The following is a 415,000-nucleotide window of genomic DNA, read 5'->3' on the forward strand; positions in this document are numbered from 1 at the left end:
ATGAGTCAATATTGATACTTTGTTTTGATAATGAGTCAATATTGATACTTTGTTTTGATAATATGAGTCAATATTGATACTTTGTTTTGATAATATGAGTCAATATTGATACTTTGTTTTGATAATGAGTCAATATTGATACTTTGTTTTGATAATATGAGTCAATATTGATACTTTGTTTTGATAATATGAGTCAATATTGATACTTTGTTTTGATAATGAGTCAATATTGATACTTTGTTTTGATAATATGAGTCAATATTGATACTTTGTTTTGATAATGAGTCAATATTGATACTTTGTTTTGATAATATGAGTCAATATTGATACTTTGTTTTGATAATGAGTCAATATTGATACTTTGTTTTGATAATATGAGTCAATATTGATACTTTGTTTTGATAATGAGTCAATATTGATACTTTGTTTTGATAATGAGTCAATATTGATACTTTGTTTTGATAATGAGTCAAATTCTTGTGAGAAATTAATGTGATGAATCCTGTAGGTTCGTTGTCTCATATAAAGCCACCAGTTATGATGACAAGATCAACATTACCAGATTAATAACTAACTTATTTACATAATGAATGACATAGGTCACGTCTTGTGAACACACAAACCTCACCTAATCAACACAAACCTCACCTGCTCAACACAAACCTCACCTGGGCAACGCACGGTAGAGGCGCCATCTGGAGCCATCGCCATTACGTTGTTTACACATACGGCAACGCCTCACGGTCATAGAAAATGGGATGAGAGGTCCAACTTTAATAATGCCAGTCTAAAGAGAATCGAACGTGAACGATCACAACTAATAATAACAACTCCTGGGCTCACCTCTCACTCTGGCTATTTACGTGGGTTCATCTCTCACTCTGGCTATTTACGTGGGTTCACCTCTCACTCTGGCTATTTACGTGGGCTCACCTCTCACTCTGGCTATTTACGTGGGTTCATCTCTCACTCTGGCTATTTACGTGGGTTCACCTCTCACTCTGGCTATTTACGTGGGCTCACCTCTCACTCTGGCTATTTACGTGGGCTCACCTCTCACTCTGGCTATTTACGTGGGTTCACCTCTCACTCTGGCTATTTACGTGGGTTCACCTCTCACTGGCTATTTACGTGGGCTCACCTCTCACTCTGGCTATTTACGTGGGCTCATCTCTCACTCTGGCTATTTACGTGGGTTCAACTCTCACTCTGGCTATTTACGTGGGTTCAACTCTCACTCTGGCTATTTATGTAAGTCCACCTCTCACTCGGGCTATTTACGTGGGTCCAACTCTCACTCTGGCTATTTATGTAAGTCCACCTCTCACTCGGGCTATTTACGTGGGTTCACCTCTCACACTGGCTATTTACGTGGGTTCACCTCTAACTCTGGCTATTTACGTGGGTCCACCTCTCACTCTGGCTATTTACGTGGGTTCACCTCTCACTCTGGCTATTTACGTGGGTCCACCTCTCACTCTGGCTATTTACGTTGGATCACCTCTCACTCTGGCTATTTACGTGGGGTCCACCTCTCACTCTGGCTATTTACGTGGGGTCCACCTCTCACTCTGGCTATTTACGTGGGTCCACCTCTCACTCTGGCTATTTACGTGGGTTCACCTCTCACTCTGGCTATTTACGTGGGTTCACCTCTCACTCTGGCTATTTACGTGGGTCCACCTCTCACTCTGGCTATTTACGTGGGTTCACCTCTCACTCTGGCTATCTACATAGCTATGATGCTCTGTTCATCTGCACGTGTTGGGCTGGTCTGCCAATCTTGTAGATAACACATGATAACATTCATCATGTTTCTCTTATCTTGATATCAGCGCAACGCCACCATCCGCTGACACATACTGCGCACCACACTTGCCGCCTGACACATATGCGCACCACACCTGCCGCCTGACACATACTGCGCACCACACCTGCCGCCTGACACATACTGCGCACCACACCTGCCGCCTGACACATACTGCGCACCACACCTGCCGCTTGACACATACTGCGCACCACACCTGCCGCTTGACACATACTGCGCACCACACCTGTCGACTGACACATACTGCGCACCACACCTGCCGCTTGACACATACTGCGCACCACACCTGCCGCCTGACACATACTGCGCACCACACCTGCCGCTTGACACATACTGCGCACCACACCTGCCGCTTGACACATACTGCGCACCACACCTGTCGACTGACACATACTGCGCACCACACCTGCCGCTTGACACATACTGCGCACCACACCTGCCGCTTGACACATACTGCGCACCACACCTGCCGCTTGACACATACTGCGCACCACACCTGTCGACTGACACATACTGCGCACCACACCTGTCGACTGACACATACTGCGCACCACACCTGTCGACTGACACATACTGCGCACCACACCTGTCGACTGACACATACTGCGCACCACACCTGTCGACTGACACATACTGCGCACCACACCTGTCGACTGACACATACTGCGCACCACACCTGTCGACTGACACATACTGCGCACCACACCTGTCGACTGACACATACTGCGCACCACACCTGTCGACTGACACATACTGCGCACCACACCTGCCGTTTGACATGTTACACACCACCTGCACCATCATGTCACCCCCCCCCCCCGCACCACGTGTGTGTGTGTGTGTGTGTGTGTGTGTGTGTGTGTGTGTGTGTGTGTGTGTGTGTGTGTGTGTGTGATGGGCAGTGATGGGCAGTGATGGGATACATCGTGCCAGTAGAACTCATGTTAAAGTTATAATCCGGTAATAACAACACATGATCATGTTATCTTGCCCATCAGGTATGAGGGTTGATTGGTCTGGCTCAGGTAGTGTGGCAATACACTCACTAGTGTTCCATACCAACACACACTCTCTCTCTCTCTCTCTCTCTCTCTCTCTCTCTCTCTCTCTCTCTCTCTCTCTCTCTCTCTCTCTCTAACTTTTCTTCAGTAACTTTGCAATCTTTCCCTCTAATCTATATTGCTATTCTTTATCCTAACTTTTCTGTATGGTTGCAGATATATCCCCTGGTCTTGTGATGCAATATTGCTCACCCTTGTTACAATCTTGCTCCTCCTCCTCATCATGTATCGTAGTTATCATTAACACATTATCTACCTGATACTCCTCAAACTATAACTTTTTCCACTTCCCATATTACTTATCTGACCTTAGGTGTATGTGAAGATCATTAACGACTACATTGATCACAACTATGATCGTCTCGTTCACTTAACGACAGATGAACTACTGGTTAACAACCACGTAACATCACCAAACGGTTACTGTTACTGTGAGAAAACTTCAGGAAGGAGAGAGACACTGGTAACCAGTTACCCAGCTAGGTGTCAACATACATATCTAGTTACCAGTTATGTACTAGACATAAACGAGTATTGGCGGGTTGGTTACTTGTCCTATGAATTACCGAAGTCATTCATGTCAGCATCGTTAACCTGTAACTACCATCACAATAATCTCTGATCACATTATTCATGTGATCAATACAAGAGAATGTAATTCTTACAAAGTAATTATCTGATTATATGAAGCGGACGATTCCATCCTCCAGCCCAGGATGTCTGCTCTACAACCATGCTACGAGCACATGACATAGGTCACCTGTGTACTTATATATACACATGTATACTGAGGTAGTGATCTTGTGGTCTACATACATGTGGTAATGTTATGAGTAACCACATACTGCTGCTCTGACCCACACGTCTGCCACACACCACCACCTGGCTCCACCAGCACACCACCTGGCTCCACCAGCACACCACCTGGCTCCACCAGCACACCACCTGGCTCCACCAGCACACCACCTGTTCACTCCTGCAAACTGGCAACGGACTTGGTTGGTTCCAAAGTAGAGTCCTGCTCTCACATGTGGAGAGGTATTGACTCTACCTACTCATCTACCAGGTAGAGACGAGTCTACTACGGCGGAACTCTACCCTCACAATCTGACCTGCTGACGCAACACCGTAGCGTTGCTTCCACGTTTCCCATCTTCCATATTTAGTTCATTTCCGCCGCACCCGAGGACAGGCTGCCTGTGTACCCCCCAACATGAGCTACTACGTCATACGGTTGCTGTGTAGCGCCAGGGAGGATGGGTCGTTACGACCTCTCTTTCCTTCCCTACACCGCTAAAGTTTGCAAGTGTGTGTCTCCTCGTGTTATACCTAACCTAACCTAACCTAACCTAACCTGTGGACCTGTGTCCGTGACCGGAGCCTCGCTGTGGACCTGTGTCCGTGACCGGAGCCTCGCTGTGGGCCTGTGTCCGTGACCAGAGCCTCGCTGTGGGCCTGTGTCCGTGACCGGAGCCTCGCTGTGGACCTGTGTCCGTGACCGGAGCCTCACTGTGGGCCTGTGTCCTGGACCGGAGCCTCGCTGTGGACCTGTGTCCGTGACCGGAGCCTCGCTGTGGGCCTGTATCCGTGACCGGAGCCTCGCTGTGGGCCTGTATCCGTGACCGGACGGAGCCCACAACACCACGAGCCTGGGTGTTGTGTGTGTGTGTGTGTGTGGCTCCTGATATACGCACGTCAGGCCACCACACCCGAGGCTCGTACCCTCCTCCTCACAGGTCGTAAGGTCGTGCTCAAGGCTCACCCTCGTGCTCACAGGTCGTACCCTCGTGCTCAAGGGTCGTACCCTCGTGCTCACAGGTCGTACGGTCGTGCTCAAGGGTCGTACCCTCGTGCTCACAGGTCGTAAGGTCGTGCTCAAGGGTCGTACCCTCGTCCTCACAGGTCGTAAGGTCGTGCTCAAGGGTCGTACCCTCGTCATCACAGGTCGTAAGGTCGTGCTCAAGGCTCGTACCCTCCTCCTCACAGGTCGTAAGGTCGTGCTCAAGGGTCGTACCCTCGTGCTCACAGGTCGTAAGGTCGTGCTCAAGGCTCGTACCCTCGTACTCACAGGTCGTAAGGTCGTGCTCAAGGGTCGTACCCTCGTGCTGACAGGTCGTATGGTCGTACCGTCGTGCTCAGGCATGGCTCGCTGGGGGTTAAGGGTAAGGAGGTGATCGTCCCCCAGAGAGAAGCGGCGTAATCTGAAGGAGCCCCAGAGAAACCCCAGCGGATCCCACAGTCAGGGGGACCGAACCTGGGTACAAAGTAAAGTTGTAGGGATGATTACCGCGCGCGCCACTCACGAACCCACTCACGAACCCACTTACTAACCCACTCACTAACCCACTCACTAACCCACTCACGAACCCACTTACTAACCCACTCACGAACCCACTCACAAACCCATTCACGAACCCACTCACGAACCCACTCACAAACCCACTCACAAACCCAGTCGTTCACTTCCTGGCCCAGTCACCCACTCCTCCAGCCAGTCACCCACTCCCACATTGTCGCCTGGATACTGAGAAGATCACACCTTACCCAGCAGCTGGAGGGAGGGCAACGCTGGCTGGGGTCTGGTGGTCACGTGAGCCAGAGGGACACACGGGGAGCAGCGAGGGAACACGGGTCACAGATCAGCGATGATGACACGCACGTGCACATCACGTGGACGTCTGCAACATCTGTGTCACATGAAGTGGGAAACGGAGTTGTGTGGGCAGGAAGGAGGCCAGTGTGGTTGTGTGGGCAGGAGGGAGGCCAGTGTGGTTGTGGGCAGGAGGGAGGCCAGTGTGGTTGTGTGGGCAGGAGGGAGGCCAGTGTGGTTGTGTGGGCAGGAAGGAGGCCAGTGTGGTTGTGTGGGCAGGAAGGAGGCCAGTGTGGTTGTGTGGGCAGGAGGGAGGCCAGTGTGGTTGTGTGGGCAGGAGGGAGGCCAGTGTGGTTGTGTGGGCAGGAGGGAGGCCAGTGTGGTTGTGTGGGCAGGAAGGAGGCCAGTGTGGTTGTGTGGGCAGGAGGGAGGCCAGTGTGGTTGTGGGCAGGAGGGAGGCCAGTGTGGTTGTGGGCAGGAGGGAGGCCAGTGTGGTTGTGGGCAGGAGGGAGGCCAGTGTGGTTGTGGGCAGGAAGGAGGCCAGTGTGGTTGTGTGGGCAGGAGGGAGGCCAGTGTGGTTGTGGGCAGGAGGGAGGCCAGTGTGGTTGTGGGCAGGAGGGAGGCCAGTGTGGTTGTGTGGGCAGGAGGGAGGCCAGTGAGGCAGGAGGGAGGCCAGTGAGGCAGGGGGAGGGTAACACAGTGCGGGGTCAGGGTGCGCGCGCACATCTGCCTCTGGACAACACGGCGAAAAGCGACGCATCTTAGCGCCAGCCAGGTACCAGGTCGACGGAAGAACATGACCAGGAACCAGGAACGACCCTCGTGCACAGGGTACAAGCAGAGAAGCCTTAACCCTGGCACACCTTCATGATGGATCAGTGGTCAGGTTGTGAGCAGGGTGAGGGAGGCCCATGTGTGGGCAACTGGAGGACAAGTTCACAAGTGGTTACATAGTGGCACACATGACAGCCACCACACCAGGGGGCACCACCAGCAGCAGGATCAGGAGGTTGGGAATGGCACTTCAAACGTTGGGATCAGGTCACCCCTCACTCTTCTCTCTTCCTTCGTGGCCAAACGTAAGGACTGCATCTATCCAAATGTTTTAATTGTAAGAAAGAGCCCGGCCCACACCCACACCTGACGCTGGTGTGGGCCGGGCTGGGGGTACTGTCCACTGCTCTGACTCCTACACTGACCCCTGCAGTGTACAGTATTATGCTGCTGGTCACACTGAGCTCTTCCTCCACCGTCACCCACACACTCACCTACGTCGTTTTCCTCACCTGCAGTGCCCTCAACAATGTCTCAGACCAACGTCGTACCTGGCCCAGGTCACCTGGTATCTCTCTCTCTCTCTCTCTCTCTCTCTCTCTCTCTGACTATGCCATCATACATAGACATATCATCAGTGTTATGACACATCTTCATGTTTACATGCATATACATGGCGCTCGACCAAGCACACACAACACACCTCTCCTGCTACAATGTTAAGTGCTTACAACACATGAAGTTGTTGTTGCGTGCAGCAGCACGGGCCAGTGTGGGGCAAACTGCGTCACATCTTGGTCGTTGCTGGAAATCCGGGTAGCAGTATGGAAATACCTCGGTTCTTACTGTCTTCCAATCTTTCCTGCTCTTCATCAATACCTCATTAACTCTTTTCCTTTGGCCGAGGTGTGGCGGCTTCGCTAATTATAGGTATGGGTTCACACCCGACCAACGCCTCGGAAACCAGAAAAGACGGGTGACCGCTGATTAAGGCGGCCTGATTGGAAGCCAAGTCGTGTGGTTATGGTGTTGATTGTGGTGTGGTATGCGGGAGTGGAGGCGTGGGGAGACCCATATAAAGTAGGTTCGAGCTAAGGGAAGGCACAGGCAGGCTCCAGTCACCGCCACTGTCTCCACCTCCTCCTCCGTCGTCACCCACACCAGCAGCGTCATCATGTTGTTGATACGACTGTCCCTAGCCTGGGCGTGTACCTTCCTGATGGCAGCCTCTGCCGCCGAGGACAACCTCCCTCACTCCCTGGGTAAAGACGGAGAGGAGCGACCCCAGCAGTGGTCGCCCTCGGCTCAGTGGGCCTGGCTGGCTAACGTCCTCTCCGTCTCCCACGACCCACTGGACGACCCATCAAGCAAGACCAAGCTGGAGGTGCTCAAGTCGAGCGATAGCGAGGCGCTGCCCGTGTCCCTGGTGCTGCCCCTGGAAGGCTGGAGCGACGGCGACAAGATGAAGAAGGAGTCATGGCGTAGCAAGCGGCGGTGCAGGTCTGGCAGCAAGGGTATGTGTAACCGCAGCGTTGTCAACCCCATCTCCTTCAGTGAGGTGTTGGAGAACTGGGAGTCTGATTACCTGACCATCCCGGCGTCTCTGGTCAAGTTCTCGCAGGAGCAGGCTGGGGACACGGTGTGCAAGGACCTCTCCGTCCAGCTGTTCACCGTGGACCTGAAGGAACACCAGATACAACCACTGTGGCTGCAGGAGACGATCAAGATCGGCATATGTCCCTCGAAGCTGCAGATCCGTAACTTGGGTAAACACATCTGGCCCTCCCGCCTGGTGGAGACCAAGTGCCTGTGCCAGGAGCGGCCCTGCTCCAACCTAGGTGGTGACTACAAGTGCCAGACGGTGCGTCGCCCCATCACCATCTGGGCGCAACACCAGAGCGAGTACGTCCCCTCCCAGGAGATGGTGTCCGTCGGGTGTGTGTGTGTCCAGCGCATCAGTTATCAGGGCAAGTTTGCCACGACGGGCCTCTCCTCCTAGTGGTCTTCACCAGCATCACCAGTCCCCTCCACCATGACGGGCCTCTCCTCCTAGTGGTGGTGAGCGTCCTCACCAGTCCCCTCCACCATGACCAACCCAAACACCTGCTTATCTATCGTCCAGGACACGTTGCCTGCCTCCCACCCTACACTCCACATCACCTCCCTGACACACTATTATGTCAGCCAGTCCCACACCGGAAACCAACATGGTGGCTGTGCCACGCCTGCTGCCGGCACCTGCACCATGGTCTCCGTGTAAAAAGTGTCGTACAGCCAACCATCTAACATGGATGTAATGAAACAAAACACGTCAGATTGTATATATAACAGGTAATGTACCTTCCTGCTTACTGGGGTCGTACCCTCCTTCTGTCTGGGGTCGTACCTTCCTGCTCTCTAAGTTAACACTGGTGAAGTGGACGACTTGAAGTGTATGTACGACTGTTAACCCCAGCTATAGCAGAGCGACAAGTCGTCCCACAAACTAACTGATCATACTGATCAATGTATAACCTGGACGTAATAAAACTATGAAGATTATGTCATGTTTGATTGTACGAGTCTTATATATGGCAGACATAGGTGATAATGCTTCCACACCTGCATACTTATATATGGTTCTTCAGGTGTATATTTCTTACACACACACACACACACACACACACATCAATATGAATAATTTCATGTATCTGGAAAGAGGCTTGAGCACTGTGTATGAGTGGGGGGGGGGGGGGGGTGATGAACATCTTCCCTGACCTGTGGCCAGAATCCCACATCATGAGACTAGGTCAGGTGACCAGCTGTCTGCTGGCTAGTATCATACATGTATATGGGTAATTCCATAGTTAGCCAGCTGGCCACATCCTACATATTGTGTTTCTCAAGTTTGGTCATCATGACCGTCTACAGCAACACAGACACAAGGTCAACAGGAGGACAACAAGGATAGTGCTAGGATGAAGATGTCCTCCGTATTGCATTAAAGAGATTAAACTTGTCCACATCGAAAAGAGAAGAGTAAAGGGTGACTTGATCATAACCTATGAGCTTTGAACAGACCGAGAGGGAGGTAGTGAACAGTTCTTCGAAAGCTGTCGGGAGATGATAACCAGAGAACATAACATGATGTTAAACAACAACCAGAGAACATAACATGATGTTAAACAACAACCAGAGAACATAACATGATATTAAGCAAGAAACATGTTGGAAAAGATGTACATAAATATTTTCATGGTATGTGTGGATAAATGAGATGAAATGAGTTATAATATAATGAATGTGGACAACATACACATGTTTAAGATATTGTATAATAGTGAAATGTTTAATAGATAGGGCCCCACCAGAGTACAACCCCCTACCCCGTACATTACAAGAGATGGGGCCCCACCAATGTACAACCCCCTACCCTGTACACTACATTATCTACCGTTATACAGCATCAGTTTATCTCATTCATCCACCACATCAATTCTAAAATATTTCTTAATTTTTTCAAACAAGTTTCGTGCTTAACTTCATGTAATATTCACTGGTTGTTCTAATCTTACAACATCTCTCGAAGAAATGTTCATCATGTCATTAGGCTGGTTCAAAAACTTAAGTCACCCCTCACTCTTCTCTCTTCCATGGTGGACAAATTCAAGGTTTCTGGCCTTTCCCTGGAACTGGGGATTCTTGATGGTGGCACCAACTATGTTGTCCTCCTCTGACCTTCTCTCTCATCATTGTTTCCTCCAGCGAGATGACACAACTTGGAAGTGTCATCATGTGTCATCAGGTTTCTGTAGGTCAGGAAGAACTTGATGAACATTTCTTTATCCATTTATGTAATATTAACCAGCAGACAGAGCGTCTCTCACAAGTGTTCTCCTAATGTGGGACTCTGGGTAGGGACGCTCTCGACTCCCAAGTCCCTGCCACACACACACAAGGTCATGTCCTGCCACACACACACACACAAGGTCATGTCCTGCCACACACACACACACACACACAAGGTCATGTCCTGCCACACACACACACACACACACACACACACAAGGTCATGTCCTGCCACACAATCATCACATCCGGGGCCGCTTGACCCACTTTCACTGTGACTCATCATCTTTACATTGACTTGTCTTCACTTAAACCAACTTTAAAGTTGGTCAAGTTTCTCCTGTATGTTGAGGTAGTCCACCTCGCTCATAACTCCTGCATCATCTGCAAACATATCCACCATGCCATCTGACACACACACACACACACACACACACACACACGAGCATAACATACTTTCTTCCTCATTTTCATCCATAATTTCCTTCCGTCAACAAACATGGATGAGCCGCCGTCTACGGCTCGGCCAGCAGCATCTCGTCTCGACCAACTTCCTCAATCAACCAAACTTGGACAGGATCTTTCAGACGGGCAGACAAAACGTGGTCAAGATGAATTCGTCTCACACACAGTTTCTGTCCATGTAAGATCCTTCCTAACTTTCCTGTCTCTTTTGATGGCTCTGTCATTCCAGCCGTCAACCAACTTTGTATCACTACCTAACCTAACCCACCTGGGAGGACCCACACTACGCCAGTGTGTCCCTCAGAACCCACCTGGGAGGACCCACACTACGCCAGTGTCTCCCTCAGAACCCACCTGGGAGGACCCACACTACGCCAGTGTCTCCCTCAGAACCCACCTGGGAGGACCCACACTACGCCAGTGTCTCCCTCAGAACCCACCTGGGAGGACCCACACTACGCCAGTGTCTCCCTTAGAACCCACCTGGGAGGACCCACACTACGCCAGTGTCTCCCTCAGAACCCACCTGGGAGGACCCACACTACGCCAGTGTCTCCCTCAGAACCCACCTGGGAGGACCCACACTACGCCAGTGTCTCCCTCAGAACCCACCTGGGAGGACCCACACTACGCCAGTGTCTCCCTCAGAACCCACCTGGGAGGACCCACACTACGCCAGTGTCTCCCTCAGAACCCACCTGGGAGGACCCACACTACGCCAGTGTCTCCCTCAGAACCCGGGTCTCCTCTGTCACTGCTGGAGGCGACTTTCCTGAGGTTGTCTGTTTATACAAAGAAGTGATCCATCATTGTGACAAGTTCTGCTTCTACGTTCTTCATAGAGCGAGTCCAGGTTAATGCACCACCTCACTGTATCATCTCCCCCCACCTCTCCTTACAACTTGACCCCCTTGTCCGACGCCACAATCTTGGTTCATTCTCACTTTTCCACAGGCAATAGTTTGGTTTTTGCTCCCGAGAACTGGCTGCTTGTGTGCCCCCCACTACTACGTAGATCACACATTGTTCAGCAAGCTGCTGCGTCGCTTGATTACAGCGTGGAAGATGGCAACTCAAGGGTGGGCCGTTTTGATACCTGCTTCCTTCCCTCCACATCGAAGCTTTAGAACTCTCTCTCTCTCTCTCTTATGTCATCCCTGCCAACTGTGTCCTGCCTGCCTGGTTTGTGAGACAAGTCCTCCACCTCCTCCACAGTTGTACAGATATTTTCCTTCTGTTGTCCGTCTTATCATTACGTTATGTAGACGACGACCCAGTGTGGTGCATGATGTGTGCTCGTGCGCATGACACAAGGAGGGAGAGGAATGAACATAGGGAGGCGACCCACTCAGACGTGTACACACTGCTGCCAGCCAGACATTCTCTCTTGCTTTAGAAAAGGACGCAAGACACACATCACCACACACACACACACACACACACACACACACATGTGGCTCTGTTGTGGCGGTCGTGCAACACCTGCTTGTGTCACACCTGTGTTTCTCTCTGATTATTTCTCTGTCTACTCCATGCGGAGGTTCGAACCCTGGCCCTACGCCACATCCCACGAGCACGACCGTGCACGTCCTGCTGCACGACGGTACGACTCTCCGTCACATTAATGGTATACGTCGTACCGTCGTGTTCAGGGGTCGTACCGTCGTGCATAAGGAAACGACCAATGTGCTCAAGGGTCGTACCCGCTTACTGCTGGGGTTGTCACAAATATTACAATGGATCGTGTAGAAAAGGAGAAGACGTGTGTCCCACAACATATAGTTACGTATACGTCACAATGTACGACATAACGCGTCACAATGTACGACATGAGGCGTCACAATGTACGACATAACGCGTCACAATGTACGATAATTAAACATCAAGTCATTCACGTACGACGCCCCGGGCAGTTAGTGAGCGACACTTGATAAAGAACAACGTTTCATCTGACGCCAACTGTAAACTGCCTGACCTAAGGTCGGTAATTAGGACTTTATGTGTAGTAATTGCCACTAGGGTAGTTAACAACGTTAACACGACAATAATAATAACTTGTAAAAATAGAATAAAATATGTACAACATCTTTGGCAGGTAATCCTACACCAATACACACATTTATCGCCCATACGGGCCCCTGGAACTCTGGCTAGTGACCAGATAATGGTAAACACGGCCGCCTGACGGCGTGTTGAGCCGCCATGCCTACACCCCCGCGCTCCGTCCAACATGGACTCTCCCTCGCACTTCTCCCTCACTAACTCCTCTCTCTTCCCCCGGCATGGGCCGAGGAGGACCACAGCCGTAGCAATATGGAGGCTGGTAACGTCCCACGGTAAGATATCCCACCCTGGGATGTATATCCCACCCTGGGATGTACAGGAGAGGGAAATGATTGCGTAAGACAAAGTCAAGCAGCGCCCAGCCTATCCCAGTCCTTTGTGTCCGGCTCGTAACTCGTCCGCGCCTCCTTCCCGCCGCCCTATATCACGCCCTACGACTCCCTCTGCGTCAGGAGGAGTCCACTAGCTGCCCCGTGCGCCACCATAAGGAAGGGGTGAAGGCCCCGGGGTCATTATACACCAGGGTTGGTCAAAGTGTTAGCGGGTCGAGGGCAGGTGGAAGCCTCGACCGTCACGTATTGATCAACGAGCTGCAGCTGTTTAAATTAAGCGTTGCCACAACCCCGTCGAAATGCAACCTCTTCACAATCATCAAATAAATCATTTCGTTGCAAATTCTTCAACATATATTGTTTATCATGTCAAAAAAATACAATGCATAATATTCCCGTTCTCTACTGGTTGTAATGCGTTTGAAATCATTCCAATATAAGGTCGTAAATATCAGGTCAAGGATCATGTAGTGTTGGCAACACCATATGTCTCCCGCCTGGCAGAGCTTCTCGGCGGCGGCGGTCGCCCATCATCATGACGTTGGCTCAACTGTTTATCACGGGGAAAATAATGACAAGTCGAACGTGATCTACGTATCTTTCATTATTCATCTATGAATAAAACTTAAAGTAGTTATAAAATACAGGTACTTTAAAGTGAACTATAGATATATTTATTTATGTATCTATTTATTTATTTATTTTGCTTTGTCGCTGTCTCCCGCGTTAGCGAAGTAGCGCAAAGAAACGGACGAAAGAATGGCCCAACCCACCCACATACACATGTATATACATACACGTCCACACAAGTACATGTACATATCTATACATCTCAACATATACATATATATACACACACAGACATATACATATATACACATGTACATAATTCATACTGTCTGCCTTTATTCATTCCCATCGCCAACTCGCCACCCAGGAAATAACAACCCCCTCCCCCCTCATGTGTGCGAGGTAGCGCTAGGAAAAGACAAAATAGGCCACATTCATTCACACTCAGTCTCTAGCTGTCATGTGTAATGCACCGAAACCACAGCTCCCTTTCCACATCCAGGCTCCACAGAACTTTCCATGGTTTACCCCAGACGCTTCACATGTCCCTGGTTCAATCCATTGACAGCACGTCGACCCCGGTATACCACATCGTTCAAATTCACTCTATTCCTTGCACGCCTTTCACCCTCCTGCATGTTCAGGCCCCAATCACTCAAAATCTTTTTCACTCCATCTTTCCACCTCCAATTTGGTCTCCCACTTCTCCTCGTTCCCTCCAGCTCTGACACATATATCCTTTTGATCAATCTTTCCTCACTCATTCTCTCCATGTGACCAAACCATTTCAAAACACCCTCTTCTGCTCTCTCAACCACACTCTTTTTATTACCACACATCTCTCTTACCCTTTCATTACTCACTCGATCAAACCACCTACGCCACATATTGTCCTCAAACATCTCATTTCCAGCACATCCACCCTCCTCCGCACAACTCTATCCATAGCCCACGCCTCGCAGCCATACAACATTGTTGGAACCACTATGCCTTCAAACATACCCATTTTTGCTTTCCGCGATAATGTTCTCGACTTCCACACATTCTTCAACGCTACCAGAACTTTCGCCCCCATCTTGTGACTCACTTCCGCTTCCATGGTTCCATCCGCTGCCAAATCCACTCCCAGATATCTAAAACACTTCACTTCTCCAGTTTTTCTCCATTCAAACTTACCTCCCAATTGACTTGTCCCTCAACCCTACTGTACCTAATAACCTTGCTCTTATTCACATTTACTCTCAGCTTTCTTCTTTCAAACACTTTACCAAACACAGTCACCAGCTTCTGCAGTTTCTCACATGAATCAGCCACCAGCGCTGTATCATCAGCGAACAACTGACTCGCTTCCCAAGCTCTCTCATCTACAACAGACTGCATACTTGCCCCTCTCTCCAAAACTCTTGCATTCACCTCCCTAACAAACCCATCCATAAACAAACCATGGAGACATCACGCACCCCTGCCGCAAACGTACATTCACTGAGAACCAATCACTTTCCTCTCTTCCTACACGTACACATGCCTTACATCCTCGATAAAAACTTTTCACCGCTTCCAGCAACTTGCCTCCCACACCATATACTCTTAATACCTTCCACAGAGCATCTCTATCAACTCTATCATATGCCTTCTCCAGATCCATAAATGCTACATACAAATCCATTTGCTTTTCTAAGTATATCTCATATACACTCTTCAAAGCAAACACCTGATCCACACATCCTCTACCACTTCTGAAACCACGCTGCTCTTCCCCAGTCTGACGCTCTGTACATGCCTTCACCCTCTCAATCAATACCCTTCCATATTATTTCCCAGGAATACTCACCAAACCTGTACCTCTGTAATTTGAACAGTCACTTTCATCCCCTTTGCCTTTGTACAATGGCACTATGCGAGCATTCCGCCAATCCTCAGGCACTTCACCATGAGCTATACATACATTAAATATCCTCACCAACCAGTCAACAACACAGTCACTCCCTTTTTTGATAAATCCCTCTGCAGTATCATCCAAACCCGCCGCCTTGCCGGCTTTCATCTTCCGCAAAGCTTTTACTACCTCTCCTCTGTTTACCAAATCAGTCTCCCTAACCCTCTGACTTCAAACACCACCTCGACCAAAACACCCTGTATCTGCCACTCCATCATCAAACATATTCAACATACCTTCAAAATACTCACTCCATCTCCTTCTCACATCACCACTACTTGTTATCACCTCCCTATTAGCTTCACCGATGTTCCCATTTGTTCTGTTGTCTTACGCACTTTATTTACCTCCTTCCAGAACATCTTACTATTCTCCCTAAAATTTAATGATACTCTCTCATCCCAACTCTTATTTTCCCTCTTTTTCACCTCTTGTACCTTTCTCTTAACCTCCTGCCTCTTTCTTTTATACATCTCCCAATCATTCGCACTATTTCCCTGCAGAAATCGTCCAATTGCCTCTCTCTTCACTTTCAATAACAGTCTTACTTCTTCAGTCCACCACTCACTATCATTTCTAATCAACCCACCTCCCATGCTTCTCATGCCACAAACATCTTTTGCGCAAACCATCATTGCTTCCCTAAATACATCCCATTCCTCCTCCGCTCCCCTACGTCTTTTATTCTCACCTTTTTCCATTCTGCACTCAGTCTCTCCTGGTACTTCCTCACACAAGTCTCCTTCCTAAGCTCACTTACTCTCACCACTCTCTTCACCCCAATATTCTCTCTTCTTTTCTGAAAACTTCTACAAATCTTCACCTTCGCCTCCATAGACATCCCTCCAGTTGCACTTCTCAGCACATTAACATCGAACAGTCTCTCACGCGCCTATCAATTAACACGTAATCCAATAACGCTCTCTGGCCATCTCTCCTACCTACCTACCTACATATACTTATGTATGTCTCTCTTTTTTAACCAGGTATTCCCAATCACCTGGTTATAGTGATGAGCACACAAATCTACAAGCTCTTCACCGTTTCCATTTACAACACTGAACACCCCATGTGCACCAATTATTCCCTCAACTGCCACATTACTCACCTTTGCATTCAAATCACTCATCACTATAACCCGGTCTTGTGCATCAAAGCCACTAACACACTCACTCAGCTGCTCCTAAAACACTTGCCTCTCATGATCTTTCTTCTCATGCCCATGTGCATATGCACCAATAATCACCTCTCTCCATCCATATATATATATATATATATATATATATATATATATATATATATATATATATCTTTTTCTTTCTTTTAAACTATTCGCCATTTCCCGCGTTAGCGAGGTAGCGTTAAGAACAGAGGACTGGGCCTTTTTTGGAATATCCTCACCTGGCCCCCTCTGTTCCTTCTTTTGGAAAAAAAAAAAAAAAAAAAAAACGAGAGGGGAGGATTTCCAGCCCCCCGCTCCCTCCCCTTTTAGTCGCCTTCTACGACACGCAGGGAATACGTGGGAAGTATTCTTAATCCCCTATCCCCAGGGATAATATATATATATATATATATATATATATATATATATATATAAATTCTATAGTGTGATTAGCCGTTCATGGATGTAATCCAAGAACGTATCCTATCCCTGGGGATAGGGGAGAAAGAATACTTCCCACGTATTCCCTGCGTGTCGTAGAAGGCGACTAAAAGGGGAGGGAGCGGGGGGCTGGAAATCCTCCCCTCTTGTTTTTTTTTTTTTTTAATTTTCCAAAAGAAGGAACAGAGAAGGGGGCCAGGTGAGGATATTCCCTCAGAGGCCCAGTCCTCTCTTCTTAGCGCTACCTTGCTAACGCGAGAAATGGCGACTAGTTTGAAAAAAAAAAAAAAAAAATATATATATATATATATATATATATATATATATATATATATATATATATATATATATATATATATGCCGTATCCTGAGCCAGGTACCCATTTTATCGGTCAACCTTTAGGGATGGATGAACAGCTGGATTGACTGTGGTTCGACTGCCATAACCAGGATTCGAATCTATGCCATGCTGGATCTTGGGCGGTGGGCCCGAGAATGAGTGACGCTCACGACCGCTACACCAGATGTATGTGTGTGTGTGTGTATGTGTGTGTATGTGAGTGTATGTGTATCTATGTGTGTGTGTGTGTGTATGTGTGTGTGTGTGTGTGTGTAAGTGTGTGTGTGTGTGTGTAAGTGTGTGGGTGTGTGTATGTGTGTGCGTGTGTATGTGTGTGTGTATGTGCATGTGTATATGTAAGTGTATGTGTGTGTGTGTGTGAGTGTTCACATGATGATAACCGGTCAGGAAGACGTGAGGTGGTGCAGACCCCCCCCCCCCCCCCCCCGGCCCACTGTGGGGAGGGAGTAGAGCGAGGTCACGCTGTTTGTGTGAAGGTCAAGATGTGTATGTTTGACGGGTCATGCGTCCCGTACTGGTGCGACCTACGTACACACACAGACACACACACACACACACACACACACACACACACACACACACACACACACACACACACACACATAGTCCTCATCTCTCACACCATATATTCGTAACACTTCCACATGGCATTTCTATGAACGCTAACATATGTTTCCTCCAGATACATAAATGACGACATATGAATCATATGAATCCTCCTCTTTCTCTCAGTATTAATGACACAATTTCCAACATTAAATTCTGTTCCTCTGCATTTATACACTGGCAGTTTTCAACCATTCTGGCAGTATACACTGGCAGTATTCAACCATTCTGGCAGTATACACTGGCAGTATGCAACCATTCTGGCAGTATACACTGGCAGTATACAACCATTCTTCCAGTCCTCAGGCACCTCACTTCCTTTATGAGAAAGTCTACAGCATTAACGTGTGCGACTTCAGCCACTTGACCACATCTCATCTTACGCAAGGCTTTCACTTCCTCTTCTCTTTTCACCAATCACTTGTCCTAACTCCCTCAGCTGGCGTAACCTCACGTCCTGAACACACGACATTTGTTACCGTGTCATGTAACATTGTAGAGTCGGTGAGGGTGCTCACTGTATCTTCCTCATATCTGTTTTTCGTACCACCTCCCCAGCTGCTGCCTTCATTAATGTTCTTATTTGTTCTGTAGTTCTTCTCATTGTTCATCTTGGAACATATTTGTTATTCTTCCTGAAGTTCATCAATAGTCTCCCACTCTACCGTTCGTTCATCTGTTATGTTCAGCCCCTACACCTTCCTATTACCCTCCTGCCGTTTTCTTTTGTACATTTCCCAATCACACACGCTCCTTCCCTGCAGGTAACGCCCATATCCCATTTTTTTCTCTTTCGCCAACAATTTATCTTCCTCAAGCCACCATTCACTACCGTCTCTCATGTCCACCTCTCCACCTTCCGCATGCCACATACATATCACATTTTTTATCATCATTACTCGTATCATACTCCACATCACTCAAACTCTTCTCCCGGTGTCACCTCATTCAACACTCTCCCAACCTCACTCATTTTCACCATCCTCTTCCCACCCCAGTAATTTCCTTTTATTCTCTCTCTCTCTCTCTCTCTCTCTCTCTCTCTCTCTCTCTCTCTCTCTCTCTCTGTCTACCTGACCCCTGGTGGTCCAGGCAAGAGTGACATACAGACCGTGTGTCACACACGACAAGTAAGAGAGACGGAAGCAGGAGGCTAGAGAGCCATTCCTCCTGTATTACCACTTTTCACAATGATGGAACCCAGTCAAGTGAGGCGATTTTCCCTCAAGGCTTAATCGTGTGTTGCTGCCGACGTCTTGCAAACGTGGGAAACGGCGAACACCAACACTGGGCCACTTGGGCGCAGCTGGCAACATGATCTCGCTCATCACCCACTGTCTCCCCCCTTCCCCCCCTCCCCTCCCCTTCCCTCCCCTCCCCCCAAACCTACGCAACAAGCAGTAAACAACCTACCTCGTAATTCGGTGGTAAGAACACCATGGCACAGTCCATGTACGCCCATCTGACGCCACACACACACACACACACACACACACACACACACACACACACACACGGGTCACATTACCTCGTCAACGTCCTCGAAAATCGGCCATCACTGTAGCGTTACCGATGTATGACATGGCAGGACACTTTCTGCCCCCGAGGAAGACACGCAACACTTACTGCTCAAATACCTGGCCATTACCCCACGTGCACACCCGTACATGACGTCATGGTGCCGCACGGTGGACGTGGCCGACTTCCCAGGCGTTGTTGTTCTATCATGAATGTAGAAGACATGGCTAGGGTAGGATGTATGAGATATATGAATTACACATGATAGCCAGAGCATGAATGTGAACGAATATGGCCTTTCTTCGTTTGTTCGTGGCGCTACCTTGCTAGCGTTGGAAACGGCGATCAAGTATGATTACAGTATCAAACATAAGTGTGTAGAGGTTCTTGGCCATCACTTGATAATGACTCATTGACATGTGAACCACAGAGAAACTTGTGGATGTAATTGTGAGAAGAGACGAGTGAAGTGTGTGGTCACTTCCTGCTGGTGGTGGTAAGGTCACACTTGGTGGAGGTGAGAGAGAGAGAGAGAGAGAGAGAGAGAGAGAGAGAGAGAGAGAGAGAGAGAGAGAGAGAGAGAGAGAGCAATACGAACTTACTAAGAGCAACACGTCCCTTCAAAAGGCGCAGGCGGGATGAGGCGCGGGGGAGTGGAGGTGAGGCGCGGGAAGAGGTGGGGCGAGGTGCAGGGAGAGGTGGGGTGATGTGCGGGGAGATGTGGGGTGAGTCGCGGGGTAAGGTGGGGTGAGGCGCGGGGTAAGGTGGGGTGAGGCGCGGGGTAAGGTGGGGTGAGGCGCGGGATAAGGTGGGGCGAGACGCGGGGTAAGGTGGGGTGAGGCGCGGGGTAAGGCGGGGTGAGGCGCGGGGTAAGGTGGGTTGGGTATATTGTAAAGGAAGGCGAGAGTTGAGTAACAAGTGGGGTGGAGGGAGGTGGGTCAAACACAGGGTAGGGTGGGCAGGTGAGGGCAGAGGTCGGGGTGGGGCAGCCCACACTGGGCCGCTGGGGTGATAACAGAAGGCCAGGGTTAACATCTTGGTCTGGGGAGAGAGGCGTGTGGGCAAGAGGCGATGGGGAGGATAAATGTGCTTGTGGGGAGGTAAGTGTATGTGGGGAGATATGAGAGGTGAACTGAGAGGGAGACTAAGTAGGTCTGGGGAGATATGGTAAGGAGATGGTCAGATAACACCAGACCTGATGGTCTATGACCAGGTTATCTGCTGGAGGACAGTACATGGGAAGGTCAGATAACACAAGACCTGATGGTCTATGACCAGGTTATCTGCTGGAGGACAGTACATGGGAAGGTCAGATAACACCAGACCTGATGGTCTATGACCAGGTTATCTGCTGGAGGACAGTACATGGGAAGGTCAGATAACACCAGACCTGATGGTCTATGACCAGGTTATCTGCTGGAGGTCAGTAATAGTATAGCAGAAGGCCCCCCCCCCCCCACCACTATAGGTGGAGACAGGATAGTAAAGCAGGAGAGAGAGAGAGAGAGAGATGTGATGGGGAGGTGTGAGGTGAGGTTGGGGATGGGAGGAGGTGCGTGGTACACAGGTTGGAGGTGTGGGAGTGGTACAGGAGGAGGTGTGTAGCGGTGGTGCCCCCCCCCCCCCCCCCCCAACTACACAAGACACACGTGACCGCCAGCCAGCCAGCCAGCCAGCCAGCCAGCCACACATGCACACGGACGCCATCAAAAAAGGACAGACAGATGTACGCGTGATCGATCCACGTCTTTCTTGCCAGGATATAAACCTGAAATTTATGTATGAAGTCGTCCTGGCGGGAACATCTTAAAGCTGACCCACCCGCCGGTCCTCCTCCCCGCCCAGCCCACCCCAGGTGAGGGCCGGCCGCGGATTGGCCGCCGCCTCCAGCGGACGGTGGCGTGATAGGCCGGAAAGGCGGGGCGAGGGAGGGGCTTCCGCACCCACTAGACACGGTGGCTCAGGGACTTGCCCCTCCCCCTTACATTTCGTGACTCCGCCTCTCGTCTACACGCCCCGCCCACACGATTCACTACAGAGTTCCCACATTTAGCTGTACACACGCCTCCTTCTGTAGTCCTGGCTCTGTACACCCGCCCCCCCCGGCCGTGACGCCTTCTTTCACCTCTTCAATCAATCCTTCAATTTGCCACAGAAAACGGTCACCAATTTCCCACTATGGCTGAAGGAAATTCCCTCACTAGAACACCGGGTCCGGGCGTATGACGCATTCTACCTTCCTGCTGGGGAAAGCGTAGGCTTACCCATACATACGCCTCATGGTAGAAAATGTATCTTCCTGAGTAAAGCAAAACATGATTCACAAACGTTTCTCGTGGTGAGTCAAACTGATAGCAAACGTTTTAGTAAGTTGTAAAGTTTATCTGCCATCACCCACCTCTGGACCCCAACCAGCCATGACTCACGTCTCACCTACCATGATTCACGTCTCACCTACCATGATTCACGTCTCACCTACCATGACTCATGTCTCACCTACCATGATTCACGTCTCACCTACCATGATTCACGTCTCACCTACCATGATTCACGTCTCCCCTACCATGATTCACGTCTCACCTACCATGATTCACGTCTCACCTACCATGACTCATGTCTCACCTACCATGATTCACGTCTCACCTACCATGACTCATGTCTCACCTACCATGATTCACGTCTCCCCTACCATGATTCACGTCTCACCTACCATGACTCATGTCTCACCTACCATGATTCACGTCTCACCTACCATGATTCACGTCTCCCCTACCATGATTCACGTCTCACCTACCATGACTCATGTCTCACCTACCATGATTCACGTCTCACCTACCATGATTCACGTCTCCCCTACCATGATTCACGTCTCACCTACCATGATTCACGTCTCACCTACCATGACTCATGTCTCACCTACCATGATTCACGTCTCACCTAACATGATTCACGTTCCACTTACCATGATTCATGCCCCCCACCTACCATAATCCATGCCCCACCTACCATGATTCATGCCCCACCTACAGTGATTCATGCCCAACCTACCATAATTCATGCCCCACATACCATGATTCATGCCCAACTACCATAATTCATGCCCCACTCACCATGATTTATGCCCACCTACCATAATTCATGCCCCACCTACCATGATTCATGCCCCACCTACAGTGATTCATGCCCACCTACCATAATTCATGCCCCACCTACCATGATTCATGCCCCACCTACCATGATTCATGCCCCACCTACCATGATTCATGCCCAACCTACCATAATTCAGGCCCTACCTACCACAATTCATGCCCCACCTACCACAATTCATGCCCCACTTACCATGATTCATGCCCCAACTACCATGATTCATGCCCGACCTACCATGATTCATGCCCCACCTACCGTGGTTCATGCCCCACTTACCATGATTCACGCCCAACCTACCATGATTCATGCCCCACCTACCGTGATTCATGCCCCACTTACCATGATTCACGCCCAACCTACCATGATTCATGCCCCACCTACCGTGGTTCATGCCCCACTTACCATGATTCACGCCCAACCTACCATGATTCATGCCCCACCTACCGTGATTCATGCCCCACTTACCATGATTCACGCCCAACCTACCGTGATTCATGCCCCACTTACCATGATTCACGCCCAACCTACCGTGATTCATGCCCCACTTACCATGATTCATGCCCCACCTAGCGTGATTCATGCCCCACCTACCGTGGTTCATGCCCCTTACCATGATTCACGCCCACCTACCATGGCTCATGCCCCTTACCATGATTCACGCCCACCTACCATGATTCATGCCCCACCTACCGTGATTCATGCCCCACCTACCATGATTCATGTCCCACCTACCGTGATTCATGCCCCACATACCATAATTCATGCCCCACCTACCGTGATTCATGCCCCACATACCATAATTCATGCCCCACCTACCGTGATTCATGCCCCACCTACCATGATTCATGTCCCACCTACCGTGATTCATGCCCAACTTACCATAATTCATGCCCCACTTACCATGATTCATTCCCCACCTACCATGATTCATGCCCCACCTACCATGATTCATGCCCCACCTAACGTGTGATTCACGCCCTTACCTACAACGACTCGTTCCACCCACCAACTCCCAAGCATCCCCCCCCCCCGCCCCCATCTCGACGCATGCCCCGCCCACCGCAGCTCAGGCTCCACCCTCAATGACTCGTCAGCATGACTCATCTCCCAGCCACCATGACATACCCCACCCACCACCACTAAAGCCCCACCCACCCTGATTCATGCCCACCCTACCATTCCATATGCTCGAGGCAACATCTTAAATGACCGACCATTTGATGATGTACCAGGGGTGACCCACCCACTACACTGTACCAGGGGTGACCCACCCGCTACACTGTACCAGGGGTGACCCACCCGCTACACTGTACCAGGGGTGACCCACCCGCTACACTGTACCAGGGGTGACCCACCCGCTACACTGTACCAGGGGTGACCCACCCGCTACACTGTACCAGGGGTGACCCACCCGCTACACTGTACCAGGGGTGACCCACCCGCTACACTGTACCAGGGGTGACCCACCCGCTACACTGTACCAGGGGTGACCCACCCGCTACACTGTACCAGGGGTGACCCACCCGCTACACTGTACCAGGGGTGACCCACCCGCTACACTGTACCAGGGGTGACCCACCCGCTACACTGTACCAGGGGTGACCCACCCGCTACACTGTACCAGGGGTGACCCACCCGCTACACTGTACCAGGGGTGACCCACCCGCTACACTGTACCAGGGGGGGGGGGTAACCCACCAATGTTGAGTAGTTGCTATGTTGTGTGGCTAGGCTAGCCCGGTGGGAGGAGGGGTACAGGGTTAACACAGCTAAGTATCAGCTTTAAGTGTAGCATATCACAGCAGTACACAGCATACACACTGACATGATATTGTGTAACACCAAGCATAAACATGGCAAACATGGACACGTGTTGATGTCAAACATGGACACGTGTTGATGTCAAACATGGACACGTGTTGATGTCAAACATGGACACGTGTTGATGTCAAACATGGACACGTGCTGATGTCAAACATGGACACGTGTTGATGTCAAACATAGATACATGTTGGTCAAAATATATTTTTTGTCGTATTTCTAATCGAAATTTATCTAAATGTCTCAAAAGCTCTGAACGTCAAAGGTTCATTCTAATTTTCGATCAAAATTTCAAAATTATCGTCGATACTTGAACATATAAACAAGATAAGTACACGTGTACAGTACAGAGTGTACTACACCCAACACTTGGGTGTGCCTGTGTGTCGTCTGGTCTTAGTATTACATTGAACAGCTGGAGGTGAATGTGGTATACCGGGGTCGACGTGCTGTCAGTGGATTGAACCAGGGCATGCGAAGCGTCTGGGGTAAACCATGGGAAGTCTGTGGGGCCTGGATGTGGAAAGGGAGCTGTGGTTTCGGTGCATTACACGTGACAGCCAGACTGAGTGTGAACGAATGTGGCCTTTGTTCTCTTTTCCTAGCGCTACCTCGCGCACATGAGGGGGGAGGGGGATGTTATTCCATGTGTGGTGGCGTGGCGATGGGGAAGGATGAAGGCAATAAAGTATGAATATGTACATGTGTAAGTATGTATATGTCTGTGTATGTATGTAGAAGTGCATATGTGTAGGAGTGACGTCATATCGTACGTTCCTGACCACCATCATGTACGCATGACGCACGCACCATTGACGCATCCCTCTCTACCCACCCGAGCTAGACTGACGCACAGGTCGCACGGTTCACACACTGTGACGCTCCCCTGAGCACGGGGGAAATGGCGCTCCTTCCATCTCAGGTTCTGGCGGGCCAACATGTCAACCATTACAGTTATGAATCGAGTTTACTTACGTGATGACGGTCGCCCGCAGCTCGTGCACAACACCGTCCGCCACACATCGTCCTCACGGGTCACTCGTACCTGTAAATACACCACCATTATCGCCCTTGTCTCCAGAGCACTAGTAGTACAAGTTGTACTTCCAAAACACAGACCACAGAGCGTTCCCGCAACACACCAACATTACAAGCCGTACCCGCAACACATCAAGTCAGGCTGCGTCACCAACACACCAGTATCACAAGCCGTACCTGCAACACACCAGTATCACAAGCTGTACCTGCAACACACCAAAAAACAGATACGACCAGAAGCATGTTGGCAATCGTGGTTCCCCCACCTTACGTCGGGCGGGCGGGCGTCGTACCGTCGTGATCAAGGGTCGTACCGTCGTGCACAAAGGTCGTGTTGAAGGGTCGTAAATAAAGCAATACATGTTTTCACCAACGACACTTTGCGAGATCTTGTGATGATGACATACTACAGTAACATTAGTAAACAATTGATCAACAAATACAACTTATATTAAACTTAACCAAACTAAATCATGGTTACAATCACAACATCAACATTGGGTCTATGTAACAACCACCTGTGTGTTTATTCTCGTCTCAATACGTCGTAAACAGATGTTTTCGGTCATTAGATGTATGTTGACCTTGATAGCATTATTGACCTCTTACAATAAACAATAATAAACGAGACAATATAGAAAGTGAAGGTACGTACGTAGGTCCGGGTTGTGAACACGTGCTTGGTGAAGTGTTACTTGGGGTTGTTACAACCTGAAGGTGGTTGATCACAACTACATCACTGTTTGATAACATGGTCATAAATAATGAATGAATTGATCACAACAGAAGTGTGTGCGTCACACGTCGTAACGTGTCACAAACTGGTCACGTCACACATTGTCTGTCTTAACCATCCAGGTCAGAACTACCCATTAACCATCGAGGTCAGAACTACCCATTAACGATCGGTTGTCCAAATGTAATTAACATACACAACTTTGCCTCAGTTTAGCAGGTGTGGGTGTAGTACACAACCTGAGTCTGTGTAACACAAGGTTACAACTACTGTTATGTAACAACATAACACTTTCATTACAACTAGCGTTATGTAACAACATAACACCATTACAAGTGGCCGTTTTTTATATATAACATTTATACTTTATATAAACTACTTCACTCCAGATGTAACATACACACACTGCTCACACCTCCATCATACATCAACAACAAATATTAACCATTCAAATTATCAATAATATTATCAATAATATCAATAACATCATCAATAACATCATCAATAACATCATCAATAACATCAATAATATCAATAATATCATCAATAACATCATCAATAATATCATCAATAATATCATCAATAACATCATCAATCATCAATAACATCATCAATAACATCAATAATATTATCAATAATATTATAAATAATATCATCAATAACATCAATAATATCATCAATAACATCAATAATATCAATAACATCATCAATAACATCATCAATAACATCATCAATAACATCATCAATAACATCATCAATAATATCAATAACATCAATAACATCATCAATAACATCAATAATATTATCAATAACATCATCAATAACATCATCAATGATATCATCAATAACATCAATAATATTATCAATAATATCATCAATAACATCATCAATAACATCATCAATAACATCATCAATAATATCAATAACATCATCAATAACATCATCAATAATATCATCAATAACATCAATAATATTATCAATAATATTATCAATAATATTATCAATAATATCATCAATAACATCAATAATATCATCAATAACATCATCAATAATATCAATAACATCATCAATAATATCATCAATAATATCAATGACATCATCAATAACATCATCAATAATATCATCAATAACATCATCAATAATATCATCAATAACATCATCAATAATATCAATAACATCATCAATAATATCAATAACATCATCAATAACATCATCAATAATATCATCAATAACATCAATAATATCAATAATATTATCAATAATATTATCAATAATATCATCAATAACATCAATAATATCATCAATAACATCATCAATAATATCAATAACATCATCAATAATATCATCAATAACATCATCAATAACATCATCAATAACATCATCAATAACATCAATAATATCAATAACATCATCAATAATATCAATAACATCATCAATAATATCAATAACATCATCAATAATAATAATCAATTACATCATCAATAATATCATCAATAATATCAATAATATCATCAATAACATCATCAATAATATCATCAATAACATCATCAATAATATCAATAACATCAATAATATCAATAACATCATCAATAATATAATCAATTACATCATCAATAATATCATCAATAATATCATCAATAATATCAACAATAATATCAATAATATCATCAAATTAATAATATCAAAATAATTCAATCAATCATTATAATCATCATTAATTCATATATATAAATATTCATAACATATTCAAAAATCAATTACATCTTCATATAAATCATAATAAACACTTCATAATTATAATCATTATATTACAATATAATACATCATTAATCACAAATATTTTTACAAATTAAAATCATATAAATTTTATAATTCACATCATATAATAAACATTCATTCCATTTATTAAAAATATACATAAATAATTCATACACATCCAATTAAAAACATATTACATTCTTCCCCAAATTTTAAATATTCATTAATATCATTAATAACAATCAATAATCTTTAAATCATTTAAACATAATATAACATCTTTAATCAACAAATAAACAATAAAATATTAATAACATCTCATTACATTCACATATAAATAATAAAATCTTTCATAATAAACAATTCATCTTAATCAATATTAAAACATTCATCCATATTATAAATCATTAATCAATATAAATCATTTAAAATCATTATAATATAACCCTTATAATAAAATCATTACATATCATACAATATAATTAAACATATTTATTCACATTAAAATCATCACATTAACATATCCAAATATAATACATCATATCATAAAAACATATCCATAATACACAAACATCAAAATATATTAATCATTTATTTATATAAATTTCATATCATATTATCATCAATATTACATCATATAATCAATAATTCTCATTAAATAATTACATCACATATACATAAATCTCATTAAATACATTACATTTTAAATATATCAAAACAAACCATAATAATTTCAAATTTTTTATTAAACATTAATTACATATAAAAAATTTATCAAAAAATAACATATATCATTCATTGCCCAGAGTCTTGAGTTTTTATTGCATATATATATATATATATATATATATATATATATATATATTATATATATATATATATATATTATATATATATATATATATATTATATATATCCTTTTTGGACATGTTGTACTTTAGTCAATTCCTGGTTGGAAAATATATTGATATTCAGTTATGAACTACGTATTTTCTTTTTAATTCCCATAAAACAATGTATATTTATAGTCTTACCTTTGCCAGAGTTCATAAGTTACAAGGACAATCGCTATTATGAAATATGGATAAAGTTAAGTTTTGTCGTACATAGATATTTTGTTGAATATGATATTAATGATACAATCTTACAGTAGACTGACTACCTTCACTCTCACTTGTGTTACTACAATTCTCACCTGTGAAATTTCTGTTTACTTGTTTCATATTTACTCGTTGGATGGAATCATGCAGACAAAACACATTTACGTAAAACATGAAATTGTTTACCAAGAAATAACAAAATTGGCAAAAGCAAAATGTTTTTAATGAAAAAAATTGAATATGGTCATACCTCTTTCATTATATATATATATATATATATATATACGAATAGAATGCATATGAACACGCACCTTCGTAGAACATACAAACCTCCAACAGCCAGAATCGAACCCGGGACTCCTGTGCAAGAGGCAGGCATGCTAACCGCTAGGCTAAGGGACTGTATAATAGGAATCAACTATTCGAAATACTAAGTACTCGAATACCCTTCGTCTCACAATGGTGAGCAACGGGGTCTATCGGTTGTTTCCGAACAGAACACATAGCCAGCTGATAGCGTTTTACCGAACCTAACTGTACAAAGCGCAGGTATATGGATAGTTGTTTCCTATTATACAGTGCCTTAGCCTAACGGTTAGCATGCCTGCCTCTTGCACAGGGGTCCCAGGTTCGATCCTGGCTGTTGGAGGTTTGTATGATATATATATATATATATATATATATATATATATGGTGCTTGCAGCTGCCTCAGGGTGTCATGTATAAAGTTTTGCGGAAGTACTGAAGGAATGTTTAACTGCCCAGTAAGTGATCCTGGAAGTACTGAAGGAATGTTTAACTGCCCAGTAAGTGATCGTGGAAGACATGTTTGCCTCGGAATACATTCATAAATGCTTCAATATGGAGTTGTACCTTCATGACTAAATTCCAAGCAGTGGAAAAATAACCAAATGAACACTATGGTTTTACCCAAGTTTTACCATTACTTTGCGTCATCTTTATATTTTCCTTTGACCATGAAGTGCCGTCGCATTCCTCTAAATCAATTCATTTGTAAAACGAAAATGGCGATTTCGACAGGTTAATTACCCAAGGAAAGTGAGCGATCGGTTAGGTTAGGTTAGGTTAGGTTAGGTTACGTTACGTTACGTTACGTTACGTTACGTTAGGCTACGTTAGATTCTTCATTATTATGATTAACTTTATCCAATTTGGTTCATCTTTCACGTTGGAAGAAATTTATTGAAATCATTTTCTCCTGAATATAAAGACGATGAATACAGACCATATTCCATATCTATAGTGAAGACATAACCTCAACACTAAAATGAATAACAAACTGCATTACACTAGGCTGTAACCATGACTAATATTGACATTAATGGTATTGAAAGGGAATAAATCTATACAGAGAAAAAAATATAGCATTTTCCCTTATAGTTGTAGACATGGTCTACATGTATTGGTTAGATAAATGTGATGAATGTTCACTACTACACAAAGCAAGCCTTCACTGTATTGTTGATCCACATTTGTATTTCCCTGAATAATAATGATGATGATCATTATGATGACGACAGGTTGTGCGTGTCTTTATAAAGGACAGATTAACATGTTGGATGGGTTGTGCATCTTGACCTGTGGTAACGATCGTTACACACCACCAAACAACCATCGTCACAGTCTGACGAGGACAGAAGGGTGAAGTTGGCCTAGCGTTACAACTTCACTCTCTTCTGTACCGACTCTCAATTTAGCCTAACGACCCAAGTGGCGGTGATGAGGTGGTTCACACTCACTAAGGCATCATTCTACCTGGACAATTCTTGTTGTTGTTGTTGTTGTTGTTGTTTAGAGCAGTTTATTAAAGCATCTTCCTTTTTCCTATTTATGCATGTTGCACATTGCAGTTACTAAACTGTGGGTCTGTCATTGTTCAAACCACAATGATAATATGCTCAGATTAGGTTAGGTGGGGGGGGGGACACATGGCCATGTTTACAACAGTGACGTCACGGCCACTATGGGCTGCCTAGCCAATCACTCGTTGTAACGGGTAGTTAATGGTTCATATATTGAATGTGTCTCTATTCTTATATGTACATATGTTCAAACTTGTAAGATAGGTTATAAGATGTAGTTATGGAGAATATGGAATATATTATTACTTCCCAGTGACACATGGAATATATTACTTCACATACATGATGACACTGTACCATCATGACGAAGACCACACTGGACCCAACCATTGTTGACCTCACACAATGTATGTATGATCATTTGCATGATGTGTGGGACAATGTATGTATGATCATATGCATGATGTGTGGGACAATGTATGTATGATCATATGCATGATGTGTGGGACAATGTATGTATGATCATCTACATGATGTGTGGGACAATGTATGTATGATCATCTACATGATGTGTGGGACAATGTATGTATGATCATATGCATGATGTGTGGGACAATGTATGTATGATCATCTACATGATGTGTGGGACAATGTATGTATGATCATCTACATGATGTGTGGGACAATGTATGTATGATCATCTGCATGATGTGTGGGACAATGTATGTATGATCATTTACATGATGTGTGGGACAATGTATGTATGATCATTTACATGATGTGTGGACTGCCAGCCTCAGTGTATGATGGCCACATGCAGGTAACCTCACTACCATTTTCTAGGACTACTTGAAAGACAAGACAAAGTAACAGTTTGGGTTAGTTTTCGTGTTTTCAATACGTCAATAATTATCTTCATTTTCCTTGGTTGGGTTTTATCTGCCTGGATCATCGTGGGCAAAATTCTATATTTTTTGGGATTGTTTGGGTTGTTAGTTGGCCTAACAACCTAACGTAAGAGCCATTGAGGGCGTGAGCGTACAGCAGTTACAAGTGAGCCTAACATGACCCCACACCTCATGGAACCTCGCCCTTGTTACCTTACGCTTTTCAAAAATGGATTTATTTGTTTCAATCCAGGTTCAAGACGAGCTGATAACCCGCCATCTTACATAACCATCATCATCATCATTACAACCCATAACAACAATCTTTCTCTTCAACTTAACATAATCATTTGACTTATAAAATTACAAATAAACTCTTGCAGTAAAGACAAGTTTATTCTTGTATCTCGTTACTCTGTCTATTATTATTATTATTATTATTATCATACATATTATTATAATTATCATGATCATAATTATCATTATTATCATACATATCAATATGGAAAGAGCGACAATTTCACGTATAAAATGGGTTGGCTTAAATGTAGTATGTTTACAGTGGTTGGTATTGAGGGTTGGCGTGTTCACAGTGGTTCATAACACATATGTGGTCACACCAAGGGATGATATATTCGTAAGTGGCATGACGTATAGGGTTAATGTGTTCACAGTGATACATGACACATATGAAGGGGAGTTATGTTCACAGTGGCTGATGACACCCCATATGGCGTCATGTTCACAGTGGTTGACCTATATATTGAGTGTATGTTCATAGTGGTTGTGACATACGATGTATGTTTATAGACTGGTATGTATATATAGAACATTTGATATAGAACATTACTAATCAAACGGGCGTGTCATGGTTTTACAGTGGAGGATGCAGTGGTGATGGATGGGTGGGTAGTGGAAGAGAGCCAGCCCAAGCCACATCCTTCCTTCCTGCACAGGCAATGTTCAAACTAGTGCGTTACTCATTCGTAATAATCGTTTCACCTGGAGGAGCAAGACTGACACAATATCCTGCTGCTGGTCTTGTATGGCGCGGCAGAAGGAGGAAGCCCCTCCTCAGGGGTCGGTCATCGTCCTGTAATACTTGGCAAGGAAACCAATATGAGAGAGGCGCGCGGCAGTACTGTGGCCCAAGCACATTCACGTATTACTACGCGTCACCCTCACTCAACCAAACCCGGCCATTTAATAACTACTTATTGTCAACACCCTCCCCTCCACCTCACCCCATTAAAAAAAAAAAGATTTATCGCATCCGTTTATACCGTGAGGGATCAACCAAGGTAAATTATAGCCAAACAATGTACATGTGTTGACTACGTTGTGGCATGCAGGAACTATGGCGCGATAACCACTACGTATTGATCGCTCCTTTGAGCAAGAAGTTACCAAAACCCACCTTCCTGGGAGCTGCCACGTCATACAGCACGTTTGGAGACATCATACATATCCATATGTATAGTACGGTATCTAATATGGCGGTGTAATTGAAGATGATCTGTTATATCCCATTCCACGTGAGAGAGAACGTGGGGCCCAGGTGGGTGACTGGGGTAAAAGATGGCGCGCACATCTTGGCTGACGATTGACATAAACAGTCATCATCAAGTATATCACATTGTTTCACTTAAACTTTCTACATGATTAAAACTTACGAACTTACGACTATCATGGAAGTGACCTTCCCTACAAACGTACGCAGCGTTAACCACACCTTTGTACGTTGAGGGAAAGGATTGGCTCATATTTCGTAAGGCAAGATGTGGATTACCTGCATGTTGGTCGCCATATTGGTCATCATCATCATTCATGATAACCACCCGCGATCTTGTCCTTACCAGCAAGGTCCTCACTGTCTGGTAAACAGTTACATGGCTAATCCAGTCATTATCTGGTGGCGTTACACTGAACCTCTGCACTGAGGGATGAAGGTATAGAAAACGATGACCCAGGACACCATCACTCAGGACAACCACCATCACTCAGGACAACCACCATCACCCAGGCCACCATCACTCAGGACAACCACCATCACTCAGGACAACCACCATCACCCAGGCCACCATCACTCAGGACAACCACCATCACCCAGGCCACCATCACTCAGGACAACCACCATCACCCAGGCCACCATCACTCAGGACAACCACCATCACTCAGGCCACCATCACTCAGGACAACCATCACCTACACCAGCATCACTCAGGACAACCACCATCACCCAGGTCACCATCACTCAGGACAACCACCATCACCCAGGCCACCATCACTCAGGACAACCATCACCCAGGCCACCATCACTCAGGACAACCATCACCCAGGTCACCATCACTCAGGACAACCACCATCACTCAGGCCACCATCACTCAGGACAACCACCATCACCCAGACCACCATCACTCAGGACAACCACCATCACCCAGGCCACCATCACTCAGGACAACCACCATCACCCAGGCCAGCATCACTCAGGACAACCATCACCTACACCAGCATCACTCAGGACAACCACCATCACCTACACCAGCATCACTCAGGACAACCATCACCCAGGCCAGCATCACCCAGGCCACCACCACTCAGGACAACCACCATCACCCAGGCCACCATCACTCAGGACAACCACCATCACCCAGGCCACTATCACTCAGTACAACCATCACCCAGGCCAGCATCACTCAGGACAACCACCATCACTCAGGACAACCACCATCACCCAGGCCACCATCACTCAGGACAACCACCATCACCCAGGCCACCATCACTCAGGACAACCACCATCACCCAGGCCACCATCACTCAGGACAACCACCATCACCCAGGCCACTATCACTCAGGACAACCATCACCCAGGCCACCATCACTCAGGACAACCACCATCACCCAGGCCAACATCACTCAGGACAACCACCATCACCCAGACCACTATCACTCAGGACAACCATCACCCAGGCCACCATCACTCAGGACAACCACCATCACCCAGACCAGCATCACTCAGGACAACCCATCACCCAGCCACTATCACTCAGGACAACCACCATCACCCAGGCCACCATCACTCAGGACAACCATCACCCAGGCCACCATCACTCAGGACAACCACCATCACCCAGACCACCATCACTCAGGACAACCACCATCACCCAGGCCACCATCACTCAGGACAACCACCATCACCCAGACCACTATCACTCAGGACAACCATCACCCAGGCCACCATCACTCAGGACAACCACCATCACCCAGGCCACCATCACTCAGGACAACCACCATCACCCAGACCACTATCACTCAGGACAACCATCACCCAGGCCACCATCACTCAGGACAACCACCATCACCCAGGCCACCATCACTCAGGACAACCACCATCACCCAGACCACTATCACTCAGGACAACCATCACCCAGGCCACCATCACTCAGGACAACCACCATCACCCAGACCAGCATCACTCAGGACAACCACCATCACCCAGACCACTATCACTCAGGACAACCATCACCCAGGCCACCATCACTCAGGACAACCACCATCACCCAGGCCACCATCACTCAGGACAACCACCATCACCCAGACCACCATCACTCAGGACAACCACCATCACCCAGGCCACCATCACTCAGGACAACCATCACCCAGGCCACCATCACTCAGGACAACCACCATCACCCAGACCACTATCACTCAGGACAACCATCACTCAGGCCAGCATCACTCAGGACAACCATCACCCAGGCCACCATCACTCAGGACAACCACCATCACCCAAACCAGCATCACTCAGGACAACCATCACCCAGGTCAGCATCACTCAGGACAACCATCACCCAGACCACTATCACTCAGGACAACCATCACCCAGGCCAGCATCACTCAGGACAACCATCATCCAGGCCACCATCACTCAGGACAACCACCATCACCCAAACCAGCATCACTCAGGACAACCATCACTCAGGACAACCACCATCACCCAAACCAGCATCACTCAGGACAACCATCACCCAGGCCACCATCACTCAGGACAACCATCACCCAGGCCAGCATCACTCAGGACAACCACCATCACCCAAACCAGCATCACTCAGGAAAACCATCACCCAGACCAGCATCACTCAGGACAACCATCACCCAGACCACTATCACTCAGGACAACCATCACCCAGGCCACCATCACTCAGGACAAACACCATCACCCAGGCCAACTTCACTCAGGACAACCATCACTATTACTCAGGACAACCATCACCCAGACCACTATCACTCAGGACAACCATCACCCAGACCAGCATCACTCAGGACAACCATCACCCAGACCACTATCACTCAGGACACCATCACCCAGACCACTATCACTCAGGACAACCATCACCCACGCCAGCATCTCTCATGACAATCATCACCCAGGCCAGCATCACTCAGGACAACCATCACCCACACCAGCATCACTCAGGACAACCATCACAGACCCTACCAGACCATCCCCAGCCAGCATCACTCAGGACCATCACTCCACGCCAGGCATCATCAGGCAACCAGGCCACCATCACTCAGGACAACCATCACCCAGGCCAGCATCACTCAGGACAACCATCACCCAGGCCACCATCACTCTGGAAAACCATCATCCAGGCCAGCATCACTCAGGACAACCATCACCCAGGCCAGCATCACTCAGGACAACCATCACCCAGACCAGCATCACTCATGACAACCATCGCCCAGATCAGCATCACTCAGGACAACCATCACCCAGGCCAGCATCACTCAGGACAACCATCGCCCAGACCAGCATCACTCAGGACAACCATCACCCAGGCCAGCATCACTCAGGACAACCATCACCCACACCAGCATCACTCGGGACAACCATCACCCACACCAGCATCACTCAGGACAACCATAACTCAGGCCAGCATCACTCAGGACAACCATAACTCAGGCCAGCATCACTCAGGACAACCATTACTCAGGCCAGTATAACTCAGGACAACTATAACTCACTCCAGCATCACTCACGACAGAAAGGTGATGAAAAAAATGTTCATTGCTCACATAGGAAGCAAAATTGAATAGTGCTGCAAAGTCACCAACTTAAACAAGCTGAAACAAATAATCTTGGTAGAATTTTGGAACACTTCGCAGGTAAAACTGAGATGGAACAAATGAACAACCATAAATGACAGGAGTTGCTATCACAAACTCTTGAAAGAAGAGACAGGTATATGATAATTCATACACGACAGAAAAAGGGACAAAAATCAAATGTATTGGAGTTAAAAAGCGAACACATGGGGAAAACGAGTAAATCAACAAATATTCTTGGGAATATACTTAAAAGAATCAATACAAAAGTGCATAATGCCTGGCATGAAAGATAGAGAGACTGTTTGACATTTCATCTAATGAATAATGAAATACCTCAGAAGATCATCAAAACCTTCAATAAAAATTGAGACATGGTTAAAGTGCCAAATCAACAAGAACTGATTATTGCTACAGAAATGTAGCAGCTGTTGAAAACAACATAATGCCTCAAGCAATATTTACTGTAAGCATGACATGCTAGACCTTCAACAGGCAAAATTTTTTCATATGTACCTAACTTGATAGGTTATCAATTTCTATTGCTCATTTTGACTTGTCATAACACAGAATCATATAACTTTTCATAAAAGACAAAGTAAAAACACTTCTGCCTTACAATACGGAAAATACAGGAATATTAATAGCCAATATATTTTTCTGAGTTTATTAAAAAATTAAGTCTCTGCGCACTGTACATACTGCACTAGCATTAGTGAACTATGATACAAAAATGGCAATGTGTAAGTGAAGTCCAGCAGCTTGGCGAATGTCCTACATATAGTATGTAGTGTTGAGCAGGGGTACTAACGGCATGACTGGGGCAACGTAAACAAAGAAACAAACTGTTGTGATGTGGACCACGGTAATTATAATGAAAGGAGAACGTTAACAAAGGTCAATGAAAATTTGGCCTGGATTGCAAACCACAGCAGAAGAGCAGTTCATGTTCATACGAATGATAAACCTGATATAACTAGTTGACATGCTTCATAATGTTACCCAATATTATCTACTGAACAAGTATAGAGGATACTGAATTATGCATAAATACATTAATAATTTCATATACGTAATTTCTAATGCAACTGGGAGAAATCTTTCATGCCCTTTTATAAATTCTAACTGGTACTATTACATGTTACAGTCTGACATTTATATAAGCACTGAATATGCCATCACCAATTTTCTCGAGGAAAAGAGACGGCTAATGAATCATCTCCAAACATGCATAATACCATTTCTAATATTTTCACTAACTTCACATAAAGTTATTATCCCATAAGAGAAAGTACATGTAAAATTTGAACCAATCACAAGTTCAGGGAACCTGTGGTTCTGGCAAGCATGTGAACATTGCCCTGCCCCATGCCAAAACCTGCTGCAGTCATTCACCGATTTTCTATCACCAATCAATATCAGCCATTCATCAGTAACATCTGAACTTCACAAATTAATTGAGGAATCCAGTCAACTGGTGTTGATTCTTGACCACATTTTCAATGAACACTAATGCATTAAGTGTAATATCAATACTACTCCACAGGACATGATTATCCATCTTGGAGGATGAATGAAATAAAACCTGGAAATACAAAATTAAGAATAAGGGATGCATTAAAGACTCTTGGCTCAAAATTTAACATTGATTGTCTTATGTAAGTTTCCTTGAAAATCACAATACTCAAAGAAGTATAATCAATGTATCAAGAGCAGATATCAGTGACCCAGCTCTTTGCTAAATGATGCTACTTACAAACACTCCTTTCAGGCTAAACCTAATTTGTGCTACTGGCATTCACCAGATGAGGATGTTTCTCTTAGTATAAAATGCGGCAGAGGTGGATGTTTGCACTGCATGTGGATCACGTCTACATACACACAACAGTAAACAAGGTGATAATGGACAGACTATCATGAAAGATCACATCAATAAATATATGAAGGAATTTACTGGTAGGCTATAATGGCAAATTAAAACCCTAATGTCAGCTTCAAGCTGACATACTATTGTACAAACATTAACATGGAATCTCAGGCATATGCTGCTAGTTGCCAGTTCCATCTTTCAATCTGTGACAATCATTAGGGTAATTAACAAAAATTTCTGTCATATTTAAACTATACAAGAGGTTAACCCAGTCAGAAAATAACAAAATATACACAGTATTCAAAAGATCATAACAAATCAAATATATCAATCTTTGTTCATAAAAATCTTGCTACAACTGAAGGCCAGTAACTTAGGCTTCAACATTAAACTTAATGCAGGAAAAGCTTTATTATCTGACATATGCTGAACCTAAGCAGTGCTGGACATGTGAATACAACAGTTTTGAAAAATATTTCCCCTTAATATTTTGCTGAATACAATTCAGACACCATAATAATGTTCTAAAGTACTGTATTTCTGTAATTACACATTGTAATAACAAATAACAGACTGGTACAACATTAAAGGAGAAAAACATTAAAACTAACTTTATAAATCATTCAGTAATTAACTTGAAACTGGTGCATCTTTCGAAAATTCCTATTTTACCCATTTTACCCATTTATACAGTATGGTGTCCAGCTATCCCCATTCAAATTTTTCTGAAATCTTTTTTTAACAGCATCTTTTTCTGATCCTGAAAAACAAATCAATAAGCATCAAGGAATGGCCAATGTATGCTGGATGTTGGGAGATATTATAAATTCCTGATACAATGTCTTTCTGGTAGTTGAATGCCAGATAACAAAGCTTTTGGTTTACTTTCTTACTTGATACATATGTCCTCTGTGATGTAATCTTTGGAAGATAGTAACATTCAGTGGTTCACAACTCAATTAAATTAGAAGCCTCCAAAAAGACAAGTTAGGGAATACATTTATGAGTGGTGCCATTATACTTCAAATATCCAATTTCTAAATACCACACCACAAATTCACTTTCTCTGAGGAATTCCAAAATGAGGATACAGGGATGTGATAACACTATACACTGTTTACTCAGTATATGGACTAAATTTAAGGAAGCACTTTATTTTCAAAAGTCACAAAAGAATTTCAACTAAATATCAATAGGCAATAAAAAGACTTACTGGTTAATGATTCTGACACAGTAACCACCATCCTACCATTGCAGTGAACTCTGGAATACATAATGGCATTTGCAATGATAATGGCACATTCCAAAAATATAACTGCATAATTCCATAGAACATTCTGTATGAAGTGTTTACGATATTCCACCCCTGAGTGAAACAAATACCAAGTGAATATTTTAAGTCATTCACATAATGTAAGTTTTACGGAAACATCCAGGACCCTAAAATGTCTTCACCTACTGGACTGTATGCAAAATTAGGCAAGTGATTTGCTGCACTGTCAGTGAGCACAAGGTCTTGAAAATTTGAAAGCATAATTTTGTGTAAAGTTGTCATGAGACACGTGACCTAAAATGCTTAAATACATAATTTTGTAACCTGGAAGTCATTTTGTATTTCATTATCAACAGCTTAATATTCATTCCCTGCAACTATACCTTTGCCCAATGAACCATGGACACATTCTGTATTATCTATATAACTCATACCCTGATCACATTGGGACATCAACTCTGAATTGGATACTCAAGTTAAAAATTCTAATGGTAAGCCTATATGCACCTTATGACATCTCTTTTAAACATGATATCCTTTCTTTGAAAAAATGAACATTCATAAAAGAAATCTAAGAATAGCCTGTTTAATAAAAAGTGCAACTAATCAATAATGTAATATGTAAGAGCTGACATTTAAAGCCAAAGATATAATCAACAAAATCAATAACAGATAATGGTATAATCAGCAACATGGAAATAAACAAATGATGAAATGAGAGACAATATGAACATTTTTGGTGTGAACAAAAGTTTGAAAAATAAGACACAGAACACTTCAACTTGTAACAAGACAATATTGTATTAATAATCATGAAAATACAGCACAAGTACACTTAAGTTCAGGAAACTAAAATCAAGTCTATCTTCAAAACTAAATTTTTTGATACAGCAGTAGTAAGTTTCAAGTTATTCAAATATACCACAAAAAAGCATGTTCCACTATAAAGACCAAAAGACATAGACAAGAAGGGTAACTCATAAATATCTAGATAGCATAGTTTTGGACAGGTGTACTTCTGATGGGGTGGTATGTAAAACTGGTTTGGGAGGATGGACGCTTAATACTTATCAAGTCATTAAGGCAGTGGGTTCTAACCTTTTTCTGCTTTTGAACCCTTCTCAAAATACCGCAACACTCGCAACCCCCTCCTCCATATCAGCCTGTTCAATTTCACAGTCATTCGACAATCCCTTTTGTGAGAAGTGAAAACATGAAACATAAAAATGAATAATAAAGATTTTAATACTTCTATGATACACCATAGAGTGTCGTTAGGTATATCCATTTAAAGTTTATTAAACCAAGCTTATATTCTTACTCACAGATACCCATCGTTTTATCAACTCTCCAACCTATCTAATGGGAAGGTGGGGCTTACATCTGAGAGGTGAGGCTAATTACTATGCATGGCTGGGTGTTTGTGAGAGCCGGTCTCATGTCATCCTCCGCATACAGTCTATTTCTGCTCTTAGTTTTGATTTGTATGTGTTGAAATCCAGACTCACAAAGATAAGTGGAGGAGAACGGCAGAACACAAAAGGTCAACATGCTGATCTCGGAATATGACTGATGCAAAGCACACCAGAACTGAGCTATTAATCTTTCCTGGAAGAGGTCATGTGCTAAAGAGTCATGCTGCATATCCAAGTATTCATTTAATGAGATCCATAAAATTCTACACATGATGTACCATCTCGTCCTTCACCCTAGACTAAGGCTTAAGGTGCCCTAGACTCTCAATTTCTCCCAAAACTGTGTTGTGTATAGGAAAAAATATCCACATTCTCTCAAGGCTTCATGACCCCCCTTGTAATCCTTCATGATTCCCAGGTTAGGAACCCCTGCATTAAGGTGTGTATCTATTCAACAATACCTTGTTTTATGGGGCAAGTGGCAATCTGTAAGTATAGGTTGCGGAAGTGTAAAGCAGGGGTAAGTCTTGTTCTTCAAGTTGGGGCATGGTGGTTGGTTAAAGGTTGGTCAGGTAAAGTGGAGTTGCAAAGAAATGAATGCTAGGCATACTGAAGTAAGATTGTTCTGGAAGTGTCTTTGCATCAGTATGCACTTGTTGAATGCATGTGTTTGATAGGCAGCCAGTGATTGTTCTTTGTGCCCCGTTTCGTGTGGTCTGCAGGTTTGTTATATAAGCTTTTGATATTCAAACATATACATAGTTTTTGTTTCACACATATCCGCCGTTTCCTGCATTAGCAAGGTAGCATCAAGAACAAACGACTGAGTCTCAGAGGAAAAACTTGTCACATGGCCCCCTTCTCTAGTCCCTCTTTTGAAAAGTAAAACATGAGGGGAGGATTCCCCCCCCCTTCCCCAACTCCTTTTAGTTGCCTTCTATGACATGCAGGGAATATGTGGGCAATATTCTTTCTCCCCTGTCTCTAGGAATAATATACATAGGTATGTAAACAAATAAAGGTGCTATCATATTCTGCTACAAGTCGTTAATCTGTCAGCAAATAGTCACCCTCTGAGAGGCTGTATCATCACTGGAAGGAAAGTAGTAGTCTTGTTTACGACCATCTTGCTCTAAAAGAATTCTTTGCAACTGGACTAGATTCCTACCACCCAAACCATCCCATAACCAATGACCAACCCTCAAGTAGAAATAAAAAGCTAGATCCTGCTTTTCACTCAGGCAACCAATGCTTACACATTTCACCCTCCACAACAAACATAATACTGACACAACATACACACAATGTCATGAATTAATGAGCATTACACAACTGCCACCCCATCACTCTTAAAATCCACTCAAACAGACATACAACCACCTACACTCCCCAAGCATGCTATGTTTTCTCATCTCCGCTACGGACTAAATCCATCTTTCCAACAATACAAATGCAAATTCAACATATCACAAGATCCCACATACCCAAGATGCAACTTACCACTGAAGAAACTGAACACTTCTCCATTGTCCTGTCACATCACCACACTTAGTGACCAGTGGGCCTGCCCAGTAGACATGGCTGGTTTTCTAAATGTTGCAGGAGCCCCACAGAAAGGGATCCAGGACCAGAAACGTACAGTAAGGTAAGGTGCTTAGTAAATGCTTTGGGAGTGGTGCTTAAAATCATGTGAAATCCAAATAAACACTATACTGGTTTTGATTCAAAAAGCGTAATTTTTCATATATCATAAGAATACAGGAGAACATTACAAAGGAAGAGGTGAGAACTCTGAAATGAACTGTGAAGTTAGAATAAAGACATTTATCCTTAATGCACATAAAAAAAATTGAAACAAAATTCAGAGAAACAATATAGATTTTGTAATCATCTTATCTAAAACCTGACACTCAATATATGTACGAAAAATTACACAATTCACTGTTAAAGCTGAAACATGTAATGAACTTATGGAACAAAATTCAATTGTGTTATCTTCAGCTGAATATCTTTAATTTTCTTTTGTTGCACATTATCCTGCAACAACAAGATACATAACAGCTGGGCATGCATAAATTATAACAACTACAACTCAGTATTAGCAGTAAAAACTAAAACTGATAAACAAAAATCAGAGTATGAAAAATGAATATTTGAGTTTAGATAACCAGTGGTTCTGGCATTATTCATAAACCATTCTTATCAATCTAAAATCTGAAAATCTCATTTACTAACAGATTATAATTTGTCTGGTCCTGGATAATCATTAAACCTGGACTGCATAATGAACTACTAGAAATTACTAAAAATCTTACAAACATTTTAGTGAAAAGTCATAAAACACTTTACATGTAATATCTAACCATTACATTCTTTAGGAAAAATGCCAAAATGGAGCAGCTCTTGCATAATCTACAGACAACCTATAAAACAATGGATGTGAAACTATGTGACAGAAACTAAAACAACTCAGGAATATCAGATTCAACAGATATATCCCTCCAAAAAAATAAACATCCTAATACAAAATCTGCATCCTAAAAAATGCAAAAATTACTCAATTGCATGACAGAGCTTTGTGACATGAGCAGCTATAGAGAAGAACCATGGCATTACAGAGAGAAATGACAATCCATCTGCAACCCAGGAAAAATGTGCCTAGCATATGAATCCCCCCAAATAACTGATCGTGTCACATTTTGTACCATGGAACCTGTAGCTTGCATATCTACAGTTGTAGGTCAGCCCAAAATTCAGGGGTTAACCCAACACTCAGACAGTACTTGAGCCACAAATCTGTGCAAATTTAGATATTCATGTTGATGTCAATCATGCAGAGGATTCTGAATTAAAGTACACATGAATTTCTCAAGTAGTGACTGAAGTAATTACTTCTACCCTAATGGAGATATTAACATTAAATCCTATATACACATCAAACAAACTGAATTACAATACAAAGCTACACATATAAATCAGGGAATTATCATCTGGGAAAATACTGCAAGCACTTTCTTACTTGCAATAACACTCATCCAGTTTTGGGATATTCAATGACATCTTTATTCCATGTGAAGATGTGGTATTCATGATGGTGCATGCTTACTGTGGTCAAAAGAAAGAGCAACACCAATTTGATATACAATAATGCAAAACCCCAATTATACATAATAAAATGCTAAAACTGATACATTAATTTTTCTGAAAAGACGATTAATGTACAAGCCTATTACATCACTAAGAATCCAAATCACAAAAAATTCAATGATGCGAGGTAAATGTAAGCTATCCTGCAATCTCCTTACTTACATTTTCTTTTATGACTCCAAAAATCCTTTGACCAAATTAAACATTAGTAATATCTGACAACTACTGATGGACATGAACAAAGTTTATGGATTTATTTTGGAGAAAATTTTGCTCCTCAAAATATGTTTCATTTTCAAAACTTTACATAATGTAAGATTTAAAACAATATCTACCTGACAGAATGATGAAAAATATTCAATCATAAGGAAAACTTCTAAGATACTAACTATCAGTCTATTAACATTTATGGAAAAAACTCTAGGGCAGTTAAATTTTCCTTAACTAGGAAAAATACAGTAGGACATAAAAGTTTTACATGAAATAATCTAAAACAATTTAACACATTTTTGATCATAAACTAAGACTCCTGAGTTTTAGTAAATATTGGTCATACAAAATCAAATAGCATTATTCATAAGATAAAAAGTTTCTTCACAGTAAGTGCTCCCGACCAATAGTGTCTAGCCATACCCATGTACTTCATGAAATTAAAGAACAGCTCCTCTACTACTGTTACCTCCTCTCCCCCTTATCTATCACGATTATTGCAAAAGCTAGGAGAATCTTTATGCTTACTACAATTACCAATATATTTTGTTTCTGTCACTTTACAATGAGTTGTGTGGTTTTCTTACAGATCAACTGTTAGCTTAATGTGGATTTTATTTGAATATCTAGCTCTGAGCATATCACAGTTATCAACACCCCAACAATCAAAAGTTTTGTTTTTCTGTTTTTGTAGTGCAAGCAGAAGTTAATTGCATGACTTGAGCGATGGACAAACCAGCATGCAAAACGATCATAAATGTTCTGAATGTTGCTGTCATGCATCTCACACCATACTTTGTAAATGTTCTGAACGTTGTTGTCATGCATCTCACACCATACTTTGTAAATGTTCTGAACGTTGTTGTCATGCATCTCACACCATACTTTGTAAATGTTCTGAATGTTGCTGTCATGCATCTCACACCATACTTTGTAGATATACTCACATACAATGAGTTTGTGGCAAACTTTGTATGTGCCACCAAGCTTTACATGCAGACAACTGCTTACTGAGAGAACAGTATGAACAAGCACCTACTTTAAAACAAGTCCTCACAATCAAGCACCTTGACAAGGATGTAACTAAAGAGCCAGAACAAGCTTAGTGAACAAGTAAAGCTGTATTTCCCATTGCATACTTAGTTTCATTTATATCCCTGATAATGTTAAATTACATAGTAGAGCTGTTTGAAAAAAATCACTTCACCACTTATAACATTAATGTACCCATGCTTATTTTGAAAGCAGTATATTTGTGATGAGCCACTTGTAAGCAACTTCTTATGATGTTGCATGGCAATACAAAATACATAACTAGTTAAGGGGATCAAAACAATGGAACTACAGCCAAGTATAACAAGAAACAACACAATCAAAATTCTACATTCAAGGTTCTTACCTAAGCAGAAATGTGCTGCTTCATGTTAATTTGTCTTCACACCCATCACTTTGCCACTTAAACTTCACCAGCTCTAACAAGCCCACATTCCCACACAATGGTAATCCATTACAGTGGTAGAGGAGAACTTATGTGTTGTAAAAAAATATTATCTCATGCATAAAAACTTTAACAATATGGCAAAGCCAAAATTCTGATATTATTAGATAGGAGTGCTTGACAGGAACATGGTTAATCAAAGCACTAGTAATAGTCTTTATCAGGACAAAGAGGCATCATAAAAGAAGACCAATAGTCAATCAATAATGTAGTGTAACTGGAGAGAAACTCTACTGGCTATAGAATTTTTTAGGTTTCAGAAGCTGCAACAGGATTATGTGTTTACTACTGAGAAAGTTGGGTACAATATTTTCAGGGTCTTTCTGCCACGAGATATTGGGATGGATGGAATACACTTTCAATAAAAAATGATTTGTTCACTACCCACTATTCCAATGAAAAGAACCTTATCTAAGTGTGGAGTTTCAAGAAGTGGGAAGGACTGAGGAGTGAAGTCATGGATAAATTATCATTCATAAACCTAATCCTGCTTCCCAGGTTTTGCTATTTTAACAAAATATCAACATCTTTACAAGACAAAATAATTTACATCAAAAATTTACCATAATTATTTACATGTTCTTGAGATCCTCTGTATACAACAGTTTATACGTAAGACATGACTCATAATTCTTGATGTCTTTGGGCATGTTTTGATGGAACTTATTTTAAAGAAGGAAACATCCAGTTTTGTATCTATTGGTTAAATAAGGAAACTTCCAATTTTGAATTGTTTGATTAAACAGAAACACAAATATGTACTGTTCAGACTACCTAAAACAACATTACCAGTTAATGAGGACAAAAAGAAATAAAAATGAAGTAAACTGCACAGATATTTACACATTGTAACCATAAGACTAGGAATTTCAAGCCATGTCATATATACTCAAAAGTATGGCCAAATAGGGTGTGGATGGCACCAGTCATCACAACAGGAGTCACGCAACTTGCATTATTCCCATTCAACAATATCTACATTCATGTTTCACAGTATCAAATCTGGTACGACTTGCAAATATTTTTGAACTGATGTATAAATATCATATATACCACATAAATTATAATGCTCCATGAAAAAAAGTAAAGAAAGTACCGTTAAACACTATGATTTATGTACACTTTACATGGAGAGAATGAATACTCTCTATTTACACACAAATACACGTACACACACATCACATTTCACCTTTAGGCTCAAGGCTGTCAAAATCTATGTAATAAAAAAATACACAAATAATTCTCCCTTATTGTCAGCAACCTACAAATCATATGAGACAAAGAATCAGCTTTAATGAGTGATAGATTTCTTCCTGTATGGAGCCAATGCTTAAGTTAGAGGAACAGCACCTCACTGTCCTGGCTACATTTCACCAACAAAAATTATAAATACGTCAAAATCTAGTTACGGAGTGTCCACCAGTTACTACTATAAAACAGAATCTAGGGTTTAGCCAAGTCAGTCTAAAAGCAAAGGGAAGCTAAGGTCCTCTAACTCACATTCCACTGCAGAAAAGAAATAAATATCTCAACCACAAAAATATCTTCCCTATATTGAACTGAGTAAGAAAGAAACTATGTCTCATACACAGTCATGTGCATGGTGCTACTTAAAATTCACAAGCAGCTATAGTACTATACAAATCATTACTTGAAACTCCATTCATGAACTGGAATGTAAGAGTTACTGAAATTTAATGCCTCAAAGTCTGTTAGATGATGAACACTATATTCATAAGTTACAGCTAAGTCTGCCGTTAAAATTCATACTTTTCAGGAATGAAATGGATGAAGGCAGCATGTATGAATATGTATTTATTATACTTTGTCACTGTATCCTGCGTTAGCGAGGTAGCCCAAGGAAACACACAAAAGAATGGCCCAACCTACCCACATACACATGTATATACATACACGTCCACACACGCACATATACATACCTATACATCTTAACGTATAAATACATATATACACACACAGACATATAAATATATACACTTGTACATAATTCATACTGTGAATTATGTTTTTTTTTTTTTTTTTTTTTTTTTTTTCCAAAAGAAGGAACAGAGGAGAGGTCCAGGTGAGGATATTCCCTCAAAGGCCCAGTCCTCTGTTCTTAACGCTACCTCGCTATTGCGGGAAATAGCGAATAGTATGAAAAAAAAAAAAAAAAACATAATTCATACTGTCTGCCCTTATTCATTCCCGTCGCCACCCCGTCACACATGAAATGACAACCCCCTCACCCCGCATGTGTGCGAGGTAGCACTAAGAAAATACAACAAAGGCCACATTCGTTCACACTCAGTCTCTAGCTGTCACGTATAATGTACCAAAACCACAGCTCCCTTTCCACATCCAGGCCCCACAAAACTTTCCATGGTTTACCCTAGATGCTTCAAATGCACTGGTTCAATCCATTGACAGCATGTTGACCCCGGTATACCACATCATCCCAATTCACTCTATTCCTTGCACATCTTTCACCATCCTGCATGTTCAGGCCCAGATTACTCAAAATCTTTTTCACTTCATATTTCCACCTCCAATTTGGTCTCCCACTTCTCCTTGTTCCCTCCACCTCTGACACATATATTCTCTTTGTCAATCTTTCCTCACTTATTCTCTCCATGTGACCAAACCATAATAAATACACCCTCTTCTGCTCTCTCAACCACACTCTTTTTATCATCACACTTCTCTCTTACCTTTTCATTACTTACTCGATCAAACCACCTCACACCACATATTGTCCTCAAACATCCCATTTCCAGCACATCCACCCTTCTCTATCTATAGCCCACTCCTCGCAACCATATAACATTGTTGGAACCACTATTCCTTCGAACATACCCATTTTTGCTTTCCAAGATAACATTCTCGACTTCCACACATTTTTCAAAGCTCCCAGAACTTTCACCCCCTCCCCCTGCCCATGACTCACTTCCGCTTCCATGGTTCCATCAGCTGTCAAATCCACTCCCAGATATCTAAAACACTTCACTTCCTCCAGTTTTTCTCCACTCAAACTTAACTCCCAATTGACTTGTCCCTCAACGCTACTGTACCAAATAACCTTGCTCTTATTCACATTTACTCTTAGCTTTCTTCTTTCACACACTTTACCAAACTCAGTCACCACCTTCTGCAGTTTCTCACCCGAATCAGCCACCAGCACTGTATCATCAGTGAACAACAACCTCCCTAACAACCCCATCCATAAACAAATTAAACAACCATGGAGACATCATGCAACCCTGCCGCAAACCTACATTCACTGAGAACCAATCACTTCCCCCTCTTCCTACACGTACACATGCCTTACATCCTCAATAAAAACTTTTCACTACTTCTAACAACTTGCCTCCCACACCATATATTCTTAATACCTTCCACAGAGCATCTCTATCAACTCTATCATATGCCTTCTCCAGATCTATAAATGCTACATACAAATCCATTTGCTTTTCTAAGTATTTCTCATACATTCTTCAAAGCAGACACCTGATCCACACATCCTCTACCAATTCTGAAACCACACTGCTCTTCCCCAATCAGATGCTCTGTACATGCTTTCACCCTCTCAATCAATACCCTCCCGTATAATTTCCCAGGAATATTCAACAAACTTATACCTCTGTAACCTAAGCACTCACATTTATCCCCTTTGCCTTTGTACACTGGCACTATGCAAGCATTCCGCCAACCTCAGGCACCTCACCATGAGTCATACATACATTAAATAACCTTACCAACCAGTCAACAATACAGTCACCCCCTTTTTTAATAAATTCCACTGCAATACCATCCAAACCCGCTGCCTTGCCAGCTTTCATCTTCCGCAAAGCTTTCACTACCTCTTCTCTGTTTACCAAATCATTCTCCCTAACCCTCTTACTTTGCACACCACCTCAACCAAAACACCCTATATCTGCCACTCTATCATCAAACACACTCAACAAACCTTCAAAATACTCACTCCATCTCCTCGCATCACCACTACTTGTTATCACCTCCCCATTAGCCCCCTTCACTGATGTTCCCATTTGTTACCTTGTCTTATGCACTTTATTTACCTTGTTCCAAAACATCTTTTTATTCTCCCTAAAATTCAACGATACTCTCTCACCCCAACTCTCATTTGCCCTCTTTCTCACCCCTTGCACCTTTGTCTTGACCTCCTGCCTCTTTCTTTTATACATATCGCAGTCATTTGCATTATTTCCCTGCAAAAATCGTCCAAAAGCCTTTCTCTTCTCTTTCACTAATGTGAATATGTACATGTGTATATATGTATATGCCTGTGTATGTATATGCATGTGTACGTTGAAATGTATTGGTATGTATATGTGCGGGTGTTTGCATTTGTGTATATACATGTGTATGTGGGTGGGTTGGGTCATTCTTTCGTCTGTTTCCTTGAGCTCTACCTCACTGGTGTGAGACAGCGACAAAGTATAACAATAACAATAATGAATGTATATGTATCCCTGGGGATAGGGGAGAAAGAATACTTCCCATGTATTCCCTGCGTATCATAGAAGGGGATTAAAAGGGGAGGGAATGGGGGGCTGAAAATCCTTCCCTTCCATTTTAAATTTTCCAAAAGAAGGAACAGAGAAGGGGGCCAAGGGAGGATATTTCCTCTACAGCTCAGTCCTCTGTTCTCAACGCTACCTCACTGATGCGGGAAATGGCAAATATGTATGATGATAATAATATATATATTATTCTATTAATTTATTTTGCTTTGTCGCTGTCTCCCGCGTTTGCGAGGTAGTGCAAGGAAACAAACGAAAGAATGGCCCAACCCACCCACATACACATATACATACACGTCCACACACACATATATAAATACCTATACATCTCAATGTATATATACATACACACAAAGACATATACATATATGCACATGTATATAATTCATACTGTCTGCCTTTATTCATTCCCATCGCCACCCTGCCACACATGAAATAACAACCCCCTCCCCCCTCATGTGAGTGAGGTAGCACTAGAAAAGACAACACAGGCCACATTTGTTCACGCTCAGTCTCTAGCTGTCATGTAATAATGCACCAAAACCACAGCTCCCTTTCCACATCCAGGCCCCACAGAATTTTCCATGGTTTACCCCAGACGCTTCACATGCCCTGGTTCAATCCACGGACAGCACATCGACCCCGGTATACCACATCGTTCCAATTCACTCTATTCCTTGCACACCTTTCACCCTCCTGCATGTTCAGGCCCCAATCACTCAAAATATTTTTCACTCCATCTTTCCATCTCCAATTTGGTCTCTCACTTCTCCTCATTCCGTCCACCTCTGACACATATATCCTCTTGGTCAATCTTTCCTCACTCATTCTCTACATGTGACCAAACCATTTCAAAACACCCTCTTCTGCTCTCTCAACCGCACTCTTTTTATTACCACACATCTCTCTTTCCTTGTTATTGCTTACTCAATCAAACCACCTCACACCACATATTGTCCTCAAACATCTCATTTCCAGCACATCCACCCTCCACCACACAACTCTATCCATAGCCCACGCCTCGCAACCATATAACATTGTTGGAACCACTATTCCTTCAAACACCCATTTTTGCTTTCCAAGATAATGTCCTTGACTTCCACACATTCTTCAAGGCTCCCAGAACTTTCACCCCCCCCGCCACCCTATGATTCACTTCTGCTTCCATGGTTCCATCCACTGCCAAATCCACTCCCAGATATCTAAAACACTTCACTTCCTCCAGTCTCTCTCCATTTAAACTCACCTCCCAATTGACTTGTCCCTCAACCCTACTGCACCTAATAACCTTGCTCTTATTCACATTTACTCTCAACCTTCTTCTTTCACACACTTTACCAAACACAGTCACCAGCTTCTGCAGTTTTTCACATGAATCAGCCACCAGCGCGGTATCATCAGCGAACAACAACTGACTCACTTCCCAAGCTCTCTCATCCACAACAGACTGCATACTTGCCCTTCTCTCCAAAACTCTTGCATTCACCTCTCTAACAACCCCATCCATAAACAAATTAAACAACCGTGGAGACATCACACACCCCTGCCGCAAACCTACATTCATTGAGATCCAATCACTTTCCTCTCTTCCTACATGTACACATGCCTTACATCCTCGATAAAAACTTTTCACTGCTTCTAACAACTTGCCTCCCACACCATACATTCTTAATACTTTCCACAGAGCATCTCTATCAACTCTTATCATACGCCTTCTCCAGATCCATAAATGCTACATACAAATCCATTTGCTTTTCTAAGTATTTCTCATATACATTCTTCAAAACAAACACCTGATCCACACATCCTCTATCACTTCTGAAACCACACTGCTCTTCCCCAATCTGATGCTCTTTACATGCCTTCACCCTCTCAATCATATAATTTACCAGGAATACTCAACAAACTTATACCTCTGTAATTTGAGCACTCACTCTTATCCCCTTTGCCTTTGTACAATGGCACTATGCAAGCATTCCGCCAATCCTCAGGCACCTCACCATGAGTCATACATACATTAAATAACCTTACCAACCAGTCAACAATATAGTCACACCCATTTTTAATAAATCCACTGCAATACCATCCAAACCCGCTGCCTTGCTGGCTTTTATCTTCCGCAAAGCTTTTACTACCTCTTCTCTGTTTACCAAATCATTTTCCCCAACAATCTCATTTTGAACACTACCTCAACCAAAACACCCTATATCTGCCACTCTAACATCAAACACATTCAACAAACCTTCAAAATACTCACTCAATCTCCTTCTCCATCACCACTACTTGTTATCACCTCCCCATTAGCCCCCTTCACTGAAGTTCCCATTTGTTCCCTTGTCTTATGCACTTTATTTACCTCCTTCCAAAACATCTTTTTATGCTCCCTAAAATCTAACGATACACTCTCACCCCAACTCTCATTTGCCCTCTTTTTCACCTCTTGCACCTTTCTCTTGACCTCCTGCTTCTTTGTTTCATACATCTCCCACTAATTTGCATTATTTCCCTGCAAAAATCGTCCAAATGCCTCTCTCTTCTCTTTCACTAATAATCTTACTTTTTCATCCCACCACTCACTACCCTTTCTAATCTGCCCACCTCCCACGCTTCTCATGCCACAAGCATCTTTTTATTCTCCCTAAAATTTAATGATACTCTCTCACCCCAACTGATATTTGCCCTCTTTTTCACCTCTTGCACCTTTCTCGACCTCCTGCTTCTTTCTTTTATACATCTCCCACTAATTTGCATTATTTCCCTGCAAAAATTGTCCAAATGCCTCTCTCTTCTCTTTCACTAATAATCTAACTTCTTCATCCCACCACTCACTACCCTTTCTAATCTGCTCACCTCCCATGCTTCTCATGCCACAAGCATCTTTTGCGCAAGCCATCACTGCTTCCCTAAATACATCCCATTCCTCCCCCACTCCCCTTACCTCCTTTGTTCTCACCTTTTTCCATTCTGTACTCAGTCTCTCCTGGTACTTCCTCACACAAGTCTCCTTCCCAAGCTCACTTACTCTTAACACTTTCTTCACCCCAACAATCTCTCTTCTTTTCTAAAAACCTCTACAAATCTTCACCTTTGCCTCCACAAGATAGTGATCAGACATCCCTCCAGTCGTAACATCCAAAAGTCTCTCTTTCGCGTGCCTATCAATTAACATGTAATCCAATAACGCTCTCTGGCCGTCTCTCCTACTTGCATACGTATACTTGTGTATATCTCACTTTTTAAACCAGGTATTCCCAATCCCCAGTCCTCTTTCAGCACATAAATCTACAAGCTCTTCACCATTTCCATTTACAACATTGAACACCCCATGTACACCTATCATTCCCTCAACTGCCACATTACTCCCCTTTGCATTCAAATCACCCATCGCTATAACCCAGTCTCGTGCATCAAAACTACTAACACACTCACTCAGCTGCACCCAAAACACTTGCCTCTCATGATCTTTCTTCTCATGCCCAGGTGCATATGCACCAATAATCACCCATCTCTCTCCATCCACTTTCAGTTTTACCCATATCAATCTAGAGTTCACTTTCTTACACTCTATCACATACTCTCACAACTCCTGTTTCAGGAGTAGTGCTACTCCTTCCCTTGCTCTTGTCCTCTCACTAATCCCTGACTTTACTCCCAAGACATTCCCAAACCACTCTTCCCTTTATCCTTGAGCTTCGTTTCAACTCAGAGCCAAAACATCCAGGTTCCTTTCCTCAAACATACTACCTATCTCTCCTTTTTTCTCATCTTGGTTACATCCACACACATTTAGAAACCCCTATCTGAGCCTTCGAGGAGGATGAGCACTCCCCGTGTGACTCCTTCTTCTGTTTCCCCTTTTAGAAAGTTAAAATATAAGGAGGGGAGGGTTTCTAGCCCTCCACTCCCGTCCCCTTTAGTCGCCTACTACAACACGTGAGGAATGCATGGGAAGTTTTTTTTTCTCCCCCTTTTTTTATATATATATATATAAAAATATATATAAAAATATAAATATATATATAATATATATATTTTATAAAATATAATATAAAATAAAAATATATATATATTTTTTATTTTTTTCGCTGTCCCTTTGTTTGCGATTTTATTTTGGGGAAAAGGAAACAGACGAAAGAAATGGCCCAACCCACCCCCATACACATGTATATACTTTACGTCCACACATGAAAATATACATCCCTACACAGCTTTCCAGGGTTTTAAACCCCAGACACTTCACATGCCCTAAATTCAATCCACTGAAAAGCACGTAAACCCGGGTATACCACATCGATCCAATTCACTCTATTTTAATATTATTTCATTATTTTTTTATATTATTTCTTTAAATTTTTTTGTATTTAAAGTATTTAATATAAATTATTTTCAATTAATTTTAGATATTCTTTTTAATGATTATGATTTAACTATTTTTATTATATAATTATTAATTTATTTATTTAGATTTTTCATTTTAAGTTAATTAAATAAACTGTCCCAATTTATGAGAAACCAATTAAAAAAATACAATGAAAAATTATACAAATACAATACAAAAAAAACTACCAACCCAACAAGAACTAAAAATCAAAAAACACAACCAGAAATCACAATCAGAAACAAAAATCTTCACATAGCACAAACAACAAAACATGTAAAAACATCACACACAAACCAACAACCAAAAAATAACAACCCTACAATACCATAACAAGTATAAAACCACCAAAATTACCAACCAAGTCCATCTCAAAGGCGCGAACCCAATACAAAATACCAAGAATAACAACTAAGAACAATCAGAAACCGATAAATCCCAAAATCTAAACCAAAAAACACATCCCACACCCAAACCCAAACAATCTATCCCCCCAAAACAGCCCCATCCAACCAATCCCCACCCCTATCTCTAACCCACCACAATCACCAACAATCACCATACAATTATCCCATCTGCACCGCCACATCTCCCCCCACTCCACCCCCCCATTAAACCCCAAAACACACAACCAAAACAAACAATACCTAATTCCCACACACAAAGACCAACAAAACTGAGATCCAACAAAATAAATCAAAAACCAAAAAAATCAAAACCACAAAACAAAATACATAAAAACAAACACAGAAAAACACACTAAACCCAAACAACCAACAAAAACAAAAATACAACAAACCCAAAACATACACACATAAAAACAATCAAAAAACATACACACACAACCCCTACACCCACCCCACCCACCCCCCCCCCCCCCCCCCCCCCCCCACCCCCCCCCCCCCCCACCCCCCCCCCCCCCCCCCCCCCCCCCCCCCCCCCCCCCCCCCCCCCCCCCCCCCCCCCCCCCCCCCCCCCCCCCCCCCCCCAACCCCCATTAAAATACCCCCAAAACCCCCCCCACACCACAAATTTTCCTCAAAACCACCCCCAAAACCACCCTCCCAAAACCAACACAAACCCCCTAATCCAATAAATATAAAAAAACCCCCCACAAAAAAACACCCCCCAAAAACCCCCCCACACCCCACAACCCAAAAAAACCCAACACCCCACCCCCCCCCACAACAAAAACCCCCCCAACCAAAAACAAACCCCCAACCCCCAAAAAACCCACACCAAAAACCAACCCACACACCAAAACCCCCAAAACCCCCCCCCCACCCAACCCCCCCCACCCCCCAACCCCAAACCCCCCCAAACAAAAAACACCCCCCCCACAAACCCACAAACACACACCCCCCAAAAACAAAACAAACCCAAAAACCCCACCCCCCCCCCCAAAAAAAAAAAAAAAAAAAAAAACAAAAACCCCCCCCCCACCCCCCCACCCCAACACCAAACAAACACCCCAAAAAAAACACACACACACACACACATACGGGGGGGGGATCCCAGCCAAACAGATTTTTAAAATTAACCCTTTTTAGAAAAGAACATCCAGGCAAGACACAAGGTTCTTTCAACTTAAGGCAAATTTCCTTACTTCTAAAGAAAAAAATGATACAAAATCCATAGTCTATGAAAATCGGTGTTAATAATTGACATTTCTGGAGTGCTTAATAACCCAGAAATTTGTGAAAACCAGAAGGTAATTGATGTGAAAAAAATCCTGTTATAAAATACCTTTACTCCACAAAAATCTACTCTAGAAAGTGACCTGCCTGAAAGCACAAGATGCTGCCAATATCTGAAATCTTTTGAAGTTATTTACACATCTGAATTAATAGCAAATGATCTTATTATCTTTTAATATACTTATAATTACCTTGGGGCCAATTTCTATGAAAGAATCCTGGTGTTACCCAGGATCTCTTTCTAAAAGCTCCTGCAGCCTAAGGTTGTGCTTCTCCCAGATGCATGGAAATGTCGATTCTTTTGGAGTGAGAAGTTCTTTAATGAGGCTGTACTTCCAAATCCAAATACAAAGTTAGTAGCAAGCACACTATCATTCACAGGCAACAGTGACAAAGGCTGAATTACATAGCCATTAACTGAGGATCATAAATATTGGTATACCAACACTTCTACAGAAATAAGTCAGAGTGATGAGAGTGAACATTTCAGATCAGACAAGAGGATCTGTGATAAATTTTAGACTTAATCCTTGAAAGGTAACTGGAATGCAAGTCTGCTAAAAAAAACTGGCCATCCCTACCTTTCCCTGCCTATGAGGTACATGTGCCCACAAGTATAAACAGAATGCCAAGAACTACCGACAACTTTATGTCTGGATTCATAAACCTTAGTGGAATGTGAGAAGAAGAAATAATAAATGTAAGAAGGATGTGGTAGACAGTTTTGGGAATGGTACTTACAGCATATTGTGCATGAGTGCAAGAAAAACTTGGAGGAAGGGAACATTTCACTGGAATGGGGTGATGAGCATGAGACCACCCTTGCTGGAGGGTGCAGATAGTTAAGGGAAAGCATGACAACAAAAGCTGTGTTGCTTGAAAAGGTGTTCAATTGCAATTGTCTGCTATTAAGTTGTAAGTTATGGAATTCCAGGGTGAATGAAAATAAAAAGGATTTGAATAGCTAAATCTGCACAGTGCAATAAAAGAGTAGAGCAACTTCGTTATGTATTCTGGGATAAGTGAAAGTAGGTCCAAAAACGAATTTCAAATCTATTTTGTCCTAGTCAATAGAAAATGTTATCAGAATATATGTATTAAATTTTGGCATTTTTTGAGTATCTGTTGCAAAATGAAGGTCCTTATAGAATATTATGATCCTGGATTCATTCAAACTCATCTTTTATATATGATTTTAAGTAATTCACATTGCTATTATGCTCATAATAATTTTTCCTAATTCATAAGCAAGTATCTATCTAACCAAGCATACTTACAACATTTTTTCACAATGAAGGACTAGTGTGTAGTACTCATCACTTGAACTACTTGTTTAACAAGTTTACTCTGTTCCCATGCATACTCCACAATCTATCAATCTTGGTCTTCATCCCAGACCATTTCTAGCCAACTGCCTAATTTTCAAGACACCCTCCTTAAGAATTTCAATATAATTTGGCACAACAGTATATGGTATCTTCACTTTCCAGCTAGGGTATCATTTATTTATCCTTGGTAACTTTAGGATAAATACCAAGTTTCTTGTGTACTTAACTAGCTGTCATGTAATAATGCACCAAAACCACAGCTCCCTTTCCACATCCAGGCCCCACACAACTTTCCATGGTTTACCCCAGACGCTTCACATGCCCTGGTTCAATCCATTGACAGCATGTCGACCCCGGTATACCACATCGTTCCAATTCACTCTATTCCTTGCACGCCTTTCACCCTCCTGCATGTTCAGGTCCCGATCACTCAAAATCTTTCTCACTCCATCTTTCCACCTTCAATTTGGTCTCCAACTTCTCCTCGTTCCCTCCACCTCCGACACATATATCCTCTTGGACAATCTTTCCTCACTCATTCTCTCCATGTGCCCAAACCATTTCAAAACACCCTCTTCTGCTCTCTCAACCACGCTCTTTTTATTTCCACACATCTCTCTTACCCTTACGTTACTTACTCGATCAAACCACCTCACACCACACACTGTCCTCAAACATCTCATTTCCAGCACATCCATCCTCCTGCGCACAACTCTATCCATAGCCCACGCCTCGCAACCATACAACATTGTTGGAACCACTATTCCTTCAAACATACCCATTTTTGCTTTCCGAGATAATGTTCTTGACTTCCACACATTCTTCAAGGCTCCCAGAATTTTCGCCCCTCCCCCACCCTATGATCCACTTCCGCTTCCATGGTTCCATCCGCTGCCAGATCCACTCCCAGATATCTAAAACACTTTACTTCCTCCAGTTTTTCTCCATTCAAACTTACCTCCCAATTCACTTTACCCTCAACCCTACTGTACCTAATAACCTTGCTCTTATTCACATTTACTCTTAATTTTCTTCTTTCACACACTTTACCAAACTCAGTCACCAGCTTCTGCAGTTTCTCACATGAATCAGCCACCAGCGCTGTATCATCAGCGAACAACAACTGACTCACTTCCCAAGCTCTCTCATCCCCAACAGACTTCAGTTTTCTAAATTATTTACATTTTTCATATGTATATATATGTATATGTGTGTGTGTGTGTGTATATGTGCATATGTATGTGTATGTATATATATATATATATATATATATATATATATATATATATATATATATATATATTATCCCTGGGGATAGGGGTGAAAGAATACTTCCCACGCATTCCTCGCGTGTCGTAGAAGGCGACTAGAGGGGACGGGAGCGGGGGGCCAGAAATCCTCCCCTCGTATTTTTTTTAACTTTCCAAAATGGGGGATATATATATATATATATATATATATAAATATATATATATATATATTTATTTATTTTATTATACTTTGTTGCTGTCTCCCGCGTTTGCGAGGTAGCGCAAGGAAACAGACGAAAGAAATGGCCCAACCCCCCCCCCATACACATGTATATACATACGTCCACACACGCAAATATACATACCTACACAGCTTTCCATGGTTTACCCCAGACACTTCCCATGCCTTGCTTCAATCCACTGACAGCACGTCAACCCCGGTATACCACATCGCTCCAATTCACTCTATTCCTTGCCCTCCTTTCACCCTCCTGCATGTTCAGGCCCCGATCACACAAAATCTTTTTCACTCCATCTTTCCACCTCCAATTTGGTCTCCCTCTTCTCCTTGTTCCCTCCACCTCCGACACATATATCCTCTTGGTCAATCTTTCCTCACTCATCCTCTCCATGTGCCCAAACCACTTCAAAACACCCTCTTCTGCTCTCTCAACCACGCTCTTTTTATTTCCACACATCTCTCTTACCCTTACGTTACTCACTCGATCAAACCACCTCACACCACACATTGTCCTCAAACATCTCATTTCCAGCACATCCATCCTCCTGCGCACAACTCTATCCATATATATATATATATATATGATGAGGTGCCTGAGGATTGGCGTAATGCATGCATAGTGAAATCATAAAAAGGCAAAGGGGATAAAGGTGAGTGCTCAAATTACAGAGGTATAAGTTTATTGAGAATTCCAGGGAAATTAGATGGGAGGGTATTGATTGAGAGGGTAAAAGCATGTACGGAGCATCAGATTGGGGAAAAGCAGTGTAGCTTCAGAAGTGGTAGAGGATGTGTGGATCAGGTGCTTGCTTTGAAGAAAGTATGTGAGAAATGCTTAGAATAGCAAATGGATTTGTATGTAGCATTTATGGATCTGGAGAAGGCATATGATAGAGTTGATTGAGATGCTCTGTGGAAGGTATTAAGAATAAAGGGTGTGGGAGGAAAGTTGCTAGAAGCAGTGAAAAGTTACCATCCAGGACGTAAGGCATGTGAACGAGTATGAAGAGAAGAATGTGATTGGTTCTCAGTGAATGTTGGTTTGTGGCAGGGGTATGTGATGTCTCATTGGTTGTTTAATCTGTTTCTGGATGGGGTTGTTAGGGAGGAGAATGCAAGACTTTTGGAGAGAGGGGCAAGTATGCAGTCTGTTTTGGATGAGAGGGCTTGGGAAGTGAGCCAGTGTTGTTCGCTGATGATACAGCGCTGGTGGCTGATTCAGGTGAGAAACTGCAGAAGCTGGTGACTGAGTTTGGTAAAGTGTATGAAAGAAGAAAACTGAGAGGAAATGCAAATAAGAGCAAGGTTATTAGGTACAGTAGCATTGAGGGACAAGTCAATTGGGAGATAAGTTTGAATGGAGAAAAACTGGAGGAACTGAAGTGTTTTAGATATCTGGGAGTGGATTTGACAGCGGATGGAACTATGGAAGCGGAAGTGAGTCACAGGGTGGGGGAGGGAGTGGAAATTCTGGGAGTGTTAAAAAATGTGTGGAAGGTGAGAACATTATCTCGGAAAGCAAAAATGGGTATGTTTGAAGGAATAGTGGTTCCAACAATGTTGTATGGTTGCGAGACATGGGCTATAGATAGAGTTGTGCGGAAGAGGGTGGATGTGTTGGAAATGGGATGTTTGAGGACAATATGTGGTGTGAGGTGGTTTGATCAAGTAAGTAATGAAAGGGTAAGAGAGATGAGCAGTAATAAAAATAGTGTGGTTGAGAGAGCAGAAGAGGGTGTTTTGAAATGGTTTGGTCACATGGTGAGAATGAGTGAAGAAAGATTGACAAAGAGGATATATGTGTAAGAGGTGGAGCGAACAAGGAGAAGTGGGAGACCAAACTGGAGGTGGAAAGATGGAGTGAAAAAGATTTTGAGCAATCGGGGCCTGAACATGCAGGAGGGTGAAAGGCGTGCAAGGAATAGAGTGAATTGGAACGATGTGGTATATCGAAATCGACATGCTGTCAATGGATTGAACCAGAGCATGTGAAGCATCTGAAGTAAACCATGGAAAGTTTTGTGGGGCCTGGATGTGGAAAGGGAGCTGTGGTTTCGGTGCATTATACATGACACCTAGAGACTGAGTGGGAACGAATGTGGCCTTTGTTGTTTTTCTAGTACTACCTTGCGCACGTGCGGGGGGAGGGGGGTCATAATTTCATGTGTGGCGGGATGGTGACGGGAATGAATAAAGGTGGGAAGTATGAATTATGTACATGTGTATATATGTATATGTCTGTGTATGTATATATATGTATACGTTGAAAGGTATAGATATGCATACGTGCATGTGTGGACGTGTATGTATATACATGTGTATGTGGGTAGGTTGGGCCATTCTTTGGTCTGTTTCCTTGCACTCTCTTGCTAACGCAGGAGACAGCGACAAAGTATAATAAATGAATATAAATAATAAACATATATGGATGGCATCATAAGAGGTAAAGGGCTAAACTAGGGAAAGTGAATGCAGAGATGGAATGTGGTGGAGAGATATGGTGGATAATGACAAGCCTGTTAATGGATGTGCTGTTTGCCAAGAGTGAAGTAGAAATGCAGAAGGTTGTGTGTTTCATGATGTTTGTAAGCATAGGTGTTTGAAGGTAAATGCAAGTAAAAGTAAAGTAATTATGTCTCAAAGAAAACAGAGTGGAAGTATAGATTTTGGAAAATCATATAGGGTGAAAGAAGGGCATTAAACTGTGTTTTGGATCTGGGGAGAAAAACTGGAAGAGGTGAGAAATTTAAGTATCTATGAGCTGTCTTGGCAAGTTTGGTGATATGGAAGGAGAGATAAGGGAGAGAGCAGTACAGGGTACAGGAATCATTAAGTCCCTTAACAGAATAATGAAGGTTATAGGGGATTAAGGGACAGCACAGTCCACCCAGCCCTGGAATGAATCACAGAGGTCAAGAATCCAGGCTGTGGAAATGGGGTATTTGAGATGAGCATAGGTTTGACTAAATGGAATGAAGAAAGAAAGAAGGGGTGTATGACAGACATGCTAAGGCAGGGAAAGCAAAGAGAATGAACTGTGGAGTGGTTGAGTGGGTGAAACATAATGCTCTGGGCACATGGAAAGAATCAATACTGGAAATTTATATGGAGAGTGCATGACAGAAAAATTAAAGGGATTGGTGTGAGAGGTACACCATTGGTGACATGGAGTAAAAGAGTGGAAGAATACTGGAGGGCTAGATATGGTGGAAGAATGTGTGGAATGGTGTATGCGAGAGAGGCATGTAGAAGCAGGTACAAGTTGACCCTTTTTTGCCATGGCCACCCACTTGATGGGAGTTCCTGAAGGGACCGGGCATTAGAGATGTAGACAGATATATAGAAGAATCAGCTGCCAAAGAATTTTCAAGTTTGAGGATGGTAATTAATATGGGCAACTTTGGAAAATGAGAATCTTAAAGTAAAACTTGGAATAAGAGAAGAGTTGGAGGTATGGTAAGAGTTCAGTGAAATGGGAAGAATTAAAGAAGCTGAAGTACACAAAGCTTCATTGAGAAATTCTTTTTACCAATCCTTTTGTACTGACAGAAAACTTTAATCTTTTATGGTAATGATGTGTGAAGAATGAAAGACATAAAGAAGTATAACCTACACAGCACATTATGAATCAGAACTTAAAGTTGAAAATGAAGACATAAGAAAGATGTGATATATGAAATCATTTGAAACAAACATGAATAATACACCACTAAGATGCCATGAACATACAAAAAGAACAGCAGCTAAGAAGCTGGTAAGATCATAAACAATAACGTTGTATGTGTTGTGTGAGGTAGATTGCAAAAAAGATGTAACAATACAATGAGCAAACTAAAGATGACTAAAAATGCTTCACATGAGGATGCCATAGGAATAATTACTGACTATTATGGGATAAGTTTAGTGTTTCAGAGGATCTATGACTGAGAGCACTAGTTTCAACTGATGGCTCAAAGAAGGGAAAAAATCAAGAAAAGCTGGAATAGCGAATATATATTTGTTTATCAACACAATGAAAGTGCATAAAATAAAAAATTTCTATGCACTTGACCAAACCAGTGTTATACCAGTGAAATTCTTGGCACAAAAAAAGATGGAAGTCACTCTGTTCCACTATAATTATAGAGAAGCAGAAATATAACTAATACATTTGACATTATCAAAGGCAGAATGCTACTAAATCAATTACCATTAACTCAAAAGACCAAACTTCTAATTCCAAAAGAAACATTTCAGTAGTCCAGGCATAAAAAATATGTTAGGACCTGTTACAGTACATACTCGAGAGTACTTTATGAGATTGTGCTAAATGAGCTGTGTGAAAAGTATAAACAAGTGTTATGAGTGAGATGGAGAGGTAATACATTTGTGAACAGCATCCTAAAGACAAAAATCTGGGCAAAAGAAGTGAACTTGACAGCCACTGAAGTGTTGGTTCACTGTGTAGCCATTACTAACCTTGCCAAGGAGAGGGACTGTAACAAAATATTCCTCACATTCAAAAAAAAATGTGATAGGAATGAAACATCCATAACACAGAACTATCCTAAAAGGAATGATAAAACTTTTGTAATTGGCAAGAGTCTTGTACCTTCTAAACATAAAAATAGGAATGAAAATAAACAAACTGTGGCAGAACACATTTTTCTTTATAATTTGAAAATACCTCAAGAAAGTATGAAATCTATTCAACCTGGGATATAATCATGTATCTGATAGATCATGAAATGCCGAGTTCCTATGCACCTTTTACATAATCTTTTGCGTAAACTGAAAAATGTTATTCAACAGTCAAATGACTTAGGATTGAACACATTCTGAGGAAATTAGTAAATGTTTCTGGTAATAAGGTTAACATTTAGGGGCCCCTGAATATGCTGAATCTACAAGAAAACTTACTGATCTGTCTTCCACCAGGCAGCTATTGCTTTCACAAAATGATTAGCCCTCCAAAACACTTACTTGGACAAATATATGAAAAAACGACAAGGTAATTTCATGATATGATGTCTGATACACAATTATTTTTTCCAACTTTTGCACAGGACAGTACAAAGACATCTAACTCTGGCAATAAGGATTAGCTAGGACAACCAAACTATGTGAGAAAACATGAAGTAATGACCCTTCAAAAACTGAACCCAAGAGAAGTAGAGCTAAATGAGTAGATTGGTCCTAGTATTTTAATATAACTAAAAATTCTAAGGATCTTACACAAAATGAAGTAAAATTGAAACTCTCAACCCCTAATGAAAAGCAATAAATGTAAGATGAAGCCCCTCTGGATGTTGGAGAAGCTTTGGGGCAGACTTCATGATGGACTGATCCTCCTCTTAGTATCAGCCAAGCCTGTTTGCATTACTTATGTGACAATATTGGTAAATCATTCTTTGGGCAAGACTTTTGGAATTCAACCAAAAGCTAACAGGAGAAAATTCAAATCTGCCCAGGTGAAGCAATGCTTCTAAGACACTGAGATCCTTCACCAAAACCCAGTTTGTTTATCTGTGGCTTTTTCCCTTGTGCCTTGAAGCAACACAAAACCACCCAAGACAAATATCCCATTCCTGACATGTCTTCCAGAAATTTTTCTTGATTAAATGGTAATATCCCTCATGATTTTCAAGTCAAAAATAGATCCTACAGTAGGGCATTCTTTGAAGAAAAAAAAATTTGGAGAGCACTTGTCTCATAACTGTGGTTACTTTCAACAGAACAGGTCAACATTAAATTGAACTCGAAGAGACAAAAGCTCCCTCAAAAGGTAAGGGAGAAAATTAATAGCTAATGAACTCTCATTGAATGGTAATGTGAATATATGCATCCTTTTGAACAATATTTCAACTAAGGTTTCCCAGAACCCAAGGGTTCTGCAAGCATCCTTTACATGTTCCATGGGGGAAAAGAGTTGTGGAAGCTCAGTAATACAAAATTTATAAATGGATGTCTTTCAACTTGAGTTTGAATAATGGCTGCCACAATACTACAAATCAAGCTATAAAATTTTACTTATTAAAGGAGATAGAATGGAGAAGACTGAGGTTCAAGAAAAAATCACATACTGCTTAAAAAAAAAAAAAAAAAAAAAAAAAAAGCTGACAAACATTGCTTCAGATATAAAGCAACATACTGCACTTATTGGGGTATCACCTTGGCAAATTTAGTTTAACTCTCAACAGTTCAGGTCTAAAAACCTTCATGGTTGATAAGACTATAATCAAATACAAATTACCTTCCTTTCTCTGAAACCAAGAAACCTCCTTTATTCAAATCTTTCTCTGCAGATAGTCTTGAATCAGAGGACACATAATGCTCCTCCTTTTCTGACTCAACTTGACCACAAGAGATGGATGATATAACAAAATTGGCAAAAAAATTCTGCATTTCAATCTGATGCTTCATGAAACAAAATCACTTTTTCCTCTTATATCTGATCTTGTGACTCTTTTCAGTCTCTGAAAATTCATACCTGTCTTTTCTGTGTCTGACTTTAATGTAGGAATGAAAAACACTTGATTTAAATTCAACAGTATATCAGAGAGTTCAACACCTCTGTTAAAAGCACATTACTTCTTTGAAAGCAATGGCCAGAACCTACAGTATGACTGCACCTAAGGAACATGTAAACAAAAGTACTGTAACAGACCACAGCACTTCAACAGAACAAGAAAAACTAGCAAGATTACTTTAACAATATCAAGTCTTCAATCTACCAAAGCATTAAATTCAGTACAACTAAAGCTAAAATTGCCCATTAGCTGATATATTTCAAACAGGACTGAATAAACCATTGCTTTCCACAAGCAAAGTCAAACTTACTTAAATTCATAATATCAACAGACATCTCCAAAAAGGGTACTATATTTAGTCTTATCTTATGAGCAACTTTTTCCCAATCAGGTACACATACTCAAAATCAATCCCTACATAAGTGATACTGACCAGCTTAACTATTTCTGTTCTTTACAAGAATAACAAAAGCTATTTTGGAATCTTCTCCTAACCTATTTACCAAACACTGGTGTGCCCTTTTCAGCATGATGAGACACTACCCCTGGATGTTAGTTGAACTGTGCAGTAAGAATTTTTGGATGAAACTTTCTAATCATTCAACTGGAACATATATAATAATTCCAATGCATCCTCACAGAACAATATATGGCATCAGAGAGAGCTGCTTTACTTTTATCCAATGTTTTGCTATATTCATTTCTTAATCTCACTAAATAACCATGCATTTATGGTTTACGTATTTTCTCATATCTTCAGCCTCTGGTTGTAGTTTATTCAGTAAACCATCAATATTGATCACTGATTTTGTAATAGTTACTATTATTGTCAATACCATTATTATCATTAGTAGTAGTATCATCATTAATAAAACAACCTTAATAAGAGTACACAACCATGCAAGAGCATAAAGGTGTAGTGAAGTAATGATCTGTAGCAATGTTAACTTCTGTAATATCTCACAGTTTTCCTTTCTAACCCTTCAAATTCACACTTTTTGTGTTGTTTAACAAAGATTTTCATATAACAATGTAAAAAATTATTTTCACTATAATATGTGTAGAAATTTTGTACAAGTTTCAGTACAATGCACTGAAAGTAAGATATGAATGACAAGTAAGTTGTAACTGCACGTTTTATCATTATTCTATCTGCATTGAAATAATGATTACTAATTATTATAATCTTATACAATAAATCTTTCCTTGCTAAAACCAATGTGATTCATTGATATCATTTCAAAACAGTATGATAAAAGTTTGTAAAATCACCAGTTGCACCAATCACAAGCAGTGCTGTAAATGTCAGGTGAGCAGACAACACTGCCTCCATTTCTACTATAAAACCTTCTCCTACCTTATCTTGGTCAACTTTCAATTCTGAAGGAATCAGTCTCCAGAAAATCACTATCCACACAATCCACAAACAATATCTTCTACCAATCCTCTGAATCTAGCTAAAAGACCATTTTAATACCTTCCTAAAAACTCTTAAGAAAATGTGCTTTCACTGGCAATGCTGAAAGATGACTGACCATGGGGGGAAATTACGGCTCACTGCCACGTAAGCCATCACCCAAGCTTAGTGTGCAGCCTTAAAATTCAGGCATAAAAGTGGATGCATAAATGTCCATCCAGCAGCTCCCATAAATATTTGTCTGGAAACATCAGGGACTTAACAGGTGAAGGAAAATCAGCTAACTTAACTGAACCCCTGATTGGTAACAAAATCATCTGGGAATATTCTATAGTGTCTTCCTAAACCCAGACACTAAATGCTTAAACCTCCTGAACTGGGACATTTTGAAAAGCTGGTAGTGTCTGGGTTACAAGGTGGAAAAAAGCCATCCTTGGCTGTGGACTTTTTGTAAGAAAGGCATTGCTACTGGTGTGCAAGCAGACCCAAAGCCTGGAACATGACACAGAATCAGATCAAGTAGCCTGAGTATGGGAGGGTACAACTTTTTCTCCCTATTCTTGAAATACATCCCAATTCCTAGATCCTTCAACACCAAATATTCTGGATTTGGGAGGATATACTGTATACCAATAAACCACACAAATGAGTAAAATATAGTACAGTGCATACACCCTTAACAAATAACACTCAAAAATCTGAAAAACCTGATGGATTACAAGTCAACAAAATAAAACCTGTGAGAAAGAGTTGCATATTCTTATGACACTGAGCAATTACCTGTCTAGGTTGGTGATACATAAGTTACCTTAAAAGGTAGAAACATGGTTCTAAAAATAAAAGCAACATTACTAATGTTTTATAAAATATACCTCTACCTAAAGAAGTTGAAAAAAAACTAGATTGTACTAATAAAAAAAATCACGAGGAGTGAGTAGGAATCTCTACTGAAACACCTGCTTACAGCCTACCATACAATGAAGTTATGTTATCACCAACATAATGGTTATTCACTGCGGTCAGATGGTAAAGATTGATTTGAAAACAATTCTCTCTAAGAGATATAAGGTCCCTCTTCCTTGTGTCTCTCTGAGAAATCAGCAAAAAACAGATTTCTTTGATACTCTTAAAAGTTGAGGTGAGAAAAATGAAACCTAAAATGAGTAAAATAAAAAGCCACGGGAACAGTTACCCATACAGATAAGGGGCTACAAATTCTTTATTAGAGGATAAAAGGCCGTGATATCACTTATCCACAGTGATATGGACCTACAAATTCCTTATTAGAAGATAAAAAACCAAGCTAACAACTAACCATAGAGAAAAAGAGCTAGAAATGCCTTATTAGGCCCATTGAAACAAAACCATTCCAGAGCACATGCAAGTTGGTAACACTCATTTACAGAACCTAAGAGTACAGCTTAACTAAATAAAAAAATAATATGCTATGTAATGAAAATAGGAATCATAAGTTGTAACATATCCATTATAATACTGTGCCAACACTAATTCAAGCTAATCAACTCTAGCAATAAGTTCAAATGTCAAAGATAAAGATGAAGAAGCAGCACACATATTATGTGTTTTGCTCAACATACTGCAAACTGTATCACAACCAGAAAAAGTCTTACACCTCTGATTCACAACACAAAGTCTTTACATTTCTACTGTAACAAATAAATAATCTAATTTTCCTATATGAATTCTTATTAAGCCCTTCAGACAGTTACATTGGTGTAAGCATGAACCATCTTGAGAAATGGTGTCAGCTGCCTGAATCTGCCTGCATGAGTTCTGAAACTAATTGACAGTTAGGGGAAACAAGGAAGAAATAGAAGTCCATGACACCAGTTGACTAACTAAGCATTTAGGTCTGTTGCACTGTGACTGGTGGACACCTCACTGAAATGTAAGAGTATGTTTGGTGACTGGTGTCAAACAAGCTAACCACGATGGCAAGGCATGTCTCTCTAACCAAAATATTCCAATACAGGATAAACTCTGAATCTATAAATGCTACCGATCTACGATGAAATTAATCTTTGGATGAATCCACCATCATTTATAAATTAGTGTTTGTTCTTATCCAAATACAGCTTAATACACAATCATGAGACTTGTCACGTGATTGGCATATCGAAGATCATCTTTAAATGCTGTTTAAATACACTAACAAAAGTGAACTTATGATTTCTTTACATGTTTAAAGCATTAAAAGCATCCATGGAACAACCTGATCCTTTACATTTCCAAATCTTATGAGAAATAATAACAAGAAACTAATTTCTAAAGAGAGTCTATAACATGAAAGCAATATACTGTATAAAGCTCTGGGTTGTTGTTTACATCCTGTATCACTACTCTAATACTCCACTTCATGAGGTTCTCCAAGCACAGTTCTTTCTTTATATGAACCATATTTGCGTTAAATTACACGTGCATATCAATCATATAATAATTTCCAAAGGAAAGAACAGAGGAAGGAGCTAAATATGGACTTTTTCCTATAAGGCTCAGTCATTTGCTTAGGATGCTGCTTCATTCACACAAAGAAACAGAGAACAAGTATGGAAAAAAAGATTAATCGTACATTATAAGTTTTGATTGAATATTCCAAGATTGGAAGATAAATAAACTGTGAAAATGTGCATTTCAGAAGTTAGATGTTCTTAGCCTATGAAAAAATCTATTCTACAAAATATCTTGCTTTACATTTCACAACAATCTTCCCTTATCAAAAGTCTTGTTATATACTTCACTTGCAATAATTTTCCTGTATCAATTCTTGTTATAAACTTTACTTGCAATAATTCTACTGTATTAAAAGTCTATCTATAAATTTCAATGTGCCTCTTGATCCACAACTTACATGAAACATGTGCAAATTAAATATGCATAACTTGTTGAGAGAGAAAAAATCCTACTTTGACATTGATACCACTTTAGTGGGGGAGAGAACACATTCCTAATTGATGTCAATGCCAGCACAGAATTAACTTTCATTTCAAATTTCTTACTCTGCCCTGCATTCATAATGAACAGCAACCATTACTATATCCTCTTAACTTCTGTTCATTCTTTAACTAAAATAATCTATATCCACAAGTACTTATATCAAAATATATCAAACACCATACAAAAATACTGTAATATCAGTTCACATTAACTCCCTGTCCATATCATAGGATCTAATTACTCTAGGATACTGATACTCTGTATAGGTAAGACTTGGTAATATTTTCTAGATGTGTTGCTAATAAGTTTTCTATACAACATGACCTCTCACCTGCTAAGCGAGTTGCTATTAAGTTTCTATACAACATGACCTCTCTTCTGCTAAGAGACGTGGTGGCACAACTCTTCAATATCGTGCTAAACTGAAAGTTAAAACTACTGTAAACCTAAACCTCAATGGTGCCAATACATCAAATGCCAACTCTTCAGTGTAAATAAATCATATTTTCTGCATCTAAAAATAAAATTTTTACAGGTGCATAAAACAGGATTTTAAATACACTATTCAAAACAGGAATCAAAAAATATATAAAATCTAAAGGAACAGTCATACCTTTCCACATGAAAAATCACAACCAGTTACCATCATTAAAGCAAAAATCTATCCTTTCTTGATTTATCGAATATGGCTGAACTTTAAATTAGAACGAATAACACCAATGTAATTTTCCTAAATAGAACGAATAACACCAATGTAATTTTCCTATCAAAATGGGTTCTAATAATAAAACATGTTTAGAACTTAATCAGTACCTATTACATACTCTGTATCCTCAAAAATGTACATCTAATGATTAATGCAAAAAAATTTGAACATAATTATGTACATGTAAACCATGGAAAGGTTTGTGGGGCCTGGATGTGGATAGGGAGCTATGGTTTCAGTGCATTACACATGACATATATATTGAGGTAGTGCAACCTCAAGGGGGGGGGGTTGCTATTTCATGTGTGCAGGGTGACAACAGGAACGGATGAAGGCAGCAAGTGTGAATATGTACATGTGTATATATGCATATGTCTGTGTATGCATATGTATGTATATGCTGAAATATATATGTATGTATATGTTCATGTGTAGAAATTTATGTATATGCATGTGTAAGTGGGCGGGTTGGGCCATTCCTTGTCTGTTTCCTTGCGCTACTTCGCTAATGCAGGAGACGGTAATAAAGCATAATTATAATAAAATACATATCTCTAGGGATAGGGGAGAAAGAACACTTCCCGTGCATTCCCTGCGTGTTGTAGAAGGCGACTAAAGGGGACAGGAGAAGGGGACTAGAAACCCGCCCCTCCTTGTATTTCAGCTTTCTAAAAGGGGAAACAGAAGAAGGAGTCATGCAGGGAGTGCTCATCCTCCTCGAAGGCTCAGATTGGGGTGTCTAAATGTGTGTGGATGTAACCAAGTTGAGAAAAAAGGAGAGAGAGGTAGTATGTTTGAGGAAAGGAACCTGGATGTTTTGGCTCTGAGTGAAACGAAGCTTAAGGGTAAAGGGGAAGAGTGGTTTGGGAATGTCTTGGGAGTAAAGTCAGGGGTTGGTGAGAGGACAAGAGCTAAGGAAGGAGTAGCACTACTCCTGAAGCAGGAGTTGTGGGAGTATGTGATAGAGTGTAAGAAAGTAGACAGATATGGGTAGAACTGAACGTGGATGGAGAGAGATGGGTGATTATTGGTGCCCATACACCTGGTCATGAGAAGAAAGATCATGAGAGGCAAGTGTTTTGGGAGCAGCTAAGTGAGTGTGTTTGCAGCATTGATGCACGAGACAAGGTTACAGAGATGGATGATTTAAATGCAAAGGTGAGTAATGTGGCACTCGAGGGCATAATGGTGTACATGGGGTGTTCAGTGTTGTACATGGAAATGGTGAAGAGCTTGTAGATTTGTGTGCTGAAAAAGGACTGGTGATTGGGAATACCTGGTTTAAAAAGGGAGATATACATAAGTATACGTATGTAAGTAGAAGAGATGGCCAGAGCACATTATTGGATTACGTGTTAATTGACAGGCACATGAAAGAGACTTTTGGATGTTAATGTACTGAGAGGGGCAACTGGAGGATGTCTGATCATTATCTTGTGGAGGCAAAGGTGAAGGTTTGTAAAGGTTTTCAGAAAAGAAGAGAGAATGTTAGGGTGAAGAGAGAGGTGAGAGTAAGTGAGTGTAGAAAGGAGACTTGTGTGAGGAAGTACCAGGAGAGATTGAGTGCAGAATGGAAAAAGGTGAGAGCAAATGACGTAAGGGGAGTGGGGGAGGAATGGCATGTATTTAGGGAAAAGATGCACAAAAGATGCTTGTGGCATAAGAAAGGTGGGAGGTGGGATGAAGTAAGATTGTTCATGAAAGAGAAGAATAAGGCGTTTGGAGGATTTTTTTGCAGGGAAGTAGTATGAATGACTGGGAGATGTATAAAAGAAAGAGGCAGGAGGTCAAGAGAAAGGTGCAAAGAGGTGAAAAAAATGGCAAATGAGAGTTGAGGTGAGAGGGTATCATTAAATTTCAGGGAGAATACTAAGAGGTTTTGGAAGGAGGTAAAAAAAGAGCGTAAGACAAGAGAACAAATGGGAGCATCGGTTAAGGGAGATAATGGTGAAGTAATAACAAGTAGTAGTGAAATGAGAAGGAGATGGTGTGAGTATTTTGAAGGTTTGTTGATTGTGTTTAATGATACAGTGGCAGATATTGAGTGTTTTGGTTGAGGTGGTGTGCGAAGTGAGAGGGTCAAAGAGAATGGTTTGGTGAACAGAGAAGAGGTGTTGAAAGCATTGCAGATGATGTAAGCCGGCAAGGCAGAGGGTTTGGATGGTACTGCTGTGGAGTTTATTAAAAAAGCGGGTGACTGTGTTGTTGACTGGATGGTAAGGATATAAAGGTATGTATGGTCCATGGTGAAGGGCCTGAGGATTGGCAGAATGCATGCATAGTGCCACTGTACAAAGGCAAAGGGGATAAAGGTGAGTGCTCACATTACAGAGGTATAAGTTTGTTGAGTATTCCTGGGAAAATATATGGGAGGGTACTGATTGAGAGGGTGAAGGCATGTACAGAGCATCAGATTGGGGAAGAACAGTGTGGTTTCCGAAGTGGTAGAAGATGTGTGGATCAGGTGTTTTCTTTGAGAATATATGTGAGAAATACTTAGAAAAACAAATGGATTTGTATGTAGCATTTATGGATCTGGAGAAGGCACATGATAAGAGTTGATAGAAATGCTCTGTGGAAGGTATTAAGAATATAAGAAGTGGGAAGCAAATTGCTAGAAGCAGTGAAAAGTTTTTATCAAGGATGTAAGGCATGTGTACCAGTAGGAAGAGAGGAAAGTGATTTATTCTCAGTGAATGCCGGTTTGCGGCAGGGATGCATGATGTCTCCATGGTTGTTTAATTTGTTTATGGATGGGGTTGTTAGGGAGGTGAATGCAAGAGTTTTGGAGAGAGGGGCAAGTATACAGTCTGTTGTGGATGAGAGGGCTTGGGAAATGTCAGTTGTTGTTCGCTGATGATACGGCACTTTTGGATGATTCGGGTGAGAAACTGCAGAAGCTGGTGACTGAGTTTGGTAAAGTGTGTGAAAGAAGAAAGCTGAGAGTAAATGTGAATAAGAGCAAGATTATTAGGTACAGCAGGGTTGAGGGACAAGTCAACTGGGAGGTAAGTATGAATGGAGAAAAACTGAAGGAAGTGAAGTGTTTCAGATATCTATGAGTGGATTTGGCAGCGGATGGAACCATGAAAGCGGAAGTGAATCATAGGGTGGGGGAGAGGGCGAAAGTTCTGGGAGCATTGAAAAATGTGTGGAAGGTGAAAACATTGTCTCTGAAAGCAAAAATGGGTATGTTTGAAGGAATAGTTGTTCCAACAATGTTATATGGTGGCAAGGCGTGGGCTATAGATAGAGTTGTGCGGAGGAGGGTGGATGTGTTGGAAATGAGATGTTTGAGGACAATATGTGGTGTGAGGTGGTTTGATTAAGTAATGAAAGGGTAAGAGAGATGTGTGGTAATAAAAGGTGTGGTTGAAAGAGCAAAGAGGGGGTTTTTAAATGGTTTGGTCACATGGAGAGAATGAGTGAGGAAAGATTGACAAAGAGGATATATGTGTCTGAGGTGGAGGGGATGAGGAGAAGTGGGAGACCGAACTGGAGGTGGAGGGATGGAGTGAAAAAGATTTTGAGCAATCGGGGCCTGAACATGCAGGAGGGTGAAAGGCATGCAAGGAATAGAGTGAATTGGAACAATGTGGTAGACCAGGGTCGACATGTTGTCAACGGATTGAACCAGGGCATGTGAAGTGTCTTGGGTAAACCATGGAAAGTATTGTGGGGCCTAGACGTTGAAAGGGAGCTGTTGTTTCAGTGCATTACACACGACAGCTAGAGGCTGAGTGTGAACGAATGTGGCCTGTGTTATCTTTTCCTAGCGCTACCTCGTGCACACACGGGGGGAGGGGGGGTGCCATTTCATGTGTGGTGGGGTGGCGACGGGAATGCATGAGGGCAGCAAGCATGATTATGTGCATGTGTATATATGTATATATCAGTATGTATACACTGAAATGTTTAGCTATGTATATGTGTGTATGTGGGTGTGTATGTATATACAAGTGTAAGTGGATGGGTTGGGCCATTCTTTCGTCTGTTTCCTTGATACACACAGTGGCATATATAATGTATAAAAACCTTACATTACTGGCATATACAATGTATAAAATACCTTACCTTACTGCTGTATGCATATGCACCAGCTGACTGAGGTACTTATGGTTGTATTCCAGTAATAATTAAAGTAATTATAACACTACATACCATATGAAGTAGCATTATTCAAAAGAAAAATAAGATCTATACATAGTAAGTATGCTTCAGAAGAAAATCAATACACTACAGTCAGAAACTTTGAGAAGAGTATGATTTTTGTGGACAAGTTAATAAAAAATCAAGTCATTTTCACAAACTCATCAGGAATGAATTTCCAGTTAAAGACAATTTACCTCAGGGGTTATGAATGGATGACCATGCAAGGTATGAAAGACATATAAGCACACACAAATGAAAGGTGAAGGTGATGGTCAGGAAGGGAAATCTTGGAGAAGGAGTAGGGCTGTGACTAGTAGGTTATCATGGGAAGCAACAGCTAGCCACTCATGTACATTTCTTCTATAATGGGAGTTACTTCAGAAATCACAGCAAAAATACCATAAAAAGCCAAAATAAACCATGAAGAGACTGAAAACTAAAAATAGAATGAACATCAGTAAGTAGAAAAGCTTATAACTAATGTAAGTAACTGCTAGAGTAAATGTTCATGGTTGAATCTAATGTTTGTCTATTCTTAATGCTACCTCACTGTGCTGGAAAATGGCATCAAGTATGAAAAGAGGTGACTGGATATCAATGATGAGAGAAAAATAATTGATACGGATATGAATAAAGAGAAAAGAAAAGAAGAATTGAAAGAAACAATGGAAAAGATTAGATAGGGAAAAGAGAAGACAATAAAAGGGGAAGAGTACATGAAGAGACTCCACAGAGCAAAGACATATGAAAAGAGAGAATGAAGGAGTGAGTGAGTGAGTAAGGTTCTCTAAGGCTATCCAGAAATAAAAAACTCACACCCAATAGTCTCCTCTGATACACACAAAGATAAATGTTCCTACCAACTACTTCTACTTATGTTCCTCCCTAATGTTCCTACCAAATGTTCCTACCTACTACTCTTAATGTTCCTATCTACTACTTCTACCTAATGTTCCTATCTACTGCTTCTACCTAATGTTCCTTCCTACTACTTCTTCCTAATGTTCCTACCTAATGCCCTACCTACTGCTTATACCTAATGTTCCTATTTAATACTCTTGTCTAATGCTCCTTCCTACTACTTCTCCCTAATGTTCTTACTTACTGCTTCTACCAAATGTTCCTACCTACTACTTGTATCTAACGTTCCTGCATAATGTTCTTATTTACTACTTCTATCTATTGTTCCTACCTGATGTTCCTCCCAATTACTTCTACCTAAAGATACCACCTAATGTACCTGCCCATTCTTCCTATGCAGTGATGGACTATTGATGAGTCCTATGTCGTAACAAGAAAATTCTTTAATAAATGGTAAGTTACCCTAGCTTTACAGTATGTACACAAGAACTGTAGATCATTTATAAACATCAGATTCCATGTGATGGCTCTCTAAAGCAATGACATTATCAATATAAATTCCTTAAATTCTGTGATCATTTGATTTTCAATGGATATCATCATATTACAAACACACACACTCAAACACAGATGAAGAAAGACCCATCCACTCATATACATGCATATATACATACATGTACATATACAGATCAACATATACACATATACATACACATACATATACATATATATACATATGTGCATATTCATATTTGCTTGTCTTCATCCATTTCCAGCACCACCCTGCCCCACAGGAAACAGCATCTCCAGCCCCTGCATCAGCGAAATAGTGCCAGGAAAATAAACAAAAAAGGCCACATTCATTCAAACTCAGTCTCTAGCTGTCATGTGTGATGCACTATCCAGGCCCCACAAACCTTTCCATGTTTACCTCAGATGTCTCACATGCCCTGGTTCAGTTTATTGACAACATGTCAACCCCAGTATACCATATCGTTCCAATTCACTACATCCCATGCACACTTTTTACCCTCCTGCACATTCAGGCCCCAATCGCTCAAAATCTTTTTGACTCCAACCTTCCATCTTCAGCTTGGTTTCCCAGTTCTCTTTGTTCCCTCCACTTCTGACACATATCCTTTGTCAATCTTCCCTCATTCATTCTCTCCATATGTCCAAACCATTTCAGCACACACTCTTCAGCTCTCTTAACCACACATCTCTCTTACCCTTTCTTTACTTGCTTGATCAAACTTATGTTCGGCTTCACTTAGTTTTCCATGACTTTAACAAAACTGATAGCCTAGTCATAGTGTGAATATAAAGCACAGAACTGGAATAGACAAGCCATCTCCAACTAAAAGCTAAATAGAAACTGAGGTACAGTACCTATAGTTACACCATGTTAAGACACAATGCCACACTATAGTTGCAAATAGGAAATTTTTTTGATTTCCTTTTCATAAATTGCAGCTACCTAAATTACCCCTATTAGTTTACAAATCACACATAAAACTCTTAAATTTGCAAGCTGCTGAGCATGTACACTCAGATCTGGTGAGCATTCAAGTACTTGGTAAGACTTTCATCTTTATCTACCTATATCTCTGATGCCAGTTCCAACTGGAACTCAGTCAGAGGTGGCCATGGCAAAAGAGTCTCTGTAACTAGTGAACCCCAGTGCCACGTCCTAGCCTTTATGACTCATCATCAACAAGCCACTGGAAGAAGGCAACTCTAGCCAAGTGTTTCCAGTGGCTCCTACTAAAGTTCCTACAACCACTACTACCTCATGTTCTTACCTATTGCTGCTACCAACTACAAACTAATGCTCCTGCCTATATTTCCTACCTACTACTCCTATAATTTTGACAAAAGTTGAGTCTAGTGCATAGTGCTCACCACAGAAACATCTAGTTATGAAGAATAAGGTGTGCAAGTTAAGTGTTGTCAAGTGTTATGTATGACAGGGACAGATTGTATGCTTGTGGACAGAATACCAGAAATCCATGCGTGCATGAGGTAGAAAGGCAAGACAGCTCTTTCAGTCAGAGAAGTGCAACTTGACAACCACTGAAGAGCTGGCTCACAACACACCCATCACTACCCTCCTGATACCCGAGTAGTATTTTTCGTATATTTTTCTAAATATGAAAATGTTCATTAATTCATGCGTTAAGTTAGATCCTACTTTAGAAAACTGTGTGGAAAAATTAGCAGAAAATACTTTATACCACATCAAACATCGATCAGAAGCTGAATGTTCTGAATTGAAGGCAACTGCAATGTTCTGTTGCTAAGTAGCTTTTCATTCAACTTCAGCTATTTTCTATTATTTTTTGTCTGAAAACAGCATCTGTGTGATTACTGATAATTTTTTCCTAAAAGCAAAACTATAAAAGTCAGTAAAATACCAGCAGAAACACACACAGAGTTGTCAAGGTCAGGTGGACCTTGGAAAACCGTCTCCACTTATGTTGGAAAAACCTCCTGCCTCACCTTGGTCAACTTTCAATGTTGGAAGAGTCAGTATCCATAAAATAAATCTCCGTACTATCTGAAGACATCATCAGCTACATTATTAAATCATTCACGATCATCTGTCTGGTCCTCTAAATGCAAAACTTTTCAATTTCCTTCCTAGAAAACTCAGGAAAATATGCTCTCATTGGCATGGCAGGAGGGGGACTAAATGTGGAGAGAAATTTTTGTGAACTGCCACCATATCCACAACCCAAGCTCAATGCAGAGCACTGAAAATGAGGTGCAAAATATCCGTCTAGAGGAATCACTTAGCTTGAATAAATAGCTGCCTGGATATATTAAAGGATTAATTCATATATTAGATAAGAATCAACTGAAGAGAATTCTGCTGAGATAACACAATGAAAGTGTAATTCATCATATCATTCACCAATTACAAGCTGAATTTTCAGAACCATAGGCAAATGCAAGCATTCATGTGAAACATGACAATTCTAGCACTACTAACCATTTTCTCTGTTTGTCTGAATATGTTAATAACCATTAATCTTTCCAGACTGTATATACATATATACATTCAGGATTTATCTGTGATTCCTTTGTGCTAGAGGGAAATTTTAAGGCATCTTTGGTGTTACTGAGGTCTCTTGTCCCTAACCTTATATTTACACTGAAAACCATTGAAATAAAATTTGTGGAACTGCAAGTTGCATGATTTCTCAGTCCCTGCAGTGTAAACTTAGGCAACATCTGTGCATTGCAGCTATAACCTGGCTGTTATCTGTTAAATGGGTGTCTTCATGTATAGAAAAGTTAATGTGAACTGTTCATCATGTATTCATCTCTTTGACAAAAAATATTCATTAAATTCAAAAAGCAATACTGAATATATAACCATGGGTTGGCAAATCTTTTTTTCAGCTTTAGGCGCTGATATGTTGTAAATCTGTGAGCCCAATGATAGGGGAACAGTTCCTATACACAAGCCACCACTGTACCTACCAACTGGTCCTACATAATGTTGCTACATATTGTTCCAACACAATTTTCCCAAAAAAATTTCGATGTAATGATCCTGCATACTGTTCCCTTCAAAAGTTCCCATGTAATAATCATAACAAATGTTCCCAAGTAATGTTCACATACAATGATCCTCACTACTGTTTATGTGTAATGTTCCTACAATATGGCCCTCCCATATGTTCCTTTCTAATATTTCTACGTAATGTTTGCACCTAATATTCCTACTAAATGTTCCTACCTGATCCTATGAAATGTTTTTATATACTGTTCCTATGTAATGTTCCTACACAATGATCCCACTTAAAGTTCATAAGAAACGTTCCTATATAATGAGAAAATAGTGATAACAAACACACTAATGCCCTAACATGATAATGATGATGATGAAATGAGAAATCAACCTATCAAACTGATTCTTAACAACATGGCCACTTAAATGCTGAGCCTAGAAAAATGTGAAGATAATCAATAAAAAGGCAGTTGATACATGAGCAATATCAAAATCCAGAATGCCTTGGATCACAACAATCCCAGGTCTTTCATTTATCCTGATATCTTCATGCATTTGAGATATCAATTAACTGAATCAAATGTTGTCCATTGAGTAAGTTTGCCCTAGACTACATTAACACACCAATACTATAAGACAGATGTTTCTTTTGTGTTACTTTTTATATACTAGTTATGTGCAAAACATAACAATACCTCTAAATTGAGTACACATTATAATACCAGTGCAAATAATAAAAAACTGCACAAAATCAAATGTTTAACCTTCACAAAATTTTCAAATTTCTTAAGCTTCTGGATTTTTGATGCCTGTATTTGTGATGTGTCTGTACTTGGGGTGGTAATATAAATTAGATGTCATTTCATTAATTTTCCACTCCACTTTTTAGCTACCCTCTCACTCTTGAGTTTCAAGAAAGAGCAAAAACGATAAATTTTTCTCTAACTCTGACACTTTGTATGATAAATAAAGAGTGAAGTATTCTAAACCGGATTATCACAACAAACTAAAAAGCGGTATTTCTCTAGTTTTCATATTTCTCCATTTACCCTGTTCTTCCTACATGTCATCATTTTTCATTTGTGGTAACAGCAAGTACTACTGACCCAACCTAAATGAAGTGGAATATAGGAGCAGAAAAAGTATATCAACTTAAAATATTTTCATAATTCTTCAGACCTTTAGAAATCAATATAAACAATGATATTACCAAAAGACAACTTTTAAAAATAGGACTTTAAAAGTAAAAGCCATATCAAAAACTATTTTACCAAATTATGTCTTTACAAGTCCTTATTACCATCCGAAAAACACATTACTGTTGCTTGACCAGCAGAATGACGAGAGACAGAAAAGCAGACAACCTTGCCCTGGACTGTCAAGTTTCACCAGACTAGCTGCTGTGGTAATGAACTAGTGAAGCATCTTGTGAATCTTGAGGATTTTCCCTAATCGCTGCTTAGCTGTTGCCATCCCTTTCCTAGGTTTGTTTGACACTGAAAACAACATCAAATTAATCATTTTTGCCTGGTTAAGATCTAGAATATCTTTTATAAGTTCAAAGAGGCTTTGATTTTGAATCAAAACAGAAAAGTGAACTGCAGTAGATTTATGACTGAATCTAAATTACAAATAAAATTGCATACATAATACTTTTTAGGAGAACACTATCCGCTAATATAATCATTTCCCTAATCATCTAATCAATGCCCATATGCTGCCACAATAACAATTCATTTACGACCTACAATGGGGTCAATAATTGTGTTTTCTCACATTTAATTATGTTTTGAGCTACATCTATATCTAGTACACTTTGTTTGGTATCTCGACTTCTAAACACAATCCTTAAATGTTCTATACATAGAAAAGCAAATGGATTTGTATGTAGCATTTATGGATCTGGAGAAGGCATATGATAGAGTTGATAGAGATGCTCTGCGGAAGGTATCAAGAATATATGGTGAGGGAGGTAAGTTGTTAGAAGCAGTGAAAAGTTTTTATCGAGGATGTAAGGCATGTGTACGTGTAGGAAGAGAGGAAAGTGATTGGTTCTCAGTAAATGTGGGTTTGCGGCAGGGGTGTGTGATGTCTCCATGGTTGTTTAATTTGTTTATGGATGGGGTTGTTAGGGAGGTGAATGCAGGAGTTTTGGAAAGAGGGGCAAGTATGCAGTCTGTTGTGGATGAGAGAGCTTGGGAAGTGAGTCAGTTGTTGTTTGCTGATGATACAGCACTAGTGGCTGATTCATGTGAGAAACTGAGGTGGTTTGGTCACATGGAGAGAATGAGTGAGGAAAGATTGACCAAGAGGATATATGTGTCAGAGGTGGAGGGAACTAGGAGAAGTGGGAGACCGAATTGGAGGTGGAAATATGGAGTGAAAAAGATTTTGAGCAATCTGGGCCTGAACATGCAGGATGGTGAAAGGTGTGCAAGGAATAGAGTGAATTGGAACGATGTGGTATACCGGGGTCGACGTGCTGTCAATAGATTGAACCAGGGCATGTGAAGCGTCTGGGGTAAACCATGGAAAGTTCTGTGGGGCCTGGATGAGGAAAGGGAGATGTGGTTTCAGTGCATTATTACATGGCAGCTAGAGACTGAGCATGAACGAATGGGGCCTTTGTTGTCTTTTCCTAGCGCTACCTCGCACACATGAGGGGGGAGGGGGTTGTTATTTTATGTGTGGCGAGGTGGCGATGGGAATGAATAAAGGCAGACAGTATGAATTATGTACATGTGTATATATGTATATGTCTGTGTGTGTATATATATATGTATATGTTGAGATGTATAGGTATGTATATTTGTGTGTGTGGATGTGTATGTATATACATGTGTATGTGGGTGGGTTGGGCCATTCTTTCGTCTGTTTCCTTGCACTACCTCGCTAATGCAGGAGACAGCGAAAAAGCTTTTTTTTTTTTTTTTTTTTTTTTTTTTGTCACTGTCTCCCGCGTTTGTGAGGTAGCGCAAGGAAACAGACGAAAGAAATGGCCCAACCCACCCCCATACACATGTATATAAATACGTCCACACATGCAAATATACATACCTACACAGCTTTCCATGGTTTACCCCAGACGCTTCACATGCCCTGATTCAATCCACTGACAGCATGTCAACCCCGGTATACCACATCATTCCAATTCACTCTATTCCTTGCACACCTTTCACCATCCTGCATGTTCAGGCCCAGACTGCTCAAAATCTTTTTCACTCCATATTTCCACCTCCAATTCGGTCTCCCACTTCTCCTAGTTCCCTCCACCTCTGACACATATATCCTCCTGGTCAATCTTTCCTCACTCATTCTCCCCATATGACCAAACCATTTCAAAACACCCTCTTCTGCTCTCTTATGCACTTTATTTACCTCCTTCCGAAACATCTTTTTATTCTCCCTAAAATTCAATGATACTCTCTCTCACCCTAACTCTCATTTGCCCTCTTTTTCACCTCTTGCACCTTTCTCTTACCTCCTGCCTCTTTTTTTATACATCTCCCACTCATTTGCATTATTTCCCTGCAAAAATCGTCCAAATGCCTCTCTCTTCTCTTTCACTAATAATCTTACTTTTTCATCCCACCACTCACTACCCTTTCTAATCTGCCCACCTCCCATGCTTCTCATGCCACAAGCATCTTTTTATTCTCCCTAAAATTTAATTATACTCTCTCACCCCAACTCTCATTTGCCCTCTTTTTCACCTCTTGCACCTTTCTCGACCTCCTGCCTCTTTCTTTTATACATCTCCCACACATTTGCATTTTTCCCTGCAAAAATTGTTCAAATGCCTCTCTCTTCTCTTTCACTAATAATCTTACTTGTTCATCCCACCACTCACTACCCTTTCTAATCAACCCACCTCCCACGCTTCTCATGCCACAAGCATCTTTTGCGCAAGCCATCACTGCTTCCCTAAATACATCCCATTCCTCCCCCTCTCCCCTTACCTCCTTTGTTCTCACCTTTTTCCATTCTGTACTCAGTCTCTCCTGGTAATTCCTCACACAAGTCTCCTTCCCAAGCTCACTTACTCTCACCACTCTCTTCACCCCAACATTCTCTCTTCTTTTCTGAAAACCCATACAAATCTTCACCTTCGCCTCTACAAGATAATGATCAGACATCCCTCCAGTTGCACCTCTCAGCACATTAACATCCAAAAGTCTCTCTTTCGCATGCCTATCAATTAACACATAATCCAATAATGCTCTCTGGCCATCTCTCCTACTTACATATGTATACTTATGTATATCTCTTTTTAAACCAGGTATTCCCAATCACCAGTCCTTTTTCAGCACATAAATCTACAAGCTCTTCACCATTTCCATTTACAACACTGAACACCCCATGTATACCATTCATTCCCTCAACTGCCACATTACTAACCTTTGCATTCAAATCAACATCTATATCATTAATCATACTTTGTCCCTGTCTCCCCCATTAGTGAGGTAGCGAAAGGAAACAGACAAAAGAAATGGCCCAACCCATCCACATACACATGTATATACATACACGTCCACACACGCACATGTACGTACCTATACATCTCAAGTATACATAAATATACACACACAGACATATACATATATACACATGTACATAATTCATACTGTCTGCCCTTATTCATTCCTGTTGCCATTCCGCCACACATGAAATGACAATCCCCTCCCCCCCACATGTGCACGAGGAAGCGCTAGGAAAAAACACAAAGGCCACATTCACTCACACTCAGACTCTAGCTGTCATGTATAATTCACCGAAACCACAGCTCCCTTTCCACATCCAGGCCCCACAGAACTTTCCATGGTTTACCCCTGATGTTTCACATGCCCTGGTTTAATCCATTGATAGCACATCAAACCCAGTATACCACATTGTTCCAATTCACTCTATTCCTTGCACGCCTTACACCCTCCTGCATGTTCAGGCCCTGATCACTCAAAATCTTTTTCACTCCATCTTTCCACCTCCAATTTGGTCTCCCACTTCTCCTCGTTCCCTCCACCTCTGACACATATATCCTCTTGGTCAATCTTTCCTCACTCATTCTCCCCATATGACCAAACCATTTCAAAACACCCTCTTCTGCTCTCTCAACGACACTCTTTTTACCACCTCACATCTCTCTTACCCTTTCATTACTTACTCGATCAAACCACCTTACACCACAAATTGTTCTCAAACTTCTCATTTCCAGTGCACCCACCCTCCTCTGCACAACTCTATCTATAGCCCACGCCTTGCAACCATATAACATTGTTGGAACCACTATTCCTTCAAACACAACCATTTTTGCTTTCCAAGATAACGTTCTTGACTTCCACACATTCTTCAACGCTCCCAGAACTTTTACCCCCTCCCCCACCCTATGATTCACTTCCACTTCCTTGGTTCCATCCGCTGCCAAATCCACTCCAAGATATCTAAAACACTTCACTTCCTCCAGTTTTTCTCCATTCAAACTTACCTCCCAACTGACATGTACTTACTTTTACTAATTCCCTTGAGTCCTGCTACACCTGAGGAGGTACTTGGTTGAGAATCTATACTCCGCTGCTTTTTCCGATAGTACGCTCTTTTGGCAGCCTGTTTGGGATTACAAAATGAAGTAAGAGAAAAACAACAGAGTACATAATTCATAGATATTTTGCTTAAAACTTGCTTCAAATTGTACCTAGCAGAGTTTTCAGAGTGTGATTTTGCTGCAGATTAGGGTTATCATGGTTTTTTTCATTCTGATATGCCTTGGACTGATCAGTCCCATCTTACTAAATCTAAACTACTTGATCTTTTCTCACCTAAGAGGATGCTACCCTAAATATTGGGTGACAGCATAAGCAGATGTTACAACTTGTAATTTGCTAAAGTATGAAAATGCACGGTTACATGTCATTAAAATATAATATTACTATGAAATAAACTACCTAGTTCAATTTTACACGGGGAAAAATCAGCATTCGGAGAGGATATGTTACAGAACATGCTAAATCGTCCCATCCAGTCAAATCAGCTTGGTAATAAACTAGTTAACAATCTGCTCATTGTTTTTGGCATTCAAAAGCACTTGAATGTATAATAACTTAAATGGAGATTAGTAGCATATATAATTTTTTTTTTTTTTTTGCTTTGTCGCTGTCTCCCGTGCTTGCGAGGTAGCGCAAGGAAACAGACGAAAGAAATGGCCCAACCCACCCCCATACACATGTATATACATACACATCCACACACGCAAATATACATACCTACACAGCTTTCCATGGTTTACCCCAGACGCTTCACATGCCCTGATTCAATCCACTGACAGCACGTCGACCCCGGTATACCACATCTATCCAATTCACTCTATTCCTTGCCCTCCTTTCACCCTCCTGCATGCTCAGGCCCCGATCACTCAAAATCTTTTTCACTCCATCTTTCCACCTCCAATTTGGTCTCCCACTTCTCCTCGTTCCTTCCACCTCCGACACATATATCCTCTTGGTCAATCTATCCTCACTCATTCTCTCCATGTGCCCAAACCATTTCAAAACACCCTCTTCTGATCTCTCAACCACGCTCTTTTTATTTCCACACATCTCTCTTACCCTTACGTTACTTACTCGATCAAACCACCTCACACCACACATTGTCCTCAAACATCTCATTTCCAGCACATCCACCCTCCTGCGCACAACTCTATCCATAGCCCACGCCTCGCAACCATACAACATTGTTGGAACCACTATTCCTTCAAACATACCCATTTTTGCTTTCCGAGATAATGTTCTTGACTTCCACACATTCTTCAAGGCTCCCAGGATTTTCGCCCCCTCCCCCACCCTATGATCCACTTCCGCTTCCATGGTTCCATCCGCTGCCACATCCACTCCCAGATATCTAAAACACTTTACTTCCTCCAGTTTTTCTCCATTCAAACTTACCTCCCAATTGACTTGACCCTCAACCCTACTGTACCTAATAACCTTGCTCTTATTCACATTTACTCTGAACTTTCTTCTTTCACACACTTTACCAAACTCAGTCACCAGCTTCTGCAGTTTCTCACACGAATCAGCCACCAGCACTGTATCATCAGCGAACAACAACTGACTCACTTCCCAAGCTCTCTCATCCTCAACAGACTTCATACTTGCCCCTCTTTCCAAAACTCTTGCATTCACCTCCCTAACAACCCCATCCATAAACAAATCAAACAACCATGGAGACATCACACACCCCTGCCGCAAACCTACATTCACTGAGAACCAATCACTTTCCTCTCTTCCTACACGTACACATGCCTTACATCCTCGACAAAAACTTTTCACTGCTTCTAACAACTTGCCTCCCATACCATATATTCTTAATACATTCCACAGAGCATCTCTATCAACTCTATCATATGCCTTCTCCAGATCCATAAATGCTACATACAAATCCAATTGCTTTTCTAAGTATTTCTCACATACATTCTTCAAAGCAAACACCTGATCCACACATCCTCTATCACTTCTGAAACCACACTGCTCTTCCCCAATCTGATGCTCTGTACATGCCTTCACCCTCTCAATCAATACCCTCCCATATAATTTACTTACCAGGAATACTCAACAAACTTATACCTCTGTAATTTGAGCACTCACTCTTATCCCCTTTGCCTTTGTACAATGGCACTATGCAAGCATTCCGCCAATCCTCAGGCACCTCACCATGAGTCACACATACATTAAATAACCTTACCAACCAGTCAATAATACAGTCACCCCCTCTTTTAATAAATTCCACTGCAATACCATCCAAACCTGCTGCCTTGCCGGCTTTCATCTTCTGCAAAGCTTTTACTGCCTCTTCTCTGTTTACCAAATCATTTTCCCTAACCCTCTCACTTTGCACACCACCTCGACCAAAACACCCTATATCTGCCACTCTATCATCAAACACATTCAACAAACTTTCAAAATACTCACTCCATCTCCTTCTCACATCACCACTACTTGTTATCACCTCCCCATTTGCGCCCTTCACTGAAGTTCCCATTTGCTCCCTTGTCTTACGCACTTTATTTACCTCCTTCCAGAACATTTTTTTATTCTCCCTAAAATTTAATGATACTCTCTCACCCCAACTCTCATTTGCCCTCTTTTTCACCTCTTGCACCTTTCTCTTGACCTCCTGTCTCTTTCTTTTATACATCTCCCACTCAATTGCATTTTTTCCATGCAAAAATCGTCCAAATGTAGGTAGGCATATTAGCTCTCTAATCACCCAAAAGAAATAATATACCACCTCTCCTACCAGAGATTACTCAATTTACTAGTAAGGATGTTAAAACACAATTAGACTTTCTCTAAATCTGGACTGCTGAACATGAAACAACACAGTTGGATGAGAAACATACTGGACTTGACAAGATAGCATAGAACATTCTATTTAGAGCCTAAGAAAAGGCAATCATTAATTGGTATAGAAAAAAGTCCATATTCATAAAAGTATTCCCTCTAAGGCTTAGTCCTCTGTTCTTAATGCTACCTCGCTAATGTGGGAAATGGCGAATATGTATAAGAAAAAAGAAATATACACATAAACACCCATACATGGGTATGTTTGAAGGAATAGTGGTTCCAACAAAGTTATACGGTTGTGAGGCATGTGCTATAGATAGGGTTGTGCAGAGGAGGGTGGATGTGTTGGAAATGAAATGTTTGAGGACAATATGTGGTGTGAGGTATTTTGATCAAGTAAATAATGAAAGGGTAAGAGAGATGTGTGGTAATAAAAAGAGTGTAGTTGAGAGAGCAGAAGAGGGTGTGGTGAAATGATTTGGTCACATGGAGAGAATGGGTGAGGATAGATTGACAAAGAGGATATATGTGTCAGAGGTGGAGAGAACGAGGAGAAGTGGGAGCCGAAACTGGAGGTGGAAGGATGGAGTGAAAAAGATTGTGAGCGATCAGGGCCTGAACATGCAGGAGGGTGAAAGGCGTGCAAGGAAGAGAGTGAACTGGAACAATGTGGTAAACTGGGGTCAATGTGCTGTCAATGGATTGAACCAGGGCATGTGAAGCATCTGGGGTAAACCATGGAAAGCTCTGTGGGGCCTGGATGTGGAAAGGGAGCTGTGGTTTCTGTGCATTACACATGACAGCTAGAGACTGAGTGTGAACAGATGAGGCTTTTTCTTTCTCTTTTTCTGGCACTACCTCGCTGGAGGGGAGGGGAGATATGCTACTTCATGTGTGGCGAGGTAGCGATAGGAATGAATGACGCAAGTATGAATATGTACATGTGTATATATGTTAGTTGTGTTATTATTGTATATCCCACCACTCACTACCCTTTCTAATCTGCCCACCTCCCATGCTTCTCATGCCACAAGCATCTTTTTATTCTCCCTAAAATTTAATTATACTCTCTCACCCCAACTCTCATTTGCCCTCTTTTTCACCTCTTGCACCTTTCTCGACCTCCTGCCTCTTTCTTTTATACATCTCCCACACATTTGCATTTTTCCCTGCAAAAATTGTTCAAATGCCTCTCTCTTCTCTTTCACTAATAATCTTACTTGTTCATCCCACCACTCACTACCCTTTCTAATCAACCCACCTCCCACGCTTCTCATGCCACAAGCATCTTTTGCGCAAGCCATCACTGCTTCCCTAAATACATCCCATTCCTCCCCCTCTCCCCTTACCTCCTTTGTTCTCACCTTTTTCCATTCTGTACTCAGTCTCTCCTGGTAATTCCTCACACAAGTCTCCTTCCCAAGCTCACTTACTCTCACCACTCTCTTCACCCCAACATTCTCTCTTCTTTTCTGAAAACCCATACAAATCTTCACCTTCGCCTCTACAAGATAATGATCAGACATCCCTCCAGTTGCACCTCTCAGCACATTAACATCCAAAAGTCTCTCTTTCGCATGCCTATCAATTAACACATAATCCAATAATGCTCTCTGGCCATCTCTCCTACTTACATATGTATACTTATGTATATCTCTTTTTAAACCAGGTATTCCCAATCACCAGTCCTTTTTCAGCACATAAATCTACAAGCTCTTCACCATTTCCATTTACAACACTGAACACCCCATGTATACCATTCATTCCCTCAACTGCCACATTACTAACCTTTGCATTCAAATCAACATCTATATCATTAATCATACTTTGTCCCTGTCTCCCCCATTAGTGAGGTAGCGAAAGGAAACAGACAAAAGAAATGGCCCAACCCATCCACATACACATGTATATACATACACGTCCACACACGCACATGTACGTACCTATACATCTCAAGTATACATAAATATACACACACAGACATATACATATATACACATGTACATAATTCATACTGTCTGCCCTTATTCATTCCTGTTGCCATTCCGCCACACATGAAATGACAATCCCCTCCCCCCCACATGTGCACGAGGAAGCGCTAGGAAAAAACACAAAGGCCACATTCACTCACACTCAGACTCTAGCTGTCATGTATAATTCACCGAAACCACAGCTCCCTTTCCACATCCAGGCCCCACAGAACTTTCCATGGTTTACCCCTGATGTTTCACATGCCCTGGTTTAATCCATTGATAGCACATCAAACCCAGTATACCACATTGTTCCAATTCACTCTATTCCTTGCACGCCTTACACCCTCCTGCATGTTCAGGCCCTGATCACTCAAAATCTTTTTCACTCCATCTTTCAACCTCCAATTTGGTCTCCCACTTCTCCTCGTTCCCTCCACCTCTGACACATATATCCTCTTGGTCAATCTTTCCTCACTCATTCTCCCCATATGACCAAACCATTTCAAAACACCCTCTTCTGCTCTCTCAACGACACTCTTTTTACCACCTCACATCTCTCTTACCCTTTCATTACTTACTCGATCAAACCACCTTACACCACAAATTGTTCTCAAACTTCTCATTTCCAGTGCACCCACCCTCCTCTGCACAACTCTATCTATAGCCCACGCCTTGCAACCATATAACATTGTTGGAACCACTATTCCTTCAAACACAACCATTTTTGCTTTCCAAGATAACGTTCTTGACTTCCACACATTCTTCAACGCTCCCAGAACTTTTACCCCCTCCCCCACCCTATGATTCACTTCCACTTCCTTGGTTCCATCCGCTGCCAAATCCACTCCAAGATATCTAAAACACTTCACTTCCTCCAGTTTTTCTCCATTCAAACTTACCTCCCAACTGACATGTACTTACTTTTACTAATTCCCTTGAGTCCTGCTACACCTGAGGAGGTACTTGGTTGAGAATCTATACTCCGCTGCTTTTTCCGATAGTACGCTCTTTTGGCAGCCTGTTTGGGATTACAAAATGAAGTAAGAGAAAAACAACAGAGTACATAATTCATAGATATTTTGCTTAAAACTTGCTTCAAATTGTACCTAGCAGAGTTTTCAGAGTGTGATTTTGCTGCAGATTAGGGTTATCATGGTTTTTTTCATTCTGATATGCCTTGGACTGATCAGTCCCATCTTACTAAATCTAAACTACTTGATCTTTTCTCACCTAAGAGGATGCTACCCTAAATATTGGGTGACAGCATAAGCAGATGTTACAACTTGTAATTTGCTAAAGTATGAAAATGCACGGTTACATGTCATTAAAATATAATATTACTATGAAATAAACTACCTAGTTCAATTTTACACGGGGAAAAATCAGCATTCGGAGAGGATATGTTACAGAACATGCTAAATCGTCCCATCCAGTCAAATCAGCTTGGTAATAAACTAGTTAACAATCTGCTCATTGTTTTTGGCATTCAAAAGCACTTGAATGTATAATAACTTAAATGGAGATTAGTAGCATATATAATTTTTTTTTTTTTTTGCTTTGTCGCTGTCTCCCGTGCTTGCGAGGTAGCGCAAGGAAACAGACGAAAGAAATGGCCCAACCCACCCCCATACACATGTATATACATACACATCCACACACGCAAATATACATACCTACACAGCTTTCCATGGTTTACCCCAGACGCTTCACATGCCCTGATTCAATCCACTGACAGCACGTCGACCCCGGTATACCACATCTATCCAATTCACTCTATTCCTTGCCCTCCTTTCACCCTCCTGCATGCTCAGGCCCCGATCACTCAAAATCTTTTTCACTCCATCTTTCCACCTCCAATTTGGTCTCCCACTTCTCCTCGTTCCTTCCACCTCCGACACATATATCCTCTTGGTCAATCTATCCTCACTCATTCTCTCCATGTGCCCAAACCATTTCAAAACACCCTCTTCTGATCTCTCAACCACGCTCTTTTTATTTCCACACATCTCTCTTACCCTTACGTTACTTACTCGATCAAACCACCTCACACCACACATTGTCCTCAAACATCTCATTTCCAGCACATCCACCCTCCTGCGCACAACTCTATCCATAGCCCACGCCTCGCAACCATACAACATTGTTGGAACCACTATTCCTTCAAACATACCCATTTTTGCTTTCCGAGATAATGTTCTTGACTTCCACACATTCTTCAAGGCTCCCAGGATTTTCGCCCCCTCCCCCACCCTATGATCCACTTCCGCTTCCATGGTTCCATCCGCTGCCACATCCACTCCCAGATATCTAAAACACTTTACTTCCTCCAGTTTTTCTCCATTCAAACTTACCTCCCAATTGACTTGACCCTCAACCCTACTGTACCTAATAACCTTGCTCTTATTCACATTTACTCTGAACTTTATTCTTTCACACACTCTACCAAACTCAGTCACCAGCTTCTGCAGTTTCTCACACGAATCAGCCACCAGCACTGTATCATCAGCGAACAACAACTGACTCACTTCCCAAGCTCTCTCATCCTCAACAGACTTCATACTTGCCCCTCTTTCCAAAACTCTTGCATTCACCTCCCTAACAACCCCATCCATAAACAAATCAAACAACCATGGAGACATCACACACCCCTGCCGCAAACCTACATTCACTGAGAACCAATCACTTTCCTCTCTTCCTACACGTACACATGCCTTACATCCTCGACAAAAACTTTTCACTGCTTCTAACAACTTGCCTCCCATACCATATATTCTTAATACATTCCACAGAGCATCTCTATCAACTCTATCATATGCCTTCTCCAGATCCATAAATGCTACATACAAATCCAATTGCTTTTCTAAGTATTTCTCACATACATTCTTCAAAGCAAACACCTGATCCACACATCCTCTATCACTTCTGAAACCACACTGCTCTTCCCCAATCTGATGCTCTGTACATGCCTTCACCCTCTCAATCAATACCCTCCCATATAATTTACTTACCAGGAATACTCAACAAACTTATACCTCTGTAATTTGAGCACTCACTCTTATCCCCTTTGCCTTTGTACAATGGCACTATGCAAGCATTCCGCCAATCCTCAGGCACCTCACCATGAGTCACACATACATTAAATAACCTTACCAACCAGTCAATAATACAGTCACCCCCTCTTTTAATAAATTCCACTGCAATACCATCCAAACCTGCTGCCTTGCCGGCTTTCATCTTCTGCAAAGCTTTTACTGCCTCTTCTCTGTTTACCAAATCATTTTCCCTAACCCTCTCACTTTGCACACCACCTCGACCAAAACACCCTATATCTGCCACTCTATCATCAAACACATTCAACAAACTTTCAAAATACTCACTCCATCTCCTTCTCACATCACCACTACTTGTTATCACCTCCCCATTTGCGCCCTTCACTGAAGTTCCCATTTGCTCCCTTGTCTTACGCACTTTATTTACCTCCTTCCAGAACATTTTTTTATTCTCCCTAAAATTTAATGATACTCTCTCACCCCAACTCTCATTTGCCCTCTTTTTCACCTCTTGCACCTTTCTCTTGACCTCCTGTCTCTTTCTTTTATACATCTCCCACTCAATTGCATTTTTTCCATGCAAAAATCGTCCAAATGTAGGTAGGCATATTAGCTCTCTAATCACCCAAAAGAAATAATATACCACCTCTCCTACCAGAGATTACTCAATTTACTAGTAAGGATGTTAAAACACAATTAGACTTTCTCTAAATCTGGACTGCTGAACATGAAACAACACAGTTGGATGAGAAACATACTGGACTTGACAAGATAGCATAGAACATTCTATTTAGAGCCTAAGAAAAGGCAATCATTAATTGGTATAGAAAAAAGTCCATATTCATAAAAGTATTCCCTCTAAGGCTTAGTCCTCTGTTCTTAATGCTACCTCGCTAATGTGGGAAATGGCGAATATGTATAAGAAAAAAGAAATATACACATAAACACCCATACATGGGTATGTTTGAAGGAATAGTGGTTCCAACAAAGTTATACGGTTGTGAGGCATGTGCTATAGATAGGGTTGTGCAGAGGAGGGTGGATGTGTTGGAAATGAAATGTTTGAGGACAATATGTGGTGTGAGGTATTTTGATCAAGTAAATAATGAAAGGGTAAGAGAGATGTGTGGTAATAAAAAGAGTGTAGTTGAGAGAGCAGAAGAGGGTGTGGTGAAATGATTTGGTCACATGGAGAGAATGGGTGAGGATAGATTGACAAAGAGGATATATGTGTCAGAGGTGGAGAGAACGAGGAGAAGTGGGAGCCGAAACTGGAGGTGGAAGGATGGAGTGAAAAAGATTGTGAGCGATCAGGGCCTGAACATGCAGGAGGGTGAAAGGCGTGCAAGGAAGAGAGTGAACTGGAACAATGTGGTAAACTGGGGTCAATGTGCTGTCAATGGATTGAACCAGGGCATGTGAAGCATCTGGGGTAAACCATGGAAAGCTCTGTGGGGCCTGGATGTGGAAAGGGAGCTGTGGTTTCTGTGCATTACACATGACAGCTAGAGACTGAGTGTGAACAGATGAGGCTTTTTCTTTCTCTTTTTCTGGCACTACCTCGCTGGAGGGGAGGGGAGATATGCTACTTCATGTGTGGCGAGGTAGCGATAGGAATGAATGACGGCAAGTATGAATATGTACATGTGTATATATGTCTGAGTATGTATATGTATGTATACATTGAAAGACTGGTTAAACCATGAAGGACAGATGCTGGATGTGGTAGATACTCTTTTGGGACACTTGGGCTTTCTATATCTTGGACCAGCTACCCTGATGGATTACCAATAGTCCTTTGAGTGCTGCCAAATGCCAAAATTTTTATGTATAACATACATTCTCAAGTTGCAGTCAGCTGCAAATGCCTTACACTATTACACACTCTCAAACCTTAAAATAACAAACAACAATAGAGCCCTTAAAGTTGCTTCCCTAAAATATGATCTAAATTCATAAATTCAAATACATTCTTACAGTATTTTGGGCACTGCAACTTACAGGTAAGTTTTGTCTTCTGGCTGCTGCTTGCTCTAGTCCCTTCTCTACTGCTTGTCTCCGTACCCCTTGTCTCATGGGTCGTTCCGGCCGGGGCCCTTGAACTCGTACACGAGCTTTGGGGTTCCAAGCTTCATCTTCCTTCTTTTTACCACGTGGTTTAAAGACAGGAAAATCTTCATCATCAGATATATCAAGAGTTGGGTACACTGTGGAAAAACCAATGTTCAATGAAGTCATTTTTAACATATTATGACAAAGATAATTCAATAATTTTGCCCAAAAAAGCCAAGTATCACAAACACCCTGCTTTATACATGTAAAATAGGAAGGCAGGCAGCTTGCTTTCAACTGCACTACTAAATATACTTTCAACCATGCTAGTACAATTCTGTCGATTCATCATCAATGACTCTATCCCCAGTTCCATTTGGTTGCATACATACATACAGCATAAAATCACTCTAACATCCTCGATTTATACCTATGGAATTAAAATGAAACATGGACTTTTCCATTTATAAAAGTGCTCCTTAAACTTTCACTCCATGATAATATCAACATGGACTTCAACAGTTACAAAAGTCCTTAATTCTTCACTCTACACTATGTGGATTCAAGTGAAACCAACATCTCCATTCACACCACTGCTGCACAAAAAGTGCTATCCAATCCCAAATCATTCCTCTGGCATCCTTGTCTGAAATATCCCTGGTTCTAACTGATTCCCTGCCAGCCATCTATTCCTTGCATCTTTAACTTTTTTTCAAGTTTAGGCTCCAGTCATGGGCAATAGTCCACATCAAGGAAGGGCCCTAATTGAAATACAGAGAGAATTATCAAATGGAAAAAGAAAAGACAAGGGGAAAATATTTACAAATTTTTGAGAAAGTAAAAAACATGTCTTCTGAGATGTGTCAGGTCATAGTTATTGGGAAAGACATGAGAAGGTAGAGCTCCAAAGCTTTGACATGTTGGGAAAGAAGCAGTTGTTGAAACGGGCCACCCTTGAGTTGCTGATGGCTACACAATAATCATGTGACACAGCAGCTTGCCGAGTATTGCATAGTCTAATCTATAGTCCTTTTAACCAACTATTCATCTCCAACATATTCTACATGAACCAATCATCCTAAATTACTTTCATGCTTGTCCATTCTTCACAAAATACATCCTTATCACATCTTCAGTATCTATTTGTTCTTCTAATTCCAATGATAAAATGTAAGTCATCCATCTACAATGCTCCTTTTCTTTACCAATCCAGACCTATAAAAATTTGGGTTTCATATCCGTACATCATAGTAGCAACAAGCAGTACTTAACACAAACTTCTTAAGCACTCTAAATATATATCTTTTCCATTCACTCAAGACTTCACTGCATCTTCATTATTCCTTTCTTGCCCATGATTCTCCTCTAAACTCCCAGTTACCTAAATTCATCCAAAGCTAAGCTCTTCAACATTTGAAGTGTTATTACATTATGACACTTCATTTTTACAAAAGTCAAAGCATTACTTTCATTCATATTTGCCCTCAGCAACCTCCAACATGCCTCACCTAAGAAGCCAATCATTCCATATAACTCCTCTAATTCATCTAACAGCAGAGTATTACCCCCATCTCACTCATGTAACACCCATCCATTAAAACATTAAACAACTAGAAAAAAATAATCAAACATCTAATTTCATTTCAAGCCACTAACTCATCCCAAAAATACGTTCATACATGCAAAGCCATATAGGGTTAGACTTTCTTCCCTTCCTATGAATACCTAGGAGGTTTTGCCTGGGGAAGGGTTGTTTGCCAGAGCATATCTCTCACCTTGTATCTCCAAGAGGGATTTCCTATACACTTGGTGATATGAAATTTGTAAAGACATAAATTAATTTTTTCCCACAGATTTTTTCCCAACTGTATACGAATAAGAATCTGGTGTCAGTACACCCTTCCCAAATACACAAACCTTGTTTTTCATTTAAGAGGGGTCCATCCATTCTTTAAATAACGATCAAAAACTATCCCCTCATACATTCCTTCAACAGTGATAAGAGAAGCTGCTCCTCTGTAGTTCTTGCAGTTCCTATTATACTCATATAGCTTTATGCCATAGAAAAACCACTGCCTTCAAATAGTCACAAGTGTCATGACCACTTTTCAAGCTTCCATATACTCTCTCTACATCCACTGAACAACAGTTTTGCCTTCACACATCATCTACTCATCAGTATAATTGAAAACACAAAATGGCATATATAACATCAATGCAAAGGATGGATCTATACTTTTGGTAATGCCAAAACAGCAAAGACCAATCTAATATCAAATATATCTAAAGTTTATGAAAGTATCAAAAAAATTAGAGGTTTTCAAACAAGAAGAGAGAATGTTTGGGAGAAGAGAGTGGTGAGAGTAAGTGAGCTTGGAAAGGAGACTTGTGTGAGGAAATAACAGGAGAGACTGAGTGTAGAATGGCAAAAGGTGAGAGCAAATGATGTGAGGAAAATGGGTGAGGAATGGGATGTATTCATGGAAGTAATGACAGCTTCTGCAAAAGATGCATGTGGCATGAGAAAGGTGGGAGGTGGGCAAATTAGAAAGGGTAGTGAGTGGTGGGATGAAGAAATAAGGTTGTTAGTGAAAGAGAAAAGAGATGAGTTTGGATGATACTTGTAGGGAAGTAGGGCAAATGACTAGATGTATAAATGACTGGAAGACATATAAAAGAAAGCGGCAGGAGGTCAAGAGAAAGGTGCAAGGGTTGAAAAAGAGGGCAAATGAGAGTTTGGGGTGAGAGAGGATCATTAAATTTTAGGAAGAATAAAAAGATAGTCTTGGAAGGAGGTAAATAACGTGCATTAAGACAAGAGAACAAATGGGAACATCAGTGAATGGGGCAAGTGGGGATGTAATTACAGGTACTGATGAAGAGAGAGGAAGAGGGAGTGAGTAATTAGAAGGTTTGCTGAATGTGTTTGATGATAGAGTGGCAGATATAGGTTGTTTTGGTTGGGGTGGTGTGCGAAGTGAGAGGGTCTGGGAGAAAGGTTTAGTAAAAAGAGAAGAGGTAGTGAAAGCTTTGTGTAAGATGAAATCCAGCAAGGCAGTGGCTTTGGAAGGTAATGCAGTGGAATTTATTAAAAAAAAAGGGGTAACTGTGTTGTTGATTGGTTGGTAAGGATATTCAATATTTGTACCGACTATGGTCAAGTGCCTGAGGATTGGCGGAATGCATGCACAGTGCCACTGTACAAAGGGGATAAAGGTGAGCGTTCAAACTATTTAATTTATTATACTTAATCAACGTCTCCCGCATAGTGAGAAAGCGCAAGGAAACAGACAAAAGAATGGCCCAACCCACCCACATACACATGTATATACATAAACGGCCATACACGCACATATACATACCTATACATTTCAACGTATACATACATATACATACACAGACATATACATATATACATGTGTACATATTCATACTTGCTGCATTCATCCATCCCCATTGCCACCCCACCACAAATGAAATAGCATCCCCCCATTCAAACATGGTAGCACTAGGAAAAGACAAAAAAAGGCCACATTCATTCACACTCAGTCTCTAGCGGTCATGTGTAATGCACCAAAACCTCAGCTCCCTTTCCACATCCAGGTCCCACAAAACTTTCCACGGTTTACCCTAAATGCTTCACATGCCCTGGTTCAATCCATCGACAGCACGTCGACCCTGGTATACCACATCATTCCAATTCACTTTATTCCTTGCACACCTTTCACCCTCCTGCATGTTCAGGCCCAGATAACTCAAAATCTTTTACACTCCATCCTTCCACCTCCAACTGGTCTCCCATTTCTCCTCGCTCCCTCTATCTCTGACACATATATCCTCTTTGTCAATCTTTCCTCACTCATTCTCTCCATGTGGCCAAAAAATTTTAATACACCCTCTTCTGCTCTCTCAACCACGCTCTTTTTATTACCACACATCTCTCTTACCCTCTCATTACTTACTCGATCAAACCACCTCACACCACATATTGTCCTCAAACATCTCATTTCCAACACATCCACCCTCCTCTGCACAACCCTATCTCTAGCCCATGCCTCGCAACCATATAACATTGTTGGAACCACTATTCCTTCAAACATACCCATTTTTGCTCTCCAAGATAACATTCTCGCCTTTCATGCAATCTTCAATGCTCCCAGTACCTTCACCTGCTTCCCCACCCTCTGACTCACTTCCGCTTCCATGGTTCCATCCGCTGCTAAATCCACTACCCAGATATCCTCCAATTTTTCACCATTCACACTTTCTTATTATTGTACTTTGTTACTGTCTCCTGTGTTAGTGAGGTAGTGCAAGGAAACAGATGAAAGAATGGCCCAACCCACCCACATACACATGTATATACATACACGTCCACACACACACACATATACATACCTATACATTTCAACGTATACATATATATACATACACAAATTTATACATATAAACACATGTATAAAACTCATACTTGCTGCCTTTATTCATTCCCGTCACCACTCCACCAAACATGAAATGACAGCCCCCTCCCCCCCACATGTGCGTGAGGTAGCGCTAGGAAAAGACAACAAAGGCCACATTTGTTCACAATCAGTCTTTAGCTGTCATGTACAGTATAATGCACTGAAACCACAGCTCCTTTCCATATCCAGGCCCCACAAAACTTTCCATGGGTTACCCCAGATGCTTCACATGCGACGCTTCACATGCCCTGGTTCAATCCATTGACAGCACGTCGACACCCGGTATACCACAGCATTCCAATTCACTCTATTCCTTGCACGCCTTTCACCCTCCAGCATGTTCAGGCCCCAATCGCTCAAAATATCTTTCACTCCATCCTTCCAACTCTAATTTGGTCTCCCTCTTCTCCTCGTTCCCTCCACCTCTGACACATATATCCTCTGTCAATCTTTCCTTACTCATTCTCTCCATGTGACCAAACCATTTCAACACACCCTCTTCTGCTCTCTCAACCACAATCTTTTTATCACCACATATCTCTATTACCCTTTCATTACTTACTCGATCAAATCACCTTACACCACATGCTGTCCTCAATCATCTCATTTCCAACACATCCACCCTCTTTCACACAACCCTATCTATAGCCCATGCCTTGCATCTATACAACATTGTTGGAACCACTATTCCTTCAAACATACCCATTTTTGCTTTCCGAGATAATGTTCTCGTCTTCCACACATTTTTCAACGCTCCCAGAATTTTCAGCCCCTCCCCCACCCTGTAACTCACTTTCGCTTCCATGGTTCCATCCGCTGCCAAATCCACTCCCAGATATCTAAAACACTTAATTCCTAGTTTTTCTCCATTCAAACGTACCTCCCAATTGACTTGTCCCTCAACCCTGCTGTACCTAATAACCTTGCTCTTACTCACATTTACTCTCAGCTTTCTTTCACACACTTTACCAAACTCAGTCACCAGCTTCTGCAGTTTCTCACATGAATCAGCCACCAGCACTGTATCATCAGTGAACAACAACTGATTCACTTCCCAAGCCCTCTCACCCACAACAGACTGCATACTTGCCCCTCTCTCCAAAACTCTTGCATTCATCTCCCTAACAACCCCATCCATAAACAAATTAAACAATCATAGAGACATCATGCATCCCTGCCACAAACCGACGTTCAGTGAGAACCAATCACTTTCCTCTCTTCCTACTCGTATATATGCCTTACATCCTTGATAAGAACTTTTCACTGCTTCTACCAACTTGCCTCTCACACCATATATTCTTAATACCTTCCACAGACCATCTCTATCAACTCTATCATACGCCTTCTCCAGATCCATAAATGCTACATACAAATCCATCTGTTTTTCTTAGTATTTCTCACATACATTCTTCAAAGCAAACACCTGATCCACATATCCTCTGCCACTTCTGAAACCACACAGCCCTTCCCCAGTCTGATGCTCTGTACATGCCTTCACCCTCTCAATCAATACCCTCCCATATAATTTCCCAAGAATACTCAACAAACTTATACCTCTGTAATTTGAGCACTCACCTTTATCCCCTTTGCCTTTGTACAATGGCACTATGCATGCATTCTGCCAATCCTCAGGCACTTCACCATGAACCATACATACATTGAATATCCTCACCACCCAGGCAACAACATAGTCACCCCCTTTTTTTTAATAAATTCCACTGCAATAACATCTAATCCCATTGCCTTGCCAACTTTCATCTTCCGCAATGCTTTCACTACCTCTTCTCTGTTCACCAAACCATTCTCCCTGACCCTCTTACTTCACACACCACCTTGACCAAAACACCCTATATCAGCCACTCTATTATCAAACAAATTCAACAAACCTTCAAAATTCTCACTCCATCTCCTTCTCACTTCACCACTACTTGTTACTACCTCCCCATTAGCCCCCTTCACCGATGTTCCCATTTGTTCTCTTGTCTTACGCACTTTATTTACCTCCTTCCAAAACATCTTTTTATTCTCCCTAAAATTTAATGGCACTCACTCGCCCCAACTCTCATCTGCCCTCTTTTTCACTTCTTGCACATTTCTCTTGACCTCCTGCCTCTTTCTTTTATACATCTCCCATTCATTCGCACTACTTCCCTGCAAAAATCATCCAAACGTCTGTCTCTTCTCTTTCACTAACAATCTTACTTCCTCATCCCACCACTCACTACCCTTTCTAATCTGCCCACCTTCCACCTTTCTCATGCCACAGGCAACTTTTGCGAACATCACTGCTTCCCTAAATAATCCCATTCCTCCCTCAATCCCCTTACGTCATTTGCTTTCACCTTTTTCCATTCTGCACTCAATCTCTCCTGGTACTTCCTCCCACAAGTGGATGGGCCATTCTTCCTCTGTTTTCTGGCACTACCTTGCTGACACAGGAAACAGTGATTATGTACAATAAAAGAATATAGAACAATAAAATTGATATTTACACAAGCTGAAAAATGTTTTTCATTGTATATTTTATGTATCAAGTTTAATGCCTCTATTTCAAGGTCACCTACTTAGTTTTGGTGATTGTCAAGGAGGCAGCGCACAAAAAGTTCTCCTGACAGTCAGCTATCCTTCAGCCATACCAATGACAGCACATTCACATAAGCTTTTTAGGTATGAAACTGGGCAGCTCGTAATGAGCTGTAAATGTTCAGACACAATATGCTTGAATTACTTGAGGATTATGATGATGTCTTCAGACCATATGTTGAATGACTTTATAGATAATGATTCATCCTACACTGAAAACTGACCATGATGAGGCAGGAGAAGGTATTTATAGTAATAGTGGAGGGAGTTTTGCCAGCATCCACTAAGCCATGATAACACTGTGTCCGACCCGTTCAGCTAATAATTCTATAAGCATATAATTTTGCTTTTTGAAAAATGAATAACACCGATTACAAATACTTATAGTTTTGTCTAAGCTGCACTTTTAAATTGGCACTAAACAGGCATTTCACCAATCCTCAGGCACAACATCTTAAGCCCTATGAACACTAAAAATCCCAATCTATCAATCAGTAATATTGCCATCCGCTTTCTTGAAATTTTCAAATGCAATCCCATCCACTCCAGCCACTTTCCCCACATTGCAATGCATTCAACATCTCTCCTCATTTCATCAAACCCCTTGCTATGACTCTCTCACTTTGCATATTCTAAAACATAGAGTTATTCAACTACGTGAGAATATGTATGTTAAGGGAACCTATTCAAAAATAAAGCAAAAAGTGGAGTTGATCATGACTCAGTGGAGAGACCCTTGTTCACATGCAAATTCTGTAAGCAGCTCATAACCAATGAAATTTGCAATTAACAAAAACATATACGTAAACTAGGAGCAAACCTGCCGAGAATACTAAAATCCATCATAGCCAATAAAGTTTTGAAAAGAGTGGGCTTAGAATTCTCTCTTAGAAAGTAAATTCTGATCTGATAGATTAAAGAAAAGCACACATTCTTTTTCAAAAAAAATATGGCTCCTTTCAAAAGAACTGAAGCATCTTCCATTAAGAAAAGAGGATGATTGTCTAAGTCATAAGATTCTTCCTTCCAGATAAAAAGAAACAAGTCTGGGAACAGGTAACCAGCCCTGCAGCCTCGTGTATGTTCAACTTCACAAAAGGCAGGTCCTCCTAACCATGTAACAGGACCCATGAACCAATCCCATAAAAAAGCGACATGGAGACTCATCTTGCCTTTAATAGGAGCCGTTCTCTTTTTAGAATCAACTAGACCTGAATCTTCCACATCAACAACAGAGGAACCAGCCTACTGACCATCTCCATATGTTCAAGTCAAATCCTTAACAATCTTACCTGTTCAAGACCTTTACATGTTACTCTAAAGCAAGGTGATCCATCCATTATCCACCAAGCATTTCACTTATTAATCACCTCTAATTCTTCAAGAGTCAATGAAACAAAGCCAACACTACAATACTTGCTCAAGAACTGGTTTGGTTGATATCATATACCAAGGACATAAGTCTAGTTCCTGCACTATAACTATTAGTAAAACATTAGGATAAAGTACATAAAAGTAATAAGATGAAGAAAAAAAGCAAATGGGAAAACAATTCACATGAACAGTGTAAATTCTGAGACTGATAGGCAAATACCAAATGAAGATGCAAAGTGAATGCTAACAATGAGAGAAAACAAATCCCCTTAACCCTTCACTTCTCAAACATCAATGTTTCCACAGACAAATAAGTTCAACAGATCAACTAAAAAAGAAATAATATTTCATTAAGATCTTACCATAATCTTCATCCTGATGGACTTTGCTCATGTTTTCATCATCATCATACCGTCTTCTGGGTTTGGGCTGGCGTGAATTAGCAGAACTCAGTTTTCTTGATGGTGTCCGTCCACCAGGAACAACCCGACTCATACTTAACATTCCAGCAATGGCTTCTCTCGTAGATGGTGATGCACGGCCACTCTCACTACTATGTGAAGCAGGAGAAAAACATTGACTTAATAGTATAAAAACCTGATTCCTGCACCATTCATCTGAAATGACGCCCATCCAGGTTGGAAAACAATCTATATTTTTCCCCTAGAGAAAACCTCTATATCATATGTCGATGAAGAATATTCCCAAAAAAGTATCACTGTATACTTTCCTCTACACTCGTGTGGAAAGATACTGAGTTGACAGGATGGGCTCTGGCTGGCAGCATGGATGGTGCTTATTTATGTTAGCATACAATAATTATGGGTTGCACATTTTATGGTTCCAGCTGAGATTTTACACATCTCAAACATAACACTTACATATTCCTTTACATATTATACATAATCTTATTTCTATTTTCCTATCATACTTAGTCGCTGTCTCCTTCGTTAGTGAGGTAGCGCAGGGAAACAGACAAAAAAATGGCTCAACCCACCCACATACACATGTATATACACAAATGCCCACACATGTACATATACATACCGATACATTTCAACGCATACATACATATACATACACAGACATATACATATATACACATGTACACACTCATACTTGCTGCCTTCATCCATTCCCGTCGCCACCCTGCCACATGTGAAACAGCACCCCCCTCCCCCCTCACGTGCATGAGGCAGTGCTAAGAGAAGACAACAGAGACCACATTCGTTCACATTCAGTCTCTAGCTGTAATGTGTAATGCATCGAAACCACAGCTCCCTTTCCACATCCAGGCCCCACAAAACTTTCCATGGTTTACCCCAAACGCTTCACATGCAGGGCCTGGTTCAATCCATTGACAGCACATCGACCCCAGTATACCACATCGTTCCAATTCACTCCATTTCTTGTGGGCCTTTCACCCTCCTGTATCTCAGGCCCTGATCACTTAAAATCTTTTTCACTCCATCCTTCCACCTCCAATTTGGTCTCCCACTTCTTGTTCCCTCCACCTCTGGCACATACATCCTCTTGGTCAATCTTTCCTCACTCGTTCTCTCCACATGACCAAACCATTTCAATAAACCCTCTTCTGCTCTCTCAACCACACTCTTTTTATTACCACACATCTCTCCTACCCTTGCAATACTTACTCGATCAAACAACCTCACACCACATATTGTCCTCAAATGTTTCATTTCTAACACATCCACCCTCCTCTGCATAACCCTATCTATAGCCCACGCCTCGAAACCATATAGCATTGTTGGAACCACTATTCCTTCAAACATATCCATTTTTGCTCCCCAATATAACATTCTTGCCTTCCAAACGTTCTGCAATGCTCCCAGAACCTTTCGACCCCTCACCCACCCTGTGACTCACTTCCGCTTCCATGGTTCCATCCACTGCTAAATCCAGTCACAGACATCTGAAACACTTCACTTCCTCCAGTTTTTCTCCATTCAAACTTACCTCCCAATTAACTTATACCTCAACCCTACTGAACCTAATAACCTTGCTCTCAGATTTCTTCTTTCACACACTTTACCAAACTCAGTCAAAAACTTCTGCAGAAGCTCACACGAATCAGCCACCAGCACTGTATCATCAGCGAACAACTTCCTTCCTTCCCAAGCCCTCTAATCCACAACAGACTGCATACTTGCCCCACTCTCCAAAACTCTCGCATTCACCTCCCTAACAACCCCATCCATAAACAAATTAAACAACCATGCAGACATCATGCACCCCGGCCGTAAACCGACATTCACTGGGAACCAATCACTTTCCTCTCTTCCTACTCACACACATGCCTTATATTACATCCTTGATAAAAACATTTACTCTCAGATTTCTTCTTTCACACACTTTACCAAATTCAGTCAAAAACTTCTGCAGAAACTCACAAGAATCAGCCACCAGCACTGTATTATCAGTGAACAACAACTGACTCACTTCCCAAGTCCTCTCATCCACAACAGACTGCATACTTGCCCCTCTCTCCAAAACTCTTGCATTCACCTCCCTAACAACCCCATCCATAAACAAATTAAACAACCATGCACCCCTGCCGCAAACTGACATTCACTGGGAACTAATCACATTCCTCTCTTCCTACTCACACACATGCCTTATATGACATCCTTGATAAAAACTTCACTGCTTCTAGCAACTTACCTCCCACACCATATACTCTTAATACCTTCCACAAAGCATCTCTATCAACTCTATCATATGCCTTCTTCAGATCCATAAATGCTACTTACAAATCCATCTGTTTTTCTCAGTATTTCTCACATACATTCTTCAAACGAAACACCTAATCCACACATCCTCTAACCACTTCTGAAACCACAATGTTCTTCCCCAATCTAATGATCTGTACATACCTTCACCCTCTCAATCAATACCCTCCCATATAATTTCCCAGGAATACTCAACAAACTTATACCTCTGTAATTTGAACATTCACCTTTATCCCCTTTGCCTTTGTACAATGGCACTATGCATGCATTCCACGAATCCTCAGGCACTTCACCATGAACCATACATACACTGAATATCCTTACCAACCAGTCAACAACACAGTTATCCCCTTTTTTAATAAATTCCAATGCAATACCATCCAATCCCACCACCTTGCCAACTTTCATCTTCCGCAATGCTTTCACTACCTCCTCTCTGTTCACCAAACCATTCTCCCAGGCCTTCTCACTTCGCACACCACCATGACCAAAACTCCTTATAACTGCCACTCTATCATCAAACACATTCAATGAACTTTCAAAATACTCACTGCATCCCCTCACTTCATCACTACTTGTTATTACCTCCCCATTAGCACCCTTCACCTATGTTCCCATTTGTTCTCTTGTCTTAGGCACTTTATTTACCTTCTTTTCATTCTCCCTAAAATCTAATGATTGTCTCTAACTCCAACTCTCATTTGCCCTCTTTTTCACCTCTTGTACCTTGACCTCCTGCCTCTTTCTTTTATACATAATCTTACATATCATTATCACTATTCACATATTTACATATTCATACTTGCAGAACATTACTTACATAAATGAAAAATAATCTAATCTCCATCATGTGAGCAAAGGAGGCTATTCTTATTACTGTCTTTAACACTCTACCAAGAACAAAAGTAAGACATGAATGGTGGTTTGAAATGCATTTTCCATCTCAATTTTTGAAAATTGGTCTTACATAAGCAAGCTTCCAGTATTCTGGAAATCAACTGCAATTAATTTTTTTGGCATATTTTGATAATCAGAAAAGCTATTTCCTTGGTATCTTCTTACAATAATCTTGGGTAGATATTGTCTAGACTTGTTTGGATTTAGTATAACTAAGTATTAAAGTGAAAGCTTTGCGGAAGATGAAAGTCAGCATGGCGGTGGGTTTGGATGGTACTGCAGTGGAATTTATCAATAAAAGGGGGTGACAGTGTTGTTGACTGGTTGGTGAGGATATTCAATGTATGTATGGTTCATGGTCAAGTGCATAAGGATTGGCAGAATGCATGCATAGTGCCAATGTACAAAGGCAAAGGGGATAAAGGTAAGTTGTTCAAATTACAGAGGTACAAGTTTGTCAAGTATTCCTGGGAAATCATAAGGGAGAGTATTGATTGAGAGCGTGAAGGCATATACACGGCATCAGATTGGGGAAGAGCAGTGTGGTTTCATAAACGGTAGAGGATGTGTGGATCAGGTGTTTGCTTTGAAGAATGTATGTGAGAAATATTTAAAAAACAGATGGTTTTTTATGTAGCATTTATGGATCTGGAGAAGGCATATGATAGAGTTAATAGAGATGCTCTGTGGAAGGTATTAAGAGTATATGGTGCGGGAGGTAAGTTGCTAGAAGCAGTGAAAAGTTTTTATCGAGGATGCAAGGCATGTGTATGAGTATAAAGAGAGGAAAGTGATTGGTTCCCAGTGAATGTCAGTTTGCGTCAGGGGTGTGTGACATCTCCATGGTCTTTTGATTTGTTTATAGATGGAGTTGTTAGGAAGGTGAATGCAAGAGTTTCGGAGAGAGGGGCAAGTATGCAGTCTGTTTTGGATGAGAGGGCTTGGGAAGTGAGTCAGTTGTTCTTTGATGATACAGTGCTGGTGGCTGCTTTGGGTGAGAAACTGCAGAAGCTGGTGACTGAGTCTGGTAAAGTGTGTGAAAGAAGAAAGCTGAAAATAACTGTAAATAAGAGCAAGATCATTAGGTTCAGAAGGAATGAGGGACAAGTCAACAGGGAGGTAAGTTTGAATGGAGAAAAACTGGGGGAAGTGAAGTGTTTTAGATATCTGGGAACGGATCTTGCAGCAGACAGAACCATGGAAGCGGAAGTGAGTCACAGGGTGGGAGAGGGGTCGAAGGTTCTGGGAGCGTTGAAGAATTTGTGGAAGGCAAGAACGAACATTATCTCAGAAAGCAAAAGTGGGTATGTTTGATGGAATATACATTGTGGTTCAAACAATGTTATATGGTTGCGAGGTGTGGGCTATAGATAGGGTTGTGCGAAGGAGGGTGGATGTGTTGGAAATAAGATGTTTCAGGACAACATGTGGTTTGAGGTGGCTTGATCAAGTAATTAATGAAAGGGTGAGAGAGATGTGTGGTAATAAAAAGAGTGTGGTTGAGAGAGCAGAAGAGGGTGTATTGAAATGTTTTGGTCACATGGAGAGAATGAGTGAGGAAAGATTGACAAAGAGGATATATGTGTCAGAGGTGGAGGGAACGAGGAGAAGTGGGAGACCAAATTGGAGGTGGAAGGATAGAGTGAAAAAGATTTTGGGTGATTGGGGCCTGAACATGCAGGAGGGGGAAAGGCGTGCAAGGAATAGAGTGAATTGGAATGATGTGGTATACCGGGGTCGATGTGCTGTCAATGGATTGAACCAGGGCATGTGAAGCATCTGGGGGTAAACCATGGAAAGTTCTGTGGGGCCTGGATGTGGAGAGGGAGCTGTGGTTTTGGTGCATTACACATGACAACTAGAGACTGAGTGTGAACGAATGAGGCCTTTGATATCTTTCCCTAGTGCTACCTTGCACGCATGCAGGGGAAGGGGGGTGCCACTTCATGTGTGGCGGGGTGGCGGCGGGAATGGATGAAGGCATCATGTATGAATATGGACATGAGTATATATGTATATGTCTGTGTATATATATGTATGTATACGATGAAATGTATAGGTATACATATGTGCATGCGTGGGCGTTTATGTATATACATGTGTATGTGGGAGGACTGGGCCATTCTTTCGTCTGTTTCCTTGAGCTACCTCGCTACATGGAAAACAGCAACAAAGTATAATAAATAAAATTAAATAAGTATTAAAATACTTCATGGAATTCAACATGCCTCATGTTCAACTGCTCTTTTTCAGTTTCCAAAAATACATTCTTTGATTGTGGTATATCATACAACTTTTCAGAAGGAAACACTGAATCAAAACACTTACCTAAAAGAGAAGCAATTCCTTAATCATTGCTTGTTAAGGTGTCATTTTCATTGATAATGGGTCAAAAGCACCCTCAATTTTACCTCTACTACATTAGCCCGTTTTTAGCCCTTTTCATGCTTTGGACAAAATCTACTCCTGTACAGCAGGGTGGTATGAATGTCAATCTATACACACAACTTCCTGCCAAAAGTTGAATCCTGCATTCATAATAAGTTTTGTTGGCTAGCCAGAGATAGCAACTCAAATAAAAGATGACTTACTGGAGCTGCCTGGAGGCCTCAGTGCCTTTTAATGAATAGTATAGAGTATCAAGACTCCAGATGTACATATATGGGTAGCCTCTTCCAGCTCTCATTTAAATGGAGATGCACTTAATTATTAACACATTTAAAAGTGAGATTTCAAGACATGCTGGCAGGGCCAATTTCTCCATCTGGACACTTCTTTTTCCTTTTAATACATCCCTTGCCAAAAGTCTGGATGTGGATGACTTAAGATGAACAGTAAGGCAAGTGATAACCATTTAAGTATATTTTCAATACCTCAAACTTCATCAGGTTATCAGTCATCAGAAGGAAGAAAAACAAAAGTGTCCAGGCAGTGAAGTTGGCCTTGCCAGTAAATATTGAAATCTCAATTTTACACACATTTTCTTGTTTCCAAGCAAGAACATGGGCATTTTCTTTTTGATACATGATTAGTTACTAGCATAGAAAAATAACACCCAAAAGAGAAATTGCAAAAGTTGCATCCCTCCACTCTAAATACCATGGAGCACGAGAGGTAACAAATCATGTCATCTAATTTCTACAACTGTACCATGCACAAAAAAATATATCCCCCACCATAAAGGAGCAACAGGATTTAGTTCCACATTTTTTTTTTTTTTTTTTTTTATACCTCGTCGCTGTCTCCCGCGGTTGCGAGGTAGCGCAAGGAAACAGACGAAAGAAATGGCCCAACCCCCCCCATACACATGTACATACACACGTCCACACACGCAAATATACATACCTACACAGCTTTCCATGGTTTACCCCGGACGCTTCACATGCCTTGATTCAATCCACTGACAGCACGTCAACCCCTGTATACCACATCGCTCCAATTCACTCTATTCCTTGCCCTCCTTTCACCCTCCTGCATGTTCAGGCCCCGATCACACAAAATCCTTTTCACTCCATCTTTCCACCTCCAATTTGGTCTCCCTCTTCTCCTCGTTCCCTCCACCTCCGACACATATATCCTCTTGGTCAATCTTCCCTCACTCATTCTCTCCATGTGCCCAAACCATTTCAAAACACCCTCTTCTGCTCTCTCAACCACGCTCTTTTTATTTCCACACATCTCTCTTACCCTTACGTTACTTACTCGATCAAACCACCTCACACCACACATTGTCCTCAAACATCTCATTTCCAGCACATCCATCCTCCTGCGCACAACTCTATCCATAGCCCACGCCTCGCAACCATACAACATTGTTGGAACCACTATTCCTTCAAACATACCCATTTTTGCTTTCCAAGATAATGTTCTCGACTTCCACACATTTTTCAAGGGTCCCAAAATTTTCGCCCCCTCCCCCACCCTATGATCCACTTCCGCTTCCATGGTTCCATCCGCTGACAGATCCACTCCCAGATATCTAAAACACTTCACTTCCTCCAGTTTTTCTCCATTTAAACTCACCTCCCAATTGACTTATACCTCAACCCTACTGAACCTAATAACCTTGCTCTCAGATTTCTTCTTTCACACACTTTACCAAACTCAGTCAAAAACTTCTGCAGAAGCTCACACGAATCAGCCACCAGCACTGTATCATCAGCGAACAACTTCCTTCCTTCCCAAGCCCTCTAATCCACAACAGACTGCATACTTGCCCCACTCTCCAAAACTCTCGCATTCACCTCCCTAACAACCCCATCCATAAACAAATTAAACAACCATGCAGACATCATGCACCCCGGCCGTAAACCGACATTCACTGGGAACCAATCACTTTCCTCTCTTCCTACTCACACACATGCCTTATATTACATCCTTGATAAAAACATTTACTCTCAGATTTCTTCTTTCACACACTTTACCAAATTCAGTCAAAAACTTCTGCAGAAACTCACAAGAATCAGCCACCAGCACTGTATTATCAGCGAACAACAACTGACTCACTTCCCAAGTCCTCTCATCCACAACAGACTGCATACTTGCCCCTCTCTCCAAAACTCTTGCATTCACCTCCCTAACAACCCCATCCATAAACAAATTAAACAACCATGCACCCCTGCCGCAAACTGACATTCACTGGGAACTAATCACATTCCTCTCTTCCTACTCACACACATGCCTTATATGACATCCTTGATAAAAACTTCACTGCTTCTAGCAACTTACCTCCCACACCATATACTCTTAATACCTTCCACAAAGCATCTCTATCAACTCTATCATATGCCTTCTTCAGATCCATAAATGCTACTTACAAATCCATCTGTTTTTCTCAGTATTTCTCACATACATTCTTCAAACGAAACACCTAATCCACACATCCTCTAACCACTTCTGAAACCACAATGTTCTTCCCCAATCTAATGATCTGTACATACCTTCACCCTCTCAATCAATACCCTCCTATATAATTTCCCAGGAATACTCAACAAACTTATACCTCTGTAATTTGAACATTCACCTTTATCCCCTTTGCCTTTGTACAATGGCACTATGCATGCATTCCACGAATCCTCAGGCACTTCACCATGAACCATACATACACTGAATATCCTTACCAACCAGTCAACAACACAGTTATCCCCTTTTTTAATAAATTCCAATGCAATACCATCCAATCCCACCACCTTGCCAACTTTCATCTTCCGCAATGCTTTCACTACCTCCTCTCTGTTCACCAAACCATTCTCCCAGGCCTTCTCACTTCGCACACCACCATGACCAAAACTCCTTATAACTGCCACTCTATCATCAAACACATTCAATGAACTTTCCAAAATACTCACTGCATCCCCTCACTTCATCACTACTTGTTATTACCTCCCCATTAGCACCCTTCACCTATGTTCCCATTTGTTCTCTTGTCTTAGGCACTTTATTTACCTTCTTTTCATTCTCCCTAAAATCTAATGATTGTCTCTAACTCCAACTCTCATTTGCCCTCTTTTTCACCTCTTGTACTTGACCTCCTGCCTCTTTCTTTTATACATAATCTTACATATCATTATCACTATTCACATATTTACATATTCATACTTGCAGAACATTACTTACATAAATGAAAAATAATCTAATCTCCATCATGTGAGCAAAGGAGGCTATTCTTATTACTGTCTTTAACACTCTACCAAGAACAAAAGTAAGACATGAATGGTGGTTTGAAATGCATTTTCCATCTCAATTTTTGAAAATTGGTCTTACATAAGCAAGCTTCCAGTATTCTGGAAATCAACTGCAATTAATTTTTTTGGCATATTTTGATAATCAGAAAAGCTATTTCCTTGGTATCTTCTTACAATAATCTTGGGTAGATATTGTCTAGACTTGTTTGGATTTAGTATAACTAAGTATTAAAGTGAAAGCTTTGCGGAAGATGAAAGTCAGCATGGCGGTGGGTTTGGATGGTACTGCAGTGGAATTTATCAATAAAAGGGGGTGACAGTGTTGTTGACTGGTTGGTGAGGATATTCAATGTATGTATGGTTCATGGTCAAGTGCATAAGGATTGGCAGAATGCATGCATAGTGCCAATGTACAAAGGCAAAGGGGATAAAGGTAAGTTGTTCAAATTACAGAGGTACAAGTTTGTCAAGTATTCCTGGGAAATCATAAGGGAGAGTATTGATTGAGAGCGTGAAGGCATATACACGGCATCAGATTGGGGAAGAGCAGTGTGGTTTCATAAACGGTAGAGGATGTGTGGATCAGGTGTTTGCTTTGAAGAATGTATGTGAGAAATATTTAAAAAACAGATGGTTTTTTATGTAGCATTTATGGATCTGGAGAAGGCATATGATAGAGTTAATAGAGATGCTCTGTGGAAGGTATTAAGAGTATATGGTGCGGGAGGTAAGTTGCTAGAAGCAGTGAAAAGTTTTTATCGAGGATGCAAGGCATGTGTATGAGTATAAAGAGAGGAAAGTGATTGGTTCCCAGTGAATGTCAGTTTGCGTCAGGGGTGTGTGACATCTCCATGGTCTTTTGATTTGTTTATAGATGGAGTTGTTAGGAAGGTGAATGCAAGAGTTTCGGAGAGAGGGGCAAGTATGCAGTCTGTTTTGGATGAGAGGGCTTGGGAAGTGAGTCAGTTGTTCTTTGATGATACAGTGCTGGTGGCTGCTTTGGGTGAGAAACTGCAGAAGCTGGTGACTGAGTCTGGTAAAGTGTGTGAAAGAAGAAAGCTGAAAATAACTGTAAATAAGAGCAAGATCATTAGGTTCAGAAGGAATGAGGGACAAGTCAACAGGGAGGTAAGTTTGAATGGAGAAAAACTGGGGGAAGTGAAGTGTTTTAGATATCTGGGAACGGATCTTGCAGCAGACAGAACCATGGAAGCGGAAGTGAGTCACAGGGTGGGAGAGGGGTCGAAGGTTCTGGGAGCGTTGAAGAATTTGTGGAAGGCAAGAACGAACATTATCTCAGAAAGCAAAAGTGGGTATGTTTGATGGAATATACATTGTGGTTCAAACAATGTTATATGGTTGCGAGGTGTGGGCTATAGATAGGGTTGTGCGAAGGAGGGTGGATGTGTTGGAAATAAGATGTTTCAGGACAACATGTGGTTTGAGGTGGCTTGATCAAGTAATTAATGAAAGGGTGAGAGAGATGTGTGGTAATAAAAAGAGTGTGGTTGAGAGAGCAGAAGAGGGTGTATTGAAATGTTTTGGTCACATGGAGAGAATGAGTGAGGAAAGATTGACAAAGAGGATATATGTGTCAGAGGTGGAGGGAACGAGGAGAAGTGGGAGACCAAATTGGAGGTGGAAGGATAGAGTGAAAAAGATTTTGGGTGATTGGGGCCTGAACATGCAGGAGGGGGAAAGGCGTGCAAGGAATAGAGTGAATTGGAATGATGTGGTATACCGGGGTCGATGTGCTGTCAATGGATTGAACCAGGGCATGTGAAGCATCTGGGGGTAAACCATGGAAAGTTCTGTGGGGCCTGGATGTGGAGAGGGAGCTGTGGTTTTGGTGCATTACACATGACAACTAGAGACTGAGTGTGAACGAATGAGGCCTTTGATATCTTTCCCTAGTGCTACCTTGCACGCATGCAGGGGAAGGGGGGTGCCACTTCATGTGTGGCGGGGTGGCGGCGGGAATGGATGAAGGCATCATGTATGAATATGGACATGAGTATATATGTATATGTCTGTGTATATATATGTATGTATACGATGAAATGTATAGGTATACATATGTGCATGCGTGGGCGTTTATGTATATACATGTGTATGTGGGAGGACTGGGCCATTCTTTCGTCTGTTTCCTTGAGCTACCTCGCTACATGGAAAACAGCAACAAAGTATAATAAATAAAATTAAATAAGTATTAAAATACTTCATGGAATTCAACATGCCTCATGTTCAACTGCTCTTTTTCAGTTTCCAAAAATACATTCTTTGATTGTGGTATATCATACAACTTTTCAGAAGGAAACACTGAATCAAAACACTTACCTAAAAGAGAAGCAATTCCTTAATCATTGCTTGTTAAGGTGTCATTTTCATTGATAATGGGTCAAAAGCACCCTCAATTTTACCTCTACTACATTAGCCCGTTTTTAGCCCTTTTCATGCTTTGGACAAAATCTACTCCTGTACAGCAGGGTGGTATGAATGTCAATCTATACACACAACTTCCTGCCAAAAGTTGAATCCTGCATTCATAATAAGTTTTGTTGGCTAGCCAGAGATAGCAACTCAAATAAAAGATGACTTACTGGAGCTGCCTGGAGGCCTCAGTGCCTTTTAATGAATAGTATAGAGTATCAAGACTCCAGATGTACATATATGGGTAGCCTCTTCCAGCTCTCATTTAAATGGAGATGCACTTAATTATTAACACATTTAAAAGTGAGATTTCAAGACATGCTGGCAGGGCCAATTTCTCCATCTGGACACTTCTTTTTCCTTTTAATACATCCCTTGCCAAAAGTCTGGATGTGGATGACTTAAGATGAACAGTAAGGCAAGTGATAACCATTTAAGTATATTTTCAATACCTCAAACTTCATCAGGTTATCAGTCATCAGAAGGAAGAAAAACAAAAGTGTCCAGGCAGTGAAGTTGGCCTTGCCAGTAAATATTGAAATCTCAATTTTACACACATTTTCTTGTTTCCAAGCAAGAACATGGGCATTTTCTTTTTGATACATGATTAGTTACTAGCATAGAAAAATAACACCCAAAAGAGAAATTGCAAAAGTTGCATCCCTCCACTCTAAATACCATGGAGCACGAGAGGTAACAAATCATGTCATCTAATTTCTACAACTGTACCATGCACAAAAAAATATATCCCCCACCATAAAGGAGCAACAGGATTTAGTTCCACATTTTTTTTTTTTTTTTTTTTTATACCTCGTCGCTGTCTCCCGCGGTTGCGAGGTAGCGCAAGGAAACAGACGAAAGAAATGGCCCAACCCCCCCATACACATGTACATACACACGTCCACACACGCAAATATACATACCTACACAGCTTTCCATGGTTTACCCCGGACGCTTCACATGCCTTGATTCAATCCACTGACAGCACGTCAACCCCTGTATACCACATCGCTCCAATTCACTCTATTCCTTGCCCTCCTTTCACCCTCCTGCATGTTCAGGCCCCGATCACACAAAATCCTTTTCACTCCATCTTTCCACCTCCAATTTGGTCTCCCTCTTCTCCTCGTTCCCTCCACCTCCGACACATATATCCTCTTGGTCAATCTTCCCTCACTCATTCTCTCCATGTGCCCAAACCATTTCAAAACACCCTCTTCTGCTCTCTCAACCACGCTCTTTTTATTTCCACACATCTCTCTTACCCTTACGTTACTTACTCGATCAAACCACCTCACACCACACATTGTCCTCAAACATCTCATTTCCAGCACATCCATCCTCCTGCGCACAACTCTATCCATAGCCCACGCCTCGCAACCATACAACATTGTTGGAACCACTATTCCTTCAAACATACCCATTTTTGCTTTCCGAGATAATGTTCTCGACTTCCACACATTTTTCAAGGGTCCCAAAATTTTCGCCCCCTCCCCCACCCTATGATCCACTTCCGCTTCCATGGTTCCATCCGCTGACAGATCCACTCCCAGATATCTAAAACACTTCACTTCCTCCAGTTTTTCTCCATTTAAACTCACCTCCCAATTGACTTGACCCTCAACCCTACTGTACCTAATACCACATATAAAACTTAAAATCCTTATTCTAAACAGTAATCGAGGGATTATTTCAGCAGACACTGAATATAGGTATAAAAATTTTAATATACATATTGTGTCAAACAGAAACTGACACAATGATAAAGTAAGTGATGATGGTTAACAGGAAAACCTCCTGCATTGATAACCTGATTAGCTGTGTGATGGTTCTTTGTCTCCTCTAAGGTATTTCTGATATTATCATGATTCCTTGCCACCAAAATTTACCTAAGATATTGTATCACGTCCATGCATATGCACAGAGGAGAAAAGCAATTTACCTAGGATTTGGGATATCATAACCTCCTCAACTATGAAATTCTCCCACAGGGTTTGATAGAAATTTCATTAGTGAAAGACAAAAGGAAATACAGAAAAACATACTCATGTAACAATATCACACAATACCTTTTCCCATTTTTCAAAAGCAGAATTAACAATAGCACATAGGATGTCTCTGGAAAGAAAAGGTGTAATGAACTTACTCTAGATCATCCATGCGAGCAGGAGAGTCCTCATTGAAGTCTGGAGCATATGCAGATGCTCTTAAAAGTTCATCTATACCATTGTGAGCTGGATTGTGTGATGGGGCCACCTCCACCTCCTCTGCCACATCTACTGTTTCACCACATACTACATCTGCTCCTGTCACTATGGAAATAAAGACAGAAACAAGTGTGAGCAAATGCAGCCTCTCTTCGTCTGTTCCTAGTGCTACCTATCAAACACTGGAAATGGTGATTAAATGTGGAAAAAAAATTTCTTTGACATCTTGTCAAATTTCATTTATTGACAAAAACAAATTACTTGAGTTAGAATTCCCATCAAATTTTCCTTAAAACACAGATTCTTTAAATCTTACCAGCATGATTACAAATCAGCATAAGAACATGATAACTATAATGTATTTCAAATTCTCAATGTCAATGGACTGAAGCAGGGCATGTGAAATGTCTGGGGTAAACCATGGAAAGGTCTGTGGGGCCTGGATATGGAGTATACCACATCGTTCCAATTCATTCTATTCCTTGCACGCCTTTCACCCTCCTGCATGTTCAGGCCCCGATCACTCAAAATCTTTTTCACTCCATCTTTCCACCTCCAATTTGGTCTCCCACTTTTTGTTCCCTTCACCTCTGACACATATATCCTCTTGGTCAATCTTTCCTCACTCATTCTCTCGATGCAACCAAACCATTTCAAAACACCCTCTTCTGCTCTCTCAACCACATTCTTTTTATTACCACACATCTTTCTTACCCTTTCATTACTTAATCGATCAAACCACCTCACATTACATATTGTCCTCAAACATCTCATTTCCAGCACATCCACCCTCCGCTGCACAACTCTATCTATAGCCCACACCTCGCAACCACATAACATTGTTGGAAACCACTATTCCTTCAAACATACCTATTTTTGCTTTCCGAGATAATGTTCTTGACTTCCACACATTTTTCAATGCCCCCAGAACTTTCGAACCCTCCCACCCTATGACTCACTTCCGCTTCCATGATTCCATCCGCTGCCAAATCCACTCCCAGATATCTAAAACACTTCACTTCCTCCAGTTTTTCTCCATTCAAAGATACCTCCCAACTGACTTATCCCTCAACCTTACTGTACCTATTAAATAACCTTGCTCTTATTCACATTTACTCTCAGCTTTCTTCTTTCACACACTTTACCAAACTCAGACACCAGTTTTTGCAGTTTCTCACATGAATCAGCCACCAGTGCTGTATCATCAGCGAACAACAACTGACTCACTTCCCAAGCTCTCTCATCCACAACAGACTGCATACTTGCCCCTCTTTCCAAAACTCTTGCATACATTTCCCTATCAACCCCATCCATGAACAAATTAAACAACCATAGAGACATCACGCACCCCTGCCGCAAACCGACATTCACTGAGAACCAATCACTTTCCTCTCTCCCTACTTGTACACATGCCTTACATCCTCAATAAGAACTTTTCACTGCTTCAAACAACTTGCCTCCCACACCATATATATCTAATACCCTCCACAGAGCATCTCTATCAACTCTATCATATGCCTTCTTCAAATCCATAAATGCTACATACAAATCCATTTGCTTTTCTAAGTATTTCTCACATACATTCTTCAAAGCAAACACCTGATCCAAACATCCTCTACCACTTCTGAAACCACACCGCTCTTCCCCAATCTAATGCTCTGTACATGCCTTCACCCTCTCAATCAATACCCTCCCATATAGTTTACCAGGAATACTCAACAAACTTATACCTCTGTAATTTGAGCACTCACCTTTATCCCCTTTGCCTTCGTACAATGGCACTATGCATGCATTCCGCCAATCCTCAGGCACCTCACCATGAGTCATACATACATTAAATAACTTTACCAACCATTCAACAACACAGTCACCCCCTTTTTTAATAAATTCCACTGCAATATCATCCAAACCCGCTGCCTTGCCGGCTTTCATCTTCTGCAAAGCTTTTACTACCTCTTCTCTGTTTACCAAATCATTCTCCCTAACCCTCTCACTTTGCACACCGCCTTGACCAAAACACCCTATATCTGCCACTCTATCATCAAACACATTCAACAAACCTTCAAAATACTCACTTCATCTCCTTCTTACATCACCACTACTTGTTATCACCTCCCTATTAGCCCCCTTCACTGATGTTCCCATTTGTTCCTTTGTCTTATGCACTTTATTTACCTCCTTCCAAAACATCTTTTTATTCTCCCTAAAATCTAATGCTATTCTCTCACCCCAACTCTCACTTGCCCTCTTTTTCACCTCCTGCCTCTTTCTTTTATACATCTCCCACTCACTTGCATTATTTCCCTGCAAAAATCGTCCAAAAGGCCTCTCTCTTCTCTTTCACTAATAATCTTACTTCTTCATCCCACCACTCACTTCCCTTTCTAATCTACCCACCTCCCACACTTCTCATGCCACAAGCATCTTTTGCGCAAGCCATCATGTATGTGCATGTATGGGCATTTCTGTATATATAAGTGTAGTATGGGCATTTCTGTATTCATAAGTGTATGAGTGGATGGGCCATTCTTCATCTGTTTCCTGGCAATAACTCACTGACGCAGGAAACAGTGATTAAGGATAACAAATAAATAAATAAAAAACTCACAACTAAGCTTGATTTTCAAAGGTTCTTGGGGCTGGATACGAACACCTTTACGTCTTGGAGTTTCATCAATCATAAGGCCAGAGGGTTCACGCTCATCACTGTCACCATCTTCATGAAAGTCATATACGGATTCATTATGCTGTTTAATTTCAATATTCTCATTCCTGTGAAAAGAAATATCTATATTAGGCAATAACTCCAGTCATGAGAGTTTACCAGCTTGCCACAAATATCATACTGTACATGCACATATCATTTAAGCATACTTTCATTTGTGTGTGAATCTACTGGCAATTTGGTCTTGAACATCTTTCTCACTTTTTCACTCTTAAATCTTAACGAACTCTAATCACTGTAAATATCATAAATGGTGCTCACTGCTACTGTTGTGACTAGTGACCAACATGTGGTCTGGAAAGGCTTTTCTAGCTTCTCTATCTATCTATCTATCTATCTATCTATCTATATCTCTGACTCCGATCCCCTTTAAGAACTCCATCAAGGGGATAGCCATGACAATAGAATCTCTATAACAAGTGAACTCCAGTGCTGCTTCTTGGCCTTTAATGTCTCACCCTAAGGCCACTGGCAAAGGGCAAGCATCACACAGTTTACAGAGGCTCCTACATGATGTTCCTAATGACTACTACTACCTAAATGCTCCAGCCAAATATTCCTACCAACTACTATTTCCTAATGTTTCTACCTGATGCTCCTACCTAAATGTCCCTATCTACTACTTCCATCTATTGCTCCAACCATTTTACCAAAAGGCATGGCTAGCACATAGCACTCACTGCAGGAAAATCTAGAGCTATGAAGAATGAGCTGTGTGTAAAGTGTTCCCAAGTCTTACATGTTAAAAGGAGACTGTATGTTTGAGGACACAATGCCAGTAATCCATGTGTAGGTGAAGCAGAAAGAAAAGACAGCTGCCTGGGTCAGAAGACTGCAATTTGACAACCACTGAAGTGCTGGCTCACCATGCATCTGTAACTAACCCTTCTGATACCTAGGCAGGTAGAACTGGTAATATACCTCCCTAGTCACTAGCTGCCTATCAACTACAACCTACACCCCTAACTCTATTTCTTGCAATAATTACCATCCAACTTCTGCCTCCAAATCTTCATTACAGAATATAATCTTGACACTCCATCTTCCATCATCATTTTTTTTTTGTTTAAGGCTCCAGTCAAAGATAAAAATCCACATCAAGGCTGGGCCTTAATTAAAATATAGAGAAAATTATGGAAGGGAAAAAGAAAGGCAAAGGAAAGTATTAAAAAACTTAAGAATTCAGGAGAAAAGTGAAAGGCTTGTCCTTTAAAATGAAAATGTGCCTTGTTATGGTTACTGGGAAAGACACGAAATAGTAAAGTTCTAAAGCTTCGACGTGTTGGGAAAGAAGCAGTTATCAAAACGGCCCACCCTTGAGTTGCCAATGGCCAAGCATAATCATGTGATGCAGCAGCTTGCTGAGTATTGAGTGGTCTAGCTAGTCATGGGGGCACACACGGGAGCAGAAACCAAAGAAATACCTACACAAGGAAAAATAAACCAACGTTGTGGCGTAAAGCAAGAGGGTCAAGTTTGGAAGTTAGCCTGGGACAGTTTATAAGTTGGATTGCCTTTGACTCAACTGTCAAGTAAGGATAAAGAGCTAGAACCACCCCAGAAGTGAGAGCAGTACTCCTTATAAGGACAAATCAATCCTTTGTATAAACATGGCAACTGTTCAGAAGAAAGAAGCTTCGACATCTAAACAGGATACCCAGTTTCTTAGGGGCAGGCTTAATTATTCCCATAATATGGGGTTTCTTAGAAGGAGTGGATGTTAAAGTAACACCAAGTATGTTCACTGACTCAAGTGGTGGAATTACAGAACATCAAAGGAGAGACGAGTTGCCAGGAGTTTTCAATAGCAAGATGGGTAGAGAGTGGGTCTTGGAGGAATTAAACTTAACCAGATTTCATTTACCCTGCTGAGATATGTTGTTCAAGTCTGCATTTACTGAGGAAATTGTGTCAAGACAAGATGCAGATTGAATGAGAGAAGAAGCAGAATTGGTGGATGTGGATGAATGCAGTGTTGAGTCATCAGTGTATGAGTGCATTGCATTACTTGTGGAGGAGAGGAAATCATTGAGAAAAAGGAGAAAAAGTGTAAGGGACAGTACAGAACCTTGAGGGACACCAATGTTGAGGGAGAAAAGGGGGAGGATAATCCATCAACAACCACAGAAATAGATCGGCTAGAGAGGGAGCTAGATATGAACAAGCAAACTGAAGGAGGGAAGCCAAAAGAGGGGAACTTAGAGATGAGACCCCGATGCTATACTTTGTCAAAAGCTTTGGATATGTCAAGGGCAACTACACATGACTACCCCAAATCTTTCAGGAATGATGACAAGACATTAGTAAGATAGGAAAGAATATTACCAGTGGATCTCGCCTTACAGAAGACACTGGTGATTTGAGAGAAGACTATGATTTTCAAGGTGTCTAAGATACGGGAGGTGGGGAGGGATGCAAAAACTTTGGAAATGGTAGATCTTAAAGCAATAGGATGATAGTTAGAGGAGTGACAATGGTCACCCATCCTAGGGATGGGATGTATCAATGCACTCTTCCAAGAATAAAAAGCTTTGATTTTTAAACAGAAATGGAAAAACAAGCAAAAGCAGGTGCAAGTTCAGAGGCACAATCTTTCAGTACACATGGATGGAACATCAGGACCATATGCCTTGCTTGTGTCCAGAGAGAAAAGCAATTTTCAGACAGTCCAAAAGGAGAACACAGGAAGAGGCATAGGATTAGCAAGAGGAGCATCAGGGGGTAAATGTACATCACTGTCATTCAAGGTGGAATTAGAAGAGAAATGGGAACCAAACACAGTTGCTTTGTCTACAGCAGAGACGGCTATAGTGCTGTCAGAACAAAATAGTCAAGGAAAGGTAAAGCAATAAAAGTTGTTTTGTTATGAGATGCCCTTAACTAAAGACCAGAAAGACCTATCAGTGGATGCCAAGGAGAGATTATCACACTTCCTTTGAATAAAGGAACACTTTGCCTCACACAACATGCTTGCAGTAATTATGGGCAGTGATAAAGCTGAATGAGAGCCAAAGGAAGAAGAGTTTTTCCAAGCCTGATATGTCTGATCCCTTGCCTGAATGACCTCAGAACAGGAATGATTGAACCACAGATTTAATGAAGAGTGTGTCTTGGAGGAAGAAAGGATAAATGCTTCCATTCCCATAACAATAACCTCTGCTATGCATTTGGCAGAGACAAAAGCATCACCACATAAAAGATAGTAATTTACCCAAGGAAAGTCAAAAAGAAGTTACATAAGTCATTCTAGTCAGCTTTGTTGAGGTGTGAGCATTTTCAAATTTTTTCCTAATTCTATACAATCATTTCCTAACATCTACTATTCATCATTATTTATTATACTTTGTCGCTGTCTCCCTCATCAGCGAGGTAGAGCAAGAAAACAGATGAAAGGATGGCCCAACCCACCCACATACACATGTATATACATACACGTCCACATACGCACACACACACAACTATACATTTCAATGTATACATATATAAACATACACAGACATATACATATAAACACATGTACATACTTCATACTTGCTGCCTTTATTCATTTCCGTCACCACCCCACCACGCATGAAATGACAACCCCCTCCCCCTGCATATGCATGACAACCCCCTCCCCCTGCATGTGCACGAAGTAGCGCTAGGAAAAGACAACAAAGGCCACATTCGTTCACAATCAGTCTCTAGCTGTCATGTATAATGCACTGAAACCACAGCTCCCTTTCCACATCCAGGCCCCACAAAACTTTCCATGGTTTACCCCAGACGCTTCACATGCCCTGGTTCAATCCATTGACAGCACATCGACTCCAATATACCACATCGTTCCAATTCACTCTATTACTTGCACGCCTTTCACCCTCCTGCATGTTCAGGCCCCGATAGCTCAAAATATTTTTCACTCCATCTTTCCACCTCCAATTTGGTCTCCCACTTCTCCTCATTTCCTCCACCTCTGACACATATATCCTCTTGGTCAATCTTTCCTCACTCATTCTCTTGATGCAACCAAACCATTTCAAAACACCCTCTTCTGCTCTCTCAACCACACTTTTTATTACCACACATCTCTCTTACCCTTTCATTACTTACTCAATCAAACCACCTCACACCACATACTGTACTCAAACATCTCATTTCCAACACATCCACCTTCCTCCGTACAATTCTATCTATAGCCCACGCCTCGCAACCATATAACATTGTTGGAACCACTATTCCTTCAAACATACCCATTTTTGCTTTCTGAGATAATGTTCTCGCCTTCCACATATTTTTCATCGCTTTCAAAACTTTCGCCCCTTCCCCCACCCTGTGACTCACTTCCGCTTCCATGGTTCCATCCGCTGCCAAATCCACTCCCAGATATCTAAAACACTTCACTTCCTCCAGTTTTTCTCCATTCAAACTTACCTCCCAATTGCTTGTCCCTCAACCCTACTGTTCCTAATAACCATGCTCTTATTCACATTTACTCTCAACTTTCTTCTTTCACACACTTTACCAAACTCAGTCACCAACTTCTGCAGTTTCTCACACGAATCAGCCACCAGCGCTGTATCATCAGTGAACAACAACTGACTCACTTCCCAAGCTCTCTCATCCACAGCAACTGCATACTTGTCCCTCTCCAAAACTCTTGCATTCACCTCCCTAACAACCCCATCCATAAACAAATTAAACAACCATGGAGACATCACGCACCCCTGCTGCAAACCAACATTCACTGAGAACCAATCACTTTCATCTCTTCCTACACGTACACATGCCTTACATCCTCGATATAAACTTTTCACTGCTTCTAACAATTTGCCTCCCACACCATACATTCTTAACACCTTCCAAAGAGCACCTCTATCAACTCCATCATATGCCTTCTCCAGATCCATAAATGCTACATACAAATCCATTGGCTTTTCTAAGTATTTCTCACATACATTCTTCAAAGCAAACACCTGATCCACACATCCTCTACCACTTCTGAAACCACACTGAATTATGACCTGTAAAAGTACACTCTTGTTGCCCTGTATCTTTTCCCAGTATATATATTGTATTCTAACCTTGTGAACACACACACACACACACACACACACACACACACACACACACAAACAAACACCCAGGCTTACACTACATAAGATCTAAACCAGGGTCCATTATAATAGTGTCACAACACCAACTGTGTGAAAGAAGAAAGTTAAGAGTAAATGTGAATAAGAGCAAGGTTATTAGGTACAGTAGGGTTGAGGGTCAAGTCAATTGGGAGGTGAGTTTGAATGGAGAAAAACTGGAGGAAGTGAAGTGTTTTAGATATCTGGGAGTGGATCTGGCAGCGGATGGAACCATGGAAGCGGAAGTGGATCATAGGGTGGGGGAGGGGGCGAAAATTCTGGGAGCCTTGAAGAATGTGTGGAGGTCGAGAAGATTATCTCGGAAAGCAAAAATGGGTATGTTTGAAGGAATAGTGGTTCCAACAATGTTGTATGGTTGCGAGGCTTGGGCTATGGATAGAGTTGTGCGCAGGAGGATGGATGTGCTGGAAATGAGATGTTTGAGGACAATGTGTGGTGTGAGGTGGTTTGATCGAGTAAGTAACGTAAGGGTAAGAGAGATGTGTGGAAATAAAAAGAGCGTGGTTGAGAGAGCAGAAGAGGGTGTTTTGAAATGGTTTAGGCACATGGAGAGAATGAGTGAGGAAAGATTGACCAAGAGGATATATGTGTCGGAGGTGGAGGGAACGAGGAGAAGAGGGAGACCAAATTGGAGGTGGAAAGATGGAGTGAAAAAGATTTTGTGTGATCGGGGCCTGAACATGCAGGAGGGTGAAAGGAGGGCAAGGAATAGAGTGAATTGGAGCGATGTGGCATACCGGGGTTGACGTGATGTCAGTAGATTGAATCGGGGCATGTGAAGCGTCTGGGGTAAGCCATGGAAAGCTGTGTAGGTATGTATATTTTGCGTGTGTGGACGTATGTATATACATGTGTATGGGGGTGGGTTGGGCCATTTCTTTCGTCTGTTTCCTTGCGCTACCTCGCAAACGCGGGAGACAGCGACAAAGCAAAAAAAAAAAAAAAAAAAAAAAAACACCAACTGTGCACTTGTTATGAGCATTAGCTGCCACAGATGGCCAAAACAGTGACCACAATTAGAAAATGCGGTAACATTTTAGACATAGTTTTATCATTTCTTTGTAATCTTAATATATTATACATATGGGATAGAATTTGAATAAAAATGTACAAAATGGTGGATTTAAAGCTATAGATGTAAATGGCAAAAAAAGTAATGGTATATTACACAATATGCTTGTAAGGTGACCTACTCTGATGAGAAGCTGAAACACTCATCAGTATCAGATAATCAATTACAAAATTACAAAACAAACCCCAGGACCCCTTTTATGGACTTCCTCCAGCTCTGAGGTCGCACTCCAATCAAGAGTAATGAAATGATAAACTCCTCTGGAGTGAGAAGTTTCTTGATGAGAATGCTCACCTATTTGTCCACTGATGATGACAAAGCCTCACCAAGGGACATCTCTCAGTCACAGTGTAACTACACACAGGTTAAGCAAGCACCTGCATATGAAGTTACATGACCATATATCAAAGAAGAGGGGTAAAAATCAAATGATTTAAAACTTAACCAATGTATGGTCATGCATAAGTGCACAAACATGAATGTGGATGCCAGAGGTACTAGTTCTTCCCATATTTCACAGAGACAAACTAAAAATGAGAAATTTAAAAGTAGAAAAGCTGAGGAATAAAAGAGTGAGAGTCAGCTTCCACAAGAAGTTAAATGAAAAGCTGAAAGTATCCAAAACATTTCAGAGAATGACTGAGGATGATATGGAGGTAGTTCAAGAGAGTATTATTAGAGGATGCCATGGAAGTAGGGGGCACTACAAGAATAGGCTGTAGAAAGAGAGCTGAAGCATGGTCAAATGAATGAAGTCTTTACAGAGGTTGTGGAATAGACAAATAGCTGAAAGATGAAGCTTAATCCACCATAAAACACTGCTGAATGGAGGGCAAAGAAAGATGAATATAAACGACTCAAGAGAAAAGTTAAAAGGATACAAGAGATGAATAAAAGGAAAGCAATGCATCTCTGAAAAATATATGAGAATTTAAAGAATAATACACCATTCTAGAAGAAGGTTCATAAAAGTGGAAGAGAGATATGCATAAAAAGCTAAAAAGCATCAGTGATGTGTGGGAGAATGCCAGCATGTCGTAGAAGGCGACAAAAAGGGGAGGGAGCAGGGGGCTGGAAATCCTTCCCTCTCGTTTTTTTCTAATTTTCCAAAAGGGGAGTCGAGAGGGGGGCCAAGTGAGGACATTCCCTGAAAGGTTCAGTCCTCTGTTCTTAGTGCTACCTTGCTAATGCAGGAAATGGCAAATAGTATGAAAAAAAAAAAAGAGGAAGAAAGTCATTTCAAAAAGCTAATTGGATGTGAGGGGAGAAAACAGTGTATCCTGGTATAGAAGGGTCATATACATGGAGAAATGAGAATATATGTATGGAAGAGATGAAGCCAAGATAAACAAGGAAGACAAACATTAAAACATATGGCTGGATTCATAAACAAGATGGTGAAGACTGCAGAGGAAGGTTTTGATAAATGGATCTAGAAACTGTGCATGGATACATGTTGTAGAGTTCATGTACCTGAAGAATGGACAAAGGCAGTAGGCATTATGCTGCAAATAAGAAAAGGGAGTAAACTTCACTGTAGGCATTACAGATGTATCTCATTTATACCATGGGTTGTGTTCCATGAAAAAGTTAGTACAAGTGAATTCAGTAAACATAAATGAATACAAGAAGGTAGCAATAGGCAGGCAGCCAACGACAAGGAGGTATGTTACCAGTACTGCCTGTCAGGGTATCTGGAGGGTTAGTGACTGCTGCGTAGTGGGCCAACACCTCAGTGGTCGTCAAGTGGCATTCCTCTGCCCCAGGTAGCTGTCTTTTCTTTCTACATCACCCACATGTGGACTACTAGCATTCTGTTTACAAACATACAATCTCTCCTCTTCACACATAACACTTGATAATACTGAATTCATACAGCTCATTCTTCATAACTCTAAACATTCGTGTGGTGAGCGCTATGCATTAGCCCTGCCTTTTGGCAAATTGGTAGGGAGCAGTTCACAGAAGTAAAAGGTTGGAACACTTAGGCAGGAACATTAGGTAGAAGTAGGAAGCAAGAGCATTAGGTAAATGTAGTTGGATGAAACATTAGTGGGAGCTACTGCAAAACACTGTGCTAGAATTGCCCTCTGCCACTGGCTTATCAGAGGTGAGGCACTAAAGACTAAGCAGCATCTCTGGAGTTTTCTAGTTATGGAGACTCTATTACCATGCCTAACCCCTTGACGGAGTACCATTTGGAACAGGTGTCAGAGATATAGATAGATAGAAAGATTTCCATACTTAAAGAGAAGGTTCCACTCCCAGTCAATATTACCCTTTTGGCAAATATAATGTACTGTATCCCTGGGGATAGGGGAGAAAGAATACTTCCCACGTATTCCCTGCGTGTAGTAGAAGGTGACTAAAAGGGAAGGGAGCGGGGGGCTGGAAATCCTCCCCTCTCATTTTTTTTTAATTTTCCAAAAGAAGGAACAGAGAAGGGGGCCACATGAGGATATTCTCTCAAAGGCCCAGTCCTCTGTTCTAAATGCTACCTCGCTAATGCGGGAAATGGCGAATAGTATTAAAAATAAAAAAAAAAATAAAAAAAAAATTCATTTTCATGAGCACACAAATAACAATGTATCAAATAAAACACCAAATATGAGTATTGATGATAGAGTGGCAGATATATGGTGTTTTGGTCAAGGTGGTGTGCAGAGTGAGAGGGTTAGGGAAAGTGATCTGGTAAACAGAGAAGAGGTAGTAAAAGCTTTGCGGATGATGAAAGCCGGCAAGGCAGCAGGTTTGGATGGCATTGCAGTGGAATTTATTAAAAAAGGGGGTGACTGTATTGCTGACTGGTTGGTAAGGTTATTTAACGTATGTATGATTCATGGTTAGGTGCATGAGGATTGGAAGAATGCTTGCATGGTGTCATTGTACAAAGGCAAAGGGGACAAAGGTTAGTGCTCAAATTACGGAGGTATAAGTTTGTTGAGTATTCATGGGAAATCATAAGGGAGGGTAATGATTGAGAGGGTGAAGGCATGTACACAGCATCAAATTGGGGAAGAGCAGTGTGGTTTCAGAAGTGGTAGAGGATGTGTGGATCAGGTGTTTGCTTTGAAGAATGTATGTGAGAAATACTTAGAAAAGCAAATGGATCTGTATGTAGCATTTATGGGTCTGGAGAAGGCATATGATAGAGTTGATAGAGATGCTCTGTGGAAGGTATTAAGGATATATGGTTTGGGAGGCAAGTTGTTAGAAGCAGTGAAAAGCTTTTATCGAGGATGTAAGGCATGTGTACTTGTAGGAAGAGAGGAAAGTGATTGGTACTCAGTGAATGTAGGTTTGTGACAGGGGTGTGTGATGTCTCCATGGTTGTTTAATTTGTTTATGGATGGGGTTGTTAGGGAGGTGAATGCAAGAGTTTTGGAAAGAGGGGCAAGTATGCAGTCTGTTGAGGATGAGAGAGCTTGGGAAGTGAGTCAGATGTTGTTCGCTGATGATACAGCACTGGTGGCTGATTCGTGTGAGAAACTGCAGAAGCTGGTGACTGAGTTTGGTAAAGTGTGTGAAAGAAGAAAGTTGAGAGTAAATGTGAATAAGAGCAAGGTTATTAGGTACAGTAGGGTTGAGGGTCAAGTCAATTGGGAGGTAAGTTTGAATGGAGAAAAACTGGAGGAAGTGAAGTGTTTTAGATATCTGGGGGTGGATTTGGCAGTGGATGGAACCATGGAAGTGGAAGTGAATCATAGGGTGGGGGAGAGGGCGAAAATTCTGGCAGCCTTGAAGCATGTGTGGAAGTCGAGAACATTATCTCAAAAAGCAAAAATGGGTATGTTTGAAGGAATAGTGGTTCCAACAATGTTATCTGGTTGTGAGGCGTGGGCTATGGATAGAGTTGTGCGCAGGAGGGTGGATGTGCTGGAAATGAGATGGTTGAGGACAATACGTGGTGTGAGGTGGTTTGATTTCGTAAGTAACAATAGGGTAAGAGAGATGTGTGGTAATAAAAAGAGTGTGGTTGAGAGAGCAGAAGACAGTGTTTTGAAATGGTTTGGTCACATGGAGAGAATGAGTGAGGAAAGATTGACCAAGAGGATATATGTGTCAGAGGTGGAGGGAATGAGGAGAAGTGGGAGACCAAATTGGAGGTGGAAAGATGTTGTGAAAAAGATTTTGAGTGATCGGGGCCTGAACATGCAGGAGGGTGAAAAGTGTGCAAGGAATAGAGTGAACTGGAACGTTGTGGTATACTCGGGTTGACGTGCTGTCAATGGATTGAACCAGGGCATGTGAAGCATCTGGGGTAAACCATGGAAAGTTCTGTGGGGCCTGGATGTGGAAAGGGAGCTGTGATTTCGGTGCATTATTACATGACAGCTAGAGACTGAGTGTGAACGAATGTGGCCTTTGTTGTCTTTTCCTAGCGCTACCTCGCATACATGAGGGGGGAGGGGGTTGTTATTTCATGTGTGGCGAGGTGGCGATGGGCATGAATAAAGGCAGACAGTATGAATTATGTACATGTGTATATATGTATATGTCTGTGTGTGTATATATATATGTATACGTTGAGATGTATAGGTATATATACTTGCATGTGTGGACGTGTATGTATATACATGTGTATGTGGGTGGGTTGGGCCAGTTTTTCGTCTGTTTCCTTGTGCTACCTCGCTAACGCGGGAGACAGAGACAAAGCAAAATAAATAAATAAATAGAAATGAGTATTCTCAACTCACCAATAAACTATTTTTTGTAAGGAGAGGTTACCCATCCATGTGGTGATTATCAACAGTTCAAGAGTTACATAAAAGCCTAATGACAAGAAAAGTGCTGAAAAAAATACATAAATAACAAATATTTCGATATGATTTTGCAAGTTTTAGACATGATTCTTGTTCATACAGCAGCAAGTGATGCTCCACTGTGCAACCTCTATCTGCCCATGTAACATACAAATCTAGCATAATTATATTGATGCTTTGATTTTTGGTAATTTCTTTTTTTATTATGACATGTTCAGAGTCCAACATGAGGTAAAGGTAAGGATTTATGATGCCACAGTTGCATCCACTGTGAGGAAAAGGTGAGAATTTTTAATAATGTTACAATGATATCCAGTAAAGAGCAAAGATGAGGATTCATTATGGCACCACAGTGGAATCTAATGTGCACGAAAGTGTTAATCAATATGAAGTGTTAAACTAATAATGTTTAATGTTCAATGCTAGTATGAATTATGTACATGTGTATATATGTACATCCTGGGGATAGGGGAGAAAGAATACTTCCCACATATTCCGTGCGGGTCGTAAAAGGCAACTAAAAGGGAAGGGAGCGGAGGGCTGGAAATCCTTCCCTCTCGTTTTTTTTTAATTTTTCCAAAAGAAGGAATGGAGAAGGAGGCAAGGTGAGGATATTCCCTCAAAGGCCCAGTCCTCTGTTCTTAATGCTACCTTGCTAACGTGGGAAATGGCAAATAGTATGAAAGAAAAGAAAGTATATATGTATGTCTGTGTATGTATATATATGTATATGCTGAAATGTATAGGTATGTATATGTGTGTGTGTGGACGTGTATGTATATATATGTGTATGTGGGTTGGTTGGGCCATTCTTTTGTCTGTTTCTTTGCGCTACCTCACTAACGTGGGAGACAGCGACAAAGTATAATAAATACAATGTGGACAGAAGTCTAAGAGCCATAAGTTCTAAGATACGGTCAGGTGCATTACACAAGACAGCTAGAGACTGTGAACAAATGTGGCCTTTTTTGACTGTTTTCCTGGCACTACCTCGCTGAAATGGGGGCAGCAATGCTGTTTCCTGAGGGGTGGGGTGGATGAAGGCAAGCAAGTATGAATATGTACATATGCATAAATGTATATGTCTGAGTGTGTGCACGGATATGTATGTATATGTGCGTATAAGGGCATTTATGTATATATGTGTATATGAGTGGATGGGCCATTCTTCGTCTGCTTCCTGGTGCTATCTTGCTGACATGGGAAACAGAAATTTTTATAAATATAAATATAAATATAAATATAAATAAAATAAATATAAATAAATAAGTTTGATCTATCGAATGCAGCAATGAAATAACCCTTTATACCTTTTATGGATGGGGTTGTTAGGGAGGTGAATGCAAGAGTTTTGGAAAGAGGGGCAAGTATGAAGTCTGTTGGGGATGAGAGAGCTTGGGAAGTGAGTCAGTTGTTGTTCGCTGATGATACAGCGCTGGTGGCTGATTCATGTGAGAAACTGCAGAAGCTGGTGACTGAGTTTGGTAAAGTGTGTGAAAGAAGAAAGTTAAGAGTAAATGTGAATAAGAGCAAGGTTATTAGGTACAGTAGGGTTGAGGGTCAATTCAATTGGGAGGTGAGTTTGAATGGAGAAAAACTGGAGGAAGTGAAGTGTTTTAGATATCTGGGAGTGGATCTGGCAGCGGATGGAACCATGGAAGCGGAAGTGGATCATAGGGTGGGGGAGGGGGCGAAAATTCTGGGAGCCTTGAAGAATGTGTGGAAGTCGAGAACATTATCTCAGAAAGCAAAAATGGGTATGTTTGAAGGAATAGTGGTTCCAACAATGTTGTATGGTTGCGAGGCGTGGACTATGGATAGAGTTGTGCGCAGGAGGATGGATGTGCTGGAAATGAGATGTTTGAGGACAATGTGTGGTGTGAGGTGGTTTGATCGAGTAAGTAACGTAAGGGTAAGAGAGATGTGTGGAAATAAAAAGAGCGTGGTTGAGAGAGCAGAAGAGGGTGTTTTGAAGTGGTTTGGTCACATGGAGAGAATGAGTGAGGAAAGATTGACCAAGAGGATATATGTGTCGGAGGTGGAGGGAACGAGGAGAAGAGGGAGACCAAATTGGAGGTGGAAAGATGGAGTGAAAAAGATTTTGTGTGATCGGGGCCTGAACATGCAGGAGGGTGAAAGGAGGGCAAAGAATAGAGTGAATTGGAGCGATGTGGTATACCTGGGTTGACGTGCTGTCAGTGGATTGAATCAAGGCATATGTATGGGGGTGGGTTGGGCCATTTCTTTCGTCTGTTTCCTTGCGCTACCTCGCAAACGCGGGAGACAGCAAAAAAAAAAAAAAAAAAAAAAACTTTTATACTGATAATCAGATTCCAATTCTCATACATACAGTGGTAAACTGAACCACCAGTGAACACAACAAAAAAGCTTTACAAAATCAATTTAGTGGAAATCACTTAGCAATCACTAGCTTAAAAACCATACAGAAACAATAGCTACAAACTCGAGTTTTATTCTGATTGTGTTTGAAGTTGGTGCTGATGGAACATCTGAGTCTGTGCTGCCTGTACGTCCAAATTTCATACGTACTCCTCCAGGATCTACCAACTTATATGGTGTTACTCCAGGACTATCTGACCAATCATATTCAGTTCTGAAAAATGTAACACTTATATAGGAACTCTTAAGAAAGTATCTACACCAACCTGAAAATACTTCAGCTTGCAAACAACTAAGAACATATGTAATATACATTTCTAAATCATTTCTGTCTTGACAATATAGTTAATAGCAGCAGGTTTTCATGAAAAGTAGGTTTAAGGACAGCAATGGTGCACAAATGAGTAAATAGTTTGCAGATGAAATGAAATTTGAAGCTGTATATCTCTTGTCATGAATCACAAATTGTTAAAAACTTTCATCAACAATGAGTTAAGAGTCAAACTCTTTTGCAGCAAAAAGTTGGTGTTGAAGTAAGGAGAAAAGGAAAGAGCAAGAGACACAAAGGAAATGAGAATAAAGGTTAATGACAGATGAAAGATTGTGATAGAAATGTTGGAAATAAAGTTGACAGTACATTTTTTTTTAATCTTCTGTGACTGCCTAGAGTTGGTGCTTGCAATCAGTGAATTGTAAACTGTAAGTGGGTTGATGAAACCAGTCTAATGGCAGTTGCTGACTGAACAAGGTTTGGCCATAATAACAAGTGAGTTGCTGCAATCACACAAAGATGTTTCACTAAGGGTAAGCGAAGGCTGGTGCTTCCTCAACAAAATCATGAGAGCTGGGTGGGACTAGACCTCTATATTCCAAGGCAATATATATGATAGTTAAAGAGCAATGTTTTGGAGAGAATAGTATTTTCCATTTTCAAAACTTACATTTCTCCATGTTTTGAATCACTGACTTACACTGAATAGTTACCACCTTGCATATCTTCTGGGGGCCCTTCCCTTTTTTTGTATTTACTGTAAAATGTCTGGACTCAAGATTCTGTTCTTTGCTTTGTTGATATGTAAGCATATATCTCTGGATTTTGTTCCATCCTATTTCTTACTTTCATATTTTCTCTTTCACATCTGTGGGATTCCACTATTTCCTTGTTAGTATTTCTTACATTTTTTCAAGTTATCCCCACTGCCTACTACTCTTCTCATTTTTTCCTTTCTCTTCTTTTTTACATACCTGAACATTCTTTTCTGTCTTCTCTTTTCATCAAACCATTCAGCACAACTCTCATGCTCTCCTTACTTCCACATCCCAAACACCCAAAACCAGCCACCCGGTGATCTAAAGCACTCAACAGGATTTTTTCAAGCTATTCCATCTCCTCTTTATCTTTTCCTTGCATGTTATCACTTTCCTATCTGCTCCCTTCACTGACTATCCCACTTCTTCTATGTTCTCAAACTCTTCATCCCCTTCCAAAAAAAATTCTTGTCTTTGAAGTCTGCCAATACTCCCTCACCTCATTTCTTGTTTGCCCTCTGCTTCAGCCCCAGCACCTTCCACTTTTCCTCTTTGCTTTCTTTTGTACATCTCCATATGACTTGCACTCTCTCTCTACAGGTAGTGCCCATACAATTTTTTCCTTTCTCTTGCAAATGAAGCAAATGAATAAGAAGGATTGAAACTTTTTTAGGATTTGAAAAATGAATGCTTTCATGATACTGTTTCCAACTCATTAAAGAGTTTTTAACAAATAATAGCAAATATTACAGAGCAGGTTTCTTTGGAGAATCAAACATATTCGTAATTGTTTCATGACTTTGAGACACTAGTCATTAACAACATGCACACCATCTTAGTCCCACACTAGTGCTAATGTACATTGCACCTTCAGTGCCCAGTAGACAGACTACACAGTTTCTCTAAGCTTGGCAGCTGTCATCATATCTGGCTCAGGCTAGAGTACATATATAGAGATCGACTAAATATAATAGATAAAAGAGCAATTGCTTTGCGGGAGATGAAAGCCGGCAAGGCAGTGAGTTTGGATGGTATTGCAGTGGAATTTATTAAAAAAAGGGGGTGACTGTATTGTTGACTGGTTGGTAAGGTTATTTAATGTATGTATGATTCATGGTGAGGTGCCTGAAGATTGGCGGAATGCTTGCATAGTGCTATTGTACAAAGGCAAAGGGGATAAAAGTGAGTGCTCAAATTACAGAGGTATAAGTTTGTTGAGTATTCATGGGAAATTATATGGGAGGGTATTGATTGTGAGGGTGAAGTCTTGTACAGAGCATTTGATTGGGGAAGAGCAGTGTGGTTTCAGAAGTGGTAGAGGATGTGTGGATCAGGTGTTTGCTTTGAAGAATGTATGTAAGAAATACTTAGAAAAGCAAATGGATTTGTATGTAGCATTTACGGATCTGGAGAAGGCATATGATAGAGTTGATAGAATGCACTGTGCAAGGTATCAAGAATATATGGTGTGGGAGGCAAGTTGTTAGAAGCAGTAAAAAGTTCTTATCGAGGATGTAAGGCATGTGTACGTGTAGGAAGAGAGGAAAGTGACTGGTTCTCAGTGAATGTAGGTTTGCGGCAGGGGTCTGTGATGTCTCCATGGTTGTTTAATTTGTTTATGGATGGGGTTGTTAGGGAGGTGAATGCAAGAGTTTTGGAAAGAGGGGCAAGTATGCAGTCTGTTGAGGATAAGAGAGCTTGGGAAGTGAGTCAGTTGTTGTTCACTGATGATACAGCGCTGGTGGCTGATTCGTGTGAGAAACTGCAGAAGCTGGTGACTGAGTTTGGTAAAGTGTGTGAAAGAAGAAAGCTGAGAGTAAATAAAAATAAGAGCAAGGTTATTAGGTACAGTAGGGTTGAGGGTCAAGTCAATTGGGAGGTAAGTTTGAATGGAGAAAAACTGGAGGAAGTGAAGTGTTTTAGATATCTGGGAGTGGATTTGGCAGCAGATGGAACCATGGAAGCAGAAGTGAATCATAGGGTGGGGGAGGGGGCAAAAGTTGTGGGAGCGTTGAAGAATATGCGGAAGTCAATAACAGTATCTTGGAAAGCAAAAAGGGGTATGTTTGAAGAAAATGGTGATTCCAACAATGTTTTATGGTTGCGAGGCGTTGGCTATGGATAGAGTTGTGCGGAGGAGGGTGGATGTGCTGGAAATTAATGGGATGCCCTTGATTAGGAACTCAGCTGCCTGTACCATCCCAGCTTTAGAAAAAATCATGCTGACAAAAGGTATACAGCTCCAGTATTTCATTCCCCTGCAAACTGTTTACTCATTTATGCACCACTACTGTTGTTAACTCTTTCTTATTCATTAACATGAAATCATGCTGTAACTTTCAAATAACTTCCTGTTACTCCATAGTTTTCATAAAAACTACTCAGCATAGTACCTTCTTCTAACATTACATAAATCAAAACTATATGTAAAAGATGTTTCATGTTGTCCATTACAGTTCCTTACAAACAATCTCTCATACACTACAGGCACTGTTTAAAAAAGGGCAGTAACAGATGAGCTCCCTACTCATTATCATGATACAAACTCAGGATCCCTTTTACTGGGCTCCTGCAACTTTGAGGCCACATTCCACAGAGCAGAGAATCAACGACAGACTCCTTGGAAGCAAGAAGGCCATTGAAGAGACTGACTCCCTTCATTCCTCAACAATCATAAAGCCTTGCTAAAGGTGATGTTTTGCTCACAGTGTAATCATTTGGAAGTGAAATCAAGTAACATAGCCATCCCATACAAGTATATTCAAGGAAGTTTTTTTTTTTTTTTTTTTTTTTTTTGTCGCTGTCTCCCGCGTTTGCGAGGTAGCGCAAGGAAACAGACGAAAGAAATGGCCCAACCCACCCCCATACACATGTATATACATACGTCCACACACGCAAATATACATACCTACACAGCTTTCCATGGTTTACCCCAGTCGCTTCACATGCCTTGATTCAATCCACTGACAGCACGTCAACCCCGGTATACCACATCGTTCCAATTCACTCTATTCCTTGCCCTCCTTTCACCCTCCTGCATGTTCAGGCCCCGATCACACAAAATCTTTTTCACTCCATCTTTCCACCTCCAATTTGGTCTCCCTCTTCTCCTCGTTCCCTCCACCTCCGACACATATATTCTCTTGGTCAATCTTTCCTCACTCATTCTCTCCATGTGCCCGAACCATTTCAAAACACCCTCTTCTGCTCTCTCAACCACGCTCTTTTTATTTCCACACATCTCTCTTACCCTTACGTTACTTACTCGATCAAACCACCTCATACCACACATTGTCCTCAAACATCTCATTTCCAGCACATCCATCCTCCTGCGCACAACTCTATCCATAGCCCACGCCTCGCAACCATACAACATTGTTGGAACCACTATTCCTTCAAACATACCCATTTTTGCTTTCTGAGATAATGTTCTCGACTTCCACACATTCTTCAAGGCTCCCAGAATTTTCGCCCCCTCCCCCACCCTATGATCCACTTCCGCTTCCATGGTTCCATCCGCTGCCAGATCCACTCCCAGATATCTAAAACACTTCACTTCCTCCAGTTTTTCTCCATTCAAACTCACCTCCCAATTGACTTGACCCTCAACCCTACTGTACCTAATAACCTTGCTCTTATTCACATTTACTCTTAACATTCTTCTTTCACACACTTTACCAAACTCAGTCACCAGCTTCTGCAGTTTCTCACATGAATCAGCCACCAGCGCTGTATCATCAGCGAACAACAACTGACTCACTTCCCAAGCTCTCTCATCCCCAACAGACTTCATACTTGCCCCTCTTTCCAAAACTCTTGCATTCACCTCCCTACCAACCTCATCCAAAAATCTGTGATATATGCCAAATGGGATGCACAGAAAATCTCTTCTCTTACTTACTTAACATTGCTTGGATACTCATTCTTGAAGCGGGGATATTCAGGGTCATGAGGTGGAGTACCGCTCATCCCATAGTCTGAGGATGTAAAGCTTAAACCATATGGGTATGTTGCAGTCTTTGGAAGGGTCAATTTGAGTGTTCGTTGTTGATCCTCTGTTAAATTGGCAATCTCTGGACCACCAATTTCCACCTGAAATGAACAAAAAAATTAGAATACCTACAAATATACCAAAACAATACACAAGTACAATTTTCAAAAGATCAATAATCATAATGCCTTTCTATCTATTTCCTGTTTGGTGCCTCCAAACATAACCTACTCTGAAAGATAAAGATTTGAGTCTTAACACTCAAACTTTAGGGGCTTACCTGAGGAGAGTTGACCTTCATGACCTTGACCTTCCTGTCAGGCAATCTCTCCTCTAGTACATTATTGAAGCTGGTTAGATTGGTGTAGTCAATGAAGTCATCTGCTAAAACTTTCTTCTTTCTTCTTTTGGATTCACGTTCTGGCTTAGGCGGATTTAGAGCAATTACCTGCTTCTCAGCACATCGAATTTCTCTTTGGAGGTCTTTAAATAACTTTACAGGATTAATGCCAGGAGGTACTGCCTCAAGTCCACCTCTACCATTCTGGAGAAGAAGGAAATCATGCAAAGCTGACACAGTGTACTTAAAAGTAACAATAGCTAAAAAAAAAAAAAAATACTTAGATCACAATACCTACAAAGTAGTACTGGTGTTATTCATTTTAAAAGCAACAAATATATTTCCAATAACATTTACATTACCTCTCCTCCCCACTGTCTAAGAGCTGTTGCAAGTGCACGTGCACCAGCAATCATGACTGGTGGTACTCTTGTTCCTGCTGCAGCCATATCCCGCAACTCCATCACTAATCTGGATGCAGCGTACCAGCACACACATTCGTAGTGAGGAAATCTAAATTTCTCCGGAGCATTAATCTGCTTCTCAATTTCATAAACCCTAAAATCATACAATAAGCTTTATGAAGAAAAAAAAATTTAATGTGCAGCTTTTATAAACTTTATCAACAAAATATCAATTATGCAAATCCAAAGAAATCAGCTAAACTAAAACTGTGCATAGATCAGTTTAGGAGTACCATGAACTTCATACTGGTATACTGCAATAGAAAAGATGGCGTCTACTTCAATAAACATCAGATGTTATGACCTATCAATCCAGTAAAAAATAACATAGGGCTACACAAGGTAAGAGAGAGGTGTGGTAATATAAAGAGTATGGTTGAGAGAGATGAAAAGGACATATGAAGAGGGGTGATGAAAGGTTGACAAAAAGAAAATGTATCAGTAATGGGGGGAAAACGGAGGAGTAGATCAAACTGGAGATGGAAGGATGGAGTGAAAAAGATCTTCAGTATTATGTGCTTGAATATGCATGAGGGAGAAAGGCAAGAACAAAATAAGAGTAAATTGGAGTAATATGCTATCAATGGACTGAATCAGTGCATATGAAGCAGCCAGGTAAAACCAGTGAAAGGTCTGTGTGGCCTAGTTGTAAATATGGGATTGTTATTTTATTGCATCACACATAACAGCTAAAGAAAGGATATGATAGAATGAGGTCTTTTCTTCATCTGTTCTTGTACTTCCTTACTAATGCATGAAACTGTGAACAAGTCTGGAAAAAAAAGGCCACACAGACTGTTTTCTTGCCTTTTTACAATAAATAATTTCAATCTGATATTTAGATGTATCTTACATGCAATGCTCCCCTCCTAAAAATCATTCATGTATCTCATACAACCTGAATGTATCTCATGAGGAATTGACAATGATTGCTCTATACCTCATTTGAAGATTAATAGTTCTCAGTTGAAATCTGATTCCATCACTTATCCATACAACATCACAAGCAACCTACCACCATGGCCTGCAAAAAATATCACAATCTCATCATCGACAGATTATTAAAGATAGTGCACATACATCATTTGGTGGGCTGCCACATTTACATCACCTCCATTATACAACATCACTCCAATTCATTCTGAACAATATATTCCTTAAACCCTCCTGCATGCTCAGGTACCAAGTACTCACCACCTTTACCATTCCATCCTTCCATCTTCAATTCATTCTCCCCCTTCTCATTATACCCTGACACATAGCATACATCCTCCACAGCACCCACCTTTCACTCTTTCTCTCATGCTCAAATCAGTTAAGCACATCCTCTTCAGCTGTCTCTACTACACTCTTCTTATTACCACATTTCCCTCTTAACCTATCTTTTCTTAACTGATCAACCCTCCCCACACAACATAGTGTATCAAAACACTTCATTTCTAATAAGTTCCAAAATAGCACACTGAAGAAAAAATGCACCATGGGATATGCAACAGGCTGTCACTTGTTTTCCTGATGATTCATGTCCTGCATCACGGTCAGGAATTAATGGACTATTCCTATAGATTCCAGACTCATTCCACTGGGTCCTAAGTTTTCAATTTTCCAACAAAATAAGGAACAGAATAGGGGGCCTAGTGAGGATATTCCTCTAAGGCTCAGTCCTCTGTTCTTAATGCTACCTAGCTGATGCAGGAGATAGCGAGAATGTATGAAAAAAATCTGTGGTGCAATGGACTTTTATAAAAATGTCCATTAGATCCCATACTTAGTCCTGTGGGGTACAAAGGGTCAATTAGAAGCCAAATTTTGACACAACAGTCCATTAGAATGGGCTTTACTGTATTACACTGCATAAATACTGTCTATCCCTGAGGATTGGGGAGAAAGAATACTTCCCACCCATTCCCCACATGTCGTAGAAGGTGACTAAAGGGGACAAGAGTGGGGGCTACAACCCCTCCCCTCCTTGTATTTTAACTTTTTAAAGGGGGAACAGGAGTCATGCGGAGAGTGCTCATCCTCCTCAAAGGCTCATATTGGGGTGTCTAAATGTGTGTGAATGTAACCAAGATGAGAAAAAAGAAGAGATAGGTAGTATGTTTGAGGAAAGGAACCTGGATGTTTTGCCTCTGAGTGAAACAAAGCTCAAGGGTAAAGGGGAAGAGTTGTTTGGGAATGTCTTGGGAGTAAAGTCAGGGGTTGGTGAGAGGACAAGAGCAAAGGAAGGAGTAGCAATATTCCTGAAGCATGAGTTGTGGGAGTATGTGATTGAGTGTAAGAAAGTAAACTCTAGATTGATATGGATAAAACTGAAAGTGCATGGAGAGAGACAGGTGATTATTGGTGCCTATGCACCTGGTCATGAGAAGAAAGATCATGAGAGGCAAGTGTTTTGGGAGCAGCTGAGTGAATGTGTTAGCAGCTTTGATGCACGAGACCAGGTTATAGTAATGGGTGATTTGAATGCAAAGGTGAGTAATGTGGCAGTTGAGGGTATAATTGGTGTAAATGGGGTGTTCAGTGATGTAAATGAAAATGGTGAAGAGCTTGTAGATTTGTGTGCTGAAAAAGGACTGGTGATTGGGAATATCTGGTTTAAAAAGAGAGATATACAATAGTATATGTATGTAAGTAGGAGAGATGGCCAGAGAGCATTATTGGAGTAGGAGAGATGGCCAGAGAGCATTATTGGATTAAGTGCTAATTGATTGGTGTGTGAAAGAGAGACTTTTGGATGTTAATGCGCAGAGAGGGGCAACTGCAGAGATGTCTGATCATTATCTTGAGGAGGCATAGGTGAAGATATGTAGAGGTTTTCAGAAAAGAAGAAAGAATGTTGGGGTGAAGAGAGTGGTGAGAGTAAGTGAGCTTGGAAAGGAGCCTTGTGTGAGGAAGTACCAAGAGAGACTGAGTGCAGAATGGAAAAAGGTGAGAGCAAATAATGCAAGGGGAGTGGGGAAGGAATGGGATGTATTTACGGAAGCAGTGATGGCTTGCACAAAAGATGCCTGTGGCATGAGAAAGGTGGGTAGTGAGCAGATTAGAAAGGGTAGTGAGTGGTGGGATGAAGAACTAAGATTATTAATGAAAGAGAAGAGAGGTATTTGGATGACTTTTGCAGGGAAATAGTGCAAATGACTGGGAGACGTATAAAAGAAAAAGGCAAGAGGTCAAGAGAAAGGTACAAGAGGTGAAAAAGAGGGCAAATGAAAGTTGGGGTGAGAGAGTATCATCAAATTTTAGGGAGAATAATAAGGTGTTTCAGAAGGAGGTAAATAAAGTGTGTAAGACAAGAGAACAAATGGGAACATTGGTGGAGGAGGCAAATGGGGAGGTAATAACAAGTAGTGGTGAATTGAGAGGGAGATGGAGTGAGTATTTTGAAAGGTTTGTTGAATGTGTTTGATGGCAGAGTGGCAGATATAGGGTGTTTTGGTCAAGGTGGTGTGTGTGAAATGAAAGGGTCAGGGAGAATGATTTGGTAAACAGAGAAGAGGTGGTAAAAGCTTTGTGGAAGATGAAAGCTGGCAAAGCAGCAAGTTTGGATGGTATTGCACTGGAATTTATAAAAAAAAAAAAAGGGGGGGGTGACTGTGTTGTTGACTGGTTGGTGAGGATATTCAATGTATCTATGGTTCATGGTGAATTGCCTGAGGATTGGCGGAATGCATGCATAGTACCAGTGTACAAAGGCAAAGGGGATAAAGGTGAGTGTTCAAATTAGAGGGGTATAAGTTATTTTAGTATCCCTGGGAAATTATATGGGAAGGTATTGATTGAGAGGGTCAAGGCATGTACAGAACATCAGATTGGGGAAGAGCAGTGTGGTTTCAGAAGTGGTAGAAGATGTGCGGATCAGATGTTTGTTTTGAAGAATGCATGTGAGAAATACTAAGAAAAACTGATGGATTTGTATGTAGCATTTATGGATTGGAGAAGACACATGACAGAGTTGATAGAGATGCTCTGTAGGAGGTATCAAGAGTATATGATGTGGGAGGTAAGTTGCTAGAAGCAGTGAAAAGTTTTTATCAAGGTTGTAAGGCATGTGTGTAAGTAGGAAGAGAGGAAAGTGATTGGTTCCCAGTGAATGTCAGTTAGCGGCAGGGGTGCATGATGTCTCCATGGTTGTTTAATTTGTTTATTGATGGGGTTGTTTGGGAGGTAAACGCAAGAGTTTTGGAAAGAGGGGGAAGTATGCAATCTGTTCTGGGTGAAAGGGCTTGGGAAGTGAGTCAGTTGTTGTTCACTGATGATAGCGCACTGGTAGTTGATTTGGATGAGAAACAGCAGAAGTTGGTGACTAAGTTTAGTAAAGTGTGTGAAAGAACAACTCTGAGAGTAAATGTGAATAAGAGCAAGGTTATTAGGTTCAGTAGGGTTGAGGGACAAATCAATTAGGAGTTGTTTGAATGGATAAAAACTGGAGGAAGTGAAGCGTTTAAGATATCTGGAAGTGGATTTTGCTGCATGGGGAGGGGGTGAAGGTTCTGGGTGTGTTGAAGAATGTGTGGAAGGCATGAACATTATATCAGAAAGCAAAAATGGGTATGTTTGAAGGAATAGTGGTTCTAACAATGTTAAATGGTTGCGAGGCATGGGCTACAGATAAAGTTGTGCGGAGGAGGGTGGATGTGTTGGAAATGAGATGTTTGAGGACAATATGTGGTGTGAGGTGGTTTGATCAAGTAAGTAGTGAAAGGGTAAGAGAATAAAAAGAGTGTGGTTGAAAGAGCAGAAGAGGGTGTATTGAAACGGTTTGGTCACATGGAGAGAATTAGAGGAAAGATTCACAAGAGGATATATGAGTCAGAGGTGGAGGGAATGAGGAGAAGTGGGAGATCAAATTGGAGGTGGAAGGATGGAGTGGAAAAGATTTTGAGTGATCAGGGCCTGAACATACAGGAGGGAGAAAGGCATGCAAGGAATAGAGTGAATTGGAACGATATGGTATAACGGGGTCGATGTGCTGTCAATGGACTGAACCAGGGCATGTAAAGCGTCTGGGGTAAACCATGGAAAGTTTTGTGGGGCCTGGATGTGGAAAGGGAGCTGTGGTTTCAGTGCATCACACATGACAGCTAGAGACTGAGTGTGAATGAAAGTGGCATTTGTTGTCTCTTCCTAGCACTACCTCACGCTCACACGGGGGGAGGAGGGCGCCATTTCATTTGTGGCAGCGTGGCAGCGGAAATGGATGAAGGCAGCATGTATGAATATATATATATAAAAAATAAATAATATATATGTGTATATATATGTGAATAAGAGCAAGGTTATTAGGTACAGTAGGGTTGAGGGTCAAGTCAATTGGGAGGTGAGTTTGAATGGAGAAAAACTGGAGGAAGTGAAGTGTTTTAGATATCTGGGAGTGGATCTGTCAGCGGATGGAACCATGGAAGCGGAAGTGGATCATAGGGTGGGGGAGGGGGCGAAAATTTTGGGAGCCTTGAAAAATGTGTGGAAGTCGAGAACATTATCTCGGAAAGCAAAAATGGGTATGTTTGAAGGAATAGTGGTTCCAACAATGTTGTATGGTTGCGAGGCATGGGCTATGGATAGAGTTGTGCGCAGGAGGATGGATGTGCTGGAAATGAGATGTTTGAGGACAATGTGTGGTGTGAGGTGGTTTGATCGAGTAAGTAACGTAAGGGTAAGAGAGATGTGTGGAAATAAAAAGAGCGTGGTTGAGAGAGCAGAAGAGGGTGTTTTTGAAATGGTTTGGGCACATGGAGAGAATGAGTGAGGAAAGATTGACCAAGAGGATATATGTGTCGGAGGTGGAGGGAACGAGGAGAAGAGGGAGACCAAATTGGAGGTGGAAAGATGGAGTGAAAAGGATTTTGTGTGATCGGGGCCTGAACATGCAGGAGGGTGAAAGGAGAGCAAGGAATAGAGTGAATTGGAGCGATGTGGTATTCAGGGGTTGACGTGCTGTCGGTGGATTGAATCAAGGCATGTGAAGCGTCCGGGGTAAACCATGGAAAGCTGTGTAGGTATGTATATTTGCGTGTGTGGACGTGTGTATGTACATGTGTATGGGGGGGTTGGGCCATTTCTTTCGTCTGTTTCCTTGCGCTACCTCGCAACCGCGGGAGACAGCGACGAGGTATAAAAAAAAAAAAAAAAATATGTGTATATATGTATATGTCTGTGTATGTATCTGTATGTGTACATTGAAATGTATCGGTATGTATATGTGCACGTGTGGGCATTTATGTATATAAATGTGTATATGGGTGGGTTGAGCCATTCTTTCATCTGTTTCCATGCGCTACCTTGCTAACGTGGGAGACAGTGACAAAGTATAATAAATTAAATAAAATACTGCCAAACTTTGGCTTTATGCAACCAATGCAAATGACATATTATAAACACTGCTGAACTTTCATAAAATACTGAAACATATTTCACAGTATGTACTTACTGAAGCTGAAGATCAATATTGTGAGAATGAAGAAAGTTCCCACCAAACACCAGTGTATCAGTGGGTGTGAGAACTGCATGGATCCAACCAGTGGGGATGAATAGAGTTTCACCTGCCCGTACCACACATCGATAGCAAGTATCAACCTGGCCAGGTAAATAAAAGATCTAATAATATATATAACTGGTATACCATCCTTCATAATTATAATAATTAACAACCATTAATCATTTCCAAGCCTAGTCAAAACTATCCCTCATCCTTTTTATTTATATCTATTTATTTATTATACTTCGTCGCTGTCTCCTGTGTTAGCGAGGTAGCACAAGGAAACAGACGAAAGAGTAGCCCAACCCATCCACATACACATGCATATACATACACGTCCACACATTCCCAGGTATTTCTTTTGCTGTGATGATTTTGTGACTACCCTACTGAGTTACTCTGTTTAAACTGTTACTCTTAGTACCTTCTATTAGTTGTCAGGCATATATCATAATGCATCTTTCTCTATGACTCTCAAGACTGAAGAGTTCAAGCTATGTAAACAGTGCTTATGGCTGCTATGTTTGTTAATGGATGGGGTTGTTAGGGAGATGGATGCAAGAGTTTTGGGCAAGTATGCAGTCTCTTGTGGATGAGAGGCTTTGGGTTGGGAAGTGAGTCAGTTGTTGTTCGCTAATGATACAGCGCTGGTGGCTGATTTGGGTGAGAAACTGCATAAGTTGGTGACTGAGTTTGGTAAAGTATATGAAAGAAGAAAGCTGGAGTAAATGTGAATAAGAGAAAGGTTACTAGGTTCAGTAGGGTTGAGGGACAATGTGAATAAGAGAAAGGTTATTAGGTTCAGTAGGGTTGAGGGACAAGTAAATTGGGAGGTAAGTTTGAATGGAGAAAAACTGGAGGAAGTGAAGAGTTTTAGATATCTGGGAGTGAGTTTAGCAGCGGATGGAACCATAGAAGCGGAAGTGAGTCACAGGGTGGGGGAGGGGGCGAAGGTTCTGGGAGTGTTGAAGAATGTGTGGAAGGCGAGAACATATCTCGGAGAGCAAAAATGGGCATGTCTGAAGGAATAGTGGTTCCAACAATGTTATGTGGCTGCGAGGCATGGGCTATAGATAGAGTTGTGTGGAGGAGGGTGGATGTGTTGGAAATAAGATGTTTGAAGACAATATGTGGTGTGAGGTGGTTTGATCGTGTCAGTGATGAAAGGGTAAGAGAGATATTGGTATGAGGTGGTTTGATCGTGTAAGTAATGAAAGGGTAAGGAGATGTGTGGTAATAAAAAGAATTTGGTTGAGAGACCAGAAGGGGTGTATTGAAATGGTTTGGTCACATGGAGAGAATGAGTGAGGAAAGATTGACAAAGAGGATATATGTGTCAGAGGTGGAGGGAATGAGGAGAAGTGGGAGACCAAACTGGAGGTGGAAGGATGGAGTGAAAAAGTTTTTGAGCGATCGGGGCCTGAACATACAGGAGGATGAAAGGCAAGCAAGGAATAGAGTGAATTGGAACGATCTGGTATACCCGGGTCCACATGCTGTCAATAGACTGAACCAGGGCATGTGAAGCATTTGGGGTAAACCATGGAAAGCTTTGTGTGGCCTGGATGTGGGAAGGGAGCTGCAGTTTCGGTGCATTACACATGACAGCTTGAGACTAACTGTGAACGAAAGCGGCCCTTTTTTTTTTTTTCCCCTAGCACTACCTTGTGCGTGCACAGGGGGAGGGGGTGCCATTTCGTGTGTGGCAGGGTAGCAATGGGAATGGATGAAGGCAGCAAGTGTGGATGTGTACAGGTGTATATATGTATATGTCAGTGTATGTATATGTATTTATACATTGAAATGTATTGGTACGTATATATGTGTGTGTGGGTGTTCATGTATACACGTGTATGTGGGTGGGGTGGGCCACTCTTTCGTCTGTTTCCTTGCGCTAACTCGCTAACGTGGGAGACAGCGACTAAGTATAATAGAATGGAGTGTTTACTGCTACTGAATCACATTTTTCATCCCTAATTTTCTGTAACTAATTTCTTTCTAACTTAGTGTTTACATAAATTGGTACACCACACTCTTCACCTTCATGTCTGTCTGCTCAGAAGGTCTTTTAACATTAAGAGTCAAAGATCTCATAGCATTCTAGTTACATCATTCTGAATTCTCTCATCCAATAAAGTATCTGTTGGACTTATAACTAATATATCATCTTCACTTGTAAACTCATCAAGTGGCTCTTAGTTTTGATTTCTGGCATAAAGCTTATAACATTCACATCTAATATCCTTCTTATTTATTCATCTTTCTTCCCCTATTATCAGTATCTGTTCTTCATTCATTCTATTTCCTTGTCAGAAAAGTTTAGGTTTGCTGGGTTCCTTAACATTTCCTTACCACCTTTGCTCAAAAAGTTTGGTTTTATGGTACTATTGCTACTCCCATAAGGATACTTATTTAATATTTCAATTGACTCACTTTCTGTATTTCTCAATATTTTGCTTCCATCATTCTTATAGTATTTTCTGACTCCAATTGTCTACTTTCATTTTCCTCTGCTCTCCACGTTCTGTTTCACCTATTTCATATTCTGTTTGCTTCCCTCCTTGTAACCATTCTTCATCAGTGCATATGTCTGCAAATTTTTGGATGACTGAACTTACATTTACCTTTTCCTACATCCTTTTGGGTGAAAACAAACATACTAAATCATCTTGATGCATAGTAATAGTTGTTCATTTCTTCATGGGTTAGATCTGCAGCTTCTCATGAGGTACTGTTAGCATGACCATTTTACTTCTAAATCAGCTATTCTATACCTTCCCTATCAACTTTGTAGGTTAGTCCACTTCCTTCAAGTTAGATTCTGAATCCATGAGAATCCAGCAATTCTTCAAAATTCAATCGTTACAATCGTAATCAGTTTACATGGAATCCATTTAATATAAAAATGTAAATAAAGCAATGTAATATTTTTCAACAGTATGAAAAATGTAAATAAAACACCAAGATATTTTTTAACAAAGCTTCAAAATATCAAATGTCTTAATTTTCACATAAGAATGATAGTAACAGGAATACCATACATCACAGTGTTTATTTAGGAACTGCATTACTTAATTCATTCTAGTACAGATGATTAAAGTGTAGAGCAATATGTCAACTAACACTTGATAAAAGCTTATAAAAGCAAATGACAAACAATATGCTGGATAAAACTAAGTCTGCTGAACCATGACTATCACCTGACACTGAAAATAATAATATGCATTTACCTGATCTCCAAAAAACATCTCTGATTGGTTGTTCGCTTTCATCCATCTCTGATACAAAGCAAGATTGGCAGGCGTTGGCTTGATTAAATAAAATACCTTTTCTCCCTGAAAATAAAATATAAATATTCATGAAACAGCATCTGGAGTGGATGGTACTGCAACTGAATTTCTTAAGAAAGGAGGTGAGTGTTTTGATTAGTTAGGATTTACAATGTACATATATATGGATCATGTTGAAGAAGATACAGAAGGGATGGAAACTGTACTGATCCTTGGGGAAACCACTACAGAGTTTGAAGATTTTTGGGGTGAATCCTTTGTGAGTGACTCTGAACTACCACCTTTTATCAATGATGAGAAGAGAGCAGCATGAACCCTTTGAGGATGTGTCTGGGAAAAGATTTGAACGCTTCTTTGATGGCTAATATCACTCACAATGTGCGGAAGGGAATTACATTTGCCTGAAGGCATCCAGGATGTGTTGAGTAAGATTTATGAGCAGCATGGTAGTGGAGTGACAGGATCATGCTGTGTGAGACTGGACTATTTTGCTTGGTGCTGTTGTGGACCAGCTTTTCAAAGTGTGGATTATGAAAACAAAGTGGTATAGATGATAAGAGGTAAGCAAGCTTTATGTGTGGAGGGTTTTAGGAAAGGTACAAAGAAGGGACATTTCAAAATGTTTTAGGATTTTTCATGTAATTTTTGAGATTGAAAATATCTGTCAGTGTTTGACTGCAACCAGGAAGAAGTGTTTTATGTGGAAATTTATGTTGTCAGGGCCTAACAAATGAAATTCTTTAAGGTTCTACTCGATTTCCATTCTTTTTATAGTAACCAACATGGAACTGGCAAAATATGTCCAATCAAGGCCATCTTGGGTGACAGATAAAAGTAAAAGAAAAACAAGAAATCAATCAGGACTCTGCAAGTGTTTGTAGATAAGACTCTTAAAGGAAGAAAGGTTATATGAAGAGATAAAGACAAGAGAGGGAAGAGAATTCCAAAGCTTAGCTGCTTGAGGGAGGGAGGAGGCTAATTTATGAGCAGTGCTTTATGAACATGTTTAAGTGATCTTTGGGAGAATGGATGTTGTTGGACTGAGTCAAAGGCACTTTTTGTATGGGAATAACACTATTCATACTAAGCCCTGATAAAACCACAAATTCATCAAAAAGAGAAAAGTCACACCATTTAGTGCATTCAAACACTGTAATAGTTCTTCAAAACACCAGTAAATCTTCCATAAATACTGTAGAGACACCCAAAAATTATTTTTCTATTTTTCTTTTTCACGTATACCAATATGCAACAAAAATATGTTATTCTACAGCTCTTTTTCTTGCTTCATTATACCATTCTCTTGTGTATAACAAATAACTCTGTTTTAAGACTACTGAGAAAGAGTTCAACTGGAGGGGCTCTCTTCAAAGCAACTGTCTGAACCATATACAGAATACTTTAACAAGTGTTTAGAGTTTTGTTGTTGGTCTTCAATACTTGGAAGCATTCAGACAGTAGAGGCCATGTACACTAAAGGTAATTTCTGCATCCATCACTTTTTTGGAGAAAAGCAGTATGTGATAAAAATTCTTTTCCATCCTATCAAACTAATGGGTACAATGAAACTAATGGGCAGTGGAAAAACAGTTCAAGAAAATTCTTCATGCACTATCTTCTATAAAAAAAAAAAAAAGACATGATAGTGGTACGAAGGTGAAGTACACATAATAAAAAGAAAAATGAAAGACTTACCCAAAGTACATGATACCATACAGAAGTACCCCCGAAGTCTATGTGAAAATCTGTGTAAGAATTTTCTACACCTATAAGAGCATATTTTGAGACGTTAGGGCGAGATAACGGGGGACCAGGCGGAGGATCTGTTGGCCATGAACTCGTTACCCAACACAGTTTGCGGACAATACATGGTGGCTCCACCAGCTGACTCAAGCTGTAAAAATTAATGTTGACCATGAAAAAAAATCACCATTAACAAAATACTGAATGTAGTGGCTTCTATATTCTGAGACAGAGACTGTAAAGTTTTCAATATAGATAATTTTAAAGAGCTCTGCATTTCACACAAGGGATGTGTTTCTGTAAATTGCTACATTAACAATCTACTTTAAATGAAGCCAACTTTACAATACAGAATGTTAAAACAGAATACACTCCTAAGGAATACTTCTGGACATAATTTCCCATATGGTGTTCTGTGTGTTACTTAAAATACACTTAAGAGTACAATGTGACACAATAAAGCATTTCACCGACAACCAAGGAATTTCATCTAATATTCTATTGCATTAATACATCCAAATTTGTGTCAAGACTAATAATTTTCTAAATTTTTTCAAGTCACTGGCACAATTACTAGATGCTGAGCACTCCTTATTCATTTTAGCAAGCAAATAACACAGTTTTAAATAAAAAAAAAAATCTTCCATACTTAGCTCAAACTTAGCAGGTGAAAGAAAAAGTGCTGGAAGACTGACGAGTCAGTTGTTTGTTTAACTTCAGATGCATTAACTGATGAAAGATACATGAATACAACAGTGTTTCCATTCACTAGTACTTTAAAAAGCCAAGTGTTTTAATGTATGTTTACAAAGGGAAGCAGCTGTTTATTAATCTCTTAATTTTGATATAAGGAAAAGCTGTTTTAATTTATCTGAGACAGCACTGGCAAATGAATGCCCTAATCAATGCCACATGGTGGGTGAGGGGGGTCTCGGAGCAATAAAGAATAGGTGAAGCGGTGGTTATTTGGAGGGCAAAAATGGGTACATCTGAAAGTAGAGTAGTCCCAACAATGTTACATGACTGCAAGGCAAGGGCAAAAGATAAGGATGTGTGGAGGAAGGTAGAGGTGTTGGAAATGAAATGTTTGAAGACAGTATACAATGTAAAGTGGTTTGAACAAGTAAGTAATAAAAGGATAAGAGTGAAGTGTGATAATAAAAAGAGTGTGGTTGAATGAGCTGAAAAGGGGGTGCTAATAAAATTTGTACATAAGGAAAGAATGAGTGAGGAGAGGTTAACAAAGAGGATGTCAGAAATGGAGGGAACAAGGAGACCAAACTGGAGATGGAAGGATAGAATGATAAGAGATTTTCAGTGATCGAGGCTTGTATGTGCAGGAGAGTGAAAGACATGCATGGGATAGAGTGCACTGGGATGATGTGGTATACTGGGGTCAACATGCTGTCAATGGACTGAACCAGGGCATGTGAAGTGGCCAGGGTAAACTATGGCAAGATCTCTGGGCCCTTGTGGATGTAAATAAAACAAAGTGTAACATGGAAATGTATCTGCATATCAGGTATATTCCCACTTAGCACGCTTCACTTCAGGTGGATGCTTCCTACACAGATATGCTGACCTCTCTAAGTTAAGAGGTCATCATTCTAAGACCTGTCAATCATTAAGGATTGTTTTTGTGCAGTGTGTACAATTTTAGTTTCACTAAGAAAGTCTATAACTACAAAATCTAACAATAATGTTCATAGAGCATTGTAGTTAGTACAAATAATCAAAACAAACTCTGTATATCAATACAATTTCAACAGTTTTAAGTGACCCAAGTATCTATAACATATCAGTACTGTATTTCTTGACAAGAAAAATCTTAGAGGAGTAAAAAAGACATCTCATTCGTCATTGCATAAAAAATCCAAAGAGAGAGGGAGAGGTAAAGAGCATCATCCTGTTGCTACTATGCTGTGAGGTTTTGTATCTGGGATAACAGGCTGTTTCTAAAACTATGGAATGGGTAAGAAGAGGTACAAGGTCAGTAACAGTCTAGTCTCTGGTGTAGGCCAATAAGCAAACATCAAATGTGGAATTCATATTATGTACTTCTTCATTCCTTGTCTATGGGTGGAACTCCCCTCCATGTAACCACAATTAAAGATTTATACATGATATAGGACCTGAACTGGGAAACAATACATCAAAAACCAATATCTCATTAATACCCTAGCATATCATCGGTAACCTAGTTCAGGATATGATACAAAGGGACAGCAGAATTTTGTCATTTACCCCAATGCAGACTTGAGGACACATTGATTTGTAAAAGGAATGCCTAAGGCCCCAATCCCCTCACTGTAATTTAAAGAAATGTTTTCATGGCTACGAAACATGGCCATTTTGGTAGCAGGCTGGAGAGGGATAACCTTAAAATTACATGTGGGCTATCTACGACCACAAGTTCACTAGCATATCATCAGAAAACAATCCTGGGCAAAAGACTTTCCTAAGCATGAGTGGTTTATCTGACAAATCTAATCATTACTATTACCTTTTATTTTCTCTAGGGTCTCACTGAGGATAGGGAGGCTCTAATTTGGGTGCACTTCATATGACAGGAAGAGAGTGAATGTAAGGAAATAAAACCATTTCATCGAATGCTCCAGGCACTTCCTTACTAGCATGGGAAAAAGCAAAAATATGAAGGAAACTAGTCTGGGGAAAGCCTTGTGCAAAATGAGATGTGACAAGGCAGCTGGAGTGAAGAGTACTGCTGGTGAATTTCTTAAGAAGGAGACATTGTAGATCACTTTGTTAGGATTCTCAATGTATGTATGGATCATTGTGAGGTACCAGAGTATAAAGGCAATGAGGAAAAAGTAAATATTCAAATTCAAGAAGTAAAAGTATGTCCAGCTTACTTGGTAAGTTGCATGGAAGAGTATCAGACTGGGCAAGATTACTGTGGTTTCATGAACAGTGGTAGTGGAATATTGTGGTTCAGGTGTTTGTTTTGTAGAATTTGTGCGAGAAATATTTAAGAGACATGAAAGGATTTGTATGAGGCATTTATATATCTGGGGAGATCATATGACTGAGTTGAGAGATGCTTTGTAGTTGGTGTGGTAGGAAGCCATTAGGAGAGGGGAGGAGTTTACATCAAGAGAATATGGCATGTGCACAAGAAGATAATAAGATAAGCAGTTCCAGGTGAAGGAGAGTCACCACAAATGTGTGTGCTATCATTATGGCTGCTAATTTGTTTAAGGATGGGGTGGTGTTGAAAGTAAATGCAAAATGTCTTGAGACAGGAAGGTATGCAGTCTTTGGGGGTTAAGGGGCCTGGTAGGTAAGTCAGTTGTCGTTTGCTGATAACAAGGCACTGATGGCAGATTCAAGTGGGACAATGAGGAAGCTGGTATCTATGTCTGGGATTGTGTATGAAAGGAGAAAGATCAGGTGTATCAGTGCAAAGAGACAGGTTAGTTGGGGGTATCTGAAAGGAGAAAACTTGGAGGAAATGAAGCATTTTAGATACCTGGAAGTAAACATGGCAATGAAATAAGTAGGCTAGCCATAAAGTGGGTGAGGGGTCAAAGGTTCTGGGAGCATTAACAAATGTGTGGAAAGGTCACTTTCTGGGAGGGCCAAAATGAGTATGATTGAAGGCACAGTAGTCCTAATAATATTGTATGAATACAAAACATGTGCTATAAATGAGAGTGTATGGAAGAGGGTAAATGAATTGAAAATTAAATGTTTGAAGACAATATGTGTGAGGAGGGCTGACTGACGAAGTGATAATAGGATAAGAAAGGTGTAATAAGAAGCATATGGTTAACAGAGCTGACAAGGGCGTGCTGAAATGATTTGGACATATGGAGATAATGAATAAAAGAGGTTGACGATGAGGACATATACGTAAACAATGGAGGGGACAAAGAGCAGTGGGAGACCAAAATGGAGGTGGATGGATGGAGTGAATAGGATTATGAGGGCTTGGGGCCTTACCATGCAAAAGGGTAAAAGGCATGCACATGATAAGAGTGAAATGGAGTGATGTGGTGTACAGGGACCACATGCTGTCAATGGATTAAACCTGGGCAGTTGAAGCAGCTGGGGGAAACCACAGAAAGGTGTGAGGTGTCTGTGGTTTCAGTGCATTATGCATGAGAGTTAAGGAATGTATGTAACTGAGTGAGGTCTTGTCTTTGTCTGTTCCTAGCATCACTTCACTAATGAAGAAAAAGGCAAATAAGAATGAGAAAAGTATACATACTTCCATGATTGCATACAGCCCTTCTCTAAAATTATTTATATCAATCATATGTGTGCTTCTTTAAACAGTCTGATAAGAAATCTCTTTATCAAATGATTGTGGACTTTTCAAAAGCCCTTATTTTCATAATACTCTACAAAGAGCATTTTCAACATATCTCCCCTAAAGTTGTCGACATTTCACTCTATGAATATCCTTCTTCAACCTGCTCTTCTCAAATGGCGGAAGAGAAAACCAGAACATTCCCATCCTAATGAGAAAACACATGATTGCTCAAACAACTCCTTCAGCAAACTGATGTTACATTTCTTCACATCAAAGGAGCTCTTCTTATATATGACACTGAACATACAATCAACATTTGACTCAGCAGCCAACATAATTCACACCATTTCTTCTCAATCAATCAATCAATCATACATCAGCACATGAGTGGGTTATCTGTGTTACCCAATCCACAAAAGGACATACCAGCCATATCCCTAAGGCTGTGACTTCTTTTATCAGCCGCATTCACCAGGCCGTTACTTGCATGTCCACATCACCAAGATAAGTCTTGCTCAACTCTCAACCAGACTTTTTCCTGAAGGAGCTCTCATGGATGTAGAGCGAAACGTTGACAACTCCTATGGAGACCTAATATACAGGCTCCCTATTGTCACCTGTAAGAAAATAAGGGTTTTAGAAAAAACCCACAAACAGGTGATACAGAGATTTACCCCAGACTGTTTAATGAACATGTGTAAGAAAAGAACTTCCGCCTTTTGCTCAATACATATATCTATCTGTCTATCTATCTCTTTCGCCTTTTGCTCAATACATATATCTTTTTGTCTATCTATCTATCTATATCTTTGATGCCTGCTCCCCATTGGAACTCCCTTAAGGGGGTGGCCACAGCAACAGTCTCCATAACTACTGAACTCCAGAGCTGCTTCTTGGCTTTAATGCCTCACCCTCAACAGGCCACTGGCAGAGGGCAACTCTAGTGCAGTGTTTGCAGAGGCTCCAACCCAATGTTCCTCCTGATTACTTTTACTTAATGTTCCTGCCTAAAGTTCCTAACCACTGCTTCTACCTAATGGTACTACCTATTAAAACTACCATTTTGCCAAAAGGCTGGGCTAGCGTACACTACTCACCGCAAGAAAATCCAGTTATGAAGGAAGAACAGCGTGAGTTAAGTATTGTCAAGTGTTATGTGTGACAAAAAGAGACAGTATGTTTGTGGACAGAATGCCAATAGTCAATGTGTAGTTTAGGCAGAGACAAAAAACAGCTACCTGGGTCAAAAGAGTGCAACCTGACAAATACTGAAGTGCTGGTTTGCTACACAGCCATCACTAACCCTCCCAACAGTCAGGCAGGTAGTACTGGTAATATACCTTTCTGGTTGTATGCAGTGTTTCTGTTATTTCAGAGTTGTGACTTAATTCAATAAGTAACTTTGCAATCCTTATAATTCACGATGACATCAAGCAATTGTAAGAAGTTCAATGAAAGAAGGTAGTCTGTCCTCATTTTATCATAAAGAAGTATCCTTTCACAATAAAGGGATGGTATCACCTCTATCTCAGTCTGAGTCCTGCCTCCAAATACCCACCCCAGTGAACATTCCCACGCTGCCAGATGCCCACCGCCCAAATATCGTACCAAACACTTAACCCTACACCCCCTCACAAGATTTTGGTAACTAAATATGACATTTTGTTACAACAAAAACAAAAACAAACCAAAAACAAGAAAACACAAAAGAATGAAATCGAAATTCAACAAGGCATAAGGCAAATATACACACAAATCACTGCTCAGCAACAATAGACTTCCTTTACCTGTGAGCATAACAAAAATGACATAACAAATGTGTTCACTCTTCATAGAAGGCATCACAAATACAATCTCTCAAGCGCACAAGGCAGTGTCTCACACGGTGAGGGTGCCACTGCCTGAGGCTGGGTGTCGCCACAACTGGGGCAAAGCCGCTGCTGGTGGGTACTCCCCTTGACCCATGGGTGTAATGGGGATTGGCGAACCCAGGGGCATAGGTGATGTCAGTTTCGCAAAGACACATGGCCACTGCCATTCAGCTTCACTGCGTATTGTCTATGCAGCTTCACCTCCACTACCATGTCCAACCTGTCCCACACCTTCAAAGCAACTTCCTGTATGTAGACAGGGGTCCCTGCAGATAGCTGGGGCAGTGTAGCGGCGTTACCTGCCGGGCCGCCCTGCACACGAGCCTGGCTCTCTGCTATGGCCTGCTCCCTGTTTCGCAAGGCAGTTCTCCATCACCGGTTTATCTGATAATGTTGCAGGGCACCAGGACACCATCTTGCAACTATCTTCCTGTCGCCAGTTGTGTGACTTATCCCCCTCCCTGCAGATACCTCCAACACCTGTGTTGCCCCTCAACACCCATTTGGCTGCCTTTATCGCTGCTTTGGCATGTCCACTAGACAAGGGGAAGTGGACTCAGGATATGGGCCAAATTTCCCCTTTTTTTGTAGAAAGCTTCCATCTCCTCATTGTCTAGACTGGTTCCCCATGTCTGAGGCATTTCCTTGGGTGCGTCCAATCTCCTGAGGAAGGTGAACAACCTAACAATAACTTGAGATTTTCCTGTGTACGTTTGAATCCTACTCACTGCACCACGTAAGAGGTGCAATGAAAGCAGGTAGTCCATCCTCATTTACTTCAAAGAAGTATCTTTCACAGGAGAGGGGTGGCATCACCTCTATCTTAGTCTGACTCCTGCCTTCCACTGCCCGACAAACGTTCCCACACTGCCAGGTGCCCACCACCCAACTATCATACCACACACTAAACCCTACAGTGATAAAGGAGTTAAAAAAAAAAGCATGTGAACTTAAATGTGGCACAGAAATAGGTTATGTTCGATTTAACGGATTTTCGGCATGAACAGACACCCTTCGCCCTATTAGTCCGTCAATCTGTGGCAGGGGTGTGTGACGTCACCTTGGCTGCTTAATTTGTTTATGGATGAAGTGGTGAGGTAAGTAAATACGAGTCTTGGAGAAAGGGGAAGCAATCTGTAAAGCATGAGAAGGGCTGGGAAGTGAATTAGATGTTGTTTGCTAATGATACAGCACTTGCAGCAGATTCGAGTAAGACACTGAAGAAATTGGTGATTCAAGTTTGGAAGAATGTGTGAAAGAAGGATGTTATGAGTACATGAGTAAATGGAAGGTTATTAGGTTTAACAGGGTTGAGGAACAATTAGTCAGGGTGCAAGTTTGAATGGAGAAAAACGGGAGCAAGTGAAGTGTTTTAGACACCTCGAACTGTATATGGCAGAGAGTTGAACCATGGAAGCAGAAGTGAACCATAAGGTAGGTGATGGGGGCAACACTTCTGAGAGGACAAAAATGGGTAAGTTTGAAGGTATAATAGTCCCGACAATATCATATGGATGCAAGGCTTTGGTTATGATGACGATGTGCAGAGGAGGGGGGGATGCATTGGAAATGAATATTTGAGGACAATTTGTGGTGTGAGGTGGCATGATTGAGTAATTAATGAAAGGGTAAGAGGGAAGTGTCATAATAAAAAGAGAACTCAAGGTGGGTGTGCAGAAATGGTTTGGACATATGAAGAGAATGAGTGAGAAAAAGTTAACAATGAGATATACATGTCAGAAGTGGAGGGAACAAGGAGAAGGGGAAGACCAAATTGAAGACAAAAGAATGGAATGAACAAAATTTTGAGTGATCAGGGCCTGACCATGCAGGAGAGTAAAAGGTTTGCACAGGGTAGAGTAAATTGGAATGATGTGGTGTACAGGGGTCGAAGTGTCATCAATGGACTGAACCAGGGCATATGAAGCATCCAGGGTAAACCATGGAAAAGTCTGAAGGGCCTGGTTGTGGATAGGGAGCTATGATTTCAGTGCAGTACACATGACAGCTGGAGAATGGATGTGTGCAGATGTGGCCTTTCTTCATCTGTTCCTGGTCCTACTTTAGTAATGCAGGAAATGGCAATCATGTATGAAAAAAAATGTATATTTTCTTCTCATATTCATAGAAGTTTCAGCAAACACTGCACTAAAGTTGCCCTCTGCTTGTAGCCTGTTAACTGTGACACACTAAAGGCTAAGAAGTACCACTGGAGTTCACTAGTTATGGAGACTCTTTTGCCATGGCCAACCCTTCGAGGGAGTTCCAGTTGGAACAGATGTCAGAATTTAGACAGATGTAGATCATATTCACCATTTCCTGTATTAGCAATACAGGATCTAAAACTGATGACTGAGCCTTAGAGGAAAAATCCACATTTGGCCCTGTTCTCCATTCCTTCTTGTTGAAAAGTAAACTAGGAGGGGAGGATTTCCAGCCCCCAACTTAAAAATATTTAGGGAAGCAGTGATGGCATGTGCAAGAGATGCATGTGGCATTGTGGCATGAGAAAGGTGAGAGGTGGGCAGATCAGAAAGGGTAGTTAGTGGTAGGATGAAGAAATAAAGTTGTCAGTGCAAGAGAAAAGAGAGGCATTTGGATGATACTTGCACGGAAAGATTGCAAATGATTGGGAGATGTAAGAGAGAAAGCAGCAGGAGGTCAACAGGAAGGTGCAAGGGTTGAAAAAGAGGGCAAATAAGAGTTGGGGTGAGAGAGCCATTAAACTTTGGGGAGAATAAAAAGATGTTTTGGAAGGAGGTAAATAACATGCATAAAATGAGAACGTATGGGAACACTGATGAAGGGGGTAAGGGGAAAGTGACAACAGGTAGTGATGAAGGAGAAGATGGAGTATTTTGAAGGTTTGTTGAATGTGTTTGATGATAGAGTGGCAAATGTAGGGTGTTTTGGTGGGGTGGTGTGCTTAGTGAGAGTCAGGGATAGTGGATTGGTAAAGAGAAAAGGGGGTGGTGCAAGCATTGTGAAAGATGAAATCTAGCAAGGCAACAGGTTTGGATGGTAATGCAGTTGAATCTATTGAGAAAGGGGGTGAAAGTTTTGCTGATTGGTTGGTAAGGATATTCAATGTATGTATGGCTCATGAAGTGCTTGAGGATTGGCGGAATGCATGCACAGAACCACTGTGCAAAAACAAAGGGGATAAAGGTGAGTGTTCAAACTACAGATATATAAGTTGTTGAGTATTCCTGGAAAACTGTATAGGAGGGTCTTGCTTGAGAGAATGACAGCATGTAAAGACAATCATATTGGGGAGGAGCAGTGGGGTTTTCGAAGAGAGAGGCAAGTATGTAGTCTGTTGGGGACAAGAGGGCCTGGGAAGTGAGTCAATTGTTGTTCGCTGATGATACAGAACTGGTGGCTGATTCATGGGAGAAACTGCAGAGGTTGGTGACTGAGTTTGGAAAAGGGTGTGAAAGCAGAAAGTTTAGACTAAATGTGAATAAGAACAAGGTTATTAGGTTCAGCAGGGTTGAGGGACAAGTTAGTTGGGATGTAAGCTTGAATGGAAAAAAATTGGAGGAAGTGAAGTGCTTTAGATATCTGGGGATGACCTTGGCAGCAAGTGGAGCTATGGAAGTGGAAGTCATAGGGTGGATGAGGAAGCGAAGGTTTTGGGAGCTCCCTATCCACATCCAGGCCCCATAGACCTTTCCATGGTTTACCCCAGACGCTTCACATGCCTTGGTTCAGTCCATTGACAGCACGTGGACCCCGGTATACCACATCATTCCAATTCACTCTATTCCTTGCCCGCATTTCACCCTCCTGTATGTATGCTCAAAATCTTTTTCACTCCATACATATAAAACTATTCATTTATCTGCCATACTTTATCGCTGTCTCCCGCACTAGCAAGGTAACACAAGGAAATAGATGAGGAATGGCCCAACCCACCCACATACACATGTATACACATAAACGCCCACACACGCACATATCCATACATATACATTTCAACATAAACATACATAGCCATAAATGTATATACACATGTACATATTCATACTCACTGCCTTCATCCATTCCTGTTGCCACCCCTCACAATAAAATAGCATCACCCCAACCCCTTCCAGTGAGGTGGCACTGGGAATTGACAAAAAAAGGCTACACTCGTTCACACTCACTATAGCTGTCATGTGTGATGCACCGAAACCACAGCTCCCTTCCCACATCCAGGCCCCACAGACCTTTCCCTGGTTTACAGAGTGTCAACCCTGGTATACCACATCATTCCAATTCACTCTATTCCTTGCACACCTTTCACCCTCCTGTATGTTCAGGCCCTGATGGCTCAAAATCTTTTTCACTCCATCGTTCTCCTTCTTCCATCTACCTCTGGGGATAGGGGAGAAAGAATACTTCCCACGTATACCCCGCATGTCATAGAAGTGACTAAAGGGGGCAGGAGGAGGGGGCTGGAAACCTCCCCTTGCATTCTAATTTCTAAAAGGGAAAACAGGAGTCATGCAGGAAGTGCTCATCCTCCTCGAAGGCTAAGATTGGGGTGTCTAAATGTGTGTGGATGTACCAAGATGAAAAAAAAAAGGAGAGATGGGTAGTATGTTTGAAGGAAGGAACCTGGTGCTTTGGTGCGGAGTGAAATGAAGCTCAAGGGTAAAGGAGAGCAGTGGTTTGGGAATGACTTAGGAATAAAGTAAGGGGTTGGTGAGAGGACAAGAGCAAAGGAAGAAGTAGCACTCCTCCTGAAGCAGTTCTGGGAATATAAGATAGAGTGTGAGAAAGTAAATTCTTGATTGATATGGATAAAACAGAAAGTGGATAGAGAGATGGGTGATCATTGGTGCCTATGCACCTGGTCATGAGAACAAATATCATGAGAGGCAAGTGTTTTGGGAGCAGCTGAGTGAGTGTGTTAGCAACCTCAATGCACGAGACCAGATTATAGTGATGGGCGATTTGAATGCTAAGATGAGTAATGTGGCAGTTGAGGGTATAACTGGTGTACATGGGGTGTTCAGTGTTGCAAATGGAAATGGTGAAGAGCTTGTGGATGTGTGTGCTGAAAAAGGTCTGGTGATTGGGAAAACCTGGTTTAAAAAGAGATATACATAAGTATAAGTATGTAAGTAGGAGAGATGGCCAGAGAGTGTTATGTGTTAAAAGATAAGCATGTAAAAGAGAGACTTAAGATGGTAGTGTGCTGAGAGGGGCAGCTGGAGGGATGTCTGATCACTATCTTCTTGAGGCGAAGGTGAAGATTTGTAGAGGTTTTCAGAAAAGAAGAATATTGGGGAGAAGAGGGGGTGAGAGTAAGTGATCTTAGAAAGGAGACTTGTGCGTGGAAGTACCAGGAAAGTTTGAGTAAAGAATGGAAAAAGGAGAGAGCAAATGACTTAGGGGGAGTGGGGGAGGAATGGGATGTATTTAGGGAAGCAGTGATGGCTTATGCAAAAGATACACGTGGCATGAGAAAGGTGGGAGGTGGGCAGATTAGAAAGTGTAGTGAATGGTCAGAAAGTATGATTGTTAATGAAAGAGAAAAAAGAGGCGTTTGAACGATTTTTGCAGGGAAGTAGTGCAAATGACTGGGAGAGGTATAAAAGAAAGTGGCAAGGGGTCAAAAGAATGGTGCAAGAGGTGAAAAAGAGGGTACATGAGAGTTGAGGTGAGAGAGTATCATTCAATTTCCTTGCGCTACCTCGCAAACGTGGGAGACAGAAAAAAAAAAAAAAAAAAAATATTTTGGAAAGAGGTTAATAAAGAGGCAAATGAGGAGGTAATAACAAGTAGTGATGAAGTGAGAAGGATATGGAGTAGGTATTTTGAAGGTTTATTGAATGTGTTTGATGATAAGAGTGGCAGATATAGGGTGTTTTGGTCGGGGTGGAGTGCGAAGTGAGAGGGTCAGGGAGAATGGTTTGGTGAACAGAGAAGAGGTAGTGAAAGCTTTGCAGAAGATGAAAGCCATCAACACGGCAGGTTTGGATGGTATTGCAATGGAATTTATTAAAAAAGATGTATGTATGGATCATGGTGAAGTGCCTGAGGATTGGCAGAATGCATGCATAGCGCCACTGTACAAAGGCAAAGGGGATAAAGGTGAGTGTTCAAATTACAGAGGTGTAAGTTTGATGAGTATTCCTAAGAAATTATATGGGAGGGTATTGATTGAGAGGGCAAAGGCATGTACAGAGCATCAAATTGGGGAAGAGCAGTGTGGTTTCAGAAGTGGTAGAGGATGTGTGGATAAGGTGTTTGCTTTGAAGAATGTACGTGAGAAACACTTAGAAAAACAGATGGATTTGTATGTAGCATTTATGAATCTGGAGAAGGCATACGATAAGGTGGAAAGAGATGCTTTGTGGAAGGTTTAAGAGTATATGGTAAGGAAGGTAAGTAGCTAGAAGCAGTGAAAAGTTTTTACCAAAGATGTAAGGCATGTGTATGAGTAGGAAGAGAGGAAAGTGATTTGTTCCCAGTTAATGTTGGTTTGCCGCTGGGGCGTGTGATGTTTCTATGGTTGTTTAATTTGTTTATGGATGGGGTGGTTAGGGAGGAGAAGGCAAGAGTTTTGAAGAGAGGGACAAGTATGCAATCTGTTGTGGATGAGAGGGCTTGGGAAGTGAGTCAGATGTTGTTCAATGACGATACAGTGCTGGTGACTGATTCAGGTGAGAAACTGCAGAAGTTGGTGACTGAATCTGGTAAAATGTGTGAAAGAAGAAAGTTGAGAGTAAATGTGAATTAGAACAAGGTTATTAGGTTCAGTATAGTTGATGGACAAGTTATTTGGGAGCTAAGTTTGAATGGAGAAAAAATGGAGGAAGTGAAGTGTTTTAGATATCTAGGAGTGGACTTAGCAGCAGATGGAACCATGGAAGCAGAAGTGAGTCACAGGGTGGGGGAGGGGGTAATGGTTCTGGGATGATGAAGAGTGTGTGGAAAGAAAGAACATTATCTCAGAGAGCAAAAATGGGTATGTTTGAAGGAATAGTGGTTCCAACAATGTAATATGGTTACAAAGCATTTGCTATAGATAGGGTTGAGCGGAGGAGGGTGGATGTGTTGGAAATGAGATGTTTGAGACAATACTTGGTGTGAGGTGGTTTAATCAAGTAAATAATGAAACGGCAAAAGAGATGTGTGGTAATAAAAAGTGTGGTTGAGAGAGCAGAAGAGGGTGTGTTGAAATGGTTTGGACACAAGGAGAGAATAAGTGAGGAAAGATTGACAAAGAGGATATATGTGTCAGAGGTGGAGGAAAGAAGGAGAAGCAGAGACCAAACTGGAGGTGGAAGGATGGAGTGAAAAAGATTTTGAGTGATCGGAGCCTAAACATAGAGGAGGGCGAAAGGTGTGCAAGGAATAGAGTGAATTGGAACGATGTGGTATACCGGGGTCAACGTGCCATCAATGGATTGAACCAGGGCAAACATCTCATTTCCAGCACATCCACCCTCCTTTGCACAACTCTATCTATAGCCCACACCTCGCAACCATATAACATTGTTGGAACCACGATTCCTTCAAACATAGCCATTTTTGCTTCCGAGATAATGTTCTTGACTTCCACACATTCTTCAACGCTCCCAGAACTTTCGCCCCCTCCCCCACCCTATGATTCACTTCTACTTCCATGGTTCCATCTGCTGCCAAATCCACTACCAGATATCTAAAACACTTTACTTCCTCCAGTTTTTCTCCATTCAAACTTACCTCCCAATTGACTTCACCCTCAACCCAACTGTACCTAATGACATTGCTCTTATTCACATTTACTCTCAGCTTTCTTCTTTCACACGTGTATATATGTATATATCTGTGCATGTATATGTATGTATACGATGAAATGTATATGTATGTATACGTGTGTGTATGGGCGGTTATGTACATATATGTATATATGAGTGGTTGGGCTATTCTTTGTTTCCTTGCGCTACCTTGCTGATGTAGGAAACAGCAATTAAGTATAATAAATGAGAATATAAAACAAATTGCAGAGGAATTTATTAAAAAAGGGGGTGACTGTATTGATGACTGGTTGGTAAGGTTATTTAATGTATGTATGATTCATGGTGAGGTGCCTGAGGATTGGCGGAATGCTTGCATAGTGCCATTGCACAAAGGCAAAGGGGACAAAGGTGAGTGCCCAAATTACAGAGGTATAAGTTTGTTGAGTATTCCTGGGAAATTATATGGGAGGGTATTGATTGAGAGGATGAAGGCATGTACAGAGCATCAGATTGGGGAAGAGCAGTGTGGTTTCAGAAGTGGTAGAGGATGTGTGGATCAGGTGTTTGCTTTGAAGAATGTATGTGAGAAATGCTTAGAAAAGCAAATGGAGTTGTATGTATCATTTATGGATCTGGAGAAGGCATATGATAGAGTTGATAGAGATGCTCTGTGGAAGGTAATAAGATTATATGGTGTGGGAGGCAAGTTGTTAGAAGCAGTGAAAAGTTTTTATTGAGGATGTAAGGCATGTGTATGTGTAGGAAGAGAGGAAAGTGATAGGTTCTCAGTGAATGTAGGTTTGCGGCAGGGGTGTGCGATGTCTCCATGGTTGTTTAATTTGTTTATGGATGGGGTTGTTAGGGAGGTGAATGCAAGAGTTTTGGAAAGAGGGGCAAGTATGCAGTCTGTTGTGGATGAGAGAGCTTGGGAAGTGAGTCAGTTGTTGTTTGCTGATGATACAGCACTGGTGGCTGATTCGTGTGAGAAACTGCAGAAGCTGGTGACTGAGTTTGGTAAAGTGTGTGAAAGAAGAAAGTTGAGAGTAAATGTGAATAAGAGCAAGGTTATTAGGTACAGTAGGGTTGAGGGTCAAGTCAATTGGGAGGTAAGTTTGAATGGAGAAAAACTGGAGGAAGTGAAGTGTTTTAGATATCTGGGAGTGGATTTGGCAGCGGATGGAACCATGGAAGTGGAAGTGAATCATAGGGTGGGGGAGGGGGCGAAAATTCTGGGAGCATTGAAGAATGCATGGAAGTCAAGAACATTATCTCCGAAAGCAAAAATGGGCATGTGTGAAGGAATAGTGGCTCCAACAATGTTGTATGGTTGCAAGGCGTGGGCTATGGATGGAGTTGTGCGCAGGAGGGTGGATGTGCTGGAAATGAGATGTTTGAGGACAATATGTGGTGTGAGGTGGTTTGATCGAGTAAGTAATAATAGGGTAAGAGAGATGTGTGGTAATAAAAAGAGTGAGGTTGAGAGAGCAGAAGAGGGTGTTTTGAAATGGTTTAGTCACATGGAGAGAATGAGTGAGGAAAGATTGACCAAGAGGATATATGTGTCAGAGGTACAGGGAACAAGGAGAAGTGGAGGACCAAATTGGAGGTGGAAAGATTGAGTGAAAAAGATTTTGAGTGATCGGGGCCTGAACATGCAGGAGGGTGAAAGGCATGCAAGGAATAGAGTGAATTGGAACGATGTGGTATACCGGGATCGACATACTGTCAATGGATTGAACCAGGGCATGTGAAGCGTCTGGGGTAAACCATGGAAAGTTCTGTGGGGCCTGGATGTGGAAAGGGAGCTGTGGTTTCGGTGCATTATTACATGACAGCTAGAGACTGAGTGTGAACGAATGGGGTCTTTGTTGTCTTTTCCTAGTGCTACCTCGCACACATGAGGGGGAGGGGGTTGTTATTTCATGTGTGGTGAGGTGGCAATAGGAATGAATAAAGGCAGACAGTATGAATTATGTACATGTGTATATATGTATATGTCTGTGTGTGTATATATAGGTATACGTTGAGATGTATAGGTATGTATATTTGCGTGTGTGGATGTGTATGTATATACATGTGTATGTGGGTGGGTTGGGCCATTCTTTCGTCTGTTTCCTTGCGCTACCTCACTAACGCGGGAGACAGCGACAAAGCAAAATAAATAAATATAAAATAAATGTATAAGTCTATGTCTAATTTTCTTGACGTTTTCCTGGGTTTCTACTTGTACAAACCTTGTACAAGATAAAGCAAGAGCAAACTCATTGAGACAATCATACCAATACCTGCTAATGCTACTGCACAACACAAATTTAGCAAAATTCTGTATATGGGCTGAGCTAGGATATGCAAAGCAGCCTGGGGATACCATGGAAAGGTTTGTAGAGCTTGGTTGTGTATTGGGAGCAGTGGTCTTGGTGCATTATACATGACAGTAAAGAATAGATGTGAGTGAAGCCTTGTCCTCGTCTGTTCTTGGTGCTACCTCGTTAACACAGGAACAATGAACAAACGTGAATGAAAAAAAAGAAAACTTCAAAAGGACCGCAATCTATAAGACCCATGCTTGAAAAGAACAGCCATCCATGGAACTGCAAAGTATAATTATAAAATCAAGAGTAACTTACCTTGTGTTTGAAAACTCGAGGCTGATGAGGTTAAGAACTGTAGTTCTGGCAGGACTTAGAAAATATTCGATGAATTCATGTAGTTGCATCTTCACATCTGTTTGTCTCTGTACATCAATTACATCCACCTCATGTTCTGAACCTATAGAAAGAGGTCCATAATCACAATATATATGAGCCATAATTACCATGTAAAATTCACTGCATCAAATAATCAAGCACATGACACTCCTGTTTATGTTGAACTGTCAAGAGCAAGGTTATGGCAAATTAGAAATAATCTGTATATAACGAAAACCAAACTAGTCCATAATGATCTGAGCAACAGCCTGGCTAATACATCATTTTCAATGATAATGATTACCAACCACATGACAAATGGCCTCCACATTTGCAGCAAGATTTAACATTCACAGCTTTGACCATATATATGGGGCAGTCTGTATACCTGTTTCGTATTCATGTCATACAAAAATGAGATCTATCTTTCTCAAATCTTCCTTTCCTTAGTGGGTCTGAAAATCCAAAGATCCAAATTTTCTCAAATCTTCCTATATCCAGTTAGTTTAATCCTCATTTCTGCCAAATTTAAGATATTAAGGGATGAAGCTGATTTTTTTCTGGTATAAAGTTGTAATGTTATGAACTTTCTTAGATTTCATGAACACATCATGAATAGTTTTTGTGAAAAAAATTAAAAACCTGAAACTCTTACATAAAATGTCCCAAATTTTGATGGTAATATGTATTGTAATATATACTGCATCTTAATTACCTGCATACAGGCCTTTAAAACAACCCTTTCTAATCTCTCATATATATGGAAATTACCATAAAGCAAGTAGAATAGTTTTGAGAAATTTTATTTTCAAAAATTCTTTATGACCCTAGACTTTCCACATCTTACCTCAGTCATTGACTCAAGGCACATAAAGAAGCAAACATGCTAAAGTTGTTGCTCCTCCTATTAGTCCACTGACAGGTGAAAACAGAATGAAAATTGGTTCATAACTTTCCAAGTTGTTATTTTTTGAATTTCAAAAATCAAAATTTCGAGAAATTGGGATCTAAAGTTTTGGTATACATCTCTGCCCTAAAACTTTTTAGTTTTAAGTTTTACAGTAACAGTAAAGAATCAAAAGTTGATTTATGAATTTTAAATAATATGAAATGCAAAGGAGGCTCTTGATCCCCTCCTTTTTCAAGGTCTTCGAACCTTCCTACACCACCTCTCCCTTGGAGTCACACACCTGCCAGCAAGCAGAAACTGTTTTCCTAGCAACAGCAGTCTTCTGGAATTCCTTAAGGGATACATGCATCCTCCGAACACTAACAAACTTCACAAAAGTTGATAAAAACTGTGTATTAAATACTAACAGACTGAGTGGACCCCCTGACCCCTGCACACAGCGTACAGGTAGCCCTAAAAGTTCAATTTAAAAGCCGTAAATGTTTTGGTTTATAATAGTCAGCCATCATATTGTACAGAGTGCATTTTCTCTTTACCATAAATATCAATTGTAGAGCGCATTTTCTCTTTACTATAAATATCAATTGTAGAGAGTGCATTTTCTCTACCATAAACATCAAAGAAAATAATTTTTTTAGGGAAACTTGCCTGAAAAAGCCAGGGAAACGTCGCCCTTAAAAGGCCCTAAAATGAGGGTTGACTTTCCTTAATCAAATTATCCCAGGACACAAAAGCTTAATGGGATTCTTAAATTGACAAGGATTTGTCATTTCTTTAATCATGCCATAGCTTGATTGCTTAGGAAGGCCTGAAAACGAAAGGATCCAAATTTCCTTAAATTATTCCAAGGCCCTATATTTTGAAGGCCCTAAAAATGAGAAGATCCAATTTGCTCTAAATCAACATTGCTTTTATGACTTACGAATCCCTGCAAGCTCCAGGAAGCCATAACTATCTGGTTTCTTTCCATTCATGTTTTCCATTTTCCAGAGAGCAAAGCTGTACCAAGAGCAAACGAAGAACAGCCTCATTTGTTTACTTCCTCTCTTTAAGTGTCATGTATAAGACATGAAAACCAGAGCCCCTTATCTGGAGAAAAGCCCCAAATACCTTTCTGTGGTTTCCACTGACAGTTTCATATGCCTTGGTTCAGCCCAATGAAAGCAAATCACCCACTATGTACCATACCACTCCAATAGGCTCTATCCCATAAACACCTCACATCCTCATGCATGCTCAGGCCTTGACCACTCAAGACATCTTTCACTTCATCCTTCCATCTTTAATTCAGTCTCTCCCATTTCTATGTCCACTCCAATTCTAACACTTATACCCACTTATCACCTCTCTCAAGCATACTCTGTCAGTGCACTCTATTCTGCTCTCTCAAGCATACCCTTCTTACCACCACACCACTCTCTCATCCAATGATTTTTTACTAAATCAACCCTACTTAATATATAATATTCCTAAGCATTTCATCAACACATCCTCCCCACTCTTGAATTCTTTTTTAATCAAGTGCCTTTGCCTCACATCTAATAACTAGCAACTTCCCCTTGACCTCCTACTACTTCCTCTTACACATCTCCCAATCACTAACACTCATTTCCTCTAGGTTTCACCTACACACCTCATTTTTCTCTTTAAGTAAAAAAAAATTTCATACTCCTACTCACTACCCTTTCTTTAAACCTTTACATCCCACCCTACACATGCCATGCACTTCACTTGCACATTTTTTTTTTTTTTTTTTTTTGCTTTGTCGCTGTCTCCCGCATTTGCGAGGTAGCACAAGGAAACAGACGAAAGAAATGGCCCAACCCACCCCCATACACATGTATATACATACGTCCACACACGCAAATATACATACCTACACAGCTTTCCATGGTTTACCCTAGACGCTTCACATGCCCTGATTTAATCCACTGACAGCACGTCAACCCCAGTATACCACATCGATCCAATTCACTCTATTCCTTGCCCTCCTTTCACCCTCCTGCATGTTCAGGCCCCGATCACTCAAAATCTTTTTCACTCCATCTTTCCACCTCCAATTTGGTCTCCCACTTCTCCTCGTTCCCTCCACCTCCGACACATATATCCTCTTGGTCAATCTTTCCTCACTCATTCTCTCCATGTGCCCAAACCATTTCAAAACACCCTCTTCTGCTCTCTCAACCACGCTCTTTTTATTTCCACACATCTCTCTTACCCTTACGTTACTTACTCGATCAAACCACCTCACACCACACATTGTCCTCAAACATCTCATTTCCAGCACATCCATCCTCCTGCGCACAACTCTATCCATAGCCCACGCCTCGCAACCATACAACATTGTTGGAACCACTATTCCTTCAAACATACCCATTCTTGCTTTCCGAGATAATGTTCTCGACTTCCACACATTCTTCAACGCTCCCAGAATTTTCGCCCCCTCCCCCACCCTATGATCCACTTCCGCTTCAATGGTTCCATCCGCTGCCAGATCCACTCCCAGATATCTAAAACACTTTACTTCCTCCAGTTTTTCTCCATTCAAACTTACCTCCCAACTGACTTGACCCTCAACCCTACTGTACCTAATAACCTTGCTCTTATTCACATTTACTCTTAACTTTCTTCTTTCACACACTTTACCAAACTCAGTCACCAGCTTCTGCAGTTTCTCACATGAATCAGCCACCAGCGCTGTATCATCAGCAAACAACAACTGACTCACTTCCCAAGCTCTCTCATCCACAACAGACTTCATACTTGCCCCTCTTTCCAAAACTCTTGCATTCACCTCCCTAACAACCCCATCCATAAACAAATTAAACAACCATGGAGACATCACACACCCCTGCCGCAAACCTACATTCACTGAGAACCAATCACTTTCCTCTCTTCCTACACGTACACATGCCTTACATCCTCGATAAAAACTTTTCACTGCTTCTAACAACTTGCCTCCCACACCATATATTCTTAATACCTTCCACAGAGCATCTCTATCAACTCTATCATATGCCTTCTCCAGATCCATAAATGCCACATACAAATCCATTGGCTTTTCTAAGTATTTCTCACATACATTCTTCAAAGCAAACACCTGATCCACACATCCTCTACCACTTCTGAAACCACACTGCTCTTCCCCAATCTGATGCTCTGTATATGCCTTCACCCTCTCAATCAATACCCTCCCATATGATTTACCAGGAATAGTCAACAAACTTCTTTTTTTTTTTTTTTTTTTTTTTTTTTTTTTTTTTTTTTTTATACTTTGTCGCTGTCTCCCGCGTTTGCGAGGTAGCGCAAGGAAACAGACGAAAGAAATGGCCCAACCCCCCCCATACACATGTACATACACACGTCCACACACGCAAATATACATACCTACACAGCTTTCCATGGTTTACCCCAGACGCTTCACATGCCTTGATTCAATCCACTGACAGCACGTCAAACCCTGTATACCACATCGCTCCAATTCACTCTATTCCTTGCCCTCCTTTCACCCTCCTGCATGTTCAGGCCCCGATCACACAAAATCTTTTTCACTCCATCTTTCCACCTCCAATTTGGTCTCCCTCTTCTCCTCGTTCCCTCCACCTCCGACACATATATCCTCTTGGTCAATCTTTCCTCACTCATTCTCTCCATGTGCCCAAACCATTTCAAAACACCCTCTTCTGCTCTCTCAACCACGCTCTTTTTATTTCCACACATCTCTCTTACCTTACCCTTACGTTACTTACTCGATCAAACCACCTCACACCACACATTGTCCTCAAACATCTCATTTCCAGCACATCCATCCTCCTGCGCACAACTCTCCATGTGCCCAAACCATTTCAAAACACCCTCTTCTGCTCTCTCAACCACGCTCTTTTTATTTCCACACATCTCTCTTACCCTTACGTTACTTACTCGATCAAACCACCTCACACCACACATTGTCCTCAAACATCTCATTTCCAGCACATCCATCCTCCTGCGCACAACTCTATCCATAGCCCACGCCTCGCAACCATACAACATTGTTGGAACCACCATTCCCTCAAACATACCCATTTTTGCTTTCCGAGATAATGTTCTCGACTTCCACACATTTTTCAAGGCTCCCAAAATTTTCGCCCCCTCCCCCACCCTATGATCCACTTCCGCTTCCATGGTTCCATCCGCTGCCAGATCCACTCCCAGATATCTAAAACACTTCACTTCCTCCAGTTTTTCTCCATTCAAACTCACCTCCCAATTGACTTGACCCTCAACCCTACTGTACCTAATAACCTTGCTCTTATTCACATTTACTCTTAACTTTCTTCTTCCACACACTTTACCAAACTCAGTCACCAGCTTCTGCAGTTTCTCACATGAATCAGCCACCAGCGCTGTATCATCAGCGAACAACAACTGACTCACTTCCCAAGCTCTCTCATCCCCAACAGACTTCATACTTGCCCCTCTTTCCAGGACTCTTGCATTTACCTCCCTAACAACCCCATCCATAAACAAATTAAACAACCATGGAGACATCACACACCCCTGCCGCAAACCTACATTCACTGAGAACCAATCACTTTCCTCTCTTCCTACACGTACACATGCCTTACATCCTCGATAAAAACTTTTCACTGCTTCTAACAACTTGCCTCCCACACCATATATTCTTAATACCTTCCACAGAGCATCTCTATCAACTCTATCATATGCCTTCTCCAGATCCATAAATGCTACATACAAATCCATTTGCTTTTCTAAGTATTTCTCACATACATTCTTCAAAGCAAACACCTGATCCACACATCCTCTACCACTTCTGAAACCGCACTGCTCTTCCCCAATCTGATGCTCTGTACATGCCTTCACCCTCTCAATCAATACCCTCCCATATAATTTACCAGGAATACTCAACAAACTTATACCTCTGTAATTTGAGCACTCACTCTTATCCCCTTTGCCTTTGTACAATGGCACTATGCACGCATTCTGCCAATCCTCAGGCACCTCACACACTTGCACATGTAAACATTAATTCCATGAATACCATCCACTCCTCACTCAAATAATTTTGTTTATTCTTCCTCGTACCATTCATCACCAAAATTCTATTGGTATCTCCACACACAAGCCTGTTTTCCACGCTCAATCACTTTCATGATCCTCTTCACACCCTTGTCACTTCCTCTTTTCCTAAAGCAGTTATAAACTTTCAACTTTCATTACTGAATTTATATGAAAAATGGGAATAAGGGAACCAGGGCAAGTAAAGCAGCAAGGGGTAACCATGGAAAAGTCTACGGGGCCTGGTTGTACATTGGGGGTTATAGTTTCAGTGCACTGCACATAATGGTTAAAAAATGGATGAGTAAATGCGGCCTTTCTTCATTTGTTCCAGGCACCACTTCACAGATGCAGGAAACTGCAAACGAGTATAAAAAAAAATGGGGATGGGGACAAAAAATTCTTCCTATGCATTCCTTGTTTGTGGTAAAAGGTAACTAAGAGGGGCATTAGCAGGGGAAAGAAATCCCCATTCCATGTGTTTCAGATTCTGAAAGTTGGGACAGAAGAAGCAATCAAGCAAAACTTTCCTCTTAGGATCAGTCAATTGTTCTGGAAGCTTCTTCAACTCATGCAGAAAAGCTTCTGCACCCACACAGAAAACAGCAATAATAAATGAAAAAAGTTTACCAAACATTTTTGTACCCTTAAATAAGCCTGCATTACATTTTAGGACTAAAACATTTTCTGCAGGAATCCATCTCCAATTATGTATAGGAAGTCCATGAGAAAAGATTTAGCTAATCAGAATTTTACCATACAACTTTTCAAGAATGTGTTTATTCCTTATAGTGAGACATAATGGTGTAATGTTGGTTCAACTACTTCAAAGAAAGTGCTTATGCTTATAATGATGCTTATTCAAATCTACTGATGAGTTAAAATCAAAAAGTCTGCTTTCAAGCAAAGGCTAGCCTATCATACTGTATTAATTAATTATTCAAAGTGAAAAAATCTAAAGGTTCACCAATTTTAGGTCTACTGATGATTGGTTCATGCAATTTATGTTTTTCTCCACCTTCACCATCACTTAAAATCTATTATAGATGGTTACAGAAATAACATAAATGTGGCACAAAAAATCTTTCAAGGAAAAACTCTAGGGTAAATGCTCCTGTAACCAGCATACAGTAATCACTGGCACTAAGTCTGGCGGATATGGATGATAAAACTTTTCCTGTATTTCTTAAACTCACCAACATAATTTTCAACATCAAGGACATTGAAAGAGTCATGGGGCACGATGAGATCAAGCCCATTTCTATCTTCAACCAAAATGGGCTTGTTAAATCCATTTGTAACAATATATGGCAGTGTAAGCTGTTGTCCTCTGAGCCGATAGACCACATCTTCGCAGCTAAAAAGAAAAGAAAATTAATTGTATATTCATGTCATATTATATATAACTGATTGCCGTATCCTGCATTTGTGAGGTAGTACCAGGAAACAGCCAAAGGAAGACTCATCCACTCATATACATACATAGGGGAGAAAGAATACTTCCCATATACTCCCCATGTGTCATAGTAGGCAACTACAGGGGGTAAAAGCGGAGGGATGGAAACCCCCCTCCTTGTATTTAATTTTCTAAAAGGGGTAAAAGAAGGAGGAGTCATGGAAGGAGTGCTCATCCTCCTCAAAGGCTCAGAATGGAGTGTCTAACTGTGTGTGATGTAACCAAGATGAGAAAAAAGGAGAGACAGGTAGCATGTCTGAGGAAAGGAACCTGAATGTTTTGGCTCTGAGTGAAATGAAGCTCAAGGGTAAAGGGGAAGAGTGGTTTGGGAATGTCTTGGTAGTTAAGTCTTGAGTTAGTGAGAGGACAAAAGCAAAGGAAGGAGTAGCACTCCTCCTGAAGCAGGAGTTGTGGGAATATGTGATAAAGTGTACGAAACTAAATTCTACATTGATATGGGTAAAGGAGTTGTGGGAATATGTGATAAAGTGTAAGAGACTAAATTCTACATTGATATGGGTAAAACTGAAACTCAATGGAGAGAGATGGGTGATTATTGGTGCCTATGCACCTGGTCATGAGAAGAAAGGTCATGAAAGACAAGTATTTTAGAAGCACCTGAGTGAGTGTGTTAGCAGCTGTGATGCACGAGACCAGGTTATAGTGATGAATGATTTGAATGTAAAGGTGAGTTATGTGGCAGCTGAGGGTGTAATTGGTATACATGGGGTGTTCAGTGTTGTACATGGAAATGGTGAAGAGCTTGTAGATTTATGTGCTGAAAAAGGAATGGTGATTGGGAATACCTGGTTTAAAAAGAGAGATATACATAAGTATACATATGTAAGTAGGAGAGATGCCAGAGAGCGTTACTGGATAACATGTTAATTAATAGGCGCGCGAAAGAGAGACTTTTGGATGTTAATGTGCTCAGAGGTGCAACTGGAGGGATGTCTGATCATTATCTTGTGGAGGCGAAGGTGAAGATTTGTAGAGGTTTTCAGAAAAGAAGGGAGAATGTTGGGGTGAAGAGAGTGGTGAGAGTAAATGAGCTTGGGAAGGAGACTTGTGTGAGGAAGTACCAGGAGAGACTGAATACAGAATGGAAAAAGGTGAGAAAAAAGGACGTAAGGGGAGTGGGGAAGGAATGGGATGTATTTAGGGAAGTAGTGATGGCTTTCGCAAAAGATGCTTGTGGCATGAGAAGCGTGGGAGGTGGGCAGATTAGTAAGGGTAGTGAGTGGTGGGATGAAGAAGTAAGATTATTAGTGAAAGAGAAGAGAGAGGCATTTGGACGATTTTTGCAGGGAAATAATGCAAACGAGTGGGAGATGTATAAAAGAAAGAGGCAGGAGGTCAAGAGAAAGGTGCAAGAGGTGAAAAAGAGGGCAAATGAGAGTTGGGGTGAGAGGGTATCATTAAATTCTAGGGAGAATAAAAAGATGTTTTGGAAGGAGGAAAATAAAGTGCGTAAGACAAGGGAGCAAATGGGAACTTCAGTGAAGGGGGCTAATGAGGAGGTGATAACAAGTAGTGGTGATTTTGAAGGTTTGTTGAATGTGTTTGATAAGAGTGGCAGATATAGGGTGTTTTGGTCGAGGTGGTGTGCAAAGTGAGAGGGTTAGGAAAAATGATTTGGTAAACAGAGAAGAGGTAGTAAAAGCTTTGTGGAAGATGAAAGCCGGCAAGGCAGCAGGTTTGGATGGTATTGCAGTGGAATTTATTAAAAAAGGGGGTGACTGTATTGTTGACTGGTTGGTAAGGTTATTTAATGTATGTATGATTCATGGTGAGGTGCCTGAGGATTGGCGGAATGCGTGCATAGTGCCATTGTACAAAGGCAAAGAGGATAAGAGTGAGTGCTTAAATTACTGAGGTATAAGTTTGTTGAGTATTCCTGGTAAACTATATGGGAGGGTATTGATTGAGAGGGTGAAGGCATGTACAGAGCATCAAATTGGGGAAGAGCAGTGTGGTTTCAGAAGTGGTAGAGGATGTGTGGATCAGGTGTTTGCTTTGAAGAATGTATGTGAGAAATACTTAGAAAAGCAAATGGATTTGTATGTAGCATTCATGGATCTGGGGAAGGCATATGATAAGAGTTGATAGAGATGCTCTGTGGAAGGTATTAAGAATATATGGTGTGGGAGGCAAGTTGTTAGAAGCAGTGAAAAGTTTTTATCAAGGATGTAAGGCATGTGTACGTGTAGGAAGAGACGAAAGTGATTGATTCTCAGTGAATGTAGGTTTGTGGCAGGGGTGTGTGATGTCTCCATGGTTGTTTAATTTGTCTGTAGATGGGGTTGTTAGGGAGGTGAATGCAAGAGTTTTGGAAAGAGGGGCAAGTATGCAGTCTGTTGTGGATGAGAGAGCTTGGGAAGTGAGTCAGTTGTTGTTCGCTGATGATACAGCGCTGGTGGCTGATTCATGTGAGAAACTGCAAAAGCTGGTGACTGAGTTTGGTAAAGTGTGTGAAAGAAGAAAGTTGAGAGCAAATGTGAATGAGAGTAAGGTTATTAGGTACAGTAGGGTTGAGGGTCAAGTAATTTGGGAGGTAAGTTTGAATGGAGAAAAACTGGAGAAAGAGAAGTGTTTTAGATATCTGGGAGTGGATTTGGCAGCGGATGGAACCATGGAAGCGGAAGTGAATCATAGGGTGGGGGAGGGGGCGAAAATTCTGGGAGCGTTGAAGAATGTGTGGAAGTCGAGAACATTATCTCAGAAAGCAAAAATGGCTATGTTTGAAAGAATAGTGGTTCCAACAATGTTGTATGGTTGCAAGGCATGGGCTATGGACAGAGTTGTGCGCAGGAGGGTGGATGTGCTGGAAATGAGATGGTTGAGGACAATATGTGGTGTGAGGTGGTTTGCTCGAGTAAGTAATAATAGGGTAAGAGAGATGTGTGGTAATAAAAAGAGTGTGGTTGAGAAAGCAGAAGACGGTGTTTTGAAATGGTTTGGTCACATGGAGAGAATGAGTGAGGAAAGATTGACCATATATGAGTCAGAGGTGGAGGGAACGAGAAGTGGGAGACCAAACTGGAGGTGGAAAGATGTGGAGTGAAAAAGATTTTAAGTGATCGGGGCCTGAACATGCAGGAGATTGAAAGGCGTACAATGAATAGAGTGAATTGGAATGATGTGGTATACCGGGGTCGACGTGCTGTCAATGGATTGAACCAGGGCATGTGAAGCGTCTGGGGTAAACCATGGAAAGTCCTGTGGGGCCTGGATGTGGAAAGGGAGCTGTGGTTTCAGTGCATTATTACATGACAGCTAGAGACTGAGTGTGAACGAATGGGGCCTTTGTTGTCTTTTCCTAGCGCTACCTCGCACACATGAGGGGGGGAGGGTGTTGTTATTCCATGTGTGGCGAGGTGGCGATGGGAATGAATAAAGGCAGACAGTATGAATTATGTACATGGGTATATATGTATATGTCTGTGTGGGTATATATATGTATACATTGAGATGTACAGGTATTCATATTTGCATGTGTGGACGAGTATGTATATACATGGGTATGTGGCTGGGTTGGGCCATTCTTTCGTCTGTTTCCCTGCGCTACCTCGCTAATGCGGGGGACAGCAACAAAGCAAAATAAATTATAAAAATACGGCAAAAACATAATGGTGGGCAGCTCTCCAATTCATTTCCTGCTCAAAAAAAAAAAAAAAAACAGTCTAAAAAGAACAGAAATGAGCCAATAAGCATCCTTTTGGTCCAAGTTGTTCATTGAGTTATTCAACCATAAGAAATTACATACTTTATAAACCAGGGCATGTGAAGCATCTGGGGTAAACCATGGAAAGTTCTGTGGGGCCTAGATGTGGAAAGGGAGCTGTGGTTTCGGTGCATTATTACATGACAGCTAGAGACTGAGTGTGAACGAATGTGGCCTTTGTTGTCTTTTCCTAGCGCTACCTCGTGCACATGAGGGGGAGGGGGTTGTTATTTCATGTGTGGCGGGGTGGCGATGGGAATGAATAAAGGCAGACAGTATGAATTATGTACGTGTATATATGTATATGTCTGGGTGTGTATATATCTATGTATACGTTGAGATGTATAGGTATGTATATTTGCGTGTGCAGACGTGTATGTATATACATGTGTATGTGGGTGGGTTGGGCCATTCTTTCGTCTGTTTCCTTGCACTACCTCGCTTACGCGGGAGACAGCAACAAAGCAAAAGAAATAAAATAAATATAAAGCAGTAATCCTGAATTTGTCTTCTGATGTCAAGTTTTTAAGAGAGAGAGATCCAGAATCATCCTTTTCCTTTTTTAAGTCCTGAAAGAGGATGCTGATAAAACCCAGTCTTCCTGCAGGTTCTATTACACCTCTGTTCAAAATTCCTGTGTATACCATATCTTATAGCACATAAAATGTACTTGTTTCCAAAAATATGCATATTGCAACAACTACCTTGAATAATGAATGCCTGTGAAAAAATCATAAGACCAATGTGCACAATACCCTAGGCCCTAGGGCTTATCCTCCGTGTGAGAATACTATCTGGGTCACTTCTATGAACCTTGATAGAATATCTGGGATCCCTGGGAGTTAGGGGTAAACGATTCTCATCCCTTGCTAACCATCTTTTCAGTACTAGCTGCCAGCTGGCTTGGCCCAGGTTCACTAAACAACCAATCAACAACCTCCACTTTGTGATGATGTCATTGACCAACTAGCCATTGATACCAACCTGCTTCATAATTCTCAGAACAACAATATAAACCTAGCAACAAAGAGATTTTTTGAAGTTGGGTGAAAGGTAAGGTATGAAAAAACATCCCTAGAAATGTCTTATAAGAGAGTTTTTCACATTCCAAAACTTAGTTGCATTACTCATGGCAGCTAAAGAATGGACATGAGCAAATGAAGCTTTTCTTCATTTGTTTAGGTGCTACCTCTTCTAAATAGGAAATGGCACACAAGGATGAAAAAATTTATATACCTCTCCAGGGTTAGACTGTCCTACAAAACTCAAGAGTAAACCAACATGTTGGATGAGATTTAGAGAAAAATTCTTGAAAAAAGTATACTGTAAGGCAAAGAAAATATTAGCTTGTTGCATGCCAAGGGGGCTTCTACCCCCAAAAGTGGAAATCCCACAACCACACAATTGGCAGAGTGTCAATGACCTCTGTTGTCAATCTCATCAAGGACAGATTCCTGAGCCACTGTACCTACATGAATAGAAGCCACAATAATAAAAGAGCAGAGATGTGGCTTAAAGTATGTTCTACAAATTTTACAGAGTGGCCTCCACTACCTCAAGACTCAATTTAACACAACGCTAATTGAGTTGTTCTGCACACTTCCCATATTCCATTTTGGTGGAGACAAAATAATGTTTTAATTTCAACACTTACACAGAAACTCTATGGGCTGGGGAAAAGAATGTGACATGACACCAAGCTTGTTTATAATGAATTTGAATGCATGAACATACAAACTATGTAAACAATAAAGTACTTGCACTCACTCATGTGTAAGCTAAAATGTTGAACATTTTGGTGTATGTTTACAATACTAAATATCTGATTATAAATCTCTTAATGTCTATGGACATATTTTCACACATACAGTACAGCATGTTGCTCTGTGTGTTACATGAGTACATGAAAGATTATCCTCTAATGGCAAAATAAAATGCTTTACTGAGAAAAAGTCCATCCACTCTCAAATTACAACAGCACATTCAGTTTTATGTTAAGATGAACAGTTTTTCCTTGTCAAGGAAACAACTTACTAGCTTCTGGGTTCACTCATTTTGGGAAGGTCAAACACCATTTAAAATGAGAAAACCTTCAGTACTTAGCCAGAGGCTCAACAGATGAAGGAGAAGCATGTAAGAGATGACATGTCTGTCTATACATATTTCAAATCCAGATGCATGGAGAGACAAACTTTAAACGAAAACACACTGTGTGAGTGTGTGTGTATTACAGTAATTCCAACTATTCTGAAGTCATTCATGTATTAAAAATATATCTGTAATGCATCTTTCAATAAATAAAAAAAAAAGTGCCCTAGAGAAAGCTCAGATTCTCTACAAAAATAAACTCAATATGAAAAGTATTGGCCCTTCTAGGGGTAATTTAACTTCCTACCCAAAGAACAACTGTGGGGCTCCACTGCTGTAGGACTCAGCAATGGCCAAAGCACAGACCTAACAGATTACATGGACCAAGTGATTCCAACCCATCAAGCATGCTGCTCCCAAAAATAACAAGAGAAGGTTCCTGATTGGTCAGTGAGCAGACCCAAGTTGGGCCAGTAGGCTGCTTGCACCAACCATGTGGTTAGCAAGGGGTGACAGGCATTTGCCTCATCATATGGCTGGGGGAAGAGGTTTTTAGCCCCCAGGGATCCTGAAGATTCAAGGATCACACAACAATCCAACCGTGGAGGAAAGTAAGCTTATAAAAATAAAAAATAAATAAAGTGTAGTCAGGCAAAAAATAAAAAACAATTCAAACCACACATTATATTCATCACCTACACAATCACAGAACATACTTGTCCTAACAAAATTTTATAGTTTCATTCCCCATCTTCAAATGAACAGTGATCCACTACTGTAGTATATCTGCTAACTGAAAGGCGCTCAACAACTAAGCCTTGAACAAAGAAAAATAACATACCTGGGAAAATGTCTGCTTTTTAGTTCTTTAATGAAAACTTGGGTGCCTGTTTGAACTGGCTTGGAAGCAGCATCAGCCTCTGAGTAGTCGTGACGGTGCCAATTTAATCGTGCTTTTACTGAAAGGTATGGAAAACATGTTACAACAATCCATAAAAACTATAATAGCTGAATATACATACAAAGATTTTTGATCTCCCTTGTTTCACACATTCTCCAAATTTCCGAGAAAACAACTACTGTAGTTTCTCACTTGATTCTGCTAACACATGTGTGTCATCAGAAAACAGCAACTAACTCACCTCCCACATCCGCCACCTCATCAGATCTGACCCTCTCTCCAAGACCCTCACATTCACCTCCCTCACCACCCTATCCTTAAACTGGGTAAACAGCCATGGTGAATTCCCATACCCCTGCTGCTGATTCACCGATCAACCTGTCTATATCTCTGATGCCCATTCCCTCTGGGAACTCCCATCAAGGGGTGGCTATGAAAAACAAGTCTCCACTTATGCCTGTCCTCACCTGCCTCCCTCGCACACACCATTCTAAACATTCTTCCATTATTTCTCTATCTTCAGTATTCCTCCAACCTATTCTCCCATGTCACAGGTGGTCTTCCAACCACACCAACCCTTTTCACTGTACTATCATACACTCTCCTTGTAAACTTCCAGTCTCGTCATACACTCTCCTTGTAAACTTCCAGTCTTGTCATACACTCTCCTTGTAAACTTCCAGTCTTGCATTCTTTCCAAATGGCCAAACCACCTCCGAGGATTACATTTCACCAACCCTACCACTCCAAAATTCACTCCCTTTGCATCCTCTGCCATACGTCTTTTTTTTTTTTTTTTTTTTTTTTTTTTACTTGCTATTACCTTCAACTGCCTATGCTCACACACATCATAAAACACACAACCTTTTGCAACTCCTCTTCACTTTCAGCAAAAAACACAGCATCATTCATAAACAGGCTTGCCACTAGCCACCATATCTCTCTGCTACACTCCATCTCTACACCCCTTTTCCATAGTTTTGCTTTCACCTCTCTTATCACTCCATCCATATATGTGTTAAAAAGCCATGGTGACATCACACAGCCCTGCTTCACACCTACATGTGCCTCAGAACTTTCTCTCAGCTGTCTAACCACTCTTACACACACATCTGCTCCTCTAGTGAAGGCTTTCACACCATTCAAAAGCTGTCCCCCTATACCATATATCCTTAACACATCCAATAAAGCATCTACTCCACCTTGTCATACCCTTTCTCCAGATCCATAAAAACTGCATACAACTTCAAACCTTTCACTAAATACTTTTCCACAGTCATCTTTACAACAAAAATCTGATCCACACATCTCCTACCTTTCTTAAAACCCCCTTGCTCTTCACTTATTCTGTATTTAGTCACTTCCATCACTCTGTCAATGTTTTTGCATGCACTTTTCCTGGTATACTTAACAGAGTTATCCTCTATAAGTGCTAAATAAATCCTAAGCACCTTTTCCTTTTAATAAAGGAACATTAATAGCTTTCATCCAATCCTAAGGCATAACCTTGTTTCCAAGCTAAATTACATATATGATTTATCCACTCTATCACAATTTCTCCTCCATACTTCAGCATTTCAGCTGTAATCCCTTCCGCTTCCAGTGCCTTTCCTACCTTTAGCCTCATTATTGCCCTTCTTACCTCCTTTTTGCTATAGTCCCTTGCACTTGTATCCTCTTCCTTCCATCCTCCATACCCATCAATGTAACAACTACTGCCTCCCCTTCTCCCATTTTCATCAGTTCTTCAAAATACTCATTCTATCTTCTTTTCACTTCCTCCTTTTGATTCAGCAACTCCCCTTCCTTACTTCTCACATCAACATTTCCACTCTTTCATCCACCCATTTCCTTTTTCATCATCTTCCAGTATAGTTTCTTATTATCCCAAAACTTTCTATTGAATTTCCTTCCAAAATCTTCATCTACTTTTTCTTTGCTTTCCTCAATCAGCTTCTTAACATCCCGCTAACAATTTTTCTTCCCAACATTTCTAATCTCTTCTGTCCATCATGCACTGCCCTTTTTGTGCATGTATCTCACTACCTTGTATCAAACTAGTGATTCTACAACCTTTAATAGTATTTCTCTAAACATTTTAAACACCTTACTCACATATGACTGCATTCTTACAATCATTGCACTTCCATCTAAGCTTTCAGTTACCTTTCCTTCATACTCCTCCCTGCATTTTCTCTGATTCATCTTCTCTCTCACCAACTTTTTTACCTCTCCATTCTTACTGACTCCATAACTCCACTTCTTCTAGATCCTCATCCCCACAAGAACCACAAAATGGCCAGTCTCTCCAAAGAATCCTCTCATGACTCAAGCATCTAGCACGGCCTTTCTCAATCTTTCATCCACTGCCATACAGTCAATCAAAGCCTTTTGCTCTCTTTCATCATTCCTTATCCATGTATATCTGTGAATCATCTTGCGCTGAAAAAAAAAAAGGTATCTGCAAGGGATAAACCCTTCAGCACAAATATCCACAAGATAAGTTCCATTCTCATTTACTTCAGGCACTCCACATTTTCCAAATATCTCACCAATTTCATCAAATCCCACTTTCACATTCATATCAATCAATATGACCATGTTTCTCTCATTCTCAAAACCGTTTAAACAGTCATTCAAAATTCCTCCAGAAAAGCTTCATTTCACCCTCACCTCACTCTGTTCATATTCAGAGGCACATGTACATATACCCAAGCATACTTCATAATCCCATTCTTTCCTTTCACCCACATTATTTTTGATCCATTCCATCCATGCTCTGTATCACCCTCACATACTCTTGGTGATAGAATTGCACATCCTTCTTTTTCTCTTCTCCGATTATTTTCACTCATTCCCATCCATACCAAATCTCCTTCCATGCCCTCCCATAACCTGCATTCATCATTTCCATTTTCACTTCACACACCCTGCCCAAGGATATGGGTTCCCCCAATTCCTAGCACATCCATGCTAAAACTTTTAAACCTCTCCACAATCTCCCTCCTTATACTCTCACTAGTCATCCCATTCATATTCAGCATCATCACCCTCAATCGCTCGTCTCTTTCAACTCTTGACATAACTAGCAGACTCTAGTGCCGTTTCTTACCCTTTTGTGCCTCACCCTTGACAAGTCACTGGCAGACAGCAACTACAGCGCAGTGTTTTCAAAGGCAGCGAGGCTCTAAAATTGTCAAAAAAAAAAAAAAAAGTGACACCTAAGGTGTCTGTCCACCTGATATACTCATCCTCCTCTCTTGATAAAATCTCCTAACTGTTTGTTTCTGATACCTTTCCTCCTACACCATACATTAAAAAACACCTTCCACAAAGCATTTGTCAAGCTTATCACACACTTTCTCCACATCCATAAATGTCACGTACAAATCCTTTTGTTTCTCTGAGTAGTTCTCACAGATCTGTCGAAGCACACACCTGATCCACACATCCTTTACAACTCCTGAAGCCACACTGTTTCTCCCCAGTCTGATGCTCTATGCATGCAACCACTCATTCATTCATCACTCTCCTATATAACTTACATGGTAAACTCAACAAATTTGTACCTCTGTCATTATAACATTCACCTTTGCTCCCGAGCACTTTCACAGCGGAACTATAAAGGCATTCTTCCAATCCCCCAGCACTTCATCTTAAACCAAAACAATCACTGAAAATCCAATCTAAACAATTACCAAAATTGCCATCCTCTTCCTTGAGAAACACTTGACATGACTATCTTGCTGCACATAACCCCATGTCTTAAACATCCTACATCTGCTACCTAATCATTTAACACATTCAAAAGTTTCACAATACTCACTTCAACTCCTATTCACCTCCTCTTTGCTGTAATCAATTCCCAAACTCCTCCCAATTGCTTTCTTATTCTTCTTACATTATTAACTTCATAGAGAGATAATGTGAATAAAAGTAAGGTTACTAGAGACAGATTGCTAAGTGTGAGTTTGAATGGAAAAAGCCTGAAGGTGGATGTGGAAGCTGACAGAACTATGGAAGGGGGTGAGGGGGGATAAAGTCCTTGGCATAATCAAGAGTGTAAGGAAAAGGAGGTCACTGTCTGTTGTGTGGATGTGAGGCATGGGTCCTATATAAAAAAAAAAAATTGGAAGAAGGTTGATGTGTTGGAAATGAAAGGATTAGAGAGATGAGTGGTAGTAACAAGAGTATGAATGAAAAAGCTGAAATGGTCTGGACATATAAAAATGATGAGTTAGGAGTGGATAACTAAGAGGGTATTCATGTTGGAAGTGCAGGGAAGAAGAAGGAGAAAACCAAGGAAAAAGTGGAGGCATGGAGTGATAGGGTGAGAAGGGTGTGGCTGTAAGAAGAGTATGGTCAAAAGAGCTGAAGACAAGGTACTGAAATGGACAAACAGAAAAGGATGAGTAAAGAAAGGCTGGCTATGAGGTATATGTGTCAGATGTAGAGAGAACAACGAGTAAGAAGAGGGAAACCATGAGATGGAAGGATGGAGTGAAAGATGCTCTGCTCTAAGTGGGCCTGAACACTATTTGAATCCAAGATATTCAAATTTTGGAAGGTTTACGTGTGCCACCAACGTATTCTTACTTGTTCCATAACTTATTTGTTAAAATTTACCTTCATGAATTCCATCAGGTTCCCTTCTGCCCATTTGTAAATTGTGTTTACATCTTTTTACATCTCCTTTAACCAGTTTCTCATTCAATAATTCAACTTAAACTGGTGTCATCAGCAAGAGAGAGAGAGAGAGAAACTAGCCAGCCTTCATATTCAAGTAATAAAAAACTCAATATCATAGCAACTTTCCATAAATTCTTATGGACTTTCTCTTTACTATTTTGATGATTCACTTGCTGACTTTTATATTCTAAATGCCACAAGACTTTGCTATAATGCTTATAAATAATGAACTTACAAACAGATGGTCCATTATAAGCTTCACAACGCGGACAGTGAAATCTGTCAATGTCTACAGCCTGATATTCTCGTACTCCAACACACCTGTGAAAAAATTGAATTAGTTTATTTCAGTATCAAAAAAGTGAATTGTTCAATGCAAAATACTGAATGCAAGGTAAAGTGCAGAAGAAAAAAGTATAAAATATTAAGTACTGAAGGCTCAAAAACTTTTCTTTCTGAGGTGGCATCCTGCAAACAGTGAGATTTTCCTTGAGAATTATCAAGATCAGGATCATTTCAAACCTCAAAATTGAAGAGAAAGCTCTCACTGGTTCAAAATCAAGTGATCCTTGCGATCACTGAAGCTTGTTGCTCATTAAGCAGGCTCAACCTCGGCCAATCAGTAACTGCCACCTGGTCAATATCAACAGCCCAACTGCTCCTGGTAATTCAGAGCTCAAAATTCACAGGTCATGGGAACACCCCAAGGTGGTCTCGAAAGATATGTAAGTAAGGTTTTATAAAATGAGGGAAAGGTTAAGCTGAGAAAAAAACATGTCTGAGGGACAGCATCTTGGGGGAAAAATTTCAACCTTCAAAATCTATATTTCTCTCTTCTGCAGCATTTTCCTTGAGCAATTAGCCTCCTTAAATGAGAAGTGTTAGAGGAAAAACTTTCAAATTAGACTTAAAACAAAAAATAAATACTTTCACTGGTGAATAAGAGGCATACCAGAATCCATCTCTCTATTAAGGGGTAGCCACAGAGCCACAATGGGTAGATTCAACATATCAAAGTAGAATTAAAGTGACACAGGTCCCTTTACTTGACTTCCCCCAAAGAAAAGTTTCTAAGGAAAGCTAGAGTGGAGGCCCATCTATATTACATCATATGCTCTAACATAAATGCAGATTTTATCATTCTAAGAAGAGATTTCATGTCCTCTGGGCCCTTGGACATCTCAAGATTTGTCATAAAATCTTCCACAGGAAACAGTCTAGAAGGCCAAAGAATAGCCTTCAACTTTCCCCAAAAGCAAGTATGATACCCTTAGGGTTCTTGGGCATAAAAAAAAGACAAGCTGTTTAATCTTTGTGACTAACTTGGCATTAAACATTTTCTTTCCCCAGAGTGATGTTTGAGGGAGAGAAACTTCTGAGAATTAATGTCCAACTTAATACCTGATGAAGTCTTTTGGGGTCTTCTTCCCCAACTGCCCAGGCTGGGACCAGGCCATTGGCTGACATAGCAAATGGAAGCCCGAGCCCACAGGCCCACACAGCCTGGCTGGTTTGGTGCACTTTGTAGCTACTTGTTCAGGCACTCAAACTTCTCTACATTGCATCCCATGCTGTTTCTGATGACAGCAGGCAAGGTGTTGAAGACTCATGGGTCCCAGATGTTTACAGTGTTCTCTCTTTGTGGGCATATCACACTTTTCGATTTCAGAAGAAGTATTTTACAAAGCTTTCCATACCTGTCATACCAGTAGGTTATTTCCAAATGCAAGATGGGAACCATACCTTCAAGGATTCTCCAGGTATAGACGATGATATACCTCTCCTATCTGCACTCCAGGAAGTATAACCTTTAAACATGTATAACCTTTAAACATCCATGCTGTGGTAATGAGTTATTTAAGAGGAGCATGTAGTATGACAGGATGAAATGAAGTAATGAAAGGATGTATGAGAGATTTGGTGTGACGAGGAATGCAAAGGGAAAGAACTGCAGAGTGGTAGAGTGGGTGAAACATAATACTTTGAGAATGTGGAAAAATGCAAGATGGGGAGTTTACAAGGAGAGTGTATGATAGTACACTTAGAGGGGTTGATGTGAGAGAACTGTCTGTGACATAAGGAAACAGAGAGGGAGAGTACTGGAGGGAAAGAAATGTAGAATGAATGCATGGAATGATGTATGCGAAGGAGGCATGTATGGAGGGGATACAAACATACTTTTGCCGTGGCCACCTTTACGGCAGTTTCCAGAGTGAACAAGGCATCAGAGATATAGACAAATAAACAGAGGCAATTACAATCACACAGTTCTCAAATAACATAAAAAATAAGGTAAATATCAACTGCTGGGAAAGTCAGGTAAAGTTTTCTTAAGTTCTGTGGATTCCTTTTTAGTGTTTAACCTATGTCTAAAGTAATGAACCATTCTCTTCCCTGACCTTTACAGCCCTCCCCTCAACTGACATATCTATGAGTCTAGGGTAACTTGTAATGTCATGTCAACACTCAAAATGCATAGGAGTATTGGAACATTTTGGATTTTGGATTTCTGGATTAGGGATGCTCAACCTGTATAAGGATAAAAGAAGTGGCAAATAAAAAAAATAGAGATGAACATTCTGGTGAACATTCTGGATGCACTGTAACTGGCAAGACGTATAGCTACAAGGTGAATGACTTTTTTGTGAACTGAATATTGAAGATCAGAGTGAGTTTTGGAGGAAGTGTTCAGACCATGTTTCTGCACTCAGGCAGTGGAAGGGTATAAAAAGTAAATGTGTGCAACACCTACAGATTAAGGAAAGGAATATGGTGTTTACAGCTTTTCAAATCAAAGTAAAACATTCATGATAGTTTCACAGCTTTTCAAATCATAGCAAAGCATTTGTGATACCATTTGTAATAGAAAGTGGTGAAATGAGAGTAATTTAAAAAAAATCTGAGTGCTTAAAGGTTTTGTGGTGTCACCATGGCTGTTATATCATAATTTTGTGGATGGGTTTATAGCATGGCACAAGAAAAGTAAATATCTACAAATGTGGGTTTAATGTAAACATAGGTGAAATACGTCTAGAAATTCCCTGAACTACAAAAACTTCACCAGAATTCCCAAGCAGCCAACATCCATCTTAATTTTCCTGGTCATGGTTAACATACAATGTCTAAATCACTCTCGTGTGGTGCATCAGTGAACATGATATATGTATGCTAGAATGTGGTGATGTGTTCCACCATGATTGCACATATGATGTACAAAATCCACACAAAGAGGCCACAGAACAGGAGTTGCTGAATCAAGAGGAGGAAGTGAAAGGAAGATAGAAAGAGTTTTTTGAAGAACTGATGATTGTGGTAGAAGATAATCCAGTAGTTGTTACATGTATGAGTATGGAGGATGGAAGGTAAAGGATACAATGCAGTGGCCAATAGCAACAAAGGAGGTAAAAGGGGTGATAATGAGAATGAAGGTAGGAAATTCACCTAAAATGGCTGAGATTACATCTGAAATGTTGAAGTATGGAGGAGAAAGTGTGAGGGAGAGGATGCATTTGATAGTTAATTAAGCATGTATGCAGAAGGTTGTGCCTAAAAATTGGGTGTAAGCTATTTCGATTCTTTTATTCAAAGGAAAAGGTGCTCGGTATACATGTAGCAATTACAGGGGATTATGTATGTTAAGTATACCAGGAAAAGTGTATGCAACAGTGTTCACTGATAAAGTGATGGGGGTGAATGAAGGCAGAATAAATGAGGAGCAAGGGGGTTTAATGAGAGGGATGTGTGAACCTGATTTTAGCAGTGAGAATGACTGACAAAAAGTATCTAGAGCTGTTTGAAGTTTTCAAGGATTTAGAAAAAGCATATGACAGAGTTGAGTTGAATGCTTCGTGGGAAGTTTTAGATATAATGGATAAGAGGACAGTTTTTCGATTGCATGAAAGCCTTCCATAAAGGAACAAAGGCATGTGTAAGAGTGAATAGAGAGTTGAGAAAAGCTTCTGGTATACATGAAGGTGTGAGACAGGGCTGTGTGATGTCACCATGACTTTTTAACATATATGTGGATGGAGTGATAAGAGAGAGGAAAGCAAAACTAGGGAAAAGGGGTGCAGAGATGGTTTGTGGTAGGGAGGTATGGTGGCTAGCGGCAAGCATATTAGGGGATAATCCTTTGTGTTCTGAGAGTGAAGAGGAGTTGCAGAAGGTTGAAAGCATGATTACTATTAGTGTGTTATGGGGTGAGAGATTTTGAAATGTGTTGCCCCATCTTAATCTTGGATATATGTACAATGCCTTCACTCCTTTGTATGTATAAACTAAACTGTAGGTATAAACACACAAACAAAACCTAGCTTATGCCTGTGTGTTTTATGTCTGTAATTATAGGCAATTTAAGTAAATGCAAGTAACAATAAAGTAATGGGGTTAGAAAGGATACAGAGCAAAAGCAAAAATTTTGCAAAGCCCTAAAGAGTGAGAGAAGAAAGTGTAACAAACTGTTGTAGATATGGGGAAGAAAGACTGGAAGAGGTGTGAGAATTTAAGTATTTGAAAGCTTTCTTTGGTAAGTTTGATTTTATGGAAAGAAAGATAAGGGAGAGAGCAGTACAAGGTATAGTCAATGGAACCCATGATATAATAAGGAAGGGCAGAAGTGCAAGTACAGAAGAGAAGAAAGGATTGCGTGATAGCATACCCTCCCTACCCTAACCAATGCAGATGAGACTCAATATGGGATGAGTCACATAGGTTAAACATCCATGCTGTGGTAATAAGTTACTTGAGAGGAACATGTGGAATGACAGGATGAAATGAAGAAAGTAATGAGAGGGTGTATGAGAGATTTGGTATGACAAGGAATGCAAAGGGAATGAACTGCAGAGTGGCAGAGTGGATGAAACATAATGCTTTGGGCATGCAGAAAAATGCAAGATGGGGAGTTCACAAGAAGAGCGTATAATAGTACAATTAGAGGGGTCGACGAGAGGAGAACTGTCTGCGACATAGGGAAACAGCGATGAAGAGCACTGGAGGGAGAGAAATGGAGAATGAATGCATGGAATGATGTATACGAGAGAGGTATGTATGGACAGAATAGGCATAGAACTTTGCTGTGGCCACCACCTCAATGGGAGTTTCCAGGGGGAACAAGGCATTAGACATACAGACTGATAGAGAGGCGATTACAATCACACAGCTCTCAAATAACATCAAAAATAAGGTAAATATCAACTGCTGGGGAAGTCAGGTAAAGTTTTCTTAAGTTCTGTGGATTCCTTTTTAATGTTTAATCAATGTTTACAGTAATCAACCACTTTCTTCCCTGACCATTACAGCCCTCCACTAAACTGACAATCCATGTGGAATTGTCTCCAGAGATGAGTTCATGTAAAATCTACAGAATTTCATAACTCTATCCATGTCATAAGTCTCACCAATCTCTCCCTCTCTCCTCCCCCAACCTAACTCAAATCCCAAATGCAATTTGCAAGATTTCTCAGGAAATTAACTCTTCTAGTTCCTGAGCCTGCAGAATTCTGGAATAAGTTACCAATGCAGGAGTCACTCCCTTAAAGAAAAAAAATGTTCTGCACCATGCCCTAAAGTTATATTACATTCTGTAAGTTGCACATAACAACTGCATAGCAAATGCAATGATGTTCCTGAGTTAGATTCATAGTGCGCTCGACACAATGAAAGTACCTGCTTTAACTATTGTGTGCGCTCTCAGCATGATAATTCGACAAATCAAAAAAAAAATTCAATCAAATGTATCATCCAAACTTCGATTTCTGAATTTTTTTTACATCAATCCATCTGGTAATAACACGATACTAATGCACATACTGGAATTATAAGATAAATGTACATTCTGGTTACTACACTACAAGGGTGATCAATGCATCCCCCTCCTAGCTGCACATATATATAAATTTCACTATGCAATCATGTTAAAATTCTCAATAATAATGTTTCACTATTCTTTTTTTTTCTACCTGGGTGGTGCAAAAATGATGTACCATCCCCTCCCTTACCAGTCAGATGGTTACTGAGCAACTTAGTTGAAAAAATATAGCAGAGGATGTGGAGACTGCCTGAGATGCCATTAGCTGTTTCCTGACTTGCTATTCTGCTGTTACTATGCCTGAAATTTCTAAATGCCACCAACCATATACGGCACAATTGCTGTCAATTGTCAGATGCATCCTGTTCCATGTATGGAACGTAAGCAGTTAACTGGTTTAACTTAACTTTTAACTGACTTCCTCCTCTCACAATTTTCTTCACCTTAAACAAGGGAGCCTCTATAAATTCAGGGATTCCCAGTACAGAGGTTTATCAAAAAACTAAAAAAAGTCTTACTCAACAAGAACCATCACAGGAAATATCAAACTAACCTTATTTGTTGTTCAGACATTCAAACTTCATGCACCAACCAGTGGTGCACTGCCTGGGTTATCGCTGACAACTTGATAATCTGTCACAGCCTTGGGCACCCAAACACCAACACACTTAGCTATTTAACTCACACATACATTTGTTTTCATTTTATGATAAGTACACTGTTCACACTTTTGGAGACTTTGTAACACAATATGTGGTAAATAAATAATGACTGTGTAAAACCTTTCACTATTCACCAGAGGATTTTTACATATGGCAACAATTTTCAGATATATCACTTATGTTTTACTTACATGATTTTCAGGTACAATAAATATAACTATTCAGTTTTATACACAGTATTATCATACACTGCACAATGACCTCAGATATCTATATATATGCCTACCCTTACTAGTTCTATAATATTCCACTCTTTATTTCCTCTATATCTTAATCAATATCACTTTTCTATTACAATCAAAATCATATTCAACATCCACAGAATCAATATCGTTATTCATGCTTCAGAGACTCACTAATTTGTTGGGACACGTGCCTGACTGCCTGTCTGTGGCAAGCACAAACACCTAAAACTTGACCCGACACAGCAGGATTTTATTCTTAATGCTAATCATAGCTGCTGTGACAAGGAATCACTGCATATCAAAAAAGTATGCCTTCAAATTCAAGTGAGAAAGGAGAGACACAACCTATAAATATATAGTTGCAGTTCCCAGGCTGAGCACATAAAACCATGATTTCACAGGATGAGGTTAATATTTGCAACAACTTTCCTTTTTCAGGAAAAAAGTATAAAATGAATAGTGAACTGTCATAAACAAAGTACATGCTGGTAATTGCAGAGTCTATCGATCCAGAGAGAGAGGACCAAGTAAATACTGTAATAACCAATCAAGACTGACTCATGTTGGACAAACTTTTTAAAAGAAAATCAATCACTGAATTTATCAGTCTTTTCACTGATTCAGCTACTATACACCTTTGGGTTATGTTAAGGAACATTAAGGCCAGGGAGCCTAATACTTTCACTGCACTGATATGAAAAAGGTTATGAGCGCTCCAACAACTCTACCGGATTCTATACAGTCAAAAATCAACTGTCATATTTGCTCATCTGAATTAATATATCCAAACAAGTCTAACTAATGTTGTTACATATGGGAAACACAAATCTAAATTTTAAAACATGACCAATGGGGCCAATTCCAAATTCTGTTAGTTTCAATGAATGACTAATTTAACATATGTAATTGCACAAGTGGGTGAATTGCTATTGTATCAACAGTTTATTATCCTTAGATTAATTATATTAGTGGATTCATGTAAATTGTTATCAACTTCTGGATTACACTGTGGCAAACCATAACTAAGGCTGGTTGGTTTAACACTTTCCCTGCACTTCAGAATGATGAAGAGGGAGGGAGGGAGGGAGACGGGGGGAGAGGAGGGGATAGATAATCACCAACTATCCCAATGAACTTGCTTATCAAATCAAAGTTGATCTTTTCATTCATGAGATATGATATTTGATTATATTTTGATATCTGAATTAACAAAAACGAGATGTCCATAAATCCAATAACAGTGGAAAGAGAAATGTGCACAATGTTAGCATCATATTATTTACGCCACGAGTACCAAGACAAATTAACCAATGCCATTTATTTGTCATCAACAACTCATTATATATTACAGTACGAGTTCGTACAAGATGAGATGGTCTGGAAATGAAAAAATCTAAGGAAATTCATCTGTAATAAGCACTTATGTTACAACACAAGACTTTCACCAGATTACCAAAATTCTCACCAACAAATTCCTGAAAACAATTCAGCTCGTTTATTTTACCTCAAAAGTGTGTTAAGTTTCCGAACGAATTTTAGGCTAATACAACCATGACACCTCAAGCCTATTCCTCAAACATTTGAAAGCCCATATGTCTTTCTCTTATCATTTTATTGGCCAGCAGGACAAATTTATTGACATGTCAAGTGTCACGTCTCACAATACTAGTTATGAGGTCTCACTAGTGTTCTCTGATTCTACCATCACACCAGACATGGTCACTTGCCATATACCCAACTCTCTATAGTTCCCTACGCTTTCTGAACATCACCCACCAAATGCTTACCTTCCATGAAACCAGTCTTTACAAATATCACATTGTATCATAAAACGGGACAAATCCGTTGATTGTCCACATAAACAATAAATAACATCCAACGCCATTTTGCTCAAAACAACACGCATTTGAAATATATTAGTCAAAGTGATTTCAACGATCAAATTGAAAATAATAGGCTATCAATTATCAATTCTTATGGTACTCTTTTTGAAAGACAGAATAATATGTTATTGCTTATAACCCTTATTTGATGTGGTTACCGTATTCTTATGTAGCAGATGCTCTTATTTAGGGGGGGTGGGGGGTAACCACCTCTCCTGGAAGCCCGGACAACTTGGTTGAGGAACTCGTGATTCAATGTGATAGATAAATATAGTGTTAACATGAAAATAAGAGTGATGAGGTGGGAAATGATGAGAAAATTTCAAATATTTTGTTCGGAATCAATTTTGTCGTCATTGCAATACATTTGTAAATAATTAAATCTGAATCCAATTCATTGAATAAGATTTCAAATAAAAAAGACTGAAAGCAGGCCACAGTCTCTATATTCATATCTTTATGAATATGTTATATATCATTAAAAGTAATTGTTGACACCAAAGCATTGAAATATGAGTTGCTATTAATGCTAAATCAGTGTATCTCTCCAGAGACAAGTTTTTATTTTACTTTCTATAAGCAAACTTTTATCACTCCTCCTTATACATCTAAAAGTCTTTCGTTTATTTTCATGGTAAGAATTTTTGTCGTTATTCTACTTAGAATTTGTGTGGCTTGATTGTAATTTGTTACTGACAATATAGGTTCAAAGTGAACTCGGCCGCCAACTGTCTTGTCTTGCTGCAAAAGTTTAACCTTTTCACTTGGATAACCTGAACCATGAGACTGGTGATTCTATAACTGTTGACCCGAATGAAGTTCACAACTACACAGTGGCCAGGCTGGTAAGTGACACAGGATGATTCTTTTTAACGCAATATTAATTTGAAAGTGTCTTGGCGGCGCGCCATGGCCAACTGCTTTTGAGATTTTTCTCTTGCAATTTATGTGATTTCATTGTATGATATTTTAACCGGGTAATGGCAAGACAGAGGGGGTATTGTAATCTCTTGTGCTGTTATTGTCGTCTTCAAGTTGTGTGAGTATTATGATGATAATGTGTCATCATGGTAGGTCGTGGATGATGTATGGAGGGGTCAGTACAGTGTGCAGGGAACCATCACCATCATAACATCTCCCACTTGTATCATGATATTCACCGTGTAGCTCAAGTGAAAGACCAGACCTACTCAAGTTTTGAGATTACGATCTAGTGTGGAAGGTAAATGAACTGTGTCATTAAGAATAATGGATCTTGTTTGATATACCATGAGGTTATACCACAATTATCCTGCCTTCTGTAGTAGTTATTACTTACTTGTATCATGTCTGTGGATGTAGCCATCTTCTCATAGAAAGATCAACGATCATTTATCTGTACCGAACATATATAGTTCATACTTGATACATCCACATACTTATAGGTTTTTATGATGAAACGACACGGTCAACTGAGGACATATCACACACACACACATATTTTCTTTCTTTCATACTATTCGCCATTTCCCGCTTCAGCGAGGTAGCGTTAAGAACAGAGGACTGGGCCTCTGAGGAAACATCCTCATCCAGCCCCCTTCTCTGTTCCTTCCTTTGGAAAATAAAAAAAAAAGAAAAAAAAGAGAGGGGAGGATTTCTAGCCCCCTGCTCCCTTCCCTTTTAGTCGCCTTCTACGACACGCAGGGAATACGTGGGAAGTATTCTTTCTCCCCTATCCCCATATATATATATATATATATATATATATATATATATATATATATATATATATATATATATATATATATATATATATATATATTATCCCTGGGGATAGGGGAGAAAGAATACTTCCCACGTATTCCCTGCGTGTCGTAGGCGACTAAAAGGGGAGGGAGTGGGTGGCTGGAAATCCTCCCCTCTCGTTTTTTTTTAATTTTCCAAAAGAAGGAACAGAGAAGGGGGCCAGGTGAGGATTTTCCCTCTAAGGCCCAGTCCTCTGTTCTTAACGCTATCTCGCAAACGCGGGAAATGGCGAATAGTAAAAAAAAAAAAAAAAAAAAAAATATATATATATATATATATATATATATATATATATATATATATATATATATATATATAAACCTATCCTGAGCCAGGTACCCATTTTATCGACCAACCAACCCCTAGAGGTGGATGAACACTGGGTTGGTTGTGGACCGACCGCCACAAGCGGGTCGTAAACCTGGGCGCTCACTCGACCCTGGGCTGCTCTCCAATACGAAAAGGTCAGCGGGAACATTACACCATAGAAGCTTCATATGTTTTATTGCTTACGCAATGTATGATTATTGTATATGTCTTACCTTCATTACCCCTATGATTTATCGGTCTATACCAACGTCTGTGAATTATTATTATTATTATTATTATTATTATTATTATTATTATTATTATTACTGATTATATATATATATATATATATATATATATATATATATATATATATTTATATTTTTATTTATTTTGCTTTATCGCTGTCTCCCGCGTTTGCGAGGTAGCGCAAGGAAACAGACGAAAGAAATGGCCCAACCCACCCCCATACACATGTATATACATACACGTCCACACACGCAAAATATACATACCTATACATCTCAATGTACACATATATATACACACACAGACATACATATATACCCATGCACACAATTCACACTGTCTGCCTTTATTCATTCCCATCGCCACCTCGCCACACATGGAATACCATCCCCTCCCCATATATATATATTTATTTATATTTTATATTTTATATATTTTCGCCCCCTCCCCCACCCTATGATCCACTTCCGCTTCCATGGTTCCATCCGCTGCCAGATCCACTCCCAGATATCTAAAACACTTTACTTCCAGTTTTTCTCCATTCAAACTTACCTCCCAATTGACTTGACCCTCAACCCTACTGTACCTAATAACCTTGCTCTTATTCACATTTACTCTTAACTTTCTTCTTTCACACACTTTACCAAACTCAGTCACCAGCTTCTGCAGTTTCTCACATGAATCAGCCACCAGCGCTGTATCATCAGCGAACAACAACTGACTCTTCCCAGAACCCTCTCATCCACAACAGACTTGCCCCGCTTTCCAAAACTCTTGCATTTACCTCCCTAACAACCCCATCCATAAACAAATTAAACAACCATGAAGACATCACACACACCCTTGCCGCAAACCTACATTCACACACACACACACACACACACACACACACACATATACATATATATATATATATATATATATATATATATATATATATATATATATATATATATATATATATATATCATACATATTCGCCATTTCTCGCGTTAGCAAGTAGTGTTAAAAACAGAGGTCTAAGCCTTAGAGGGAATATCCTTATTTGGCTCCCTTCTCTGTTCCTTCTTTTGGAAAAGTAAGGATGAAGGGTAGGATATCCAGACCCTCGCTCCTTCCCTTTTATTGTGTGTGTGTGTGTGTGTTGGTTATCTTGGAGACAATAATGAGAATGTAGGTGGAGAAAGGATACGAGGAGTAATAGAACTTTATTGCTTTAACGTATCGTCCCCCAGCCCAGGGTCTAGTTAACAAAGCTGACATCCAGCTATGAAAAGCTATGATTGATGATAGAAAAGTCCCTTCCAAGGAAGGGGGAGAAAGGAGAAGGGGGGGAGGGAGAGCGAGAGTTGTTAGAGGAGGTGAATTTTAGAATGAGGAAAAGAACCAGGGCTGAACCCAGCTTGCATCCGGTTAATAGGATAACTAGGACAGAGATGATGAGTTGAGGGCCAGGGATTTTTTTTTCTTTCTTTTTTTTAGGATATAAGAGGAGATGGATCATATCTCTGGCAGATAGACACTGATTTAGCCAAGATGTTCCCTACACGGACTTAGCAGCAAGATCTATAGTGGTTTTTAGTTTTTAATATATGGTCACTGGATGTTGTCCAGGTTGTATATTGAGCATATTACCTGGGTGGTCTATTCCCAGGAGATTGTTGAAGTAAACGACCCAGTGAGTATGATGAATTTAAAATCGCTCTACTTGTCTTTCAAACAATTTCCTGCAATAGATGTTTAGTGGAGGCAGTCGTGCTCTCTCGTGAAGTTCTGTGTTCCTGATGAACTCGTGCCATTTGATGTTGCAGACCCAACGTAGAGCTTTGTTCTGAATGATTTGGAGTGCACGGATGTTGGATTGGGCTCCGAGTTCAAGAGCTGAAGGGGCATAAGTGATAAGTGGTCGTATTAATGCTTTGTAGAGGTACAAATTGGTTTTGAATTGCGCCTTTCTGAATCTATACAATTTCTCGATCCCTGCCCTCATGATAACCGCTCTAGACTGTATATGTTGTGCTCATTCTCAGGTGGACATCATAATTAAGGCCCAGGATAGTGTTGTGTTTGAGATGGGAATGGGTAAATGACAGTGTATACGGGAGTGTTGGTAGATATTACTTATGTTGTATCTCTGACATACGTTAAAGTAGGATATGTTGGATTTGGCAGGATTTGATTTAATCCTCCATTTTAACTCCCAAAGCGAAACGTGATCAATTTCCTGTTGGGTTCTGCTGGTTAAGTGTGTGAGGGTTCTGCCTCTGATCAGTTGAGTAACGTCATCTGCATATTGGAGAGATGGAGTCCAGGTGTATAGGATTGGGAAGAACATTTCAGTAGAGTGTGTAAAGATTTGAATAAGTCTTTCTGTATTTGTTCCGGGTTTTTCTGTTGCTAAGATAGAAAGAAGTTTAATGGTGGGTCGTGGGAGTTGGAATTGGGAACTTAGTTTGTACCTCAATCCATCGTGCCGGCACACACGGTGGCAAAGGCTTTTTCAACATCTTTTGTGATAAATGCGGTCATTTTGTATGTCCGTGTGTTATTATTAATGTAGTTTGTAATTATGTTGAGTTCATCTTGTATGATGTTGATGAAAGCCAAACTGTTTGTGTGAGAGTAGGTTGTTTGTTAGGTGTTGTCTAAGTCTGTTGTTTAAGATTCTTTCAAATGTCTTCCCAATGGACTCAAGTAGGCAGATAGGTCTGTAGTTCACTGGGTCTCGGTTGGATTTGTTGGGCTCAGGTATCATGGGGGTTGTTGCAGTTTTCAAGGCCGCGTGAAAGTAGCCAGAGGCTAGTGGCGCGTTGAAGAAGGAGGTTATGGTGTTGTCAGGGAGGTGGGTAAGTAGTTGGTGACAATGCCTGAGTTACCTGGGGCTACTTTGGGCGATTTTAGGAGGAATTTGGCCTCGCTCGATCTTATGGGGTTTTGAGAAGGTGGTCGTGTGAAAGCGATCGGTGGTGTATGATCTGTTCTGGGTAGAAGTGACTGGGTTTGTTTTGTATATGTTGTGTGACAATTTGAGTGTTTTCGTACGCCAGAGGGTAAGGAGGGTGAGGGTGAAAGATACCTTACCAGTGTTTCTGAAAAATGTCGGCGATGTCTTTTGGGTTATGGTGTAGAGTGTTGTCATTTAGCCGATTAAAGTGTTTTTGGTATTCCTTTGAGTTTCCGGATTCTGCTCCAAAGCTCTTGAGATTTGATTCGTATTCTGTTGCGGCGATGAGAGATTTCCAGTGTGTATTGTGGTCTTCTAGAAGGCTGTTGAGTGTGTGGTTTCGTAGAGATGTGAGGTCCTGCCGTACTAGACCCACACGATGTCTGTTATGCTCAAAGCGTCGACGGTAGCACGAGAGGAGTCTGGTTGTTTTGGGAGAAGGGAAGAAGGAGTATCTTGAGGTAAATGAAGATTTTGTGATAGAGACGTCAGCTGCCTATGTTATTGTTTCATTTATATGTTCTATTTCTGTGTCTATTAGAGTTATTGGGTGATTTTCATAGTTTGTGGTGTAAGTGCAGTTGGTGAGTGTCTTTGAAGTTGTCCCAGTCTGCTTTTTTGTAGTGGTAGTGTGAGGGTGATGGGACGAGGATAGGGGTTAGACGAGAGGTGAAGAAAGATAGAGATAAGGTTGGAACCTGCAGACAAGAGATTATGAAGATGATTACTGGCTCTGTTGAAGAAGACAAGATCAGGTCTGCTTTTTCTCCTGGGCCATCGAAGACGGTGTGGAAGTAAGGTCCTAGGAAGTTAAGACGTTTATAAGAGTATAAAGCGAATAAGTCATCACCATAAGAATTGTTTCTGTTGTGGTGGAAGGTTCTGTGTTGGGCGTTGAGGTCAGCTAGAAGGTAGACTAGGATATGTGTGTGATTGAATACTGTGTAGAGATCACGGAGTTAGTGATTTTTGAGTGAAGAACTGATAAAACTAGCCTGTATTCTCATCATCATTACTTCTTTCGCGTTTCTTTATTTCGTTAGCCCTCTTTCTCAGGTTACACATAAGTCCTTCAAAATATTTTAGTTTCATAAAGGCCTCAGTAATATATCAACTTTCTAAAAATTCCTCACTCGCTTAAGAGCTTTCTGTATACGTAGTAAGAATTTTTTAGAAAGTGACTTAAGATATATTACTAAGGCCTTTATGAAACTGAAATATCCTGAAAAATTCATATGTGAAGGTTGGTATGCGGCAGGGGAACTGCGATCAAGTATTGTGGGTATAGATATATCGTCATTGAGATGGCCTTGATTAGGGCCTCCATTGTCCATGCCGTCTCCTGCCAATTAAAAAGGATAATAATTACCTTCCCAATAACTTAAATAGGTTCGGGTTTCGTAAGTAGTCTCATTTAGAGCTGTATCATAAGTTTTTTTGCAGTTCAAGAAAATTACGTCCACACCAATCCGACAATGGTAGCTTGAAGTCCCTTGAAATGTAGATGCATGTTGGTGCTTACTAACATATAGACTTCCAAGTTTAGTCTACTGGTGTATGGTTAGCCTTTCTTTTTGCAGAACATTGATGTCGGCGAGACCAGATGGTGGCTGTACACACGCCTCCTTTCTCCTTTGTATCTACGTTATGTTTTTCTGTTGCCCTTCGTGGAGAATCCCTTTCCTTTCCACGGATTTATTTACTGCAAATCTTCCACAGAAACAGGCGAACTCCAGAACTACCATGTTTCCCCGTTGACTCGTTGATCTCTAGAGCTTGGGAAACAGTGAAACGTTTTTTGAGCTTTATGGTACTAGGCTACATTAATGGGAACTGGATCCCCTTCTCTGACAAATTATCAAATGAACTTACGATTTATTACATCATCTGTTATTGTCTGTATAATTAGTATTTCAAAGTCACGGCTCGGTCATTTCTTCTATGAAGCTAATCTTTGTGCCAACTCGTATCTTTACTTTTTGCGTAGTGCCGGGAGTTTATACTCTTCGGGCCCCCAACTCTCGAAAAAATATTATCTAGTTTAAATTTCATTTCCTGTCCATTACCACATCTTTCAGTTAATTCTTTTGTTGTATCACATACGGTAAAAGTATTCCTCTATATCTTCAACAAGTTTCTTCATTAATTTCATATTAAGTCCTCTGGTCGCTTTATCCCTATATCTTTAGAAGGATTGTTGACTGTCGCCATCATCAGCCAAGTTGAAAGATCTGAAGACTCATTAGGTGACCTCTCAATGTTGTGATCAGGCCACCCTTCACTCTTTTATCTTCCATAATCGGCATATTTAAGGCTTCTAGCCTTTCCCGTAGCTCAGCTCTTAATTTTGGTACCATCTCTGCTGCTTTCCTCTAAACCTTCTCTGTTAGCTCTGTATTCGTCTTATTCCGTTCATTCGCCACTTTTATATTGTAAGAGTACTTCTTCACATCTGTTTATACAAGTTTCTTGTGTAATTTCTATCCCTACATCATTTAAAGTAATGACTGCTGTCTTCAGCCATAGTTACCTATTTGTGCTGTACGGGTAGGGGGTTTTACACTGTGCGGGGGCCTCATTTCTTGAACATTTTCTATTATCAGAGAGCCTCTTCAGTTTACATGTGCTGTCTGCATTAACCTTGACCTCAGTCAATCTGTTCCATTTGTCCATCAGTGTTATAAAATATATCCTTACATCCTTATTTACAAGTTTCTTAATTGCATGTCATATCCTCTGGTTACTCTAAACTGTCTACTTCGTCGATCTTTCTTTAAAAACTTTAAGGTTATATGATGCGGTCACCCCTCCCTCTCTCTTCTCTCTTCCAATATGGGTGAATTTAAAACCTCCGGCCTTTCCCTGTAGCTTAGCTCTTATTTCTGGTATCCTCTTTGTTTCCCTGTAGCTTAGCTCTTACTTCTGGTATTCTCTTTGTTTCCCTGTAGCTTAGCTCTTATTTCTGGTATCCTCTTTGTTTCCCTGTAGTTTATCTTATTTCTGGTATCCTCTTTGTTTCCTTGTAGCTTAGCTCTTATTTTTGGTATCCTCTTTGTTTCCCTGTAGCTTAGCTCTTATTTCTGGTATCCTCTTTGTTTCCTTGTAGCTTAGCTCTTATTTTTGGTATCCTCTTTGTTTCCCTGTAGCTTAGCTCTTATTTCTGGTATCTTTGTTTTCTTGTAGCTTAGCTCTTATTTTTGGTATCCTCTTTGTTTCCCTGTAGCTTAGCTCTTATTTCTGGTATCCTCTTTGTTTCCCTTCTTTGGACCTTCTTTGTGAGTTCTTTTTGATTCTTTAAGTGTGGATCCAAACCTAGGAAGCATATACTGGTTTTGGTCTTCTGTAGGATATGAACTGTTTGCTAAATATTTCTTTACCCATATACTTGAAAGCTATTCTAATATTTGCTAGCAGACAGTTTATCTACTTCAATACTCTCCTAATATGGGACTGGCGACAGATTAGGGACATTGGCGATTCCCAAGTCCCTCTCACACACAGACTCTAATTATATCCTGCAAGATAAGGGTGAGTTTCATCAACCATCTGAACTGTGGAGTCTTTTGGTTCCCTTGTAAACAAGGTGATGCATTCTTTCTCGCTTTTCACTTCCCTCAAGATTTTTACCTCATCTGCAATCATATTCAGATAGGATTCCACACTTTCAGGTGTGGTACATATGTGAAGCATCTGTACGTTGAAGATATATGTCCGGGGAGGGACATGGTGAGCCAGTCAATATTAATACCGGGTTGGGGAAATCCAGGGAATTTTGTTAGACAAGGTTATATTTTGTTGAAATTGGTTTGAGAAGATTTTTGATGTCTTTTGAACGATTCTGGTCTTCGTTTGGTTTGTTTAGCAAATAACTACGATTTTAGATTCCACCCCCACCCAAAACCCGGGTTTTCGCTTTATTCAACGATGACGGTGGACCCCATTGGGAACGGGTGTTTTTGGGTGGGGCAAATCTCAGATAGTAGTGATTTGCGTTAAGAATTAAGAACAGAATCGTTCTAAAGATATCAAAGACCATCGAAAAAAACTTTCAAGCAAACCAAACCTAACGTAGCATAACCTCATCCAGTTCTATGGGTTCCGAAAGTGTAAGAATACCAATTAGCCGGTAATGGCTGAACTTTAACCAAGATCATTAGGTAAGATCGTTATGTAATAACCACCAGTTGAATTTTTGAAAACCAACTCCGGGTATTTCAGACAATTTTAAGACCACACACACACTTGTGCAAAGTGCTTGTGTGTTGATTTAAATCTGGGCGGGACATAGGCCAGTCTACAACCAGTTTCATCAGGGCCGTTAGGTTATACCCACTTTTTTTTTTTAAATCTTGAAAACCTCCTTCAAGTGTTGAAGACAGTTCTAAGATCACACAACCCACCACTTAATGTGTTTTTTTTACTTGAACTAGCCGTATGTTGAGGGTTTAAACCTATTGGCGGGAGGTGGGGCACCAATGGCCGGTCCGGGAGTCATTGATCAGCTGGGCGCATGTTTGTTGACAAACGAATCATATATTACGGTTCATTTTCAAAACTGTGAAGATTATGGGGTCTGAGACCCTTAAAGACGTCCCCATTTGTATGTAGTCGTGCTAAGTATAGCGGCGAGTATTAGAATTAAGTATTTGATTGGTTATTTTCTTAAATTACAATAACGTCATTGGAGGAATTCTACAGGGTGACAGTCATGTCAAGAGGCCTAAAGTCCATCTTCATTTTTCTCACATTTTTACTATGTGTTTGTGCCCGGATCAGGAACCCGTATGATGTTCTGGGCATCAAGAGTAAAGCTGATGTTCAGGACATCAAGAAAGCTTACAAAAAGCTGGCCAAAGAATGGTAAGTAATGGAGGGCTTGTTGCCGTAATTGACATTTGCTGAAGAAAAAAAAAATATTAAACATGTTTCGTCATGTTCTCCTTAATGTTTTATTTTTCTTTGGTTATCCATATATGAAATGGTATAAGATATTGAAATTTACTCATTGCTGCTTTTGGTAATAGTACATTGTACCAAACCCAGTCATAATTATGACGACAGAAGTAACCTCAAAATTAAGTGGTAATAGTATTTTTTATTGTAAAGAATATTGATTAATACGTAGTGTCTGTCATGATTTATTGGCATTGCATATTATTATATTTTCATACAAAGATAGGCAGAGCTGAGAATGGCAGGAACAAGGGGCATGGGCACCAGTGAACCCCAGACAGCTTCCATGTGCCGCAGTCAAGATAACAAACCTAACATAATATGACTAAACTGACAGCATATGTTAGTGAAGTATAAATTTACCAGTTTATGATACCACAAAATCATGGACATGGGCAGAAGCGACTCAACTTTTCATTTGAGATTGGTTTATTGTAGAAGTAAAAATGGTTATCTGTTTCAGTGTATGTTACCATTGGCAGCCACCAGTGACATGCAAAGAATAATATCAAAACTATCATTATTCTCTTGCACTGCTAACATCTTCCTTCCCATCAGCATTGCATTTCATTTCCTTGAGTCTAACGGTAGAAGAAACTTTGCCACTGATATATGAACCTTTGCAACTACCACTACGTCTCAGTTAGAAACTAAATCTGCAGGAATATGTTCATCATATATCAAATATGCTTGGAAGTTTCCATACCTGTTCTGACAATGCAATATATGAAGTATGTTTATCTAAGTCAGTCAGAAAATGGATGTGTGTGAATGAGACCCTTTGTCTGTTCGTGGCACAACCTTGTTAACGTGGTTAACTGCTGACGAGTATGAATGAAAAAGAAAGAAGTAATGAAGCCAATACTGAGAAGAGTTGCAAAAAGAAAAGAGGAAAGCAGAGACAGCATCTGAATAAGCCTCTCCGTGCTTATAGTTGTGTAGTAATGTTGCCAGATTAGATATGAATTATCTTTGTGATACTCAAAAACGATTGTATTTTCATGAAAATGTACTGTCAAAGTTTACTGCATACCAACAAGGTTAATTCACAAAGATATGTGCATATAGTTAAAACTAGAATGATTGTGGTATGATTTTTCAAGATTCGGGAAGATTTATAGTTTTGTTACATATCACTATCAGCTTTGAATACTGGTTTGTTATGTACTGCAATGCTTTTGTATTGTTTAGGGTCTATGATATCAGATAGAGAATATGATTTGGAATAATAATCTTGTATCAGGTATCAGATAAGGTAATAAAGGTTGTGTGTATATATTATTTATATATTTTTTTTATTTTGCTTTGTCGCTGTCTCCCATGTTAGCGAGGTAGCGCAAGGAAACAGACGAAAGACATGTCCACACACGCAAATATACATACCTATACATCTCAACGTATACATATATATACACACAGACATATACATATATACACATGTACATAATTCATACTGTCTGCCTTTATTCATTCCTATTGCCACCCCGTCACACATGAAATACCAACCCCCTCCCCTCTCATGTGTGCGAGGTAGCGCTAGGAAAAGACAATAAAGGCCACATTCGTTCACACTCAGTCTCTATCTGTCATGTAATAATGCACCAAAACCACAGCTCCCTTTCCACATCCAGGCCCCACAAAACTTTCCATGGTTTACCCCAGATGCTTCACATGCCCTGGTTCAATCCATTGACAGCACGTCGACCCCGGTATACCACATCGTTCCAATTCACTCTGTTCCTTGCATGCCTTTCAACCTCCTGCATGCTCAGGCCCCGATCACTCAAAATCTTTGTCACTCCATCTTTCCACCTCCAATTTGGTCTCCCACTTCTCCTCGTTCCCTCTACCTCTGACACATATATCCTCTTGGTCAATCTTTCCTCACTCATTCTCTTCATGTGCCCAGACCATTTCAAAACACCCTCTTCTGCTCTCTCAACCACACTCTTTTTATTACCACACATCTCTCTTACCCTATTATTACTTGCTCGATCAAACCACCTCACACCATATATTGTCCTCAAACATCTCATTTCCAGCACATCCACCCTCCTGCGCACAACTCTATCCATAGCCCACACCTCGCAACCATATAACATTGTTGGAACCACTATTCCTTCAAACATAGCCATTTTTGCTTTCCGAGATAATGTTCTCGACTTTCACACATTCTTCAATGCTTCCAGAACTTTCGCCCCCTCCCCCACCCTATTATTCGCTTCCTCCAGTTTTTCTTCATTCAAACTTACCTCCCAGTTGACTTGTCCCTCAACCCTACTGTACCTAATATCCGTGTTCTTATTCACATTTACTCTGAACTTTCTTCTTTCACACACTTTACCAAACTCAGTCACCAGTTCTGCAGTTTCTCTCATGAATCAGCCACCAGTGCTGTATCATCAGCGAACAACAACTGAATCACTTCCCAAGCTCTCTCATCCACAACAGACTGCACACTTGCCACTCTTTCCCAAACTCTTGCATTCACCTCCCTAACAACCCCATCCATAAACAAATTAAACAACCATGGAGGTCTTACACACCCCTGTCGCAAACCTACATTCACTGAGAACCAATCACTTTCCTCTCTTCCTACATGTACACATGCCTTACATCCTCGATAAAAACTTTTCACTGCTTCTAACTTGCCTCCCACACCATATATTCTTATTAACTTCTACAAAGCATCTCTATCAACTCTTATCATGTGCCTTCTCCAGATCCATAAATGCTACATACAAGTTCACTTCCTTTTCTAAGTATTTCTCACATACATTCTTCAAAGCAAACACCTGATCCACACATCCTCTACCACTTCTGAAACCACACTACTCTTCCCCAATCTGATGCTCTGTACATACCTTCACCCTCTCAATCAATACCCTCCCAAATAATTTCCCAGGAGTACTCAACAAACTTATACTTCTCTAATTTGAGCACTCACTTTTATCCCCTTTACCTTTGTACAATGGCACTATGCAATCATTCCACCAATCCTCAGGCACCTCACCATGAGTCATACATACATTAAATAACCTTACCAACCAACAAACAATACAGTCACTCCCTATTTTAATAAATTCCACTGCAATACCTTCCAAACCCGCTGCCTTGCCGGCTTTCATTTTCCGCAAAGCTTTTACTGCCTCTTCTCTGTTTACCAAATCATTTTCTCTAACCCTCTCACTTTGCACACCACCTCGACCAAAACACCCTATATCTGCCACTCTATCATCAAACACATTCAACAAACTTTCAAAATACTCACTCCATCTCCTTCTCACATCAGCACTACTTGTTATCACCTCCCCATTATCCCCCTTCACTGAAGTTCCCATTTGTTCCCTTGTCTTATGCACTTTGATTACCTCCCTCCAAAACATCTTTTTATTCTCCCTAAAATTTAATGATACTCTCACCCCAACTCTCATTTGCCCTCTTTTTCACCTCTTGCACCTTTCTCTTGACCTCCTGCCTCTCTTTTATACATCTCCCAGTCATTTGCATTATTTCCCTGCAAAAATTGTCCAAATGCCTCTCTCTTCTCTTTCACTAATAATCTTACTTCTTCATCCCACCACTCACTACCCTTTCTAAACTGCCCACCTCCCACACTTCTCATGCCACAAGCATCCTTTTGCGCAAGCCATCACTGCTTCCCTAAATACATCCCATTCCTCCCCCACTCCCCTTACGTCCTTTGTTCTCACCTTTTTTCCATTCTGTACTCAGTCTCTCCTGGTACTTCCTCACACAAGTCTCCTTCCAAAGCTCACTTACTCCCACCACTCTTTTCACCCCAACATTCTCACCTTTTTTTATGAAAACCTCTACAAATCTTCACGATCGCCTCCACAAGATAATGATCAGACATCCCTCCAGTTGCACCTCTCAGCACATTAACATCCAATAGTCTCTCTTTCGTGCGCCTATCAGTTAACACGTAATCCAGTAATGCTCTCTGCCCATCTCTCCTACTTGCTTATATTTATGTATATCTCTCTTTTTAAACTAGGTATTCCCAGTCACCAGTCCTTTTTCAGAACATAAATCTACAAGCTCTTCACCATTTCTGTTTACAACACTGAACACCTCATGTACACCAATTATTCCCTCAACTGCCACATTACTCACCTCTCCATTCAAATCACCCATCACTATTACCTGGTCTCGTGCATCAAAACTACTAACACACTCACTCAGCTGCTTCCAAAACACTTGCCTCTCATGATCTTTCTTCTCATGCCCAGGTGCATATGCACCAATAATCTCCCATCTTTCTCCATCCACTTTCAGTTTTACCCATATCAATCTAGAGTTTATTTTCTTACACTCCATCACATACTCCCACCACTCCTGTTTCAGGAGTAGTGCTACTCCTTCCCTTCCCTTGTCCTCTCACTAACCCTTGACTTTACTCCCAAGACATTCCCAAACCACTCTTCCCCTTTACCCTTGAGCTTCATTTCACTTAGAGCCAAAACATCCAGGTTCCTTTCCTCAAACATACCACATACCTCTCCTTTTTTCTCATCTAGGTTACATCCACACACATTTAGACACCCCAATCTGAGCCTTCGAGGAGGATGAGCACTTCCCGTGTGACTCCTTCTTCTGTTTCCCTTTTTAGAAAGTTAAATTACAAGGAGGGGAGGGTTTTATTTTATTATTTGTTGAGTATTCCCGGGAAACTATATGGGAGGGTATTGATTGAGAGGGTGAAGGCATGTACAGAGCATCAGATTGGAGAAGAGCAGTGTGGTTTCAGAAGTGGTAAAGGATGTGTGGATCAGGTGTTTGCTTTGAAGAATGTATGTGAGGAATACTTAGAAAAGCAAATGGGTTTGTATGTAGCATTTATGTATCTGGAGAAGACATATGTTAAGAATTGATAGAGATGCTCTGTGGAAGGTATTAAGAGTATTTAGTGTGGGAGGCAAGTTGTTAGAAGCAGTGAAAAGTTTTTATCGAGGATGTAAGGCATGTGTACGTGTAGGAAGAGAGGAAAGTGATTGGTTCTCAGTGAATGTTGGTTTGCGGCAGGGTTGTGTGATGTCTCCATGGTTGTTTAATTTGTAGATGGATGGGATTGTTTGAGAGGTGAATGCAAGAGTTTTGGAAAGAGGGGCAAGTATGCAGTCTGTTGTGGATTAGAGAGCGTAGGAAGTGTCATTTGTTGTTCGCTGATGATATAGTGCTGGTGGCTGATTCGTGTGAGAAACTGAAGAAGCTGGTGACTGAGTTTGGTAAAGTGTGTGAAAGAAGAAAGCTGAGAGTAAATGTGAATAAGAGCAAGGTTATTAGGTACAGTAGGGTTGAGGGACAAGTCAATTGATAGGTAAGTTTGACTGGAGGAAGTGAAGTGTTTTAGATAATCTTGGAGTGGATTTGGCGGCAGATGGAACCATGGAAGCGGAAGTGAATCATAGGGTGGGGGAGGGGGCGAAAGTTCTAGGAGTGTTGAAGAATGTGTGGAAGTCGAGAATATTATCTCACAAAGCAAAAATGGGTATGTTTGAAGGAATAGTGGTTCCAACAATGTTATATGGTTGCGAGGCGTGGGCTATCGAGTTGTGTGGAGGAGGGTGGATGTGCTGGAAATGAGATGTTTGAGGACGAGATGTGGTGTGAGGTGGTTTGATCGAGTAAGTAATAATAGGGTAAGAGAGATGTGTGGTAATAAAAAGAATGTGGTTAAGAGAGCAGAAGAGTGTGTTTTGAAATGGTTAGGTCACTTGGAGAAAATGAGTGAGGAAAGATTGACCAAGAGGATATATGTGTTAGAGGTGGAGGGAACAAGAAGTGGGAGACCAAATTGGAGGTGGAAAGATGGAGTGAAAAATATTTTGAGTGATCGGGGCCTGAACATGCAGTAGGGTGAAAGGCGTGCAAGGAATAGAGTGAATTGGAACAATGTGATATACCGGGGTTGACGTGCTGTCAGTGGATTGAACCAGGGCATGTGAAGTGTCTGGGGTAAACCATGGAAAGTTCTGTGGGGCCTGGATTTGGAAAGAGAACTGTGGTTTCAGTGCATTATACATGACTACTAGAGACTGAGTGTGAATGAATGTGGCCTTTGTTGTCTTTACCTTGCACACATGCAGGGGGAGGGGGATGGTATTTCATGTGTGGCAGGGTGGCGAAGGGAATAAAATAAAGGCAGACAGTATGAATTATGTATATGTGTATATATGTATATGTCTGTGTGTGTATATATATATGTATACGTTGAGATGTATAGGTATGTGTATTTGTGTGTGTGGACGCGTATGTATATACATGTGTATGTGGGTGGGTTGGGCCATTCTTTCGTCTGTTTCCTTGCGCTACTTCGCTAATGCGGGAGACAGTGTCAAAGCAAAATAAATAAATAAATGAATTGTATTATACTTTTATTATACTATGTTGCTGTCTTCTGCATTAGCGAGGTAGTGCAAGGAAACAGATGAAAGAATGTCCCAACCCACCCACAAACACTTGTATATACATACACGTCCACTCATGAAAACAGAAAACAGAAAAAGCAGTGAAGGCTTTGCGGAAGATGAAAGTCAGCAAGGCAGTGGGGTTTGATGGTATTGTAGTGGAATTTATTGAAAAATTGGGTGACTGTGGTGTTAACTGGTTGGTAAGGATATTCAGTGTATGTATGGTTCATGGTGAATTGCCTGAGGATTGGCAGAATGCATGCATAGTGCCATTGTACAAAGGCAAAGGGGATAAAGGTGAGTGCTCAAATTACCGAGATATTTGTTTAAGTATTCCTGGGAAATTATATAGGAGGATATTCATTGAGAGGGTAAAGGCATGTACAGAGCATCAGATTGGGGAAGAGCAGTGTGGTATCAGAAGTGGTAGAGGATGTGTGGATCAGTGTTTGCTTTGAAGATGTGTGTGAGAAATACTTAGAAAAACAGATGGATTTGTATGTAGCATTTATGGATTCTGCTCTATACCCAATCTGATGCTATGTACATGCCTTCACCCTCTCAATCAATACCCTCCCATATAATTTCCCAGGAATACTCAACAAACTTATACCTCTGTAATTTGAGCACTCACTCTTATCCCCTTTGCCTTTATACAATGGCACTACGGTTTCAGAAGTGGTAGAGGATGTGTGGATCAGGTGTTTGCTTTGAAGAATGTATGTGAGAAATACTTAGAAAAGCAAATGGATTTGTATGTAGCATTTATGGATCTGGAGAAAGCATATGATAGAGTTGATAGAGATGCTCTGTGGAAGGTACTAAGAATATATGGTGTGGGAGGCAAGTTGTTAGAAGCAGTGAAAAGTTTTTATCGAGGATGTAAGGCATGTGTACGTGTAGGAAAAGAGGAAAGTGATTGGTTCTCAGTGAATGTAGGTTTGCGGCAGGGTTGTGTGATGTCTCCATGGTTGTTTAATTTGTTTATGGATGGGGTTGTTAGGGAGGTGAATGCAAGAGTTTTGGAAAGAGGGATAAGTATGCAGTCAGTTGGGGATGAGAGAGCTTGGGAAGTGAGTCAATTGTTGTTCGCTGATGATACAGCGCTGGTGGCTGATTCGTGTGAGAAACTGCAGAAGCTGGTGACTGAGTTTGGTAAAGTGTGTGAAAGAAGAAAGTCAAGAGTAAATGTGAATAAGAGCAAGGTTATTAGGTACAGTAGGGTTGAGGGTCAAGTCAATTGGGAGGTAAGTTTGAATGGAGAAAAACTGGAGGAAGTAAAGTGTTTTAGATATCTGGGAGTGGATCTGGCAGCGGATGGACCATGGAAGCGGAAGTGAATCATAGGGTGGGGGAGGGGGCGAAAATCCTGGGAGCCTTGAAGAATGTGTGGAAGTCGAGAACATTATCTCGGAAAGCAAAAATGGGTATGTTTGAAGGAATAGTGCTTCCAACAACGTTGTATGGTTGCGAGGCGTGGGCTATGGGTAGTGCGCAGGAGGGTGGATGTGCTGGAAATGAGATGGTTGAGGACAATATGTGGTGTGAGGTGGTTTGATCGAGTAAGTAATGTAAGGGTAAGAGAGATGTGTGGAAATAAGAAGAGCGTGGTTGAGAGAGCAGAAGAGGGTGTTTTGAAATGGTTTGGGCTCGTGGAGAGAATGAGTGAGGAAAGATTGACCAAGAGGATATATGTGTCGGAGGTGGAGGGAACGAGGAGAAGTGGGAGACCAAATTGGAGGTGGAAAGATGGAGTGAAAAAGATTTTGAGTGATCGGGGCCTGAACATGCAGGAGGGTGAAAGGCATGCAAGGAATAGAGTGAATTGGATCGATGTGGTATACCGGGGTTGACGTGCTGTCAATGGATTGAATCAGGGCATGTGAGGTGTGTGGGGTAAATCATGGAAAGTTCTGTGGGGCCTGGATGTGGAAAGGGAGCTGTGGTTTCGGGTATTATTGCATGACAGCTAGAGATTGAGTGTGAACGAATGGGGCCTTTGTTGTCGTTTCCTAGCGCTACCTCGCTCACATGAGAGGGGAGGGGGATGTTATTCCATGTGTGGCGGGGTGGTGGTGGGAATGAATAAAGGCAGACAGTGTGAATTGTGTGCATGTGTATATATGTATATGTCTGTGTGTGTACATATATGCGTACATTGAGATGTATGGATATGTATATTTGCGTGTGGGGACGTGTATGTATATACATGTGTATGGGGGTGGGTTGGGTCATTTCTTTCGTCTGTTTCCTTGTGCTACCTCGCAAACGCGGGAGACAGCGATAAAGCAAAATAAATGAATATATTTATGGATTCTGGGGAAGGCATATGATAGAGTTGATAGAGATTCTTTGTGGAAGGTATTAAGAGTATATGGTGTGGGAGGTAAATTGCCAGAAGCAATGAAAAGTTTTTATCAAGGATGTAAGGCATGTGTACTAGTAGGAAGAGAGGAAAGTGATTGGTTCTCAAAGAATGTTGATTTGCAGCAGGGGTGCATGATGTCTTCATGGTTGTTTAATTTGTTTATGGATGGGGTTGTTAGGGAGGTGAATGCAAGAGTTTTGGAGAGAGGGGCAAGTATGCAGTCTGTTCTGGATGAGAGGGCTTTGGAAGTGCGTTAGTTGTTGTTCACTGATGATACAGAGCTGGTGGCTGATTCGGATGAGAAACTACAGAAGTTGGTGACTGAGTTTGGTAAAGTGTGTGAAAGAAGAAAGCTGAGAGTAAATGTGAATAAAAGTAAGTTATTTGGTTCAGTAAGGGAGGTGAATGCAAGAGTTTTGGAGAGAGGGGCAAGTATGCAGTCTGTTCTGGATGAGAGGGCTTTGGAAGTGCGTTAGTTGTAGTTCACTGATGATACAGAGCTGGTGGCTGATTCGGATGAGAAACTACAGAAGTTGGTGACTGAGTTTGGTAAAGTGTGTGAAAGAAGAAAGCTGAGAGTAAATGTGAATAAAAGCAAGTTATTTGGTTCAGTAAGGTTGAAGGACAAGTTAATTGGGAGGTAAGTTTGAATGGAGAAAAACTAGAGGATGTGAAGTGTTTTAAATATCTGGGAGTGGGTTTAGCAGTGGATGGAAGCAGAAGTGAGTCACAGGGTGGGGGAGATGGTGAAGGTTCTAGGAGCATTGAAGAATGTGTGTAAGGTGAGAACGTTATCTCGGAGAGCGAAAAGTGGGTATGTTTGAAGGAATAGTGGTTCCAACAATGTTATATGGTTGCAAGGCATAGGCTGTAGATAGGATTGTGTGGAGGAGGGTGGATGTGTTGGAAATGAAATGTTTGATGACATTATGTGGTGTGAGGTGGTTTGATCGAGTAAGTAATGAAAGGGGTAAGAGAGATGTGTGGTAATAAAAAGAGTGTGGTTGAGAGAGCAGAAGAGGGTGTATTGAAATGGTTTGGTCACATGGAGAGAATGAATGAGGAAGGATTGACAAAGAGGAAATATTCATCAGAGGTGGAGGGAATGAGGAGAAGTGGGAGACCAAATTGGCGGTGGAAGGATGGAGTGAAAAAGATTATGAGCAATCGGCGCCTGAACATACAGAAGGGTGAAAGGCGTGCAAGAAATAGAGTGAATTGGAACGATGTCTTGTACTGGGGTCGACATGCTGTCAATGGATTGAACCAGGGCATGTAAAGTGTCTGGGGTAAACCATGAAAATTTTGTGGGGCCTGGATGTGGAAAGGGAGCTGTGGTTTCGGTGTATGTATATGTATGTATATATTGAAATGTATAGGTAAGTATATATGCGTGTGTTGGCTTTTATGTATATACATGCATATGTGGGTGGGTTGGGCCATTCTTTCTTCTGTTAACTTGCGCTGCCTCGCTAATGCCTGAGACAGCAGCTAAGTGTGATAGAATAATAGATATACTAACATTTATGTAGTGTAGCTTATGAAGAATATGATAAGGTTGATGGCATAATTTGGAGCATTACTTCCTATTTTATGATGATATAGTCAGTGGTGGGACTGTGAAGCTTTTGGATTCTTTTTTAAATGCAATTGTTTCTCTTGCCCTAATGAGATAGTTTTAGGAACAGACAAACAATGGCCTCATTTGCACTCCTCCTCTCTAAAACCAGAACCTACCATCCACTACTGAGCCCCACCTTGACTGATTCACTTGCTATGGTTCAGCTGATTGTCAGGATATCATCTTCAGTATACCACATTGTTCCAGTTCATTCAATCCCTTGTGTGCCTTTCCCCCTTCTAAATGGTAAGACCTTGATATCAGGCCATTTCCACTTCCCATTTGGCCCACCCCTTCCCTTTTCATTCCTTAGTTCTTTCTCAACCAGGGTTGTCTGTAATGTGAGAATGGGGATTCTGCCATGAATATGGCCAAAGGAAAAGGACAGTAAGGGGTAGAGAGATAGTCATGAAAAACATTCTTGTTAAGTGTCCTTTAATTATTTGCTTTGCTGTCTTAAATCCCTTCAACTGTATCCATGATAAACTTGAAATTAATTTTGTTTCTTGTTACAGGCATCCAGACAAGAATCCATCACCAGGGGCAGAAGCAAAGTTTATTGAAATTAACCAGGCCTATGAGGTGAGAAGTTAAGCTTTCTCATGTATAATGTAAATTTCTGACTTATAACAGCAATGAAGTGCAGAATATATGGTGATAATGGGTAGCCCATAACCCACTTTATGGGACTCATGCAGCTTCCAGACAGCACTTGTTTCCACCAAATTTTTTCCCACTCATTATATACACAATTGTTCTTTTGTTTTGTATTATTGAGTTTATAAAAGATTGTTTTTTCCATGTTCACTCTGTTGAATTATAGTTTCTAAAAGGTAGATAGATACATATGAAGTTTAATTGGAAAGATATGATCATGCTTAGTTGTTAATAGAAGGGAGAGAGTTTAAAAGTGTGATTGTGGATTACATTATCAATCTGTCTTTTTAAAAAGCATGATTCATTCCAAATATAATAGGGATGAATTATATTCAGCCGATTTGTTTTTGAGATATACAGGAATCCTTACACAGGATTACATTAAACAAATCTGTTTTTGAGGTGTACATGAATGCTTACACAGGATTACATTCAGCAGATTTGTTTTTGAGATGTACATGATTGCTTACACAGGATTACATTCAACAAATTTGCTTTTAAGGTGTACATGAATGCTTACACAGGATTACATTCGGCAAGTTTGTTATTGAGATGTACATGAAAGCTTAAACAGGATTACATTTGGCAAATTTTTTGAGATGCACATGAATGCTTGCACAGGATTATATTCGGCAAATTTGTTTTTTAAGTGTACATGATTGCTTACATAGGATTACATTCAGCAAATTTGTTTTTAAAGTGTACATGATTGCTTACTTAGGATTATGTTCAGCAGATTTATTTTTGAAGTGTACATGATTGCTTACACAAGATTATGTTTAGCAAATTTGATTTTGAGGTGTACATGAATGCTTACATAGGATTACATTTTGCAAATATGTTTCTAAAATGTACATGAATGCTTACATGATTACATTCAGTAAATTTTTTTTTGAGGTGTAAATGAATACTTACTCAGGATTGCATTCAGCAACTATGTTTTCGAAGTGTACATGAACGCTTACACAGGATTATGTTCAGCAAATTTGATTTTGAGGTGTACATGAATACTTATACAAGATTACATTCAGCAGAATTGTTTTTGAGATGTATGTCAAAGACATTTATTTTCCCTGATTTTGGTGACACTTATGTATAGGTGGTAGGCCTAGTACCCATGAAACAAGTTGCCAGTTCACCATGTACTGCTTCGTGGTGCTTAGTTACTACTTATGCACATTTCAGTCATCCTCAAACAGTATTACCAGCGCATGTGTAGATTGAGCTTATGTCAGGACTATGAACAGACCCTATATCATCCAGTGTTTATACACATCCACAGTATCCCTGAATTCATCAAATACCTGCGAAGGGTTGATAGCTAATTATAGTATCATGTTTTCAGTTCATTTCAACCTTTCAGATTTATGATTGCTCTTAGGAATATGTCATTCCATATTAGATATTGATAGTTCAGCAGTCAGGTTTCCAAATCATGAATACTGATCTTGCTCGAATGTTTCAAAATATTATCTGAATGGAAACTTTAAAACTTCTTACTAATCAAGTATATCAGCCAACCACGTGTTGCCACTAGTTGAGTTTCATAATGTCTCGATAGGTTTAACTAATCATCAGACAAAACAGGGAAGATATTTGTCTTTGTACACGAATGCTTTCATGAGTACATTCAGCAAGTTTGTTTTAAGGTGTACATGAATACTTACACAGATTTACATTCAGTATATTTGTTTTTGAGGTGTACATGAATGCTTACGGAAACTTACATTCAGTGAGTTTGTTTTTGAGGTGTACATGAATGCTTACATAGATTTACTTTCAGCAAATTTGTTTTTGTGGTGTAAATGAATGCTTACACAGGATTATGTCTCATACTGATTGATCACTTGTTAACAAAACTGGGATGAGAATGGAACATTTGTATAGAACATATTTGACAGAAGTACAAAAGGTCATAATCAAATCAGTGTTTTAGAGAGTTGGAAGTGGAATGTCATTGATCCCAGCATTATACTTATCTTGCATGTGTGTGTATTGCATTATGCAGTCTGAATCTTTTTCCTCAAATTTAACACTTCCTTTACTTTATTTTTCAATTGGGTATTATTTGATAGCTTGAGTATTGTTCTAATTCTCTGTCAAATTGTCAATAAAAGATTACTTATTTAAAAAGGATTTGAGACCAGCATGATATGACAAGAGAATAGATGTTTTAAGATATTTTAGTATTAATGAGTATACTTAGGTGCCATTAACTATTTGTGTAATATGGTCTAGGAAATTTATACTTATAATGCTCTATCTCTTAAACTTTTTTTTTTATCTTGCAATCTTTCAAATTTATTGTATTCTCTGGATATGCAATATCTTCTCATAGCTTGTTCATTATATCCATAACTCTGTTACTGTAGTACAATTGTATCTTTTCAGATCATTTGTAGCTTCATTCTTGTTTATTGCTGTCTTTTTGTTTACCTTTCCTTATTTTGTTTTTTGGGGAAGTGATTGATTATTACTAAACCGAATCCATTCAGAAATATGCTCTATATTTTGTTTCTTGTCTCTTCTTTTTTTTATTGTTTAATCTGACTTTATCTTAACCCTTTGCAGCTTTTGATGGATCCTGAGCGGCGCCGGCTATTTGATACTACAGGTCAAACAGAAGAACAGCCCAACTTTCGCAAACAGCATGATTATTCCTCATATCGACGATTTGATCCCTTTGATGATATTTTTAGTAATTTTGGAGGTGGTTTCCACTTCAATTTCAAGCATGGAGATGGGACGAACATATACAAAAAGCAGTCCATAACCTTCAAGTATGTTCTTATCAGAAAATGTTTCACATGGGTGGTATAGTTAAAGGTAAAGATGTAGATTGCATTTAGTTAATATTTTTTACTGGAACTAAGGAGTATAAACTGTTATATTAATTTTTTTATTTAACATTTCGTGGTTCTTATAATCCGATCTTGTTCTTTTTTTTTTCCACAGATATCTGCCATACTTAGAAATAAAGCCATTGCTTGCATATTTGGTAGACACTATTTTTCTGTAAGTATAGAACTGAATAATGAATTTGCATATGAAGTTAGGAGACTTTCGGCGTTATCATGGTTACTGATGACATTATAGATAAATGTGACTGAGCCAGAGACAAGATACCTATGAGCATCTATGAGGAAGAAGTGCAGAGTGAAGGAGAGGATTATTATTATGGTGGGATGTGTCAAAATTAGTGAAAAGCATAGTTTTAGAGAGGTTTCTTTAGTCCACCCTGGTACAAATATATAGCTACTATAGTCATTTTTGTAACAATACCATGCTGATAAATCCCAGAGATGATTTGATAAGAATACAGACTGTTATGGGCTGATTGTAAAGTTAAGTCAGAAGGTAATATATTCCCAGAGGGTATCCTTTCCTGAACATAGGCATAATGACATGGAAGAGAGATTGATTGGAAACTGTTAAAGAGTCCAGACAAACAACAAAAATATTGTGTGAAACTTTTGATTTTAGCAGAAACAGTAACTGGATATGTGTGGAATTTTGAAGTGTCTGAAGGTATTGGTTCTACAACACAAAGGACAATAATTGATTAAGCCTCCATCAAGCACAGAAACTCCATCAGCCACTATAAAAAGGAACACCAAGAGGATCTTGGTTTATGTGGTTTTCATGAAGTGGCAGTTTATGTTGCTACTCCCTTACTCCCCAATGAGGAGATTCTGACACAGATACTGATAACCACCCCTACCTGAAATGGCCTGAAAATAGAAGATTGTTGCAGAAAAGCACATCATATTTTCTCCTCTATATGCAATTACAAGTTATTGAGGCAAAGAAGCTTTTATCTCTACACCTGTATGGAAATATTTAAGAGTACTTAAGGTAAGCTTTTATCTCCACACCTGTAACGAGTACTTTAAAGTAACACAACTCTCAAGCTTGTGCTGGCTATGAAATGGAAAACATTCCTTATAAAGGACTTACAGACAGGAAGATGATACATCCACCTTGTTGCTTGAACAGAACCAAAAATCAAATCAGATGAAATGTAGAAGAGGCTCAGTTGTAGAGTCTGCACCAAAAATAGGAGGAAGGATGTTACATGTAAATGCAACACTCCCCATGTTTGATAAATTGCATCAGTGGTACTAATCAAAGATAAAGTATTGGATTGGTAATAAACCACCAAACACTTCACATCTTGCTGTTTAGTAAATTTTATCAGTAGTACACCCTACCTTCCTTCCAGTAGACAACATATATGTGGAGCATATATTGGGGAAGGTAATGCAGCGTTTGGGGTTACTATATGTTATTTATTTATTTTGCTTTGTTGCTGTCTTCCGTGTTAGCGAGGTAGTGCAAGGAAACAGACGAAAGAATGGCCCGACCCACCCACATACACATGTATATACATACACGTCCACACACGCAGATATACATACCTATACATCTCAACGAATACATATATATACACACAGACATATACATATATACACATGTACATAATTCATACTGTCTGCCTTTATTCATTCCCATCGCCACCCCACCACACTTGAAATAACAATCCTCTCCTCCCTCATGTGCGCGAGGTAGCACTAGGAAAAGACAACAAAGGCCACATTCATTCACACTGTCTCTAGCTGTCATGTAATAATGCTCCAAAACCACAGCTCCCTTTCCACATCCAGGCCCCACAGAACTTTCCATGGTTTACCCCAGACGTTTCACATGCCCTGGTTCAATCCTTTGACAGCACGTCGACCCCAGTATATCACTTTGTTTCTAATTCACTCTATTCCTTGCACGCCTTTCACCCTCCTGCATGTTCAGGCCCTGATCACTCAAAATCTTTTTCACTCCATCTTTTCACCTCCAATTTGGTCTCCCACCTCTCCTTGTTCCCTCCACCTCTGACACATATATCATCTTTGTCAATCTTTCGTCACTCATTCTCTCCATGGGACCAAACCATTTCAAAACACCCTCTTCTGCTCTCTCAACCACACTCTTTTTATTACCACACATCTCTCTTACCCTATTATTACTTACTCGATCAAACCACCTCACACCACATATTGTCCTCATTTCCAGCACATCCACCCCCTCCGCACAACTCTATCCATAGCCCACGCCTCGCAGCCATACAACATTGTTGAAACCACTATTCCTTCAAACATACCCATTTTTGCTTTCCGAGATAATGTTCTCGACTTCCACACATTCTTCAAGGCTCCCAGGATTTTCGCCCCCTCCCCCACCCTGTGATTCACTTCCGCTTCCATGGTTCCATCCGCTGCCAAATCCACTCCCAGATGTCTAAAACAGCTGTGTTAATGTTTTTGTATATTACATGTTGTTACAAATCCTCTTACTGGGAAGGATCGTCAACTATGCACACAGATAACACTATCTTAAAGTCATGGGATTAAATCAAACACCAGCATTAAAACTACTTATAATCCAAGAACTAAAGAGTAAAAAATAACAGAAGCACATTAATCAGGCACAGATCATTTACGTTAACACTGAACATGAGTTCAACATTTCAGGTAAGATTTCAAACCAGGAGATCTCTTTCTTTTATGACAGTTTGACTCTAGCAACATGATTCAAGATACACTTATTCGTTGGACTCTTTTATCACAAGTCACAATACTCTATGACACTTGAAACCAAGTGACAGAGGCAGTTCAACACTGTAGAATTTATATAGCGCACTTCACTCATTGTAGGCTACGGGCTTGATGGGAAAACCACTCACCATGGTTTGGCTGTGGGCTAGAGAGGAAATCGTGGCTCAGCGGGTGTCAGAGGTTTATATTGCATTGAGGAGCGAGCCAGAAGCGGCCTGCCCCTGCCCTGCTGCCCTATTTTCAGGTGGGATTGGTAAAGGGTGACTCATAGTGCCACTCTTGATTGGCTAGAGGCCAAGATCCAGTTGTGATTGGAGGAGGTTGGCTCATAGTGCCACTCCTATTTGGCTGGAGGGTCTTAGGTCTGGCTGTGACTGGAGGAGGGGCTCATAGTGCCACTCCTGGTTGGCTGGAGGATCTTAGGTCCAACCCACATCGTGCCTAAGGCCCAACCTCCCGTTGTCCTGACAGTAATGATGATATACAGGAAGCCATATCTCCAAGCTGACTTACCATCTTGACCCCCCCAGTCGTCTGGTGCCTCGGATTAAGGGTGGAAGTGTTGTGGTTAACTGGATTGATGGCCTGGTGTGACCCTTGTTCTTGACTCCATCCATCTGGTTCCTCAGAGGTGTGGGAAAGACAGCAGGCCTAAGGGTTTGGTTGGGGAGTGAAACCTGAGCCAAGATAATGGAGGCCCTGGCCCTCTTCTCTGTTGTCCTACAATATAAGATATCACTTACACCATAAACACAAAGACACACACATATTTATACGAACATGAGGGCACACACAAACATGTTCATGACAATGTTCAATACATCATACAGTTCAGGACAGCTAGAAAGTGGATGTTTGCAAATGAGATTGTTTGTATGTTCCTTGCCCCATCTCTGAAAGATAGGATAAGTGATTAGGAAAAAAAAGTAGATGAATGATATTCTAATATTAAACTTTGTATTTTGTAGGTCCTACCAAAATTCAATCATCCCATTGAGTAAGAAACAGCCTTATTTGATCCTTTTCTATTCTGATTGGTGCATAGCCTGTGCACACATTGAACCCATATGGCGAAGACTAGATGAAGAATTGGAACCAATTAATTTTGGCATGGCCACGGTATGTTCTGTTTTTCATTTTATTTTGCTGTTGCGTAATTAGAAATATGGTAGATAGGATTCCTAAATTGTTGATTCCCAGTTTTTATGTCTAACCAGCCTAGCATTTCACTTAGAAGTACGCAAGCTGAGTTTCATGGTGATAGCATTATGAATATTTGCTACAGGTAACTAGTACACCATCCTCTTTATTTCTCATAGTCATTTCAGTTTAAAACCATTTAAGATGAAGCCAGCTTAGAAATATCAGCTTTGAAATTTACGAGAATGCCTTTTCAGGAAGCATTGTAATCTCTTGGAATCCTAATTGTTATTGGACTGAAGGTTGTTCATAATGGTTTTTCTGCTTTGTATCTAATATGCTATCTCCTGTCATTAAGGGGGATGGCTTGAAGACTTCCTTTCTTTCATTCTCAGTTTTCTTATCCTTTCTTAGATTCAGACTTGCTGCCTGTTAATACCCCTTCCAGTCTATCTACCCCATTATTGCCTTTTTACCTTACCTTGGTTCTCCTCTTTTTTTTCTTTCCCTTTAGCTCGATTTTTTCATTTTTTTCTTTTCAGTACCTTTTGTATCCAAATGTCCATTCCATCACAGAACTCTTTCTTGTTTTCAATTAGTCCTATCTTTGTTCTAAACTTTTCAGATGATAGTCTCATGCTGTCTGTTTCTCTTACAGCACAGTTGAATGTTAGAATATAAATTTTCTTAATACTTTCATATCTCATTTTTGTATGACAAACATGATAAAGCTAATCTCCTTCCCAGTCTCCTCTGTACTTCTGATCTCACATTCATACCTCATTTTTATAGCTTGGCAGACACTCAGGGATCACTTTGTTGTGGTCATCCATTTTTCTATTTATTATGTCAAGTGTCCACCAGTTTATCAGTTGCTCAGCCATTCATAGTCCCTCCGTCACTGTCTGTTGTCAGAATTCAAGCTACAGACCTCAGAAATATATTGTAGTCACAACTTTAAAACTCCATATTAGATAATCATAAAATGTTATGTTGTTATTCCTCCGTGTCTGAAGAAATCAGTGGCATGAGCCCAATGTTCCAGTTTGGAATTTGCTGTAGTAGTATTATTGATTCTGAGAGGCAAGTGTTTTGGGAGCAGCTGAGTGAGTGTGTTATCAGTTTTGATGCACGAGACTGGGTTATAGTGATGGGTGATTTCAACGCAAAGGTGAGTAATGTGGCAGCTGAGGGAATAGTTGGTGTACATGGGCTGCTCATTGTTTTAAATGGAAATGATGAAGAGCTTGTAGATTTGTGTGCTGAAAAAGGATTGGTGATTGGGAATACCTGGTTTAAAAAGAGGGATATACATAAGTATACATATGTAATTAGGAGAGATGGCCAGAGAGTGTTATTGGAATACATAAGTATACATACCTCGCAAACGCGGGAGACAAAAAAAAAAATATGTAATTAGGAGAGATGGCCAGAGAGCATTATTGGATTACGTGTTAATTGATAGGCGCGTAAAAGAGACTTTTGGATGTTGATATGCTGATAGGTGCAACTGGAGGGATGTCTGATCATTATCTTGTGGAGGCAAAGGTGAAGATTTGTAGAGGTTTTCAGAAGAGAAAATGTTGGGGTGAAGAGAGTGGTGAGAGTAAGTGAGCTTGGGAAGGAGACTTGTGTGAGGAGGTACCAGGAGAGACTGAGTGCAGAATGGAAAAAGGTGAGAGCAAAGGACGTAAGGGGATTGGGCAAGGAATGGGATGTACTTAGGGAAGCAGCGATGGCTTGCGCAAAAGATGCTTATGGTATGAGAAACGTGGGAGGTGGGCAGATTAGAAACGTTAGTGAGTGGTGGGATGAAAAAGTAAGATTATTAGTGAAAGAGAAGAGAGAGGCATTTGGATGTGGCGGTTGAGGGAATAATTGGTATACATGGGGTGTTCAGTGTTGTAAATGGAAATGGTGAAGAGCTTGTGGATTTGTGTGCTGAGAAAGGACTGGTGATTGGGAATACCTGGTTTAAAAAGCGAGATATACATGAGTACATATGTAAGTAGGAGAGATGGCTAGAGAGCATTATTGGATTACGGTTAATTGATAGGCACGCGAAAGAGAGACTTTTGGATGTTAATGTGCTGAGAGGTGCAACTGGAGGGATGTCTGATCATTATCTTGTGGAGGCAAAGGTGAAGATTTGTAGGGGTTTTCAGAAAAGAAGAGAGAATGTTGGGGTGAAGAGAGTGGTGAGAGTAAGTGAGCTTGGGAGGAGACTTGTGTGAGGAAGTACCAGGAGAGACTGAGTACAGAATGGAAAAAAGTGAGAACAAAGGAGGTAAGGGGAGTGGGGGAGGAATAGGATGTATTTAGGGAAGCAGTGATGGCTTGTGCAAAAGATGCTTGTGGCATGAGAAGCATGGGAGGTGGGTTGATTAGAAAAGGTAGTGAGTGGTGGGAAGAAGTAAGATTATTAGTGAAAGAGAAGAGAGAGGCATTTGGACGATTATTGCAGGGAAAAAATGCAAAGAGTGGGAAATGTATAAAAGAAAGAGGCAGGAGGTAAAGACAAAGGTGCACGAGGTGAAAAAGAGGGCAAATGAGAGTTGAGGTGAGACAGTATCATTAAATTTTTGGGAGAATAAAAGATGTTTTGGAAGGAGGTAAATAAAGTGCGTAAGACAAGGGAGCAAATGGGAACTTCAGTGAAGGGGGCTAATGGGGAGGTGATAACATGTAGTGGTGATGTGAGAAGGAGATGGAGTGAGTATTTTGAAGGTTTGTTGAATGTGTTTGATGATAGAGTGGCAGATATAGGGTGTTTTGGTTGAGGTTGTGTGCAAAGTGAGAGGGTTAGGGAAAATGATTTGGTAAACAGAGAAGAGGTAGTAAAAGCTTTGCGGAAGATGAAAGCCGACAAGGCAGCGGGTTTGGATGGTATTGCAGTGGAATTTATTAAAAAAGGGGGTGAGTGTATTGTTGACTGGTTGGTAAGATTATTTAATGTATGTATGTAGAAAAGCAAATGGATTTGTATGTAGCATTTATGGATCTGGAGAAGGCATATGATAGAGTTGATAGAGATGCTCTGTGGAAGGTATTAAGAATATATGGTGTGGGAGGCAAGTTGTTAGAAGCAGTGAAAAGTTTTTATCGAGGATGTAAGGCATGTGTACGTGTAGGAAGAGAGGAAAGTGATTGGTTCTCAGTGAATGTAGGTTTGCGGCAGGGGTGTGTGATGTCTCCATGGTTGTTTAATTTGTTTATGGATGGGGTTGTTAGGGAGGTGAATGCAAGAGTTTTGGAAAGAGGGGCAAGTATGAAGTCTGTTGTGGATGAGAGAGCTTGGGAAGTGAGTCAGTTGTTGTTCGCTGATGATACAGCGCTGGTGGCTGATTCATGTGAGAAACTGCAGAAGCTGGTGACTGAGTTTGGTAAAGTGTGTGAAAGAAGAAAGTTAAGAGTAAATGTGAATAAGAGCAAGGTTATTAGGTACAGTAGGGTTGAGGGTCAAGTCAATTGGGATGTAAGTTTGAATGGAGAAAAACTGGAGGAAGTAAAGTGTTTTAGATATCTGGGGGTGGATCTGGCAGCGGATGGAACCATGGAAGCGGAAGTGAATCATAGGGTGGGGGAGGGGGTGAAAATCCTGGGAGCCTTAAAGAATGTGTGGAAGTTGAGAACATTATCTTGGAAAGCAAAAATGGGTATGTTTGAAGGAATAGTGGTTCCAACAATGTTGTATGGTTGCGAGGCGTGGGCTATGGATAGAGTTGTGCGCAGGAGGGTGGATGTGCTGGAAATAAGATGTTTGAGGACAATGTGTGGTGTGAGGTGGTTTGATCGAGTAAGTAATGTAAGGGTAAGAGAGATGTGTGGAAATAAAAAGAGCGTGGTTGAGAGAGCAGAAGAGGGTGTTTTGAAATGGTTTGGGCACATGGAGAGAATGAGTGAGGAAAGATTGACCAAGAGGATATATGTGTTGGAGGTGGAGGGAACGAGGAGAAGTGGGAGACCAAATTGGAGGTGGAAAGATGGAGTGAAAAAGATTTTGTGTGATCGGGGCCTGAACATGCAGGAGGGTGAAAGGCGGGCAAGGAATAGAGTGAATTGGATCGATGTGATATACCAGGGTTGACGTGCTGTCAGTGGATTGAATCAGGGCATGTGAAGCGTCTGGGATAAACTATGGAAAGTTGTGTGGGGCCTGGATGTGGAAAGGGAGTTGTGGTTTCGGGCATTATTGCGTGACAGCTGGAGACTGAGTGTGAACGAATGGGGCCTTTGTTGTCTTATACCTCTGTAATTTGAGCACTCACTCTTATCCCCTTTGCCTTTGTACAATGGCACTGTGCAAGCATTCTGCCAATCTTCAGGCACCTCACCATGAATCATTTATTCATATTTATTTTGCTTTGTCGCTGTCTCCCGCGTTTGCGAGGTAGCGCAAGGAAACAGAAGAAAGAAATTGCCCAACCCACCCCCATACACATGTATATACATACACGTCCACACATGCAAATATACATACCCATACATCTCAATGTACATATATATATATATACACACACAGACACATACATATATACACATGCACACAATTTACACTGTCTGCCTTTATTCATTCCCATCGCCACCTCGCCACACATGGAATAACATGACCCTCCCCCCTCATGTGTGCAAGGTAGCGCTAGGAAAAGACAACAAAGGCCCCATTCGTTCACACTCAGCCTCTAGCTGTCATACATACATTAAATAACCTTACCAACCAGTCAACAATACAGTCAAGAGAAAGGTGCAAGAGGTGAAAAAGAGGGCAAATGAGAGTTGGGGTGAGAGAGTATCATTAAATTTTAGGGAGAATAAAAAGATGTTTTGGAAGGAGGTAAATAAAGTGTGAAAGACAAGAGAACAAATGGGGACATCGGAGAAGGGGGCTAATGGGGAGGTAATAACAAGTAGTGGTGATGTGAGAAGGAGATGGAGTTAATATTTTGAAGGTTCGTTGAATGTGTTTGATGATAGAGTGGCAGATATAGGGTGTTCTCGTCAAGATGGTATGCGAAGTGAGAGGGTGAGGGAGAATGGTTTGGTAAACAGAGCAGAGGTAGTGAGAGCTTTGTGGAAGATGCAAGTCGGCAAGGCGGCAGGTTTGGATGGTATTGCAGTGGAATTTATTAAAAAAGGAGGTGACTGTGTTGTTGACTGGTTGGTGAGGATATTCAGTGTATGTATGGCTCATGGTGAAGTGCCTGAGGATTGGCAGAATGCTTGGATAGTGCCATTGTACAAAGGCAAAGGGAATAAAGGTGAGTGTTTAAATTACAGAGGTGTAAGTTTGTTGAGTATTCCTGGGAAATTATATGGGAGGGCATTGATTGAGAGGGTGAGGGCATTTACAGAGCATCAGATTGGGGAAGAACAGTATGGTTTCAGAAGTGGTAGAGGATGTGTGGATCAGGTGTTTGCTTTGAGGAATGTCTGAGAAATACTTAGAAAAACAAATGGATTTGTAAGTAGCATTTATGGATCTGGAGAAGGCATATGATAAGAGTTGATAGAGATGCTCTGTGGAAGGTATTAAGAATATATAGTGTGGGTGTCAAGTTGCTAGAAGCAGTGAAAAGGAGGAGGCAGAGGGGGGTGTCATTTTAGGTGTGGCGGGGTGGCAATGGGAATGAATGAAGGTAGTAAGTATGAAGTATGTACATGTGTAGATATGTATATGTCTGTGTATGTATATATTTGTGTATGTTGAAATGTATAGGTATGTATATGTGCGTGTGTGAACGTGTATGTATATACATGTGTATGTGGGTGGGTTGGGCCATTCTTTCATCTGTTTCCTTGCACTACTTCCTAGATTTGGGAGACAGTGACAGAGTATAATGATTGATGATAATGATAATGAATAGTATTATTTATAAAAGGTTTGATCTGTAAGTCAACCTACCTCAACACATGACGAAAATATAAGCAAGAAACTTTATGCATTTGTTTCCCAGCATCTAAAGAACTGAATGGCAAACTCATGTTTGATTTGTAAACCACTTGTAGAAAGTTTCAACAAGGAAGTTAATCTGGCTCATAATAAAGAAGATTCCTCCTTTGGCCACGAATTATATTTGTTTTCCAGCATTTAAAGAACTTAATGGCCAAAGATCCATAACTGTAGTTTGAGTTTTGCATTAATAAAATGGGGTACCTTTGAACTTGAATGATTGGCTCAGAACTTGTTTCTGTACAAGATAGATTCACCTGCACATAATATCATCGTCATAACATTTCATTCTCTCTCTCTCTCTCTCTCTCTCTCTCTCTCTCTCTCTCTCTCTCTCTCTCTCTCTCTCTCTCTCTCTCTCTCTCTCTCTCTCTCCACTCCTTTCTGTCTTATTTCACTTTCTGATCCCACACTTCTCATTGCAAGTAGTGTCTTTTTTTCTTTTACATGAAGTTACTTGTACTTTTTTCAGGTGCATGCAGGTCGAGAAGTTGAGCTTGCAAAAAGAATTGGTGTGAAGACCGTGCCATACTTGGTGATGTTGCTTGATGGTCATCCGTACCACTATACAGAGGCCTCACTGAGCTTGGTCTCTTCTCTTGGTAAATTTTATGATTATTCATATAATTCAAAGTGCTTCTCGTAACTCTCCTTCCTTACTTTATATTACAAATTGTTTCTGTCAGCCCTGCCATACACTTTCTCAGGATCTTTAAAGCCACTTACAAATCTTTGTTTCTTTAGCTATTTCTGCTACAAATCTTTTAAGCATATGCCTGATCCACACATTAACTCTCCTGAAATCAATGTTCCTCTGTAATCTCATGCTGTGTCCATACCACTGCACTCCCATCCAGCTTTCCAGGTCCACTCAGCAAACACATGCTGTTCCTCTGTAGTTAGAGTATTCCCTTTTACATGTATGGGAGAATGGTGATTGAGAGAGAGGTGGCATGCACAGAGCATCACACTGCGAAGGAACAATGTGGTTTCCGGAGTGGTACAGAGTTTGTGGATCAGGTGTTGGCTTTGAAGAATGTGTATGAGGAATGCTTAGAGAAACAGGGATTTGTATGTGGCATTAATGGATCTAGAAAAAGCTTGCAGTAAGATTGTTAGAGATGCTTTGTGGAGGGTGTTACAAATATATGGTGTGGGAGGAAAACTATAAGGAGCAGTGAAGAGTTTTTACCAAGAGATTAGGAAGAGAGGAGGATAAATTGTTCAGGGTAAAGAGGGGTCTGCAGCAGGGTTGTGTGTTGTCACCATGGCTATTTGATATGCTTTGTAGATGGGATGGTGAGGGAAGTGAATTCAAGGGCTTGGGAGAGAGCAGAAAGTTTGCATTGTGTTGGATAGGCAGGGCCCTGGGGATGAGTCGGTTACTGTTTGCTGATGACACGGTTCTGGTGGCAAGTTTGAGTGAGAAACTGCAGAAGCTGGTTTCTGAGTTTGGGAGAGTTAGTGAAAGAGGAAAGTGGACATTGAATGTGAATAAGAGCAAGGTTGTTAGGTTTAGCAGCAAAGAGAGATAGGTTATATGGAGTTTGAGTTTGAATGGGGAGAACTTGTAGGAAGTGGAGTGTTTTAGATACCTAGGTGCGGACAAAGCAGCAAATGTAACCATGGGAGCTTATGAGCCATAGGGTGAGGGAGGGAGCTTGTCTCAAGCATGTTGACGAGTATGTGAAAAGAGAGGTCACTGTACGTGAGGGCAGAGTTAGGTATTTTAATGGTATAATAGTCCCATCATTTATGGATGTGAGATGTGGGCCTTAGATGACAAAATATAGGTAACTTTTTTAGAAATTAGATGGTGTGTGAGGAGCATTGAACTCCACTGGAGTTCACTAGTTATGGAGATTTTTCCTGTGGCCACCCCCTTGAGAGAGAGTTCCAGCTGGGAACAGGCATCAGAAATAAAGAGATAGAAAAGATAGACTGAGAGATAGGAGTGTTGATTGAATAAGAAACAATGGGGTGAGAGAGGGGTGTGGTAGTAAGGAGAATATGCACAAGAGACCTGTAGAGAGTGTGCTGAAAAGGGTATACATTTGTGAAGTGGAGGGAACAAGAAGACAGAAATGGAAGGATGGAGAGAACGAGGCCTTGAGTGACTGGGCCCTGGACCTGCAGGATAATTTGTGGCATGCATGGGATACAGTAAAATGGAATAATGTAGCATACAGGGGAAAAGTGATATCAGTGGGCTTAACTAGGGCATGTGAAGCAGTTGGAAAACCATGAAAAGGTCTGGTTGGATCGTGGTTGCTGATTGGAGGGCTTTGGTTGGTGTAGGATGCATGGAAGCCAGAGAGTGGATGTGAGTGAATAAGGAAGTTCATCATCATTTCCTGATACTGTCTTGCTGTTTTGGGAAATGGTGAATAAGTATGAAATAAATTTTCAAGTAGAATAGCTTCTTATCAGGCCAGAAACTGTCGCAGAGTTGATGCCTTTACATGAAACAGCAAATAGCATTGTGTTGACTTCACAATCAGCAAACTTGATTTCTGTGTTTGGATTTTTGATATTTATTTACATGGTATTTTGATTATGACTATGTAGCAGCTGATACATTACATGTTTACAGATTTCATCCGTAGCAAGTTTCCTCATAAACTGGTTCTACGAATTACAGAGGAGAATCTTGACAGCTTCCTTGGTGGGTGGATGGATAACAGGGTAGGTGCTCTTGAAATTATAATTTTTTTATACCACTTTTACATTTAATTGGCCAAAGTGCATAATTAACCTCCCTCAGATTGCTTTGCTTATTCCCATGTGTTGGCAAGGTTATGAAAATATAGTAATTATGATATAACTTTGTTTATGTATGTGCATGACCCTCCATTTTTTCCTGTCTTTAGAGTGATCAGGAATTGTGTGGTTATTGATTTCTCTCCTCTACGATGTTTCCTGCAAACATGAGAGATTTTCAGGGAAATTCCAAAGAAAATCAGGGTGGGGCCTTCCACTCTTAAGTATTTCCAATGAGGAAGCACTGGCTTTCCTCACCTTTACATCCATAGCTGCAGCAGCTCATTCTTTTTGGGCCCACCCCTTGGCCAGTCAGTTAACACCAGCAGGATGACATCATGGACCCATTTGTTTTCAGCTGTCCATAAGCTTTCGGTTTTGTGGTATTGTGTGTTTACAGGACATTGCTTCTAGACTAGCTTTTCCCATCCCATGGAGTTTCCTTTTATGTTATATTATTAACCCTTCAACCAGACCTCACCCAGATATGTATTTGCTTAGTAGAGGGCATCTTGTGTAGACTTACAATCTTTGCTTTCAAATCAGAATGAACTATCAGCTGATCTGTAATGGTGGCATGATATGCCTAAAGCCTCGTAGTGCAGCAAATAAACATGAGTTCTTCAGTTACCCTTCAGCTACTGTGGAGAGGATGTTACAGTAGACTGCCAAGCGTAGATGACATCAGGCAGTATTTGAATCTCATGGTTTAGGAATGGGTTGTTGTCCTGAAAAGCATTCATCAGCTGAAAATTCATAAACTAGAACTCTGTTTTCGATTGACTCATCACTGAATGGAAGATACATTCCTACAGGATGTAGCATATCTATCTCTGTCACCCATTTTGTCATGCATTTTTTTTTTTTTTTTTTTTTTTTTAATGTGTTGATAATTATTAGTTCTTGGGTCAGTGAAAAACCTACTGAAAAGATATTCATTATTTTTTATTATATTTTACCTAGTCATTGTCTCGTGCATTAGCAAAGTAGCACAAGGAAACAGATGAAAGAATGGCCCATCCCAACCACATACACATGTATATACATACACGTCCACACAAGTGCATGTACATACCTATACATTTTAACATATACATACACAGACATAAACACACATACACATGTACATATGCATACTTGCCGCCTTCATCCATTCCTGCCGCCACCCTGCCACTCATGAAATGGCACCCCCCTCCCCCCACGCATGTGTGAGGTAGCGCTAGGAAAAAACAACAAAGGCCATATTCATTCACACTCAGTCTCTAGCTCATGTGTATTGCACTGAAACCACAGCTCCCTTTCCACATCCAGGCCCCACAAAACTTTCCATAGTTTACCCCAGATGCTTCACATGCCCTGGTTCAGTCCATTGACAGCACATAGACCCTGGTGTACCACAACATTCCAATTCACTCTATTCCTTGCACGCCTTTCACTCTTGTGTATGTTCAGGCCTTGATTGCTCAGAGTCTTTTTCAGTCCATCCTTCCACCTCCAATTTGGTCCCCCACTTCTCCCCGTTCGCTCCACCTCTGACACATATGTCTTCTTTGTCAATCTTTCATCACTCATTCTGTCCCTGTGACCAAACCATTTCGATACACCCTCTTCTGCTCTCTCAACCACACTGTTTTTATTACCACACATCTCTCTTACCCTTTCATTACTTACTTAATCAAACCACCTCACACCACATATTGTCCTCAAACATTTCATTTCCAACACATCCACCCTCCACACAACTCTATCTATAGCCCATGCCTCGCAACCATATAATATTGTTGGAACCACTATTCCTTCAAACGCTCCCATTTTTGCTCTCCGAGGTAACATTCTCACCTTCCACACATTCTTCAACGCTTCCATAACCTTTGCCCCCTCCCCCACCCTGTGACTCACTTCTGCTTCCATTGTTCCATCTGCTGTTAAATCCATTCCCAGATATCTAAAACACTTCACTTCCTCCAGTTTTTCTCCATTCAAACTTACCTCCCAATTAACTTGTCCCTCAGCCTTACTGAACGTAATAACCTTGCTCTTATTCACATTTACTCCCAGCTTTCTTCTTCTTTCACACTCTTTACCTAACTCAATCACCAGCTTCTGCAGTTTCTCACCTGAAACAGCCAAAAGTGCTGTATCATCAGCAAACAACAACAGATTCACTCCCTAAGCCCTCTCATCCACAACAGATTGAATACTTGCCCCTCTCATCCACAACAGATTGCATACTTGCCCTTCTCTCCAAAACTCTTGCATTCACCTCCCTGACAACCCCATCCATAAACAAATTAAATAACCATGGAGACATCGTGCATCCCTGCCCCAAACCAACATTCACTGGGAACCAATCACTTTCCCCTCTTCCTACTCATACACATGCCTTACATCCTTGATAAAAACTTCACTGCTTCTAGCAACTTACCTCCCACACCATATACCACAGAGCATCTCTATCAACTCTATCATATGCCTTCTCCATATCCATTAATGCTACTTACAAATCCATTTGTTTTTCTAAGTATTTCTCACATACATTCTTCAAAGCAAACACCTGATCCACACATCCTTTACCACTTCCGAAACCACACTGATCTTCCCCAATCTGATGCTCTGTACATGCCTTTACCCTCTCAATCAATACCATCCCATTTAATTTCCCAGGAATACTTAACAAACTTATACCTCTCTAATTTCAACACTCGCCTTTATCCCCTTTGCTTTTGTACACTGGTACTATGCATGCATTCCGCCAATCCTCAGGCACTTCACCATGAACCATACATATATTGAATATCCTTACCAACCAGTCAGCAGCACCCCCTTTTTTAATAAATTCCATTGCAATACCATCCAAACCCGCCACCTTTCTGGCTTTCATCTTCCGCAAAGCTTTCACTACCTCTTCTCTGTTTACCAAATCATTCTCCCTGACCCTCTCACTTCGCATATTCTCCCTAAAGTCTAATAATACTCTCTCACCCCAACTCTCATTTGCCCTATTTTTCAATTCTTGCACCTTCCTCTTGACCTCCTGCCTCTTTCTTTTATACATCTCCCAGTCATGCGCACTACTTCCCTGCAAAAATCATCCAAATGCCTCTCTCTTCTCTTTTACTAACAATCTTACTTCTTCATCCCACCTCTTACTACCCCTCCTAATCTGCCCACCTCTTACCTTTCTCATCCCACAGGCATCTTTTGCACAAGCCGTCACTGCTTCCCTAAATACATCCCATTCCTCCCCCACTCCCCTTTCGTCATTTGCTCTCACCTTTTTCCATTCTGCACTCAATTTCTCTTGGTACTTCCTCACACAAGTCTCCTTTCCAAGCTCGCTCACTCTCACCACTCTTTTTCAACCCAACATTCTCTCTTCTGAAAACCTCTACAAATCTTCACCTTCGCCTCCAGAAGATGATGATCAGACATCCCTCCAGTTGCCCCTCTCAGCACATTAACACCCAAAAGTCTCTCTCACACATCTATCAATTAACACTTAATCCAATAACACTCTCTGGCCATCTCTCCTACTTACATACATATACTTATGTATATCTCTCTTTTTAAACCAGGTATTCCCAACCACCAGTCCTTTTTCAGCACACAAATCTATAAGCTCTTCACCATTTCCATTTACAACACTGAACACCCCATGAACACCAATTATACCCTCAACTGCCACATTTCTCACCTTTGCATTCAAATCACCCATCACTATAACCCGGTCTCACACATCAATGCTGCTAACACACACACTCAGCTGCTCCCAAAACACTTGCCTCTCATGATCTTTCTTCTCATGACCAGGTGCATAGGCACCAATAAACACCCATGTCTCTCCATCCTTTTTCAGTTTTACCCATATCAGTCTAGAATTTACTTTCTTACACTCTATCACATACTCCCATGACTGCTTCAGGAGTATTGCTACTCCTTCCTTTGCTCTTGTCCTCTCACCAACCCCTGACTTTACTCCCAAGACATTCCCAAACCACTCTTCCCTTTACCCTTGAGCTTCGTTTCACTCAGAGGCAAAACATCCAGGTTCCTTTCCTCAAACATCCTACCTATCTCTCCTTTTTTCTCATCTTGGTTACATCCACCCACACACATTTAGACTGAAGAGATATGTATTGCAAAACAAAGATACAATTTACCTTTATTGATAATAGTTTGAAAAATTTGCTATGGATGCTAGCTTTTGCACAAGTGTTTCCCCAGCATACTAGTTTCTCCATGATTTTTGTAAATATCTAGATAAATACTTGGAAAAACAGATGGATTTGTATGTAATATTTAGGCACCTGGGCATGAGAAGAAAGATCATGAGAGGCAAGTGTTTTGGGAGCAGCTGAATGAGTGTGTTAGTCGTTTTGATGCACAAGACTGGGTTATAGTGATGGGTGATTTGAATGCAAAGGTGAGTAATGTGGCAGTTGAGGGAATAATTGGTATACATGGAGTGTTCAGTGTTGTAAATGGAAATGGTGAAGAGCTTGTAGATTTATGTGCTGAAAAAGGACTGGTGATTGGGAATACCTGGTTTAAAAAGCGAGATATACATAAGTATACATATGTAAGTAGGAGAGATGGCCAGAGAGCGTTATTGAATTACGTGTTAATTGACAGGCGCGCGAAAGAGAGACTTTTGGATATTAATGTGCTGAGAGGTGCAACTGGAGGGATGTCTGATCATTATCTTGTGGAGGCTAAGGTGAAGATTTGTATGGGTTTTCAGAAAAGAAGGGTGAATGTAGGGGTGAAGAGGGTGGTGAGAGTAAGTGAGCTTGGGAAGGAGACTTGTGTGAGGGAGTACCAGGAGAGACTTGAGTACAGAATGGAAAAAGGTGAGAATAATGGAAGTAAGGGGAGTGGGGGAGGAATGGGATGTATTTAGGGAATCAGTGATGGAGTGCGCAAAAGATGCTTGTGGCATGAGAAGCATGGGAGGTGGGTTGATTAGAAAGGGTAGTGAGTGGTGGAATGAAGAAGTAAGATTATTAGTGAAAGAGAAGAGAGAGGCATTTGGACAATTTTTGCAGGGAAAAAATGCAATTGAGCGGGAGATGTGTAAAAGAAAGAGACAGGAGGTCAAGAGAAAGGTGCAAGAGGTGAAAAAGAGGGCAAATGAGAGTTGGGGTGAGAGAGTATCATTAAATTTTAGGGAGAATAAAAAGATGTTCTGGAAGGAGGTAAATAAAGTGCGTAAGACAAGGGAGCAAATGGGAACTTCAGTGAAGGGCGCTAATGGGGAGGTGATAACAAGTAGTGGTGATGTGAGGAGATGGAGTAAGTATTTTGAAGGCTTATTAAATGTGTTTGATGATAGAGTGGCAGATATAGGGTGTTTTGGTCGAGGTGGTGTGCAAAGTGAGAGGGTTAGGGAAAATGATTTGGTAAACAGAGAAGAGGTAGCAAAAGCTTTGCAGAAGATGAAAGCCAGCAAGACAGCAGGTTTGGATGGTATTGCAGTGGAATCTATTAAAAAAGGGGGTGACTGTATTGTTGACTGGTTGGTAAGGTTATTTAATGTATGTATGACTCATGGTGAGGTGCCTGAGGATTGGCAGAATGCATGCATAGTGCCATTGTACAAAGGCAAAGGGGATAAGAGTGAGTGCTCAAATTATAGAGGTATAAGTTTGTTGAGTATTCCTGGTAAATTATATGGGAGGGTATTGATTGAGAGGGCGAAGGCATGTACAGAACATCAGACTGGGGAAGAGCAGTGTGGTTTCAGAAGTGGTAGAGGATGTGTGGATCAGGTGTTTGCTTTGAAGAATGTATGTGAGAAATACTTAGAAAAGCAAATGGATTTGTATGTAGCATTTATGGACCTGGATAAGGCATATGATAGAGTTGATAGAGGTGCTCTGTGGAAGGTATTAAGAATATATGGTGTGGGAGGCAAGTTGTTAGAAGCAATGAAAAGTTTTTATCGAGGATGTAAGGCATGTGTACGTGTAGGAAGAGAGGAAAGTGATTGGTTCTCAGTGAATGTAGGTTTGCGGCAGGGGTGTGTGATGTCTCCATGGTTGTTTAATTTGTTTATGGATGGGGTTGTTAGGGAGGTAAATGCAAGAGTTTTGGAAAGAGGGGCAAGTATGAAGTCTGTTGGGGATGAGAGAGCTTGGGAAGTGAGTCAGTTGTTGTTCGCTGATGATACAGCGCTGGTGGCTGATTCATGTGAGAAACTGCAGAAGCTGGTGACTGAGTGTGGTAAAGCGTGTGAAAGAAGAAAGTTAAGAGTAAATGTGAATAAGAGCAAGGTTATTAGGTACAGTAGGGTTGTGGGTCAAGTCAATTGGGAGGTAAGTTTGAATGGAGAAAAACTGGAGGAAGTAAAGTGTTGTAGATATCTGGGAGTGGATTTAGCAGCGGATGGAACCATGAAAGTGGAAATGAGTCAGAGGGTGGGGGAGGGAGCGAAGGTTCTGGGAGCGTTGAAGAATGTGTGGAAGGCAAGGACGTTATCTCGGAGAGCAAAAATGGGTGTTTGAGGGAATAGTCGTTCCAACAATGTTATTTGGTTGCGAGGCATGGGCTATAAATAGGGTTGTATGGAGGAGGGTGGATGTGTTGGAAATTAAATGTTTGAAGACAATGTGTGGAACCACTATTCCTTCAAACATACCCATTTTTGCTTTCCGAGATAATGTTCTCGACTTCCACACATTCTTCAAGGCCCCCAGAATTTTCGCCCCCTCCCCCACCCTATGATCCACTTCCGCTTCCATGGTTCCATCCGCTGCCAGATCCACTCCCAGATATCTAAAACACTTCACTTCCTCCAGTTTTTCTCCATTCAAACTCACCTCCCAATTGACTTGACCCTCAACCCTACTGTACCTAATAACCTTGCTCTTATTCACATTTACTCTTAACTTTCTTCTTCCACACACTTTACCAAACTCAGTCACCAGCTTCTGCAGTTTCTCACATGAATCAGCCACCAGCGCTGTATCATCAGCAAACAACAACTGACTCACTTCCCAAGCTCTCTCATCCCCAACAGACTTCATACTTGCCCCTCTTTCCAAAACTCTTGCATTTACCTCCCTAACAACCCCATCCATAAACAAATTAAACAACCATGGAGACATCACACACCCCTGCCGCAAACCTACATTCACTGAGAACCAATCACTTTCCTCTCTTCCTACACGTACACATGCCTTACATCCTCGATAAAAACTTTTCACTGCTTCTAACAACTTTCCTCCCACACCATATATTCTTAATACCTTCCACAGAGCATCTCTATCAACTCTATCATATGCCTTCTCCAGATCCATAAATGCTACATACAAATCCATTACAATATACTATATCATTTACCAAGTATGAAATGGAGGTTTACCCATTGAATGTTCCCAGTCCATGTTTACCCACTGAATGTTCTCAATCCGTTCAGTCTCTCCTTCAGCCTTCTTTTACTTAGAGTCACAACGTTTAGGTTTCTCTTATCAACTGTATTACCTAACTCTTGTCTTTTGATCCATGTTACCAACAAGGATATTCAGACATCATCCAGACCTTGGAGGACACAGCCTTGCTTGGCTCTTTCTTTTGTTCATTTTTAAAAAGTGATAATACAAGATTGGTTTTCAGCCCTCTGATTCAAGCCCCTGTTTGTTGACTCATATGACATGCTGGAGATATTTGGGTAGGATTCCTACTTCCCTTTTACTGTTGATAGCATTTGGATACATGGCCTTATTTTGTTCTACTCAGTTTCAGTGTTTTTCATGTGAGGACTCATATAGTTTGTTCTGTAATTTGTACGGCAGGAATGTGTAGTCATGGTAGTATCTTATGTATTAAGATGTTATTCATTAACAGGTTCGTGTCTTGATTTTTGGACGCTTGGACATCATTCGATTGCGATACTTAACAGTTGGCTGGGAGTTTCGAGAAAGAGCTGTCATTGGGTAAGTGATATTTTTTAGTATCTTCATTTATTATTGTACTTTTTCATGAAACTTTATGTTAATGCCAGAAGCAGTAAGTTTATTTAGCCTTCTTTATAGTAAATTGCAATATTGATCTTTTTTTCATATATACATGTTTGCCATCTTCTGCACTAGCAAGGTAGGGCCAGGAACAGAAGAAAAAGCCTTCCTCATATGCTCATGTCCTTGTTTATTTGTCATGGATAATGCACTGAAAGTTGAGTATGATTGAGAAAACTGAACAAGGGGTCCTAAAATGGTTTTGACCTGTCAAAAGTGGTTGGAAAAGAGAGGAGAGGGAGACCAAGAAGGAAATGGAAGGATGGAATGAAAGAGGTTTTAACAGGGTATGAACATGCAGAGGGTGAGAGGCATGCATGGGATAGAGCGATTTATCGTGATGTGATATACAAAGGGTGAATTGCTGTCAGTGGACTGAACTAATGCATATGAAGTGATTAGGGGAAACCATAGAGAGACCTGTAGGGTTTGATTGTGGAAGGTGGCTTTGGTTTCAATGCATAATACATGACGGGTAGATTGTGAATGTAGACATATGAGGCTGGTTTTCACATGTTCCTGACATTGCCTTGCAAGATGAAGTTGGTGGACTGATATGAAACAAAGTAAATTTATATTCAGCGGTGTAGAGTGAAATATTTTTTATTATATTTTCTGAATTTCAAGGTATGTTCAGATGGACCGAGCTGACACAGATAACATTCGAACACGATACAGCGTATCCAACAAAGTGGACACCCTGCTTGTCTTTCATGAAGACATGCATACACCAGTGGCTTCAGTAGCAATGACGGACTTGCCATACCCTACCATGAAAGATATTATTGAAGGCAATAAATTCCTTGTCTTGCCTCGACTCTCCTCACAGGTATTATATGTGGATCTCAAGAGTAATGTACTAACTAGACAGAGATTATATGAAATTATGCTAAAATAGTTGTGAAGGGTATCAGTATTGTGAGATTTTTGTGTTGTGTTCAGTGAAGTTGGGTATATTGATTTAGTTTGTCTCTTCATATATATTTACATCTCACATCAAAGCTATTTAGCCACTGGAAATGAACAAACTACATTCTTTTAGGCTTATTTGTTTTCAGTTTGATTTTTATCAAATATGCTGTATCCTGCTGTTTAGCAGGATGGCACATGAACAAACTCCCTTATACATCTCTCTCCTCTTTTTCTTGTTTAGGAAAGTAACTTGGATTCTGTTAGGTCCTATTGTTTAGTTATTTTTAAGATGATCAGTTGATGCTATTATATTCCCTTTAGTAATTTCTGTGTCATCAAAATGTTTAAACATTTTGCCATCTAAATTTTCTCTGGTCCTCATCCTCTACACCATCTTATATTGATCAGTCAACATTTGGCATATTTACAGTGGGGTATTTTTGTATTTTTCCTCTGATTTAAATGGTCTTGTCTCAAATTTTATATCCTTTGCCTTGTTCATATACAGTAGCTTATATACACACTCTTAGCAGAGGTGTTATAAAAGAGAAAAGCCTTGTTTTAAAAGGAGATAACTGTTTCACCAGTGGTAAAATGCTCACCATTATCTATCCACACACTGTTAAAGACAACAGCTTGCTGTAAGGCAGGATAAAAGAATTAATTCACCACTGGATGATTTATAAGGTGCAAAACGCACAGCAGCAATGAAGTAATTTCCACTACAGCACTTTACATTTTATTCTCATTTATCATAAGGGTTCTTTTTCTAAAAACCTTAAGTATATTTTCTCATAGAAACCAATTTATTAATGAGGGACACAGTCATGGGTGGTAATTACTTGGGTGCCGGGATGGTTTCTTGGCCATAAGCACCAAAGTGCTGTATTGTAGTATGGTATATATTGAGCGCAGTAACCGATGTTTCACTGATGGGTAGCAAATATTCAATTTTTTTTATTAATAATCATAATTACAGTAGTTGGTAGGCAGCCAACAACCTGGGAGGTATATTACCAGTATTACCCACCTGGATATCAGGAAGGTTATTGACAGCTGCTGGGTGAGCCAGGACTTCAGTGGTTGCCAAGTTGCACACCTCTGACGCAGGTAGCTATCTTTCTCGATGCCTCACCCTCATGTGGACTACTGGCATTCTGCCCATAAACGGACAATCTTTCCTTGTTGTACGTAACACTTGACAAAACTTAACTCACACAGCTCATTCTTTGTGACTCCAGATTTTCCTTCAGTGAGTACCATTTGCTAGCCCTGTCTTTTAGCAAAATGGTAGGAGCAATAAGTAGAAGTAGTAGGTAGGAGCATTAGGTGGAAGTAGTAAGTAAGAGCTTAGGTAGAAATAGTCATTTGGAACATTAGGTAGGAACCTCCGTAAATACTGCACTGGAGTTGCCCTCTGTCAGTGGCCTGTTGAGGGTGAGTCACTAAAGGCTAAGAAGTGGCACGAGTCCACTAGTTATGGAGGCTCTATTGCTGTGGCCACCCCCTTGAGGGAGCTCCAGTTGGAACGTGCTTCAGAGATAAAGATGCATAGATAGAATACAGTAATTTGTAAATGCAACATTGCCCAAATAATCCATATTTCTTGATTTATTTTGACTAGAATGTAAGGGTGCCTGACACAGGCACCATATGATCATATAAGAAAAATTAGTGGATTCATCAATAAAAGAAAGGTAAGAAAAAAAGCAGTTCCACTGTTTCATATAGATTCTTGATTTTTTTTTTTTTTTTTTTTTTTTTCCCCGCTGTCTCCCGCGTTTGCAAGGTAGCGCAAGGAAACAGACAAAAGAAATGGCCCAACCCACCCCCATACACATGTATATACATACATGTCCACACACGCAAATGTACACACCCACACATCCCAACATACACATATATATACACACACAGACACATACATGTATACACATGCACACAATTCACACTGTCTGCCTTTATTAATTCCCATCGCCACCTCGCCACACATGGAATAACATCCCCCTCCCCCCTCATGTGTGCGAGGTAGCGCTAGGAAAAGATAACAAAGGCCCCATTCATTCACACTCAGTCTCTAGCTGTCATGCAATAATGCCCAAAACCACAGCTCCCTTTACACATCCAGGCCCCACAGGCTTTCCATGGTTTACCCCAGACGCTTCACATGCCCTGATTCAATCCATTGACAGCACGTCGACCCCGGTATACCACATCGATCCAATTCACTCTATTCCTTGCCTGCCTTTCATCCTCCTGCATGTTCAGGCCCCGATCACTCAAAATCTTTTTCACTCCATCTTTCCACCTCCAGTTTGGTCTCCCACTTTTCCTCATTCCCTCCACCTCTGACACATATATCCTCTTGGTCAATCTTTCCTCACTCATTCTCTCCATGTGCCCAAACCATTTCAAAACACCCTCTTCTGCTCTCTCAACCACGCTCTTTTTATTTCCACACATCTCTCTTACCGATACATTACTTACTCGATCAAACCACCTCACACCACATATTGTCCTCAAACATCTCATTTCCAGCACATCCACCCTCCTGCACACAACTCTATCCTTAGCCCACACCTCTCAACCATACAACATTGTTGGAACCACTATTCCTTCAAACATACCCAGTTTTGCTTTCCGAGATAATGTTCTCGACTTCCACACATTCTTCAAGGCTCCCAGGATTTCCACCCCCTCCCCCACCCTATGATTCACTTCCGCTTCCATGGTTCCATCCGCTGCCAGATCCACTCCCAGATATCTAAAACACTTTACTTCCTCCAGTTTCTCTCCATTCAAACTTACCTCCCAATTGACTTGACCCTCAACCCTACTGTACCTAATAACCTTGCTCTTATTCACATTTACTCTTAACTTTCTTCTTTCACACACTTTATCAAACTCAGTCACCAGCTTCTGCAGTTTCTCACATGAATCAGCCACCAGCGCTGTATCATCAGCGAACAACAATTGACTCACTTCCCAAGCTCTCTCATCCCCAACAGACTGCATACTTGCTCCTCTTTCCAAAACTCTTGCATTCACCTCCCTAACAACCCCATCCATAAACAGATTAAACAACCATGGAGACATCACACACCCCTGCCACAAACCTACATTCACTTAGAACCAATCACTTTCCTCTCTTCCTACACGTACACATGCCTTACATCCTCGATAAAAACTTTTCACTGCTTCTAACAACTTGCCTCCCACACCATATATTCTTAGTACCTTCCACAGAGCATCTCTATCAACTCTATCATATGCCTTCTCCAGATCCATAAATGCTACATACAAATCCATTTGCTTTTCTAAGTATTTCTCACATACATTCTTCAAAGCAAACACCTGATCCACACATCCTCTACCACTTCTGAAACCACACTGCTCTTCCCCAGTCTGATTCTCTGTACATGCCTTCACCCTCTCAATCAATACCCTCCCATATGATTTCCCAGGAATACTCAACAAACTTATACCTCTGTAATTTGAGCACTCACTCTTATCCCCTTTGCCTTTGTACAGTGGCACTATGCAAGCATTCCGCCAATCCTCAGGCACCTCACCATGAGTCATACATACATTAAATAACCTTACCAACCAGTCAACAATACAGTCACCCCCTTTTTTAATAAATTCCACTGCAATACCATCCAAACCTGCTGTCTTGCCGGCTTTCATCTTCCGCAAAGCTTTTACTACCTCTTCTCTGTTTACCAAATCATTTTCCCTAACCCTCTCACTTTGCACACCACCTTGACCAAAACACCCTATATCTGCCACTCTATCATCAAACACATTCAACAAACCTTCAAAATACTCACTCCATCTCCTTCTCACATCACCACTACTTGTTATCACCTCCCCATTAGCGCCCTTCACTGAAGTTCCCATTTGCTCCCTTGTCTTACGCACTTTATTTACCTCCTTCCAGAACATCTTTTTATTCTCCCTAAAATTTAATGATACTCTCTCACCTCAACTCTCATTTGCCTTCTTTTTCACCTCATGCACCTTTCTCTTGACCTCCTGCCTCTTTCTTTTATACATCTCCCACTCATTTGCATTTTTTCCCTGCAAAAATCGTCCAAATGCCTCTCTCTTCTCTTTCACTAATAATCTTACTTCTTCATCCCACCACTCACTACCCTTTCTAATCAACCCACCTCCCACGCTTCTCATGCCACAAGCATCTTTTGCGCAAGCCATCATTGCTTCCCTAAATACATCCCATTCCTCCCCCAAAAACAAATTGAGGACCTCACACATGCTTTAAACAGTCATATACAGTAATAGCTTTCACCAGAAAGATGTGAGCATCTCACACAAGTGCCAAATTATTATATAAGAAAAATCAATGACTATAATGCAAAAAAAAATAGAAAAAATGGAATTATAATTACTAATACCACAGAAATTTCGGTCATAGATAGTGGGCTTAATCCAGAAATTCCGTCCTAGAGTGACCAAAAGTTAAGAAAGGTTTACAGTCTTTTCAGTGAAATGATAGATTGATAGTCAAAAGTAAGTTATATTATTATTGCAGGCATGCCAAGGAAATTTGCGGAGGGGGTAGTTGGTGGGATGTCTGATAAATTCTTGGTGGGGGCAGTTGTAAAAGTTTGTAAAAGCTTTTGGGAAAAGATATACCATGGATGGGAAGAGTCTGTTGAAAGTTAGAGAGCTTGGAAAAGGAATTCATGTGAGGAAATGCTAAGAGGGATTAGGGGAAGATTGGCAAAAGATAAGATTAGATATTACTAAGGGTTTGTGTGAGGAATGGAAATTATTTAGGGAAGCATTGCTTTCAAGCTTTAGATAATAACATTAGGTAAAAGTAGTTGGCAGTAGCATTAGGTAGAACTAGTCAGTTGGAATTTCAGGTAGGAGCCTCTGCAAACAATGCGCTAGACTTGCCTTATGTCAGTGGCCTGTTAAGGCTGAGGCACTAAAGACTAAGAAGCAGCACTGGACTTCACTGGTTATGGAGACTCTGTTGCCATGGCCACCCCCTTAAGGGAGTTTTAGTTGGGAACAGGCATCAGAGATATAGATAGATATCTGTGCTTGCATGTGTGAGAGAAGTATTGGGCCGGAGGAGGGTGAGAGAGAATAGCAAGTGGTGTGCTGAGGAAGTTAAGATGCTTGTGAAAGAGAAAAGAGAGGTGTATGGGCATTATTTGCTGGACAGGAGTTCATGTGATATGGGAGATATGCAAAAGAAAGTGGTGAAGGGTCAAGAGGACAGTGCAGAGGCTGAAAAAGAGGGTTAAGGAGAGTTGGTGTGAGAGTATTAGCAAATTTCAGGAATAAGGAAATGTTTTTAAAGGAGTTCATTAGTGTGAGAAAAGCAAGAGAACAAATGGGAATATCATTGAAAAGGGCAAATGGGGAAGAAGTAACAGGTAGTGATGAGCTGAGATGAGATGGAGCATTTTGATGGATTGTTGAATGTGTTTGCATATAGGGTGGCAGATGTGGGATGTGTTGGACATAGAGGAATGTGAAGTGAGAAAATAATGGTCAGTGATTTGGTGAGAAGTAAAGAGATGGTAAAAGCTTTGTGTAAGATGAAATGCAGAAAAGTGACTGGAATGGATAGAATTACATTTAGATTTCTTAAGAAAGGAGGTGACTGTGTTGATTGGTTAGTTAGGAATTTCTGTGTAAGTAAAAGCTCTTGGTGAGGTGCCTATAGTGCTATTGTATAAAGACAAGGAAATAAAAGTGAGTGTTCAAATACTTGCTACATATTCCTTGCTTGCCATAGAAGGTGACTAAGAGAAGCAAGAATGGGGGCTGGAAAACCTTCCTTTCTTGCATTTCTTTTTCCAAAAAAGTTTGAACAATGGAGGAGCCAAGTGAGGAGTGCTCATCTTCAAAGGCTCAAGCTTGGGTGTCTGAATGTTTTTGGATGTAACCATCCAAAGAGAAGGGAGAAATATGTAGTATGCTTGCTTAAAGAACCAGAATGTTGTAGCTCTAAGGGGAACACAGCTTAAGGGTAAGGGGGAAGAATGGTTTGGGAATATTGTAGGGTTAAAGTCAGGGGTTAGTGTGATGGCAAGAGATAAGTAAGGGTTAGCACTTCTGCTAAAGGGGTTGTGGGAATGTGTGAAAGAGTGTAAAGAAGTGAGTTCCAGCTGATGTGGGTAAGAATGAAAGTGGATTATGAGAGATGGGTGATTGTTATTAATGATTATTGGGAAGGGTTTTGTTCATTTGGGAAGATTATGATGCTTTGAAGGTATGGGAAACACTTAAGAAATCAACAGAATCCCTGAGAACCTTACCTAACTAATAGTGGAGAGAGCTATACTGCTCTGGAAAAATGTAAGTTGTAAGAGTAAGGAAAGCACTTTTGGAAATCAAGAGACCTTGTGAAAATTTACCTGAGACTAGGGAGTGCTATGCCAATCACTTTAAAGAGGCTCATCATTAGATTATTAGGTACAGTACCTTCCAGTAAAGTGGTACTCTGAGTGAAACCAGTTATATCAAGAGAGTACAGCTTAATGTTTTTTAATATACTGGTCAATATTTGTGATGTCAAAGAAGCCTGTATGAGATTTTCACCCTCATGTTATGTAATAATTTTTTGAAGCTATGTCACTCTTACAGAATGATAGTTATGACTTGTTTGTGACATAAACTTTGACAAAAAAATCCACTTGCATTGAAACAGACTGGTGAGATTACTAAAAAAAGATTTCGTATGAAAACTTGTAATCTGTGAGAACATCATTTTATGTGTTTTAGCATATTATTGTAATTAGTAATATTTTACTTCATATTTGGATTATTGTATTGTATAGCTTAATGCCTAATTGTTTGCCATGTTGGTTTAGAGTTGATTTGTAGTTCATATTTGTTTCAGTCTGTTTTTGATGCCTTGTGTCCTGTTGAGTCAATGAGGTCTCGTCGTCGATTGTGTGTGGTGCTAGTGACTCAGGATGACCCAGCCCATGACCCAAGTCGGGCAGCATTGCGAGAGTATGCTCTTGGTGATCAAGCTCGAGAGAGGGACCGTGTCCGGTACACATACCTCTTTAGGGAGAAGCAAGTAGAATTTATGAATGCTCTTACAGCAGGTATGGAATAATCTTGGGATATGAATCTTGTATGATTAAAAGGTGCAACTATGGGGACTGAAGTGAGTAGCAGGGTGAAGAAGGAAGCTAAGATCTGGGGTCCATTAACTTTTGACCTCTCAGTAGAGTTTTCTGTTTACTCCCTATGAGCCCCAAGTTGCATAAAAGCTCTCTTATCCTTACAAAACAAGAAATAAACAATATAGAAGTACAGTTGTAAAGTTTCTCATGTAAAGTCCATGGAAATATCTTTGTGCCATCATTATGATAGATAAGATAGTGTTGTCACTAGTTTTGTTTTATCATGATATTTTTCTGCTTTATATATTGATGAAATTATTAAGATTTTGTTGTTCCCTTATATTCAATGTAATATGTACTTGTACTTTATGAATAGCATTTATAAATATATTATCCCTGTATGTAGATACAATATATTATGTAGATACAATATATTATCCCTGGGGATAGGGGATTAAGAGTACTTCCCACGTATTCCCTGCGTGTCGTGGAAGGCGACTAAAAGGGGAGGGAGCGGGGGGCTGGAAATCCTCCCCTCTCGGTTTTTTTTTAATTTTCCAAAAGAAGGAACAGAGAACTGGGCCAGGTGAGGGTATTCCCTCAAAGGCCCAGTCCTCTGTTCTTAACGCTACCTCGCTAATGCGGGAAATGGCGAATAGTTTGAAAGAAAGAAAATAATGTAAGCAAAAGTTAGGAAATTTTGGCTTTGGTGTCAGCATCTACACAAACTGTGTAGTACTTCCCTCTCTTGTGCCTAGAGGGTAAAGAAGCATGACATATCCTGTGAAGGGATTCAGCACCTTTATGACCTAACTTCCACACACCTTCCTGGAGTATAGCATTGGACTATGATAGTAAATCGTGATTCATCAGTATACAGGTGTAGAGGTTACCCTGGCACTGTATGTATTTGGGTTGAATGTTTGAAGGCTTTAGGAGAGGGTAGAAGGAATATTAAGTCTGCAAGAAGTGAGTGTGTTTGAAGGTATCATAGTCCTGTCTGTGTAGTATGGCTGTTTACCCATAAATGCAGAATAAAGGAAGAAGGTGGATGCACTGGAAACGATATTCCTGAGGAGCATATGTGGCATGAAGTTGGGTGCTCACGTAGGGAATGAATGTCAGAGAGGTGTAGTAGTGAGATTGTTATGATTGAGAGTGCCAGCTAGTGTGTGTGCTGAAATGGTTTAAACATATGGAGAGGATGAATAGAGAGACAAACAAAGAGGATTTGTATGTAGAAAGTGGAGGTAGCACGGACAAAGGGCAGATTGAAGAGTAGGTGAAAGGATTGGGTAAATGATTCTTTGGGGTATTTTATCTGTGTCCCTGTAATCCTCAACTTCCCCATGTATCATATCCTATGTGAGATCATGAGACATCAACACATAATAATGATACTTTTGCTTTATTCATGATCAGTTATGAATTGATGAATGGGGAAATTTTTTTAGTGGGAGGTTGTTATTGATATTTATGGATCACTGATGGGGCAAAACCTCTGAGGGAATTTCAGAATAAGAAAGGAATAATGAAATTATCCGCCGGTGCCTGAAACAGTTTTCTTAATAACCTTTTATGAACAGTAAAAGGCGTAAAAGAATACTATTTATATATTATTTATTAATTTTGCTTTGTCGCTGTCTCCCGCGTTAGCGAGGTAGCACAAGGAAACAGACGAAAGAATGGCCCAACCCACCCACATACACATGTATATACATACACGTCCACACACGCAAATATACATACCTATACATCTCAACATATACATATATATACACACACAGACATATACAAATATACACATGTACATAATTCATACTGTCTGCCTTTATTCATTCCCATCGCCACCTTACCACACATGGAATATCAACCCCCTTCCCCTTCATGTGAGCGAGGTAGCGCTAGGAAAAGACAACAAAGGCCCCATTCGTTCACACTCAGTCTCTAGCTGTCATGTAATAATGCACCGAAACCACAGCTCCCTTTCCACATCTAGGCCCCACAGAACTTTCCATGGTTTACCCCAGACACTTCACATGCCCTGGTTCAATCCATTGACAGCACATCGACTCCGGTATACCACATCGTTCCAATTCACTCTATTCCTTGCACGCCTTTCACCCTCCTGCATGTTCAGGCCCCAATCACTCAAAATCATTTAAACTCCATCTTTCCACCTCCAATTTGGTCTCCCACCTCTCCTCGTTCCCTCCACCTCTGACACATATATCCTCTTGGTCAATCTTTCCTCACTCATTCTCTCCATGTGACCAACCATTTCAAAACACCCTCTTCTGCTCTCTCAACCACACTTTTTATTACCACACATCTCTCTTACCCTATTATTACTTACTCGATCAAACCACCTCACACCACATATTGTCCTCAAACATCTCATTTCCAGCACATCCACCCTCCTGCTCACAACTCTATCCATAGCCCACGCCTCGCGACCATACAACATTGTTGGAACCACTATTCCTTCAGACTTAGCCATTTTTGCTTTCCGAGATAATGTTCTCGACTTCCACACATTCTTCAAGGCTCCCAGAAGTTTCGCCCCTTCCCCCACCCTATGATTTACTTCCACTTCCATGGTTCCATTCTCTGCCAAATCCAGTCCCAGATATCTAAAACACTTCACTTCCTCCAGTTTTTCTCCATTCAAACTTACCTCCCTGTTGACTTTGACCCTCAACCCTACTGTACCTAATAACATTTCCTCCCAACTTTCTTCTTTCACACACTTTACCAAACTCAGTCACCAGCTTCTGCAGTTTCTCACATGAATCAGCCACCAGCGCTGTATCATCAGCAAACAACAACTGACTCACTTCCCAAGCTCTCTCATCCACAACAGACTGCATACTTGCCCCTCTTTCCAAAACTCTTGCATTCACTTCCCTAACATCCCCATCCATAAACAAATTAAACAACCATGGAGACATCACACACCCCTGCCACAAACCTACATTCACTTAGAACCAATCACTTTCCTCTCTTCCTACACGTACACATGCCTTACATCCTCGATAAAAACTTTTCACTGCTTCTAACAACTTGCCTCCCACACTCCCTCCTGCCTCTTTCTTTTATACATCTCCCACTCATTTGCATTATATCCATGCAAAAATCGTCCAAATGCCTCTCTCTTCTTTTTCACTAATAATATTTCTTCTTCATCCCACCACTCACCAACCTTTCTAATCTGCCTACCTCCCACACTTCTCATGCCACAAGCATCTTTTGCGCAAGCCATTACTGCTTCCCTGAATACGTGTCATTCCTCCCCCACTCCCCTTACATCCTTTGTTCTAACCTTTTTCCATTTTGTACTCAGTCTCTCATGGTACTTCCTCACACAGGTCTCCTTCCCAAGCTCACTTACTCTCATCACTCTCTTTACCCCAACATTCTCTCTTCTTTTCTGAAAACCTCTACAAATCTTCACCATTGCCTCCACAAGATAATGATCAGACATCCCTCCTGTTGCACCTCTCAGCATATTAACACCTATCAATTAACATGTAATCCAATAACGCTCTCTGGCCATCTCTCCTACTTACATACATATACTTATGCATTTTTTTTTTTTTTTCCAAACTATTCACCATTTCCCGCATTAGCAAGGTAGTGTTAAGAACAGAGGACTGGGCCTCTGAGGGAATATCCTCACCTGGGCCCCTTCTCTGTTCCTTCTTTTGAAAAAAAAAAAACGAGAGGGGAGGATTTCCAGCCCCCCGCTCCCTCCCCTTTTAATCACCTTCTACGACACACAGGGAATACATGGGAAGTATTCTTTCTCCCCTATCCCCAGGGATAATACTTATGTATATCTCTCTTTTTAAACCAGGTATTCCCAATCACCAGACCTCTTTCAGCGCACAAATCTACAAGCTCTTCACCATTTCCATTGACAACACTGAAGACCCCATGTACACCAATTATTCCCTCAACTGCCACATCACTCACCTTTGCATTTAAAGCACCCATCACTATAACCCGGTCTCGTGCATCAAAACTACCAACACACTCACTCAGCTGCACCCAAAACACTTGCCTCTCATGATCTTTCTTCTCATGCCCAGGAGCATATGCACCAATAATCACCCATCTCTCTCCATCCACTTTCAGTTTTACCCATATCAATTTAGAGTTTACTTTCTTATACTCTATCACATACTCCCACCACTCCTTTTACAGGAGTATTGCTCCTCCTTTCTTTGCTCTTGTCCTCTCACCAACCCCTGACTTTACTCCCAAGACATTCCCAAACCAATCTTCCCCTTTACCCTTGAGCTTCATTTCACTCAGAGCCAGAACATCCAGGTTCCTTTCCTCAGACATTCTACCTATCTCTCCTTTTTTCTCATCTTGGTTACATCCACACACATTTAGACACCCCAATCTGAGCCTTCGAGGAGGATGAGTACTTCCTGCATGACTCCTTCTTCTGTTTCCCCTTTTAGAAAGTTAAAATACAAGGAGGGGAAGGTTTCTAATATATATGATAATATAGAAAAATTTATTTTGTGAGATTTACTGCACTGATTATTAATGGAGATGACTGGGACAAGGGGTTTTACTGGACACCACCTGCTTAAGGTTACACGACATCAACAGAATACTGTTGGTAATATTATTGCCTATGGACAAAAGGCTTACATTCTCACAGTAGAACTTTTCATTACAAAGGATTCCACCCTTTCCCCACTACTGACTGCATTGTAGTCTGGAGCTGCAGGAGCCCTGTAAAGGATCCAGGGTTATATGACATGAATGAATACAGAAACTTTGACAAAGTACATAGAAATCCCATGAGTAAAGGGGAGGGATTTGAATGACGAATTACATGCGAAGGGATGTTCCGAACTGCTTGGTGCCAGTTTTTTCTGCTTGACTTTTGAAGTGCCCCTTTAGCCATCTAAGAGATACATCATAGATGTGTAAAGCATTCTATATGGAAGATTTTGCATGAGTGTGTTGTTAGATGGCATCTTTTGTAACTTTTTTCTGTTATGAGTAGATATGATATGTTCCCTACTTTTTAAAATGGCTTACCTTTCTGAGTTACTGTAGCACCACACTGTAAAACTAAAGTGGATTACCATTTTCATTATGTACTTTAAGAATGTTCTTTATAAGACTATGACTGTCCCTCTATCTCTCTATCCCTATCCCTTCGGGAACTCCCATTAAGGGGATGGCCACAACAAAAGAGTCTCCACTTACTCTTGTACTTACATGCTGCCCTTGCATGTATCATGCCATGCATTCTTCCCCATTCTCTCCCTTCAGTACTGTTCCACTCTGTTCCCTCATGTCACATGCGGTTGTCATCTCTCACTATTCCCTTTAATCATACCATCACACACTCTCCTTGTAAACTTCCCATCTAGTGTTCTTTCCACATGCACAAACCACCTCAAAGTATTATGTTTCACCCACTCTACCACTCTAGACTTTATTCCCATTGCATTCCCTGCCATAACTGTGTATTTGCAACATCAGCATGTGTTCCAGGTTCAGGCTCACCTGTTGAAACCAATCACCACATAGTTATCCTGTGGCGTAAGGACCAAAACCACTTGAAGTATGAATGGCTCGAGGAAGGCTGGGAGGTGGAACCAGAAAAACACAATACCTCTCGGGAGGCTCTTAGAGCTGCTGTTCAGAGACTGCTCCATTCCAATGAACCTATGCCCTTTGAAACAGTTGTTCAGGTTGGTACAAATAAGGAATATTATGAAACTAGTGACGAAAAGTATTTATATTCATGTGTTTTCCTTTGTGATATTAAACATCCATTTGTGTATATCTAGATGTATTCCATTGTACATTTCATAAAAGGATGGCTCTTGCATAATCTTTTCTAAAAATTGTTTGTGGCACATCCCCTAACTGTCACAAATGCTTACTATACTCTTTAGGAAAATTCGAAAGCCTGTACAATGTAAATGCAAGGATAATTGTTGGCATCCTACAGTAGGATGTATCCTTTCCAATATGTGCTAATGTATGATGACAGAGTGGCAGTGACATAATTCCTTTAGTCTGTCTCTCTACATAATTTTCAAAAAATTTCTGCTCTGGTGATTTAGAAATTATTTTTCTGTCTTTTCTAAACCTTCACTTCAGTATATTTTTTATGGATGAGTTGGTGAGGGAGGTAAACACAAGAGTTTTGGAGAGAGGAGCAAGTATGCAGTCTGTTGGGGATGAGAGAGCCTGGGAAGTGAGTTAGTTGTTGTTAGCCGATGATATAGCGCTGGTGGCTGATTCAAGTGAAAAACTGCAGAAGTTGGTGACTGAGTTTGAAAAAGTATGTGAAAGGAGAAAGTTGAGAGTAAATGTGAATAAAAGCAGGGTTATTAGGTTCATCAGAGTTGAGGGACAAGTTAGTTGGGATTTAAGTTTGAATGGAGAAAAATTGGAGAAAGTTAAGTGTTGTATAGATCTGGAAGTGGACTTGGCAGGGAATGGAACCAAAGACGCAGAAGTGAGTCATAGGGTTAGGGGAGGGGATAAAGTTTTTGGGAGTGATGAAGAATGTGTGGAAAAAAAATTATTTTGGAGAGCAAAAGTGGGTATGTTTGAAGGAACAGTAGTTCCACAAAATTATATGGTTGCAAGGCATGGACTATAGTGATAGTTGTGCTGAGGAGGGTGGATGTGCTGGAAATGAAATGTGTGAGGACAATATGTTATGTGAGGTGGTTTGATCAAGTAAGTAATGAAATGGAAAGAGAGATGTTTGGTAATAAAGAGGGTGTGGTTGAGAGAGAAGAGGGTGTGTTGAAATGGTTTGGACATATGGAGAGAATTAGTGAGAAGAGGTTGACAAAGAGGGTATATGTGTCAGAAGTGGAGTGAACAAGGAGAAGCAGGACACCAAATTGGAGGTTTGGATGGTATTGCAGTTGAATTTAACAAGAAGGGGGATGACTGAGTTGTTGATTGGTTAGTGAGGTTATTCATTTTATGTATGGATCATGGTGAAGTGCCTGAGGATTGGCAGAAAGCATGTACAGTACCATTGTGCAAAGGCAAATGGGATGAAGGTGAGTGGTCAAACTACAGAGGCATAAGTTTGTTGAGTATTCCTGGAAAGTTGTATGGGATGGTATTGATTGAGAGGATGAAGGCATGTACGGACCATCAGATTGGGGAGTAGCAGTATGGTTTCAGAAATGGTAGAGGATGTGTGGATCAGATGTTTGCTTTGAAGAATATATTTATATTATTTTATTTTTGACATTGCTATGTCACTGTCTCCCGCGTTTGCGAGGTAGCGCAAGAAAACAGACGAAAGAAATGGCCGAACCCACCCCCATACACATGTATATACATACACGTCCACATACGCAAATATACATACCCATACATCTCAATGTACACATATATATACACACACAGACACATACATATATACACATGCACACAATTCACACTGTCTGCCTTTATTTATTCCCATCGCCACCTCGCCACACATGGAATAACATTCCCCTCCCCCCTCATGTGTGCGAGGTAGCACTAGGAAAAGACAATAAAGGCCCCATTCGTTCACACTCACTCTCTAGCTGTCATGCAGTAATGCCCGAGACCACAGCTCCCTTTCCACATCCAGGCCCCACAGAAGTTTCCATAGTTTACCCCAGACGCTTCACATGCCCTGATTCAATCCATTGACAGCACATCGACCCCGGTATACCACATCGATCCAATTCACTCTATTCCTTGCCTGCCTTTCACCCTGCTGCTTGTTCAGGCCCTGATCACTCAAAATCTTTTTCACTCCATCTTTCCACCTCCAATTTGGTCTCCCACTTCTCCTCGTTCCCTCCACCTCCGACACATATATCCTTTTGGTCAATCTTTCCTCACTCATTCTCTCCCTGTGCCCAAACCATTTCAAAACACCCTCTTCTGCTCTCTCAACCACACTCTTTTTATTTCCACACATCTCTCTTACCCTTACATTACTTACTCGATCAAACCACCTCACACCACATATTGTCCTCAAACATCTCATTTCCAGCACATCCACCCTCCTGCTCACAACTCTATCCATAGCCCACGCCCCGCAACGATACAACATTGTTGAAACCACTATTCCTTCAAACATACCCATTTTTGCTCTCCGAGATAATGTTCTCGACTTCCACACATTCTTCAAGGCTCCCAGGACTTTTGCCCCCTCCCCACCCTATGATTCACTTCTGCTTCCATGGTTCCATCCGCTGCCAGATCCACTCCCAGATATCTAAAACACTTTACTTCCTCCAGTTTTTCTCCATTCAAACTTACCTCCCAATTGACTTGACCCTCAACCCTATTGTACCTAATAACCTTGCTCTTATTCACATTAACTCTTAACTTTCTTCTTTCACTCACTTTACCAAACTCAGTCACCAGCTTCTGCAGTTTCTCACATGAATCAGCCACCAGCGCTGTATCATCAGCAAACAACAACTGACTCACTTCCCAAGCTCTCTCATCCACAACAGACTGCATACTTGCCCCTCTTTCCAAAACTCTTGCATTCACCTCCCTAACAACCCCATCCATAAACAAATTAAACAACCATGGAGACATCACACACCCCTGCCGCAAACCTGCATTCACTGAGAACCAATCACTTTCCTCTCTTCCTACACGTACACATGCCTTACATCCTCGATAAAATCTTTTCACTGCCTCTAACAACTTGCCTCCCACACCATATATTCTTAGTACCTTCCCCAGAGCATCTCTATCAACTCTATCATATGCCTTCTCCAGATCCATAAATGCTACATACAAATCCATTTGCTTTTCTAAGAATTTCTCACATACATTCTTCAAAGCAAACACCTGATCCACACATCCTCTACCACTTCTGAAACCACACTGCTCTTCCCCAATCTGATGCTCTGCAATGCCTTCACCCTCTCAATCAATACCCTCCCATATAATTTACCAGGAATACTCAACAAACTTATACCTCTGTAATTTGAGCACTCTTATCCCCTTTGCACAATGGCACTATGCAAGCATTCCGCCAATCCTCAGGCACCTCACCATGAATCATAAATACATTAAATAACCTTACCAACCAGTCAACAATACAGTCATCCTCTTTTTTAATAAATTCCACTGCAATACCATCCAAACCTGCTACCTTGCCGGCTTTCATCTTCCGCAAAGCTTTTACTACCTCTTCTCTATTTACCAATTCATTTTCCCTAACCCTCTCACTTTGCACACTACCTCGACCAAAACACCCTATATCTGCCACTCTATCATCAAACACATTCAACAAACCTTCAAAATACTCACGCCATCTCCTCACATCACCACTACTTGTTATCACCTCCCCATTAGCGCCCTTCACTGAAGTTCCCATTTGCTCCCTTGTCTTACGCACTTTATTTACCTCCTTCCAGAACATCTTTTTATTCTCCCTAAAATTTAATGATACTCTCTCACCCCAACTCTCATTTGCCCTCTTTTTCACCTCTTGCACCTTTCTCTTGACCTCCTGTCTCTTCCTTTTATACATCTCCCACTCATTTGCATTTTTTCCCTGCAAAAATCGTCCAAATGCCTCTCTCTTCTCTTTCACTAATAATCTTACTTCTTCATCCCACCACTTACTACCCTTTCTAATCAACCCACCTCCCACGTTTCTCATGCCACAAGCATCTTTTGCGCAAGCCATCACTGCTTCCCTAAATACATTCCATTCCTCCCCCACTCCCCTTACGTCCTTTGTTCTCACCTTTTTCCATTCTGTACTCAGTCTCTCCTGGTACTTCCTCACACAAGTCTCCTTCCCAAGCTCACTTACTCTCACCACCCTCTTCACCCCTACATTCTCTCTTCTATTCTGAAAACCCATACAAATCTTCACCTTCGCCTCCACAAGATAATGATCAGACATCCCTCCAGTTGCACCTCTCAGCACATTAACATCCAAAAGTCTCTCTTTCGCGCACCTGTCAATTAACACGTAATCCAATAACGCTCTCTGGCCATCTCTCCTACTTACATACGTATACTTATGTATATCTCGCTTTTTATACCAGGTATTCCCAATCACCAGTCCTTTTTCAGCACATAAATCTACAAACTCTTCACCATTTCCATTTACAACACTGAACACCCCACATATACCAATTATTTCCTCAACTGCCACATTATTCACCTTTGCATTCAAATCACCCATCACTATAACCCGGTCTTGTGCATCAAAACCACTAACACACTCATTCAGCTGCTCCCAAAACACTTGCCTCTCATGATCTTTCTTCTCATGCCCAGGTGCATATGCACCAGTAATCACCCATCTCTCTCCATCAACTTTCAGTTTTACCCATATTAATCGAGAATTTACTTTCTTACATTCTATCGCATACTCCCACCACTCCTGTTTCAGGAGTAGTGCTACTCCTTCCCTTGCTCTTGTCCTCTCACTAACCCCTGACTTTACTCCCAAGACATTCCCAAACCACTCTTCCCCTTTACCCTTAAGCTTCGTTTCACTCAGAGCTAAAACTTCCAGGTTCCTTTCCTCAAACATACTACCTATCTCTCCTTTTTTTCACATCTTGGTTACATCCACACACATTTAGACCTAATCTGAGCCTTGTAGGAGGATGAGCACTCCCCGCGTGACTCCTGTTTCCCATTTTAGAAAGTTAAAATACAAGGAGGGGAGGATTTCTGGCCCCCCGCTCCCGTCCCCTCAAGTCGCCTTCTACGACACGTGAAGAATGCATGGGAAGTATTCTTTCTCCCCTATCCCCAGGGATAATAGATATATATATACATATGAAAATGTGAATGTAGGTGAATGCAGTGAATGTAGGTTTGCGGCAGGGGTGTGTGATTTCTCCATTGTTGTTTAATTTGTTTATGGATGGGGTTGTTAGGAAGGTAAATGCAAGAGTTGTGGAAAGAGGGGCAAGTATGAAGTCTGTTGGGGATGAGAGAGCTTGGGAAGTGAGTCAGTTGTTGTTCGCTGATGATACAGCGCTGGTGGCTGATTCATGTGAGAAACTGCAGAAGCTGGTGACTGAGTTTGGTAAAGTGTGTGAGAGAAGAAAGTTAAGAGTAAATGTGAGTAAGAGCAAGGTTATTAGATACAGTAGGGTTGAGGGTCAAGTCAATTGGGAGGTAAGTTTGAATAGAGAAAAACTGGAGGAAGTACCATGGAAGGAGAAGTGAATCATAGGGTGGGGGAGGGGGCAAAAATCCTGGGAGCCTTGAAGAATGTGTGGAAGTCGAGAACATTATCTCGGAAAGCAAAAATGGGTATGTTTGAAGGAATAGTGGTTCCAACAATGTTGTATGATTGCAAGGCTTGGGCTATGGATAGAGTTGTGAGCAGGAGGGTGGATGTGTTGGAAATGAGATGTTTGAGGACAATATGTGGTGTGAGGTGGTTTGATCGAGTAAGTAATGTAAGGGTAAGAGAGATGTGTGGAAATAAAGAGTGTGGTTGAGAGAGCGGAAGAGGGTGTTTTGAAATGGTTGGTCACATGGAGAGAATGAGTGAGGAAAGATAGACCAAGAGGATATATGTGTCAGAGGTGGAAGGAATGAGAAGTGGGAGACCAAATTGGAGGTGGAAAGATGGAGTGAAAAAGATTTTGAGTGATCAGGGCCTGAACATGCAGGAGGGTGAAAGGCGTGCAAGGAATAGAATGAATTGGAACGATGTGGTATACCGGGGTCGACGTGCTGTCAATGGATTAAACCAGGGCATGTGAAGCGTCTGGGGTAAACCATGGAAAGTTCTGTGGGGCCTGGATGTGGAAAGGGAGCTGTGGTTTCGGTGCATTATTACATGACAGCTAGAGACTGAGTGTGAACGAATGTGGCCTTTGTTGTCTTTTCCTAGCGCTACCTCGCACACATGAGGGGGGAGGGCGTTGTTATTCCATGTGTGGCGAGGTGGCGATGGGAATAAATAAAGGCAGAAAGTATGAATTATGTACATGTTTATATATGTATATGTCTGTGTGTATATATATGTGTACATTGAGATGTATAGGTATGTATATTTACTTGTGTGGACGTGTATGTATATACATGTGTATGTGGGTGGGTTGGGCCATTCTTTCGTCTGTTTCCTTGCGCTACCTCGCTAATGCGGGAGGCATCGACAAAGCAAAATGAATAAAATAAATATACTTGTACATATTCATACTTGCTGCCTTCATCCATTCCCGTCGCTTTTATTATGACAGGGAATCTGAGTTGATGTATGTGGTGCATGCCCTTTTCCTATTACCTTTCCCTTTTAAGATTTCCACTTTTAAGAATTTTTGACTACAAAGATCAAGGAAGCTCAAATTTATTATCACTACTTTTCTTTTATAAGAAAGTCCAGTAATTTTACCTTTTCAACTCGCAAGACTGTGGATGGGCATGTTTTTTACCCATGTTTTGTGGATTTGAAAAAAAAAATCATTAATGAGCTGCAAACTAGTTTTTGAAAAAATGAACAGGCTTTCCATCTCGAGACCGAAATGTGTTTGTGACTTTATCATGATTGATGATTGTGAAATTTGTTCTGATATACTTGTAAGGTTATTAGTAATATGTATTAATCTGATTTCAGGAACTGTTTGATGAGCATGCTCAGGGTATTGTTTGGAGAATCATAAATAAACTTGTCTCTGTGCAAGATTATTTGAGGTAGGTAAATAGCCATACACGAAAATTGCGTGGATGTTAACTGAATGAGTTAGATCGATTGTTGAATCAACTGATGTGAATGAACATAATGTATATATGATTTTCCTGAAATTGTGTCAAAAGTTATGATGATATGATTTTAAATATTTTGATAAAGGGATGAAAATTAATGTTCCAATGACAGATATGTAATTCTGTTGAATATACCTGGTGAGGTGTATTGGGGATTGGTGATTGAGATTGCATGCCCAAAATATTGATTTCGGAAAAGAAATGTGACTTTCAGAAAATAGAATATGTGTGGAGATGTTTGTTTAGAAGAGTTAGCATAGGAAATAGTTGAACATGGAGAAAGCATGTGATGCAGTTGATAGAGATGCTTTGTGGAGAATGTTAGGAATATTTAGGTTAAATGGAAAGTTACTAGATGCTCTTATTTTTTTACCACATGTATGAGGCATGTGTGCAAGTACAAAGTGAGGAGGGTTAGTGATTCCTGATGAGTATGAATCTTTGTCAGAGTTGTATGATGACACAATGGCTGTTTAATCTGATTATGAGTTTGTAAATGGAGGTAAATTCAAAGGCCTTAGAGTAATGGGTGGGTTTATAGTGTGCTGGGGATGTTGGAACATGGGAGATGAATTATTGGTCTTTGCAGGTGATATGTCTTTGTTGGTATGTGCTTTGATTAAGCCCAACATTGTATGTCCTGCCACTACAGGTATTGTAAATGGGACATCGTTTCACCACCCTTGCAGAATAGCTCAAGACGTTCATTTTGGATACTTCATATGCATAGAATAAGCATCCCTGTGGAGATGAGAGTCTGGTTAGACTGTGGATCCCATACTTATATAAACCTTCATATTAATTAGGAAAACCAATGACTGTTTTAAGGGCTGTGACTTGGTATTGCTGAATAATAGGAAGTTCAGATTTTGAATATATGTGGAGTAGGCTGATACAGGTATTGTGGAATACAGTTCTTTGTTGAATTTATGAACCCCTTACTTTTTTCTATTTTAGCTCTTGGTGAATCATTGGGTAGTGAATAGGCTCGTGTTTGTTTATGAGTTTGCAATATCCATGAGTTTGTCTATGCTTATATTTTTGTATCTAGGATACCTTGATTATATGATAACTAATGACAAATGAAACAGTGAGGGATAGGCTATAGTTTGATGTGGATAAGCATCATTTAGTCTGAAAGAGGGTAATTGTTACCATTTATCACATAATATAAACTCATTTGATCAGTGAAATTAACAGTGATGATGAATGGTAGAACTTAGATGGGTTGCCACAAGGGGATTAAAGTGATTTCAATATGCATTATATAGAGATTTTTTACCAACAAGTAGAGCATAAATTGGTATGACCATAGTGTTTTCTATACCCGGAAGTATATAAGATGAACTAGGCATTTGGGAGTAATGCATGTATGATATATATTTTAATCACAATAGTTTTCAGACATTGAAGATGGAAGGTAATATGATGGAGTTAAGAATAATTGATATTAGAATGTTGATTATTGGGTGATAAGTAATGATGTTTCATTACCTTTGCTTGTTTAAAGTATATAGTTGTACATTTGTCTTGGTCAGTGTTGTTGTATAGAGAACATTTAATAGGACTAAAGATTGATTGATTTTTGATATGAAAAGAGCTTTTGTATTTGATACATATTTCTCTGTTCTTAACGCTACCTCGCTAATGCGGGAAATGACGAATAGTTTGAAAGAAAAAAGAATTTGGATAACCCAAATGTTGCAGTGCTACCTTTCAGCTACTGTTCAAGTCTCAGCCCAGAATGATATAGTGATTCTGATGATTTTTGTTTACTTTCAGAGATAATGTGACTCAAGATGACATACTTCCTGCTGTCTCCATCCTGGTAACTGTGCTGTTCATTGTAGCAGGAGGATACATCATGTCTTATTTAGTGTAAGTCAAAAAAAGATATATTAGCATTGTGATGGTCCTCTTGATTTGAATTGTATTAACTGTGGCAGCAGCCATATTTTATTTGGACATTCAGTTAGGATACTTGGAAAATCACTTGCGATATCCAGATCCCTTTTTCACTAAAACTTGAAGAGTGTTTGGTAAAGTATTGATCTTAAAAATCTTACAGAACATATGTGAAAGTATTATTTATATTTATTTATTAATTCATTCATTTATCATACGTTGTCACTGTCTCCTGCGTTAGCAAGGTAGCGCAAGGAAACAGACGAAAGAATGGCCCAACCCACCCACATACACATGTATATACATACACGTCCACACACACACACATATACATACCTATATATTTCAATGTTTTTTTTTTTTTTTTTTTTTTTTTTTTTTTTTTTTTTTTTTTTTTGCTGTCTCCCGTGTTTGTGAGGTAGCGCAAGGAAACAGACGAAAGAAATGGCCCAACCCACCCCATACACATGTATATACATACGTCCACACACACGCAAATATACATACCTACACAGCTTTCCATGGTTTACCCCAGACGCTTCACATGCCTTGATTCAATCCACTGACAGCACGTCAACCTCGGTATACCACATCGCTCCAATTCACTCTATTCCTTGCCCTCCTTTCACCCTCCTGCATGTTCAGGCCCCGATCACACAAAATCTTTTTCACTCCATCTTTCCACCTCCAATTTGGTCTCCCTCTTCTCCTCGTTCCCTCCACCTCCGACACATATATCCTTTTGGTCAATCTTTCCTCACTCATTCTCTCCATGTGACCAAACCATTTCAAAACACCCTCTTCTGCTCTCTCAACCACGCTCTTTTTATTTCCACACATCTCTCTTACCCTTACGTTACTTACTCGATCAAACCACCTCACACCACACATTGTCCTCAAACATCTCATTTCCAGCACATCCATCCTCCTGCGCACAACTCTATCCATAGTCCACGCCTCGCAACCATACAACATTGTTGGAACCACTATTCCTTCAAACATACCCATTTTTGCTTTCCGAGATAATGTTCTCGACTTCCACACATTCTTCAAGGCTCCCACAATTTTCGCCCCCTCCCCCACCCTATGATCCACTTCCGCTTCCATGGTTCCATCCGCTGCCAGATCCACTCCCAGATATCTAAAACACTTCACTTCCTCCAGTTTTTCTCCATTCAAACTCACCTCCCAATTGACTTGACCCTCAACCCTACTGTACCTAATAACCTTGCTCTTATTCACATTTACTCTTAACTTTCTTCTTTCACACACTTTACCAAACTCAGTCACCAGCTTCTGCAGTTTCTCACATGAATCAGCCACCAGCGCTGTATCATCAGCGAACAACAACTGACTCACTTCCCAAGCTCTCTCATCCCCAACAGACTTCATACTTGCCCCTCTTTCCAAAACTCTTGCATTTACCTCCCTAACAACCCCATCCATAAACAAATTAAACAACCATGGAGACATCACACACCCCTGCCGTAAACCTACATTCACTGAGAACCAATCACTTTCCTCTCTTCCTACACGTACACATGCCTTACATCCTCGATAAAAACTTTTCACTGCTTCTAACATTTTGCCTCCCACACCATATATTCTTAATACCTTCCACAGAGCATCTCTATCAACTCTATCATATGCCTTCTCCAGATCCATAAATGATACATACAAATCCATTTGCTTTTCTAAGTATTTCTCACATACATTTTTCAAAGCAAACACCTGATCCACACATCCTCTACCACTTCTGAAACCACACTGCTCTTCCCCAATCTGATGCTCTGTACATGCCTTCACCCTCTCAATCAATACCCTCCCATATAATTTGCCAGGAATACTCAACAAACTTATACCTCTGTAATTTGAGCACTCACTCTTATCCCCTTTGCCTTTGTACAACGGCACAATGCACGCATTCTGCCAATCCTCAGGCACCTCACCATGAGTCATAAATACATTAAATAACCTTACCAACCAGTCAACAATACAGTCACCCCCTTTTTTAATAAATTCCACTGCAATACCATCCAAACCTGCTGCCTTGCCGGCTTTCATCTTCCGCAAAGCTTTTACTACCTCTTCTCTGTTTACCAAATCATTTTCCCTAACCCTCGCACTTTGCACACCACCTCGACCAAAACACCCTATATCTGCCACTCTATCATCAAACACATTCAACAAACCTTCAAAATACTCACTCCATCTCCTTCTCACATCACCACTACGCGTTATCACCTCCCCATTTGCGCCCTTCACTGAAGTTCCCATTTGCTACCTTCAATGTATTTTTTTTTTTTTTTTTTTTTTTTTTTTTTTTTTTTTTTTTTTTTTTATACTTTGTCGCTGTCTCCCGCGTTTGCGAGGTAGCGCAAGGAAACAGACGAAAGAAATGGCCCAACCCCCCCCCCCCATACACATGTACATACGTCCACACACGCAAATATACATACCTACACAGCTTTCCATGGTTTACCCCAGACGCTTCACATGCCTTGATTCAATCCACTGACAGCACGTCAACCCCTGTATACCACATCGCTCCAATTCACTCTATTCCTTGCCCTCCTTTCACCCTCCTGCATGTTCAGGCCCCGATCACACAAAATCTTTTTCACTCCATCTTTCCACCTCCAATTTGGTCTCCCTCTTCTCCTCGTTCCTTCCACCTCCGACACATATATCCTCTTGGTCAATCTTTCCTCACTCATTCTCTCCATGTGCCCAAACCATTTCAAAACACCCTCTTCTGCTCTCTCAACCACGCTCTTTTTATTTCCACACATCTCTCTTACCCTTACGTTACTCACTCGCTCAAACCACCTCACACCACACATTGTCCTCAAACATCTCATTTCCAGCACATCCATCCTCCTGCGCACATCTCTATCCACAGCCCACGCCTCGCAACCATACAACATTGTTGGAACCACTATTCCTTCAAACATACCCACTTTTGCTTTCCGAGATAATGTTCTCGACTTCCACACATTTTTCAAGGCTCCCAATATTTTCGCCCCCTCCCCCACCCTATGATCCACTTCCGCTTCCATGGTTCCATGTGGTTCCTTCAATGTATACATACATATATACATACACAGACATATACATTTCTTTTTTTTCTTTTAAACTATTTGCCATTTCCCGCGTTAGCGAGGTAGCGTTAAGAACAGAGGACTGGGCCTTTTTTGGAATATCCTCACCTGGCCCCCTCTGTTCCTTCTTTTGGAAAAAAAAAAAACGAGAGGGGAGGATTTCCAGCCCCCCGCTTCCTCCTCTTTTAGTCACCTTCTACGACATATACATATATACACATATACATAGTGCTAGGAAAAGACTACAAAGGCCACATTCGTTCACACTCAGTCTCTAGCTGCCATGCATAATTCTCACCGAAACCACAGCGCCCTTTCCACATCCAGGCCCCACAAGACATTCCATGGTTTACCCCAGACGCTTCACATGCCCTGGTTCAATCCATTGACAGCACGTCGACCCCGGTATACCACATAGTTCCAGTTCACTCTATTCCTTGCACGCCTTTCACCCTCCTTCATGTTCAGGCCCCGATCGCTCAACTTCTTTTTCACACCATCCTTCCACCTCCAATTCGGTCTCCCACTTCTCCTCATTCCTTCCACCTCTGACACATATATCCTCTTTGTCAGTCTTTTCTCACTCATTCTCTCCATGTGACCAAACCATTTTAAAACAACCTCTTCTGCTTTCTCAACCATACTCTTTTTATTACCACACATCTCTCTTACCCTTTCATTACTTACTCGACCAAACCACATCTCGCCACATATTGTCCTAAAACATCTCATTTCCAACACATCCAACCTCCTCCGCACAACTCTATCTATAGCCCACACCTCTCAACCATATAACATTGTTGGAACCACTATTCCTTCAAACATACCCATTTTTGCTTTCCAAGATAATGTTTTTGACTTCCACACATTCTTCAACACTCCCAGAACTTTCACCCCCTGCCCCACCCTATGATTCACTTCCGCTTCCATGGTTCCATCCGCTGCCAGATCCAACCCCAGATATCTAAAACACTTCACTTCCTCCAGTTTTTCTCCATTCAAACTTACCTCCCAGTTGACTTGTCCCTCAACCCTACTGTACCTAATAACCTTGCTCTTATTCACATTTACTCAGCTTTCTTCTTTCACACACTTTGCCAAACTCAGTCACCAGCTTCTGCTGTTTCTCACATGAATCAGCCACCAGCACTGTATCATCAGCAAACAACAACTGACTCACTTCCCAAGCTCTCTCATCCACAACAGACTGCATACTTGCCCTTCTTTCCAAAACTCTTGCATTCACCTCCCTAACCACCCCATCCATAAACAAATTAAACAACCATGGAGACATCACACACCCCTGCTGCAAACCTACATTCACTGAGAACCAGTCACTTTCCTCTCTTCCTACACGTACTCATGCCTTACATCCTCGATAAAAACTTTTCACTGCTTCTAACAACTTGCCTCCCACACCATATATTCTTAATACCTTCCACAGAGCATCTCTATCAACTCTATCATATGCCTTCTCCAGATCCATAAATGCTACATGTCACTAATCCATTTGTTTTTCTAAGTATTTCTCACATACATTCTTCAAAGCAAACACCTGATCCACACATCCTCTACCACTTCTGAAACCACACTGCTCTTCCCCAGTCTGATGCTCTATACATGCCTTCACCCTCTCAATCAATACCCTCCCACATAATTTCTCAGGAATACTCAAAAAACTTATACCTCTGTAATTTGAGCACTCTTTTTTATCCCCTTTGCCTTTGTACAATGGCACTATGCAAGCATTCTGCCAATCCTCAGGCACCTCACCATGAGACATACATACATACATTAAATAACCTTACCAACCAGTCAGCAATATAGTCACCCCCTTTTTTGATAATTTCCACTGCAGTACTATCCAAACCCGCTGCCTTGCTGGCTTTCATCTTCTGTGTTTTTTTGGGTTTTTTTCATACTATTTGCCATTTCCCGGGTTAGCGACATAGTATTAAGAACAGAGGACTGAGCCTTTGAGGGAATATCCTCACTTGGCCCCCTTTCTTCCTTCTTTTGGAAAATTAAGTAACAAGAGGGGAGGATTTCCAGGCCCCCACTCCCTCCCCTTTTAGTCGCCTTTTACGACACGCAGCAAATATGTGGGAAGTTTTCTTTCCCCCCTATCCCCATACGTATATGTTGAAATGTATAGGTATTTATATGTGCATGTGTGGGCATTGAAGTATATACATGTATATGTGGGTGGGTTGGGCCATTCTTTTGTCTGTTTCCTTGCGCTACCTCGCTAATGTGGGAGACAGCGACTAAGTATGATGAAATAATGAATGTGCGTGTGTGAGTGTTTTTGTATATACATGTGTCTATGAGTGGGTTGGGCCATTCCTCGTCTCTTTCCTTGTGCTACTTCGCTAATGTGGGAGACGGCGATTAAGTATAATGGAAATGAAAAATATATGTGTATATATCTTTCACATTGTCTCTATGAAGTGAATCAGGTAAAAAGAGGTATTTTGTATCCCTTATCACTGAACTAATTGAAGAGAGACATTGAGAGAAAAGAATTATCTTCAGTGTTACTCCTGGATATGAATCTTCATCGAAGGATTATATTTTAATTTCTTGGCTTCGTCTTTTTGAAAGTTTTTCTTGTAACTCTCATCCTTCATATGGGTATGTTCTCACGCTCACGGGACAGTCTGCAAAGGAAATGCTGGTCTAGAAAGTTGGAAAACCTTTAATTCTCCGAGACAGTGTCCTGTGATCTTTTTTTCCTGGTGTATTTCCCATTCTTTAACTTTCTCTTTTCAAAAAGAATTTCTGCCAACTGTCACTGCTTTAGGGTTGACACCCATGGTCTGTAAATTCTTAAGCTATCAGGCAACCAGAAGACGATCAGTGACCTCATCTGTGTGGCAGTGTCTGGCTGGCCAAAGGTGGGCCCAAATCGAATGAGCTGCCACAGCCCTGGTTCAGTTGATAAAGAAGACTGGGGTGGCCATCCCTTCCTCACGAGAAAAATTGAGGGAGAAGGCTATAACCCAGATCTTCCATGACTGTCTCCTAGGAAATCCCCTGTGCTTGCAGGACACTGCTTTGGTAAAAGAATTTTTCAGAATTCAAACCCACCATTTAATGAAACATGTTTTTGTTTTGCAGGAAACTTGAAGAAGAACGTGTGGCAAATTCTGAATCAACTTTTGTGGACCAGAATGGGAAAGTGACACCTCAACCACAGCTTCGAGTGCATGAGCTACGCGGAGAGACATATAATGGTCTTATTCGCATGTTGAAGCCAGGCTGCCGTACAGTTGTGATGCTGTGTGACTCAGAGAGCAAGTCTAAGCTTATGCCAAAATTCCATAAAGCTTGTTGGCCATACAGGAAGTAAGACTATAACTGTTTCATTACTGAACATTTGTGTCATTAGAAGTTAAGCTTATTGGCTATTAAGGAACTAGAAAATTGGATAGAAAGTTTAGCATAGAGGAAGCTATTCTGCCCACAAGTTTTAATCTTTGTGAGTCAAAGAATCATGCTCAGACACAACCACTCACCATCTTTAGAGATCATTGAATGATTCTAAACTCTAAAGAGAAAAACATTATCCCTAACCTAATCACTAAATAGCAGACAGCAGACTGCACTCATTTCTTAGCATGATAAACCACAAAACCATCAGTACCCAACTTCGGCAGATTAACCACTAACCATCAGTACCCAGCTTTGACAGATAAACCGCAAACCATTAGTACCTAACTTTAGCAGGTAAACCAAAAACCATAGTACCCAACTTTGGCAGATGATAAAGGAAAATCACATCTCCCACACCTTCATCTACAGGGAAATGATCCCTTTGAGGGAGAGGTTCTTTGATGAGACTGTAGTCCTGATGATACAACCTCGCCAAAAGTGACTTTTCACTCACAATGTAACCTCGGGCAGGTAGATTCGAGTAATAGCCCCATATTGAATGAAAATGGTGAACAATTTGTAGAGTTATGTACTGAAAAAGGACTCTTGTCTTGGAATACCTGGTTTAGATTGAGGGACACACATAAGTATGATGAGTGAGTGAAGTTGATGGAATGGTCATAGTTGGATTATGTCCTAAAGATGGGCTTTTGCATGTAAGTATGCTGAAAGGGAGAGCTTAAGCTTGTAGAATGTTTGATCAAATCTTGGTGGAGGTTAGGATGAAAGTTTTTAGAGGCTTTAGAAAAAACAAATAAGTGGAAATGATATAGTTAGGTAAAGGCTGGTGAAAATGAATGAACTTGGAAAGGAGGTTTATGTGAGGTACGAGGAGGGATTTCAGAGGGATGACAAAGAACGTTATATTTGATGTAGTTCCCAAGAGTGTTGTATGAATGTAAAGCATGGGTCCTTGGTTAAAAGTATGGAAGAGGATGGATGTTTTGTAAAATTAAATGCCTGAGGATGATATGTGGTGTGAGGAGGGTTGATTGAGCAAGAGAGAATTGTAGTTAGGAGAGTATTTGATAGAAAGCTGAAAAGAGTGCATTAAATTGGTTTGAACATATGAAGGGGATGAGTGTGAGGAAGGGCTCACTAAAAGGGTGTAAATGATGGGAACCTAGGGAACAAGGAGAAGAGGGAAAACTAGGAAAGGATGGGGTGTAAGTTGCTTTGTGTGATTGAGGCTTGAAGGCACTTGTGAAGTAGAGCAAATTGAAGTGATTTGGTATGCAATGGGCAACGTGCTGTCAATGGACTCAACAACCAGAGCATATGAAGCACTTAGGGGAAAGCATGGAAAGGTCTGTATGGAAGATCCCTACAGAATGGTTGTTCACATTGCAACATTTCATGGAAGCAACATTCAAGAATTTGGGTAGGAATTTGTAGAACAACTAAATTTTTTAATGTTAACATTTGAAGAAAATCTGCATTTTCACTCTCTGGCTCTAATGCATGATACAAAGAATGCATACCCTTTTGATCCACAGCCAAACCCACAGATTGTTCCATTACCACTTCATATGCATTAATTCAGCCCATAGAAAGCATGTCAATCCCTGTTTACCACCTCACCCCAATTTGCTGAACCCCTTGCATATTCAGGCCCTGATAACTTAAAGAACCTTTCACACTTATTCTTCCATCTCACCCTCAGTGTTCATTTCTGACATATATATACCTTCTTACTTAGTCTCTCTTCATGCATCCTCCATATGTCCTAACCATTTCAGCACATCCTCTTCAGTTCTTCTGACCATAATGTTCTTACTTTACATCTCTCTTACCTTATCATTTCTTAATCAACCTTCCTCAAATTACATTGTCCTCAAGCATGTAATTTTCAAAACATCAACCTTACTTAGTTTTTTATATAGGGTTCATACTTCAAATTCATGCAGCACCATCAGAACTACCGTACCATCAAACAAAACATAGGGGCCTGTGTTTGCATGCTTCCCCTAAATCTAACCATGATCTTTGGCCCCCTCTTCCACTTCACCTCCTAGTTTCATCTGTTTTCATGTCCATTTCCAGGTATTAAAAGACCTTACTTTCTCCAGGTTCACTCTTTTTCAGCTCATGCTTAAATGACCTGTTTCTCTCCCATGTTAAACGTCATTACTTTATTCTTTTTTTTTTTTTCTTTTAAACTATTCACCATTTCCCGCGTTAGCGAGGTAGTGTTAAGAACAGAGGACTGGGCCTTTTTTGGAATATCCTCACCTGGCCCCCTCTGTTCCTTCTTTTGGAAAAATTAAAAAAAAAAAAAAAGAGAGGGGAGGATTTCCAGCCCCCCGCTCCCTCCCCTTTTAGTCACCTTCTATGACACGCAGGGAATACGTGGGAAGTATTCTTGATCCCCTATCCCCAAGAATACTTCCCACGTATTCCCTGCGTGTCGTAGAAGGCGACTAAAAGGGGAGGGAGCGGGGGGCTGGAAATCCTCCCCTCTCGTTTTTTTTTATTCTTGTTCACATTAATTCTCAACATCCTTCTTTCAGAAACTCTTCAAAACTCATGTACAAACTAATGCAGTTTCTCACTTGAGTCTGCCACCAGACATATATTCATATGCTGATGTTATGAGACTGTGCCTGCAAGTGGTAACACTGTGAGCAAGAAGTCACCTTAGGCAGCCTTAAGGCTGTATCTTTGTCAGTGGAAGGAAAGGAGTTTAGTCTCATTAAGGACCTCACTTTAGTAGGGCCCATCATATCCCTGCATCTGTGTGGAATGCAACCTTAAAGGAGTAGGAGTCCCATTTAAGGTGTCCTGGGGTTGTAGAATAATAATGAAATAAGCTGAATCTTATGAAGAAGGTAGTAATATTTTATGCTGCTTTCAGTATATTTAAAGGCTTTAATGAGGAGAATGATTTTTTAATTGCATTTCAGAAACAAGACCTTGATGTTTGCATTTTTAAATGTTGAGCGAGCATCAGCTATGGAATGGTATAAGCGCATATTGGTCTTAGGGCTTCCTGAACCTCGTGACCTTAACATTAATCCAAAGAATACTCTTGGTACTGTCATATCACTTAATGGACATCGGAAATACTACTGCCTGTTCCATGCCAAACATCCTGAGGCAGTATTTGGGGTAAGTGTATTTTGCAGTAGATACATGAATGAAACAGTTTTTATATAGAGGAATGGATGGTTAGAATTTGCATAGAGTGAGAAATATTGAATAGAGTCCCTATCTTTTGTAATCTCAAAACAATTTTTTGCTTTCAGCTCACTCCAAATCCAGGGGCTCCAGAGACAGAAGGACTTCGTCGAAGGGTCAGTATATTGGTTCTTTTTAAAACTGTATCTCTTCAGAGGATTTACCCATTTAGATTGTAAGCAAAGATATTTGTATTGGATCCTTAAATTTGAAATGTAGTTTCGCATTACTTTTTTTCCCCCCATCTGAGACAGCACAGGCAGCTGAAGCCCTAATCAAGGGCATCCCATTAATTCTATGCATATATTTTATTTTTATTATACTTAATCACTGTTTCCCACATCAGCAAGATAGCGCTAGGAAACAGACGAAGAATGACCCATCCACTCGTATACACACATATATACATACATTTATTTTATTTATTTTGCTTTGTCGCTGTCTCCCGCGTTTGTGAGGTAGCGCAAGGAAACAGACGAAAAAAATGGCCCAACCCACCCCCTACACATGTATATACATACACGTCCCCACACGCAAATATACATACCCATACATCTCAATGTACACATATATATACACACACAGACACATACATATATACCCATGCACACAATTCACACTGTCTGCCTTTATTCATTCCCATCGCCACATCGCCACACATGGAATACCATCCCCCTCCCCCCTCATGTGTGCGAGGTCGCGCTAGGAAAAGACAACAAAGGCCCCATTCGTTCACACTCAGTCTCTAGCTGTCATGCAATAATACTCGAAACCACAGCTCCCTTTCCACATCCAGGCCCCACAGAACTTTCCATGGTTCACCCCAGATGCTTCACATGCCCTGATTCAATCCATTGACAGCACGTCGACCCCGGTATACCACATCGATCCAATTCACTCTATTCCTTGCCCGCCTTTCACCCTCCTGCATGTTCAGGCCCCAATCACTCAAAATCTTTTTCACTCCATCTTTCCACCTCCAATTTGGTCTCCCACTTCTCCTCGTTCCCTCCACCTCCGACACATATATCCTCTTGGTCAATCTTTCCTCACTCATTCTTTCCATGTGCCCAAACCATTTCAAAACACCCTCTTCTGCTCTCTCAACCACGCTCTTCTTATTTCCACACATCTCTCTTACCCTTACATTACTTACTCGATCAAACAACCTCACACCACATATTGTCCTCAGACATCTCATTTCCAGCACATCCACCCTCCTGTGCACTACTATATCCATAGCCCACACCTCGCAACCATACAACATTGTTGGAACCTCTATTCCTTCAAACATAGCCATTTTTGCTTTCTAAGATAATGTTCTCGACTTCCACTCATTCTTCACGGCTCCCAGGATTTTCGCCCCCTCCCCCACCCTATGATTCACTTCCGCTTCCATGGTTCTATCCGCTGCCAAATCCAATCCCAGATATCTAAAACACTTCACTTCCTCCAGTTTTCTCCATTCAGACTTACCTCCCAATTGACTTGACCCTCAACCCTACTGTACCTAATAACCTTGCTCTTATTCACATAAACATGTGTACATATTCATACTTGCTTGCCTTTGTACATTTCCAGCGCCACCCCCACCCCACAGGAAACAGCATCACCACCCCTTGAATCAGCGAGGTAATGCCATGTGTAATGCACCGAAAGCACAGCTCCCTATCCACATTCAGGCCCCATTTAAAGAAGTAACGAGGTATAATGGTCATTCCTCATGTAGGTGGGAAGAAGCAGCCAGTTGCATGACATAGGTCAGTCATAGTAGCAAGGATATGTGCTCCTAGCTTATGAGACTAGTGACTGAAATGTTGGCCATGACTGAAATGTTGGCCAACAACTGTGAGAGGGCAGCATCATCACATTGAACAGAAAGGTATGATTGAAAAGAGGTCATAGCTGGGGAATTAATAAGTTGGAAGACTTTTGATTCCACTGACTAATGGAGAGGTGGTGGAAGAGCCACCCAAATTATGTAGGCAGTCTTCCATACTATGGAAAATAAAACCTCTGTTAATATGGAAAAGCTGTTCACTATAGCCTGATCAGAATCATGGGTTATTATAGGTTTGATAATGTTATGCCCAACATGTTTATTTTATTTTTGAATGGTAATGTTTAAATGTGTAACTAGGAAATTATTGATATTTTGTGCTGAAGGATTAGGTTTTGCAGTATATGTATTGAATTCTAACAATGTTACTGCTTTTCCATTCCAACCAAGATGCACAATTTTGATTTGAGAGAGGAACTCTATTCATTTCAAGACAAAGAACAAATATTAATGAAAGGAAGGAAGGAAATATAAAGTATGATTAGTAGAATCATTAGCATTAGAGTGAATGGGGTTAGAGGCTGAAGAAAGATTGTTAATAGAGAGAAGAAAGAGATTGACAGCACGACATAACCCAAAGGTATGCCACAGTTTATAGGTCTATACGGAGAATTTGCTCCATTATCAGTGAATGCAGTGGACAGACTAGAGAGGAAAGTAGTGCATTAGAGAAACAGAGAGAAACAGAAAGGGTAGAAGAAGGAACTTGGAAAGCAAAGACTTATGCCGCACCATGTTAGATGCATTAGAGATGTTAAGGGCAGTGACAAAAGATTCTCTAGAATCTGAAAGAGCAGGACCAGTGTTGTCACACCAGAATCTGAGAAAGGAGGGCTAGTGTTGAGTCACCTAGGAGGTAAGATCATCAGCAGACCTTGCTGTGCAAAAGTTTTATTGGTGATTAGATTGAATGGAATTTGATTGTTGAATGGAATTTGATTGTTGAGTCTTTCATAATCTTTGGAGATGGCAGAAGTTGGAGCAATAGGACTGTAGTTGGAAGGATTAGAATGGTCTCCTTTTTCAAGGTTGAGCTGCACCAGGGCTTGTATTCTTGAAAAAGGAAAAGTTTAGATTTGTAGAAACCCTGAACACACAAGCAAGGATTGGAACAAGCTTAGAGGCATACTCCTGTAAGAAATAAAGATGTATTCATTCTTGCCCACTTTATTTTGGTAGAATTTTTGGAAGATTTTAGCAAGGAAAATATATGAAAGACATAGGTTCATTTGGATGAGGTGAGGTGGGAGGGTTGGATATAGAATCATTCAAAGTAGAGTTAGAGGAGAGTAAGGTACCAGAAAGAGTGACTTTATCTTTAGGAGAGCTAGTTAAAGACTTATCAGGTTAGTAGAAAGGTGGAATTAGAGAAATTGTGGGAGATGCTTTATGTTGAGGACCAGAAAGATTAATATGTAGAATTAGGTTGAGACTCAGGAGAGAGGGAGAGTTTCATGGCCCAGTATGCTGTGTCCTTGATGCAACAGTTGAGTAAGAGTGGTCAGACTATGAATGAGGAGCTAAAGATTTAGTTGATGGGATATAGAACTCCATTCCCACCAAGACAACCTCTGCTGTATGCTTAGCACAGCTAGTGGCATCTTCGTCCTTAGGACCATAGAACTTTTCCAGTGTCACACTTGGCATTTTGTGGTGTGGATAGGGATGAACGTGCCCAATTAGAAGCGACAGATATAATCTTGTGGTTGGAGAATCAGAGAAGGAAGAATTAGTTTATGTTTAGTGGGAAGTTCAGGTGTGAAAAGGTTTTGGAGAATGGTTATGTTGATCTGGAACTCATGTAGAGTGTATGATTATTTGTACTACATCATAAAGGAGTTAAAAAAGTACCTTGACTTCACTAGGATCATCCCAAGTATAGCCTGACCAGAATCATCGGTTATTATAGCCTTCCAGTTCTATAAACATGTTGAATGTAACCATATCCCCTACTCTGTCTTGGAAACACCATTTATTGAACATTGTAAGATGTGCACCTGAAAAGCACACCTCAGTGTAGAGTATTATTTGCATATCTTAGGTGGCTCCTCTTCCACCTTTCTCACAGCCAATGTGGAATCAGAAGCCATCAAGATTAGTGAATCCTCTCTTAAAACTTAACCTCTCTGGTCACCTTGATGTTTCAACCCTTTCTCTATTTATCAGTTGGTATTATGGCCGCTGCATTCATAAATTGTCTTTGTGATTCCCAGCTATTAAGGGCTGGACCCACAGCATACCTCTGCATATTGCTTTCCACAGAATTTGTGTGGAGACCAGCCACACAATTATTCACCAGTATGAAATCATCTTCCCTCAGTTTGGAAGTCTCTTCTTTCCTTCATCTTTTCCTCTTCATGGAACGTTTCTACCTTTTAAAGAGTCATCTGCAAATATCGATGGAGCATAGATTGATATATTCTATTTTCTTTCATACTTTTCATTTTTCCTTTCATCCTGGGTGGCCATAATTGATGCTTGATTTTGCCTGCATCATGTTGGCTGTTAAAGAAATGGAAGCTCTGAAGTGCCATCCAACAGTTTTGAACCACTATAAAAGACCAGAAGAAATGAAAAAATGTGAATATAGGGTCTTCATGGAAGGTGATTACCAGAATCCGTTTTAGACCGTAAGATTGCAAAACCACAGCCAATGATAGATAATTATATCTTTGACCATAAGATTACAAGTCCACAGCCAGTGATAGATTATTGTATATTTAAGTTTAGTAAGGCAGTCAGAGTAATTTCCCATAGCACACTAAGACTGTGACAGCAACTTTTACCATACACATCAGTTAATAGGATAAAGCATTTTGAGGTCACATATTCCATATGTAACACAGCTTCATTTGAACTGAAGTGGAGCAGCTAAATTTAGCAATAAATTTTAATACTTAAATGGTGCAGCGGTGTTTTCAGGTCTTAGTAACAACATTTGATTAATGTTATAGAATTAAAAGGTGCATTTTGTCTTATAGATATTTTGACTGAGATCATTTGGTCCATGTACAATTTTCTCTGTACCTAACTTTTGCTGGTAATGATTTTATGGTAACATACTTCAGACTCTTCCTGACCTATAGTATCAAACTTGGTCTCAAAGGTGAAAATTATATAATCTAAATGCATTCTTATGTTACTCATTTATTTGATAAGTGTTTGTAATTTTCCAGCATCCACGATCTGGTCTTAGTGGAGACTTCATGGGCTTCAGTGATATTGAATCTGAATCAGACTCTGATATGGAGATGGGAGACAAGAGGAAGGATTCCGTTGCCTCAAATGTAAGATGTTTTAGTGTTTTTTTTATGTTCTATTAACCAAACATGTCTTATGATACAGTATGTGGTGTTGTGTAAAGATTTTATGTGTTTCACATCAGTTTGTATCTACATGTCTCCATATCAGCACTACAGCATGACATTATCCCTGATAAGCTAATCTATCTGTCTTGTCTATCTATACCTCTGACACCTGTTCCTTTGGGAACTCCTTCGAGGGGGTGGCTAGGGCAAAAGATTCTCCATAACCCATGATTTCCAGTGCTGCTTCTTATCCTTTAGTGCCCTTACTAAGGCCTTAAGTGGCCATTGGTGATGGACAACTCTATTACAGTGTTTTCAGAGGCTTCTACCTATTGTCCCATCAACCATTACTTCCTAATTTGTTTACCTAATATTCTAACCAACTTCTATCTACGTAATGTTCCTGTCTACTTCTTCCATTTATTGGTCCTGCTGTTTTGCCAAAAGGTAGGGCTAGCACTTACAGAATGCATCTAGTGCCACGTTGCTTCTTAAATTTCTGAAGCCATCCTTGAGAATATCCTCACTCAAAGCCAAGGTTCAGTTACTGGTGGAATGACTTTGTTTTTTCCATCAATTCTTGCCAAATTTAGGGAACACTTTCATGGCAGTGAACTTTAAACTATAGTGTCAAGGCAGCATCAAGGTCACTACTCTTTCCATGCATCAGTGTATGTGCGATGGCCATATCATTCTTCATCTCAGTTTCAGCACAAAACTTAAGTAACCATTACCTGTGTTTCTTCAAATCGTACACTATTGACAAGCCATTGTTGTATGGTAGACACATAGGCTTTACTGAAATTGAAGCTCCCTTGTCTGACTTCTGCAGTAAGTCAACTTTCTGAAAAAACAGTGACTGTTATTTTCACCTTTAAGAATGGCTGCTTGCTGTTGTTGTTGATGTTATGGCTAAGGGTGAATTCTGCACAGTAGCACAATGAATTGAACAAGATTGCTGAGGCATACAATTTTTTTCATATTTGGTGGCAGTCCTGATGAGAGAGCAACAACACATTTAACAAACAGAGCAGCTGGTCCAAAAACTAATTGTTCAAGTTTTAAGGATGGTTTCACAGATCTTAAAATCAATTTTGCTGACAGTATAGGTTCTTGGTTGGTGCTAGTTTAGGAAGGTGTTCAACCAGTATCATTTCATTAAATAACTGCCTTATCATCATTAGACTCTAAATTCTTTGTTTCTGTACTCAGAGACCTCTGCTCAACTACTACAGCAATATAATATTTGAGGAGCAGTTACTTGAAGGACTAAGTATCTGGCTTGACCGCTTGTTTGAGGGTTCAACACATCGCTACCACATTAACTATTGGCCGGATTGGCCTGGAAAATAATGATTGATATATGTTGTTTATTAGATTTTATTTATAATTGTTTTGTTGAATAATTCAAAGTGTCTGCAGGTGAAATTATGAGTGAATATGATGCATTTCATGTTTGAAGGTAGTTGTAGTTGCTTTTTTTCATGATTTTACAATTGTGTTGGAATCTAGGTTCATAGCCAAAGATATTAATATGTCTCATATTTCCTACATTATTTTTAAGTCATCAGTTACAATGTGAAATTAACATATGTAAACAAAGTTCGGTTGTGTTAATAGGATGGTTACCTCTGTCTGAGAAGTTTAGTATTTATACTATTTCCATATATGTAAATTTGGTCAGAAGCTTTAGTTACTACTCATCAATTTTGATGTCTGAATATGGTGTACAATATACTGTTAACAAAATGTAACTTTCATATATAGTAGTCTTAGATGATTATTAATAATACATGATAATATGAAGATCAGACTTTTATAAAGGATCACATTTTCTCCTGTAGAAACATAAATGATCATTACCTGTAGACATAGGCAAATCGTAAATGAAAAGGCTTGTTTATTTCATAATTGAATTTATCAATGAGGCATCCTGAAATTTAATTTGGTTGTAGTAGATATGGAAGTTTTTGATGATTTCTTTGTAACCAAATAGCTTGTTTTCACTGTGTATGGTTTGCAATGCCCCTATTGTTTTTAAGGGTAGAAAAGTTTTACTTGAGTGGAATTGTTCTAGAACATGAAAGTGGTCAGCATAGTTTGAAAATATGCAATATATGATAGTGGTATCCAGTATTATCTATTTTTAACTAAGTATCTCTCTTTTATGGTTTGTAAATTTTCTCTTTAAAACTATTCTGAGCTGTTATTCTTTTTATTTTCAAGAGAAACTTATCGTCTGTTTTAGTGTTGATATATATAGTGCCGGGGAAGTATTTATATATTCATTTAATATACTTTGTCGCTGTTGCCCACGTTAGCAAGGTAGCACAAGGTAACAGACGAAAGAATGGCCCAACCCACCCACGTACACATTCATATACATACATGCCCACGCACGCACATATACATACCTATGCATTTCAACGTATACATACATATACATACACAGACATACATATATACACATGTACATATTCATACTTGCTGCCTTTATCCATTCCCGTCGCCACCTCACCACACATGAAGTAAATAAAATATATTTTATGTACTGAAGTTGTTGATGGATGTTTTATACAAGTTAGTGGTTTGACATCACAAAGCCGAATGAAGAGGATCGAGCATTATATCTCACAAAGGAAAAGGAATAGTTAGTTATGTTTTGACCCATTCTCTGTGACTGGGTTGATTATGCCTTGATATTTTTTTCTTTTCAATGTGGCTTGGTCATATACATTTAAAAATTTTGAATCACCTTCCTCAGCCATGAGAGAAAATATACAGCCACTGATGATTTTCGTGTATCCCACATATTGTTACAAATTGCTACAGCTAATTTTTTTCCATATAATGTGAGAAGATATTAAGGGGGCCTGTAAAAGATCTGCACTGCATGTTATTTACTAATTTGTGAGGGTGTAGCACTCTTACAAGATGACATACATTAGTGGTGAAAACTCTTAGTATTCAAATGTGTTTGTGACTAAAACATTTACAAAGATATCACACATCTTATTACATATGACAGGCAATTTTCTTGAAGTAACTTTTACGCCTGATGAGCATCATGATTTTATGTTCGTGTAGCACATGTTTACAATGTTTCCAGGTTGAGTTGTATATTGTTTTATTATGAAAATTATGTTTTCGTAATCATAATAACAAACTTTTTGAGATTTTTTCAAAAATGTTTGAGAATATCTTACTGATAGATTGGATCTTACACTGGATAATAGAACCACTGAATTGCAAGGTTTAATGGAAGTTACACTCTTTACAAACTTAAGATCTCAGAAGGGGAACTGACATGATGAGATATGTTGTTTATTTAGTATAAAGCATGAGTATACTTTAATTATAGTGAGGATGTGTGAGGTAAGTCATAAAGTAGTAGGAATGTATTAACTGTAGGTACAAAGTATTATACTTAAAAGTCTGTGTTGATGCAGAAAAGTATAGATCTTGTATCAAGGAAAATATGATTTGTGAATGAATTTCACATAAATTCATTTTGATATACATTTTTACCATGTGTATTTCAAATTTGTTTAAATGCAAGCATATGAAGGTTTTATGGTTTTAAAGACGGGCATTCTTAGTGTAATAGCCACTGGAATGGAGGAGAATAAGAACCTCTCAGTGGAATCACATATTGAAGAGTGATGATCAGTAAGACTGAGAAATAGAAAGCTGAAGTTAAGAACAGAATGTAGCATGGAAGAAAATTGGAAGTGCATTGTGAGCTCTGAATGGGAAAAGTTCAAGTACAAAGTGAACAAAGAGCTTACATGATGGAGTCCTTGTCTCAATTTTTATTTAGAGGTGATTCTGTAGTCATTCAAGGTTGAGTTATATAGAAGATTGGAAAAATGAGACTCATGCCTTCCAAGATGTTAGAGCAACTAAGTATGCAAGGCAGATGACAGTTCTGTGAAGATGTACCATAGTCTGGTGGAAGATACAAGATGAAACCACAAAAGAGATGGACAGATACATTAAGTGAAATATTATGTATTAAGTTAGGTGAGAATTTCAGGGGAATGGTTTTCTTTTTTTATATTTTGTGTGCAAGGATGGATGTGTGAATGGAGAAATTGCTCTCTAGGTGAGTAAACTGTGTATAGTGAAAAATTAAGAAGCTTTTCTCAAGCTTATTTCTCTTAAGTTGAGGTTGTGTGAGTGAATTATATGGCTATATGACCTTATGTGTTGTGAAAATTTAGAATATTTAAAATATTTTCTGAAGCTTAATGCTCTTAAATCGAGGTTGTGTGTGAGTGATCTGAAAGGCTACATGATATGAGAGTGCGGAACTCTTACAGGCTTCATTGACAACTCCATATACACTGAAAAGTGAATGGGAATGATTTAGGCTGTAACATCTAGAAACAATGCTTAGGATGCCACAACAAGCATCATTGGCTTTATATATGTATACACACAAGCTGTAGCAGAAATAAGAATAAAGATACTGAGACTTATGCACTTCAGCCAGAGTGAATAGGAAAAAATGCAATGAGTGGGTTTAAAAGTAAGTCACAGTCAATGACAAACTGTCTAAAGCAGTGAAGAAAGAAACCTTTCATGCTTCATTTTTCATTTCAACAATGAATTCGATTGTACTACTCTGGGATCCTGTTGTATAGTTCCTGCCTTTCCAATTAAGAGCAAGGAAATGATGGACTCCTTTGCAGTGAGAATTTCCAAGACAAAATTTTATTTATGTGTATTGATAATGATATGGCTTCACCAAAGGTGATTTCTATGCAGTGTAACCACATGTAAGCAGAATCTATAACATCTCAACTATGAATACCCTACCATTATGCAGTTGAAAAATATGATTATTTGGTATACAAGAAATTTACATGTTGCCTCATTGATTTTAAATGTGCTTTTTTTTACATTATTAAGTAGATCATGTATACTTATAGCTTCCTAAAATATTGAGACTTACAGTTTTTATATTCAAATTAGTGATGATGTATATAAATTTGTCAGCTGCCAAAAGCATCTTTCTCATAGACATAAACAGTATAAAGGCTGTCTTGTTGAGTATATGTGATATTTATGTATTATATAGATTATATCACAACATAAAATTGTATTCCAAGATTATTGCATTAAGTTATCAAGATTGTAAACATGAGGAGTACTCATTCAGCATCTCAGGACAGTTTTTAAAGTGACAGTTTAAGGAACTTTTTATGAGTGAAACAGTGTCATGATTTGTGACATCATTTGTAGACACATTAGTGAGAAGTAGGTTTTTGGTCTTTGTTTTGATGTGGAAGACATATATTTAGGATCAGTGTTTGGAAATGTTGTAGTGTGCCCAAGGCAAATCTCACATCCAGAAATATATGTGTTTTAAACATATTCATTATCTCCCAGGATCACTTTCTATTCCTCATGTACCTGTAGCTACATCATTCATCTCTAGTCAGTAGAATAATAGGTTAAACATAATCTCATTCATCATATGACAGGAGAATATTATCTGTATTGAGTTAAATATAAGTACGAAAGTGGAAATTACTATCTAAAGCTATTAGCTAGAAATAAACCAATATCAGATTGTATAATGAATGTAGGAGTAATAATTCAGCATTTCCTATTTCATAGATTAGCTATTGAAGGTGGTTACCCATACACTGCCTAGTTCTCCCTGAATTGAGGGGACACCACCTTTTCACTATGCCTTCACGTCACAAGTGCGGGTAGTTTTGCCTACTTACAAGTGTTCAGCACTTTTATGTTGTTCGTCATTGTCAATGTCTTGAATTATTGCTCTTCTAGTTCAGTCATTTTTTGAAAAATGTTTTGTTTGGTTTGTAGAATCTCAGTTATCCAGAGCTAGATCTTTTCCTTTTACCCATTCCATACCAGCTTGCCCTTGCCAGTCTTTTGTGAATCATATGGAGAATTTTGATTGCAAGATACCCCCTAAGAAAATCTAATTTTTAAAAAGAATTCACTGCTAAACATTTTGTTGTCCAGGTGGCAAAATCTACATGGAATATGATCCAAATTAAATACACTATCACAGAGAAATGGCAAGATGTTACACATTGGGCTAAAAGTTAGATGTTTTAAAGTTCTTGCCATTAAAAGATTCTCTCACCCAGAAAGACACTGCATCACTTTCCATGAGAATTTTATGAACTTAACATTACTTAACTTCTTTATAACTGAACTGGTTTTCAGATTTGTTTATTCAGTGCTTTTAAACCTGTATGTTCAGGATGATATGGATTAAAACATCATTCTTGATCAGCCTTTACATGAATGTTACTTGTTGTGTTTACAATATAAGAAACTGAGTTCATGTTAAGGATACCTGGCTCTATTGCCTGCTGTCATGTGTTGATTACTTACAATCATATGGAGGTCCCAGATGGGCCGGCCCTTCATGACTCTTTGAAACTGATCATCGGCTTTTATGGAAACCACCTTTTTCCTTTCATCTTACATATATATATATATATATATATATATATTTGTATGTAGCATTTATGGATCTGGAGAAGGCATATGATAGAGTTGATAGAGATGCTCTGTGGAAGGTATTAAGAATATATGGTGTGGGAGGCAAGTTGTTAGAAGCAGTGAAAAGTTTTTATCGAGGATGTAAGGCATGTGTACGTGTAGGAAGAGAGGAAAGTGATTGGTTCTCAGTGAATGTAGGTTTGCGGCAGGGGTGTGTGATGTCTCCATGGTTGTTTAATTTGTTTATGGATGGGGTTGTAAAGGAGGTAAATGCAAGAGTCCTGGAAAGAGGGGCAAGTATGAAGTCTGTTGGGGATGAGAGAGCTTGGGAAGTGAGTCAATTGTTGTTCGCTGATGATACAGCGCTGGTGGCTGATTCATGTGAGAAACTGCAGAAGCTGGTGACTGAGTTTGGTAAAGTGTGTGGAAGAAGAAAGTTGAGAGTAAATGTGAATAAGAGCAAGGTTATTAGGTACAGTAGGGGTGAGGGTCAAGTCAATTGGGAGGTGAGTTTGAATGGAGAAAAACTGGAGGAAGTGAAGTGTTTTAGATATCTGGGAGTGGATCTGTCAGCGGATGGAACCATGGAAGCGGAAGTGGATCATAGGGTGGGGGAGGGGGCGAAAATTTTGGGAGCCTTGAAAAATGTGTGGAAGTCGAGAACATTATCTCGGAAAGCAAAAATGGGTATGTTTGAGGGAATAGTGGTTCCAACAATGCTGTATGGTTGCGAGGCGTGGGCTATGGATAGAGATGTGCGCAGGAGGATGGATGTGCTGGAAATGAGATGTTTGAGGACAATGTGTGGTGTGAGGTGGTTTGATCGAGTAAGTAACGTAAGGGTAAGAGAGATGTGTGGAAATAAAAAGAGCGTGGTCGAGAGAGCAGAAGAGGGTGTTTTGAAATGGTTTGGGCACATGGAGAGAATGAGTGAGGAGAGATTGACCAAGAGGATATATGTGTCGGAGGTGGAGGGAACGAGGAGAAGAGGGAGACCAAATTGGAGGTGGAAAGATGGAGTGAAAAAGATTTTGTGTGATCGGGGCCTGAACATGCAGGAGGGTGAAAGGAGGGCAAGAAATAGAGTGAATTGGAGTCATGTGGTATACAGGGGTTGACGTGCTGTCAGTGGATTGAAGCAAGGCATGTGAAGCGTCTGGGGTAAACCATGGAAAGCTGTGTAGGTATGTATATTTGCGTGTCTGGACGTGTGTATGTACATGTGTATGGGGGGGGGGGGTTGGGCCATTTCTTTCGTCTGTTTCCTTGCGCTACCTCGCAAACGCGGGAGACAGCGACAAAGTATAAAAAAAAAAAAAAAAAAAAAAAAAATATATATATATATATATATATATATTAGATTTTTTCAGTGAATACTTTTTAACTTTGCTTTTAATCAGGAAGTGGATAAAGGTATTGCAATGAGTACTGGTGTATGACAAGGGTCTCACCTTCCAAAACACTTTTTTGTCTCCACTTGAATATTGTATAACTTAGTGCATTAAGAAATTATAATTAAAACTGCTAAAGTCAAAAATACAATTCAGGTGAAAGACCTTCAATAGATTATAGCATTAACCAAGGTTATATACTAATGCAAGTAAATGACAAACTTTACATCATGTATGGTGATCAGGTTTTGGCAGTGTATTGATGGTTAGCATACATAAAAGTTGTGATTGGTCTTGAGCTTCCTTTATTGCTGGACTTTACAGTTTCAGCTCACTTAGGATGTTTTCTTGAATTTCCCTGGCTGTTTATGACATGTGACAACAGTGAGTTGGGGTTACTTGGGTGGTAACCTGATTGGAGAAGTAATATTTTTTTCAAGGGCTACTGAATGCATTTTCATTGGATTTACCCAGTGCTTTTAAATGACCTGGCGCTACTTCGCTGAAGTGGGGGGATAGCGATGCTGTTTCCTGTAGGGCGGGGTAGTGCCAGGAATGGATGAAGGCAAGCAGGTATGAATATGTACATGTCTATATATGTATATGTATGTATATGGGCATTTATGAAAGATGAAAGCCAGTAAGGCGGCGGGTTTGGATGGTATTGCAGTGGAGTTTATTAAAAAAGGGGGTAACTGTATTGTTTACTGGTTGGTAAGGTTATGTAATGTAAGTATGACTCATGGTGAGGTGCCTGAGGATTGGCAGAATGCTTTCATAGTGCCATTGTACAAAGGCAAAGGGTATAAAAGTAAGTGCTTAAATTGCAAAGGTACAAGTTTGTTTAGTATTCCTGGTAAATTATATGGGAGGGTATTGATTGAGAGGGTGAAGGCATGTACAGAACATCAGACTGGGGAAGAGTGATGTGGTTTCAGAAGTGGTAGAGGATGTTTGGATCAGGTGTTTGCTTTGAAGAATGTATGTGAGAAATACTTAGAAAAGCAATGGATTTGTATGTAGCATTTATGGATCTGGAGAAGGCATATGATAGAGTTGATAGAGATGCTCTGTGGAAGGTATTAAGAATGTATGGTGTGGGAGGCAAGTTGTTAGAAGCAGTGAAAAGTTTTTATCAAGGATGTAAGGCATGTGTACGTGTAGGAAGGGGGAAAGTGATTGGTTCTCAGTGAATATTGGTTTGTGGCAGGGGTGCATGATGTCTCCATGGCTGTTTAATTTGTTTATGGATGGGGTTGTTAGGGAGGTGAATGCAAGAGTTTTGGAAAGAGGGGCAAGTATGCAGTCTGTTGTGGATGAGAGAGCTTGGGAAGTGAGTCAGTTGTTGTTTGCTGATGATACAGCGCAGGTGGCTGATTCATGTGAGAAACAGCAGAAGCTGGTGACTGAGTTTGGTAAAGGGTGTGAAAGAAGAAAGTTAAGAGTAAATGTGAATAAGAGCAAGGTTATTAGGTACAGTAGGGTTGAGGGACAAGTCCATTGGGAGGTAAGTTTGAATGGAGAAAAACTGGAGGAAGTGAAGTGTTTTAGATATCTAGGAGTGGATTTGGCAGCAGATGGAACCATGGAAGTGGAAGTGAATCATAGGGTGGGGGAGAGGGCGAAAATTCTGGGGGCGTTGAAGAATGTGTTGAAGTCAAGAATGTTTTCTCAGGGAGCAAAAATGGGTATGTTTGAAGGAATAGTGGTTCCAACAATGTTATATTGTTGCGAGGCTTGGGCTATAGATAGAATTGTGCAGAGGAGGGTGGATGTGCTGGAAATGAGATGTTTGAGAACAATATGTGGTTTGATCGAGTAAGTAATGAAAGGATAAGAGAGATGTGTGGTAATAAAAGGAGTGTGGTTGAGAGAGCAGAAGAGGGTGTTTTGAAATGGTTTGGTCACATGTAGAGAATGAGTGAGGAAAGATTGACCAAGAGGATATATGTGTCAAAGGTGGAGGGAACGAGGAGAAGTGGGAGACCAAATTGGAGGTGGAAAGATGGAGTGAAAAAGATTTTGAGTGATCGGGGCCTGAACATGCCAGAGGGTGAAAGGCGTGCAAGGAATAGGGTGAACTGGAACGATGTGGTATACCGGGGTCGACGTGCTGTCAGTGGATTGAACCAGGGCATGTGAAGTGTCTGGGGTAAACCATGGAAAGTTCTGTGGGCCTGGATGTGGAAAGGGAGCTGTGGTTTCGGTGCATATACATGACAGCTAGAGACTGAGTGTGAACGAATGTGGCCTTTGTTGTCTTTTCCTAGCGCTACCTCACGTGCATGTGGAGGGAGGGGGCTGTTATTTCGTGTGGCGGGGTGGCGACAGGAATGAATAAAGGCAGCAAGTATGAATTATGTGCAAGTGTATATAGGTATATGTCTGTGTATATGTATATATTTATATGTTGAAATGTATAGGTATGTATATGTGCATGTGTGGATGTGTATGTATATACATGTGTATGTGGGTCAAAGTCTTTTTCACTCCATCCTTCCACCTCCAATTTGGTCTCCCACTTCTCGTTCCCTCCACCTCTGACACATATATCCTCTTTGTCAATCTTTCCTCGCTCATTCTCTCCATGTGACCAGACCATTTTAACACACCCTCTTCTGCTCTCTCAACCACTCTTTATTATACTTTGTTGCCTTATTTCTCTTTTCAAAAAATCTAATTCCTTTCCTTCCTTAGTAAGCATTAGGAATAAATGAACAGTTGCCTCATTTCCATATATCCATTCTCAGGCATTTATATGTATTGTACTGAAACCATAACCTGTTATCCACAGCCAGGCTTCATAGACTATTCAGTAGTTTCCCTTGGCCATTTCATATGCCATGGATCAATCAACTGACAGCTCATTACCTGCCCACATACTACATTAATCCAGTTTATTCTAATCCTTGCATGCCTCTCACACAGTAACATTTTTAATTGTTTTACCATAACTGTAATGATGCAAAGTAGAATAAAAGCCACAAGTAGCAGAACTAGAATTTCAGCTTTATTTAGATAAATTGATTTATGTTATTCAGTTTCTTCCAAATGTGATGAAAGCATTGAAGCGTTCTTTGTAGGTAAGTTTGTCAGGTACTGTAACACTGCCCTTTAGTGTTCAGGTTATAACTGAGGTAGAATATGAATGTCACTTCTTGCAAGATAAGAAACGTACTAACAAGTATTAGAAAGAAAGAGTACCTGTTCTTATTCATCATATGTGTGTAGTTTTAATTTCCACATATTTTTGTTATTGGTTTGGTTTTATTTTCATTTCTGATATATGTCAACTGTTATGAATCATTGATTTACAGTTTAGTTTAGGTCACACTGAGTGTGAAAGTTCTTTGAAAAAAGTATCCATGAACCTGAGCTGCAGTGAAACCATAAAGTGATTTGTTTGTAAACTTTGTAAGGGAATGTAATACAATTTGTGTAAGCTCTTCCAATTTACTTGAGGAGCCCTAAACCCTCCAGATTTTAAGATTTTAATAAAGCCCCACAAACTTTTTTGATGGCTTGTTAACTTGTCCTGTGAGATTTTACCCCACTGTTCCCAGATTTGGGCTGCTTTTTTTGATATAAGTAGAGTGTGTACAACATTTTTTATCCTGTTATTAGTATTTCTGTGTTTGAAATTAAGAGTTTTAAATAGATGGAAGTTATTCACAAGAAGGCCCACTATTGATGTATGTGCTTATGTTTAAGGGCTGTTGTTTCCTCTGTAAAACTGTTTTGCGCATGTAATCTTGGAGCATAATGTTCATTGCCAAGTATTCAAGCTTACTGATTATGGATTGAAAATGTGTGTAAGTGATGTATGTACCCAATCTACCCCATTAGATTGGGAAAGTAATGATAATAGATAGATAGAAAACGTTTTGTGGAACAGAATCACCTGCTTAATTGATAAAAAAATCTCATTTATGTAAAGAGAACAATCCATTCAGGATTATCTTATCCTTGGATAATGAAAGGCTTTATGGAAAAACTACATTACTAAAAGCGTACCAGTACTTACAGTGACGACTGTCATCAGACGTTATCTACTTTCCACCACAAAGCATCCAGAAGCAGCTGCTATGGAGGGGGTCCTCAGGGATGAAAAAGTCTATCAATGTCTAGCCTAAATCCCAATGCTGTATTTAAGACTTTTTTTTCTTCAGTGTTTATAAACTGCATATCTCTTATGTGTACTATTCTCTCAATGTAATTTAGTCATATTTAAATGTTTACTTTATATCAATTAAGCAGGTGTCATTCCCACGTACTGTACTAATATCATACACTGACACTCCGTCCTCCTTCATTCTGTCTTGCACTGTTTATAAAGAGTCTACAAGCAATGTTTGGCACTTGTATCCCTTACTTCTATACATGAGAGCATCAGTTTCTATCTCACCCTGCAACCCTTTCTAAGGCTTATTAAACTGTTATTCTGTTTACAGCTGAATTTCATTACATTCGCTCCAGCTAATATTTCATCATACTCCCTATGATGTAATTCCCTGAATATCCATGTTAAGAAAGAGCCCATTTTTGTTAACGAGTTAACCGGCAGTGCCTTCATGCTGCATTCTACTCCAGCTAACTTTCATCCTGGTCCCATTGAATGGTCTCCCTGAGTCTTCCCCTCTGACTCCCTTGGCTACCCCCAGACTGTACTCTACCTTATATTTCATCTGCCCACTTTAATCCTGCAAAGCCTACATGATGCAGACCGAGATAGTTTTTGTACAGTAGGATGTTTCCCAGCTTTAGCCATAATGCTCATATGGCACCTCTGTTGATCCCCAAGGCCTATCCTAATATCAAGGTCCTGTTCCTTACCTCCAGAAATTTTTCTCATTGTCCACATGACCTTCAACACCATCTCAGGTCTCATAGTCTGACCACTGTGTATCATTTCCAAAGCTGCTGGTATGCTTTGCCCCACCATCATATGAGGTATGACCTTCCATGCCCTCACTAGAGCTGACTTCACTTTCCTCACTGTCTTTACCCGGTATGATCTTGTCTTATATATATATATATATTTCTTTCTTTCAAACTATTCGCCATTTCCCGCATTAGCGAGGTAGCGTTAAGAACAGAGGACTGGGCCTTGAGGGAATACCCTCACCTTGCCCAATTCTCTGTTCCTTCTTTTGGAAAATTAAAAAAAAAACGAGAGGGGAGGATTTCCAGCCCCCTGCTCCCTCCCCTTTTAGTCGCCTTCTACGACACGCAGGGAATACGTGGGAAGTATTCTTTCTCCCCTATCCCCAGGGATATATATATATATATATATATATATATATATATATATATATATATATATATATATATATATATATATTTTTTTATACTTTGTCACTGTCTCCCGCGTTTGCGAGGTAGCGTAAGGAAACAGACGAAAGAAATGGCCCAACCCCCCCCCATACACATGTATATACATACGTCCACACACGCAAATATACATACCTACACAGCTTTCCATGGTTTACCCCTGACGCTTCACATGCCTTGATTCAATCCACTGACAGCACGTCAACCCCGGTATACCACATCGCTCCAATTCACTCTATTCCTTGCCCTCCTTTCACCCTCCTGCATGTTCAGGCCCCGATCACACAAAATCTTTTTCACTCCATCTTTCCACCTCCAATTTGGTCTCCCTCTTCTCCTTGCTCCCTCCACCTCCGACACATATATCCTCTTGGTCAATCTTTCCTCACTCATCCTCTCCATGTGCCCAAACCACTTCAAAACACCCTCTTCTGCTCTCTCAACCACGCTCTTTTTATTTCCACACATCTCTCTTACCCTTACGTTACTCACTCGATCAAACCACCTCACACCACACATTGTCCTCAAACATCTCATTTCCAGCACATCCATCCTCCTGCGCACAACTCTATCCATAGCCCACGCCTCGCAACCATACAACATTGTTGGAACCACTATTCCTTCAAACATACCCATTTTTGCTTTCCGAGATAATGTTCTCGACTTCCACACATTCTTCAAGGCCCCCAGAATTTTCGCCCCCTCCCCCACCCTATATATATATATATATATATATATATATATATATATATATATATATATATATATATAATATATATGTATATATATGTGTGGAAGTCGAGAACATTATCTCGGAAAGCAAAAATGGCTATATTTGAAGGAAAAGTGGTTCCAACAATGTTGTATGGTTGCGAGGCGTGGGCTATGGATAGAGTTGTGCGCAGGAGGGTGGATGTGCTGGAAATGAGATCTTTGAAGACAATATGTGGTGTGAGGTTGTTTGATCGAGTAAGTAATAATAGGGTAAGAGAGATGTGTGGTAATAAAAAGAGTGTGATTGAGAGAGCAGAAGAGGGTGTTTTGAAATGGTTTGGGCACATGGAGAGAATGAGTGAGGAAAGATTGACCAAGAGGATATATGTGTCGGAGGTGGAGGGAACCAGGAGAAGTGGGAGACCAAATTGGAGGTGGAAAGATGGAGTGAAAAAGATTTTGTGTGATCGGGGCCTGAACATGCAGGAGAGTGAAAGGCGGGCAAGGAATAGAGTGAATTGGATCGATGTGGTATACCGGGGTTGACGTGCTGTCAGTGGATTGAATCAGGGCATGTGAAGCATCTGGGGTAAACCATGGAAAGTTGTGTGGGGCCTGGATGTGGAAAGGGAGCTGTGGTTTCGGGCATTATTGCATGACAGCTAGAGACTGAGTGTGAACGAATGGGGCCTTTGTTGTCTTTTCCTAGTGCTACCTCGCACACATGAGGGGGGGAGGGGGATGGTATTCCATGTGTGGCAATGGGAATGAATAAAGGCAGTGTGAATTGTGTGCATGGGTATATATGTATGTGTCTGTGTGTGTATATATATGTGTACATTGAGATGTATAGGTATGTATATTTGCATGTGTGGACGTGTATGTATATACATTGTGTATGGGGGTGGGTTAGGCCATGTCTTTCGTCTGTTTCCTTGTGCTACCTCGCAGATGCGGGAGACAGCGACAAAGCAAAATAAAAAAAATAAAAATAATATATATATATATATATATTATCCCTGGGGATAGGGGATTAAGAATACTTCCCACGTATTCCCTCTCATTTTTTTTTTTTTTTTTCCCCCAAAAAAAGGAACAGAGGGGGCCAGGTGAGGATATTCCAAAAAAGGTCCAGTCCACTGTTCTTAACGCTACCTCGCTAACACAGGAAATGGCGAATAGTTTAAAAGAAAGAAAAATATATATATATATATATATATATATATATATATATATATATATATACATATATATATATTTTTCTTTCGTACTATTCGCCATTTCCCACGTCAGCGAGGTAGCGTTAAGAACAGAGGAATGGGCCTTTGAGGGAACATCCTCACCTGGCCCCCTTCTCTGTTCCTTCTTTTTTTTTTTTTTTTTTTTTTTTTATACTTTGTCGCTGTCTCCCGCGTTTGCGAGGTAGCGCAAGGAAACAAACGAAAGAAATGGCCCAACCCCCCCCCCCATACACATGTACATACACACGTCCACACACGCAAATATACATACCTACACAGCTTTCCATGGTTTACCCCAGACGCCTCACATCCCTGGGGATAGGGGATTAAGAGTACTTCCCACGTATTCCCTGCGTGTCGTAGAAGGCGGCTAAAAGGGGAGGGAGCGGGGGGCTGGAAATGGCGAATAGTTTGAAAGAAAAGAAAAAAATATATATATATACATATCCCTGGGGATAGGGGAGAAAGAATACTTCCCACGTATTCCCTGCGTGTCGTAGAAGGCGACTAAAAGGGGAGGGAGCGGGGGGCTGGAAATCTTCCCCTCTCGTTTTTTTTTAATTTTCCAAAACAAGGAACAGAGAAGGGGGCCAGGTGAGGATATTCCCTCCAAGCCCCAGTCTTCTGTTCTTAACGCTACCTCGCTAACGCGGGAAATGGCGAATAGTTTGAAAGAAGTTTGATATATATATATATATATATATATATATTTCCCTCTTCAAATCTTTTAATCTCTACAGTGATCATGTCCAGTTGTCCTAAATCTTACACCAGCCTTTGACCAGGATATTCATGAGCAGCACCCTCCTTTGACCTACTCTCATGGACTGGCCGGACATATCTGTCACACCAAGCCTTCCTTTCTCGACATGCTTTCTCAAGATTGTCCTTAACATGTGCCTATGCATTCTGTAGGTTCTCCTAATGACCAACAATCTTATCATCTGACATACCTTCACCTTCCACTTGTATAGCAACAGGTCAAGGGGTAGTGCTTGGAAAATTGGGTTCTTGAGCTACAGGCACATGCATGGAGGGGTTAGCAGGATGGAGGAGTGCCACAGCTCTTGTTCAATGACACAGAGGTGCTCTTTTCTCTTGACATTTAGCTTTCTTTTGTGTCATTCGGGAAATAGCAAATATGTATCAATGACATAAAATTTTAATATTAGCCTTGTACTAATGTTGCCAAAAGAAATTAACCTTGAAGTGAAAATGAAAATTATTGCTTTGTCGCTGTCTCCCTCGTTAGCAAGGTAGCACAAGGAAACAGACGAAAGAATGGCCCAACCCACCCACATACACATGTATATACATACACGTCCACACACGCAAATATACATACCTATACATCTCAACGTATACATATATATACACACACAGACATATACATATATACACATGTACATAATTCATACTGTCTGCCTTTATTCATTCCCATGGCTACCTCGCCACACATGAAATAACAACTCCCTCCCCCCTCATATGTGCGAGGTAGCGCTAGGAAAAGACAACAAAGGCCACATTCGTTCACACTCAGTCTCTAGCTGTCATGTAATAATGCACTGAAACCACAGCTCCCTTTCCACATCCAGGCCCCACAGAACTTTCCATGGTTTACCCCAGATGCTTCACATGCCCTGGTTCAATCCATTGACAGCACGTCGACCTCAGTATACCCCATCGTCCCAATTCACTCTATTCCTTGCACGCCTTTCACCCTCCTGCATGTTCAGGCCCCGATCACTCAAAATCTTTTTCACTCTATCTTTCCATCTCCAATTTGGTCTCCCACTTCTCCTCGTTCCCTCCACCTCTGACACATATATCCTCTTGGTCAATCTTTCCTCACTCATTCTCTCCATGTGACCAAACCATTTCAAAACACCCTCTTCTGCTCTCTCAATCACACTCTTTTATTACCACACATCTCTCTTACCCTATTATTACTTACTCGATCAAACAACCTCACACCACATATTGTCTTCAAAGATCTCATTTCCAGCACATCCACCCTCCTGCGCACAACTCTATCCATAGCCCATGCCTCGCAACCATATAACATTGTTGGAACCAATATTCCTTCAAACATACCCATTTTTGCTTTCCGAGATAATGTTCTTGACTTCGACACATTCTTCAACGCTTCCAGAACTTCTGCCCCCTCCCCCACCCTATGATTCACTTCAGCTTCCATGGTTCCATCCACTGCCAAATCCAATCCTAGATATCTAAAACACTTCACTTCCTCCAGTTTTTCTCCATTCAAACTTATCTCCCAGTTGACTAGTCCCTCAACCCTACTGTACCTAATAACCTTGCTCTTATTCACATTTACTCTCAGCTTTCTCCTTTCACACACTTTACCAAACTCAGTCACCAGCTTCTGTAGTTTCTCACCCGAATCAGCCACCTGCGCTGTATCATCAGCAAACAACAACTGACTCACTTCCCAAGCTCTCTCATCCACAACAGACTGCAAACTTTCCCCTCTTTCCAAAACTCTTGCATTCATCTACCTAACTACCCCATCCATAAACAAATTAAACAACCATGGAGACATGACACACTTCTGCCACAAACCTACATTCACTGAGAACCAATCACTTTCCTCTCTTCCTACACGTACACATGCCTTACATCCTAGATAAAAACTTTTCACTGCTTCTAACAACTTGCCTCCCACACCATATATTCTTAGTACCTTCCACAGAGCATCTCTATCAACTCTATCATATGCCTTCTCCAGATCCATAAATGCTACATACAAATCCATTTGCTTTTCTAAGTATTTCTCACATTCTTCAAAGCAAATACCTGATTCACACATCCTCTACCACTTCTGAAACCACACTGCTCTTCCCCAATCTAATGCTCTTTACATGCCTTCACCCTCTCAATCAATACCCTTCCGTATAATTTCCCAGGAATACTAAACAAACTTGTACCTTTGTAATTTGAGCACTCTCTTTTATCCCCTTTGCCTTTGTACAATGGCACTATGCAAGCATTTTGCCAATCCTCAGGCACCTCACCATGAGTCATACATACATTAAATAACCTTACCAACCAGTCAACAATAGTCACCCCCTTTTTTAATATATTCCACTGCAGTACCATCCAAACCCGCTGCCTTGCCGGCTTTCATCTTCCACAAAGCTTTTACTACCTCTTCTCTGTTTACCAAATCATTTTCCGTAACCCTCTCACTTTGCACACAACCTTGACCAAAACACCCTATATCTGCCACTCTTATCATCAAACACATTCAACAAACCTTCAAAATACTCACTCCATCTTCTCACATCACCACTACTTGTTATCACCTCCCCATTAGCCCCCTTCACTAAAGTTCCCATTTGTTCCCTTGTCCTACGCATTTTATTTTTCTCCTTCCAAAACATCTTTTTATTTATTCATTTTGTATATTTTGCTTTGTCGCTGTCTCCCGCGTTTGCAAGGTAGCACAAGGAAACAGACGAATGAAATGGCCCAACCCACCCCCATACACATGTATATACATACACGTCCACACATGCAAATATACATACCTATACATCTCAATGTACACATATATATGCACACACAGACATATACATATATACACATGTACATAATTCATACTGTCTGCCTTTTTATTCCCATCGCCACCTCGCCACACATGGAATAACACACACACACACACACACACACACACACACACACACACACACACACACACACACACACACACACACCCCCCCCCCTCATGTGTGCGAGGTAGCGCTAGGAAAAGACAACAAAGGCCCCATTCATTCACACTCAGTCTCTAGCTGTCATGTAATAATGCCCGAAACCACAGCTCCCTTTCCACATCCAGGCCCCACAGAACTTTCCATGGTTTACCCCAGACGCGACAAAGCAAAATAAATAAATAAATAAATCTAGAAGCTCTTCACCATTTCCATTAACAACACTGAACACCCCATGTACACCAATTATTCCCTCAACTGCCACATTACTCACCTTTGCATTCAAATCACCCATCACTATAACCCAGACTTGTGCATCAAAACGACTAACACACTCATTCAGCTGCTCCCAAAACACTTGCCTCTCATGATCTTTCTTCTCATGCCCAGGTGCATATGCACCAATAATCACCCATCTCTCTCCATCCACTTTCAGTTTTACCCATATCAATCTAGAGTTTACTTTCTTATGCTCTATCACACTCCCACCACTCCTTTTTCAAGAGTAGTGCTACTCCTTCCCTTGCTCTTGTCCTCTCACTAATCCCTGACTTTACTCCCAAGACATTCCCAAACCACTCTTCCCCTTTACCCTTGAGCTTCGTTTCACTCAGAGCCAAAACATCCAAGTTCCTTTCCTCAAACATACTACCTATCTCTCCTTTTTTCTCATCTTGATTACATCCACACACATTTAGACACACCAATCTGAGCCTTCGAGGAGGATGAGCACTCCCCGCGTGACTCCTTCTTCTATTACCCCTTTTAAAAAGTTAAAATACAAGGAGGGGAGGGTTTCCAACCCCCCACTCCCGTCCCCTTTAGTCACCTTCTACAACATGAGGAATGCGTGGGAAGTATTCTTTCTCCCCTATCCCCAGTTTAGTTCTGTTGAGGTGAGAAAGGGAATGTCCTCTTTCACTCTTCTCACAGCCCCATTAATGTTCTGTCCACAGCACTGTCTGGTTTGGTGTGTTAATCTGTGCAGCTGCTATTATCCCTAAGTTCACTGCCAATTGTTTCTTCTGTACCTCTTCCAGTGTTCAGAGCAATTGTTACATGGTGTGGAGGAAATGCTCGCAAAGTCAGTTTCCTAGTGGGTGATTAGGTGTTGCTCAGGATATCTCATTACCCCACAAGTGAGTTAATTATTTCAGTTGGTCACTTTCAAACCTTAGAGCATCGTATTCATTGAATATCTAACCCACTAAGAGTTTTATTAATATGATGCCTCTCTGGGCACAATGAAAATGCTTAGGTATATCCCTGGGGATAGGGGAGAAAGAATACTTCCCACGCATTCCTCACGTGTCGTAGGAGGCAACTAAAGGGGACGGGAGCGGGGGGCCAGAAACCCTCCCCTCCTTGTATTTTAACTTTCTAAAAGGGGAAACAGAAGGAGTCACACGAGGAGTGCTCATCCTCCTCGAAGGCTCAGATTGGGGTGTCTAAATGTGTGTGGATGTAATCAAGATGAGAAAAAAAGAGAGATAGGTAGTATGTTTGAGGAAAGGAACCTGGATGTTTTGGCTCTGAGTGAAACGAAGCTAAAGGGTAAAGGGGAAGAGTGGTTTGGGAATGTCTTGGGAGTAAAGTCAGGGGTTAGTGAGAGGACAAGAGCAAGGGAAGGAGTAGCACTACTCCTGAAACAGGAGTGGTGGGAGTATGTGATGGAGTGTAAGAAAGTAAATTCTAGATTGATATGGGTAAAACTGAAAGTGGATGGAGAGAGATGGGTGATTATTGGTGCATATGCACCTGGGCATGAGAAGAAAGATCATGAGGCAAGTGTTTTGGGAGCAGCTGAATGAGTGTGTTAGTGGTTTTGATGCACAAGATCGGGTTATAGTGATGGGTGATTTGAATGCAAAGGTGAGTAATGTGGCAGTTGAGGGAATAATTGGTATAGATGGAGTGTTCAGTGTTGTAAATGGAAATGGTGAAAAGCTTGTAGATTTATGTGCTGAAAAAGGACTGGTGATTGGGAATACCTGGTTTAAAAAGAGAGATATACATAAGTATACGTATGTAAGTAGGAGAGATGGCCAGAGAGTGTTATTGGATTACGTGTTAATTGATAGACACACGAAAGAGAGACTTTTGGATGTTAATGTGCTGAGAGGTGCAACTGGAGGGATGTCTGATCATTATCTTGTGGAGGCGAAGGTGAAGATTTGTGGGGGTTTTCAGAAAAGAAGAAAGAATGTTGGGGTGAAGAGAGTGGTGAGAGTAAGTGAGCTTGGGAAGGAGACTTGTGTGAGGAAGTACCAGGAGAGACTGAGTACAGAATGAAAAAATGGAAAAAGGTGAGAACAAAGGAGGTAAGGGGAGTGAGGGAGGAATGGGATGTATTTAGGGAAGCAGTGATGGCTTGCGCAAAAGATGCTTGTGGCATGAGAAGCGTGTGAGGTGGGTTGATTAGAAAAGGTAGTGAGTGGTGGAATGAAGAAGTAAGATTATTAGTGAAAGAGAAGAGAGAGGTATTTGAATGATTTTTGCAGGGAAAGGGTGCAAATGAGTGGGAGAGGTATAAAAGAAAGAGGCAGGAGGTCAAGAAAAAGGTGCAAGAGGTGAAAAAGAGGGTAAATGAGAGTTGGGGTGAGAGAGTATCATTAAATTTCAGGGAGAATAAAAAGATGTTTTGGAAGGAGGTAAATAAAGTGCTTAAGACAAGGGAGCAAATGGGAACTTTAGTGAAGGGAGCTTATGGGGAGGTGATAACAAGTAGTGGTGATGTGAGAAGGAGATGGAGTGAGTATTTTGAAGGTTTGTTGAATGTGTTTGATGATAGAGTGGCAGATACAGGGTGTTTTGGTCGAGGTGGTGTGCAAAGTGAGAGGGTTAGGGAAAATGATTTGGTAAATAGAGAAGAGGTAGTAAAAGCTTTATGGAAGATGAAAGCTGGCAAAGCAGCAGGTTTGGATGGTATTGCAGTGGAATCTATTAAAAAGGGGGTGACTGTATTGTTGACTGGTTGGTAAGGTTATTTAATGTATGTATGACTCATGGTGAGGTGCCTGAGGATTGGCGGAATGCTTGCATAGTGCCATTGTACAAAGGCAAAGGGGATAAGAGTGAGTGCTCAAATTACAGAGGTATAAGTTTGTTGAGTATTCCTGGTAAATTATATTGGAGGGTATTGATTGAGAGGGTGAAGGCGTGTACAGAGCATCAGATTGGGGTTGAGCAGTGTGGTTTCAGAAGTGGTATAGGATGTGTGGATCAGGTGTTTGCTTTGAAGAATGTGTGTGAGAAATACTTAGAAAAACAAATGGATTTGTATGTAGCATTTATGGATCTGGAGAAGGCATATGATAGAGTTGATAGAGATGCTCTGTGGAAGGTTTTAAGAATATATGGTGTGGGAGGCAAGTTGTTAGAAGCAGTGAAAAGTTTTTATCGAGGATGTAAGGCATTTGTACGTAGAGGAAGAGAGGAAAGTGATTGGTTCTCCATGAATGTAGGTTTGCGGCAGGGGTGTGTGATGTCTCCATGGTTGTTTAATTTGTTTATGGATGGGGTTGTTAGGGAGGTGAATGCAAGAGTTTTGGAAAGAGGGGCAAGTATGCAGTCTGTTGTGGATGAGAGAGCTTGGGAAGTGAGTCATTTGTTGTTCGCTGATGATACAGCGCTGGTGGCTGATTCATGTAAAAAACTGCAGAAGCTGGTGGCTGAGTTTGGTAAAGTGTGTGAAAGAAGAAAGTTCAGAGTAAATGTGAATAAGAGAAAGGTTATTAGGTACAGTAGGGTTGAGGGTCAAGTCAATTGGGAGGTAAGTTTGAATGGAGAAAAACTGGAGGAGGTAAAGTGTTTTAGATATCTGGGAGTGGATCTGGCAGCGGATGGAACCATGGAAGCGGAAGTGAATCATAGGGTGGGGGAGGGGGCAAAAATTCTGGGAGCCTTGAAGAATGTTTGGAAGTCGAGAACATTATCTCGGAAAGCAGAAATGGGTATGTTTGAAGGAATAGTGGTTCCAACAATGTTGTATGGTTGCGAGACGTGGGCTATGGATAGAGTTGTGCGCAGGAGGGTGGATGTGCTGGAAATGAGATGTTTGAGGACAATATGTGGTGTGAGGTGGTTTGATCGAGTAAGTAACGTAAGGGTGAGAGAGAATGTGTGGAAATAAAAAAAGTGTGGTTGAGAGAGCAGAAGAGGGTGTTTTGAAATGGTTTGGTCACATGGAGAGAATGAGTGGGGAAAGATTGACCAAGAGGATATATGTGTCAGAGTTGGAGGGAACGAGGGGAAGTGGGAGACCAAATTGGAGGTGGAAAGATGGAGTGAAAAAGATTTTGAGTGATCGGGGCCTGAACATGCAGGAGGGTGAAAGGCGTGCAAGGAATAGAGTGAATTGGAACGATGTGGTATACCGGGGTCGACGTGCTGTCAATGGATTGAACCAGGGCATGTGAAGCGTCTGGGGTAAACCATGGAAAGTGTGTGGGGCCTGGATGTGGAAAGGGAGCTGTGGTTTCGGTGCATTATTACATGACAGCTAGAGACTGAGTGTGAACGAATGGGGCCTTTGGTGTCTTTCCTAGCGTTACCTCGCACACATGAGGGGGAGGGGGTTGTTGTTCCATGTGTGGCGGGGTGGCGATGGGAACAAATAAAGGCAGACAGTATGAATTATGTACATGTGTATATATGTATATGTCCGTGTGTGTATATATATGTGTACATTGAGATGTATAGGTATGTATATTTTCGTGTGTGGACGAGTATTTGTATACATGTGTATGTGGGTGGGTTGGGCCATTCTTTCGTCTGTTTCTTTGCACTACCTCGCTAACGCGGGAGACAGCGACAAAGCAAAACAAATAAATAAATATATTTGGAGGACATCTCTTGCAACTAAGATATATTTTCTATCCTTCGGTTGAGGCATCAAGTATCTTGAAATCCAGATAGAGCATCTGGAAAAGCCAGTATGCCACCAAGACCATTAGGGCCTTCACTGCTGGGACCGCAGCTTTGTATCCAATGCACGTGGAGCACTGTCAGAAGTATTGAAATGTACGTTTGTACCCAGCCAGCAACATCGGTGCTTTTACAATAATGTGATTGGTTCTACCCCTTGATGACCCATCTCAATCATAGCCCACATTTAGTATCAGCAGCTTGCTCCTCCTCCTAGGTTTTTCCCACTATCTCATCAAGATAAGGTCCTTTAGTTGTTGTGTACCTCTCTGTCCCCAAAGAGTTGTAAACGTAGCCTCATTTCGCACATCCAGCAATTTGTGTTCAAGTGAATTTCATATACCCCATATACACCAAGCAATGCTAGAGATCTGCTGCTGTAGCTGACTCGCATTCTCCATAATTAGGATAGGTTGACATCTGTTCAAGCTGTAACATAGTAGTCATCTTTGTAGGGTTACTCTCCCTCTCTCATTATCGTCTGCCTCCCCATTTTTTCCAGTGGCATCTAGAGCATGAGAATCAGTAACATCTGTTGTCAACTACCGTCCTTCCCCTTTTAATAGTTCAGGAGTTATTCAATTGGCAAACACCCCTGCCAACTTGACCCAGTTGTTGATTATCTGCCAATGCTGAAGTGATCAACCTCCTGTGCTTGCTCAGACATGACCCAGCAGACCTTTCTAGCACCAATGATCCTGATTAGCTTCCAAGTATTGGATCCAACTCTCCACCCAAGTGACATACAATTCACCTCCTGTGTATACTGTCACTCAGATTCTAACCACTACCTCCCCATAGCAATGAATGATGTTCAATGAATGATGTTCATTTCCACCAAGCACTGATTTTTCTCAAGCTGACCACCTGTGGACTTCCTGATCAGAACCTCACACCTTCTGACAGCTCTTCCCATGACCTCCACATCCACTGCTATGTAGCTGGTATAGAGACTGCCTTCAGTGTATATCCCCAGACACAAATTCTATTCTGTCTAGAATTCCTGACCTCCTGCCCGTGACCATCCACAGAGGCTTTGGTCCCATACCCTGGTTAAATACGTGGCCCTGCACCTCCCTCCCACACCTGCTGTGTCAATTGCCCTCCACTGTTATGCTCCCTGTACCATGTACCCGTTTTCTGTGTCCCGCCTAAGGCTTTGGTGATATCTCTTCAGCCCCTCTCAGCTTCCTACTGTACCGTCCCGTCATATATTACCCATGGCTCTTCATCCATGGGATTGATCTTTTGGATTTGACACAGGATTCGAGAATAGAGACTCCGGCCAAACGAATCCCTCACCTTACCTCTCTCACAGCCCCAGCCATTACAAAAGTCCCAGGCCATCAAAATGCTCATGAAAAAGTACAACACATCCTCTCCTCTCTTGTTCCTACTTCATAGACCTGGTTTCCAGTTCGACCCAAGTATCTTCATCTCCAAAGGCTTCCTCTAGTACCTTCTTGTGGACCAGGTAATGCTGGCCCTTCCAGGAATCTGTATACATAAGGACCAGCTGCTCGGACCTCATACTCCTGCACCTGCAGGTTATACATCATATGTATCAATAATATCCCAGACCTGTATAACCCAAGTAGTATCAGAGGAAATATTCACTCAGGGGCTCCCATCTACCGCAGCAGGGGTACTGCCCCTTGTGAGTCAGGCCATAATGGTGGGTTACCACTTCCAACCCCATTGGTCTCTAGCTCTTACCGTCCACCCTGTGGGGCCCCTGTCACCTACAGTGTCCCTCCTCATGTAACTCCCTCAATGTGGACAGACGGGTGACCTGCCTGAGCAACTTAAGTCATCTCCACTCCTCCCTCAGACTCGTATGCCAGACCTCTGCCCCTCGTGTGACCTTTCTGCTCTCCTATGGTGTGAGACAATCCTCGTTTACGTATGGAGGTCTTGGGGCATCTCCCTACTCTAACCAGTGATAGAAGAATCACTGTGATAATCGGTGATAAGTGATGTTAAGTAGAACGTGATAAGGAATATGCGTATTACATGCCAGACGTTGAGTTCGGAGGAACACTTGTTAGATAATGTAAGAATGTCCATGTTAACAGTCTACCATAACGTTTTCTATAAGTATAGAGCTACTTTGTCAACACCCAAAAGAATGTAAGATAACTTTCCTCTGAAAATATATTGAGCAAGAGAATCTCTCTCTCTCTCTCTCTCTCTCTCCACACAAGACATGGCAAGCTTCTGTTCCATTGAATAGTGACAGGCTGCCACGTAACGAATTGGCACAAATGGCTGCCATCAAGCAAGCAACCCCCCTCCCCTAAATAACTTGACACCGAACCAAGTGTGAAAACATTTAAGGAGAAATCCAAGCTCAATGTTCAGGTAATGTGGTTCAAGAAGACACATGATGATGAGAATTACTTGTAACCTTCGGTGAAGATGATTTTGAGCAGCAGCCTAGCACTGTAGTGCTGTATGTAATATGTTGAATCTGTTGAGCAAGTTTTGCTGACATACAGACTTCGGTGTGCTAGACCAACAAGAGAATCTTTGTATTCATTAATCTCATAACTCAGAATTCTGTACTGGGAAATGTGACTACGATAGTCAGACAGAAAATGACATTAAGCCCTAGTGGAATTTCGTGAGGAATTTCTTGAAGATCTTAATTTGGATGTAGCTGTCAACACTAAGTGTGGCACAACCAAACATGATGTAACCAGACGTGTGGTACTACCACAGTGAGGCACTAGAGGATGACCTTAGTAAATCATGAGAAAAAAAAATCCACCATGATGACGTCATGAGGCACACAGCCCTCGAGTGCATGACGTCAATATTAAATACCCTCACGCCTGACGCTCAGTAATGATAAACCATTTATGAATGTGACAACACACACAAAGGCACCAGCGGAAAGCCAAGCGACACCACATCATTTGATTCACTTTGATAGTGTTGCTTTAACAAGCAGGGTTGAAAGTGACCAGAGATAAGGTGACACAAAACGTATTTCTTAACTTTGATGTCATCGAGTTGGCCAGTAGATAATGTCACTGGGGAAGTATATATCAAATGTATTGTTTGTTAAACTATTTTCACGTAATCGTATTGGTAAATGACTTATGTTAACAGTCCTGTGTAGGAGAGGACCTCATTCGAAGTGAACCAAAATGGTTCTTGGGTTTGGTTCGATAATCACTAGTAATGTGAGGTCCATGTAGCGCAAGACATTTTGTAAAGACCAGTCGAAGTCTCATGAATGTCTCAAACTACCTCTTGACCCTTTCCCTTTTTTATTCTGAAAATTCTGGTGTCGGCATATGTGTGATTACATTGTACATGTACTTTATTATCTGGTTTGCCTACGAGTACTGCATCTTGTATAGCACATGATGGTGCGTACTCAAGTTGCCCACTTCTGATTATCAACACGAATCATCCTTTATCATAGTCATCACTCCATCCCGCTGTGAGTTTGAACATGTCTTACTTATCACTTTTTACCAGGCAGTTTTGATATCTCGCTGCCCAGTCATGCATTCTACTCGACCTACCTGACCGGTCATACATTCTACACTGCCACTTGGGGGTAAGTGATACTGCCAGCCAGAAATCACCTTGCAAAACGGTAATTACCTGTCTACTGTACGGGGGAAAGAGTTTACACTGGTGGTGCCCCATCCCTTGTACTGCACGGGGAGGGAGGTGTACACTGGTGGTGCCCCATCACTTGTACTGTACGGGGAGGGAGGTGTACACTGGTGGTGCCCCATCTCTTGTACTGTACGGGGAGGGAGGTGTACACTGGTGGTGCCCCATCACTTGTACTGTACGGGGAGGGAGGTGTACACTGGTGGTGCCCCATCTCTTGTACTGTACGGGGGAGGGAGGTGTACACTGGTGGTGCCCCATCACTTGTACTGTACGGGGAGGGAGGTGTACACTGGTGGTGCCCCATCTCTTGTACTGTACGGGGAGGGAGGTGTACACTGGTGGTGCCCCATCTCTTGTACTGTACGGGGAGGGAGGTGTACACTGGTGGTGCCCCATCCCTTGTACTGCACGGGGAGGGAGGTGTACACTGGTGGTGCCCCATCTCTTGTACTGTACGGGGAGGGAGGTGTACACTGGTGGTGCCCCATCACTTGTACTGCACGGGGAGGGAGGTGTACACTGGTGGTGCCCCATCTCTTGTACTGTACGGGGAGGGAGATGTGCACTGGTGGTGCCCCATCTCTTGTACTGTACGGGGAGGGAGGTGTACACTGGTGGTGCCCCATCTCTTGTACTGTACGGGGAGGGAGATGTGCACTGGTGGTGCCCCATCTCTTGTACTGTACGGGGGAGGGAGGTGTACACTGGTGGTGCCCCATCTCTTGTACTGTACGGGGAGGGAGGTGTACACTGCTGGTGCCCCATCTCTTGTACTGTACGGGGGAGGGAGATGTGCACTGGTGGTGCCCCATCTCTTGTACTGTACGGGGGAGGGAGGTGTACACTGGTGGTGCCCCATCTCTTGTACTGTACGGGGAGGGAGGTGTACACTGGTGGTGCCCCATCACTTGTACTGTACGGGGGAGGGAGGTGTACACTGGTGGTGCCCCATCTCTTGTACTGTACGGGGGAGGGAGGTGTACACTGCTGGTGCCCCATCTCTTGTACTGTACGGGGAGGGAGGTGGATTATGTTAATATCGTTGAATGTATGTTAATGTGAGTGAAGGACACTATTTACGTCCTGTAAATTACTACGGGGAAACTTAAGGGTATTGTACAGTATTTAGGGTAGTGATGGCGGGGTATTTTAGAAGGAAAACATTTCATGTGTTGAAGATCATGTTGAGGTGTGTTGTACATACTACTCCCTCACTACAGTCAGGCCAGCCAACACATATACTTGATAAATACGTGGCATGAAGATGATGATGATATAAAGATAATGATCATAATGTATCAACTTTTATGAATGATTGGCTCTTAAGTTGACTCCAGAATAAGCGGATACCAGATGATCAGGAGACATACGTAGTCGGTTAATTAAAGGAATACCAATGTAAACAATGTAAACAAATGAGGTGTGGTGGAGGAAGATGAAGATAGGCTTCCATGGTGTCCACAAGTTACGTAAGGATCAATGATGGTCGATATTCTGCTGCTGCTGATGCTGACCTCAACCTTCCTGGATGTGTGTTATCACACTTACTTACTGCCACATTCAGTGAGTGAGTGAGTGAGAGTTATGAATTAGAAACCTGAGTGGTTGAAGCCATGACAGTGGCCAGGGAAGGTTTATCCTGGTACATGTTCAGGGCAGAAAGAAACAATTGTGGCGACCAGCCTGGCTGGATGATGAGCTGTTGTGAGTACATGGATGATGAGCTGTTGTGAGTACATGGATGGTGAGCTGTTGTGAGTACATGGATGGTGAGCTGTTGTGAGTACATGGATGTTGAGCTGTTGTGAGTACATGGATGGTGAGCTGTTGTGAGTACATGGATGGTGAGCTGTTGTGAGTACATGGATGGTGAGCTGTTGTGAGTACATGGATGGTGAGCTGCTGTGAGTACATGGATGGTGAGCTGCTGTGAGTACATGGATGGTGAGCTGTTGTGAGTACATGGATGGTGAGCTGTTGTGAGTACATGGATGGTGAGCTGCTGTGAGTACATGGATGGTGAGCTGTTGTGAGTACATGGATGGTGAGCTGTTGTGAGTACATGGATGTTGAGCTGTTGTGAGTACATGGATGGTGAGCTGTTGTGAGTACATGGATGGTGAGCTGCTGTGAGTACATGGATGGTGAGCTGTTGTGAGTACATGGATGATGAGCTGCTGTGAGTACATGGATGGTGAGCTGTTGTGAGTACATGGATGGTGAGCTGTTGTGAGTACATGGATGGTGAGCTGTTGTGAGTACATGGATGATGAGCTGCTGTGAGTACATGGATGGTGAGCTGTTGTGAGTACATGGATGGTGAGCTGTTGTGAGTACATGGATGGTGAGCTGCTGTGAGTACATGGATGGTGAGCTGCTGTGAGTACATGGATGGTGAGCTGTTGTGAGTACATTGTTTTGGGATAATATTGACAAACATTCTTCATCTTCATTGCAAAATGAAAAAAAAATGATTGTATTACAACTTTGCAACATTACTTATTTTCTGTAAATAATTAATTTACTAACAACTCTTACAAGTAAGGTAGAAAACAAACTGTTCTTTATTTAACTTATTATATTTGTACACATATTGACTTAATGTATTTGCTCGTTATGATGAATGACACTTGGACATGTACCAGAACATGACCGTCTGTTGTGAACTATCATGATCATTACGCAACCAAACAGTTACCGTCAACTAGAAACTCACCTTCCCAGGCAGGACACACTGAGCGGTCGAGTAAGATGAAGAATGAAGTGAACTTCATCAGTACTGATAAAACCCTGCCGCCATCATGATCACGTGACGTCCCGCTTGTGCATCATCATCATTGTTGTTGTTGTTGTTGTTTGTTGGCTGTGTGGCCAGGTAGGTGTTGCAGGCCAGATCTGTCATGTATCTTTATATAGCTGCAGGCACGCTAACTTACCTCTATGTACAGAGTCGTTCATTTTGATATAGAAGTTAACACAATGATAGTGACGTCAACTCGTATATCATGGTTCAAAGATAGTTATAGAATGGAAGGTTATTTTTGCGTCACGACATAACAGATATATTATGAATTACAGATAACTGGAAGACAAGGTTGTGCCACACTCTCTCCCTCACGAGCAATGACCATTTCCCATATTTCTTCACTCCACTAAATGTACAGGATATTTTCCTTTTCCTCAGCTTCTTGTGAGGGCATTTCCAAACTAGTAGGACACATGCTTAACATATTCAGTACAACACGAAATATCCATACTAAATAACCCCGCCAGAACCAGCTTACACCGGTTACAACCAGAACATGTACTCTCTCCCTCCTTGTAGGTTGAGATCTTTACGAATGTGGACAACGACTGAGACCTGTGCAATACAATGGTCGACTTCAAGCATTATGTTCTACTCATGTGCTAAGACGACGATAATATCTGAAAACAAGGCAAAAGAACACCCCTATGATTTACAAGAATGCTTGGAAACATTCTCTCCATGTGCCCAAACCATTTCAAAACACCCTCTTCTGCTCTCTCAACCACGCTCTTTTTCTTACCGCACATCTCTCTTCCCCTATTATTACTTACTCGATCAAACCACCTCACACCACACATTGTCCTCAAACATCTCATTTCCAGCACATCCATCCTCCTGCGCACAACTCTATCCATAGCCCACGCCTCGCAACCATACAACATTGTTGGAACCACTATTCCTTCAAACATACCCATTTTTGCTTTCCGAGATAATGTTCTCGACTTCCAAACATTCTTCAAGGCTCCCAGAACTTTCGTCCCCTCCCCCACCCTATGATCCACTTCCGCTTCCATGGTTCCATCCGCTGCCAGATCCACTCCCAGATATCTAAAACACTTCACTTCCTCCAGTTTTTCTCCATTCAAACTTACCTCCTAATTGACTTGACCCTCAACCCTACTGTACCTAATAACCTTGCTCTTATTCATATTTACTCTTAACTTTCTTCTTTCACACTCTTTACCAAACTCAGTCACCTGTGTGTGTGTGTGTGTGTGTGTGTGTGAGTCTTTCTTCGTCTGTATCCTGGCGCTAACTTGCTGACGCCTGTCATGTACCTAATTTATGGACCAACCCTTAGGAGTGGAAGAACAGTTGGGTTGACTGTGTACCGGCTGCCGCAATTAGGAATCGAACCTCTGCACTCGAACATAGGCAACCCGTGAATATGGTTTCCATTTTTCCATTATCTTGGCAACGAATCTTAGATAAAAAAAAATGAACAGACGGACCCACAGACAAGATGGCTTCCTCTGTGGAGACAGACGCCATGAGATGACTGCAGCCTTCGTTAACATAAAATGGATGCCAGGGAAACCTCTTGATATGTAGGACGTCATCCCAGAGAGAGAGAGAATGAGAGATGGCTTTCCCTGATAAGACCTGGCTAGTTATGGCAGAATTACCTCGTACAGTAGTATGGGCTGCACTAGTTCATGTCAGGTGATTAAACTTGGCGTTCAGTTAAATCACGAGTGTGGATATTAATGTGGATATTAATACACACTTATAAGAAAAGTTAAGGGTTTAGTATTCCTAACTGCACAAAGCATCATCACTTATGGCATCTGAATAGTTTCTAGCATGAGGCAGAAACATTAATATTAAACATTTAAACTCTTAATCAAGGCCACATTGGAGACGTGAGTACTGCAGGAACACAGGCTTTTATTTTGTAAGTTTAACACGTGACATGCATTATGACCTGTGTGTAGTTATTTCTTTAGGGTACGTATTATCATATTTTAATTTTCTAAAAGAGGAAACAGAGGAAGGAGTCACGCGGGGAGTGCTCATCCTCCTCGAAGGCTCAGATCTGGGTGTCTAAATGTGTATGGATGTAACCAAGATGAGAAAAAAGGAGAGATAGGTAGTATGTTTGAGGAGAGGAACTTGGATGTTTTGGCTCTGAGTGAAACGAAGCTCAAGGGTAAAGGGGAAGAGTGGTTTGGGAATGTCTTGGGAGTAAAGTCAGGGGTTAGTGAGAGGACAAGAGCAAAGGAAGGAGTAGCACTACTCCTGAAACAGGAGCAGCTGAGAGAGTGTGTCAGTAGTTTTGATGCACGAGACCGGGTTATAGTGATGGATGATTTGAATGTAAAGGTGAGTAATGTGGCTGTTGAGGGAATAATTGGTGCACATGGGGTGTTCAGTGCTGTAAATGGAAACGGTTAAGAGCTTGTAGATTTGTCTGCTGAAAAAGGACGGGTGGTTGGGAATACCTGGTTTAAAAAGCGAGATATACATAAGTATACGTATGTAAGTAGGAGAGATGGCCAGAGAGCGTTATTGGATTACGTGTTAATTGATAGGCGCGCGAAAGGGAGACTTTTGGATGTTAATGTGCTGAGAGGTGCAACTGGAGGGATGTCTGATCATTATCTTGTGGAGGCAAAGGTGAAGATTTGTAGAGGTTTTCAGACAAGAAGAGAGAATGTTGGGGTGAAGAGGGTGGTGAGAGTAAGTGAGCTTGGGAAGGAGACTTGTGTGAGGGAGTACCAGGAGAGACTGAGTACAGAATGAAAAAAGGTGAAAGCAAAGGAGATAAGGGAAGTGGGGAGGAATGGAATGTATTTAGGGAAGCAATGATGGCTTGTGCAAAAGATGCTTGTGCCATGAGAAGTGTGGGAGGTGGGCAGATTAGAAAGGGTAGTGAGTGGTGGGATGAAGAAGTAAGATTATTAGTGAAAGAGAAGAGAGAGGCATTTGGGCGATTTTTGCAGTGAAATAGTGCAAATGAGTGGGAGTGTATAAAAGAAAGAGGCAGGAGGTCAAGAGAAAGGTGCACGAATTGAAAAAGAGGGTAAATGAGAGTTGGGTTGAGAGAGTTTCATTGAATTTTAGGGAGAATAAAAAGATGTTTTGGAAGGAGGTAAATAAAGTGCGTAAGACAAGAGAACAAATGGGAACATTGGTGAAGGGGGCTAATGGGAGGTAATAACAAGTAGTAGCGATGTGAGAAGGAGATGGAGTAAGTATTTTGAAAGTTTGTTGAATGTGTTTGATGATAGAGTGGCAGATATAGGATGTTTTGGTCGAGGTGGTGTGCAAAGTGAGAGAGTTAGGGAGAATGATTTGGTAAAGAGAGAAGAGGTAGTAAAAGCTTTGCGGAAGATGAAAGCCGGCAAGGCAGCGGGTTTGGATGGTATTGCTGTGGAATTTATTATAAAAGGGGGTGACTGTGTTGTTGACTGGTTGGTGAGGATATATGATATGTGTGTGTGACTCGTGGTGAAGTGCCTGAGGATTGGAGGCATGCTTGCATAGTGCCATTGCACAAAGACAAAGGGGATAAAGGTGAGTGTTCAAATTACAGAGGTATAAGTTTGTTGAGTATTCCTGGGAAATTATATGGGAGGTTAATGAATGAGAGAGTGAAGGCATGTGCAGAGCATCAGATTGGGGAAGAGCAGTGTTGTTTCAGAAGTGGTAGAGGATGTGTGGATCAGGTGTTTGCTTTGAAGAATGTATGTAAGAAATACTTAGAAAAGCAAATGGATTTGTATGTCGCATTTATGGATCTGGAGAAGGCATATGATAGCGTTGATAGAGATGGTCTGTGGAAGGTATTAAGAATATATGGTGTGGGAGGCAAGTTGCTAGAAGCAGTGAAAAGTTTTTATCGAGGATGTAAGGCATGTGTACGAGTAGGAAGAGAGGAAAGTGATTGGTTCTTAGTGAATGTCGGTTTGCGGCATGGGTGCGTGATGTCTCCATGGTTGTTTAATTTGTTTATGGATGGGGTTGTTAGGGAGGTAAACGCGAGAGTTTTGGAGAGAGGAGCAAGTATGCAGTCAGTTGTGGATGAGAGAGCTTGGGAAGTGAGTCAGTTGTTGTTCGCTGATGATACAGCGCTGGTGGCTGATTCGGGTGACAAACTGCAGAAGTTGGTGACTGTGTTTGGTAAAGTGTGTGAAAGAAGAAAGTTGAGAGTAAATGTGAATAAGAGCAAGGTTATTAGGTACATTAAGGTTGAAGGATAAATCAATTGGGAGGTAAGTTTGAATGGAGAAAAACTGGAGGAAGTGAAGTGTTTTAGATATCTGGGAGTGGATTTGGCAGCGGATGGAACCGTGGAAGCGGAAGTGAGTCACATGGTGGGGGAGGAGGCGAAGGTTCTGGAAGTGTTGAAAAATGTGTTGAAGTCGAGAACATTATCTCGAAAAGCAAAAATGGGTGTTTGAAGGAATAGTTGCTCCAACAATGTTGTATGGTTGCGAGGCGTGGGCTGTAGATAGGGTGGTGCGGAGGAGGGTGGGTGTGTTGAAAATAAGATGTTTGAGGACAATATGTGGTGTGAGGTGGTTTGATCGCGTAAGTAATGATAGGGTAAGAGAGATGTGTGGTGATTAAAAGAAGTGAGGTTAAGAGAGCAGAAGAGGGTGTTTTGAAATGGTTTGGTCACATGGAGAGAATGAGTGAGGAAAGATTGACACAGAGGATATATGTGTCAGAGGTGGAGGGAACGAGAAGTGGGAGACAAAATTGGAGGTGGACGAATGGAATGAAAAAGATTTTGAGGGATCGGGGCCTGAACATGCAGGAGGGTGAAAGGCGTGCAAGGAATAAAGTGAATCGGAAGGTTGTGGTAAACCGGGGTGGACGCGCTGTCAATGGATTGAACCAGGGCATGTGAAGCGTCTGGGGTAAACCATGGGAAGTTTTGCATCACACATGACAGCTAGAGACTGAGTGTGAACGAATGTGGCCTTTGTTGTCTTTTCCTGGCGCTACCTTGCGAGCATGCGGGGTGAGGGGAATGCCATTTCAGGTGTGGCGGGGTGGCGACGGGTATGAATAAAGGCAGCAAGTATGAATCATGTACATGTGTATATGTATATGTCTGTGTATGTTTTATATATGTATACGTTGAGATGTATAGGTATGTATATACATGTGCTTGTGTGGACGTACATGTGTATGTGGGCGGGTTGGGCCATATTTTCGCCTGTTTCCTTGAGCTGCCTCGCTGGCGCGGGAGACAGCGACAAAGTATGATTATAAGAAAAAAGATTATCATAACTATCGGATAACTCTCATTACAGTATATGTAATTGCCTATTTGCATTTCGGATAGCAGTTCTTCACAAGTGGGTAAACAGTAGAATTATCACGAATATTGTAGGTTCCCCCTTTTTTGTCTTGGTTAAAGGTGTTACGTGCAATTGGTTAGATTTTAAGTCAAAATCTATCCTAATACTACGTAAATCACAACGCCATGTTAGAGGCAACCGCAGCCCCTTCTTAACTGTGTGCAGTCCAGAGTTGCCAACTTGTCGCTTTTGGCGCTAGATCTAGCGTTTTTTAAAGATCTACACCAACAATGTTTGTGTGATGAGAGGCGTTAACAACAGTGGAGTGTTTGATGTTTGTGTGATGAAAGGCGTTAACAACAGTGGAGTGTTTGATGTTTGTGTGATGAGAAGCGTTAACAACAGTGGAGTGTTTGATGTTTGTGTGATGAGAGGCGTTAACAACAGTGGAGTGTTTGATGTTTGTGTGATGAAAGGCGTTAACAACAGTGGAGTGTTTGATGTTTGTGTGATGAGAGGCGTTAACAACAGTGGAGTGTTTGATGTTTGTGTGATGAGAGGCGTTAACAACAGTGGAGTGTTTGATGTTTGTGTGATGAGAGGCGTTAACAACAGTGGAGTGTTTGATGTTTGTGTGATGAGAGGCGTTAACAACAGTGGAGTGTTTGATGTTTGTGTGATGAAAGGCGTTAACAACAGTGGAGTGTTTGATGTTTGTGTGATGAGAAGCGTTAACAACAGTGGAGTGTTTGATGTTTGTGTGATGAAAGGCGTTAACAACAGTGGAGTGTTTGATGTTTGTGTGATGAAAGGCGTTAACAACAGTGGAGTGTTTGATGTTTGTGTGATGAGAAGCGTTAACAACAGTGGAGTGTTTGATGTTTGTGTGATGAAAGGCGTTAACAACAGTGGAGTGTTTGATGTTTGTGTGATGAGAAGCGTTAACAACAGTGGAGTGTTTGATGTTTGTGTGATGAAAGGCGTTAACAACAGTGGAGTGTTTGATGTTTGTGTGATGAAAGGCGTTAACAACAGTGGAGTGTTTGATGTTTGTGTGATGAGAGGCGTTAACAACAGTGGAGTGTTTGATGTTTGTGTGATGAGAAGCGTTAACAACAATGGAGTGTTTGATGTTTGTGTGATGAAAGGCGTTAACAACAGTGGAGTGTTTGATGTTTGTGTGATGAGAAGCGTTAACAACAGTGGAGTGTTTGATGTTTGTGTGATGAGAGGCGTTAACAACAGTGGAGTGTTTGATGTTTGTGTGATGAGAGGCGTTAACAACAGTGGAGTGTTTGATGCTAAACTCAAGTTACAACTTCCTCGTCTGATCCTGATCAAATGTGTGTGTGTGTGTGTGTGTGTGTGTGTGTGTGTGTGTGTCATTCTCCTTAGGAACTTGGCTTTTATGATCAGAGAGACCTGTAATTGGTTCTCCCACTCTACCATTTTATGATCAGAGAGACCTGTAATTGGTTCTCCCACTCTGCCATTTTATGATCAGAGACCTGTAATTGGTTCTCCCACTCTGCCATTCGCCTAGCAAGGTACAAGATCTTTGATTACTGATGGTCAAGCTCCACTGAAATTAATACAGCTAAGCCAGACTCGATGGCTGTCAAATGAATCAGCAATTTTCAGGGTACTGCAGCAATGAGTTGAACTTAAGACTTGCTTTGAAATGACAAGAAATGGTGAAAGGTGTTACATAGCTCAGATCCTCTATGACATGTTTTGTGACGAGAAAAACTATGTCTTCCTGAACCATATTCTTGAAGAAATTCAGCTTTTAAATGAGAAATTGGAAGTGGAGGAACAGGACCCAACCAAACTGCTAAATGACCTTATTCAACTTGTTGTTTCTATAATTTCTAAGGTCCTCAACTCAGGGAGGAAAATAAAGGAAGATTGAGTAGAGAACTACTTAGGCCCACACTCGTACTTGGGGTACGAGTTTGAGAAGATGGCACAATGAAAGTTTCCTGATGAAAAGAATATTGGCAGATGTATATAATTGCTTGTGGAGTTGGTGATACAGCTTCGTCAACGTTGGTTAGACAATGTCCAAGTGTTACAGTTAATGTCATCACTGAGTGCAGGGCAATGGCTGCAACCCATAAAGCCTAGAATGCTGGAATTAACAAAGATATTTCCTGATAACGAGGAAATTCTCACACACAGTGGAGGAAGCTTCATCATGTATTGTGGAAACAGAACACTGGCACCCTAGTGCCCTTGGCTGAAATAACCTCGTTACATAGGGATGCAATAACCTCGTTACATAGGGATGCAATAACCTCGTTACATAGGGATGCAATAACCTCGTTACACAGGGATGCAATAAGAGAAAATCCTTTCAGTGACCTCACTGAATTGGCCCTGACTGTGCTGACGACGCAACACTGGTGTAATGCTTCAGTCATATGAACATCGTGAAGCTTCGAAATAGACTGAGTATCAAAAGCTTAAATGCAGTACTAACTATCAAGCATGAACTAAGAAGAAATAGAAACTTGTTATGATTATAAACTGCCTCAGGAAGTTATAAAAAACATTGGATCATTGAAAGCATACAAGCCATCACAACCGCAACCAGCAAAACCACACACAACACCACAACCCCAGCACACCGAGGACCAAGAGATTGTGGATTGGGAATTAGCAGATCTGGAATAATGGTGAGTGCTTTAGTGTTGAAGCAGTCACTCGTACCTGTTATTAATAATCTGGCACGACAAAGAACAGAAATAATTTGAAGAGCATTGTTTTCGCTGTCATTCTAGTAAGTTTAGCGCTTTTTGCTAGTGAATCTAGCGCCATCCGAAAATTTGAGTTGGCAACATTGTTGGACAGTTACCCCCCGGCAGCCGTCGCGATGAGTTACACCTGCAGGTCCTCCGGCCATCTTGCTCGTCACCTGCTTGGTCGCTCATTATTATATAGGAGTACATCTGCAGGGGTCAGGTGTCTGGGCACCTCAGAAAAGTAAGAACTCACAACTTACCAGATTACATAGTGCCACAAGCGATTGTAGGGACGCATGTATTTGAGGCGAATCATGTACTACGAGATAACCATTCATGTAGAACTTTAAGTATATGCTTGCAGGGTTCGAACCCTGGATGGGATTATTTATTAAGATCATTGACATTATAATGCTTGGGAAGCTCTTCTATGTGGAAGTAACCAAAGTTTGACCAAAGTTTGTAAGTCTTGTGGTTGCTTTCCATTAGCCTGACCTTCACATATCATCACAAACAAGTTCATCATAAATACATTACGTTTTGCGCTTTGGAAGCATTGTATTTGTATTTACTGACGTAAATTGACTAATAACCAATCATTTTCCACATTTTGCGCATTTACTTTCGCGTTCGCGCACCAAATGGAAAAGGAGGTTATAACATTATGCAGATGAACCCAGTGAACCTTGTACTTATTATTTTTCGTTTACAAATAACACCCCACAAGTTAGGAAATGTGTATGAATTTAAATATCTCCCCCCAAGTATTCGTTTGTTAACTTGAGATATCGGTGATTATAAGAAAAGTATCTGTGTATATATTATATATATATATAACCAATTCTACAACTTGTTTGGGTTGTAAACATACCTGTATTAAAAATGTGGCGATCTTGAACATTATTGAAATTCCTACCTGCCGATGTGAAGATATTGTACTTGCAGGGTAGAGAGGCATGATTTAAATACACAGTCAACCACTGAGGTTAGGGGGTAGGGAGATCTGAAGATGAGGGAAAACGTTGGGTTGAATAGGAAAAAAGGAAAAACGATGAGAAATCATCAGAACTCACCTTCCACAAGAAGTTAATTTGTACCTTTTGAATTATTTTTAGTTTAAAAGTTCATTTTAGTCTTAATATTCTATTAGTTTTCAATATAATGGCATTGTACAATGCTAGCTTAGTGTTGGGGAATTTAATGATTACGTCATGATTATTGGAAGGGAATGGCAATATACCTGTTTGCCCATGCTAGGCAGCAGCTGTTTATACCCGCCCACTATCACCGTAATAACATCAAATTATGGCCTAAAACTTTATAGTTTTTTACATTTACTAATCTATTAGGCAATGGATTCCACTTAAGTTCTATATAGTTCCAAACCTTTGTTTTCCATCATTTTATTTGTCAGTTTAAAATCATTATTGTGAGTTCTTTCTGAACCACATCAGAAAGAACTCACAATAATGATTTTAAACTAGAATATGAAGTTGACATAAATGTCATACTTTTTATCATTGTCTTAAACATTTGTGAAAAACTGCCAAATTGATGGGACAAGATCTGCCAGCAATAAAACCTTGCAGTAAATTGTTTACCAAGTTATGCTTCCCTTGTCGAGCTGTATTATTATGTTACCTCAAGAAACTTCTAAAAGTGCAGGAACACTTTAAATTGCATGTCCAAAATGGTTCTAAATGGGCACTTACTTACATAGTTTACTGTTTGGTGTTTACTATTTAGGTCAACATTGCTGTTGGTTTTAGATATTATTTTGCTCTTCAGTACTTGTGTAGTACTTAAAGCCTTCATTAACAGATTTAGAACAAAATTTTAACATCTTTATTGAACAGTATTGAATAAGGTAATAGCATTAAGGTTATGTATATCAGGGAAAATGCTGATAAATTGATGGAAAAGTAGGTGTGCATACGCCATTAGATTTGTCTACACCAGATCACATTGTGTGTATGCATTAATTTTGGGTACCTGGTATAAGCTAGGGTGGGTGTGCATATATACACTGAACCAAGGACATGGCACACACAAACATTAAGATGGCAACAAGGATGGAAAACTCAACCCCCATAAAATGCAAATAAGTATCGCATGGCACCTTACTGTGGTAACATCTGGCACCATTTGCTTGGTACTCTGGATTTGTTTCTTGCTTAGCCCCTAAAATATATCGGATAGATCCAGCCCGTAACCCCCCACGACCCTCCTTTTTCTTCTAAGCCTCTGACGGGGACTTGTGTCAATAGCTTTCTAGTAAATTTTGGTACACCAATGAAAAGTTTAGCAAGTTGAATGTAAAGAGCAACAGATTACTAGAATATTGGGACATTTTTAATTATAATATTTGATATTGAGTTTTGGAGCATTTACCATGGTAATTTAGCCTGAGCATAGAGACTACCATTCAGTTTTTTCTTACATTTGAAAATTTTTATTCTTGTTAATGCTGTATTTTTTCTGTAGCGGCATCTGCAGTCATGCTGTATTTTGTCAGCCACTGCTGTTAATAAGTATCTTTGAATTGAAACTTTTTATTTTTTCTTAATAGGCGTGATGGAGAGCCATCTACAGAGCCTCAGGAAGAGGCCATCCCGTTTCGTCCTTCAACTGCTCAGGCACCCACAATGATGGACATTGGAACTCGCTCCATCTTCAATGAAGATCATGACATCTTTCGCAAATCTGTAAGGAAGTTCTTCAATGAAGAGGTGTTACCATACCATGCACAGTGAGTTGAATTGATGAATTCTTGCCTGAAAAAACTTTGGTCTGTCAGCAGAAATAGACAATGTTGGGGAGCACATTCGTGCCCCTAAAGACAAGTCTTAGAAGTTATCCAGAAACACACAGCACACAAACATAAAGTAAAGATATATCATGCAAGTACAGATCATATGTGAAACATAGAGTGAAGATTAATCATGCAAGCACGATTCATGCGTGAATCATATAGTAAAGGTAGATCATGCAAGTACAGATGTATATCTGTATGAATTTTCAAGTTTGCATAGTTACAGTACGTGTATATATATACAGCCTGAGATGCACATTGTTTTTGTGTTAGCTCCATAGCATAGCAGAGTGATCACTGTCATCTTTCATTTCATTGTTGGGAGTTTCATTTGAACTTGCAACTGGATGTTGGTCATACCTTGAACAATTTAAAGAATACTTGTGAAATTTTTGCCGCTACTTTTGAGAAATAAGATGGCTCAAGACCTTTAAGTCAACTATGGATTTCACCCATCATAAAAAGGTTTCTCCTAGAACTTAGCCTGGCTCGTAACTTGAAAAGAAAATTCCACTTGTGGTCATGGAGAAGAATTTTGATATTTTGCAAATGTTACTGTCAGTGGTCTTATTTTATGCTGTGTAATTGTGCAAGCAACGTAAGTGCTTCTCTGGACACCTGTCATATTAACTTCAGGAAAGTACAGGAAATGTATTTCTAAGAGTAAAGATTACTAAAAGTATAGTAATCCTGTTATTGTATAGATTTGGGTCTTGAATGGAAAATAAACTATGAAGGTTTATGTACTTGAAATTAAAAGCTGATAGTCAAAATATAGCAAAAATATGATTGTTTGAAAATATCATTTGAGAGATGTGGCAATGATTTTAGTCCAAGTGAGAGCTGATCAAGGTGCATTGAGATGGAAAGGATGTTTGAAGAAAGGCTGACAAAGCAGTAGGATTGAGGAGGAGGTTATAGGATAGAGTACAGGAGGCTCTTGGGTATCAGAGCCTGAATGTTCATTAGGTTGAGAGGCTTTCATTGTGTTGAATCAAGACATCTGAAATACTCGAGGCAAACCGTACATTAGTCTGTAAGGCTTTGTTGTGGATGATGCTCTTTGTTCTTGGTACATAATACAGTACTTGGGAGCTGAAGACTTGATATGTTTCAGAGTGTAATTCCTTTTTCCAAATATTGCCTTGTGAAGGCAGTTAAGTTTGGAAAAATATTGATACTCCCCACTGCCACTCTAACCTGAGATTCCTCAGTGTTGCAGAGAAGATAACCACAAAACTAATTTTCCAGCACTGAAACCCTTTGTTTTGGAATCTTTGTATAGAAGAAATTGTGGAGAACATCTAACAAATGATCTGCTTGATATTCACCCTTCCTCTCAAATACAATACAAGCTTGTTCTAAAATCATTTGAGGCCTTTCTCAGTGAATTAGAGGAATGGTATGATTGAATTTAAAGTTATGACAAAAATGAAGCCAGTAACAATATCATCTTGCAAGAATCCTTTGCAGGGGGTTCATCTCTTTTATTTGACAGTTTCAAACTCTTTTGAATGCATTGTTTAGATCACTTTATCAAAGGAAATCAGTAGTTCCTGCTTAAATGTAGGTTTCAAAGGCCTTTGATATTATAATTTTTTATCTTTACAGGGAATATGGTTGCATTGTCTTAAGAAAACAGTCCTTTCAAGTTTTAGGATTGGGAAGGTTTGTTGATAATGCAGAGTTTAGATACATATAGGATATTGGAAAGATACCCTTTACAGGAAACAAATAATCCAAAAAAAAAGAAATTGAAAATATGGATGTTCAGTATTGTAATATAGTCTTGAAAATTAATCTTTTGGAACTTCAAGGTTTGTTTCCAGTCAAGACTGTTTAATTGCCACAGAAAACTACAGGAAGATATTTATTTGAAGCTCTTAAAAGCTTTATTGTTAATGAACATTTCTGGTTGGGTCAAGAAGTTGACAGCCTTTGTTGATGATCTCTTTATCTGCCTATAATTCTCATGCCACTTCCTTCTGGAACTCCCCTTGCCCATGGCAAGAGAGCTTCCTTAACTAATGAACTTCAGTACCTCTTCTTAGCCTTCAGTGTCTCTTCCTTCACAGGCCTTTGACAGTGTTTCCAAGGGCTCTTGCCTGTGTTCCTGCTGACTACTTTTACCTAATGCTTCTGCCTCAAGTTCCAACCTACTAATACTGCCTAATGCTCCTGTTTAATTGTCATACCAACTACTTTTACTTAATGCTCCTACTTTCATCTACTGCTACTACCATATTGCCAGAAGGTAGGGGTAGTGGATAGTGCTCACCAAAGGAGGATCTAGAGTTACAAGGAATGAGATGTTTGTGTTAAGTGTTGTCAGATTTGTGACAAGTAGATATTGTATGTTTGTGAACAGAATGCTAGTAGTCCATGTATGGGTGAGGCAAAAAGGAAAGACATCCACTTGAGTCAGAGGAGTGCAGCTTGACAACCACTGAAATGCTGGCTCACTACATAGCCATCACTAACCCTCCCAATACTCGGGTGGGTAGTATTGGTATTATAGCACGCTTCCCTGGTCATTGGCTGCCAACCAGCTTCTACCTATTATTACTTTCAGTTTGTTGTTGCTGTGGCTGATGATTCTAATAATCAGTCAGTTCCAGTGAGGGCCTTCAGCTAGAATCCATAATGTAAGGAAAGTGGCTTATTGTTTGACATTATAAAGAGTGGTCTTTGGCATGTGACAAACATCTTTATTAGAAAGTTCCTCTTCTGAGGTTTGATTGACCTCTCTTGCTTGGCCCAGAGCATGAACCATATAGAAGATGATGCAGAGTTAAGGCCCTAGTGTAGCTAAGAATTCTGACTATGCAAGTCCATCCTTTTTTTCAAGGTGTGTTCTCCAATGTTTAATGCTTGGAGGGCTTTGTCCAAAGGTGAGAAATGTTTATTTTGAAGTATGAATGACATTTCTCTACCATAGGTAGTTTACCATAGGTAGGGCCCTCAGTTTTGTAAAGCTGTTTCTTGTTGGCTGACAGTAATTGGCCTAAGACACAAACTGTAATGGGTGGCAAGGGTTGGTGGCTGGAGATTGTCACAAGCTGATCTCTTTATGGTTGTTGGGTCTCACTGAATAAGCATTTGTCAGCCTCATAGTTATTATATGGTGATCAAAAGGGGTACAATCTCGGCATATATACCTTATTTTAGAGGGTGCAATGGAATTTTAATTCCCTTGTCAGTGGTTGGTCCCTTATGCTTATATGGCTCTGTCTCTGGCAGAGAATTGATTTTTCATACTTCACCCATATTTTGAATAAGTGATACAAAATTTTTTTTTAAGATTTGATCCATTTTTTTTTTATATGTTTTTGTAATTATATTTACATTCATTTTTAATCCTCATAGGTGGGAAAAAGATGGACAGATCTCCCGTGAATGTTGGCTTAAAGCAGGTGAAAATGGTCTTTTGGGTACAGATACGCCAGCTGAATTAGGTGGCATTGGAGGTGACTTCAAAGATGCTTCAGTTATTATGGAAGAACAGTAAGTGTGTCTGTTCTTTTTTAAGAAACAAGATAAGATTTTAAGTACTTGTAATATGACTTTTGTGAATTAAAGAAAATTGCTAAAGTTGTTATAATTCTTTTGCTTATAACTGATACATAAACAGCTGAATTTTTTAAGGACCATCCACTTTAGATTTTCTGATCCTTTTTTTTGCTCAAGGTGCTGTCACTCTAACACCTGTAGTAAAGGGTACCAGCATGGACATTCAAATAGATTGTAATGTTTTAAAACCAGTTAATTAGCTATGAATGATAGTGATTTGGGTTTTTATGATGTCTTCTTTGGTAAACATCAAATCACAAAATGAACTAAAGGATTTTCAAGTTGCAAGTTTGATGATTTTCCATCCCAGAAGTATCAGCAATAATAACAACAACAGCAACGAAAAGCCCCACTTTTATGCTTGATCTGTTTCTTGAGACTTCATATCTTGTCTGAGTGCTGCAAGAGGTACACTTATGACCAATGCATCCTCATTTCTGGGCTGCTAGATAACCAATCATCCGTACTTGTGACCATTCGGGTGATTACCCAAGTTCCCATGCTTTTGGGCAGTGACCAAATCAGAGCAGTTGATTAAAGCCTCAGGATGACTAGAAAAGGTCTCTCAGCCTTCAGGGCTCTTAAGAAATGAAATTTGATAATACTAATCATTTTAACTTTCTAGTTTGTGCTTGTGTGTTAAACACAGTCAGCACATCTGTATTCAGACTTGCTTTTGAACACAGATTTAGTTTATGCCAATTGGACAATTTTTGCAGGGAAAAAATGCAATTGAGTGGGAGATGTATAAAAGAAAGAGACAGGAGGTCAAGAGAAAGGTGCAAGAGGTGAAAAAAAGGGCAAATGAGAGTTGGGGTGAGAGAGTATCATTAAATTTTAGGGAGAATAAAAAGATGTTCTGGAAGGAGGTAAATAAAGTGCGTAAGACAAGGGAGCAAATGGGAACTTCAGTGAAGGGCGCAAATGGGGAGGTGATAACAAGTAGTGGTGATGTGAGAAGGAGATGGAGTGAGTATTTTGAAGGTTTGTTGAATGTGTTTGATGATAGAGTGGCAGATATAGGGTGTTTTGGTCGAGGTGGTGTGCAAAGTGAGAGGGTTAGGGAAAATGATTTGGTAAACAGAGAAGAGGTAGTAAAAGCTTTGCGGAAGATGAAAGCCGGCAAGGCAGCAGGTTTGGATGGTATTGCAGTGGAATTTATTAAAAAAGGGGGTGACTGTATTGTTGACTGGTTGGTAAGGTTATTTGATGTATGTATGACTCATGGTGAGGTGCCTGAGGATTGGCGGAATGCGTGCATAGTGCCATTGTACAAAGGCAAAGGGGATAAAAGTGAGTGCTCAAATTACAGAGGTGTAAGTTTGTTGAGTATTCCTGGTAAATTATATGGGAGGGTATTGATTGAGAGGGTGAAGGCATGTACAGAGCATCAGATTGGGGAAGAGCAGTGTGGTTTCAGAAGTGGTAGAGGATGTGTGGATCAGGTGTTTGCTTTGAAGAATGTATGTGAGAAATACTTAGAAAAGCAAATGGATTTGTATGTTGTATTTATGGATCTGGAGAAGGCATATGATAGAGTTGATAGAGATGGTCTGTGGAAGGTATTAAGAATGTATTGTGTGGGAGGCAAGTTGTTAGATGCATTGAAACATTTTTATCGAGGATGTAAAGCATGTGTACGAGTAGGAAGAGAGGAAAGTGATTGGTTCTTAGTAAATGTAGGTTTGTGGCAGGGGTGCATGATGTCTCCATGGTTGTTTAATTTGTTTATGGATGGGGTTGTTAGAGAGGTGAATGCAAGAGTTTTGGAAAGAGGGGCAAGTATGCAGTCTGTTGTGGATGAGAGAGCTTGGGAAGCAAGTCGGTTGTTTGCTGATGATACAGCGCTGGTGGCTGATTCATGTGAGAAACTGCAGAAGCTGGTGACTGAGTTTGGTAAAGTGTGTGAAAGAAGAAAGCTGAGAATAAATATGAATAAGAGCAAGGTTATTATGTACAGTAGGGATGAGGGACAAGTGAATTGGGAGGTAAGTTTGAATGGAGAAAAACTGGAGGAAGTAAAGTGTTTTAGATATCTGGGAGTGTATTTGGCAGCGGATGGAACCATGGAAGTGGAAGTGAGTCATAGGGTGGGGGAGGGGGCAAAAGTTCTGGGAATGTTGAAAAATGTGTGGAAGTCGAGAACATTATCTCGAAAAGCAAAAAGGGGTATGTTTGAAGGAATAGTGGTTCCAACAATGTTATATGGTTGCGATGCATGGGCTATAGGTAGAGATGTGCAGAGGAAGGTGGATGTGCTGGAAATGAGATGCTTGAGGACAGTATGTGGTGTGAGGTGGTTTGATCGAGTAAGTAATGCAAGGGTAAGAGAGATGTGTGGTAATGAAAAGAGTGTGGTTGAGGGAGCAGAAGAGGGTGTTTTGAAATGGTTTGGTCACATGGAGAGAATGAGTGAGGAAAGATTGACCAAGAGGATATATGTGTCGGGTGGAGGGAACGAGGAGAAGTGGAAGACCAAATTGGAGGTGGAAAGATGGAGTGAAAAGATTTTGAGTGATCGGGGCCTGAACATGCAGGAGGGTGAAAGGCGGGCAAGGAATAGAGTGAATTGGAATGATGTGGTATACCGGGTTTGACGTGCTGTCAATGGATTGAATCGGGGCATGTGAAGCGTTTGGGGTAAAGCATGGAAAGCTTTGTGGGGCTTGGATGTGGAAAGGAAGCTGTGGTTTTGGTGCATTATACATGTCATGCATAATGCACTAAAACCAAGGCTCCCCATCCAGGCCCCACAGACCTTTCCATGGTTTACCCCAAATGTTTCACATGCCCTGGTTCAGTCCATTGACAGCTCGTCAACCACGCTATACCATATCGTTCCAATTCACTCTGTTTCTTGCATGCCTCTCGCCCTCCTGTATTTTCAGGCCCTGATCACTCAAAATCATCTCACTCCATCCTTCCACCTCAGTTTGGTCTCCCACTTCTTGTTCCGTCCATCTTTGACACCTATATCCTTTTTGTCAGTCTTTCCTCACTCATTCTATCCACATCCAAACCATTTCAACAAACCCTCTTGTGATCTCTCAACCACCCTCTTTTTATTACCTCGCATCTCTTACCCTTTCATTGCCTAATCAATCAAACTACCTGACACAACATACTGTCCTCAAATATTTCATTTCCAACGCATCCACCCTTCTCTGCACAAAAGGGTGCCTTGCAGCCATGTATTATTGTTGGAACTACTAATCCTTCAAACATTCCCATTTTTGCTTTCCGAGATAATGCTCTCTCTTTCCACACATTCTTCACTCCCAGAACTTTGCCCCCTCCCTGACCCTTAATGGTTCCATTTGCTGCAATTCTAAATGATATAAACATTTAAAAAAACATGTAGATACAGTGAATAAGTCAAAGTTGATGAATTATGTATGTATAGTATGAAATCACTTGCAGTAAATAAGAAAGTTATGGGATTGACGTTGTTCAAAGAATGAAAAAAATCTTGGTTGTCATTAGGAAAATTAAAGAATGAACAAATTTTGGATATCAGAAAAGCATTTGAATAAAGGTGCAAAATGGTTTGACCATGTACTGTGTGTGGCAGATTGAGATTATTAAAAACATTATGATGACATAGATAACAGTATGAAGGAAGAGTTGGATGGATTCATTTAAGTAGTTATAGGTCATATTACAACAAACAAATCCCATAAGCAGTGTATAGTTTACGTTGAAATAAAGGGGAACTATGGAAAAGTCTATGGAGCCTGGTTGTGCTTTCGGGGCTGTGGTTTGGGAGCATTGCTAACAACAACAAGAGAATGGATGAGAGTGAATGCTGCTTAGCTTCATCTGTTCCAGGCAGTATCCCACTAATTCGGGAAAATGTCCATCAAGAACAAAAACAATACATTAAAGATGCTTTCCATTTTTTTTTTTTTTTTTCCATTGCAGTGAACAGTATAGTTGATTGCAATTACATGGTTCTTGTTTGTTGAGCAGAATTTGAGATTAACAGCTTAGCATGTACATATTGTGCTGTTAATGTATCCATGTATTTCAGATCGTATGTGAACTGTTCTGGACCTGGATTTCCTCTGCATTCCCACATTGTTATGCCATACATTTTCCGTTATGGCACACAGGAACAAATAGAAAAATACATCCCAGATATGGTTGCAGGACACAAAATAGGAGCAATTGCAATGACTGAACCTGGTGCTGGCAGGTAAAGCATGTGTACAGTGTAACAAAAAAAAAATCATGGTTTACAGTCATGTCTCCATAACATTTGCTGTTTTCTCCATTCCAGACAAGATCGCCATCCATATCTTTGACCACATATTGGTTATCAGGTCTCGGGTATGGTATTACAGGATTACACCTGTTTAAGGTTACACTTTGTGTGAAAAGTAGCCTTTAACAAGGCTGTATCATTGGGAGTACAGTCTTGTCAAAGAACTTCTCACGACAAAGAAGTTTATATTTTCCTGTTACTGAAAGTAGTGCAGCTTTGAGCTGCATGATCTTGAGAAAGGTCATGGTTTACATCAGGACTCTTTCATAGAAATAGCTCGAGGTAATTCTTTCAGGAAATGGCATCACTACCTCCCTGCTTCAGCAAGGTAGCGCCTGGAAAAATGGACAAAAACGGCCCCATTCATTACACTTGGTCTCTAGCTGTCATGTGTAATGCACTGAAACCACAGCTCCCAGTCCACATCCTGGCCCCATAGACCTTTCCATGGTATACCCCAGATGCTTCACATGCCTTGGTTCACTCCATTGACATCATGTCAAGCCTGGTATACCACACTGTTCCAGTTCACTCTATTCCTTGCATGCCTCTCACCCTTTTGTATGTTCAGGCCCCGATCACTCAAAATCTTTTTCACTCCATCCTTCCACCTCTAATTTGATCTCTTGCTTCTCCATGTTCCTTCCATCTCTGACACATATATCCTCTTTGTCAATCTTTTCTCTTTCATTCTCTCCATATGTCCAAACCATTTCAACACACCCTCTTCTGGTCTGATTGAGTAAGAAATGAAAGAGTAAGAGAGATGAGCGGAAATAAAGTGTGATTGAGAGAGTGGAAGAGGGTGTCTTGAAATGGTTTGGACATATGGAGAGAATAAGTGAGGAAAGATTGACAAAGAGGATATAAGTGTCAGAGGTGGAGGGAACAGGGAGAAGCAGGAGACTAAATTGGAGGTGGAAGGATGGAGTGAAAAATATTTTGAGCTATCAGGGCCTGAGCATACAGGAGGGTGAAAGGTGTGCAAGGAATAGAGTGAATTGGAACGATGTGGTATACCGGGATTGACATGCTGTGAATGGATTGAACCAGGGCATGTGAAGCATCTGGGGTAAGCGATGGAAAGTTTTATGGGGCCTGGATGTGGAAAGGGAACTGTGGTTTTGATGCATTACACATGACAGCTAGATACAGAGTGTGAACGAATGTGGCCCTTGTTCTCTTTTCCTAGCGCTACTTCGTGCGGGGGGAGGGGGGTGCCATTTCATGTGTGATGGGGTGGCGACAGGTTGGATGAAGGCAGCAAGTATGAATACGTACATGTGTATATATATATATGTGTCTTTGTATGTATATGTATGTGCACATTGAAATGTATAGGTATGTATATGTGGGCATGTATGTATATACATGTGTATGTGGGTGGTTTGAGCCATTCTTTCGTCTGTCTCCTTGTGCTACCTCGCTGACGTGGGAGACAGCGGCAAAGTATATTAATAAATGATAATAAATTATCCCTGGGGATAGGGGAGAAAGAATACTTCCCATGCATTCCTCACGTGTCGTAGAAGGAGACTAAAGGGGCCGGGAGCGGGGGGCTAGAAACCCTCCCCTCCTTGTATTTTTAACTTTCTAAAAGGGGAAAGAGAAGAGGAGTCACGTGGGGAGTGCTCATCCTCCTCGAAGGCTCAGATTGGGGTGTCTAAATGTGTATGGATGTAACCAAGATGAGAAAAAAGGAGAGATAGTATGTTTGAGGAGAGGAACCTGGATGTTTTGGCTCTGAGTGAAACGAAGCTCAAGGGTAAAGGGGAAAAGTGGTTTTTGGAATGTCTTGGGAGTAAAGTCAGGGGTTAGTGAGAGGACAAGAGCAAGGGAAGGAGTAGCACTACTGAAACAGGAGTGGTGGGAGTATGTGATAGAGTGTAAGAAAGTAAACTCTAGATTGATATGGGTAAAACTGAAAGTTGATTGAGAGAGGTGGGTGATTATTGGTGCATATGCACCTGGTCATGAGAAGAAAGATCATGAGAGGCAAGTGTTTTGGGAGCAGCTGAATGAGTGTGTTAGTGGTTTTGATGCACGAGACTGGGTTATAGTGATGGGTGATTTGAATGCAAAGGTGAGTAATGTGGCAGTTGAGGGAATAATTGGTATACATGGGGTGTTCAGTGTTATAAATGGAAATGGTGAAGAGCTTGTAGATTTGTCTGCTGAAAAAGGACTGGTGATTGGGAATACCTGGTTTAAAAAGAGAGATATACATAAGTATAATTTGTAAGTAGGAGACATGGCCAGAGAGCGTTTATGGATTACGTTTTAATTGATAGGCGCGTGAAAGAGAGACTTTAGGATGTTGATGTACTGAGATGTGCAACTGGAGGGATGTCTGATCATTATCTGGTGGTGGCGAAGGTGAAGATTTGTAGAGGTTTTCAGAAAGGAAGAGAGAATGTTGGGGTGAAGAGAGTGGTGAGAGTAAGTGAGCTTGGGAAGGAGATTTGTGTGAGGAAGTACCAGGAGAGACTGAGTACAGAATGGAAAAAAGTGAGAACAAATGATGTAAGGGGAGTGGGGGAGGAATTGGATGTATTTAGGGAAGCAGTGATGGCTTGCGCAAAAGATTCTTGTGGCATGAGAAGCGTGGGAGGTGGGCAGATTAGAAAGGGTAGTGAGTGGTGGGAAGAAGTAAGATTATTGGTGAAAGAGAAGAGAGAGGAATTTGGACAATTTTTGCAGGGAAATGATGCAAATGAGTGGGAGATGTATAAAAGAAAGAGGCAGGTCAAGAGAAAGGTGCAAGAGGTGAAAAAGAGGGCAAATGAGAGTTGGGGTGAGAGAGTATCATTAAATTTTAGGGAGAATAAAAAGATGTTTTGGAAGGAGGTAAATAAAGTGCGTTAGACAAGGGAACAAATGGGAACTTCAGTGAAGGGGGCTAATGGGGAGGTGATAACAAGTAGTGGTGATGTGAGAAGGAGATGGAGTGAGTATTTTGAAGGTTTGTTGAATGTGTTTGATGATAGAGTGGCAGATATAGGGTGTTTTGGTCGAAGTGGTGTGCAAAGTGAGAGGGTTAGGGAAAATGATTTGGTAAACAGAGAAGAGGTAGTAAAAGCTTTGCAGAAGATGAAAGCCGGCAAGGCAGCAGGTTTGGATGGTATTGCAGAGGAATTTATAAAAAAGTGGGGTGACTGTATTGTTGACTGGTTGGTAAGGTTATTTAATGTATGTATGATTCATGGTGAGGTGCCTGAGAATTGGCGGAATGCTTGCATGGTGCCATTGTACGAAGGCAAAGGGGATAAGAGTGAGTGCTGAAATTACAGAGGTATAAGTTTGTTAAGTATTCCTGGTAAATTATATGGGAGGGTACTGATTGAGATGGTGAAGCATGTACAGAGCATCAGATTGGGGAAGAGCAGTGTGGTTTCAGAAATGGTAGAGGATGTGTGGATCAGGTGTTTGCTTTGAAGAATGTATGTGAGAAATACTTAGAAAAACAAATGGATTTGTGTGTAGCATTTATGGATCTGGAGAAGGCATATGATAGAGTTGATAGTGATAGAGATGCTCTGTGGAAGGTATTAAGAATATATGGTGTGGGTGGCAAGTTGTTAGAAGCGGTGAAAAGTTTTTATCGAGGATGTAAAGCATGTGTACAGTGTAACAAAAAAAAAAATCATGGTTTACAGTCATGTCTCCATAACATTTGCTGTTTCTCCATTTCAGACAAGATCGCCATCCATATCTTTGACCACATATTGGTTATCAGGTCTCGGGTATGGTATTACAGGATTACACCTGTTTAAGGTTACACTTTGTGTGAAAAGTAGCCTTTAACAAGGCTGTATCATTGGGAGTACAGTCCTGTCAAAGAACTTCTCACGACAAAGAAGTTTATATTTTCCTGTTACTGAAAGTAGTGCAGCTTTGAGCTGCTACGATGATCCCTAGGCTTAGAAGCAAATCTTATGAGAACTAAATAAATGACTTGAATCTGTTTAGCTGAGAAATGAGGAGGTTTAGAGATGATTTAGTACAAGTATTCAAAATTATCAAAGGCTTTGATAATCTTGATCTGTCAAGCTACTTAGGACTTTATTTGCCTGATTTCATTCATAGTAATTGATACAAACTCTTTGGGAAACATTTTTCTCAAATTAGGCAAAGTTTTTTCTTCAAGATTAACATATGGCATTGTTTATGAGTTAGAATGGTTGAAAGCAGTACTTTAGATACATTAGATAGTCTACATAGATATTTCGCTTCAAGTGTTTGACTTGCATTACATATGCCTCCTTATCTACATCGACAGTTTGCATGTTCTCTTTAAATTATCTGTATCATGTCTAACTTCTTGGAGTTTTTGATATCTTTCACTTTCACAGAGTCACAATGACCCAATAGTCTGTTGCTGTTTGAATCCCTTTGTATTCTTTCATATAATGCCAGGGGCTCAGTATGCAAGGTTGGGTGCTGGTAAAGTTGGAGGTAAGGATTTCTTGATGTATATGAAAATGGGGAAAAGCTTGCATGTGTTGTGCTGGAGGAGACTTTGTAATAGAGAATGCAGGCTTTGTTAGAAAGTACTTATGTAAGTATGTACAAGCAAGTGGTATTAGTAGTCAGTGGCCATTAATGGTTTGTTTTATAGACACCACTATCAAGAGTATTAAACAACCATGAGAAGGACTCTGGCATAATATCAGATTGTCAGTATTTGCCAAGAATTACTAACCAGTAACGCTGACATCACGTCATTAAAATGTTCAGGTTACACGTAAGTTGACTAATGTATGGAACACTTCTGCATAATCCAGAGCAACTTGGTTTTAGGATGTGAATAATTTGTTTTTCATTGTTACTTGACATAGCATTCACCATTTAACAGGATGGATCAAATACTCACAGCCTTTGCAACATGACTCGAACACATTCTCAATTTGTGCCCAGTATATTAGTGAAATAGACTTTTACTCATAGAGGTAAAGCAATAGAGTGACTGGTGAACAAGGCTGTGACAAATTTGAATTTGCTTTCAGTCCACAAGTTCTGTAGAACAGTCAAGTCTTCCAGTGAGCCATTGATGATAAAATGCATTGTAATGGTGAAAGTTTTATCAGGTTTGTTTTGGTGGGAACTAAGACAAAACCAAATTTTGTATAGTAGAGATTGCTCACATCTTTAGCAGTGATAATAGCTGATGAAATTATATTTAAGTAATAAGGCTGTGCAATAGATGCTGCTTCCAAAAAGATAGAAGACAATTTTATAGACCTTCAGAAAGAGATGCTTTTCAAAATACTGTAACGTTCCATCTGGAATACAGTTGTGTGCTTATTTCACCTTTCTTGACAAGAAATTGCTGAACTACAAAGTGTGCAATGATCTTTCACAACTATTAGGAACCTAAAATACTGAAAGTGACCGCGAGCACTGAGGCTTTACTGTTTAGAATGCAGACGGAAGGGATGATTGATTATACAACCTCAGGATCTGTTTGAGGCTCCAGCAGCTTTGATATTGCACTAAAAGCTGGAGCAAGGGAATGATGGACCTCGACTAGACTGTACTCCTCCTCATTCATTAGATACAGCATCACCGAAGGGGAGTTTTTTTGTGATGTACCTGCTTGCAGGTAGAGTCCAATAACACCACAGTAGAGATATTTTGTAATATAAGTATGTAATATACACATGTGTGTGTGTGGGGGTAGAGGAGGGTGATTGGTTCTTGGTGAATGTAGGTTTGCGGCAGGGATGTGTGATGTCTCCATGGTTGTTGGATTTGTTTATGGATGGGGCTGTTAGGGAGGTAAATGCAAGAGTTTTGGAAATAGGGGCAAGCATGCAGTCTGTTGTGGATGAGAGAGCTTGGGAAGCGAGTCAGTTGTTGTTCGCTGATGATACAGCGCTGGTGGCTGATTCATGTGAGAAACTGCAGAAGCTGGTGACTGAGTTTGGTAAGGTGTGAGAAAGAAGAAAGCTGAGAGTAAATGTGAATAAGAGCAAGGTTATTAGGTACAGTAGGGTTGAGGGTCAAGTCAATTGGGAGGTAAGTTTGAATGGAGAAAAACTGGAGGAAGTGAAGTGTTTTAGATATCTGGGATTGTATTTGGCAGCAGATGGAACCATGGAAGCAGAAGCAAATCATAGGGTGGGGGAGGGGGCGAAAATTCTGGGAGCATTGAAGAATGTGTGGATGTCGAGAACATTATCTCAGAAAGCAAAAATGGGTATGTTTGACGGAATAGTGGTTCCAACAATGTTATATGGTTGCGAGGCGTGGGCTATGGATAGAGTTGTGCGGAGGAGGGTGGATGTGATGGAAATGAGATGTTTGAGGACAATATGTGGTGTGAGGTGGTTTGATCGAGTAAGTAATAATAGGGTAAGAGAGATGTGTGGTAATAATTTGGTCACATGGAGAGAATGAGTGAGGAAAGATTGACCAAGAGGATATATGTGTCAGAGATGGAGGGAACGAGGAGGAGTGGGAGACCAAATTGGAGGTGGAAGGATGAAGTGAAAAAGATTTTGAGTTATTGGGGCCTGAACATGCAGGAGGGTGAAAGGCTTGCAAGGAATGGAGTGAATTTGGATGATGTGGTTTACCAGGGTCGACATGCTGTCAATGGATTGAACCAGGGCATGTGAAGCATCTGGGGTGAACCATGGAAAGTTCTGTGGGGCCTGGATGTGGAAAGGGAGCTGTGGTTTCGGTGCATTATTAACATGACAGCTAGAGACTGAGTGTGAATGAATGTGGCCTTTGTTGTCTTTTCCTAGCACTACCTTGCACACATGGGGGGGGGGGGTTGTTATATCATGTGTGGCAGGGTGGCGATGGGAATGAATAAAGGCACAGTATGAATTGTGTACATGTGTATATATGTATATGTCTGTGTGTGTATGTATATGTATACATTGAGGTGTGTAGGTATGTATATTTGCGTGTGTGGACGTGTATGTATATACATGTGTATGTGGGTGGGTTGGGCCATTTTGTCTGTTTCCTTGCACTACCTCGCTAACGCGGGAGACAGCGACAAAGCAAAAAAAAAAAGAGAAAAGAACATGATGAATCCTGGAAGGCTTTGTTTCCAGTCTACACTAAGAAACATTCCCCTTTTGACAAGTATGGAAGATTGTATAATATTATGTCTGAAGTTGGAAGTTGAAGTAACTACAATAAAACATTCTAAACAATCAGCGTCCAGAATTATTTGATGCCATGTCTGCAGCCTTTAGAAACACTGGATTGCTTTATTCATATGCACAGAAAATACCTGGATTACTAGTGACAAAGTGTACCAGACTAGCTAGGTAGCTCCAACAGCCTGATTAAGTGGTTATAACATAACTTTTGTCAGAGACCAAGCTGTGGTACTTAAAGACTTCTGAAACCATTTTAAGTTGAATGGGAGAAAGATATCAGCTAGTAAATTTTGCTCTGCATAAGTGAAATTTAAAATGTGGTCACTTGATTGGTAGGCACATATGAACTTACCAAATGTATGGCTGTTGGGAACAACATTATATTGTACTTTAGCTCCCTTTTGTAAAGTTTAAGAATAATTTCTTTTTTTATCCCAGGACACGGCTGAGCTCTTTTTTGAGGATGTCCGATTGCCCTCCTCTGCCTTATTGGGGAAAGTAAACCATGGATTTTATTATCTGATGAATGAACTGCCTCAGGTTAGTTACATATGTGTAAAGAATCAATTATGCATTCAAACATTTGCTTAGAAATGTGATTTCAGTAGAACTGTCAATTTTTTTAACTTACATGAAACTAATGAATATTATTTTGTTCAGTATTGTCATTGTAGTGTCATGCAATGAACAGTTTCTAATTAGATCCTTTAATATGTTTTTAGCATGCCTCATTCTAAGATTTCCCTTTAGCAGTGTTGATCTTTTGTGAAAATACAGTACTTATGCTGCAGTTCCTTGAGTCTAACATGCAGTTTGAGAAGCTGTTCACATTTTATACAAGTTTTAAAGCCAGGGATTTAGAAATGTACACAAGGTCATATGAGAGATGTTAAGATGCTAATATCAGCAACTTGACAAATTTTCTTTTAGAGAAGATAGAAACTAAAGTATTTTTACTGAGTACTGCAAATCTCTTGGATGGGAATGTAAGGGAGAGTATTGTCTGTTTTCCATATGAATAAGTACATCAATAGGAACATGTGATGATCATGAGAAATTCCAGAGAGACCTGGAAATCATCTACAAATGTTCTGAAGAAAAGTTCATGGAATTTGGAGAGAAATTTGAAGAAATAAATCATGGAATGGGATTAATTAATATATTGACACTTTGAGTCAAACAAGGAAAGAAATGGTAAAGAAAATGTCAGATATAATGATAATTGTAAATGAAAAACTTAGATTCAGGGAGAACATTGAGAAGATAGTACTTTCAAACCGTACAATTAGCTGTATAATATTGAGAACTCTCTTAAGAGAGAGAGCTATTAATGAAAATGTTTGACATATATAAAAGCACAATAATCCTTTGGTGTATTGTTTTCAGTTAGATGAAATTTATTAAGTGAAAAAGAATACATAAACCCTTCACAAGCAGTATTGATGGTCTGAAACATATAAACTGCTTTGAGAGGTTGGAAGAACTTGAATTTCATGGTCTAGTAAGGAAAGATGCATAGTGATATATGAGCAGCAGCAATTAGTAGGCATAATGTTTTGTTTTAAATCAGAAAGCATCTTGGCAAGGAAGATATAGAAGTATCAAGTTGAGAAAAAAAATGTAAAACAAAATATATGTGATGAAAATGTACTTTTTTGTTTTTTCATGATTTCATTTTTGCTAATTAGTAAGGTAGTGCCAGGAATAGACAAAAATAGGCTGCGATACTTAATCTATTATCAACTTACACATTCCCAACATGCCATTGGAGGCAACTAAAGCAGGGGACTGTGTAAACCCTCCCCTCCTTGTATTTAAGTTTTTAAAAGATGGAAAATGCACTTTTATCTTTCAAAAGGCTTGAAATATTGTTTAATGCAATACCAAGGAAATAAGAAACATGAATGGAATACTACAGAAGCATTTTAAAGAAAACTAGAGTCGAGGCTTAATCAAGCCCTAACAAACCTCCGATAATTGCACAAGAAGAGTGCCAGTTGACAGAATCTAATGGAAAGTACTCTTAGTTTGGTAGGTCTTTCCTTTAGTCATTGGTTTGTTAATTGCTGAGCTTCGTAAAACATTTCCAATCTTTTCAGGTCAGAATTTTCTTTAACCATCCAATCCTTAGCCTTTCTCAATGTGCCATATCCTCTTATGATGGTGATATTTTTGATACCTCTTCTTTTGTACCCATGAAGTGCCAGTACCAGCGTAGGTTAGGTCTCTGTACAGCTTAAGACTAATTCCAAAGCAAGGTGTCCTTTTATGACAATTTTTCCCTATTATTCTGACACCTTCACGGGTTTCTAAAATGGGAGCAAACAAAGGTGACTTTTTGAAGTGGTTTGAACAGTGTAAGTGGCTTACTAGGAGGACTGGAATCAAACTTGAATGCATTTGTGAATTATGCTGAAATAAAGAAGGAAAGAAAAACAAGAATTGCATTATCTTAAAGATCTCACTTGACCAAATATAGAGCACTGAAGATGAGACACATTGAAAGGACACCTGAATATAAGAAGTTATAGGAAACAAGCTACTTGATTGTGAGAGTCTTAGAGAGAGGGGCAAGTATGCAGTCTGTGGGGATGAGAGGGCCTTGGAAACAAGTCCATTGCTGTTTGCTGATTATATAGCACTGGTGGCATATTCAAATGAGAAACTGAAGAGGCATTTGGATGATTTTTGCAGGGAAAAAAATGCAATTGAGTGGGAGAAGTATAAAAGAAAGAGACAGGAGGTCAAGAGAAAGGTGCAAGAGGTGAAAAAAAGGGCAAATGAGAGTTGGGGTGAGAGACTATCAGTAAATTTTAGGGAGAATAAAAAGATGTTCTGGAAGGAGGTAAATAGGGTGCGTAAGACAAGGGAGCAAATGGGAACTTCAGTGAAGGGCGTAAATGGGGAGGTGATAACAAGTAGCGGTGATGTGAGAAGGAGATGGAATGAGTATTTTGAAGGTTTGTTGAATGTGTCTGATGACAGAGTGGCAGATATAGGGTGTTTTGGTCGAGGTGGTGTGCAAAGTGAGAGGGTTAGGGAAAATGATTTGGTAAACAGAGAAGAGGTAGTAAAAGCTTTGCGGAAGATGAAAGCCGGCAAGGCAGCAGGTTTGGATGGTATTGCAGTGGAATTTATTAAGAAAGGGGGTGACTGTATTGTTGACTGGTTGGTAAGGTTATTTAATGTATGTATGACTCATGGTGAGGTGCCTGAGGATTGGCGGAATGCGTGCATAGTGCCATTGTACAAAGGCAAAGGGGATAAGAGTGAGTGCTCAAATTACAGAGGTATAAGTTTGTTGAGTATTCCTGGTAAATTATATGGGAGGGTATTGATTGAGAGGGTGAAGGCATGTACAGAGCATCAGATTGGGGAAGAGCAGTGCGGTTTCAGAAGTGGTAGAGGATGTGTGGATCAGGTGTTTGCTTTGAAGAATGTATGTGAGAAATACTTAGAAAAGCAAATGGATTTGTATGTAGCATTTATGGATCTGGAGAAGGCATATGATAGAGTTGATAGAGATGCTCTGTGGAAGGTATTAAGAATATATGGTGTGGGAGGCAAGTTGTTAGAAGCAGTGAAAAGTTTTTATCGAGGATGTAAGGCATGTGTACGTGTAGGAAGAGAGGAAAGTGATTGGTTCTCAGTGAATGTAGGTTTGCGGCAGGGGTGTGTGATGTCTCCATGGTTGTTTAATTTGTTTATGGATGGGGTTGTAAGGGAGGTAAATGCAAGAGTCCTGGAAAGAGGGGCAAGTATGAAGTCTGTTGGGGATGAGAGAGCTTGGGAAGTGAGTCAATTGTTGTTTGCTGATGATACAGCGCTGGTGGCTGATTCATGTGAGAAACTGCAGAAGCTGGTGACTGAGTTTGGTAAAGTGTGTGGAAGAAGAAAGTTGAGAGTAAATGTGAATAAGAGCAAGGTTATTAGGTACAGTAGGGGTGAGGGTCAAGTCAATTGGGAGGTGAGTTTGAATGGAGAAAAACTGGAGGAAGTGAAGTGTTTTAGATATCTGGGAGTGGATCTGTCAGCGGATGGAACCATGGAAGCGGAAGTGGATCATAGGGTGGGGGAGGGGGCGAAAATTTTGGGAGCCTTGAAAAATGTGTGGAAGTCGAGAACATTATCTCGGAAAGCAAAAATGGGTATGTTTGAGGGAATAGTGGTTCCAACAATGCTGTATGGTTGCGAGGCGTGGGATATGGATAGAGATGTGCGCAGGAGGATGGATGTGCTGGAAATGAGATGTTTGAGGACAATGTGTGGTGTGAGGTGGTTTGATCGAGTAAGTAACGTAAGGGTAAGAGAGATGTGTGGAAATAAAAAGAGCGTGGTTGAGAGAGCAGAAGAGGGTGTTTTGAAATGGTTTGGGCACATGGAGAGAATGAGTGAGGAGAGATTGACCAAGAGGATATATGTGTCGGAGGTGGAGGGAACGAGGAGAAGAGGGAGACCAAATTGGAGGTGGAAAGATGGAGTGAAAAAGATTTTGTGTGATCGGGGCCTGAACATGCAGGAGGGTGAAAGGAGGGCAAGAAATAGAGTGAATTGGAGTCATGTGGTATACAGGGGTTGACGTGCTGTCAGTGGATTGAAGCAAGGCATGTGAAGCGTCTGGGGTAAACCATGGAAAGCTGTGTAGGTATGTATATTTGCGTGTGTGGACGTGTGTATGTACATGTGTATGGGGGGGGGGGGTTGGGCCATTTCTTTCGTCTGTTTCCTTGCGCTACCTCGCAAACGCGGGAGACAGCGATAAAAAAAAAAAAAAAAAAAAAAAAAAAAAAAAAAAAAAAACATAACTTTTGTCAGAGACCAAGCTGTGGTACTTAAAGACTTCTGAAACCATTTTAAGTTGAATGGGAGAAAGATATCAGCTAGTAAATTTTGCTCTGCATAAGTGAAATTTAAAATGTGGTCACTTGATTGGTAGGCACATATGAACTTACCAAATGTATGGCTGTTGGGAACAACATTATATTGTACTTTAGCTCCCTTTTGTAAAGTTTAAGAATAATCATTTCTTTTTTTATCCCAGGACACGGCTGAGCTCTTTTTTGAGGATGTCCGATTGCCCTCCTCTGCCTTATTGGGGAAAGTAAACCATGGATTTTATTATCTAATGAATGAACTGCCTCAGGTTAGTTACATATGTGTAAAGAATCAATTATGCATTCAAACATTTGCTTAGAAATGTGATTTCAGTAGAACTGTCAATTTTTTTAACTTACATGAAACTAATGAATATTATTTTGTTCAGTATTGTCATTGTAGTGTCATGCAATGAACAGTTTCTAATTAGATGCTTTAATATGTTTTTAGCATGCCTCATTCTAAGATTTCCCTTTAGCAGTGTTGATCTTTTGTGAAAATACAGTACTTATGCTGCAGTTCCTTGAGTCTAACATGCAGTTTGAGAAGCTGTTCACATTTTATACAAGTTTTAAAGCCAGGGATTTAGAAATGTACACAAGGTCATATGAGAGATGTTAAGATGCTAATATCAGCAACTTGACAAATTTTCTTTTAGAGAAGATAGAAACTCAAGTATTTTTACTGAGTACTGCAAATCTCTTGGATGGGAATGTAAGGGAGAGTATTGTCTGTTTTCCATATGAATAAGTACATCAATAGGAACATGTGATGATCATGAGAAATTCCAGAGAGACCTGGAAATCATCTACAAATGTTCTGAAGAAAAGTTCATGGAATTTGGAGAGAAATTTGAAGAAATAAATCATGGAATGATTAATAATATATTGACACTTTGAGTCAAACAAGGAAAGAAATGGTAAAGAAAATGTCAGATATAATGATAATTGTAAATGAAAAACTTAGATTCAGGGAGAACATTGAGAAGATAGTACTTTCAAACCATACAATTAGCTGTATAATATTAAGAACTCTCTTAAGAGAGAGAGCTATTAATGAAAATGTTTGACATATATAAAAGCACAATAATCCTTTGGTGTATTGTTTTCAGTTAGATGAAATTTATTAAGTGAAAAAGAATACATAAACCCTTCACAAGCAGTATTGATGGTCTGAAACATATAAACTGCTTTGAGAGGTTGGAAGAACTTGAATTTCATGGTCTAGTAAGGAAAGATGCATAATGATATATGAGCAGCAGCAATTAGTAGGCATAATGTTTTGTTTTAAATCAGAAAGCATCTTGGCAAGGAAGATATAGAAGTATCAAGTTGAGAAAAAAAATGTAAAACAAAATATATGTGATGAAAATGTACTTTTTTGTTTTTTCATGATTTCATTTTTGCTAATTAGTAAGGTAGTGCCAGGAATAGACAAAAATAGGCTGCGACTACTTAATCTATTATCAACTTACACATTCCCAACATGCCATTGGAGGCAACTAAAGCAGGGGACTGTGTAAATCCTCCCCTCCTTGTATTTAAGTTTTTAAAAGATGGAAAATGCACTTTTATCTTTCAAAAGGCTTGAAATATTGTTTAATGCAATACCAAGGAAATAAGAAACATGAATGGAATACTACAGAAGCATTTTAAAGAAAACTAGAGTCGAGGCTTAATCAAGCCCTAACAAACCTCCGATAATTGCACAAGAAGAGTGCCAGTTGACAGAATCTAATGGAAAGTACTCTTAGTTTGGTAGGTCTTTCCTTTAGTCAGTGGTTTGTTAATTGCTGAGCTTCGTAAAACATTTCCAATCTTTTCAGGTCAGAATTTTCTTTAATCATCCAATCCTTAGCCTTTCTCAATGTGCCATATCCTCTTATGATGGTGATATTTTTGATACCTCTTCTTTTGTACCCATGAAGTGCCAGTACCAGCGTAGGTTAGGTCTCTGTACAGCTTAAGACTAATTCCAAAGCAAGGTGTCCTTTTATGACAATTTTTCCCAATTATTCTGACACCTTCACAGGTTTCTAAAATGGGAGCAAACAAAGGTGACTTTTTGAAGTGGTTTGAACAGTGTAAGTAGCTTACTAGGAGGACTGGAATCAAACTTGAATGCATTTGTGAATTATGCTGAAATAAAGAAGGAAAGAAAAACAAGAATTGCATTATCTTAAAGATCTCACTTGACCAAATATAGAGCACTGAAGATGAGACACATTGAAAGGACACCTGAATATAAGAAGTTATAGGAAACAAGCTACTTGATTGTGAGAGTCTTAGAGAGAGGGGCAAGTATGCAGTCTGTGGGGATGAGAGGGCCTTGGAAACAAGTCCATTGCTGTTTGCTGATTATATAGCACTGGTGGCATATTCAAATGAGAAACTGAAGAAGTTGGTCTCTGAGTTTAGCAGTGTGTGAAAGGAGGAAGTTGAGAGTAAATGTAGATAAAGCAAGGTTAAGTTTAGCAGGGTTGAGGGACAGGTTAGTTGGGGATTGAGTTTGAATAGAGAAAAATTGGAGGAAGTGAGATGATTTACATACCTGGGAGTGGACAAATAGAACCTTGGAAGCAGAAGTAAATCAGAGTATGGGTGAGGGGGTTAGGTGTGAAGGTTCTGGGAGCACTGGAGAACAGGTGGAAAGAGAGATCGTTGTGTGGGAGGGCAAAAATGGGTATGTTTGAAGGTATAGGTGTCCTAACAGTATTGTATGGATGCAAGGCATGGGCTATAGATTAGACTGTGCAGAGGCATTTGGACGATATTTGCAGGGAAAAAATGCAAATGAGTGGGAGAGGTATAAAAGAAAGAGGCAGGAGGTCAAGAGAAAGGTGCAAGAGGTGAAAAAGAGGGTAAATGAGAGTTGGGGTGAGAGAGTATCATTAAATTTCAGGGAGAATGAAAGGATGTTTTGGAAGGAGGTAAATAAAGTGCGTAAGACAAGGGAGCAAATGGGAACTTCAGTGAAGGGGGCTAATGGGGAGGTGATAACAAGTAGTGGTGATTTGAGAAGGAGATGGAGTGAGTATTTTGAAGGTTTGTTGAATGTGTTTGATGATAGAGTGGCAGATATAGGGTGTTTTGGTCGAGGTGGTGTGCAGAGAGAGAGGGTTAGGGAAAATGATTTGGTAAATAGAGAAGAGGTAGTAAAAGCTTTAAGGAAGATGAAAGCCGGCAAGGCAGCAGGTTTGGATGGCATTGCAGTGGAATTTATTAAAAAAGGGGGTGACTGTATTGTTGACTTGTTGGTAAGGTTATTTAATGTATATATGATTCATGGTGAGGTGCCTGAGGATTGGCGGAATGCTTGCACAGTGCCATTGTACAAAGGCAAAGGGGATAAGAGTGAGTGCTCAAATTACATAGGTATAAGTTTGTTGAGTATTCCTGGTAAATTATATGGGAGGGTATTGATTGAGAGGGTGAAAGCATGTACAGAGCATCAGATTGGGGAAGAGCAGTGTGGTTTCAGAAGTGGTAGAGGATGTGTGGATCAGGTGTTTGCTTTGAAGAATGTATGTGAGAAATACTTAGAAAAACAAATGGATTTGTATGTAGCATTTATGGATCTGGAGAAGGCATATGATAGAGTTGATAGAGATGCTCTGTGGAAGGTACTAAGAATATATGGTGTGGGAGGCAAGTTGTTAGAAGCAGTGAAAAGTTTTTATCGAGGATGTAAGGCATGTGTACGTGTAGGAAGAGAGGAAAGTGATTGGTTTTCAGTGAATGTAGGTTTGTGGCAGGGGTGTGTGATGTCTCCATGGTTGTTTAATTTGCTTATGGATGGAGTTGTTAGGGAGGTGAATGCAAGAGTTTTGGAAAGAGGGGCAAGTATGCAGTCTGTTGTGGATGAGAGAGCTTGGGAAGTGAGTCATTTGTTGTTCGCTGATGATACAGCACTGGTGGCTGATTCATGTAAGAAACTGCAGAAGCTGGTGACTGAGTTTGGTAAAGTGTGTGAAGAAGAAAGTTCAGAGTAAATGTGAATAAGAGCAAGGTTATTAGTTACAGTAGGGTTGAGGATCAAGTCAACTGGGAGGTAAGTTTGAATGGAGAAAAACTGGAGGAAGTAAAGTGTTTTAGATATCTGGGAGTGGATCTGGCAGCAGATGGAACCATGGAAGCGGAAGTGAATCATAGGGTGGGGGAGGGGGTGAAAATTCTGGGAGCCTTGAAGAATGTGTGGAAGTCAAGAACATTATCTCAGGAAAGCAAAAATGGGTATGTTTGAAGGAATAATGGTTCCAACAATGTTGTATGGTTGCGAGGCGTGGGCTATGGATAGAGTTGTGCGCAGGAGGGTGGATGTGCCGGAAATGAGATGTTTGAGGACAATATGTGGTGTGAGGTGGTTTGATCGAGTAAGTAATGTAAGGGTAAGAGAGATGTGTGGAAATAAAAAGAATGTGGTGGAGAGGGCAGAAGAGGGTGTTTTAAAATGGTTTGGTCACATGGAGAGAATGAGTGAGGAAAGATTGACCAAGAGGATATATGTGTCAGAGGTGGAGGGAACGAGGAGAAGTGGGAGACCAAATTGGAAAGTGGAAAGATGGAGTGAAAAAGATTTTGAGTGATCGGGGCCTGAACATGCAGGAGGGTGAAAGGCGTGCAAGGAATAGAGTGAATTGGAACGATGTGGTATACAGGGGTTGACGTGCTGTCAATGGATTGAACGAGGGCATGTGAAGCGTCTGGGGTAAACCATGGAAAGTTGTGTGGGGCCTGGATGTGGAAAGGGAGCTGTGGTTTCGGTGCATTATTACACGACAGCTAGAGACTGAGTGTGAACGAATGGGGCCTTTGGTGTCTTTTCCTAGCGCTACCTCGCACACATGAGGGGGGAGGGGGTTGTTATTCCATGTGTGGCGAAGTGGCGATGTGAACAAATAAAGGCAGGCTATGAATTATGTACATTTGTATATATGTATATGTCTGTGTGTGTATATATATGTGTACATTGAAATGTATAGGTATGTATATTTGCGTGTGTGGACGTGTATGTATATACATGTGTATGTAGGTGGGTTGGGCCATTCTTTCGTCTGTTTCCTTGCGCTACCTCGCTAACGCGGGAGACAGCGACAAAGCAAAATATATAAATAAATAAAATATATATTTATTGCTATGGAAATGTTATAGTAAATTCCTTACCTTATGTTAAACTTAAAACAATGTATGCATCTTTAGTATGGTTATGTCTTTTGAAGAGACAGATGTAAAAGAGGTTTGGTAAATAAGAGTTGGTAAATGAAGTAAGGGACCTGAGATGCAGGGAGAAGTGAGAGGCCATAAATTTTACAACAATGGGAGAAAAAGGAGTAAGAGCAGACATGTTTACAGTTGAATTGACAGAACTGAGTGTGAACCCTGTTGAAATCAAATGAGAAAAATTAAGACCTCATGACAAGAAATATATTGATAATGATGCAAACTACCTTTATAGTTGCAAAGTGGTGATAGATTGGAATGAGCAAACAATAAGGCTTTGAGTGCATTGTACAGAAATTTAGAAAAATAAGTTAGTAAGGAAAGTTTGAGATGGGGTCAGTAGTGTTTAATTTCCCTTAAGTAAAGAAAGTTTGAGATAGAACCTCGTGAATGTAGAATTTTCCAACATTACTATGAAGTTGAAAACTTACGCTTAAGTGAGAGAAAGTAAGCAACATAGAATAAAGAGATGGGTTGTGGATTTACTAAGTTACCTTCATGAGGCATGTTGAAGCTAGTAGATTGAAAGTTATCCAATTGGGGGATGAACACAATACAATCATGAGTCTTTTTAAGCAGAGCAAGGTTGACAAGATGGGTCATTCAGTGCTCATTGTAGGTGTTGCTACTATTTCTCTTTGAATGAATTGTCATTTAGGAAGTCATACCTGAATGTTTGCTGTTGGTGCCAAACTGGAAAAAGTTCATAGTAGCAGTGTTATGAAGTACTGTAAGGAGACCTAAACGAAAGCTGCTGTAACTAAGGAAATATAACTCAAGAAAATGCAAAGCTTTTAAGATTGGAGAGATTAAAGGGACAAGATTAAGACTACCATATTCAGGGAAAACATGATGCACCATACTGTGAAGGGGACTTGAGTGTTGAAATCTTGACAAATGCCTACAGAACAGTGTGTGAAGGCAAACTATTTTTCATTGTCCAAATTGCCTTCAAGTACATTTAGAGGAGGCTTTTTAGGGAAATATGGTGTACATTCTATTAAAGTTGGATATGCTTCAAAAATCTAGTTTTCTCCCCAAATGAATCTTACAAGGGTGCTGGAAAGGGTCCTTAGGAACACAGTATGACATGAAAATTGAGTCAGAGTTGTAAAGGCAGGAAAATCTTAATCTATTGATTTTTAGAAGAAAGGATAGCCACATGCAAATTTGCAGAAGGCCACAAGGATATTGCTATATAGCTGTTCTTAAAAGTGAGAGGAGAATCTGGAACAAAAGGATATGGCTATAAGTTATCAAAAAAAAAAAGGGGCATAATGGAATATGTAGAAGCATTACACCAGCAACAAAGTCATGGACACAGAACAAGCCGAGGAAAGGGGTAGTAGAGATGTGGAATAGTGTCCATCACTGGAGCCTTAAAAAAGTTACCTTGAAAAATTTCAGCATCTTTGGGATAAGAATACAGGGATAAGATTTAGGGCCCCACATCTGTTAGGTTCATTTCCTGCATGCACATATTGGTTACAACCAATATATATGAACAGCACATGAATTCTGAATAGAATTTAGGAGGTCATTGTACTTTGCCACATCTGTCCTAGTATTTCCAGAATTTCTTAGTGGTCCTAAGACATATCTGTTGATGGAGGTTGTACAAAATGAATTATCAATTTTGTATCTGAATGTTGAAAATTATATTTGATTAATATCTTTGAAATAACTAAAGAAGTACTGAAGCAGTTCTTTGGTTTTATGCTCAAGTTAACCTGTTGTTTTATGTGATGCAAATTATATGTTTTAACTGTTCAGGAACGCATTCTTATTGGCATAATGTCATGTGCCAACTGTGAGTGGCAGTTTGAGGAGACTAGAGGATACTTGCGGTCGAGAAAAGCATTTGGCAAGACTTTGTCATCTCTCCAGGTGAGTCAAGTTTTTCATGATGTAGAAATGTTTATGATTTCAAGTTCTGTAAATGGCTTTCAAGAGTAATGTTATTTGAATTTTCTGAAGCCTGTTTGATAAGTTTAGGGTATAGTTACCTTGATTTTTAAACCAAATAGATTGCTAGCCCATGTAATATAGATGATTGAATGTTTTTTGTTTTTCCACATTTTGGCTAAGCTGTGGTTATGGAAGGTTGGTAAGTGTAAATTGTAGACCATATTTTGGGACACATCAGGAACATTTAGGTAACCCAAGTCACACATAAGCTTTGCATGTAAATTATATTTTCATTTTCTTGGTTTTCAAAAAAAAAAGAATATATGTGGGTGAGAGGAGATGGAGATCAAGACAGGATTGGAATTTATACTGATCAACAGGCATCCAAAGGAGAAGTTGTAGGATGTGAATGTGCTGAGAGGGGCAGCAAGTGAAATATCCAATCATTTCTTGGTGAAGGCAGGTATGAAAGTTTGTGATGGGTGTAGGAGGAGAGGAAACGACATGTTTTAAGGTAGAGGAGAAAGTAAGCAGGTTGGGAAAATATGCTGGTTTGCTGAGGTACCAATGGAGATTAAATGAAGGATGCATAGGGTGAGAGGAAAAGGAGCTATGATTGTGGAAACGGAGTAGAAAGATTATAGGATGCAGTGTTTAATTGTGCAATTGAAGTGTGTGGCATGAGCGGGGGGGAGGTATGTGGAAGTATGAAAAGGATAATGAATGATGGATTGAGGAAACTAGATTGCTAGGGAGGGAGAAAAGAGAGTTATGTGGAGAATACATGTAGGCCTCTTAGAGAAATATAGGAGAAAGTAGTAAGAATTCAAGAGAAACATATGGAAGCTGAACAAGAGGGAAGATGAGAGATGGGGAGAGAGAATATTAATGAACTTGAGGGAGAATAAGAATATGTTTTGGAAGGCAGTGAACATTGTGAGAGAAAAAGATTGCGAGCAAAAGTGATGAGGTTAGATATGGAAGTGGTAACAGGCAAAGAAGGAATGGAGTGAGTAATTTGAAGGATTTCTAAATGTGTTTGATGTGGTCTGTTTGAGACATGAAGTGCTTGAGGATTGGCGAAATGCATGCGTAGTGCCATTGTGCAAAGGCAAAGGGGATAAAGGTGAGTGTTCAAATTACTGAGATATAAGTTTGTTGAGTATTCTGGGGAAATTATACGAGAGGTTATTGATTGAGAGGGTCAAGGCATGTACGTAGCATCAGACTGGGTAAGAGAAGTGTGGTTTCAGAAGTGGTAGAGGATATTTGGAAATGCTTAGAAAAACAGATGGATTTGTATGTAGCATTTATGGATCTGGAGAAGGCATTTGGTAGCGTTGATAGAGATGCTTTTTTGAAGGTATTAAGAGTATATGGTTTGGAAGACAAGTCGCTGGAAGCAGTGAAAAGATTTTACCAAGGATGTAAGGCATGTGTATGAGTAGGAAGAGAGGAAAGTGATTGGTTTCCAGTGAGTGTTGGTTTGCGGCAGGGGTGCGTGATGTCTCCATGGTTGTTTAATTTGTTTATGGATAGGGTGGTTAGGGAGGTAAATGCGAGAGTTTTGGAGAGAGGGGAAAGTATGCAGCCCGTTTGGATGAGAGGGCTTGGGAAGTAAGTCAGTTGTTGTTTGCTGATGATACAGTGCCGGTGGCAGATTCAGGTGAGAAACTGCAGAAGCTGGTGACTGAGTTTGGTAAAGTGAGTGAAAGGAGAAAGTTAAGAATAAATGAGTAAGAGCAAGGTTATTAGGTACAGTAGGGTTGAGAGGCAAGTTAATTGGGAGGTAAGTTTGAATGGAGAAAAACCTGGAGGAAGTTGTGTTTTATATATATGGGAGTGGACTTGGCAGCGGATTGAACCATAGAAGAGGAAGTGAGTCACAGGGTGGGGAAGGGGGCGAAGGTTCTGGGAGCGCTGAAGAATGTGTGGAAGGCAAGAACTTTATCTCAGAAAGCAAAAATAAGTATGTTTGAAGGAATAGTGGTTCCAACAATGTTATATGATTGCGAGGCATGGGCTGTCGATAGAGTTGTGTGGAAGAGGGTGTATGTGTTGGAAATGAAATGTCTGAGGACAATATGAAGTGTGAGGAGGTTTGATCGAGTAAGTAATGAAAGGGTAAGAGAGATGTGTGGAAATAAAAAGTATATAGTTGAGAGAGCAGAGATGGGTGTGTTGAAATGGTTTGGACATATGGAGAGAATGAGTGAGGAAAGATTGACAAAGAGGATGTATGTGTCAGAGGTAAAGGAAACAAGCAGAAGTGGGAGACCAAATTGGAGGTAGAAGGATGGAGTGAAAAAGATTTTGAGTGATTGGGGCCTGTACATACAGGAGGGTGAAAGGCATGCAAGGGATAGAGTGAATTGGAACGATGTGGTATACCAGGGTCGATGTACTGTCAATGCACTGAACCAGGGCATGTGAAGCGTTTGGGGTAAACCATGGAAAGTTTTGTGGGGCCTGGATGTGGAAAGGGAGATGTGGTTTCGGTGCATTACACATGACAGCTAGGGACTGAGTGTGAATGAATGTGGCCTATTTTGAATGTTTTCCTGGCACCATCTCACGAAGTGGGGGATAGCGATACTATTTCCTGTTTGGCAATGTAGCGACAGAAATGGATGAAGGCAAGCAAGTAAATGTACATGTGTATATATGTATATGTCTGTTTATGTGAATATTATGTATGTGTGCATTCTTGGGCATTTATGTATATATATGTGTGTGGATGGGCTATTCATCTGTTTCCTGGTACTACCTCGCTGACACTGGAAACAGCGATTAAGTATGATAATAATGATAACAATGATAATGATAATATATGTGTATAGATGTAGTTGACAACTCTCTTGGACATATTGGTAGCTCATAATTTTGGGACACTGAGTGAGCACACAAGGGCAATCGGGTATTCCTTTTACCTGGCTGTTGATGTAGCCTCAGCTTTAACATTTGCAGTGCCATTGAACCTGATGGTTCTGGCAACATTATCTTGTTGCTTCCATAGATCTGTTAAAGGAATTCTAAGAAGTTTTAACAAACACATACTGCACCAAAGGTTTGAGGATTTAAGATATAGATTGTAGAACATATGTTAACAGGATTTAATGTCTTTTTCCAGACAATTCAACACAAATTGGCTGAACTGAAAACAGAAATATGTGTAGGTCGTGCTTTTACAGACCAATGCATTGATTTACATAATGCTGGCAAACTTGATGGTGGTATGGCATCTATGAATAAGTATTGGCAAGTATTCCTTGTTTTTTTGCTTCTATTTCTCACAGTCACCAGAGTTATTAATACCTGAAAATATTGTGAAAACTAGAATATTTTTCTTTTTCATCAATAGCCCTTTTCCTTGCATGCACTTTTTAACATTGTAACAAGTGAGAAGAAGTATCCTGTCTTGTCACAATTTGATCCCATGTTATCTTGCAGTACAGCTGATGTGAACTGTGTGTAGTTTAGTAACTAGGCCAATATGCATAATATTTATCATGTTACTGTTCGCATCTGTACTGAGATTAGCACCTTGGGGACCTTTTTACATTGTGTCTATGCATTCTTTAATTCAGAAACATGCTGTGCTTAAAACCTGAAACTCTCTGATTGAAGCAATTACCTGTATGATGTGAAAACTGAAACATTTAGAGTAGAATATCAGTATGGGTCTCCTTCAAACTTGAGATGTAAATTGATGAGTTTTGGTAAGATAGAAAGTAAGGCTTGGGAAATGAAGGAGAAGTTGAAAATATCAATGGCAGTAAAATGGTAAGAGCTGGGAATGTGGTACAGGCTGTTCACTAACGGTGCAGTTTAGATTCGGCAGAAGAAATGGTTGGGAGTGAAAGGGAAGCAGCTATTCGAAGGTATTCCTTTGGCATACTTATTTTGGTACATGCTTTGTCTTGTATATGGATCTAGGTGACACTAGAACCTGCTGATCTTAATGGCCAGAGTGTTTGAGGAAGTAGTGCTTGTAGGTTTTGTAGGTTTCATTAGTAGTGGAGAATAAACATAGAAATTTCACAAGACTCAAAAGTGTTTTCATCATTGAAAGCAGAAATGCATCAGTGATTTAAATGGCCAATTTTTCGTCATACCCATTTTTTGTCTTCAAATATGGTGTAAGGTTTTAGGTTCAAACTTTCACCATCCTTTTCCCAGTGACCTTGCTTCTCCTTCCTTTTGTTTTGCCCTCACCCAGACCTCAAGCACATTCCCAAACTAGTGAGCTTTGTTTCACACTTGAGCCAGAACATCCAGGTTCCTTTTTCCAAACATTTCTTGGCTCTCCCTTCTTTTCATACTGGTTACATCCATGCACATTGATACCCCTGCCTGAGCCTAGGAAGACAAGCACTGTTCATGTGATTCCATCTTTTCCATATTTTAGAAGCTGAAATACAAGGGGAGGGTATTTGGTCCCCCCCTTCTCTCATGCATTGTAATCACCTAAGACTTGCTGGGAATATGAGGGTAATGGTCTTTCTTCCTTGTTCACAATGAAAATTAATATGAAGAAGGCAAGTGGCTGGTACAGTTATGTCACATTTTCCATGAGCCTAAGAGTGGTGTTGGTGACTTTGGCATGCCTCCCTCCACACCTAGTCCTGCTAAGTTGTCATTGATAGTTATTTCCACATTTCTCATGCTGTTAATCTTTACTTGCCTCAACAACTGAAAAATCATATCATAAGATGGTTCCATTTCATCACTTGGATCATTCAACAATCAACATATTCTTTGCAGGGTCACCATGCCTGTGCGGGTTGTTGGGCCACTGTGCACTTATACTGGTAATTGTACAGGTATAAGAAATGGCAGAAATTCTTTAAATCTCTGAAGACTACTGATGATATATTAAATAGAGGCAGGAAAAGTTAGCATATCAGTTGATGTGGGCCACTATACTATAAGAGCACATCACTAAATTGCAATTTGGGATGCCATTTGAGGTTTAATCCTTCACGGTTTTGTTCATTGTGCTTTCTTAGGTTCTCCCAGTGCATAAGAAAAATATTGAAGCGCACAAAAAATGAGATGCATTATTTTTTTCTGTTTAAAAATCTTATAATCATGGTTCTTGAAGGGACAAATTTAACCCATAAATAATGCTTTTCGACCAAATAAATATGATAAGTTGTGTATCATCACATCATCAGTAGATGGGTAGGAGTACATGGTCCAGAGGTATCCATCATAGCTCTGTTTCTGTATAGAGTACTCTTTCAAAGGAATTGTGGGTTTTAAATGGAAATTAGTGTAGATGCTGTGAGTGCTGTGTTTTCATGACAAAACTCCTTTGAAAGTAGCTGTAGATAGGTACTCTTACTTAGTACAATACTACTTTTTGATGATTTGATCTTGGGCAGTTTTCCCTATTAAGTAGTTTTCATGGGTATATTCTTATATAACACTATCTCGCATCTCGAAGTAGGAGCCATGGTTGACAGTATGAGAATTCTGTTCCAGGATGTCAGATCTGCAGAACCGTGTGGGTTACCAGTGTGTGCAGCTTCATGGTGGCTGGGGGTACATGTGGGAGTACCCAATCTGCAAGTCCTATGTAGATGCCAAGGTCCAAACCATCTATGGTGGTTCTAATGAGATCATGAAGGAACTTATTGCACGTCAGATTGTTGGTGACAAAAGGGTTTAACTTGCTATGAGGAAGAATTGTATCAAATGTTCCATTGACTTTTGTGATGTAATTATGCAAGCCATCTATATTTTTCCCATGTATGATCGACTTTTATTGTTGGTATATCCTTTGATAGTGTGAGGGGATAGGATATATTTCCTTAATACTCTGATGTTTGCATGTATTTAATAGCTTATTTCATGGTGATTTGTAGAATACAGCTTTTGCCATTAACCCTTCTGAACTCTTTGAAAACCACAACTGTCCCATTATCATAGAAATATTGGTTTTCATGATCACCCTGTTTGTGACTCGGCAGTTTATATAAAAAAAATTCTGTTTTTGGAAACATAATTCTTTGTATATAATTTAGTTTACTGTTGATTTAACGTAGAATCTTAACTTCCCCAGTAAAATCAAACTGATTTGATTTTATATGTATTATAATGGGGAAAGAATATGAGAAGTTGGACATGACAGTATTAGCTACCTTCATATAAGGCAAACTCTGAAGACAGGAAGGATTTTTTTGGTTTGGAGTCATAAGTGATTGGTTCCATGCATATATGTTGGAATGACATGCCAGCCCTTCCTTGTTCCAAGATTGGTGTAAATATGGATTTTTTAGGTGAGAATGTAAAAAATTATCTAAAAAAATACTTTTATGCTTGTTTCACATGTCATAATGTACAAATGTAAAAATGATTATATGAGAAGATATTAAGATTTGACTTGATCATTCCCTAAATAATAGTAGTTATTGTAGAACTAGCATGTTGGTCGTATGTTCAGATGATGAAATGCTCTAAGATAGATCTGTAAGGCAGGACAAAAAATGAACATAACTGTAATGCTTCAATTTATTACTGAAACTATGAATCATTTTTGATCCTTAAACTTGAAGCCTAAACAACTTAGCAATGCATTTAATTGATGTTTTTACATGATATATGCTTTCTATTGCTGTATGGGGAGGGTGTGTGTATATGTATTTATGATCTATCTATTTCGGAGACTGTTCCCTCCTGAAACTCCTTCAAGGGATTCCCCTTTTCAGTAGCGACTCCATGGCTAGTGAACTCAGTGCTGCTTCTAGCCTTTAGTGCCTCACCTCTTAATAGGCCACTGGCAGAGGGAAGTCTATCGCAATGTTTGCAGAGGCTTCTACATAATGTTCCTACTCGCTACTACTACTTGATAGTCATTGGCTGCCTACCAACCACTAACTACAATATATTTATATTTTATACTTGTCCACCGTTAACCATATTAACTAGATAGTGCCAAGAACGGAAGAAGAAAGGCCACACTGTTTCACATGTGTTCTCTAGCTGTCATGTGCAGTGCGCTGAAACCACATCCCCCTATCCACAGTTAGGCCCCATGGCTGGTACACATGCCTTTTTTCATTCCATCAACAGTTCTTTACCCCCTGTATACCACATCATTCTAATTCACTCTATCCCTTGCACATCTTTCATCCTCTTCCATGTACAGGCTATTTTTTACTTCAGCTGTCCATCTCCAACTTGGTCTATGTTTCTCCTCTGTTTATGACAGATATATCCAGTTTGTCAACCTCTTTTCACTCGCTCTCTATATGTCCAAACCATTTAGGCATACCCTTTTATTGATTTCAATTATATTCACAATCAACTTTCTCCTTTCACACACACATTCAAACCGAAATGCCAACTTCTGCAGTTTCTCACAGGAATCTGCCTTTAATTTTGCATCAGCAGCAAATGATAACTGACTCTTCCCAGCCAAGGCCCCCTCATCCCCTGCAGAATGCATACCTGCCCTACTACCCAAGCTTTTCCATTTACTTCTCACGTATTCCCTGCATGTAATAGAAGGAAACTATAAAGGGGTGGGGGGGGGGGGGGGGGGGGGGGGGGGGGGCTGGAAATTCTCCTCATTTTACTTTTCCAAGGCAAACAACATATTTGGGCCAAGTGAGGATTTTTCCCTCTGATGCTCATTCATCTCTTCTTGACACTACCTTGCTAACACAGGAAATGGCAAATGGCTTGGAGAGCAAAGATGGGTATGTTTGAAGGAATAGTAGTTCCAATAGTGTTATATGTTTGCGAGGCATGGGCTATAGATAGGGTTATACAGAGGAGGGTGGATGTGTTGGAAATGAAATGTTTGAGGACAATATGTGGTGTGAGGTAGTTTGATTAAGTAATGAAAGGGTAAGAGAGATGTGTGGCAATAAAAAGAGTGGTTGAGAGAGCAGAAGAGGGTATATTGAAATGGTTTGGACACATGGAGAGAATGAGTCAGGAAAGATTGACAAAGAAGGTATGTGTCAGAGGTGGAGGGAAGAAGCAGGAGACCAAATGGTAGGTGGAAGGATGGAGTGAAAAAGATTTTGAGTGATCAGGGACTGAACATACAGGAGGGTGAAAGGTGTGGAAGGAATAGAGTGAATTGGAACGATGTTGTTCATTGGGGTCAATGTGCTGTCAGTTGATTGAACCAGAGCATGTGAATCGTGTTGGGTAAACCATGGAAAGGTCTGTGGGGCTTGGATGTGTATAGGGGTGTGGTTTCAGTGCATTACACATGACAGTTAGAGATTGAGTGTCGATGAATGTGGTATTTTTGTCTTTTCCTGGTGCTACCTCTTGCGTGAGCGCACATACCCTGGTTCAATCTATTGACAGCAAGTCGACCATGGTATACCACATCGTTCCAGTTCACTCTATTTCTTGCACACATTTCACCCTCCTGTATGTTCAGGCCCCAATTGCTCAAAATCTTTTTCACTCCATCCTTCCACCTCCAATTTGGTCTCCCACTTCCTTGTTCCCTCCACCTCTGACACATATATCCTCATCGTCAATCTTTCCTTACTCAGTCTCTCCATTTGACCAAACCACTTCAATACACCCTCTTCTGCTCTCTCAGCCACACTTTTATTACCACACATCTCTCTTACCCTTTCATTACTTACTCGATCAAACCACCTCACACCACATATTGTCCTCAAACATCTCATTTCCAACACATCCACCTTCCTCTGCACAACCCTATCTATAGCCCATGCCTCACAACCATACAGCATTGCTGGAACCACTATTCCTTCAAACATACTCATTTTTGCTCTCCGAAATAACGTTCTGGCCTTCCACACATTCTTCAACGCTCCCAGAACCTTTGCCCTCTCCCCCACCTTGTGACTCGCTTCTACTTCCATGGTTCCATCTGCTGCTAAATCCACTCCCAGATATCGAAAACACTTCACTTCCTCCAGTTTTTCTCCTTTTCAAACTTGCCTCCAAATTGACTTGTCCCTCAACCCCACTGAACCTAATAACCTTGCTCTTATTCACATTTACTCTCTTCTTTACTTTCTTCTTTCACACAGTTTACCATATGCATATGTGCGTGTGTGGATGTGTATGTATATACATGTGTATGTGGGTGGGTTGGGCCATTCTTTCGTCTGTTTCCTTGCACTACCTCGCTAACGTAGGAGACAGCGACAAAGTATAACAATAATAATGTTTGTTGAGTATTCCTGGGAAGTATACGAGAGGGTACTGACTGAGAGGGTCAAGGAATCAGATTGGGGAGGAGCAGTGTGGTTTCAGAAGCGGTAGAGGATGTGTAGATCAGGTGTTTGCTTTAAAGAACGTGAGAAATACTTAGAAAAACAGATGGATTTGTATGTAGCATTCATGGATCTGGAGACGGCATATGATAGAGTTGACAGAGATGCTCTGTGGAAAGTATTAAGAGTATATGGTGTGGGAGGCAAGTTGCTAGAAGCAGTGAAAAGTTTTTATCAAGGATGTAAGGCATGTGTATGAGTAGGAAGAAAGGGAAGCAATTGGTTCCCAGTGAATGGTGGTTTGCGGCAGGGGTGCATGATGTCTCCATGGTTGTTTGTTTATGGATGGGGTTGTTAGGGAGGTGAGTGGAAGAATTTTGGAGAAAGGGGAAAATATGCAGTCTGTTGTGGGTGAGAGGGCTTGGGAAGTGAGTCAGTTGTTGTTTGCTGATGATGCAACGCTGGTGGCTGATTCGAGTGAGAAACTGCAGAAGCTGGTGACTGAGTTTGGTAAAGTGTGTGAGCAAAGAAAGCCGAGAGTAAATGTGAATAAGAGCAAGGTTATTAGGTACAGTAGGGTTGAGGAATAAGTCAACTGGGAGGTAAGTTTGAATGGAGAAAAACTTGTGGAAGTGAAGTGTTTTAGATATCTGGGAGTGGATGGAAGTAGAAGTGAGTCACGGGTTGTGTGTGTGTGTGTGTGGAAGGTGAGAACAATATCTTGGAAAGCAAAAATGGGTATGTTTGAAGGAATAGTGATTCCAACAATGTTATGTAGTTGCGAGGCGTGGGCTATAGATAGGGTTGTGCTGGAAATGAGATACTTGAGGAGAATATGAGGTGTGAGGTGGTTTGATCGAGTAAGTAATGAAAGGGTAAGAGATGTGTGGTAATAAAGAGTGTGGTTGAGAGAGCAGAAGAGGGTTTATTGAAATGGATTGGTCACATGGAGAGAATGAGTGAGAAAAGATTGAAAAAGAGGATATATGTGTCAGAGGTGGAGGGAACAAGGACAAGTGGGAGACCAAATCGGAAGTGGGAGGATGGAGTGAAAAAGATTTTGAGCAATCGGGGCCTGAACATGCAGGAGGGTGAAATGTGTGCAAGGAATAGAGTGAATTGGAACGATGTGGTATACTGGGTCAACGTGCTGTCAATGGATTTGAACCAGGGTATGTGAAGCGTCTGGGGTAAACCATGGAAAGTTTTGTGGGGCCTGGATGTGGAAAGGGAGCTGTGGTTTTGATGCATTATACATGACAGCTAGAGACTGCATGTGAACGAATGTGGCCTTTGTTGTCTTCTCCGAGCACTATCTCGTTCACATACGGGAAGAGAGGGTTGTCATTTCATGTGTGACAGGGTGGCGACGGGAATGAATAAAGGCAGCAAATATGAATTATGCACGTGTGTATTTATGTATATGTACGTGTGTGGACGTGTATGTATACACGTGTATGTGGGTGGGTTGGGTTCGTGTGTTTCCTTGCGCTACCTCGCTAACGCCGGAGATAGCGACAAAGTATTATAAATGTAAATGAACAAGTCTTAAAGATCCTTACCAGTCTGCCCAACTTAAAACTTAAGTTTTACATGGAACTCTATGAACTCATCCTGTGGAACATTCCGGTGAGTTCCTGATTATGTATTGTTGTTGACAGCATTTACATTAAAGGATTCAGCAACATGGGAAGTAAAGTAAGTTCCTTACTTAAAGTGAGAACTAAAAGGTTCTTGGTGTCATCAGGAGGTTTGGTTTACCTGTAAGAAATGATTTTGCAAACTTGAGATTTATCAATGATCTCATATACTTGAATCCAACATCTCTTCTCAAACTCATCAATGAACTCTTGGACTGCATAGACTTAAAAGGTACTTGAACCACTTAGATGCAACTCGTCGAAAATTGTTTGGACTAAGAACAAACCCTTCCTTTCTGGTAAGCATGTTCAATAAACAACTTGCCAAGGATTCTTTGTGTGGATAGTTTTGTATGCTGTAACAATTAAACCAACTTTGTTGATGTAACAGTCTAAATTAAGTTGGTCGTGGTGTTTGAATTCCACGTGCATGTAATTAAACAGTCGTCACTAGACTTCGAAACAATTTGTCTGTTGCTGTTACCAAAATTATCCCCAACTCTTATTGCCACAGAATGGGTTGGCTGTTTTACTTATAAGCAAAAAAAAAAGTGATTTGGCTGCATCTGTTCCTCTTGGGAACTTGTCTTAAATTGGTTTCATTTTTGGCAACTCCAGTCAACTTAGTCTTGAAATTTAAACAAAGAATAGCATGTTGTATTATCCAGTTTTTAATATTTCTGGCTGCTGCTTTACACAATCTTTGTAGACCGGCTACCTGTTATTTCAAACCCATTAAGGAACGTCCTGGGCTAATCATTCATTACCAAGAAAAATGGCCCCATTATATATATATATATATATATATATATATATATATATATATATATATATATATATATATATATAATTCCTGGGGTTAGGGGAGAAAGAATACTTCCCACGTATTCCCTGCATGTCGTAGAAGGCGACTAAAAGGGGAGGGAGCGGGGGGCTGGAAATCCTCCCCTCTCGTTTTTTTTATAATTTTTCCAAAAGGAGGAACAGAGAAGAGGGCCAGGTGAGGATATTCCCTCAAAGGCCCAGTCCTCTGTTCATAACGCTACCTCACTATCGCGGGAAAAGGCGAGTAGTATGAAAAAAAAATATATATATATAAAAAATGAAACGATAAGTTCCCAAGTGCACTTTCGTGTAATAATCACATCATCAGGGGAGAGACAAAAGAGAAATATAACAGTCAGTTGATATACAACGAAGATACGTAGCTAGGACGCCATTTGGTAAACATGTGATTGTCCAACACAGACAACGAGCGTATCATAAACTTATCATTTGGACAAGATGGTGAATTTTTACAAATTTTATCAAAGTGATCTAATTTGCATAGACCTTCAGTAATATTAAGATTATAATTCTTTGTGTATCTAATAATAGAAGATTCAATGATATTTCTCGTGGTAATAGAGTTAACAACTGAGATGGCATTAACATGGTTACGAGACGAGTCAACGTGAGTGTAAAACTCTCTCTCTTCTTAACCCACAAATGATAGTCACACACTGAAAGACATATACATGAATAATTGAGTAATTACACACTGAAGAAGAGTTTTCAATTTCTGAAGTTGCACAGAATAACCGCTTCACCAGACCCATGGCACGGACACATGTATGTGTGAAGGGGCCAATAAAGTCATGGTGATGGTGAATGCTAGTAAAATTTTCTTATAAGGATACAGTCATGGACAAAAGTCTACATCAAAGCCGGGCCTTAATTGAAATATACTGAGAATTATGAAACGTAAAAAGAAAAGACAAGGGAAAGTATATAAGAATTTCTGAGAAAGTGTAAGACTTGCTTTATAAAATGTGCCAGGTTATAGTTATTAGCAAAGACATTACGAGGAAGGAAGTTCCAAAGCTACGACGTGTAGGGAAAGAAGCAGGTGTCAAAACGGCCCACCCTTGAGTTGCCGATGGCCATACAATAATCATGGGACGCAGCAGCTGGCTGAGTGTCGCATCATTTTAGTGTAGCAAATTAAGGTGTAGAAAAATCACTGGGTTTTTAGCTGAGCTGGGGCCTGAAAACCATTATTGATGATGCCAAGTATGATATTTTGAAAGTCGTCATTTTATGAAAAATCATCAACGAGCCGAAGTAAATTGCTGAAACAGATGTCGTAAACTATTTTATGGAAAACTGTGAGAAAATGTTGCTTATAAGCAACTGAAATATCAGTGATGTCTGACCCAATTTCTTTCTTCAGATTTGAATGTTGACATTTAGAGAGTTCAGTTAGTGAAGTGCACCAGTGGAAATGGAAGTTTATGTGATGTTTATTACCAATTTTATGATCATTAGAACTGGAGGACAATATAACATAGCAAGGCCACACTAAGACCACACACGTCTCCTGATATAGATAAGACAAAGGTCAGGATTGGCTTCTGTTTGTACCTCAGACATGGAAAAGGTTAGGAGTGGCTTCTGTTTGTACCTCAGACGTGGAAAAGGTTAGGATTGGCTTCTGTTTGTACCTCAGACATGGAAAAGGTCAGGATTGGCTTCTGTTTGTACCTCAGACATGGAAAAGGTTAGGAGTGGCTTCTGTTTCTACCTCAGACATGGAAAAGGTTAGGATTGGCTTCTGTTTGTACCTCAGACATGGAAAAGGTTAGGATTGGCTTCTGTTTGTACCTCAGACATGGAAAAGGTCAGGATTGGCTTCTGTTTCTACCTCAGACATGGAAAAGGTCAGGATTGGCTTCTGTTTGGCCGAGATCTAAGAGAAAAAGGTCAACAAGGTCGTTTGCCTGACGTGAGAAAAAGATTAAGATGGATGTAATGTTGATGTGGTTCAGAACACAGTAGATGTAATGTTGATGTGGTTCAGAACACTGTAGATGTAATGTTGATGTGGTTCAGAACACTGTAGAGACGGAAAACTTAATACCACTGAGACTGGGTTAGGTTAACAGTGCTGGGCAGGGAAAATCTGGGGTTAAGGAAGGGAAACAGAAGTCCTGCGTGGTGTACGAGAAACCTGGTGACAATAAAGTCGAGGCGCAAAGTGAATTATTAGATGAAGTTGTAGACCGTATGATATATATCACTACAGACAGAACAATTGGTTTTTTATGGAAGGTCTTCTCAAACGTAGAGACTATTTGGGATTAGAGCAAGCTGGGGAAATGCAGATTTTAGGAAAAGACCAGAGGGACAAATCAATACTGCAGACCTTAGTTGGTCTGTGGGTTGTGAGGAGGAAGGAAGGAAGAAGATATACCACCATGTTGGCACAAGACAATAGTCCAGTTGAGGATGACATGGTCGTGAAGGTTATATATATCCATAAAAATCCCAGTTGTTTTTATGGAGTGGAAGACGGTAAAAGAGGTTCACGGGATGAAGAACATGGTTCTGGTTCACGAGGTGAAGAACAGTTGTTCTGGTTCACGAGGTGAGGAATAATGATGTAGTGCAAGACTGAAAGTAATGTAGTGGAACAAAGATGGATCGGTAGTTCAGTAAGTACATAAAGGCTACTGGAGTTAAAGAACCGAATTAAGAAAAGATAAAGATTAGTAGCGTAATGGAGGGAGACCTTACTACAGAGATGTTATGTGGCTGTTGTGTCCACAGGGATACACAGGTAAGATCATCATAAAGGAAGTTAGTCTCAATCTGGGACAAAATTTGTTTCAGAAAATATCAAGAGATTGTCCACTTAAATAGCATGGAAAAGAAGGATTTAGGATAGGAAAGATTAATTCTTTGATCATGATGGTTTTACAGTCTGTTAAAGAACTAACACACCAGAAGAAATGTTCAATAGATGCCGTAAGGGAACAGTCAGGTTGTTGCAAGAGACAAGCAACACATGAATTTCTCTGAGATGATAAATGTTGATAATGACAAGTTCAACTGTACGGACACAGACTGGGATTATCCTGGAGGTGGTGAGTTTGTGAGAGTTTTTAAGGTGTATGGATGAACGATTTCTCTGTCAACCTCACTTGATCAGACTAGGATCAAAGGGATTAATATACTATCAGTAGTGAATCTTATCTTGACAGATATAGAAAGCCAGATGTAAGAATGTCATGTCTGACTCACCAGCTGGAACAATTGGAACACTAGGATCAGAGAGGAAACCACACTTCCATGATGAACTATGAACATGGAAAACTACACCACTGAACAATGGACTGAAGACAAGAAATTTAGAAGTGACTTTCTATAGCCTATAGCCAGTATGTTTGAAAGTGACCTTTTAAATCCTGACAGACAATAGTTTGGAAAGGGCTTTCTATAGCCTAGAAATAATGGTGACATACACTGGAGTGACTTTCTATTTATAGTTTAGTGCTGAGGTTGTAGGAATTTGAAAGTGACGTTCCATAGTGTTAAGTATAGATGTTTTTTTTCCAAGGTTTTGTTATATGGACAATGAAGGAGGAACATGACCGAGAAAAAAAAGAAAAATTCTGGTGGACAAAAATAACATTATTTACCAAGAAATTTGTCAGGAAACAAATACGGTATGATTAATGTAATAATTTAAGTCAAGATGTACATAATTATGTAGTAGGAGTAACGTAATAATGTAAGTGGTTACACTGAATGCTGACAGTAAACAGAGGTTTAAAAAATCATTTGATAGAGAAATTTTCAAGAGATGGAGACCCACAAGTGTCGAACTTCCTCCTCTACCTCACAGATGGTCTGATACATACATGATACAAACCTGGTGTAAACTCATATATATCCAGTGTGCAGCTGTCATGCATAGTGTACAGAAATCACAGTCTCCTGCTCACGGCCACACACCGACCACTTGTATGTGGCTTCTTCTGACTGCTTCTTATGCCCTGGTTCAACTCGGTGGCAGCAAGTCACCCCCTGTATACCACATCGCTCCAATTTCCTCTATTCCACGCATGCCTCACACTCTCCTGCATGTACAGGCTCCGAATACTGAAAGCATTAATGATTCCTTCTCTGCCCCTTTGCTCACTTCACCTGTGATACCTACATCCTTTAGACAGTGTTTACACTCATCCTCTGTACCTGTGCCAACCATTAGATCATGTCTTGTTCACATCTCTCAGGCAAACTCCTCTCACGACCACATCTCTGCCTCGCACTATCATTCCTTACACCATTAATGGTGCAAACACGATGATCAACCTCCAACGTAACCGACCTCCTGCCTTCTTTACCAACTCATGTGCTATCAAGACATACCCAGGTTTGTCCTCTGTCACACACACTGTCCTCAACCTAGCTGTGCATCACCTCACCTCCCACACACACTGTCCTCACCCTAGCTGTGCATCACCTCACCTCCCACACACACTGTCCTCACCCTAGCCGTGCATCACCTCACCTCCCACTCTTCAGTGGCCTGCCGTGTTCACCGTCAGTTCACTGGTGTGTGTTGTGGTAGCGTCACAAATACTAAGTAGGTCCTCCCTATGTCCCCTCACCTTGGTGAGTCATACTACAGGAGGAGATGATCCCCGACCTCTTGCTCCCACCGTGAACACTCACCATTGATAGTCAATGTAAACCTAACCTCAGAAATGACCAACAAAATAATACCTGATTTAAATATAAAAATCTTTCATGACATGAGGCTGGCCGGACAGACACCCTGGCCATTACCAGTACTACACACTCATGATTCCTTCTGTGACTTACTTCAACCTAACCTAACCTAGCCTAGCCTAACCTAGCTTAACCTAGCCTTGCCTAACCTAGCTTAACCTAGCCTAGCCTAACCTAGCTTAACCTAGCCTAGCCTAACCTAGCTTAACCTAACCTAGCCTAGCCTAGCTTAACCAAACCTAACCTAGCCTAGCATGGAAAACCTCAACAGTGGGGGACGGGGGTGGGGTGGGGGGGGGTGATAAGGTGTAAATTGTGTGTATTGTAGATAAGGTGATGATGAGTGGGTGACCTGATTGATGAGAAATGTTTAACTAACGTGACCTCACAATGAACAGTTCCGGTTAGGCGGGGCAATCCAGGTCAACTAGACCATCTAACTCAGGGCTCTCTCTCTCTCTCTCTCTCTCTCTCTCTCTCTCTCTCTCTCTCTCTCTATATATATATATATATATATATATATATATATATATATATATATAGATAGATAGATAGATAGATAGTGCAATGTAGTACATGTGGTAATATAACTGAAAAAGGGATTCTCAAATTTTAGTTGTTTTGACGTCTTCTGCATGCAGCTTAATATTATACCCAGGATTGTCGTTGCCGTATATATATATATATATATATATATATATATATATATATATATATATATATATATATATATATACAAGTCATTAGATTCATTGATACTGTGTGAGATAAATAAATTCCTGGTGTGTACAGGAGGACCAGTTTTCGTCTTACGTCTAAATCTTGATACCAGCGGAAAATATCATTAGCGTCGTCTCGTTACCAAGACGTTAATGACTTACCAACGTATTTTCAAACGACATAAAGGTAGTTACGTCATATTAAAGATAAGACAGGACAGGACGTCCCTTGTATAACTACATTTGTATTGTGCCCTTTTAGAATAGAAGGTCTCATGAGTTTACTGCAGACTTCCGGTCATTTAGTAAAGCTCATATATGCCATATAAATCGTGATCTATATTCGGCATTATTGTAATTTCCATGTTTGGTTGAGTATTATGAGTGTAATACGTAATATACCAGAGGAATGACGAAATAAGCTTCACCCTCACGTGATAGCGCAGGGCTACAAACTCTTCCGAATACGACCGCACTGCAGAAATTTAGGACCTAAAGCTGGTTTACGCGTGTGCACCGAGTAAATAGTTACATTTATGTTGCTTTATATACGAATCTTTCATTCTTCTCAGGCGGGAAATAATGTTATACATCTGGTATGACGTCGAACATCAAATATCAATAGATTATACACGTAATCTAACGCCATTGTGCCATATTACTCTCTTGTTTCATTCCTATATATTGAGTTAGTGATATTTTTCAATTGTTTTCTCATCTATTTGAACGTTTTGTATATATTTACAACAGATATTGTGACGCGATGCTGAAACGTAAATTGGTACACCTGCTGTTGCGGAAGCATCGTACCTCGCATGTAAATGGCGGCCTAGAGCCTTCTGGATACTAGAATGTCCCCTGGTCATACGCATTTAGATATCTACCTCCAGGGTTACAGCTATGGCATGGCATTTTCTACAATTTTCGTCACGTATGACGAAGGTGTGGCACGGTATTCGTCATAATTGTTATTCACAACGCGCCAAATTTTGTATGGCAGAGCCAACTCATAGCTATTCTATTTACAGTACGTACCGTTCACATGAAATTTTGAATCTTGATTTCTTCAATTATCTAACAGAAATATTTGTGTAAACTGATATAGTTGAGCAAATGTATAATAAAAGTATGACATATTTAATATTTAAATCTTACGAAGCCCTTGTGATCAATAAGAACTTATATTTGTGTAGCGGTGAGGGAGGGAGTCGACTGTGAGGAATAGCCATCCCGCCCAATCAGACAATGCGGGCAAGCATGTTCTGCGCAGTGACGTCACGCCTCGCGCATCAGGCCCAGTTGAGAGTCTATCGTGTGTCCGGTTTGTGCTCTCAGTATTAATTTTCTTATGGTGACTTTAAAAAATATGAACTTCCGACCAAATACGTTATTTTGACGAAATAAATTTATCAAAAATGATATATATTCATGTCAGTGTAAGTTAAGCCATTAGAAAAATCCCCGTACTAGAGAACATTCAGTAACTCCTCTGGTGTATATTGTGAGGTTGTGTGGAAAACTACACTGCAGGAATTTTGAGTGAAATATACGCGCTTTCGGTCTATTTTGGATTACTAGCGTCGTTTTCTACGTCCATAGAGGTTTGTAACATCCTAGTGCTTTAATGAGTGATGGTAGAAGTGAGCGGAGGGGGATAATAAGGGCGTCATAAAGGTAATAAGAGCGGAGGTGGTGCGGTGGGAGAGTGTGGTGCTGGTTGGCGGGCCATGGCGGCCGTGTCACGTGGTGGACCGGCCCAGCGGCCCGCCCGGCCCGGGCCTCAGTCTGGCCCACGACGCCGTCATGAGTGGTCAACCCTGTTGCCACCGAACTCATTATCTTCTTGAATGAATCTTGTGTTTCTGTACAGTTTCCGTAGATGTTTCCGTTGGTAATGTTGTCTCAGCGGGATAATGAAGAAAACTGTATAAATATTATTTTATTATATATAATAACATTTTCCAATTCTTAATCAGTATAATGTCAGGCCGATGATTTCATGTATCATATTGTGTACAAATTGAACAGTAATTAGTATGTATAAAAGCTTTGAAACCGACTTGTTCACAGAAGAAAACCTTGTAATATATAACTTACAATTATGGGTTGAATTGGGGTCAGTGGGAGGGCGGCTGCCTCGGGTGTCTGGGATTCGTTATCTGTCAAGATAATGATCTCACACGCTCGGACGTGCTGAGTCTTGCAACTGATAACAAGGTTGAAGGAACACCTTGGTTACAGAGCCCGTGATCTGGTGGAAGGTTGCAGTATTGGTCTGAGATGACATACCGCTGGCCCACTCTCATTGATCTGGCGCACTGTAAGCATTGTGATTGGATTGAACGATACGAAGATAAACTTATATATAGTAATGTATATTAACAGCAAAAAACTATGATTTTTATTAAATGTGGTTCTCTGATACCCATCCACTGAATAGGAAGAGATATGTCGGTGTGTCTGGATAATACATGTAACATTGTGATGTAGGGCAGAAGGCATTGCTCATCAGGGACTGAAGCAAAGTTTGCTCTGCTGTCGTCGTCATACAGTTTGATAATGGGACATAAAGTTTAACATCAGTGTATGTAAGAATGGCCTGGTGACTTTAAGCACTATCTTGAGATCCTGTGTGTAATGTAACTCAAGGATGAGATTAGGTGTTGATTGATGATTTACATCATACTTAAAGATAAACCGTAACAAATGACTAGTACGGTGTTCTGTAAGCAATCTTGGTTATAGAATTTTTATTCCCATTCTATCTTGGAAGGAAAGTCTTAAAGATGGCATGGAGTAAAGATTAGGCATTGCGCTATGAGATTCTTGCCAGATGTTGATCTTATTACCTGATTTTTATGAATTTTATTTGTAATACAACATAGTGTACAACTTAATGTGTGACATTCTTTCCCGGGTCTGGCGCGCACAACGGTTCGTATATTATCGTTCACGGGGGTCAGATGATGGTATAGCTTGGTTACCAGTATGGCCGCGATTGTCATGAGTGTTTGTAGACCACTTGGGCATCTAGTGAGATAAAAGATGGTCATACTTTCCGTATACGTTTACCGGTGAGGTTGGGTTGGGTTGTTGGGGGGGGGGGGGGAATGTGGTGTTGCGTCACGTGAGCAGCTGGTCACGTGCTGGGCCTGCCCTGCCCAGCCTCCTCTTCTATCTAACGGGAATCCTCGCCTCCCTCGACGTGTTCTAACCCGTAGGTTTTTTTTAATTTATTATATTATCCTGCTGGTGCTTCGTCATGCTTGTCCTTAAGCGAGTGTGGTGGTGGTTGGTGCTCTCTATCATCATCATCATCATCATCATCATCATGTAGGGAGGGAGGGAGTGCCTGTAGTAGTATGTCGCTCCCGTCATGCTTGGCTGAAGCTTGGTGTCATCAGACTCGAGACTTGGTGTAGGGGATTATCTTCCTCATCCTCTCCAAGCGGTGGTTCTTGGGAGGTAAAAAGTGTGAGGGTTGTGGCATGAGTTGCTTAGGAATGTGGAGTGCAGTGTTTGTTTCCTTTTTTTTTGTCTCGAATCTCATTTTTGCATACTTACTGACTAGTTTATTTTTCCTCTTCCTATTCTCGTTCGTCCTTCATTCTTTCCAGTTTTTCACGTTTACTGGATAATATCAACAGTCATCTAGATTGTTACCACCTCATATCTCTCCTCTATCAGTCTTGCATTACTTCCTTTTATATTTTTCCCTCCTATTGTTTTTCTAAACTCCATTGTTCTTCCATCTTCTACCGTCTCCGTTTTTTCTCTCTTAGAAAAACTAGTTAGACGTATTTAGTGCAAGACTCACTTGAGCATCCTGCCTTGTGACAGCTTTACTTAGTATTACAGAGGCTGTACACACCCCAGGTGCACTCAGGGCTTGTATAACTTACTACGGTCTGACATTTCTAGTATATTTGAGGCTTAGGCTTCCGATATTTGACTTTGCCTATTTTTGTAATGTTTTTTTCGGTTTTATATAAACGTTTCCGATTTTGTTTTATATTAGAAAATACTATTGACATGTTTAAGTATTCCAAACCGTTGTAAGTTAACGGGTCTGTTCCGTTATTGTAGGGTAAATATTTATTTGCTCCTTACCAGTGCATGACGTATGTCTTAAGTGCCTCGATAGCAGTGCAACCAGGATACTTCACTGTAGGGAATGAGGGTAAGACAAAGGCTGAGCTGGGTCCAATGTTGTCTGTTGTCCTTTTACAACCCAGCCAGCCACTGCGAAACGTTGTGTAGCGTTGGGTGTCATAACAGTTGTACCAGTGTGTGTATGCTGGTTTCTTAAGTGTTAGTTCTTTCTAGGAGGTGTAAAGAGAATATTTACGCGGTATGTTAGCTTTAGCACACAATTTATATATAATCTCATTTGATATGCAGTACTTTTCAATACTTTATATGGTGGCTTATGTGAGTGTTTTGTCCGCATCATGGAAAGCAATTGTCTGATCATATTGGGTATGCGTTCTGTTGTGTAAGTACCAATACACACTTACCAGATCATATTACAGACCCGTCATCGTAAAAATTTCTTCTGGCCCTCCACCTTGGTCAAAAAAGGCCCAGGTGTTTACCCATTGAACACGAAGGTACGGTCCATGGTTATAATGTCGTCATGTTCTCTGACCTGACCTTGAAGGGTTGTCAGAGCGAGGCCAGGCCATCACTCCCAGAGGTCGTCTTCCAAATAGGTTAGGTTATAATGTGGATCTGACGGTTTAGTCATTCTTCTCAGAAATTATAAGAATGCCCCAGAAAAAAATAACTGGGTAATTTCCTCTTTAACCGAAAAATGAATGCAGCAGTAAGATGTTTATGATTTTATTTCAAATGAGAATTATGTCTAGCTGGTTTAAGACGTGATAAGATGAGCACAGCAGAAAAGAAACCCTTTCAGATGAAGACTATTTTCATGATCGAATTGATATTTTTCCTCGAAGTTTACTAATGTGCATGATTTCCTGACCACATCAGAGGTTTTAAGATTCAAATTTTTACTGAACAGCGAAATGTTTGCACGCGGTTTTAGATTCAACCGTTTACATATACAATGCACTTCGCTTTCATAAAAGTGCGTTTGGACTTTTCTTGCTTGAAACGTTTATGTTTGGCTTAGGTTACGGATGAATATCTTATCGCACCGATCGTACTTTACTTTTTACGAACGGAGTGCCACATTAAAATGCATCAACTAATAACCAGTGGCCATTTGAACATAACAGGGGAAAGAGTTCCTCACTCGTGGGGCCCCGTCCTCAACTGCATCGTAAATATATGTCAGCTGTCCACATTCAGTATCATAACCCAATCATCCAGTAATACTACGCAACTACTTTACTTCCGTACAACCTCTAGTTTTTTAAACCTTGCATCTTCTGAAGGTCACTGAACGTTATCATGATTTGAAAATTCCAAGAATGTCATCAGGTCACCCCTTCCGTGTGTGTGGCCTGAACCATTCCTGGTGCCCTAGGTATTTCCCCTCCTGTCTCCTCCTCGGCAGTTTTGATGAGCTTTTTATGTCCTGTGAAAAGACAAGTACTGGTTGAGCACATAACAGTTGCAAGTTGCTGGTTTTCTGGGTAACTTGTGAAGTTTTCCAGAAGTTGTATTGGGTCTTAGGAAAGTTTTTGATGATGGGTTGTACTTGCTGTAATCAATTAATAGAATTGTTGATGCGGGTTGGATATGAGTCCTGATTCTGTACGTTGTCATTCTCCACTACGGTTCTAACGTGGGAACTGAAGTACAAGAGGAAATAGTTGCAGGCATTTAAAGGAAAACTATAATATGAAAAATTCATTTTAGTAGTAGGCAGACCAGGTGTGGTGTGTGATGTGATGTGAAGCATCTGTCAGCCTTCACAAGTTCAGCATTATTAAGGTATCAGTGTCAGGCAAGTGTACGTTAAACATGAAAATGGAGACGTACATCGAACGTTGATTACAAACGTTTTACATTTCTCAGTATTTAGGTAGTTTATTCATTTGTAAACGAGTCCACTTGTGAAGGATATAACATTGACAACAAGTGGTCAGTATTTTAATACGTTGCTCCAAACGAAATAGATTATAAGGGTTTCACTACACTGTACATTACGAGCACCATATACCTGAGATTCCACATACATCAGTACACATTGTAAGTGTACACCGTTATTAGTCGAAGTGGCCGAGTTATCACTATTTTCAGTTGCGGTGAGCGCAACGCGCTAGTCTCTCCCTTCTTGGTAAAATCACATCACAGGTATTGGTAATTACGCAATCGGTAGGAAAATGTCTCGTAACATCTGGCATCCTTCACCATAGACTCGGTTGGCTGTCATGTTATTAGGGTGGGTTTTCGATCCATCAATTTCTGTAAAAAGAAAAAAAAATGTCAGTGTGTATTAGTGTGTGGTCCTGATTTTGTGGCCTGAAACTTGGAGCGAGTGAGTGGTGGGTGAGTGCATTGATTCCTTCTGCTTTACTCACCTGTCTTCATGTAGTGCGTTGGCCGGGGGATAAGGCTTCCCCATTATTGTTCTGTCTGTCTCTAATGTGGTGGACTGGGAGGAACCTGCTTGATTATCCTGTAGCTGTCTATAGTGGTGAGTAGGGAGGATCCTTCTGCTTTAACATCTTGCCTCTGTCTGTAGCGGTGGATGTGAAGGAAACGTGTTATTCTGTTACTGGCTATAGTACTGAGACGGAAGGATTCTTCTACTTTACTATGATGTCTTTGTGTACAGTGGTGGGTTGGTAGGGCCTTCTGCTTTATTTTCTGTGTAGTGGTGGTTGGGGAGGATCCTTCTGCTTTATTCCTCCGTTTCTCAGTATTGATGGGTGGGGGGGGGGAGTGTTGTTTACTTTACTATCCTCTCCCTCTTGTCTACCGTGGTTAGCGGGGAGGACCTGTTAGCTATAATATCGTGTCTCCATCTGTAGTGATGGATGGAGAGGATTCTGACCTCTGCTTTACTGTGATGTCTTCGTCAGTCAGTTGGGCGGGAGGAGCTTTACTAATTCTATCTTCATCTTTAATGTTGGGTTGGGGAGGGAGGGGCTTTTTGTGTTGCCACAGTATTCCCTCTTACGTGCCCCCCCCCATTATCCTTTCTCCTGTTTGGTTTTGAAATGGAGGATACTGTTACCATTGTAGGCCAGCAGCAATGGTATGTGACTATTCCATTCCCTCTCTGGCAAAATTTCTACATAGGTACATACTCTCATTACTTCCGTGCCACATTTTGAGTTTTGTTGTGCACGGATGTTTATATACGTACCTCCAAGCAGTGATGTTACAGGATTCCGCCCGCTCGAGGTGACGCAGCAAATGAAAAGTCACCTTTGGCGAGGCTGTGTCCCTAGGAACACTTATCGCAGATTTTTTTCACTCCAGTGGAATCCACATTTCCCTGATACTGGAAGTAGCGCCGCCTTGGGCTTCAGGAGCCTCGGGAAAGAGATCGTGGAGAACATTGGGTCCCGGTCTTAGAAATTAGATAAGGGTAACTATGAATAAAGGAACGTTCACCTACTCGGACAGATACCAACAGAAATTCTCTCTCTCTCTCTCTCTCTCTCTCTCTCTCTCTCTCTCTCTCTCTCTCTCTCTCTCTCTCTCTCTCTCAAGTCAAGGTGTTCGGAATTTTGCCCACTTGCACTGTCACTAGGTATAGTTACTTTGTATATTCAATGTAACTTCATATTATATGGAAGTAAGGCTGACCCGTGTGGTAAACAGGATGACCATGTAGTCATATATATATATATATATATATATATATATATATATATATATATATATATATATATATATATAATTACATTTATATTATACTTTGTCGCTGTCTTCCGCATTAGCGAGTTAGCGCAAGGAAACAAACTAAAGAATGGCCCAACCCACCCACATACACACATATACATACCTATACATATACACACATATACATACCTATACCTGACTTGTTTCATCAAACTGCTCCCAAAGTAATAGCTGCTTGGTTTTGAGTTAGCTGCTGATGTATGGGACTTGAACCTGGGTCCATTAGACTGGTAGGTCACACACCACTTACAGAGGCTTGTAGCTTGTAAGGATGAGCACTATTTGCTTGCAATGCTTCTTGGCAAAATCTTTTTAGTACTGTTGTAACTCTCCCCCCCCCCCCCCACTATTACTGGGACATTTTATTAAGAGTTATGTTAAGGAATAGCAAACAGTTGTTTGCTGATCTTTACCCAATTTATCTGGCTTTTAAGTTGGATCTGTTGGACAGTTTTCATAGTGGTCAATGATAGAGAATCTTACCTTTCTGTTTAAGACTCTTCACATCATTCATGTGATCTTGAGCACATTGGTGTCTTTGATGTTACAACTAGATTCTTCATTTTTCAGTATTTGGTCTCAAGATATTTTTTCCTTGTTGGTTTCTTTGTTTGTTAACGTAAGTAATGTTTTTGACAGTTTTCTGTGGGTGTGATTGTTCATATGCACTACTAAGTACTTGTTAGTTTCTAAAGTCAAATTATTTCAGGTATGTTTTTATCTTGGATGTTGTAGGCTGAAGGTACGAGGTGGTGTGAAAAACTCACCTCAACACACCCAGTTAGGGTATGTATGAGGTCAGAGGCTGTTTTGTACAACATGGTGCACCCCAGGAAAATGGGAAGGGATTAGTTAGTGATGGTGGAGTAGAATTGAAAATTTTTGCATTTGAATGTAAATGGATTTCTGAATAACCTGAAGATTCCTTTCTTTTTCTAAGCTAGGTTAGATTAGGTTCAGTAACATTAGGTTTATGCTCTTACCTAACCGAAAGGAGAACAATTTTGGAGCAGATCTTCAGTTGATCCTCGTTTCTTTTACATAGATTCCAGTTTCATTTCCACTCTCTTTAGTTGTTTCTTTTCAGAGGAAATTGTGTGGTGGCATCCCATAGTGTGGAAGTTTATCAAGCTGTAAGCGTTGCATTTGTCACAATTAATTGGCCATTTGTTCTTACCCCCTCCCTTCCGAGGCATTTGGCAGTAAGGCTTTTGTGCATTTCTCAGTATATTTTGAGGGAATTTTCTTGTGTGTTCAGTATCACATGTTGCCAAGAGGATGTGTTAGATTGGCTGTTATTGTTATTGTAACTGTGTTTTCACGTAAAAGTACAGTAAAGGGCATGATGTCAGAGCATCTTTTGTGTTCAAATGACTGATTGTACATCAGTGAGTAGCAGTATCTGCAGTGATTAATGTTAGTAGGTCCCCTGTGTTTGTATGTTTGACACAGTTGCAGATTCTGATATGTAAGCTGTAATAAGCCGTACTCGGTGCCTGATTTATCATAATGAGAGATTCTTCCTGATGTAAAATCAAGAAATTTTTGTTTTCTGCATTCCAGTCGGTGAAGTGGGATTAGTGTGGTTTTTAGTTTTCTGTTTACATTGGTTTTTGTGACAGTATATAGGGAACTTTTTCATTACTGGTGTGCAGTACCCAATCCAGACTGTTAAAAATATTTGTATTGGAGTACTGCCTCAAGTCTATTGTCCATCGGGTTTCCAGATGAGTTTATAATTTCATATTCAGTTATTTAAGTAGAGGAAGGGATTCTAAAGGATGAGTTTTCCTTTGTTGTCACTTTGACCTTTTATGTCAAACAGTTATAGGATACAAAGTTTTGCTGATATCCAGTCTTATATATTAGTGAGAACTATCAGTGATTTTTGGATATCCTGTTGTTTTAGGATCTTCATAAAGCTGATACATTAGATGATGTATAATGGCATGGTAATCTTATTTGAAGGCCAGTTGGTTTATAACGCTGTCATAAGTTCTTAACTCAGGTTTGTATGGTTTGAGTAAAAAGGTTTTATAGGATTAAAAGCTGAGGCCTTCAGAGTTGGAAAGATGCTGTAGAATTGCTTTTTGGCCTGAGTGTTGGTTATAGGGCCTGAAAATATAAACGAAAAGATGCACACTACTCTCATTAACCTTATTTACTTTACTGCTTATTTTTCCGTAATTATTTGTAAAGTTGATACTATAATGTAGAATTAGTGTTCTTTACAAATGAGAATACTTTTATTCTGTAGATAAGTTGACACAAAAATTGAGACAGAAATGGTATCATTTGACATAGGAATCTCTGAAAAATATTAGAATTTTGATCCTTCAGTAAGTTTTTAACACTGTATCATCAGATAGATGCATACTTCATCCTGCATTTCCTGGACATTGGTTAGGGGTCTTCTATCCCCACAGCTTGTGCAGCATTCAGTCTGTTGGAGGTTGCATTATGCAGGCCCACACAACAACTGCATCCTGTTTCGTCTGGTGTACTTTTCTGTGACCTCAGATTTCTCTGTTGTACTCTCCATAATGTTTGTGATAGCTGCAAGTATTGTGTTAAACAGTCATGGGCCCTAGATCTTGAAGGACTGTTTTGATCATGCTTATTGCACCTTTTGATATCAGTTTTAATGTTATAGTCTTGTAAGTGTGGATTATATGCCTCTCTTATCTTCACTCCAGAGATTGCAGCCTCACTGATATCAGTCATCTGTGGTAATTCATGTCCCCGTCCGATATAATTGTGTGCATTAAGGATCTTTGCATACTTTCAAACTCTGTAGTTTACCTGCCTTGAAAGTTTGTGTTGGTATATAGCATTATTCAACTGTATTTATGAGACCATTATTGCCTTGAAGAGTGTCATCTTCCTTTTCTCCTCTCATCATGAATGCCCACAAGCTCCATCCTACCACCTTTTAAGAATGCAACGCTTAATGTGGTTTGTTTGTAGACATTTTATTGCTTTGAATTTGCATTGTTATTTGTGTTATGGTGATGTTTGTATCCGTTCGGTATTCTCTTGTTTTACACTATTTCACACTTCCCATGCTCACTTCTTTACAGTACCCAAAACGTTTTAGACTACTGTAACAGTGAAAGGTGTATTTGAACTGAACATGTAATGATTATTGTCACTGATGTTTACTTCCTGCATGTTCATGATATTTATTCTCTAAAGTTTTACTCCTTCCATTACTCCATGCACTTCCTTGCCATACATTTACCCATGTCATTTATTACTGTTAAGCTGATCCTTAGGATTTGTATGTGCACAGTGTTAATGGGAAGTCTCTTCAAAATCCATTCATGTAGCATAGCTGATATTTGACAAATATGATTATGTTAATCTTTGAGCTAAGAACCTAGATCTCAAGTAGTTGTAATTGCCAATCCTTTGAACTACTTACCTCTGTCAAAAAGCCCCTAATATCCATGGACACCAAAAGGTCTATTCTTAGTCGTCACTCCATTTAGGTTTAGAAGCTACTTTACTGCCCAGATTTGTTTTGTATATACTGCATACTCCGAGTCATATCTTGATTATTCCTTTGAAGAATAGTTGATTTTTTTGTTTTCATGTTAGTCAATTATTTTACATATTGATTTCACCTTAAAATATTCTTAGAATGTTTATGTAACCAGATTCAGATGTTCTGTATGGGATATTTTAGCAGTAAGAAATTGATTTCCATTGTAAATTCAAACTAGTAAGTTGAGAATTTTGCTGTTCTGATGTAAAGACTTTCATTGCACATGAACATACAAGATAAGATATGTAAGTGCATTTACAGAAATCTTGTTTACTCATTCTAAGGAATATCCCCTCTATTTTATTTTTTGGCAAGTTGTATGAACTGCCCAGTTTATGAATAGCTGTCATCTGTGCACTGAATTGCTTGCTTTAACCAAAATTTTAATTATTTCCTGCAACTCTTTGATCTTTTCATAGGTTCAACTGAAACATTAGTAGTGAACAGAGCTGGATTAAGGTTTAGTGGGTCTTTATGCCCAGATAATGTTTAGGGGTTCTTCATACTCCATCAAGTCAAAAGAATTCATGAGGAATATAACAAATGTCATTACTCTATTTTATACAGTTGCCATATGGGAATTCATTAGTTATGGAGACTCTATTGCCTTGGCCACTCCTCTGAGGGAGTTCCAGTTGGGAACAGGCATATGGATATATAATTGAATAGCCTGTTATAAAGAATTGCCTCTATTCTGCTAGTTTTACGAACCTTAATTCTTTTACACTGTATGGCCATGGCCCTTGACCAAGTTGGCCAATGTATTAATTTGTTACTGTGAGTGAAGCTTCTCGTCATGTTAAGATACTTTGCACTCTTGCATGTTCAGAAAATCCTTATACATCCATTACCTGGTGTAGTATTACTGTCAAGGTGATCCCTGCATACAGTTTGTGATAGAGTAATATATGTGAAGTACAACATTCAGATTTCTTATTGTTGATTGTCTTGTCTGGTGGCATTTTTTGAGGATTCAGCTCTTGCCAAACTTCTTCATTATTAGACTTCCTCTTCATGTTATACAGTAACAAGTTACCCAGAATTTCAGGTCATCCAGCATTAGATATCCTGTCCTTCCCTCTGTCACATATTTCAGCAGACATCCTCCTGACAGTACTGTTTATGTCCCAACCAGTCCATTCTATTACTTAAGTAGAATTCTCCCTCCTCCATTGTATGTAATGCTTATAATTGCTTTGGTGGTCTATCCTTCTTCATTATTGTTTAGGTTCACATTTCAGAGCTTTCTGATATGATAGTTTTGTGCCTTTTGCTCTCATGCTCCCTTTCACTGCATGATACAGAACTATGCTTCTTTTGCAGTGCTTTACTTTCCATTTCATCATCTTCAAGACATACTTACCCTTGAGCAATCTTTTCTCTCTTAAAATGTACTATATCCATAGTAGTTGCCCTCATTCCATTGTTACAATCTCCAATTTAGGATATAAAACTTTCTAGATATTTGAAATGTTTTACATCTTTAAGTGTTTGATTTTCAAAATGTATAGTTATGGCTTCTTGTTTTTTCCTTACAGCTTTCATGTTTATTTTCATTCTGAAGGCCTCTACCATCCCAACTAAACTACTGACCATTTGCTGGAGACCTTTGTTACTGGCAAATGGCCTGTCATTAATAACTGCTTTGCCTAGTTCACCTCTTGATTTTCATACCCATATTGAGGTCTGAACAGTGTTTCTCTCATCATTGACTTGATATAGATGCTAAGCAATACTGGGACATGAGCAGTGCTGCCTGACTCCTATGCCCACCACTCAAGTCTCTTGATTTCTCAGCAGCAGTGCTAAATTGTAAGAGTGTGATTAAGACACAGCAGATTACTGAATCTTTGTTCCCTCCTCCATCAAATGTTTGCTTCTTGATGTTCCCATCAGCTTATCCTACTTCATTGAAAGCTTTCTCATAGTTGAAAAAACATTAAAACATCCTTAAATCATAATCTTGTTATTTTTTCTCCCAACATTCTCAAGGTAGTAGTTGCTTTTGTTTTGTGTATTGATCAAAATCCACATTGATCTTATTGTTCTGCTATTCATTCAATCTTTTTGATAGCACTATGTAAGATGTGTGGCTGATAAGCTTTCTAATGTGAAAATTGTAGGTTTTGGTGGCTCATGGTTTTTAGGTTTGGGAATAATGATTGCTATAGAAAATCCTTGGGTCACTCTCCCTTATCATTAATGTTTTTACATAAAGTGTCAATTTCCCTTTTGGCTTTGAGGTTTTGGGAACTCAACATTTGGTAGAAGTAGTGGGTAGGAACATTAGGCAGGATCATTAGGTAGAAGGTGTCGGTAGGAACATTAGGTAGGAACTTCTGCAAACACTCAGGGTTTCTTCTCTCTGTGCTGTCATCTTTCATGGTTTTGAGACCATGTATTTGTCATTATCTGCTCTTGCTTCGTGTAGAAAGCCTGCGGTTTTTCTCTTTCTTTACTTTTTCTGAAACCAAAAAGTCCAAATCCTCTCCCATCTTTTTTGTCATCCACGACAATATTCCTCTCCTGCTTGACTACTCCGCCACCTTTACTTTCCTTCCTTGTGTTTGAAATTAGTTCCACAGTTGTGTCATATTCAGAGTTAGGGTGTTTGAATTTGGCTCATTATGTGCAAATCCATTTGCAGCATTGATTTACAAAAGTAATGTGAAAGTAGACTGCATGAGAGGTACCAAGTAGTAGAAAATAAATCAAGACACTGACGCATTGCTCATGCTTGACCAATTTATGTGTAAGATATAAAGATGGTTTCTTATTATTTGTAACGTATATACCAGGGCCTCAAGTTACAGCATTTGACACCGTGTTTATTTGCTTTGACACCTTTGTCACATTTATCAAATGCTTTTGCATATTTTGTGTATTTTTGTTCTCCAGTCCTTCTACAATCTTCTCATTGCGGTTAATCAACTGAAAGAGTTCAAGATTTTCCTGCCCAGAAACTATGGCATGTTGTCCTGGTTTAATTGTATTCAGATTCTTACAGTCAGCCAGTTTGTTTTGCAAATACCCACTCAGAGTCTGATGTCATTCCTTTAATTGGTATTTTTCTAGATTTTTTGCCCATAGTATATTTAGTGCTTGTGCAAGAGGTTTGTTACAATTTGTGTATATATATATATATTATTGTTATTATTATTATTATTATTACTATTATTATACTTAACTGCTGTCTCCCGCGTTAGCAAGATAGTGCAAGGAAACAGACTAGGAATGGCCCAACCCACCCATATACACATGTATATACATAAACATCCACACATGCACATATACATACATATACATTTCAACGTATACATACATATACATATATACATGTGTACGTATCCATACTTGCTGTCTTCACCCATTCCCATTGCCACCCCACCACGCAGGAAAGAGAAGACCCCCCCCCCCCCTAGCGAGGCAGTGCCAGGAACAGACAAAAGGCCACATTTGTTCACACTCAGTCTCTACCTGTCATGTGTAATGCATTGAAACCACAGCTCCCTTTCCACATCCAGGCCTCACGTACCTTTCCATGGTTTACCCCAGACGCTTCACATGCTCTGGTTCAATCCATTGACAGCACTTCGACCCTGTTTACCACATCATTTCAATTCACTCTATTCCTTGCATGCCTTTCACCCTCCTGTATGTTCAGGCCCCAGTCACTCAAAATCTTTTTCACTCTATACTTCACCTCCAATTTGGTCTCCTGTTTCTCCTCCTTCCCTACACCTCTGACACATATATCCTCTTTGTCAATCTTACCTCACTCATTCTCTCCATGTGTCCAAACCATTTCAATACACCCTCTTCTGATCTCTCACCCACACTCTTTTTATTATCACACATCTCTCTTACCCTTGATCAAAGCACCTCACACCACATATTGTCCTCAAATATTTCCAACACATATCCACCTTCCACACAACTATATCTACAGCCCATGCCTGGCAACCATATAACATTGTTGGAACCCAAATTCCTTCACATATACCCATTTTTACTCACTGAGATAACATTCTTGCCTTCCCCACATTCTTCAACGCTCCCAGAACCTTCGCCCCTCCCACACCCTGTGACTCACTTCCGCATCCATGGTTCCATCCACTGCTTAGTCCACTCCCAGACATCTGAGATACTTCTTCCTCCATTTTTCTCCATTCAAACTTACCTTCCAATTAACTTGTCCCTCAACCCTACTGAACCTCATAGCCTTGCTCTTATTCACATTTACTCTCAACTTTCTTCTTTCACACACTAAAGTATATATATATATATATATATATATATATATATATATATATATATATATATACATATTATTTTTATTTTGCTTTGTCGCTGTCTCCCGCGTTTGCGAGGTAGCGCAAGAAAACAAACGAAAGAAATGGCCCAACCCACCCCATACACATGTATATACATACACGTCCACACACGCAAATATACATACCCATACATCTCAATGTACACATATATATATACACACACAGACATATACATATGTACACATGCACACAATTCACACTGTCTGCCTTTATTCATACCCATCGCCACCTCGCCACACATGGAAATAACATCCCCCTCCCCCTCATGTGTGCGAGGTAGCGCTAGGAAAAGACAACAAAGGCCCCATTCGTTTACACTCAGTCTCTAGCTGTCATGCAATAATGCCCGAAACCAGAGCTCCCTTTCCACATCCAGGCCCCACAGAACTTTCCATGGTTTACCCCAGACGCTTCACATGCCCTGATTCAATCCATAGACAACACGTCGACCCCGGTATACCACATCGATCCAATTCATTCTATTCCTTGCCCGCCTTTCACCCTCCTGCATGTTCAGGCCCCGATCACTCAAAATCTTTTTCACTCCATCTTTCCTTCTCCAATTTGGTCTCCCACTTCTCCTCGTTCCCTCCACCTCCGACACATATATCCTCTTGGTCAATCTTTCCTCACTCATTCTCTCCATGTGCCCAAACCATTTCAAAACACCCTCTTCTGCTCTCTCAACCACGCTCTTCTTATTTCCACACATCTCTCTTACCCTTACTTTACTTACTCGATCAAACCACCTCACACCACATATTGTCCTCAAACATCTCATTTCCAGCACATCCACCCTCCTGCGCACTACTCTATCCATAGCCCACGCCTCGCAACCATACAACATTGTTGGAACCACTATTCCTTCAAACATAACCATTTTTGCTTTCGGAGATAATGTTCTCGACTTCCACACATTCTTCAAGGCTCCCAGGATTTTCGCCCCCTCCCCCACCCTATGATTCACTTCCGCTTCCATGGTTCCATCCGCTGCCAGATCCACTCCCGTATATGTAAAACACTTTACTTCTTCCAGTTTCTTTCCATGCAAACTTACCTCCCAGTTGACTTGACCCTCAACCTTACTGTACCTAATAACCTTGCTCTTATACACATTTACTCTTAACTTTCTTCTTTCACACACTTTACCAAACTCGGTCACCAGCTTCTGCAGTTTCTCACATGAATCAGCCACCAGCGCTGTATCATCAGCGAACAACAACTGACTCACTTCCCAAGCTCTCTCATCCCCAACAGACTTCATACTTGCCCCTCTTTCCAAAACTCTTGCATTCACCTCCCTAATTACCCCATCCATAAACAAATTAAACAACCATGGAGACATCACACACCCCTGCCGCAAACCTACATTCACTGAGAACCAATCACTTTCCTCTCTTCCTACACGTACACATGCCTTGCATCCTCGAGAAAAACTTTTCACTGCTTCTAACAACTTGCCTCCCACACCATATATTCTTAGTACCTTCCACAGAGCATCTCTATCAACTCTATCATATGCCTTCTCCAGATCCATAAATGCTACATACAAATCCATTTGTGTTTTGGGAGCAGCTGAATGAGTGTGTTAGTGGTTTTGATGCACAAGACCGGGTTATAGTGATGGGTGATTTGAATGCAAAGGTGAGTAATGTGGCAGTTGAGGGAATAATTGGTGTACATGGGGTGTTCAGTGTTGTAAATGGAGGTGGTGAAGAGCTTGTAGATGTATGTGCTGAAAAAGGACTGGTGGTTGGGAATACCTGGTTTAAAAAGCGAGATATACATAAGTATACGTATGTAAGTAGGAGAGATGGCCAGAGAGCGTTATTGGTTTACGTGTTAATTGACAGGCGCGCGAGAAAGAGACTTTTGGATGTTAATGTGCTGATAGGTGCAACTGGAGGGATGTCTGATCATTATCTAGTGGAGGCTAAGGTGAAGATTTGTATGGGTTTGCAGAAAAGAAGAGAGAATGTTGGGGGGAAGAGGGTGGCGAGAGTAAGTGAGCTTTGGAAGGAGACTTGTGTGAGGAAGTACCAGGAGAGACTGAGTACAGAATGGGAAAAGGTGAGAACAAAGGAGGTAAGGGGAGTGGGGGAGGAATGGGATGTATTTAGGGAAGCAGTGATGGCTTGCGCTAAAGACGGTTGTGGCATGAGAAGCGTGGGAGATGGGTTGATTAGAAAGGGTAGTGAGTGGTGGGATGAAGAAGTAAGATTATTAGTGAAAGAGAAGAGAGAGGCATTTGGACGATTTTTGCAGGGAAAAAATGCAAATGAGTGGAAGATGTATAAAAGAAAGAGACAGGAGGTCAAGTGAAAGGTGCAAGAAGTGAAAAAGAGGGCAAATGAGAGTTGGGTTGAGAGAGTATCATTAAATTTTAGGGAGAATAAAAAGATGTTTTGGAAGGAGGTAAATAAAGTGCGTAAGACAAGGGAGCAAATGGGAACTTCAGTGAAGGGGGCTAATGGGGAGGTGATAACAAGTAGTGGTGATGTGAGGAGATGGAGTGAGTATTTTGAAGGTTTGTTGAATGTGTTTGATGATAGAGTGGCAGATATAGGGTGTTTTGGTCGAGATGGTGTGCAAAGTGAGAGGGTTAGGGAAAATGATTTGGTAAAAAGAGAAGAGGTAGTAAAAGCTTTGCGGAAGATGAAAGCCGGCAAGGCAGCAGGTTTGGATGGTATTGCAGTGGAATTATGAAAAAAGGGGGTGACTGTATTGTTGACTGGTTGGTAAGGTTATTTAATGTATGTATGACTCATGGTGAGGTGCCTGAGGATTGGCGGAATGCGTGCATAGTGCCATTGTATAAAGGCAAAGGGGATAAGAGTGAGTGCTCAAATTACAGAGGTATAAGTTTGTTGAGTATTCCTGGTAAATTATATGGGAGGGTATTGATTGAGAGGGTGAAGGCATGTACAGAGCATCAGATTGGGGAAGAGCAGTGTGGTTTCAGAAGTGGTAGAGGATGTGTGGATCAGGTGTTTGCTTTGAAGAATTTATGCGAGAAATACTTAGAAAAGCAAGTGGATATATATATTTATTTATTTGTTAGCTTATTTATTTAACGGAATGGATCACAATTTTGCGCGTGATCAAGATATTCCTGAGTCTACGGGGAAAATGAAACACGCATGACGTACAGATAAACATTGAGAGTATTCTTTATGCATTCTGGTTCGTAATTACCCGTGAATGCTGTCCCTTATGATGATAGTAATGCTGTGATGGAAAGGATCATTAAAATTATACCAGATTTTTTTCTGCAAATATTAATTCTTTTTCCTGGGGATAGGGGACAAAGAATACTTCCCACGTATTCCCTGCGTGTCGTAAAAGGCGACTAAAAGGGAAGGGAGCAGGGGGCTGGAAATCCTCCCCTCTCGTTTTTTTTTTTTTTTTTTTTTTTAATTTTCCAAAAGAAGGAACAGAGAATTGGGCCAGGTGAGGGTATTCCCTCAAAGGCCCAGTCCTCTGTTCTTAACGCTACCTCGCTAATGCGGGAAATGGCGAACAGTTTGAAAGAAAAAGAAAGATTAATTGTTACGAACTTATCCCCGGGAAGTAAGATATTTTGATTCTGTTGTGAACTTAATCTGGTAATGGATAACGTTAAGTATATTTACTTAATGGCCACACATTACCCTGAGACTTGTGATGTTGGCAGAGTCATCCTAACAGTCCTTACTCCTGTTGGCAGATACATCCTGACTTGTGATATGTTGGCAGAGCCATACTGACGCATTTGTTGGCAGAACCATTGTAATTTTCAAGTCACCTTTTGGTAGCGTTGTTTGATGGTGTGTTTTTCTGACGTGCTTTTCAGTGTTGATTTTGTTAGCTATGTGGAGTCTCGATTACTGGCACCGCCCTCTCTCCCCAGCTGTACCAGCCACCCGTCTTATCTCCCTGCTAGTACTGGTCACGTCTCAGTAGGCCATTCATGTAGTTTTTGTTGCCGGATCTCTTGCGTATTCTTTTTCGCCGTTTTGCGGTGTTTTCGTAAAATATATTTTACTTTTTTTTGACAGCCGATCGCGCAATCTACCTTACTACTTATTGCTGGCTGTCTCGCTGCATCGTCTCCCCCCACAGCGTTTGTTGGCAGTCGTCCCATGTTGTATCATTACTGTTGCTGGCAGGCTTCCCCTAAACTTGGGTTGGCAGACGTCACAGTTGCTGGTAATGTTGGTCATCATCGCTTTTTTTTCTGTCACATTCGTTGGTAATCTTGGTCGTCAAGGTAGGTATGTACTGGTGTAGCACTCACTGGTAATCTTGGTCGTCAAGGTAGGTATGTGAGTGCCTATGTCACATTCGCTAGTAATCTTGGTCATCAGAGCAGGTATGTGGCTGTGTCACATTGGTTGGTCAGGGTCGGTGTGTGCCTGTGTCACATTTACTGTTGTTTATGTGGGGCGATATGTGTGTGTATGACATGCGCTAGTAATGTTGATCATGGCCGGTGTGTCACTGTCATATTCGCTGGTGATTGTTGGTCTCTAGGGCCTGTGTACGTGCTTATGTCATGTTCGCTAGTAATCCTGGTGCTAGTGTCACATTCGCAGGTAGTATTGGTCGTCAGGGCCGTTTTGTGCCAGTTTTTGTTGCCATATTCATTAGTAATGTTGATCATCAGGGCTGTTATGGGCTTCTGTCTCATTCGTTAGCATTATAAGTTACCATGGCCGGCGGGTGCCTTTTTCACATTCGCTGGCAATTTGGGTCGTCAGGGTCGATGTGTGTGTGTGTGTGTGTGTGTGTGTGTTTGGGGGGGAGGGGGTACACATTCGCTAGTTATGTTGGTCGTCAGGGATGATGTGTGCCTTTCTCATTTTTGGTGGTAGTGTTGGTTGTTAGGGGCGGTATGTGCCTGTTACAATCACTGGTAATGTAAGGCAGGTGTGTCTGTGCCGTTGTTACAGTCGTTGATAGTGTTCGTCAGGGCTGGTCGATCTTGCTTCTTCAGTCACTGTATCGACGCCTATTGTGTGTGTGTGTGTGTGTGAGAGAGAGAGAGAGAGAGAGAGAGAGAGAGAGAGAGAGAGAGAGAGAGAGAGAGCGCTTGTACGTAATTGTATGTTTAGATGCCGTGATAGGGTGTTGCTAACTGGGACAAGTTTATTTACGCCAGGGGTATGTTTCATCTAGCATATTTACGCCAGGGGTATGTTTCATCTAGCATATTTACGCCAGGGGTATGTTTCATCTAGCATATTCAACATTTTGTTGGTCGTTGCATCACTATTCCTCCCGTAGATTAGGGCCTTACAAGCCTTTTCGACCAGTATCTTAGTGATGGGTCTGTGGCATAAAGCATAATATGTCATTCAAGTTATAGGAGTGTAACCCGTATGTACACCTTGTATTGATCTCGGAGGTCACCACATTTGCACCTCAGGTCAAGCTGGTGTGTTTGCTCCATTGGTCGGTCATGCTGTGGGAAGGTGTGGCTTGCAGGCCTATGCCAGCGACCACGTTCTCGCTCGTCTTAAACATTTCCAAGTTCCGTGTGGTAAATTTCTCTTGTGTACAGCTCATGAGTTGCAGCAAGGGAATGTGTTGTGTTCTTGATGGTTTGGTTTCTCAGACTTGGTCGAACAACGGGAGTATAGTTGTCGTATTTACGAGTCGACCACCATGAGTGTCGTGTCACTAGGAAGTTATTTCTTGAGTGTGGAAGGTTGGTCCTCGTGGAGCAGGGATGATCCTGCTGTAGTACACACGCCCTCCTGACTCCCAGTGTTTTTGATGGCTACTGAACACTCTTGGGACTTGGATATTAGGATTTTTTTTTTACTGCTTATTTTGCCATTTGATTTCATTGGTACTTTAAAGCTTTGTATCTTGTGTGCAAATAGTGAACTGTTTTGTAAGTTTCAAACTTTGCCCTCTAGGATTGTCCAAGTGTAGATAATGGTATACTGGTTTTGTCTGTGTCCGGAGAGTGCAGTCAGCCTCACTGATGATTGGACTGGCTCGCAGTAGATCATTTTCTTTCCAAAGTTGGTATGAGCTGTGAAGGATCTTTTCGCATCGAATTCTCCAGTTTTTTCTTACTCAGAAAAGTGTTAATGTTATACAAACTGTTGATTATTTGGGAGAGTATATTAGTGCTTGAAAAAATCATCATTGTTTATCCTCAGCCCTCGAAGATCTACAGGATCCAGCCTAGGGTCTTTTTGGGAGAGGCAGCTGTTGGTCTGTTGTATCATAAATGTCATCAGACGTTATTACTTTGGAGGTTTATCACATTGTTCAACCGATCTATGACGGTGTCTTGTGTCTGTCAACTGTGGTTTATATTATTATTATTATTTTATTATGGATGTGTGGAAATAAAAAGAGCGTGGTTGAGAGAGCAGAAGAGGGTGTTTTGAAATGGTTTGGGCACATGGAGAGAATGAGTGAGGAGAGATTGACCAAGAGGATATATGTGTCGGAGGTGGAGGGAACGAGGAGAAGAGGGAGACCAAATTGGAGGTGGAAAGATGGAGTGAAAAAGATTTTGTGTGATCGGGGCCTGAACATGCAGGAGGGTGAAAGGAGGGCAAGAAATAGAGTGAATTGGAGTCATGTGGTATACAGGGGTTGACGTGCTGTCAGTGGATTGAAGCAAGGCATGTGAAGCGTCTGGGGTAAACCATGGAAAGCTGTGTAGGTATGTATATTTGCGTGTGTGGACGTGTGTATGTACATGTGTATGGGGGGGGGGGGTTGGGCCATTTCTTTCGTCTGTTTCCTTGCGCTACCTCGCAAACGCGGGAGACAGCGACAAAGTATAAAAAAAAAAAAAAAAAAAAAAAAAATTATTATTATTATTATTATTATTATTATTATTATTATTATTATTAGTTATTATTATTAATATTATTATTCACTCTACCAACGTAACCCAGAGGTGACGCAAGGGAAATTAAAAGTAGCCAGCAAAATAAGCACTACATGCGTGGTGATAATACTGTATTGTATTTTTATTGTTTTAGTTATAGTTTACGTATTAATCTTTGTTTACAGTGTACTTATTGATGTATCTTTTCTTTCCAGTGTGATGCTCAGTGGATAAGGATCGTGGACGTGTGTGTGGAGGACCTAGTGTTGTGGTGGGAGAGAGCAGTGCATCAGGTTGCTGGGGCCAGTGTATAGTGCAGTGTAGTGCAGTGGTTGGTTGTGACGTTACGTTGGGCGGGCCGGATCATGTGGTGAGTGGCGGGCGGCAGGCGGTGCCATGGGCGGCGGCAGCAGCGGCAGGTAGCACTGCGGCGCGGGAGTGGGCGGGCGGCGGCCGTAATGGCCCCCGCCCTCACTGAAGCCTCCGACCCGCACACCTTCCACGTGGCTGCCCACCACCACCCATCAGGCGAGGCCCCTCCTGGCCCACCGCCCACCTCCCCGCCCACCGCCCACCTCCCGCTCCAGTATGGTGGGCTGAAGGAGCCGCACGACTGTACCGACGCCCACCTGGCCGCCGCCCTCGCTAACGGCCCTTGCCGCCTCCTGCCGCCGGGTGGGTTGGCGTGCGGCGGGGGGCGGGAGGGCTGCGACCCTCCCCCGCGCCCCCACGCCGCCCACACTACCATGGACCCCCCGCCGGGCTTACCGCCCCCTACGGAAACCGACGACACTACCCCTACCAGCAGCAGTAGCAACAGCAGCAGCAGTAGCAGTAGCAGCATGGGGCAGGACACCACCACCACGGCTACAGCGCCCAACAAGTCACCGCGGCCCTCACCACCGCCGCCCCAGGACGGTGACTTCCTGGCCCTCATCGGGCGGGACTTCGCCAACATGAACGACATCATTGACACCCTGACGCGGCTGGCTGACAACCCTGAGGTCCTGGCGGCCGTGGACACAGCGGCCACGATGGCCCAGCCCGCCCTTCCCCGGGAGGAGCGGGCACGTCTCCTGCTGGAGGAGCTGGGACGCCGTCAGTGGCAGATGGAGCGGCGTCAGGCGCGCCTTCAGCGACGCTTGCGACGCGTGACGGCCCGCGGCCTGGGGGCCTCCGTGTCTGGTCAGCTGAGGGAAGTGCTGGAGTACGCCCACGTCACGCTAGCCCAGCAGCGGGAGCACGCCTCCACCTCCGAGGAGGGGCCCACGCCGCCCACGCCGCCCGAGGTGGGCGTGGAGGCATTGCGAGCGGACGCCATGCGAACCATGTCCACGTCGGCCCTTGTGAACCTAGTGCGGCGTGTGGAGGCGTCGCAGGGCCTGGCTCGATTAGCTGCCGCTTCCCAGCGGCCCACCCGCAGCCAGCCGCCCACCCCCGCGCCCACCTTGCCTGACCAGACGCGGGCCGAGCTGGCTGCCGTGGGCGCCGAGCTGGAGGCTGCAACCCACGCCCATACACACCACGACTCGGACGCCACCGAGACGTCGTCAGGAGGCGAGTCATGCGATGAGCTGGAGGGATATAATGACTCCAACACCAACTTCTCGCCAGTGTAAGTACCTCCCTCACACGTTCCTGTGATGACCCCCTTGAGCGGTAGCGCCACCACCTCTGAACACGAATGGTACCTGTCTCAGCAGCATAATGACCTGGCCTTTGACCTGACCCCGAAGAACCAGGTCAAAGAGCCCAGTTCATTATATTCAAGGATTGCACGTGTCACACTGGAGATGTATTAACGTGGTCAAAGGTCGTCGCGTTCTGTTCACTGGACTCGCTTTTCAGCCTTTCAGGTGACGGAGGCCGAGATTACGTGATAACAGAGAGCCAATCGTTATTCCACTATTGATAACAGAGATAACAAGCCAGTGTCAGGGCTTCTTCCCTGGAGTTGTTAATTATCCTGAAATGATAGGTAGGATTTTCTCCTCATCATTACTTACGTCGACTCTGCATGAATAATCGGACGTGAGACAGAGAACGACTTCCGTGTTGGGTGTGGTGTTGTGTAGCGTGTGTTTGTTGTGCTTGGTGACGCTTGTGGTGAGGGCAAGTACGAGAAGGTCACACCCTGCCCTACACCAACCAGCAGGTGCTTCACTAATGTGTGCGGGGGAGGAGGGGCGACCTACCCATCACTACTGAACATTTATACTCTCTCTCTCTCTCTCTCTCTCTCTCTCTCTCTCTCTCTCTCTCTCTCTCTCTCTCTCTCTCTCTCTCTCTCGTATTATGACGCGACCGTTTAACGGAAGGACTGGCGTATAACTACCTGACTGAGCCTTGATGTGACCTTGAGGGATCAGGTTTAGGAATGGTATCGTTATACCCAGGTTGGCACCATCCTACTCAGGTCTTACTGGGCTGACCTTATACCCAAGGTTGGCACCATCCTGCTCAGGTCTTACTGGGCTGACCTTATACCCAAGGTTGGCACCATCCTACTCAGGTCTTACTGGGCTGACCTTATACCCAAGGTTGGCACCATCCTGCTCAGGTCTTACTGGACTGACCTTATACCCAAGGTTGGCACCATCCTGCTCAGGTCTTACTGGGCTGACCTTATACCCAAGGTTGGCACCATCCTGCTCAGGTCTTACTGGGCTGACCTTATACCCAGGTTGGCACCATCCTACTCAGGTCTTACTGGGCTGACCTTATACCCAAGGTTGGCACCATCCTGCTCAGGTCTTACTGGGCTGACCTTATACCCAAGGTTGGCACCATCCTACTCAGGTCTTACTGGGCTGACCTTATACCCAAGGTTGGCACCATCCTGCTCAGGTCTTACTGGGCTGACCTTATACCCAAGGTTGGCACCATCCTGCTCAGGTCTTACTGGGCTGACCTTATACCCAAGGTTGGCACCATCCTGCTCAGGTCTTACTGGGCTGACCTTATACCCAGGTTGGCACCATCCTACTCAGGTCTTACTGGGCTGACCTTATACCCAAGGTTGGCACCATCCTGCTCAGGTCTTACTGGGCTGACCTTATACCCAAGGTTGGCACCATCCTGCTCAGGTCTTACTGGGCTGACCTTATACCCAAGGTTGGCACCATCCTGCTCAGGTCTTACTGGGCTGACCTTATACCCAAGGTTGGCACCATCCTACTCAGGTCTTACTGGGCTGACCTTATACCCAAGGTTGGCACCATCCTGCTCAGGTCTTACTGGGCTGACCTTATACCCAAGGTTGGCACCATCCTACTCAGGTCTTACTGGGCTGACCTTGATTTGTCACGTGATGGCTGGCTTGCTCCTTGATGTAACCACCACATTCATGGACCTGCAATATGCATACACAAAACACTTCACTTTGAAGGGTCAACACTTGCCAGCGAATGCAGTAGTGTATTTCTTCTTATATGTACCAAGGTTCTTCAAGAGCATTGACGGAGTTGAGTTTCGTCAACATAAGATGGATTATCGGTCAACTGAATGTTATTAAGAAACTTTTGACTGCTATTGAAGGCTCGAAATGGTCATTAGATTTGTCATGACATAATAAAATGTGTGGGGAAGAAAGTCGATTTTAGTGAACATTGGTCAAATGACAGTCAGAAAGCTATGGTTTTTGTGAACTTTAACCCCGAAAGAATAACCAAGAATGGTCAGCTCATATATTTGATATACACATATTGCAACATGTAACAAGATATCTTTGTGCCAACTTCTTGGAAGATTAGGGCTAAAGCTTCAGTTTAAGGACACCATAGATGTAACTCATGGATTTGGGTAAAATGCATGTTATTGGACATCTTATGTAGACGTAATTTAGAGTGAGGGACGTGATTGGTAACCTTTATTTTATCCCCAGTGGCAAAGCGACAGAAAGGCTCTGATTATCAGGTATGATGCGAGATGGTCAGTGAAATACCTGTGAAAAAAACTCCTTTAACGTTAGGGATGACGAGTACTTTAATATTCAGTGTTAGAGTGGAATTATAACGAAGGCATTGTCATCATCTTCCTTGTTAGAACATTCGTATTGTGCGGGGTCGAAGATGAACACACATTCAGCCAACATACTACCCAGCAAAGCAATGCAGACATCTTATTGTTGCCTTTTTTTTTTCTTTTTTTGCAAATGACATCGAATACCGTAAATTTAGGCAGCTGGGTGAAGGAGGGGAAGGTTTTCATAGGTTTTGTTTTGCAATTTAAAGTTTATTATTATTTTTTGTGATGTACACTCGACATTTTCCCAGACCATTATCATCCCTCCTTAGGACAAATTGTTGTACACAAAATCACTTTACTTAATATAATTGATTAATTGATACTCGTTTCTTTCCGAATCCTTTAGTTCTTTCTGTGGTCCCCTTAAACTAGAATGGCTGCCGCTCAACAAAGGAAAAGATTATTTCGGTAGTGTCGAAATAAACTGCAGCCTCATGGTTGGCTTCTTCTCTGAAAGTGTGCTTATTTAAACCCCGTAAGCTCCTGTTAAAGGCCCAAATAAGTTGAGGGAGGGATGGGGTATACACAGCCAAGGTACAAGAAGCCATCCAAGATTGAAGGCAGTGAACCCAGAAATAAAGGATTATGGCGCTCTGTTGCGGGAGAGAAATACTAGAATGGCCGGCATTCTTGAGCGAAGGTTAGGTCTCCAAACAATACCATGAAGTTGTTTATACCCAGATTATGATGCACATCAGTCTCTAGCTGTCATATATAATGCGCCGAAACTACAGCTCCCTTTCCACATCCAGGCCCAACACAACTTTCCATGGTTTACCCCATACGCTTCACATGCCCTGGTTCAATCCATTGATAGCACGTCGACCCTGGTATACCGCATCGTTCCAATTCACTCTATTTCTTGCACGCCTTTCATCCTCCTGCATGTTCAGGCCCTGATCGCTCAAAATCTTTTTCACCCCATCCTTCCACCTCCAATTTGGTCTCCCACTTCTCCTCGTTCCCACCACCTCTGACACATATATCCTCTTGGTCAATCTTTCCTCACTCATTCTCTCCATGTGACCAAACCATTTCAATACACCCTCTTCTGTTCTCTCGACCACATACTCTTTAACACCACACATCTCTCTTACCCTTTCATTACTTACTCGATCAAACCACCTCACACCACATATTGTCCTCAAACATCTCATTTCCAACACATCCACCCTCCGCACAAATCTATCTATATCCCACACCTCGCAGCCATATAACATTGTTGTAGCCACTATTCCTTCAAACATACCCATTTTAGCTTTTCGAGATAATGTTCTCGCCTTCCACACATTTTTCAGTGCTGCCAGAACTTTCGCCCCCTCCCCCACCCTGTGACTCACTTCCGCTTCCATGGTTCCATCCGCTACCAAATCCACTCCCAGATATCTAAAACACTTCACTTCCTCGAGTTTTTCTCCATTCAAACTTACCTCCCAATTGACTTGTTCCTCAACCCTACTGTACCTAATAACCTTGCTCTAATTCACATTTACTCTCAGCTTTCTTCTTTCACGCACTTTACCAAAGTCAGTCACCAGCTTCTGCAGTTTCTCACCCGAATCATCCACCAGCGCTGTATCTTCAGCGAACAACAACTGACTGACTTCCCAAGCCCTCTCATCCACAACAGTCTGCATACTTGCCCCTCTCCAAAACTCTTGCATTCACCTCGCTAACAACCCCATTTATAAACAAATTTAACAACCATGGAGACATCACACACCCCTGCCGCAAACCGACATTCACTGAGAACCAATTACTTTCCTCTCTTCCTACACGTACACATGCCTTACATCCTCGATAAAAACTTTTCCCTGCTTCTAACAACTTGCCTCCCACACCATATATTCTTAATACCTTCCACAGAGCATCTCTATCAACTCTATCATATGCCTTCTCCAGATCCATAAATGCTACATACAAATCCACTTGCTTTTCTAAGTATTTCTCACATACATTCTACAAAGCAAACACCTGATCCACACATCCTCTACCACTTCTGAAACCACACTGCTCTTCCCCAATCTGATGCTCTGTACATGCCTTCACCCTCTCAATCAATACCCTCCCATATAATTTACGAGGAATACTCAACAAACTTATACCTCTGTAATTTGAGCACTCACTCTTATCCCCTTTGCCTTTGTACAATGGCACTATGCACGCATTCCGCCAATCCTCAGGCACCTCACCATGAGTCATACATACATTAAATATCCGCATGAGAGGGGAGGTGGTCGTCATTTCATGTGTGGCGGGGTGGCGACGGGAATGAATAAAGGCAGCAAGTATGAATTATGTACATGTGTATATGTGTATATGTCTGTGTATGTATATGTTGAGATGTATAGGTATGTATATGTGCGCGTGTGGACGTGTATGTGTATACATGTGTATGTGGGTGAGTTGGGCAATTTTTTTCGTGTTTCCATGTGCTACCTCGCTAACGCGGGAGACAGCGACAAAGTATAATAAAAATTATACACACACACACACACACACACACACACACACACACACACACACACACATATATATATATATATATATATATATATATATATATATATATATATATTATACATGAATAGTTTATTTTTTTTACATTTATATGATAGTTAGGCCCCTGTTTTTCTACTAATTATTGTTAATAAAACGAGTGTGTGATACAGTATTTTCCATCATATTTAAACATCTTTGCGTTTAGTTAGTTATGGATTGAATAAAGTGAGTTTTCTCAATCATACTCTGAAGACGTCTCGACATATTTTTCACAGGTATGATAATACCCTGATGATGTCACTGTGGCTGTCCGTCTTGTCTAGCTAGAGTCACTGGATTATTTATAGATGTATCACTTTCCTTCCTCTCATTTTCGTTAAGGAAATACGAACTATATGGATAACAAAGCTAGTAGTCAAAGTAAAGGGGGTTTGTATAGAAAGTTTTAGAGTTCCTCCCTCGTGAGGAAGTGAATGATGTTTAAAAACCGCGATGATGGGTTTGGGGAGGGGAAGGTAGCTAGGTTCCAGTCATTTAAACCCGTGAACCTTCGCCTCCCTCAAGGTCAGGTGGTCAGGGCTGCCAACCCTAGCGACGCGCAACACACGTTTACAGCCGCGCCTGCTGCCTCCGCCCGTTTTTATCCGCAGGACGGTTGCGCGCGCAACCCCCCCCCCCCGTTTAATGAATGATTTCGGAACAAGACTATTTGTGCCCAGTATTTCTTTCTTGTCATTAATCTTGGTGTATATTCAACGTATTTAGTAATTGTTTTTACTGATGTGTACCGTAACATAGAAATCTTTCCGTTTGCTCTCCATTACGTGGTACTGAAGCCCCGTCCTTGTCCTGGGAGAGAAATATGTGTGGCCAGTCAGCTGGGTGCTTGCCTCCTGCAGCTGCAACCATGACTGTTTGTGTAGGTTTACTGTGGCGGACGAAGTCAGCGAGTTGATGTCATACGGTGTCGTGGCAGTGGTGTTCATCTTGTGATGTGACATGGATGTATCAGGTGTGTAGGAAGAGATTTATCAGGTGGGTCTGTTGATGAGGTATGAACGTCCAATGGATGGGTCGGTCCGTCATGCTCATAATGATGTTACAGACATGTATGAAGCCGTAGTTACGTATATGATGTGTACGGGGTCGAGTGAGCCTCCCCTCGTGTCTTTCTTCAACATTCTTATCTTATGACACAAGTGTTTGAACTTGTCCATACTTCCATTCCTCCAGCACTCATGAATCATTCATCCACTACATCATGAATCATTCATCCACTACATCATGAATCATTCATCCACTACATCATGCTGTATGAAGACCTTACTGTTTTGTAATTTAATTTATCGTAATTCTGGTTCCCCCTCTCTCTCTCTGTTGCCATCTTCAGGATCTTCTGTAGTAGGTCTTTCATAGTGTGTGAGCGAGTGATATGTTGGTTTGAGAAAATGTACTGATGTACCCACGTGTGACGTCATGAGTGATGTCCCGTATCGAGGTTGATGATGTTTTGGTGTGTCGTTTGTGGTTACGGGTTTGGCATGATGTATATTTGGCTGGGATTTGGTCACAGGTGTTTTATGGGTAAGATGGGAATTCATGTCAGTTTTGATGACTTCTGCTAATCTATAACAAACAAACGACGTGTGAGAGGCATGAAAGGCTGTACAAAATAGGACGAAAAAGAAATCTCGTCAATATATTAAAATGAAAGACAAGAGTGTCCGACATATTAACTAGCAAGTGTTATTAGAAAGTGAAATAAAAAATTGGAGAACTGGCTGGTAAGACATAAGAGTTGATGTTGTACATGATTAACCAGGGTGGGGGGGGGGTGCATCCTGAATGATGGGAGAGGCAACAGTTTGACCTGGATATCGGGATGAAGGTGTGGAGATGATGGGAGAGGCAACAGTTTGACCTGGATATCGGGATGAAGGTGTGGAGATGATGGGAGAGGCAACAGTTTGACCTGGATATCGGGATGAAGGTGTGGAGATGATGGGAGAGGCAACAGTTTGACCTGGATATCGGGATGAAGGTGTGGAGATGATGGGAGAGGCAACAGTTTGACCTGGATATCGGGATGAAGGTGTGGAGATGAGCGAACCTTTCTGAAACACTGGAAGTGACCATATGAAGAAAATATGCTATAAACTATAAGGATTTATTATTATTATTATTATTATTATTTTTTTTTTTTTTTTTTTTTTTTTTTTATACTTTGTCGCTGTCTCCCGCGTTTGCGAGGTAGCGCGAGGAAACAGACGAAAGAAATGGCCCAACCCCCATACACACGTACATACACACGTCCACACACGCAAATATACATACCTACACAGCTTTCCATGGTTTACCCCAGACGCTTCACATGCCTTGATTCAATCCACTGACAGCACGTCAACCCCTGTATACCACATCGCTCCAATTCACTCTATTCCTTGCCCTCCTTTCACCCTCCTGCATGTTCAGGCCCCGATCACACAAAATCTTTTTCACTCCATCTTTCCACCTCCAATTTGGTCTCCCTCTTCTCCTCGTTCCCTCCACCTCCGACACATATATCCTCTTGGTCAATCTTTCCTCACTCATTCTCTCCATGTGCCCAAACCATTTCAAAACACCCTCTTCTGCTCTCTCAACCACGCTCTTTTTATTTCCACACATCTCTCTTACCCTTACGTTACTTACTCGATCAAACCACCTCACACCACACATTGTCCTCAAACATCTCATTTCCAGCACATCCATCCTCCTGCGCACAACTCTATCCATAGCCCACGCCTCGCAACCATACAACATTGTTGGAACCACTATTCCTTCAAACATACCCATTTTTGCTTTCCGAGATAATGTTCTCGACTTCCACACATTTTTCAAGGCTCCCAAAATTTTCGCCCCCTCCCCCACCCTATGATCCACTTCCGCTTCCATGGTTCCATCCGCTGACAGATCCACTCCCAGATATCTAAAACACTTCACTTCCTCCAGTTTTTCTCCATTCAAACTCACCTCCCAATTGACTTGACCCTCAACCCTACTGTACCTAATAACCTTGCTCTTATTCACATTTACTCTTAACTTTCTTCTTCCACACACTTTACCAAACTCAGTCACCAGCTTCTGCAGTTTCTCACATGAATCAGCCACCAGCGCTGTATCATCAGCGAACAACAACTGACTCACTTCCCAAGCTCTCTCATCCCCAACAGACTTCATACTTGCCCCTCTTTCCAGGACTCTTGCATTTACCTCCCTAACAACCCCATCCATAAACAAATTAAACAACCATGGAGACATCACACACCCCTGCCGCAAACCTACATTCACTGAGAACCAATCACTTTCCTCTCTTCCTACACGTACACATGCCTTACATCCTCGATAAAAACTTTTCACTGCTTCTAACAACTTGCCTCCCACACCATATATTCTTAATACCTTCCACAGAGCATCTCTATCAACTCTATCATATGCCTTCTCCAGATCCATAAATGCTACATACAAATCCATTTGCTTTTCTAAGTATTTCTCACATACATTCTTCAAAGCAAACACCTGATCCACACATCCTCTACCACTTCTGAAACCGCACTGCTCTTCCCCAATCTGATGCTCTGTACATGCCTTCCCCCTCTCAATCAATACCCTCCCATATAGTTTACCAGGAATACTCAACAAACTTATACCTCTGTAATTTGAGCACTCACTCTTATCCCCTTTGCCTTTGTACAATGGCACTATGCACGCATTCCGCCAATCCTCAGGCACCTCACCATGAGTCATACATACATTAAATAACCTTACCAACCAGTCAACAATACAGTCACCCCCTTTTTTAATAAATTCCACTGCAATACCATCCAAACCTGCTGCCTTGCCGGCTTTCATCTTCCGCAAAGCTTTTACTACCTCTTCTCTGTTTACCAAATCATTTTCCCTAACCCTCTCACTTTGCACACCACCTCGACCAAAACACCCTATATCTGCCACTCTGTCATCAGACACATTCAACAAACCTTCAAAATACTCATTCCATCTCCTTCTCACATCACCACCACTTGTTATCACCTCCCCATTTACGCCCTTCACTGAAGTTCCCATTTGCTCCCTTGTCTTACGCACCCTATTTACCTCCTTCCAGAACATCTTTTTATTCTCCCTAAAATTTACTGATAGTCTCTCACCCCAACTCTCATTTGCCCTTTTTTTCACCTCTTGCACCTTTCTCTTGACCTCCTGTCTCTTTCTTTTATACTTCTCCCACTCAATTGCATTTTTTCCCTGCAAAAATCGTCCAAATGCCTCTCTCTTCTCTTTCACTAATACTCTTACTTCTTCATCCCACCACTCACTACCCTTTCTAAACAGCCCACCTCCCACTCTTCTCATGCCACAAGCATCTTTTGCGCAATCCATCACTGATTCCCTAAATACATCCCATTCCTCCCCCACTCCCCTTACTTCCATTGTTCTCACCTTTTTCCATTCTGTACACAGTCTCTCCTGGTACTTCCCCACACAGGTCTCCTTCCCAAGCTCACTTACTCTCACCACCTTCTTCACCCCAACATTCACTCCTCTTTTCTGAAAACCCATACTAATCTTCACCTTAGCCTCCACAAGATAATGATCAGACATCCCTCCAGTTGCACCTCTCAGCACATTAACATCCAAAAGTCTCTCTTTCGCACGCCTGTCAATTAACACGTAATCCAATAACGCTCTCTGGCCATCTCTCCTGCTTACATAAGTATACTTATGTATATCTCGCTTTTTAAACCAGGTATTCCCAATCATCAGTCCTTTTTCAGCACATAAATCTACAAGCTCTTCACCATTTCCATTTACAACACTGAACACCCCATGCATACCAATTATTCCCTCAACTGCCACATTACTCACCTTTGCATTCAAATCACCCATCACTATAACCCGGTCTCGTGCATCAAAACCGCTAACACACTCATTCAGCTGCTCCCAAAACACTTGCCTCTCATGATCTTTCTTCTCATGCCCAGGTGCATATGCACCAATAATCACCCACCTCTCTCCATCAACTTTCAATTTTACCCATATTAATCGAGAATTTACTTTCTTACATTCTATCACATACTCCCACAACTCCTGTTTCAGGAGTATTGCTACTCCTTCCCTTGCTCTTGTCCTCTCACTAACCCCTGACTTCACTCCCCAGACATTTCCAAACCACTCTTCCCCTTTACCCTTGAGCTTCGTTTCACTCAGAGCCAAAACATCCAGGTTCCTTTCCTCAAACATACTACCTATCTCTCCTTTTTTCACATCTTGGTTACATCCACACACATTTAGGCACCCCACTCTGAGCCTCCGAGGAGGATGATCACTCCCCGCGTGACTCCTTCTTCTGTTTCCCATTTTAGAAAGTTAATACAAGGAGGGGAGGATTTCCGGCCCCCCGCTCCCGTCCCCTCTAGTCGCTTTCTACGACACGCGAGGAATATTATTATTATTATTATTATTATTATTATTATTATTATTATTATTCAGCCCTAAGGACCTCTTCTCCAGGGCTCCTGCCGCTACGCTACAATCAGTAGCAGCGAAACGATGGACTCCTTTGTAAGTGAGAAGTTCCTGGACGAGATTTTATTCCGTTGCTACACCTTGCCGAAGGTGAAGTCACTATGAAGCTTAACCCCAAGTAGGCGGAGTTCTGTATCAGAGAAAGCGGCTGCAGGTCAAGAGAAAGGTGCAAGGGTTGAAAAAGAGGGCAGATGAGAGTTGGGGTGAGAGAGTATCATTGAATTTTAGGGTGAATATAAAAATGTTTTTGGAAGGAGGTAAATAAAGTGCGTAAGACAAGAGAACAAATGGGAACATCTGTGACGGGGTTAATGGGGAGGTAATAACAAGTAGTGGTGATGAGGAGATGGAATGAGTATTTTGAAGGTTTGTTGAATGTGTTTGATGATAGAGTGGCATATATAGGGTGTTTTAGCCGGGGTGGTATGCGAAGTGAGAGGGTCAGGGAGAATTGTTTGGTAAAAAGAGAAGAGGTAGTGAAAGCTTTTCGGAAGATGAAATCTGGTTAGGTGGCGGATTTGGATGGTATTGCAGTTGAATTTATTAAGAAAGGTGGTGACTGTGTTGTTGACTGATTGTTGAGGATATTCACTGTATGTATGGCTCACGGAGAAGTGCCTGAGGATTGGCGGAATGCATGCACAGTGCCATTGTACAAAGGCACAGGGGCTAAAGATGAGTGTTCAAACTACAGAGGTATAAGTTTGTTGAGTATTCCTGGGAAATTATATGGGAGGGTATTGATTGAGAGGGTGAAGGCATGTACAGAGCATCAGATTGGGAAGAGAAAAACAAATGGATTTGTTAGTGGCATTTGTGGATCTGGAGAAGGCATATCATGGGGTTGATAGAGATGCTTTGTGGAAGGTCTTAAGAGTATAAAGTGTTGGAGGTAAGTTGCTAGAAGCAGGGAAAAGTATGCAGTCTGTTGTGGATGAGAGGGCTTGGGAAGTGAGTCAGTTGTTGTTCGCTGATGATACATCGCTAGTGGCTGATTAGAGTGAGAAACTCCAGAAGTTGTTGACTGGGTTTGGAAGTGTGTGAAAGAAAAAAGTTGAGAATAAATTTGAATAAGAGCAAAGTTATTGGGTTCAGTAGGGTTGAGGGGCAAATTAATTGGGATATGTTTGAATGGATAAAGGTTGGAGGAAGTGAAGAGTTTTAGGTATTTAGGAGTGGACTTAGCAGCGAATGGAACCATGGAAGCGGAAGTGAGTCACAGGGTGGGGGAGGGGGCGAAGGTTCTGGGAGCGATGAAGAATGTGTGGAAGGCGAGAACGATATCTCGGAGAGCTAAAATGGGTATGTTTGAAGGAATAGTGGTTCCATTAATGTTATATGGTTGCGAAGCATGGGTAAAGATAAGGTTGTGCGGAGGAGGGTGGATGTGTTGGAAATGAAATGTTTGAGGACAATATGTGGAGTGAGGTGGTTTGATCGAGTAAGTAATAATAGGGTAAGAGAGATGTGATAATAAAAAGAGTGTGGTTGAGAGAGCAGAAGAGGGTGTTTTGAAATGGTTTGGTCACATGGAGAGAATGAGTGAGGAAAGATTGACAAGGAGGATATATGTGTCAGAGGTGGTGGGAACGAGAAGTGGGAGACCAAATTGGAGGTGGAAGGATGGGGTGAAAAAGATTTTGAGTGATCGGGGCCTGAACATGCAGGAGGGTGAAAGACGTGCAAGGAATAGAGTGAATTGGAACGATGTGGTATATCGGGGTCGACGTTCTGTCAGTGGACTGAACCAGGGCATGTGGAACGTCTGGGGTAAACCATGGAAAGGTGTGTGGGGCTTGGGTGTGGAAAGGGAACTGTGGTTTTGGTGCATTACACATGACAGCTAGAGACTGAGTGTGAACGAATGTGGCCTTTGTTTTCCTGGCGCTGGCTCGCTGAAGCAGGGGGTAGCGAAGCTGTTTTCCCGTGGGGCGGGGTAGCGACAGAAATGGATGAAGGCAAGCACCTATGATTATGTGCATGTATATGTATGCGATGTCTGCGTATGAGTATGTATATGTATGTGGAAGTTGATATTTATATGTATGTATATGTGCGTATGTGGGCGTTTATGTACATGTATGTGTATATGAGTGTATGGGTCATTCTTCGTCTGTTTCTTGGAGCTACCTCGCTGATGCGGGAAACAGCGGTTATGTGTGTGTGTGTGTGTGTGTGCTGTTCAGGCAGTGTTGAGTAAGAGTTAGTGTGTTGTGTGGTGTGTTGTCATAGTATCTTTGGTGGCATGTGATGGAAGCCGCCTTACTACAATAAGTGATGTTGGCGGGAAGGAAGAATGCAGCGGTGAACAGGTATTTACAGTGTACCTGACCAGCCCCAGGCTCTGCACGCTGCTGCCGCCTCCAACAGCTTGCTCAACCAGCGACCCAACCCAGCCCAGCTTGGGCTGTGGGGGATAGAAGACGTGATCAGGTTGATTCACGAGGAGTTGTGTTGGAAGATGTTTTGGTTCGAGGAAGTAACATGTCACGTTTAGTACAAACTGGAGGAGGTATTGTTGCTTAGGTCGAGCCTGGACGACATGGTAAACTATTATATGACGTCAGTACGATGGAAGGAGGTCTTTGGGTAAAAAAGATAATTAACGTTGTATTTAATTAACTGTAACCCAAGGTTGAAAATATAGAGAGATAATGAGCAATGTAAACAATGATGCTATTAAACGGAGGCGAGCAGAGGAGGGGGATAACAGCTGGCCTTGTACTGTGGCTGACGGAGGATACTGCTAGGGGCTTCACCCTCCCTGCCCGGGCTGGACCCAGGCTGCTGGATTGGGTTGTTGGTCGATCAAGTTGTTGGAAGCAGCAGCCCACACGACTATATAGCCCTGCCACTGCCTGGCTGGTCTGGTATACTTTGTAGGTATTTGTCCAGTTCATTCTTGACCTGCTGCACCGTGTATACCACCAGGGGGTTTGTGATGGTAAGGTCCTGCTTGTTGAAGGTGTTCTATCTTTTTCTGCATATGTGAAAATCATTGTAACTCCCGGATGATGGTGAGGTGAGAGTAGACAGTTGGCCGGCCAGCCGGGAGCAGAGGTGATGTGATATTCCTTTGTATATGGCATTACTGTAGGTAGGTAGGTAGGTAGAAAGGTAGGTAGGGCTTACTTGTTTGTGATGTAAGTTATTGTGTGATGCAGAGATTATGGACCTTGTAATCATGTACGTATGCCTTACGTAATATGTAAGTTGGTTGCATCATTTATATGGGAAGGTTTCCACCCATATCAGCTGGACTTGAGCTGTTATCTTCGTGGTCACTCAGGCTTGCCTTACCCCCACAGTCCAGGCTGGTGGGTTGGGTCGTTGGTCGACCAAGCTGTTGGAAGCCGCAGGAGCCCGCAGGCCCCACACAGCCCACAACCTGGCTGGTCTGGTACACTCGTGAACAGTGTATACCTTGAGTTCATCGGTTGTATTTTACAGGCAGGCTGCCAGGCTGCTGGGATTATAAGGTAACTTTTTTTGTAAAGGAAGGTAGGAGACTCGGCCTCCCAGGAGTTCCCAAGTGTATATATGATATGAGGGACCTCGCTCACGTAATGACCAGCTGAGCTGCACGATTTGATCCTTTCACTTTTAGCTGTTTGAGATCACTTTGTTTGGAACACACACACACACACACACACACACACACACTAGGCTGTGTGTGTGTGTGTGTGTGTGTGTGTGTGAGTGTGTGCGCTCATACATTTATAGGAGTAAAGACATAGTACATATATATGCAAGTTTAGGAGACGGGGCAACACGAGTGTGAAACTCCGTAACACACGAATAGTAATCACGCACACACGCACGCAGGCACACACTTGCCCAAGCCATGTACCCATGTATTAACCAGACCTGAGGCAAGGATGAACCCGTAATTTCATTACCCCTCCCGGGATTCGAACCCGGGCGGGCCCGTGCTTGCGTGGAGTCATAGTCAGCAACGGTAACCACAACATCACGGAAGCGTGTACAACGGTGGACATTGGTGTGGCAGTGTGTCGTGGTGTTTTCTTTAGTGTGTTTGATACACGTTGGTCGAGTATGTTGGAGTCAGGTGTTGAGGCTGAGCCCCTGTAGGGTCAGGGTTGCGCGGCGGTCTGGTAGTTGTCCACCTGACGGGCCTTAGTGTGTGTCCAGGATTTCCGGCATTTCCGTACTGAAATTGTAGTAAATACTGCTACTACTTGTGTAGGTGTGGTACTTACCGATTGCATTATTCGTCTCTTGTTTTCAAGAGTTATGTTTTATTTTTCAGCTTAACCTTTGATCATAATTTGAAAGGTGTTTTCGTATGGTTATAAAACTGTTCATTTGTTCCTCAACATGTAAACTATTGAATGGCACACGAGCCATAAGTCTGCTTTGGGTTTTGTCTAAGTTGTGTTAGATTGAACCAGAAACTTAGTTTGTATCCTGATTTGCACAAACGCTCCACCTCTGGCTGGTACAGTAGTTTACAGTAATTTGAAAATTTCCAAACAGTATTTCTACTCATTCGTATTTAACTTCCAGTGACTATGTACGATAAGGTAAGGTTTCTGACTCATCTATTTGGGTAGAAGACCTGCGAAAACATCGAAAGGTAAGGTAAGGTCCCACACCCAGCTGTGGGGGTAGAAGACCTTGGAAACCATCGTAAGTTAAGGTCCCACACCCAGCTGTGGGGGTAGAAGACCTTGGAAACCATCGTAAGTTAAGGTCCCACACCCAGCTGTGGGGTAGAAGACCTCGGAAACCATCTTAAGGTAAGGTAAGGTCCCACACCCAGCTGTGGGGGTAGAAGACCTCAGAAACCATCGTAAGGTAAGGTCACAGACCCGGCTGTGGGGGTAGAAGACCTTGGAAACCATCGTAAGTTAAGGTCCCACACCCAGCTGTGGGGGTAGAAGACCTCAGAAACCATCGTAAGGTAAGGTCACAGACCCGGCTGTGGGGGTAGAAGACCTTGGAAACCATCGTAAGTTAAGGTCCCACACCCAGCTGTGGGGGTAGAAGACCTCGGAAACCATCGTAAGGTAAGGTCACAGACCCGGCTGTGGGGGTAGAAGACCTCGAAAAACATCAGAAATTACTGAAAAAGACAACATATTTCTGAGAAATGATTGGCTGGTACTTCAGCGGGATGAGATACCCTGACATATATGTTGACATAGACACGAGGATGTGACCTTGGCGTATGTAAGGGGATGGTCCCCCCCTGCGCTGGCCGGGTAGAATATGCAGATGGGGTGGAGTGACGAGTCTTATGTGTTTGTAAAGGAAATGAACAAGGAGAGTAAATGGCAGGCAACCACAACTGGTTTACCACGACCCTACGATCTGTGGGCGGGTTAGGCCTTTGCCAAGGCTAGGGCCGACGTGTCGCGATGGTCGTACTTGAGGGTCGTCCCGTCATGGCCGTGTCGTACCGTTAGTCGTGCTCGTCTCACCGTTGGTCGTCGTACAGTGAAGGGGTTAAGGCACGCTGGGCCAGCTTGATTGCGTAATGATGGGTCTGGTGTTGACGTGATATGAAGTCGGGTATTTTATCCCCCCCAAATTATGTAGTGTCGTCGTTCAGTTCACGTTGATACAGTGGTCAGTATTTGCCTTTATTTCCGAGTGTCTCGTGAGGTTGTGATGGTGGCGTAGTGGTGAGAGTAGGTCAGGTTGAGGAGGGCGTCCGTGTGTGGTGGTGACAACTGCGTAACACGTTTTATCGAGGTGGTTGAGGCGGTGGTGGAGGGGGTAGGCCAGGGCTGCCAACCTGTGTGTGGCAGATATGTCTGTCTGTCTGTATGTATGTAGTGGTGACGGTCAGGGTTGAAGGAGGTGCTTTAGCTGGCTGGCTCTCGTGTGTGTGTGTGTGTGTGTCTTGGTTCCTCATGAAAGACGTAGCTGACCTCCAGTTTGGTGTGGGGTTGATCAAGCTGGGGGTTGTGTTGTGGTGACCCATCCTCGCTGCAGGAGAAAAAACAAGAATTTTAAAAGCCTTTCGAAGTGGAGTCGTTGTGGTGAAGTACTTGTCATATTTCGATCTGATTGTAAGTTGTTCATAACGTGGAAGCAAAACACACTTTAACCTTATAGAGAAATTGAACATTGGTTGGTCATACAGGTGAGTGTGTTGCCTACATCATGGTGGTGAGTGTGTTGCCTACATCATGGTGGTGATATAATCCTAGTTCTGGCTGGTCAAGCTTGTGTACATTGTTCCATCTCTCGTTGACATTTTAGCACTTACTGATCATGTTATTGGAGCGGTGAGCAGTGTTGGTGTGGCCACTTGTGAAGTAAGGCGGCCTGAGGTAAACTCTCTGGCATTTCATGCGGTGCTGGTGTATGCCTGCCTGCAGGGAGACAGTTCTGGTCACAATGGTTAGCCTCTTCCTCGGCTCGTGATACGACTGAAGGTCAAGTGATGAGGCTGGTTAGTAACGAGCACATTCCAAGAACGGTAGTTAAACGTGACGGTCATTACCTCGAGGGTGACCCAGAGTTACAATGCTTGACTTCTTAACTGTTCTCCTGTACTAGCCTGGTTCTACCGTTGATAAGATTTTGAACGAAAATAGACCATCAGGTCTTGTGTTATCTGACCTTCCCATGTACTGTCCTCCAGCAGATAACCTGGTCATAGACCATCAGGTCTTGTGTTATCTGTCCTTCCCATGTACTGTCCTCCAGCAGATAACCTGGTCATAGACCATCAGGTCTGGTGTTATCTGACCTTCCCATGTACTGTCCTCCAGCAGATAACCTGGTCATAGACCATCAGGTCTTGTGTTATCTGACCTTCCCATGTACTGTCCTCCAGCAGATAACCTGGTCATAGACCATCAGGTCTGGTGTTATCTGACCTTCCCATGTACTGTCCTTCAGCAGATAACCTGGTCATAGACCATCAGGTCTTGTGTTATCTGACCTTCCCATGTACTGTCCTCCAGCAGATAACCTGGTCATAGACCATCAGGTCTTGTGTTATCTGTCCTTCCCATGTACTGTCCTCCAGCAGATAACCTGGTCATAGACCATCAAGTCTTGTGTTATCTGACCTTCCAATGTACTGTCCTCCAGCAGATAACCTGGTCATAGACCGTCAGGTCTTGTGTTATCTGACCTTCCCATATATTCAGTTGCGCTGGTAGACGCATGACACGGCCACAGTCATAGTTTGCTTGTGACAAGAGAGTTTGATGTGGCAGATGACGTCGACTGGGGAGACCACGGGGGACCTGTAGTAGATAATGGCGAGCAGGTATTACGCTGGTGTGGTGAAGGTAAGGAGCAGCAGTTCACCTGGCAACATTGCCAGCTTGGTCGAGGAGAGGAAGGAAGAAGTTGAGTCCGTGGCTGAAGGTATGATCCTGACACCAATGTGATGGTGGCGGGGTGGCTGGCCACACACGCACTCAGGTGAGGGAAGGAGGAGTAACGTTGGTGGCTGTCTTGGTCCCTTCCCTGGTGGGGTCTGGGTTGGTGCTGGTATCCTGGGGAAGTGACGACCGTACACCCCATGTTCCTCCTGTGAGCGGTAGCGTAAAAGATTACAAAGGTGGCAAATGGTCTGGAGGTTATAACGCAGAGTGGGCTGAGCTCACATTACTACCTAAGGTGGTTACAAAATTGATTCATTACATAACTTTCATTACATGCAGTACACAGTGTTTCTTATGGTAAGTTTTACCGTTTTTTGATGCAGGAAGTGAACACAGTCTAGAAGTTACAGTAAGGTGTGAAGGTGGGCATGTCCTCCCTCCCTGGGTTACAAGGTGTCTGCTGCCTACTTCTGCCACAACTGTGGACATGTACCCCTCCCAGCCCAAGGTGGTAGCCATGTATCCACCAGCCATAGGTTTATAACTCATCCATCTTGTACAGGGGCTCGAACCCCCATTATTGAGACGAGCAGCCAGAAGTCTTGGTCGGGGATTGAGCAAGAAGAAGAGCTACCACACTCCGTGTGATAATGTGCGGTGTTCACCTCAACGCCCAATCATCAGTATGATTTATTAACACTGAAAGTATTGGATTGCTTAGGAAGAGAGAGAGAGAGAGAGAGAGAGAGAGAGAGAGAGAGTGTCAGGTGTAAATCTTAAAGTCATGGCTGCCAGTGTACGCTGATGAGTCATTGTCTGTTGTCATGATAAAGTCACGGGGGTCAGTACACGTTCAAGGCCCAAAATGAAACTGGTATGTCTCAAGTGTGAGGACCAGTGACACTGTGTGTGTACCCGTTGTTTACCAGTAGAGTCCCTGTATATATTGTCTCTGAATCCGGCGAGACAGACGGTCCTCCACATACACTGTAAGGTAAGATAAAGTGGTGTCCTGGCCACACCAGTTAGTTAAGTCACTTTATTTACTTGGCTATGACTTGGGCCAGACCTTACCAGATGCCTGACACAGTGTGGAGTGTTTTGAAGTTGTACAAATATAGATGAAGTGGAGGCAAATGACAGAGGTGAGGTGAGATCTTGCATGTATTCATTACGAAGATACACATGAATGAGAATTTTTAGGTCCGAGTTGTGGATGTGAATCATATAAGTGTCATCAGGTTACAGAGGCGGTCTTGATGGTGCCTGTGTATTTAATACATACATGCCACTGAGGTTGCGTTAGTGCGGTGTTTGTAATTCATAGATACGTATATAGTACTGGATGGGTCGGCAGCTGTGTGGGGTTGGCTGATGGCCTTGTGGGTTCAGTTGAAGAGGGATTGTGGTAGGGATGATGGAAGCAAGAGTTTCTGTGAAATCCGGCAATACAAGTTTGGACGAATTTTCTGTTTAGTTGTGGCCTGCTGTGTGGCCAGGTAGTTGTGGCCTGCTGTGTGGCCGGGTAGTTGTGGCCTGCTGTGTGGCCTGCTGTGTGGCCGGGTAGTTGTGGCCTGCTGTGTGGCCGGGTAGTTGTGGCCTGCTGTGTGGCCGGGTAGTTGTGGCCTGCTGTGTGGCCGGGTAGTTGTGGCCTGCTGTGTGGCCGGGTAGTTGTGGCCTGCTGTGTGGCCAGGTAGTTGTGGCCTGCTGTGTGACCGTGTCTTAACCTGGTGTTGGCAGTGTGGTGTGGCGAGGCATCGGGCGACGAACAACCTGGCTAACGTGTGGCCAAGATTAGAGGAAGTATGGGTAGAGGGCAGTAGGTAACCAGGATTACCGGTGAGGCACTTCCTGACCCACTCTCGAGTCACTGGCCCACTCGGGACTCCACTTGAGTACGACAGTTTGAGTCGTCTTACTCATGATGTAATGATGGCACGGCCTCTGACCTGACCTTTATGGGGTCAGGTGTGAGGCACTGTACTCATGTTCAGGGGTCGTACTGTCGTGCTCAAGGGTCGTACCGTTATAAACAACTAGGGTCATTGCCTCATGTTCGGTTGCATTACTTGAGAAATTCAAAGCATAAATTGCTAGATATAGAACAGGAAACCCGGCAAGTTCCTCACACTCTTATGAATATCCCAGGTGACCATATCTGTTGAGGCGGCAGAGAATGGTAGAAACAGAAGACGCGCCGACCTACAGAAATGGTTACAGAGAAAGATGACCATCTGTGCACATTAACTGACAATAGAAGTTTGACACCAGCGAAAACCAAGGTTGTGTGTGTCGCTCAGTGAGGTGGGGACACAAGGGAAGCGAACCTGGACACAGAGAATCTAGCCTTGGTGAACATGATTGAGGTAAAAACACTGAGAAAGGAGACGGAAGTATTTATACCTGATGTACGAGGCTGGCCAACCTGCAGGTCGCGGCCCTCAATAACCTGGTCGAGCAACGTGGCAAGTCAGCACTTTACAACGGGTGGACGCCAGGAGGTAAACAGAAGGCAACGACACATAATGACCACATGCAAGATGACACCCTTGAATGAAGACCCTCATAAGCTAGACATAGATACCATAGCTTTGTCATAGATATATAGCAGGTGTAGTATAGAGATTGAGGGAGGTGAGCCTTTCTGGGAAGTAGAATTCTCAGGTTTGCCCGAGAAAAAAAAACGTGCTAGCGAGGAGAGGTGTAGCAGGAGGAGGAGGAGGAGGAGAGATGATATGGTCACAACGTGACCTGGCTGCCACATCCCAGGTTTGGTTGGGTCGTTAGAAAGCGGTGCCTCTCGGGTCCACGTACCCTCCACGGCCTGGCTCAGCTGATACACTATAAATACTTGTCCAGGTCACTCTTAGAAAGGCTGGCCATGGTGGTTCCTGCCGGGGGATGAACACAGTGTGAGCCACCGTACCATCACCGTGGTTCACATCGTTGACCAACTGATAACGTAATGCAGGTCACGAGAGAGACTGTAGTGTCGTGGTTGTTGGGTCAGGTGGCGGAGTGCAGGTGTCAACACTGCACTCCATGTTAACCCTCAGTTCAGAAGATAAACTCATATGGAGAGATGTTGATATTGGCTTGATTATCATGGAAGGACGATCCCTGATATAATCGCCAGTAAGATTTCAACCTACTGGTCTCAAAATGGGAAGAGCTAGGAAACAGGTGGCTATGGTTTACCTGGGCCTGCGGCGTCCAACAACTTGGTGGAGCATTACGTAACCCTGGGGCATGTTCGAGGTAGTCGGCCCCCGAAGCTTTCAGCAGATACTCACCAACATCTTACCCGACCTTCAGACCAGAGCAAAAACATTGCCACCTCTCATGGTGACACTGACGCTTTCAATACGGGTGTGCAAACATCATCGTGGGATGCGTGTAGGTGTGTCAGGATGTGTACTGACGCGCTAAACCTTCCCCACCGACGGAAATCAGCGAGGCTCTCTGTACTGGGCGAGGCCAGGCGCTCACGGGAAGGATATATCATTGTTACTCAGAAAGTCGTAGAAGTCTTGCTCCACAACCTACAATCAAGTCTTGCTCCACAACCTACAATCAAGTCTTGCTCCACAACCTACAATCAAGTCTTGCTCCACAACCTACAATCAAGTCTTGCTCCACACCCTATAATCAAGTCTTGCTCCACAACCTACAATCAAGTCTTGCTCCACAACCTACAATCAAGTCTTGCTCCACAACCTACACTGGTAATAGTTGCGTATTGGCAGGATGGGTATGGAAGATTGCAAAATGATATTCTTCAAATGCAAATGTGCATCAGACATGATAAGAGATGTTTGCCAACGTGAACATCATGAACCCAAGACTATACAGGTGTTTGCCTCAGAAACAATATGTAATGTACGGTACCGCACTAACCGGGTTGTGGTCGACCCAACTCAGCAGGTAAGGACTGAAGTCAAGCAGTTGAGGGTAGCAGACCTGGTAGAGCATGGTAAGGTCTGTGGCAGCTCTGGTTGTGAGGCAGTGTTACTCTCACATGGTTACCTCGCTCATGCTGGGGTCTGTGTAGAACTGAAAGAGGTTTGCACTGGTGTCATACTGTGTCAAAACCTTGTACATATGTGTCATGTCTGTCTGGTCCTGTTGAAAAGCAGGTTGTTTTCAGTAATCCGTCTGCAGACTTTGATCGTGTCAGTGCGTGTATCAGTTTAGGATTTTTGGTTGTACTTCAACGCCTCAGACGGGTTTGTTATAATGATGGAGCCACTTTGAGAAGCCAGATCTTCCCGCCATGTTGTCTTGGGTTCTATATGATATTAAGGTCCATAAAGATATGCTTCGGATTCTCATCATATTAGAGCAACTGGTGGATATCTATTTTATTTTCTCAAGGGAATTGCTTTTGCCCACTCCTTTGTGGAATGAGGCGATATGAGTTAGTTGCAGACTCGTGGCGTGATGTCAGAGGACAGACCAGACCAGTGGCTGTGCAAGTGGTGTTACACCTTCCTTTATAAAGACCAGAGTTCCAGGAGTCTGGTCCTGGAGCAGGGAGTCTGTGCATGTTGTCTGTGGCCCTGTTATGGTGTGTGGAGCGGGTGAGCCGACCAAACGACCCGAGTCAGCAGTAGCTTGGAGAGAAGACATCATAATGGTTACTTCAATGTACTGTATAACCCCACAGACACTCGTCCAGGTGGGGATGACCTGCTGGACAGGATGAAGTTCCTCAGGACCTGCGACAAGGTGTCTCCTGGTTCCCCTTGAGGTAAACAAGACAAATGATGGGAAGATAGAGCTAAAAGAATGAAAGTCTCCCGTACAGGTTGAGAGAACGTGGTGTTGTTATACGATAACGACCCGTACTGAGGTTGGACTCTGGCATGGCTTTACACACACACGGGCCACCATGGTGTGGCTACTTACCATGAGTCAACACGGGCCAGCATGGATTCAAATGTGGGCGCGGCAGTCGGCCCACAGCCAATCCCATGTGATTATCCTCTCCATAGGGCTGGTCGATTAATAGGTACGTGGCTAAGTCGTGTGTGTGTATACGAACGATACATTACGATTGTAAATGTCTCTTGCGTGGCGCAACACACAAATAGTAACCACACCAACCTACCAAGATGTGTGATGACCAGTATTGTTAAGGTTGACCTGGGCAGCAGAGCACTCACAATAATGGTACCTTTAATGTTGTGGCATTCACGAGGGTCCTTCACCCTCGTTGTTCACGAGGGTCCTTCACCCTCGTTGTTCACGAGGGTCCTTCACCCTCGTTGTTCTCGCGGGTCCTTCACCCTCGTTGTTCACGAGGGTCCTTCACCCTCGTTGTTCACGAGGGTCCTTCACCCTCGTTGTTCTCGCGGGTCCTTCACCCTCGTTGTTCACGAGGGTCCTTCACCCTCGTTGTTCACGAGGGTCCTTCACCCTCGTTGTTCACGAGGGTCCTTCACCCTCGTTGTTCACGAGGGTCCTTCACCCTCGTTGTTCACGAGGGTCCTTCACCCTCGTTGTTCTCGCGGGTCCTTCACCCTCGTTGTTCACGAGGGTCCTTCACCCTCGTTGTTCACGAGGGTCCTTCACCCTCGTTGTTCTCGCGGGTCCTTCACCCTCGTTGTTCACGAGGGTCCTTCACCCTCGTTGTTCACGAGGGTCCTTCACCCTCGTTGTTCACGAGGGTCCTTCACCCTCGTTGTTCACGAGGGTCCTTCACCCTCGTTGTTCACGAGGGTCCTTCACCCTCGTTGTTCTCGCGGGTCCTTCACCCTCGTTGTTCACGAGGGTCCTTCACCCTCGTTGTTCACGAGGGTCCTTCACCCTCGTTGTTCACGAGCGTCCTTCACCCTCGTTGTTCACGAGGGTCCTTCACCCTCGTTGTTCACGAGGGTCCTTCACCCTCGTTGTTCACGAGGGGCCTTCACCCTCGTTGTTCACGAGGGGCCTTCACCCTCGTTGTTCACGAGGGTCCTTCACCCTCGTTGTTCACGAGGGTCCTTCACCCTCGTTGTTCACGAGGGGCCTTCACCCTCGTTGTTCAGGGAGGTAGTTCGCCGTATTGTTCTGGTAGATGATCGTCTCTTGGTTGGTAATTTACTGTCGAGATTATATTAACCCGAGTGGGCGCCATGATGGGTTGACTGGGTACATGTAGTTCCAGTGATGTGTTTGATATATTGACGTCTTTGTCACGACCTTACCACCCTTGACCTAGCCCTTGATCTGACCTTTAATTGTCCTTGTAAACAATCCCAGCTGGCCATCATACCCAACGATCGTCGTCACGTAGCTACCCAGGGTGATTTAGGCAGTTTGTTTCAAAATATGATCTCTGAAAATATTGGCTTGTTGAGGTTAACATATTCTGCACACGTTTTGTAAGACTGGGAAAAAAAATTCCTTATTTTTCGTACTTTTCCAACAAGATCCTTATTTTCCATGGCTCTTTAAGCAGGATCCGTGATGAGAGGAACTTTATATTGAAGGTCACGTCTCTGGGTTATGTATGAGGGGATACAGCAGTGTGAAGCCTACCCTGCCTGCCTCATGGTACAGTGACACCCTGGAAGGTGAGAGCGGCGCGCTCGTCTGCTACTACATGTTGCTGTGGTATAGCACTACATGTGACAATGAGGCAACAACGACAGACGGTTTTTATTTCCGTAGTGGGCTGCCTACATCTGCCGCCATACTGTGCTTCTCTACAGTATAAACTGTAGCCTACAGTTGGTGGGTCATTGTATAAACTGTATCCTACAGTTGGTGGGTCATTGTATAAACTGTAGCCTACAGTTGGTGGGTCATTGTATAAACTGTAGCCTACAGTTGGTGGGTCATTGTATAAACTGTAGCCTACAGTTGGTGGGTCATTGTATAAACTGTAGCCTACAGTTGGTGGGTCATTGTATAAACTGTAGCCTACAGTTGGTGGGTCATTGTATAAACTGTAGCCTACAGTTGGTGGGTCATTGTATAAACTGTATCCTACACTTTGTGGGTCATTGTATAAACTGTAGCCTACAGTTGGTGGGTCATTGTATAAACTGTGCCCTACAGTTGGTGGGTCATTGTATAAACTGTAGCCTACAGTTGGTGGGTCATTGTATAAACTGTATCCTACAGTTGGTGGGTCATTGTATAAACTATAGCCTACAGTTGGTTGGTCATTGTATAAACTATAGCCTACAGTTGGTGGGTCATTGTACGAACTGTACCTTATTATGAATCATCTTTGGTATATATTACGACATTTTGTACTTTTCGTTTCATGGTTAGAAATCGTATACCTCAGATACTGATTATCTCGCAGCAGTCTCTTTGATTAATGATTAATATTAATCACTTTCCATCTGGCTTACCTCCTGCATGTGGCCCTGGCTTACCGTTATCCGTGTTCGTGAGTTGTATGTAACATTTCAAGCTTCCAGATGAAGATGACTTGGGTCGAGTTGCATGGCTTCCGCCTCTCGTAGAACCCATAGTCCTTCTTATGTTGACGGATCGTGTGAGTGAACGTGGCTGTTGTGGTTTGTATAACACCTTGATACATCCACTTACAGTATGGATCATACGTACAGCGGGTGGGTGGAGAATACATCCTCGCACAGTATGGATCATGTGCAGAACGTACAGTGGGTGGGTGAGACAGTACAGGATGCCATGTACATGATACAATACTTGCGCTGTAGCGGTGTGTATGTGTGTGTGTGTGTGTGTGTGTGTTGACCAACGACCCATCCCTAGCCCCACCCCGGGGCTTTTGTGGATGGGTTTGACCTGGCGTAGACATTTGTGTAGTGGCACAATATGGTGTGGAGATGAGAGCAGTTGTTGTAGTGTTCAAGTGACCCGTTCATAATTAAGGAAAGTTTGATAGGTTAAGAGATGTGTTGGCAGATCATGCATAGTAGCGCCTACCTGTATTAACCCGTTGTTGTTTGCTCTACATGATTCTCTTCATCTCATCTTAAACATTTGCCTTCGTCACTTGACCGAAAGACTGGGACGTGTCTTAAGTTAGGGACGATTTAAGTCCCAGTTGAAGAAGAGTTCTCCTAAAACGTTTTCTTTTGTTTCTGTGCCTCTTCTCTCGTGTGGAATTGACGTTATGTGTAATTTTTTTTACATGTTCATTCGATATGTTGTTGAGAGATGTATATAATATGTAAATAATTGTAAATTTTGACCCCCTTTTTCCTTGCTGAAAATGTGTGACTGACCAATAATGTGTTGTCGTGTTGTTCACATTTCTCAAACATTGTCATGATCCCTCCTGAGGTCACTCTACCCAGGCACTGACATGCCCATCATGTGACGACATTGTGGCTGTGACTGACTGGCAAGACCGGCCCCCCCCCCCCTTCTCTCTCTCTCTCTCTCTCTCTCTCTCTCTCTCTCTCTCTCTCTCTCTCTCTCTCTCTCTCTCTCTCTCTCTCTCTCAGAGTTGGAGCTGTTGGCCATAAAACGTTGGAATGACGCCCCAGGTGTGAGAGATTATTAAAGGAGATCGTCTGGGGAAAAAAGGAGATGGTGGCTGGAGCGTTAGCAGAAAGGTGGTGGGGGTTGAGTGGGTGCGCCGCGCTGCTCCAGTAAAGCAGTCAAGACCTGATGCCAGGACGGGGGGCGGGCGGGCGGGCTCCTCCTGTATTATGCTTGTCGCTTCACAATCACTTTTGTCCACAACAGAGGAAGTCATCGGGGTCTTCAGCCGGTGGGTGATGCCCCTCAGCAGTGTGGTAAGGCCCTGGTGTAATGTATGTATGAAGGGCCTGGCCCTCGAAAGGAGAGGTGCGTGGTATGGGAAGCCCAGGCAGAGTACTGGCGGACCAGCAGTAGTAGTGAGACCAGGTCTTGACTGCCTCCTCCCACGTCCCCCTAGTAACCACCGCTTGCCATCCAGCTGACGATGTTGTGCCCCTCTGGCTGCGTCTTCCGCTGGAGGAGGAGAGTTCCCAGGGTTATTATCTCACATGGATTGAAAGGAGGAATTGGGTCTTCAGTTTCTTAGGTGTTTGATTCTCACAGGAGCTGGCAAGACGTGTAGGCGTTTCCTTGTTAGAGTAGACTTATACTTTGTATTTACCTGTTTCTCCTTTATGGATGGGGAGTTCTACACTCGTGGGGGTCCGGGTCCCGTGTCTTGAACTTTCTTTTACCTGTAATACCAGGTGAAGTCTTCTGTAATACCAGGTGAAGTCTTCTGTAATACCTGGTGAAGTCTTCTGTAATACCTGGTGAAGTCTTCTGTAATACCTGGTGAAGTCTTCTGTAATACCTGGTGAAGTCTTCTGTAATACCAGGTGAAGTCTTCTGTGATACCTGGTGAAGTCTTCTGTAATACCAGATGAAGTCTTCTGTGATACCTGGTGAAGTCTTCTGTAATACCAGGTGAAGTCTTCTGTGATACCTGGTGAAGTCTTCTGTAATATCTGGTGAAGTCTTCTGTAATACCTGGTGAAGTCTTCTGTAGTACCAGGTGGAGTCTTCTGTAATACCTGGTGAAGTCTTCTGTAATACCAGGTGAAGTCTTCTGTAATACCTGGTGAAGTCTTCTGTAATACCAGGTGAAGTCTTCTGTAATACCAGGTGAAGTCTTCTGTAATACCTGGTGAAGTCTTCTGTAATACCAGGTGAAGTCTTCTGTAATACCTGGTGAAGTCTTCTGTAATACCAGGTTGCTCTATATATTGGGTCGTTGGTTCACAAAGTAGAAGATCTTACATATTTACTCTACTACTGTATGGTATTCAGCTGCAGTTAGTTGAGTCATCTCGATAATACAGAAATGTAGAACTACTGTTGTAGTAGTAGGAGTGCACACTAAGGCATACATGACACACATGTCAACTGCATGGTGAGGGGCTCACAACGCCGCCCAGGATTGCATTATCAGGCTCATCTCAGATACGTGTAGGTTGTGTTGGTGGTGTCTTACACATGTTGGGTAGCATGAGTCATGAAATAGCCGGTCACTAGTGAAGTTAAAGTAGTTTTGTCGAGTGTTACTCCCCGGTGAATGTAGAATATGTAATTATGGTAGATGTAGATGTTAGGCAGATGTAGACCAGAGGAGTCACGGACGAGAGGGTAAAGAACTGTGTTATGTATGTAGGAACGTATGGACCGCCGGCCACAAGTGGTCTCACATAGCAATTATATAACAGTAGTGCAAGCAAGCAAAGTACACGAGAATTGGGTTTTTTTTTTAATCAAAAGTTTGTGTAGATTGCTGAATTTTGTGTAAGGAAGCCAAAATATTGAATTTTGTGTAGATAGCTTTAAATTGTTTGATAGGTTTGGTGTAGATAACTTTAAATTGTTTGATAGGTTTGGTGTAGATAACTTTAAATTTTTTGATAGGTTTGGTGTAGATAACTTTAAATTTTTTGATAGGTTTTTCGTGTTCAAACGTGCCGC

General features: G+C 41.2%; 6 protein-coding genes across 9 annotated transcripts in view; 4 read left to right on the forward strand and 2 right to left on the reverse strand.

The window, feature by feature from the left end:
- Axud1 (AXIN1 up-regulated 1) overlaps positions 1 to 25,629 on the reverse strand; it is a 164,943-nt gene extending 139,314 nt beyond the window's left edge. For both annotated transcript variants that reach the window (XM_071696577.1, XM_071696572.1), the window contains exon 1: positions 25,480 to 25,629. In XM_071696577.1, the coding sequence (XP_071552678.1) occupies positions 25,480 to 25,527 (48 nt within the window). In that variant the 5' untranslated portion in view covers positions 25,528 to 25,629. The remainder of the gene's footprint in view (positions 1 to 25,479) is intronic.
- Positions 6,978 to 9,941, forward strand: LOC139767164 (uncharacterized). Its single transcript, XM_071696193.1, has one exon. The coding sequence runs from the start codon at positions 7,428 to 7,430 to the stop codon at positions 8,250 to 8,252; it is 825 nt and encodes a 274-aa protein (XP_071552294.1). The 5' UTR covers positions 6,978 to 7,427; the 3' UTR covers positions 8,253 to 9,941.
- Positions 25,630 to 64,841: 39,212 nt separating the features above from the next.
- LOC139767311 (histone lysine demethylase PHF8-like) lies at positions 64,842 to 195,149 on the reverse strand. The gene is made up of 19 exons (XM_071696581.1): positions 195,031 to 195,149; positions 186,766 to 186,851; positions 181,782 to 181,899; positions 174,869 to 175,029; positions 167,645 to 167,786; positions 151,105 to 151,303; positions 149,350 to 149,454; positions 146,072 to 146,217; positions 139,540 to 139,735; positions 139,118 to 139,381; positions 138,748 to 138,938; positions 133,882 to 134,031; positions 120,331 to 120,494; positions 117,662 to 117,827; positions 104,117 to 104,307; positions 95,284 to 95,489; positions 91,154 to 91,250; positions 89,756 to 89,761; positions 64,842 to 81,419 (listed from the first exon to the last, which is right to left on the reverse strand). The coding sequence occupies exons 1-19, from the start codon at positions 195,147 to 195,149 to the stop codon at positions 81,337 to 81,339; spliced, it is 2,790 nt and encodes a 929-aa protein (XP_071552682.1). The 3' UTR covers positions 64,842 to 81,336.
- Positions 195,150 to 195,842: 693 nt separating this feature from the next.
- l(3)80Fg (dnaJ homolog subfamily C member 16 l(3)80Fg) lies at positions 195,843 to 288,868 on the forward strand. Of its 2 annotated transcripts, none has more exons than XM_071696583.1 (17): positions 195,843 to 195,971; positions 216,305 to 216,371; positions 219,018 to 219,226; positions 223,024 to 223,174; positions 229,618 to 229,747; positions 231,739 to 231,830; positions 239,751 to 239,839; positions 240,548 to 240,749; positions 247,716 to 247,929; positions 253,477 to 253,676; positions 260,561 to 260,637; positions 262,492 to 262,587; positions 268,836 to 269,063; positions 272,054 to 272,258; positions 272,396 to 272,443; positions 277,344 to 277,454; positions 278,688 to 288,868. In XM_071696583.1, the coding sequence occupies exons 1-17, from the start codon at positions 195,940 to 195,942 to the stop codon at positions 278,826 to 278,828; spliced, it is 2,292 nt and encodes a 763-aa protein (XP_071552684.1). In that variant the 5' UTR covers positions 195,843 to 195,939; the 3' UTR covers positions 278,829 to 288,868. The 2 variants fall into 2 exon arrangements, with proteins under 2 accessions (XP_071552684.1, XP_071552683.1); XM_071696582.1 differs by lacking the exon at positions 195,843 to 195,971 and adding an exon at positions 204,763 to 205,273.
- Positions 288,869 to 315,840: 26,972 nt separating this feature from the next.
- Positions 315,841 to 351,890, forward strand: LOC139767163 (long-chain specific acyl-CoA dehydrogenase, mitochondrial-like). The gene is made up of 8 exons (XM_071696192.1): positions 315,841 to 315,980; positions 318,309 to 318,488; positions 321,918 to 322,055; positions 326,152 to 326,317; positions 338,533 to 338,649; positions 345,374 to 345,487; positions 348,639 to 348,766; positions 350,996 to 351,890. Exons 1-8 carry the CDS (start codon positions 315,871 to 315,873, stop codon positions 351,180 to 351,182), a joined length of 1,140 nt encoding a protein of 379 aa, XP_071552293.1. The 5' UTR covers positions 315,841 to 315,870; the 3' UTR covers positions 351,183 to 351,890.
- A 12,064-nt stretch (positions 351,891 to 363,954) lies between these two features.
- nsl1 (non-specific lethal 1) overlaps positions 363,955 to 415,000 on the forward strand; it is a 180,283-nt gene continuing 129,237 nt past the window's right edge. For both annotated transcript variants that reach the window (XM_071696593.1, XM_071696595.1), the window contains exons 1-2: positions 363,955 to 364,245; positions 385,406 to 386,805. In XM_071696593.1, the coding sequence (XP_071552694.1) occupies positions 385,649 to 386,805 (1,157 nt within the window). In that variant the 5' untranslated portion in view covers positions 363,955 to 364,245; positions 385,406 to 385,648. The remainder of the gene's footprint in view (positions 364,246 to 385,405; positions 386,806 to 415,000) is intronic.

The sequence above is a fragment of the Panulirus ornatus genome, chromosome 59, assembly GCF_036320965.1.
Source record: "Panulirus ornatus isolate Po-2019 chromosome 59, ASM3632096v1, whole genome shotgun sequence".
Classification (NCBI taxonomy): domain Eukaryota; kingdom Metazoa; phylum Arthropoda; class Malacostraca; order Decapoda; family Palinuridae; genus Panulirus; species Panulirus ornatus.

What these genes read in the sequence shown, in the direction of transcription:
- LOC139767164 (XM_071696193.1), top strand. Translation starts at nt 7,428, where the DNA reads ATGTTGTTGATACGACTGTCCCTAGCCTGGGCGTGTACCTTCCTGATG.
- LOC139767311 (XM_071696581.1), bottom strand. Translation starts at nt 195,149, where the DNA reads ATGCGTGTTGTTTTGAGCAAAATGGCGTTGGATGTTATTTATTGTTTA. An exon ending in TGAAGGTCAACTCTCCTCAG is followed by an intron (nt 138,939 to 139,117) that starts GTAAGCCCCTAA and finishes TGTTCATTTCAG; the next exon opens with GTGGAAATTGGTGGTCCAGA. An exon ending in TTTGAAAATCAAGCTTAGTT is followed by an intron (nt 117,828 to 120,330) that starts GTGAGTTTTTTA and finishes TTATTTCCATAG; the next exon opens with TGACAGGAGCAGATGTAGTA.
- LOC139767163 (XM_071696192.1), top strand. Translation starts at nt 315,871, where the DNA reads ATGAGTTACACCTGCAGGTCCTCCGGCCATCTTGCTCGTCACCTGCTT. An exon ending in TGTCTGGGCACCTCAGAAAA is followed by an intron (nt 315,981 to 318,308) that starts GTAAGAACTCAC and finishes TTTTCTTAATAG; the next exon opens with GCGTGATGGAGAGCCATCTA. An exon ending in TAATGAATGAACTGCCTCAG is followed by an intron (nt 338,650 to 345,373) that starts GTTAGTTACATA and finishes TTAACTGTTCAG; the next exon opens with GAACGCATTCTTATTGGCAT.